The sequence below is a fragment of the Phacochoerus africanus genome, chromosome 7, assembly GCF_016906955.1.
Source record: "Phacochoerus africanus isolate WHEZ1 chromosome 7, ROS_Pafr_v1, whole genome shotgun sequence".
NCBI classification, from domain to species: Eukaryota; Metazoa; Chordata; class Mammalia; order Artiodactyla; family Suidae; genus Phacochoerus; species Phacochoerus africanus.
Genome location: NC_062550.1, coordinates 4,997,728 through 5,518,906, shown reverse-complemented (window position 1 = coordinate 5,518,906; position 521,179 = coordinate 4,997,728). Strand labels below are relative to the sequence as shown.

Below are 521,179 nucleotides of genomic sequence, written 5' to 3'. Positions count from 1 at the left end.
CGGGGGCCCAGGGGGTGGGGGTGCACGGTCTAGGCCAGGCTGGGGCTGGTTCTGAGGCTGCCCCCTCCCCTTGTCCCTGGCTCCCCCCTCCCCAGCCCCCGTCGTTGAAGGTGGTCGCCCCTTTGGGGGCAGTACCCACCCAGCCACCAGCTCGCGTGTGTGCGCGCGCGCGCGCATACACCGACCCCCACCCACCCCCCCCCCCCCACACACACACATACACACACACACTCTCTCAAGGGAGACGAAGGGGGCCTGCCAACTGCCCCTCAGAGGTCAAGAAAGGCCTGTGATATCCATTCGCAGTGAAAGACACGCAAAATGCTCAAAGTAGAAATTTCTGCTCATCCATTCGGTAAATGTTTATTGAGCACCTACTGTGTGCCAAGCAAGCGCTGGCAATGCAGCTGTGAAGAAGCCAGACAGGAAAAAAATCTGAAGCTCGTTTGAAAATTTATGTTCCAAACAAATGAACTTTTTACCACTCCCCAAGGGCCAATGGCCTGTAAATGTGTTTAGGGCCTCCCGGGATTCAGATCTGGAAGGGGCCCCCATAAAGCCCCAAGTCCCCTCAGTCGCTCTCGGTCATCCCGGCCCATCTCGGACTGACCTGTCATCCAGCAAAATTTGATGCCCCCCAGAATGTGAGCCCTGGGCCTCCCCAGTGCCAGACACTGAGGGGTGGTGGGCTTGGGGGTGGGGGTAAGGTCATTGCACTGAAGAATTGCTCTGGCCTGTCCTGGAGTCTACACCTGACTTCTTTGGGGCCTGGACCTGAGACCCCCACTTGGGAGGCGAAGCTGGAAATAAATGGCCCTTCTCAGCCCCAGGCAGGACGCTTTAAGGGAAGAAAAGTTCAGCAAACCCCAAAGCCCATCTCCTTGACAACCACCAATAAGAGCTCCTTTTTTCTTCTCCTGCTCTCCAGGCCTGACTCAAAGACAAGACTTTCCTCTTTTTGTCCACTCTGCTTGCACCAGTCCACGCCCAACTCGCCTCTCCACACCAGCTCCCCTCCCCGCCCCCCCCCCAACACACACTCTCGTACCCCCTCCAACACACACCCTCAGGCACACATGCACTCACACATGCTCATACATACAAATCCTCATAGACACACACCCTTGCACACTTCCAACACACAGCCTCTCACACACAGATGTGTGACCACACACACACACAGACACACACTCACACAACCTTCAGCAGGCAGTCTTTGCAGTCCTGGAAAGTTAAACCTGTGCCCAGGCTCCCTTGCTCCCAATCTGACTTCATATCACAAACGGCTTGTGGCACTGGCCTGGTGGCCGAGGCAAGGGGTCCCCTCCACAGGGGGAACCAGAGAGGGCCAGCCTTACCACCACCCCCCCATCACTCTAGACATTTCCTTTCGTGTGGTTGCTCCTGGCTGGTGGCTTAATTTGGGAGACCTCATTATCAGACTTTATTTTGCCTTCCTCCCAGTTGTGTGGCTTTGGGTTTCCAGGAGAGAAACTCCCTCAGAACCACATATTGTACTTTAGGTAATAGGGCAAGAAGGATGAGTAGAGAACTAGGTCCTTTCAGTTCTAACCAACTGGAAACGATGCCTTTTTTTTTTTTTTGGTCTTTTTTTAGGGCTGCACCCGCAGCATATGGAGGTTCCCAGGCTAGGGGTCGAATTAGATCTGTAGCTGCCAGCCTATACCACAGCCACAGCCAGACCAGATGCAAGCCACGTCTGCGACCTCTGCCACAGCTCTCGGCAACACTGGATCCCCAATGCACGGATCAAGGTCAGGGATCGAATCCTCGTCCTCATGGATACTAGTCAGATTCATTTCGGCTGCGCTATGATGGGAGCAACGAAATGATGCTTTTTAATGTAACTGTTCATCAGGGGCTCCTCAGCCCTGGTCAGGTGTCCCCCCAAGGCGTGATGGCAGGGGATTTTTTTCTCCCAGGCTCTGTCCCCCCCACATCAAGGAGGAAATGGAGGCAGGGTGGTAGCTGGTTAGACCGTGACCCCCTGGAACTTGGAGACAGCTTCTACCAAGTTCTAGTCCCCAGCCTGCTCCTCTCAGGCATGCAGAGAAAAAGTGGCTCCTTTTAGGAGGCTTGTGCAGAGGAGTCAGGGAACAGAGGAGGAGGGGGTGGGGAGGACGCACACTGGTAAGCCCCCCATGAAGGTGCTAAAGCAGGTGGCAGAAAAAGAGGTGGTCACTTCTGCCCCTGGGGTGGCCAGGGAGGCCTCCTGGGCCTGGGACCCTAGAGTTGAGCACCAGGTATGACGAAGAAGTTTCCTCAATGGACAAGATATGTCAGGTCCGAGGGAGAAGGTGGGGACCAAGGAATGGATGTTCTCAAGGCACCCCTCAAACTGTAAAGTGCTGCATGTGTTGTCTGCCACGGGCTAGGCTGGTGGGTTGAGGTCCCCATGTCTGGCCTTGAGCAAGGGCCGTCTTACAGGGTCTAGAAACTGAGCTGGGCGAATGGAGGCCCCGGGCATGAAACAGTCAGACAGTCACCTTGGGAGGGAACAATTCCATGGCTCCCTGTCACCTCCCAAACAGCCTGTGAAAACTCTGTGGGGCTAACAAGGCCCCTTTGCCCTCCCCTGCAGCCCTGTCCTTGTCAAACCACTGGCAGAGAGGGCCCTGCAGACAGCCTGCTCTCGGCCCTCTTGGCCTGTTCGCCTCCCTCACCAGGGGCACCTGAGTTCCCTTTTTCTCAGGGCTCCCCCTCCTCTTCTGCCCACCTGCGCCCCCCAAGCAAAGTGTAGGGGCTCCTCTGGGCTCCCCATCAGAGTACAGCTCACCCTGGGTTTCATGTCTGTCTTCTCCCAGATTGGAGGGCTCCCCCAGGTGGGGCTCAGGGACGATCTGGAGTCATGGCTCCCAGCTGGGGCCCAAGAAATGATTGTTGAATGAATAAATGAATGGTGGACAAAGAAACAAGACACCTAACAGAATTTAGGTTATTCCAGGGGGTGGAGAAAGATTCATTTGCTGTTCAGTGGTGCCTGGGGGAGTGAATCCAGCTGCCCATCCTCTCCTGGCCACCTTCATCCTCTGTGCCCCGTGGGGAAGCAGGGCTGGCCAGCCAGACGTCTGTCCTTGGGGCTCTTTGGCTCCCCCTGGTGACACCTCGCAGAGGAGCAGTGGAGGGGAGAGGGGGAGGGGAGCGCCTCTCCCTTCCCGACGCACAGCCTCTGCCATCCAGACTCCAACCTGCTGACTCCAGTGTTTGGCATAAGAACACCTAACTTTTAAAAAAAAATTTCCTTAGGAACAATTCTCTCTCTCTCTCTCTTTTTTTTTTTCTTTTTAGGGCCACACCTGCAGCATATGGAAGTTTCCAGGCCGGGGGTTGAATTGGAGCTGTAGCTGCCAGCCTACACCACAGCCCCAGCCACAGCCACAGCCACAGTGACTCGGGATCTGAGCCACATCTGCGACCTACACCACAGCTCATGGCAACGCCGGATCCTTAACCCACTGAGAGAGGCCAGGATTGGCTCCGCATTGTCATGGATCCTAGTTGGGTTCATTAACCGTTGAGCCATGAAGGGAACGCCAGGAACAATTCTCTTGATTCATAACAACTGTTCTTTAATAGCAGCAAATTCCTAGTGAAGAAAACAAAGGTCTCTGCAAGCATCAAGTGTCCTCATAGCAATGTTGAGCCTCAATCTTGATGCTTTCAGAGAATTTGTCATCCTCTTTTACGAAAAACAAGCTTTCAGGAGTTCCCATCATGGGGCAGCAGAACCCAATCCGACTAGGAACCATGAGGTTGCGGGTTCCATCCCTGGGCTCGCTCAGTGGGTTAAGGATCCGGTGTTGCCATGAGCTGTGGTGTGCGTGGCAGACGCGGCTCGGATCCCACGTGGCGGTGGCTCTGGCGTAGGCCGGCAGCTGTAGCTCCGATCTGACCCCTGGCCTGGGAACCTCCCTATGCCGTGGGTGTGGCCCTAAAAAGCAAAATAAACAAATAAAAATAATAAATAAATAAACAAATACCAAGGAACTTTTGTAATCAGTGTTTGCACACTTATTTAGACCTCCGAGGCTAAACTTTTTACAATTGCTTGGTGACCACGGGTCCCGCCGGCCAGGTTCCTTGGCTCAAGTCACCACTTGTCACGTGAGGGTCTCCATTCCTAGGACCCCTGGGCATCTGCAGACTCCTGAAGTGACCTGCCTGAGATGCAGCCCTCAGGGAGGTCCCACCTACCCAATGCCTCTTTCCCCAGTTACAACGACTGGTACCGTGTATGGACGGTCCCTGTGCACTCAGCATTGTGTTCAGAGGTCCTGTGTGTGCCATCATTTATCCTGAAAGGGAGAAACTGCGACCACCCCCACCTGAGGACACGGAGACCCAGGCCACATGCCCAGGACCACAGTCCTCGCAAATGGCAGACTTGGGATGTGAGCCCCAGTCTGTGGGACTCCAGAAGACAGACCCCCTCGCCGTTACTCACTAAATAAAACCCCCTCCAAGGCGCCGAGGGCATTAGGGCCTCCTCGCTGTAATGCACAAAGTGTTACTATTTTTTTTTTTTTTTCCTTTTGAGGGCCTCGCCTGCGGCATATGGAAGTTCCCAGGCTAGGGTCGAATTGGAGCTGCAGCTGTCAGCCTATGCCACAGCCACGGCAACACCCAATCCAAGCCACATCTGCGACCTACACCGAAACTTGCGGCAACACCAAATCCTTGACCCACTGAGTGAGGCCAGAGATTGAACTCGAATCCTCATGGAGACGAACTGGGTTCTTAACCTGATGAGCCACAAGAGGAACTCCAAAGTGTTACTTTTTTGGTTTCAACATTGAGGAAAGTACTTTAAAAGCAGTACTTCAAGAGCATCATGGGGAGTTCCCATTATGGCACAGCAGAAATGTATCCGACTAGGAACTATGAGGCTGCAGGTTCGATCCCTGGCCTTGCTCAGTGGGTATATGATCCGGTGTTGCCGTGAGCTGTGTCGTAGGCCGGCAGCTGTAGCTCCAATTCAATCCCTACCCTGGGAACCTCCAGATGCTGTGGGTGCAGCCCTAAAAAAAAAAAAAAAAGCATCATGGGACACATGGGGGTGGCTCCAAAAGCAGGCATGGGTGCGCCCTCACCACAGGCCTTGCAAATGCTGATCAAAAATCAACATTTTTTCTGATTAAAAAAAGTTATATCTGGGAGTTCCCTGGTAGCTCACAGGTTAAGGACCCAGCATTTTCACTGCTGTGGCTCAGGTCACTGCTATGGTACAGGTTTGATACTTGGCCCAGGAAATTCCACATGCCATGGGCATGGGAAAAAAAGTCGTATCTGCTTAAAAAACAAAAACAAAAACCAGGAAGGATGACAGTTAACTTTCTGCTATATATTTCCTTATAGCCTTTTTTTCCCCATGAGCATGTACACATTGCATATTTTTCTGACCTTTATGTTTGTAAATTATTTTAGGAGTTCCCTGGTAGCTCAGCAGGTTAAGGGTCCTTCATCATTGCTGTGGCTCAGGTCACAGCTGTGGCTTGAGTTTGATCCTTAGCCCAGGAACTTCCACATGCTGCGGGTGTGGCTAAAATAAATACATAAATAAATAAGTTTTACTTAAATTATTTTTATAGAGGCAAACTTTACATACACTACAACGCATCATTTTAAGCACACAGTTCACTGAGTTTTTAAAAAATTTTGTAAAATACACGTAAAATTTACCATGTTAGCCTTTTTTTTTTTTGTCTTTTTGCCATTTCTTGCGCCGCTCCCTCGGCATACGGAGGTTCCCAGGCTAGGGGTCTAATTGGAGCCGTAGCCACGCCAGAGCCACAGCAACGTGGGACCCGAGCCTCGTCTGCAAACTACACCACAGCTCACGGCAACGCCGGATCCTTAATCCACTGAGCAAGGCCAGGAATCGAACCCGCAACCCCATGGTTCCTAGTCGGATTTGTTAACCACTGAGCCACGACAGGGACTCCTCCCCACGTTAGCCATGTTTAAGGGTGCAGTTCAGCGGCATCAAGTCCCTTCACACTGTTGTGCAGCTCTTCCCACTGTCCATCTCCAGGGGCTGTTCAACACCCCCAACTAAAACTCTATCCATTAAACCCTAACTCCCAATTCTCCCCTCTCCCCAGCCCCTGGGAACTACCACTCTACCTTCTGGCTATGATTTGGTACTTCATATAAGTGGAATTATATAATATTGGTCCTTTTATGTCTGGCTTATTTCACTTAGCATAATTTGTTCAAGGTTCATTCAGGTTGTAATATGTATTAAAATTTTATTCTTATTTTCAAAGTTCCCGCTGTGGCTCAGTGCGTTAAGAACTCGGCATAGCATCCATGAGGATTCGGGTTTGATCTCTGGCCTCGCTCAGTGGGTTAAGGTTCTGGCGTAGGTCACAGATGCAGCTAAGAACCCTTGTTGCTAAGACCGTGGTGTAGGCTGGCAGCTGCAGCTCCGATTCGACCCCTAGCCCAGGAACTTCCATATGCTACAGGTGCAGCTGCAAAACATGAAAAAAATAAAAATTAAAAAAATTATTCTTTTTAAGGCTGAATGATACTCTTGTCCACATATCACATGCTGTGTATCTGTTCATTTGTGGATGGACATTTGGGTTTCCACTTTTTTTTTTTTTTGTCTTTTCTAGGGCTGCACTCACAGCATATGGAGGTTCCCACGCTAAGGTCTAATTGGAGCTGTAGCTGTTGGCCTATGCCACAGCCACAGCAATGCTGGATCCTTAACCCACTGAGTGAGGCCAGGGATCGAAACAGAAACCTCATGGTTCCTAGTCAGATTCGTTAACCACTGTGCCACGATGGGAACCCCGGGTTTTCAGCTTTTGACTGTTGTGAACAATGCTGCCATGACACGGGTGTATAACTATTGGTTTGCATGCCTGATTTCCGTCCATTGGACTGTATAGCTAGAAGTGGACTTTCTGAATCAGATCGTAATTCTGTTTCATATTTTAAAAAACTGCCATACTGTTTTCCACCACTGAGTTCTTGCACAATTGAGTGAGTTTTGACAAATGCACATAACTGTAATTTCTACCAAATTTCTACTCTGCAGCAATTCAAGGTAGAGAACACGCAGGGCCCGCCCCAAATTTCCACATGCCCTTCTTATCAATTGCCCTGACCCCCCCTCCCCAACTCAGGCAATCATTGGTCTAGTGTCTTTGACTATGGATGACTTTTGCCTGTTTTAGAACTTTTTACAAATGGAATCTTGCATCATGCTGTACTCCTTTGTCTGGCCTCTTTTGTTCAGCATGCTTTTCAAGTTTTATTCAACACATACAGCTCTGCAACCTGTGTTCTATCATCCCATTCAAATGAACGCATGTCGAATCGCCTTTTATAATTGATTTTTAATTAGTTACATAGTATTCCATTCCAGAGTATCAACATAATTTATTTAAACAGCCTAAGCTGATTCTAATTTTTTCACTGTTATAAATGACAATGAGTGCACCATCCTTGTACCTAAATCTTTGCTTGCATCTCTGATCTTTTTTTTTTGGGGGGGGGGTTGTTTTTTCAGGGCTGCGCTCATGGCTTATGGAAGTTCCCAGGCTAGGGGTCAAATCAGAGCTGCAGCTGCTGGCCTACACCACAGCCACAGCAACACCAGATCTGAGCCACATCTGTGAACTACACAGCAGTTCACTGCAACACGGGATCCTTAACCCACTGAGTAAGGCCAGGGATTGAACCCGCATCCTTGTGGATACTAGTCAGGTTGGTTACCGCTGAACCATGGTGGGAACTCCTGATCATTGCTTTGAAATAAAGCTGTGGAGGTGGAATAACTGGGTGGAAGGGAATCCGTATTTTTCGTCTCCTCATACCTCTTGCCAAATGGCTTCTCCAAAGGTGTTACCATGTCCTCTCACTGTCACCTCCTAAGTCTCTTGACTCTGTGCACCCCTCTCCAGCACCTCAGTCTCTTTGTCCTTTAGGGTCACTACGTGGTACTCTTCACAGAGTTGCTGCCCAAGGAGGCTGCCTGCCTGGGCTTCAAGCGTCTCTCAAAACCTCAGCCCAACACAGTCTTCCAAGGAGGCAGAGCCATCAGGAAGCCGAATAAGGGCTTCACGGCTGCAGACAGGGCAGCAGCCTCGATACCAGGGACAGAGCAGGGACCTCATGTATGAATTAGGGGGTCACTAGTTCTCCTCCCCCCTTTCTGTCATCACTGGCCAGCCAGCAAGTGGCCTGGCAGGGCAGGCACCGAAAATAGGCAGGGCAGGGGACATATTTGCCTGGAATCCCTTCAAACATTTTCTCCTGGGCTAATTAGTGGAAGGGATAATAGTCAGGAGGCGATGATGCAGGTCTTCCAGGATCCAGAGAGAAGCCAAGGGCTCTTGTTCCAGAGACCCATGGATTTCCCACCCTCTGGGGACCTGCTCCAGCTTGCCACCGGAATGGAAGATGCCAACCCTTCTTCAGCATCTAGTTCAATTCCAAGACTGTCCCACAAAGGAGGACGAGCTTGTGTGACGGTGATAAAGTCTCCCCACAGCCACCACTGCAGGCTGCAGGTGGACGCAGCTGCCGTGCCCAACGGGCCATTGTGGCATTCTTGCCTGGCATCTTTATCGCCCAGGAATGTCAGGGGAGTGAAAGAGATTGGCCCCAGAGAGCTTGACCAGGGAGCTTGGCCTCTCGGGCTCTGCCCCAAGGTCAGCAATGCTCTTTGATAACTAGCCTCACAGGGCAGGCCAGGGTGACATTGACAATGGGCCTTCAACCTTCCAGGTGACCAATCACGCTCCTCTCTTTGATCCTCATAATCAAAGGCTGAGATTACATGGCTCACAGCTTCTGTTGTGCAGATGAAGAAACTGAGTCCAAGAAAAGCCAAACACCCTCTGCCCCAGGCTAGGCTGCGCTGGTCCCCCCTAAACTGTTAGAGAAAGGAAAAGAGCCACGTAGGTGCTGGGGCTTCACCCAAAAGAGATGGAGGAGGAGTCGTTTCCTTTAGAAAGAAATTTACTAGGCGATGACCCCCTGGGCTGGACACTGGAGACAGGAAGAGACCTGGCTCCTGCTCACGGGGAGCTCAGGCTGGAGACCCTGGCACCTGAATTTTGCAGGAGGCAGCCTGGTGAGAGGGTGTTGCCTCTCAAATCCACCTTTGTTCTTCTTTGTTATGCTGCATGGCTCCTGAAACTGACCTCAGGAGTTGTGGGGTGGTGTGTGTGTGTGTGTGTGTGTGTGTGTGTGTGTGTGTGTGTGTGTTTGGTCCTTTTAGGGGCACACCAGGAGCATGTGGGAGTTCCCAGGCTAGAGGTCAAATTGGAACTGTAGCTGCCAGCCTACGCCACAGTCACAGCGATGCTGGATCCAAGCCACATCTGCGACCTACACCACAGCTCACAGAGATGCTGGATCCTTAACCCACTTAGAGAGGCCAGGGATCGTACCTGAGTCCACACGGATGCTAGTTGGGTTCGTTACCACTGAGTCACAACGGGAACTCCGGAATTGGTTTTTAGACCTGAGTGGACACAACTTCATAATCAGCTGTGTGTCCTCAAGGAAGTTCCTCAGCCTCTCTGAGCTTCGGCTTCCCCACATGTAAAATAAGAATAAGAAGCTTTCTTCATAAGTGCTTGGTGAGGAAGAGATGAAATGACACGCAAAGTTCTTGGCATGGTGGTGGGCATGCAGGTGACACTCAGTAAATGCTGATATAAGTTTTAGACAGGCTAGAGTTAGTGCCAAGGACCACATGTAAAGAAAAGTGTATGGGGAGCTCCCTTTGTTGCTCAGTGGTTAAGGAATCCAATCAGGATCCATGAGGATGTGGGTTCGATCCCTGGCTTTGCTCAGTGGGTTAAGGATCTGGTGTTGCTGTGGCTGTGGTGTCGGCCGGCAGCTGTAGCTCCGATTTGACCCCTAGCCTGGGAACCTCCATATGCCGTGGGAGCGGCTCTAGAAAAGGCAAAAAGACAAAAAAAAAAAAAAGAAAGAAAGAAAGAAAAGAGAAAAGTGTATGGGATGCCAGCCTGGGGCAGGGGGAGGAGGAGGAGGCTGGCTTAGAGATGGTTGGTGGCTCTGGATAACTTAAACCACACAAGAGCTGTTGGAAGGAGGTAGGTGTCTCACTGAAAAAAGAAAAGACAGCCTAAAACACAGGCCTCAGAAGAACCAGGACCAAGGCAGCTCAGGGATTCAGGAGCTGGGGCCACGCTCTTCAGGTCCAGGATGAATCAGCTTCAATGAGTCTCTGTCCTTGAGTCAAGATTCAGGTTCCCAGGAGTGAGTCTAGTGGGTCAAGCGAGGTTAATGTGCCCACATTGGTTGAAGTGGTTTGGATGCCCGGTGTGATGAGCCCCCCAGATGGCAGACTACAGGAGATCGCGGTGTTCCCAGAGGAGGTGCCACAGCCCGACTGCAGGCACAGTGGAGGGCTGCTCTAGGGGACAAGGAAGAAGAAAGGAAACCTTGGCTGAGAACCAGCTGTGCGCCTTCAGGAAGCTTCTTGGAGGAGGTGGCATTGACACTAGGCCTAGAAGAGGAGGGAGAATGCCACACTCCAAGGGCACGGAGGATAGGGAAAGCAGTGCTATCCTCTGCCACCAAGGGTACCTAGGAAGTACTTGCGGAAGGGTGCCACCTCCCTTGAGGGACAGTGGCATTTTTTGGCTGTGCCTTCCTTGCCAAATCAGCAACTGGGCTTTAACTTCCTCTTTGGGATTCTGGTCTTAGATAATCAGTCCCATACTACTCGGTGAGAAGAGAGTCCCATAATTACCATCAAACCACGGTGCTTTTGTTTGGTGGCATTCTGGTAGAGCAATGGGCTCTAACATTTATAAAACATCTGCCACATGCACTGTTCTGGGCAGAGCTTCTGTCTTGCAGGAACTTAGAGTCTAGTCAGGGAGAGAAACGAATAGAGAAATGAACAGAGAGTCACCTCTCAGCAACATCTGAGGCCTATACAAGGTGGTGTTTTAAGGTAAAGGAAGGAGGCAGGTCTGGTTGGGTAGGGAGAGGGCACACGTGAGGGTAAAACTTCACAGAAGAGGTAATTCAGGTTTTGTAGGATGAATAGGAGTTCAACGGGTGGCTGGAGGATGAAGAGCTTTCCAAGTGAAGGAACAGGGGCAAAACATCCTGGGAGAGCAGAGGGAACTGCAAATCATTTGGTGGGCCTGGAAGCAAAGGTGCAGAGCAGAGGGAAGCCAGGCTGGTTTCCCAGGCTATGACTTTATCCTGGAGGTGATGGGGTGGGGGGGATCATGGGAGGGCTCTGGGCAAGGGAATGACAGGGCAAATTCTAGAAAGAACTCTCTGGCCTGGGTGGGACACTGTGAATAGGGTTACGGCATTTGTTTCACCCCACCTGGATTCTTCTCTGCAGGTGGCTTTTTTCCTGAGAGCAAAATCCTGCTACTCTGGGAGTCCAGGGTCCAGTCCACTTGGGAACTACCTCTCTCTACAAGCACTCCATCCTTCTGGAGAGCTGTCCCAGCCATTTGCGTAGTAAAGGCTCCTAGAGATGCTGCAGCAGAGACATCCCGTGTCTGCTTGGACCAGAGGGCCCCACAGTGATTTGATCACTTTCCTCCACCTTTTCAATATTAATCATGCAGCACTGTTAAGAGTCTTTGGGGGAGTTCCTGTCGTGGCGCAGTGGAAACAAATCCGACTAGGAACCATGAGGATGTGGGTTCGATCCCTGGCCTCTCTCAGTGAGTTAAGGATCTGGTGTTGCCGTGAGCTGTGGTGTAGGACACAGATGTGGCTCGGATCTGGCATTGCTGTGACTGTGGTGTAGGCTGGCAGCTACAGGTCCGATTCAGCCCCTAGCCTGGGAACCTCCATATGCTGCTGGTGTGGCCTTAAAAAGCGGGGGAAAAAAAAAAAAAAAAAAAAAGGCTTTGGAACACTCTTTGAGAAACAGCCTGGAGCCTTTTTGATCCCAGGGGTTTGCAAAAACTGGTTTAAGTAAACCTTCACCACTGTAGAGCCGGAGTCTCCTCTGCCTTTGGCCACAGAAATCCAATTCCAGGGGCTCCCTTTGGAAACTGGAGAAAAGCCTGGGAGACTCCAGTGAGGGCTTGTGGGCACCAGTCACTAAATTCTTAATTTATACCACGCTGTTGCTCCCAAACTCACTTCATTCGCCAAATACCCCTGCCAGGAAGGGTGATAATCCTCATTTTACAGATGATGCAACTGAGGCTCAGAGAGGTGAAGTGATGTGTTCCAGATGCTTCGGGTAAAAATACCGGGAAAGTGGGTCCCCAGGGGCAAACAAAGGAGGACTCTTATTCTTCTTTAACTAGCGGGATGAAGAGCTGACGTGTAAAGAAGAGCGTGAGGAGGGGAAAGGGGCTCAGACTAACCCCAGGCAACTTGGGGCCAAGAGAATGAATTCTTAATGGAGGAGAGTAAATGGGTAAAGGATGCGAATAAGCAGGTTACAGAGTAGGGATTCCTGCAGGAGAGAGTATTTCCAAGAACAATGAAAAAAAGAAGTCTGGGTACAACCACTAAGGAAAACAGTAGGGAGGTACACCTCAGAAAACTAAATATAGAAATACCATATGAGCCAGCAATCCCACGCCTGGGCATATAGCTGGACAAAACTTTTATTCAAAAAGATACATGCACACCTCCCCCTGCACCCCATGTTCATTACGGCACTATTCACAATAGCCAAGACATGGAAACAACCTAAATGTCCAATGACGGATGAGTGGTTTAAGAAGATGTAGTACATACACACAATGGAATACTACTCAGCCATGAAAAAGAACAAAATAATGCCATTTGCAGCAACATGGATGGAACTAGAGACTCTCATACTAAGTGAAGTAAGTCAGAAAGAGAAAGACAAATACTATATGATATCACTTATATCTGGAATCTAATATACGGCACAAACGAACCTCTCTATAGAAAAGAAACAAACTCATAGATGTGGAGAACAGACTTGAGGTTGCCAAAGGGGGGGGGGGAGAGTGGGATGGATGGGGAGTTTGGGGTTAGTAGATGCCAACTATTGCATTTAGAGTGAATAAGCAATGAGATCCTGCTGCATAGCACAGGGAACTCTATCTAATCACTTGTGACGGAACATGATGGAGGATAATGTGGAAAAAAAAAAAGAATGTATATAAATGTATAACTGGGTCACTTTGCTGTACAGCAGAAATTTACAGAACATTGTAAATCTACTATAATAAAAAATAAAAAATAAGAAATCTACCTTCACTGCTATCATGCGATTGGCAAAAAAAAGAAAAGAAAAAGAAAAAGACCAGTAACACTTAGTGCTGGAGAGTCTGTGGGGAGATGGACAGTCTCAGTATCAGACACTGCTGTGGGAGGTAAATTGGAGAAGTGTTTATATAGGGCTTATCTCCATAATTTTGAATGCTCTTTCTTTACCTCTCAAGCGGGAGGGCACAGATGAGAGCATTCTGGGTGTATGTAATAGTCTATATTTTGGTCTGGGTGGGACTACAGACATATATACCTGTATCGAATGTATGGTGCATTTTATGAGCCTTGCTCCATGTGTTGTATAAAAAGGAAAAACTAAATAAAAACTAAATAAAATGCAAAATTACCTTTGACTCAACACTTGCCCATCCAGGAATCTCTACAGAAATGCTTTTGCTCCTGGACGGAGATAGCTGTGCAAAGATATTCAGGACACAATCATTAGGAACAAGGAAGTCTTGAAAACCACTTAAATATGTTTCAGTAGGGGAAGGGTGGAGTAAATACAATGGAATATTAATATGCAGCCACTAAAGAACACCTTGCAAAAAACGGTCCAGCTACATTGTGACAGACGCAAGTCTTAAAACAAGATCTGTGACCCCCATGCTTGCAAAACGCACAACTAAAAATCTCTCTCTCCTTGCATGTATGTATAAAGTCTCAGAAATCGAGGTCCAAATGTAAACAGCAGTTGCCTCCAGGGAGTGGGATCAGGAGGTTGCCACTGCGAACTTTTACCTTTTCACTTGTACCCATAATGTGTCATGGAATTGTTTTGCAATCGGCAGTCACTGCTTTGGCAATTAAAAAAAAAAAAAATCAAACAAAAAAACCCCAAACAATAAAAATAAACTCAATCGGTAGAGGCACCTGGCACCCAGTAGGTGCTCGCTAAATATTGGTTAAAGCAGGGATTCAACTGTCCTTGGGCTGCAGGCGCTCCCACCCCGGGTGGGTGGGCCATGCTTGATCCTGTCTAGGTGCCAGTTCCTGCCCCGCCGCCCCCGCCCCGATGGCTCTGGGGGCCTCGGGATGTTGCTGGAATGGATGCTAATGGAAGCTTGGAGCCGGAGGCCACATTTCCCTGTGGGGACTGCTCCACGGCCAGAGCTCTGCTTGCCTGGCCCCAATTTTTATATGCGAAGAGATTAAGAAAAAATAAAATAAAACATTTAAAGCAACCCAGCCCTCCTTTCCGTCCACCGCGGTGAACGGCGGAGCTTCGGGCGTACGGGCCCCGGCGCCTGCAGAATCGCCGGCCGCAAAACAAACACGCCGATGGCGGGGACAGAAACACTTTATGCGCGGCCCCTCCTCCCGCGCTGTCACTCACCGCCGGGCGCAGCCCCGCCCCCGCCCCGCCCCCGCCCCGCCCCGCCGAGGACTTTTTGAAGTTGATCAATGAAACATGTTTTATTTACGGGCCCATTGCCGGGCGGGGACTCTGCAAGGCCTTCATTAGTTCCACATAATGAAAGAACGGGCCGATGCAAGGGGGCTTGGGAGAGAAAAGACGGAAAATTAGAGTTCGGTCTGCTCACTTAAAAAAAAAAAAAAAAAAAGGAGGGGGTGGGGTAGAAATGGTGGCTTTGCTCCCTAAAGCTCGGGCCGCATTCAGAGCCTGCGGAGAGGTCCTCGCTCAATCCTCTTAGTCCAGACAATGTAGGGCCGGGGACCCGCCGGCCTGCGGCCCGCATTCCACCAGGGGATGCGAGGGCGATGGGCTGTTTAAATTGCTACTTAAGTTTCCAGCTGTTTTACCAGTGATTTGCCCAACCTAATAGCTCTTTAAGGCTTTAAACAAGAAAATAGCTCTTCTCACGACTCAAAGAAGCGGCGCTGGTTAGTTCAGACGGCGCCCATTGTCCGAGGCTTAAACCCTTCCCTGCGCCAACTCCCCTCCCCCCCAGCAGCCCCAGACTTTGTCCAGCCCGTGGGGACTCTTTATGCTTTTAACATTCTGCTTTGCCGGGCCTCCGTCCCGAGGACCTCCAAATAAGTCCTTATTTGAGGGGACTGCCTGTCTGCTGCCTTTGGGCATTTCCCAAACAAATCAGGAGCAAATAGTAATAATTGGGATGACTGTGGCCCCAACTCGCCCGCTGCCCACGCGTGTCGGAACATTTGGGGTGGAGACGGAGTTTGGGGTGAAGGAGAAAAAAGCAGCTTGTGGTGCTTTGCTCAGCAAAGGAGGCCGCAGCAGGCTAATGCCTTAAAGACTGCGCCCTCTTTTGGGGGAGAATTTTGGGGAGTTTTAGAGTCAAAAAGGAGAAACACAGGGTTCCAGAGAAGAATCAGAGTAGGGGTAACCATGCATTCTTCTTTCTTTGGGGGAATCTTAGTCATCGAAGTTGGTGTCAGGAGGTCTCAGTGTGACCCCAGGAGTCTTCTGGGTTATTGTATCTTGATTTTTCCTAGAATAAAAATACTTCGTAAAGGGCCTATTGATCAGCGATTAGAACAATCTCGGAACCTTCCTGAAAACGTTATGTGCTTATTATCTTTAACCCACAGGCAACTGTGCTCAGGGTGCCTCTCTCTATGGCTCTCGGGTGATGGTGTTTAGGATGCCATTGAGCAAGGGAGAAACGCCAGGAAGGGCCCCAAGCTCTTCAGTTTTAAACTCTTGATTTCTAAAAGCAGCATAAGGACGATAACGTTTCTCTTGTGCACAAGGTGCCTGCATCGTGAGCAGAACAACTATTAAGTGAGAACCTACTGTGTGCCAGACCTTGGATGGGGCACTCTTCTTCCCTCATCCTGTTTCATTCTGGCACCTGTCTACAAAGGAGGTGGGACTCTACGATGGCTGCTTCACAGGGACACAGGTACAGAGGAAAGAGTCACTTGGCCAAGGTCACACCGCAGGGTCAGGGCTGGTCTGATTTCCAGGTGCAGACTCCTAGGCACCTGCTGCCAGGGAGCCACGGAAACTTGAATAAGCCAGGGGTGGGGACTCCTGGGATACGGGTTCTAGCTTGGTGCATCTGGCCATGGGCACTTAGAGGGTCGATGGGCCCAGTTTCCAGGAAGTTCTGCAGGGTTAGGAGGACTGGGCAGGGGAGGAGGGGACCATCGGGAAGGTGGGGGGTGGAGGGTTGACCTTATCTGTCAGAGTCTAGAGCCTGCCTTTAATTGTATGAAAATAACTCTCTCTCTAATGATCTAAAAAACAGCAGTTGTATTCCTGATGATTAAAATTATACATGTCAGTTGCGGAGACCTTGAAAAATATAAAAATGAATAAAGAAGCACCTATTAAAGATTTAGCCTGGCGTGAACACTCCGTCTGTGTGAGCTCTCCCCATTGTCTCCTCCGTCCACGTTATCCTGAAGAAGGTACTGGAGCTGAGGGCATGGTGGTGTGTTTCCTCTCAGTCGTTTTTTTCCATATATATAAACATACCCATTTTTTCCGACCTCGCCCCTAGCATATGGAAGTCCCCAGGGCCAGGATCAAACCCACGCCACTGCAGCAACCCAAGCTGCAGCAGTGACAACGCTGGATCCTTAACCTGCTGAGCCACAGGGAACTCCAGACATACCCGATCTTGATTGTAAATATGCTGTGCACACATTTTGAATATGTGTGCTTTTTTTCCTATGATTCTTCAAGCCACACAGCTTTGATGAAGGCTTGCTGAGTTCCCCTTTTGACCCCGATGCCCTTGATTTGTTCTCCTTGATTACACTAGATTTTAAGTAAGGGCACAGATGGTTGTGCAAAGGAGGTCGGTAGAGAGGGGTGGGAGATTTTGCAGGTGAACAGAGCACAGGAGGAAGGAAATCCCCAGATACGCTGTATGTTCAAGGTTCAGTTTGGGAGGCAGAGACCCTGTCTGCCCAGCTCATAGCAGGAGGTGGGGACAGCATCTGGGGCCTCAGAGCCAGACACGGTCAAGGGGTGTAGCTTTACTCCTGCAGGCAATGGGGAAACACTGGTGGTTTGTTGTTTTTTTTTTTTTACAGATGGTTTTTGAGCAAGGGCCAGGACCAAGTCAACGCTGGAGGGCCCACCACTAAGGTAGTGGGAAATGCAGCCCTGAGGTCCAGCCTGCCTCCCCGCAGTAGATTAGTGGCTGCTCCAACAGAGTGGAAGCTGGCTTCCTGACCTTCCTCCGCCACAGCTGGGGAATGCGGCCCAGTCCTGTGGGCCTGGGTTGGGCCATGCTGGAGCCCAAGTTGCGACTGACTCTGGCAGGGGAGGGAGGAGCTGACCTCTTACCTGCCCCTCTCACTCCAGACACTCACAAGGGAAGACCCAGTCCCTCTTTGTGGTTTGTTGCTTTTTTTTTTTTGTTCTTTTTCTATTTTTCTTTTTGCTTTTTAGGGCCACACCTGCAGCATATCAAAGCTCCCAGGCTAGGGGTTAAATTGGAGCTACAGCTGCCGGCCTATAGCACAGCCACAACAATACAAGATCTGAGTGGTGTCTGCGACCTACACCACAGCTCATGGCAATGCCAGATCCTTAACCCACTGAGTGAGGCCAGGGATCAAACCTGCAACCTCATGGATCCTAGTCTGGTTATCACTGAGCCACGACGGGACCTCCACTCTTTGTGATTTGGGGAGTAGGTGAGAAGGGTCCATCTATTTTATTCCATTTATTTATTTATTTATTTATATTTATTTATTTAATGGCCGCACCCTTGGCATATGGAAGTTCCCAGGCTAGGGGTTGAATCAGAGCTGCAGCTGCTGGCCTACACCACAGCCACAGCAATGTCAGATCCGAGCTGCATCCGGGATGTTGGATCCTTAACCCACTGAGCGAGGCCAGGGACTGAACCTGCATCCTCACGGATACTAGTCGGGTTCTTAACCCACTGAGCCACAATGGGAACTCCTCACCTAGATATTTTAAAACTTTTTATGTCATATTTTTTAAACTTTTTTTTTTGTACAAAAGAATGTGTTTTCAAAAATAGTTGAATCAGTTCTCCTTTCTCTTTTTGACTTTCTCAATCATTTTAAAGGCTGGAAGGTTTTTCAGCCCTCCAAAATTACTTTTTGGCCAGTCTTCCTAGGATTTGATTTGCTGTATAAATTATTTATCCTTCAGGATATGTGAAATAGATTTAAACATATTTTCCCCACACGGTCCATATTTATTCAACACCCCTCTCCTCCTTAGCTGGAGGAGACGCTGCTATCCTGGTTTGGGCTATTTTACGTAGGAAAGACTGTTTCTCAGCTCTCAGCAGCTCCGATTGGACCCCCAACCCTGGGCACTTCCATATGCCGCAGGTGCAGCCCTAAACATAAGAAAAGAAGAAAGCAAAAGAAATATCTAGGTGAGAAAAAGCATAAGCAAAGAAAAAGTATAAGTATTAGCTTTCAGCTAATCCGGTATTTTCCTCTCAGACAGGTCTTATTCCTCATCTCTTTGCAAGTAATCTTTGGATTTTCCACTCATTTAGTTCCTCAAATGAATTTTATTATGGCTTCTGGGTATCCTTCTTAGAAAGATCTTTCCTTTCCAAGATTATAAAGAACCTCAGTGATGTTTTCTTTTAGAAATTTTTTTTTTGTTGTTGTTGTTGTTCTAAGGGCCACACCCGTGGCATATGGAGGTTCCCCGGCTAGGGGCCGAATCAGAGCTACAGCTGCTGACCACAGCTGCAGCCACAGCAAACACAGGATCGGAGCCACATCTGTGACCTACACCACAGCTCACGGCAATGCTGGATCCTTAACCCGCTGAGCGAGGCCAGGGATCAAACCCGCAACCTCATGGACCCTAGTTGGGTTTGTTAACTGCTGGGCCACGACAAGAACTCCTTTTAGAATTTTTATAGTTCAGTATTTTTTGTTTAAATCTTGGCTCCATCCGGAATTACTTGGCTATAAGGGGTGAGGTAGGGATTCGACTTTTATTTTTTCCAGGTAGTTGGCTACCCAGTTATCTCAATGCCCTCCTTTGACTAATTCGTCTCTTTCCTCTGATATGAAGTGCCGCCTTTTTCCCACGTGTTGAATTCTCACATCTCTTTCCACAGATAACTGTACTCTGGGCTGGATTGCGTGTCTAGTTCTTTTCCGGTACTAAACTTTAAAAATTATCGTACGTTCATAATACATTTTAACACCTAGGAAAGCCAGACCTCCTCCATCATTTTTGCTTTTCCTGAGCATTTCCCTGGCTGGCCTCCCATGTTTATTTCTCCAGATGAAATAGGGTATCATTTTGTCAAGTTCCAAAAAAGTGGAAGAAAATAAAAACCCTGCTGGTTTAGGGCCTTTCTTATCAATGAGTATAGTTCCTCCCTGCCCCCATATCATGGTTTTAACCCTTTATCCATCCATTTTTCTCCATTTTTCCTGTGGTACAAAAGATGTTTGTTTTATATAGTCAAATCCTTTCCCTCAAAAAAAAAAAAAAATTCTCAATGATTTTTTTTCCCCCTGGGGTTGCGCCCGAGGCATATGGAGATTCCCAGGCTAGGGGTCTAATCAGTAGCCGCTAGCCTACGCCACAGCCACAGCAAGGCAGGATTCGAGCCAAGTCTGTGACCTACACCACAGCTCATGGCAATGCTGGATCCCTAACCCACTGAGCAAGGTGAGGGATCGAACCTGCAACCGCATGGTTCCTAGTCAGATTCGTTAACGACTGAGCCACGACAGGGTTCCCGTCCTCAATGATTTTGAAAGCTTGGAAACATCCCATTTCTCCAGAGATCTGGTCAATATCTGCATATATTTTTGGACAGTCTTTCTAAGATTTGCTTTGCTTTATAAACCATTTTTTAAAATAGCTCTGCCCACAGCAGGTGGAAGTTCTCAGGCCAGGGATCAAACTTCAGCAACAGCAGCAACCCGAGTCATGCTACAGTGACAGCATTGAATCCTGAAGCTGCTGCCCCCCCAGGGAACGCCTATATAAATCAATTTTGTTGTCAGTATATGTGAACGATGGGAAGAACACATCTAAACTGATTTTTTATGGGCCACCTCTTCCATCATTCTTTGTCTATGCTAGACAATTTTTACTGTATCTTCAATTCTTTGACAAGAGGGTTTCTCTTTCTCCACTCCATTTCATCCATACCTGCTCTGCTGTTTAATCCAGGGCTTCCTCATCTATTTTAGCACCACAGAAGGCTGATTGCTTATGTTTCTCAAAATATTCTTTGGATTTCTCACCCTTCTATTTCCCAAAATACCCTGGGCTGCGTGATTCGTTAGGCCCTCTTGAGAACCCTGTGAAAAAGGCTCGAAGCATTAATTCCATTAGCTGGGTGTCCTCTTGGACTGAGAGGGGTTGAGGGACAGACTAGATGAAACACAGCTGTCACAGTCCCAAGGGACTGAAAGTGTCCCTCTAGGATCTGAAATGCCCCTTAGGAAGCGAATCGTCTGGTCAGCGAATCGTCTTGTTCAGTTTGACCTGAAGAAGGGGGGGGGGGGGAATGTGTATACAGCAAGCATCCAATACTCAGCCTCATCGATCAGGGAATCTTCAGTAACGCTGCCACCCACAACTGTGAGTCGGGGTGGGGGCATCTGACAAAGGGGCAGAGGGGGAGGGGCACGAGGTGGGATGAGGTTTCTGCGCATGCCTGGGGCGGTCCCCATCCCCCCATTAGATTCTACTCTGTGATCTCAGGTCCTTGGAGCGTCTCTGGAGGGCCTGATGTGTCATTCTTTGTCATCAGCGTTGGTGACAACAGCGCTGGGCAGCCAGGCTTCTTTCAGGGAGCTTGGTTCTGAGATGAGGGTCCAGGTTAAGCATCCTGGGAAGATCCGTCTCTTGCAACGGACACGGAGATGTCAGTACCAGCAGTCCCAGAACGATCTGGAAGGTGTATGAGGATGGGGTCTCAGAGATTCCCTGCAGGAACCTTCAACCCTTCCAGGGTCATTCCTCCCCCGACTCCCGGCCCCACGCAATGGCCCTGATGGTGACAGGGGGCCAGAGAGATGCCTCTCAGGTCAAAGGCAGAGTCACAGGGGAAATCACACACCCGGCCTCAGGCCCCGCCCTGGCAGCCCTGGCTGGCAGGCTCTGTCTAGGATCAGGGGGACATTGTTTATTTCTTTTCTTTATTTTTAGCTTTTATTTTGATCAGACTCATCCAGGCAAGTGGTTCTACAAGGTTTGTTAAGAAAAACAGCCTTTTCCTGCCGCCGCCGTCCCCCACTCTTTCCCACATGCCCTCCCCAGAGGCAACTATTTCACCTCCTTTAACTTGCGATTTTGGTTTTTACCTCTGCGCCTTTGGACCTGCATCCTAAATTTTTTCTTTTTTTCTTCTTAGGGTCACACCTGCAGCATATGGAATTTCCCGGGCTAAGGGTCAAATTGGAGCTGCAGCTGCCAGCCTACACCACAGCTTGTGGCAACACTGGATCCTTAACCCACTGATGGAGGCCAGAGATCGAACCTGCATCCTCATGGATACCCGTCAGCTTCTTAACCTGCTGAGTCACAGTGGGAATTCCTGTAACTGCACCTCGATGTCTCTACTTGTCGGTTTTGTTGGCTGACTTATTCTGGGAGGCAGGGATTTTGCTGTTTCCTGCCTCACCTCCACCACGCACACACCTTCCCGAGTCCTCAGACCTCTCCGTATAGTCTTAGAACGCTGGCCACCTCTGTGCTCAGTCCTTGAGGGTATGGGCTCTGGAGCCTCTACCCAGGCTCCAATCTTTCTGCTGCCACTTACTAGCTGTGCGATCCTGCGCAAGTTACCCAACCTCTTGGTTGACAGCCGTCCACCAGGCCTTGCTCGGCTGGAGCTTTTAAATGAGTTCGTTCACCCAATCAAAAAAATGGGCAGGAGTCCCGTCATGGCTCAGTGGTTAACGAATCTGCTAGGAACCTTGAGGTTGCGGGTTCAATCCCTGGCCTTGCTCAGGGGGTTGGGGATCTGGCATTGCCGTGAGCTGTGGTGTAGGTCGCAGATGTGGCTCGGATCCCGTGTGGCTGTGGCTGTGGTATAGACTGGCGACTACAGCTCCGATTCGACCCCTAGCCTGGAAACTTCCATATGCCTTGGGTGCAGCCCTAGAAAAGACAAAAAAAGACCAAAAAAAAAACCCCACCAAAAAAAAAACAAAAAAAAACCCAAATGGGCAGAACTGAATAGACATTTTCCCAAAGAGCACATGAAAATACGCTCCCCGTGATCAGGAAAATGCAAATCGAAACCGCAGTTATCACCCTGTACCTGTCAGAACGGCCATCATCAAAAAGAGCACAGGAAGTTCCCTTCATGGCTCGGTGGTTAACAATCCTGACTAGGATCCATGAGGATGCGGGTTGGATCCCTGGCCTTGCTCAGTGGGTTAAGGATCCGGCGTTGGTGTCAGCTGTGGTGTAGGTCGCAGATGTGGCTCGGATCCTGTGTTGCTGTGGCTGTGGTGTAGGCCGGGGGCTGTAGCTACATCTCTGATTAGACCCCTAGCCTGGGAACTTCCATATGCCAAGGGTGTGGCCCTAAAAAGCCAAAAAAAAAAAAAAAAAAAAAGAAAAGAAAAGAAAAGAAAAAAGGAAAAGAAAAGGAGCACAAATAACAAATGTTGGCGAGGCTGCAGAGAAACAGGAACGCTCCTGTACTGCTGGTGGGAATGGAAGTTGGTGCAGCCGCTGTGGAAAACAGTATGGAGACTCTCCTTCAAAAGACAAAAAATAGAATTACCATATGACCCAGCAATTTCACTCCTGGATATAGATCTGAAAAAAATAAAAACACTAATTTGAAAAGATACATGCACCTCAATGTTCACAGCAGCATTGGTTTCTTTTTTATTATTTAATTTTTTTTTCTTTTTTCCTTTTAGGACCGGCATATGGAAGTTCCCAGGCTAGGGGTCGAATCGGAACTACAGCTGCCAGCCTACGCTAAAGCCACCGCAGTGCAGGATCTATGCCACATCTGTGACCTACACCACAGCTCATAGCAATGCTGGATCCCCAACCCACTGAGGCCAGGGATCCAACCCGGGTCCTCACGGATACTCGTTGGATTCATTTCTGCTGCACCACAACAGGAACTCCAATAGCAGCATTATTTACAATTGCCAAGATATGGAAATAACCTAAGGGTCCATCAAAGGATGAGTGGGTAAAGAAGCTGTGGATGTATATATACTATGGAACACTACTCAGCCATAAAAAAGGATGAAAATTTGCCTTTTGCAGCCACATGTATGGACTTGAAGAGCATTATGCCAAGTGAAATAAGGCAGACAGAGAAAGACCAAGACTGTATGATACCACTTCCACGTGGAATCTAAAAACTGCAATAAGCTAATGGATATACCAAGAAAGAAGCAGACTCACAGATACAGAGAACATACTAGCGGTTACCAGGGGGGCAGGAGGGGCAATATAGGGGTGGGTCAGTGGGAGGCATAGCCACTGGGGGTAAGACCAGGCTCAAGGATGTGTTGTACAACACGGGGGATACAGCCAATATTTTGTAGTAACTGTAAATGAAAATTAACCTTTAAAATTTGTATAAAAAATAAAATAAAATAAAATAAAATGGGTTCATTCACATAAAAGGCTTCAGACAGGGCCTGATAGAGCATGTGCTCTCGAGGGTTAGGATGCAGGGGAGGCGGTGTCCATGACAACCTTCCCTGCACAGTGGTACCCCTGCTCCAGCTAATGATTATCTTGTTTCTCCTTTGCCTAGTTTTCTGGGCAGATGTTGCTAATTCAGTCCAGAACGTGCCTCGAAGGACTGCCAGGAGATACAAGCCTTCTCCAGTCCCGGGGGCACCTGGGCTTGGGGGCCCTGGGGTTCCCCAGGCCTGAGGCTGGGCTGCTGTCCTGCGGTTTCCCTTCCCCAGGAGTCTGGGGGCCCCCCTTGTCTTTTCCAGCTTCCTGTATCCCGTATTTTCATCTTTTTTGATTTACCCCCTCATCTGGTGAAGTAATGGCTTCACGAGTAATGTCCTGAGCAAGAGTGTAAGGAAACACAGTCCATTCTTGGAGTTAAGTTCTGTGGAGTCACCGCAGACACTGAGTTAGCAGATCCTGGATCATTGCTCCCAGGGGAAATACAAGATTAGGTTCCTATGCATCTGTGGTCGCAGCATTTTCATCCACTGATCAACACCTTACCTTGCTTTCTGGGTCCTTTATATGCATTTCCTGTTTAAAGTCACCTTATTATTATTATTTTGTGGCTGCACTATGCCTGTGGAAATTCCTAGGCCAGGGATTGAACCTGCACCACAGCAGTGACAATGCGGGATCATTAACTCACTGAGCCACCAGGGAACTCCAAAGACACCTTACTTAGTATGTTGCTGATGCATGAACATTGAACTCACAGCCACCAGCACCGTGACGCCCACCTGAACAAAGCTCATTGAATAGGTGGATTTTTTCTGTAAGGTACTTCACAGTTTTCTTGCTCTTGGCAAGACTAGGCAACCCTTCAGTGCTGTGCTTGGAACCGCTTTAAACAGCAAAAGCACCAACAAAAAGCACAAGAAGTGTGAAAAAATATGGCACTAAATAGATTGCAAGAAGGACACGTTTACAGTGTAAGAGCTGGAGCAGAGGGTCACCTGAGGTGGCTCAAATTTTTTTGCCACCCTGTGCATAGGTGTGAATGACCACAAATGCACCACGAGTATTGATTTGGAGGTTACAAGTAAATTCTAGTGAGTAAGTGAATGTGCAAATAAGGAATCCGTGAATAATGAGGCTTGACTATAAATCTTTCAAGACTTTAAATGATTAAAGATTCATTTAATCCTTGTGTTGGATCAATAGCTTATCTGGGTGAAGAAATCTTGGAAATACACCTTCAGCATTTCACAAGTGTCGCTCCTGGGCCTGCTTGCTGCTGGGGTTGCGGAGAGTCTCAAGCTATCTTGGACCCTCAGGTGTGACCCTTTTCCTCTCCTTGGATGCTTGTGGGATCTTCTCTTTGTCCCAGCATCTCAAGTTTCATGGCGATGTGTCCTGGTATGAGCCTCTTTTTATGCTTTGCCCAGAGGGGTATTTGGCCAGACCTTACCCTCTATAAATTTAGATCCATGTGCTTTAAAAAATTCTCCAAAAATTTTGATGAATTCTTTTCCTTCATTTTCTTTGATCTGTCTTACTGGAACTTTTATTTTTTTATTTTTTAATTTTTTGGCTGCCCTGCGGTGTATGGAGTTCCCGGGTCAGGGATCAAATTCAAGCCACAGTTGCGACCTACACCACAACTGTGGGCAACACTGGATCCTTTAACCCAGTGTGGCAGGCGGGGATTGAACCTGTGTCCTGGTGCTGCAGAGACGTTGCCAATCCCACTGCACCACAGCAGGAACTTCTGAAACATCCATTAATTGGGTGTCATGTCTCTCAGATGTCTCCATTTCCCCCTCCCTTCTGTATTAATCGGGGTTCTACAGAGAAAGAGAACTAATAGGATCTATCTTTATCTCTGTTTTATCTCTATCTCTATATCCTATTGGTTCTGTAGCTATATCTATGTCTGTACATCTTATTGATTCTATGCCTATCTATCTATCTATCCATCCATCCATCCATCCATCCATCCATCCATCCATCTATCTACACTCATGAGATTATGGAGGCTAAGTTGCAAAGTCTACTGTCTGCAAGGGGTACCCAGGAAAGCTGGTGATGTGGCTCTAGAGGTTGATGGTTCGAGCTCCAGTCCAAGAGTGGGAGCAGGTTGAGGTCTCAGCTCCAGCAGTTAGGTTCAGAGAGCAAATTCTCCCTTCCTCCACCTTTTTGTTGGATTCAGGCTCTCAGAGGATTAGATGAGACCCTCTCACGTTGGGGAGGGCAGTCTGCTTTACTCAGCCTACAGATTCAGATACTAATCTCATCCTGGAAACACCCTCACAGACAGAGAAATAATGTTTAGCTAATATTGGGAACCCTGTGATCCAGTCAAATTGACGCATAAAATGAATCATCACACCTCCTATTTCCATCTTTGCTATTTTGCTCTACTTTCTAGAGTATTTCTCCAAATTTATAATCCTCCTAATGAGTATTTAAATCTCTGATACTTTTTAAAATTTCCAAGAGCCCTTTGCAAATTCTTTCTATGTTCACCTTTGGTAGTGTCCTGTTCTTTTTTCATTGATACAGGATCTTCTTTTTCCTCTTTCTCTAAGAATGTCACTGGTAATTTGTTTGTTGGTTTTCAAGTTTTTCTCCCCTTGAATAGTCTCTCTTTCTTCCGAGTTGCTTTCCTCTGGCTGTGGTTTGTCTTCACCATTCACGTGCCTTGCTCCCCTCCCATGTCTGATCATATCCGGTTGGGTTGTCTGGTCGTGGCTGGTCTTCCTGAGTATGTGGGTGGATCTGAGCTTCTCTGAGTCACTTGGATGGGATGTTTAGTTTGGGAAATGTTATCAAAAGATTTTTCTTCTTGGGCTGGTCAAATTCCCCAGAGAAAACTCTCCCAGTCTCTTGCCTGGCTGCTGGAGTTCCAGAACATGGGTGAGAAAAATCCAAGGACTCTCAAGATCCCATATATGCCTGTCCAGAGGGCCTTTGTCCTACCCTCCCCAGTGTGTAACCCCAGGGAGTGGTTGTGGGGTTTTGTTGCTTGGTGGCCTGAATTGAGGAGAAGACTCTGGTTTTGCAACTATTCCTTGCACAGATGACCAACCAGCCTGCCTTCTCATTTTAGCAAAGTCCCATTCACTTCCTCGTACAGCCCTGGCCCCAAGCCTTCTGTGGATTCATGATGAGATCTAGTTGGTCTTAACTTGCCTCAGCACCAGCTTAGAATTTTGCTTCCTCAGTGTGGTACATATACACAATGGAATACTACTCAGCCATAAAAAAGAAAAAATAATGCCATTTGCAGCAACATGGATGGAACTAGAGGTTCTCACATTAAGTGAAGTAAGTCAGAAAGAGAAAGACAAATACCACATGATGTCACTTATATCTGGAATCTAATATGTGGCACAAATGAACCTCTCTACAGAAAAGAAACAAACTCATGGACATGCAGAACAGACTTGAGGTTGCCAAGGGGGAGGGGGAGGGAGTGGGATGGACGGGGATTTTGGGGTTAGTAGATGCCAACTATTGCATTTGGAGTGGATAAGCAATGAGATCCTGCTGTACAGCACAGGGAACTATATCCAATCACTTATGATGGAGGATAATGTGAGGAAAATCATATATATATATATATTCCCATCATGGCACAGCAGAAACAAATCTGACTAGGAACTGTGAGGTTGCAGGTTTGATCCCTGGCCTCACTCAGTGGGTTAAGGATCTGGCGTTAGCATGAGCTGTGGTGTAGTTCTCAGACGTGGCTCAGATCTGAGGTTGCTGTGGCTGTCGTATAGGCAGGCAGCTGTAGCTCTAATTAGACCCCTAGCCTGGGAAGCTCTGTATGCTTCATGTATGGCCCTAAAAAGCAAAAAAAAAAAAAAAAAAAAAGAATGTATATAAATGTATAACTGGGTCACTTGCTGTACAGCAGAAATTGACAGAACAGTATAAATCAACTATAATATTTTTTTGTTTGAAAAAGAAAAGAAACCCAAGATTTTCATAAACTGGGGAAAAAAAAAAAAAAGAATTTTGCCTCCTCACTGGTAAGGTCGTCCTAAAGGTGATTGTTGGTATCTCTTCCCCCATCCTTTTCATTTTTCTTGGTTTCTGGCTTTGGAAAAGTCCCTTTGCTGCCTTTTTTATAGGGCTTGGGGAGGGAAAATGCTGATGCAAGTGTTGAATCTCCCAGCTCTATCAGAAGCCTCTGTTTCTTTAAAAAAATTAAAGCGTAGTTGATGTACAATGTTGTGCCAATTTGTCCAGCAAACTGACCGAGTCATACGTCTATACACATTCCCTCTGTTATATAATCTCTTTCCGGCACACTGGTCTAGGAGCTTCCCCAAGATAAGGAGTGGGTTCTATTCCTTTCTGCGTCCCCAAAGTGAGCACAGGACCTGGCCTCAGCAAATGTTCGCTGGATGATTTAGAAGAGAAATGCAGGGTTGACTTTCCCACAAAAGGAAGCAGATCTCGAGCCAGGAGGTCCGACTTCAAATCCCTGGGGACTTCCTGGCTTTGGACAAGTCATTTTGTTTCTCTGTGCCTCAGTTTCTTCATCTGCAAACCGGGTATACCTAGATTCTCTGACAAAGACCATCTAAAACAGAAGCCAGGAGCTCCCTGATGGCCTAGCGGTTAAGGACGTGGCACTGCCGATGCTGTGGCACGGGTTCGATCCCTGGCCTAGGAACTTTCTCATGTTGCAGGTATGGCCAAAAGAAAAACAAACAAACAAAAACAAACAAACAAACAAAAAAACCCCACCGAAACCAAAAATATAGAAGCCAAAAGATATATGTGAAGTATGAAGGCACCAAATGAGCCTGAGCCTAGTTTGGATATTTAGCTAATAAGTAATATGAAAAGTATGACCCCAATATTAAAAGTGGGCAATGGTGGAGTTCCCGTCGTGAGTCAGTGGTTAATGAACTCAACTAGGATCCATGAGGACGCGGGTTTGATCCCCGGCCTCGGTGGGTTAAGGATCCGGCATTGCCATGGTGTAGGTCTCAGACGTGGCTCAGATCCCCCGTTGCTGTGGCTGTAGTGTAGGCCAGCAGCTGAAGCTTCAGCTGGACCCCTATCCTGGGGACCTCCATATGCCGCAGGTATGGCCCTAAACAGTAAAAAAAAAAAAAAAAAAAAAAAAAAAGGATAAGGGTGAAAAAATACAGGATTGGAAATCTGTAAATGTTATAAACTTGAACTCTCCCAATCTTACAGACTTGAAGAAATATTCTAGAAAGTAGAGCAAAAGGACAAAGATGGAACCAGGGAGGTGTGACGGCTTCTTAGCTCTCCTGGGCTGTCATCCTGCTTCTGCGGCTGCTTTTTCAAATAACTTTGAACGTGTCTGTATCTCTCCCGGTCCGGTCTCTTCCCCTCCAGCCTCATCATCACCATCTAGTTAGTATGTGTTGAGAGAACAGTGAAAATGCAGCCTCTGTCACACAACAAGCCCTTGGCCCGCCCTTGAGCGTGATCCTATGTAATTACACGTGTAGTTGTGTTTATTGTTACGACAACTTCGTGAGGTAGGCTTGCTGGCATCACCCATCACCCCTCTTTTTCCGCTCAGGAAGTGGAGGGAGACACTGGCAAGTGACTTGCTGAGGCTCGTGAAGCTGAGGCGAGGTCAGGAGGTCCTCGGACCCGGTTTTGCCTGACCCCCAAGCTTGCCTTGCCCCCCTGAACTTGCCTGGCACCGAGGCGTCTGGGGTCAACCTCTGCCCGTGTTTCGCGATTCTTCACAGCCCCCGAGGCCACGTGTTCGGCGGTTCCCTTGGGACCCTCGCTGTCCCTGGGCTTTACATCGGGAGTGTTTCAAGGTGTTTTCTTGTCAAGTTAAAATACACTTTCGCAGGGCTGGCGGATCCGATGCAGACGTTGAGACACTGTTTGGCTTGGCACAGCCTCCCTGCGTCTCCCAGCCACGGCGGCTCTCTGTTGCTTTTTGCCAGGACCCGGATCAGAAATAACTCAGCTGTGAAAAAAAAACATATAAGCTCGGCGGCAGCTTGAAGAAGATGAATTGCTGGTGGGTTATTTTTCCCCCTTGAGTCAGAAGTGTGAAAAGGAGCAAGGTTTTGAAAGACCCGTGTCTATTTAGGTACTAGGATTAGTTCCATTTTAAGAAAGATGAGGGCTGAGGCCTCGTGCTCCACCAGTCAGGCCAGCTCCTCCTCTGCCAAGCTCTCACGCCCATGGGTTGGGGTTACCGACACCCACAGGCCCCACGGTTGGTTGGTTGGATTCCAGCTGGCAAGAAGTTGTTTCTTTTTCCTTTCTTTCTTTCTTTTTCTTTTTTTTTTTTTTGTCTTTCTGTCTTTTTAGGGCTGCACCCGCAGCAGAGGGAGGTTCCCAGGCTAGGGGTCGAATCGGAGCTGTAGCTGCCAGCCTACACCACAGGCACAGCAATGCCAGATCCAAGCTGCGTCTGCAACCTACCCCACAGCTCACGGCAACGCCAGATCCTTAACCCACTGAGTAAGGCCAAGGATTGAACCCGCAGCCTCATGGGTCCTCGTCAGATTTGTTTCCACTGCGCCACGACGGGAACTCCGAATTGTGGTTCTAAGCGGCGCGGCGAAGCTATGATTAACCATGAGTGATGGTGCAAATATCTTGCACAAATGCCACCCTTTCTCCGGCCACCTAAGCGGACCCTGATTGTGCTTGGAATTCCAAACTTGAGCAGATGAAGCTGGGTGGGTGTTACAGTGGGGACTGGTTTGTCCATTCATTTATTCACCTTTCTGCACACATTTCCCAGGTGACTTCATGCTTTCGTGCCCACGTCATGACAGAAAAGACTGGATGCCCCTTTCTCCAGGCCCTAGAGGAGCCTGTGGTCTTGAGGGAAAGCAACCCAACGACAACCGCGGCCACCACAGCAAGCCCGTGGGTCATGGCCGTACGCGGGAGAGTGGGTGTTAACGGAAGACCAAAACAAGTTCTGGAACGTTCTCAGAGGGAACGTCTGTTCCTGGCCCTCGGCCAGATTAGCTACCTTTCACGGCTCCCCTGGTTATAATTAACATGCTGGGCAAAATATTTTTTTAACTTATTTTTTGACACATTGCTGAGTTGGCGTGAACGTCGGGAAATGATGCATCTCGGGAATGAAGTGGAGGCGGGAGAGCCTCTGACCTTCTGTTTCCTTGGCTGCATGAGATGCAAAGAACGGGAGATAAACACCGGGCACAACTAGGGGAGGATCTCGGGGGAGAGCCCTTCCAAGGCAGAGGCCAAAAGGACTCTTTCCAGAGGGGAGGCGAGGATGACAAGTCAAGCTTACCCTGCAGAAGAAACAGAAGGGAACAGAAAGTAAACCTGCCCAATTCTGACCTTGACATTGGGCGGAGAGGGAAAAAAAAAAGAAATCTCCCTTGAGAATTTGTAATCACAAGTTGGCCCTCCCGTGCTGCTTGTGTGGTTCATACAAACTCAGCTGGAGAATTTAAAGTGGCCCCTGCTTGGTCAAACCGCCTGTCAACGCTACGCCTCCCTTGAAGAATTCAGCTACAGGTCAGTCTTACCGACCATCCACAAATACAACTCCAAAGAAAGGAGCAGCTCCCAGGGTAAAATAATAAACTTCATGGAGTTCCCTTCATGGCTCAGTGGTTAATGATCCTGACTAGGATCCATGAGGACGCAGGTTCGATCCCTGGCCTTGCTCAGTGGGTGAAGGATCCGGCGTTGTTGTGAGCTATGGTGTCATGTAGGTGTCAGCTGAAGCTTGGAGCTAATCCCTGGCCTGGGAGCTCCATATGCCACAGGGCAGCCAAAGAAAGGAAAAAAAAAAAAAAGAAAGAAAGAAAGAAAGAAAGAAAGAAAGAAAGAAAGAAAGAAAGAAAGAAAGAAAGAAAGAAAGAAAGAAAGAAAGAAAGGAAAGAAAGCCAACCTCAACACATTTCAAAGATTAGCTTTGCCGTTTGGACCTTCTGGGAGCTGGACGCTGAGATGGAGGTGAAGTTGCAGGACGTTTGTTGGGGACACTCTTGGGATTGGTATCCGTCGAGAGGGGAGAGAAGGAAGCAGGCTTGTACAGCAGGAGACCCTGAGCTGCAGGCGACGTATCGACAGAAGCCTTAGCCAGCTCTGTGGAGAACTCTGGCCCGTCTCAGCTCTCGGGTTGGGGTGGGGTTGCATCCACGTTGATCGGACGCAAGCTGACCTCTGAAGGAGGCATGCCCTTGGTTGGGAAGGGCAGTTTCTTTAGCCCAGGCAGCCTGCAGAGGCTGACAGTGGAGGACCGCCTCCTGGGCAGCTCCTTCAGCATCCTCCGCATCAGCACGCCCTTCAGTCCCGCAGGCGTCTGGAGCAGCGATCCCAGCATCAGGCCCAGCGTGTACACAAACCCTCCTCTCTGGTCACAGTCCAAATACGTTAAGACGTTGCAAACCCAAAAGATAACGAAACAAAAGCTCATCCTTTTGGAAACTTGAAAACAGACCCCTCAATGACTCACAGGCCAGAAAGCCATCATCACCAAGATTAGAAAATACTTAGTCCTGACCGATAACAAAAATATTTGTACTGTCTGGTGAGATGCCACCGAAGCAGTGTTTGGAGAAGAGTTTATAACCTTAAATGTTTATATTGGCAAGTAAGAAAAGGTCAAAACGAATAAGCCGAATATCTGACTTACAGCGTTAGAATAAAAGCAGTAGAATAGACCCAAAGGCAGTAGAAGAAAGCAGATGATTACAAGCACAGAGATTAATGAGAGAGAAAATAGAGAGAAGGGTAACTGAAAACAAAAGGCGATTCTTCGAAAAGAATAAAAACATTAGACAAATACTTTACAAGATTAATTAAGCTAAAAGAGAAAAGCACAAAGAATACTAAGAATGAAAGAAGCAGTTCACACCGTGGTGCAGTGAGTTAAGAACTGAAGGAGTTCCCGCCTTGGCTCAGCAGAGGTGAATCTGACTAGCATCCATAAGGACACAGGTTCAATCCCTGGCCTCACCCAATGGGTTGGCCATCCAGCGTTGCCTGAGCTGTGTAGGTTGCAGACACGGCTCGGACCCTGCGTTGCTGTGGCTGTGGTGTAGGCTGGTAGTTGCAGCTCTCATTCGACCCCTAGCCTGGGAAGCTCCATATGCCGCGGGTGCGGCCCACCTGCAAAAAAAGGATTTGACTACAGTAGCTCTGGTCACTGTGGAGACGTGGGTTCGATCCCCCACCCAGGGCAATGGGTTAAAAAGGATCTGACGTTGCTGCAGCTATGGTGTAGGTTGCAGCTGGGGCTCAGATTCAATTCCTGGCCCAGGAACTTCTGTGTATTGTGTGTGGCCATACGATTTTAAAAGAGAAAAAGAAAACATAGAATGAAAAAAAGGGCTTGATTGTAGATGCGGCACAGATTAGACGGAGCACCTAAAAATATTATAAACGACCCTGTTTATTTGAAATCTTAAATGATATTGAAAAATACAACTTATCCAAATTGACTCAAGAAGTAATAGACACCACAAATGGTCCCATAATTGTTCAATAAATTAAATTAGTAGTTTAAAAATCTTACATGGAAAGCACCAGTTTCTGATGGCTTCATAGGTGAAGGCCGCTAAACATTCCAGGGACAGACCATTTCAAGTTTACCCAAATTTCCACTTCGGAGTGGAGAACTGTAGTCAATACGCTTCAATTTACTTTGTTGGATTAATGTAAGTTTGATAATCAGATAAAGGCAGTGCACTGAAAGAAAATTTTCAAGTTAATTTCACCCATGAACATAGATCCAAAAATCCGTCTAACATTGCTCGCCTAGCGAATTCAGCAATAATATTAAAAAAAATAATACATCACGTTTAATTTGTGTTTATCTCACGAAGTTGAGGTTGGCTTATTGTCAGGAAAATAATTAATACAATTCATCACGTAAGAGTTGAAAGGAAAAAATATATGATTATTTCATCGGATGAAAAAATTCGTCAATAAAATGTAACGTTCATTCATTAGAAAAATTCTTTCCAAACCAGGAATTGAAAGAAATGTCCTTCACTTGGTAAAGGGACATAGATCCTGATGACGTCGTACAAAATAATGAAATAGGAGTTCCCATCGTGGCGAAGTGGTTAACGAATCCAACTAGGAACCATGAGGTTGCGGGTTCAATCCCCGGTCTTGCTCAGTGGGTTAAGGATCCGGTGTTACCGTGAGCTGTGGTGTAGGTCACAGACGCGGCTCGGATCCCGCGTTGCTGCGGCTCTGGCGTAGGCTGGTGGCTACAGCTCCGATTCGACCCCTAGCCTGGGAACTTCCATATGCTGCAGGAGCAGCCCTAGAAAAGGCAGAAAGACCAGGAAAAAAAAAAAAAGAAATAATGTAAGCAGTACCTTTAAGCTCCGAAGCAAAACAGTGATGCCAAATCTTCTCGACACTGAGGTTAGGTTCTAGCCCAGGTTGTCATACAAGAAAAATATAGAAAACACACAGCTTGAAAGGAAGAAGTACAATCGATGCTAGAAACAATCTGATCATCTGCTCAGAAAACCCAAAAGAATCTACCGATAAATTATTAGAATTAAGTGTCTAGAAATTTTGTTCGATATATAAAAACACAAGAAAGCCAATTGTGTTTTTATACACCATCAACCATCTGTGACAAAAAGTAACCTAGGGAGTTCCCATGGTGGATCATTGGGTTAAGAACCCAACATAGTGTCTGTGAAGATGCAGGTTCCATCCCTGGCCTCACTCAGTGGGTTAAGGATCCAGCATTACCGCAGCTGGTGTTGCTGTGACTTTGGCATAGGCTTCGGATTCGACCAGCTCAGATTTGACCCCTAGCCTAGGAACTTCCATAAGCTGCAGGAGCAGATGTAAAAAAAAAGAAAAAAAAAAAAGAAAAAAAAAGAAGAAGAAGAAGAAGGAAAGAAAAATAACCTAAAAAAGAAGAAGATGCCGTGCAAGGGTCTGGAGGAAAGGCACGCTGTGGGTGGGAATGCAAATTGGTGCAGCCACGGTGGAGAACAATATGGATGCTGCCCCCCCAAATAAAAAGAAATACAACATGACCCAGCAATTCCACTACTGGGTATACACCCCCAAACCAAAACCACTCATTCAAAACCATAGACGTACCCAAATACTCATCGCGGCATTCTGTGCAACAGCCAAAATATGTGGTGGGATGGCTCCAGGGGCTTGTGGGTGGCAACTGTGGCAGGATCCAGGCTTGCACCTCTGCAGAGTCCCCTGGGGCTTGGGACCCAAGGGAAAGGCTAGAGCCATGAGACCAGCTCCTCCATCAGACTTATGGTGTTCCTTGTGGGGGGACAGGATCCAGGCTGGCTCAGGGCATATGAGGGGCTTGGGGCAGGGGGCCGGGCCTGCAGTGAGCTAGAACCAAGGGAGGCAGTGGTGACGGTGGGGTGTGTGTGTGTGTGTGTGTGTGTGCACGCGCATGTGTGTATTTGTGGATGTGTGGCAGGAGAAGGTTCTGGGCCAGGTCCCCCCAGGACCACCTGGGTGACTCCAGCCCATGAGCATCTCTAGCTACACTGAACTATGGGCACTTCCCGGCCAGTGCTCTCCTGTGCCCTAAGCTGGTCCCTCTGCCTGGATCATGGAACAGCTGTGCCTCGGTCCCCTGCTCAGGTTGGGGATCTGCTCAGTGTCCCCACCCCATCCCAAGTGCCCCTCCAGGCCACTATTGGCCACATTCTGCTGCAGGCCCTGGGTGCCTGTCCCTCCCCTCCCTCCACCACCCAAGACCCCAGCTATAGGAGGATGGAAATATGCTGATCCAGCTTGGTCGGGGGCGGGGGGGGGGGTGTGCTGCAGCTCAGGGACCTGCGCCGAGGGGCGCCGGGGGCATCCACTGTGTGTGTACGTAGTAAACCCTGCCTTCTCCCTCTTTTAAAGGCTCACAGCAGTAGCCTAGGGACCTTGGGCAGTGTTTGGAGATGGTTTAGGCTGTCCTAACCTGGGGTGCTGCTAACATCCTTCAACCCAGAGGGAAGCCCCAGACAGTGAAGAATTGTCTGACGCAAAATGTCAGGAGTACTGAAGTTGAGAGATGCCACCATGCAGGGCACGGCTGCCAGCAAGTCCCTGGGTCTCAAATGCAGATGTCTTCTGAAGCCCAAGCCCACAAAAATAAATGTATTGGAGGAAGGGACAGTGGTGTCCAAGGGGACCAAGCCATATGGCCCAGCTGGACCTGGTGGGCACCCTGTGCTGCCAGATTTTCTGGTTTTCAAGAAAACTAAAACTCTGGATTTGGGTATGAAGTCTGATGTTTAAATGCTGGCAACTCATTATAATTTTGAAAAATGTTGTAGACTGAAGGGAACTCTCTACGTCTCCCTCTGTGCTTGGCCCGGGACACTTCCCTCTGGCCACGGGTCCTAGGCGGGGACATAGGAGAGCAGCCGGGCCGCGTGGCCCTGCGATGGCTGGGACGCTGCTGCCCCCCTGTGGCTGAAGCGGGGAGCTGCCGGCTGTGACGAGGATAAGGGGGTCTGGGATTTTCCGTGAGGACCAGGGTTCAGGGTTCAGGTTCTCGCGTGAGTTGAGGTTGATTTTCCCTGGAGACCAGGGTTTGATGCCAGAGATGCCCAGTCTGCATCCAGCGCTGCCCCAGTACAGCGTGACCCTGACAATAGCCCTCTTTCCTCAACTGAAAAATGGGGGTGGAACTGGGGGTTTTGCGAGGGTCAAGTGAGATCGCCAAACAGCCACGGATTGGCAGACTGGCGTGTGCACCACCAGCCTTCTTCACTCCGCACTCGGGGGCCCTGGCGCGGGCTGCCTGGGCAACGCTCGACATCAGGGCCAACTCTGGGTGAGCACTGAGGACGCCTTCTGCGTGGAGGTGGTGTCAGCGCATCCTTCACCATTTAGGAGGCGGGCGCCGCCGTCATCCTCACTGACCTCTGATGATGCGGGATGCCCATGGCCGAGGTCGATAGTGATCTAAAAACAGCGGGGCAGAGTCAGCCTGCCCCTCCGCCACTAGCTTACAGAGAAGCTCTCGATTTACCCACAAGGGGCCTTGGAGCGGCTGCAGATACAGGGAGGGGCCAAAACTCGGAGAGGGAGGGAGGCTCCCTCACACGCACACTGCACACGGTGGATGACCCACCGAGGCTTCCCAGATGCCAGGGGGTTGCATCACTGTCCCAAAAGGAGGCAGGCCTGTCCTGGCTGCTGCCTCCGAGCCGCTAGGTGGCCAGGGAGTCCTGCCTGCTTTTACAGTCTTCAAACCTTCTCGGCTTTGGGGAAACTGAGGCGGCCCGGCACCGCGGAGGGATCTGTGCATCTCTGCACCCGCCGATGAGGAGAGACGAGTGGGGGGGGGGGGGTTAATCCTTCAGATCAGTCCAGGTCTTTAGTGTGCCTGCTCTGACCTCTCACTAGACAGGAGGGGAAGTGAGGCTGGGGGAGGAGAGAGCAAGTTCCCAGGTGACCCGGGGACCCGCACAGCTTCCTGCAGGGCCCTCTTCTTGAGTGGGGGTGGGGAGATGGTCTCTGGCAGATGACGTTTGTCGGCTTGGTGTTCTGTCTGCGCATCTCTAGCGGGGAGAAGAGCAACTCTTGTCGGGGGACCCGGCCTAACTCTTAGCAACGGGGGAAGCCCACCCAAACCAGCCTCCGGAGAAACAGCTGCTCCCTGTAAGGAGGAGGGAGGGCGTCAGGGGCTGTTTCTGCAGCGCAGCAATGGGTCTTCTGGGGACCCTGTACCCTGCCACCTGCTGGGGCCTAACAGACCTGGCTCCCTATTTGAGCTCCATCTCTTCCTGCTGTGTGATGTTGGCGGAGCCCCTCTACCTCTCTGAGCCTCATCTGGAAAATATCAGTCATCTCCTTCCTACCTTACAGAACTGGTGGGGGTTGTGGGGGGGGGGGGTTAGCTGAAGCCATGTTGCCCCCTCTTCTTCCCCATTAAGCATAGCTGTGCTTATAATTAAATGGTTCCTGACTAGTGAGTTGTTTAATCTTGGCCTCCTGGCCTCGGAGCCCACGGGGACCATGACGGTCTTGTTGGTCACCATGATACCTGTGCCTAGCACAGGGGCTGGCCCTTGTAACACTTTTGGGGGGTTAATGAAGATTTACAGAGTGTCTGACACACTTCAGATGCGTAAAAACCTCACATCTATGAAAAGCACGTGGAGCAGCTGTTTGGGGAAATTTCGGGGAGGAGGGTGCTGCGCCCCCGCCCCCACCCACGCGGTGGGAGCCCGGGACACACCTGCCCAGGGCTGAGCACAGCTTCATCCTGAAGGACCGAAGGTAAAGAGGCACCAGACGCACTTCTCACTTATGCCCAGCAGGTGGCGCCAGCCCCTGCCCGCTGGCCCGTGGACGTCCCGCGGCTTGCGGTGGCTTTGCTTGGGCGCCGCCGTGTCACAGTGCTTTCCTCTGCGGGGGTGGGTCAGCTCCCAGCTCCCTGCGGGGAGCAGAGGACTTTTGGTCCTTCATTAGGGCCCAGCTGAGGGGCAGCTCCAGGGAGAAGCGACCCTTCCTCAGGGCCTAGCCTAGGGGTCTGTCTGGGGAAGATGCTCAAATGCTGAGACCTGAAGGATGGCATAAGGCAGGTGGGAAGGGAGGGCGCCAAGTGGGCTGGGGTTGGGGAAGAGAGGAGGCGCCCTGGCGAGCCATGTTTCCTTTGCCTAAAATGAAGAAATGTTTAAATGTATCGATTCATGTGTTTGAGTAGGTGATGAGTGGACATAAAAGGAATGAAAAGAAGGAGGGGGGAAGGGAGAGGAGGGAGGAAAAGGAGCAGAGGGATGCAGTACAGAAAGGGTGTGAAGTAAAAATGAGGTCTTTCTGTCCCCCACGCCTACCCCCAGGCCCCACCCTAGGGGCCCTCTGAAGTCTTGGCCGCTGCTGCTGCTGCTGCTGCTGCTTCTTTTTAGGGCTGCGCCTGTGGCCTATGGAAGTTCCCAGGCTAGAGGTGGAATCTGAGCTGTAGCGGCCCATCTACACCACAGCCACAGCCACTCGGGATCCAAGCCACATCTGCGACCTACACCACAGCTCATGGCAACGCTGGATCCTTACCCCACTGAGCGAGGCCAGGGATTGAAACTGCATCCTCAAGGATCCTAGTTAGGCTCATTAACCACTGAGCCGTGACAGGAACTCCGGTCTCGGCTTCTTGAACATTCTTCCAGAGACATCTACCTGGCTGTGTGTGTGTGTGTGTGTGTGTGTCTATGGGGGTTACACGGAGCCACACCGTATAGAAGAGATAGACTTATCTTGAAATACTCCTTTGCCAGAAAGATACAGGCCCAATTAGGGAGACTTTCTTGGCACTGCGTGGGGGTGGGGAAGAGCGTGGTGGTCAGACCCTGCGCGGGAAATTCAGGGACTGACTCCCAATATGAGCACCGGTCATGGAGGCCAGTGCGTTGTGGTTTGTAAAGCCCCCCCCCCCCTTCGGTTTCACACTCGGTATTGGGTTTGGGGCTCCCAGCAGCTCAGGTTGGGGACTTACAGGTTCCCCATTGTGTGGATGGAGGCCAGGGCTGGGCAGTAAAGGGATGGCTCCGTGCCACAGCTGGGGACAGAAATTGGAGCACAAAGCTGGGTATCCAGGCTGCCTCCTCCCCTGGCCCCTCTCCCCCGACCCCAGTGATTTCCCAGGTCCAGATAGTTAGGGAAAGGCCATCTGTCCCGTGATGGGTGGATTGGTGGGACCCAAACCAGCTGACCTCACCCAGGCCCTTCCAGGTTCGTGGTTCCTAAAGCCGGTTAGAGACCAGCCTTCAAAATATTTTCCTCTTCTCCCTCCTCCTCCTCTCCCTCCTCCCTCTCCCCCCTCGTCAGGAATCTGCGAGAAGAGTGGAGAGCGGATTATAATTGCCCCCTGCGGAACTCACCTGCCATGAAAGGGTGTTAAATAACACGCAATTTACATGTCTTCCCTGTAGGAAATTATAGAATCAGAGCTTTCAAATTAGCAATAGATTTTTCTAATTGAATCTATTTCCCGTACGGCAGGTGACGTGAGAAATGAGCGGGTAGCTCAGTTTCCCCTGCAAATGGACCACCAGACAATTGAAGGAATTAAATGCTTATTAAAGGTATGGGTAAAATTGATATTATGTTTCTGGGAAATAGTCTGCAGAATGATAGTGTCAGTGCCTTTGGGTGTGTTTGATCACTTTCGTGACAAGATAAAGGATGTCTGTACCCAAGGAGAAGAAGGAGGTGGACAAAGGGTGGACCTTAGAGGAAAAAGGGAACCCGATGGTCGCCTGTGGGCACCTGTGCCTTTAAGCCGCTTCTTAGCCAAAGCCAGCGTCTGGGTTTTGGGCTTTGCTCTGTCCTGTTAACCTCTCTGAGTCTGATTTTTCTTTTTCTTTTTTTTTTTTAAGCTCCACACCTGTGGCCTATGGAAGTTCCCAGGCTAGGGGTTGAATCAGAGCTGAAGCTGCCAGCCTACGCCAGATCCACAGCAACGCAGGATCCAAGCCACGTCGGCAACCTACGTCACAGCTCACAGCAACGCCGGATCCTTAACCCACTGAGCAAGGCCAGGGGTCAAACCTGTGTCCTCATGGATCCTAGTTGGGCTCCTTACTGCTGAGCCACAGAGGGAACTCCTCTGCGTCTATGTTTTCATCTGCAAATGACCCAAGATGGTTACAGTGAATGTGAGGAATGAGTCAGACAATGTAAGGGAAGCACTTAAAACAAATGGTGGCTTGCACATAGTAGGTGCTCACTAAACAAAGATGTCTTCCTGCAGTTACTGCTTCTTATCATCATCATGTTTGTCTTGTGTATTGGTTGTCCGAGATAAGCCACCCTGATACTGAGTGGCTTAAAGCCACATGCATTTATGATTTCATGGTTTCTGTGGGTCAGGGGTCTGGGTAGAGCTTAGCTGGGTGCCCCAGCTTCAGAGGCTCTGGTAAGGCTACGATCGAAATGTCAGTCCAGCCCTTGCAGTCTCACCTGAAGGTTCAGCTGGGGACAGGTTTGCTCCCAAACACACGTGGTTATTGGTGAGACTCAGTTCTTCTGCTGGAGGCCACCCTCGGCTCCGTGCCACCTGGGCTTCTCCAGGGTGGCAGCTCATAGCGGGGCAGTGCACATCATCAAAACCAGCAGCGGGGAGTTCCCGTCGTGGCCAGCGGAAACGAATCCGACTAGGAACCATGAGGTTGTGGGTTCGATCCCTGGCCTCACTCAATGGGTTGAGGATCCGGTGTTGCCGTGAGCTGAGGTGTAGGTTGCAGACACAGCTTGGATCTGGCATGGCTGTGGCTGTGGTGTTGGCCCGCAGCTACAGCTTGGCTTGGACCGCTAGCCTGGGAACCTCCATACGCCACAGGTGTGGCCCTAAAAAGACCGAAAAAAAAAAAAAAAAAGACAACCCCCCCCCCAAAAAAACCCCAGTGGGGGTGGGAGGTTGCAGGCTAGACTGGAGTCATCACCTGCCATGGGCCCTGGGTTAGAATCAAGTCCCAGGTCCCGCCCATGCTTGGGGCAGGGGTGTCCCTGGGGCCTTGGTAGAAGCCACCAGCTGCAACAGTAACCAGGGGCCTGAGGCAGAGAGGACCACACCCTGGCTCTGGGGTGGGTGCCCTGATAGCAAATCTTTTGGTAGCCGGGGGTCAACACACCCTGAGCTCTTCACCCAGAGCAGGAGAGAGCTCAGTGGAAGAATTACCAACGCCAGGAGTTCCTATTGTGGCGCAGTGGTTAATGAATCTGACTAGGAACCATGAGGTTTTGGGTTCAATCCCTGGCCTCGCTCAGTAGTTTCCTTAAACTACTGGCGTTGCCATGAGCTGTGACTTGGATCTGTGTTGCAGATGTGGCTTGGATCTGGCATGGCTGTGCCTATGACTGTGGCTGTGGCATAGGCTGGCGGCTATACCTCCGATTAGATCCCTAGCCTGGGAACCTCCATATGCCGTGGGTGCGAAAAGGCAAAAAAAAAAAAAAGAATTACCCGCCCCAAAGCAAACCCCGACAGGAAAACTTACTGATAGAGGGCTTGATGGAAGAATCAAAGCTTTTCAACCAATTTATGTCATGTATTCATTTATTTTTGGCTGCACCTGCGGCATGTGGAAGTTCCCAGGCTAGGGATGGAACGTGGGCCACAGCAGCCATCCCAGTCACAGCAGTGACAATGCCAGATCCTTAACCTTTAAAGCCACCAGGGAACTCCTCAAGCAAATTTAGAACGTGCAACATGGGTCTCTAAAGTATTGGCCTTGGCAGAAAAAAACTGACACCTAAGAAAACCCCCAGTGGCAGGAGCTATGATGGGCAAGATGTGACATGACTGCAAAACTGTCGGGAAGATGAAATTGTCAGTGCAAATGTCATGGGGAAAATATCGATCCTAATGAAAGTAAGTTCAGTAAAATGAAAGTGAAAATAATAAACTAGAAACAGGTTAATCGCATTTGATAGAAGATTGGCCGAGAAACTAAATTAACATAAGGAGCTTCAGTCCAGAAAATCTCGCTCTCAAAAATTATACAGTGCCGATGGAATTCTTCTTCTTCTTATTTTTTTTTGGCCATGCCTGTGGCATGCAGAAATTCCAGAGCCAGGTATCAAACCTGCTCCACAGCAGCGACAACACCAGGTCCTTAGCCCACTGAGCCACCGGGGAACTCCCAGTGCTGATAGAATTCTAATGAAAATATTGATATTTTCATAAAGAGGAGGTCCGATGGCTGGGCCAGGACTCTGCCCCCAGCCAGCCCCAAGCTGTCCCCCCCGCAGGCAGGGCTCATGAGATCTGTGCCAGCTCTTCCCTCTGTCTCAAGGGGGTCCCTACCCCGGCTCCGTCCCCTTCCCAGGGCTGCCAGGGCCTGTGGGGCAAGTGCTCCCCTTGTCAGGGACCCTCAGGTGGGACGATGGCAGGGGCTCAAGGCAGAGGTTTGGGAGCAGAGACCAGGCGGGAAGGCGGGCAAAGGGGGCCCTAGCCGTGGGGGTCCGTCCAGCCCCAGGCGCCTAGGTCAGCACTGGGGTGGGTGGGGGGTGCTGGGGAGGGGTGGTCAGCTGAGTCTGGGAGATGGGAGAGTGAGGAATGGGGAGAGTCTAGGAAAGAGAGTGGGGGGAAATGGCCACTTATTGAGCACTTAATGTGTGCCTGGCCCCTGACCACTGTAATCCGGTGCAGACCCACAACCCTACTCCGCTCAGGAGCCACTGTTTCCGTGTGTCCATTTTTTTTTTTTCCTTTTTCTTTTTAGGGCCGCACCTGTGGAATATGGAAGTTCTCAGGCTAGGGGTTGAATCAGAGCTACAGCCGCCAGCCTACACCACGGCCACAGCAACGCTGGATCCTTAACCCACTGAACAAGGCCAGGAATTGAACCTGCATCCTCATGGATACTACTTGGGTTCTTAACCCACTGAGCCACGACAGGAACTCCTCCACGTGTCCATTTTATCCATGAAGATACAGGCCCAGGGCACGGAGGTCCCTGGTTCAAGGACATACAATGAGCAGGTGTCAGGCCCACGTCCGTCTGTCTGTCCCTCTGTGTCCCCACAGCCCCCTCAGGCACATGGCCTCTCAGCCCATCAAGATCCTTTCTTATGGATTAACCCCCTCCCCAATTAGTCTCTCTAATGAAAAGCGCCCTTGTCTTTCGCCTGGAAACCCTCTCTCAGGAAGGGCTTCACTCCCCTCTGGCCCTTTGTCCCAGGCTTTCCCAACCTGGGCCTGGCCACCACCCCGCCCCCCTGGTCCCACCCCCCTCCCTCCCGGGGCCCCATCTCAGGAGGCCCCTGGTGAGGTCATCTCTGTGTCAACGGGAGCCACACAAAAGGGCTGGGGTCTGTCTTTCTGCTGAAGAGGGAGATTTGGGGTGGGGAAGAGAGGCAGGAGCTGGCAATTACAGGTTCCACAATGGGGCGTCAAGGGGCCTCTGCCAATTAGAGCTGCTGCTGGGGGAGGGGTTGGGGGAGGGGGGAGGGGGGAAGGGGTGGGGAGGGTGCAGCAGCCTGGCAGGGCCCAGGAGGATCAGGCCAGGTAGTTCCGACATCCATTGTTCATTCACTCCCCACAGATTCACTCATCCATGTTAATATTGTCTGTGCACCTACTATGTGCCAGGCGCTGTGCCAAACACCAGGGGTGCAGCTGTGACCCAGCAGGTGAGGCCTGGCTCTGGTGGAGCAAACACTGGCAGATAAACACATGGGAAAGACAAATGTGTGTCCCAGTTTCAGAGTCGGGGGCCGTGAGGGAAATCAAACAGCAGGAAACCTTGGAGGGGCAGGGGTCCGGGGGCGCGGGCAGGGGAACGAGAGGACCAAGGTGGTCAGGGGAGGCTTCTGGGAGGAGCTGACATTTGAGCTGAGACCTGGAAAGCAAGACCTGGCCAGCTGTGCCACAGCTGGAGGAGGAGCATTCATTCCAGGCAGAGGCCCCAGCAGAAAAGTGCAAAGGCCCTGGGGCCGGTATGTGCTGGGCACGTGTGACAATAAGGCCAGTGTGGCAGGAGTAGGGTGGGTGACAGAGGAGAAAAGGAAGCCGCAGTGTCGTAGAGATGGTGCCCATCAGCTCCCCGGGGCCCTCGGTTCACAGCTGTCCCCATCTCGCTGTGTAGGTTGGTCGCCTGACTGTTTCGGCAGTGCTCCCCACCAGGGGTTCCCCCAGGAGACCCGCTGCTAAAGGCTGACCAGCACACCGTTGGGTCGTGCGCGCGGGGGCCCATGGATTGTGATGGAGCCTCAGGATTTTATTCCCAGTATTTAACCTGATAAACCACCCCCGGTGGCCAGCCGGGGGGCTCTTCCCGTGGCATCCAAGGAAGCCTGAGACCCAGGAGGGGGAAACACCCACGCAGGGTCACCCCCTGCACTGGCTCCCTGGCCTCTGGCTGTGGGGTGAACTTGGGTCCCGAGGCTTTTCTCCTCTAGGCTCCCAGCACCTCAACCCCCTCCCACCTGAACTCAAGCCTCTCCTCTCTGGGGTGTCCTGGCCCCTCCTGCTGGGTGGATCCAGGCATGTGTGTGTCTAAAGCCTTGGCGGTGGAAGCCACTTAAGGGACAATGACCTTCTGTCCTCCCCGGCAGTGGAGGGAACTCTGCACGTGTGTGTGTGCGCGTGCATGCAGGTGTGTGTGTGTGTGTGTGAGAGAGAGAAAGAGAATAAATGAGCAAACATCTTTTCCCAGCTATTCCCAAGGTCAAGGAGTAAAACGTAAGTGAGACTGACATTAATTAAGCTCCTACTGTGTGCAGACACCTCCCAGACCTCTGTAAGCACGTTCTCATTCGATCCTTGCAAAAAGGCTCAGAGAGGTTAAATGACACGTGGTCACCCAGCTCTTACATGACGGAGTCAGCCCTTGACCCCTAGGCGTGGGCTCTCCCCACTTGCCCAGGCCTCTGCCTGCTGTGCCCGCCCTTCTTCATAACCCTTACTCATCACCCCTAGGTGCATGGCTGCGTGTCTGCGACCCTCCAGCATGCAGCTCACAGGAGGGCTTGGGGGACAGGACATGCACAGCCCTCCTGCTGGGCACCCACCACGTGCCCGCTGCCTCGTGGTCCCAAACTTGGGCGTTTCTCCCCATGGTCCTGGGACGTGGGGCCTCGCTTACAGATGAGGAGATGGTGGCCCAGGGCGGCTCCCCCAGGCCCTGGCTCAGTGCCGGGGCTCTGGGCCTGCAGAGCGGGGACGAGGCTGATCCTGGCCGCTCCCCACGCTGGGCAGCCTTGGCCGGCAGGTGTCTGGGCTTCTACTAGGACGGTTCCTTGTTCCAAGATACACCATCCTGCCAGTGCCTGGGCTCGAGTCATTTGAGGGGACGAGAGATGGGCCTAAGGGGAATTCTGGGCAGGAGACCCCTGGGAGGGGGCATTGGGAGGGGACAGAAATTCCTTGTGATCGTTGCCCACCGCACCTACGCTGTATCGATGACGGAGGTGACCTTGGCACAGGTTGCCTCTCACCAGCCTGCCAGGGAGGCCCTTGAGGGCGCTAGCGGTGCCCCGGGAAGCGGGGAGCGTGAAGGCCGCCCCGAGGTGGAGGGGCCACTGGGTGGGCGGAAGGACGGGCTGCCCTGGCCCTGCCTGAGATGTGACCATGGGGCTGCTGGGCTCCTAGGGCGCACGGACACTGGGGCAGGCTCCTGGGGAGCCCCAGGGCGTCTGCCATCCCCTGCACACTTCTCCCGTCCCCCTGCCCAGTGGTTTTCAGCCAGGTGTGTGGGTCAGTCAGTCCAGGCCCCACACACCCTCCTGGTGGCTTTGGCGTGACCTCAATTTCCCCTTCCATTCTGTGGGTCTGCCAATGGTCACCTAGCAGGGGCTTCACGAGGACGGAGGGAATGAGGATAAAGCCTGTTGCCCCCTCCTCTGAACCCGCGGTCCCTGGCACCGACCATGACAGCAGTGCTACCGGCCGTGGCGTCTGCTGAGCCCGTGCCGCGCCAGGCACTTTCTAAACACTTCACCTGCCCTGACTAATTGAATACTTGTACGAGGTGGCAGTTATAAGCAGCAGCAGCAGCAGCAGCCCATCTTACAGTTCAGCTGAAGAGGCCCAGAGCAGTGCGGTGACATGGCTGCGGTCACCCAGTGGGTGAGTGACAGGGCTGGGGGGCTGGTTCCTGAGCCGATGGGCTCCTGGCCTCTTCCCACAGCTTCTGTTTCTCCCTGGGCAGGAGCCCAGCTTGAGCACAGGGTTTGGCACAAAGGCTATTTGTGGAAGGGCTGAGGGATGGAGGGGACTTGGCTGGGCAGAGTGTTGCCGACCGTGGATTGGAGGGCTGAGGTGGCAGCAGGAGGCCCCGCCGATGAGGCCAGGGCAGGGCTGGGTGCAGGGAGCGGGCCCTGCTTCTCTGCTAAGCCGCTCAGCAGGGCAAGGCCACTCAGCGGGAGGACGCCTGCTCACCGAGGGACAGCGCGCCAGGCGGCTCCTTGACAACGTGGAGACAGTCTGGCCCTCCACCCCCACGCGCTGCACGTGGGGGAGACAAGAGGGACAGGGCAGCCCTGGGCAGCTGGGGCACTGAGAGCCCCTGGGACCAGGGCAAACACGCAGCTTGGCACCTGGGCGTCTGCACCTCCCTGATGCAGCAAATCTCCCCGCAGCCTCTGTTTGTGGTGTAAACACCCTGCTTCCTGCTCAGGGCTGCCCGGTCCTGCCCGCCTTCCCTCGGTGCCAGGCGAGAGTGGTGGGGGGTCCACTTGGCTTCCTTGGGCCTCCTGGGCCTGTGGGTGGCGGGTATTTGGAATGTGAGCTTCCAAGGAGCCATCTGAGTGGCACCAATGACCACTGTCAAAGAGAGGAGGTGAGTTGGCACCAAGGGACTGGCTCCAGATTAAGACAAGAGGGTGCAGCACAGGCCTAGAAGGATGGGTATGACGCGGGCACAGCAAGCAAAGGGCACAGACAAAGGCCACGAGGTGGGTCATATTTATCAGAAACATGAGGATCTTGGGGGTCCCACAGGCCCCAGCTCACTGCTGTATTGGAGTGTGTGGGTTCCGTGGGTGGTAACCTGTCAGCTACCCAAAGCTACAGGAGGGCGGATCTTGCCCTTCGTCCATCTTTAACTTTCTGGCTGGCTCTTTCTGGTCAACACCCAGTATAAACAGGGCGCCTCCCTCTTCGTGCCAGGCGCCTGCTTGAAGGACAAATCAAGCCCTATAGTAGCCCTGGGAGACCCCTAGAAAGCCCATTTTACAGATGAGGAAACTGTCATTCAGGTAGTAAGTAGAAGAGCCAGGATTTGAACCTGGCCCGAGCAAGCTCCAATGACAGTGCTGGCTCCAGGAAGCCACAACACCCCTGGAACTGCCCCCCATCTGAGAGTCCATCTGCCCTCATGCCTCCTTCCTGAAGTTACCAGTGTGTGGCAGCTATTCCCTGACTGACAGGAGTGGGCATCAGCTCAGGCCATCTCAGGCCTCACAGGGGCCAGCTCTTACCCATGAGGTCTCCTCATTAGAGCGGGAGCTCTTGCAGGGTGGGGCTCTTTCTGGCCTCACCAGATGGTCCAGAGAGGTCATTGTGGCCAAGCAGAGGCCCAGCTCTGGCTCCTGGGTGGAGAGGGGGAGGCCTGGGGAGAGAAAGTCTAACCAGAGCTCCTTCCTCCACCCCACGGCCGTGACCTCCACTCATAGCATCCCTTGGAACATGGACGGGGCAGGAGGAGAGTGTGCTGGGCTGGGTACCAGGGTCTCTAGTCCTGGTCCAGCTCTGCCTCTGATGTGCTGTGTGCCCTTAGGGAAGCTGCTTCCATTTGTTTTCTGATCTGTAAAATGAAGATAACCTCAGCTTTGCAGGGGCGCGGGGGTGGGGGTGGGGCGCAGGGGTTAGAATGCAGCTATTTTCCAACATGTTTCAGACACTGGCTCTCTCCAGGCAAAGAAATCTCTGTCTGAGATGGACATCAGAGTCATTGTTTTCAACATAATGGAGAAGATCGCCTAAGTATGGAGATTCAGGGGCTCAGTGAGATGCTTTGCCTAGAAGGGGCGTCTCCCCTGTCTCACCTCCATCGCCCCAGCCCCTGTGGGGGGTCCAGTCCTCCAGGTCTCTTATGACCTTCTGGTGGTTGAGTCCAAGTTCTCCTGGGGCCCCTGACCTCCCTTCCTGGAGAGGGTCTCTTTCGCCAGTGGCCTCCTCTCCCTCCACCTGCTATGCTGTTGGCCCTCCCGACTCTGTCCCTCATCCATTCCCTCCCACTCCTGGATCACCTCCTGGGCCCTCATTCCCAGCCTTATGGCCCAAAACACGGCGGTAGTCACGCCCGCCCTGCCCCATGGCCTGAAGCCTGCCCACCCCACTGAGGGTCCTTCCCCCTGGGCCCTACCCCGCCTCTCTTCTGTCCTTTTTACTGGAACACGCCTGGCTCCCTCTCGCTACAGGGCCTTTGGGTCCAAGGGTGCTGGGCCGCACTAGGGACGGACATTTAATCCTGGGAGCCGGTCAACCTCCCACGTGTAATGAGAAGCCGCATATCAGCGGCTGCCCCGCCCAGAGACGCTCCTCTTGCTGGGATAGGCCAGACGCACTCGGTGCTATGTGACTCCACCCCCGCCATGGCTGATTGGTCCAGGCTGAACACCTGACCCAAGCGCTGCCCAATGGGATTCTCTCCCGTGAATCTGAAGCCGGAAGAGGGAGACCTGGAGCCTGGAAATGGGAGGGCTCGGTAGGTACTGACGTGTGTAGGGCCGAGGGTCTCAGAGCCACGTGGGTCTCTCCCTTCCACACACTCGTTTCTCAACTCTTCCTTCAACCCATTGTCCTCCCAGATAACAGCCTTTTTCCCCACGCTCCTCAGACGTGGTTTCTGCTGTAGACACTCTTCTCCCTCGCTGTTGCCCGGCCAGAATGGCAGCCCTGGACCCCAGCCTCAGCAGGTATCCTGGGAGCCATGAAGTGGCAGACGGAGCTGGCTGGCTGCCTTTGCTGGTCTCCAAGGCCCTCCTGCCACTCAGATCTGTTCCTCTCCGGAAAGAGGGCAGCGGGAGGCTGGGCAAAGGCGGTGGCCCACCCCCATCCGGACCCTCCTTTTACCCGTCACCAGGCTGACCAGGAAGAATCAGCATCGCTCTCTCAGAAGGGAAGTGAAGGCTCGGAGAACCACGGGGGTCTCCACGGAGGGGACCTTGGAGCCTGGGCGGCCTCTCTTATCCTCCCCTCAACACCAAGGGCAAGGGACAGTTTCCCAAGGCCACCGGCTTCTCTGTGAAAGTCAAGTGTTCCCCTGCCGCCTCTGGGGGCACGGTCAGGATGGGGGCAGAGGTCCAGAAGTCAAACATAGCTGTCCCGAAGGGCCAACTGGATGTCCACGCGTGGGGAGAAGCAAATAGACCAACAGTGGGGCCACGAGAGGCCCCGTCTCCCACCCCTGAGCTTCTTTGGCCATCAGGCACCCAGCTGACCTGACTGTTGGCGGCATCTGGGGTGAGTGCTCACTGGGGCTTTGACCTGGGTGAGGGTGGGGACCCTTCTCTGAGGAAAGGCCTGCCTTCGCTCAACTCTGAGGGGCTGCCGAGAGGTTGAATGAAGAACGTGTCAGCAGAGGGAACTACCTTCTACAGACCTCTGATTGTCATTCTGCTGTTGATTTCACTAATGTAGACAGTTTCCAAAGAGGCCTGATCGGCCCCCAGCCTCAGTTTCCTGATTTGTAATGGGGAGGGCTGGCTCTCCCAGCACTGACCCTTCCCTGCCTTCTGTAGCTGAGGGCGGGGGGCCGAGTGCTGGGTGCTCCTGCCCTGCTGGCCTGGAGTCTGTGCCTGAGGACACGTGGGAAGCGGCCAGAGGTGGGCGTGTGCCAAGGCTGCTGCTGGCGCTCCCTCTGGCTGCCTCAGGGCGATGAAAGGAGCTGACGGCTTGGCAGCGGCTCTCAGGGAAGGCAGCAGCCGGGCTGGCGGCCCGGCCGTGGGGATGGTGGGAGGGGCTCCCTGGGAGGAGAACAAAGCACTGAGGGTGCTGGGCTCCAGGGGCAACCAAAAGAGGTGGGAGGTGAGGGAGTGGGCAGAGTTCTGGGGCTGATTTGGAGTGGGTGGCCCACAGAAGGACCATGGCACAAGGGGGGACGTTTGGGTGCAGGAAGTGCAGCCCACCCCATGGCTTTGTGAGCCCAGAAGGGTAACTTAGCCTCTCTGAGCCTCAGTTTCCACACCTGCTCAACAGGAACAACAATACCGACATGGCAGTTCACTGCTGTGCCCTAGTGTTTACAAAAGGGTGTGGCACAAAGTAGGTGCTCAATAAATATTTTTGGAATTAATGTATAAACATGGGAAGATGGAGGATGGGATGGGCTAATCCATGCTTAGCAGGATGCCTGGCACATAGTAGTTCTAGATAAGCAATAGCTTTGTGGGGTTTTTTTTCTTTCTTTTCTTTCTTATTCTTTTTTATTTATTTACTTTTAATTGTTTAATTTTTTTTTTTTAACCAGGGGCAGAGGATTGAGCTAGCATGGAATCCCAAAGCCAATAAGAAGGAAGTTGGTAGGTGAGTTTGGAGAGTAGGGTGGAGGTGAGGCATGGAACAAGACTGGAGATGCCCCCAGGACAGAACATGCAAAGCCACAGCCAGGAGGCTGGACTCTGTCCTGGGAGCAGGGGGAAAAGCCCAGATGGCTGGGGGTGAGCGGGACAGTGACAGACACCAGGAGGCCACTGGTGACCCTGCCTGGCCTGAGAAGAGGGCCAGGGAGGCGGGGGAGCAGAGGCAGCACGTGTGGAGTCCTTTTTCAGGAACGTTGGTTGAGAAGGGGAACGAGATGGGCAGTGGCAGCAGGGTGGCGGGGAAGGTGCAGAGGTCTCACATCTCAGGTCAGGAGACACGAGAAAGTATAAATGCAGGTGGAGAGATGCTTGTCTGCTGGGGGTGCCTGAAGATGTAGAAATGCGGGGACTGGCTAGAGGGCTCCCTGGAAGAGGCAGAGGTGGGGGGCAGCCCCTGAGGGGGGGCTTTGGGATGGGCTGCAGCGTTAGGTTTAGGCCAGGAGGGTTCCCGTGGTTCTGTGGGCTACAAAGACTGGGCATCTTTCAGACAGGAGGTAGAGAGCTTCAGGCAGGGGAGGGGGCAGGGCTCGGGGGCGGGGGGGGGGGGGGGATGAGGCATGCTGGAGGGTCAGAATGCTCTGGCGGACCATGGGAAGTCTCAGCTCAGAGAGACCACCCTGCAGGGAAGTGACTGCTTCTGTTACACAAGGCTATGGGCAGGTGGGAGCCCTGTGGGTCCAGCGGTCCTTTGGGAGATGCAGGTAGACAGTGTTTGTAGGGCCAAGCCCTCCCAGTGGCTGCCCGGACCCTGAGCAGGTGACTCCTTCTGACAGGAGTGATCGCTGCAATTGATTTGGTGATGTCTGCTCGGGGCACGCAATGGAAGGTGTAGGGCTTGAGCTGTTTCTGTGCCACCCCTCTGGCCCCTGCAGCAGCAAAGAGCCAGAGGCAAGGGATGGGACGGTGCCAGAATGGGTGTCACTCCAGCTCTACCAGGGACTCAAGGTGTGACTTTGGGCAAGTCCATTCTCTCAGCTCCCACGTGTCATCTGTAAACTGGAAATAACAATGCCACATTCCATGTGATGATGAGGATTTAAAGCGCTGTCTTGTGTGCTTAAACGCAGCAGGTTTGTCATCTCTGTGACAGCCTGCAGCAGCAGGGCGGTGTTGGGGGCACTGGGATGCTGCATGAGTGATGTTCCACTGGGGAGGTGGCCTGGGGACCACATGGCCACACGCATCTTTCCTGTCCCCTCAGCTGTCTACAGACCACTCACTGTCAGGGAGGGAAGCCCATGGAGGGTGGGGTCATTGCAGTCCTTTTGGCCAGGTCACCCAACAGCTCCAACCTCACTTTAAAATAAGACAAAGTAAGGAGTTCCCGTCGTGGCGCAGTGGTTAACGAATCCGACTAGGAACCAGGAGGTTGCGGGTTCGGTCCCTGTCCTTGCTCAGTGGGTTAACGATCCGGCGTTGCCGTGAGCTGTGGTGTAGGTTGCAGACGCGGCTCGGATCCAACGTTGCTGTGGCTCTGGCGTAGGCCGGTGGCTGCAGCTCCGATTCAACCCCTAGCCTGGGAACCTCCATATGCCGGGGGAGCGGCCCAAGAAATAGCAAAAAAAAAAAATAAAATAAATAAATAAATAAATAAAATAAGACAAAGTAAAATAGGTGATTATGCTGACGAATCGGAGCAGTAAGCTTTATGGGCAGCCCTGTGGCCTCTGGCATCAACCACCCTGGATGGAGCAATCATGAAAGTCTGTTTTCAGCTCCCTCCCCTCCACCCTAAACCCTCCTCTCCAGGGACTGCTTATCCCTCCCTCTGATCAAAGGACAGATTATCCCCTCTCCTATGTTTCTTTCTCAACCTGGGCCTTAGTTTCCTCTTTGTACAAAGTAGTTCCCTACTTTGATGAGTCTGACTCAAAACTGCTATTAGGATAGGGCTAGGAACATTCAGACTAGAGTGTGAATGACTGCCCCTGCAGCAGGACAACAGTCCTTTGCTGGCTTCTTCCCTCGCTCCATGCCCACCTAAGAGCTGCCTTTGGTCTCAGCACTGGTCTGGATGCCATACCTTTCAGGGAAGAGAGAGCCTGGGGCTCATCCAGAGAAGAGGACTGAGATAAGGTGGGGGCAGGCTGTGTGTGGCCAGGTTAGCTGAGGGAGGAGGAGGAGGGGGAGGGGGGGCATCGCAGTTGGAGGAGGGGGCTGTGAGTCTTGGGGGAGCAGACTCAAGTGTTCTGCTGATGGACCCTGGGCTCCTCGGGGCCATCCTGGAGGGAACTGAAGGTGTAGCCCTGGAGGCGGGTGGGGAGCAAGAGAGGAAGCAGCTGCAAGCTCAAGAGAGGGAAGAACCTTCTGCCAGGCGAGGTGTTAGACGCCTGCTCTCTATGTCTGTGAGTCTGTTTCAGTTCTGTAGATAGATTCATGGGCGCAGGAGACCTACAAGTAGAGGTACGAGGGCCTTTGCGGGAATGGGGGAGGGGTTTCCTTTCGAAGGAGGGGGTGGGGGGACATCGCAGGAGGAAGCTGGCACTCCCACCCCCACTGCAATGCCTCCCTGGAATTTTGCCTTTCACCAAGGATGACAGCTCCCCAGTGGGGGGATTTCAGGCATCGGAAAAAGGGAACACTTCCTGGAGCTCCTCTGTCTAATACATCTGGTGCGTTGTGTCTACTGAACACCTGCCCAGTGGTGGGAGTGGAGCTGAGGTCCAGCAGTGAACAGCACGGGGATGCCGGTGGTCAAGGGGGGCTGGGACAGAGGCCTGCCGTGTCTCCTGGGGATGGTCACTGCTCTGTACTCGCCGAATCACCGCCGGCCCTGGGCAGTCTGTGGTCCTTATTCCGCGTGATGGGCATAACCGAACGGGGCAGGTTTCTTACCCTGGCAGGCGTCTAACACCTTGGACTGTGCTCACCCGTCCAGCACTGCCTCTCACAGGTGCGGGGTGCTGGGAGAGGGGGGCTTCCAGCGGGAGAGAAACGGGGTGGGGCTCTGCGATGGTGCCAGGAAGCCCCAGACACCTGCAGCTGGACCCAAAGCCTGCTCAGCTGCCCCACTGACTCTTTAAAAAAAATTTTTTTTTTATTAGAGTATAGTTGATTTACTATGTTGTAATTGTAAATTATAGCCAATTTCTGCTGCACAGCAAAGTGACCCAGTCATACATGTGCATACGTTCCATTTCTGATATTATCGTCCATCATGGTCTATCCCAGGAGACTGGATAGAGTTCCCCGTGCTATACAATAGGACCCCCATTGCTTATCCATTCTAAATGTACTAGTTTGCATCTACTGACCCCAGACTCCCACTCCCCCCTCCCCCGCCGGCTTGGCCACCACAAGTCTGTTCTTTGTGTCTGCGAGTCTGTTTCAGTTCTGTACATAGATTCATTTGTGCCATATATTAGATTTCAGATATAAGCAATATCATATGGTATTTGTCTTTCTCTTTCTGACTTAACTCTTGTAGTGTGAAGAATCTGTAGTTACATCCATGTTGCTGCAAATGGCATTATAGCATTCTTTTTTTATGGCTGGGTAGTATTCCCACTGTATATATGTACCACATCTTTTTTTTTTCTATTTTTTTGTAGGGCCATACTCAAGGCACACGGACATTTCCAGGCCAGGGGTTGAGTTGGAGCTGCAGCTGCCAGCCTACGCCAGAGCCACAGCCACTGGGGATCCAAGCTGTGTCTACAGCCTACACCACAGCTCAAGGCAACACTGGATCCTTAACCCACCGAGCGAGGCCAGAGATGGAACCTGCATCCTCATGGATACTAGTTGGGTTTATTACCACTGAGCCACCACAGGAATTCCTGTAGCACATCTTCTTTATCTGTGCTTCTGGTGATGGACATTCAGGTGGCTTCCTTGTCTTGGCTGTTGTAAACAGTGCTGCGGTGAACACTGAGGTCCCGTGTCTTTCAAATTATGGTTTTCTCCTGAGAGATGCCCAGGAGGGGGATGGCTGGATCACATGGTAGTTCTGTGTTTAGTTTTCTGAGGACTCTCCATACTGGTTTCCGTAGTGGTGGTACCAATTTCCATTCCCACCAGCAGTGTGGGAGGGTTCCCTTTTCTCCACACCCTCTCCAGCATTTGTTATTGGTAGATTTTTTTTATTTAATGATTTTATTTTTTTGTTATAGCTGGTTTATAGCGTTCTGCCAGTTTTCTACTGTACAGCAAGGGGACCCAGTCACACATACATACATGCATTCTTTTTTCTCGCATTATCATGCTCCGTCATAAGTGACTAGATATAGTTCCCAGTGCCATACAGCAGGATCCCATTGCTTATCCATTCCAAAGGCAATAATTTGCATCTATTAACCCCAAATTCCCAGTCCATCCCACTCCCTCCCCTCCGCCTTAGCAACCACAGTCTGCTCTCCATGTCCACGAGTTTCTTTTCTGTAGAGAGGTTCATTTGTGCCATATATTAGATTCCAGATATAAGTGATATCATGTGGTATTTGTCTTTCTCTTTCTGACTTACTTCTCTTAGTATGAGAGTCTCTATTTCCATCCATGTTGCTGCAAATGGCATTGTTTTGTTCTTTTTTGCGGCTGAGTAGTATTCCATTGTGTATATATACCACATCTTCTTAATCCATTCATCCGTCGATGGCCATTTAGGTCGTTTCCATGTCTTGGCTATCATGAATAGTGCTGCAGTGAACATACAGGTGCATGTGTCTTTAGATTTTTTTAATGATGGCCATTCTGAACTGTGTGTGCCCCGTTGACTCTTGATCCCACCCAAGTGGGATCAAGACCCTGGCTCAGGACCCTGTCACTGGCCATGGGCCGAGGTTGAGGTCCAAGTAGTTACAGTCCCATAGCGGGCCCAGGAGGGGTAGGTTGCCTGGGTAAGTGCTTCCTGGGTGGGATGGAAGAGCCCCCCGCCCCAACCTCCACCCCTACCAGCAGGATATGGACTTAAGAGCAACGGGGAGCCCCTGAAGGTTCCCACGCAGGGGAGGGGTGCCCTGAGTGCAGAGAGGGGAACAGGGGCCCAGGGAAGGCATGAGGATGGGAGGGCCTGGGCTCAGGTGGACAGGACTGGGTTTGCTGCCAGATGCGGGAGAGAGGGACAGGAGGTGGGCACAGGGGCGTCCAGGTTTCAGGTCTGGCTGCCTTTGAAGGAGGTGCCTGCTCTGAGCAGGTGCCTGGTGCCTTCACCTCTAGCCCTCTGCTCCCGGGGGCATTTGTTCTAGGGTCTGGCCCACCCTGGGGGCTCTGCTCTCCGCTTGGTCATGGCCCAAGCTTCTTACCAGAGCCTCCTTGCGTGAGTGGGAGCAGCAGAAGGCTGGGCCCAGACCTCACTCACTTGATCCGTTCCCAGGTCCCAGGAACAAATCCCACTTTCTTCATGTTTGGCACCGACACCACCGCTGACCAGCCTGGAGGTCAGACAGTCTGACTTGGACTCTGTGTTCTCACTATGGTCATGGTACCTGGACCCTCTGTAGGGTTCTTGTGAGGGTGGGGTCACCCCTGTCCCAGTACCCTCAAACCCAAGCTGCTTTTTTTTTGGCCACCCTGTGGCAGATGGAGCCCCTGGGCCAGGGATCTGCGGCAACACCGGATCCTTAACCCACTGTGCCGAGCTGGAGATCGAACTTGCGTCCCAGTCCTCCCCAAACCCTGCTGATTCCATTGCACCACAGCAGGAACTTCTCAAGCTGCTTTTGAACTGGGTTATGGGGTAGAGCTGCTCCTAGACAGCAGCCCCAGAGCGGGGAAGACACCGGGCATCCAGCAAAGGCCAGGGCTGCCCAGAGAGTTCTGGTGAGCTCCAGCAGCAGCGCCAAATGCCCCCAAGGATGGAGGGTCGGGTTTTCAGGGCCCACTGACATCTGTGCTTCACCTGAACCCACCAGGACCCTGGAAGGCAGGCGGTACTTTCATCTGTTTTTCAAATGGGGATGCAGAACCAGGGCCACTGAGCAAATCATAAACTGAGCTGTAGGGGGAACTGGCAGCCTGAGGACCCCATGTGTACACAGCTCACCCACCACTCCATCCTGAGCAGGTGCGTGGGCTGTGAGATTGGATGAGGAGACACTTGTAAAATGCCTGAGACTTGGGAGTTCCTGTTGTGGCTCAGTGGGTTAAGAACCCAACTAGGATCTGTGAGGATGCAGGTTTGATCCCTGGCCTTGCTCAGTGGGTTAAGGATCCAGCATTGCTGTTAGCTGTGGTGTAGGTTGCAGACACAGCTCGGATCTGGTGTGGCTGTGGCTGTGGCCAGCAGCTGCAGCCCCAATTTGAACCCTAGCCTGGGAACCTCCATCTGCTGCAGGTGTAGCCCTAAAAAGCCTGACTGTTTATTGTCTAGAGGTCATGGAGCCCTGGCCATTTTATCTCCAGGGCCTGTTGTCACCACCCCTCTGTCCCCTCCTCACAGCATCCACAGCCGAGGGATCTGGCCAGGCTCCACCGCCTCGCCTGGGCTCTGCTCTGGGCTTCAGGTGGTGCTGGGTGAGGTGCCACCTCTGCCTGCTCTTCTCTCTGAACCCCTCCCTTCTCCACCCCAGGGTGCCCTTTGGTGTCGGCCTCTGGGCCTCTTCTTGCTCGGCCCCTCCCCCAAGTGCCCTCCCCCCTGCCCTTGTCACCTTGTCACTGTCTGAGCACCTTTCCTTCTTTGCCCCCAGGAGGGACACAAGGTCCCTTGCATCTGTCCCCCTCCGCTCAGCAGTGTGTGGTCTTGTTGGTTTCTGGGACCCACACCCTCTGGACCCCTTGCCCAGGGGCAGGGCCAGCTCCACGTCCTTCTGTGTCGCTGGCTTTGCCTGGCCCAGAGGAGGCGGTCGTGGTGTCTGTGAACTTTGTTGAATAGGAACCTCCTCCTGGCTTGCCCTATGTTGCACCCATTTTTCAGGAAAGGAAACCAAGGCTTTGAGAGTTGAGGTGTCATATCCAGGGGCCCACGGAGTGCAGGCGCTGCAGGGATGGGAGCCTGGGGCAGGCCCAGCTCCACCTGTTCCCACGTCCTTGCTGTCCAGGAGGTTGGAAGAGGTGGCTGCCGGGGAAGCACCAGAGAAGGCTGTGGGGCAAGGTTGGGCTTGGCCAGGACCCTGGATAGCTCAGCAAAGCTCAGAAACCCTTGGTGGTGCTGGCACAGTACCTGGATGGGGCGGGGGGGGGCTTAGTGGGGTTGGAAGGAGCTGGCCTAGCATCTGGGGGCAGCAGCGTGGGTGGAGGAGAAAACAGGTGCTCTGGACTTTGAAGACTGGCTTTGCAGTCCCGACTTTACCCTATCCTAGCCAGACAGGACTCAAAAAAAAAAAAAAAAAATCTCCTGGTGCCTCAGTTTCTTCATCTGTAAAATGGGCTCTTCGGTCTCCCTTCACAAGGAAAAGTGCCCCTAGCCAAGGTCCCAGCCAGACCCTTGTGAGAAACAAAACCAGCTCTAAGAAAACTGGAAGAATTCTCAAGAAACAGTCAAGGCTCAGAGACAGCAAATGAGGGGCGGGGCCATGGGTGCTTCCAACCCAGGCCACTCCCATTAGCTGTGACTGGCAGTGGCACCAGGAGCTGAAGGGCCTGGTGGGCTGCAGCATCCTCCTGGCTCCTGCAGCCTGGAGGAGGCGGAGGGTCCTGCCTGGGCTTGGCCTCTGTCCAGCTCTTGGGGACACCAATCTTGGAGGAGCATCTCCTGGGGCAGAGAAGGCCATTCTGGAAGCAGATCTTGGGCCAACTGTCCAGTGATACATTTGCTTCACCCTCCAGGCTGACTGTCCTGGGCTGACCTCTTTGGAAGCATCCGCTAAGAGTCTGGATCTGGTTATTTATTTATTTATTTATTTTTGTCTTCTCAGGTCTGCACCCATGGCTTATGGAGGTTCCCAGGCCAAGGGTTGAATCGGAGCTACAGCTGCCGGGCGACACCACAGCCACAGCCACGCCAGATCCAAGCTGCATCTGCGACCGACACCACAGCTCACAGCAACACCAGATCCTTAACCCACCGAGCGAGGCCAGGGATGGAACCTGCGTCCTCATGGATCCTAGTCAGATTCTGCTGAGCCACGACAGGAATTCCTGGATCTAGTTTTTTACAAGGGCCCGTCGCTGCACTTGGCTTGCCGGGTGATGGCCCGAGGGTCATATGGCGGGGGGAATACCCTGGAAGGTGGGGGTGGGGGTGGGGGTGGGGGTGGGGAAGGCTCATTTGGACAACAGCCCAGCCGGATCCTCAGCTCGGGGCAGGAGGAGGGAACTCCTGGCGTCTTTCCACATCTAGTCCTTCATCTTTGAGCAAGCCCAGCAGCGAGCTGCTGCGACACTCTCTCCTCAGGTGGAGAAAACTGAGCCTCAGGGAAACATGAGGCCCCACGCAGGTTAGTGGCAGAACTGAGTTAGAATCCAGATCCCCAGACTTGGTCTCTAGAACCGTGAGGGCGTCTGCAACCCCCGCTTGCTCAGCGCCACCTGTGTACCTCATATTCTACGCCCCCGGCCCTCAAGATGGAAATTACTGTGCCGGCTTTACAACAATAAAAACGAAGAGGCTGGGGTTCAGAGTCACAAGCTCTAAGTGGCAGAGGCAGGATTTGAACCAGTGGGCAGGGCATAGCTCAAGAGTTGAGGCAGTCATTACAGGCTGTAAGGTAACCAGAAGTGGGCAGGGCCTGGGCTCCCTGATAGGGTGTGGCTTCGGGGCTCTGGGCAGAGAGCAAGGCCTGGATTAAGGCCCACGCCAGATGGCTGCATTGAGACCGACCTGCCTCTGGGCTGTGTCAGGATCCAGACGGGCCTGTGCCAGCAGGCGGAGCCTCCAGAGGGGTGTAAGTGGGCAGAGGTGGGGGTGCAAAGCCAGGCTTCATCCTTCCAGCCCTAGCTTGGGTCACCTCCTCCAGGGAGCCTCTCTCAAGCCCTCCTAGCCCATGCTGACTTCCACCTCCCCTAAAGCCCTCTGATCTCCTCTTCTGGGGGGATTCCATGGCCTGACACAGTGCCTGGCATGCCGGAGGGGCCAGTGAGTAGCTGCTGAATAGCAACTGTGTCCTGCAGGCTGGCTCTGAGCCAGGCACGGCAGAGGATCTGAGGAGATGCTGGAAAACTAAGATGCCCTGTCAGCGAGGCACTAGAGACCTCCATGGCCCGGGCCTTGCCAGGCCTCTGGGTCATCCCAGCCCTGCATGCACCCCATACTCTGCTCCCACCCCTCTTCCCGAAAGCACCCCACCCCTCCATCCCTCACCATATTCTGATGACCACAAGAAAGTTGGAGACAACAAAAAGATCCCGGAAATAAAGTTAAAAATCACCTAGGGAGTTCCCATTGTGGCTCAGCGGGTTAAGAACACGACTGGTATCCACGAGGATGCCGGTTCCATCCCTGGCCTTGCTCCGTGGGTTAAGGATCTGGTGTTGCCATGAGCTGTGGTGTAGGTGGCAGATGGTGCTCGGATCTGGCGTTGCTGTGGCTGGGACCTAGGCCAGCAACTGCAGCTCTGATTCGACCCCTAGCCTGGAAGCTTCCATAGACCAAAGGTGTGGTCCTAAAAAATCTAAGAAAGGAAAAAACTCAATAATCTTATCCCCAGAGTGGACATGTCACTGTACGTACTTTTTTCTGTTTCTCAGTTTTCAAAGCCCAGAGTCAGGTGTATTCTGGTGGAACCTGCTTCACTTGTTTTTGGGATGTGCGCGGAGCACGGACGTTTTCCCGCCACATTACATGTCAGCCACGTGATCTGGCCCCTTGAAATTCCCTGGACATACTGCCAATTTTAAAACAGATCCCCTCTGGCTGGGCAGCTAGCTTGCTTCCGATTTGGGGCTACTGTAAACAGCCTGTAGTTATTGCCCTGGAACACCTCCTGGGAAGGTGAATTTCTGGGTCGGGATAGCACCATGCTCTTTCGAGACTGCGAGCCTTTGCCCGGCTGCCTGGTCCCTCGCCTGGCCTGTCCCCATCCCTTTTATCGTCAGAGTAAAGTCTTCCTCGGCCGCAGCACGCACTGTCACCTCTTTCCGAAAACTCCCTGGGCTCCATCTGCGGCCCTTCTCCCCGCCCTCAGCCGCCCTCTTCTCTCTGGTGCCGGGAGCATCTGCTGACCTCCTCTCCCTCCGAGGGCAGACGGCCTGCCTTCTCCCGCGTCTCTCTCCCTGGCTTCCAGCACATAGTAGGCGCCTGGGAAATGTTTCCCAGCTGAACGAGCCATCATCCCCTGGCTGATTTCGCAGTGTGGGATCGTGTGGTGTTTCTATTAGTCTCCATGAACAAGTGCCACTGTGTTATTAAATTTTCCAAAAGCAGAATGTCTGCTGTGTTTGCCAGATTGGTTGCTCTTTTAGGAGCGGGTCTACCCTGCCCATCCCGCATTCCTCATTCTCTGTCTTTCTGAGCCTGTTCACGGGGCACCCAATGAGCTCCGGGCCCGCGAGATGCAGTGCTGGGGCCTGAGGGAGCCTGACCCCCAGGAGGCAGCCTGGACCAGGGTAGGCGTGGGTCAAGTTCAGAGCTCAGTGCCTGGGACTGGCTAGTGCAGGTCGTGGCGGGGCCCCTCGGTGGGGTGCTCATGCTTTGCTCCGAAGGAAGTGCTAAGTGCCAGGCATACAGTAGGTGCTTAATAAATGTACATCCCAGGAAGATAAGAGACTGTGTTCTGGGAGACGACAGGGGTGCTGGTGAGGTCAGAGGTGGAGAGGAAGCTGATCTTGGAGGACGAATGTCACTCGAACATGTCTGCTCTGCTCCAAGACCCCAAATTCTCCACTGTCCCCAACCACGTGTCTGCCAGGGTGTTCCGAGGCTTTGTCCTTGGCAGGTAACAGGTGGAGTCTGTTGGCTATTGAGCCCAAGTCCTGTTTCCCAGGCAGATATGATGGACCCATGGAGACCCTGTGCTGGGGGGAGAAAGATGCTCCCGGCCGAGTCTGGGCTGCTCCTTCCCAGCACAGAGTTGGGCAGCCAGCCTGGAGGAGCTGGGAGGCTCTGTGTGCTTAGGGGAGTTTAAGTCAGCGCGTCTCACCCTTCATCTGCTTATTCGTTAACTCATTCACTTGACACTGGCCTTGTCCCGGATGCTGGGGCACAAGACACCGCAGGGCGTCTTGCTCAGATGCCTTCAGGGGCAGCCACGAGCTGCTGAGCACGGCATTCAAGGCCTGCCTTCTGGGCAGCTCCAGTCCCTCGGGGCTCCCTCCCTGCCCTTCTTCCTGTGTCTGCTGTTCCTGCCGAAGGCAGTGCCCAGCACATATTCTGCTCTTTCTTCCAGACCCCGTCCCAGACCCTCTTCCAGGAAGCCCTCTCCCATCCCCCATCTCTCCTTCCCCACCTGACGCTCCGTCTGGGGTGATCTCTCTCTTTGACGCCCCTTCGGCTTTACTCTGGCCACAGCTGGATGGCAGGGGCTGCACTTGGGTGTCCTTGGATCTCTGGCCACCTAGCAGGGGCCTGGCAGAAACAGGGTTCCCAGGACAACCCAGGTACCAAATGGATGTTGCAGCCGCCCTGAGCAGCAGAGCCGACAGTGGGTTTGGGCCACTGACCAAACCTTCTCTGGGGCAGCAGGCCTGTGCTTTTTCCTGAGATTTCTTTCCTCAATTCCTAGGTGACTGCTCCCACACTCTCCTCTGCCTGGCCTGGGAGAGCCTGTTGCACTGGGCATCTGCAAAGGTCAGCATGGCCCCGGGGGCCAGAGCAAGTGATCATGGGGGGGGGCGTGGACATTGGGAAACCCTCTCCACTGTACCCACCCACTACATGTTCCACCTCTCTCTCCTACTCCCTGGCTGACCTTGGATTGCCAGTCTGGCCTCTTTACTCTGCCCCAGAATCGTCCCAGCGATTCTGCAAAGTGAGGTCCACAGACAAAAGTATGTGCACCTCCAGGAAGCCCTCCTGGGTAGCTGTTCCCACTTCCCCTCCTGCCCCTGGCCCCCCTCTGGCCTTAGGGCCCCAGCCAGGCCTCCATCATCCCCCTCCTCTGTCAGGGCTGCTTGAACACACTCTAAAAAGAGGTTAACTTCAAAGATGCTCCTGAGCAAAAACCTTCTGTGGCTCCCACTGACAAAAAGCCTACCCCCTTGGGCAGCCATCCAAGGCCCTTCCAGATCTGGCTCCTCTCCCTCCTCGACCCTCCATTTCCTCTTTCTCCAGCCCCACTGAAGCTGCCACCCCACATATGCCCAGGCCTTTGCAAGCCCCGTTCCTTCTGCCTGGAATGCCTTTTCCATACCTTTTCTCCTGGGCATACACTTGGCTGGGGTGTGTCCATCTCCAGGAAGCCCTGCTGGGTAGCTGTTCCCACTTGCCCTCCTGCCCCTGGGAGGGGAATTTTTCTGTGCCCCTGCCTGCCTCCCTAAGGCCAGGCCAGGCCTGAGGCACCACACACAAGGTGTCCTGTCTTGAGGGTTGTGTCTGAAGCTCTGATAAAGTCGGGAGCAGAGGCACAGTGTGATGTGTGTTGGGCGAGGGGGACCCATGAGCATTTCTCCGGGTGCCTGAGACCGGCCTCTGAGGGGCTACACCTCCCTACCTCCTTCTCAGTCTGGGAGGCCCCAGCCTGACCTGTGCCCTGTGGACCGCAGTCTCCGTCCATGGCAGAGGCTAGAGGTCACGAGGGGCCTCTCGAAGTCCCCAGGGTAGGGCCACCGCTCCCAGGGGTGTGGCTCTCCCCCCACACCCCCCAGTAAGGCAGGGCCTTCTTCAAACCAGGGGCCAGGTCCTCGGCCCCACCTGCGTGCTTACCTGCCCACTCCAGGTTAGGCCTCCGCTGGCCACCTACGGTACCCCGGGGTTGGGGACCTGGGGCCCCCAGGGAGAAGACGCGGGGGCGCAGGAGGGGGTCGGGCCTAGGCAGCCAAGGGGCTGGGGTCTGCAGCTCTCGGAGAGCGGGGCCGAGGGGGAGTCTCAGACTCCCGGTGGGAGGGGCCCGGGGCCGGGTGCCCTCGCCGCCCCGGGAGAGGGTCCGGGCCGGGGGCGGGGGCCGCGGCGCCCCGGAAGGAGCCGCGCACGCCCCAGCACGCGGTGCCCGCCGCGGCGGCCGCGGATCCGGAGGTGAGAGCGCCCCCGCCCACCCCGCGCGCGGCGGGGCTGGGGGCCGGGGCCGGGCCGGAGAGGGGCGCGGGGCGCGGCGGGGCGGCCCTTTTCCGCAGCGCGGGCCCTGCGCCTCCTCCCCGCGCCCGGGCCCGCCTCCCCGCTCCCTTCTTCGGGGCGGCGGGATGCGGGTGCCGGGCCCGGGCGGGGGCCGAGGGCCGAGGCCTGGCGGGCTAGGCTGGGGCCCCGGCGGGCGGCCGCGCGGGGCCGGGGACCCAGGGCGCGAGCGCGCCCCTCCCGGCGCCGGGGCGGGGGGAGGCGGGAGGAAGCGGGGAGGGCGGAGAGCGGCGGCGGGCGGGGGAGCCGGGGGAGCTCGGAGCCGCGCGGCTGGCGGGCGGGCGAGGGAGCGGGCGGCGGGGAGCCCCCCGCCCCCCGAAGGAGGAGTCTGGCTCCCACTTGCTGCCTCGGACGCGCGGCGAGGCGGCCGCCGCCGGAGGAGCCCCCGCCCCTGCGCGCCTCCCTCCCCGGAGCCGGGCCCCTGCCTCCCTCCGTGCGCGCTGCTGCTCGCGGCCGCCGCGGCCGCCGAAGAGGAGCCCGGGGCCAGGTAGGGCCGGGGCGGGCGCGGCGCGGGCCAGGCGCGGCGGGCGCGGGGCGCGGGGCGCGGACGCCGGGCCGGGCGGGGGGCGCGGCCGGGCCCCTCTCCAGGCGCGGGGTGACGCCCGCGGCGCGGCGCAGGGGCGCCCGCAAAGTTACTTTGGCTTCCTCTGCCGGGTGCCGGCGGCCGGGCCGGGCACCCCGGCTGCCCGGCCGAGCGGGTGCCGCCGGGAGGGGCTCGGCCGGGGCGCTGGACTCCGACTGGGGCCGAGGGGTCAGCGAAAGTTTTCCCCAGCTCGCCACTCGCTGCTGGCTGCTGGCGGAGTTGCTGGTGGAAGAAGCGCATTGGTGGGGTGCGAGTGATGAAGATGGTGGTAACAATAGCAGCCCCTAGGCTTTGAGAGCCTACTGTGCGCAGCAAAGCCCCTGCTGGGACTTGGGGGCAAGGGAGGCAGAGACTAATGCTGGGCTAGTGGCCACTTTTGCTAGGCATTGCTGGAAACTTCATCCTGCCACCCACCCATCCACCCACCCACCCATCCATCCACCCATCCATCCATCCACCCACCCATCCATCCACTCACTCATTCTACACATATTTATTACTGTCTGCTGTGTACCAGGCGCAGGGGATTCGGTGGCTAACCAGGCAGGTTCCAGCCCTCGCAGGCAATATTTCAGGGAATGCCCAGGCTGAGGAGCAGTTCTGTCTCTTGTGTGTTTATTCAGGGACTTGGTAAAGGAGAGTGACCCCGGGGGACACAGGGGAGGGTCAGTCTGAGAGCTGATGTGTCCAGGACTCTGTGGCAGGCCACCAGCTTTGGGTGGTAGCCCTGAGGTGTCCTCCACCCCTTCCCCTCCCACCCGCTCTCCACCGGGGCTCCCTGGCTGGGGGTGGGATCAGGAGGCCCCACCCTGGAAGGGGCCCCAGAGCTGCTCCGCTGACCTCTGGGGGCGGTCTTTGCCCCCAGGGCTGGGTCAGAGCCTCCCCCAAAGACCCTTGCAGGCTTGGTTGCCTCCCCTACTCATTTCCAAGGCCTCTATTGAACGGCCCAGAGGAGAGCTTAAGTGGCAAACAATTATGAAATTAAACCAGGGAACAAAAGTGGGCTGGTTGGTGAATGGTGAGCTGGCTTCCCAGACTTGAATGGCGGTAGAAGACTTGTTAGCAGGGATCAGTCATGCAGGGGGAGTGGAAGGGGGTGTCAGGCAGGCATTACCAACGTCAATACCCTACCTGGTATTTGGAAAAAAAAAAAAATTAAACCAACTTCGTGAATAATTGGCCATATTGGCTAAAATGCTTTAGGGGATCGGAGAGGCCACTGGCCGACTGCCATCTTCAAGGCTGGACGCCGGGCCTCCATCCATGGGAGCCCACGTACCACGGGACCATTTGGGGAGGGGGTGGTGGATGTGGCTGGGCAGAGGCAGGCCTCTGGTGGTGGGGAGCTGTTGACCTAGCCGGTGGCGGTCCAGAGGCATTCTGGAGCAGGGCACAGTTAGGGGGAATCTTGGTGGGGGGGGCCGTGGATAACAAAAACTGCTGCACGACAGCTTGGCTCCCTGCAAATTGGCTTTCCGAGTGGCAGCCCCAAACACTTGTAAAATCTTTTTGCTCAAGATGGGTTTCTCGGAAACGCTGTCTCCTTGAGCTCCCTCCGTGGAGGCACGTTAATGTGCTGATGGCTAGTCGGAAGGCGATAATCCAGTCGCAGAGGTTTAATCGCATATTCGGAAGTGGTTCTGCGTGGGGCTGCCTTCCTGTTTATTTCTCAGCCTAAAGAATTTCCGAAGACCTGGATGGAAGGTTCAGAGTGTCCCCTGCATGTGGGGTGTCACATCTCTGATGCATTTGCTGTGGGAATACTTAAGATCACTCGTACCCTAACTGTGTTTATGAGCTGTGGGCTGTGTTTATGGACAGATAGACTAGATCTAAGTTTAGGTAAGAGGCTAGGGCTGTAGGGTCTTTCTATTAGTCCCCAAATTGTGTTAAAAAGCCTGCCTTTTAAAAATTTCCCAGGGAGTTCCCATTGGGGCTTCACAGGTTGAGAACTTGACCAGGATCCATGAGGATGTGGGTTTGATCCCTGGCCTCACTCAGTGGGTTAGGGATCTGGTGTTGCCCCGAGGTGCAGGGTACGTCAAAGACAAGGCTCGGATCCTGCGTTGCTGTGGCTGTGCTGTAGGACCCCTAGCTTGGGAACTTGCACATGCCGCAGTTACGGCCCTAAAAAGAAGAAAAAATTTCCCAGTCCACCCGTGAGACTTTTAAATCTTCATCCGATGAAAGTGATTCAAGTTCATTTGTTTCCCCTTGAACTTGCTACATTCCCTTGCAGACACTCACCTAACACTGGACACATCTCTCTGCCCCTGTCTGAGGGGTTTAAGCATGGCATGGAGATTCCACCGAAGGGTAGCACCCAGGGAGAAAAATCAGCCTTCTGGGTGCAGGTTCTCGACGAGTGGAAAAAAGAAAACCCTCCCCAAAGTGCAGTCGTCTTTTAATCTATCAAAATGATTTCATTTTTCCAATTTCAGGCCTGTGAACTGATCATGAATAGCAGGGCAGAGGAAATTAATCGGCCAGGCAAAGACTTTTAACAAGTAAATATTATGCACAGAAAAACATGCAATTAGTGGAGGTTAGTTAATGCCTTTCAAGTTGCGGCGGCGAGCTGCCTTTAAGGGTGGCATTTCTGCGTTATCCCTGAATTGTCTGTCAAAAATCTTTAATGTGACAATGTGACATGTCTCTCCCATCGCCCCTCCCTCACCAGGAACAGAAAAAGGGTCTTTTCAAGCGCCCCCCCCCATTCTTCTTCTCCCTGAGATCTCTCTCTTCGGCAATTGGTACCTTTGTCTGCCTGAACCTCTGGAGAGAGGGACCCTGGGAAGGGACTCCCCAGGTGCCAGGGCCCTGGGATGGGTCCTCGGGCTTGCTCTGTGCCCACCATCGCGCGGTTAAAGGCATCTCAGAGAAGAGGCTGCTTGTGGGGTCTTCCTTCTGGCCAAAGGTCTCACCCTCTGGGATCAGGGTGGGCGTGAAGCAAGCACTGGTCTAGGTTTCTGGGTCACTCTGAAAGCCGTTCCCTGCCACCGTGTGTCCTGGGGGGGGTGGATGTTCCGCAAGGAATGAATCCGCCAGCCAGCATCCTCTCTAGACCGCCGTGGACACGGTTTGACTGGGGTCTCGAGAAGTCGCCACCATGTAGATAGAAAGCAAAAGAAACCCGGGAGGAAGGGAGAGGAGGGACCCCTTCTCTGAGGGTGCTGTTGGGGGGAAGGTAGAAATGGTTCCTCGGTTAATTTGATTTGCCGTGGCTCTCCCTACTGACCTGGCCATTCAGCTGCCACAACGAATACTTTCTTTGGACGTTTTACCCCCTCCCTCCCCCAGAGAGACAAGACTTAGTTATGTTTTATTTGCCTTTAAAATATCTATGGCTGACGAAGGCAGCCCGGTCTCATGAAAAAGAATCATCTCAAATTGAGATTACACATTATAATTTTGAATTCAGAGAGTGGCTTGAGGTGTGCCTTGGTTCTTCCATGCCTTTCTGCGACTTAGCCTTTGGAGGGGTTTCTTGGATGTGAACGTGGCCAGCTTGAGGTCAGAACCTGCTCATACATCATAAGTAGATGCAGCTACCAAAAAAAAAAAAAAAAAAAAAAAGAAGAAGAAGTCTCTCCTCTGATTTTGGTATGCGTTGAGTTCAGAGCCAAGACTGAGGGCCGACTTGGACCCACCGCCACCCCAGCCCACACCTGAAAGTTTGCTTCTGACACACGACTTCACATTTTCCTCCCTCCTTCCAAGAAGGATTTGAGGCTCGGCGGTGATACACATGAAAAGGCTTTTGGCATCGCCCGTGGTAATTTCATCACTTTAAGGAGAAAATGATGCCTGCTTCCTGTTTCCCCTTCATTTCTTTCTTTTGCATTTTTCGACAGTACTGCAGCCTGCAAAATATCTTGCACTGGCTACCTGAGAAAGGGTAGCTCTTCCCTGCACCTTGCCTTTCCCCCTTCTCAACGAAAGGGAGCTTTGGGCACTGCAGTGCTCCCGCTCGTGGAAAAGGCAAATGTTCCCTCCCCCACCCCAGGCTCCTTGCACAAAGGGGTGTGTGTGTGGGTGGGGGGGTGAGGAGGGGGGGATGGAGAAAGGAGTTTTGCTTTTGTAAGTTTGTCATTCAGACACATTCGTTAATTGATCATACTTTGGAGGTCTAATTCTTCGTTGCAAATTCCCGCATGATCCCAAAAAAGAAAGGCACTCAAACTGATTGTAAAAATGGCAAACCCCCCATCGCAGACTTAAGTGTAGAATTACCATAGTGCTGATTTGATTATGCTTCAGTGACATCTGTTTAATAGATTTCCATGAGAACTGTAAATCCACCTTCACTTTCTTTGCAAATTGTATTTGAACGCTGAGCACCCAAGACCCTCTCGCTTCTCGTCCTCCCCAACCAGCGATGTCCCCGTCTCTGTTCGTGCTGCGTGCGCGACCCGACGCGTACGTGGGAAGGGGATGCAGGGTGCCGACTCTTGCACGTTTACCTCTTGTTTCCTTTTGTGTGCGGGGATGTCTGCGTGCATGTTTGAAACGGATCCGAGCAACTTCCCATCTCAACTCCACAGATAACGTGAATCTCCAAATGCTTTATTTCGAAAACTAGGACATAGCACTTTGCGGAAGGAAAAAAATCAGTCCCATTCACCGTTATTTATGTGATGGCTGATCTGCTAGATGGATAGAGAAAGCACCAAGAATTATAATAATTTATGGAGCGGAGCCCTGGTTTACAAACAGATTTCTCAGCCCGAGCGTTGAGGGTTTCTTTGCTTCTCCGGCCTCGTTCGGTGCCATGAGAGTGGAGAATATTCAGAATTGGAAGCCCAGCCGGGTGAACTGGCTGCATTCATATCTAAAATTAAAAGAATAAGTGAGCAGCTATTTGTGGCAGACAGGACATGATCCAGTAAGTAGCACTCTTCATCATTCTGAAATAAAAGTACATAATTGGAAAATGAAGCGGCAGTGACTGCTGGGGGGGGGGGGTGCGGTGGGCGGCGAGGAATTAGAAAGTGTAATTTAAAATCATGTAGTCATAATTCAAAATGGGCCCAGCTAAAAGGGTTTAAAGTGGTAAATGCTTTAAAGTCACTTGTGGTTGCTCCTTTTTCAAGAATATGGGCTAATTTTCACAATATTTGTGGATTCCTTCATCGACTTAGCTCATCAACGTGGCTGCTAATAACAGCTACAGGCCAGTATTTTTTTTTTTCCCCTCAGAAACCCGCAGTGGATACCGAAGGAGGTCAAACTTAGGCTGTCACTTTAGGGGCATAGGGGGATTGGGTCTGATTTTGTTTTTCCTTTCTTTTCCTTTGAGTTCCTTTTTTTTTTCCCTTACCCTTTTTGATGTTTGCACTACTCATCAATTGCATGTTTTCAGGCACAAGCAAAACAAGCCGGGGGGGGGGGGGGGAAGCAGCTTAAACGTGATTTTTGAGCATGGCCTGTAAAAGCATCATTTCCAAACCCCACACCTTGGTACTTTCCTGTTAAATAGAATTTCCCCTGCATTTTGCTTTTTTGGGGGGAGGGCACCACTTAGGAGATGTGAGCCTAGTTTTTCTGCCACGTTTTGCCACATTGCAACCAAGTTTCCAACAAAAGCCTCCTGGAGCTGGCGAGCCCTGCTTTCTGCTGAACCGGCTTTCTGGTGATGGGCCAGAGCAGGCTCCTGCACGCTGGGCTGACCAGTTGGAGGGCCTGGGGCTGCTGGCTGCCCCCACTCAGGGCCGGAGGAGGAGAGGCTTGGGAGTGAGGATGGGGCTGGAATCCTGGGGGGGATTTCTGGGGGGTCAGGCACCCTCAGGACACTCCAGAGGCGCACAGGTTTCTCTCTCCTGGCTTCTCCTGTTTCATGGACCCTCTGTAGAAATGGGTTGTCATCTGACTTCGGAGTCAGACCATGCAATATTTTTCTAGCCGCATAGTTATGGCTGCAAACACGCCAATGACCAGAAAGCAGACATTGGTACCTTTGGGGGGTGGCTGCCTAAACAGCCTTGGGTTGGCTTTGGTTATGGCGACCTTCCCCCTTTATGACTTTTTTTTTCCTTTTTTTTTTTAGGGTCACACCCGCAGCATGTGGGAAGTTCCCAGGCTAGGGGTCGAATTGGAGCTACAGCTGCTGGCCTACACCACAGCCACAGCCATGCAGGATCCAAGCCGTGTTTGCAGCCTATACCACAGCTCACGGCAACGCTGGATCCTTAACCCACTGGGCGAGGCCAGGGATCAAACCCACGTCCTCATGGATCCTAGGTGGGTTTGTTAACAACCACTGAGCCACGACGGGAGCTCCCCCTTTATGACATTTTTAACTCTTGAAATGGGGGCACCTGTGAGAACCAGGGAGGATGCTGGTAAGAATGACTAACGGGGACCCACCTTGGCTTTGAGGAGCCCGTGGGAGTGGATGCCTCTAGCCCGGTGGCAAAGCAGAGCTGTCTTTGGCCCACAGGTCAGCAACCCCTGCAGCCCAGGGCTCGTAGCTTCTTGTCACTTATCTGTGGTGCAGAGCTGGACTGTGGGGACCCGCCGGTGTCACCTTGCAGAAATCCAGCAGCTGTGGTGATGCTCCGTGTCAGCCAAGGCCCTTCTCACTGTCTCCTTTCGGGCTTTTGGCACATGCTGGCGGGCCTCATGGCTTTCTCGGGGACCCCCCCCCAGCCCCCTCTCCTCTCCCTCCTCTTAAGGGTCAGAGCTGCCCTGTGATCTCTCCGGCTGCTCCCGCTGGGCCCCAAGCCCTTTCGAGGGTCAGTTTCACATCCGAGTCATTGGGTCCCAGAACAGGGACTGCCCCAGAGTGGGGGCAGTGGGGGTTTCAGGGCTGGCCGGTGTCCTGTAGTGACCACTGTGGGTGACAGAGCAGCAAACCTTGCCTGGAAAACTGGTCAAGGGCTGGTGGTCCTGGGTGTGTTCAGTCATACCACCCTGGGAAGTTGTGGCCACCCACTTGCCCAGGGACGGGGCGGGAGGCCTGGAGCCGGGAGCCCCCTGCTTATCTGAGTATCTCTGCATTGTTCTTGGACATTCCAAGCGGAGCTCCTGGGCTTCATTAGGAAAATGAATTTCCATTCCAGTGGAAAAGATGCTTAGTGAAGCACCTACTGTGTGCTCGCTCCTATCCAGAGGTTTTAGGAGGGAGGTTTTGGCACCTGCGGATTTATAGATGAAAAATCTGAGATCCAAGGAGGTTAAAGCTGCTTTGGAGTCTGGACTTGAGACCGCGGGGCCTGCGCGGTTTCTCTCACCACCTCGCGCACTCGTTCACCTGTTGTCTTATCCTTTGGCTTCTCAGCTCAGACACACGAAAGATATCGACTCTGGGGGCTCTGGTGAGCGAGACCCTGGGGAGCTGTGGGCAGAGGTGCCCAACCCAGCCTGGGGAGGTTGGGGGCAGCACCTCCCTGAGGCCCCAAGCCAGGGGACCCGTGTACCTGCAGAGGTGGGGGTGCAGCGCAGAGCCTGCCAGGCAGAGGGAACAGCGTGTGCGAAGGCTCAGAGGCGGGACTCCCAGTGTGCCAGGGAAACGCAGTGAAGACTTTGGCGAGGGTGGTGCCACGGAGGCCACTTTCCATCAGGGCAGCAGGACGCGCCTGGCGAGATTCAGCGGGTGGGAGGGAATGGCAGGAGTCTGATGTGGCGTGTGGCCTTGGTGATGCGGCTGGGAGGCCAGACAAGGTTGTGGCCCGGGGTGGGCGTCTTCCCTGTGTGTGAGCTTCCCATCCTCTGGGTTCCCAGTTGCTCTGTGCCGCCTGGTGCCCCGGCTTCCAGGCCTGACTTCCTCTTGGCCTGACTCGACTCGTGGCTCCTGAGGACCAACAAAAAAGTGCCTTGGAGGGGAAAACAGAAAGAGACGCCGCCTTGCAAAAGAATAAGACTTTTGAAAACCAAGCCCTGAAAAATGGGGTTTTTCAATGAGAATTTTTCAACCTAGAAATTTTGAGAATATCAACTCTTCCCAATCTGGGCTGCATGGACCTTTGTGGAGAGGCAGGCACAAGGCTTATCCCTGCTGTCACCTCCTGATGGGACCAGTGAGGAAGCGGAAGCACAGGGACGTTGAGTGACTTGACCAGGGTCCCACAGCTAAGCAGCCCTGAATTTGAACCCCGCTTCCACTGACCTCAAAGTCCAGGCCCTTCTCCATTGCAGAAGCCCACCGGCGGCCCACAGCAGTAGTCACATGAGTGAGACCACTTACTGATGCCGCCTCTGCCTCTGGGCCTTCGCACTTGCTGTTCCCTCTGCCTTGGTTCTCTTTCCCGAGTCTGGAGGTGGCTGGTTCTCTCAGCATTGACCTTTGAGGTGATGTCACCTCTTCAGACAGGTCTTCCCGGGTTGCCGATTTAAAGTAACAACCCTCCTTTTCCCCATCTTCCATTTTTCCATCACCCTGTCCTGTCTTTTTCCAGGTACATAGCATTATCTGAAAGCATCTTTTCTATTTCCTTACCTGTTCGCCTTATTGTCCCCCCACTTCTGGTTCCTTGAGGGCAGTGACCTGTTGATTCTTTCACTGCTCCTGGCATCTGGAACAGTGACAGCGTGTAAGGCCAAGGTAAACATGTGTTGAATAAGTAAGAGCATTCATCCATCCACTCCACCCTCCTCCTTGTGGTCCCATTTCCTTCCTGCCCACTGGCACGGGAGAGACACCTGTGGCCGGGCCAGGATGTGTGACTTGCTCAAGGTCACTCTGCTGGACCGAGAGCCAGGACGGAAGCCGCGGGGGGGGGGGTCTCCCCACAGCGGGTCCCAGCGCACCCCGCGTTGCCTGCATGCCATGTTGTTTTGTGGACCAGGTGTCTGTGCTTCTCAGCTAAGAGCTGTTTGTTCGGGAATCGCTGCTCCCCCTCCGTGGATCGGCTGTGTTCTCGGCACGGTGGCTGATGTTGCTGCGGCTCCATAAATATTAAATGGGTATTAAAAGAAGGCTCTGCGCTCCCAGTTCCCCTGATTTCTCTGCGCAGGGCCCATTGCAAACCCTCTTTATGTGAAATGCAGCATTTCACTGTGGAGCGCCTCGCGGGACGCCTTGCCGCCTGCCTTTTCTGGCTGAGTCCCCCGGTGCAGGGTTCTCCCCCACTGCGGCTGGCCGCAGGGCATGCAGGTGCCCGCTCCTTGGGGGTAGCGATGGGTGGCTGGCCCTGGACCCCTCCTTTCACAAGGGCTGTGCCCAGCCTGGCCAGCCTCCTTGCAGGATTGTAGGGTAGTGAGGGGGAGAGAGGTGATGACTCTTAAACCTTTAGCTGAGCCCTTTTGCTACCCTCAGGCCTGTGCTGGGTAATAGGGGAAGAGACTAGCTGTACACCTGCTCTGCATCCCTCCCTCCATCCCTGATTCCCTCCCTCCATCCCTCTCCTATCCCTGAATCCCTCCCTCTATCCCTGCATCCCTCCCTGCATCCCTTCCCCATCCCTCTATCCCTGAATCCATCCTGCATCCCTCTCCCATCCCTGCATCCATCCGTTCATTCCTCCATCCTTCCACCCCTCCCTCCCTGCCTCCATTCATTCACTAATTCGGTATTCGTGAAGCCTCTGTGATAGGCCCTGGGGCGTGTGAGGATGACAGTGACGATGATGACAGCAACATATTTGAGCGTGTACTGTGTCCTGGGCTCAGTGGTGAGCAGTCTACATGTGTCACCTCATCTAATCGTCACGGCTGTTTGAGGTGGGTACTCTTTTTCTCTCCATTTTGTGGATGAGGAAACAGCCCCTGCAGGTTAAGCCATTTGCTCAGGGCAGAGTCGTACTGGGGTGAGCAAGGGACACCCAGGCCCTACCCCCAGGGGACATCCAGGCTCTCCGTGGGACCCTGGGATGAGCGCCCCGATCGAGGCCTCTCAGAGGAAAGAGTGGCTTTGTTGAGGGGTGAACTGCGGTCCAGGCTGCCTGCGTCCAGACCTCAGCCCCACTCTCCGTGTGCTGGGCTTGGCGACAGGCTTCCTTTCTCTGTGACATAGCTTCTCATCTGCAGAATGGGAGGCTTAGGAACCCGAGCCCCTATCTCATAGGTGGGTGGTGAGCTTTAGAGAAGGGCCCTTTGCCGAGCGTGTGCGTGCCGTGCTCTGAACCTGCTCACAGCACCCATTAGCTGGGGGCCTCCAGGCACTAGCGCCCCCTGGGCACAGAGCTGTGTGGCTGGAGTGTGGGCAAGGCTCACGGGTCACAGGCAGTCAACAGGAGCCACGGGGAGCCACGGGGAGGACTTGGAGCAGGGGCTGGATGGGGTCAGCTTGCATGTGAGACTGTTTGGGTTCTTCGGGACTCCTGGGGTTGCCCTCTTTGCTCACACTGGACACCCTTGGACCACAGGTGCCCCGGTACCTGGGCAGCACCTGCACATAGCAGGTGTCCAGGTGGACCGAATAGTGATGTCTGTAGTAACAGCGAATGTCAGCAGGCCCCTGGGTCCCTGCCAGGCGCTGTGCTCAGAGTTCCCGTTCCTTTAAAGCACAGCTGCCCTGGGAGGCGGTGTTACTGTTACCACCCCCACTTGCCAGAAGAGGAAGCTGAGACTTAGATTAGCAAGTTGGCTTAAGGTCACACAGCAGGTCAGCCCAAGGCTGGGACTCAAACCTTTGTTCAGATCTGGGCTGTTGGGGACCCTGGACCTCGGCGTCTGCTCCCTGAGGCCTCTCCCAGGGGTAACAGGACGGGCACAGGCCCCAAAGCCAGGACACCCTGACTCACCCACCTCAGCATCCTGCCACGGCGTCCACCGGGAGACCCGATTCTCTTAGAAACAATTAACAGGACAAAGAACCAGAGCAAGTACATCCCGGAGGGAAAACGCTGAATTTTTTTTTTTTTCCCTTATCTTCCCAAGTGGAGAGGAGGGAGGTGTGCTGTGAATCAGGATGGAGTTTGGGGGGAGGAAGAGGGGAGGGCAGAAGGATGCTGCTGTTTATTGCACCTTGTATGGGCATGATCGTTGGGATTTTAAAAAATTAATAATCCATTTCTCCTTTGCATCTAATTAAAATGTTCTCCTGTCTCTAATTTTTTGTCATTTTCCTAATCTAATTTGTTTTCTGACTGCGTCAATTCTTCTTCCACGTGCAAAGCAAAGGGGATTTTTCTTCGTCTAACGTGACTGGGGTGTGACCGTCCAGGAATAGTTTCAATGATGTTATTTTCTCCTTGGTTAAATGCGGTACAAATGGAATTGTCGGAGGGCCTTAATGACCGAAACCTGAAAGAAAACAAATCTTTGAGGCATTTCCTATTTACATAGTTAAAAAAAAAAATAAGGAAAAGAACAAGAATAAAGATGGTCTCTGAGGAAGCGTTGGCCGCTGCGGCAGATGTGTGAGCGTGCTGGGCTAGGATGGAGTCACCCTGGGCCCCTGTTTCCAGGATTCCACGTAGCCAAGTTGGAATCAGAAAAGGGACACTTTAAGAGTTCCGGGGTGGTGCAGCGGGTTAAGGATCCGGTGTTGGCACTGCAGTGGCTCAGGTCGCAGCTGTGGCTCAGGTTGGCCCCCGGGAACTTCTACATGCCGAGAGTGAGGCCAAAAAAGAAAGAAAAGGGACATTTTAATCCAGTAACTACAAATGCAAAGTGCATTTTCCGATGAAAGAAGTTAAAAAAATATATATATATATATACACACACACAGCATTTGTAAGCTGTGATTCTGAGTGGACTCAAAGTTTGACTGGAACATCAGAGATTCCTGAGATCCTTATAAGGCATTTGGGAAGGTTTCTTTTCTTTCTTTCTTTCTTTTTTTTTTTTTTTTTTAAGTAGATCCCCTCTCCTGGCCACCCCCTGAGCCAAGTTGTTGTACAGCAGTCTTTCTGGGAAAAACCCTTCTCTGGGCACTGCTCAAAGATATCTTTAGGCCAAAAGGATGTTGATGGAGGAATTTGCGCCCATGCTGTCTCCACCTGCTCAGGCTTGTAGGGTGCGGGTGTGGGGCCCTGTAGGAGTGTGTGTGTCTGGATGGAGGGGTGGGGGGATGGGGTCTGTGCAGAGGGGGTGTGGTTGGAGGTGAATCTTTCTTACTCTCCAGTTCCGAAAAGTGAAACCTACCTTACCTGTTTACAGAATACCAGCCATTGTCTGCCCCATCTCACGGTCACTCTGTGGGCTTTGGAGGATTTTTGTGGAAGGCAAAAAAAAAAAAAAAAAAAGTCTTAAGTATTTAAACATGTTGAACCATGCATGCATCCGTCCGCAGCGTTGTGGCTTTTTTTTTCTTTTCTTTTTTTTTTTTTTTGGTCCTCTCCCTCCCTTGCTTTTTCTTTTACCAAAGTATATTCATCAAACTGCTGAGTTGGAAAGATTTGTAATGAGTTTTTGAGCTGTACGACTGTGTTTTTTTCCCCCCCTCCCTGTTTCTAAATCTTCATGTGACATTAAATAAAGCAAATCCCAAACAGATTAACTGTCGCACGGTTCTGCTCCGTCTCCTCAGTCTGTTCCCAGGTCTGGCTCGGGGCCGGGCGCCGGCGGCGGCGGCGGCGGCGGTGGTGGCGGCGGCGGTGGTGGCGGGGGCAGCGGTGGCGGCAGGAGATGCCCGGGCGGCCAGCCGAGGTCCATGTGGCGCGCTAGGTGGGACCCCGGCGTCCTGAAGGCAGAGGCGCTGGCCCTCCTGCCCTGCGGCCTGGGCATGGCGTTCTCCCAGTCCCACGTGATGGCTGCTCGGCGGCACCAGCACAGCCGGCTCATCATCGAGGTGGACGAGTACAGCTCCAACCCCACCCAGGCCTTCACTTTCTACAACATCAACCAGGGCCGCTTCCAGCCGCCCCACGTGCAGATGTGAGTGGGCAGCGGGAGGTGGGGGGCGGGACGGGGGGGGCAGCGGGGGCGGGGCTGGGTGTGTCCCCTGGCTCCTTGACGGCAAAGGTTCTGGAAGCCCAGGACCAGCGGCGCTCCGAGCTGGGAGGGCTGGGTGAGAAGGTGCAGAGGGCTGGTCTGTGGGCCGATCCTGGCCCGGAGTCGTGTTTCATTTGGCCGGGAGAATGTTTTACAAATATTGAAGAACGAGGTGATTGCCTGTAAAAATCCAGACTTCTGGCTCTGCCGTGCGAAACCCCAAGGCCTGGCAACCTCAGGCTCACGTGTCCTCGTGGCAACCTCTGGGGGGCCGAGTTCCAGCCGCCCCTTCTTGGTATTTGGGTGAATGACCCCTGGTCTAACGCGTGGTCCTCGTTGTGCCGATGGGGACACTGAGGCCCAGAGAGGGGACGGGACTTGCTGCAGGCCCCAAGGCAGGGGACCCTGGCTTTGGCCTGGCTGCCCCGCCTCCCTTCTGCCCAGAACCCCCTGTGCTTCTGTCGAAAGAGCAGAGATGCTTTCCAAAACGACTAGGGAGCTCTGCAGCCCACCTTTGGAGCTGATGGAAAATACCGGGGGGTGGCAGGGGGCCCTCAGCAAGGAGGCCACGGGGGGAGCACAGGCGCAGGGCTGCCGGGCACAGGTGGAACCATCTCAATCCCTGGACTTTTTCCTGCCGTCCAGAGAAGCGCAGGTGGCACAGGGCGGAGGTAGGTAAATCCCTGCCCCTGCCCCTAAAGTGGCTGCCTGCGGTGCTGGAAGTTCTCCTCTGTCCCTGCCGCCCCTCCCACCAGCGCTGCCCTGCAGGGCTTACCTGATGAGGAAACAGAGACCCAGACAGGTGACCCACGGGCGCCCGCACAGCTGGCACGCACCAGAGGTGGCACCCACTGCAGCCCAGGGCCCTGTCCCCGCTTAGCCTCCTTTTGCTGTGACGACTGTGGACACGTGTATGTGGCTCCATCTGAGAGTTTAGGCATTTGTCTGCTCCATTGTTGAACCTTCCCTCCACCCCTGTGGGGGGCCCTGGTGCTGGGTCTGGTCACTGACAAGTCTCTGATGAGGGGGGAGCCCCCCATGCCCCCTCAATTGTACAGGGAGGTCAGAGCTGTGATGGGGAGGCTCACCAGGCTGGGTCAGATGCTCTTCCTGCCCCCCCCCCCCGCCGCCCTCTCAAGGACCTGGCCCTGGCTTCCTCCAGAGCCAAGAGCACCACCTCTGGGGAGCAATGGTCACGTGGGAAACTAGCATCTGGCCGTTTAGGGAGTTGGAGGAATGTGGCATGTGGCTTGTGTAGAGAAGATGACAGGGGTGGGGGGCGGCTCCCTCTCCCGGGCCCGGCAGAGTGGGCAGGTTGCTGCCTCGTGTTGCTGGTGGTGCCCTCAGGGCTGGTCCCCTATTGGAGAGTGTGCAGCAGAGAGAGAATTCACAGGAGGAAGGGGCTCGCGAAGCAGGTGGGCACCAGGCCTGGGGGCGGGTTCCAGCGCTGGGTACACCCTCCTCCCTGCCGTGCTTGCTCTGGAAAATGCCTGCTTCCTTGGGGGCTGCAGGGCTGGCATCGCTAGGTGCTGCTTATCTTTTCTTGGGGGAGAGGGATTTCTTTTTGGGAAACTGCCTCCCATGTCCGTTATGGAGCCAGATGGGTGGGTTGGTACAGGGCAGAAGGCCCTGCATCCCAGACACACTGTTCCTGGGTCTCTGGGGCCTTGAGGCCAGGCAGGGCGGCTGCAGGGAGGGGCCTGCTGTGTCTGGGTGTCCATCCTCTGTGGATGGAGTTGGTCCTCCAGAGCCTGAGGTCCCCGGATGCGAGAAGGAACGGGCGGGAGCACTGGGCCCTCAGGCGGAGCAGGTGGGTGGTGTGTGTCTGTGGCTGGGTGGGAGGGGCCTTGAGGAGGAAGCGGGCAGAAGGAGCCGCAGGGCTGAGCAGCGAGGGGGCTGGAAAGTGCAGAAATGCCCAGCTGGGCCAGCGTGTCCCCGGCAGGAGTGCCATGGGTCCCTCGGGCCAGGCTGTGTCTCGAGGAGGGGCACTGAATGACCAGATGGGAGAGGGGTGATTTCCCCACGTAACAGCTGGACATCCCTGCTCATTCATTTATCCATCCATTCGGCGTGTTTGTGGGCAGCCGCCTAGCATGCCGGGTAGTCGGGAACATGGGCTCCGAGCTCACCTGCCTGGGTTCGAGTTCTGGCACTGCCACTTATTTGTGGGGTGTCTTCCCGATGCCTCAGTTTCCCCATCTACGTAATGCTGCTCATCTAAAATTAAGTAGGTGAATCCACATGGGGACGAGGGCATTGTCGGTACAGGCTGGCTGGGCCAGGTGCCAGGCAGTGATCAGAGACAGACCCCTGCCCATGCTGAGCAGACCCTCCAGCGGGGCATAAAAGCCGTGAGAATGCAGCAGCGGGTCATACTGGTGGCGTTATTCGTCACTCAGCTGGAGCGGACAGAGCAGACTCGCAGGGGCCTGTCCCAGCCCCATCCCTCCTAGCCTGCTCTGTGATGTCCCCTCCTGAGGCCAGGGTCTGGGCTCCCGTAGGCAGTGGGGCTGGGGGGGGGGCAGCTGAGGGTTCGGGGCGAGTCCTGGGAGGAGGGAGCAGTGAGCCCCGGTTCTGGATTCCCTGCCCAGTGCTCTCCCATTGCCCGCTCAGGTCACCCTGGCTTTGCGACTTTGCACAAAGCCGGGTGAAGGCGGGGCCGTGCCGGGACTGGGGTGGGGGGTGCTGCTCCCTCCCACCCCTACTGCTTTCAATGCACACCCTGCGTTGGGGAAGGCTGCGGGTTTCCATGCGCGTTTCCCCTGAGGGAGATGCTGGGCGCTGAATGCCACTTCCTGACCCGTGGTTTATCACCGCCCGGCTTTGTCTCTGGGGTGAGGGAGTGAGGAGCCTTATTTAATAAGCCCACAATTTATATTTGATAACAGCAGGGACGGTCCATGCCTGGCCCCAGATTGAGCCCTGGGACTTATGCGGCTGCCCCTAGAGACCCTGGTGGACGCGAGGCCGCCTCTGCCTGAGGAATGCATGTCTGGATCTGGGCCTCTGGGTTTGGGGCCCTGAGACTGAAGACCCCTTATCCTGGGGCCCAAGAAGCCCTGCGGTGGCCTGGGGAGAGCCCTTCTGGGCACCGGCCCCTCTGTCCTGGGCGGCCTGGCGCTCAGCGACAAGGCAAGCGCAGTGCTTGAAGGACAGGCTAACCCGGGGGGTCCGCCTTTAGGTGTCTTGGGAGCTGGTGCCTGGTGTGGCAATTCCTGGTCTTTAAAAGGAGTCCTGGAGTTCCCGTTGTGGCTCAGTGGGTTAAGAACCTGGCTAGCATCCATGAGGATGTGGGTTCAATCCGTGGCCTTGCTCAGCGGGTTAAGGATCAAAAGTTGCTGTAATCTGCAGTGTAGGTGGCAGAGGCGGCTCAGGTCTGGCGTTGCTGTGTCCGTGGTGTAGGCCGCAGCTGCAGCTCCATTAGAGCCCTTAGCCCCGGCATTTCCACATGCTGTGGGTGATGCCACGGGTGCGGCCCTAGGAAGAAAAAAAAAAGGAGTTCTATCAGTGGAGACTAAAGTCAACTGTTTAAAGACCCACCAGGCAGGTTGGGCTGTGCAGGGTCCTTGAAGAAGGTAGCTGGGCAGGGAGCACGGCTCTGTGCGGGCCTGAGTAGCCCCTCTGTGCCTTGTCCCCAGCCTTCCCTGCTGTGCCAGGCTGGCGTGCTGACCCCCTCTAGAGGTGAGACTGTGGCTTCAGAAAGGACGCGGTGGCCCCTTGCCCGTCCCCGTGCTGAGAGGTCTCCAGGAGACAGTGTGGGTCAGCCTTGAACCCTGGAGGGGCTGAGGGGGCACGGTGGGAGGGAGGCCCTCCCTTGGGCTCTGTCCGTCCTCAGGCCCCATCCTGCACCCTCTCCTCAAGGGCTCCAGATGCGGTAGATCCTTCTGTCTCTTCTGCCATCCTTCCTCCAGCCTTTGCACATGCTGTTCCCTCTGCCTCCCCTACTCTTTGTCCCGCTAACATCCACTCATCTTTAGATCTGGCCCAGGTGTCATTTGCTCCGGGACACCTTCCCTGACCCCACCCCAGGTCTCCCTTGGCTGCTCTGCCCAGATCTAGGCACTCAGCGTCTCCCCTTGGTGACACATGCTTCCAGCTGTGGTTATACATTCATTTGGGGGACAGTTTCCCCAGCGTCTGTCTCCTCCGCCAGCACGGGCTGTCCCTCGAGCCTGGCACAGAGGATGGGAAGAGAGGAAGGAAGGGGAGCGAGACGAGGCGGGGTGTACGCCCCATGGAGAGTGGGGATCAGGGAGGGCTTAAATTTGGAGGAGGCGGGGAGGAAGGGCGGGCGTGGGGCTTGGGGAGCAGTGGTGGTCTCCTTGGAGCCAGTGCTCCGTGGAAGGAGCTTTGGGCTGTTGTGCAGCATGGAGCCCACCAGCCCCTGCCCTCCTCTGTGTCCAGTTTCCCCACTTGTAGGATGAGAGGAGGGGACTAGAGGTCTCTCCCATCAGCACGGCTGATGACCAGTCACATGGCTGGACGTGGTGTGGGCTTCTTTTTTTTTTTCTTTTCAGGGTCGCACCCACGGCATCTGGAAGTTCCCAGGCTAGGGGTTGAATTGGAGCTGCAGCTGCCGGTCTACACCACAGCCACAGCAACACAGGATCCGGGCCACATCCTCGAACTATGCCTCAGCTTGTGGCAACTCTGGATCCTTAGCCCACTGAGTGAGGCCAGGGATCAAACCCACGCCCTCACAGACACTATGTTGGGTTCTTTTTTTGGTCTTTTTAGGGCCACATCCGTGGCATGTGGAGGTTCCCAGGCCAGGGGTCCAATCGGAGCTGCAGCCACCAGCCTACACTACAGCCACAGCAACGCGGGATCCCAGCTGTGTCTGCAACCTACAGCACAGCTCATAGCAACGCCGGATCCTCAACCCACTGAGTGAGGCCAGGGATTGAACCTGCATCCTCATGGATGCCAGTTGGGTTCGTTAACCGCTGAGCCACGGCGGGAACTCCCTATGTTGCGTTCTTAACCTGCTGAGCCACAGCGGAACTCCTGGACGTGGTTTTGGAACTTTGCTGAAGGGCCAAGCCCTCTGCCCTGTGCCCTGAACTGCAGTGCCCCACTTCCCCAGAAGTAGAGGTAATGGGGAGGAGGCCTTGGCTTCCAACACCCACAGCAGTCTTTGGTGCCAGGAGCTGCCCTTCCAGGGGCCAATGGCTCAAGGGAGAGAAAGACCTGAGCAGGGCCAGGGTGCAGGAAGTGGGCTGCAGGGGGCGCTCGCCAGGGCTTCTGGTTCTCAGTTCTCACATCTCCGAGAGAGTGGGTGGTCCCCACCTTACCCGGCTGACCCAGAGGCTGGCAGGGTCCAGGGCACATCGAGGAGGTCGCCGAGCCAGGGTCTCGGCCCAGGTCTGGGCACTGATGGCTTCGTTCTCTGTCCTCTGTCCCTGCCGCCAGGAGGAAGATCCCGTGGGAAGGTCCTGTGTGAGGCTGGGGAGAGGCGGGGCCAGGTTTTAGGTCTCAGAGAGAGAGAAAGAGAGAGCATCACAGCTTTGCTTGGGGCCACCCCAGCAAGCAGACACTTAAAGGAAGTTGGGTCTGGTCCCCCAAACCAGGAACATTTGTTTCTGTCCCTTCTCTCTGGTTCCCTAAGAACATCGCTGGGAAGTTAGCATTGTGCTTTGCTTCTTCTAGTCGCAAGAAAGTGTGAGGTTAAATGCTTCAGTTCCTGTTCTGAAGACTCAGGTTCAAATTCTACTCTGTCACTTACTAGCTGGGGCCCTGGATGTGGGACTGACTTTTCCAGGCGTCAGTTACACAGGGCTGCTATCACTCAGGGGTTAGGCATTGCCAGTATCAGAAACCCAACTTAAATCGTCTTAAGGGTAGTAATTAGCTAGGAACTCCGGATTTGGAAGCAGCTTCAGGCACAGCTGGATCTAGGGCTCGAATGATGCTGTCAAGCTCTCCTGCCCTGTGTAGGCTCTCTCTTTTTCTCCAGTCCTTGATTCTTCTTGCCCCTTTGCTCACTTCTAAACACAGCCAGGGTTTTTGGGAGCTGCATGAGGTGGTCTCTGTGGGTGTCCTGTCCTGTGCTTAGCAGGTGGTTGATATTTAGGAGGCACTCAATAAGCAGTTGTCCACAGATTGAATGAAAGAAGTAGAGCCTGGAGACAGTTCAGCTTGGTATGAGTTTCTGGAACCAAAAACTGGCTTCACATTCCAGCCCCACCAGCTTCCACAGCTGAGATCCTGGGCAACGCAGCCCTTTCGGATCCTCACTTTGCCAATCTATAAAATGGTCACACCCATAGTGCCCTGCTCAGACTGTCCCTGTGAGGGTGGAGAGAGTGGATGCTTGTAAAGTGCTTAGTACATAATGAGCTCTCAACCCATGGGAATCATCGATATCATTAATGTTGTTATTATTTCAAGTTGAGCATTTGTTACCATCCAAATAGCCGGAGGATGGTGCAGGGAAATAAGAGTCTTTCTCTCTCTTTTTTTTTTTTCTCTGGGGATTATTAAGTTTGCATCCTCACTGAGCTCAGAAGCCTCCGGGCGGAAAGAAATAAGAGCAGAGTTAATTAAAGAGCTTGGGCTTCAGCAGTGGGCCCAGCCCGACGAGCGCCCCTGGAATGCGGGTGCTCTTGGCCGGCGATGGTGGCAGGAGCTGAGGCCTGCTCAGGGCTTCTCCACACAGGGACTCTCAGGAGGAGAGGTGGCTCCCGGGGTGGCGTCTCCCTGCCTGTGTCTCCCTTCTTTGTCTCTGACTGGGTCTCTGGCTCCTGGTGGCCACTTCTCAACCTCAGGGTATGTGAGCGGAATGAATGAATGAATGAATTTGATTGGCTCACTCATGTTCCTGTGCCAATAGTTCAGTAGTGATTGGCTGCCTTGGTCCAATCAGCTGTGTTAGGGTGGGACAGGTGGACTGGGGGGAGCAGCTTCCTGCAAGATTTGTCTGTCACATTGGGGTGGGGGTTGGGACCCAGAGGACAGAGGGATGGCAGAAATAACTGGGAGGGAGATTTGCTTCCAGACCAGCTGAGGCATCACCTCCTCTTGGAAAGTTCAGGGGACCCCAGGCCAGGTTAGGGCCTTTTGGCCTTTTCTGGCCTCCAGCCCCTCTGCCGCCCCATCAAATCTTGTGCTTTGCAGTCACTGCCTGGCCAAGTCTGTCTCCACCATCCGCCTAGGATTAGGCCGGGTCCATTCAGTTCCCCAGCTTTGAGTTTCGGGCTGGTGCCCAGTAGGCGGTCAGGATGTGTTGTGTTGAATGGACTGGGGAATGAATGAATGAATGGGCGGATGGATGGATGGGTCAATGGAGAGGGGAGAGGAAGGGCTCCCAGCACTTACCTACTGGGCCTCATCAGACTCAGGGATTTTTCCTCTCCTCCTCGGTCTGGCCTGACTCCGAACTGCCCAACCCCAGAGAGGGGCCCCGGGAGCCCCTCCTGTCGCGGCCCGGTGGTGGGGAGAGGCTGGCGGGCCGCTGCAGTGGATGGACTGCACAAGTGCTCCCTGCCCATTAGCATGCTGAACCCTCATCTCTCGGAAGGTGTTAATTAAATTTCTTCGAAGTATATTGTCTGAAAAAAAAAAAGGATAATTAGAAAGATGTCTTTAAAAGTATTTATGTAACTGATATGGTACCGCTTTGGGTTTGCCGCATAATTAGATTTAAACACTCCTCGAGCAGCATACTCATTTGGAGAGAGCAGCTCGTTGAAATGTCATTGCATTGTTTTTAAGAGTTTTGAGCCTGGCAGAACCAGTCAGCTGAGGAGGCAGAGTGTGGTTCTTGGGGGGAGCACTGAACTGGGAGCAGCGGGCTGGGTTCACTTCCCATGGTCCCCGTTTATTCCCAGGAACACCCAAGCCCCCACCCAGTGTCCTCATCTGCAAGTCAAGGGGGCTGCCGGGGGTTCCTGGGGACCAAGGCGTCGCGGTTGTGCAGCTCTTTTTGCTCTTCTGAGTATTTTTTCTAGGGAGGTAACTCCATTTTACAGAGGAGCAAACTGAGGCCAAGCATTTTGCCTAAGATCACAGGTCTGGGATGTGAAGCCTTGTCTTCTGATTCCAGAACTGATTTCCTGCCCGGCCTCCAAAGCCCTTGTTCCAGACATGATCAGACCATCTCATCATTTTGGAACATGGCCACCTGTCTTTAGTGCCACAAGTTCCCACCAAGTCCCCCCTCTCTGACGTGGCTCCCTCTGGATGCTCCTTGTGCTCTGCATAGCGTGGAGGGTCCATTTTTTCCAGCTGGACAAGGGACCTCAGGCCGTGCCTCCTGGATGGGGCCGGTAGCACCCCAAGGGGGTTGAAAAACTCCCTCTTATTATAAAGCACAGACACTCATACAGTAAACGAACAGATATGCAGCATATCTCTAGTGTTAAAATTTCTTGAGAGGAAGGCGAGTAGGAAAAACAATCTAAGAAGACTCCTTGGGGGCCGGCAAGGAGGCAAATGGTTGAGGGCCTCTGCTTGTCAAACAGCGGGTTACTTGCAATGATCGTACAGTGCCTGGTGCAATTGCCAGGTTGTACCTGCCAGCGCCCCCCCCCCCCCCCCGCATTTTCTCCTTTGACCCTCACAACGGCCCTGGGGGTTCCTGTGCCAAGAGGGGGAACAGGCTCAGGGGAAAAATGTTTCCTGCTGGGCAGGAGGGTCAGGATTCGGATGCAGGTTGGGCCCATCCGGAGGGCTAGATGGTTCTGAGTTGGTGGGACGTGAGCTGCAGGCTCCCAGCTCGGTGGCCTTGGGCCTACATGATCTTCTCTGTCCCCAGGGTGGACCCGGTGCCTCACGACGCCCCCAAGCCACCCGGCTACACCCGCTTTGTCTGCGTGTCTGACACCCACTCGAGGACGGACCCGATACAGATGCCTTACGGCGACGTGCTCATCCACGCCGGGGACTTCACGGAGCTGGGGCTCCCGAGCGAGGTGAAGAAATTCAACGAGTGGCTGGGTAGGTGCCTGAGGACACGTGCCCCGTGCCCGCCGCCCTTCCTCCCTGCTCTGCCCGGCCCCTCCCTGGCCTTTGTCACCTGTCTACCTGCCCTGGTAACTGTCCTTGACCTCCGGGACCAGGCCACCACCCTCTCCCTCTCCCCGCACACCCGGAAGGTCTCCTGTTCCACCACTTGTCTCCGCTGTGACTTGCCATTTGTTTGTGGGATTTGGGGCCTGGGAGACCCCCCCCGCCTCCAAAAGGGGTTTTTCCCAGGTTTGTTTTGGTCCACTTGTGTGTCCAGCCCCCAGGCATGGTATAGGTAGGGGCTCAATAAATAATTGGTGAGTGCGTGATAATTGATGAATAATTGACGAATGAGTGATTGAATGAATGAATGAGGAGCTGAATGAGTGAATGATGAGTGTCTGTCTGGGAACAGGAACGCCAGGGCAGGGACCCAGCTGGTAGGTGCCAGCTCAGCCACCTACCGCCCTCAGTGGCTTCCCCAGTGAGGGGGCCCTCCAGGCTTCCGTGGTGCCCAGCAGGAGTCCAGGGGGCCGGTGTGGGCTCCCCCACGGGCAGCTGTGGGTACAGGCAGTGAGGGGAGCGCCGTCCCACGCCACCCCTGGGGATGGTGGGCCGTGATTAGTAAGCACACCCCCAGGGTTTTGTCTTTGGCTTTTTGCTTTTTTTCAAAGTAAGAAAGACATAAATCTGGAGTGCCCCCTGGGAAAAGCTGCTTTCTTGGAATTCACTCACAGTGAATGTCTCTGCCATGGCTCATGGGGACAGATGGACGGCCCCTGGACGGCCTGGTGTGCAGGCCTCCTGTCTCAGAGGTGTGGGTACGGGTCGGGCCCCCCTCCCCTCGCAGCCCCTGGAGGCCGCCAGACGGTCCCCCCCTCCCCAGGGGCGTCCCGCTGTGCAGTTGGCTGGGAGCTGCGCAAGCTGAGGGCCAGGAGCGAGGCGGGGAGCTGCAGCGAGAGAGGCCCGGCTTTGCCAGTGGAGACAAATATTTACCAGCAAGGCCTTCCCCTCCGTTTGGCAGGCGTGGAGCTTTAAATATTGATTTTTCAAATGGGAAATTCTAATCAAGGGCCCTGTTTGGGCTGAGCTGTGTGCAGGCTGGGACGGGAGAGGGCTTCTGCCGGTGAGGCTGCCCCAGGCTTTTCCTCTTGCCCCGAGCTGCCTCCAGGGCTCGGCTGCTTCTTGGGGGGGGGACCCTCACTGAGGCTGGCTTCTCACCCCCCTGCTGTGGGTCTCAAAATGCTGAGTCAAGGGTCTGTGTCCAGGCAGAGAACAGGAGGGGCCAGGCACCTACTGTGTGCAGGTCGGTAGTAGGCGTCTTACCACCACTGCCCGGTTGATTTGGAGGAACCGCTGTTTGGGGTGGGTGCTGTTGGGGACCCTCTCTGATGAAGCAGATGCTGCCCATCCCCACTAGGGTTCCCAAAGCTGGGGACTGTGTCTGATGTACCCCAGCCTGTGATACTCCTCTCTGTGCTGAGTAAGTGGGCCACACTGGGGTGTGCTCTGTGTGTGTGTGTGTGTGTGTGTGTGTGTGTGTGTGAGCTGTGGGGTCTCAGCTCACGGCCTGGGGGTGGCCTTCTCCCCGGCAAGGGAAACTGCAGGGACAAGCTGACTTTGGGCTGGGCCCTGCCTGAGATGCTGAGAGCTTAGGCTGGGAGGGAGCTGCCACGGGAGGAGGGGTCGCTGCGGCCAAAGCATTGAGGGGGAGCCTTTGAGTGGGGGCGTGGCGTGGCGTGGCTGGAGGGAGGGGGTTTGGAGGGAGGGTCATGAGCCCAGAAAGTGGTGGGACCTCCCTGAGACTCTGAAGATGAGAGGAAACCCGGGGCCTGGGCAGGCCAGCGTGGCGCTATGGCCGTCTTAGGAAACTCTCTCTACCCGCCTCTTAACAGCAGTCAGAAGCACATGCCGTGGGAACTCGGCGGGCTTTCTTCATAACTTGCGCTTGGCGTTGGATTGATGTGTTTGCTGGAGGAGGGCGGGTGGGAAGGGCGGATTCACCGAGGGGTCCTTTCCCCGGGCCTCTCCCTTTGGCCGCCTGGAAGTGTTTGCAGGTGTCAGTGCTTGCCGCTCAAGTGGGGCCGGGCGGGGCTTCAGGCTGGAGCTGAGGACGGAGCCAGGGGGCGGGGGGGAAGGTGCACGGGAGCGAGCGCCTCCGTGGGGGCGGCCTTGCGGCGGTCCATCGGCAGCTGGCCTGGGGGGACGTGCCCACCTTGCAGAGTGAGTCACCTCTGGGTTCATGTGCTTGGGGACATGAGGGTCGTGACGGAGCCGGACTCCTTGGTGCGTCAGCACAGGTGTGGCTTTCTAAAGAGCTCGTGTTGGTGGAGTAGTTAGCATGTGCTGCGTGCCCTCGGTGTATTTTCTTAAATCATGTTACCCTCTGGGTGAGGGAATGAGGCAGGAGCGGTCGTCCTTCCCGTTCGACAGAGGAGAAACCAAGGCTCAGAGCAGTGAGGGAACTTGCCCAGGGTCACACAGCAAGGAAGTGGCAGGGTGGGGTTTATGTCCAGGTGGTTATAGACTCGGGAGCCAAACTCTTGTCATCTCTCTGTCATCTCGCTTGCTCTGATGGCGAGACCTCTCACTGTGCCTTTTGGGGCCAGAGGTCCGGGGTCAGCTTCCTCCTGGGTGATTTTGCAGCAGCCACTGACCGCTCACAGCCTCCCTGGCCTCATTTTAGTGTAGTTTTATGTGTTTGTTTTTGTTTGGGCTGTGGTGTGCTGCGGCTTGATGTGGGATCTCAGTTCCCAGACCAGGGATTGAGCCGGGGCTGTGGTGGTGAAAGTGCCAAGTCCTAACCACTGGACCACCAGGGAGCTCCCACCCTGGCCTCATTTTAAATGGAGGGCACAGGCTCCCCTTGCCCCGACTCCCTCTTTGGAGAGAGGTTGTTTGGAAGCTCCACGGGGATGGAAGAAATGCTCACGTGTGGTAAACTGTAAAGTGCTGTGTCGAGGCTATTATTGCCCCTGGGAGCTGGCATGTATTAGATCAGGGCTCTCCCTGGGGAAGAGGCGGGCGTCACGGGCTGGTCCCACGGCGGGGGGCGGAGGGTGGGCAGAATTGGACTTGGGCCTTGACGTTGGGTTGCAGGGAGGAGGGTGGGCGAGTTTGTGTGTAATAAAAACACGTGGGGTTGCCGAGAAAGGTTGACCTACAATCTCAGTGGGCTTGGCTGCTCTTACACACATGCACACACATGTGCACATGCATGCACACACACATACACACGCAGAAAAGACTGGCAGGAATACTCATTAGATTCAAACACCTCACTGCGAACTCTGTGCCAAGCGTGTCCCAGGAAGTGGGGTGACGGTGGGGGGTGGGGACAGGGCCACCCTCTCCTGGCGATGGGGAGACAGGACAGTGGATGGGCAGACGCGCCAGCAGCAGCAGGAGAACTGTTCTCGTGATGAGCGGCTGCAGAGCACTGTCCAGGTGGGGTGGGGGGTCAGGGGGTGGTGACCGAGTGCCCCTAAGTGGCACTTCCCGAGGAGGTGGCTTGGGCACGGAGGTGAGAGCGAGGTGGATGTCGGAGGAACGTTCCAGGCAGAGTCCCTGAGGGCAAGGGGAGTGTGGAGGGTGCCGGTTCATATACGCCCTGTGGGATTTTAAGGACACTGGATCTTTGGGAAGGTTTACACCCGGGAATGAACTTTAAAATGGCCAGGATTGCAGGAGTTCCCATCGTGGCTCAGTGGTTAACAAATCCGACTAGGAACCACGAGGTTGCGGGTTTGATCCCTGGCCTTGCTCAAAAAGACCAAAAAAAAAAAAAAAGGCCTGGATTGCAGAGTTGGAGTGAAGCAGCAAGGCCAGAGAGGGCAAAGGCTCAGGAATATTCTAGAAGTGATATCTGGGTGGTGGAATCCTCACGGATTTTTTTTTTTTTTTTTGGTCTTTTCTAGGGCTGCACCCACAGCATATGAAGGTTCCCAGGCTTGGGGTCTAATCGGAGCTGTAGTCACCCGCCTACGCCACAGCAACAGAATCTGAGCCGCCTCTGCGACCCACACCACAGCTCACATCAACGCCGGATCCTTAACCCACTGAAGGCCAGGGATTGAACCCGCCACCTCAAGGTTCCTAGTCGGATTCGTTAACCACTGGGCCACGATGGGAACTCCCATCAGGGATTTTTATTTCTTCTTCATGTTTCTCTCTCTCTCTCCCCTCTGGTTTTCTATAGGGAGCACGTATTAATCTTGCAGCATTAAATAAAGGCAACACTAAAATCTCATTGTTTTTAAAGACATGTTGGCCTCTCCAGGGTCCGGGGCACAGTATATCCTGGGATGGGGGTGGGGGCAGCACTGGCCTTGGGTCAGTCCTGGTGTCATCCAGCCACTCAGAAGGTCACCTGGAGACCCCTTGCTTGGCCAGCGGGGTCCCGCCCGCCTCTCAGGCGCACTGAGAAAGTTACAAGATGTGAAATTCGTCATCAGCTTCTTCCCTGTTCATTGATCTCATGGAAAGCCTGAAATCATATTCTAGGGGCCACCTCCAGACAGACAAGAGGAGATGTAGACAATTAGTAAAAGCCTCTTTGTAAGACAAGATTAGGCACCAAACTGGCAAGACGTGCAGCTAAACTCAGGCAACTCTGATTTGCTGTCAGGGGTGCTGCTCCCAGCGTGGCTGTGAGCAGGGTCCACGAGGGGCCCACTTGCAGGCTTCTGTCCAGGCCTGTGTTTCTGAGAGGGTGCTGGTTGGAGGTGATGGGGCCCCTCTGAGCAGACTCTTTTTCCCATTGGCTATTAATATCCCAAATACATTCATGAAATAGAAACGCCAGCTTGATTTGTAAATGTCCCAGTGAGCAGCTGAAAAATTGCTCAGGATGGGCTTTCCGGCTATAAAGAGGGAAAGGAAGAGCAAAACTTGCTGAAAATGGAAAAGAATGTGCTAGAAGCTCCTTGCAGCTAATGGTGTGATGAAGGACGGGCAGCGTGGAGCCCACAGACCATTGGGCTCCCGACACGGACACCTAAGACGTGTCTGTAGGGAGGTGGGGCAGCATGGAGGTTAAGAGCTCCCCCCCGGAAGTCAAGCCGACCTATCTTCACCCCTGCTTCAGCTTCTTTGCTGTGTGACCTTAGCTTAGTCACTCAACCTCTCTGTGCCTTATCTGTAAAATGGGGAGATTTAGCTACCCTATGGAGTTGGAGAGGATTGAAGAACAATGTTCCCATACATTCTGGGCTTAGCACATTCTGGGCCCATGGAGAAGCCCCTAGGAAGTGGCAGCTCTTATGGTGAAAAGCCCCCCTCTCCCTGGTCCGAGTCCCCCACAAAACAAACACCCCAGTCGACCAGCTTCGGTGTCGGCCGAGCCATTTCATTCCAGCCATACTGGCCGACGCAGTTCCCTGCTCTGGGTCTCGGCTCCTGTTCGCCTCCCAGCTGGAAACTGTTGCATCCCCCCTCGCCCTGTCCCGCCCTCACCTTGCTGGGTGGCTCCAGCCCCTCCCTGTGCACCCAGAGCTCCCTGTCCAGGCCTTAATGGGCCTCACCTTGTAGAGGAAATTATCTGCGTCCTCAGGCCTCCTCGACCCACAGCCCCCGGAGGGCAGGGCGCGCCTGATCCTCAACACCTGCTCAGCCAGGTGGACTCGGGGCGGGGGCGGGGGGGCGGGGGCGGCTGGGAGTGAGTGTCTGATGCTGTGGGCTGGCTCCCGCGTCCCCAGCAGGGCTGATGGCCTTTGGCGGGACAGTGGTAAGTGGGGCATTGGGGAGGGCGGGGCCGTGACACAGAAGCTTGTGAGCCGTGGTTTGTTGCAGCATGGGACCTGGGGACAGTCTGTGAAGTGGCAGAGGCTGAGTGGGGTCTCCAGGATGCAGCTAGGAACTGAGGCCCGCAGGTGATTTGTGCCTGACGGGGGTGGGGGGGTGGGGCAGGTGTTCTAGGCGGGTGTTCAGGCTCCGTGGAAGCCAGGGGTTGTGAGGGCAGGATCAGACGCCGAGCACCCAGGAGCACCCACCCCCCAGGATGTAGAGGCCGCAGCTGACCCTGAGGCCTGACACCACCCACATCCTCCCCAAGGCAGGAACGCTGGGCCAGATCTTGCCTCCTGCTCTGAGTGACAGCCGTGCCGTCAGGATGCCACAAATCTCACTCTCTGTGATTGGCAGGCGCCAGGCTGGCCTCCCCCGCCCCCTGCCTGGAGAAGCCCGCAGCCTCTGCAGCCTCAGACCCCAGCCCTGGCCTTGGAGTGACTGCCCAGAGGCCACGGGCAGCTTCTCACCACCCCCCTTCCTCCCCACCTGACGGGATGCTGCCCCGTCTGACTCCAGCTGCTACACTGTTTCCCTCTTGGGGTCCCCCCTTCGCCATCCCCCCCTTTTGCTCCTCCTTCTTCTTTTCACTGAAGGTGGCTCCTCCCAGGGCCAACCTTGGACCTTTCAACTACCTTCTTTCCAGATGATAATCAGACACCCCCCCCCAAGTTTGCTCCTGCCCAGACCCGCAGACACCCCCATCTCTCCCCAGACCACATTGCTCTTTGAGACCCAGCCACCCAGGCGGTGGTATATTATTCAGTCTTCTCCGAAGACACCTCTTCCTGGCTGTCCACCAGGATTTTAGATTCACTCTGTCCCAGACTGAGCTCCCAAATCTCAGCCCCAGCCCCAGAGGCTCTGTAGTGAGGTGCACATGTCCAGTGTGGTATTTAAGACCCTCAGCTCCTGTGCCCCCCACTCCTTCCCTCTGAGGCTGCCAGGGCCCCTGCTGTTATTTGGGACCTGCTGTTTGTTGTCTGTCCTGCCTGTATCCTCTTCACACACTTCTGTCCCCTGCTTCGGGCTCCCAAGTGCGCCATCCTATCAGATTACCCTTCCTCCTGCAGGACCCTGTGAGCCCCTCGAGGGTCGAGCTGGCACCCCGGTCAGTGCAGGGCCGCAGAGCCCCGCCCGGCGCCGAGGGGTGCCATGGGGTGTCTGTCGAATAAAGCGGGAGGGTCTGCCCAGCACACCAGGAGCCAGTTAATGAAGTGGCGCTACCCTTGGAAGAAGCAGGCAGGAAGGAAGATGAGGGCCTGGTAATGGAGTGTTTAGAAGTTATAATTAACTTTTTACTGGCGCCCTCGCATCAAACGATATATAAGACAATATAAAAGGGGTCCAAGGATTTACTTAAATAGAGCGAGGTCTTTTGCAAGTAAACCCTTAATTAAAATCTGTGCGGGAGAAAGGGAGAGAAAGGAGCTGGGAAATCATTCCGAGGTGGTTTCTTTAGTTTTTGCCTCATTTGCCACTGAGTCGAGTCCCCCGGCCCCCACCCCCGGGGGGCCCGCAGCGTGGGGGGCGGGTGCTGAAATGGGCTGGACGCAGTCCTGTGGCCTCTTTGCCATTGGCCTTTGCCATTGGCCTCAGGGGCCCGTGGCAGGGGCTGCAGGTGGAGCTGAGGGGCCTTGGCAAGGAGTGGGGGGCTTGCTGACCCCACGAGGGAGCAGGAGGCTGGTCACAGGTCCTGCAGGACCCTGTGAGCCCCTCGAGGGTCGAGCCGACACCCCGGTCAGTGCAGGGCCTCAGAGCCCCGCCCGGCCTGGCACCGAGGGGTGCTTTGGGGCGTGGAAAACGTTTTTTTCAGATACAGCCAGAGGTTGGTGACCTCCTCCCCCACTTCTCAAGTTCTGCCCATCTCCGTCCTCCAGGGGTGCCGCCAACCTTCGGGAAGCTGTTGTCACTCTACCCTCTGGCAGCTTGCTCGAGTCACTGCTTTCGTCTTATCCCCAAGACAGAATTTTCTTTACCTCCATCCTCCCCGCCTCCCCACCGTGAGACACAGGCCTTCTTTATCCCCAGTCGCTCGCTGCCCTTGAGCCATGTACCCCACCTTTCTCACCTTCGTCTCTTTATGCCCAGTACCTGCCACGGGCCGTGGATGGTTCCTCAGTGGGCATCTGGTGTCTCAGGCCCCACCCAGTCCATGCACCCCCCCACACATGTGGGGCTGGACACCCTCTGGGTTTCCTTGGGCAGAGCTGTCCCGGTGTCCTGCCCCTCGGGACCAGGGTGCTGGGGGTGGGATGGGGTTTCCTGGGAATGGCCGCAGCCCCCAGGGTGTGAGCTGCTCAGGCTCTGCGGGCAGGTCAGGTCCGAACGGCCGCACGTTGACCTAGGCCGGGACTCACAGCCTTTTCACCAGAGCAGGGGACTGGGGCACTGAGTCGGGGGATCCGGAGACCCGCTTCTGACGCTGCCCTTCGCCCGCCGGGTGACCTCGCCTCTCCTGCCATCCATGCCCACGCCCATAAAACGAGATGTTTGGCCCACGTGTTAAGTGAGCCCCCTCCTCGCGCTCCTGCTTGGACCACCTGCTCCTCCTGGGCCCCCCTCTTGCTGGCCTCAGAGCCCCGGTGAGGGTTAGGGGAGCCTCTGCCTCTCCTGCTGGCCTGTGACCGCGGGAGGACGGGGGAGGAGTCCCCACAAATCTCCGTCATCCCTTGTCTTGGCGGGGGTGGGGTGGAGTGGGTGCTGTGTGCCTGGTGCTGCAGATTTGGTGACGATCAGAGGGGCCCACAGGCGGGGGCAGGTGGTAAACAAAGCAAACCAGCCGCCAGTTCATGTGGGTGATCAGAGAATCCCATCAAGTCAGGGCCAGGTGGTGGCGACCGCGGGGGGGGGAGGGTTCTCCACCCACGTGGTCTAGAATGGCCCCTCCGAGGGGGTCCTGAGCCAAGAAGGACCCAGCCGTGAATTGCCTGGTGCGCAGCCCGAGGCCCACGGGCTCGAGCCCAGCGATCGCAGAGGTCAGGGAGGGAGGCCTGCGTCTGCGGATTTTATTCTGAGTGGTGAAGGGGGTGAGGCGCGGGAGGGTTGTGGTCTTACTCAGTGTTTCAAAGACTCTCTCCACTGCTGGGTGGGGCCTGGCCAGGGCAGTCAGTGGAGGGGGGCACTCTGGGGCTTCAGGGGAGGCAGGGGGAGCTAGGAGCAGGCCTGGGGGTGGCCAGGGGACAGAGAGCAGTGTGGGGGGTGCTGCGGCGGAGATGGGGGGGGGCGGTGGAAGGCAAGGGGGATGATTACCTGGTATCCACAGAGCCCAGCAGGCCTGGCCCAATGTGGGCAAGTATTTGTCACCAAGTATTTGTTAAGAGAATGGAGAAGGAAGATAAAAACTTGGTGACGTGGCCCTTCAGTCAGAACATCCACCAGCTTAGGATCATTGTCCCTGGATGTGTTCGGTAGATTTACAGTGGATTCTGGTGCATTTGCTCACAATGGCCTGTTTCGGGAACAGGTTGCTCTTCCCACGCAGATGCAAGATTGAATCATTGTCGTCGTTCTTTGTTTTTTTTTTAATTTTTAAATTATAGTTGATTTACAGTGTTCTGTCAATTTCTGCTGTACATCAAAGGGACACAGCCGTACATATATATATATATATATATATATATATATATATACACATATATATATTCTTTTTCCCATAGTATCTTCTATCGTGTTCTATCACAAGTGATTAGATATAGTTGCCGGTGCTGTACAGCAGGACCTCATTGCTCATCCCTTCTAAATGGAATAGTGTGCATCTGCTCACCCCAAACTCCCAGTCCATCCAAGATTGAATCTTTAAAACAAATGAAAAAAATTCGACCCTGGGCCTTCTCGTTTCTGGCTCTTTCCACTCGGACGTGGCTTGGAGTCCAGGGGGTTTGGCTGTGTGTGCTCACGGTGGCCGGCGTGACTGATGAAGAAGAGAGAGCCTCCCAGAAGAGAGGGAGGCTCAGATAAAAACTGCAGGGAGGGTGCGCGGTGGGGGGATGGGGTATTCATTCAAAAAATTTTCGTTCTCTGTTCTTCATCAAAAAAAAAATTTCTCACGAAGCCAAGCTGCATTTTAGGGCCTAGAAGAGAGAAAATTAACTTCTAATAAAGATGAAAAATCTAGAATTCTAAGTGGTAGTCAAGCGATTTTGGCCAGCCGTCATTATAGTATTTTCATGTTAATGTATAAACCCCTTGAAAGGTGTGCTTAAGTGCTAATTATCTATTTACAACAGAATGGCTTTGGAAATGAAATGAGACCCATTGGTGTGTGTTGTGTGTGTGTGTGTGTGTGTGTGTGTGTGTGTGTGTGTATTTCAAACATGTTTTGCAGTGGGTTTTTTTTTTTTAGATTATCATCCTAAAAATCTATGCCTTAAATTAAAAAAAATTTTTTTAAATGTTTAAATAAGGTAGAAATGTATTTCTCTGAAAGGTCTGGGCTCTCTGAAAGTTCTCCTCAGTTCTATTTTGTGTATTTTGTTGTTCGGTTGGATTTTTTACTTGCTTATTTGTGTCCCATCCTGGGTCAAAGGATTTGAGATGGTTTATGGCAAGAGTAAGAAGAGTGAAATGGTAGAGTGTTGATGATAAATTAAAAGCCAGTGTTGATGGAGTTCCCATCATGGCGCAGCAGAAATGAACCCCAGTGGTACCCATGAGGACGCAGGTTCCATCCCTGGCCTCGCTCAGTGGGTTAAGGGTCTGGCGTTGCCGTGAGCTGTGGTCTAAGTCGCAGATGTGACACAGTTCCGATATGGCGTTGCTGTGGCTGTGGCAAAGGCCAGCAGCTATAGCTCTGATTTGACCCCTAGGCTGGGAACTTCCATATGCTTTGGGTGTAGCCCTAAAAAGACAAAGACAAAAAGAAAAGAAAAGAAAAGAAACAGAAATAAAAGCCAGGGTTAAAAAAAGAAATCAGAGCTGCTCAAAAGGCGGGCCTGTGAAATATCAACGGTTGGGGTTAGTGTGGGCTCTTTGAACTGGAAATTGGGGTCTGAGTTTCCTGGGGGCCAAGGTGAAAAAGGTAGATGGATTTGACAAATGGCTGTGATTATTGGGTGGGGTAAAATGGCAGCCTCTCTGATTGGTTATCTGCTAGGGGCATGTTTAATGTCCATTTCACTCATCTGTGAGTCCCTGGAGGGTCAGACCTGTGTCCTGATCAGTTCTGTGGGAGGACCTTGGTAGAGGTTTGTATATTCGAATAATGACGAGTATTTGCTTAGTGTTTCCCAGTACACACAATGTTTCTGTCATTCATTTTGTGCTTTCTGTCTCCCCTCCTCTTTTTTCTTTTGGATTGATTGAAGTTTCTTTTTTCCCCTCTACTGGTTTGGAAATTCTACATTGCTTTTCGATTTGTTTCGTGCTTCCTCATAACACTTTAATATGCATATCCGACTTAGTCTCAGATTACTCAGCGTCGCTGCTCTTCCCGAAGGTCCTGGCATGCACCCACCCTGCCCTCGCTGCCACCGTCTTATGGATCTTTGCTTTTCTCCCTTCTAGCTTGTTTTCAACCCTTCCCCGCAGTAGTCATCATCCTTATTGTGTGTTTTCCCATTTGCATCTCATTCTTTGCTCAACGGATGCTTGCTGAGCACTTTCTCCGTGCAGAGCCTGATTCTGGACACTGAGGAGGTAGCAGTGAACACGCAGAAGGGGGCCACGGATAAACAGAGCTATCATGTGCTGGGGGATCCGGATAAGGGGACAGGGCGTGACATCACCCTCTGATGAGGGGACTGTTGAACAGAGCCCAGAACGGAGGGAGCCCCCCTAGCCCATGCCTGGGAGGGCCTGCTGGGCAGAGGCAGCAGCTCTGAGTCAGGAGTCTTGGTATCAGGTCTGATGACAGAGCATGGTCGGGTCCCTCGGCGTTCTTTCTCCATCCTCGCCCACACGCAATAAAGAGGTGGAGGTGCAGGTGGTCTGGCGTTTTACACATTTATTAAGGCAAAAGTACCTTTTCAGAGAGACAGCTCATGTGTGTGCAGGTTAACAGAGGGCCGGACTCATTCTACAACTGTTTGTATGCCCCCACAAAGGCGGGCCTGAGTGGAGACCCATTTTTCTTGCCCCAGCCCCCTCCACCTGTGCCTTAAGGGCTGAGTGCTCTTTGATCCCTGTATGGAGCATATGTGATCTTCTGATTGGTTTTGGGCAGGATGCCTTATTCTCATGGGGAACAGGTTATATAGAAGCGGGGGGAGGACTGGGTGACCTTCCTTCCCTACCAGGCTGGTCAAGTAGGAAGGGGCACACAATTAGACGTGGCAGAGGCGTTGGGGTTTCGTCTCCTGGAAGGGGACTTGAAGCCTGTAACATGGACACATTTGAGGAGTGGCAAGGAGGCATGTGGCTGGCGTGCCATGGAAAGCCCGGGGGCCGAATGGGAGAAGCAGGGGCTGGATGGGGACCGAAGAGGGTAGGTGGGGTTGCTTCACGTAGGAAATGGCACTTGAGAGCCGTGTTTGGACAAGTGGAGGGTGGAGGGTGGGCCTTCCAGCTCAAAGGGGCAGGTTACCCAACCATCCAAGGCTGAAGCTTCTACCTGCTATTAGGTTGCATTCGTCCATTCGTTCAACATGCATTTATTAAACACCTACCTGGTTCTAGACTCTGTTAGACGCCGAGACTACAATGAGTGGTAAATAACCAAGTCTCCTCCTCAAGAGAAATATAAACAAGGAAATGCCATGACACGAGGGAGACAACTGGGTGAGGCGGTACCCTGCAGCCCGGTAGACACTCACCCGCCTCCCAGGTGTGAGACGGAGGGCAGGTGACTCACCTGCCCTGCATCTCGGGTTCCTCGTCCATCCAATGGAGGATGGCGATGCCGTCCTCCCAGGCTGGTGATGGTGAGGATGAGAGATGAAGTGTGAACAACAACCTGTGCTCTGAAGCTTTGCTGGTGTCCCCGCTGTGAGCCTCCCTCTTTGCCCCGAAGCGCATCCTTATTCATCAGCGCTGGTGCGAGGCTGTGGAACCATCGGAGGAGATCGTCGGTCAGATGAGAAACAGCCAGTTGGTCATTCAAGTGTTGGGGGAAGCAAGGTTCTCTCGCTGGTGTGCTGCTTTTCTTTTTTCTTTTCTTTCTTTCTTTCTTTCTTTTTTTTTTTTTTTCTGCAAACATGGGGCAATGTGTTTGGATGTGAAATCAGCTTGTGGGTTTTTGAAAATGTCATTTTCATGTTGGACTTCATTCCAAAACAGGAATAGTCAACAAGCCAGAAAATCCTGGCCAGCACCAAATTGAAATGGTCTGTCTCCGTGTGCACACAAACTTCTGAAATGTCTGAGAGATCCTGTTTTCCTGTCCACGCTGCCTTCCCCTGCCTGCCTCTTGCACTTGGACTCGGCACAGCCTTTGTGAGAGGTTCTGTGCCTGGTTGGATCTGGAGATTGTGAGCACCGTGTAGAGAAGGGGCGGGGACTGCTCCGTTGTCCTCGTCATTGTTACGGAGCTGTCCCTTCTGGTGGGGTGTCTCCCCACCTGGTCTCTCTTGGCCAGCCCTTCTCAGATCTCAGGTGCCTGAGAATCCCCTGGTGGGAAGGGGGTGACCGGTTAAAGTGCGAGTCTTGGTTCAGCAGGCTTGGGATGGGCTAGAGATGCTGCCTTTCCAACCAGCTCCCAGCCCTAGAGCTGCACGGTCCAATACCATGGCCCCTGCCTCTTGTGGCCCTTGAGAACTTGCAGTGTGGCTCGTGTGATGGAGAAACTGACTTTTGTGTTTCATTTCAGTGTAATGCATTTGAAATTAAATAGCCATAGTCACGGGAGGCTAATGGTCCCTGCAGGCACAGGACAACCCCTTGGGGTATCTGCTGTTACTGCCTCTGCAGATGAAAGGACTGAACTCAGAGAGGCCAAGCCCTTGCCCAAGATCATAGAATGGATAGAAGTGGAGTCAAGAGTAACCTGAGCCCCCTGCTCTTTAAAACATTTTTGAGTTATTTTTTAGCACCTGAGGTGACTTTCCTTAAGTGGGAACTTTTCCTGGTGTATCTAGAAACTCCCTGCCCGTTGTGGTAGCAGACTCCTCCTTTCCAAGGCTGTTTTGAGGTTTGTGGTCAGAGTAGCACTTGATAGCTTCAGACCAATGAAACAAAGTCACACTTTATTTGCTGATGGGATGCAAGAATGTCCAACACCCCCACGTTTTATCTGCGAAAACCACGTTTTGCTATCAGGCCTCATATACACGTTGCACAAGGGCTGGATGAGAAGAATGAATTTTTTCTAAGAGACACTGTGCAGTTTAAAGGTGCTTATTACCTCTTGTTTGCTCCCCTACCCCTCGAAACAGACAGCCTGGGTCCTGGGTAACGTCATCCCCACTTTGCAGACGAGACTGAGTCTCTGTGCAGGAATGCGGTTGGTTTCCTGGTCACCCAAGGGGTCCTGGCTCTCAGAGGCCACCTGCTCAGAGAGGCCTTCCTGGTGGCCCGAGATCGGTCTGTTCCCCTGGCTTTATTCCTTTCATATCTGTTGTCCTCACCTGACCTATTTCTTCATTCTTGGTTCCTTTATTGCCAACATTCCACGAAGGTCTGCTTCTAGGGATCTTGCCTGTCTCCTGCCTGTGGCATCTTCAGCACCGCGGACAGCACCAGCTCCCCGTGGGTACTCACTGTTGTTTGTAAATTAGGTTCCTGGAGTGAGAGAGGGGCTGCTGGAGAGGCTGGAAAGGATGCAGGCTTCCGAGCAGGCGAGACTACCTCCCCAGCCTGGCCACGTGCTTACTGGGCAGCTTTGAGGAGGTCGGTCCTCTCTCAGGCCTCAGTGTAGACATCTACAACGGGCTAACACATTTTGTAGGGCTGTTGTGAGGACTGAATAAGACACTGCAGGAGTTCCCGTTGTGGCGCAGCGGAGACGAATCTGACTAGGAACCATGAGGTTGTGGGTTCGATCCCTGGCCTCGCTCAGTGGGTTAAGGATCCAGCGTTGCTGTGAGCTATGATGTAGGTCGCAGATGCGGCTTGGATCCAGTGTTGTTGCAGCTGTGGTGTAGGCTGGCAGCTACAGCTCTGATTCGACCCCTAGCCATGGGAACCTCCATGTGTCACAGGTACGGCCCTAAAAAGACAAAAAAAAAAAAAAAAAAGACGCTGTAGTTGGGATCCCGTTCAAGCACCTGGTTCTGGAGAGACCCCTCGAGTTTGGATCATAACTCCGTTCTTCCAGTCTTCTGGCTTTTGGCCTGATTCATCCTCTCCCTGAGCCTCAGTTTTCACCTGTAAAAGGGGGCTGATATTGGGAGGGTTCAGGGAGGCAGGGGCTGGCCTGGGCACAGCTAGGGGCCTGGCATGAGATGAACACATAATAATAAATGCAGCCACTGCTCTCGTCGTGGCTGTTTTATAAGTGTATGAGGCGTGCCTGGTGAAAAGTAGCTGCCCAGTGGTGGGAGCTTTAATTACTGTTACTAATGGCATGCAAGGAAGCTTTATTTATTTTTTTTAAATCACATATTTAGAAGTTAGGGTTTAGTTCTTTGAAATTTATTTTGAAGAAATTTTTTTTAAAAAGATGGTATAGATTTGTTTCTTTGATTTCTCTTAAGAAGAAGAATTTCACACCTTTCCAAGTGTGTCCGATGCAAATGAAGATCTGAGAGCTCCCGGGAAGGCCGTTTGGAGCTAATTCTGGGCTGGTTTGACAGCTGCGACACTGAAGGGGAAGCATAGAGCTGACAAAGCAGGCCTTTCTCTGGTAGCGTCCCAACCTCTCACAATAGTCAGGTTAGTCTGGAAAAGACTCCCATTTGTCCTGTTGGTGTTTTTGACAGAAGGTTTTTGTTCATGGATCCAACTGCGCCCCTCCCCCACCCCATCGGCGTCATGCTTCGTTGGTTCCCTGCTGTGTCCCAGGTGAAGTCCAGATCTTTGCCAGGTAGTGGAGGCTCCTGGGGTACCCCACCTGCCCCTCCCAGGCCTGTCTCCACTTGCCCTGGGCTTCTAGGCAATTGCCGAATACCTGGCAGCTGGATTTTCCCACCTCCGTGCCTTTGCTGGTGCGAGGGACTCTTCCGGGATGACCCTCCTAGCGCGGTCTGTCTGGAGAGCTGCTCGGCATCCCTGACACCTGTTTCTAGGATTCCCCCCACTCACCCCCCTTCTCGGAGCCCCTCCCTTACTCCTGGTCTGGGAAAGGGAAGCTCGCTGCGCCGTAGGGTTCCCTGTGGCTTGGAACCACCCATCGCTGATCCGGTTGCTTGCGTGTGTCTTCTCCACGCTGGACGACGGGAGAAGGGGCCGGGTCCGGACCTCTCTGTTCCCACCTCCCAGCGCTGGGTCTGGCACTGATCAGGGCTGAGGAATACTATTGACTGTGGAATAAAAGGATGCACAAACAGGTGGCGAGGTGATTTTACTTTCATGTGTCTCAATACCCAGGATGTTTATTTATTTATTGAAAATTGTTATTACAGTTGATTTTCAATGTTCTGTCAATGTCTATTGAACAGCAAAGGCACCCCGTCACACATACGTGCGTTCTTTTTCTCATCCTGTCTTCCATCATGTTCTATCACGAGATTGGATGCAGTTCCCGGAGCTGTACAGCGGGAGCTCATTGCTTATCTGTTCTAAATGTAATAGTTTGCGTCTATTAACCCCGAACTCCCCGTCCATCCCACTCCCACCCCGCCTCCCCCCTCCCCCTTGGCAACCACACGTCTGTTTATTCAGCTCAAGATGCTTGGTTTTACTAGGAAGTCTTTGAAAAATAGGAACCTTTTGCCTTCATCATTTTCGCTACTGCAAGGAATATTGTTTGGAATACAGTTTTTCCCCCTTAAATGGCTTGTCTGTGGGTATCGGAAGGCATCAGAGGAATCTTTAGGGGAAATATTTGTTCAGTAACACGAGGGCCAGGCATCTGGCCGGGTAGCCGTGCCTTCCATCCAGGGCTGTTAAGGCCCAGGTGAAATTCACGCTGGGAATGTTCTAGTAGAGTGGAAGCAGTGGTTCACTCCTCACTTAGGACTCTCTCTCTCTCTTTTTTGGTCTTTTTAGGGCCCAACTTGCGTCCTCTGGAAGTTCCCAGGCTATGTCGGGGTCGCATTGGAGCTGCAGCTGCGGGCCATGGCCACAGCCCTAGCAACTCGGGGTCTGAGCCGTCACGGCACCTCTGGATCCTTATCCCACTGAGTGAGGCCAGGGATTGAACCCAAGTCCTCATGGATTCTGGTTGGGTCCGTTACTGCTGGGCTGTAACGGAAAACTCCCTCAATTAGGACTTTTTGATGAAGGGAGGAGAGTGGCGGGGGCAAGACTCTAGATGGCCACTCAGTCCCTTTCCGCCTCTAAACCTTGACGACTTCGGAGGTCCCGTCGTGGCGCAGTGGTTAACGAGTCCGACTGGGAACCATGAGGTTGCGGGTTCCCTCCCTGGCCTCACTTAGTGGGTTAGGGATCCGGCATTGCCGTGAGCTGTGGTGTAGGTCGCAGATGAGGCTCCGATCCCGCGTTGCTGGGGCTCCGGCATAGGCCGGCGGCTACAGCTCCGATTCGACCCCTAGCCTGGGAACCTCCACGTGTCACGGGAAGCGGCTCTAGAAAAGCAAAAAGACAAAAATAGATGTATAAATACATACACCTTGACGACTTCTTATGTTCTAGAACTGTTTGCTTCCAGAATCAGAATGATTGGCCTCCAGGGTTCTAAGACTTTGAAAACAGGATTTCTAGAACCCCAAGAGTTTCAACAACCTATGGTTCTACCTGCTCAAAATTCTAGGGTCTGGGATTCAGGGCTCTCAGTTCCCTTTTTCTAAGATTCTTTTAAAATTTAAACTGTGGTTAAATATACATAACATTGACCTTTTTAACCTTTTTCAAGCACACAGTTAAGTGGCATGAAGTACATTCACGTTCTGCTACAACCAGCACCACCATCCCTCTCCTAAGTGCTTCATCTTCCCAGATTACCATTAAACACGAACTCCTCTCCCCTCCCGCCCCAGCCTCTGGCACCTGCCACGGCGTGTTTGGTCTCTGTGAATTTGACTACAGGAACCTCATATAAGTAGAATCATACATAGTTTGTTTTTTTGGTGTGTGTGATGGCATATGTCCTCTAAGTCCATTCTTGTAGTAGCATCAGTTGAAATTTCCTTTCTTTTTTCTTTTTCTTTTTCTGTCTCTTTAGGGCCTCACCTGTGGCATATGGAGGCTCCCAGGCAAGGGGTCAAATCAGAGCTGTAGCTGCCGGCCTACACGACAGCCACAGCAACACAGGATCCAAGCCATGTCTGCGACCTACACCACAGCTCACGGCAATACCGGATCCTTAACCCACCGAGTGAGGCCAGGGATCGAACCTGCGTCCTCATGGATGCTCGTCAGATTCATTTCCGCTGAGCCACAATGGGAACTCCAAAATTTCCTCTCTCTTAAAAGTTGAATTATAGCCCATTGTGTGGATTTGCCACGATGTATCTACTTGTTTATCTGTTGGTGGGCACTTCGTTGCTCGCGCCTTTGGGGATCGTGAACCATGCAGCTGTGATGGAGTTTCTATTTGCCTGTTTGAGTCCCTGCTTCCAAGTCTTCAGGGGATATGCCCAGAAATGGAATTGCTGGATCATATGCTAGTTCTGTGTGTAATTTTTTGAGGAAATTCCTTACTCTTCCACAGTGGCTGTTCCATTTTCAAAGTATTTTATTCTTTTCGATGCTGCTGCCAACAGGGTTGTTTCTTAACATCCTTTCCCGATGGTTTATGGTTAGTGTGTAGAAACGCAACCGATTGTCTTGCCGATTGTTTTTGTATCCTGCACCTTTGCTGAATTAGTTTGGTTTGTTCTAACATCTGTGCTGTTTTTGAAAAGGGTTTTTAAGGCTTGTTGATGAAGCCACAAGCTATCTTCAGATACCATGTTGTTGCAAATAAAGCCATGAGAACGCTTCTTAGCGAGGGAGACTTTGTAACGACTCAAATATATGGCGTCATTTTTTCTTTTTGGAGGAATATTTGATGCAGAAACTCTGGCCTTACATAATAGGTATTGGTGGTTGGGACAGAAATGGAGAAATCGTGGCTGCAGCTCCACATGGATCTGGGTTCAGATTCCCACTTTTCTGCTTACCCACTTGGTAGTTGTTTAAGCTCCCTGAGCCCCAGTTTCTTCATCTATCCATCTACGGCCCATTTTGTTGTGAGGGTTAGACGTAGGGCACGAGGGAGTCCATCTCTGACTCAGCGGGTGACACCGGCGACGTCCCTAGCAGCTATGGGACCTGCCAGGTGAGGAGCTGCTTGGCCAGATCACCTGCCTTTGAACCTGGCTGCCAGAGTCAGCCCAGCCCCGAGACCCTCAAAATCACAGAGGAGTCAACCAGTTAAGGTTTTCTGCAGGTTCTGTCTTTCCATCAACTTTAACTGTGAACCAGTTCGCTTTGGTTCTAGGTTTTGAGCAATATGCAGAACAAGCGAGAGGTCGGGCTGCCCCAGGCAGAGTTAGGAAGCAGGTGAGGAGTGCCTGGCCTCTGATGCCTTCTTCTTGTTTAACTTTTATTTCCATTAGGGTAAGGTCTGTACACGGTGAGTCACAGTGTGCTCCGAGGCTTATGGTAAAGCCAGCAGTCCCCGCCCCAGTTCCCTCCCCAGACCTGCTTCCTGTTCCCCCTGCAAATCTGGCAGCTGCTGCTTTATCACCACGGTGTCTTGAAGGAACAGCTTTATAGTGCTGGTTTTTCATTTTTCAACTTTAGAGATTATTTTTTGGCCGCGACCGTGGCATGCGGAAGTTCTGGGGCCAGGGATCAAACCCGCACCGCAGCAGTGACCTGAGCCACAGCAATGACAACGCAGGATCCTTAGCCTGCTGTGCCCCCTGGAACTCGTAGAAATTATTTTTTAATGTCTTACTGTGAAAAATGAAAATTGAGAGACGTAGTCTCTTTACCTACACACGTGCATCTCTTCTCGTATCCTTTTGATATGATCCCATCACTGGTTTTGGTGAAATAGTCATTGCACAGAGTATTGTTTTTCTAAAGTAAATTAAACATCGTTTCATGTGTTTGCCCATTTTTTTCCACGTACCCATTGTCGTGGTTCATCCCTGTCCCCTGCAGAGTCTGAAGTGGCCCTGGCAGTGTGGTAAGCCGTGCCAGGCCATCTGCTGGCTCATTTTTCTTGTATTTCCTGACCCCCCGACCCCTGGCCCGGTCTGGACTGGCTGCTCTCCAGGCCTGCGTACACCCGTCATCCTGATCTCCCGTCATCGTCTTTGCCCTTTGCCTTCCTCTGTTCTGGAGCCCCTGGTGCTGGGATCCCATGGCTTCCTTTTTCTTGGTTTACTCCCTCGTTTTAGTGGAACACACCCTCTAGTAACTTTCTAAGAAAGAGCAGTGCTAGAGAGAAATATTTGGCAAAACTCTTTATTTTGTCCTCAGTCTTATTTATTTATTTTCCTTTTTTAGGCCATACCTGTGGCGTCTGGAAGTTCCTGGGCCAGGGATCTGAGCCGTAGCTGTGACCTATGCTAGATCCTTCACCCGCTGTGCCCCAGTGGGAGCTCCCTTAACTGATTGTCTGGGGGTAGAATTCTGGGTCTCGGATCCTTTTCCCTCAGCACGTGGAAGACCATGCTCCATTTCTCTTTAGTTTCCCGTGTTTTAGCTCCACTGCTGTTTGAATAGCTCAGCCATCGTTGACAACCTGTTTTGTTTCTGGACAAGACACCTCAGGAGTGGGTGTCTTTTGATTCTTTATTCTGGCCATTCAGGTGACCTTTTAATGGAGCAAATATTGGCCTTTAATCCTAGGACATTCTCTCATTCTCTTTTGTCCCCCAAATATCCCTTTCCTCTTTTTTTTTTCCATTCCCCGACCCCCCGTGGAACTCCGATATGGGACCTCTGGGTTTGCTTCTCTGATTTCTGCCTCTTCTGGCTGGGTACTCCCTTCATTGCCTTTTTGTTTCAGTCTCTGGGAGATTTTTTCTTCACCTCTGTCTTTCTGCTCTGTAACCAAGACTTAAAATTCTGCCATGTTTTAGTGTCTTTTGTTAAGCGCACCCTTTTGGAATTTCATGGGTGTGGTATCTCCTCTTATCTCACAAAATGCTAATTATATATTAATTTTTTCCCCCCGCACCAGCTCATTTCCTGCAGCTGCCTTTCTGCTTGTTGGCTTCTGCCTCTGTTTGCATCTTGGAGGCTTTTCTCCAAGGTCTGATGGTCCTGTGCGTCGTGTTTAAGAGCCAGACATCTGAAAGCTGTCGATAAGCTGTGTGCACAGGTGTGTGTGTGTGTGGGGCGGGGGGGGGAACGTGCCATGGTGGGTACCTGGCATCTCTTCGGGGAGCCCCTGGTTGATATCTGTAGGTTTTTCTTTCTGGACCTGTCTTTCTCCCCAGTTTCCCTGCTGGCTTCCAAAACGTGGGCGCTCAGCAGGGCTCAGCAGGGCAGGGGCCTGGGGTCTCTGCAGTCGCTGTGCTTATTCTTTCACTCTGTCCTCCTCTGGCTGAGCCTCTGACCTCACTGCCTGTCTCCTGCAGGCCCAGTGGCTCCTGTGAAGCTGCTGTGTTCCCTTGAGAGTAAACACCTTCTCTTCTGGGGAGATGGGGATACAGGGCGTGGTGACATGTGTGATGGGGGAGGGGCCTGGACCTATCTGTTCCTCTAGGTTCTTGGTCAGACCACACACCTGAGCCCAGGTTCCAAGCCGCCTGGGGCTCTGGCCACCGGTCATTTTGCTTCTTGTGGAGGGTCATACCTTTTCATTTCTTCACTGTCAATTTCACAGGATGGCAGCAACCAGGAGGAGGCGGACAGACGTGGGTGTTCAAAATGGCCCGTCCTGTGCGAGCGCCTGTGCTGCCTGCTGTTTCACCCTGTTAACACCTGCCTTAGGAACCCTCCCCCTGGCACCACCTGGCAGGTCCTAGAAAGCTGAACATGCCCTCAGAGGTCAGGACCTCCATGCCACCTCCTCATTGGACAGAGGGGGAGATGGAGGCCTGAGAAGGGGACCACCTCACCCCCAGTCCATGATGTGGTCGCAGAGCTGAGGCTGAACCCAGGCCTCCTGCCTCCCACCCGGGGCTCCTCCTGTCACCTGGTGACACACCTGGGCCTCATGCCCATGGACTCTTGATGTCTGGGGAGGAGGTGAAAGCCACAACAGTTTGGGGGCTGCCTCTTTTTTTTTTTTTTTTGTCTTTTTAGGGCCGAACCTGTGGCATATGGAAGTTCCCAGGCTAGGGGTCTAATCAGAGCTGTAGCCGCCAACCTATGCCACAACCACAGCAACGCAGGATCCAAGATGCCTCTGCGACCCACACCACAGCTCACGGCAATGCCGGAGCCTTAACCCACTGATTGAGGCCAGGGATCGAACCCGCAACCTCATGGTTCCTCGGATTCATTTCCTCTGTGCCACGATGGGAACTCCAGGGCTGCCTCGTGATGGTCAGGGTCTTAATGGTGATCCTTCTGGAACATTCCATAGTCGATTTCTTGGGGACCTTTGGTGAGTCATTGACCTCACCATTGACCCTCGCCACCTGTCCTGAGTAGTGGTAACATGTGGATTCAGTGAAGGTGTATAAACCCCTCCCTCTCCCCTCCCCCACCCTCCACTGGACACAGGAGAGGAAGTGGACTTTGGAGGAGGGCCAGGCAGTGGGGGAAGCAGATGAAGCGGCCACAGCAAGAGCACAGGCTGGGCAGGGCTGGCGAGCTTGCCCCCTGCTGGGGTTGGGTGAAAGAGGGCGCTCACGGTGAATGAGGGCGCTCATCCTGGAAGAAGCGGCACTTGAGCCCCCTGGAGAGGGGAGAGCTAAATTGGAGCTGGCTTGGAAGGAAAGGCAGGAGGAGGGTGCCAAGTGGATGGAACAGCATAAGCAAATGTCCAGAGGCTGTAAGACGCCCAGAGAGGTGCCCCGGGCATCATGCTGTGGAAGGGCGAGGTCAGGGCACCAGCAGTTCTGGCCTGGAGGGGGCGCCATAGCCTTTGGTCTGAGGTTACCAGCTTGGCCCCTGGTGAGGGCAGTGGGGTGCCTTTGGCAGAGCGTTTGGGCACGTGTGTTCTGGCAGGCTCTGACTTCTGGGGAGCGTCCCACAAAGTCTTTCTGGCTGCAGGAGGCCTAATTTGGGGGAGGAAAAATGCAGAAATGGTTCAGCTGTGTCCCTCAGCCTAACACCCTCAGTCCTGTGGGCTCCGTGGCGGCAGTTGAAACCGGCATTTGAGCACGATGAGGCCCGAATCTTCCGATTTTTAAAACATTTCCCAGGAGAAACAAATGTTTGAAAGTTAAACATTTTGGCTTTTAGGATGAAACAGAAGAAGGATTGTGTTTGCCTTTTAAATATGGGCACCAGTGTTAGGTTGTGAATCCAGAACGCTCCCATAGGGGACAGGAGTGGGCCGGGCGAGGCTGGGTGGTGGGGCTGGCCTGCAGCTCCGTGGAGGGTCTGCCCTCCTGGGAGGCGTCTGTCCCACGGGAGTGTCTCGACACCCAGGTCTGGGCAGGTGACCCAGACTCCTGTGCTGCTGTGCGACCCCAGGCAAGACGTCGCTTTTCTCATCTCCATCTTTGCGGCTAACCTTCCTGGATTTTGTGGTGGAGCATGGCATTTAAACCTCCTGACAGCCCCGAGGACAAGGATAACAGCCACCGTGCAGGTTGCATAAATCGTGCCTTTAGTTTTCTGAATGCTTTGGCACCTGGAGGGATTTCCCTTCTGGGTTAACCTATTCTAGAAGGAGAAAAGCACTCACCTCCCACAAGCACAGGGGCCAATCCGGGGTCTATACCTCACCCCCAGCCACCTGCTGTCCGGGGCTCTCATGATGCTGCAGGGCTGGAAGCAGACAACTGGGGACGGCCCTGGGCCCCAGAGCCCACCCACACACTCAGAGCCTGCTTGCCCTTTTTCTGGGGATCTGTGCGTATATACTTCCTCCTCAGAACAGTTCTTTCCATGTCTTCAAGCCTTAGCATCCGTGATTAAAACAAATCCCTGTATAAATACGATTACAGGGCCTTTACGTGTCTTCCCAAGTTTGATTGCTGTAAGAACTCTGGGAGGGACCCTAAACCTTCTGCCCTTACACTTGAGGATGTGGAGGCTTGAAGGAGTGAGGGTTTTCACTCTGGGCCAGATGGCCAGCGGGAGACAGAGATGGGTGAACCTTGCTTCCTTTTTTTCTTTCTATTTTTGGCCACCCTCTGACATGTGGTAGTTCCCCCGCCAGGGATCGAACCCACGCCACAGCTGTGACCTGAGCCATAACAGTGACAATGCTGGATCCTTAACTGCTAGGCCACCAGAGAACTCCCATCCTTGCTTTCTATGGATGTCTGGAGAGGGAGTATAAATTGTCCCTCACAGCACCGGGCATGGGGACACGCTCATGGCAGGGCAGCAGAGACCTCATTCTGGGGGCACAGCCCGTGTGCGGTATGCGCCCCTCACTCAGCCCTGCCTTTGGCCCGGGCACCTGTCTTCAGCCTCTCCCACCTGTTCGCCCCCCTGCCCAGCACAGAATTCCCTTCTTGCACTGCCGGCTGCATCCTCCGCGTGTGCGTGGCTTTGTGATTCCGGGCCTGGCACGTGGTGCACCCGTGGCATCTCAGAGCTGCCTCTCAGAGCCCTCTCTATGCCCGAGATGTTCTAGACTAAGCATCATCCCAAGAAGTCTGCTCCTGGGAATTTTCCCCACATCGGCAAGTGCTTAAACACAGAGCTGTCAAAGACGCACTAACAGCGCAATCAGAGACCATCCCACCGTCTCTTTATTCCGCTCCCCTCTGCTGGGTTCTGCGAGACGGGGATGGGCAGAAGGAGCCGTAAGTGGGCATTTTCCTGAGTGCCGCTGCGTTTAGAGAATACCAAACCTCTGCCAGCCTCCGCACGCCGCCCGGGGAATAGAGATTGTGGAGAAACTTGCACATATCTCGTTGAATGTAACAGATTATGCAGTTGAAAGGCAGCATTTCTGTTCAATGGGATGGGTAAGTGTGAGCCATAAAGAATCATAACCTTCTGGGGGGAGATTAATCTTGGAAGCGCAAGTAGCAGACTCCGTTTGCATCTGTCTTTGTGTCCGGCATCCCGTGCACTCTCGCTGCCGTGTGAAGTGGACGCAGCTGTCTGGGTGTAGATGGCAAGTGAAAAGCTAGCAAGACCGCGGTCATCCTCCAGGGCTCTGCCCAGGGTCTTTGTACCACTGACAAATCCATGGCCAGCAAATGCGAGGATCTCCAGTGAGCTGGCTGAGGAGGAAGGAGGCGTTTGGGGAAGAAGGGGTGACCAGGATCGTGCAGAATGTAGATGCTTAACAATGCCCGCCGGGTCCAAAAAGCAGGGAGGGGGGCTGGTTCCTGGGGGGAACTGGTTCTGCTTCTTGGAGACTGAGGCTGGGGCATCCGCATCCTGGCGCAGGAGCTCAGCAGACCCTCAGGTCCCTGTGCTCCTCTTCCCGAATGTCCTCCTATCTTTCCCGTCCCCGGCTCATCCCCAATGTCCTGCAGAGGTGTGACGGCTGTTCCACATTTCCGAGGCAGGAAGCGGGGATTCCAGTGCTGGTTCTCTGTTGTCTCGCTGTGTGACCTCAGGCAAGCCCCTTGCCCTCTCTGAGCTCATTTCCTCCTCTGTCCAATGAGTGGTGTAGATTGACCTCAGGACGGAGCCTCGTTCGTCAGTGTGTCCCCAGTGGTGCCTCATTCACCTTCTGGAACACAGCTTGTGGGCAGCTGACCGGGGTTGGGGGGTTACAGTAGGGCCCAGCTTCAGGGAAGAAAGTCAGTTCCAGCTCGATGGGCTTTGGGGGTAGGCTTCTGTTGGGCTGAGGAGGGAGGAGGGCGTAAGAAGGCATTGGACCCATCTGTCCCCTCTCGGAGCCTCATGGTGCTGGTGTGGCTGCCGAGATGCCTGCTGGAGAACACCCCCTCTCTAGAGATTCAGGTACTCCTGGCACCTTGTCAGGGTGGGTGCTCCCATCTGGGCACTGTACGAGTTTGTCTCCCTAAAAAGCCTCTGCAAGCCAATCAGTCTTTGAGGCCCCCACCCCACACACTCCCAGTCCCAGGTCCTCTGATGACTGCTTGTTGACCATTTATCCGCAGTCAGGTTGGTAAGAGCTGTAGGATGATGTGAGCACCTGGTGATACAACTATCAACAGAGGTAGCAGCCCCTGATCAGAGGAGAGGACTTTTTCACCTGCCTCTGTGATAGTTAAGCCATCCTAGAGCCTTAGTTCTGGCTCTCCTGTCCCCACCTGCAAGAGAGCAGTCCTCATGGGAGAAGATTCAGGGAGGGTCAGTCAGGATTATGGGTGAGGGTGATGGGTCTGAAAAACAACTGTCCTCCAGGACAGCTGGGGGAAGACTTTGGAGGAAAGAGAGGCATCTGAGTAGACAGAGACCAGTTGGTATAAAGGAGACAGAGTTATCTCAAGATGGATGGATAGATTTATAAACGCATCCCTCTATTTCTTTCTGTCCATCCATCCATCCATCATCCATCCAGTGGTCTCTCTACCTGCTGAGAGGCAGTGGTGCATGGTGGTGCCAGTTCAGGATGAGTTTGATGAGGCCAAGCCACAGAAACTGTCAAATGTCCCTTACCCTCTGTGCTTGTTCATTATTATTGATTTGTGCGACCTCTCTGAGCCTCTCTTTTTCCAGATGTAAAATAGGGGTAGTTAAGTGTCTTTGAAGGTTATATACAGCCGGCAAGGCGCCATGTCCAAGTGTGCATCCAGAAAGAGGTGTTTGTGGCTGACCTCCGGTCACGGTGCTGGAAGATTTCTGTGCTCGCAAGTGGATGCGCCCCCTACCTCCAAGCCCCCTGCCTCCATCCACTTTTCAGGGACAGACTAGACATTATTTGAGGGTGTCGGGCCAGCATGTTGTGGCTCCTGCTCCCCCCGCCCCAGCACCAAGCTGGTCCTTGTCCCCTTTGGACTTCCCAGGGAAGCTTTACCTCCTCTGGTCCGAAGTGGGAGGAACGGGGAGAGCGAGAGCCTGCTACCCACTCCCTGATCCCTGGCCGTCAGGCGCTGCGGAAATAAATGACACGGTACAGTTGGAATCATTTGCTGATTTGCTTAAGTAACACCCCCGGTCAGAGACATGACATAAATATGTTAGTGGGGCTCAGGATCCCGCAGCCGGGGCGGCGCTCGGAATGGGATGGATAAGTGACAAGAAGTGGAAACACAGAGGACCAGAACTTGAAGGCCGTCGTGGTGGCCATGGCTCCACCTACTCCTGCAGTGTGGCCATGGCTCCACCTACTCCTGGTGGCCTTGAAAGAATCTGAGCTGCTGACCCAGAGGTATCAGCCTCTAGCATCCCCTCCTCTGTGCACCTGCTGAGGGACCCGGCAAGTTCCTGACCCCGGAGCCTTGTTGCCTAGCACCAAGGTGGACGTAACAGAACCTACCTCCGGAGATCCCGTGGGGATCAGAAGGTCCAGCCTTTTTATTTTGTTTTTTTCTGTTAGGGCTGCACCTGTGTCATATGGAGGTTCCCACTGGAGGGGTCAAAGCGGAGCTGCAGCTACCGGCCTACATCACAGCCACAGCAATGCCAGATCCGAGCTACCTCTGTGACCTACACCTCAGCTTGTGGCAACGCCAGATCCTCAACCCACTGAGTGAGACCAGGGACCAAACCCGCATCCTCATGGATACTAGTCAGGTTCTTAACCTGCTGAGCCACAACGGGGATGCCAGGTCCAGCTTTTTATCAAGGAGGGCTGGCCATCCTCCACAACCCTTCCCCAGCTGCTCGGACCCAATCAGGCCTCCCGCCTGACCCCCGCCAGCCGGAGCATCTGAGCGTCGCTGGAGGGGGTTCTCTGCACCGTGTCACCTCTGGTGCCGTTGAGGGTTTCATTGTCGGGGAGGCAGAGGGGCCTTGAGGAGCTCATCCCCCGGCCTGGTTGGCCACACTGAGGGGCCAGGGCCAGGTCCGTTCCCTTCAGGTCTCCAGGGATCACATTCAATTTTTAAAAAAAGACAAAAAGGCCAAACAAAATATGTCTGTGGGCAGGGCTGGCCTGCAAGCTTCTAGTCTGCAAACCCTGGCCCAGGGAAGCTGTCTCTTTTTGAACAGCAAGGGTGTGGTTTGTTTCCATGCATGATCTGGTGTCATCCAGAACAGTCTTGCAGGCAGGCATTAATCTTCCCATTTTACAGATAAGGAAACGGGGGCCCAGGGGGGTTAAGTCCCACAGCTGGTTAGTGGCAGAACTGGGTCTGGGACCCAGCTGTCAGCTCTCGAGCTCATGCCTGTCGTGGGACAGGCTCCCAGACTTGATAAACCCCAAAGAAGAGAGAACACTGTTTTCTCAAACCGGTGAAGAAGTCTGGGTGGCTGGTGAGGCAGTGATGGACAGATGAAGGTTTTCTGCCCGTTTTGTGGAAAACTTCACTCTCTGCTGGGCTCCCCACCCGCTCCCTGGTCGGGCTGGGAACCGGGCCCCTGCCTTGGCCACAGAGCTCGTGGCCCAGCTGTGGGGGTGGGGAAAGTTTCTACCTGTGTTCTGGATGCGTCCATTTCTTTGCAATTAGAATATGGTAATAGTCGTAGTTATAGCACCTGCAGCTCTATTGTACAGCATGGCTGTAAATTCGCCCCGCCCCTTCCCGGAGCCTCCGTGAAGCTGGGAAAATGGGGTTCTTCCTAGAAGGCTTATAAGGAATCGGATCACACGTCCATCGCAGCTGATCCAGTGTTGGGGCCTCAGTTCCCGGGAAGGCAGACAGTCCTGAGAATTTGGAGAAGAGGCACTTCTGGAATTGGGTTTCTGATGGAAGGCCCACACAGCGGAGGAGGCAGTTTTAGGTCATGGTCAAGGGTGGGAAGTCTCTGCTGTCCTGGGCTATGTTACCCCTGGGTGGGGCCAGCCATGGCGAAGGGGCTTGGGGAGCCCTGGGGGCAGAGGAGGTCTTAACCCCCCAGAAAGGGGCAGGTACCAGGCGCACGCTCCTTGAGTAGAGGGGAGATTGAGGCTCAGAGAGGTTAAGGGACTCGCTTGGACGAGAGCTGATGATTTGAACCGGGATTTGAACCCTGGTCAGCGGGCTCCAAAGTCGGGCACTTTGCCCTGTGTGTGCTCCTGTGGGGGTCGTGGTCACCTGAGAATGGAGAAGATGCTTCTGAGGTGTGGCCCTCTGTGAGCTCAGGGGACCGCTCGTTCTTCCCCGGAGTCCAGAGGTCAAGGTTCCCAGCGGGTGGCTGCGGCTCTCCGTGGGGCGGGATGGGGCTCTGTGTCCTGGCCTGATGGAGGGCCCTTTCCCGGGTGTGTGGAAGGCCTGGGGTCACCCAGGACCTGCTTAGAATCCAGCTCTGCCTCCTCTCGTCACGTGACCTCTAGCACAACAGCCCCCAGCTTCCTGAGCCCCGGGTTCTGCCTCCGAGGGAAGAAGATGCTGAGAGCCTGGCCTGGTGCCTGGCGCTTAGTAGGGCCCGTGTGCGCATCCAGGATCGTGCTCACTAGACTCTTATGTGGAAGAATCTGGACAAATGAGTGGACTTTCTTGCTGAAGCCAACGCAGAGTGCGTTTAGTAGGTTTTGTACCTGCCCCTTAAAACCCAGTCGGTGGCCACAGTTACTTTCCTGTGAAATGGCTGTGAAATGTCACCATTCTCCTGACCGGACACCCTGTCCTCACCGAGGCCGCCGTGCTGGGCTGACACCTTTGCAACGCACCCCTTGGTGTTTGCCTCTGACCCACCAGGGCACCCCCTCCGGGAGGGGATGGGAGAAAGCCTGGGGCCTCAGGGTTCACTTTCCACAGCCTTTTTCTTGTCTTTTTAGGGCCGCAGCCATGGCATATGGAGGTTCCCAGGCTAGGGGTTGAATGGGAGCTGCAGCTGCCGGCCTACACCACAGCCACAGCAACACTGGATCCGAGCCACGTCTATGACCTACACCACAGCTCACGGCAACGCTGGATCCTTAACCCACTGAGCAAGGCCAGGGATCGAACCCGAGTCCTCATGGATCCTAGTCGGGTTCGTTACTGCTGAGCCATGATGAGAACTCCCAGATTCATTTTAAATCCTAATCAGGAACCGTTAGGACTTCCTCTCCAGGCCTGGGGAGCCTGGAGGCTGGGGCTAGTGGGAGGTGGGGAGTCTGGGGTCGAAGTCAGGCTGGCTCCCCGGGGGGTTAGGAGGGAGCTGGGGTGGGTGGCAGTCAGTTGAAGGGGGAGGGGCTGTGGTAGCCTTGGGTGGCTCTCCTGGAACCCAGCCTGTGGCCAGATCACTGGGGAGGCAGCGCGCACACCTGCTTCAGGCATTTGCAAGGCAGAGCCCCAGAGAAAGGAAGAAGCAGAGCATGGAGGCGCCGCCGGAACTTTGCTGAGAGCAAAGCTGGAAGGCCCCTCGTATCCGCTCAGCGTGTGGTCTGCATAGTTTTGTTCTGATCCCACCTGGGCTGTGTTTTGACTTTGAATTCCATGGCCGTGGGGGTGGGAACGGGCATTGTAGTCTCTCCGGAGCATAGGGTCTGCAAAAGTTTGTTCTGGGTGCTGCAAAGACCTTGCAGATCCTGGGTGGAGGTTCAGAAGCGAGGCCCCCCGGGGAGGGGGCCTGAGACAGTGCAGCTGGGGAGGGCCAGGGCTGGGGTCCAGGGCAGGGCAAACTTCTAGTGGAAAAGCGGCCCAGACAGAAGAAAGGGAGGCGGGGACGTCCCGAGGCTGAGGCCGGGCTCTCTGCAGCTCGGAGCGGGGGGCCCGGGGGAAGCTGTCCAGCCCCCTCCCGCTGCTCTGGGGGGCTGGTGGCCTGTCACCCAGCAGAAGCCTGTCTGGCAGGCTGCAGGGATGGTGGTCAGAGGGCACTTGTTGGGAAGGAGGGTCAGCCCTGCCAGGGATTCTGGTGGCCCGTCCCCCTCCGTCAAGCACACGGGGGCTTCCAGAAGCCAGCAGCGGTGCACCATGAGTGTCCGTGTCCGCCCTGCAGGCAGCCTGCCCTACGAATACAAGATCGTGATCGCAGGAAACCACGAGCTGACCTTCGACCAGGAGTTCATGGCCGACCTTATCAAGCAGGACTTCTACTACTTCCCGTCCGTGTCGAAGCTGAAGCCGGAGAACTACGAGAACGTGCAGTCGCTGCTGACCAACTGCATCTACCTGCAGGACTCCGAGGTCACCGTGCGGGGCTTCCGGGTCTACGGCTCCCCGTGGTGAGTGTGCCCAGCGGGCGCTTCCTGACCGCTGGGGAGAGGGGAGCTGTGCTGGGGGCGTGGAGGAGCTGAGGCTGAGTGCACCGAGGGGAGTGGGCCTGGGAGCAGCCGGGGAGAGACTCAGACCAGCTCCCCACTCACATGCTGTGTGACCCAAGGTGGGTCGCTGCCATTCTCTGTGCCTTGGCTTCCCCATTTCTGGCAAATAATTAGGTATGCTATACTGTCTCTCATATAGACAGGCACCGTTATTATTCCCATTGTCCAGGTGAGGAAACTGAGGCACAGAGAGGCTGAGGGCCTTGCTGAAGATCACACAGCGAGGAGTGGGCAGAGCTGAGATTATACCCAGGTAGTGTGGTTCCAGAAGCCCTGCTTTTAACCATTATTCTCTATGCTCGGAATCGTCTCGGATTGTCTGTCCCTCCAACACACACACAAGATGCATGGCTGGGGGTATAATTGATTAGCCAGGCTGAGGAGAGGTAGTCGGAATTTCTATGGCAGGCCACGGACCTGGTTTACTGCCCTGGGGTCGGCAGGTGTTTAAGTCACAAATACACATTGAGCCTTTGTTCTCCGCTGGGGACATGGAACAATCAGACCTCATTCCTGGGCTCTCCTGGCTGCGTGGGGATCAAGGGAGCAGAGTCTTGACTGGTCTGCTGGGCAGGCAGTGTGTCCGGAGGAGCCAGGGGATGATGACGGTGGCAGTGATGGTGAAGGTGATGAGGGTGGTGAAGGTAGTTGTGATGGTGAAGAAGGTGATGGAGGTGAGGCTGAGGATGGTGATGATAGTGATGATATGATGGTAATCGTGATGGCGATGATGGCTGTGTGATGACGGTGGTGATGAAGGTGATGATGGTGGTGGTGATGATAAAGGTGATGATGATGGTGGAGGTAATTATGGTGATGAAGGTGATGATGGAGGTGAGGATGGTGATGATGAGGATGATGGTGATGATGAAGGTGATGATGAAGATGATGGTGATGATGGAGGTGATGATGGAGGTGAGGATGGAGGTGAGGATGATAAAGGTGATGATGATGGTGGAGGTAATTATGATGGTGATGATGATGGAGGTGAGGATGATGGTGATGGTGATGATGATGAAGGTGATGGTGATGGCGGTGGTGATGCTAGTGATGATATGATGGTAATCGTGATGGCGATGATGGCTATGTGATGACGGTGGTGATAAAGGTGATGATGGTGGTGGTGATGAAGGGGAGGATGATAAAGGCGATGATGGTGATGAAGGGGATGATGGTGATGAAGGGGATGATGGAGGTGATGATGGTGGTGATGATGGAGGTGAGGATGATAAAGGCGATGATGATGGTGGAGGTAATTATGGTGATGAAGGTGATGATGAAGATGATGATGAAGATGATGGTGAGGATGATGGAGGTGGTGATGATGGAGGTGAGGATGGAGGTGAGGATGATGGAGGTGAGGATGATGGAGGTGAGGATGGTGGTGGTGATGATTAGCAGCTTCTTGGCTGGGGCCAGAGCCGTGCCACTGATGTACTCCTCATGCTGCCGCATATCCATTCAGGGGCCCTCCTTCTGCTGGTTCCAGAGGCAGACACCACCTCTGTCACCCCCAGTGGCCGGAACAGTCTCATCCACCAGCAGCAAATCCTTCCCGAGAAACTAGAGTAAGCTGACCCTTGGGCTTAAATGTCCCTGAGAACTTTCCCTGATCCTTACTCAGCTGTGTGGGGACTATTTGTCCCCATTCCCCAGGTGGACAGACTGACTGGCCCTTAGAGGTCTGGCTGGCAGTAGCCACAGGGGGCCAAGTGCTGGCAGGGTGAGGAGGACACCATATACAGAAAGGACAGACCTCAGGTGCTTGAAAGCGTGGCTTGATGCTGGAAGGCTCCGTGGAGAGGGTGGGGTACTCGAGTCTTGAAGAAAGAGAAGGGCATTCACAGCCATGAAGGGGTAACAGAGCCTGGGACAGTGCCACCAGCCAGAGGGGCACACATGGGGAGGCTGATGGGTAATCTTGGGGGACACAGGGCCTGTCGAGGGGCAGGGACTTTAAGGCAAGCAGGTGCCGACACAGGGTGGCTGGGAAATGCCCGGGCTGCCCTGGCTGATCCCAGTATGGCTGCCTGCTGACCGGAGGCTGCAGGTGGGTTTTGGACATGGTCCCATCCTGCCGAGGCCTCCTCCTGGGACTGAGGGCAGATGCTGCCTTCCTGGAGCCCTGGGAGGTGCCTCCTGTCATCTCCTGCTTCCTTGCCATGTGCCGGGACTCCACAAACCCTCCTGGTGGCCTGTGAGGTCTCAGACCAGGAGTGGGGGCCCCTCAGGGGTGTGATGAGCTTGGGGATAAGGGCAGGAGAGGGGAGGAGGCGGCCGAGTCTGCCTGGCAGGCCCTGGGGGCCCAGGCCTGGGTGGAGGATGGGGGCGGAATCTGTTTAGGGGAAAAAACAGGAGGGGTCATTGCCCAGGGAGGGACCAGCGAGGTCTGGAGGGGGGCGAGCGTGAAGGGAGGGCTGGAGCGGGAGGGCGGGTGGGGAGGCGCGCGGCGGGGCAGAGGTCAGGCGGGTCAGGTGCCAGACCAGGGAGTGGGGACTGGATCTCTTTGTCCAGTGGTTTCCAACACCCTGTCTCCCCTGTACTCCCACACACCCCTACACACATGCACACACCCCCATACACACACAAACACCCTCACACACCCCCACACCCACATACACACATGCACACACACACACACACCCCTACACGTGCACACTCCCACCCCCACCCATGCACACCCCCCCACACAACCCCTCCCATGCATACCCATACACACATGCACACACCCACACACCCATGTGCACACCCATACACACCCATATACACAGGTGCACACACACCCCTACACATGCACACTCCCACCCCCACCCATGCACACCCACACACACAACCCACACCCTCCCACGCATACCCATACACACATGCATACACCCACACACCCATGTGCACACCCACGAACACACACACCAATACACAAACACCTATGCACATACACACGCACACACACACAGTTCCCCCCACACCCCATTTTTAAAAAACTTTATGTTCCGTAGAAGTTAACGGCATGGCTTTGGGGCCAAGCATCTTGGGCTCAAATCTTGGCCTCACCTGTGACGGGCTGTGTGACCCCGGGCGAGTCCCTTGGCCTCTCGGTGCCTCTGTTCCCTCCTCTGCAGGGTGAGAGTGGCGGTGCCCCACCTGCAGAGGTGTCAGGAGCCCTCCGCGGACTGCCTGCCCGGGGCCTGCTGCAGGCTTTCCGTGAGCAGAGACGCCGTTCTTGTTTTGTGCTGTGTGGGGCTCCCCTTTCAACGCAGCCTTGCCGGGAGCCCAGGGTGTGGGTCGGAGGCCAGCAGGCATCACCCAGTGTCCTTCCCACCCCCACCCAGAGCAGCTCTGTGCACCCTACCCCTGAGTGCAGAAGGTCCCTTTGGATGGCCAGCTCCCCAGGCTCCTGGCCAGGGTGGCAGGCTGGGCCTGTGGTCCCCTCTGCCAGCCCGAGGCCAAGTCCTGGTCCTGCGGAGGCCGGCGTGAGGCCACTCTCGGCTTTGCTGTTGTCCAGCTGCTCTGTGCTCCTGGGTCCCTGCTTCGGCAGTTCTGGGCCCTTTAGTTGCCGGCTCCCTGCGGCCTGAGTGGGAGGAGCCCCTTCTCCTCGACCCCTACCTGTCACTGAAGCAGGGTGCACACCCCGCCCTGTGCCATGGTGGGCCCAGCACCAGGCTGTGACAGTGGGAGGGGCCGCAGGACAGAAAAGGGGCCCCAGGGAGGCCTGGTGAGATCCAGGAGGGTTCCCTGTTGGAGGGGGCGCTTGGAGGAGGCGTGGGTTTCCACAGGAGGAGGAGCCACGTTTCTGAGCTCCTGTTATGTGCTGGATCCGCCAGACTTTTCTTGGTCCTGATGTCGGTTCACAGCCCCTAACACTGAGGGCTAAGGGGTAGCTCGTCTGCATTCTGAGATGCGCCGCAAGCCTGGGTTCCCTGAAGCCCCATCTGGGACTGGGAGCCGATGGTGGGAGGTGAGACGTGAGCTCGTGTGCTGGGCAAGTTTCATGCCGTTTGCCACTGTGGGAGCCAGTTGCTTGCACCTGCTTCCGTGGCACCGTGGAATTAATCCCGAGTTCCTGCTGCCACCCCTCCCTGGGACCTGAGTGCCTGCCACCAGGACCCCGGAAGCCTCAGCAACAGCAGTGGCTGGGCAGTTGGGGGGGTGAGGGAAGGGCTGTTGAGTTTGGGTACCGCCACTTCTTAGCTGTGTGATTAAGGCGAGCACCTTTGCCTCTCTGGTCCCGCTGTGTAGGGAAATGCTACTACCCCCTTCAAGGCAGGTTGTAAGGTCTGTGTGGGCCCATCCCAGGGAAGGCCTTGGAGTTGGCGGTGGTCCTTATTATTGGGGAGCTCCCGGGCTGGGGACCTGGACAGAGACGGCTCTATTCCAGCTGATACCTCCATAGCCCCGGCGGGGGGCAGGGCGGGGGGGGAGGCCTGCAGTGACCTCATTTTACAGGTGCGCAGGTAGGGGCCCAGGTGAGGATGTGGCCGGCTCAGGGCCGCACGCACACGGCCTGGTCTTCTGGACTCTGGTCTGCTCCAGGAGGGAGGCCCTTTTGTGAACACCCACTGTGTGCCAGGCGGGGCACGCAGCCTTACTGTGTTTTCCGCGATCCTCTGAGCAGCCCTGGGACACACATCGGCCTTGTTGGCCCCATGAGGACCTTGAGACCTGGGGATCAAAATGCTGTTCTCATGGCCACCCGTTGACTGGTTAATTCATTGATCAGGTATTTGTCCCCTGGCCCCCCCTGGGACGTGCCAGGAGCCAGACATGCAGCTCCTGCCTTCGCGGGGTTACATCCGTGTGGGGGCACGTCAGCCACCAATTCCATGATTCAGCAAGAGCCTTGGGGGAGAAGCTCTGGGTGCTGGGGTCAGGGAAGGCTTCCCGTGGGAGAGCCAGCGGCTGAGGAGGTACCAGCAGCTACGGGGGCCCGGGAAGGGTGTGACAGACAGAGGGAACAGCCTGCACAAGGGCCAGGAGGGTCAGAAGGGCATGGGCCTATGGGGGGCGCTGAGTGTGGCTTCCAGGGGCCCAGTGAGAGAACAGAGGCCAGGGGCTGGGCCACAGGCTGGGGTGGTGGCCGTGGTGGGTGTGGCTGTCGCCCTGGGCTCCCAGGGGTCTGAGTTACAATTCTCTCTGCCTGTAGCCTTAGGTCCTCAACTCTTGGGGACCTGAGGCCTGGAAGGGACACATGCTCATACATGCAGAGCTGGCTCAGTCATGCTTGGAGCCTGGAGCCATGCATACCAGGGACGTCCCCACCGCCCTGACCCTCGCTCTACCTCTGGCCGTGGCAAGTCACGGCCCTCTGAGCCTCTGTCTTCCATCTGGGCAAGGGGAGCAGCAGCGTCCTCTGTGTGGGGTCCCCAGGAGAGGCCACACGGGGGAGGTGGCACTCCCCAGTCCCCAAGAAGGTATTCAAGGCCAAAGAACCTCGAGGCCCGGCTGCCGGCGTTGCCTGATGCGGGGAGCTGTGCGCCTCCCACATGTCTGTCCAGGTGCAGGTGGGGTGGGCTCAGCCCTGGGTGCCGGTCCCCCGGGCATGTAGCAGCTTGTTAGGAGGGGACGGACAGCAAAGCTGATGGTGGTGGTGGTTAAATTCAGACCCTTGGGGTGTGATGTATTGCCCACCATGTGGAATAAGTGGAGACTTTAGCAACACCCTAAAGCATCCTGACCCCAGCCGGTGGGGATCAGGGGTCAAATAAACCATGGCCATGAGCCCAATATCCGTGGCTGCTGGGGCCCGTGGGGAAGGGAGACCTGTCCTGTGCAGTCTTAGAAGGCAGAGCAGGGACACAGAGGGCAGTGACAAGAGGCAGGTTCTCATCAGTGTGGGAAGACTGTCCCCCCCTAGGCAGGAGCCCAGAGGCGAGGCCAGCTGGCTTTACTGAGGAGGGAGCTGACCGTCACAGGGGGCATGCAAGCAGCCATACACTGGTTGGGTCTCCTGGGCATATGGAGACCCAGCCCCTCCCCTACTTGGGGGGCCACTGTTCCTCTGCCTCAGGCTGCTGAGCCCCTGTAAGTAGAGGGATGCACGGGCCTGCCCTTGGGGACATTCTTCTGGTGCTAGACCTGGGAGGGCAGCAGTGGGACCAGGCTGGCTTTGACCCTGAGGCCTCGCCAAAGCCAGCCAGCAAGAGGAAGCAGCCTTTCCTCTAAGTGTTACCCCAGGAGACGCTCTGCTTGAGAGACGGTGGGTCCGATTTGAGCGGCTCCATTTCTTGCGAGGCCCACAGCGGCTGTCAGGTGCCCGGCCCCCTGCAGGACTCTGGCGACCCAAGAGTGGATCCAGCCCCCCTGCCCCCGTGAGGATGGGTCCCCATCGCCCGTCCCATTTTGCAGGGTGGGGAGAGCCAGAGAGAATAACTGTTTAAGAGGAGTTGTGTCCTCTGCACTATTGGCAAGGACCTCACACCGAAACAGTAATTTGCGGTTGGTCCCAAGTCCCCATTTCACGAGGCGCACCGTGTTTCGTCTGGCCGCCCTTTTCCGGGTATTGGGGTCTGCCTGATTTTTTATTTTGATGGAAATGGCTTCATGTAGTATGTGCTGGGCCGTGTCAGCTCCTTTTAGTCACTGCTGTATCTGAAAGATTCTTCCACGTCACCGTCTGCATTCGCGATGTCTTTCCCCCTTGCTGGGTAGGATGTCACCGTGTGAACATATCAAGATGTATTTCTCCGTTCTGCCGAGTTCCAGCCCCCCCTGGCTTTGGGGCTGTTATAAATAGTGATACTCTGAACACCCCACACATCTCTGTGTACACACACACACACACACACACAGGCACACACACCCCAGGAACGGAGTGGTCAGGTTATACACACGCAGCTCTTTGGCAGAGGCTGTACCAGCCTCCCCCTGTCGGCAGTCCGTTGCCTCACCTCCTGGCGGGCTCTTGGTGTTGCGCTTGTAAATTTGTATCCACCTGCTGGCTGGCTTGCTGTCCCAGGGTGGTTTTCATGTGCGTTCCCTTGATGACCAGTGAGGTTGAAAATCTTGACCTCGTGGATGCCTTCTTTTGGGAAGGACGCAGGGCTTGTGCCCGTTAAAAAAAAAAAAAAAAAAAAGCGGGTTGTCTGCCTCGTCCGGTACTGGTTCACAGAGATTCTTTATGCATCGACTGCCAGCCTGTCGTCACCTGGGATGTCTCAGGAGGCGTTTCCTCCTCTGGGACCTGTCTCTTCCCTCTCTTGGTGCTTTCAGAGGACCCGGGGTTCTTCATTTGGGGGTAGTCGAAGGTGTAAGTGGTTTTCTTTGTGGTGAGTGTTTTTCGTGTCCTCTTTAAGAAACCCCCACCCCCCCAACCCCCGAAGTCAGGAAGGCGTTTCTATATTATCTTCCGAAATCTCTGCGTTTTGCCTTCTTTATGTTCAGGTGTCAGTCTGGCGGCTGCACCTGGGCTGATGGTGTGAAGTAGGGACCCCGTTTGGGGTTTTTCCCACGTGGCCTGGCACCAGGTACAGAAGTCCTCCTTCCCAGCAGCCCTGGGCTGCCCCCGTCGCTTCGCACGCGCGGTCTGCGCCTGGGGTCCCCCCTGCTCCTTTGGTCCCGGGAGCTCCTGGACCACAGTCCTAATTGCTCCAGAACCAACTTCTTCCAGGTCTCTTTTCCCAACTAGGACGGCTGAGGCTCCCGGAGAGCAGGCACCTGACTCTCTCTCCACGGCCCTCCCTCCAGCCCAGCCTGCGTCCTCACCCCTTGTCCAGTCCTGCACGGGGCCGGGGGGGGGGGGGGGGGCGACGAAGCTCTCGCTGGAGCCCGGGGCTTGGGCCCCCTCCCCACCGACACCCCCGGGGTGCTGCGACTTTCTGGAAGTTCTCTCTGGTCCTTCAGATGCAGACTCGGCACTGAGCCTTCGCTGTGAGCAGCTTAGAGGAAGGGGGCGGGAACCAACCGCAGAAGAAGAGGAAGAACTCAGCTGTTACAAAATCCTAAGTGTTAAAAAAAAAAATCCCGTATACATACCGTATTCATTTATGGGTTTTGGATGCATTTTTTGTTCTCATTTAACTGAAAACGGCCTTGATTTTTTTTTTTTTTTTTAAAGGAGTGAGGGAGTGAAATTGGCACGCAGCTAGTCCATCTGGTCTAATTACTTCTGGTATTTTGAAAGAAGGCATCTAATCCTGCTGAGACAGGAAACTTTGAGAAGTGGCGGCCGGGCTGCTGCTGGGTGTCTGGGTGCGGATCCGCTGCTCGGAGGCCTGGGCGCCTGCAGGCAGGACCTGGGTACCCGAGGGCAGGGCCGGGGGGCTGGGCACCTCTCTTGGAGCAGCAGCCAGGAGCCTTGGGGACCAGCTCTTTCCAAACAGCCAGGATCTGCAGGGCTCGGACGCACACCCGGCGGGCAGGGCCCAGCTGAGTGACCTCAGCTTCTGTGAAATGACAGTGGGATGGTGCCCTTGTAGGACTGCTCCTAGTACTCAGGGAGGTCATGGGCATAAGTTGCTTGGCACACAGTAGGCATTCAACACATGGTGCCCCCCCCATCTCTAGCCTCTGCCCTTGACTGTGGGGGGGTGGGGGGTGGGGTTGCTGAGGTACAGCCGGGGGGGTTCAGGGCAGGGACTGGGTGGCCTCTGGACCAAGCTGGGGGTGGTTCCGCAGCATCCTTGGACACCCTCCCGCGCCCTTTCCCTGCGTGTCCTCTTCCCATGGCCCAGTCTTTCCCCGAAGCCCTCTGCTCAGCATCAAGGCATCCTCTCCTGTTGCCTCCCGCCCGTGAAGACCCACACTCCCTGGTTTGGCGGCTGGCAGTCCCCGGGCTCTAAGGCTGAGCTTGTTCCACTTCATCCACCTTTCTGGTGGCTTCAGCCCAGGCTGTGGCCAAGAGAGGCCAGTGCTTTCCCGCCCCTTCCGTACCTGAGACACGCGTTGCGCAGACTTCCCGTGAGCTGTGCACAGTGGTCCCACTTAATCTGCCACTTACTCTCTGCAGGACCCGGCAGGGCTCTCTGCAACCCCGTCTTACAGGTGCGGTGCCGTGCGGTGTGGGTGGGACAAGCGACTGGCCTCAGATCTCAGCCAGAGGCAGGGCCGTGCCGGCTTCCTGCCCAGGCGGTGGCCTGGACCAGCCCCATCGGCTCCGGGGCCTGTCCGGCACTGTCTCTCCCACAGCCCCTCTTGGGCTGCAGAACCAGGCGAGGCTGGCTTTCAGGGTCCTAGGTTCCCAGCCCTGGCCAGTGATAGGTGCTCCGTGAGCCCCGGGCCCTCCCCGGGCATCCTCCCCTCCCAGGCTTTGCCCACAGAGCCACTGGCCGGAGCATCGACGAACCTCGGCAGGACCCCACTTCTTTTTGGTCTTGAGTCCTGGTCAAAGTGGGAGCAGCCTGTGTCTGTTTAAGGGAAGCCGTGAAGCCTGCCTCTCTGGGCCCCCGTGGCCCTCCTGTGACAGCTCGAGGGTCCCCCAGGGACCGAGCCGTGTCCTCCACCAGCGTTCCTGTTGCTGCTCCCAACATCTTCATTCTCCAACAACAGAGCGCACATTCGCCAGCCTTCCCGCCACCGCCGTGGATGCATTTTGATGGAGGGAGAAAATTCCTTATGGCCTGGCCCTACGCTGTGCGCCTCTGCGTGTGTGCACGCACGCACACACACACACACACACACACACAGGGCCCCCCATCACACTGCAATACACTGCAATAGTACACTGCAATACACAGGCACACAACACACACACACAACTGTACGCGCACACACACACACGACCCCCACACCACACATGCACATGCATACACACCCAACTATACACACACACACACACACACACACAGGACCCCCACACCACACATGCAGTACACAGACACACACACGCATATCTAGGACCCCCCCACCACACACGCACACACATACAACTGTACACACACACCACACATGCACACACGCGCGTGTGCTCTCTTCTCCCTCACACTCAGGGGCTCTCACAAGTGGGGTTTCTCCCCCGCCCCCTCCTGTCCTTATCTTTCTTGATCTCACATCTCCTGCACTTGTCTTTACAGAAGCCCCTTCACACACACGTGCACTATTCTGCGCGAGATTAATGTTTGAAACGAGTCATCTGCCTTCTCTGCAGCGTCCCCGCGAAACAAAAGATGAATGATTCTGCACGGCGGAAGGGTGGGGGGAAATTAATTAGGAATGACAAAGGACCCCGTTCTCTGGTTCCACTGATCTTGCTGCTGACTTGCTGCCAAGTGTGCCAGGCAAGGTGTGTGACTGACAGTCCCGGGGACGCGTCACGGGCTCCTCCTAGCCCTGCCCCTCGCTGGCAGCCATCGGCCCCCCCCCAAGGTGGGTGGCGTGGGCTCCCTCGCTGTGGTGGCATCTCCCCCAGACCCCGCTGGGCTCCCCAGCCCCGGCGATGAGAGACGAGCAAGGCTGACCTGTCTGTATGGGAGCTGGGCAGGCCGCTGTGGAGGCTCCGGGCGTGGGCCGTCCCCGGGATCAGGGGTGAAGAGTCAGCAGGAACTCGCCTGGGGAGCCTGGGCATGTCAGTGACTTCTGAGCCTTGGTTGCCCCTGCTGCGGAATGGGGGGGAGGGTCTCAGCCTCCCCGGGGGGCCAAGAGGGTCCTGGGAGGCAGGAGGGCCAGTGATGGGGTGCTCACTCAGTGCTCGATGATTCTGTGGGAAGGCAGAGGCTGTGGCTGGCTCCCTGGTGGTGGCCCCAGAAAGCCTGGCCTTTTAAGGGAGGGGGAGCTGGGGCAGGAAGAGCAGACAGGTTAGGGCCAAGGTGAGAGTTTGGCCTGGCGGGGGAGAGGGGACGGAGCTGGGCAGGCTTGTCTGAGAGCACAGGCGCGGGGCCCCTGCCCCCCCTGGCCCCAGCTTTCACCCAAGAGAAGCAGGAGTGAGGGAGCACCTGGCCTGAAGGGGGCGCTCTGAGAGGCTGTTCCCTTCTACCCACAGGGCAGCCACCCTCAGCCCTCACCCCGGGGAGCGAGTCAGGATGCAGCCCAGGGTGTGAGCATTGCCTCATCTGTGAAATGGGCACAGGCTCCCACCGGGCAGCTCATGGCAGCCTGAGAGAGAATGGGGGGCCCAGCAGATGGCAAGAGTTATGGTTCTGGTTGTGAGTCTTGGGGCTTCGTGACTGCCAGGGGCTCTGGGGAGGGTCCTGTCCAAAGGGTGTGGGGAGGAGAGGGTTAATGCTTAGTTCTTCCCACCTGCCTGCCAGGTAGTCACCTGTTGTTCGTTATATCATTCATTCATTCATTCGTTCTTGCACACTTTGTGCAAACCTTCCTTGAGGGCCACCTGGGCCCAGCCCTCAGGCATTTGATCCGGGCCAGCCCTGAAGGAGCCGGAATAAGGGCACTCAGAGTAGGGAGGGTCACCTGTGCTTGGGGATGGAGTGATCAGGGGAAGCTTCCTGGAAGAGGTGGCCTTCGACCCAGGCCTTAACTGTGGGGAGAGACCAGGAAGGGCATTTCAGATGGCTGGAACAGCATGAGCAATAAACCTGGAGGTGAGAAAAGCCTGGGCTGTGTTTAGGAAACAGAAGGTTGGCTTTTTTTTTTTTTTGCTTTTTTAGGGCTGCCTCTGCAGCATGGGGAAGTTCCCAGGCTAGGGTTGAATCGGAGCTGTGGCTGCTGACCTATAGCAGAGCCACAGCAATGCCAGATCCGAGCCACGTCTGTGACCTACACCACAGTTCACAGCAGTGCCGGATCCTTGACCCACTGAGGGAGGCCAGGGATCGAACCTTCAGCCTCATGGCTACTATCCCCACTAAGCCACAGTGGGAATGCAGAAAACAGAGGATTGTGGTGGCTGGTGGGTGGTGAGCTCTCTGGGAAATCTGAGCGGGACAGTCCAAAAGGTGGGCTGGGGCAAAGCCCAAGGACCCTGTCTGGGCTTGTCCTGGAGGTAATGGGGAGCTATGGAAGGTTTTGGAGTAGAAGAGTCATGGGGGGGGATGAGAGGCAGGGCGCCGGGAGCAGAGTCACAGGCTGAGTCCTCCTCCATAATGAGGCTCAGAAGGGCCCGGCAGAGGACGTTTGGGAGCTGCTCAGAGGGGCAGACAGGCAATTGCCATTGAAGAGGGAGAGCCCATGCCCCCCCCCACCCCAGCAAGATCCTCTTTGGGTCAGTGGCCTGCTGGGCACAGGGCGCAGGTGCCGGGATCCCTGGTCCAGGTCCCTCTTGCTTCCTGTGTGTCCTCATATTTCTTGACCTCTCTGTGCTATCATTTCCTCATCCTTAAAGTGGGGGCCCCCCAACAGCTTTTCCTTAAGGATTAACTGAGCTGAGGTGTAACAGTGGCCAGTAAAGAGGGGTTCACTGTGGAAGGTGAGGCGGGATCCTGGTCCTGGTATCATTATTCCGGATTGAAGCAGAGAGCAGACGGCCTGGGTCTGAGTCCTGGCTGTGCCGCTTGGTTACCAGGTCACCGCGGACCATTCTCTGTGCCTCGCTGAACCTCTGTTTTTTGCATCTGTAAAAGGAGGCACTGATAGCAGTTGCCTCCCAGGTGGGTGGGAGGACTGGGGACTTGGGAGAGCCTTTGGAGCTATGCCTGTGGGTGTCTGCTCTGTGCCCCCTCAGCATCTCATCTACGACCCCCCACCCCTCTGCTCTGCAGGCATCGCTCCCCAGCCTGGAGGTACCAATGGGCTCAGCCCCACCCAGGGGCACCCGGGGCCTCCTCACCCTGCACCCCAGCATCCCTGGAAAGGGAGTGGCCATACTCCAGCCTAATGGAATGGCCCCCAGTGCACCCCCTTTCCAGGGGCGTGCGCCTTACCTGGGGAGATGGAGAAACCGGAGCGGGGCAGGCTCCATGTCAGCTGTTTTCTACAGACAAGTATCGGCGCCCCCCCCCCAACCCCGCCTGCCGTTAGGGAACCGGGAATTCACGCTTCAGGGGGAAACCGCTTAATGATTGGCCACGGGGAGGTCATTTATATTGGCTAAGCGGCCCTAATTAGACTGGATGCGGAGGTTACCATAAGCGCACAAAAAAAGCTGTTAAGGGGTTAACCTCTGCGAGATTACATTGTATTCAGCGCTCTGTTAAAGTTTGAATTAATTTTTCCCATGGGTTTGTTCACATTCTAATTTTCAACTAAATGAGACATCTGTTTCAGAAAAGGAAAATTCGCTCTGGTTGTCATGGCAACTATCATTCTGTAAGAAAATTATTCCAATGGTTACTTTAGAACAGAAAGACAGAAATCCAGGACATGAAGCCGCCTGCCATCACTCGGGCGGAATTCTGATCCACCCAACCTCCTCAGGGCTGCCATGCATCCTGCACGATGCCAGGGCCCCAGGGCTGCCGGCCCTCAGGGCAGTGAGGCCAGGTCCCAGGTGCCAGTCTCCTTGGGGACAGGGACCACAGTTCTGGCCGTGCCCAGCCTCGCGTCTCAGGTTGGGTCCCAAACCACGGCTGCCCCTGACGTGGGTGGGGGCCTCGGGGCCAGGCTAGATCTGGGCTGCTTGGGTGACAGGCCCTGCCAGCCCCTGCCGGCCCTGTCTCCCAGACACTCCCCTCCAGGTGCTCTGTCTGGAATCCTCCAGAGGAGCCATTTCTCAGGACGGTCCACAGGCTGGGGGTCCCGGCTCCAGGGCAGCCAGGAGCAGCCAGGAGCGGGGGCTCCCCTCCAGGTGCTCTGTCTGGAATCCTGGGCGGCCTCAAGCTTCACTTCTGTCCCCAAAGGGCCGTGCAGGATGAGGCCGGAAGGCCGAGTGACCAAACCCGGGACCCCAGGGACATAGGGGAGGGACTGGTGCCTCCTTTCCCTCTGGCTCCTCTTTCTACGGCACAAACCTGAACGGACACGGTGCAGGAGTGGCTGGAGGCTTTTCCAGACCCTGTGGGTCAAAGGCCTCTGGGGAGCGAGGTCGCCTGGAAGAGCCCGTCTCCCCACTGCTCTGGCCCCCGCTCCTGGCTGCCCTGGAGCCGGGACCCCCAGCCTGTGGACCGTCCTGAGAAACGGCTCCTCTGGACGTTTCTGTGGGTGGTTTGATTCTGCTCCCTGTACATTTCAGCAGAGCTGCCGGGTGCTCAGAGGCATTTCCCCAGCGCCTTAAGCCCTCCTCCCGCCCAGCCTCTGCCCCTCCCTGAGGGTCAGGTGGTGGGATACAGCCTCGAGCAAGAAGGGCCCGCCCTCACGGGCTGAGATCTGGAGCCGTGGGCATCTGGGCATCGTCATCCATTCCACCTGGAGGGGAGCGTCTGGGAGAAGCCGGGCGTGGGTGTCGGATGCCAGCTTCAGTGCCCTGGACCAGCCTCTCCGGGCATCCCCAGGCAGGGTGGATCCCAGCATCCCTGGATCTGAGGTGAAGGCTCCCAGAGCCACGGAGGGGTATATCTTCAGGGAGATCCGCCCCTGGGGGAGGCTCCTTGGTACTGGGTCAGGCTGGGACATGGCTCCGGCAGAGGCTCCTGGGGTCTGTGGGATCTCATGTATTTTGCACTGTCTTTCCCCAAAAAGCTCGCCTTGCTGCGGCTCGCGGGAACTAACAGGCGCCGTCTCTCCATACTGATGAGGCCTTGTCCCCTCTTGTAAATATTTGATTAGGTTTTTGAAAAATGGACTTTCTGTTTGGAAGGCGGCACCAGAAGGGCGTTGCTGCTTTTCCTGGGTGCTGACGGGCTCCTGGGGACACTGCTGCGCTTGGCTTTCCCGGCAGCCCCCGGGCTGCGTGCTGAGCCTCCCCTGCGGTGACCCTGCCCTGGCTCAGCCAGAGTGGGGCTCTGAGTCTGCCCAAGGTCTGGGGGCTTCAGACACGGCAGAGCTGTGTGCTCAGTATATTGGGGCTGTCAGCCGTTTTTGACCAGGAACCGTGGTAGGAAAAGCAGGGTTTTTTTTTTTTTTTTTTTTTTGCATTATGACTCAGTACAGCCTTATGTGGGTGTCTATTTAAATATAAATATATTTAACTAAAGTATCCCTTCCCTGCTGTGATGCTTTCTATTCTTTTCTTTTTCTTTGCTTTTTTTAAAATGCCGTTTGACTCTTCAAAGTGCAAATTTGTAAAACCCTACCTTGCAGGCCAAAGGTTTCTCCTCCAGCTTCCGTGAGTGGGTTTAGGACGGGTCCATAGCAATGATGGAGGGGACGCTGGTGGCGGGGACGCTGGTGGCGGGGGTGTGGCGATGGACACGGCGGTGGTGGGCGTGATGTGATGGTACTGATGGCGGCGGTGACAGCAACGGCGGTGGTGATGGTCGTGACGGTGGGGACGGAGGTGGTGGTGGTAGCGGTGGTCGTGAGGGTGGCGACGCGATGGAGATGGTGGTTGGGATGAGGAGGATGCCAGGGATGAGGATGGCGCTGATGCTGATGCTGATGGAGAGGATGGCAGTTGCAAAGCACTGGACCAGGCACTGTTTTAGGCACTTTCCATGGACTAATTGATGGAATCCTTTCAAGCCTTGCTGAGGCAAATGGTGTGATTATGCCCATTTTACAGATGGGGTATTTGAGGCAGAGGGAGGTTAAGCCACTTGGCCAAGTTCACACAGGTAGTGAGAGGTAGACCCATTTTAACAAAGGTCTGCCGGGCCCCAGGATTCCCTTGAAGATGGGTGTAAAATTGTGTGTGGCAGGGAGGAGGTGTTTTTCTGCGGAGAAAATCCTTCGCTTTCTGCAGACGTGCAAAGGCAGGCCTGTGTTGCGTGTGTCTGAGGGAGGAGGTGGGCTGACATAAGCCCTAGTGCTGCCCATCCATCTGCCAGGCCCCAGCCCCGGCCACATGGTTTTGTCACCTGGAGGGCACTTCCTGTGGTTGGGGAACCCTTGGACAGCCCAAACCTGGGGGTGCAGACAGGTGGGCCTGCCCTTTGTCGTCTGGTTCTCCTCTCCCAGGTCCAGAGGACAGATCCCCAGGCCCCCACCTGTATAGGTGGTTCCTCTGGAACCCACTCATGGCTGGGTATAGGGAACCCCATCCTCCCACAAGGACAAGGCAGCTTCTTCCTCAAGGCCAAAACTTAGGCTGGTAGAGGCTGGGGGAGAGGGTGGCCTGGCATGTTCTGTCTGCTCTTAGTAAGTTTTCCTGGGTGGGACCTGGAGCCTTTTTTCCAAACATAGGGGTCACGTTCGGCTTTGAAGTTTTGGCTGCAATCCCAAGACAACAGGAAGGGTCCCATGTGACATCCTGGTAACACCTTATTCACTCAACCAGCCCTCTCTCAACACCATTCCTGCGACAAGCATTCGCCCCTCCCGCAGGCAGGTGCCGGGCGTCCAGGGTGAGAAGGGAGAGGGGCAGACAGGGCTTTAAAGACAAGCCTGGCGCGGGGCCGGGGGAGATGAGGAGGGACCCGGCGTCCCAGGCAGCGCTAACCGATGAGCACACCTGGCAGAGGAGGGGCTCCCGCACGTGTCGGAAATGGCCAAGGGACCTTCGGCCGCAGTGCGGTCCCTCATCTTCCTCCTTCACAAGCCCACGTTCCAGGGGATGGTGCCCCAGACTCGAAGGCTCGGGGGAGAGAGGGTCCGATCTGGGCTCCAGAATGACCTCTCCCTTGATTTGTTCTGTGACCCTGGGCCCTTCCTTCCCTCTCGCTCAACTTCCGTCTTCTTGTCCAGAACCCACCACGTGGGATGGAATCAGGGTTTTCAATCGCTGTTCCATGGACCTCCCCCCAGGGTTCTATAGAGGTGCGTTGGGTGGCTGCCAACGGGGTAGAGCCATTGGGTCAACAGTCGGGGGTGCCAGCCTCCTGTAGAGGGGCGCCTGGGCCGTGAGAGGGAGTTCACTGGGGCCTTGGGTGTGTGAGAGGCTGGGGCCGTGAAAGGCCAGCCCTAGAACTGATACCCAGTGTATATCGAGAATGGTAGCAGGTACAGAGTTCCCGCTGTGGCACAGCAGAAATGAACCTGACTAGTATCCATGAGGATGCGGGTTTGATCCCTGGCCTCGCTCAGTGGGTCCAGGATCTGGCCTTGCCGTGAGCTGTGGTGTAGGCTGGCAGCCAAAGCTCCAATTTGATTCCTAGCCTGGGCGCTTACATATTCCCCCCCCACCGCCCCGCCCCGCCGTAAAAAAGAAAAAGAATGGTAGTGGGGTGCCCTGCCTGCGATCCATGCACCTGGGCCCAGAACCCTGAGCCTCTTGCTTCTCTGCGCCTCTGTTTCCTCATCGGAAAAATGGGAACAACCCTAGCCCTTAGTGCGTAGGATTCTGGGAACAGTTAGATAAACCCATCCCTATAATGTAATTAGATGGCTTCTGGCAAAAAAGCAGGTGTGCAGGAAATGCTGGTGACAGTTTTTATTTTCTAGTCATTGGCCCTTAGTCTCCTCACCCATAAAACAGAAAGAGAGAGACCTGTCCGCCCACCTTTGCTGCAGGCGAGATGGTCCCGGGTGGCAGGCGGGGAGCTGAGGGTGGTGATGAGGATTTGTGTTAATTTCCTAGGGCTTCATAGCTAATGATCACAAACCGCGAGGCTCACAACAGCAGGCAGTTACTCTGCCATAGTTCTGGAGGCTGGACGTCTGAAGTCAAGGTGTCACCAAGGTCAGTTCTCGCCCAGAGGACTGAAGGAAACTCTGGCCCTGACGCTCTCCCGGCTTCGGGTGGCTGCTGGCAATCCTTGGGGCTCCTTGGCTTGTGGAGACAGCACTCCAAACTCTCCATCTGCTGTCACGTGGCCTTTTTCTACGTCTCCGTGTTTTCACATGACCCTCTTACAAGGACAGCAGTCGTTGGGTGAGGGCCCACTCTCATCAGGTATGACCTCATCTCCCTAAGGTCCCATTCACAGGTGCTGCGTTAATACCTCAACATACACATAGGGTGGGGGATATCACTTGACCCACAGCAGTGATGGTCATGGGGACGATGTGGTGGGAATGGTGGTGGTGGTGGTGGCACAATGGTGATAATGGTGGTGGTGGTGGTGGGGCTGGTAGGGATGCTGATGGTGATGACGGTGACTTTATAAACGCTGAAGGGCTGTGTTCATATGGGGATCTTATAATGACTTAAGCCTAAGGGCTGATTTTTAGTTGGGAGACTTTTGTTGTAAATGAAAATCCAATTCAAATGGATTCAAACGTAACTGGGATGTGCAGAGGTATGGTGGGCGTCTGGTGAGATTTGATCCAGTGGCTCCCCTGGGCCTGTGTGCCAGCCATCTCCCTTGGGACAGCGTCATGGGTGCTGACAGCTCCCAAGGCTGGAAGCTCACTGGTTTACATACAGGGATGACAGCGTTCTTTTCTCTTGTTGTTGGAAGAAACATCTGGAATTCCCTCCAGCTGGAAGGAATTACCTTTGACCCAGTGGAGGAGAATGCCTTTCACTGATCAGTCGAGGTTCGGGTTGGGTAGCAGGTTGGGGTTCCATTAACTGGCCTTGGTCCTCCCAGCCCTGACCTTAATGCGGGGGGTGGACTCGGCCCTTGGAGCCCCTGCTGGGAGCTTTGGGGGTGGGGTGGGGGGGCAGGAATGAGCATCCTTCTCCTGGAGCCTGCTCTCTTGCCTGGGGCTCCACCTGCCCCAGGAAGGAGGATGGAAGGGGAATTTCCCACCTGGGGGCCGGGTAGGCGTCTCCTTCTCTAGATTCCCTTAGAAGAGCTTGGAGCAAGAGAGCCTTTGGCAGAAGTTGACTTTTTTTTTTTTTTTTTAACTTTCATTTAAAAATTATAAGAAAAAGAATATATGTACATGTATGACTGAGTCACTTCGCTCTACAGCAGAAATTGGCACAACACTGTAAATCAACTAGACTTTAATGAAAGAACTTTAAAAAATTATATAGATAATACTTGTTCCTCATGGAGAAGAGAGATGAGGGTGAAGCAAGAGGGACAGGGCTGGTCAGCATCCGGCCGAGTCCAGGCACATCCCCACCTTCCCCTGGATTTGAGGTCCTGGGTGTCTGGCTGGTCCTGGGGACCGGTTGGCACTGTGACCTCATCATTGCCCCCCTTCTTGGTGGCCCTCTCTGAACCACCTGTTCTACTCCCACAGGCAGCCCTGGTTTTACGGCTGGGGTTTTAACCTCCCGCGGGGCCAAGCGCTGCTGGAGAAATGGAACCTCATTCCCGAAGGCGTAGACATCCTGATAACCCACGGACCGCCGCTGGGTAAGAGGCAGGGTCCGCCCCTGGGCTGGGGGAGGCTGCAGGGGGTGGGGGTGTTGGGGCAGGGGGCGGGCTGTGCCTGAGGGGCTCTGTTCTAACTTCCTGGGGCAGCAGGGACAAGTCACCCCATTGTCCCCCTTATTTCCTGAGGACCTACTGTGTGTGCTGGCTTGATCTGTTACCTCCTGGACTACTCACAGCCATGTGGCAAGGTCAGAATCAGCTGCTTCTTTGCCACACAGGGCACATGGCAGCTCAGGGAGGTCAAAGGGCAGGCTGGGCCCTGGACTCTCCAGACCCAGGTCTTGGGGCTGAACCACCAAGGTCACGCTTCCCGGCCCCCATGCCCTGCACCCCACACTCCATCAGACCACCGTCCCAGCGGTCCCCAGGGCCTGGATTCCACCGCCAGCCTCTTTCCTCCCGCCCCCACGGCCTTCATAGGGGTCCAGGCTGATGTCACGCTCACCTGGTCTCCACCTCAGCCTGCTCACTGCCTCTCAGGCCCCCCCTTCCAGCAATGCCTGGGGGCTTTCTCAGCCCTCCCCCCACTTTCCTCACACCTCACCTCCCATCCATCAGCAAGTTCTGCCTCCAGCTGTATCCAGCTGCTCCCTTTCCTCTCCTCCTGCGCTGTCCTCCCCCCGACCCGGGTCCACGCTTGACTTCCGTCTCTTTGACGACAACGTGGTCTCCTCGCTGGTCCCCTAGCTCTGAGTCTTGCCCCTCTCAGTCCACAATCCGGGAGGAGCGAACCCTCTGAATCGTCAGCTATGCCACTCCCTCCCTCTATAACCCTCTGTGGCTCCCTTGGTCCTTAGAATGAAGTCCAGTCTTCCTGCAGTCCTGCCAGCCCGCCCTCGTCCTCCCAGCACTGCCTCCACCAAACCTGTCATCCTTCCCTCGGTGTCTGGGGCCACCCGGGCCACACTGGACCAGGGCTAACCCGATGCAATGCCTGCCTTTAGGTTTCCGGGATGCCGGGCAGAGAGAGGGGCACGGAATGGCCAAGCCCCCTGGGACACAGTCGGGGACGAGGGAAGCCCGAGACAGGCACTGTCAGAGGCGGCTGACGGACCGGGCAGCCTCAGCATCGGCTCTGAGGAGGCAGGAAGGGCGGGCGAGTGGGCATCCCAGGCGGGAAGGGCTGTCGGGTGAGGCCCGGCCCAGCTCCAGAGTCCTTCACTCAGATACCTGCTCAGGGAGAAGCCCTGAACACCTGCTGTGTGCCAGGTGCCCAGCCAGCACCCCGGGCCCCCTGCTCCACCCTCACAAAGTGTGAAGCGGAGGCTTTCTTATCCTTCTTTCCGAACAGAGGGAGGCCCAGGCCCGGCGTGGTTTCAGCACCAGGCCCGCACACAGTGAGGCTCGGGGCAGGATTTTTGTTCTCTCTCCCTCCCTCTCCTCCTCCTCCCCGCTTCCCGCCCTCCCTCCGTTCTGCCCACAGCATCTTCTGGGTTCCTGCTCTCTGGAGACCTCACCACACCTGCTTTGGGGGTGTCTGTGTGCTCACCCAGCCCAGCCTGTCAGGTGAATTGTTGAATGTGGCACAGAGAGGTTAAGTGACTTGTCCAACATCACACAGCCAGTAGGTAGCAGAGCCCAGGACTGAAACCCAGGTGTCTGCTCTAAGTCTCCTCCCTGCCACGTCCCACCTCTCCCCCCCGCCTTCTTCTCTCCACCCCCCTCCTTCTCTCCCCCCACTCCTCCCCCCGCACCCCTGCCTCTCCGCTCTAAGTCAGGCCCACTGCGGGCTGCCTGATTCTTTGGAAGTTTCCCTCGTCCTCTTCCCAGCCGTCGCAGAAACCTCTTTCTCCTGCGCAGACAGAGAGGGGCTGAGATGAGCCCCCGCGGTTCGCCTGGAGTAATCAATTATTCTTCGTTTGTGTAGTCGTGTGAGGATAATAAGCAGCCACCATATGGGGCGGCTCCGGGAGGCTGGCGGTGCGAGCAGACCCAGACGCGGGCCACGTGAGTGGGGCTGCGAGGATGAAGTTCATTTTCACGATACTGCGATGTTTGTTTAGAAAGTTTTCAACCTGGAAACTCTGCTCCCAGGCTCAGTCTGCTGCTGGCCCTGGGGGCCCTTGGGCCTCACCCATCCCTCTGGGGGCTCGCTTTGCTTCTCTCTGCAGTGGATGGATACCAGCCTTGGCCCACTTGAGCCTGTGTGGTCGGGGGCTCGCAGCTATGAAGCCCCCCCTCCCAATGCCTGGCCCCCTCAGGCTCCCTTCACACTGGAGCCAGGCCCGTGGGCCCGGGGCTGCGTGTCTCTGCGACGGCAACGCTGCGGCTTGGGGCCCGAGGGGCTGGGGGCTGGGCCGTTGTGACCCTCCCGTCATCTCCCCCACACAGGCTTCCTGGACTGGGTCCCCAAGAAGATGCAGCGGGTGGGCTGCGTGGAGCTGCTCAACACGGTGCAGAGGCGCGTCCAGCCGCGGCTGCACGTCTTCGGCCACATCCACGAAGGTCAGCGGGCGGGTGGGGGTGGGGGAGGGCCTCACCTGCCGGGGGCGCCTCGCTGGCCCTTCATTGCCGAGGCTCACGGGAATGCCTCACGCCCTGGCTGTCAGTGAGCGATTGCCGAAACCCAAGTGTTACTTCCCTGGAGCCCGACAACCCTGCCGCGCCCCAGCTGGGGCGTCTTGGAGATGGCTGGGGGCTTTTTGCAGGAGGGGACATTTGGACGGGACATGGAAGAGGCGTTAGATTGCAGCGGGGCATGCTATGGGCTCCTTATAGCAGGTGGCCCTGTCCTGTTGCTGACAACCCTATGGCCTGGCATACAGTAGGTGCTTAATGAATGTGGAGGGCTGCCCACCTGCCCTATGGACTCAAATGGCCCCTTCTCCCCTCCCCACACCCCCCAGAGACATGGCATTCTGCCTTCTGTCCTGGGGGAAGGACCCCTTGCTGTGTCCACATCACTGGAGGGGTGGGGGACGTCCACTGACCTCGGGGTTGTCGGCAGGGTGACCGTGAAAGTGACTGGTGATGTCGGCTCCAGTCCCGGCTGCCCGCCCCCGCCCCCAGCGTGTCACGGCCCACAGGGCTTATTACCTCATTAGACCTCAGGCTTCTTCACTGGGGCCTGCTTTCACCAGCTTGGCAGACCCCTCCTTTTGTTCCTTGTGAGTTTGATCCCACCTGTCCAAGGCCTGGTCCCTTTGTCTCCTGCTGGGGAAGCACATGGGCTCCTGTGGGGCCTGAGGACCAGTGGTCTTCCCTGAACCTCTGTCTGCATCCGGTCCCCTGGGCCTTGTGTGCCTGGCCCACCCGAGAGCACTTTCCAGCTCAGTAACGAGCAAGGCTCAGCCCCAGCCCTCTGCAGGGTAGTGTCCTGCAGGAGTGAGCCGATCTTCCCTGGCCCCCAGGAGCTCACAGACTCTGGGCAGCAGATGAGCAATCAAAGGCAGGATCTGAAACGGCACGGGGGAGACAGACAACGCGTGTGCTGAGAGACAGTAATAATGGCTGTCATTTTCTGTAGCCCCACTGTGGGCGTGTAGTGCCATCAGATCCAAGATGTGTGTGAGCCACACCCCACCCCTGCATGATTGTACAAGCTAAATGGAGGCTCCAGAGAGCTGGTAACTTGTACCAAGAAGGGGAGGTGTCCCTTTTGGATAGAGGTGATCTGAGCTGGAGGATAAGGAGGATTTTGATAAGTAGATGTGGTTGGAAGAGGGTATGATGGCGACAGAGGCTAAGAGAAGAAAGTTTATGATGCGGATGATGGAGATGAGGAGGATGGTAGTTGTGATAATGATGGCGATTGTAATGAGGATGGAGGTGAAGGAGATGATGGTGGTGGAGATGATGGAGATGAGGAGGAGGAGGATGATGGAGATGAGGATGATGGTGATGGTGGAAATGAAGATGATGATGATGGTGATGAGGAGGAGGATGATGGAGATGGTGACGATGGAGATGATGAGGATGATGATGCCTGTGATAGTGATGGTGGTGATGGTGATGATGGAGATGAGGAGGAGGAGGATGGTGATGATGGAAATGAAGATGATGACGGTGATGAGGAGGATGATGATGGTGATGGAGATGATGGAGATGAGGAGGATGATAGTTGTGATAATGATGGTGATTGTAATGAGGATGGAGGTGAAGGAGATGATGGTGGTGGTGAGAATGATGGTGATGGTGGTGATGGAGATGAGGAGCAGGAGGATGATGGAGATGATGGAAATGAAGATGAGGATGATGGAGATGATGGAGATGATGAGGATGGGGATGATGAGGATGATGATGCCTGTGATAATGATGGTGGTGATGGTGATGATGGAGATGAGGAGGAGGAGGATGGTGATGATGGAAATGAAGATGATGACGGTGATGAGGAGGATGATGATGGTGATGGAGATGATGGAGATGAGGAGGATGGGGATGATGAGGATGATGATGCCTGTGATAATGGTGGTGGTGATGATGGAGATGAGGAGGAGGAGGATGGAGATGAGGAGGATGATGGAGATGGTGGAAATGAAGATGAGGATGATGGTGATGATGGAGATGGTGAGGAGGATGATGATGGTGATGATGAGGATGATGATGCCTGTGATAATGGTGGTGGTGATGGTGATGATGGAGATGAGGAGGAGGAGGATGGAGATGAGGAGGAGGATGGTGATGGTGGAAATGAAGATGAGGATGATGGTGATGAGGAGGATGATGATGGTGGTGGTGATGGAGATGGTGAGGATGATGATGATGGAGATGGAGGTGACAGCAGCGATGATGAGCATGGTGGTGGTGGTGACGGTGGTGATGACAGTGACAGTGGTGATGGTGAGGATGATAATGTCAGCGACGCCCCGCCATGTGCTTTCCAGACCTGGGCTGAGCGCTGTGTGTGGATTAGGATCCCGTTTGCTGCTCACTGCAGGCTTGGAGGGGCACCTGTCATCATCTCTAGTTACGGACGAAGAGACTGAGCTTGCTCGTGTGGGTAGCTCACCCCAGGCTTAGTTAGCCCCTTGTAGCTGGGACACCACACCCAGGGTCCTGGTGTCACCCCTCCGCCCTGACCGCCGCGTGCTTCCTTTCCAGGGTACGGAGTCATGGCGGATGGGACGACCACCTATGTGAATGCATCTGTGTGCACCGTGAACTACCAGCCCGTGAACCCCCCCATAGTCATCGACCTCCCCACCCCCCGGAACTCCTGATTGCCCTGCTGCCCCAGCCCTTCCCACCTGCATCTGCGACATGCCTGGCCGCGAGCACGGACCCCCAGCCACCCTTCCTTCCACGCAGACAACCCGCCTGGCTGCGGCCCCCAGCCCAGCAGATGGGTTGAGGCCTTGGAATGAAGAAAATCGCCTCTGCCTCTTCAGCCTTCTGCATCCGGAGTCGGGCCCTGTGGGTCCCCGTCAGGGGTTCTGTGCCCGTCACTGATCTCCGCGTGTACATCCCTTGTGTCCCTCGTTAAAGGACCTAATCCACTCGCGGCCCCGCCCGCTCGGGAAATGACTGACCCTCGTCCTGCTTGGTTGGACACCCTCATGGGTTTGGCGAGCCACTGCTCTTGGACAGACTTTGGAAGTTCTCGCACAAAATCTCCCTCTAAGCGAGGGGCCTGTGTGGCTGCAAGCCTCAGGGCTGGAAGGTGGGCAGGGGGGCGTCGTGGCCTGAGTGCAGGCAGCCCCTCCGCTCCTCCCAGGCCTCCGAGGGGCGATCAGAGAAGACTCAGGAATCCCGGCCGCGCAGGGCAGGCCCAACAGCCGCGAGCTTCATGTCCCGTTTTCTGCCCCGGGGCATTTTTGCCCATGTGAACAATGGCCTGAGCATCCCAGGCCTCCCCCCACCCCCCACCCCCCGACCCCTGCTGGGAGCCTGGACTTGGGGGGTTTGGTCTCAGAATGAGCCTGTTGAGGGCCCAGGACTGGCTGGAGGGTTCCCGTGCCATGGATGCCCCGGTCCCCCGGGGGCTGCGCTGCTCAACTCAGCAGCCCCGAGGCCCCTGTGCGGTCGTGGACACACACAGACACACACACACACCCCCGTCTTCATCGAATGAAGTGGATCCCGTGTCTCTCATCGCTGTGCTCGCATGGGTCTGTCCCCTCAGATTCTGTCTGCCGTGCCCACAGCTGAGGAAGGCTGAGTGGCTCACAGTCCCTCCGGGTACCCGCTGGGCCCCTGACGGGAAGGTGGCACAGAGAGCGTCCTGGCTTGGCAGTCCCACCCAGGGGACTTCTTCTTTTTAAATCAGTGCTAGGAGTTTGGGGCTGACTCTCCGAGGGAGAAAGGACCTGGAGGCCCAGGTCGGGTGAGCCAGCGAGGCCGGATTGGCTCGTGCAGCATCAGAGTCTGCCTGTATTTAAAACTGGGGTGTTTTTTTCATCAGTTTTGTTTTTCTCCTGCATCCGCTTTCGGTTTTTTAAAAACACGTTGCATTCATCGCCATCGCTCTTTTGACACCCTCACCTTGTGCACCTGTGAGGTGAGCCTTGCTCACCTCCCCCAGCTCCGGGCCTGGGAACCAGCGTTTAATGAGCCCTTTGCCGATAACCATCTCCTTTCTGGCAGTGGCTGCCAGGTGGGTACCGCTGGCCCCATTTTCGAGATGAGGAGATGGTTGAGATCAGAGAGGTGCGGTAACTTGCCTGAGGGAGGCACAGCTCAAAAGGGGCAGAGGCAGGATTTGAGCCTCGGCCTCTGGCTTCACAGCCCCTGCTTTGCCACCACCCAAAGCCCTGCCCCGCAAGGCGATGCATGGTCCAAGGCTGGCTCTCTCTTTTATAAGGGTCCTGTCCAGCACCTGTCTGCTTCATTTCTCACAGACCCCCCTGGAGTCCTGGCAGATCCTGTTCTCTGAGCCCAGGGCACCGTGATCCTTCCCTGCATGCGAGGGGCTCCTGTGGGGCCAGGGGCACTGTCCGGGGTGCGCTGTAGCAGCTCCGTGTTGGCCGAGGCCAGCTTTGTTCCACAGGCTGCAGGGCTTCAGGAATCCCCGTTTGGCCGGGGAGGTTCCTGGCAGCCGGGGATGTTTACAGGGTCTCTGGGGACCCCGCAGACACGATGTGGGTGTGCATGCACGGGTGGAGAAGATTCCAGGCCCTTTCAATAGCCTCTACTGATTTTCTATGCGGACCAAGAACTATAAAATTTTTTTCCTAAGGTATCTTCAGAATATGGTGTATTTTTATGTGGAAAAGAAAAGTTATGAAGGCAGCTGTTACCTTAAAAGAAAATTCATTAAAAGTCCTTGAGGTATGAAAGATGCCAGCGGCTCCTCAATCATTTCGGCGTAACTTGATTGTGGCTGTAATTTTTTTTTTTTTTTTTTTTTTTGTCAAGCATGTCAGACAATAAAGTCTTTGTAAAAAGCAGAGACATCCTCCCGAAGCCTCTTCCTCTGTGTCTCTGGGTGTCGTGTGGGGGATGAGGGGAGGAGTGGCGTCCCCCTGGCCGGGTCCTGAGTCTTGGACAGAGTTCAGAGGCTGAGGAGCTTCCATGTGCCAGCGACTGGCACCCTTCTGCTTGCTCCAGCTTCCCCAGGGCTGGGGGCATCTCGGGGTGGTCGGCACGTGCAGTTCCGTGCCTTGCCGGGTTCCAGTAGCTCGAGCACCTGGTTCCCCCTGCCCAGACAGAGTATCTCAAGATGGCCTTAGCTCCGGGCTCTTCTTGGAGTGTCAGGCTTGATCCAGTCCTTGTTAAGCTGAGGGGTCCAGCGTTGCTCAAGAAAAACACTAGCTTCTATAATGACTCTAGCCCCTCGGCTCCCTATGCTGTGAAAGTCCTGCCATTTTCATCCATCCATCAAGCCCATCCACCCATCCACTCATCCATCTACTCATCCACTCATTCATTGATCAATCCATCGATTCATTCATCATCCATCCGTCCATCCACCCCACAAGCATTCACTGAGCCCCTCCCATGGTCCTGGCTTGGAAGAGGGGAGAAGCAGTGATGGATTTAGGAGGTAAGGTTGATGAAGGATGGGTGTGGGGATGAGGCACCGGAGAGCCAAAGCTGATAAAGGAGGTTGGCTGCCAGTCTTGGTGGCGAACGTGGGGGCAGGAAGAACGGGTTTGAAGATGGATATTGCGTTCTGCAGCTCGCGGCAACGCTGGATCTTAATGCCCACCGAGCAAGGCTAGGGATCGAAGCCATATGCTCGTGGCTACTAGTCAGGTTCAGTTCTGCTGAGCCACAACGGGAACTCCTAGGATCTTTCTGATTAACGTCTCGTCCCTGAAACCGCGTTGCCCTCCATCACCCAATCTCCTTGGCCTCCTGCAGAGAGTGATGGTTTCTCGGCCTCCCTCCATTTTCATGGCCTTGGAGGTTTCCAGGAGTACCAGCTGAGTACTTTGCAGAACGTCGCTCAAGTTGGGTTTGTCCGATGAATTCTCAGCATTTGTTCGGGTTTGTGTGTTAGGAGGCGGAGGTGAGGTGCCTTCTTCAAAGCCTCGCATCCGCAGTGACGTGACGCCAACCCCGATCACGCGGTCAGGGAGGCCTGCCAGGGTTCTCCACTGTAAAGACAGCCGTTTCCCTTTTCTGCACTCAGTTTATCAGAAGCGGGTCACTGGGCCAGCTCACGCGCAAGGAGAGGACAACGCACATCAAAGCATGTGGCCCCGTGTCAAAATCGCCACGTTAATTAATACGTATTTGGAGGGGGCACCTCGAGGCTACGCGAGCCTCGAGTTTTGCCCACGAATTTGAGCACCCGTCCGTGGATCTTGCCCGGAGCACTGGTTGACTGGGGTGTTCTCCTGAGGACTTTCCATTCCTTCTGCCCTCCTACCATTATTATTTGGAATTGTTCTGTAAGGAAGACCTGGCCCTTCTCTGCCATTTATTTATTCATATCCGCACAGATATTCTTTAGGTTAGAATGAATGCTGGCATTTATTGTGTTGCTCAACTTGCTCTAACTTTGTCTAGTCGGGAGCTCTTTCAAGTTGGCTCCTGCGTTCTTTGGTTTGGTTTGAAGGACCATACTCAACGCACATGGAGGTTCCCAGGCTAGGGGTCCCATCAGAGTAGCTGCTGCCGGCCTCCACCACAACCACAGCAACACAAGATCCAAGCCGCGTCTGTGCTCTACACCACGGCTCACAGCAATGCTGGACCCTTAACCCACCGAGCAAGGCCAGGGATCAAACCCGAGTCCTCATGGATCCTAGTCGGGTTCCTCACTGCTGAGCCGCAGCGGAAACTCCATCTTTTGACATATTTCTTTTCATTGTCGTTGTTAGTTTGTTTCACTTCCTTGCTTTCTGCCCCAGGCTCATCCAGTGTCTGCATCAGCCATTTCTCCGTAGAGTTCTAGCTCACTTTGTTTTGAAACTAACAGTTGGACTGGAGATGCCCTGGTTGCTCCCGGGGTATCACTGCTCCTGGGGTATCACTGCTTCTGGATTCTAGACTCTAGTGGACAGAGCTGGGAAATTCTTATGTGTACTGATCCACGTATACGCGCCGGGATCTATTCCCGTCTCTGTAACTGTCCATCCGTCCCCCCATCCACCCACCCACCCATCATCTATCTATCTGACAATAAGCTTTGGTTCCTACCGACCCCTCCGCCGACTCTAACCCAGCCACGCCGCGTTTCTTCCTGCCTTGGCCACACCTTGCGCGTTTGCAACTTTTGTCTTAGAGCACGAGAAGCCTGGCTCCCTATCTACAGACAGCTCACATATCTGTCCATCCTCGTAGACCCACAAACGCCTGGTCTCAGAACTGCCGACCTGCACCCCGTAAGGGCCCACCCAGACCACAGGGGTCACGTGCCACCTTGAGCTTTAGAGTCCGAACTGTTCGCCAAGATTAGTGTGGCTGGCTCTTCCCCCCCCCGCCCCGATTCAGGGAGGTCGTGTCCCACATCTGCAATACCAGCGGGTCCTTTTTGTCACGGTGTTCATTCCACCCTGAGACCCCCGGACCCGCTGGGTGATGGTTTTCAGTTTGCATGTAGCGAAGGCCACTCTTTGTAATGTACGGTTCCGTGGGTTTTGACAAAAGCCTCCACAGACATAGGGACCCACCACTCCAGGACCACAGGGAGCAGTTCCATTACCTGAAAAATGCCTTGATTTGGCTCCTTTTTTATTTTATTCTTTAGGCTCCTTTTAAATCACACTGTTTTCCAAAATGTCTCTAAGTTTTTGTAGCCCCACTGGCGAATGAGTCCCATGAGTCCACAGCCTCACCAGAGTTTGGTGCTGGCCATGAAAAATTTTAGCCATTGGAGAAGGTGTGTTCTATCTCCTTATGGTTTCCTCCTTCCTTCCTTCCTTTCCTTTTTATGGCTGCACCTGCGGGATATGGAAATTCCTGGGCTAAGGGTCAAATCAGAGCTGCATCTGCAACCTATGCCGCAGCTTGTGGCAATGCTGGATCCTTAACCCACCGAGCAAGGCCAGGGGTCGAACCCAAATCCTCATGAAGACTGTGTTGGGTTCTTTTTTCTTTCTTTCTTTCTTTTTGGTCTTTTAAGGTCCACGCTCATGGCATATGGAGATTCCAGGCTAGGGGTCTAATCAGAGCAATAGCCACCAGCCTACTGGTGTAGCCACAGCAATAGCAGATCTGAGCCGTGTCTGCAACCTACACTACAGCTCATGGCAATGCCAGATCCTTAACCCACTGAGCAAGTCCAGGGATTGAACCTGCAACCTCATAGTTCCTAGTCGGATTCGTTAACCACTGCGCCACAACGGGAACTCCATGGCTTCTTAACCCACTGAGCCACAATGAGAACTCCTCTCTTAATGGTTTTAATTTCCATTTCCCTGGTGACTAATGATGTTGAACAGTTTTTTATATGCATATTTGCTAGATTTCTTTGATGACGTGTCCAGAACTTTCGTCCCTTTCTTTAAAAACTTAGCCCAGAGAAATCGACTCAATGCTCTGTAGCGACGTATATGGCAAAAGAATCTGACAAGGAGGGGATATATGTACGTGTGCAACTGACTCACGTTGCTGCACACCTGAAACTAACACAATATTGTAAATCACTTACACTCCAATGAAATTTAATACATTTCTGGAGGAGTTCCCGTCGTGGTGCAGTGGTTGACGAATCCGACTAGGAACCACGAGGTCGCGGGTTCGGTCCCCGCCCTTGGTCAGTGGGTTAACGATCCGGCGTTGCCGTGAGCTGTGGTGTAGGTTGCAGACGCGGCTCGGATCCTGCATTGCTGTGGCTCTGGCGTAGGCCAGTGGCTACAGCTCCGATTCGACCCCAAGCCTGGGAACCTCCATATGCCGTGGGAGCGGCCCAAGAAATGGCGAAAAGACAAAAAAAAATTAATAAGTTTCTAAAAAATTAAGTTGTTAGTTTTCTTGCTTTTGAAATTTCAAGTTCTTGATGCACTGAATACCATTCCTTTAACTGAATATGTGACTTGCAAATCTTTCCTTCCCGTCTGTAGGTTGTCTTTTTCTTCTCTTAGCAGTTTCTCAGAGCAGAAGTTTTTAATTTTCATAACATCTAATTTATCAGTTTTTGTTTTATAGATCGCGCTTTTGGTAGAGGACCTGAAACGCTGCCAAACCCAAGGTCATGTGGATTTTCTCTGATGTTTTCTTGTAGTTTTGTTTCATATTTGAGTCTGTAGTGCATTTTGAGTTCATTTTTGTGTAAAGTGGGAGGTATATAACAAGCTTCTTGTTTTTCTTATGGATACATTTCTCCATGGAACTGCCTTTGCACGTTTGTCAAAAACCAGGTGACTATGTTTGTGTGGGTATATTTTTGGGCTGTTTTGTTCCACTGACTGATCTAGAGGTCTGCCATTTTGCCAAAATCATATATCTATATATATATTTTTTTTGCCTTTTTAGGTCCACACCTGTGGCATATGGAAGTTCCCAGGCTAGGGGTCAAATAGGAGATGCAGCTGCTGGCCTACGGCCCATCCACAGCCATGTGGGATCCAAGCCTTGTCTGCGATCTACATCCAGCTGAGCCCGGCCAGGGATTGAACCCAAGTCCTTATGGATGCTAGTCAGGTTCATTACCACTGAGCCACAGCAGGAACTCTTGCACGATTTTTTTTTTTTTTGTCTTTTTAGGGCCGCAGCCATGGCATATGGAGGTTCCCAGGCTAGGGGTCGAATCAGAGCTACAGCTGCTGGCCTACACCACAGCCACAGCAACGCCAGATCTGAGACGCATCTGCAACCTACACCACAGCTCATGGCAACGCCGGATCCTTAACCCACTGAGCAAAGCCAGGTGATCAAACCCACAACCTCATGGTTCCTAGTCAGATTCGTTTCGGCTGTGAGGAACTCCCATGTGATCTTGATAACTGTAATTTTAAATCTTGAAGTTGGGTAATGTGGGTGCTTCCAAATTGTTCTTTTTCACAGTTGTGTTGGCTACTCTAGTTCCTTCACTTTTCCATAAACATTTTTGAATTGACTTACAAATTTATAAATATATATATGGAGAGAACCTCATTTGGTCTGATAAGCTTCTTTTCTCTGTAGTTCAAGTGTCTGTCACTAATCTTGAAAAATTCCCAGCCATTATTTATTCAAAAAATTTTCCGTCCCATGTTCTCTTTCTTCGTCTTAGTTTCCAATTATGCATATGGTAGATGAGTTTGTATTTTTCCACTTCTTTGAATTATTTTTCTATCTTTCCCCATTCTTCTCTATGCATTTTTTTTCAATCAGGGCACATATTATTAATCTATCTTCAAAGTCATTCTATCCTTTTTAAAAAAATACCTTAAAAAATTTTTTTTAATGGCTACACCTGCCGCTGATGGATGTTCCCAGGCCAGGATGGAGTCTGAGCCCCAGCGGGAGCAACACCAGCGCCTTTAACTCACTGCACGGGACTGGGGAGCAAACCTACACCCTCGCAGGGAGCCCAGCTGCTGTAGCCAGGGCCTTAACCTGCGGCACCTCCGCAGGAACTCCTCCTCACGCTCTCCTCGATTGTGCAGTCTACTGATGAGTCTGTCAAGGCAGCCGTGGTCTCTGCTACTGGGTTTCTTATTTCTAACATTTCCATTTATTCTCATCCTTCTTGGCTTCTTATCCTTTCCATCTCTCTGCTGAAATTTCCTAGCTGATTATGTGTGTCCTACACTTTCTCCACTGGCGCTTTACAACGTATAAACTGATTATTTTAAATTTGCTTTTTTCTTTTTTAGGGCCGCACCGGTGGCACATGGAAGTTCCGGGGCTAGGGGTGGACTGGAGCTGCAGCTGCCGGCCTACCCCAAAGCCACAGCAACGCCAGATCCGAGCCACATCTGCAGCCTACACCGCAGCTTGCGGTGATGCCGGATCCTTAACCCGCTGAGTGAGGCCAGGGATCGAATCTGCATCCTCATGGATACTAGCAGGGTCTTAACCTGCTGAGTCACAATGGGAACTCCTAAATTTCTTTCCTCATAGTTTAAAATCTGTGTCATGTCTGAGTCTGATTCTAATGATTGCTTTGTCTCTTCAGACTGTTTTTTTCTTTTTTTTTGTCTTTTTGCCTTTTCTAGGACTGCTTCCGGCGGCATACGGAGGTTCCCAGGCTAGGGGTCCAATCAGAGCTGTAGCCACTGGCTTATGCCACAGCCATAGCAATTTGGGATCTGAGCCGTGTCTGCGACCTACACCATAGCTCATGGCAACGCCAGATCCTTAACCCACTGAGCAAGGCCAGGGATCGAACCCGCAAACTCATGGTTCCTAGTCGGATTCGTTAACCACTGCGCCACGACAGGAACTCCTGTTTTTTTCTTAACTGACCTTCCGGATGCCTTGTAAGTTTTTATTGAAAGCCGGACATTTGTATATAGCAGCTAACTCTTTCTGTAAAAAGTCAGCAGGAAAATATTTTAGCTTTATGGGCTGCGTACAGTCTGCTGGTCCTTGTTCTTCTTCCTCCTCCAAGCTTAAAAAAATGTAAAAGCCATACTTAGCTCCTGGACTGTGTGAAAATAAGCCACGAGCCCTGGCTGGTCCACTGGCTGTGCTTTGCTCAGCTCCGATACAACAGGGCAGTTGATACTGAGGCAGGTATTTTTTACGCCTGGAGAACAGGTCTCTCCTTCTGCTAGGACGTTTGTGTCAGGCTTGGGCTCATCTTGTCTGGCCTCGGGCAGCGTGGAGCTTGGCTCCCAGCCTGCCTTGGGGTCTCGCTTCCTGCTGCTCCCTGGAGAGACGGCCTCTGCAGCCTCTCCTAGCTGTTTCCCCCTGGTATGATTTGAGGATTGTCAGTGCGGTGGTGGAGGATGGGGTGGGGGTTTCTCTGAGGTTCCGATTCAGCCTCCATCACATCAGTGCTGTGAGCCTTCACCTGTGTGTCCCCCACCCCCTGCAGATGTAATCCTGGCCTTAGCATAGATTTCCGTCCCCCCCCCCTCCAGCCCCTGCCCTCGTCCCCAGGAGTAGAGCTTGTCTCATTCCGCTCCCTTACCTGCACGGGGTTCCAAGCAGTGCCTTGAGGCTCTGGCTTTGTCTTCCTTTTCTCTGCCTGTTGAGCTTTCTGCTCCCCTCAAGGGATGGGGAGATGGATGCTGGCCGAGTTTCAGCGAGGGTGCTGGAATCTTCTTCCAGCCACACCACTGGCCGCGACGGGAGGGAGGCAGCTGGCTCTGGGTCCTCCCTGACGTCTGTGAGCTCCTGGCACGGACCCTGGAGGCTGCAAACACCTCTACATCAGAGCCCCCGCGGGCTGCACGTTCTCAGGCTGGCCGCGTTTGGTTTGGGGCAACTTGTTACAAATTTCCAGCTGAATCCTCTTACTGGCTTATTCAGTGCTTTGTGGTGTCTATCCCAGGTAAGCAAACCATCAGGTCCTGTTTCTCCCGCAGGCACCTGTCTGTCTCCAGATTTTAGTGACTCATTTGTGGTGAACTCCGTTCTCAGGTGGGTTTAAGAAAAGTCGTTCATTTGCATTGTCAGGCTTTTCGTGTTTCTTGCCGTCCAGGTGAGCGCAATGCTCTTTCCTGCATCTCAAAGCCCAAACCCACAGGTGCTTCTCCTGTCTCTGTTGTGTCAGGCTTACGAAAAGCTCCTTGGCCCAAACAGGTCCCGTGGCTGCGTGTGGCCTCAGAGAGTGGGGAAAGAGACATTCGGAGACAGGAAGTTCCAGGTCAAAGCTAGGGGCAGGGATACCTGAAGGGGGGCCATTTGCTCTTGGGGTGGAAGAAAAGGCACTCAGGTCTTTCAACACAGTGGGGTCCAGAGGCGATGTTGCTTTCAGCTGGGCCGGCCGCTCGGGGTGGAGGATGCCTGATCAGGACACAGGGCCCAGGGAAGAGGAGGGAGGTGATGGGTGGTTCTCCTGGGAGTGCGGTGCTGCCTTCAGGAAATGGCCCAGCCCCCACCGCCTCCCAGCTTTGACTCCGGGGGCCCAGGGCGTGCTGCTCCCTCAACCCCTCGCTGAAATCCTGTCCTGAGGTCCAGCTCCAAGTGTAGGGCCAGGGCTCCGCCCCCAGCCCTGACCTCCCTACCTAGATGGGGGCTCTAGGAGGCAGGTCGGGTTTGACTCCCAGGGGGAAGCAGGATTAATCTTCATTTTGCAGATGTGGAGATGGAGGCTCAGCCAGAGAGGGAAATTGCACAGGGACCAGGAGACGCCCCCGGGGGCAGCTGGACACCCTGAACCTTGGTCCAGCACTGCTCTCCTGACTCAGGCTCCACGGGTCCAGGCAGCAGGAGAGGGGCCGCCCCTACCCTTCCAGGGTTAAGGGTGTGAGTGGCTAACGGCCCACTGGCCTGCAACCCTCAACTCAGAAGCCCTGCCGGTTCCAAGAGAAAAGCCATGCTCTTTCCATGAGGGGTCCTCAGTGTCTTCCGAGGAGAGGTGTGACTGCCCATTTTACAGATGTGGAAACTGAGGCTCAGAGGGTGAAATGACTTGGCTGGGTATCAAGTAGAGCTGGAACTCGACACCCAGCCGTACTGTCACCAAAATGACTGTGAGAATGTTTCAGGAGGGCTGGTGGTCCGGGAATGGCCTGTTGTGATCCCATTGAGTCCTGCTTCTTCATGGATCAGCCACTTGTTTCTTGAGCTCCTTCTTGACTCCCCTCGAGGACAGACCCACAAGGCTGCTGGACGGCACCAGACAAAATGCCTGACTCAGTCTGGGGAAGTCAGGAAAGCTTCCTGCAAGAGGCGGCTCTGAGTGAGTTTCGAAGGGCAAGTTGGTGCTCCCTGCGGAGCAGATGCAGAGCCAGAGGGTGCGTGAGCGTCATCTCCCGAAGGCTGAAGCCAGGGGCATGCGCGGGGGCCGGGCACACAGGCGGGGCCCCGAATGCTGGGGCAGGGTGTCCACACACCCTCACCCTTTAGAAAGAAAAGCTACTGGGACTGAGGGTGTTTCTGCTCCGTGGTAACTTGCAGCCAGCTGGGACCACGGCTCCTCCCTCCCTCTCCCCACCACGGGCATCTTCTTCCTCTGAGCCTCCCCAAGGGCCCCCAGCTTCCCTGGGATCTTGGGGCCTGGCCCCCAATGCCCCTGCCAGGCTGGGGGTGTCTGGCTGAGAGGCAGGAAGCCAAGATCAGCCTCCTCCAGCCCCGACCCATCGCCCAGGGCTTCCTTCCCTCCTCTGCCTGGGCCTCAGTGTCCCCACCCCTGCAACAGAGGTGGAGCCCCCACTTACTGGCTGGGGTGGCTGGTGGGGTTCATGGGATGTTAGCTCTGGTCTGGGGTCCTGTGAGCTCCCGTGGTTTTTGGTTGAACATTTGACAGCTGCCCTGATCAGCAGCCGTGGATGTGTCGGGGGGAGCAGGGGAAGGGAGAGGAGGGGTCACGGCAGTAATGGCCACGGGAAGTGGAGGAGAAGCCAAGGCCGCTGCCCAGGCCCTGGGGAACACGCCGTCCTGGTGGCCGGGCCACCATGGGAGCTGGCTGGCACCTCCCTCAGAGGGAAGCGCGGTCCCCTGGCTAGGCAGCACTCGTGTGTTCCCTCAGGGTGACCCTGAGGGGTCCTCATCCCCGCCCCCCTCTGACAGCCTGGGGTCACATGGCAGGGGGAAGCTCTCTTGCCTGCCTCCTCTGTTCCTTCCAGAAGGCAGCAAACTCTCCCCTCTGCCTCATGACGAGCAGAAAGGATTGCAGTGATTTAAAACTTCTCTTAGCTTGTCAGGCCTTGACAGGTCCGAGGAAAAGTCCCTCCTGAAATGGGACTGGTAGGTGACTCCAACCAGCCGTCAGCGTGGCCGCCCTGGAAGCCTGAGCCCCTGAAGCTCCAAGGGGCCTGACTTAGACGTCGGATGCTCCACCCTGATGTCAGGCTGGTGCCTGTGCCCCGCGGGCAGAGACGTGTCTGCAGACCAGCCCAGCAGGGGCACCGCTCTGAGCCGGGTGGGGAAGGGCTGGGGCCTGGATTGGAGAAGGGGGTGTCCCGGAGGCACCCAGCAGACTCTTACGAATAAGAGTTTTATTTAAACTCAAGTTTAAAGTTTTAAAGGTTATTAATGGTGGTTCTTTTAAAGTCTCCAGAAGCATTCTTGGAAAGACTAACATTTTAATTTGCTCGCAGTAACGGGCGGTCCTGAGGCTCAGCCCGCGGGAGAGGCCGTGGCTGAGGCTGGAGCTGCAGCGCCAGGCCTGGGCTGACCCGGAAGCTGCGGGCTCGTTGCAGGGGGTGGGGGGGAGTGTGTGTGGGGGGGGTGGGCTTCGTTTCAGGGCACGTCCTGGAAGTCCGTCTACCCCGGGCGCCTACTGGAGGAAGGCCCGGAGGAAGTCGTTGTAGGGGATCTTGGCAGACAGGGTCTTGTCGTAATGCTCCAGGACGTGGAAGAACTCCTCCTCCGAGAGGATGACGCTGTACTGTCTCAGGACCTGCAGGACAGGGGGGGCGCCCCGCTGGTCGCAGAGCCGTCCCGGAGGCCGGCTGCCCCGGGGGGGGGGGGAACACGCGCCCACCTCCCAACTCCCACGCCTGGACACCCCCCCCCAGAGTGGCCCCCAGCGGCTCCCCCCACTTCTCTCCTGCACCCTCCTCTGCCCTGGCCACCTCCACCCCCACCAACCAGGGCCCGCATCCAACACGAAGACCCCTCGACTGCCCGTCACGTGGGAGTCGCTGGTTCTCCCCAGCCCCGCCCGGCCCTCCAGGAGCAGGATGGAAATGACTGCCGCCTCCCTGAAACACAGTGAGGCTGGTCCACATGTTCAGATAAGGAGGATGGACAGGGAGGAGGGCATTAGAGGGGAGATCTGGCCACAGGGTCTTAACTAGGATGGGGCCTCAGGGTGGGGCCCAGGAGGAGGGCAGGTGCAGGGTGCAAGGAGTTAGGATCCTACAGCAAGTCCTACCACCTGCGGCAGGGCCTGCTAGTTGCTCAACCAATACTGACTGCCCTTTCTTAGTCACTTAACAGAACCCTGATTTCCTTCCAGGTGACCGGGTGTCCAGCTAAAAGGAGACATTTCTTAGCCTCTCTTATAGCTAGGTGTGTTCTGGCCAGTTAAAACTAAGTGAGAATGTTATGCGGGACTTCTGGGAAGTCTCCGCTAAAGAAAGGGGCCATGCCTTTTTTCTCTCCTCTTTTCCCCTCTGCTGTCTGGAATGCAGAAGTGATGCTGGGCTTTGGCAGCCACCTTGGACCATGAGGTGAGCTTGAGGAAGGAAATCAAGTGTTGAGGATGAGAGAACAAAAATACAATGTCCCCGATGACTGTTCAGCCACCACGCCAGCCCTGGACTTCCTGCCTGTGGGATTCTTTTACGTGGCAGAGAAATAAACTTCCACCATGTTCAAGCTGCTGCTATTTTTTGGCCCCCCTGTTATTTGCAACGGAGACAAACTGTGATAGGTAGCCTATTACATCAATATAAAGATTGGGTTGTACACTTCCTATCTACATTTCGTGTCATAATTTGTTCCTTAGAGGAGGCTAGAAAGTGGGGCTAGAAGACCCCGAGGTTCCTTGGAAGCAGCAGTAGGCGCAGCCTGGGTCCATGGGATGCAGATGGGCTGTCTGGCCATGGCGCTCCTGGGCTGACAGCAGAAAAGGAGCGGGAGCCTGGGTGTCAGGAAGGACCCCAGCACCCACCCGGTCTTGGGCTCTGGCTCTGCTGCCAGCAGTGTCTCCATTTCTTTTTTGGGCCGCACCCATGGCACATGTGTGGAGGTTCCCAGGCCAGGGGTCAAACTGGAGCTGTAGCTGCCGGCCTAGGTCACAGCCACAGCAACGCTGGATCTGAGCCACGCCTGCGACCTACACCACAGCTCAGGGCAATGCCAGACCCTTAACCCACTGAGCGAGGCCGGGGATGGAACCTGTGTCCTCATGGATATTAAGTTGGGCTCTTCACCTGCTGAGCCACAACAGGAACTCCCAGTGTCTCCGGTTCTATTGCCCCCTCCCCATCTTTGCCGAATTCCCCCGGAGAAGCTGCTGGAAGAGACAACAGAAGCTCACCCACTTGCTTCCCGTCTCTGGCTGAGAATTGGACTTGACCCTAAAGTAAAGCTGGAAGCCACTGGGGGGCGCTGCGGGCAGGAACCTGACGGCCCCGCCCACTATGGGGGCCGGGGGCTGCGAGGCCCCGCCTCTCCACTGCCCAGCACCGGCCGCAGCAAACGCGGCCGCCAGGCCCCACTCACTGCGGTTCATCTTCCTGGATTATCAAGACAAGTTTTTTTTTTTTTTTACTTAAAAATAATTTCTTTTTAGTTGCTGAAGCACAGATCAACCTAAGGAGTATGTTTTCTGTACATGCATTTTGAGGTCCTAACACTGTCTCTCATGTCTTGACCGAGTTTTCCCCTGGCTGTGATATTTGATTTCTAATCTAATGGTCTGGACCTCAGTTACCTTCTCAGCCTCCGCGGCGGGGGGGGGGGGGGGGGGGAAGCGGGAGTGGGAGGGAAGTTGGGGGGGGCGAGAAGCTGTTAATTCGCAGAGTTCTACATTATTCTCAACGTGGGAGTTTTGTTTTGTTTCGTTTTTGTTTTTTTGGCTGCATCTGTGACATTTGGAATTTCCCAGACTAGGGGTCGAATTGGAGCTGTAGCTGCTGGCCTACACAGCAAGGCGGGATCCGAGCCACCTCTGTGACCTACACCACAGCCAGGGCTCAGACTCTGGAGAGGGAAGCTTCTCATCCAAACCTCTGCGGGGAGGTGAGCAGCTTCCCGACTCCAAGGCAGGCCCGACGGGGGGCCCCTGCGAGGCGGGGCTGGGTCTGTGGGCCCTGAGCGGCCACACCTGGGCTCCTGCTTCAGCACCGCCACCCCAATTTGTCATTCAGCTCTGCGATCCTTGGAGACAGACGCAGGCCCTGCTTCCCTTATAGAGATTGGGGGGGGGGGGCGCTGGCCTTGCGTGGGGTGGGGCCAGGGCCCTGAGCAGTGGCAGAAGCAGCAGCAGCAGCAGCAGCAGCAGAGGTTCAGGGCCGGAGGACAGCTGCGCCCAGGGTTGGTGCGCTGGGAAGTCCTGCAGGGTTCTAGAAAGCTCTGGGAGGAGAGCCTGGGGTCTGCAGCTGAGGGAAAGCAGACAGCCCTTGGTAGCTGGGGCCCCAGGACGTGGGGTCCGGGGCAGCTGCCAGACCTGGGCCTTTGGGTGGGTGGGTGGATGGGGGGGACCCTATTTTGAGGTTTTCTGACCACTGGCCTTTGGCAGCCGCTTCCCGTTCAGAGGCAACGGCCTCAAGGGCGCTGAGCTCACCTTCCTGAAGTCGGCCACGCTTAAAAGCCCCGTCCCGCCCTGGTCGTGGGCCTTGAACGTGCGCCGCATGGGCCTCCAGCAGTGCGCGATCCGGGGCTGAATGCGGAGCAGAGCGCAGTAGAAGGAAGAGGTCTCCGCACCGGCTTCTTTCTGCAAAAAGAACCCCAAACCAAGAGGGGCTGAGACAAGAGCTTTGGGGTGGGAAGGATGGGGCGGACAGGCGGTGGCCGGCCGAGAGGCTGCCGGGGCTGCGAGCTCCCGTCTGGCCTCCGCGGGCGCCGCTCCACCCGCGGCTTGATCCCACCCCGCCCCCCGCCGGCCGGAGCGGCTCAGCGAGCAGGGCTCTCTGTATAACAGGCGCTCTCCTCGTCTGCCTGTGGGTGGATCACAGGCTGCATCTCCTTTACACGCCCTCTACCAGCCTGGGAGGAGTAGGTCTCTTTGCCCCCTTGTCCCGGATGGAGACGTGGGGGTTCAGGGAGGTGAGGTGGCAGCATCAGGGCCCATTTGATGCCAGCACCTGCCAGGCAGCCTCCCAGGGAGCTCCTCCCCGAGTCCTTGAGGGGAGCGCCAGGCAGAGAGCCGGTCTCTTTCAAAAGAGTTTGAGGGGAAAAAAGAGATTCCGTTTGGGTCTTCTAGTAGGTTCTTATAATGAACAGATTTTTTTTCTTCTTTTTTTGCTTTTTAGGGCTGCATCTGGGGCACATGGAAGTTCCCAGGTTAGGGGTTGAATCAGAGCTGCAGCTGCCGGCCTACACCACAAACAGGGCACTGCAGGATCCAAGCTGCATCTGCAACCTACACCACAGCTCAGGGCAACACCAGATCCTTAACCCACTGAGTAAGGCCAGGTATCGAACCCACAACCTCATAGATACTAGTCACTGAGCCCCGATGGGAACTCCAAACTGATTTTTTTTTTAATTGCAAGGTTGTAATTATATCTAGTAATTAGTACCCTACACTGTGATTATTTCATTTAGGTGCTATTAGATTGAAAATAAGATATTTTAGCATGATTCAGCCCCAGTGCATGTCTGAATAGCACCGAGGTGAACTGCAGTCAATAGTGTGTAACACATTTTGGGAAAGTAACTTTAGCGGGGCGCTACAGAAAACAAATTAGCACAAAGTTAAATTGATTTTTACATCATTTAGCACCTATGACAGACACTCTCCAGATACCCCCATGCCTTCCTCAGCTGCCAATTTATCCAGTCGGCTGGTCCTCACTCACAAAAATGAAGGGATTCCGTGCTCACCTGCCCCTCCCACACCCGGGTCTGGTTTGACAAAGGGTTTTTCCCTTCCCAGCCCAGGCCGCCAACCCATCCAGAAGTCCTCCGCCTCTGGCAGCGCCCAAAAGCAAAGCCCCAGAGGGGTGTCCCCATTGTCACTGTCCAAAGTTGCCTAGAAAGCCCCGAGGCACTAGAGCAGGAGTGACAGAGAGACAGCTGGCGTGGTGGGGTCTGGGCTGCCTGCAGAGGGGAGGGGATTGGCACAGGGGCCAGGCAGGGGCCAGCAGGGGCAGGGACAGGCCCTGGCCCCACTTTCCCCCAGGAAAGACTCCCCGGGGAAGAAGCCTCACTACCTGTCAATCACGTCCAGGGCACGGATGGGGGATGGAAGGCAGGACTCACCCAGGCCCCAGACAGAGTGGGGGCTGCCGTCCCGGAGCTGAGAGCTGGGGGCAAGGCAGGGACACGCAGAGGTGAGCTGGGACATCTGTCCAGGTGCCCAGGCCCCCGGGGGGCCGCCCCAGAGCCTCTCACAGTTCATGTACGCTCAGCCTCACGGGCAGGTCCCCCCCAAGCAGGCCACGGCTAGCCTTCCGGTGCCTTGGGCAGTGCATCTGAAGCAGGACCTGCCAGCAGACGTCCCCTCGTGTAGAGAAGGGGACCCGAGATCTGGAGAGGCGGAGGAGGGCCAGAGCTGGCTGGAGCCTTGAAGGCCATGCGGTCTCCATCCTTTTCCAACGAGGTTCCTCGGTCCCCTAACATCTGAGGAGGAAAGCGTTTTCTCCACTCACAGAGGAAACTGAGCTGGATAAAGGACTGTCTTTTTTTTTGTTTTTTGTTTTTTTTTTTTTTTTGCTTTTTAGGGCGGCACTTGCAGCACATGGAGGTTCCTAGGCTAGGGGTCAAATAGGACCTGCAGCTGCCAGCCTACGCCACACCCACAGCAATGCCGGATACGAGCTGTGTCTGCGACCTACAGCACAGCTCACGGCAATGTCAGATCCTTAACCCACGGAGCGAGGCCAGGGATCGAACCCACAACCTCATGGTTCCTAGTTGGATTCGTTTCCGATGCACCATGATGGGAACTCCCATAAAAAACTGTCTTAATGGCACGTTTTTCTTCTGTAACTTGGCCTAAGCTTTTGATGTCCACTCTTGCTTGTCTAAACTAGAAACTATGCTAAGATGGGGCTCAATTTGGCACAAAATTACACGTTTAGCTGCGGAGAAAGTTTCTGCGTGGAACCCACTCTCTGCTGGGCTCACCCCATCACTCTGCTGCAACTGGGCCTTGGAGGGGGCTGGGCAGTGGATTGCTGTCTGCCCCCCACTTCTGGTCCCTGAGGCCGAGTCCTAAGAGGGTTGGAATCAGCTGTGTTTGTTCCCAAATGGACAAGGCCAGTTGTTATTTAATTCAAGGTAACTTAATTCAATGTTACAGATGAGGAATATGAGGGAGAAAAAGGGTTTTTTTTTTTGCTTCCTGTCTTGGAAAGACACTAGAAAGGCGAATGGTTGAACTGGGTGTGGGTGAGAATCAGAAAATTAGAAATAATTGAGAAAAAATTTAAAAATTCAGAGGCACAGGCCCTCCAGCAGCTTTTTAAGCATCTTAGGGGTCTCATTCCCCTTCAAAGAAACAAGAAGGGCATTGCAATGAATGCATCGTGGGTACAGACTGGGCGAGAGAGAGTAACGGGTCTCCGGCTGACCGCCCACACCCAGAGCAAGGCCGGCCTGTCTCAGAGGGTTGATGAGTGACCACTCGGTATGTTTCGCTTTGCTGTGCCCCTCCCCCCACTTGCCTTCCCAGTTAACTGACTGATTCCCGCTCCTGGTGGCTCCTGGTGGCTGTGAGCTGCTCTCCCGATGGTCCACCTGCCACACAGAGGGGCCTGTGGGCATCTGCCACCCACCGACTTTGAGAACCTGGGATCCAGGCTGCTGGTCCCCAGTCTGGGGTCTGCAGACCCTGATGGGGCCGCTGTCTGTAGGAGGGGACCTGACGGGATTCACTGAGAAAAGTGGGAGCCCCCCCACCCCCCCGCCCCTTTTCTCAGCACGACTCACACACCATTTTATTCGCGTTCTGGATTTTCATCCTCTGCAGCAGGGAGCTCTCCTTTGCTCTTAAGAGGAGGACGCAGCTCTGGATGAAGCTGCAATAAGCAAACGTCCCGTCATTCTTTAAGTCGTACTTGACGATGAGCTGCTGGCACTCGTCTCTGTTTATGTCCAGGTTGAATTTCTCCGCGAGAGCTAAAGGCAAGCACATCAGTTCAGTTGGTGGCGCTCCGTTCACTCACTCACTGGATCCCTCATTCATTCATCACTTGCTGAGATGCCCTGGCTGGGTCCTTGCTTCCCAGGCTCACGGTTGGTAGATGGACAGATGCAGAAACACACAGGCACATGGCCAAGCAAGTGCGGCCTGGAAGGAGCCCTCCCCACCCCGAATCCTGCTGGGCTCACTCTGTCCTGGCTTTGCCTGCTGGCCAGGCTTTGCTTGGGCACCACGGCTGTGGGCCCAGCAGTATGGACATAGTGGGATGGGGGCTTCGAGCAGGCAGGGGGCCAGGGGGGTGTTCCCACCGGACAAGAATCAGAGCTGAGCCGGGCAGGTTCCGTGTGGAGGGGGTTGGCCCTGGTAGGGTCAGGAATTCAGACTCGAATTCAGAATTCAGAATTCAGAATTCCCTCTGCGTAAGCATTTTTCAGCTGGGCTTCAGAGCTATGCTCTCAAGAGTCTGCTAGGCGACCCCAGGTTAGGCGTTTGGAGCTTTCATCCTAATGCTGAACTAAAATGTGCCTTCTGGAAAACACACAGAGTTCCCCGAAAAGACAAGCGTCGTGCGAGTTGAGAGTTGGCATCTGGCTTTCTGATTCACTAGGGTCGCATTGATGCCACACTGAAGAATCCTCCTGGCTGCCCGAGGTCAGCACAGCTGAAAGTCAGGATGTCAACAGCGCCCCCCACAAGGGACCCAAAGGAATTTCCAGCAACAGCACTGGAGGTTCCAACTTGCAGAAGGTCGTCTAACCTGGGTTTAGCCAGAAGGTGTGTTTTCACAGCACTGGCGTTTAGATGCGCTGCCAGGACCGTGAAAGGAGGCTTGTGGGGGTGCACAGTTAAAAAGAAATACGGTCAGGACGAGGATGACGGCGTGCTCGAAATCCAAAGAATTAACCAAAGAAAAAGTGGAAGTCAAACGTGTTAAACCAGCACTGGTGATTTGCTTTCAGTGAGACATGTCACGTGAAATCAATGTCACAACATGTAATTATTACCCATTGCAAATTTTTACATTTGAGGTATAGGTGTGTTTTTGTTTTTGTTTTTGGTGGCAGGAGCAGTTCACTTAAAGAGTTCACACCTTCTTTCACGTGTGCATTTTCAAGCCACGGTTATCAGAGAAGTAATTTATGTTGATACTGAAGGTTCTCAGGAAAAACGTTCTTCTAAAAGGGGTCCGTACAGCAAAGAAGAGGCAGGCAGAGGGGCTTCTAAGCAGAGAAGGACCTGGTCGGGCTTATTTTCCTGTGATGCGAAAGGCTGCGTAAACAGTGTGCAGCAAGTGGGAATGTAAACACGACAGTTGTTTGTTTGCCTCTTTGTTTTAGGGCCGCAGGTCCCAGGCTAAGGGGCGAATTGGAGCTGCAGCTGCTGGCCTACACCACAGCCACAGCAACGCGGGATCCGAGCCGCATCGCCTAGGCCGCAGCTTGTGGCAATACCAGATCCTTCACCCACTGATGGAGGCCAGGGATCGAACCCACATCCTGACAGGGACAATTGTGGGTCCTTAACCCGCTGAGCCACCATGGGAACTTTTCCTAAACTGGTTTTGTTCCAACTTGACCAAAGGGACGCCTGGTGAAAAACGGATCAACAGGGCAGAGCTGTGTCCCCAGCCGTCCCCGTCCCGTCCCACCTCCCTCGGCTCTCCAAGCCTGTCACCCTTCACATTCTGCCCGGAGTCCACAATGGGCCTGAGGTTTCTAGGGCTGAAAGGCACACGTGCTGACTTGATGGAGCGGGGGTGGGGCTGAGGCAGTAGGAGTCCTTGTCCCCAGATCCGGGGGTTGGCTGAGGTGCCCAGAGGTGCCCGCCGGGTCTGGGGGGTGATGCTGTACGATCGGGGCCGCAGGTGGACGCACCCAGGAAGTCGGCGGGGGCGATCTCACCCCGCTTGCCGGCGTCCCGTTCCTTACACTCCCTCAGGAACTCGCGCCAGCAGCCCTGGAGCCTCTTCCGCAGCTTGTTCTCGACGGGCTCGCAGTTCTGCAGGGGCAGCGCTGCACCCACCGGGCTCTGTTGGGGCAGAGAGCCGACCTGTCACCGGGGATGGACGACGAGAGCGACAAGAAACACCTGCAGAGACCCCTCGGGGTGGAGGCGCCAGCGTTTTGGAAATAAAATGAAAACCAAAACAAAATGGTAAGGTTATACCATCTCGGTTCTGTTTCCATGGGCGAGCTCTTTGTGCCAAATCGGAATAACAGACAGCGTGCCCTCCCCGCTTCTGGAGGCCCCGCATCCTTGGGCTGAGGCCCTGGCCTCCACCTTCGAAGGCAGCCACGTTGGGTGGCTCGTCCTCAAACTGTGTCCCCCCCCCACCCTGACCCTTCTGCCTGCGTAGCCCCATCCTGGGCCCACCCGGTCCCTCCAGGACCATCTCATCTGCCGCGACCTTGGCGCCCGCTCCCCAGGTGAGGCGTGCGTTCTGGGTCCGGGGACTGGGAGGTGGGCCTCTCGGGGATGCCCTGACCCCTCCATTCTGCTCTGCTCACTAACTTGCTAAATACTCCCCTGTTCCTCAGCCCTCGTCCCCCACAAGATCAGAAACTCCACAAGAGCAGGATTTGTGTGCGTGCTCAGCTCTAGAAAAGAGCCAGCACACAGTAGGTGTGCAATAAACCCGTGTGGCCTGAATGAACGGGTAACAGCTACGTTCTTCCGCAGCTCGCCGCGCACAAAGCTCGGCGGCGGTGGTTGCTCGCGTCCCCGACGGGCTCCTCTCAGCCACCCCCACCCCGGTGACGCTGCCTGGCTTCAGGCAGAGGAAGCGAGGGCCCTCGCCCATCCCTGGGGCGGCTCAGCTCGCCCATCCCTGGGGTGAAGTGAGAGAGGCCTGGATTTGAATTTCGGGTCTCTCCGTTTCTAACAAGGAACCCTGAGCACATGACGACCCCTCTTAGAGCCTCAATATCTTCAACTGTAAAATGGGTGTAACCACACTTAACCCTGTGGGGCCCAGCGGTACACGGTGGGGCTGCCCACTTGGGACGCCTGCAGTCCTGCCCGCGGATGCCCTCGGGGTGCTGGCTTGGCACCCTCCCCCATGGTCCTTCCCCATCTCTTTACTCTTCACCCCCACCCCTCCCCACCCCCGTGCCCACTCCTACCTCCCGTCCCTGGCAGGGGATTGCAAGGACCTGCCAGTGGCCCCTCTAGATGGCCCCCACCCCAGGCTCACCCTGTGCCACCTTCTTGGTCACCCCCACCCTGTGGGGACACTAGGCCCCCAGCCTGGGGTGTGGGGGCCCGGTGCAAGGCGACATGGGACGCCCAGAAACAGGAACTCACGCAGGGGTGACTCTGCTGTTTGGACCCCGTTCTCAGGTTGCGGGTGGGTGATGATCCTGCAGACCTGCCTCCTTCCGAGACCTCGGGGACGCTGCTCCCTCTCTGCGCCTTGGCCGAGTCATCCGTGGCCGGCGGTGTGGCCGCCTTCTCGGAGCTGAAGGTGCTCAGGAAGTCGAGGTATTTCAGCCTCCCCTTGGCGTTGACCGGCATCTCCTCCCAGAGCCTGTCAAACTGGCAAAGGAGCAGAGGTCATCTCCCCAGGGTCCAAACCCGAGTGGGTGGGAGCTCTTGGGGGCAGGGTCTGCAGCAAAGGAGAAAAACATGGAAAAAAGAAACCCGCCCATCCTGCTGGCCACAGCTTGGCGGAAGCCTCCAGAAGGCAAGGAGAGCCGAGGCGGAGAGTTACCCATGGCTTCCACAGGGCATTTTTTAACTGATTTGGGCCCTGAGCGAGCAGTTTAAGGCCATCAAATCCTGTGACCAGGCACAGAGACTGAGCTGCGGTACAGAAGGATGTTTTAGGAGCAAATGCAAACCAGGGGAGCCCAGCCAGGCCCCGTCCTGCTGCCTCCAGGCCCCTGAGCCCTGTGAACAGTGCACCACGTGCCATGGCCCCTGGCCACCGTGTTTGTGTCCACAATTTATTTCACCCTCAGGGCAAACGCTGTCTTCTCACGACATGAAAAGGGAGGCTTCTGGAGAACTGGTGGGACTTCATGGCTTTGTGTTGGTGTCGTCTGATGCCACAGACTCTCAGAGCTGCACTCTACGCAGCCTACTGGAGCCTCTCTGGATGACCTGAGGGCTTTTGGGGAGGCGAGAAGGATGGCGATTTACTTCCAATTTGGTTTTTTTACAGCCCTAAGGCACAGTGGAGACCTCCAGCATGCATGGAGGGGAGCAGCAGCCATCCCCCTGCACCGGGGTCCTGGGGACCGACTCCCTGCCAGGCACCTGGCCTTGGCCGGGAACCCACTGTGCCTCTGGGCTCCACTGGGCTTTTCCAAAAGCATAATAATGAAAGGGACCCTCTCTGGCTCTACTTGAAATTCCAGGAAGAGGTAGTGAGGAGTGAGAAAGAGAGGGAGAAGGTTCCAGGCTCTCCCTAGGAAGGGAAAACGGTTGAATCAGAGCTACACCACAGCCACAGCAACGCGGGATCCTTAATCCACTAGACGGGGCCAAGGATCAAACCTGCATCTTCATGGAGGCTACGTCAGGTTCTTAACCCACTGGGCCACCATGGGAACTCCTGGGACAACATTCTTAATTTGTTTTAGCCTTTTATTTTGGAATAATTATAGATTTGCAGGAAGTTGCAAGGATGGTAAGAGGGGCCCCCGGACCCCTCCGCCCAGCTTCCCTCAAAAGTTACATCTTATGTCACCATGTCAAATTAGGCGTGAGCACAGGTCCGTGTCATTTATCACATATCTGGATTCATGCTGCTTTAATTTTGGTCAATGGGGGAGAACTACTTGGTGAGTGGAAGTGAGAGTCCTTGCGAAAGTGACCACAGACAGACCTCATGGTCACCAAGGGCAGCCACCCGCCCCCCCGCCCCCCACCCTGGGTCTCCTCCAGGGAAGTTCTGAAGGCCCACTGGGCAGACGGGGTGCACTTCTCCGCCTCTCTGCATCCTGATGAAACCACCTCTGCAGGTGCCACCTCCCTGCCTGGCTGAGAAACTCCCTGGAGGGTCCTCTGAGATTCATCTTAAAATGCCAGCCATTTGCATTTTAAGGGACTGGCACATAGGAGGTGCCAAAGGGACGGGCACATAGTAGGTACTCAATACAGGTTTATTAACTGCTGAAGATCCTAAAAGGCACACGTGAGAAGACCAGGCCCTGGCGAAATGACGGGGGACAGGATTCAGGAACCGTGTTCTGATCACAGCCATCGTGAGAGGCTTTGAGGAGGAAAAGAAGGACGGGGCTTATGAGGCAGGGGGGCTGCCCCGGGGGCCTCTTTCGCGCTCCCGTCTCAGCAGACTTGGGAGGCAAACAGGAGGAAGGGCATGTGGGTAAGAGCAGGTACGAGGGGTGCTGGGGATGCCTGGGGGTGCTGCGAGAAGCCGAGGCGTGGCAGTGAAGATGTTTACGAAGAGGCAAGCACAGCCAAAGGGGCTTGTCTTCAGGCAGGCGAGGCAGGGACTGACCACCTTCCTAATTAACTCCTGGGATGCAGGTGACGTCAAGGCAGGATCACGCAAACTCTATTTTTATCCTCTTTTTTCTTTTTCCACTTTTTAGGGCCACACCTGCCACATAGGGAAGCTCCCAGGCTAGGGGTCCAATCAGAGCTGCAGCTGCCAGCCTACCCCCACAGCCACAGCAATGCCAGATCCCTGCTGCATCTATGGCCTACACCACAGCTCACGGAAACACGAGATCCTTAACCCACTGAGTGGGGCCAGGGATCGAACCCACATCCTCATGGATACTGGTCAGGTTTGTTTCTACTGCGCTGCAAGGGGAATTCCCTCCTGTGCCCTTTTAACTGAAGGGGCCTCACCACGAAGGGCAGGATATGCCTCACTAGGACGACCTGGAGCCTGGCTCCACGGTCCCGACAGGTGACACCCCAGGACAGTGGCACAGCCTGGAGATGCAGCAGAGAGCGGGGGCTGTTGGGACAGGAGAGGCATCGAAAAGACTGGAAACGGGCACCACAACAGTGGGTCCTGTGAGCTGGAGATGAAACACTGGCAAAATTCTTGTGGTTTGTGAATGAGCTGAAAAGCGGGTAAGTTTCCACATCACATGGCAGAGTGGGCAGCTGCTGGAACGTGCTCTAGAAACACAGAGAAGCAGCCAACCACCTTCTACAGACCCCAAAATTCATGACCTTGGATCCTGCTTCTGCTCGTGATGTGGAAACTTACCTGCAAGGGAATGCCACGCCCATCCTAACACTAAGAAGGATCCAAACAGCTACAAAATCTGAACTTTTCTTAGGAGTTCCTGTCATGGCTCAGCAGAAACGGATCTGACTAGTATCTGTGAGGACGCAGGTTCAATCCCTGGCCTCGATCAGTGGGTTAAGGATCTGGGGTTGGTGTGAGCTGTGGTGTAGGTTGCAGATGAGACTTGGATCTGGCGTTGCTGTGGCGGTGGTGTAGGCTGGTGACTGTAGCTCCTATTCGACCCCTAGTCTGGAAACTGCCATATGGCACAGGTGTGGCCCTAAAAGACCAAAAAAAAAAAAAAAAAGAAAGAGAGAGAGAGAGAGAGGGAAATGGAGAAGAAACCCATGGCTATGATGCAGGTGGTGGGGGCGGGACCCTCCCAGGAATGGGAACACGATGCCCCCACGGGAGATGGACAACTAGAACCAAGCCGTCGCCCACTACCTGAGGCAGAAACAGAGGCAGCCAGTTGGAGCTGGAAGTGGCCCGTGCCACCAGTGGGCAGAGAAGGCCCACCGTCGCTGAGAACGAAGGCCGCCAAAGGCAGGAGCCGTCCATCTCTAGAACAGGCCTGGGCAAGTGCAGGGCCTCCTGGCCGAGCAGCCTGAGAGCAGCCCGAGCATTCGGGACCCATCAGCCCAGCCCTCCTGGCTCCCCTCTCCTCACCGCTTGTCGCCCTGCAGGTGCCCGTGAAATGAGCCCGTGTACAGAGCGCAGGCCCACCTTCCTCGCTGCTGGGATCTGGCCCCGGGGGAGAGCATGTGCCCACCAGCAGATGTCTCATCAGCACCCAGAGATGCTGGAAGGCAACCGAGAAATCGCTTTCAAGTGTCTGGGGGGGAGGCAACTTGGACCCAGAATCCCATCCCCAGCCAAGCGGTTTTTTTAGAATGAGGGTGAAAGAGGGTCACTCTGGGGCCTCCTTTTTCCTGAGAGCAAGACGCACGTTAGCAAAGAGAAAGTGAGCGGGAAGGAGAGGTGGACAGAAGATGCAACTGTGGACGAGCCCATCAGCGAGGCGCCCAACGCCACCCTGCCTCCCGCACCTGCCCCCCGCGGTGTCCCCTCCACGCTCCTTCCACTTCCTTGTTCGCCACGCCCACATCCGCTAGCAAACTCTGTTGCCTCCAACTCCAACACACATCCGGGATCCCCCTCGGCTCCCAGCAATCCACCTGACCCGGGTCCCTAATCCGAGGCCACCTTCTCAGGGGTGCCCTCCTCGCATCGCACCCTCCCGGCACCCCAGCACCACCCTCTTTCCTGCTTATGTTGGCCTCTAGTGCATCTATCACCATCCGACAGACACGTATGCCGTTTACACAAACAGAACACGGACCCCCTAAAAGAACACAGACCCCATGGCGGGCGTGTCTCTTGTGCCTGATGGCTGGTAGCAGCTCCATCCCAGTAGCAGGCCCTCTGCTCCTGCCTCCAGGGTGTCCCTTCTGCCTGCATCGCTCTGTCTCCTCTTGGAGGCACCACCCACAGCCAACATCGTGTCCTCAGGGAAGCCGTCCTGACCCCTTGGTCCAGGCCAGCTCCCAGCTCTGCTCTCCCGGCTGCATGCCCCTTCACAGCAGAGAGCAGCGTGGAGTGACAAAAACAACCTACAGGGGGTGTTTCACCTCTCCACCCTCCCGGGATGTGGGCGCGGAGGAGGCAGGGAACAGCCCTGCTTGGTTCCTTCCTCACGCTGTGCACAGAGGCCTGCAGTGAGGGAAGGGTGCAGCCAAGACATCCCTGTGCCCAGGAACACTCAGGGGTATCCCAAAGCCCCTCAGCTTGAAGATGGAGAGCTGAGGGGCGGGGGCACAGCAGGGCGTGGCCAGCGCCAGCAGGTGAGGGTGTGGTCAGAAAAGGCTCCACCTCTGCTCAAAGTGAGTCTGGAAGAGGAAGTGGGTGTGGCCAGGTACTGGGTGAGGGGGCGCAGGGGCAGGCGGGGGCGCAGTGGGCAAAGACGGCAGAGGCAGGACTGCAGACCAGGTGGGGGTAGGGCCCCTGGAGCAGCCTGGGGAGCACTGTGCACCCCAGTTCCCAGGGGAGGACACACGCTCAGAGAGGCTGCATCGTTCTCTGAGGTCACACAGCTGGACGCGTGCAGAGCAGAGCTGAAACCCAAGTCTGCCTGCATTTTTCGCACTTCCTAGAGGTGTCTGCTTCTAAAATACCACATTTGAAGTGTTCAAAAACGCCTAACGGTTCTGTTTCCTTATGTAGTTGCGGGTTCAAAAAACTCACGCAGGCACTACACGGCCTCCCCAGGACAGGCTCTCCCCAGGGGGGCCTCTGCCTTCTGAAGCAAGATCCAAGTGGATCCAGTTCCACGGCCTTTTCTAACACGCTTTACACAGAGCCACGAAGACCCGTCGGCCTCCAACTCCATCTGCTCTGAAAGTCGCTCTCCTCCTCCAAGGTTAATCGTGCCAAGAGGTTTCAAAAGATGTGGCGCTTCCCCTGCTATGGAGCTGTTGTCAGCCACGCGAGCTGGACCCTTGGATTCACGGTGGTTTGCTTTTTGGAGGTGAGCTGAGTTTGTGCAATGCTGGTGAACTAGGTCCTGGAGTCTGAACCTGAATGCAGTTTAACGTGGTCCCAACTGTCCCGGCATCTGCAGTGAACTCTCCCCAACCACGGCAGGAGGGGTCTAGACGGGTCAAGAGTGCAGGTGACTTCTGCGTCTTACCGTGCCAGACCCTGGCCCTCGGTTAGGAAGGTCCCTGGCTAAGGGACCCACGCAAAGAGGAACCATAAGGCTCTGGGGCTTCTGCTGTCTGTTTACCCGCCTGTATCTAGAAGCATCCTTCCCAAGCATAGCACAATTTCTGCTAATCATCACCAACTTCAACCATGGTGCTTATGCCAGACTTTGACACTCTCGATGATGCAGCCTGCATCTGAGATGTGTCTGCGTATTTTTAGAAAGCGGCATTTAAAAGTGAGTGCTCGATTTGGGGGGTGGGGTGGGGGTGGGGGTGGGTGGCAGTGCTGAACGTGCTGGGGATGGTGAGGCTTTCTTAGTGGACAATTAAAACCAAATTCTCTGTTATGAAGGCCAGATATGCCAACACGTCATTAATTTACCTCTATAATTAGAGGAGAATTTTCCTCATTTAGATGGAATGAAAAACCTTTATTAGTAAAACCTGGATTAGTGAAACCTTTATTAGTCGGCCCCACAGAATAATAAATGCAAGTGTATTAATTTTGCAGTTTCCAAGAATGGGGGGAAATACTTGCAAACAGCTCGCTTGCTTTGTCTTTTTTTTGGGGGGGCGGGCAGCACCCGTGGCATAGTGAAGCTCCCAGGCTAGGGGGTCAAATCAGAGCTAAAGCTGCCGGCCTACACCACAGCCACAGTAACACGGGATCCGAGCTGTGTCTGCGGCCTACACCACAGCTCACGGCAACACGGGATCCTTAACCCACTGAGCGAGGCCAGGGATCGAACCTGAGCGTGATCATCAACCCAGGTCAGCGAGCTGGGCAGGCCCTCGGGACACCGTCCGGTGGGGAGGGGATCGGGGCCTGGGAAAGCCGTCAAGGGCCAAGGAGGCCAGGCAGAGGGGTGCCAGCGCTTTGAGCTAAAGAGCCCAGCTCGGTCCTCAGGGAGAAGACCACAGACAGCCTCTCGCAGGGGTTCTGTGATGGACAGGAGGGCCTCTGAGAGGGCGACTCGTGTCCAGCCTGCGGACAGGGAGAGGTCCACGGGGGGTGGGCATGCCACCAGCATGCCTGGGGAAGTGGTCCCAGGTCATCTGAAAACGGGGGCAGCAGAGTCGGGCAGAGGCTGGGGGCAGGGGTGGGGGGTGGGTGCTGGGAGGGGCAGGGCAACTTACTGTCTCTGCAAACCCCACCGCCACCCCACTCAGCTGTGGCGGGAAACTGGCCGCCTCTCTGGATCATTTAAGCCCGGGCACGGCCCAGAGAAGGAGAAAGCAGGACAGTGTAGCTGGAGCCAAGATGAATGTGATTTTAAAAATTGAAGTGGTATCATTTACACCCTGATTGAAACGGTGCAATCCATACCTGCTATATAAACAGAAGGCTCCTGTGAGTCCTCAGCAAGATTTAAAACGAAACAAGACAATAACAACGCCCTCCGCCCCTCCAGGAAAAAAGCCCTTAAATATTTAAAAAACACAAACTCTCTGCACTTCGAGGAAGGGCTGACCTGAGGCTCAGGTGACATTGTTTAGGGAGCTAAAGGAGATGCGTTTCTCACCTGTTCATCTGTCAGAACTTGGACGTGGCGGGTACAGATGGACCGGAACTCGTCCCTCGAGGCCGTGTTGGTCTTGGCCGTGTCGAAGCCGTCAAACTCCCGGGCGATGGCGTGGTAGCGGGAGGCCACGGCTTTGTGGAGCCGGGCCAGGATCGCTCGGTTTGCCGTTTCTTTGGGAGATCTGGGCGGCGGGCCTTTGGGCATCTTCTCGGCCCACTCAGCAGCAGTCTGGGCAAAAGGGAACAGAAAGGCGAGATCCACTTAATGAAGAATGGACCGCCCTGGCCCTGGGCGCCTCCCCCACGGCAGGTTAGGGAGGGCGACCAGCCAGGAGACAGTGTGACCTGGGGGCAGGACTAAACAGGATCCCGCCGCAGGTGCAGGGCACTGACCCGCCGTGAAGAAGGAGAAAAGCGAGGCTGTCCCAGAGGGCGGGGCGGGGGCCAGGCCAGGCCCCGGGGAGGGCGCATCTTTTACCCTCATCCATTCGCCCCTTCCGCCTGGGTTCTGGCTGGTTTGACACACACACTGAGTGTCTGCTCTGCGTGGTAAGAGCATCAGTGGGGAGGTGTATCCAGACCTCAGTTGAGCTGATTTACATGCACGGCAGTTAGAACAGGTTCGCGTCCCTTAAGTCTGCAGCTTCGAGACCCATGGGGGTTTAAGGCCGGTGAGCTCAGATTTCCTGGGGTTGGAGGCCTTGGGCATCCGTGGAGCCTGCCCACTGGCTGCTTCCTGTTCTGCACCCCTCGTGGGGTAGGGGTGCTGGGAGGTGCTCTTCAGGGACCGGTGCTTGGGGCCCTGCGGGGGGGTGGGGCAGTTTTCTGGAGGGAGGAGTGAGCCACGAGGAGGGGAGGGCAGTGGAAGGATCTTCCTACTGTACGTCGAGGCTCATGCGCGGGCCGGAGGGCTGGCGGCCAGGTGGGCCGGGAGGGGCCGAGGAGGCCCGCAGCCCGCCTTCCGCATCGCGGAAGGTCCGTGTGGTGGGCCGACCGACCACGGGGCTGGCAGGCAAGGAAAGTGACTTAGTGACCATCAGCGGGCCTGGAAGGGACAAGGGTCTCTGTGTCTCTGCTGGACACTCAGGCAACTGGAGCCCGAAGGACGAAGCTGGGGTGGGGGGCAGCTGAGTCCTGAGCCTCCTGGGAGGGCAGCGGGCAGGGCCAGGGGCACAGCCCTGACGTGCTTCTACTTGCTGCAATTAGGAAAAGGCCCCTGGAGCTGGACGGTGGTCCCTGCAGCAGCAGGTCAGCTCCCGGAGTGTGAGGCCGGGGTGGGGCCCCAGGTGGGAGGGGAGGCTGGGCTCTGGGAGGAGCCAGGCACGGGTACTGGGTTTCTCCACATCCAAGGCCTTCCGGACTGTGAGCGGTGACAACCGCTCTTTCAAAGCACTGGTGCTTTACCTGGTTACCACGTGGAATCCCCTCCAACCGACGTTAAAACGTGCTCAGCATTCATTTTCAGCACGTCCACAGCAGTACAGTGTGATTTGTCCCCGTCCTCTGGGACAGAGCCTAACGTTACTTGATGACATTGTGTCAAACACAGGCTGTGCCGGGAACACCCTCAAAACCATGCACCACCGCCCACCACACCCCTGACCACCCAGAGGTCGACAGAAGTGTTTAAATATGCAAAGTGAATGAATGCCCTTCTTCTTCCATTCTGGAAAATAAAGGGCCATCACAGGCACCTCATATTCTTTCCAGCAGTTGAAAATGCACCCCTTTTCTCCAAGTACAAGAGCCTTTCTCTAAACATTGCGAGAGGTGTCGGCATTCAGAGAGCAGCGGGACCTTTTCTGGTTGGAGACTCATGACCAGGGCCCATCCTCACACTTGTCACACTTGTGGGCCCCCAGGTGGACATAACTGGAAAGAACGCAGGTGCAGTGCCCTGCATGGGGACCCCGGTCTGAGGCCAGACGCTGCCTCTAACTGGCTGTGCGACGCCATCGGACAGGCACCCACTTCTCCCTCCGTTTCCTCGTCTTTCCCGGAGGAATCAGGGTTCCCCTGAAATGGGGTCTGAGGGCTCTTTGAAAGCGTTAACACACAAGACAAGGTGGAAATACTACTATTTTAACAGCAGATGTGGAAGAGTTCTAACAAAGTAGGATAGGCAATCTTTGATTAATATGCTTTAAACTCCAGAGGAAATTGAATCATTTTCCAGCAAAATAGAAATTACGAAGTTGAACTTGAGTGGTAGGAAAGCCTGAGCAGACTGGTAACCACAAAAGAAATTTTAAAAAGCTGTGAAAAGATCTACCATCTATCAGTAAAAAGGCATCAAGCGTGGATAATTTTTACATTAGTCAAATCATTCCAGAACACCAAAAGGGATATATAATATTCCAGTTCATCACAGAGCACCCTCATACCAAAACATGACGAAGAAAACACTTGAAATGAAAACTATTAGCCAATCTAATTTATAGACATAAATGCAAATATATCAAAAAGTTCTATAAACATTAGGAAGATTTGGTGCCGTATTTTAAAAGGGCAACCCAGGATCAATTAGGGTTTATTTCAAAAATAAGAATCCTTCAAGAATTAGCAAATAATATTCAATTCCTTACATTAGAAAAGGTCACATAAAATGGCAAAAAGGCATTTTACGAAGTTCAACAGCCATTCCTGATAAAATGATATAGAATAGAGCAGAATATATAAAGTAAACAGAAATAAATGAACATCTTAGACCCGAGAGTGAGAAGCAGACCCTGTCTGCAAATGTATCACGCAGGTGAAATATTGAAGTATTGCCATTAAAGTCAGAAACTAGACGGGCACACGCACTGTCAGGTCTACTCACCCCAGTTTTAGAGGTTCCGGCTTTTGAGATAAGACAAGAAGATGAAATAAATAGCATACGTGTTGAAAAACGAGACTTTTTAGTAGTGTATATGATTATAAAACCAGAGTCTCAGGACAGTTAGAAAAGCAGCTGGATTCAAGTAAAAAACACAAAAAGGCAATATTTTTTTTAACAGTAAATGTAACGAGTGATAAGTTGTATTGTGAGAAAAACCCACACTCACGCTAATGACAAGGCTGTTGAATACCTTTGGGTAGATAACATCTGAAAGGCCTAAGACCTGTGCTAAGAAAGCTACACATAATCTATCGAGGTTACCAAAGCAAGATTGGAATAAAAAAGCGACACGTGCTATGTTCCTGGATGTGAAGACTCCATTTCAAAAGACAAAACCTTTCTCAAATTGTAAATAAAATTCTGATGAACAAAATCTCAGTGAATATGGGGAGAATCGTTAGACGTAGGTATTAAAGCTGACAGAGAAAAATAAATATGCGAGAATTGCCGTGAAATTTTTGGAAAAGGCTGGCATGGATGGTTTTGATCCACCAGCTATCAGAACACCACAAACTTGATAAAATCAGAATAATAGAATCAAAATAGTTGGGTCCAGAATATACAAACAAATCAGTGGACACCCTACCGAGACGCTGAAACGAGCGTCTCATTGGTGACTGAGCCCTTACACCACAAAGCTTATTTTTTTTGAAATTTTATTTATTTATTCTTTTTTTTTTCTTTTTAGGGCTGCACCCGTGGCATGTGGAGGTTCCCAGGCTAGGGGGTGGAATCAGAGCCATAGCTGCCAGCCTACACCACAGCTCACGGCAATGCAGGATCCCCGACCCACTGAATGAGGCCGGGGGTCGACCCCGCATCCTCATGGATACTAGTCGGATTCGTGTCCGCTGCACCGCAACGGGAACTCCCACAAAGCCTACTTGTTACATCATGATGAAAGGAGCAAGGAACAGTTGGCTGGCCGATTCCAGGAAAATCTTGGGTGAGAGAGGCCCTGCTAAGCAAAGGAGAACACCCAAGTTTTGTACAGGAAAATTCTTCTCTCTGGAGTCATTAGCTCCAAAACGTGGTCCTCCTGAGGCCCCACAACCACCCACAAATGCCAGGGGCCCCACTCTCAGCGTATACCTGGGAGTGGACTGCTCCACCCTCCCCTGGTCTAAGCCGTCATCATCTCTTACTCCAACAGCTGCCCTGCTTCCCTCCACCCTCAATCTTTTAACAGCGCACACACACACACACACACACACACACACACACACAGTGTTAGCACTTGCTGTCTGGGTGGAGGGGTAAGGGAGGGCAGAGCCATAATCAGAAAGCCATAGTCACCCCCACAAGGATCTCTTTAAAGTGCAAATCAGATCAAGCAAAGCTCCTGGGTGGCTTCCCACGTTGCTCAGAGGAACCAGCAGGGCATCACATTGGCTACCGGCCCACCCACGACACACTTTGACCTCACTCGGTGGCTTTCTTCCTTGTATGCTCTGCTCACAGCCACCAGGCCTCCTGCGGTGCCCCCCCCCCCCCCCACCGCGCACACACACAGAGCAAGCTCGCCCTTGCCCCAGGGCCTTTGCACTCGCTCTCCCCCAACTTCCCACATCCACCCCTTCCCTGCTTGTTTTCCGTCACACCTGTGGCTCTTCGATCCACCTCGTATTTACCCCAATTGTCTTTCTCATTCCAACAGAAGATACATTTCCAGGCAGGGCCTCAATCTTTTGTTCACTATCAAATCCCCGAGTGCTTAGAAGAGGCTGGCACACAGTGGGACTTTGATCTTTGTTTCAGGAAAGGGCGGGCAGGTGAACAGCACCTCCACAGTCAGCCACAGGAATGACTGCCCTGCAGCCACCCAGGATCCTCTGTCAGAAAGCTCCGACCTTGTCGTGATGCAAAAAAATGGAAGTGAAAACAAGACCCCACTTTTTTCTTCTAAGAAACTGGCAAATGTCTCGATTGAGACGGTCGATGCTGAGAAGGTGGAATAAAGTGTCTGAAGCCATAAAAGTGCCCATCCCTTGACTTGGCGCCTGCCCTTTGGAGAGTCTCCTTAAGGAAATAAACAAGGTGAACTCATGGCCTCATTACACTACTACACACAACATTTGTAAACATTAAAAACTTAGCAACACTTCGTAAATGGTCTAAATGATGAGATGGTTAAATGAAATATGATATTTCAGAAGACAGATTACAATGCAAGGTATTTAGGATGTTTTGAGAAGTAGTTTAAGTCTCCGGTAAAACGAGTGCAATGCTCTAAGTGGAAAAGGGCCACAAACAGTCCAAATGCTCACACACAAGGACACACACACATGCACACACGTACACACACATGCACACACGTATATACACGCACTAGTTTGTTTGTTTCTTTGTATTTTAGCTGCAGCCAAAGCATATGGAAGTTCCCGGACTAGGGATTGAATCTGAGCTGCAGCTTCGACCTACGTCCCAGCTGTGGCAACTCAGGATCCTTAACCCACTGTGCCACAGTGGGAACTCCTATTCATACTAGCATGGATGCTTGCTCTCTGCATGAGGAGTGACTTGGGGCAGAAGCAGGGGCTCTGGAGCAGGGATTCTTGCCTCCCCCAGGGTTTGGGGTCCTGAGGTCGGAGGTGTGCGGGCAGGGAGAGCCGGAGGGCCAGCGATGAGGTGGAGAGGCTGCTGGGAGCCCAGCTCCAGGAAACAGCATGGACATGAATCCCTTCCACGGCCCAGCTGTGCAGGGATCAGTGTGACACCTGGGCCACAGCAAATCCCAGGGCCCTGGGGCGGGGGAGGGGGAGAGTGATGCACAGGCGTGCAATCCACGCCCAGAGGATGAATACACAGTACGTACCACGATGACTATACCCAGGCCTGCACAGACACCCCTGGAACGCCAGCCAGGTGCTGGGCTCTTGTCTAGACACTGGGGAGTAACCCTTAAATAGGCTTCCCCGGCGGGGTCTGGCAGGGGAGGGGCCAAGGCTGGTCTCACAGGTGAGCGGAGAGGGTATCGGGCCCTGCGCTCTTGGCACGATCCATGGAAACAGGCTCCCTGAGGAGGAAACCACTGCTCTGGGAGGCGAAGGAGGTTCGGGAGCAAACCCTTGAAAACTGGGGCCAGAGGCGCCGTTCTCCTCACCCAGCGAGCTGGCGGGAAGGTTGGGAGCAGGGCCGGGTTCCACTGCGGTCCCTGCCTGCACGCCTGGCGCTTTTCTCGGGGTCCCCAGAGCCACAGTCCGAGGCCAGGCTGCGGGTGCGGGGGGTGGTGGCGCTGACCATGACTGGTCGCTGCCAGCTCATGATGTTTGCTGGCTGTTTGTAAAGATAATTTCTGCATGTTCACAGCGGAAGAGGTAGAAACTCAACCAGGGCACAAGCTGAAAGCGAAGATCACCAATAGCCCCGCCCCCAGCGGCACCAATAGCCCCGCCCCTCGGGGCGCAAGGATGCCAGCCACTGACCAGAAGGTCCCACTGGCCCCAGAGGACGCAGCTGCATGGCTCCCCACCCTGTGCCACCAGAGAGCCTGCTGGCTCTGGGGGGCATGCCCTCCTGGCTCTTCCATCGAGGACACCCAGCCTCCGGTCTGTTCGGGAACCATCTTCTGGTTCCCGTCCTGCTTCGTGCAGAGCCGCTCAGCCACCGCCAGCCCGGCTCCGGGTGACTGGAGCCGCCAGGGAAGAACAGATGGCTCTTGGTCTGGCGCTTTTGTGTCCCTGGCACGTCTCACGTGATCACTACATCTGAATGGGGAAAAATAGTGCTTTTTCTGTAGCTAGAAGAAATGTTTCTCCTAATCAGAAAAGACACCACTATCTTCAGATGCAAATGTCACTTTCCAAAACTAACTGCGCTTTACATAAAAGGCCCCTCAGGGTAGGAATCACAGCTGCAAGACAGAGAAGGCAGAGGGATGAGGCGGCAGGCACCCACTTCTGTCCGCGCTGCTGTCTGGGACAGGAGCTGCTCCCGTGGCCCTGCAGCTGGCAGATACATGCACGCACGCCTGTTCCAGTGGCTTTTTTGGGTCTTTTTAGGGCCGCACCCGCGGCATATGGAGGTTCCCGGGCTAGGGGTCAACTCAGAGCTGTAGCTGCCAGCCGACACCACAGCCACAGCAACACTAGATCTGAGCCGCGTCTGTGACGGACACCACAGCTCACGGCACCGTCGGATCCTTCACCCACCGAGCGAGGCCAGGGACCAAGCCTGTGTCCTCATGGATTCTAGCTGGGGTTCGTTACTGCGGAGCCACGACGGGAGCTCCTCCAGTGACTTTTTAAATCAATGAAAAATAGTGTCCTCTTAGGCACTAGGGTCTGACCCTATTAGAAGGGAGGAATCTTCTCTCATTGATCCAAGGGTATTCACGGAACCTTGTTTTACCAAACGATTGTCTCTCTCGATGTCCCAGCGGAATACAGACCACTGCACCAAAAAGAACATGCCTGGTCCCCTTTGTGACTACACAACAGTCTTGGCAAAATATATTACAATGTCCCAGAGTTCCCATTGTGGCTCAGTGGGCTGAGGACCTGATGTTGCGCTGAGAGGATGTGGGTTTGAACCCTGACCTCGCTCCGTGGGTTAAGGATCCGGCATTCCCACAAGCTGTGGCGTAGGTCGCAGAAGTGGCTCAGGTCCCACGTTGCTGTGGCCGTGGCGTGGGTCAGCAGCTACAGCTCCCATTTGACCCCTGGCGGGGGGGAACTTCCCCATGCTGCAGGTACAGCCCTAAAAAGAAAAAAGAATGTCCCAATATAGGAATCATCAAAGAGCTGACTAATCACAGTTCACTTTTATGGAATTGAGACCGGTTCCTCAGTCTCACACACAGCCGCGACCTCGAATCCTGTTTAGTAAAAAGCAAGCTTTCCAGTGTGATCCTGTGGTCCCAAACCCCGCCACTGCTTAGAATCATGAACCACGCCCCCCCCGCCACCAACCAGTGGGTGTCACAGGGAGATAGCACAGGTCTGTGCAGAATTCACCCCGCCCCGGCTCCAGGGCTCCCCGCCCCCACAGCCCAGTGCCTTGGACACCACTTTCCACTCCGAGCTGGATCTCCCAGAGCACACAGTGCCAGCTGATGAACTGGAGGAGCCCCACGGGCCCAGGGCTGGTACCACTTGGGTGACTGGCAAACCCTCTTGCATCTGTGGAGCCACCTTGAGAGGAACCCGCTTGGCTCCACTCAGGTCCAAGAAGGGGGGTGAAAGGCACGTGGAGCAGAGATGTCCCAGTCAGGCCACTGGAGCTGGGCCCGCCCAGATCAGCCAGCACACATGCCGGAGCCCAGCAAATGCTTATTGCCCTGGAGGTTCTGTGGTTTGTTACGCAGCAATAGCTGACCCATTCAGGTGTGAATTTCTAACTGGTAAGAAATCAAAGGGGCTGAGCTCAGAGTACAGGAAGGTGGCTTTTTGGCTGTCACTGTTCCTTGACTCTGGGCAACTCTGCAAAGGGACTCGTGACACCCTTCCTGTGGCCTTCAGGGTGACAGTCACCTGGTGGTACAACATGCTTTAGCAAGGTCCATTCCAGCTGCCAGATTAGAAACATGTCTGTATATGAATTTAACTATTACAAGGTTATAATTAGCTAATCAGATTGCATGATTCTTCCACTAAGTTCTGTTCTGAATAGTTAGGAAGACAATTATACATTTCCCCCCCATCATTCCTTACAGGAGGAGAAAAAAATATCCTGAAACTTCATACAGAACACAGCAGGTAGCAAAAACTCCTAATTAGGAACACTCAGTAAAGAATTCCTCCACTTTCTTTTAAAGAACAGTATAATTACTTCTAAGAATTGAAAAATTACTTCATTTGATCAAATATTTTGATTAGCAAAGAAATTAATTGTACTGTATCTTCATTTGTATTTACAGTGAATTAATGAATGCTAAAAATAACAACAGTAGAAAAACTGCCTGTCAAAAAAAAGAGATAAAACATTAAAAAAAATCCAGATGAAAATAAGGTGAAAGCTCTGTGTGCAAACGTGCTGCTACAGACGACTCTCACACGGTCAAGAGATCAACTCTGCAGCTTCCAGAGCCCCACCCCCCCACCCCCAAACACACACACACAGGGCTGAGGGCACATGCTTGTCTATCAGAAGGGCTGGAGATCTTACTGATGCATGAATGAGCATCAGTAACCCAGTATGCTGCTTGCAGGAGTGAGGGAGTGACACCAGAACTGCAGACACAGTCCCAGGCTTCCTGGTGGCATGACCACTGCCTACACTGGGACCTCTGACCAGACAGGGGTCCTTTCCAGGCAAAGAATGAGGGGGAATCTGGAGATTCCAGCTGCTTTCCCTTTGGAACTGAATTAAGGTGTACTAAGACCCAGCACTGAGGGCACTGAGACCCAGCACCGAGGACACTGAGATCCAGTACTGGAGGCACTGAGATCCAGTACTGAGGGCACCAAGACCCAGTACTGAGAGCACAAAGACCCAGTAATGAAGGCACTAAGTTCCAGTAATGAGGGTACTAAGTTCCAGTAATGAGGGCACTAAGTCCCAGTACTGAGGGCACTAAGTCCCAGTACTGAGGGCAGTGAGACCCAGTTCTGGAGACCACTGTTCACTGTGCCTCCTTCATCTATGCACCAGGCTGAGGTGTTCAAGAAGTTTCTCTCAACCCCCCACTGCCCTTTGGGGCAGCCATGGTTCTCCTATTTTTGACAAAGTGAGGCTCAAAGATGAGAGGTCAGGACCCACCCACAGTCCACCCTGGGAGCGGAGGACGGAGCTGGGGATGGTCTGATGCCAGAGCTGGGCTCTTCGCATCCTTCCTGATCCCAGCCACCACCACAGGAACCAGAGCACAGCGCACGTGAGGGGGGCTGCGTCAACTCATAAACACTGACTGAGCTTCTCTTGCCTGCAGGCTCTGACCCAGGCACGGGCAGCAGAGCAAGGAACTGAGTGGTGAACGGTAGAGACCCACCTCTGCCCCGGAGAAGTAGATGTTTGAGTTACCCATGGAGCCAAGCAGGGGAGACCCACCCGCACAGCCCTGCCCCTCGGCCTCCCTCCCAGACCCTCTGTGCCCACCCTCTCCCCCACCTTGACCCAGGCTCCAGCCTTGCCCAAAGCATGGGCCCTCCCCACTGTGGGTCTCTAGTCCTTATGTCCGGGAAGCCCGGCCTCCCAATGTCCAGACATGGTGCCGGCTTATCCGAGAGCCAGATCAGCCACCTCTGCCCCGACACACACACTTAGGTCGTCCCCCGGTTCCCTGGGCTCACAGCTACCATACGGCTCACCATTCCCAAAGGACCCATCCGTCACCTCTGCAAACACCCAATTCACAAAGCCCTTGGCAGCATGAAATTGCCATAAATGGCAGGGACATAGACAAAACATTTAAGCCACCCCTTCGACCCTTTAATGATTCAATAAACTCATGGCTGAAGTCATTTGTGAAACTATTAAAAAAAATTCTTCCACCCAAAGAAATTACACACCATATAATCACATCATTACAAAACATTATACATTAACCACGCACTCACTCAAGAAGGAGAGGATAAAAAAAATAATGCAAGCATTTGGTGTTTGCTACGTTCGGAACCATACAAAGCTCCTCAACTCACTTAATCCGAGTAACACCCCTGTGGAACCAACACTCAGACGGGTCTCGCTGACAGGAGGCGGAGAGCAGGGGGCCTGGTGCTGGTAGAACCCTAATCCCGGCTCTGGCACTTTTAGCTGCGTGACCTGGAAAGGATGCTGTCCCGTCTCTGTTCCTCAGTTTCCTCACCCGTAAAATACAGACAGATGTGGCCGCACTGGGATGCTGGTCTCTGACTGCAGGTGACCAGAAGACGACAGTGATAGGCCAGGCACGATCGCTAGGTCAGTGGGGTGCTTCTTCCTCTTAAGCTCTCCTCATGGACTCTTCAAATGCAGGCCTCAGCAAAAGCCAAGAGGTGGAACTTCCTGGTTCCTTCACGAATGATCGGAGCCACTTCTGCTGGAGCAATCGCCAGCCCAAGGGGAACTGGGAGGCTGCTGACCTGTCCTCCCACCAGCCTGGGCACCAGGGCTGGCCCAGGGCCTGGCACACATGTCACTCACATTTGCTGAATGTGGGAAGTCATATGGGGATCTGAACACAGGCAGCTCATCTCCGAGCTGGACGCGTAGGTGTGGGGTCCCCCCCCTGAGCTGGACACAGAGGTGTATGGTGATAATGAAGGTACTGGTGCCATCTGGAGCCCGGATTTGCTCTTTGAGGCTTGTTCGGGGCGATGACTTCTTGGACCGACTCCTGGCTACTTGGTCTGGTCATGACCTTGTAGAATCAATGGTACAGCTCAACGCGGGCACCTCGTTGATCCAAACATTGCAACTGAATTTGACTAGAGATGAGACGGTTGTGGCTCTGGAGGGGCCGAGTGAGCAGAGGTCTGCCTGGATGGGCCGTGCCACGGTCCTCTTGTTTTGAACTTATGGAGAGCATCCCACTGAGGGCAGGATCCAGAAAGAAGGCCAGTCCACACTCAAGGAGAATGCTTGCAACAGTGTTTAGAGAGCGGCAGGTGGAGTCTCGGAGCCGCCGTGCCGCCTCCCTAGAGAAGGGCTGAGGGCCTGGCCCCGGCCCCGTTCAGAGCAGAGACACGGGGTAACACTGCCCCTGCCCTCCGGGATCAAGGAACATCTAGAGGAGAGAAAATTCACTGGCTCAAATTTTCTTTACTAATTTCCAGCGGTTGCTACTCTGTTGGAAATTCAGTTGGGATAAGCCTTCTTCGAAACCTCATGGATTCACGACCACCTCATCTTCTCCCTGAAACAGTGGTGCCTGAAAAGGGGTCTCGGACGGAGAAGGGGCCAGTGTGACCACCCTCCACAGGGGTGGGGGGAAGCAAGGCTGGTGCGGCCCCCTTGCATTTCTGCAAGAGGCACGGAGACCAGGCCCCGCTTCCTCTGGCGGCGGAGCCCTGTCCGGCTTTAGGCACAGCCCCGTCTGGAGCCACAAGGCAGCAGGCACCCGGTCCCTCGGCCGTCCGCCCCACTGGGGAAGGCAGGGGGCTTCCACTCCTTCTGCCCGGAGGCTCCAGATCCAGGCGGGGCCTTGGAGGCAGGGGCGCTTCAGGGCACTCGGACTTGGGGGGACTGCTGTAACCTTGCAAGGGTGATGGTGCGTCAGGCTGGTGGGCGGCCAGGGAACTTGAGCGGTTGTGCCCCTCACTGGTCCTTTGTGCGATGATGTTATTTTCACTCTGCCGCTGCCACGCGAGGAGGGCCGACGGTTTCCCTTTTCCTTTAGCTTAGGCACCACCGCAGCAGCCCCTCACCCTGGGCTGTCACCAAGGCCACCCCACGTGTCCCAGTGCCCCCCCCCAATAGGCCATATCCTCAACCGCCTCCAGGACAATGGGTAGTAAACACGAGGCTGGCAAGTGGAAAGCGAATGACATTTAGGGGAAACGTTCAAAAATCACCAAAATTCTATCAAGGGGACTTAGCATTTCTTGCCATCAGGGGCGAGAGGGAATGACAGTAGTGACCTATCTTAACAATTTCCTTAATTTATTCCCAATAATCTTCGGGCCTCTTCCTGAAAGGAAGTGTCCTCATTCTTTATACCATTCATTAAACTGACATGGACGCCATTATAATTTACAATAAAAAGAAAGATAAATTGAAGCCACACTGTTGGCAACTAATATAAATAAGACGTTCATAAAAGAGGACAAACATTTTGATGCGCCTTAGGTTTCCTCTTTGGTTGCAAACTACCGTCTTAAATTCTCTCTTGGAAAAAACAAACCACCTTCAAGTTATTTAGCGTCTCGCTGGGTGACGGTAAAGGCAACACATCATACCCACAAGGTAAGCACAGATCTCACTGGCTCTCTGCTAGCGAGGATGTGACAAAATAATTACTCTGCACTGAATGAGGATGTATTTTATTTAAAAATTCCATTATTTCCATGGTAATAAAGTAGAAGGATTTCGTATGGGTTTCTACTGTGTCTTTTAAAAATTCTTTCGGCTCTGAGCATTATTTTTACATTCACAGAAGATACTGAAACGGCACTTTAAGACTTAAAAGAAAATGTTAAACAGGAATGAGTTCTAAGAACAAGGGGATACTCCACATTTTCCACAGGGCGTTTTGAATGCAAAATGTTTTTCCCAGACGTGAAAAAGCGGCATTTGCCGAGGGCAGAAATTCCGAGAAGGTTTTCGCCCAGTTGGTGGGCATCCCATCACGTGACGGCGGTGTCCGTGCGCGCGTCCAGGGCTTGTCCTGTTTTGTTCTTTTCCACTCTTCAACCAAGCCCCTAGGTAGCATTTCAGCTTCAACGAAACTGTGCCTCTTCTCTTCTGCCAGGCAGGCTGGAGTTTCTCATCTTGGCCCAGACGCGATGCCCCCAGCGGCATGAAGCATGTTCGTGGGTCCTGTCTGCAGACCCTGAAGATGCCTTGTCATCGGCAGCTCACGGGCCTCCGGGCAGCTCAGTGTCACAAGGGAGACGTGAGGCCCATGCACTGAGCCTGTGCTGGGCAGTGACCTGCCCTGGTCCCTGACCCCGACCTTGACGTCAGTGGTGTTTAATGGGGCAGCAGAAGGGACCAAGCCACACTCCAGGGTCCAGAAGTAATGCGGCATTTGTTCTGAAGGGAGCTGATTTTCACCTGCCCTGGGTGACCTCGCACAAGACACGGATCAGCACGAGTGTTTGAAGGCAGATGTAGCCGTGACCCCGTCTAAGGAGTGGGTCGTCAGCAGGTGAAACATCCTCACCTTACACCACGGAGCGCTTTCATCCTACTCGAGGCCTTATAAGACGTGTCGGCTACCCTCCAGCTGTCCCTTTTCCAAGAAGGGATTCGGGCTGGCTGGGGATTATTCACGGAGAACTTCCTTTGCAAGGAGAGGTACCCACTGCCTTAATTACATTTTGGTAATCTCCTTTTAATTACTTGCCGCCAAGCTTCCCCCGGAGGGAAGGACGGCTGGTGTCGTGTTTAATGAGCTTGAGGATGATGCACTAAGTATGCCTCCTGTTTGTCACCTCTTTTCCTTCTACTAAGAACAGCATGCCAGGATTACACTTCCAGAATCAGCACCAGGTACACAGCCACGCCCTCCAACACAGCCACGCCCCCCCAAGCTAGGAACCATCCCCAGGTACACAGCCATGCGCCCCCACAAGCCTGGGTACCATCCCAGCCGCCCTGGCGAAAAGCTAACCCACGTCTCTGCTCCGAAGTCTCAGCGCGTCTCCTTTGCTCAGAGGAAGGGACCTGAACTCTGGAGTAAGGGAGGCAGACCCCGGGGGTCTGTTCCTGCCACCTCCCCCATCAGCAAACAGGACAACAGAAAACCCCACCCCCAGCCCCAACAGCCCGGTCCAGCCCTTCAGCCCTTCAGCCAACTTGCTCCTGCTCCCTCCTGTCTGGAAACATATTCCTCACTGTCACTCATGGTGCAATTAACCCTGAAACCTCCTCTAAAGGACAATCAGCAAAGTGCTTTCGGAGGCAAAGGACACAGGAAGGCAAAATCAAGTCGAATGAACACCAGGAAGCCAGGGGCAGCGTCTGAAGGCCCTCGACCTGGGAACCCAAGAGTCGGTGCACCATGAGCAAGGACAGTCGTGAGCTGAAGCTGGGGCCCCGCCTCCTCCACCTGCAGGCTCCATGACCTTCGGACAGAGCCCGCGAGGATGCAGGGTGGTCAGTGGGCTCCTCCAGTGGAAGCTGATGGAAGGGTCTGCGTGGGTATTTATAGATACTTGATAAGGACATGCTATAGGGGTAACAACACGGAAAACTGGAAGCCACCTAAGGTCCAATGACAGGGCATCAGCTAAGTCAGTGAAGCTGACCTCTGGCCCAGGACACTGTCCCCCAGCTCCCTTCCCCATTCAAAGCCCCAAAGCCTGGGCTACCCCTGACTCTCTTTCATGTCACACTTTCCAAAGGTGGCCAGGACGGAGCCACGCCCCCAGCACCCCTCCCCAGGGGTGGGCAGTCCTCCCTCCTGGCCCTTGGCCCCCCGGCATCCATAGTGACTTCTCTAAAATGCAGCCCTTCACGCTGCTCCTCTCCACAAACCTTCCCTGGGTCTCTGTGTTACTTGGGGGGGGGGGTGGCCCCTCGCCGCTGCCCCCCCCCCCGAGAGCAGCTCCCCTCCCGCTCCTTCCCTCCTGGCAGCAGCACCTTGGGCCAGGGAGGCTCCCTCCTCCCTGTCTTTGTACCGGCTGTGCCCCAGATGCCTCCTCCCCTGAGGTCACTCTGCTCACTCCTCCCTCTCCTCTGGGACTCAGCTCCCGGTGTCCCCTTCTCATCCAGGTCCTTCTGTCCCACTTTATTTTACCCCACAGCACATACTGGAAGCTGACATCTGATAGACAGCCTCGTGTCTCACCATCTCCCTTGCCGGAATGCAGGCCCGAGGTTCATCTGACTCCAGGGCTCTGCTTGGGGCTGGTGCACAGCAGGTGCCGGAAACGCGCGGTTGACTGGGGAGAGTGAATATGGGATGGCACACAGCCAACGAAAGCCAGCCTGTAGAGACGAATTGCTGACATGGAGACGCCCGCGATGTCACAGTGGGTGAACAGGCTGCTCCAGGAGGGACCCGCAGAGGCCGCAGGGCAGGAGCAGGGCAGCGGGGGTGGGGAAGCCCCGTGGTCTCCCAGCAGCAAGCCGGGAGCGGTTTCCTTATTTAAGATCTGGAGCGCAGGCAGTGCTGACTGCAGGGCAGATGGCTGGAGAAGCAATAGGAAATGACCCCGGTTGCTTTGGAGAAGCAGGACTGGGGTACATAGTTCATCAAATGAGCTCTGCTGTTAAATCTTCTGCAATAATTCAATTTTATTTTTATATGGACATGTTACTTTGATACAAATAATAACAGTTTTGTTTTGTTTTGTTCTGGTTTGGTTTTTTGGCTTTTTAGGGCCGAATTTGCGGTGTATGCAAATTCCCAGGCTAGGGGTCGAATTGGAGCTATAGCTGCCGGCCTACGTCACAGCCACAGCAACACCAGATCTGAGCTGCATCTGCAACCTACACCACAGTTCAAGGCAACGCCGGATCCTTAACCCACTGAGCGAGGCCAGGGATCAAACCCTCACCTACATGGATACTAGTCAGGCTTGTTATTGCTGAGCCACAACAGGAACTTCCTAACAAGGGGTTTTTTAAGAGTTGAGAAAATTCCCAAAGACCCCTAAATTCAGCAGCAAAGTTAAGCTCTTCGTCCTTGACCCATCCCCAAAGGACAGGTGTATAGAAAATAGGGTTGGAAGTAAACGCACCAAAATATCAATGCTGTTTGTCCCTAGGAGGGACTAGACTGCTTTCCTTCAGAATGATTGGTATATTCCAAACCAAAAATCCACAACGGATACACAAGCAAATAAGAAAAATCAACTCAAATACACCGCTAGTCATCAAACCACAAGAGGAGAGAACAAGAAGGGAAGAAAAAAGAGCAACAAGAACAAATCCAAAACAGTTAGTAAAATGGCACTAGTAAAATGGAACGTACACAGCAACAACGACCTTAAATGTTAAGGCACTAACTGCCCCAACCGAAAGACACAGACTGGCTGAGGGGACACGAACACAAGACCCACACCGCGCTGTCCTCATGAGATGGGAGGGAGGACGACCCCTGAACGGGGCGTGTTCACTCAGGAGAATTCCTTCCTTTACAGGGTAACACCCTGGCTAAAGCTGAAAATGCATGATATTAAGCAAGGAAACCCTCAGTGCCAAAGACAGGATTCGACGCAACCACCACAAACACAAAGCTCTAAAACAGGCACGGCGCTCGGCGGCTTTCTTAGGAACATCCTTCTGAACGGCACGGATGAAGATAAGGGCGTCCCCAGAGGAGAGGGGCCGAGAGCCAGACCGCCTGGGGCCACAAGCCAGCGCTACCGCTCACCTTGGGGCGGCTGCGGGCCAGTGACCTGATGTCTGTGCCCGGGGTGCTCACCCATGAAACAGGGCGTCACGCGCACGTGCCTCGTAGTGAGAGCGAAGGACTGACCTGAGTTGACGTAGAAAAGGGCCTGAGAACAGGGCTCGCCCTCAGAAAGCACGACAGAGAGTTTGCTGCTGGTGTGGCTTCCACCAGGAGCCTCAAGCCTTAAAAGCGATCTGCGGCTTGCTCTCATGTCCAAGAATGGATTCCCGATCGATGATCAAGGAAGGACGTGGGAACTCGAGTGTTCATTACAGAAACGTGTACACCTGCCACTGACTGAAGGCCTAGCTCCTGGGGGGCAGTACAGTATATCCTGGCACAAGCCTGCTGTGATTTAGCTGGTGCGTTATTTTCGGATTTTTCACGTCTGTTTTCATCTTCCCTTCCATGAGGCTGGGGACCATGGCACCTGTGGGTCCGTTCTCACCCAGCACGGAATGGCGCCTGAAGAAATTCAAACGGGCGGAAACCAGATCATCACTGTCGCAAATGATGTCGGTCCATTTTCCTTTCGAGATGGAGAAATAGCCTGGGCACAAAGAGCTTGTGCCGCTAGAGGAGTGGTCCCAGGAAGGAACAGGCGCCCTGTGGTCAGCCATGCACCCTCCTCCAGGAAGCCCTCCTAGATTGTCCCCAGGACCCTCTCACCCCAACTCCACGCTTCCCCCTACCCCAGGCTTGGCTGCTACATGGCCCAGGGCCCGGCACATAGTAGGTCCTCACAAATATTGCCCAGGTGGAGCCCAGTTCCCTCACTGCTGCCTCAGGGCCTGAGGCGCAGCAGCTCTCACTTCTCTGAAGACCAGACCATCTTCAGGGATCTCAGATTCCTAGAACTCTAAAATAACCAGACAAGAGCAGGGTCCCTCAACTTCTCTGAAGTTATAAAATAAAATAAAATAACTTCCTGATAAAGTAGAGGAGACATATGTACCTCCTAACGGTCGTTGTGGAATTTATATCAGTTTTTCATTTATAATGAACTAATTTAACTGAGGCGATTATCAATGTATCTGACGTGGTTTTAATCGGTAATCTATTTTGCACAAGCGAATTTTAGCCCCCTTTCAAAAGGAAACGCTTGTATGATGCAGGTATTCTTACCTCCTCCAGGTAACTGCTGAAGTTCTGGAGAAAATACTTCCAATTTATATGGGGGGTTAGATGAAGTCTTAGTTTTCTCAGAAAGTAATGATACTGGTTATCTGCTAGTTTGTAACAGAATTCCTTAAGAACTTGTCCAAAATCGGAGGCCTTTACAAACCCAGTGTCCTCTTTGTCCAATGCAGAAAATGCCTACAATTTAAAAAAAAAGGGCAGATGTTACTGTCCAGGGAATATTTCAAAAATATTTTAAGTATTGCTTTTCTGAATGGAAATGGAATCGTGTAGGTGCGAGTGCCCTGCAGATTTTAAATCCCGAGGAAACACACATGGACTGAGAGACAGACAGGATGCGACTGGTGTAGGAGCTGCCGTGTCACTGGGAAACTCGCCTTACTCACTCCCACCTGGATTCGCAGAGGAGGAGGAGTGAACGAGGAGCCGGTCCTCGCCTGTCCCCAGGAGGCCAGTTCTACAGAGAAGAGAGGCTCCCGGGGTGAAGCACCTGCCCGAGGTCTCTCTCCATCATCAAATTCTTGCTCCCGAATGAAGCACCTGCAACTGGAGGCCCAGGGGCAACCCGGCTGTGTCGGGGTGCGTGGGGCAGGGGTCTCACGATTTGCTGAAATGGCCAGGAGGGGAAGTCACTGGACCACCCCACCCCAGGGCTTGCACCCTGAGACTGGTGTCCTTTCCTGGTCTCTGGCGGAGACCCCACGCCCCGCACCTGTGCCAAAGGGGCTGGGGTAGACATGCCAACCCACTCGTATAGCGGGCAAACCAAGTGCAAACATTTGCTAGAAGAAGAAAGTACATTCTTTTCCATCTGTTGAAACAAAATCATGCCCTTCTACTGCACTAGAAAACCTGCATTAAGTGGTAGGTTAAGATCTTATTGTTTTTTAAGGGAGAATTGATGTGCTGGCAGACCCAACCCCAGATGCCCCTGCGGTGAATTCTCATTCAGGACTAGACACACCCCATCAGTCCACGGGGTGTTATATGCCTTACCCCGTTAACCTTAATACTGCCTGGCTTCAAGTTTGCATTTAGCCTGAGGTAACACGACACAGCCCCGTACAGGGGAAACCTGTGGCGCCACAGCCAGGAAGTGGGCTTTGACCTCGGCTCTGCCACCCACGGTAAGCCCTCAACCTCTCTGAGTTTAACGTCTTCGGTATAAAAAGAGGGACTTCGCAACTCATGCTGTTCCAGGTTTTACTGCAGCAACCTGAAAACGCCCCTGTCCAGGGACCTGGCATGCAGGGGATCTCAGCAGACGTCAAGGAGAATGAATGACGGTCAAAGCAGAGCCAGCCGACTGAGTGCGTAAAGAGGTGTTAGAAGATGCTCCGGCCTTGGGACCTGCACTTTCCTGGGGCTGCGTGATGCCCCCTCTGTCCATCCAGCCTGACAAGCCATGGGGTAGGTGTGCGAATCAAGTGTGCAAAGGCTCAGGGACAGATCAGACCCTACAACGTAAGGCATTGCTTACAAATGTAAGGCTGCACTGAGACGCGTCTCCAGGGACAGGTGTCCGGCACCCTCTCCTAGCCCCACCCCGAGACACTGCATACGCCCCTCGCCTCGCTACCTCACGCACCCCCTCTCCCTCAATCCATCTGCCAGTCTCCCAGCCAGAGACTCCCTCTCTTGCTTAAAACCTCGTCTCCAGGAGTTCCCATGGTGGCTCAGCAGTAACGAACCCAACTAGTCTCCACGAGGATGTGGGTTCAATCCCTGGCCCCGCTCAGTGGGTTAAGGATCTGGCATTGCCATGAGCTATGGCGTAGGTTGCAGATGCAGCTCAGATTCAACCCCTAGCCTGGGAACTTCTATATGGCAAAACAAAACAAAACAAAACCCCAAAACACCTCATCTCCTAAGGAGTATTTCTCAGAAGTGAGAACCACTGTTCTTCCCACAGGTTCCACGGACCTGGGTTTGAGAAGCATCCTGCCAGATGTGAAGTGATGCTACTTTAAACCGGAAGAGGGCAAAGCCATCCTGCAAATGGATTTATTTGGCCTGCACAGGGCTTTTGACAAATCTGAAATATGTGCCGACATTTAGAAATCAGGAGGTTTCATAGCTTCTCATGAAATATATAAAGCTCTAGCAAAGCTGGGGCCATTTTTCAGCTCAGCAACCACTGATGGGGGCTGAGGAGAGGCTGCCCTTGGGGCGGGGCTGTGCCTCTAGCTCACTTCGCCACCACTGGCCCCTGTGCACATCCAAGTTTGTAGTCCTCACGGGTGACCACTGGGCCAGGGCAGCCGGCTGTGGAAAGGTGTACAGATGAGCTTTCTAGATGACTCGCCATGTGCTCATGCTAATTTCTCTCTGATCTTTAGGTAGTCTTTGAAATAAAGACACAAAAATGCTAAATCCTCAAAAAGAATTCCTATGGGCAAACAATATCTGCTCTCTGAGAGGAAGGCATTCCCGCTGGCATTCTAGAACGTTCACAGGCTGGCTGTCTCTGCCTTTCTCCTTCTTTCCCACTGACCCCTTATGTCTGGACTCCTGGCATGGAGCGGGCACAGGGTTCCACGAGCAGTTCTCAGCGTTTGGTGGGTCTGTGATCCTGCAATCCTGCTCTGACGGTGCTGCCTGGTTGGCGTCTGCCCAGCATCGCATGCGAGGCCCTGGATCCGCCATCTCACTAAACTGCAAGCCCTGCCCTCTGCACATGACATCTCTCTTTCCGCAGCTGCAGCTGCAGGGAGAACGTGCATGTAGACCCCCGTGGGGGCCCAGCACCTCTCCGGGGACACGGCCAGAGCGCTGTCTTCCGAGGACCCCCCCCCCCCCCAGCACCCACTGCCATGTAGCTTCAATGTGGGTGTGCTCAGGGACACCCTCCTTGCACCCTCCCCACTCCTGGTCACCACGAGCGCTTGTGCCGCAGCCCAGCCCCGGCCAGCCTCTTCAAGGGCACCCGACATCTCTCATCCCCCAGCCTGAGCTCACAGGGAGGTGCCAAGCTCCCTCTTATCCCAGGCCCCTGTCCTCTGCCTCCTTCCCTGGAACCCCTCGCCCGCATCGCAGACCCAGACCAGGACTTTGGCCATGTGCTATCACCGCGGCTTTGCACAGAGCAACAGTGGATACACGCTTGCTCAAATGAATAACCTGATCTCCACCAACGCATCGAATCCTGATGCCCCCAGGAGAGTGGACGGAGGTGAGGGGTCCAGGAGGAGGGGGAGGGCTGACGGTGGTTTTCCAGGAATGGGCCTGAGCACCAGAACCTCAGTTGCCACAGTGAAAGTGCGCCCCGCGTGTCATACCGTCGACAAAGCCTGACCCGAGGCGGCGACCACGTCCTGGATGCTCTTCAGAACCTCCTCCGGATTCAGGGTCGCAAAATTGATGGGCACACGCTCTTTCTTCTCTCGCGGCTGAGGCCTTGTTGTCTTGCTGTTCTCCACTGCTCTCAAGAAGTCGAGGTAACTGATGGAATTATCATGCCAGCTGATGCCCCAACTTGTCCCCAAAGAAAGAAAACACTATGTTAATTAAAAACCCCATCACTTATTCACTCAACAAACACGTGCTGAGCACAGGAGAGCGTGGAGAACATGGGTGACATGGAGACACTGTTCCCTGGCCTGCAGGTGCACGTGTATGGGTTAGCTGTGCCAGCAGACAGGCACACAAACACAGCGGTGGAAGGCACCCGGGGAGGGCTATGAGAGGGAGGGGGCAGGGCCACTGCCAGCTGTGGGGCCACAGAGTGTCCTGCCCTGATGATCCGAGACTCGAGGCTGGACAAGAGGGCTCACACTTTGGGAGAGCAGAGGATGGGAGGAGGGGGCCTGGTCCTGGGACTGAGGCAAACGACGGTGCTTCGGCAGGGGTGTGACACTGCAGAGGGGTATCCTGGGAAGATGAATCTGCTGGCGATGTGACGGCGGAGGCGATGGGGAGGCAAGGTTTCGGGGGAGGGAGGATGGGGAGGCGCCGTGGTCATGGAGACCTTGGCTAACGAGGGCCTGCACCGAGACGCAGCGGGGAGGCCGAAAAAAAGCGAAATTCCCCCGAGAAGAGAAAAGGAAAAGAGGCACGGAGTAAAACAGACAGCGACTTCTTTTTCAAGAATGGTTGAAGCTACGTTGTCAGCATGAAAGTGCTCAAAACACCCTTTTATGAAACCTATATGGCTCTGCATTTTCTCAAACAGAAATTCCACCCAGCAGGAACTCCCACGTAGAAAGAGGCTTCTCCCTGCCCTCTGCCCAGACGCGGAAGAGGACTCCTCCACATTCTCAAAGAATACACGGCAAGAACAAATCCGAGTTTCATGAGAATACAGAGCACATGTATTAAGGATGTAAACTAATTCAAAATGCAGCGGAAAAAGTTCCCCTTTCTGTAATTGAGATTCCCTAGGGATTGCTGGCCCTCGGACTCCCGCCTTTCTTGCGACAGGATGGAATGTGCGTCAGAGAAGAACAGCTTTTGGGGTGTCGGGGAGACAGAGAGAAAAGTTTCTAGCGACTCGGATGTCAGCTTCTAAAGAGAAGGAGCCAAGAGCTGTGCTTCTCCAACCTGCAGCTGCAGAGCCGCCTTCCACGGGCCCCGCATCGCTGGCTCGCGCGACGGAGACACGGAGGAAAAGGATAATCAGCCCTATTTCATCAGCAGCGTAAATTGCCAACTTGGTATTAAAATTTAGTAATAAAATCAGATGCATATGCTAATCTCAGTGTTATTTAGAAAAGTCTATTTTGGATCTAGAAAAGAATAATCTACATATAATTACAAAGAACAGAGATGTTTATCATCAAGAGGTCTTTGAGAAGAAACAAGCAACTGAGCAATGGTTCCTTATGAAGGTTTCGGTTCATAAAAAAGTTGATCACCCCCTTGACAGGTGGACTGCAGAAATTCCACAGCCCTTTTGTCGTTGTTTTTAAAAGGATCAAGCCTAACTACGCTTTAACAAGACTCTCTTGTAATCATTTAGTTAATTATTTATCTGGTGCTATTTTTCCGTGATTTATGTCCTGAATGCATTTGAATTCTTGTTCAGTTGGAAATAGATTTAGTGAGAAAAAACTCTGTTTAAGGGAGAAAACATACAGGCTTTTGAGGTTGAGATGGTCCTTCTTTCCCTACACACACACACACACACACACACACACACACACACACACACACACGCATAGACATTGGGCTTCTTTCAGCTCAAATACCATTGAGTGCTATCCTTCAAAATGTAACGGAAGATTATTTTCTCTCTAGGATTCTATATTCTGGCAAGCTAGCAATCTGTGGGAAGGAAAAACAAAATTTCAGACAAAGAACTCAGGAAATTTATTTCCTGTCCATCTTTTCTTGGGAAATCACTTCAGGAAGTACTCCAGCAAAATAAAGATGTAAATTAAGACTTGAAAAAGATCTAAGATATAAGAAAAGGGATCTGACCCGGGGAAGTAGCAGGGAGAGCCCCCGACGTTCTTTGGTGGCAGACCTGGAACAGAAGAATGGAGGGGGGGCGGGCTCCATCTAGGATGGAGGGTGCCGGGGAAAAGCCACAGAGCAGAAAGTGGGACAGAATTCTGCAGAACAGCTGAAGGTTGACGATGGGGAACTTTACCTGAGCCTCGTGTTTGGAAAACAGCAAAGGGTAAAGAAATCACCCTGCACTTTATGTGCTTGGGAACAGCTTCCTACGCAGAGAACCATCTTTCCTCTAAGCTGAGAAACGATGCATGGAACCCCCCCCCCCGCCCCCGCCACCCAGTTTTCCTACAACAAGGTGGACACAGAGGCCTGGGGGTGGATCACTGAGAAGCAAGCTAAGTGTCATTCCCTACTTGGACGCTGACTATTATGAATTATGCATATTTACATAGTCATAATCATGAAATGCTGTTCATTGGGTTTTGTGTTTTATAATCCACCAAGCAGAGAGAACCTCGCTGAGGCTGGAGGACATTTAAAAGTTAAATTTAACGAGATTTGCCAGAGAGAAATTGTAGCTGACAAACGATGGGATGTGGAGTGGGAAAGTGAAGAGCGGGGTGGGGAGATCAGACATACAGGAACTTGGAAGTGTCACTCTAAACCTTGCAATGAGAGAGAACCTGAACAAACTAAAAATCGGTGTCTTTTCTTGGTCCCATCACAAGTGGACACAGGGCAAAATGTCACGTCCCCCCCCCCAAATCTGGAGAGAAGGGTGAATATCAAGAATTACAGTCAAGATCTGCTTTCCTGGACCAAAAGCCTTTGGAGCTACAAGCTGGCAGGATACCTAGATGGTAACTTGAGCAACAGGTGGAGGCTGCGTGTGGACCACCATGAGAGTGAGAAACTCCTGGGGGCCCAGTCTTAGGGATCCTCCCTCACGTTCATGGGCTTTATCTTCAAGAATACCACCAGGTTATCACAGTGAAAATCTGAGGATGGTCCCCTCTTGGCTCTGGCAGGGGAAAGAGAAGAATAATCCTTGGGAAATATGGTCAGAGCCTTCTCCAAAATATTTTCCATGGGAACAGATATTACAGAGCCTTATCCCATCTGGGGGAAGGGCAATTAGCAACCCAGCCCCCTCTAGACTTCCTGTCTCCCTAAGGGAGAAAAAAAAGCTATGGAACATATCTGAAGTTTGAAGCCCAGGGACTCAAGCCCACTAAAAGACTGAGATCTAGGAGTTCCCACTGTGGTGCGATGGGATCAGAGGCATCTCTGGAGCACTGGGATGCAGGTTTGGTCCCCAGCCCAGCACAATGGGTTAAGAATCTGGTATTGCCACAGCTATGGCATAGGGTGCAACTGCAGCTTGGATCTGATCCCTGGCCTGGGAACTCCAAATGCTGTAGAGTGGTCAAAAAAGAAGAAAAAAAAACCTCCTGAGATTTAATCATAAGGGTATAGAATCTCCCCCCCCCCATTTCCTCACCACCATAAGAAACCAGGTCCTGTATAACAGTGGATTACAATGGAAAGAGTTTCAAACAAAGACTCTATTTAAGGAGGAGTTCCCAGGGAAGCCCAATAATAAAACAGGAGAGACAAAAGCAAGGACACTGGAGGGAATCAATGACTTTGGCACTGATAGCTACAGCAACATTAAACACAGCCCAGAGCCTACCTGAATTAATATAAAACCTCTCACTAAAGACCTTTTTACCTCAGTTCCTATTACCTGATATGTCATGTCTGGCATTCAACGATAACAATAAAACTACAAGTCATGCTAAAAGGCAAGAAAAAACGACAGTTTGAAGAGACAGTAAATCAAGCATGAGAACCAGTCACAGACATGACATAATTTGGAATTATCAGACAGGGAACTTAATAGCTATCTATGACTCAATTGTAAAGGGGTCTAGTGGAAAAAAAGTGGGCAACATGTAAAACAAATGGCTAATGTAAGCAGAGATGGAAACTCTCAGAAGGAATCAAAGGAAATGCTGGAAATTAAAAAAAGAAACCAGCATAACAGAAATGAAAAGTGCCTTTGATAAGCCCATCAGTAGACTGGACATGGTTGAGGGAAAAAAAAATCAGTGAGCTTAAAATATGTCGATAGAAAATTCCTGGAACATACTCATGTTGCAACAGAAGAAAGGCTGGGGGAAAAATGTAATTATAATGTATACATGTAAGGATAACCTGACCCCCCTGCTGTACAGTGGGAAAAAAATAATAATAAATAATTAAAAAAAAAGAAAATTCCTGGAACAGAATACCCAAGAACTGTGGGATGATTTCAAAGAGTGGAACATTCACGTAATTGCAATACCAGATAAAAAGAAAGGAGCAGAAAAACACACATTTGAAGTAATAATGGCTGAGAATTTTCCAAAATTGATCACAGACATGAGGCACATTTCCAGGAAGCTCACAGAACATGAAGCAGAAAAATACCAGAAAACTATACCTCAGCATATAATATTCGAATTGCAGAAAACCAGACAAAGAGAAAATCTTGAAAGGAGCCAGAGAAGGGGAAAAAAACTTATCTTCAGAGGAACAAAGATAATAATTACATAGGTCTTCTCATCAGAACGCATGCAAGCAACAAGAAAGGGGACTGAAATATTTACAGTGTTGAAAGAAAAAAAAAATCACCAATCTAGAATTCTATAGCCAGTGAAATTACCCTTCAAGAGTGAAGAAGAAATAAATATCTTCTCAGACAAACAATCACTGAGTAAATTCATCACCAGCCACCCTCCCCTTCAAAAAATGCTAAAACTGGGAGCTCCCTGGTGGTCTAGTAGTTAGGATTTGGTGTTTTCACTGCTGTGGCCCAGGTTCAACCCCTGGTTTGGGAACTGAGATTACACATCAAGCTGTGGTTAAAATGAAATTTTTATGGAGTTGTGGCTCACTAGTTGTGGTAAGGAACCCAACTAGTATCCATGAGGATGAGGGCTTGATCCCTGGCCTTTCTCAGTGGGTTAAGGATCTGGTGTTGGTGTGGCTATGGTGTAGGCCAGCAGCTGCAGCTCTGATTCGGCCTGTGAACTTCCATATGCTGCAGGTGCAGCCCTAAAAAGAAAAAAAAATGTTAAAACACAGTTTGCTGAAAGAAGGAAAATCAGATCATTCAGAAATGTGGATCTACCTAAAGAAAGAGCATAAGAGAAGGAATAAATGAAGGCAAAATAGAATCTCTTACTTTCTTATTCTTAGTTGAGCTAATAGATAATTGTTCAAAATAACAATAAGTGCATTGGGTGACTACAGCAGGTAGGTACACCCTGCACACCTCAGAGCCTCCAGAGGTGGGCTGCCAGCTACGTCTAGAATAGGAATGAAAGTGGGTTAAAACAGGAGGACTGGCTAAAAGCTGGTGTGGGAGACAATTTGACCCCATGCCCTGCCCCAGGCTCCAGGTGGGTGGGTGCCCATCCCCCACCTTCCCACCACCCACGCCGAAGAGCTGGAGGTGGTTCTCTGGGGATGGAAAGTGTTTCTCAACTGGAGGGTAACGGCTGTTCAAGACGGGGCGGGTTTTTACTGAAACGGGGAGTAAAGTGAGTTTATATACTGACTCTACTTGCTTTCTGTGACTCTCTCATATAATTCCACAAAGTGGGTGGCTTTCAACATCACACATTTCTAGGCCCTCAGGAAGAATCAGTTCTCTGCCTCTGTCAGCTTCTGGGGGCTGCTGCAGATCCTTGGCTTGTGACCACAGCACTCCAATCTCTCCCTCTGTGATCACTTCTGGGAGAAATCTCTCTCTTATAAGGGCACTTGTGATCACACTTGGTTCACCCACATAACCCAGGATCACCACCCTTCTCAAGATGCTTGACTCAATCACATCTGCAAAGACCCTTTCTCCATATAAGGTAACATTTGCCAGTTCTGGGAATTAGGACCTGAATACCTTTGGGGGCATTATTCAGTTTATCAGACTGACTGTAGAAAATTCCAGCCTTCTTTTCCTGGTCAACTCCCAGAGGGCTGGCAGCAGGAGACGAGCAAGTCTTCTTGGGTTGGTTTGACAGATTTAGAGAAACAAAGAAACAAACACAAACCTAGAGGGATATTTGATTAAGTTAGAATTTCAGATGAACAAAAACAATTTTTAGTATAAATATATACCTAATATTGCATGGCACATTCTTTTTTTTTTTTTTAGGGCTGCACCTATGGCACATGGCAGTTCCCAGGCTAGGGGTCAAATTGCAACTGCAGCTGCTGGCCTACACCCTAGCCACAGCAACAATGGATCCTTAACCCACTGAGCAAGGCCAGGTATGGAACCCCCATCCTCATGGATACTAGTCAGGTTCATAACCCACTGAGCCACAAAGAGAACTCCTAGCACATTCTTATATTTAAAAATTGTTTATCTGAAATCCAAATTTAACTGGGCATTCTATGTCTTCCCTGGGAAATCTGACCAGCCCAAAGAGAAAGTTTTAAAGATTCTGACACTGAGAAAACCCAAGGAAACTACCTACCAGATTACCTGACCAAAGTAGTTCAAACCAAAGTAACTAGTTCTAGCCATCGTGTGCAGAACTTCTAATCTGCCTCTTAGTATCTCGCCTTTTTTTTTTTTTTTTTTGGTTTTTAGGGCTGCACCTGCGGCATATGGAAGTTCCCAGGCTGGGGTTGAATCAGAGCTGCAGCTGCTGGCCTACACCACAGCCACAGCAGCTCCAGATCCTTAACCGAGTAAGGCCAGAGATCGAACCCACACTCATAGTCAGGTTTGTTACCACTGAACCATGACAGGAAATCTTCTCACTCTTGATATGAGCATATTTTTTAGGAAAATGTCTAACATGGAAGATAGTAGGAAAAAAGCAACACCAAAGAAAGACTTCTTGGGTAAAGAAAACTTAAAATCTATTCTTCATATCTCCAGATATGAGATAGTGCATCTATGAAACAAGAACAGGATGCTATAGGAAAGGAACACTCTGAGAACAGAAACAAGTTCTGGTAATGAAAACTATAAGTATGATTAGCAGAGACAAAAATCTCAAAAGACGAGTTGGGAACTAACACTGAGGAAATCTCCCAGAGGGTGGAGCAAGAAGCAAAAGTGATGGAGGACAGGAAAGATTTAAAAATATAAGGAAACACTCTAGGTGGTCACTAATCAGTAATGATAGGAGTTTCAGAGAGAAACGAACAGGAGAGGAATTCATTAGTGAAATAAATCAAGAAAATTTCTGAGAAATCAAGAATGTGAAAAGGGCCATCCAAGAAGAGGAAGCCAGTAGATTTGCTGATGTTTCTGAACACACTGGAAAGAGCTTTCACAAGCGGGGGTGAGTTGGGTTCGATTAGTAAGAAAAAGTTCACAGAAACTAAGCCAACAGAAAAAAAGAATAAGACAATTATTAACTCCAGGGAAAACAAAATGCTATACAGGAGAAGTGAGCAGCTGGTCACAGTAACATAAGCCCTGAAGGTTGCACTGAAGCCAAACTGTGACGCAGCACGACAGGGAGCCCATGGCGGTAAAGGACGCGTGCGTTTCCCTGGGGTGGTGGAGGCCGAGAGGGTGAGGTGGTTGGTGGTAAGGGATGGGTGAAAAAGAGTTAAATCCGCTCTTCCTGGGAGGAAGTCAGTAGACACTGCCTAAAGTGAAAAAATCAAGATGTAGTTGTAGGAGTGTGTCGCTTGGAACCACTGAGTGAAGTACCAAAAGATAGGAGTTTAAAATGTTGGAAGCTAGTGGTTCAGGGGAGGAGGAGATGGGGAGGGGGCTTCTGTTTCTAATAAGCCTTGGGGGTCGATCTGACTCTTGCCCAAGTTCACGAATAACTTGGGTAATGTAAACATAATGTTTAAAAAGGATGATTACGCTGCTAAGACGTACCAGGAACAGTTACGCATTTGTCCAGTTGCTTTCTTTTTGCTTTGGGTTGTCTCAAATCCATTAGAACCTAGCCCTGCCAGTGGAATATGTAAAGGTCCTTTCTTTCTTCTTTAAAAACTGAGGTCACATTGGTTTATAACATCTAAGTTCCATGAGTACAACGTGGTACTTTGATGTACAGATAGAAACTGAATTTTGGGTGCCGTGGAGGCTGTTTCAATGCCAAAAGCCTCTCTGAGTGGACAGAGAAGAAGAAATTCAGGAAAGCAACGTGACAACTTGGTTTTTAGTGCTGTGGGAAACGGAGCCAACTTTGTCAAAGAAAACCTGTTTAGAAGGTCAGTCAGCTCCTCTTGCTTCAGAGAACAACCGCATTCCTGCAGCAGCTTCTGCAGCTTGCAGAAGGATATGGAGCCATTTTTAGGTTTATCTAGCTTGCTGAGGGCTTTGCTGATATCTTGATAGTGGTCCTTAAGCTTATCCCTGAAAGAAAATACATTTGAGACACAGGCTGAAGCCGGGAAAACAAATGATTTCTTTAAAGCCGGGGTTTCATGATCATTCTAACGTGATGCTTTGACGGCCCACCTGACAACTAATTTTCAAGATGCTTTGCCGCCTTGGTGTAACATTTACCTTGAAAGGGATTCCGGAAAAGTGACAAGTCTGTATCATTGCCATTTTATTATTATTGTCATTAGCAAAACTATGTTAGAGAAATTACAACTTTGTCTTTTGATTAGAATTAGTACTTTAAAAATGGAGTCAAGAACTTAAAAATGCAGTGATACCAGAGACAGGGGGAGTACACCGCCAGTCTCTCGATGAGGATTTGGTGAGCACCTGTCGGATGCCAGGGACTGCCCAGGTGCTGGAGCACACCAAGCGAATTTAGGGAGGGAGCATTTACATTCTGGGCCAGTGATAAGCAGAGGGCAGAATGCAACTGCACGGTGGGTCAGAAGGTCAGCGGATGAGCTGAGAGCTGGTGAATGGGGCTGAGAACGCCCACGGTGGGGGTGGCTGTGGTTCCCAGTAAGGGGTGCAGCTGGGTCTCACTGGGAAGGTGAAACTTGAGCAGAGATGGCAGGTGAAAGACTCAGTGGGGATTCATTTACCCCTGGAAGACCTGTCCGGGCCCAGGGATGGCCAGCGCTAAGCCCCTGAGGCAGGAATGCAGGAGCTGGGAGCAAGACAGGCGGGGAGCCTTGGCTTTATCAGTGTGCTCTGGGGCGGGGGTGGGGGTGGGGGTTGGTCCAGGGACCCCTTGTGTACTGTCAGGCGCTCTGTTGTTAAGAAACACAACCATCATTTGTGTGCATCGTTGGGAAACCAGGAGCTGTGCTGTCTTCATGTAGCTTCTCCCATTTATTCTTCTCAACAGCGCTGCAAGGGAGCTGGGTACTTATCACCCCAATTTTTTCCCTTTTTAGGACCGCACCTGGGGCATATGGAAGTTCCCAGTCTAGCGGTCCAATCAGAGCTGCAGCTGCCGGCCTACGGCACAGCTCATGGCAACGCCAGATCCCAGCCACATCTGTAACCTATGTTGTAGCTTGTGGCAACCCCAGATCCTTAACCCACTGAGCGAGGCCAAGGATTGAACCCGCATCCTCATGGATACTAGTTGGGTTCTTAACCTGCTGAGCCACGGTGGAAAGTCCCCACTACCACCTTATAGGAAGAAGACAGGGCTCGGCCAAGCTTTCCCTTGCCGGTGGAGACAGCGTCCAGCTGCGGCTCCTGCTCCAGCTCGAGGGCTAACTTTCTTGAATGTGTTCAAGTGTCTGATTCAGTGTTTCAGGAAAATTCTTCCCAGACTTAAAAAAAAATTGCTGAAGGGCTAAAAAGTGTGGACGTGTTTAAGAATCAGCAGTCTTGCACCCAACCCAGGGTGGACTGATTCTGTCCCATCACCTCAGCTCTGCCGGGTCTCCAGAGAGCTCTTCCCTGAACACTCAGCACTGCGCTCGCTGGACCCAGGCTTGGCTATGGGTTCTCACCCAGGGAAGAGAATAGGCCAGAAATGCCAGACAGGAAATCTTTGCTGGTGATTGTAGCCACCTCTGATACGTATTTGTGGAGAGGACAGGCCTTCGAGGATGCTTGGGAAAAAAATCACCCATAGCAACAGAAAAGTGAGACATCAGAAGAGGAGGAGGGGCGGGGTCCTGGGCGGGAGGGGAGCTCCGTGGGTCCCTGTCTCCCTCGCTTCTAGACCTCCAGTTCCGAGCTGGCGGGCGTGCGCCTCCGAGCAGTTGGATCGAGTGAAGGTACACAGAGAGCAGCCACATCCCGGGTCCCTCGCAGGCGTGCTTGGAATCCGGTCCCAGGGTGCAGAGTGATTGCTCCTCGTCTCGACTGCACTCTACCACTTAATCCTATAAACGAAGGTATGAAAAAACAGCCAAACTTGCTGGAGATACATATTTCTAGAAAACTGAGGCGTTCAGCATTTCTTGGGCTGGTTTCTAGGCAGTAATTATTTCCCCTGCGGAGCAAGGATGCGCGCCGGGCAAGTGGTGAATCGGAGTGTCGGTCCCGCCACGTGGCCAAGCAGCCCCCCGGGTCAGCCGACACATGGCCTGGTTCCCGGTCTGGACAACAGGACTGGCGCGCACAGAGAGGCCACTGTCACCGCCAGCGGGACGGCCACAGGGTCCCTCTGACACACAGCCGGCTGCACTCCGGGCCAGCCGGTTTTGCTCCTTAGCCTTCAGTCTGCATTTTAGAGCAAGTGGCCCCGCTGCTGGGGCTGCTTCACTCCTGCTGCTCAGCTTCTGAATCTTCACCTCCGACTCGGGCAGAAAGGCACAAGGCATGGAAAATGCATATGGGTTGAAAAAACAATTCTTCTTACTATTTCAAACGTATTTAGGCCACTTCAAACAAAATCAGTTCTCTTAGTAAGAGACAGATATAAAATCTCAGTCTCTTTAACCAACACGACTCCTGCACCCTCATCTCACCCGAGCTTCAGTGAAAACGAGGACGGACTGTCCGGTGGGGCGGTCTGGGAGCCCCACTGACACCGGAACGGGAAAGCACGCCGTCCTGAAGGGCAGAGGTGCTCGACGAGGTCACCCTCCGACGTCGTGGAGAAAACAGAAGTCCGCGGTGAATTCCATCAATCGGGCTCCTCGGCGAGAGCGCGTGGTCTCTGGGGAGGACCGGGGACCGTGAATTAGCCGAGCCTGGGGCTCGGAAGTGGCCCGTGGGTCTTCCAGCCCCAGATCCAGGCGAGGAGCAGAAACAGGAAGAGGAAGCGGCTGCCGGACGAGAGCGTCCTCTCAGAGCCTCATTACGCACAAGTGCGGGGCCGGGGGCTGCCGGGGACGCGCGAGCGGGTAATGAGGCCAGCCCTGCCTGGGAAAGACGCTTTCCACGTGTTCATTAGTTTTATGGCGCGTTTGATTTATACCAATCCCGTGCATGCTTTTACTTGAAATTTCACACACCCAGTTCCCTGCCTTCGGGCTCTGAAACTCAGTAACTGAGACATCATTGATGGCTGTGTTCAAACGGCTTCTCTCTTAAGCCCCATTTAGCCTTTACGTTTCATCCCTGTGTCCTTGGAGGGCTTCTTTCCTCCGGGGATCCTATTTAGCAAGCGCTCATCCACTCCTCCAGGGGCGGTGGGGACAGAGCTGAAGGGACAGACAGGACACAGACAGACACAGAGGTAAGCGTGCCCGCCGGGAGCCCAGGCAGGGCTGCGGAGCAGAGGAGGGGCCCAGGCCTGGGCCGCGCTGGTGGGCGGCTGCCAAGGACAGACGGATCGCAAAGGGCTGTCTCGTTGCTTCAGGGTCACATCTAATGTGGCACAACTTTCTCCCAAGTCTCATGTTTTTACCGGGGCCTCACTGACACGGAGCGCGATGGTTGTGTCGGGCGCACGGCATCGAGACGGCGCGGCTGCGCACACAGGGCCATTTCCAGCCCCACCGTCCGCTGGGCGAGGACCTGGAGGACTGACTCTCAGCACCTTCCAAATACGCAGCACCTGCCGCTACCGACTCCAGTCCCCCGGGTACCCCTCCCCCGGACTGATTCCTGTTGTAATTGGAAGCTGCATGTTTTGTATTTTTGGACCCCCTCCCCCCACTTCAGCATCCCTCCCGCCACGCCCACCTCTGGCAACCACCATTCTTTCCCATATCAAGGAACTTGTTTTGTTTTTATTTTTATTCATTTATTTTTAAATTATCATTGTTATTATGTTTTTGCATTTTAGGGCTGGACCTGTGGCATATGGAGGTTCCCAGGCTAGGGGTCCACTTGGAGCTACGGCTGCCGACCTGCGCCAGAGCCACAGCCACAGCCACACAGGATCCAAGCCTCGTCTGCGACCTAAGCACAGCTCACGGCAACGCCGGATCCTCAACCCTCGGATCGAGGCCAGGGATCGAACCCGCAACCTCATGGTCCCTGGTCGGATTCATTTCTGCTGTGCCGTGACGGAAACTCCTTGTTTTGTTTTTAGATTCCACTTATAAGTGAGATCGTGTGGTTTTGGCTTTTCTTTGTCTGACCTGTTTCACTCTGCATAATTCCTTAAGGGTCCATCTATGTTATCATACATGGCAAGATTTCATTCATTTTATGGCTCAAAAATATTCCGTGGTGTATTTATACTTTCTTTAAATCTTTACATACCACATTTTCTTTACCCGGTGTGTAAAATTTTAAACATGACCTTGGTGACTGGTTTTTAGATTTTGAAAAGACTCGCGCACAGTCCCACTCGCCAAATGCAGCACACGCCCTTCCGCACGGCATCTCCTGGTCCCTGTGGACCATATACGTCAGAGTCGCTCCAAGCACAGTGTGCAGACTGTTTATAATTTCATCGTCAACCAGCCTTCTAGCACAAGCGTTCCCAAAGCCTCGCCGATGACAACGGTAAAGGGCACGCCCCACCTCCTACTCTTTGGGGCCCCCTCCATAAGCCAGGGATTGACAGATTCTGTATGTTTCTATTGTTGAAGACACACTGCAAGCCATACCTTCCACCTGCTAAGCTGCTGGCCTCTTCGGCTTTATTTCTTTGGGATTAAGTCCCTAACGTAGGAGTACTCAGTTGCAGAATGTGACCTGAACAGGTGTGTTCTCACGGGGACTGTTTTCTAGCTGTTCAGAGCAGAGGCCAAGTGCTTAGGTTAGCCAACACCTCAAAGGTTCAATGTGCAAGGGTGACCCATAAAAGATGACTGACCTGAGAGGGGGACTGGGCCAGGTGGGGTAGGCTTACGGCCCTTTAATGCCTTTACAGCTCTGCTTTCTAGAATCCACAGCCGTGAACAAGTGTTATAATTTCAGGACAACTTGGGCAGCAGGGCGCCAGGCAGGGCCGGCTCCCGGGGCCGCAGGTGCGGACTCACCTGGGCGGCACGGCCTTCTCCGTGCTCTGCTGCAGCTCTCGGAGCTCCTCGTGTACCTGCTGCCGCTTCGTGAAGTGACCCATGAAGTTGAAGTAATCGTCTGCGTAGGGCCGGTGAACATCTGCTGAGTAGCTGATCCCCAGCTTCTGCAGAAACTCTTGGTAAGTGACGTGCCCTCTTCCCTCGGTGTCGTAGCTTTAAAGACAAACAAACACGGACATCGGTGGCTGTCAGGGTTTTAACCACGTCTGCCCTGATTCTGCCTTGTTCCTCGCCCTCCGTGTGCCCTGCAGACCTGCCGCATCGGCCGCCCCCAGGGGACTCGGAAACGGAATCTTGAGCCTCACCCCAGACCTGAGCTGAATCTGCTCTTCTTTTTGGCTGCAGCCCCGGCACGTGGAAGTTCCCGGGCCAGGGGTCGTACCTGTGCCACAGCAGTGACGATGCCGGATTCTTAACTCGCCACCAGGGAACTCCTGGGTCTTCTCTTAGCGAGACCTCAGGCGAGCCACAGCCTCATCCAAGTTTGAAAGCCACTGCTCCCAGCAACAGGACCGTCACCCCATGCAAGGCGATCTTGGCCCACCCCAAGAGGACAACCAGGTTTAGCCACCTGTCCTTCTGTTAGAAACATGACTGTGACCACGGAAAAATAAAATCAACCCTTCCATGCATTGGACAGGTGTTTTTAATTGAGCACCTACCTGTAAGAGGAGCCATGCTAAGGTGGAGAAGAAAATCCCTCAAAAGGCATATTCAGCCTTAAAAACTCAAATACACAAATGCCACTTGATTCCAGTTCCCCATTTTCTTTTTGAAGAGATGCCAATTACACACAACCAATGAGCGAGGCAGTGAGGCAAACAAGATAAGACTTCTGCTGTGCTCCTTTTATGTCATTTTCTATGATTGGGGTTTTTCTGAGTTCTAATTCATTAGGAAAAAAAAGGCATAATGGAGGGTTTTTATCTCCCAACATTATTCAAATAGAATAGAATTACTTCCTTAAAAAAAAGGCAAATTGCCAATTTTCTTTAAAGAACAAAAGCACGTGTTTTCACGGAGAGATCCCGGTCCTCTAACGGTGCGCGTGGCGCTTGCGGAGGTTTTTCCCCAGATGAGCGCGGCGTTACAAGGCCCGAGGCGCCGTGTCGACAACTGTCTCGGGCGTGCTTCTCCACCAGGCTGCCCGTCGGGCGGTCCGTCTGACGGAGCAGGCGCGCGGACGTTTCTCCTCTGGGAAGCAGAGCCTCCCTCGGCCCGCAGACCCGCGAGATGCCGCAGGCGCTCTGGCCCCCACGCTCGCCTCCGCCACATGAATCCTCTGCGACCCTTTCCGTTGAGTAATGGTGGGAACAGTGTATCGATCAACCCGACGTTCTTGCCCTCTAGGGGAGGGTGGTGGGTAGAGGACAAAAGGGGGACGTCTGGGCAAACGTTGTGTGCAGAGCGTCGGAGCTGGACCGCCGTCAGTCCCTCCCGAAGGCGCCTCCTGGGCCGGAACCCCCACCACCGGCCCCCCTTTCTCTGCACCCACGAGCCTGCAGCTCCCTCGGGCCACATGTCTGATTTCCACCTGCCTTGCCAGCATCCAGGCCTGTTTCTAGAAGGGAAGGAGCTTCCCCTCCTGTGACTGAGAGGCAGGGAGGGCAGCGAACCCCAAGCCTGAGCCCCGCCCCTCAAGGCCTCACTCGCTCTGGCTGCTGTTTCCTCCCCTGCCAACAGGGAGGGTGCTCTGAGACCCAGCGTCTGGGATCAGCACCCAGCTGGCTGTCTTTGTTCTAAGCATCTGGGAAGCCCTGCAAGACCCATCCAGGTGGCTGGGATCAGTGTGACTTTAGTACGTGCAACCCCCCCCCCCCCCCGCCCACCGCCCAAAGTCCCATTCTCCCTTTATTCAGTGCATCTTCCTTCCAGAACAAGACAAAGCGACCCACCCACAAAAGGAGGCCTGCGGGGGCCCCCAGTTCCTGAGGCTTGCTCCGTGGCTTTGTGTTCCAGGCAGCATAGAGGGCCAGTGCCTCTAGCAAACAGCTCTCCCCACTGCTGGTGGCGGGAAGGAGCTTAGTTTTCCATCCATGTACCTGGGAAGGAGGAGGGCTGCCATTTCTTGAGCTTCTAGGGTGACCCGGGGCCACAGGGCTTCCCCTGAACCGTGTCAGGCCTGTGACGAGCCTTATGCCACCAGAGCCATGCTGTGGTCCAATTTCTCCCGGAGAAGGAAGCTCCCCAAAGGCTCCCCACTCCCGGAGGAGGGCGCCTGAAAGGACGTGCACAGACCACCTGCCTGGCAGACACCTCTGCTGGACCGTCTCTCTCCTTCTGAGGCAAGAGTACAGTATTTCAGGGGTCCCCTGGTGGCTCAGTGGGTTCAGGACCTGGCTTTGTCACGGCTGTGGCAGGGGTTTGATCTCTGGCCCAGGAACTTCTGCAAGCCAAAAAAAAAAAAAAAGGAACTGTGTTTCCAGTGCTCCTGGGTGTGGCGAGGATTGGGGAGGGGGTGAGTGTGTGTGGGGGCTTGGACCAGGGTCCAGTGTTGGCCGCTGCTATTCGCCCCCCAAAGGCTCAACCTGCCTCTGGCTGCACGGTTCAGTCCAGGTCTCCTCTCCCTGCTCGGTGGCCAGATTCTTGAGGAGAAACCATGCCGCGTCTATCCTGACGAGCAAAGTCCTAGCTCCCAGCAACGCGCTTCACAGAGCGTCCATGTCAACACCTGTCCACTGAGCTAAGGCTCCGCAAGGGCACGGGTTCCAGAGGAAGGGCTGCCTTCCCGGCGGGCTACGCTCGAGAGAGTCCCAACCGCAAACTCCAGATCCCGACACTTGAACTGAATGAAAAGACACTTCTTAATTACTTCATTAATAAAGATCGTAAACATTCCGTTCCCGTCTCCACGGAACAGACGACCAGACCGCACAACCGCAGCTAAAATACCGTTATGAGTGTGAGTAATAAGAGAGTTAATTCTGCTTACATAACCTCACCCTTCATTAAAGAATCCTTTGTGTAACATTAAAAAAAATCAACTTGCCTATAAAGGTTGAATTTTAAAATGGTTCGGCAACAGATGTGCCAGGAAAAAAATGCGCACATAAACAGAGGACTCATAAAAACATGCATTTGCATATGGCAATGGCCACTAATTTATGATATAATCAGATTACTCTGCCCATTTATTGTACGCTCAGCCATTCGGTCGCACACACGATGTGAATATATTCACATCCATTGCTTTGCTCAGAGTCTTACTCATTTATGCTCAGTGTAAGCGCGTGCCTCTTACACAAGTGACAGAAGAATCTTCCGACTCTGCTGACTCCGGATGCAGAGGGTCTGGCGGACGCCCCGCTGATGACCCAGGTAGCAGGTTCCTTCCCCGGGGCCTCCTTCAGGCTGAACCGGTTTGTCCCTTTAACCCTCAGGGAGCCATGCTCACTTAACCGGCTCCCTGCTGTCCGTCCCTGCGCAGTTCCCGGGGCCTCCGCCCAGCCCTGGGCTGTGGGCTGCTGCGGGCAGGAGCGTGTCGCTCTGGGCTGAAGCCACCGAAGCCCGTGTGGGCCCGTGCTCCGCAGTCCCCCGCGGACCCCGCTGAGGGCACAGCTGGACGCCAGATCCCGAATTACCACTTGGACGGGAACTGCTCAGAAGAGCCGCTAGACATGCTAGACTTGGAGTGAATAAGAAATACACCCTCCCGTGCCAAGTCTCTGAGATTTGGGGGTTAAGTCACTGATTTCCTCCTACGGCATAAATGAGACGCTCCAGACAAATCCGAAGTGCGAACCCCGTGCACCTTTCAGGTGCTTCCTAAATTCTGAGGGAATAATGGAGGCTGACAATTTTTTTGGTCTCGATTCTCATGCTCTAATTCTGCGTTTTGTGAAAGAGCTGAATGCTATGTTCCTGCTCACTTCCACCTACCCACTCATGGGGGCTTTCCTCTTCTGACCATCAGACCCCGGGAGTTGGCAGAGTGGGTCACACAGACCCCGGGAGCTCCCCGGCCTACCTGGGTTCCAATCACCCACACACCCCTACCCCGGGGGAAGGGGATGCCCCCTCCCTTGGACGGGCAACTGCACGAGGCTCCTGGTGCCTGGACAGCCCATCGCTGGGCCCCACCTCCTGCCCGGTTACACAGAGGGGGCCTGGGAGGGAGGGGACCAGGGTGAGGCAGGCATCCGTGTCAGTAAACACGGAGCCACGACAGCAACAGGCCAGGACGGGGCGTGCGAGTGAGGACGGCTACCTGAGGTCAACAGAAACCCTTAGCGTGTGGACGGAAAAAACCACGCCACCGAGGTCATCGTCTCTGCTGAGTGGGATTTGCTGCTTTCTAGTTGCTGTCTTTTCTGTTCCTTACGCTTTTTTTGGCTTTTCTGCCTCTTCTAAAATGAACGTGCACTGATACCGCAATCAGAAAATAACTGCAAGTCGCCATGATCTTTTGGCTACTGATTTTTACGCTTGTGTGTGCCAGGTACCCTCATTAGACGGTTTGGTGCCTGTAACCACCCCAGGGGAGAGGTGACTGAAGCTCAGAGACGGCGAGTCCCTGACCCAAGGCCACACAGCTCAGTCCGGGTGCCCCGGGGCAGGGCGGAGGCCCCACTCAGAGCACAGCCCGCTGCTGCGGGCTCTTGGCCACTCGGGCGTCTTCCTGACTTCTGGGCATCCTCATCAGACCATCCAAAGACCATCTTAGCTCCTCGTCCGGCAGCCTCTGTTCCCAGGCTGTCAAGGCTGACCTTCACTTCCTAAATCTCTCTCACACCCGCCACCTCCTGCCCAGTCCTAGCACCACCCAGGGAAGGTCCCCCCGTCCTCTGGCCTGGACCACGGACAGCCTCTAGCTTGCCTCCAGGCCTCCCTCCCTGTCTCCGGCAGTTCATCCCCTCCTCATGGGCAGTGATCTTTCTAGAACCCGGGCCTGCCTCCATCTTTCTTTGCTAAACACTTGGCCCTCAGACCAGAGTCCCGCCTTGCCCTGCCCTTCACGACATGGGTCAGCTGATGTGCGACCTTCCCTCCTGCCCGGCCACCCAGGTTACCCACAGCCTGGAAAAAGATGCCCCCTTTTTCTTTGGGCTGGACGCTCCTCTGTGGCTCTCAAGCCCACCCTGGTCCTTCTGCACGCCTCCCAACTGCCCACGTGCCTATGCCCAGGAAGGTGCCCGTCCTGGTGGGAGGAGGGCAGGGCCGAGCGTCTCCAGGGGCACCGCGGTCATGGCTGGGGCCGGGGCTCCAGCTCAGCACAGAGGCTGAGATTCTAGCAGATTCTGAGACAGCCTCAGGGGCGGCAGCCTCCCCTCTCTGCCCTCCAGTCCCTGGTGGGGGCAGTGTCCTTGTCTCCAGGTAAACCCCCCGCCCCCGCCCCCGCCCCACTCAAACAGCCCAGGGGGTGGAGCTTCCTGGCCTCTGAGGAACAGCTCAGTCCCCTGCCAGACCTCCGGTCCTTCTGCCATCTGTGTAGTCAGTCTCCACGTTAAGTCCTGCTTGGCCATAAGTGTTAGAGCGGTTTCTGCTTTCCTGCCCAGACACGGGTGGATACACTCCTGGAGTTCCCTCTGTCTCCACTGCCTCTCTTCCCATCGACGTCAGAGGTAACGCCACATGCATGGACGCCATCGTGGTCCCCTGTCCCCATTTCTTTTCCCCTGGACACCCATCCAGGTGGCTTCTCCCAGCCTTCCTTTCAGGGGATGCAGCCACGGTGGATTCTGGCCAACAGAACGCAGGCAAAGTGACGGCCACGTTTCCAGGCCTGGTCCCTACAAAGCTTCTGCCGGTCCTCTCGCTCCTGCGCTCGCTCCCCTTCTGTGCTGGTGGCACAAAGGATCAGGGGGAGGTGGGACTCCTGGTCACTCAGTGTCTGTGGCTAGAGCTCCCCTAGGCCCACCCCAAATCTGACGTCATCCTGGAGCAAGTCCGGGGAGGCTGCCCTTGTTTGTCGCCGCAGCTTGCCTACCCTGACCCGGGCACCACCTGAGCGAACTCAGCAGAGCAGAGTGAGGCACAGAGAAGTTAAGCTATAGGACAGGCGCCGCAGAGCTGTCGGGTGGAGGCAGGAGTCCTGACCACAAACTGCTGGCAGAACTCTCAACCACCACCACCCACCGAGCGCAGCGGGCAAATGAAAGAAGACAAGGGCCTGAGCTCAAAGAGTTTTCAGCAGAGGGTAGCCAAGCGGGCATCTCACAACGTTAACAGATGTACAAGAAACTTCAGCCCAAAGCAGCAGCAGAGTCTCCCTCCCGTGAGAATGCAAAGCTGCTCGTCCACGAGTTGGGAGAGGGCTCCTCGTGCTCTCCTCACACGGGAACCCCCTCGGGGACCTGTGACTCCCACACACCTGCAGCTCGCACCCGCTCCTGGCTCGTCCCGCCCCTCTCCGTGCAGACAGCAGTCTCCCGAGGCCCAGCCCCACCAAGCCCTTCTCTGAACTGCTTCCTGACTCGTCTTCCCAGAGCCTGGCTCGGGCCACATACTGCCCCGCTCAGACCTGGTTGTTCCGAGCGCCTGGTTGATCACTGCCAGGCGGCGAGGACTGCGGCCAGGTGACAAGCCTCGCCTTGCCTTTCTCAGCCTGGACCTCAGGCCACTGCTTGGAGAACCCTTCCCCGACTGCCCCAGGGGTCAGGCGGCCCCATCTGGAACCTGGGGACTATTTCAGCAACACTCCCACCAAGACGGCCTCCCCCTCCTCCGCGGCCCCCAGCACTCCTGCCTTCACCTCCCATCCCGCTGCACCTGTTCCCTTCTCCCGCGTTTGTAACTGTCAATGCTGCCCCTCGTATCTGAGTGTTCCCTGTCCCCCGACAGCTCCTTGAGCGTCAGGGCCACACCGGCACCTCTGCATCATCCACTTATTTGCCCGCTGCACCTCCATCCTCTGATTTCTCAGAGGGACCCACTCATTCACTCTGTCAGAAGAGAAAACGGACAGGGAGACCAAATTGGTCCTGTGTTGGAACGGGTCTATAAAAAAAAAAAAAAGGAATTTTGTAAGAACTTCAAGTTGCTTTTCTAAATTAGACACAAACAGCCCACCTAATTCTAAACTCGGCCAGCGTTCCAGTCTTCGACTTTGAACAGATGAAAAGCTAAAAAATGGCAGGGAACTGCTTCATGAGCTTGCTCCTGAGAGGACAAACGCTGCTGCACACGACCCTGGGGGAGTGTAAGTGGCAGCAAACATATAATGAAGCAGGAAGTAATTCAGAGACGGATCTGGAACTGGGATCACATTGCCCGAGCACCTGGAAACTCAGACATCTACACGGGGAAGATTGTACCTGGGGGCCTGGTTCAAAACCAGCCACATCTAAAGTGCCTTTTGAAAAATGGAGCCACTACTAGATGCTATTTTCAGTTTAAGACACTCTCGAGAAACTCCACCAAGTTGCCAAAAGTTTGGTTATTTTCTTCCAACAAATTACTCTTCTATAAAACGGCTGTGCGACACTGATTTCCATCCTAAGGCAATGGGGAGAGAGGCCTTTGCCCTTTACCCGCTGCGGGCCTGCCGGCTGAGCCAGCTGTGTTAGAGTTAAGTCCTGGGAGAGTGGCTTCCTTCTCTGAAACCGGAAAAGGATGTGGTTAAACTCCCGGTTCCTTGGAAATGCAAAACTCTCAAGTCTAGTATCAGGGGCAAGTGTTTCCCTGGCTCCCCACGTTCCTCGAGGCCAGGCTGCTTTCTGGGGGGGAACGGGACACGGCAAACCATCCTGGCCCCACCTACCCCCGAGCAGTGGTGAAACCGGGGGCTGAATTTGCTGCACCACCCACCCGAGCCGAGATCCTCAGATGCCACTCACCTCAGCCAAAGCTTCTCGAACTCTCTGGGCGTGAGGGGGATGGCAAAGCCGTACAGCGCGTTCCTGACGTCCCGTCGTCGAAGGATGCCGTTGCCCTCACTGTCCGTCTCTATGAAATTCTGCAACGCGAGAAGGCGGCCCTGAGTGACCTGTCACGCCACGCTCCGGTGGGACACAGGGGTTTCAACAGTCAGTGTCCGGAGCAATCTAAGACGTTTTTCTCCCCTTCCTGCCGCTTAATTACCTTTTCACCTACACGCCGGATGCCCTCCTCCTTCCTCTGGAGACGCGCACAGAGTAACACACCAACTAGGACCGCACCCCCGAAGGGGCTGATCGCGGGCAATGGCTGGCCTCGGGTGTGTGGCTCAGTTCCGCTCCTGACCAACCGCTCGGGTTCGAGATTAGAAACGAGGCCCAGCCGGAGCCTGGACACTTCGTGAGGTCATCACCTCCCCGACACTGGGGACCTGGCCGCCCGGCTGCCGGAGGGGAAGCGAGGGACATGAGACCCCTGGAGTTGTGACGAGGTGGCACCACGTAACATCCCCGGGGAGGGCAAAGGGCCTCTGGGGATGTGTCAGGCACTGAGGGGAGGGGGCAGAGCCTGGAGGAGTGCTCGGCACTGTCCACTGTCGTAAGACCGTTTCTACGTGAGGGCTCGTCCCGTCCTCCTTCTGAAGACCCTGGGAGGAAGATGCGACGGCCAAGCCTCCCAAGCCCTCTGCCAGCATCGCAGAGGGTGCGACTGCGGACACCGCCCGCGCGGGCAGGAGCCACACAGGAAAACCGCCACCGCCCTCTATTCACACCCTGGTGCTGCAGGCACCGGGCGGCGTCGTGAGGCCGGGGGAAGTCGTTAAGAGGAGCGACAGCAAAGCAGGGAGAAACACAACTGCCGTCCCTCACAGACGACGACGACGTGACTATGGGGGATACAAAGAAGCCACAAGCGAATTTTGACAGTAAGAGAACGCGGCAAGAAACCTGCGTTCCACAGCAAGAGGCAAAATCATCGACAGTTTTCTATCTCAGACACGGAAAGTGGATTTCAAAAAAATAGCATTTACAACAGCATCAAAATTAGAAAGTCCTACGAATGACTCTTATAAATGAATGTAAGACGTCTACGAGGGAAAGCCTAAACACTTACTGAAGAAAGATATTTTAAAAGATCACAACGGAAATACATCGTTTGTTCACTGGAGACTCCGCAGGAAAGACATCGCTTCTCTCCAAACACCCCAGGAGGTTCTTTCTCCCTTGGTAGAACTTGCCAAACTGAGTCCAAAAACACGTGGAGAACAAGGACGAGGGCCTTGCCTACCAGCTAGTTAAGAGGTCTTACTGGGTTACGGGGGCTAAAGATGTGGCCTTGGTGTCAGGATAGGACCAATGGACCGATGGGACAAGAGGCCCGGAAACAGCCCTGGGTCTTGATGCAGGTCAGTGGGGGAAAGGACGGGCTTTTCCCTGAAGGTGCCGGGACACCTGGTCTCCGTGTGGAGGAAGAGAGGTGGAGCCCGGCTGGCGACACTCACGGAGCACCCGGCACACACGTCAGGCCCCGGGTGTGGGGTGAGGCCGGGATGCTGCAGCACATCTTCATGACCTCAGGGTAGGGTTTCGACAGCAAGAACTTCAGGGAGCAGTTTAAAAACGGACTCTATTGGAAGAAGAACTTCCGTTTATCAAAAGCTATCGTATCAAGAAGGCCAAAGACAGGAGAGGGTGTGGCCAAGACGGCGAAGCAGGAAAACGCTGAGCTCCCTCCTCCCAAGGACACACCAGAACGACAGCTGTTTCCAGAGAAGTGACTGATGAGGCACAACCAGAAGACTAGCAGAAAAGGTCCCCTACACCTACAGACATCAAGAAGGAACCACAGGGGGACCGCAGAGTCATGGTCGAGTCAGGACTCCTGCCCCTGGCAACCCACAAACGGGGCAGAGGTCTCCCCAAGAAGGGAGGGCTCTGAGCCCCGCACTGGGCTCCCCAGCCTGGGCACCTTGCACTGGAAGACGAGCCCCCACAGCCAGCAGGGCTTCCTCTTGGGAGTACCAGGGGGCTGTGGGAAATACAGACTCCACTCCTAAAGGACGTTCACATAAACCCCACCCCTCCAGGGCAGGGCCCCAGGGCAGAAGCTGTCATTGAAAGGGGCCTCCCTCTAGCTTAGTGATGCTGGGACCCTGTCCACTCACCAGCCTGTCGGCACCGGGACTGGGATCCCTCAGGCCAAGCAACTAGCTGGGCAGAGACCCAGCCCTACTCACCAGCAGGCCTGCTGCCTAAGTCTCCCTGAGCTCACAGCCACCCTGGACCCAGCCCTGTCCACTGGAGCATCTAGAACTCAGCCCCACATACCAAGGCACTGGCACGAGCTCCAGGACCAGCCTCAACACCACTGCGGAGGCCCCGACCCCGGGACCCCCAGGACCCTGGCCCTGTCCACCAGCAGCGTGAAACACCAACTTCAGGCCCTCCGGGGCCTGGGACCCTGGGACGTAGTTCCATGCACCAGTGGGCCAGCACTAGCCCCAGGACCAGCTTTACTCACCCATGGGAGAGCGCAAGCCCCGGGACCCCCAGGCTGGTCCACTGCCGGCCCCAGGACCATGGCAGCTCTTCAGACGGCCACACTGGGATCCAGCCTCACTCACCGATGGGCTGACACCAGTCCCAAGGCATCCGGGACCCCACAGAGAGCTGCCCAGCATCCAGCCCCAATCACCAGTGGGCCAACAGCAGCTTTAGGACACCCCAGACCCTGAGGCCAGCTGTGCCGGGAATTAGCCCTTCCTACCAGCAGACTGGCACTATATCCAGGACCTCCAGCCCCATAACCACCCGCTCTAGAACCCGGCTCTGCCCACCAGTGGGTCAGCATTGCCATGGGACCCCCTGGGGCCCTGCCATCAGAAGCCTCAGGACCAGGCCCTGCTCACCAGCCACCAGTGGCCTCTACACAAGGCAGGGACCACCAGCTGAGGGTGGGCCATCCGTGTCCATTAGACTGGCGACAGCAGGAGAAGCAACACAGCCCACATAGGGGCCACCCCTCCACACTCTGCTGACCAGAGTGTGCAGCTGGGATGCACAGGACATCTGCAAAAAGCCACTTCTCCAAGGTCCGAAAACACTGCCTGCCTACCAAATACATAGAAATAAAAGCAAAGAGGCAAAATAAGGTGACGGAGGAACACGGCCCACAGACAGCAACAAGGTAAAACCCCAGAGGAAGAATTCAGGGAAGGGGAGACAGGCGACCCCCCCAAAAGACTCCAAAGCCATGATCACGAAGATGCTGGGAGAACTCAGCAGAGGGAGGATAAAGGCAGCGAGAAGACACGTGGAAGGACCGAGCGGGGCTGGAGAACACGATGACTGAAACCAAACTGCACGAAAAGGAATCAAAGATTCGATGACGCAGAGGAACGGATCAGAGAGGTGGAAGACAGAGTCATAAAAATCACCGAAACGGGGCAGAAAAAAAAGCTAGAAAGGAATGAGGACGGTTTAAGCGCCTCACAGATAGAGGAAAGGCCACCAGCCAGGAGACAAACACCCAGGCTCATGCGTAACCAACACGTGCTGATGGCAACGGCGATGAGCCACAGCTCCACCCCCCGAGACGGGAGGTACGTCAGGCGTCCGAGCGCCGGGACAGGGCGTGAGGCCTCCAGCACCAGAAGGGTGTGCTGTCTGGCCCTTTACAGGAAAAGCGGGGCTCCCTGGTCTGAGTTGTTGTCCGCATCCTCTTCCTTCATCTGGATGGTGGTTATAAGGAGATGCACGATCCGGGATTCATGCACAGGCACGTCCTAAAACTGATTTCAACTCTACGAATACATTATATCTGTGTAAATACATCTACATTATAAATTCGTATGTTATATATACACATATAAGTACATACTATGTGTATATATATATATATAAACTATGTGTGTTAAATAATATATATTATATAAACAATAGTATAAACTATATATGTGTGTGTGTGTATATAAACTATTATATGTTAAATAATATATATTATTATATTCCACTGCAGTGTCACAACTTAAAAAAACAAGATTAAAATGATTAGGTCTGGAGAATTTTAAAGTCCCTTTAAAAACTTAGAGCATAGGCGTTCCTGTTGTGGCACAGTGGAAACAAAGCCGACTAGGAACCGTGAGGTTGTGGGTTCGATCCCAGGCCTCACTCAGTGGGTTAAGGATCCAGGGTTGCTGTGAGCTGTGGTATAGGTCGCAGATGTGGCTGGAGATCCCGTGTTGCTGTGGCTGTGGTGTAAGCTGGCAGCTGTAGCTTTGACTCGACGCCTAGCCTGGGAACCTCTCTATATGCCACACACGTGACCCTAAGAAAGCAAAAAAAGAAAAGAACTTAGAGCCCCCTGCACAACGATGTGAATGTATTTCATGCCACTGAACTGGCACAGTTAAAAATGGTTGGGATGGTAATTTTATGTTGTGTGCAGTTTATCGCAACTTTTAAAAAGCTACCGCACGTCCAGCCTGCTGTGATCTGTTCCCTGCGTAGCCTGCCCTGCCTCGCACTGAAATCCACCGGGTTCTGACCCCTCGGTCTGACACATCCACGCTGGGCTACCTGCAGCCCCCACCACCTTGCCCTGGTTCAGTCTCAACACCCTCCACAGCCCTAGCAGCCCTGCCTGCCATCTGCTCATCTTTCAAGGGACCCCTTCTTCTTGGGCACCCCCACTCCACACAAGCCGCCTCCATCATAACACACGGCATTCTTTGGCGTTGGTGTTGGTGTTCACACCAGAGACTGTGCCTTTGTTTTATTTTATTTTTTGTTAGCGTGTCTTTAGCACCTTGCCGCAATGCACTGCTGCGTTATTAGTTAGCACGTAACAATGTTTGGGGAAGAAACCACTGAACTTACTTTACAAAGACACTTAAATAGAAACGAGCCTGTTAAACTGCCCCCCATGGGCCGACTCCTAAGTGCTTCGGAGAACTCAGCTGGAGGGGACCGTGGCAGGGCGGGGAGCCCGTGACTCTATCTGAAGATCACCAGATGCCTCATGCTGAATCCCTGTTCAAGTTCAAAGGCAGTTTTCCTGGAGAACCCCTCCTTTGGGGTATTAGCAGGGCTTGTCTGGAGAATTCCCAACTGAAATGGAGCAGGAGGGAGATGAACTCCACACCTGTGGTCACTTTTACCAGCTCAAATGCAGGGACCCAGACCTAAAGAGCGGGGACACGAGGGACGCAGGGACCCAGACCTAAAGAGCAGGGACACGAGCCCCTGTGAGCGGGCCTGTCTCATCACCAGGCGGGCTGGGGGGACGCCTGCTAATCTTATTTATGTGCCATACTTTCTGCTGGTTAGAACTAATCCCTCAGTGCTTTACTCCAAACAAACAGCGACAGTGACGTCCATAAGACCAGGGTCATTTACTCCCAAGACAGGCGACAAGACGCTTGGTTCTGGACAAGATGCCCCCCCCACCCCTTCAGACCCCCTCTGATCCCCCTCCCTCTGTCACCTGCCATGTCTCCTCCCTCCGCACTCCTGCCAGGCTAGGTTCTAGAAGGGATGGAGGAGGGGGCCAGGGGACAGACCCAAGGCTGCTGGTTCAGCAGCACAGAACCGTGGGGCCCCCCCACCTCCTCCACACACAGTCTGGGATCTGCACAACATCCAGGCTAAAGACACTGCAAGAGGCCATGGAATCAGGTGCAGGCGCAAGAGTCCACGTGACGGAGAAGAGGAGGGGCGGGCAGGGACAGGCAGGGAGGGGCCCCGCGGGGTGTCGGGGAGCCGGGGCGGGAGCACCTCAGGAAGGATGGAGCCGAACACGGCGGAAACAAAGACATCCACAGCCTGCTCCTTTCAGCACCCAACAGCTTTGCGAATGCCCTGCCTTTGCTCCTCGGCGTCACCTCTCCTGGTCCATGAGCTCCGCCAGGCGGGAGCAGACTCGGCTACCACCCACCCCGGGTACAAGTCCCTGCGCACTAAGTCGAAGGGGGTTGGAGCGGCCAGGGGCCCTGGGCGTGGCCCTTGGGAGGCCCCAGGCCCACGGAGAGCAGCGCCCCAGGGGCCCGGTGGAGGCCTGCTCGGGAGGGAGCTGCTCCCGTGACAGGAAGGAGGGCAGGGCAGCTGGGAGGGGAGGCAGGCTGGGGAGAAGGGGCTTTTTCCTGAACAGGTCAGGCCTGAGGGAGTTTGAAGGCCAGAGAGAATTATGGATGGGGGGGCCCATGGCCGACGGCGTCATGGTGCCAGGCTCTGCCCTCTCCCTGGCTGGCACAGGTGTGCCCTGTGTGGCTGCCATTCGCAGCCCAGAACTGGCCCTGTCCTCGACCCAGAGGACGGCTCTGCAGGCTGGCCCTGCTCTGTCTGTGTGACCTGCCAGCCTGGGCTGGCACAGCCAATGCTATGGGGGTCGGAACCAAGGAGGGGCAGCCTAGGTGCTAAACAGGACTTAAAAGCAGGATTTCACATCAGACACAGGCCTAGACAGAGCGAACAGAAAGAAAACGCTCAGACGGAACAAAGCGGAACGTTGCTCGAAACAGCATGAAAATACTCCTGCAACGCAGTTTCCAAACCCCTGTGGCATGAAGTCACCGCGTCCTTGTGGCATCATGAAATGCTGACTGCTCCCCCGTCACGTCCTGGATTTCAGGATGACCCAGGCTTGCCTCTCAGATCTGCTGTCCTGCAGGTCATGGTTAGAGCGTGTCTCCCGCCCCGACACCGCAACCAATCACAATTTGCAGGATTCCCCTTGGAGAATATTCGCCCTCAGAATGTGTTTTCTCAGAGACTGACTCATAGGCAGAGAGGACAGACGTGTGGGAACCGGGGGTGGGGGTGGGGTGGGAGGAAGAACTGGGAGTTTGGGATCAGCAGGCGCAAACTATGACAATCAGGATGGATAAGCAACGAGGTCCTTCTGTCCCGCACGGGGAACTCCATTCAACATCCTGCGAGAAACCACAATGGAAAAGAATATGAAAAAGATACTGGAGATAGAGATATAACTGAGTCACCGTGCTACGGAGCAGAAATGAACACAACACCGTAGATCAACTACACGTCCGTAACATTCAAAAAATAAATAAAGAGAAAATAAACGGATATTAAAGTTAAAAATGTGTCTTCGTTAATTCTGGCGAGACAGGGAAAAAAATCTCTTTAACACGCGTGCTTCTAACGGTGTGAAAGTAAGTACCAAGCGCATCTTCCATTTTTCATTTGAACTTTTAATTCCTATCAAACCTGAGATAAAGGCATGACTTTTTGTCCGTGTGACTCCATCAATGACTATTTTTCTAAAGATGGATGGATTTGGAATGTGAGAATTCATTTTGAAAAAGCATTTTGAGACTAAAAGGAGTCACCAGATTGGGTCCAGAAAGCTGCTTTCCCGGCTCCGCAGCTGGATCAGAACAGCTGATTGTCCCAAGGACCTGGGAACCCTGAAAGCCAGGTCCTTTCTTTTTAAGGAAATAATTATTTTCTTACCTTGGACAAGTCGGCCCATCTGGTTTTTGCTTTGGTAACAAGGTACTGGTGAGCCTGCTCGCAAGCTAGTTCTGAATCTGCGACCTTCTGTTTTGGTCTTAAAAGAAAAAAATATATATAAGTATTTCTGCTTAAATTTAATGGCCTCATTCATCTCCCAAGGGTTCCCCCACCCCGGTTTGTTTCAAAGATACCGCGCAAGTCTGTTATTTCACATCTGGTCTAACTTAATTCTTAAAATACAATCTTATTTCCCCAACTGCCTGTTAGGGAAGCTTCTTAAATGTCAGGAGCCCTTGTCCATTTCCAGATAAACGCCGTTCGACGTTTCCCGCAGTCACAGAGCAGGAAGGGCTCGTTTATTCCCGGAGGGATGAGAAAACACACTATGACTTTGTTTTTGGAAGAAATCAACTAAGAACGTTTATTTCTGGAGGTGCAGGTTGGAGTGACAACACGGACCAAAGCTACTGGTCCAGGAGCAACCGGTACAGATTCTCAGTCCCAGCGCCCATTCAGAGCTTAGGTGTGTGGGATATAAAATGATCAAAATTCTGTTTGCTCCCAGAACGATGGGCGCCGATAAGACGTGGCTGGGCCACCACAGGGCACAGTGAAGCCTGTGGCTGAAGGACTGTGGGGTGCCCTGGACTCTCCCGGTCACTAAAACCAATGAGGGAGCCTGAAGCCCCGTGATCCCTTGGTCACTTCTTCCTCCCTGGTGGCCTTGGTCGGAACGGCACTCACTCCCCGCACGTGGGGGGTCAGGGCATCCTGCCTGAGGGTGAGTAAGGGCGACACCTGACCCAGGCCCCACCAGGGACCCTCACGGGAACTTCTCCTCCAGGGAACCCGGAAAGCCAGGGTGGGGACAGCGAACTAGCCCTTTGTCGCCCTTTTAAAGAACTTTTATTTATGCTCCAGAAGGTGAGCTGCTTACAAAGAAAAAAAAAAAAAAAAAAAGCAGGCAGTCAGAGGTTTATGTGACTCCCAGAGCTGGACCGCTTTGCCTGTGGCCCTCTGTGTGCAACACCAGGTGAGCGCTGTGGTTTTAGGATAATCGCCGCCCCTAACGGGCTCCGTGACCAGTGGGGCTGGGACAGTCGGTCCCTTGTCATACAGAATCTGAGTTTTCGCAGCAGTGCTGGCATGGCCTCCCCGCTTTGCAAAAGAGGATGCTGTGGTTTAGTGAAGTTAAGCAGCCTGCCCCAAGCACACAGCCCGTCCCAGGATCTCTCGTCAATCAACTCCGGGCCGGCCAGTGCCAGAGGCGAGGCTTGCTCACCTCCATTTTCACTCCATCTGAAACTGTAGACTTGGTGCCCCTCTAACTTCACACCTCACGGGGCAGGAGCCACGAAACGTCAGTTCCACAGAGGTGAGGGCCACCCGTTGGTTTTTATGTGCTTAACCTTTCCATTTCAATTCGATAAACGCAGTTCTGCCTGAGCCTATGGAGGGCCAGGCACTGTGTGTGAGGTCCTCCTGGTGGGGTGAAGCCTGCAGCCCCCCAGAGAAGGCTCTTCTGTCCACTGCTGTCCTACATTTTAAAAGCAGACAGCAACGAGTTCCCGGGTGGCACAGCAGGTTAAGGATCCAGCGTTGTCACCACTGTGGCTCTGGCACAACTGTGAACTGCTGTGGCAGGTTCGAACCCTGGCCCAGGAACTTCTGTATGCTGTAGACACAGCCAAAAAAAAAAAAAAAAAGCAGATAGCAAGCCAGGAATCCAACAATTTAAATTGTAATGATTGTTCTCCATGTGGCTTCTCCTTTAATTCCCTTCTAAGAAACTCTGCTGCTCTCAGACAGCCACCCCGGCCCCCCCCCAGATTCCCTGGCGGCTGGTCACGGAGCACGAGGTGGCCCTCATCACCCCAGAGCCCACACCGGGCTGTGGACCCGTGTGTCACGTGGAAAGGGTCGTATTCAGAGCAGTGCTTCTTTGGTGAATTGCACCAAGTTTGACTCCCTGGTTTGGCAAGTAAAACCTCTTGCACTTCCTCAGTGGGCCGGTGCTGAAGACTCTCTGAAGACTGGGCAGGGTCTTCTGCCTCTTCCTGTGTTGCTGCGGAAATGGACCAAGTAGGGTTGTGCTCATTTGCACTGTCTCCCCTGGCAGATGCCAGCTTGTGGGGTACACGCGCCAGCTCCCTTGATTGAGAACCCCCCTCCCCAGGCTTTGAATTCACCAGTCACTCTGTATTGCCAAGTCTGAGGGTCTCTGTTGACCTAACGTGACCTCTGTTAACCGTCTCCCCCCTTGCCAGTTGCCTTTAGGACGCTGTTCTTTAAATAATACCCGGGGTTGGAACACCTACCCTGGGACCCGGCCTATGGGTGCCCTCAGCCTGTGTGATTTTCCTTCCCCACCTGCCCCCGCCCCCACCCTGGACCACTCCTTCTCTCTCCTTCCACCCTGAAGCTGAGGTACTCGTCTGAGAGGTCATCTGTTCTCGTGTCCCCAGCTCCCGCCCGGATGCTGTTGGCCCACGCCTCTACCACTAGCATGGTAGCCTCACCTGCCTCTCCATTCCATCTCTCTCCAACTGCCTACCGGACTCCACAGAATCATGGAATTTCAAGGATAGGAAGGGATCCAAAGACTGGTTGATCTATCAACTTCTAGCGAAATCCTCCATTGCTACTTCCCCACCACGGCTTTGGAAGCTTGGGTGGACCGTGCTGCATTTTCCCAACTATTGCTTAAAAGGGCTGTCGGTCCTAACGATACATTTTCCCCTGCCTTCACCTTTAAGCTTCTCCCAGATCTTACCTGTACTCAGAGGACTCACCTGGACCTCCCCCCAAAAGGATGGAGGTCCCGAGAGCTACATTCTGTCTCTGAGAAGTGAACTCACTATCAAACTGATCGCCCTGTTTAAACACATATCCAAGCAGCGTTTCAACCCAATTTCTCTACTAGGCCATAAGGCTCGATTATTCTGCTCACACTAGGGACTCCTACTGATTTCCCACTCGTCTCTCCTATTTTATAGCCTTGTCTCCTCTAGAGGAGTTAGAAGGGTTTTCTATGGCCTTCTCCAGAAGTTTCCTATTCCTGAGGCCTGCCTCTTTAGAGCTTAATGGTCAGTCAGATCCAGCCTTCCCATCGGTCAGCCTGTCGGTCATAAACATATGCAAACTCTTACCATGTGCTGCTCTAGGTGGTACACACACATTGATGGGCAAGGTGGAAGAACCCACGTCCTCAAGGAGCTCATCATGTGATGGCAGGAAAGTACAGCAAAAACATGGGACAATAAGTGAATCAGATAACTTCAGATAGCGAATGTGACTGAGAATGATGGACCAGAGCGAGGTCAGGGGCACTTCAGCTGAGAATGCCGGAGAGCAACCCCTTGAGGCATGAGGGATGAGGAGGCGCTGTGTCATCCGAGGGCACAGCTTTCCAGGCAGGGCCAGAGTCCTGCCTGAGATGTGCTTCTGGTCCCAGTTAAGACGAAGCAGGCACACGTCAACCTCTCTCTTCCCCTGAGTACAACTAAAAACTCTAGGCAGGATACAAAAAGGGACTCTCTGAGGACTCTACCTAAAGTAAATAACACGAGGCTGATGGAGAGGGAAATCAAACCTTGAAGAATGACTTACACGGTGGTATGTTTCATGGGTTTTTTTTTCCCTCCTATATTCCCTGCTTAAGGACTGCTTCAGGGCAATCCTAATTCTGGAATTCTGCAGTGGGTGTGGATAGAAAAAGCTCCAAGAGAAAGCCTGCTTTCTGACCAAAGGACTAGGAAGGTGGGCAGCTGAAGTACAGTATGAGGGAATGCCCCCTTCTTGTCTCTTTTTACTGTTCCCTTCCTGAGCTGAGGCAAGCCCAGGTGCAAAACTGCACTTCTGTGATGGTGCCAGCAACAGCAATGGCCAAGTAGGTCCCCCAAACCGAAATTCTTCTCACCAGAGGAAATGGGAAAAAGGATCCCTGTGTTCAAATAGGGTTGGCAGAATGCACATTATTTTCTCTCACCATGTTGCCTTTAGAGGTAGACCCAGTGGTGAGAAGCACTCAACAGCACAGACAAGCTAAAACCTAAAATTTTCCAAGCAGAAGACCAAAACGAGAGAGTCCTTGGGTGCTGGAGAGTGTAGGGAGAAATCACAGAGAGTAGAGAGGGAGAAAAAGGGATGCCCAGATAAAGAAAGTTCCAGGTTCACCTCTGATGTGCACATGTGTGAAACTATCCAAGAGCAAAAGCTTTGGTAATTTCACTCCAGTTAGTTAAGACTGGCCCCTGGATGCTGCACTCATGGGCTGGCCTGATAAACTGTGATGGCTTGGAAAATCAAACTGATGCAGAAACAACAGAAGGCAGGTAAAGACCTTCATTCTGAAACTAACTGGATTGACGGCCTGCTTTAAAAGGAATAAGTCAACCAGCACCCTACTGAGGATTTTAACAGGACAGAGTGTCATAATATCAAAAATGTCCATGATACAATCCAAAATGACTCTACATGCAAAGAATCAGGAAAATCCCAACAACTTTCAAGATAAAAGACAATAGGCACCAACTCCAAGATGGCCGAGAAATTGAAATCATCATATTTTAAAGCAGCTACTATAACCACAAAGTAAGAGTAAATATCCTTGAAATAAATGGAAAGACAGAGGTTCTGAGCAAAGAAATAGGAGGTTTTTTTTTTTTTTTTAAAGAACCAAGTGGAAACTTTAGAACAGGAAAATACAATGACTGAAATAAAAAAATTTCACTGGATTGGCTCAATGACAGAATGGAGATGACGAGGAGTGAGTCGGTGAACCTGAAAATAGATAATGCCCTTTGCAGCAACGTGGATGGAACTAGAGACTCTCATACTGAGTGAAGTCAGTCAGAAAGAGAAAGACAAATACCATATGATATCACTTATATCTGGAATCTAATATATGGCACTAATGAACCTTTCCACAGAAAAGAAAATCATGGACTTGGAGAACAGACTTGTGGTTACCAAGGGGGAGGGGGAAGGAGCGGGATGGATGGAGTGCAGGGGGTTAATAGATGCAGACTAGTGCCTTTGGAATGGATTAGCAATGAGATCCTGCTGTGTAGCACTGGGAACTATGTCTCGTCACTTTTTTTTTTTTTTTTTTTGCTATTTCTTGGGCCGCTCCCATGGCATATGGAGGTTCCCAGGCTAAGGGTCGAATCAGAGCTGTAGCCACCAGCCTACACCAGAGCCACAGCAATGCCGGATCATTAACCCACTGAGCAAGGGCAGGGAATGAACCCTCAACCTCATGGTTCCTAGTCGGATTCGTTAACCACTGCGCCACGACAGGAACTCCCTGTCTCGTCACTTGTGATGGAGCATGATAATGTGAGAAAAAAGAACGTATACATGTATGTGTAACTGGGTCACCTTGCTGTACAGTGGAAAATTGACAGAACACTGTAAACCAGCTATAATGGAAAAAAATCATTGTATATTAAAAAAAAAAGAAAATAGATGACTAGCAATAATCTAATCTGATCAAGAGAGAGAAAAGAATATATCCCCAGGCACTATGAAACAGAGACATGTGGTATAAAACCAAAAGGTCTCATATCCGTGTCACTGGAGTACCAAAAGGAGAAGAGGAAAAGGTTGGTACAAAAAAAATTTTAACTTCAGGAAATAATAGCTGAAATCTGCTCAGATTTGGTGGAAAAACATAAACTTACAGATTCAGGGAGCTCAGCAAACCTCAAAGAAAATCACACTCAAATACATCATACTAAAACTACTGAAAACCAAAGATAAATTTAAAAAATCTTGAGAGTAACTTCAGAAATGACGTGTAGGGAGAAAACCATCTGAATGACTACAGATTTCTCACCACAAACCATGGAGGCCAGAAGACAATGGAACAACATTTAAACAGTGATAACAGGAGTTCTTGCTATGGTTCAGTGGGTTAAGAATCTGGCATTGCTGCAGCTGTCGTATAAGTTGCAGCTGTAGCTTAGATTTGATCCCTGGCCAGGGTACTTCCACATACCAAGGGTGCAGCCAAAAAAAAAAAAAAAAGTTACAAAAGAACTGTCAACCCAGAATTCTATATCCAACAATAACAACAAAAATCTGTTAAGAATGAAGAAGCATTGAAGATATTGTCAAAGCAGGAACACTGAGGTAATTTGTCTCCAGCAGACTTTCTCAAAAAGATGTTAAAGGAAGTTCCTCGGGGAGAAGGAAAATGACAGCAGAGAGGAACTTGGAACTTCAGAAATAAAGAAAAGCATAAATGGTAAATATGAATATACTGTTTTTCTCAGAGTTTCAAACTGACAGGAATGGAAAGAGAGATAGGCAAATGCAAAATCATTTTGGAGACTTAAACACTTCTCTCTTATAGAACAAATGGGCAGAAAACAAGCAAGAATATAGTCCTGAACATGTAACCAACTTGATCCTATCGACATTTATAGAACACTCCACACAACAGCCAAATACACATTCTTTTCAAGCATTCATGGGATATTCACCAAGATAGGCCATTTCTAGGGTCATAAAATAAACCTCAACACATTTAAAAGAACTGAAATCATACAAAGTATGTTATCTAAACTCTACAGAATTAAGCCAGAAATAACAGAAAGATAGTTGGAAACTATGGAAATATTTTAAAATTAGGAAACATATTTTTAAATAATCCATGGTTTTAAGAGGAAGTCTAAAGGGAAATTAGGGAATATTTTGAACTGGATGAAAATAAAAACTACAATGTATCCAAATTTGGGAAATGCAGCTAAATAAGTACCTACAGGAAACTGAGAACATTAAGGGATTATATTAGAAAAGAAAAGGAGTTCCCAGTGTGGTTCAGCAGGTTAAGGACCCAAGGTTGTCTCTGTAAGGATGCGTGTTCGATCTTTGGCCATGCTCAGCAGGTTAAGGAGCCAGCATTGCTGTGAGCTGTGGTGCAGGTCACAGACACGGCTCAGATCCTGTGTTGCTGTGGCTGTGGTGTAGGCCGGTAGCTGTAGCTCCAATTAAACCCCTAGCCTGGAAACTGCCATTGTCAGGGTTGTGGACCTAAAAAGCCCCACCCCCACCCCCCAAAAAGACAATGTGAATAGAGTATTGATAAATAAAGTACTGTGAATGTATTTTCTCTTCCTTATGATTTTCCTAACATGTTCTTTTCTCTAGCTTGCTTTATTGTAAGAATACAGTCTGTAACACCTATAACATACAAAGTATGTGTTCACAGCCCTTATATTATTGGTAAGCCTTCCAGTCAATAGTAAACCATTTGTAGTTAAGTTCTGGGGGAATCGTAAGTTATACATGGATTTTCAGCTGTGCAGGAGGTTGGCACCCCAAGCCCTGTGTGGTCCAAGGATAAACTGTATACGCAAAGCAAGAAGGAGAAAATAATAAAGAAGAGAAATAAATGAAATTGGAGCAAAAGCAACAGAGAAAAATCTAGTTTTTATTTTCATTCAGTTCAAAATACTTCCTAATTTCCCTTTAGATTTCCTCTTGAAACAAAAAGACGGTTTTTTGAAAAACCAATAAAACTGATAAACCTTTAGCTAAACGAATCAAGGAAAAAAAGGAGAGGAGACATCCACTGCCAACATCAGATGTGAAAGAGGGGCTGTCACTAAAGACCTCACAGATATTCAGAGAATGGTAAGGCAATACCACGAACCACCTTGTCCCCATGAATTTAACAACAGACCAAGAGATCAAATGGACCAAGATCTTAAAAGACACAATCTATTAGATAAACTCATTCAAGAAGGACTAAAACCCCTGAATAATTCTGTAACTATTAAATTAATTCGATTTATAGTTAAAATTCTTTCAACAAAGGAAGCCCCAGGACCTGATGATTTCGTTGGTGAATTCTATCAAATATTTTAAAAAGAACTAACAATTCTGTATGATCCCAAAGACAGAAGAGTGGTATTCTGGCTTTTGTTCTTCCTCATGGGCCTCCCCCCAAAATGCACTTATTTTCTGTATGAAATAAAACTCATCCTATTTTGCTATTACCATATGGTGGGCCACTGCACCCTCTTAGATGACGACACATGACAAGGTCTTAGTCATCTTGATTTTAATTATACTAGACCTCTTTCCTCATCCCAAGAAATAGTCAACCATTACTCGACTACTTCCAGCTATGCTTAAAAAAGGAGACGAAAAGAAGAAGAAAGCAGGAAGGGATGGCACCTCCCAACAAAAGGATACAATGCTGACGGGAACCCTCAGTGTTTCATCACCCTTCAGTTTTCGATTGCACCACCCAAAGCGTCAGAGCCTCTTTGGAGAAAGTGTAAAAGAAGATGGTGGCACTGTCCTTGCCGTCTCAGGTTGGCGTTCCCTGGACATAGCTGAACATTCTTAATGCTTGTTTCATGGACACATGGCAAAGGGAAGAAGCCTGAGATCAGAAGACGGCTCACAATTAGGAGATGAGCCAGAGGTGAAGGTGAACCTGACCATATAACCAAGTCACTTGATGAGGAGGAGAATAATATAGTCTAAGAACAATGGGAAATGTGTTATTTCCATTCAGTTAGTCATTCGCCAGGAAGGACTTGATCATGCAACAGTCTGTTACAAGAAGCTGACCATCGGATTTTGGTAAAAGGACACGTGATGTTATTTTCTCTCTCTCTCTCTTTTTTTAGGGCCCCACCTGCAGCACATGGTGGTTCCCAGGCTAGGGGTCAAATCGGAGCTGCAGCTGCCAGCCTACACCACAGCCACAGCAACACAGGATCTGAGCCGCGTCTGCGGCCTACACCACAGCTCACGGCAATGCTGGATCCTTAACCTACTGAGCCAGGCCAGGGATCGAACCCGCATCCTCATGGTTCCTAATCGGATTTGTTTCCACTGCACCATGACGGGAACTCCAGTTTTCTCATCTTTTTGATGTACATGCACCAAAATGTATTTGATGTGAGTTACCAGTAGATAAACGGACAGGGCCCACGTGTTTTTAACAAGGGAACAGATGACGCAAATGAAGCAGGTCACTGGAACAATCCTTCGAATCGGTATTTCTACATCGAAGAATGAACATGCTGCGCACGTATCGAGCAGACAAGACGGTCTTCTTCTCTTCCACAAAGCAACGAAACTTCAAAACTTTCAAAAGTACTGCATTTTGATGAAGCAGGCGGGAAGCGAAGGCCCAGAAGGCAGAGGGATCCAACTGGGAGGGCAGGGTGGCCTCCACAAGGGACGCGTCCAGGCTTGGCTGGAGAGGAGTGAGGCTGAGGCGGGAGAAAGAGGACGCGCTCTCTGGGCAGAGGAAGCGGCCCCTTCCCGCAGGCATCCCGGCCAGTCTCCGTCTCACCACCCGCCGCCTGGTCCTTCCCGATAAGTCATCACCACTTCCCTTGGCCCAACTCCTCCACCTATAAAGCCAGAGCACGACGCCTCCCTGAAGGGCTTGAAGATGCATCTGCAGGAGGCACGGATGGGGCCCTGCCCCGGGAGGGCTTGGCTCTCGGAAGCAGAGCCTTATGGGGTCCCAGAGCTCCCTCTCCCTTGCCCACGCTGGGTCTCCCTGGGATGCAGCCTCTCTCTTCCGCTACATCCAGTCCTGGGGTGCTGAAGGATGCTTCTACAGCAGAGTGTGACCCCCCCCACACACACTCCATGGCGTAAAATCCTCTCCTGCTATCCATAAAGGATAGGACTGGCAGCCTGGTGCTTGAGCCCCTTCGCATGAGCCCTCCTGCATCTCCCGCCTTCCTCTCCCATGGCACACACCGCTTCTGCACACACATCGTCTCCCAGTTCCCGAATGTGCTCCACATGCCCACCTCTGTGGTTGTGCAGATGCTCTTCCCTGGTCTTGAATCACCACCTGGTAACCCGCACTGGACAAACTCCTACTCACACCTCAAGACCCAACTGAAAAGTCCTACTTTGCCTGTGCACCTCCAGCAGGCTCAGCCTCTCCCCTCCCTCAGACATTCCTGTATTTCTATACAGTTCTGTAGTTTCCCACCTGTCCCAGCTCAGTTCAGCCCCGAGCCCTTCAAAGGCAGTGTTCATCTCACCCATTTGCACCACCCAGTCCTGGGGCAACGTCGAGCACACAGCAGATTCTCAGCAAATGGGTGATGAATGAGCAAATGAATGCAAATGAGTCATCCGGACGGCAAGATTGCGCTTTGCGGTTGAAATCGTTGCATTCTGTCTGCATATATCCTCCAAAAAAAATTCTTTCTGAAGGATATTTTTTGCTTTGTTTTAATGTTAAGCAATCAAGTCTCGTATGAAAGCCCCTCAGAACTTGAGCAATTGGAAGCAGGTGTCCCACTCACGTGTTATATGATCCTTTTGCTTAGAAAGAGACTAGTCATTCTCTTTCCTGCTGGCTTTTTACATATATAGAGACAAAACAAAACCAGCAAATTCAGAAGGAAAATTCAAGTGCAAGATCAGTGGGCCTCTGCAGCCTGGCCAGATATCACACAGCCTGGCCCAGTCACAAAGGGCTTCTGGGGGCGCCCCCTCCAGGGGGCACATGTGTATACTTAAGTGCAAAGAAAAAAGACAGGGAGTTCCCTGGTGGCTCAGTAGGTTAAGGAGGCGATGCTGTCACTGCTGCGGCATGGGTTCAGTCCCCGGCCGGAGAACTTCCACGTACGGGGCCCAAGAGAAAAGAGGGAAAAGGCTGGGATGACACGCGGGGAAGTCCAAGCATGATGCTCCCAGGTGTTCGGATGAGGTGTCTACACCTTCTGGTCTTTGGCCGCTGAACGTGTATGTTCTTGAATGTGATGTTTCTTGAACTAAGGAAGAGCCAAAATACACCGCTCCTGGGAGGCGGCTCCAGCCTTGGGCCCCGTCGTGGGCCCCGTGGAAATGCCGCCCCGCCCGCGCTGCCCTCTTACCTGAGGAGTCTCTGAGGCGCGTCATCCTCTGACCTGAAAGATCTCTTCTCACACAAATGTCGAAACTCGCGGAAATTTAACGTGACACTGAGTCGCAGGCGGAGGAGGCCCAGGAAACGCTCGAACTCCTCCTCCTTCAGGTTGAAGTGCAGGTGCAGCAGCAGCCTGCGGAGGTCGTGCATGCCGATGAGGCCGTCCCGGTCCGAGTCCAGGTTAAAGAAGGCAGCGTAGGGGTCCTGGACACGAGACGCACCCTCAAGGCCCGGCCGCCTGGACCTGGCCACGCGCACCCCTCCCGGACCACGGAGGGGCCGTGGTGCCACCACGGCTCCTTGGAGATTTGCTCTCCCCGGGAGTTTCTGAGCTATGTTCTTGGGTGCCCTCTTTTATTTTTATTTTTATTTTATTTTTTTGTCTTTTTGCCATTTCTTGGGCCACTCCCGCAGCATATGGAGGTTCCCAGGCTAGGGGTCGAATTGGAGCTGTAGCCGCCAGCCTACGCCACAGTCACAGCAACGCAGGATCCGAGCCGCGTCTGCGACCCACACCACAGCTCACGGCAACGCCAGATCCTTAACCCACTGAGCAAGGCCAGGCATCGAACCCACAACCTCATGGTTCCTAGTCGGATTTGTTAACCACTGAGCCACGATTGGAACTCCTCGGGTGCCCTCTTTTAATGCAACGAGTTCAGGAAGGGGGACCAGAGGGGCTTTTCTTCGTCTGGCTCCCTTGGCTTCTGAGATCAGTACTTCTAGTAACAGAAGTAAGGGGAGTAGGCTGGAGCTTCCCAGGACCTACAAAGTCTTGCTCTCGGGAGTTCCCTGGCGGACTAGTGGTTAAGGATTTGGCAATGACCTTGCTGTGGCTCAGGACACTGCTGTGGTGCGGGTTCAATTCCTGGCCTGGGAACTGCCGGGTGCTACAGGCACAGCCATAAAGGAAATCTTGCTTTCAGTGTTTTCAGGCAATTCTCATAAAGTTTGGCAACTTCTGTCTACAGGAAAACCAGCACTGTGCTGAAATCACCCTGAGGAGCCGCCCAGAGCCGGGCCCTGTTCTGATGCCAGTGCCCAAGGCCCCGCCCTGCCTGTAATCAGCTTTGGTTGCAGGTTGTGCTGCAGGAGGGCACACGGATTCCCACATGGCAGATGAGGAAGCAGAGGCCTGCAGGGAGCTTGTGATCAGGCTGCAGGGCTGAGGGTGCACCCTGGAGGCAGGTGGTTTAGTTTAAATCCCAGCTCTGCCGGGTACCAGCACAAAGACAAAGTCCCTGCCTACTGGGGGGTGGTGAGGTCTGAAAGTGCTAACAGGCAAAGCCTTTAGGAAGCACCGGGCAGGTTTCCTAAGCACTTTAAAATGTTGTTTGTTCCCACTACTGTTGCCTGAGGTCAGACAGCAAGTACCCAGCAGTGAGATTTGAACCAGGTCCATCTGGGCCAACACCCTTGCTTCCCCCGGCCCTGCCCACCCGATTCCTGTGTCTCAGGCTCCAAGGGGTGCTGCTGTGGTCTCATCACCCCTGTTCCGTCAGCACCCGAGGCAGCCCCTCCCTGGTACCCATCCTGCTGCTTTGGAGGCCCAGCCGGCAACTCTGCAGCCAGGGACCCTCCTCAGAGGTCACTTCTAACATAAAGCAAGACCCGCTGTGACTCAAGGGTCTAATTAAAACCTTTTGGGGAGTTCCTGTTGTGGCTCAGAGGGTGACGAACTCGACTAGTATACACAGGATGCGGGTTCAATCCCTGGCCTGGCTCAGTGGGTTAAGGATCCAGCATTGCTGTGAGCTGTGGCGTAGGTTGCAGACGTTGCTTGGATCCTGAGTTGCTGTGGCTGTGGTGTCGGCTGCTGGCTGCAGCTCCAATTCGAGCCCCAGCCTGGGGACTTCCATATGCTGTGGATGCGGCCCTAAGAAGCAAAAGAAAAAAGACAAGACAGAACAAGATCTTTTGGGATTTGTGGGAAGATCTGTTTATCCACTAATTATTATTTGTGCCAAACATCATTCGGGACACACAAACCCAGGCGATCACTGTGCTAAACACCCACCCATCTTAAGCGCTGCCCCTCCCCTCAGAGATGCCAGTGTCCAGGAGGGCTCTTCTCCTGCAGCACCGCCCACCGGAACTGCAGGCCCATCTCTTTGCTGCTGGTTCCCTGTACGTTTGGCTACAAGCCCTCCTACAACCTCCCAACTCACATCTAAAGGCTTCGAGGCATTTCCCCTTGGACGTCAAAACGAACACAGCCAAAGTCAAAGTTCTGGCTCCTGGATGTCCCAGCTCATCCTCCTCTTGGTCCTTCCCGGCTCGTCCTCCTCCGGGTCCTTCCCGGCTCGTCCTCCTCTGGGTCCTTCTCAGCTCGTCCTCCTCTGGGTCATTCCCAGCTCAAGAAGCGGCAGGACCTTCCTTCCATTTCTCAGACCGCAAACCTCGGAGGCGCCCTCGGGCCTCCCTCTGCCCAGCACCCCACATCCAATCCGCCCACACGGCTGTCGGTTCTCCCTTCAGAGCATCACTTCTCCCAGTCCGGCTGCTCCACTGGACCCCTGGCTGGCCCCCAGCTTCCTGCAGGAGGCTCTCCACTGGCTCCCAGCTCCCACCCTCACCCCGCCTTCTTTCCTCACAGCAGCTGCTGATCCCTTCTCAGCTCAAGCCAGTGCATGTCGCTCCTCTGCTCAGCTCACGGCACCAGGGGTCCAGTCCTCAATCCTGACCGTGGCTCCAGCCCCCTACTCTTTGTCCTCTCCTCCTCCTCCACGGGCCCCCGTGCTGCTGTTGGACACGCCAGGCCTGCCTTGGGTACACCAGGGAATTCTCCACCAGCTCTGCCTAGCCTTCCTTGGGTCTCTGCCTGAATGCCACTTCTCCAGGGAGGCATGTCCTATCCCATCTGTACAAGGGAACTACTCTGACAGGCCTCTGGCCTCTCCCCCTGCTTTGTTTTTCTTCACAGCACGTGTCACCACAAGACCTTCTGGAGATGCTCGTCTTCACCAGCTGCTCCACCTCTGGAAGGTCAGCATCTTACCTGGGCTGACCAACCCCTCTGTGCAGCTCCAGCCCCGAGAGCAGGCTTGGGAAACGTCCACGGAGTGAGGATGGGCATGAGGATGAAGCAAATATTTCCTGGGCACCTATGATGTGCCAAGAACCCTGCTGGGCACAGGGACACACTGACAACTCAAGCCTGGCTCCCGACACCAAGGCCCTCAGTCCAGCAGGGAAGAAAGCAGATGACAGCGAGACGGCGTGGTAAGTGCAGCCAAAGAGGAGCAAAGGCCCTGAGGCCTTCACCGCTGGGCTGCGGGGCGCGCATCTGTAAAATCCCCGCAAACTGAGATTCTTCCCTCAGTCCTGAATCTCACTCTGACTCCCAGCCTGAAGACTCCGAATTTGACTGAAGTCAGTAAATGCCAGGGCCAAGCAGATGTTCCTTAACTCCTGGCTATGGCATTCACTGGGCATGCGGCTTCGAGAAGTCCCTCCCCATCTGTGACCCTCCATTTCGTCACCTGTGCAGCGGGGGTGCTGATGCCCACTCGGCAGGGTGGTTGTGGGGATTAAACCAACTGAGGCCCGGGTGTAAGCCCTCTGGGTCACTGCCTGTTGGGGAAAGTGAAGTCTCTTATTCATTCAGCAAATGCATACAGATCACCTATTGCCCAGCAGGCACTGTGGTGGCCAGTTGTGTGACTGTGGTGAACGATTCAGGAGCAAGCGGGGCCTCGACGTCTCGTGGAATGACAAATCCACGCGCTCGGTAAGCAGGGAGCAGTGAGCGGCGGCAGGCCTCCAGGCAGATCTGAAGGGCCAGAGGAACCACCGGGGCTTCAAGGCCGGCGCTGAGGTAGGAGCTGGCTGGTCGCAGGGCGAGGAGTGACCGTCCAGGCAAAGCAGCAGGATGTCCAAGGCCAGGAAGGGAGGAAGGGCGACGGCCGGAGTGACGCAGCGGGTGGGGGCTGGGGAATGGAGGGGAGACGCGGCAGAGAGCAGGGCCAGGCCGGGGCTGCAGGCTGGTGGGCAGGATCCTGGCTCATCCCAGAGAAAGGGGACGCTCTGACCAGAGCCTGCGTGTTGAGACCCTGCAAGGCCAGGTATCCAAGACAGTTTCTGAAGCAAAAACCACAGCTGCAGAAGTGTATATACAGGATGAGTCTTTGTGTGGGGTTTCTCTCTCTCTCTCTCTCTCTCTTTTTTTTTTTGTCTTTTTAGGGCCACACCTGTGGCATACGGAGGTTCCCAGGCTAGGGGTCTAATGGGAGCTACAGCTGCCAGCCTACGCCAGAGCCACAGCAATGCAGGATCTGAGCTGCATCTGTGACCTACACCACAGCTCACCGCAGAGCTGGATCCTTAACCCACTGAGCGCAGCCAGGGATCAAACCTGAGTCCTCATGGATGCTCGTCAGATTTGTTTCCTCCGAGCCACGGTGGGAACTCTGTGTGGGGTTTCTCAATCCTCTTTGTTTTTTTAAAATATTCCTGAATCCACAGGCATGTGCCTGAACCTGCAGAGACACTGTCTAGAGGGTGAGGCTGAAGGTGAACCCACCAGGACCACGGGATCTGTCCCCAGGTCATGCCCCCAGGTCACCAGGGGGTCTCTGTGCCTGCTTTCTTCACCACAGTGAGGGAGGGAAGCAGGGAAGACAGCCCTTGTCTGGTCACAGTGAATTATCCCGTTCTACTGTTCATGGTTCTGGCCTTAGCCGTGCAGATGAGGCTGACTTCCTCAGCTTCGCCTTGTCCGTAAACCTGGCTGTGCTGAGACAGACTGTCTGGCCACAAAATCACTGGGCAAACAATAACAGCAGCAGCAATAACAGTAATTTCAACTACTATCAAATAGTTTTTTCATTACGGATGGAAAGAGCTATTCAAGAATGTCTCACGAGGAGTCCCCGTCGTGGCTCAGTGATTAAGGAATCCGACGAAGAACCATGATATTGCGGGTTCGATCCCTGGCCTTGCTCAGTAGGTTAAGGATCCGGCATTGCCGTGAGCTGTGGTGTAGGTTGCAGACGTGGCTGGGATCCCACGTTGCTGTGGCTGTGGTGTAGGCTGGCGGCTACAGCTCCAATTCGACCCCTAGCCCGGGAACCTCCATATGCCGCGGGAGCGGCCCAAGAAATGGCAAAAAAAAAAAAAAAAGTCTCTCGAATAGGAACTCAATAATGGAAACAGAGCGACTGAGCCATCCAACTCAGCAGTCAGGACACACACTGCACCCCGTTTACACACAGCAGCCCCCCAGGGCACCCGGATGGAACCTGCACCCTAGTCTGCAATTAGGGGTCCACTCTTCCGCTCACCCACTAGGTTCTAAATTCTTTGTGGGGTAGGGTGGGTGTTGGTGAACATTTATTCAGCCAATTCATTATTTAATTATTTAAAATAAAACCGTCTTAGGACATACGGGACATGTGCGCCGTGACCAAGCTGATGACAGAGGTAGGAAGACGATGGTGGCGGCACCCAGCCTGGCTTCCCCCATGCCCCTGCCGGGAGGGGTGAGTGAGGGGAGACGGGGCAGAGGCATCTGAGCAAGGGGCTGGGCTGCCATGGGGGCAGCGGTGGCAGGTGACAGCCACTCCGGCCCCTGCTAACCAGCACAGAGGGACGGTCTGCTCTGGTGCCTCTGCCTCCCCTTCTGCCCTCCATCCCTCCCGCCAGGCCTTCAGAGAACCAGGCCCTCCAGCCCCCTGGCGACCTCTGCCTGCTCCAAGCTCTTCTCAGCTGGACATGCCATCAGATTAAATAATGAGGACTGACCTTTCCCTGCTGGCTTACGGTGACCATACTTTCTTCAAGCCAAGAATTAGGAGGTGCGGTCTGAGGGCTAGACAGAAGAGTCGAAGTCCGACCATCCTGCAAGTCCAGCTCGACCGTCACCAGAAGTAAATCTCTTCTAAAACGGGAGCTCAGTAACAACCGAAATGACTCTCCAACCGGCCATCAGCGTGGGGACGCTGGTCGGAGCACAGCGACGCTGCGGCCCTGCTCCTGGGGCCGGCCCCACGCACGAGGACGCGCCTGCCCCCGCCCCTCACTGAGGCACTCGCTCCTGCACAGCCTGGATCTCCACGCCCTGGTTGCATCCGTTCTGACTCCCTCAGGTCCTCCGCCCCATTTTGTGGCCGACGTGGTCAGCTCAGCAAACGGATCTTCCTTCCCACTTGAATGGCCCTTTGACTTCTCAACACAAAGACACCTGAGGCCATTCTGCACCTGCCTCTCTCCGTTTCTCCCGGCTTCTCCATGACAACGTCTGCGCGCAACACACGGCTCAGTCACACGGGGCTGGGAGCTTTTCCCTGAAGCCCGTGACCCGCCACCACCTGCCTCGGGCAAGTGCATTCTTCCACGGTGTGCTCCCTGCTTTTTCTGGCCAGTACCTGCTGAGGGTTTCAGATTTTATTCAGGGGTCACCTGCCCCAGGAAGCCCTCCCTAATGACTGATTTCCTGTGCCCCGCAGCACACCACCGGTTCCTCCACGCCAGCCAATCGTGATGTGTCTGAACCGTCGGTTCAGTCTGTGTCTTGGACTGGACTGAGCTCCCTGAGCAGGGCTCGCATCTCCATCCCCAGCTCTTAGAGGAGAGTCCAGCTTAGGAGACGCAGGTGCAGAAGGCTTGTTTGGTGAGTGACTGAGTGGTGTGGCGTGAACGGCGGAAAGGATCCTAAACTTGCTGTACCCGGGGCTGCCGTGCCCCTGCCCGCCCTCCCCGTCTTGTGAGGAGGGCCTGCTTACTTCTCCAAGGCCTCTGAGCGGCAGAAGGCAGACCCAGCCAAGTGTCAGCAGGAGGGGCACAGGGAGGGGTGGGGATCTCACAGATCAGCCCCCTCCGGGAAGGCGAGAAAGGGTAAAAGGCCTGAGTCCATAGGACCTGGGGCCCCAGGAGTCACGGCCCCCTCGGGCAAGCAAGGAGGCGGGGGGTCCAGAGAAGCCCAGCAGTAGCAGAGAGGTCACATCGTGATTTACCCGGAAGAATTCCTTCAGTCTCCGGGGGAACTGGCGCAGGCACTCTTCCGCCGTGATCAAGGAGCTGTCCGAGGTGCCTTTCGAAAGACCTGGAGTCTGAGGCGGGGTTGCTTCCGGCCCATTCATGGCAGCATCTGAAACAGGCACATAGAGCAGGAGACCTGTTAGGGGCGTGCATGCCTCTCCATTTCCATCCCAACACTGCTGCCCTCAGTCCTGGCAGAGCGCTACCCAGCGCGACGGCCCTGGGCCGAGCACAGCACGCCCTTGGCTGTGCGCTGGCGTCTCCGTCAGTGTCTTAGACACGTTCCTGCTGTCCCGTCCCGAGAAGAACTTGTTCTCTGAGGACAGGGCCGCGCTCCCGCCCAGCGCGTTGCCTGCTCTGGCTCCCCCGCCCGCCCGTCCTCTGGGCGGGGATGACTTCGCCCACCTCTCTGCTCTCAGGGCAGAGAACGAGGATCTGGTCCCATCTGGTTCCTAGCATCAGGCCCCAAGCACAGGTACGTGGAGGTCAGTCCCCGGGCAGGTCCTGAGCACCTGTGCGCCCGAGGCCTCTGGACACTTCCTGGTCTTTTCAACAACCCCGAGCAGTAGAGGCTCTTCGAGACCCTGCTTCACGCACGAGGAAACCTACTACGGTGCCCATTCTCCAGATGGGGAGGTGGAGGCTCAGCTTCCCCAAGACCACGGAGCTCACGGTCGGCACAGCTGGACCCAGGCCCGTAGGATTCCAGAGCCCACAGCCAGTGAATCACTGCATTAGGCTCTTTCGTTCTCCTAAAACTGAGTGAGGAAATGTAACCTCTACTTCAAACAAGCCCATTCCTATCAGGGTGCACCCACTTGAGCGTGGCCTTGTCTAAAGCCAGGCTACAGTCTGGGACTTGATCGCGAGTCTCCGCCGTGTCCGGCCCCCCACCCCACTGAGTGGTCGGTAGGATGCAGGGCGGGCAGGGCGCCTGGAGCTGGCGAACAACCTTGAGTCCCATCTTGAACCTGGCCTCCGCCTCGCCTCCGAAGTGGCCTCCCCTGGCCTGGGGCTGGCCCGGAGCCCCCCGCCCCCAGCATCTGGCCAGGTGTGGTGGGGACCGATGGAGGATGGAGGAGGAGGAAGAACAGGCTGGGAGGAAGGAAGCCCAGAGCCACTGGCGGCTGTGGAGTCAGGTGCCTACTCTGCGACAGGGTGAGTGACCGCTCACCCTGGGCCCCGATTTGCTCACCTCAACAATGGCTACAGGAGAAGCACTGGCCCAGGAGAAGCACTCACTAAGGTGAATGTGAGGTCCTTTTCCCCATTTATTTTTTTTTTTTTTGGCAGCGCCCATGGCACGCGGGAGTTCCCAGGCCACAGTGGTGACCTGAACCACAGCAGCGGATCCTCAACCAGCTCAGCCACCGACAGAGCCACTAGCAAACACCCTTTTTCCCTATTTTTATTGTCCTTCCAATATGTCAAAACATACAGCCAAAGAAACGTGTCCAAATGTTAAAATTCTACGGCTTCTCTGTTGTCTTTTTTGGGGTGCAGGACTTCTCCCCTTCAGATTCAGCAATTAAATCTGGGAGCTTGGATGGGACCCTCTCTTTCCTTCCTGGTGAGGCGTCTTGGCTGCCGGTTTCTCTAGTGAGACACACGACATCACCCAGGCATCACCCAGGCCGACCTTGGAGAAAAGGGCAAAAGGCAAACAGTGCCCCGGGCTCTGCCCCGTGCAGGCTGCAGTGCGCTCACAGCAAAAGAGAAGAGCATTCCGTCCATACGTATGGGCGACTTCTGCAGCTCTTCTCCAGGGCTTTTTTCAGGGGGAGTGGGAACAAGGGAGGGGAGAGGTGACACAGCCGAGAAGGGAAGGCTGGTGCTGGTCATCCGTCCGCCAGGCATGCGGCTGGAGAGCAGGATCGGAAGCAGCTGGCAAATGGGAGGACCCAGCTTCTGGCCCAGATAGCACCACGCACAACGAATTTCCTGACGACCATGTGGGGGGGTGGGAAGGACAGTGGCCGGGTGATCTTGGGCAAGTCACTGAATCTTTTAGAATCTCTGTGTCCTTATCCGCAAAAGGGGAAGAAAAACACGTGCCTTGCTGGTGCGTGGGGGCCACTAACTACCCACAACCGCATCTAATTCTAGGAGGAAAGCCTTAAAGGACATGAGGTGTGGTTGGAGGAGCACAGGCTTGGGAGTAAATTTTAGAAACCATTTGTGCTCTATTTGTAGACAGTTCTGTCAGACAAAATTCTGCACTCAGAGTGCAGCTGAGTGAAATTTTTTTTTAAAAGGCTGAAACGCAGTCAGATAAAATGAAGCAAAAATGTCTGTTTCCAGTCTTAGGACACACACCATTTCAACATCTCAGCTGGCCCTACTTCAACCCCAGCAGCCTCGTGGCAGTGCTCAGAAAGACTGGGGCGGGGGGGAGGGGGGCAGAAGCGGGGGTGGGGGTGGGAGGGCCAGGTTTGCACTTGGCCGTTAGCCACCTTCAAATCCTGTTGCAAAATCCAGGTAGCTCATCCCTTCCTTCTTATATCCTATTTTCGCCGTCAGCAGCGCGTACTGGTCACCATCCATGGGCATCCCGTGCTCCTCCAGTACCTGACAAGGAAGACAAGCCAGGGAGAGGCCATTAGGTGGCCTCGGGGACCTGCAGGCCCCACAGCCCCTGCGCTCCAGGCTGTGACTGTTGCCTGTCTGACCCCCCCACCCCCCCACAGGCTCCCCACAGGCAGGGCCGGGTGTCCTGAGCTTGAGGCCCTGCAGGCTTGTTGAGTGAGTGAGTGAACAAAGGAACGGAAGGGCCCCGGGCCCTGGGCTTGGTGGGCATGGCACTCAGGGCTGCAGCCGTGACGTCACTGCAAACCTTTTCACAGGCTGTGCCACCCAGGGTCCCCAGTTCACATCTGCTGTGACTGCAGGGGCTTTCCATGTCATAAGTTAGGTTTATATCCTAGGAAACAGAAGCAAAATAAAGCAAGGTGGCTTGAGGAGGGGAAGTTAGAATTTTGATCCCAGTTTCATTAGGACCGCAAGTTAATGTGTTCTGTTCTGTTCTGCTCTGTTTTGCAGGGGGACCCATGGACCCCTTTCCCCTCTCCTTTGTGAGTCACTCGCTGGACATTGTCTGTGATCCTTCACTCCATCACACATAACCTTACTGTCTCCCAGCAGGTTCTATCTTGTGTGTGTAGCGGACGGGGGTTGGGGGCAACTGAGAAAAACACACTTCCCTGTGTTACAAACAGCGAAGTGGAATCATCTAAACGACTCTTCCCAGGACATGACACCTTCCTAGGAAAAACTGAATGGCTGGGCTGTTCGAGCAGCAGGTGATGCTGGCACCACTTTGCCAGTGGCCAGTCAGTCAACAACCTGGACAGAGCTACCTGCCTGGAGATGCACCAGAAGGGATGCTGGGGGCGTACAGATGGGGACAGGAGACAGCACCCCTGCTGCTTTCAAATCATGACTTAGGTGAGAAAACATGGCTTTCCTTCCAGAAAAGGACACTGCACCACAGTTTAAAATGTGTCTGTGCATCAAAGGGCCAACGGCGCCCAGGACGACTGGGCTCTCCCAGGACAGATGCAGGAAGGCTGTCTGGGAGAGCCGAGTCTGGAGACAGGTTAGAGGAAAGGGTGTGCCTGGGTGTTGGGTTGGGGAATACACAGAACAGCCGTTAACTTGGGGTTGATCAGGGGTTGTGATGGCACAGGAAGCTACAGTCAGTTAGAGAGCAGGGGAATAGCAGGCTCAGTGCCATACTGACTGCATTCTGTAGAGGAAGCTGAATAGGGGCAAAGGGAGCAGGAGGATGGGATGAGACACTACCCATCACTATCGGCACCATCATTATCATATCATCACCATCCTATCATCACCATCCCCATCCCCATCATCATCGTCCCCATCAGCAGCAGCACCATCGTCCCCATCAGCAGCAGCAGCACCACCGTCACCATCTTCATCCTGTCATCACCATCCCCATCCCCATCAGCAGCAGCAGCACCATCCCCATCGTCCCCATCAGCAGCAGCACCATCCCCATCATCATCAGCAGCACCATCATCATCAGCACCATGAGCAGCACCATCATCACTATCATCATTACCATCATCAATGAGCACCATCGTCACCATCATCCTCACCATCAGCAGCAGCACCATCACCATCCCCATCCCCATCATCACCATCATCATCAGCAGCAGCAGCACCATCATCACCTTCATCATCCCCATCATCACCATCCCCATCATCATCATCACCGTCATCATCATCACCATCATCACCTTCATCATCACCATCGTCACCATCAGCAGCAGCACCATCACCACCATCATTACCATCATCATGTAGCAAAGCTTATGCCTATTATGTGCAAGGCATCATGCTGACTTCTTTACAGATATTACATCTCATTTAATACTTACACGCACAGAAGCCATGAGAAAAGCACTCTTTCTCACTCTATTTTAAAGATATGGAGGAGTTCCCGTCGTGGCGCAGTGGTTAACGAATCCGACTAGGAACCATGAGGTTGCGGGTTCGATCCCTGCCCTTGCTCAGTGGGTTAAGGATCCGGCGTTGCCGGGAGCTGTGGTGTAGATTGCAGACGCGGCTCGGATCCCGCGTTGCGTTGCTGTGGCTCTGGCGGAGGCCGGTGGCTACAGCTCTGATTCAACCCCTAGCCTGGGAATCTCCATATGCCGCGGGAGCGGCCCAAGAAATAGCAACAACAACAACAACAATAACAACAACAAAAGACAAAAAAAAAAAGATATGGAAACTGAGGCTATGAGAGGTGCCCTAGTCACATGATTAGGAAGTGACAAACCTAGGGTTCAAAACCAGTTCTTCTTAACTGCCATGATGAAACCCACTGTTGGAATAAGGTCCCTGGGGCCTGGACAAAGAACAGGGCAGGTGGAAACAGACAGGAAATGACTGCGGGAGGTGGGGGAAAGGGCTCTTCCAAAAAATGCTAGCACCTTCACATGCATCCAAACAGGACACACAGGCAAAGGCTAATCTGGGTCTCACAACTCCTTGAGATGCCCTTGGGACACCAAAGGATAGAGGGCCTCTAAGGGGCTATGAGGCCACCTCTCACTTTCCTCTATCTTCCTGGGAGGCTTTCAGGAGGCAGCTTCTCCTCAGCTCCCAGGTTCTGACAGGTGTAACCTTCTGCCCCAGCCTCCACAGACTAGAGCTGCAGAACATAAACCCACTTACATCAGCAGGACGCCCCCAGCAGCAGTGCAGCCATCAGTTCCTTCTGCTTTGGTGCCACCCTTGGTGTGTGGGGTAGGACCAGGAGCAGGCACTTTGGCCATATGTCAGCAATGGGTTGAACATGACAGCAGCCTGCTGGGTCTGTCCTGCCCAATTTGTCAGGCCCTGGCCTTGGCTTGGCACGTGTGTGTTGAAGTGAACAAGCAGTGGATGTGGCTGGTGCAGAAGTGTAAGCAGAGCCGCAGGGTGGGGGATGCAGCTGTTGCCTGGGGGCTGGGGGAAGTCGAGCCGGATTCCAAGACTATCCCAAGGGCCTGCCTGGGGACTGGGAATCCTGACGGCTCTGCGCCTTCTGCATGCACACCCCATCCCAGCTCTGCGTGGAAGCCTGTCCCAGCATGGGACAGTGCAAGCTTACGGAATGCCGCGGCCCACGCAGAGGCACCCAAGTGTTGGTGGGGCTCTGAAACGAAGAGATTGGTTGTTTTCTTTGAAAGATAACTTTATATTTTGAAAACAATTATCCATGAATTATTCATTGCAAATTCCTCCTGCTCAGTCCTTTCATAAAAACATATGTAATGGGTGGTAAGAAAATGTCTGTAGGCAAATGTTTCACAGCCTGGAGGGTTGAGAAGCCCCTGGGAGGTTGGGCATGCCTTAAGCAGCCCATCCAGAGGTTGCAGGCGTGCCATCCCCTGTGGGCACAGAGCACCCGCCGCAAAGGATATGGTACCCAGAGAGCACCATCACCAGGAGAGGCGCTGAGCACTTCATCACCATCAGCATCTCTGATGCCCCCCTTGCGCCACGCATTTCGAGGACGAACACGGCAACAGATCAGCTAGATTTGTCACAGCCCTTGGAGACAATTTACAATACAACGTGAGGCTAAACGGCAACATTTACAAAACAGATTTTCAAGGGTTTAACCATTCATGTCTTGTCCTTTTGGTCATTTCTAGGAAGCATGTCCCTAAGGAAGTCCCTCAGAGAATAACAAGCTGTGACCTGGCACATGCTGATTCACCCAGCTGCCCCTTCTGCCCTTCCTGGGACATCACTTAGATCGTAGTCTGATTCTCCCCCGAGAGGCCACCCCATTCCGGGGAGTCACTGCCGGGCTCTCCGTGAAAAGAGGTGCTTCCCCAGGTAGGTGCCCAGTGACTGGAAGGTGAGTGAGTGAGTGAATCTTTGCAAGCCCAGCTCCTGCGAGGCGCCTCGTGCTCTGGGGAGCCATCCGCCAGTCTCTGGGGGAGTAGCACTTGTTTGCTGTGCCTCTTGGCATCGTGTCTGTGGTGGCTGATCTAGGAAGAATAACAGGCGCCCTTCACCTTTCGCAGCCTGTTCAGTAACACTGAACCGTGTCGCCTGAAATGGAGGAAGGTTGCAACACCCAGGTGACACCTGCCCCTGTGCTTTCAGTTGTGGTTGTGGCTGTTCTACTGCTCGGCATCTACGGATATTGCAAAGCCCACAAGACAATGTGAAGATGTTTGCTTTGCGCAATTAAATGCACATTTAATTAAGAAAAAGAGCTTTTTATATTCAAATGGATATTTACCATTTTCAATGCTCTTTATCCCTTCGGGATCAGCTGAGTCTCCACCGAGTACCAAAGTCTTGGGCTGAAGAACTTCCTTTAGCGTTTCCTACGATGAAATCTATTTGCAGTGAGTTATCTTAGTTTGTTTTAAATTTTAAAACATCTTTATTTCACTTTCATTCTTTTTTGGCCACACCTGCTGGATGTGGAAATTCCGAGGCCAGGGACCAAGCCCACTGCAGGGACAACACCAGATCCTTAACCCGCCGAACCACAAAAGCACTCCAGTTTCACCTTCATTCTTTTTTTTTTTCCACTTTTTAGGGCCGCACCCACAGCATAGGGAGGTTCCCAGGCTAGAGGTTGAATCAGAGCTGCAGATGGCGGCTTACACCACAGCCACAGCAACGTGGGATCTGAGCCCTATCTGCAAACTACACTACTGCTCACAGCAACACTGGATCCCTGACCCACTGAGCAAGGCCAGGGAGTGAACCCACATCCTTGCGGAAACTAATGGGATTTGTTTCTGCTGTGCCACAACGGGAACTCCTCACCTTCATTCTTAAAGGAGCTTTTTGCTGGATGGAAATTCTGGAGGGAAAGATTTTTGTTCTAGTTTCTGCTTCCCTTCAGGACCCTAAAGTTACTGTCCACTGGCTTTTGGCCTCAATGGTTTCCAATAAGAGGTACACAGTATTACAAATCATCGTTGTTCCCCTTCGAATGTGTCATTTTTCACATGTTGCTTTATGATTTCTCACTTTGCTTTTGGTTTTCAGTTTATCTATGATTTTTCTCTGTATTTATCCCACTTGGGGTTTTCTGTGCTTCTTGAATCTATACATGTAAACCTTTCACTAAAATGTGCGAAATTTCAGCCATTTTTTCTTCACGTAAGTGTTCTTCCCTGGTATTCCCTTCCTTCTGTGACTCCAATTATACCCATGCTGGACCTTTGATGTTTGTTCCACATGTCCCTGAGGCACTGGTCTAGTTTTCTTTTTTTTACCTTTTCCTTTCTACAGTTTTTATAACTTCTACAGATCTATCTTCAAGCTGACTCTTTCCTTTTGTCACCTCCATTCTGTGGTTAAGTCCATCAGGTGAATTTTTATTTCGGATATTTCATTTTTCAGGTCTAGAATTTCCATCTGGTTCTTTTTGTAAATTCTATTTCTCTGCTATTTCCTATATTTTCATTCATTATGAGTATACTTTCCTTTGCATCATTGAACAGTTATAATAGTTACTTTAAAGACGTCAAGTGCTAGTTCTAACGTCTGGATCATCTCAGACTCTCTTCTCTTGAGAAAGATCACATTTTCTTATTTCTCCATGTGTTGACCAAGTTTAGATGGTATCCTGGACATTAGGAACATTATGGTGTAGAGAGTCTAGATTCTGCTAGATTTTGCGTGAGTAGAGAGTAGACTTGGTTGAACTCTGGTGGGCAGCAGTTTAACTCTAAGTCTGATTCGTGGATCCTTAACTAGACTCCTCACAATCCACCTTGCTCCTGCATGGCTCTGGGTCAGCCAGAGATTTGGGCAGAATTTATAAACAGAATTTGGAGCACCTACTCTCTGGCTCCTTACAGAAATGTCCCTTTACTCTCCAATGGCCTTAGTTACTCTGACCTCTCTCTGCTCTCTGGTTCTTTAGGATGGAAAGACTGCTGGTTTTCTATCAGTGTTTTATCTACCTTCTGTGGCACCAACTTCAGCCTTCACTCAGGTGAAAAGCTGAGAAATATGGGAACCTTACCCCATGCTATTCCCATTTCCAAGAGCTGATTCTGCTCCAGAATCCATTTGCTTAGTTTCGCTCTCCAGGGCCTTCAGGGACTTGGCTATTTATTTCCTTATTTATCATTGTTCAGTGTTTATAGTTGATATAAAGTTGGGAAAGTTGGTATAGCAGGAACTGATTCAGCCATACAGGAAGCAGAACTCCCCATAACGCTTGCTTAGATGCTGTGTATATCAAGCGTATCCTTAAAACACAGCTGTCACCAGCTCAGGGAAAGCCTTCTGAGTCCTCCACAGCCTGAGTCACAAAATTCTTTTTTGAGTTTCTACAGTCCCTTCTGCTTGCTTCTCATAAGGAGTCCCTTGGAGGGGCCTAACACATGCCAGGCACCCAACAAATTGCTGTTGGATAGAGAAATTACCAGTGCTTCTCTTTCACCTCTGTATCCCCAGAACACACGGTAGGTGCTCAGTAAATGGTGAATGATGGAGGAGGGGTGTCAGTGTGAGGGAATGATGGACACCCACCAAACTCCTGCTACATGCTGGATGAATCTTGAGTGTGATCTGAGAAAGTCCACACCTCAGCAGATAAGCACGCAAAGTGGCCATCCAGCCTTGGCTAGCTAGTAGTTAGAAGATCAAGAATAGTGTGAGGCAGGACAAGAAGACATTATTGTCCGCTGAGACCTAAAAAGGGAGCAGGAGGAAAGGGAGGCAGGCTGGGAACTGGGAACTGGGAACTGGGAACTGGGCTGCAGATGCTTCTGTTGGGCACATCACTGTTTTGGTGCTGGATCAGCCATGATTTCTCTACTGTTCCCCCCTTAATACTGTATTGAGTAAAGTTCTCTTAAAAATGTCAGTCTGCCTCAGTCAAGGAGACGAAGAAAAGATCCATGCTAACCCTTGAGACAGAGATTTAAAATCTAAGGAGAATACAGAATTTGGGGCATAAAATCTGGAGACTACTTTTTTAGCCATTCCTCCCTACCTGGAGATCCTCTGACCCAAGTTATTTGTGATAAAAATCAAAGAGAGTTCTGGAGGGTTTTTGTTTGTTTGTTTGTTTTTAATGGCCGCACCTGTGGCATATAGAAGTTCCTGGGCAAGCTGCGGCTGAGACCTATGCCACAGCTGTGGCAATGCTGGATCCTTTAACCCACTGCGCTGGGCAGAGGACGAACCCATACCTCCACAGCAACGCTGCAATTAGATTCTTAACCCACTGCACCATGGCGAGAACGCCAGGGTTTTATTTTTAATAACTAATATTACTGCTATTTCTTGACATATCCATTCATAGTCAAAATGAAAGAAGCAAAAAATATCTTCTCTAGAATTTCAGGCTTGCTCCATCTCCCCTCCCTCCGCCCCCACCCCAATGATCCTGCTTGTCTAACAACTCTCCCACCATTAGCTGCCACCGTCACCCAGAATATAGACATACTTGGAGAATTCCAATCATCAGGACCACCTGATCATATCAAAGCTGGCACTAGAGATGGAAAACCATGGCTGGAAAAGAATATGGAATTTTTGGAGTTCCCGTCGTGGCTCAGTGGTTAACAAATCCCACTAGGAACCATGAGGTTGCTCAGTGGGTTAGGGATCCGGCGTTGCCGTGAGCTGTGGTGTAGGTTGCAGACGCGGCTTGGATCCTGCGTTGCTGTGGCTCTGGCTCATGCTGGCGGCTACAGCGCCGATTCAACCCCTAGCTTGGGAACCTCCACATGCCGCGGGAGCAGCCCAAGAAATGGCAAAAAGACAAAAAAAAAATTAAAATTAAATAAATAAATAAATAAATAAATAAAAAAGAACATGGAACTTTCAAAACAGATTTGTACTTGAATAGAAAGTTGAAGCCCTCTTGGCAAATACTTCTTAGAATATGCAGACACACACATTACATTGTCCGTGTGGCCCCAGTAAGAGAGTGTTTAAAGCTGATGCAAACCTAGGTGAGAGGCAAATACGACGCTATCACCTGCCAGTCTGCAGTGTATTTAGTTTGAGATACTGTTATGAGTGCAGATAAAGTAACAGATTTCCTTTTTGTTTCTTAAGTGACAGGAATACTTGAAGAATGAAATGGATGTTCAAAGGCTGTGCAGCATCTCGGATAAAAGCCCCTTGAGAACACTGATGGCAGGTGGGGGGGTGGGCACTGTTCCGGAGACAGCGGTTCAGAAGTGGGCGTTAAAGCTGGTGAGCATCTCAAGCAGCGTCCCAGCATTAATGACCTAATGGCAACAGCTGGCTTCAGAGCTGCAAACACTGACTCCAGGCATTGGCGGAAGCTTCGCAAGCGTCACCGAAAAAGAGTTTGACTAAAGGTCTATCAGGTGATGGCCGCTGTCCTGAGTGATGTCCATGCATTATCTTATTTAAACATCACAACTCCTCCACGCAAACACTACCAATTCCATCTTACAGATGAGGAGATAAGAGTTAAGAAAGGCTAAATGAGCCATCTGTTTGCTAGAAGGACCCAGCTATAAGTGCTGGGGTGAAGGTCTGAACCTACACCAGCCTGACACCACTGGGTCCCGTGTCACTACTCAGTGTTGGGAGAGCCTGGCGAGCGTCAGCTGCAACATTTACAGACTCATTTACAGAGGAGCCTGAAGTCCAGAGGCACAAGCACCTGCCCCCAAGGACATGCCTGAGCACAGAGACACTCAAATAACTCCGCTGCCATTGCTTGGCAGCCAATGACAACCGAACCCTGAGGCTGAGTCTGGACTCAGAGTCGAGGCTTGAGCTCTACAAATAACAACAGCCACACACTGGGGACTGTTATCACTCCCTACTCCAATGAGCCGCCTAGCAGTCTGCAGACATCAGGGCTGGGTGCTCCCCAAGCCTCTGGGCTGCAATAGGGACGGGGACTTTATGAGCCAGATACCACACAACAAACCACCCAAAATTTGTGGCTGACAACAAAACAAACGTTTATTCTTTTTTTATGGCCATGCCTATGGCATACGGAAGTCCCCAGCCCAGGGGTCAAATCCAAGCCCCAGCTACCGCAACACTGGATCCTTAACCCACTGCACCACAGCAGGAACTCCACAAACATGTATTCTCGCACTGGTGTGTCTGCAGGTCAAGTGCAGTTTGGCTGATGTAAGATGAACTTGGCTGGATGGTTCCGGTTCAGGCGGCGGGTTTAGGCCTGTTTCAAGTGCATGCATTCTGGGGACCAAACGGAAGGGACGGCAGCTGCGCTGGGCAAGCTCTTCTAACAGCTGGTCATGGGGCCCAGGCCAAGCCAGACCACACAGGCAGATCTGAGGCTGCTGCACGGGTCACATCTGTCCCATTCCATGTCAGGGGCTCCACGCAACCCAGGCCAGCATCACTGGGCAAAGGGGAGGTGATGGTGAATGACAGGGAAGGAGGGTAGTGAAGAGAGGGCTGGCAGGTGCATGCGCTCTGGGGTCCCGCCAGCCCCTTGAGTCTAGGGGATTCTAGATGTTCGGTGGCAGTGCTGCGACCACTGGAAAGACATCATGATCACAATCCAACCGCTGCCCCAAACCCAGACGTGCGACTCCACAGGTGGATCCCCTGGTCTACCTGCTCCAACCCCGCCCTTTCCACAGGCGAAGGCACGGAACCACACTGCCAAAAACAATCCCTCCTCAGGCCTTCCGAACCTCCAGACAGACCAGTGGTTTGGGAACGACAATCGCCAAGTTGCAGGACAGTGGGGTTTTCTCTCTTTTCTTTTTTCTTTTTGCCACGGGCATGATGATGACAATGAAAAGAGCAACAGTGACGACTTAGTTTAGTGGGGTTTTAACAACATATTATCCTGCTAGAACTCAAACGCAAGGCTAAACTTGTGCTCAGATGGCTCAAATGACAAGATGCTCAACCTTCAGAAACTGAGAAATGAGAATAAAAGACGAGGTGACCTGACAGCTTTCAGGGTCAAGGGGAGTCCCGGGGTGACGAGGAAATCCACCAGACATGGTGACCCTGGAAGCAACTACCCAGAATCCAGCGCACTCGACACACATGGAAAATCTTAGCAGTGTGTCCACCAGCAAAGGAACCCAGCATGTCAATAACAAACTGTGAAGACTGCAGATGAAAGCACACAGGCCACTCTCCTCCTGAGGAGGCTGTTCTCAAGTCCTGGCATCTCATCTGGGTTCAAAGGCAGGTGGAGACTAACTGTGGAGGCCCAGAGCCCAGCACAGAGTCAAGTGTGGCCAAGCTCCCCTCTGTGCATGTCTTTATTTCTCTCTTCCCCATTTCAAAAGCAGGTAAGTTGTTAATACATAAACTCAATGCAAGTCCAACTATGATCCTATTAATGCATTTGGGGGTAACTGGATAAAGTTTGTATAGGAAAATACAAACCTGGCCTAAGAGTAGTCAAGAAAATATAAAAAAGAGGAAAAATAAGTAAAATAAGAAAAAAATAGAAAAATCTATTTTACCAAAAAGAAAAAAACACATTACACCAACATAGAAAAAAAATGTATAGATCAGCATAACAAGATGGGAATTTTCAGATATGTACCCTCGTATAATAAGAATTTCACAATTGACAAAGGAAAAATAGAGAAGGGCCCTATCTTACACCACATACAAAAATTAATTCTATATGGATTAAACACTCACATTTTAAAAATAAGGCAGCAAATGCTCTTGCAAGAAAGTCTAGGAGATTATCTGTAAGATGTGCAAAGGAGACGGGGGTGGCGGCAGGAGTAGAAGAATGAAACCTTATTAACCAAGACAACAAATCTACAAATAAGAATTAATTATTTTTTTAAAAAAGAAAAGGGCGGAAAGGATGGACAATAGCTATATTGGGGTATACAAAACTTAAAATATTTTAGTGGCAAAAGATGATACAAAAGACAAATGACAGATTTTGAAAATACATTTGTAGGGCAGAGGACAAAGGGCTAATAAGTTAATGCGAGAGGCACTGGGGGACACCTATGTGCCAGATACTAGGCAAGCCACCAGGAGTACAAGAGCAGACAGAAGAGCAGAGTCTCTGCCCTCAGGCCACACTGAAAGGGTTCACATACCATATTGGGGTGACTGTGTCCCCCAGGTTCCTGTGAATGCCACCTTTCATGGAGACAAGATCTTCTTCCGTTAAATCAAGCCACCATGAAGCCATCCTGGATGAGGGTGGCCCTAAATCCAACGACTGGAGTCTTTACAAGAAGAGGGAAATCTGGACACAGACACACAGGGAGGAGAACACCAGGCAGAAGGAAGAGACAGAGGTGGAGTGACGGCAGCCACCAAGCCAAGGAACGCCAAGATTGCCAGCAACCGCCACAAGCTGGATCAGGCGAGGAAGGACCCTCCTCTAGAACCGTCAGAGGAAGCCGACCCTGCTGACACCTTAATTTCAGGCTTCTGGCCTCCAGAGCTGTTGCTTCAGGCCGGCCGGTTTGTGGTACTTTGTCACAAACCCATAGGAAACTAATACACGTAGAGCAGCTCATTTAATCCTTATAACAACCCTACAACACACCTGCTAAAATGAACTCCATTTAAGGATAAGGAAACTGAGGCACAGAGAGGTCTGCCCAGGGTCCCATTGTTGTTAAGTAACAGAGCTGGGATTTCAACCCTGGCAGCCTAGCTCAGCATCCGCATTTTAAACCACAATTCTACAACACATCAAGATTGATTGCATTTATTCAAAAAAAAAATTGAATGCTTATTTTGTGCTGGGTCCTGCTTTAGAGGCTGGGGACAGGACAGAGAATTAAAGAGACACAGATAAAGAGTTCCCGGGTGACCTGGCAGTTAAAGATTTGGCATTATAACTGCTGTGGTATGGGTTCAATCCCTGTCCTGGGAACTTCCACATACTGTGGGTGTGGCCAAAAAAAAAAAAAAACAACACAGGTAACTGACCTTGTAGCATGTTCATCTCAGGGAGGGAGGCAGGGCTGCAGGAAGCGGTGCCCCCAGGAGAGAATCAGAGAGGAGCTGATGCAAACAGGAAAGTGTCAGCCAAGAGCTATGGCAGCTGGGAGGGTAAAGGCTGGGGTCAGATGAAGAGACATACAGACCTTAGGGGGAAAAAGCCCCAAGGGTGACAATCTAGAGGATGGGGGTGACGTGGGAGTCCCAGACTTCTTAGGGAAATCCATAAATAACATGTTTAGAGTAAACAGATACATCTTCTAAGTTGACAAGAGAGCAAAGGAACAAATCCTAATGGCAAAAAAAGCAGGCGTCCACTAGTGATCAGGGAAATAGATGCAAATGACGCTTACACTGAGCGATCACTTTAAAACTATCAGACCACCAAAGATTAAAAAGAGCTATGACGCAATATAACAGAGGCCAGAGAAAAAGATACCCTCATACACAGCTGTTAGAAATATGAAAGGCTACAGTGTTTTTTAAGAAAGCCCACAGACGACATGTGTTAAAATTAAAAAAATATATACTTTCTTGGACTAAGCAATCCTACTCCTGGGAACCCATTCCACAGAGATGAAAGCATCAGTTTGCAGAGATCATAAAGAACAATCGTTTTAAGAAGGGGAAAAAGGGAAAAAGAAGTGAACGCCCATCAAAAAGGTAATGGCTGGTGTTCAGGTTGCAGGCCTTTGTTTCCCCCGAGAACAAACAGAAAAGCCATATAAAATACAGCAAAATACACCCGTCTGAAGTACAGAGAGCTGCTGAAACAACCAGGACGCAAAGGCACATGGGTCTGAGTGTAGGAGAACCTCAGAACTTGGAGTGAAAAGCCACGCTCCCATTCTGGGAGCAGGGCCAGGGCTCAGGATTGGGGCTGAGGGCCCAGGCAGATGGTTACCCACCAGCAGGCAGAGAAACAAGCAGAGCTGGTGGCAAGCTCCTGGGACCACAGAGGCCAAAACCAGAGACCTGAATGGTCAGATTCCTGGTGAGAAGGGAAAACAGAGAAGCGAGCCTGACAGAGCCTGGCTCTCCTCTCAAGGTACCTGCTGGGTTCGGGAGCCTCATGGGGCAGAAAGCCTCCGAAAAGCTGAAGGGGTCTTTGTGGTCACCTGTTTCTGGTCTTGAGGAAACTAAGAGCAGACAGAGTTCAGGATTTCTCAGAGGCGAGGGCTCCCAGTTAAAAACGTGGAAGACTGCACCCTAGAAAGAGGGTTTAAAAAAAAAAAAAAAGGCAAATGGAGCCTTGAAAAATTGCAATCCAGCCTCAAATCAACTCAGTCCCTAACTGGATCAAGGTCCTCAGTCCCAATTTATCTGCCCAGCAAAGGAAAGGGTGGGCGACCCATTATCTTAGAGCCTCTCAGTTTTCTTAATACATATCTGGCATTCAGTAAAAATTCAGTAAAAGTCTCTCTGGCATGCCAAAAGCTGGGACCATGTGATCCAAAACCACGGGGAAAAACAGACCATAGAAAAAGTTCTACAAGTGATCTAGATACTGGGTTAGCAGGAAAAATATTTTAAACACCTATAAATATATTTAAGAAAACACAGGAATATGTTGAGACAGCAGAAAAGACACCGGTGTATGGTAAAAAAGCCAAATGGGCATACCACAACTGGAAAAAATACTAAAATTAAAAACTATGTGAATAAATCAAACCCCAGATCGGAAAAAGCAGAACAGTGGATTAATGAACTGGAAGACAGGTTAATGGGACTGAAGCACTGAGAGAGAAATATTGGAAAATATATAAAAGAGTGAAAGAGACATGGAATATTGCGGCCAGGTTGAATACACATAATTGGAGTCCAAGAGGAACCGACAGAAGGGGACACAACTGAAAGGAGGAGAGATAATGGCTGAGAATTTCTCACAAAAAAATTTGATTAAACACAGCAATTTACAGATTTAAGAAGAACTGCAAAACACAGCAGGATTCATACAAAGAAAGGCACAACTAGACACATTTGTAAAACTGCCAAAATCCAAAGGCAAAGTGGGAAATCTTTTATATATATATATATATATATATATATATATATATATATATATATATATATAAAATGATTTTTTTAATTCTTTTATATAATGATTTTTTTTCATTATAGCTGGTTTACAGTGTTCTGTCAATTTCCTACGGTACAGCATGGTGACCCAGTTACACATGCATGTGTAGATGAAAATCTCAGAAGATGCTAGAGAGAGAAAAAAGACACATTATATCCAAACTTGAAAACAATAAGACTGGTGGGGTTTTTTTAACAAGAGAACTGACATACGCCAGAAGACAATGGCGGGATATCTTTAAGATGCTAGAGGAAAATAACGGCCAAACTAAAACGCTACTCCCCGCTCAAATAGCTTCAAAAGGCAAGAGCAGAATTCTGCTTTCAGGTTCTACAGGTAAAGAGCTTTGAGGCCATCACTTCCATCCTTACAGCATGAAAAAAGCTGAACAAATTGAACATCAGTGACTTTTCTCAGAACCATCAGAAAAATTTGAAATCTGGAGGGACAGCTGGACACAGAGAGTCGCAGCCAAGGCCAGCTTACCTGGAGCAGAAGCCACTGCGGCCACAAACCGGTAGGAACACTCAAGGGGGGATTTTGACAGACTGCTGGGGGCTGCGTGAGGATTAGCTTGAGAATGAGAAACGCCTGGGGGTCCAGTCTTGGGGGGGGGAGGGGGCACATGTTCCTGGATTTTACCACCAGGAACTCCACCAGGTTCTCCAGGTGAAAATTCCAAGAAAGATCCCCTGTGTGTCAGGCAAATTACAAAGAAAGTAGAAGTAAATAAGCAGAAGAGAGGAAATAATGAAGAGCAGAAAACAATGAAATAAAATATGGAAAAACGATATTTAACAGATTCTTTTATAAAAAGAGCAACAAAAGTGATAAATCTGTATCTAGTTAGACTATTCAAGAAGCAAAGAGAAAAGATTAAAAATGACCAATATCAGGAGTGATGAAAACAAAAACATTATTAAGGATAATACAGACATTTAAAGGATAACGAGGCATAAGTCCATATCAATATAAATAGATAATTGAATGAATTCCTAAATTCGTTGGGAGAGAAGAGACAAATCTCCCATGCAGAAGAATTCCAACTAATTTCCGTAGATATTCTGTCCTTAAAGAGGTAAAGCCTAATTCCCCATTCCCTAAGGGTGAGCTGAGTGGAGTGAATTTTTTTCAAAGTGTGTAGAATGGAAAGAGAGAGAGAGAGATGGTTAAGTTTGCAGTGGAGAAGCCTGACAAATACACCTCAGCCGAGGGGTCAAGGTCAATGTTAACAGTGAAAGTCAGGTTGATGGCATGTGCCTGATGCGACGGGATGTGACAAGCAGGGCACTTCACCTGCGTGGTCTTCCTCCCCAAAACACTGCTCCAGTCTAATCAAGAGCAGAATTTCAGAGCAATCCCAATGCAGGCTCATTGTACGAAATATCTGACGAAAAGCAAACTGTCACAGGCAGGAAGGGCCTAAGGAGACGTGACAACTAAATGCAATTCAAGATCCTGGATGGGGTCCTGGAACAGAACAAGGATGTGAGGTTAAAACTAAGGAAATCTGAATAAACTATGGAAACTCAGAGAGTTAGTTGTCAGTACATTTGTGTTTTTTAAAAGGACAAAGGGAGGTCTTTGGGCAGAATTAAAATGAGTTCAGGTGCAAGCACACAAAAATGTAAGGTGGAAAGAACAGCAAAGATAAACATGTAGATACACATGACAGCTTATTCACTATAAAAAAAAGGATCTTGTAGGATTTAACATAGATGTAAAATTTAAATGCAGGACAACAATAACATAAGAGATAGGGAAGGGTAAATGAAATTATTTTTATATCCCGCATTGCTAGAGAAGTGGTAGACATAACAAGTTATATTTAAGTGCATGCAATAAGACAAGGATGCATGCCACAATCTCTAGGTGCATGTCAGCCTCAAAAGCTGTCAGAAGAATGTATTCGCCAATAAGCTGATTGGGGGAAAGCAGAATGATACAGAGAGTTAAATAATCTCAAAGGAAGGCAAGAAAGGACAGAAAAAAATACATGAGATAGCTAGGTCAAATAGGAAAACTATATTACAGTGACAGATATACAATCAACTATATCAGTAATTAAATACAAAATGGACTGGATACTACAAGTAGAAGACTAAGACTGTCACTCTTTTAAAATATCAGCTCTATGCTGGCCATATGGGACAATTTAAATATAAGCATCCAGAAAGTCTGAAGTAAAAGAATAGAAAAGGATACACTATGCTAACATGAATCACAAGAAAGTTGAAGTAGCTGTATTTTGTCAGACAAAAAACAAAACAAAACAAAAAAAAACACTTAAAGGAAAGAAGCATCACTCTGTATCAAGAGAGTTGTGTCACAATGATAGAAGAGACAGTTTGCAGGAAGTTTCAGCAATACTATGTGTACCCAATAATTTAGCTTCGAAGCGAATAAGGCAACAATCAACAGAATGTAAAAGGATCTCACTAGACAAGCCCACAATCAGATGGGAGACTTCAACACAGTTCTCTCAGTCACTGATGGGATAAGCAGGCAAGAATTTTATAAGGATATAGAAGTTCTAAAAAAGACAATTAACAGAATCAACCTAATTGACATACCTAGAAAACTAAAGGTCCGTGATGGAGTACACATTCTATTCAAGTGTTTCTGGAACATTTACCAAAATTGTCCCTATGTCAGGTCTTAATTCAAACCTTGGTATATTTCGAAGGATCAGCTGAAGTCATTTAGACTTTAAAATTTATTCTCTGATCACAACCAAATCAACTTTAAAATCAACAATAAAAGGTAAACTAGAAAAACCAAACTGTTTGGAAATTAAGCAATAATCCATTGGCAAAAAGGAGAAATCACAAGGTAAATTATATTTTGAACTGAATGACAATGACAATATGGTCTACCAATACTCATATGATGTAGCTAAGCCTGCACCTAGAGGGCAATGTATAGCCATCAGTTCATACATAAGAGAAACAAAGGCTGGAAAGCAATGATTGAACATTCTATTTCAAAAAATTAGAAAAAGAAAAGCAAATTAAATCCCAGTCAGGCAGAAAGAAGAAAATAATGGAGGTAATAATAGAAATAAAGAACTATAAAACAAATATGCAAGAGAAAAGTAACAATACAAATAAAGCTGTTACTTTGAAAACACGAAACTGCATTTCCTGTCATGGCACAGTGGAAATGAATCTGACTAGGAACCATGAGGTTGTGGGTTCGATCCCTGGCCTCACCCAGTGGGTTAAGGATCCGGCATTGCCGTGAGCTGTGGTGTAGGTTGCAGACGTGGCTTGGATCCCAAGTTGTTGTGGCTCTGGAGTAGGCTGGCAGCTACAGCTGCAGTTCGACCCCCAGCCTGGGAACCTCCGTATGCCTCGAATGCAGCCCTAAAAAGAAAAAAAAATCCAACAACAACCCACAAAACTGATAGATCTCACCTTCCGCTTTTGGATAGCATGCAGTAATTCACAGCAACCAAATAGTCCCAAAGAAGACAAGTAGAACAGCTCAATCAACTACAAATAATAAGAAGGCATCAGAAAGCTGCAAAAGCTATGAGATTTAAAGGAACCAAAATTCCAAGGTAGAAAAGACCAACCCTTCAGAAGTGAACTGAGGCTACGCACCTGCCTTTTCCCTGGAAAGAGCTCGTGATTCTGGGGGCAGACTTTGGATGGAGAAATCGGTTTGGACCAGGCAGAGGGCCACTCCAGCAGCTCATTCCCTAGTTATACGGTGCTGAAGTGGCCAAACGGGAGACGTGAGGGGGTGGGCGCAAAACATGCCTGGTTTCCCCTTCCAGACACGTGCTGACCTCTGGAACTGCTCAGGGCTGGGGTCTAAAGACCTAAACTGAGAACTTTTTAAAGCAAAATACAAGTGCCCACACTGTGTTTCTTAGGAGGAAAAGGCCCACCTGGGAGGAAGGCCCTGAGGACAAAAGGGCAGAAACAAAGCCCTTAGAGGTGTGGACACTGGCGCTGAGGACCTGCAACGGCTCCCACCCGGGAGAGAAGGGCCAATCTGGGCACAGTCAGATGTCAAGAGGGTCCAGTTTGGGCCTCTGTCAGAGTTGTAGCTGGAAGATGGAGAAATACATATAGACTTTCGATGGCTGTGCGATGCTTGGAAGAACAGAACTGCAGATGTGAGGGAGCTCGAACGCACAGCTGGCCGCCCCCAAGACACCTGCAAGATTAGGAAGCTGTGAGGAACCTAAGACTCAAGGGTGTTGGTGGGGCTTGGTTTACATCGGGGTCCGCGGCGCTAAGAGGGCAAGACTGTTTGTGATTGAGAACTGAGGGCAGTTGGCTGGGGAGGTGGCCAGTTCCCCAGACGCGGGAGTTTGACGAGCGCCCAGAGGGCATAAGGTGCCCTGCGGGGAGGAAGAAGGGAAGCTCACCTCCTTCTCAGCAAGGCGCCGTGTCCTCGCCTTCAAGCAGCTGCAGAAGCAAGGAACCAAAGCGTCTAAAAATCTGGGCCGCTGGGCTGGGCTGTTACGGACTCTTGCTTCCCTAGTCCACAGCTCGGGGGCTCTGGGTGTGTTTGCTGATGAGCTCTGCAGCCTGCGCCTGCCTCCAGAAGCCTCCACTGGGACTCGAGAAATGGGAGCAAGAACAAGTGTGAGCTAAACAATGTTCAGTGTATTGAGTGAGGAGGAAGAATAACAGTTCCATCGGGAAGAGCCGACTGCAGGGACCTGGAATGGTAATGCCGCCCTCAAATTCCTGATGGATGGAGCAGCTCAATTAGTCTAATTACTCAATTAGACTCATCTTGACTTACGTGTCCTTGGGGGTTCAGTCATGAACCCAGGCCCAAGCAATGAAACTTCTGTTTATTCGTGTTCCCCACATGGCTTAGTCCTATACTGAGTATGCGACTAACACACTCAAAAATGTTTACCAAGAGAAAGGATGGCAAAGTCTGCTGTCGTTGCTTGCCTGAGGCATATCCTCTCCTTCTCCCATGGGAGGAGAATCTTGCTTTTTCTGCAGGTAGGAATGTACCAGCCAAAAAATACATATACACAAGTTCCTATTCTTCCTTCTAGATCAGTAAACACAGGTCTGGCCAATAACATGTAAACCAGAGGAGCTTCTAAGAAAGCCATTTAATAAAAGAAAGACTCTTCTGGCTCAAGCCTTTTCCCCTGTCCTTTTCCCTTTCTTCATGTCTGACACATGTGTGAGATGGCTGGTATTCCAGCAGCTATCTTGCATCCATGAGGGTAAGACTGGAAGAATAAAAAGCTAGAAGCCACCTGGGTCTGTGAAGATACCACGTAGAGCTGCTGCACTGGCCCTATACCAAGACTCTCTGGCCTGCTTGTTATAGGAGGAAAAAACAGCTACTTTTAAAATGTAAGCCACTGTTTTGAAGGTTTGCTGCTAATTCAGCAAATGAAGAAGAGGGAAGAAATTTATCTAGAGAAGGAATACAGAGCTTCAAAGACAACCTAAAGTTCAAAAAGTTTTCCTATAATACCACCAGCTCTTGACTCATTAAATAAACTGACACATTTACAAATATGCAACAGGCACAGACTTTGTGGTGCAGGGGCCAGAGCCATGAACTGGGCGAGGGGGACTTCCTGGGAGGAAGAATGTGGGTTACAAGGCTGATGTGAAAAATGATTTAATGTGTGATGCAAAATACCCAGACCAGGTCTAGTATGAGTCCAGGAAGAACAGTTCCTTCCCTCCCCCAGTGGAAATTGCACGTTTAACCAAGAAAAGCACACTGAGTTCAGGACAACCCAACAGCTCTGCCTCTGTCAGTGGTGACACTGCTTATCTCACACTAATCAGAAGCTGTATCTCTTACAGTCATGAGATCGGTTATGGGGTAGGGATCGGTTATGGATTAACACACAGAATCCGAAAGTAGACAAAGCCTTCCTGACCAAGGGGGTGAAAACCAGCAACTGGGTTTCAGCGGTGACCCACGGGGACTCGGGGACTTGGTGACCTGCGTGTTCCCTCCCGGCTCTGGAGGCTCTTCTTGCGGCTTCCCCTCCTAGAACCCTCCTGCCCCTGCCACGGGGACAGTGACGGCCGGGGGAAGAAGCCTTAGCACCTCTAGTTCAGAGTGCCAGGCGTCCGGGCCATGGCTAAGCGCTGCCCACACTCTACCAACGAACAGGACCCCGGGGCCAGTGGGTATGTGACGTAAGGCTTCACTCGCAGTTCCCCGGGCATGATGCTCTGCAGCCACCGCATCATACTGACTGGTGAGACGGAGATCTGGGGGGAGGGGAAGGCAGGAACAGCGCATATCCTTCTAGGCCTTTCTAGGACTCTGGTTTTATTCGAGTGAGATGGGGCACCACTGAAAGGTCCCAAGCTGGCGTGGCCCCTGTCACTGACTTGTTGGAGGGACACCTGGGCTTTGGGGTTGCGGCTAAACCGCAGTGGGCATGGCAGGAGCAGCAGAGCATCGAGGAAGCTGCCGTAAGACCCCAGGCGTCAGAACAGAAGGGCAGGGGGAGCGGGGTCAGACTCCGGGGCACCTTCAAGGGAGTCGACAGGATGGATGATGAGTTGGATGTGGCTGTGAGAGAGGACAGGCGAGGAAGAGCCCAAGATTCCAGCCCTGAACAACTGGAAAAGAGGTGGCCCTTGCCTGAGACTGGAACAGCTGCAGTGGAGGGGCTTTGGTGAGACTAAGGGTGGTTCTCAGACCGACCCCCAGGGTAGGGGGGAGCCAGGGGACAGGTGGGAGCCTGACTCAGGAGAGTCAGGAGGGTGGTCTAGGGGGCACGAGGGAGTCGCTGGCTCATCGTCGGCAGAAGAAGCCTAAGATGGATGAAGCTCAGCTCAGCTGAGGGACCTAAAGGTGTTCGCAGGTGAGATGCTGGCCTCGGGCGGGGCGGACATCAGTCCCAGCTTTGCCGCCACCTACAGCCCTTCCCCGGGGCAGTGCAGACGATTCCCTGTGAACCTGTGAACTGACTCTGAATCAAGACCACTGAGCACTGCGGTCACTGGAGACTATTACAGGGTCAGGACCAGTGCAGGTGGCCAGGGACTAGGACGAGGGGCCCGGGGGGAGGTCCAGGGTTCCCACCGTTTCACGCCGTGACCCCACTGAAGTTGCTCTCGTCAGAGTCAGCAGCGACGAATTATTAGCCCCCGGGTCCCCCAGCCAGAAATCTGGGAGCCGTCCTTGCGTCTTCCCTCGTCCTTACCTGTCACCCCTACTCTCAGGGACATCTTGGATGTAGCTGCCTCGCCAGGCCCCACGTGCCCACAAACACCTGATCCTCCACATCTGCTCCTTTGTGCGGCCAAGGGGAGCGCGGCGCTGCGCCTAGAGCTGTCTGCTCCCATGCCTGTGCCCCCAGCCCAGTCCCCTCCAGCCACCCTCCCCGCCGCCGCCGTCTGGAGGCTTGGAAATGAGCTGCGGAAAGAGCCTATGACAGCACCTGGCATGGGGGCAGGCACGAGAGAAATAGTAGCTGCTGATATAATTATTCTCTTCTTGGAAATATATTTCACTGCCGCCTTCTAAATTTGTCCACATGGACACTGCTACATATTAGCCGCAAGGCTTTCCTTTAAAAAAAGCTGAAGATGATTAGCTAGAGGGATCATAATAGGAATTTTAAGCAATCATTTAAATTAATTCCTGAGAAATCTATGCAGAGCCCTTCAAACGGAGCCCTTTCTGGCAGGACCTCGCCGGTTCCCAGAAGCACATGCAAATCAGCACTCTGAGCTTCCCGCTCTCACTGCCAGGGTTTTTTTTCCCACTTTCTTGAGGAACGAACCACCGCTCTGTTATCACAGCATCACGGGACCCCTCTCCCGGGCAGGGATGGAGACCAGGGCAGCTTCTGCTCCCCCCCCCCCCGCCCCACCCAACCCCACAGCCCGTGAGCCAGGTACTCAGCGGACGGCCCAAGAACGCAGCAAGGAACGCTTTGTTCTGCAGGTTTAACTATCAAAAATCGGCCACATCCATATCAATAGCATGCTCTGAAAAAAGTTGCCAAAGACATTTTTGGCGAGAAAGATCTTTTTAAATGTTGAAAGCTGCCTAGAAATGAATCTGCTTTGCCCTGGAATAAACCCTTACTGGGAAGAAAGAAAAAAAAAATAAGACAAAAACTTAACGCCTCTCCCTTAAAGCGTGTTAGCGCAATAAAACAACAGAACTTCTTCTGGAAAAGGAGGAAACATAGGAATGCAGAGAGGCCCCTTCTCCTACCTTCCTGAAGTCATGCGCATTTATTTTGCCATTGGGTTCCTTGCCGAAGTCAAGAAATCGTTTTCTGAACGCTGGGTCCCGCTGCCGTATGCAGTCTTTGAGTTTTTCAATAACTTCCTCCTTGGTCACTTTCTTGGTCACGGCGCTTTTACTCTCCGTGGGCTCGGTTCTAAAATCACAAGCAGGCACGCAGATGCAGCAGAGGGCCTCGAAAGGCCTCACCCGTTTGGGATTCAGCCCAGGACAACGAGGGGGATGCCCCCCTTTTCACAAAGAGGGGAACAGGTGCTCAGGTGGATGGAGGAACTTGGGGACTCATTACACTCCCGTGGCCTGTGGGTTCAGAGCCAGGTACAGCTCTTCCTGTGGTGCCAGCACAGGGCAGCGGGCAGGGGGTGGGGGGCACCCCAGGGAAGGGGACACTGGCATCCCCACGCCAGACTCCTCGGCTGCGCGTTGAGCCGGCTGGGTAGGGTGTGCGGCTGGGCAGAGAGCACAGACAAAGGAGTGAACAGGGGAAATCGCAACTCAGGGTCTGTTATAAAGCCTTAAATTGAATAGCCTGCTGTGTGGCCACCAGATCAGAGATCACCCAATATCCAGGGACAGGAAGGGACGTCCACGATGTGGGAGCCCCGGCCCGGACGTGGTGTGCGTGTGAGAGCGTGAGGCTGCAGGTGTAACGGAAGGACACGGCTCTCCAGCTCCCCCCAGGTCTCCTGGACCCACGTGGGCAGACGTGAGCCCTGAGACAGCGGACTGCTTGCTACTCCTTTCCTGATGCTTCTGTCGACTTTCAAGAACTCTCCGGGAATGCCTGTGTTTCATGAAATGCTTCATTGCTATTACTGGTTTTAGGAGGCAGACGTATCTTCTCACAGAATATTTAACCTTTCTCTTAAAATACCATCCTTCTGCCCATTTATAAAGCAGCTACTACTGAAAGGCCCAGATAGTCAAATTTCATTAGTGTAGCATTAAAATATTCCCATTGCCCTACACTTAAGAACTTTTTAAAAGGGATGTGACAAAGTGAAGCCTGCTGGAAGGCTCTACATTTTATCTCTCCTTATGGATTTATTATAAGCTACGAACAAGGAAGTTAAAATAATATCTTTTCATTAGACTAAACCTATACTTTTCAAAATGAAGAAGGGCTAGAATATTCATCAGTCTGATTTTTAATAGCTCTACGAAGTATGTTTTATTGTCACAGTTCAATGGAGCCATCATTTAAATAATTCCATCATTCACGTTAGAAAATGTTAACCGGTTCAACGGGTATATTTTGCAATAAATATGAAACAGTGGTAAGGAGTCTAATTTTCTGGAACAGAATCAGCGCGAACGCAGGTACATAACAGTTGAGAGTCCTCTGGGAGGCGGAAGTCCTGGGGGGAGGCCCCAGGACGACCACTACGTTTGTGGGTAGCCTGAGGCAAGTCCCCAAACCTCTCAGACCTCAGTGCTTCCACTTCTAGAATTAACAGATCCATGCAGCGACGCCTAAGGTCTGTGCAAGCTTGAAAACTCCCTGGCTCCAATCACCGTGTTTATAGTTTGCCATCTTTCTTATTTAAATCATAAAATATTTACATACTCATTTAGCCAACAAATATTTACTACCTACCTATCCCGCGATAGGCTCTGTGGCTTTAATAGATGCTTTCGTTTTGTTTTATTTTACCTCTCAGAAAGATCTGGCTGCTGCTGGTCCTCTTTTTGAAAATGTTCATTTAACAGCTGATCCTTTGGAACAAGAACTGGAGAGACAGTAGGCGGGCCGTTAATTCCTAGGCATGCCAAAAGTTTCTTGTAAAGGATTCTTCCTGAAGTAATATCCTGAAACTTATTGCAGAGTCTGAATTTTAAAAATAATTAGAACACACCCATTAGAATGGCTAAGAGAAGACTGGCCCTACCGAGGCGGCAAGGATGTCATTATATCTTTCCCCCGCGGCTGGTTGGATGCAAAACGGTGCAGCCACTTTGGAAGACAGTTTGGCAACTGAACATAGACTCACCAGAGGAACCAGCCGTGCCACCCCGAGGCATTCACACACAAGAGATAAAAATGTCTGTCTACACACAGACTTGTACGATACGGGCGGCTTTATTTGCTACGGCAAAAACTGGAAACCAACCCAACGTCCATTGGCAGATGAATGGACGCACAAAGCGGGGCGAGGCTATAACACAGAATTCTCTCAGCCACGAGAAAGAGCTCACTGTGGCCACACGGAGCAACGTCAGTGATGCTCAAAGTCGTTATGCTTGGCGGATAAAGCCTGACAGGAAAAGAACGGCTTATATGTTCTCACTGATAGAAAACCCTAGAAAATGCAAAGTCGTGGGTCACGACATGGCGCTAGGCTGGTGGAAGAAATGAACTGCGGAAGGACACAAGGACGCCTTGGGCGACGAAGAAATTATCTCGATTGGCAGCTTGTGATGGTTCGTGGATATGTACCCAAATTGTACCATTTAAACCTGTGCAGTTTATGCTGTGTGAGAATCCTGCCATAAAGATATGACATGCGCAACATAAAGAAAAGGCTTAATTGGAAATTTTGGTAAGGAGGCACGGAAGTACTTGATTGGAATTGTGGACTGAAAATATTTGAGGAAACCGTGGGGAACCGCTAAGGCGGCAGGACCGCTTTCTCTTTCAACGTTTCATCTGTTACTATTTTTCCAATCACAGAGGGTGTACTGTGCTCACTGTTGCAAACTTGGCAAAGCCTGAGGCCCCAAACAAAACCCCACAGGTGTGTCAAAATGCGCAAGGCTGCAGAGCACAGCAGGTGTGGGTGTGGCCTGTGACCGGCCTCCCTCGGCCTTGGGATGGAGAGGCTCTGACTCGGCAGCTCCGTGACTCAAGGCAGGGGCCCAGGAGGCCTGCTCCAGGGACGCCTCTAGGGCGAGGGCTATGGTTGGGGTGAGGGACAACCCTTGTTTTCAAGGAACGGGAGGTGGTTCAGCCCAGCTGAGCGGGAACCTGCAGCAACGGCCGAGCTTTCCGTGGGCTTGGCCCTGGCTGAGGTGTGCCTCTTCTCATTGCTCCAGCCACAGCTCTCGTAAGCGACATCTGAATGAGGAAGGAGGCTCAAAATGGGTCTGCATCTTGCCCACGTTCACAGAGAGCTCAGGGCCAAGAGGTTCGAGGATGCTGGGGGGTCTGCGGGGGGGGGGGGGCACGCTCTGTAAAAGTATCTGTGTATTTTCCTCACAGACGCAGCCTGGCTGCACAATGGAGAAGAGGACGGAGGCTTCCACCTCAAAACCCCAACTGCCTGCCCGGCCAGTCCACTGACGTTCATTCTCTCATTCGTTCATTGTTGGCTCACTTGCTTGACACTTAGGAAGCCCTGTCCCCGAGCCGCCAACTCTTCCAGCCCCAGGTACCTGCGCTTTACATCCTCGGTGGGGGGCACAGGTAATGACATAAACCAGAGACAAGAGCCAAGGGAAATGGAGCTGGGTGACAGGAAGGGAGTAGCCGGGGCAACGCCGTCTCTTTTAACCCACAGAGTAGTGACCTGCCACGCCGGGTGGTGGCACGTCACTAATCTCCTCTTCACGTTAATGTGACCCAAAGGGAACTTCTGATTTTCACCCCTGAAACTGTCCCCCTCCCAGCCTCCCCCAGCTCAGAGGACAATCCTGGGTACCCAGGCGCTCAAGCCAGAAGCTTTGGCTCGTCCTCGCCCCCTTCCCATCCCACCTCCATCCATGCCCCTGGCAGTCCGGCCAGCTGTGCTCCAGACATATCCTGAGCCTTCCAGTGGGCCCTCAGTATGAATTCCCAGAACGGCTTCAGAGACGAAGGGGAGCTCCTTTGCGGGGACCAGGTGGTGGTTCTTATTACACCAGACTGACTTCCCAAGAGGCTCTGTCACTTACATCCCACCAGCACACGGGAGAGAACCAGTTTCTCCAGCTTCGTGCTCTTGTAACATGTTTGCAAATTTGTATTTCTTTTACTTCAAGTGCTATCTCCTGTAGTTCATATTTTTTCTACTTATTAACCTACATTTTTACAAAGCGATATAGCAAGTCCCATGCTCAGAGCCTTGGCAGATGGAGACATTTCATTAGGAGTTAATCACGTTGTCTTCATGATACCAGTCACAGTGTAACCTCTTTATAGCAAGTAATGCTGTTTTTACATATATGGTGGTAAGAAAATGCTTCCCCCCCCCCAAACTAATATACTTCAGAAAAAGAGGAGTCGATATAAAGAAAATAAAACAGGAGTTCCCGTCTTGGTGCAGCGGAAACGAATCCGACTAGAAACCATGAAGTTACAGGTTCAATCCCTGGCCTCGCTCAGTGGGTTAAGGATCTGGCCGTTGCTGTGGTGTATGTAGGCCGGCAGCTGCAGCTCCAATGAGACCCCAAGCCTGGGAACCTCCATATGCCCCGGGGGTGCGGCCCCCAAAAGACAAAAAAATAAAAAAGAAAAGAAAAGAAAACATTCTCAGGCAGATCCTGAATGCCTGAAGTATGGACACCATCTTCCTTTCCATGGACAAGTAAACAGAGTCCCCAAGAGCTTCTCTCTCTCTCTGTCTCTGTCTCTCTGTCTCTGTCTCTCTCTCTCTGTCTCTCTGTCTCTCTCTCTCTGTCTCTCTCTCTCTGTCTCTCTCTCTCTGTCTCTCTGTCTCTCTGTCTCTCTCTCTCTCTCTCTCTCTCTCTCTCTCTCTCTGCCGCACCCACAGCATACGGAAGTTCCTGGGCCTGGGATCCAATATAAGCTGCCGCCGTGATACCCTTTACCCACTGTGCTGGGGGTAGGGGGGGGGTTGAACCCACACCTCCAAAGCAACCCAAGCCGCTGCATGTGGATTCCTAACCCACTGTGCCACGGTGGGAACTCCAAGGTTCCCTTCTCTTGCCTTGGAAGCTGCTTCCAGACCTTCAACAATTCCCCAAGCCCCCTGGTCTACCTCCCACCGCCCCTTCCGTCGAAGACCCCGCCTCCCTGCACCAAGGAAACAGGCGTCCTGAGGGCGGGGCCGTGGTCGGCCCCCCAACCCCCTTCCCGTCCTGGCTCCGCCTACTTTTTCTCTCCGGACTCTGGCTCGCGTCTCTGGCTTTTCCTTAACGTCTTCTCCAAGCCCACAAACGAGCACAAAGCAAGTCTGTGAAACAGGTGAGTCCTTTCCCAACACCAGGGTCTCCCCTCCACAAGCCCCGCTGGCACCTCTGGGTCCGCCTGCCCCGCCCCCCACACCTGCTTCCTCTGTGAGGTCTGACGTCGCTGGCTCCTCCTGCTCCCCGAGACCTCACCCGCTTAGCCTCAGGCACCGTCCCATCGCCCTGACCATCTCGGCCCCTTTGCTGGGGACCAGCCAGGGCCCTGGTGAGCTGGCACCGTTCTGCAGGTCTGACCCGCAGCCCTCTCGCCTTAGACGGCCCAGCGTCCACCCCAGACAAATGCTTGTTGAACAGCTGAACAACCTGGTGATGAGACGAGGACTCCAGAGCCTCAGCTCTGCCCAGGCTCCTCTCGGAGCCCCACGTCCTCCGAGTCTTTTTCTGGTGTTTTCATCCCACCCGGCGGGACCCCTGTGTTCCGTCGCTGCCCCAGGGCCCCGCCTCCCACCCACCTGCTCCAGGGCCCCTGGCACCACCCCTTCTCTCCTCTCCCATCACCCTCCCGGCCCAGAGCACTGGTCTGCCCTTCGGCACCAGACTAACGCAAAGCAGCCGCCCCTGCGGCCCTCCGCCACCCCGCCTCTCAAGCCCCTTCCTTTTCCTCTCTCCCTGTTACATCTCTTCTGCTCCCTGGAGCCAGAGCGATCTTTATACAGCACACATCTGAAGTTGTCACCCGCCCCCATGGAAAGCCACCTCCCAGGCTCTGCTTCGACTAAAGCTGCTCGGCAGAGCCAGGGGGACTTCAACAGGCCAGGGCCCGGCCCGGCCTGGGGACAGGGCACGGGCATCGGGGCTGCCAAAGCTCTCTGGGGGGCTCGCAGGCCCAGGTGAGAACCTGCCCGCCAGGAAAGTCCAGCTCCTTAGCCTGTGGGGTGTGGTCCTGCTTGCGGGGCCCCGGCCGTATGCTCGGCATCCTGTCCCTCCCGCCCTCCCCCACGCTTCCTGCACCGACGCCCCACACGACTTGCCAGTCCCTGGACGTGCCCTGGGCCCCAGCCCTGCCATCCTACCTTGGGAAACGTTCTTTCCTTTCTGAGCATCATGTCCCTGGGGAGCTTCCCGCGTTTCGTGCACACCCCTCCCCCTCTCCGGCCCCGGCTGTGAGTGTCCTTCAAGAGCAGCACACATGCTCCTCGAGCGCCCACAGGCCACACTGGGTGCATCCGAATCCCTTCTCCCTGCATTAGGCCACCCTGTGAATGAAGCGGTTTCTGTAAACCTGCTTCACGCCGCAGCCGGGATGCAGGAGGCTGGCCCGGTACTTGCTGAAGGAAGGACCCAGTGGAGGAAAAAAGTGAAGAGTCCCTTCAGCCCTGGGTGCCTCTTCCCCCCCCATCTCTGCCCCTCCCTGGACCGCACACAGCAAAGCCCTTGAGGCTGAAGCCCCTGCAGACACAGACATGGACACGGCCTTGCCCCCGCCCCACAGCCCAGCCCAGCCCCTGCCTCTGCCCCCGGCTCCTCCAAGACCCTCTCTGGACTCGAAGGCACCTGCTTCTCCCTGTTCCTGCATTTCCTCCACCCACCAGCACACTCCTCTTTCAGCAAACGTTCTGTAAGCCTGGATGCATGCAGGGAGGTCTCACGGTGGCCCAACAGGTTAAGGATCTGGCACTGTCTCCGTAGCCTCTCTGGTCGCGACTGAGGCGTGTGTTCCATCCCTGGCCCAGCACAATGGGTTAAGGCTCTGGCATTGCTGCAGCGGCAGCGCAGGCTGCAGCTGCGGCTCACATTCCATCCCTGGCCCAGGAACCGCCTCATGCCTCAGGTGCACCATGAAACCATAAAACTGGATGAACGCAAACACCCGGCCCCCGGCTCCCCGAGCTCTCTGCAAGCCTCTCCTGCCGGGGAAAGCCCGCGCCCCTCCTCTTCTTACAAATTACAGGGAGGGTGGGCTCTGCTCACAGAGGAGGCTCCTGAGCCGACAATCACCGGGAGGAGATGAATTGTGTTTCGGGGTCACTTTAAATCAACGTAAAGAAAAGCAACAAACAAGATTTGTCACATTCCAATTGGAAGGACTGGGAGAGAATCCCTGCAATTCCACTGGATTTGTCTCCAGGGAGCCTCCCAGATCACTGCCCACCTGCCGAAGCACTGGCCCAGCCCCCACAGAGCCGCAGCCCTGAGCTGGGGGACAGCAGCCTGTGGCTGGGTGGTGTGCGGGAGGAGCCATGCCCCGCGGAGCGCCAGCTCTGGCCTGGAGGCTGTCCAGGTCGTCTTCAGGGAGGCAGTGGCCCAAGGGGCGAGCCCTCTACATGGAGGACAAAAGGGACACTGGACCGGAGGCCCACGGGGCCTGCAGGACACCCTTTTCTTCTCTCTCTTATTTTCCCCGTCCCCCTCCAGCTTCGGCTCAACCACCACAAATTCAGGGCTATAACTCAAATCACCGTTTATGGAACAGCTGGTCATTCTTCCTCCCCGGGACAGTACAGTGGTGTCACGGCGAGGGCACAGGTGTCATGGAGCTGGGAGACGGAACCCAGTTCCCCTGCTCACCAGCCCGTGTGTGTCGGGAGGTGCTTAACTTCTCTGGGCCTCAATTTCCTTCCCCCTGAGAAGGAGCTGTCAGAGCCACCGGCCGGGCTTGTGGTGGGGACTGAGCCACAGGGCGTGTGGCAGTCTCTCCGTCAGCGTCCACGGCATAGTAGGGACTCAGTACACAGAGGCGATTATTGGTATCCCTAGTGACACTGCGAAATGTGTAGGAACGGGTCTAGGGTTAGAAACCAGTCTTTATGGAACACGTGCTGTGGATGTCCTTCTGCTGCCAGAAAACTTACTTGACTAAATGTTCGGCTGTTAAACACGGACAGAACGTGCGCATGATCTTCTTGAAATTCTGTCGCCCAACGAGCCCTGTGTCTCCGAGGTCACATGACCGCAGCATCCTTCGGAAAGCCGGTAGGTTCCGAGTCACCGAGTGGTGAACGATCTCCTCCACCTGACATGAAAAAACAGGCACGTTTACCAGGCCGTGCGTTTGTAACTGGGGGTGGTAGCACGTCGGGCCCCCCAGGAAAGCATCACTTACTGAATCCCACGCCAGGAGGAGAGGCGCCTTGGGGTCTTCACAGGAGGATAGCTTGCTGAGCTAATTGGGAAAGAGAAAATATATAAATATAAACCACTCCCAAAGGCAGCAGGAGCTTTGGAGGCTGACGGGCTGGGACTGCCAGGCTGGTTCCTGATTACAGCCAAGGCTTTAGACCTTGAGCAGGTGAGCCTGCCTCCCTATGTTCATCTAGAAAGGGGATAATAACATTTATCTTGAGCTTATTAAAAAAAAGGGGGGGGGGCGTTCCTGTTGTGGCTCAGCAGAAATGAATCCGACTAGTATCCAGGAAGATGCAGGTTCGATCCCTGGCCTCCATCAGTGGGTTAAGGATTCGGTGTCTCCATGAGCTGTGGCATAGGTCAAAGACGCGGCTGGGATCTGGTGTGGCTCTGGCTGTGGCTGTGGCTGGTAGCTGCAGCTCTGATTCAACTCCTAGCTTAGGAACTTCCACGTGCCACAAGTGTGGCTGTGTTAAAAAAAAAAAATGCAATAAACAGCAGTTCCTCGGCCTAGTGTTTAAAGATTTGACACTGCTGTGGTGCAGGCTAGATCCCTGGCCTGGGAACTTCTTCATGCTGTGGGTGTGGCCAAAAGAAAAGTACAATAAACATGAAAAAAAAAATCCATCACCTAGAAATGTAATAAATGCAGAGTGAAAGAATAATGAGATGTCATTTTGCCTATCAGGATAAAAAAGGAAGCAAATCACCGGTGGTGACAATGGATACTAGACGATTTGATAATGTACAGGTTCTAGAGTAATAGCAACTGTCTCTGGGGAGCAGCTAGAGATGGAGGAGGAGAGAAAGCTCACTTCCACTGTATTCGCTTCTGCAGCTTTCTCTTTCAAAATAATCAAAATAATTTAAAAAATAATATATATGCCTTGACCCACACTTCTAGGAAATTATACTAAAGAAATAATTTCAGGGTGGTGCAAAAAAGCAGGTCCTGCGATGTTCATCGTAGCAAAAGACGTACAAATGGAAGAAACATGAACACCCTGATTATAACTACAGGGGACACTCTGCATCTTTTAATATGACAGAACAGAATTTTTACTGACACCAAGTGTTAACAATACGTCAACAAACGACAGGCTCAAAAGTCACTAATTACATGATCTCAATTTAAAATAAAATAGCATTTATGAAGGAAAATATATGTGTATGTATATCTCCAGCTCATTCAATTGTATACATTCAATATGTGCAGTTTTCATATATCAATTATGCCTCAATAAGGCTGCAAAAAATAATAGGGGTGCAGGTATAAAGGTTTGAAAGGATATGCAACACAGTGTAGCAGTGGGTAAGGAGGTCCAGTTCCTCAGTGTTAGAATTAGCAGTGATTTAAATTTTCTTCTATTTGCATATCTCTTTCTTCTAATTTTTCCAATGCATTTGTTTATATTAATTATTCACTCAGCACATGGCTCTGTGAATACCTGGCACTGGGCTATGCCCTGCAGGTACAGTGGGCAGTGAAAAGAGAAAAGCATCTGCCTTCAGGAGGCCTGACCACGGCACAGGAGAAGTGTGACCCCAGGACTGCCATGGGCTGCAAGGTCAACTCCTGCAAGACGGGCCGGCTCAGAGGTGTCAGGGAGTCGTGGCAGGACATGGAGAACAGGCCCGGACGAGAGGAGCAGGAAGGGAGTCCTGGCAGGAGGCTGCAGCTGCCCAGGACAGTGGAGAGAGCCTGGGGTACCCACGGACCTGAGTGGTGTGGCGGCGAGGGGACCCTGGGAGGGGCGGCAGGGCTGGACCACGTGGCACCTCATCAACCACGTGTGAAGGCCTGCTTTATCCTATGGGTCCCAAAGCCATTAGAGGGTGAGGCGTGGAGGTGGCAGGGTCTGGCTTACCGTAAATAAAGATCCTGCTGCTGGGCACACAGAGAATAGATGGCTTCCGGGTGTATATTTGGGTTTTTTTTTTAAAGATGGCTCTGTGCAGAGTGTGATTTACCAGAGGTAGTGATTTACAAATGAACACAGGGTGTGTTGCACGGCAGAATTCTGGAGGAGTGGCGATGATGCGTTTCCGTGTGTGAAAGGGCTCTGAGACTCACTTTTGAATCAGCGTTCAAGAAAGACCAGGTGACACTGGTTTAGGAGGTGCCCATTCAGGAAATCAAGCGAAAATCAAAAGCCCATCTGCACCTGCTGAAGAAAGGCTTCGCCAGGCACCTCAACAACGATCTGCCGGCGCCTCTACTGCTTGCGCTGTCTGCGGCTAAGCTGAGTTTTTAAAATTCTCACGACTTTTAAGTGCTAACAGCTATTGAAGTTATAGAAGCATTTCCAATAATAAAACTATCAATTTCTCAACCAAAAGAGACAAATCCTAAAAGCAAGTGCTACTCACCAGAGGCAATAAGAAATTATTATTATTATTATTATTTGTCTTTTGTTCTTTTTTAGGGCCGCGCCTACAGCATATGGAGGTTCCCAGCTAGGGGTCTAACTGGAGCTGTGGCCACAGACCTACGCCAGAGCCACAGCAACGCGGGATCCGAGCCGCGTCTGCGACCTACACCACAGCTCACGGCAACGCCGGATCGTTAACCCACCGAGCAAGGGCAGGGACCGAACCCGCAACCTCATGGTTCCTAGTCGGATTCGCCACGACAGGAATTCCAAGAAATTTTTCTTTTTTAAGGTAAACTAACATAAAAACTCTAAAAATATTCAGAGTTCCCTTTGTGGCAACCTCTAAAAATATTGATGAAAACCAGAGTAGCAATTCACAAACATGCCTCTGAAGGACATGGCTGCAAGAGTAGCGCTATTGAAACTGTGAAAAGAAGTCACACGGGGAGTTCCCGTCGTGGCTCAGTGGTTAATGACTCCATGAGGTTGCTGAATCCTGTGGGTTAAGGATCTGGTATTGCCGGCATAGGTCGCAGGTGAGGCTTGACTCCTGCGTCCCTGTGGTTGTGGTGAAGGCCCACAGCTGCAGCTCCAAAGCAACCCCTAACCCAGGACTTTCCATATGCCACAGGCGCACCCCTAAAAATAAATAAATAAAAATTAAAAAATAACAGAACCTAAAAGGTAAAATCAAATAACATTTAAACACTTAACTCTTAAAATAAAAATTAACTCAGCCTAAAAACATTACATCATTCATTTCTTTAAGCCGTGTTTCATCTCCATCTATTGTCCTTAAGCTTCCTGCCATAAATGGAACAGCAAAGGTGACATTGCTGTAAAACTCACCCTAGGCTTCTCTTCAAGCAGCTCAACGAACGTGCTGACATTGACCCATCCGGTGCTCCCAGGGTCCAGCGTTCGCATTAGTTCTTTGAATTCCGAATCACTTATTTTCACCACCATGTCATTTAGCGTATGTCGCAATTCTTCCCCTGTTATCTGCCTGCCAGGTTTCTGAGCATCAGAATATATAAGGGAATTGTTTAAAAAGAAAGGAAGGAAGGAAACGCATCACACATATTTAGCATCACTTAATAAAGCATGAGTTTTGGCCAAACAGAATTACGATTTGAAACAAGAATACCTCACCTGATGACGGATGATTATATAACCCACGTGCCACGAGCAGTGGGGGGGAGGGGGAGCTGGAACTTTGCAACCTGTCAGACGTGGCAGGCGACAGCCCCACGTGAGGAAAGAGGCTGACCGTCTCCCCAGGACAAGCTGTGGGCTGGCGGTCGCAGAGACCTTAAACAGCTCCTCGTGCCCCAACCCCACCTGCGGCCGAGCGGCTCAGCCTCAGGGGGCACAGAACTTCCTGGAAATGCAATTACAACTTGCCAATTTCCTAAGAATATTAATTATGCTTGATTTCACTACCACCAACCTCATCAATTACATAAATGGACAATTACTTAGCAAGAAAAATTTCAGCCATGCTGCATAAAGAAAACATATTATGAGCAAAATACTGTGAGGCGAAATTTTCCCCCGGAGTAAAAAATTACCAATAAGTAAATTGAATATCAAAGTTGAGAGGAACTATTTACTGGAAAAGCAGAGGAAAGAAAGACCCTTCCCTCACCATAGAGAGATGTTGTGAATATTAATGTGACGAGAGACTAATCAAGTGACCAAGCCAAGATGCCTTTGGGGTCCAGAATCTGAAAAGGATATAAGGTTCTCTTGGAGAAAACGAAGTCGTTTAGAGGCTATGCGCAGGGTGTTTTTGGTCTGCGAGCGATAATTTTCTTTAGTGTCCAAACAGGAATCATTGGCAACTAGTATTTACGGTTCTCAGTAAATTTATAGTATTGCACAACCATCAGCGCCATCAAATCACCTCAGAGGAAAGAATCCTTGTGCCCATTTGAAGTAACTCTCCATGTCCACCCCTGTCCTAAGACAACTTATCTATTTTCTCTCTATATATATACTTGCTTTTTTCTGGACATTTCACGTAAAGAGAATCGTATAATATTTGCAGCTGTATACGCCTCACATCTGGCTTTTATCACCGAGTACGCCGTTTCTGAGGTTCATCCACGAGGGCGCATGGGTCCGCGTTCTGCTCCTTTTTATTTCTGGTGTCACTAGTGCACTGTATGACGTGGCGCCTTGGATTATCTTGCCACGAGGTCATGAACGTCTGGGTTGTCTCCAGTCTGGAAATTATGAATAACGTCAGTAGGAGTTCTTGCACAGAGGTCTTTGGCTGGACGTATGTTTTCATCTTTCTTGGGCGGATACCTAGGAGTGGAATTGCTGGGTCATACGGTCAATGTCCGTTTCCAGGGTCGGGAAACTACCGTGTCGTTTTCCACAGCAGCGGTGCCACCTTACATGTCCACCCGGGGTGTTGTGGGTTCCATCTCTACAACCTCGCCAACACTTACTGCTGTCCGTCTGTCTGAGAGTCGCCGTGCTGGTGGGTGTGAAGTGACAGGTCACTGTGGTTCTGATTTTCATTTCCCTGATGACTAATGATGTTGAGCATCTCGTCAGGTGCTAAATGGCCACTCCTATATAGTCTTGGGTGAAATGTCTATTAAGATCTTTGGCCAGTTTTAAAATCAAGTTGTCTTCTTGTCAGTTTCTTTAAATTTCTTTATTTAAAAAAAAATTTAATTATAGTTGATTCACATTGTTCTGCAAATTTCTGCTGTACAGCAAAGTGACCCAGTCATACATCTATACACACTCTCTTTCTTACTCTGTCCCCCATCATGTTCTATCACAAGTGATTGGACATAGTTCCCTGTGCTGTAGAGCAGGACCTCATTGCTTATCCATCCTAAATGTAATGGTTTGCATCTATTAACCCCAAATTCCCAGTCCATCCTGCTCCCTCCCCTTAACCTTCCCCCTTGGCAACCACAAGTCTGCTGTCCATGTCTGTGGGTCTGTTTCTGTTCTATAGATAGGTTCATCTGTGCCGTATTTTTAGATTCCACATGTAGGTGATATCATATGGTATCTTTCTCTTTCTGACTTACTTTACCTTGGATGAGAAAATCTAGTTCCATCCATGTTGCTGCAGACAGCATTATTTTGTTCTTTTTTATGGCTGAGTAGTATTCCATCGTGTATATGTACCACATCTTCTTAGTCCATTCATCTGTTGGTGGACATTTAGGTTGTTTTCATGTGAATAGTGCTGCAATGAACATAGGGGTGCATGTATCTTTTTGACTGAAAGGTCTGTCTGGATATATGCCCAGGAGTGGGATTGCTGGGTCTTATGGTGGTTCTGTATTTAGTTTTCTGAGGTACCTCCATACTGCTTTCCAATTTACATTCCCACCAACAGTGTAGGAGGGTTCCCTTTTCTCCACACCCTCTCCAAGGGTCTCCACACCCTCTTCAAGGGTCTCCATTAATCTTATTAATAGCTGCCATTCTGACTGCTGTGAGGTGGTACCTCATTGTAGTTTTGATTTGCATTCCTCTAATAATTAGTGATGTTGAGCATTTTCTCATGTGCCGATGGCCATCTGTATGTCTTCTTCAGAAGAATGTCTAGTTAAGTCTTCTGCACATTTTTCAGTTGGGTTGGGGTTTTTTTTGTTTGTTTTGCTTTGTTTGTTTGTTTTTGCTGTTGAGTTGCTTGTATATTTTGGAGATTAAGCCCTCATCAGTTACATCATTCGCAACTACTTTCTCCCATTCCATAGGTTGTCTTTTTGTTTTGTTTTTTATGGTTTCCTTTGCTGTGCAAAAGACTTGTAAGTTTGATTAGGTCCCATTGGTTTGTTTTTGTTTGTACTTCTATTGCCTTGGGAGACTGACCTAAGAAAACATTTGTATGGTTGATGTCAGAGAATGTTTTGCCTATGTTCTCTTCTAGGAGTTTGATGGTGTCTTGTCTTATGTTTAAGTCTTTAAGCCATTTTGAATTTATTTTTTTGTGCATGGTGTGAGGGTGTGTTCTAGTTTCACTGATCTACATGCAGCTGTCCAGTTCTCCCAGCACCACTTGTGGAAGAGACCTTTTTCCCATTTTATGTTCTTGCCTCCTCTGTCAAAGATTAATTGACTGTTAAGTATCTGGGTTTATTTCTGGGCTCTCATTCTGTTCCATTGGTCATATGTCTGTTTGTGTACCAGTACCACACTGTCTTGATTACTATAGCTTTGTAGTATTGTCTGAAGTCTGGGAGAGTTATTCCTCCTGCTTGTTTCCCCCCATGCCCCTCAGGATTGATTTGGGTTGTTTGTGGTTCCACATACATTTTTGGATTGTTTGTTCTCGTTCTGTGAAAAATAGCGTGGGTAATTTGATAGGGATTGGATTCAACCTGTAGATGGCTTTGGGTAGTATGGCCATTTTAATGATATCAATTCTTCCAATCCAGGAGCTTGGGATATCTTTCCATTTCTTTGAATCCTCTTTAATTTCCTTGATTAATGTTTTATAGCTCTCAGCATATAAGTCTTTCACCTCCGTGGTCAGGTTTATTCCTAGGTATTTAATTTTGGGGGTATGATTTCAAAAAGTATTTTTTTACATTCCTTTTCTAATATTTCACTGTTAGGATACAGAAATGCAATGGATTTCTGAATGTTAATCTTGTATCCTGCTACTTTGCTGAATTCGTTGAGTTCTGAGTTCTCATATAGTCTAGATACAAGTCCTTTACCAGATACGTAATTTGCATATATTTTCTCCCAGTCTATGGCTCATCTTTTCATTTCCTTAATAGTATCTTTTGAAGCATAAAAGGTTTTAATTCTGATAAGTCTAACTTACATGTTTTTTTTTTCTTTTATGGAGCATGCTTTTAGTGTCACATCTAAGAAATCTTTGCCTAACACAAGGTCACAAAGATTTACTTGGAGTTCCCTAGTGGTTCAGCCTGTTAAGGATGCGAGTGTCACTGCTGTGGCTCAGGTTGAATCCCTGGCCCCCAAACATCCACATGCTACAGGAATGAAAAAAAAAATTCATATGTCTTCTCCTAAGACTCTTATTGTTCTAGCTCTCATATTTAGGCCTATGGTCTGTTTTCAGTTATCTTTGTGTATGGTGTAAAGGAAGGTTCTGGACTCATCGTTTTGCGCATGAAGATCGAATCTTCATGGCACCATTTGTTGAAAAGATCATCCTTCCCTACTGAACTGGTTGAAAATTAATTGACAAAAATATAAAGATTTCCAAACCTGCAGTTACATTCAGCCAATCAATGCGTGCACCCTATGGCAGTACCATGCTGACTTTATCACAGTAGCTTTATTCTAAGATTCAAAATCTGAAAGTTTAAGTACTCTGACTTCACTTTTCTCTTCCAAAATCATTTTGGATATTCTGCAACATTTACCTTTTCAAATGAATTTTAAGATCAGTTTTTCAATTTCTGCAAAAAAAGCCACCTTTGACTTTGATAGGGTTTCCACTGAATCTACAGGTCAGCCTGGAGCGAGCTGCCACCTTGAGGATACTGGGTCTTCTAAGCCGCGTACATGGAAGGTCTCTTCATTTATTTGCTCTTCCTTTCCTTTTAACAGTGTTTTATCGTTTTCAGCGCAGAAGCCTGGCACTTTGTTTGTTAAACGTATTCCTATGTATTTTACTCTTTTTTTATGCTATTGTGAATGGAACTGCTTTCTGAAGTTCATTTGCAGATTGTTCATGGCTAGTTTATAGAAATATAACTGACTTTTGTATATTGATCTTGTATCCTGTAGCCTTGATGAACTAATTGGTGTGCATTCCTTAGAACTGCTATCACAAGATCCTGTCTGTGAATTAAGACAGTTTTACTTCTTCCTTCCCAGTCTGTACGCTTTTTATTTCTTTTTCTTTTTTTTTTTCCCACTGTACAGCAAGGGGGTCAGGTTATCCTTACATGTATACATTACAATTACATTTTTCCCCCAGCCTTTCTTCTGTTGCAACATGAGTATCTAGACAAAGTTCTCAATGCTATTCAGCAGGATCTCCTTGTCAATCTATTCTAAGTTGTGTCTGATAAGCCCAAGCTCCCGATCCCTCCCACTCCCTCCCCCTCCCATCAGGCAGCCACAAGTCTCTTCTCCAAGTCCATGATTTTCTTTTCTGAGGAGATGTTCATTTGTGCTGGATATTAGATTCCAGTTATAAGTGATATCATATGGTATTTGTCTTTGTCTTTCTGGCTCATTTCACTCAGTATGAGATTCTCTAGCTCCATCCATGTTGCTACAAATGGCATGATGTCATTCTCTTTTATGGCTGAGTAGTATTGCATTGTGTGTATATACCACTTCTTCCCAATCCAATCATCTGTCGATGGACATTTGGGTTGTTTCCATGTCTTGGCTATTGTGAATAGAGCTGCAATGAACATGCGGGTTTTTTATTTCTTTTCTTCCCTTATGGCACTGTCCAGAACTTCAGGACAATGTTGAAAAGACGCAGCTAGAGCTGACCTCGTTGCGTTTTTCTTGATCTCAGGGGGAAAGTGTTCAGTCTTTTATCATTAACTCTGCTGCCAGCTTTGGCCTTATCATAATAACGCCCTTTATTAGGGTAGGGAATTTCCCTTCTATTCCTAGCTGATTGAAAGTTGTTATCATACATGAGTGTTGAATTTTTCAAGTAGTTTTTTCTGCTTCTATTGTTACAATCATGCAGTTTTGTCCTTGTTTCTATTAATACTGTGTATTATACTAATTGACGTTTTGGAAGTTAAAGCAACCTTGCAATCCTGGGATAAATCTCATATAGTAATGGCATTTTTACATGTTCCTGGAGTCAATATTTTGTTGAGAATTTTTGCAATTATACTCCTGAAGGATATTGGTCTGTGGTTTTCTTTTCTTGTCATCTCTTTGTCTGGCCTTGGTATCAGAGTAGCACTGGCCTCAGAGAATGAGCTAAGAACTGTTCTTTGATACACTTTGAAAGTTTGCAAAGGATGGCACTTTGTATAAGCAATCTTTGTAGTCTTCGGTGTAGAGCACTTGAAGACTTTTTAAAAGATATTTCTATGTGTTTGGGTTTTTCAGATATTAAAATATTTTTCTAATTGCTTCTTGAAGTTTATAGAAATACTATTGATCTTTGCATATTAACCTTATATCCAATGATCTTCTCAATTCTATTATTAATTCTAATATTTTGGAAGCCCCTCTGGGCTTTCTACTGATAAAATCATGTAAGCTGCAAATGTAGTAACACTAAGAACAAGAGTATTATTCTTTGGTGCGAGAAAAACGAGCCGTACCTGAACTGAATGAAAGTGGTCAGAGGGACTGCGTCCACCTGCACAGAGGGTGGCAGCGTGTGGAGGCAGCACATGCAGCTACTTGGGGCAGGTCTAAAGCACAGCTGTCTTCTAATAATTCCGCATCCCTCTCTGCAGCCGGAGGGGGACCTGGTTCCGATGGCTGTCCTTGGTGGCCAGGCAAAATGCCATCCCTGCCCATCCCCTGGCTCTCTTGCTCTGCTCTCCTTCTCCTTCCAGGTCCCAGAATGTGGCCAAAGGGTCTGGGGTGGGGGGTGAGGGGCGATGAGGGTGGGGGTCCTGATCAGAAGCCACACACTCTGCAACTCTCAGGCGTCTGATGCCGTTGCTCTCCTGTGACACTCCAGAGGGTGAGCTCAGCAGCAGCAGGGACTTTGCCTTGTGCGGCTGCGGGTTCAGCCTGAGTGCCCAAGGCCAGGCCCGGCCCGGCGCAGGGCAGGCACTGGATTCCCCACCTTCTTATGTGTGTGTTGATCAGCCTGTTGAGTGGTACCTCAGCCACAGTAGGCCTGATATTTGCAGAGGTTAGAATTATTACAGTCCTCCATTAGCGGAGATGAAGATTTCACTAGTTTTAATTAAATTACTCCTGCAATATAGTAATAAAAGCTGAAGTAGGCAAACACAGCAGCCTTCATTTATCTCCAAGAGATGGCCCCACTGGTACACTGGCGGGCAGCTTAGCCCGGGGCAGAAGTGCACCTGCTCCGGAGTGGCTGGAGTGGATCCTGGCTCCACCACCCACGAGCCGGGAGCCTCAGGCCAATCACTTAACCCCCATGCTCCGTTTTCTCAGCCAGTGAGGATAAAATGCAAGGATCAAATGAAGACAATGGCAGTGTCTATACCTCACAGAGGTGTTGAGAGGCCAAGGTGTGTAAACACAAGAAAACCACTGAAGACAGGGCCTGGCACACACCAAGTGCTCAACGGACCGTTGTCCATTGTGAGAGAGCAGGCCACGCAGGACTAAACGTTAATGAGAGCGAGCACATCAGCTCAAGTGTCTCCCCCAGGAAAGCAGAACCCCAAATCTCTGAATCTACATGATGCAACGCTAGATGGACGGAGGTGTGGAGCTGCAGCCTCCAGAGCAGACGGCAGACCCCAAGCCCTCAAGTCCACCTCCGGGCCACGGGAGCCTCCCCAGGGCGCTGCTCCTCAGCTCAGACTGCACCTTGGTCCGTGACGAGGCGGACACTGAGGTCAGCTAACTCCTCTTCTGTACACTCTCCCATCCAGGTACTAAGCAGGCCGGACCCTGCTTAGCTTCCGCCAGAAGACGAGACCGGGCGTGTTCAGGGTGCTATGGCCGTAGACGCGTGTGAGTCTGAGGCACGGAAATTCACTGTACTCCTGGTTATTCACTAGAGATGCGGTTAATGGGCGTGCTCCGTACATAACTAACGTGGGCAAGGCAGCCGTGTAATGGAGGCCTCAGAAGGCTGCTTTCTGAAATAAGCATTCAAGTGGCACGGGAGTTAGTGTTGAAAGCAAGTTGCAAATTCACGAATAAGCAAGCCTCCCTTTGCAGTACAATTAAACAAGTAAGTAGGCCATTTGGGAGCTAAGAAAACGTTCCTGGTAAGGGTTCCAAGTTGGTTATGAGCCCATGAACTCTGGCTTGAGGAGTGGGACGAAGGTCCAACAGGTATGGAGTAGTCCTTAATTAAACAGGTCGGGAAGACCTGTCACCCCATTCTCTCTCTTTCTCTCTCTCTCTCTTTTTTTTTTTTTTTGTCTTTGGTCTTTTTAGGGCTGCACCAGAGGTATATGGAAGTTTCCAGGCTAGGGGTCGAAACGGAGCCGCACCTGCTGGCCTGCACCACAGCCACAGCAACTCGGGATCAGAGCCACGTCAGCGACCTACACCACAGCTCACGGCAACGCCGGATCCTTAACCCCCTGAGCAAGGCCAGGGATCGAACCCGCGTCCCCATGGATGCCAGTCGGGTTCGCTAACAGCTTGAGCCACGACAGGACCTCCCAGTCACCCTATTCTTAATCTCGACACACACTGTTCTCCTCCCTGGCATCTATCCCACTCTTCTGCAGTAAACTTTATGCCTTCTAGCCTCCCAACTAGACCCAACTTTTGAGGTCAGACTTTGCACGCCTAAGCACTCAGAATAATTCTGAGCATACAATGGGAGCTCAACACATATTTGTTCAATGGCTAAACGAACGAATACACCGTTTTTGTTGGTCCTGTTCTGAGTGTTCGCTTTCTTGGACACAATAAGTTTTTCACTAGAGAAGGGTGTCGAAATCTTACGGAGTTGATAATCAGAAGTGCTTCCTTCAATGCTGTAGAGTGATCTTCATGGCTAAATAGACGTGTGATAATGTTTTCTTGGCGAGGTTGATTTCTAGAGTTGATGCTACAAGAGAATTAAGAGAAAAATAGGAATCAGATTTTGTCCTTGAACTTTGTTCTTAATGTAAAAAAAAGAAATCATCCTGCAAACAACGCCAATGCTTTATTTCTGGACGGCACCTTTTCCAGAAAGTGCAACGTGCTGGTGTGACCCATGTGCCACTCTGTTAGCATGGTGCCTAATCAGGGAGCTGGTGTGGATGCGATTCCCACGGGCATCAATGAGCCCTGCCGTGCCATCTCTCTTCTCTTCTCTTGCCGACTAGCTGGGGCCAGCCGTCTCGGCAGTCTGTGCCTTTGGTCTCGAAAAAGACCAGGAAAGCCGCCACAATCACCGCTGAGACCAGCGCCTCCCTGGACGCGCAGCGTGTGGTAACCCCTCGCCGTGTACCAGCTGAGGGCACGTCTCCCGCTTTGAAACGGACGTCAACCTTCATGGCCTCTCCCTCCCCACTGACGGTGGCCATGACCCCACGACGCCCTGTGTCGTCAGGCCCCTCGCCCTTTCCTGCCTCTCACTTTCGTCCGCTGAGCTCAGGGCCAGCAGCCTCTGCACGCGTCCTCTTGAAGGCCGATGGGAGATCAAAGCCAACGTCACGAGGGACTCTGATCAGAAAGGGGGCTGGAGAATCGCCTCATAACATACACGCGGTGGCCTCCCCATCAGTGTTCAGTTAGACAGCTCGACTAAAGGGGGCATGACCGTGAATCAGCTCTCAAGCTGACTGTATTGCTCACCTGCACAGCCCCTTAGCTCTTCCCGCACACACACACACACACACACTCACACTCACACTCTCACACACACACACTCTCACACACACACAGCTAGAACCGCTTTTAGGAAATACATAGAGGAGCCCCCGGTGGCCCAGCTGGTTAAAGATCCAGTCTTGTCCCTGCTGTGGCTCGGGTTCCATCCCTGGCCCTGGAACTTCCACATGCTGTGGGCGCAGTCACACAGGGTAAAGAAACAGAAGTAACCTCACTTAAGAGATGAACTCCTGGAGTCACATCCCAGAAACGGAATGTGTGGGGAGGAGAGGGGTTCGCGAAGCCTGGAAGCCTGGTAACCGGGGCAGTTCCTTCAATGTTCATAATCCCCGAGACGGGGACAGGACCCAGCGGAATGGGACTGAGCTCCGTGGTAGATGTTACCGTACAAAGAGCACACGGCTTTCCGTGAACGCGCCAAGGCTGGAAGGCCTGTTTTGTCTCTAAGATGCATACATAGCGCAATCCAAACAGGATGCGTGGCAACATAAGCCAAATAGTTCTTAGAGCAAAAGTCTAAATTCTAAAACTTCATATTATTATTTTTTAATGTTTGGGGTCCCCACCACAATTAATGTGATAATGTAAATCTGAAGTTATAATAGACATCGGGATGAAAAGAGAAATAATGGCACTCCCGGCACATAACCCCCATCGCCCACGACACCTGCACCTTGCAGAGCGCGGCTGGAAGACAAGCTAACACGCGTGGCTCCTTCCCATGTAACACTGAGCAAATGCATGTTTATACACACTTTTGTAAGAACACGCTTAGTGCTCAGAGAGTAACGTTAGCAGAGTGGGTGTGGGTACCCAGGGTATGTGGGCTCCGTTTCTGCCCGCATGGCTCACTAAGTCTATGACGTAGTTTTTCATCTAGAAACTAGAATAATAATTATACCTACCTTATAGTTTAAGGTAATTTTATTTTTTATTTTATTTTATTTTATTTTTTGTCTTTTTGCCTTTTCTAGGGGCTGCTCCCGCAGCATATGGAGGTTGCCAGGCTAGGGGTCCAATCGGAGCCACCAGCCTATGCCAGGGCCACAGCAACGCGGGATCTGAGCCACGTCTGTGACCTACACCACAGCTCATGGCAATGCCAGATCCTTAACCCACTGAGCAAGGGCAGGGATCGAACCCGAAATCTCATGGTTCCTAGTCAGATTCGTTAACTACTGCACCACGACAGGAACTCCTTAAGGCAATTTTAAATAAGAAAAATATGTGGGGAGTTCCCATTGTGGCTCAGTGGGTTAAGAACCCAATTAGTATCCATGAGGATGCAGGTTCGATTCCTGGCCTCACTCAGTGGGTTAAGGATCCGGCGTTGCATGAGCTGTGGTGTAGGTCGCAGACACAGCTTGGATCCAGCATTGCTGTGGCTGTGGTGTAGGCCAGCAGCTTTAGCTGCGATTTGACCCCTAGCCTGGGAACATCCATATGCCATAGGTGTAGCCCCGAAAAGCAAAAAAATAAATAAATAAAAAGAAAGAAAGAAAGAAAGAAAGAAAGAAAAAGAAAAATATACGGAAACATAATTTATAAGCTGTAAATCACTACGTAAAAGTTGGTAAATGTTCAATGAACACCAGCTGGTCACTGAATAAATGAAGAAAAAGTAATTCGGATGTTCTTTAGCATTTTACATATTACGACACGTGTAAGCAAAATTTAGTTTAATTTTTCTACATACCTATTTCTTTTTGTCATGGGAATTTTATTGCTAGTTTCCAACCACTGAGGCTCATAAATTGATGTTAGAAATTGCTTCCAATTGATTTTAGCGGTGGTTTTGAGTCCAAATCTGAATTTGAAAAAACAAAAGTAGTATTTTAAACATTTTTTTCCGTAACACTGCATGGATTAAATGCTTAACATTGAATTGAAAATGGCAGCAGTGAATTTGTATAGATGCAAACTATTGCTCTTGGAATGGATTAGCAATGAGATCCTGCTGGGTAGCACTGAGAATTATGTCTGGTCACTTGTGATGGAGCATGATAATGGAAGAAAAAAGAATGTATACATATGTGTAACTGGGTCACCATGCTGTACAGCAGAAAAACAAAAACTGTATTGGGGAAATAGCAATTAAAAAATTTTTTTTAAAACAATTTAGTAAAATAATACTACGAATTGATTTTTTTTTTAAAGCAAGGAAAACCCAAACAGATTACACATCTCGATGTCTGTATATTAGCAGCCGCATACATTGAAGGAAGAAGAAAACAGATCTGATTAAAATCCTAACGTTCATGAAGTAATTCTTTCAAGTTCATTATGTGAGGAGCTCCATTAGAGGGGAAGGCAGATGAAGGCCCCAATACGATCACGTTCTAGGTCCAGAAAACAGAGAAATAAGAGGGAGGACTTGGGAGAAAAGCCCTCGACAAGCTGGGGTGAGACCCAGCCCCAGTGCAGGGTAGGGTGAATGAGGAGCCCCTCGCCTCCAGCCTTGTGGGAAGAACTGCTCTACCCGGGAGTTTGGTAGATGCCCTGCCCCCGGGTCTGGTTACTAAACCGCTTCCGCTCCAGCACCAGGCATGTGGTCATGAGAAAGACAGAGACGGACTGACTGATGATTTCAGCAGCCTCCATGGCAACATCGAATAAGCCGGTTGTGTGACGGCGGTTAAGGCGCTGCTATTCACAGACAGAACAAAGTTCATCTTTCCTACTCAGCTTTTCTTCCCCGAACTTTGCGCACCATTTTGATACAGTCGGTTAATGCTACATAGGTTCACCTTAAATTTCAGCAAGTTAAAAATTAACCAATTTTCTATTTTGGAAACCCTGTGGCTACTAATAAAAATAGAATCAGCTCCATATATTTTGTTTAGGTAACTACCTTGCTCTTTGGGAAAAATATCAAATTAGAGCTTCACTCCATGCCATATATGAAAATAAATTCGAAATAGAATAAAAAATTAAATGTAAAAACTAGGACCACTGGAAAAAAGAAAAAGAAAATCTAGGCATATGTTCGATCTGGTCTTTGAATGAGAATGAACTTTTTTTTCCTTTTTTGGCCGTCTCGAAGCACACGGATTTCCCAGGCCAGGGATCAGATCCGAGCCGCAGCAGTAACCTATGCTGTAACTGTGGCAGCACCGGATCCTTAACCCACTGTGCCAGGCCGGGGATCGAGCCTGCCTCCCAGCACTGCAGAGACACCACTGACCCATTGTGCCACAGTTGGAACTCCAAGAATGGACTTTTAAGCAAAACTTAAGAGGAGAAATCACAAACTTCTTATTTAATTCCATCAAAATTAAAAATCTCTGTATACCAGAAATAGTAAAACAAAAAAATTTTTTTTGTCTTTTCAGGGTCACACCCACGGCATATGGAGGTTCCCAGGCTAGGGGTCTAATCGGAGCTGCCAGCCTACACCAGAGCCAGAGCAATGCAGGATCCGAGCGCGTCTGCAACCTACACCACAGCTCAGGGCAACACCGGATCATTAAACCCATTAAGCAAGGCCAGGGATCGAACCTGCAACCTCATGGTTCCTATTCATTATTTGTTAACCACTACGCCACGATGGGAACTCCCAGACAAGGATTTTAAAAGTGAGGATTATAAGTATTGTCAATGAAATAAATGAAAACATGCCTACAATGAGTCAAAAGATAGGAAATCTCAACAGAGTAATGGGTAAAATAAAAACAGCTAAATAGAAATTTTAGAATGATAAAAAATACTATCTGAATTAAAAAAAAAAACCTACTTGACAGAGTTAACAAAAGAATGGAGAGGATAGAGGAGAGAGTGAGTGAACTTAAATATAAAACAAGAAAAGCCATCCAATATGAAAATACAGAATACACATATATTTATAAAATGAATAGAGCCTCAAAGACATAATAGAAGACAGTCTTACGTAAACCTAATTGGAGTCACAGAAAGAGAAGAGAGAAAGCATGAAACAGAAAAAAATACTTGAAGACATAAAGGCCAAAATTTCCCCCAAATTTGATTAAGATATACATCTACAGATTTAAGATACTCAACAAACACCAGACAGTATATACACGAAACTGACCATGCCAAGGCACAGTTACAAAGCTGAAAGTCAAATTCAAAGGGTAAATGTTGAATGCAACAAGAGAAAAATGACTCATTACGTACAGGACAACAATTTAACACGTGACCTCTTATCCAAAATAACAGAACCCAAAAGGAGTGTAAAATCAAAATAAAGTGTTGAAAGAAAGACCACGCTAAGAGATTTCGGAGATTTCCATCTAAGAAAATACCATTCAAAAATGAAGGAGAAATAAAGACATTTCTAAATAAGAGAAAACTAAGGGCAGCCATCGTTGGTACACCCACACCCCAGCAAAGGAAGCTCTTTAGGCTGAAAGACCCTGGTGCCTCAGAAAGGAGCAAAAGGAGCACCAGAAATATCTGAAAAAATACAAAATGCTAGGGTTTTGTGGGGTTTTGTGGGGTTTTTTTTTGGGGGGGGGGGCTCTTTTCTTTCTTCATGGCTATTTGAAGAAAAAACCATGCAATTCCCGTTGTGGCTCAGCAGGTGAAGAACTCGATACAGTGTTCAGGAGGATGTGGGGTTTGACCCCAGGCCTTGCTCAGTGAGTTAAGGATCCAGCATTGCCACAAGCTGCAGTGTAGGTTGCAGAAGCAGCTTGGATACAGAGTGGCCGTGGAGTGCTGCAGCTCCAATTCCATCACTAGCCCAGGACCTTCCATATGCCATATGTGCACCCAGAAAAAGAAAAAAAGAAAGAAAAAAAGGAAAAGAAAACACTTTCCTGTGGGTTTTATAACATAGGAAGATATAACACATATACTGTCCATACTGTGAAGGACACGGCGGGCAGGATATAAACCTATGTGCTTACATAGTTTCTACATTTTATGCGAAGTGGTACAGTATTAACTGCGTAGACTGGGGACAGTTTAAATGTATACTACAACCTACAGAACAACCATTAAAAATCAGGCAAAGAAGTATATCTAAAAAGTCTTTAGAGTGTTAAAGTAAAGTTCTAAATAATTCAAATAATCAGAAAAGGAGGCTGGGAAAAAAAAACAAACAAAAAGCAAAAGGAGAAAAAAATGGGAACACAAATCCAAACATATCAATAACTACTTTAATATTAGCGAATTAAACACCTCAGTTAAAAGACAGAGATCATCAGAGCAGATTTTCAAAAAGCAAGATCTAGGAGCTCCCTTTAAGAATCTGTCTGCAGACACTCAGGTCGCTGCAGAGGCACAGGTTCAATTCTCAGGCCAGCGCCGTGGGTTAAAGGATCTGGTGTTGCCGCAGCTACAGCACAGGGACGTGGATTCAATCCCTGGCCCAGAAGTTTCCGTATGACATGGATTCAGCCATTCAAAAAAAGAGACACAAATGGGTAAACAGAAAAGCCATGTGGTCAAGGTCAGCGTCGTCAATGGTGTACCCTTGACATGATGCAGTAAGAACAGCCCTTTACCTCTGTGGGCTTCCTCCCATTACCCTAAGCTAAGCGGACCAATCCCAGTCGACAGACAGTCCATACAAATACCCGACCCGAAACCCTCAAAACCGGCAAGGACATCAAGGTCAACAAGGAAAATCTAGGAAACCGTCAGAACCAAGAGGAGCCCAGGAAATGTGACTACTAAGCGTCAAGAGGTAGCCTGGATGGTGTCCTGGAACAGAAAGAAGAAGGCTGGGGGAGATGAGGAGACATGAATAAAATACGGACTTCAGTTAATAATAATGGATCAGTCTTAGTTCATTAATTGTAAAAAAAAAAAATGTACCATAATAATGTAAGAGGTTAAGAAGAAAAGCTGAGTGTGGGATATGCTGAAACTCTCTGAACTTTCTTCACATAATTCTGTAAATGTAAAGCTGTTTTAGAATTAAAGTTATTTTTTAAAAAAAGATAGTGAGGGAATATTATGATTAGCTTTATGCAATACATGTTTTAACTAAGATGAAATGGACTTTACGGAAAAACACAAATTATCAAAAATGACCCAGGAAGAAACAGGAAACCTAAATAGGTCTATACTAATTTTTTTCGATGGAATTTGTGATTTAAAACATTCCCCAAAAGAAAACGCCAAGCCTAAATGGCATCTCAGACGAATTCTAGCAAACATTTAAGGAAAGTAGTAGTAATAGCAATGCCGGTCAGAAAATAGAGGGAAGGAGACATTTCCCAACACATTTCCCAAGGCCCCCGTTACTCTGATCCCAAGCCCTGGAAAATTTTTTACAAGAAAAAGCAACTTGGAGTTCCCGTCATGGTGCGGCGGAAATAAATCCGACCAGGAACTATGACAAGAAAAATGAATAAAAGGCAAACAGATTGCAAAGGAAAATTTTTTACAAGAGAAAGTAACTTGGAGTTCCCATCATGGCACAGCAGAAACGAATCTGACTAGGAATCCATCCCTGGCCTCGTTCAGTGGGTTAAGGATCCGGCCTTGCCGTGAGCTGTGGTGTAGGTCACAAATGTGGCTCGGATCTGGCTTTGCTGTGGCTGTGGCGTAGGCCAGCGGTAACAGCTCCAATTAAACCCCTAGCCTGGGAACCTCCATATGCCATGGGTGTGGCCCTAAAAAGAAGACAAAGACAAAAAAGAAAGAAAAGAAAAGAAAAAGCAACTTCAGACAACTATCACTCATGAAAAAAATGCAAAAACAAATTAATAAATTTTAGCAAATAAAATTAAACAATATATAAAAAGGATACTCTATCATGACCAAGTGAGATTTAATCCCAAAATGCAAGGTTGGCCTAACATTTGTTTTGTTTTTGTTTTGTTTTAATGATTTTTATTTTTTTCCATCACAGCTGGTTTACAGTGTTCTGTCAATTTTCCACTGTACAGCAAGGTGACCCAGTCACACACGCACATACATACATTCTTTTTTTCTCACATTATCATGCTCCATCATAAGTGACTAGATACAGTTCCCAGTGCTATATAGCAGGATCTCATTGCTTAGGCTTAACATTTGAAAACCAAATGAGATCGGGTGTGTTGAAGGTGGTATTGCCGCAGACCAAGGGGGGGGGAAAGAAATGAAGAAAGAAAAGAAAGAAAATCAATCAATGTAATTCACAATATTAATGGAATAATGGAGAAGAACATGATCCACAGAATAGATGAAGAAAAAGCATTTAACAAAAATCAGCACACATCACACGGTTTTTTTTTAAAAAATCCAGCAAAATTAGAAATAGAATTCTCTTAATCTAATTAAGGGCATCTCTAAAAAGCCCAATGACTAAGTCACTCTGCCGTACAGCAGAAATTGGCACAACACTGTAAATCAACTATACTAAAAAAAAATAAAATAAGGAAACCCAGGGCTAACATCACACTGTACAGCATAAGATGGAAAGATTTCTACGTAAGATCAGGAAGAAGGCAAGGGTGTCTAATCTCACCATTTCTGCTCAGCGTAGTATTTAATGTCCTACCCAGAAACAGAAGACAAGAAAAATGAATAAAAGGCAAACGGATTGCACAGGAAGATGCAGGCTTGCCTTTATCTGCAAGCGACATGACTGTACATTTAGAAAACGTTAAGGAACCTGCAATAATGGTATCAGAACAAGTTAATCAGTGGATTTAATAAGGTCACACAGTATTCTACGTAGATATTTAAAAATCCATTGTATTTGTTAGTAAATAGCTGGAAAATGAAATTTTTTAAATTCCATTTTAAAACTCCATCAAAAATAAAAACACAGGAATGAATACAGCACGTGAAACATCGGAGCCCTGTAAACAACAAAACCTTGCCTGGGGAAGTTAAAGACGTCAACAAGTGGCCGTGCTCTTGGCGTGGACACACACAGACATGTATGTGAACGGTGCATGGCGGCACCTTGTGTAAGGTCCCCGCGCTGAAAACCACCCAAACATCTACCAGCGGCTGAGCGGATAAACCAGCTGTGGAAGATCAATACTACAGGAACACCACTCAGCAGTAACGATTCCCGGAATATTTAGATAAGCAACAACATGGACGAATTTTTAAACCTGGGAAGTGAAAAAAGTATGAACACAAAAGACTACATAGTGTATGATTGCATTTGTGAGAACTCCAAGAAACGGCAAAGCTACAGCGACAGGGACAGAGAGCAGATCGATAGTTTCGGGGGCTGAAGGTCAGGCGAGGGACCGCTTTCAAAGCACAAGGGCAGGATTTGGGGGTGACAGAAGAGTTCCACACACTGACTGGTCGTGGTTACTAAATGCTAAAGCTCATTAAACTATGCATTTAAAATAGAATTTTATTTTATGTAACTTGTCCTGGGCAAAAATGTTTTTAAAACCTAGACCATGGTCAAAGGACCTGAACCAACAATCGTTCACAGAGGAAGTACACAGAACTTTTAACACGAAAAATGTGCAACCTCAACAGTAATCAAGGACGTGCAAATCAAAACAACAAAGCACTGTGCTTTCAACTATCACATTAGCAAGGATTTAAAAACGGCCGTGTTAAATGCTGGCGAAACACGCTCTCGTGAACCCCCCCATAAGAGTAAGTTAACACTTTCTGAAGGGTAGCTTAGCAAGATGTCATGTAAACCTGAGGAGCATTCAAACCCTTTGACTCAAGGGTGGACAAAACACTACACAACCATTAAAAATTAATTTCAAGGTTTTTCTTTTTGTAACAACCCCAAAAATACTCTGATGCCGTGCTCTGAGAGAAAGCAGAACATAATTTACACCTGACGTGGTCTCCACCACGTTAAGCACGTATGGAGTGTGCGTGGGTGCACACACGTAGAAATTCTGGAAGGAAATATACCAACATATTAATAACGGCCATCTCTGCCCATTACTATGGGTAACTTTTTCTCTTTCTGGTTTCCCCTGTTTCCCACTTTGAGCCTGTGCAGCTTTTATAACCAACATGAATAAGCACAGTTTTTGGAAATGAGAATCAGCACATAATTTTGCCAGAAATCGCATGAGTGACCATTATGGACCAAAGGCACAAAGATAAATACTGCTGATTTTTTAAAATTCTTTTTTATCATTTATTTATTTGACCTTCAGAGAATAAAAAGAAGAGGGGTAGGGGGTGGGAAAAGGATTGGCCTCTACCATATTCCCACTTCAGTCACCTGTTCCAGGCAGAAGCCACTGGAGTACTAGCAAGAGACCGGATTATTGCAGAGTTAATCTGGTGATGATGCCGGCCACACGAGCCAGTCAACACAGCCCTTGGCATCGGGCACAGCCACAGACAGAGCAAGCGCTAATTTTCCAGTTACCGTCAGCAGGACTGGAGACAGGATGACGGAGTAGAAGGGCCTTGAGCTCCCCTCCTCTCACGAGCACACAGAATCAGAGCTAACCATCGGCCAAGTTGCCCTTCACAAGGCAGGGAGCTCAGCATCCCTCTCCCGTCTTTTTTCTTTTCTTTTCTTTTTTTTTTTTTGGTCTTCTGTCTTTTTAAGGGCCACACCTGCGGCATATGGAGGTTCCCAGGCTAGGGGTCTAAGCGGAGCTGCAGCTGCCACAGCAGTGCCAGATCCTTAACCCATGGAGCGAGGCGAGGGATGGAACCCGCAATCTCATGGTTCCTAGTTGGATTCGTTTCCACTGCGCCACAATGGGAACTCCCTCCAGTCTTTTTTCTTTCTTTTTTTTATTACTCAAATGAATTGATCACACCTGTAGTTGTATAATGATCATGACAATCTGATTTCACACCTCCAGTCTTATTTCAAGGCTATGTCACGGCACCTGCTTTCTGCCGTCACACAATGTGAAGGACCTCTATCAAGGCCCACCCAGAGGGTCCTGCAGACGCTTACAAGGCGGCTGTGCGTTGCTGTGATGTTCTCCAACCATCGGCATTTCACTAACTGGATCTAGTAAGAGAGAAGTAACAAGGGCCGCAGAGGCCTCAGAAAAGATGCGTGTATCGGAGAGGAGGGGAGGAACCCCGCAAAAGCTTACGGCTCCGCCTTCGCTGAAGTTTCCAGAGGTCTGAGGCACGCTGGAATCGTCCCTCTCAAGTCAGAGTTGTCACGCCTGTAGCGCCCATCCCGGAGAAAGAGGCGCAGGCTCGAAGGGTGTCTGGATCCGGCAGACGATCTTGTCCCGCCGCCGTGAGCCATTTGTGGGGAACCTACAAGGCTGCCAGTTTTGCGTGGTGCATAGAGCAGGAGGCCAGGCGACAAGGTGAACTGCTGTCCCGGCTGGGCCCACAGGAGTCGATGCTAACGAAAGTGGCTGTGGTGGGGGATGCCGTGTGGCCCCTGCACCAAGCGCCAGTGGAAGGACCACTGTGCTCCCAGAATTCTGCAGCAGGGCTCCGTCCTCTCCTGCCCGGCCTGAGGCTGAGCTCAGGTACTCACGGTGATCGCGGTGAAGGCCTGGCCACGTGACAACGTGGTATGAGACTCCCAGTGCCCAGAAGAGCCAGGCACTATCCGAGCTGCTGAGACACGGTCAGGTGTGGGCAGCAGCACCCCCTGGTAAGCGCAAGTGGCCTATGTGCCGCCAGGCTCGAGCAGGTCTGCAAGGTGCAAGCACTGCATGAACAGGTGCCCAACTCCCACGGACTGACTCCACGACCACACCCACGGCTTCTCAGGCGGGTCCACGGGGCGGGGCTGCAGAGGAAAGGTCTGGGCAGGACCGTGCAGCACGCTGCCAGCAGCCTGGAGTGGAGGTCTGTAGCACCCAGCCCACGGGGGAGGCCCGAAGCCGCGGGCACGTCTCCAGAGAATCTGACGCCCATTAGGGAAGGAGGAAGCTCCTTACTGATGCGTGGGCTGTGACTGATGGGCTGGCTGGCTGCTCAGGGACTCGGGATGAGTGAGACCAGAATCTAGGTGACAAAGAAGCCTGGAAAAGAGGTGCTTGATGGACTCCAGAAAGAAAAGCGCAGCTTATAATGGTATTTATGTCCCAAGTAAGTGCCCACTGGATGCCCACAGAGGCAGGAGCGGAGCTGGGCCTTGGTCTGAAGATGAGAACGTCTCATCAGGAAGGCGGAGCGGGCTGCTGCCCACGGCCACTTCCTCCAGGCAGGCTTCCCAGTCACCCAGTGAAGACTACCCTGGGCCTCTTGTCCCAGGAGGGCGGTGAGGGGTCTTCACGAGATACATACTCCACATTCAGGTTTGCTTTCCCTGACGGAGACGCCTCTGTCATTACCGGTGTGTGGACCTCCAGAACGCCTGACCCGTCACCATCATGTCCCACGCAGCACAGCATCTGACCAGGGGACCCGTTCCCTGCTGGTGAAGGCTGGCAACAGTCTCCGGTGGTCTCAGATCCACAGAATTCGCCTGTGTCACCGCAGAGCCCATCACAGACGTGCAAGGATGGTTGGGCACCCGGCTGAGGCCTCGGCTCCAGAGCCAGCAGAGCAGAAAATGCTCCGTGGGGTGACGCTGCTCTCCTGCGGGATGCTTTACGCGCCTTAAGCCAGCTGTGGCGGTCCGACAAAGAGGCGGCAGCCAGGGCTGAGACCCCGTGATGAAGGCTGCACGCCCCAGGTGAGCGATGCTGTCCATCAAAGATGCTGGCGAGAAAGCAGGGGGGCACAGCATGGACAATGGATGACGGTGCTGCAGTCGTCACTTTAGCTCGTGCGACCAGTACAAGGTGAATTGTAGCAGCTCTTTTGTGTGCTGTTGTCGTCTTCCTAATCCCCCACTGCCCTATTTTTTAAAAAAGCACTGATGACAGATGACAGCTAACATTTTAGATTTCAGGTGTGAGGCAGGACTCTGAGCAGCTCCTGTTTGGGGGACGTGGGGTTTTCGTTCCTACAAAGAACAAGGGCTTTCGTGCCTCCAAGGCTGAGGCTCAGAATGGTGGATGGCATGGGATAGTTCTCATCTGTTCTTCTCTACTCAGCCTGGCGCCCTGGTGGGCTGCTTCACCTGGACCCTGGTAGCCCTGGCGTTCAGGTGGGCTGGCCGGTAGGGCACCATCGGGAGACTGGAGGCTGTGACCACGCTCTTCCACTGAAGACCTCACCTGCCCTCGGCGGCCCTCTCCTTCAGCTGCCCTTCTTGGTCCTCGCAGCAGCTTCTCCCCCACTTGCCCCTTCAGGACTAAGAGAGAGGAAAATGCTTCCCCATCTACGGATGCCGCCTGGGTAAAAGATCCTTCGATAAACTCGCATGCCATCAGCTTTCTGCCTGGACCCTGCCCAACGTGTGTCCAGATGCAGAAAACCACAGCGGAATACAGGGCAGCTCCCTCACCCCCAAAAGCACCCTCCACCTTAAGTCACCCCCCCGCCCCCCGCAAGCCCAGTCCTGGCAATCACTGATTTCACCTCCATTCCTATTTTGCGCCTTCTCTGGAATGTCATATAAATAGGAGACATCCTAGACACACAGATTTCAAGGGTTTGGCCAATAACTGAAAATACTTCCCAGGGTATTGCTTCTACACTTCGCGTAATTTGGGCTAAATGGCTTGTTTTTTGTTGGCATGGCTTCTGCAGGCTAATGTTCCCAGTGCGGATGGGAAAATTCTCACCAGGAGATGTTTCTGAGCAGGGACCTGCTCACTTGATGGATGGACGAGGCCCAGCCTCGGGTGGACGTGCCAGTCTCAGCATTTATTCCGGCCTCTCAACTCTCCCACAAGCCTTATTCTTCGTATTCGAACTCTGGGTTTATTTTTCATAGATCTATTTTATACAAAAGGCTAGACGCTACGGAGAAGCACAGCAGGTTAGCAACAAAGGTCAAGTTATCTGTTCAATTAAAGTCTACCATTATGTTAAGGCAGATATGGAAAGTCGTTTCTAAAGCCCCTGAAATATTATTTGGATCAGGATTTTATGCCTCATTACCAAGCTGTTAGGGTTTTTCATTTCTTTCCATTCGTAAGTTTGATAGGAAAATAATTTAGCACATCATTTTGTTGGGCCTGAGAGTTTAGATTTTATTTTACTCCCTGCTTTATTCTTTTCTGTATTGCTTGCCTTTTTCAAAAAAAAATTAAGGGTGTGTTTTAAAATTTTATTCTCAAATTAAAATGCAGTAAAATGGGCTTTCTTGTGTGTAGACTGGTATGAGTTTTAACTCAGGTAGAGATTCGTGAAACCATCCCACCCACAGGGTACGGAACGGCCCCATCACCCCACACCCGCTTCAGGGGGCCCCTCTGGGACCATGCCCTCCCCCACCCTCAGCCCTGAAACCACGGATCTCTGCTCATTCCTAATGTTCTGCCTTGTGCCGACCGTCATGTAAATGGAACCCTCCAGTAGGAACTTCCGACGCGGGGTTCTCTCACTCAGCAGGATGTCTCCGAATTCACCCGTGATGTATGTGCAATGGTTCATGCCTTCTTAGTGCTCAGAAATATTCCAGTGCGTGGAGGCACCAGCTCGCTCGTCCAATCCCCAGCTGAAGTGCTCTGGGGTCGCGCCCGGGTTGGGGAGACAATGGACAGAGCTCTGAACGTTCACGTACCGGTCTCTCCGTGAACTCTTAACTCTTCTGTTCGAATAACAGAAGGTCACACAGAGCTTGTCCAATACAGTCATGGACACATCCTAGTAAGTTAACAAAAATACTAAACCTAAAGGTAGGAGATGAGCTTTGGTTTCTCGGGAGGCTCTGAATGCAGAGGTCAAGGGGAGTTAAGGGTGTTCGCTTCCAGCAAAATACCTGGTGTCCCAACTAGACCACCTTCTGGGGGGCGGTGGGGGGGGCTTGAGAGGAGAGCAAAGGAAAAGGGACCATCAGCCCAACTCCCACCCGCCACCCCGGGGGCCAAGCTGGTGCCACTCTCTGCAGGACACGAGGCCCACCTCTAAGTCACTTTCCGTAGGCCACTGTCTCCATGGTGGCAGAGAGCAACCCCTGTGCAAATCCAAGACACAGGTAAGAAACAACAGCTGTGACAGCGCAGGGAAGAACCCCAGTCTTCTCTCTAAAGCTGGAGCCGAAACTATAAGGGCGGTGACGTGGGCAACTGCAGTCAGACCCTCGTACAGAATGTCCGTGGACGAGGGACATCTAGATGGACAGGACAGAGCACGGGACACACCTCAATCTGAAGCACGGCCAGAACCGAAGGTGACAAAGCAGACGTCACAAACAAGGGGGGAAAGGGATTATCTCACAAGCAGGCCGTGGTAAAAGAGGTTCTCTGTTGGGAAAAACACTTGACGTGAAGACTCACCTTGCCTCAGAAGGCATTCAAGTGTTCCGTTTTCAAAGCATAGGAAAAATAAGCAGAGTAGAAAAAGAGTTTTATCAAGCCTCGGTAAGAATGATGAATTCATAGATTTTTAAGCATCCGAAGACATTGCAAAAGGCGAAGATTAATGCATTTGACTGTATTAAAATGTCAACTTGGAAACAACGAGGTATCATGTGCTGCCTGGGAGACGGCAAGCTGGGAAAAGAGCAGCAGCACCAGCGGCAGAAGCCGACGAGCTGTCAATACTCTAATTATTAAAAAATTATTCAACAGAAAGGTGATGAGCTGGACCTAAAAAACCACCAGTGGGGCCGTGAAGCAATTAGGACCTGAAGAGGAGTCCACCCCCCACGATGGAAGATAGTATGAAAAAGAGAGAGAGAGAATGTTTGAAAGAAAAGAAGAAAGAGTCAAGGAAATCACAGAGCGTATAGAGGAAAGTGAGGGGGAAAGTCAGACACATCCATCGCAGTGGACAGAGACACAGAACACTGGACCATTAAAAAGGCAAAGACGTTTGCTTTGGAATTTAAAAAACTACAATTTGGAATTGTAAGATATGCTATTTTACAAGCAATACAAAGAAAACGTGACAATGAAAGAGTGAAATTGAGAAGCTGGGAAAAGAGATACCTGACAAATACTAATCGAAAGAATACAGGTGGGGTCTTTTAATAGCAGATAAGACAGACCTTCAACACCAGAGCGCTCCCAGGGTAACAATGCGATGAAAGGGCACACAGCCCAGGGTGCCCTGACGCGTCGTCACTCCCAGGTGCGAGGCCGGGAGGTACACCGGGCGTCAGAATCCCTGTATCGGCACTCGGGGGCCCACCCCGCTGCCGCCTCTGGTGCCCTGTTCCACTGGGAGTTTTGGGGGGATGACACGACCAAGGTCATGGCTCGGAAGCCCCTGGGGCCCTGGCTGGGACAGGTCAACGCCGCCACACCCCTGGCCGCCCTTGGCCTCCTAACACACCCCTCAGGGTGCCCGTCAGAGCCCTCAAGGCCATGGTCGCCCCGGCGAGCCACTCTGGCCGGGAACTATTTCTTACTGTGTTTCTGCGTGCTCAGCCCCTCCCACAAAGCCTCGCAGAGAAAAGCCCTCCACACGCATCCAGAAAATTGTCGTTGTGAAGACTCTGAAGCCAATGTGAAGAATGTCTATAATATGCTTTCCTATTTTAAAAGCATGATATAAAACTGCGGATGCGCCTGGATTCCAAATACGTACAGATTACACGTGTGTGGGTGCGAAGCGGAAGAGAAGGTGGAAAAATGAAAACAGTCCATTTGTGACATAAGGTCGATGGTGACTTTTTGGTTTGGTTTCTGTTATGGCTACAAAATGATGATTTGTGTCATAAAGGAAACGAAAAGAAACGGCTGTGTAACTCTGAGCTGCCCTAGGAGGTAACTCCTAAGGGGTTTCACCCTGTGTGGCCAGGACCGTAGACCTGTCTCCTGAGCCCCGGCAAGGCTGGCTCCCAGGGCCTTCCGCTGCGGAAGCCAGCGAGGCAACACAAGGTACCACGCAGGTGCCTCTCTCTGGGCACGCCGGGTGCGGAGAAGGGAAGGGAAGGCCTGGGAAGCGGGGCCAGGTCTAGCCGCACACTATTCTTCCTTCTCCTTCGCTCACGCGCCTCCTTTCTAGGCAACCCCAACTACGCCGAGTTTCACAGGACTCCCTCCCCATCAGCCAGGACCCCTGAGAAAAGGGTCTCTGAGTGACCTGGACACAAAGCCAGGTACATGAAAGACAGCACTCCTCACCCGGAGTGTGGCCTACATATATTTCCTGTGTGTATTTGGTCTCTCTCTCTATTTCCTGTGTGTATGTGCTCTCTCTCTATGTTCCCTGTATATATTTGGTCTCTCTCTATATTTCCAACTGAAGGGAAGCAGGGGTCTTGGAGACATGGTTGATTTCAGGTCCAGAAGAGCCCAGAGCACTTCGAGACGCCAGAAAGCAAGAAAGCTATCGAGACGTCCAGGGCCACACCCGCAGGACTCAGGAACCAGCACCAAAGGGCCTCCACTGGCCAAAATGGAACAATAACTGCAATGAATTGAAACTCATAAAATATGGTAACAACCATGAGTTGACAATAACTTTTTTTGTTTTAAAGAAAAATCACTCATCATTCATTTTTGGAGGATGCTAGGAAACCGATTCATCATTTTGAAAAGTAGCAAGTGAAGAGAGGAAAAAAAACACAAGGAGATCCTGCCTTTCCCATACTACCTGTGACGCCTTGTTACCAAATAGTCGGAGACGGGAGGTTTCATCAGAGACGCGCCCAAGTAACAAAAGGAGAAGTGGCGGACACGGAGCGTCAGCACTTCGCGTCCCTGGAGGGTTAATGGATACGAGGATGAGCGAAAGGGCTGCTGACATCACAGGCAGACAGACAACCAGTCCATACACGCTTGTCACCACCTATGCAGTGTTCTTGCCCCACGTGGAACGTGGATCTGCGTATCTATCAGTTCCAGGGCAGGGGTTGGGGAGGGAGACAGGGGAGCAGGTGAAACGCCGCTGTGGGGTGCAGCCAGTCGGAGGTACATTGTAAGAAGTTCCACCTAACGAACAAGCCAGACCTCTACTACAAATGCGTCATGAGGGTGGAACATTAACAAGTGGGGGGGGGGGGGGGCTCTGCAGAGTAAAGAAGAATTGCGGTGAGTCCATCAGTTGCAACGTGCGGACTGGATTTGGAGCTCAACTCAAAGAAACTGTCAAGGAAAACGTGAGACAAATCAGTTACCTCTGAACGCTGACGGGCTATTTCTTAATATTACGGATAATTCAATTCGGTGGGAAACAGTATTCTCACCATGTTTTTAAAAAGAGTTCTTGTCACGTGACAGAGCGAGGCCTTTTCCACGAAATACGGTGTCTGGTATTTGTTTGGAAAGGATGTGGGGCTGAGGAAAAACGGGCAGGGGCGGAAATGAAATGATGGACCGTGAGTGAGATGTTGGAGACGGGCGGCGGGCACATTGGTGGATTCATTAGATTATTCTCTTTGCTTTTGCATGTGTGTGAAATTTTCAGTGGTTAAAAAAAGAAAGTCTAAAACAGTAATAAAAAATAAATGAAGCTGCTCCTTATTCTCACGGTTGACGATGGCAGTGTCAGGAAAACAACGGGGCTCTTACCTTTTCATTAACTGGATGAAAATCCTCCTTGGTAATCGGCATACAAAGGTGTCCAGGACGATCTTCAGGTAATTCAAAGATACGTACCCACCTCTGGAAGGGTCCCCTGCACTCAGGGCCTTTTCAACCCTTTCATGGGACCTGGAAAGCTGCGATGAATGAAAATGAGAGGTTGGTATTCGCAGAAATCAGCAGCACGGGGCTGCGCAGCCCCTTTATTTTCACCGAAACCTCTTCATATTTTCCTCTCCAAAATTGATCAAAAAGGTTACTATGGCATGTACGGAACTTCAAATGTTTAATTGATGAGCTCACTACAAAACAGTATCCCCAGTCTAGAGCTCCTCAACTGACAAGGCGGACAAGTTTCTCGGGGAAAAACAGCACAGAGAATAGCTCTAACTCAAATTTCACAGCTAAAAATATGTGGTGGATCTGCCAGTTTGATACATCGTTCTTAATATACTTTCAAGCCATCCCTACTGCGAGCCCATGCTATGCTCCTCCTGATTAAGTCAGGTCAATCAAACCAAAAAAGCTGGGAATATTTTATTAAAGATGGAAGCAGCTTTTACTGTAAGGGAAATTGTTAATATAAGGATTTCATCAACATAGTACACATTGGACATTTCTTTAATTATCTTTTTTTTTTTCCATGAGAAATTACAAAGAGCCAGGGTGAAGGAGCTTTGCTTCCGAGCCTTCTGAAACGCAGTAAAGCAGGTTAACCACTGATTTTTTATATGACTCATAAAAATGCCATGAAGACTGGTTTCATTCCCGAAGGCTTTCCTGCTGTTTATTATTGAGTAACAATAACATACTTCAGTATTTCCCGCCCTCTCCACTTTGTCCGCATTCACTTTTTCCTGCTAACTGGGTTAAGAAGATAAACACAAGAACCCTCCCCTCGGTGTAAAAGGTGACTTTTTAAACAAAGCTGCTCCACGAAAGGAGGAAGAAGCAGATTCATTAAAACTTGCTTAGGGTGTAAAAAGAATGAAATATTGCCATTTGCAACAACATGGATGGATCTAAAGGGTATTACGCTAAGAGAAATAAGTTAAACAAAGAAAGAAATAGCACACAATCTCATTTATATGTGGAATTTAAACAAATCAAACAAAATGAAAACAGATTCACAGATACAGAGAATAAATATGTGATTGTCAAGGAACTAATGGCTGATTCCAAAAACATGAAGGAGATTAAGAAGCACAGTTACATAATAAATGTCATGGGATGTAATATATAGCATAAGGAATGTGGTCAATGATATTTTAATTAAAGTATATAATTTAATTAAAGTAAAGTATTGGGACAGATAGTTTCTAGACCTATTATGGTGATCACTTTGTAACGTATAAAAGTGTCAAATCATTATGTAATACACCTAAAACTAACATAATATTGCACATCAAGTAAATTTCAAATAAAATGAACAAATAAATAAATTTTAAAATAAACTGAAAAATTAAAAAAAAAACTTGCTTAGGGGGCCTGGGAATATTGGAAATATGAGGGCGAAATCGTTAAAAGAATCTAGAGATTCATAGGGCCTAAGCGTCTGAGAAAGTTGCATAAAATTAACCCAAAATGTGGCCAAGTTTGCTCAACTCTCTCTCAGGGAGGGGGGGGCTCCGTGGGGGAAGGCTCGAGGAGAGAAGCCAAAGCTAGATGCGGAGTCTTGGTGTCAGTGTCTTTATTGCCTTAATGAAATCTACTTTTAATATCTTAATGACACTTCATCTCCGATAAAGTTTTTTTCAAGAGAGTGTTTTGACATAATCGAGAGCTCCTAGAAAAAAGAGGGGGCGTGAAACAGACATAATGTCTTTGTGCCGTAGAGAACCTTTTAGGAATTTTCAGTGTTCTATTTATAATGAAACAAAGGGGAAAAAAAATGCAGGCAATTCAGCGGACTATAAAAAAGGACATAAAGATACCTGGACGTCTCCCTACCCACAGGTATTTTTTAATATAGTGTTCCCAAAACTCCAACACAATCACACGTAAACCTACGCTAGGATTTTACAAAAACGGGACGCTCGGTGAGGACAAATGCTTTTTCCACTTAACAACAGGTCATGAAACCTTTTCCGTAAGAACCAGTGTATGTGGTGCGTGTCTGTGTCACACCCTGAAACGATGCGTGAACGGCCGTCACATTCCTGTTGGAAAAGAAAAGGTACGCCTATGGTCCACGCTTCTACACTGGGTTTTCATAAATGTCTCCCCGATCCCCAGTTAAAACGGGGCCACCCTTGCTACGTCCCCGTGACCCCCCCCATCCTCCTCCGTCATACCACGTGCGTGTCCCTTTGCTGAACACCGCGCTCCCTGGTGCAGGGACACGCCCCGGCGGGGCCTGTTTTGTTCACTGATAATCACCTAAGCGGAAGCACCATCGGACATGCAGCAGGCGCTCCGTAAAGAGTTGTTGAAAAACGGATATGTGGTTACTGAAAGTGTTCTAAAGGAAGAGTGCAAAATGTAATAAGCTATCTGACACATCGATAAAAGGGAAATAAAAATTAAATCAGGAGTTCCCGCGATGGCTCAGTGGTTAACGAACCCAAATAGTACCCATGAGGACGCTGGTTCGATCCCTGGCCTCGATCAGTGGGTTCCTTAACTGGCGTTGCCGTGAGCTATGGTGTAGGTCTCAGACGCAGCTCCGATCCTGAGTGGCTGTGGCTGGGGTGCAGGCCGGCAGCTGTAGCTCTGATTCCACCCCTAGCCTGGGAACCTCCATATGCCGAGGGTGTGGCCCTAGAAAATAAACAAACAAACAAACACATACATACATACATACATACACAAATCATAGCTGACATTCCATTTAATCTGCATGAGACTGATAAAAACGTAAAACTCTAATGATACTAAGTATCGGTGAGTACCGAGGACAACGCCATGAGTACCTACGCTTCCAGCGGGAGTGCACACTGATACTCTGAACGACACTTGGTTGCTGCCAGGGAAAGCGGGGGCGTGTGGTCGCTACAGCCTAGCAGGAAATGCCACTCCTGGGTGTCGCTCCTGGAGAAACCCCTGCATGTCCGCACCAGAAGAAGTGCAGGCAACCACTCAGAGTGGGGCGCTTGGGTTGGCGCCAAACAGGACGCAATCCCAAAGTCCGTCCACGAGAGGATGTGCGCTTGGCGTATCTGGAGCTAAGGGACAGCCGCACAGCAGTGAAAGCCATGCTGCATCTCCATCACTAACGTGAGGGGAGCTCGCCCTACGCACAAACGGGATGGAAATAAATGGGTCTGCAAAGACGCAAACACACTGCAGAAGAGGAAGACGCAAACAGGAAGCAAAAGACAAAGAACTCGGTCTGTAAAAAACATAAATACATCACCAGCAGAGCTTTCATATCATAAAAAGGAACTAAATAAGAACATAAATTCATTTTTTAAAAAGTTGGAAGACAAGAGGGATACAACAATGAAAGAGACTGGAAGGATATTGCGAAGCTGAGACAACAGAAAACAAAAACAACATCATCACAGGAAATAAGAAGAAATTAGAAACGGCAGAATAATAAAGGACAGGATGGAAGCTAAAAGCGATAGCCAAGGAATGGCCTGAGAGAATCTCAGTAAGCGCAGAGGAAAAAGACAAAGGGATTATGGAATTTTGAGAGAAAACGATGCCATCAAGGACGGACAAAGATGCTCCAATGTGAGGACAACTGGGGACGCTGCTGAAGGAGGCAGAGACGGCAGACGGGGGGGCGGGAGGAGGATGGAGGGAGAAGGTTTTAATGACAAGACACAGGGAAAATCTCCTGAAGTGAAGGAGAACTGAATCTGCGCATCAAAAGAATGCCCCGTGCTCCACAAAACTCTGACAAAACCCTCCAGGCCAAGACAACTTAGTTTTGCTTTTTAATTTCAAGGATCAAGAAAAAATACTTTGATGTTCCCATTGTGGTTCAGCAGGTTAAGAACCTGACAGAGTCTCCGTGAGGAGGCCGGTCCAACCCCTGGCCTCACTCAGCGGGATAAAGAGCCGGTGTTGCCGCGAGTCGCAGCGTAAGTAAAAGATGCAGCTTGGATCTGGCGTTGCTGTGACTGTGGCGCAGGCCAGCAGCTGCAACTACGATTTGACCCCTAACCTGGGAACCTTCATATGCCATAGGTGCGGCTGTAAAAAGGAAAAAAAAAAAAAAAAAACACTTTTTGAAAGACAAATACCATATGAGATCACTAATATGCAGAATCTAATTTTTGCAAATGTTACAAAAGAACGAACAAAACAGAAACAGACTCAAAAGTCTTGAAACCAAACTTAGGGTTACCAAAGGGGAAACATGGGGAGGGATGAATTGGGAGGTTGGGAGTGGCATTTACACGCTACTGTATACGAAATCCGTAAGGGACAAGAACCCATTGTATAGCACCGGGAAATCTACCCGATAGTCTATGGTGGTCTCTCGGGGCAAAGAATTCTGAAAAAGAATGGCTATATGTACATGTGTAACTGATTTACTTGGCTGTACACCTGAAGATGATACAACGTCGCTAAGTCAACTCTGCTCCAATAAAAACTTTTTAAAAAGAAAGAAAAAAGATACTAAGTATGCTGGTAGAAAAAGAATATCCTACAAGGGGAAAAAAAAATAAGTTGACCTCAAGATTTTTCTCAAGAACACCCAACGCCAGAAGATAGTATAGAAATACAACATTTTTAGGAGAAAAAAAGAATGATGGAAGAATTACATCCAGCCAAGTTGTTGTTCTAGGGGGAAAAAAAAAAAAAAGGCAAGAAACCAAAAGGGAGATAGTCTCACATATGAAAAAACAATGGGAATAAAGCACCCAGGAGCCCTTCTTGAGGGAATTACTTGACAATGAAATCCAGCCAAACAAAGAATAAATCAAAATAAAGAACTCTGAAAAGGACACGCTCTTGGAGAAGAGAGATGTGAATTAAATCCATGTAAATATAAAACAAAGGCAAAACAGCTGGGAAAGTTACAGTAATGGACATAAATGTAAATGTTATAAACTCTAAGAACAAAATACAGAAGTTCCCGTTGTGGCGCAGTGGTTAATGAATCCAACCAAGAACTGTGAGGTTGCGGGTTCGATCCCTGGCCTCGATCAGTGGGTTAAGGATCCGGCGTTGCCGTGAGCTGTGGTGTAGGTCACAGACGCGGCTCAGATCCTGTGTTGCTGTGGCTGTGGTGTTGACCAGCAGCTTTAGCTCCGATTGGACCCCTAGCCTGGGAACCTCCATATGCCTCGGGTGCAGCCCTAGAAAAGACAGAAAAGACAAAAAAAAAAAAAAGAACAAAATATAAATGCCAAAAATTGTGAGGTGGGAGGGAGGGCGGAAGACTCACAGAAACTGCCGGTCACCGGGAATTTCACAGCAGAGCCAGCCCTTGCTGTCTGCGGTTGAGATATCCTTTCAAACCCCATAATTTCTCCATCTCTTTACGGCTTCCTTAATCTCTTCCTTCATCTTCTCTCAAAGTCCCTTTGGGGACCTAATATCTCTCATGATAAAGAAATACTTACCCAGGGAGTTCCCATTTTGGCACAACGGTAATGAACCTGACTGGTATCCATGAGAATGCGGGTTCCATCCCCGGCCTCGCTCAGTGGGTCGGGGAGCCGGCATTGTCCTGAGCTGCAGTGTAGGTTGCAGACGCAGCTTGGATTCTGCATTGCTGTGGCTGTGGTGTAGCCTGGCACCTGCAGCTCTGATTCAACCCCTAGCCTGGGAACTTCCATGTGCCACAGGTGTGGCTCTAAAAATATATATATATATATATATATATATATATATATATATATATATGCCTATTTGTAAAAAGGAGAATGACTCTCTTCTTATAAAGTTATTTCTATGTATCTACCGGCCCACCCCCCAATGTAGCCATCCTTCTATATATATGAATAAAGACAGGCCTAGAAATTACGTTCACCAAATGGTGCCTTTGATTATTTCTGGGGGGTGGATTTTGAATAATTTATTTCTCCTTTGTACTTTTCAGAATTGCTTACACTTTCTGTAACGGTCATGTGTTCTGGAATGGTCCTGTTTTCATGAAAATAATAGACTCCGTAACAACAACAAGAGAAAACAAGTTTTACCGACGCACCAAGAGAATATCAATGTGCTCCCTTCCCCAAAGTCTTTACCAACAGCGGCTTTTGTTCATTTCTTCCTCATTAAAAATGTCCTATGGGACACTTTATATTAATAATTTATAAAAGTTCTACATAGGTTGGGAACAGCTCATCTTTATCTGCCGTTTACGTGGCACGTGTTTTGCCAAGTTTATCCTTTGTTTATACAAAGTTTTGCCGTGCAAGTGCTTTTTCATTTTCATCTAGTCAAATTTATCATCTTTTCCTTTATGGTTTTGAGCTTCTTCTTCATGCTTGAAAGCCTAAACTTCAAGATTAAAAATTTTCACTCACAAAAAAAAAAAAATTTCACTCACATTATTTATTTTTAAATGGAACTAGTCAATGCATATAGAATTTATTTTGGTGTGGAGACTGGAAGGTTCCAAGCTTTCTCCCCCAAACGGCGAGGGAATTATTCCAAGGATGACTACCGAATGCCCCCCTCCCTTGCCCCCACCACGCTCTACCGGAATGCCTCTCATCGTGTGCCCCATTCACGTATAAAGACTGGGCCCTTACCCAACCGCTGTCTGAGATGAATGTGAAGGTTCACCGCTGCACCAATGCCATTCTGCCGTCATTACTACACCTAAACAGAGTATTTTAGATGGGATAGGATAAGCCCTCTATTGTAACTTTGCAAAAGAAAAACTATATGTAAGTATATATGTACACACACACACACACACACACACACACACACACACAATCTCCGCCCAGATGCAGGGAAGCAGGTGCTAACACTGAATCTTTCAATCCAAGAACTGGAAAAGGCCTCTTCGTTTATTCGAGTTTCCCTCTTCTCAGCAAAGTCGGATCGTGTTTCGACACAGGTCTTAAATAGCTTAAGAGCTGGCGCGTGAGCAGCACCAAGGAGGTGCTTCGGAGTCGGCCCCTCGTCCTCGCTGCTGTCACCCACGCGTTGCTGCGATCGGGAGCCGGAGGGGGTCTCGGGGTTTGGATGACGTCTGTTTGCCCACAGACCAGTGCTGTCCGCCTCCTCTGTGCACACTTAGACCACTCTGGCCTTAGGACGCGCTTACCTCCCGGCAAAAGACCCTCTCGAGGTCATCTAAGCAGTAGTTTCCCCGGGCATCTTCAGGTGAAAGAGAACCGGGGAGGCACTCTCTGCTGGGCTTCTTGGCTCGTTGCGCCTCCCACGAGACCTCTATCAAAACAAGAGAACTTCCGTTTATGAGGACTGCCAAACGCACGTCGAAATATTAAGTGTTTCCTTTTCATCATCACCTGTCTGATAAAAATTAAGATTTGAGCAAACCAAAAGCATGACCTACATAATAAGCGGTGTTGAAAAAACTGGATGAACATTTTAGAAAAAAATAAAATTAGTCTGCTCGCTTGCTAACTTATTGAGGAAAAACCTTAGACAGAGTACCATACAAGCCACAGAAGAAAGTTAAGACGAATATTACGTAACACATATAATACACAATCTGCGTCAGAGGTCCTTCACAAAGAACATACCACAGCCAGAAATCTGTCACATAACGGATAAGTCTGACAATATAAATACTTAATTTTTGTTTAGTAACCCCCTCCACACACAAATAATAATGAAAGAAAAATGAGTGGGGTGTTTTCTTGTGGCACAATGGGCTAAGGATCCAACATTGTCACTGCAGGGGCTTGGGTTGCTGCTGTGACGTAGGTTCGCTTCCCAGGCCGGGAATTTCCACATGCCACAGGCACGGCCAAAAAAGAAAAAGAAAAGAAAAACAAGCAGGAAGAACTACTGTTAATAGACGAGGGAAGACAGGTTAATTCCCACAATATATGAGTAGCTGTTATGAATCAATAAGATAAATATAAATCCCCAATCGATAACAGACTAAGGCTTAAACAGGTAATTCACACAAAAAAAGGACTTTTTAAAAGCCAAGAAATATATGAAAAACTACTCAAACTCACTGGTAACTTAAAAGGTCTAAATAATACAAGCTAATATTTTTTCTATTTGTCAAATAGACAAGGATTAAGGCACATGACAAAGAAAGAAATCAGCTCTGGCTTGGATACAGAAAACCTGGAGAATATTCTCAAATCCCCTTCTAGAACTTTATACTAATGAAATAATAGGACAGATGCATATTTGCAAGGATATGTACTGTGCGGTTTATAAAAAAAAGGGGAAAAAGTAACTACTTAAATACCCACTAACAAAAGACTGGTTTGATAAAGTATGGTTCATAGACACTACAAAGGGCCTGCCTAGATCAGGAATGCAAAAAAAATTTTGTCCTTGATATTATTTCATGATAGAAAGAAAGGACAACTCACATAATTTAATTTTCTTTCTTTTTTTTTTCTTTTTACAGCCACACCCTGCAGCACATGGAAGTTCCCAGGCTAGAAGTCAAATCAGAGCTGCAGCTGCCAACCAATACCACAGCCGTGGCAACACTGGATGCAAGCCGCATCTGTGACCTATGCTGCAGCTAGCAGCATGCAGCAATGCCGGATCCTTAATCTACTGAGCGAGGCCAGGGATCGAACTCACACCCTCACGGAGACTACATCAGGTCCTTAACCCACTGAGCCACAGTGGGAACTCTTAATCTTCATTTTATTTATTTATTTATTTATTTTTGTCTTTTTGCCATTTCTTGGGCCGCTCCCGCGGCATATGGAGGTTCCCAGGCTACGGGTCCAATCGGAGCTGTAGCTGCCAGCCTACGCCAGAGCCACAGCAATGAGAGATCCGAGCCACGTCTGTGACCTACACCAACAGCTCACGGCAACGCTGGATCTTAATCTTCATTTTAACTCTTATTTTGTGTATGTGCCTTTCTATCCATCCATCCACCCGTCTCTCCATCTAGCATCTAGCATCAGAAACAAAACCTGGGAGGATAATACACCAAAAGAATACAGTGATGGGATTTTAGGGAAGTGTGATTTTGTGTTTTTGTGTTCCTGGCCTTTTTTGCAACAAGCATATATTACTCTTATCATAAAAGAGAATAAGATAAATCTAAGGTATAGCCATTTTCGTTCTCAAAGTCAACCACAAAGAATCACAAAGAATCACAAACGATTTATTTGCTAAAACGTCTGCAAAGAAGCTCCACTCAAATTAAGCACACTTATAACTACTCAGCTGCAGTTAACAAACTGCTCCTCATCTAGAATCCCATTTCCTACCTCCAGAAAAAGAAAAAGAAAAAAGGTAATTCTCCCCCAGTGGACCCTTCTGGCTACATGACAGAATACAAAGCCAGTCCTTTAGAACTCAGTCTGGAATTCTGTGGCTTCAGTGCGCCAAGCATTTGAAACACAGGTTCTCAGAGCACAGAAGCTGCGAGAGCCTCGCCGAGAGGTGGGCGAGCCAAGCAGGTCTCCCTTGGTGGGGCAGGTCTCAGCCCCGGCTTTCTGACGCCTCATCCTGTGCTGGCTCCACCCTGGGACACAGCACTCTAATGGGACTTCATGGGACACACAGCATGTCTAGGGGAACCCACCAGTTTATTTTACAAGAAGTATTTAAACACGGTCCCCCCACCCCCTTTTTTTTAATTACCATCTTGATTGTGAACCCTGGATCTTTTGACTTCTCCTAAACCGCTTTTCGTACACAGATTTTCAAAAACATTCACACCGTCGCCAAAGCCTTCAAGCTCCTCGACGTCAACAAGACGGGCCTGGTCCAAGCCCGCGAGCTGAGGAGGGTTCTGGAGACCTTCGGCGTGACGATGCGGGACCGTGAGTACAAGCAGTAAGTGCGCGCCCCCGGCTGCGGGGAGAGAGGGCTCGGGGGAGCCCGGCGCCCAGCTCGAGGCGCGGCCTGCCGGGTGCGCTGGACCCAGGCCTCGTCCCCGCTCCCGCCTTCTCCGGCTCGACTCTTTTTGAAAGAGGAGCTCACTAGGCCTTGCTCCCTGTTGGTGGGGCTCCCGCGAGTCCCCCCAAGTGCGGGCTGATGGCTGTCATTCTGCAAGGACCCTCGGACATAAAACTAGAGCCTTACTGGTTTTAGGAGTCAGAAAATAGAATTCAGGACTACCAACCACAGCGGCTGGATAGTAAGGAAGGAAAGCCCAAGAAGAAGGCACAGGACAGGATCCCCAAAATCTGTGAATAAACCAAAACCTGGTCTGCCGAAATCCAGCCCTGAACTGCAGGTGTGCACAGCAGATAACAAGAGCTCAGCGAGAATCCCCACTGTGGGCTCAGCTGCTTAAGAACCCGACACAGCCTCCATGAGGATGCAGTTGTGACCCCAGGCCTTGCTCAGTGCGTTAAGACTCTGGTGTTGCCATAAACTGTGGCGTGGGTCACAGACGAGGCTTAGATCTAGTGCGGCCATGGTTGTGGGGCAGGCCTCAGCTGCAGCTCTGATTTTATCCCTAACCTGAGAACCTCCATACGCTGCAGGTGAGGGCATGAAAATAAATAAACTAATAGCCTAGCTCAGGCTAAAACAGCAGAACAGAGCGTTCACAGGTTAACCCCTTCCGGGAAGACAAAGATTCGTCTTCTACTAAAGTAAACTGGCTACTAAAACAAAAACTTAAATTCTTCAGAGGAACAGAACAGAAACCATAGCCTCCACACAGCAAAATTTACTACATCCAGGATAAATTCCAGAATGACTAGACCTGCAGCAAGAACATCAACAAAAACAAACCCAGGAAACTCTAATCCATATTTAAGGGGAAAAAGAAAAAAAAGGTAACCAATACAGACCAAATCCTACAATGACCTAGATGTTGAAATTAGCAGATAAAATGTTTAAAGCATTTTAAAATTAAAAACTTTTTAAATGACAGTGCTTGAGAATATGAAGGGATATAAACTTCTAATGAAGGAGCAGATAGGAGCCAGCAGAACAGTAGAAGCTGAGCCAATGAATCTGTGTTTAGCACGTATGTAAAAGTACAAAGCATGACAGCAATATCACAAAGGAGAGAAAAGAAGAATTCAGAAAATGCTGTTTAAAGTCTCTCTAACTCATGGGAATTAGTATAAGAGTATTTGAAAACAGACGCTGATTAGCTAAAGATGTGTAATGGACTACAAAGTTCAACTGATCCAAATTTCTTAAAATTACACAAACTCTATGGGAAAAAAACTTGGGGGAAGGGGTTGACGGATAGAGAAGGAAGGAGAGGAACACAATGCAAAAAGGCAACAAGACCACCTTGGAAGAAAATATACTTCAAGGTACAAAGTTACGTTACCGAGAATTTTAATGAGCATATGGACTCATTAAAACAAGAGTTCAAAAACAAGAGAGTAAAACAACGAGAGGGGAAACAGTACAAAGGCCAAAGGAAACAACATTATAGAAGTAATAAATAAATAAAGTAGACACAGCAAGAAGTAGCAGAGGCCTTAGCAAAAATCAAATTACAAGTATAGCTGAAAGACCTAAGATGATTCTTGTGCGTAGAGAGGAAAAAAACAAAGAGAATAAAACACTTCAAGAGAATTTAATCAATACAGAAGACAAAAAAAAAAAAACAAAAACAATTCAACATAAGGATCATTTGTATCACTGAAGTAATCTGGAAAAGAGAACAGAAGATTTATTCGAAGATGTCTAATGCTACCAGAGAATAAAGAAACAAAAAATCCTTGAAGAAAGAATTGGATTTTCAGATTGAAAATAGAGTGTGTTCTGGAGAATTGATGCAGAAAGCTTAACATCGGGACTTTGCTTAGCTCTGCTAGCAAAATTCAGGAACGAAGAATTTCTTAGGCAACCAGTTAGAAAAAGCAAATCCCCAATAAGCAAGCAAACTCGGGCAGCCTCAGACGCCCCCACAGCAGACTCAGAACCAGAAGGTCGTGGATCCAAGTCTGTGGTGTTCTGAAGGGGCACGTGTGACAAGGCACTGACATGCAGCCAGAGAAGCCACAGGCAACATCTCCTTCAGTGTCCTAGCGATTTCTAGTCTTCCGATACCCTTGAGTAAATATTAATACGTGTATAAAACAGCCTCTCCGAGAACCCCTTTTTGGAAAGGCATCTCTATCCAGCGCTCCCTTCCGTGGCTGCACATGGAAATGTGCCAGGAAGAATGCTGATGGTGGTTATTTCTGGGTGCAGGAGTGGTCTGGTCGCTTATTTCAGTCGTTTCACTTGTCAGCATTGGCACCTGCCTCCCAAGGGCTGCGGGGAACGTGACAAGAGACAGGACAGGAACGTGCCCTGCCTGGTGCCTGGCACGGAACAAACTGCTCAGTGGGCGAGGTCCATTGTTACAGTTTATCCGATCGCGTATATAAACTTGTGATGAAAGTTCTCTCCCGTTGGGCTGGACACCACCTTCCATCCCGCTTGAGCTAAGGGCACAGCCCACGCTTCAACTAAACGTGTCCCCCCCAAGGGCCCCTGGACCAGAACGCTCTCAGGGGGACCTGGGGCTTGTCGCACACACCCCAGGGACCTTGCTCCTGCAAAAGGGGCTCCTGAACCAGACATCCTCATCCTCCTATGAACACCACGGCATCATGGGCTTCTCTCACAGGCATTGCAATCGTTTGTTTGGGAGCCGAACCGTTCAAATGTTGGCTCCACCGCAAACTAGCTATGTCACTTTGGGAAATTCATTTAGTGGCCTTGAGTCCAAGTGTTCTCATCTTAAAAAAATGGGATGATGGAGCTCCCGTCGTGGCGCAGTGGTTAACGAATCCAACTAGGAACCATGAGGTTGCGGGTTCGGTCCCTGTCCTTGCTCAGTGGGTTAAGGATCCGGCATTGCCGTGAGCTGTGGTGTAGGCTGCAGACGCGGCTCGGATCCTGCGTTGCTGCGGCTCTGGCGTAGGCCGGTGACTACCGCTCCGATTAGACCCCTAGCCTGGGAACCTCCATATGCCGAGGGAGCGGCCCAAGAAATGGCAAAAAGACAAAAAAGACAAAAAAAAAAGGGGGATGATATCAGCCACCTCACAAAGTTGTTGAGAAGTAAAATTAAGGTTTACAAACAAAGCAACTACACAAAGCACAACAGGTCGATGTTTTTTAAATCTGAATTTTTTGTGACTTGTTTTGTGTCTTAGCTGTGCTATTAAATATATATATATATATATCCGCACACCACATATCCACACACACACACCACACACACAGACGCATGCACACAGACTTGCTAAAGTTAGAGCATTTTCCTTGGCTTTGCACCCAGGGCAAGGCCTAGGCGTTCAGGGGCTTGCACGTGGACTACCTAAAGGTAAGAGACAAAAGGATTCTCAGAAGGCCAGGCTGTCGGGTAAGTTCCAAAACCTGGAAGGCTTTGAAAAGTCAAGTCCTGGAATGAAACTGAGCTGCAGCCTGAGAATGTGTCATTTTTAAGTTTGCCAGTCAGGCAGATCTGGGAATTACAGTGAGACTCCAAGAGCATTTGCTGCAGTGAATTCCAGAGAAACCCGACAGTGACAGCCTGGCTCGAGTGAGCCAGTCCCGGTGGGGACCCCCCCCCCCCGCCCCCAGGCAAGCTCGTCTCGAACCACCAAGAGCCTGGCAGGGCAGGGCAGGTCTCCGACTGCCTTCCGCCACATCTGTCCTGGAGGAGCGGGAGCCCTGCTCGCTCCAGAGCCGCGCGACAGGCATGACATCCAGGAGGCCGAGACCAAGAGCAGCGGGACGGGGAAGACGCTGCCTTCTCCAGGCTGCCTGTCGGCGTGAGCCCTGCCGGTGTGCGTCCAGTGCAACCACACCAACTACTCAACCATCTGCCCCTTTGGATTAAGATTCTTTCCCATCCTTAAGGAAATAACATGTTCATTATCAAAAGTGTTTGAGGAGTTCCCGTCGTGGCGCAGTGGTTACCAAATCCGACTAGGAACCATGAGGTTGCGGGTTCGATCCCTGGCCTTGCTCAGTGGGTTGACGATCCGGCATTGCCGTGAGCTGTGGTGTAGGTTGCAGACGCGGCTCGGATCCCGAGTTGCGTTGCTGTGGCTGTGGTGTAGGCCGGTGGCTACAGCTCCGATTCGACCCCTAGCCTGGGAACCTCCATATGCCGCGGGAGCGGCCCAAGAAATAGCAACAACAACAACAACAACAAAAAGACAAAAAAAAAGGTGTTTGAAAATGCAGAAGGAGCAGAAAAAAATCAAACATCCAGAGACGTGGCGCTTAAAGATAATCTGAACGTGGCACTTCCTTGCAGCCACGCGGTGACATTGCACATACAGCCCCCAGGTCACCGTCAAGCTCGCGGAACTCGCTGCTCGTGGCTGCACATTTTGCCACAAGGATATGCTGTGACTCACTTAACCCTGTTCCTGTTGTTAGAGATTTACATCTTTCCTTTTCTTTTTTCTTTTTGTCTTTTTGTTCTTTTAGGGCTGCACCCGCAGCATATGGAGGTTCCCAGGCTAGGGGTTCAGTTGGAGCCTGTGGCCACTGGTCTACACCACAGCCACAGCAATGCGGGATCGGAGCTGCGTCTGCGACCTACACTGCAGCTCACGGCAACACCAGATCCTTAACCCACTGAGCGAGGCCAGGGATCGAACCTGCACCCTCATGGATGCTAGTCAGATTTGTTTCCTCTGAGCCACGAAGGGAACGCTGAGATTTAGGTAATTCTCTTACATATAAGGATACCATGAGTATTTTTGTGGATAATTCATTTTTTCCCATCGGAAAGTGTTTCCTCAGGACAGATTCACAGGTGAGGCGCGACCCTGCCAAAGGACACCGAAATCTTTATCTGTGTACTTCAAAAGATACTTACCTTGACTTCCCACATCATGTTTAAGGTTCAAGTCATTATTTGTACTGAGGTTCTTCAAAAAAACATTATAATCCACCGCGGTGTCTTTATCAACGTTGTAATGCTTTGCAAACCTAAAATAGAAACGTTCGTCAAGCACGGAGAAGTTATGAGACAGAGAATCTAAAGGATGAGGGGTTTTACCCAGGCAGCCTTTGCGCTGGGCTCGGCATTCATTTTCATGTGCGTTTCCAGCCAGAGCTGGAATTAAGAAGTAAACCCTGGGGAGTGTTACGGTGAGATTTTAAAAATGCAGGGGTGCCTGAAACCAACACCGTGCTGTAAATCGGCTGTACTTCGATTTAAAAATAAAATTAAAGAATGAATTAGTTAAAAGCACAGCTATTGGGAGGAGATGCCGGCCCTCGGCCTCCAGGCTGCACGTGGATTCAAACGGGCGGGCGTCTCGGGCTCAGCAGGAGACGCGCCTGCCTGTACCTCCAAGGTCTTCTCCCTTCTCTGATGGGGCGCATGGGGTCACCGCTGTGTTCAGACAGCAAAAGCTGGTCCTGCTTCCTTTAATAACTGGGGGGAATGCATCTGAGCCATGAGTCAGCATGGAATTTCTATAATCAGAGAACTCTAGAGTTGGGGGGGGGTATAGCCCCGCTTCTTGACCAAGTACATCATTTCACAGACAGAAGCCGTGCCCAGGATGGCACCACGTTTTAAAGCAGTTAATGGTGGGGGGCGGGGGGCCAGGGGGTGTTCTCGGAGAAATCTATGCTCTCTACATACAAGAGAAAAAATTAAAACACTTAACCAATGTCTCTCCCTGAAAGATACTGAAATACTCTTTTTTTTTGAAGTTAAGATACATAGAATGTTTGGGTTCTTTTTTCTTTCGAAAGTGAAATTTCTATTATTCAAATCTGCCATTTGATAAATGGTCTTCTAGATCATTTCTGCATTATTACATTTATAAAAAATTGACAGTTTTTAAATGTTTGGTTATATTATCTCCATATGTGTTGGTTTCTATAATTATCTAATTTCACGCTGCTTTCTAAAAATTTAGTAATTATCACTTAAAGTATTTGTTATTTTTCTGTTTTCCAAATTTAACAAAGAGCCGTGTCATGCATTCATCTCAATGCCTACCTTCTTTTTTTTTTCCACTTTGATGAATCTTGCCTATTGTTCTAACAAGAAAAATTATCTTGAGACATGATAGCTGCCAGGTGTGAACACTGCTACTCCCTAAATAGCTCCATCTTTCACCCATAGTCTCTGCCTGGCAAAAAGAAGCTGTAAGCACAAGGACCCAAAGGCGGCATCTAACGTGTTCCTCTTTGAGTTGCCATATCCTGCAAAAAGTCTCGGCTCCTCTGTGATGCCAGGAAAATGTCAGGAGAGTGACCAAACTCTTGTCACCGACGCCTCTGTTCTCTGCAATGCGGCCCCGGTCCTTCAAGCTGGTACCCGCTCCTGAGGGAATGCTGACCTTTCCTAATGCCTAGCACACCCTCATCCCTGATGCCCGCTGCACATCCACCAAGAACAGACAGGACTCCGTGGGAATCCTTCCTACAGATAAAATTCAGAAAGGAAGCCTCAGTTCTTCCCAAGGACGCAGTATCTCAAAAGGCTTGTTCTTTTTTCTTTTTAAACAAGAATCAAGGCAGGGGAGACAGAAGCATCCCTAAGATGCAGCAACCCAGGCCCTCGTCCCAGGGACCTGAACTTGGACAGGAGAACTCACATGTGTACAGACACCCAGTGCCCGCTGGTCCCGTGAGAAGGCTGACCTCAGGGGCAAAGGGAATGATGCCAATTGCCCCATAAACCAATCCAGCATCACCACCTGGGACCGGCCTTGGGCTTCACGCATCTGCCCAGGCAGCAGGCTGACCTTACAGAGTTTGTTGCTTATTTGTTTGTTTGTTTATCAAGGCTATTCATTAATCATTTTACCTGGATTCAAATACCCTGTCCTGGGAGTTCCCTGGTGGCTCAGCGGGTTAAGGGTCCAGATAAATAGAATGTATGAAGTCTTTTTTCTTCCTAAAACTAAATTTCTATTATTCAAATCTGCCATTTGATAAATGATCTTCTAGATAATTTTTGCATTATTACATTTATAAAAAATGGACAGTTTTTTTGCTTTGGGTTTGTTTTTTTTGTTTGTTTGTTTTTGTTTTGCTTTTTAGGGCCACACCCAAGGCACACAGAAGTTCCCAGCTACAGCTGCTGGCCTATACCACAGCTCATGGCAACGCGATGATCCCCAACCCACTGAGCGAGGCCAGGGATCAAACTGCAACCTCATGGTTCCTAGTTGGATTCATTTCCACTGCACCACCACAGGAACTCCAAAAACAGACACCTTTAAATGTGCTGTGGCTCCGGTCACTGCTGTGGTGCAGGGTTAATCCCTGGCCCGGGAACTTCCTCATGCCATGGGAACAGCCTCCCCCCACAAAAAAAAAGAACAAACAAAAAAGCAAATACACTGCCCTGCAGGGCAGTGGAAGGTAGGGTGTTGTGAGATGGGAAAGGAAGAAGGCCCTCCGTGGGTCTGGGGACAGTCTGGTTAAGCTAGAAGCTGGCCATCACCTCTCCCTTGCTGCTTAAGCCCACGGCCTGGGTCGTCTTCTGCAGCCTAGAGAGAGCTGTTTCTGAAAGACCAAAGGGCATTCGCGGAGTTCCCGCTGTGGCACAACAGGATCAGCGGCATCTCTGTAGTGCCAGGCCGCACACAGGCTTGATTCTCGGCCCGGCACATCGGGTTAAAGGATCTGGCATGGCTACAGCTGTGGTGTAGGTCAAAACGGCGGCTCACATCTGACCCCTGGCCCGGGAACTCCATATGCCGTGGGGCAGCCAGAAAGAAAGAGAGAAAGAAGACAGGAAGGAAGGAAGGAAGGAAGGAAGGAAGGAAGGAAGGAAGGAAGGAAGGAAGGAAGGAAGGAAGGAAGGAAAGAGGAGTAAAGGGCAGGTGTGGAATCTATGATACGGCAGCATCTCCGTGAAACAAGCACCTGCTATCTGCCCATTTCTCCGAGAGAGAGAGCTGGGTTTCAGAGAGACCCAGGGTCTCCCCAAGGCTCCGAGCTGGGGAGGGCAGACACAGGCCTGACCGCGCACACGCCTGACGGCCAAGTCCAGGCCATTCCTACCTCCCCGCGCTCGGAAGGCTGCTATTAAACAGAAAGCTGTTAGATAAAAGAGAGGATTCAAAACAGCATTGTGTTTCCTGCTCAAACACTAAAAAGGCAAAGCTAATACTGAAGCAGCTTCTCAAGGAAAGGGTGTATTCTTGAGCTTCAATAAGAAAAGCATTAAAGCAATTGAAGAAATGGTCTACTTTTGATCTTCCGCGTCTCTGTCCTACAGGAAAGCAGTTCCATTATGTTAAATTCCTCGAGCCTTATCATGCAAACACTATTGTTTTTGAGGCTTCAAAAAAAAAAGCTCAAATAAAAATTTGTGGAGTTCTTTATTATTCAATACTTGCGAGATGGGGAAACAGACAGTAACATTTTTTATAGATTTACTAGGTTGGAGACTGCAGCGCCAAACACAAGGTTTATTGTCAAATAAAACACTGTTTTGTTTTTTGATTGCCTGTTTTAGAAGAGTGTTGCTTCTGTTCTATAATTGCGTGCACAAAATTATTTAATTTGTTTTGTTTGGATCTTATTCTGGACATTTTCCCAGTTGGAAAGATGTAAAAATTAAAACATCTATTATGTCTTTTATATTCTGAGGTGGGTTATAAAAGAGGAAAAAAAGAAGAAAATATCCCAACGCCTCAGAGATATCCATTTTTTAAAAGTCCCCTTGCTTTTCCGACCCTGCAGTGCCCCTGACACTGGCACACGCCCACTAGGCTTCCTTGCCGGAGGAGCAAAGTCCAGCGCCTGCAGAAGCGACGCAGCCTCCATCCCGCTATGTAGACAACCACCACAACGCGTTTTCATCGCGATTTGTAACTGCGGTGTCATGGGAGACGCTTCGGCTCAGGGTGAAAAAAATCAGGCTGGGTGTTTTGTTCACGGCCTGGAGGATGCTCAGAAAAGTGGGGAAAGGCAGGAAGAGGACGTCTACCCCCTGGCTGAGGGCCGTCTAAATTAACTCAAACATGGGCCCTCTTCTAGTGGCTTCTATTCAAAACTCAAGTAGCCACAGAAGCTGAACATTTGGCTTCTTCTAAATGATCGGGAGTTGATTGGAGGCTCAAAACAATGTCTGTGCAGGCCTCCATCTCTGCCCTCGAGTCAGGAGCAGGTGGCGGCGGCTTTCGAACGCCATGAAGCCACTTAATGTTCGGTTGTTCCCGGTCCCCCTGCAGCCGTGCCCGCCCCAACCTCAGCGACAAGGGTCCCCGGAGGCAAGTACAGGTTCTCCTATCCCATCAGGACGGAGAGCCAGCAGGGAGCACGTCCGCTGACGGGAGAAATCCCGAAATGTTTCGTTCCTGCCCTAACCCGGGGCTCTGAGTAACAGTCGACTGTGAAGCCAAGCCCTCGGGGGTGGGCGAGGGTGGGCGAGGGGCCAGGCAGGCAGAGAGGCCCGGCTGGCGATGGATGGAGGACTCCAAGAACGGGATGTGCTCAAAGCGGCCGGCCAGGTGACTCGCGCCCGAGGGTCCTTGCGGAATGACAGCCATCAGCCCGCACTTGGGGGGACTCGCGGGAGCCCCACCAACAGGGAGCAAGGCCTAGTGACCTCCTCTTTCAAAAAGAGTCGAGCCGGAGAAGGCGGGAGCGGGGACGAGGCCTGGGTCCAGCGCACCCGGCAGGCCGCGCCTCGAGCTGGGCGCCGGGCTCCCCCGAGCCCTCTCTCCCCGCAGCCGGGGGCGCGCACTTACTGCTTGTACTCACGGTCCCGCATCGTCACGCCGAAGGTCTCCAGAACCCTCCTCAGCTCGCGGGCTTGGACCAGGCCCGTCTTGTTGACGTCGAGGAGCTTGAAGGCTTTGGCGACGGTGTGAATGTTTTTGAAAATCTGTGTACGAAAAGTGGTTTAGGAGAAGTCAAAAGATCCAGGGTTCACAATCAAGATGGTAATTTAAAAAAAAAGGGGGTGGGGGGACCGTGTTTAAATACTTCTTGTAAAATAAACTGTTTTCAAAGCCTCACAGCCATAGGTATTGCAAAATGACACATCTATGGGGAAAAGGACGCTTTACATTTATTGAATGTTTCCAAAGCAATTTTCTCTGTAAATGGTTTAGTAAGTTTTTCTGATGTGAGGCAGTTAAGTCTCATACACAATTCATTCCCTTTTAGAGCCATATGAAAGATCTTTTTTGGTTAATTGATACTTTAGCTCTGGCATATAGCTGGACTTGTACAATTTTTATTTTTCACAGCCATATGCAAACTATTTTTACTAGGAGCTGAAAAATAGGAGTGTATATTTCAATCTCTGAATTTTTAAAGGCTACGACAGGAAAGTTTTACAGCAATGTTTCCCACATTCACCAAAGCCTGTTTATTGCGTGCACGGATATGAAAGGCATTCGGTTAGGCCCCGTGGAGACGTGGAGCTGTGTCCCTGCCCTAAGCTTCTTGCACGTAAAGGAGAGGAATACCCACTGGGGCTCATGTGTGCCAAGCTCCGAGCCACGCGACTGGATCCCCCGACCCACGGGAAGGAAGGCCCGTTTCCCCATTTGGAGAGGAAACTGGGGGGGGGGGAGGTGACAACTCATCCGTCATCACCAGGCCAGATGCTCATGATGTCGGGGCTTAAGCTCAAGTTCATCCCTGCACCGCACTGCCCACAGAGAAGATAAGATATGTAAGTAAACATTCACCAAGGTAGGAACCATGGGGACAATAGCCAAACACCCAACACACCTGGGAGGCTCCCTGCAGGAGGGGGCAGCCGAGCTAGGAGGGAGGGAGCTGGGCCAGGCGGCGGGGCTGTGGAGGAAGAGCGATGGGTCCTGGGAGGTCTGACTTGACGTCCTGTACTACGTCAAAGCCACGCCCAGCCCAGGCCCAAGGGGACTAGTGAGGAGTTTAGGGAGGACTCCAAGATGACCAGGTTTGCCCCCAATTTTCTCGCCCTCTCTCTGCCGCTCCCTTCACCATCTCCGTCTGAAAGAAGGAGCCCCTGCCGCCTGGGCCGGGAGTGGTCACCTCAGGGATCACCCCAGAGGCACCCCGAGCCTGTGAGAGGTCGGCCCCTGCCCAGCTCCTCCTGGCTGCTCTGGGGCCCCCCTGCCCCTCACACCTGGGGACGTTCACCCCTGCACGCCGCCCCGCGCTCCAGCACCTCTTGGGGCGTCCACACAGACGACCCCTGACTTGCAGTCTCTCGGCTGCTGGCCCTCCCCTCTCCCTGTGCAAACTCACCCCTTGTCACCAATACCAGCCACTCTCCCAAACCAAACACCCCTCGCTCCCCTCCTCAGCTTCTTCCCCCGATCTCCCCACAGCCTTCTCCCCTCCAGGACCCCACCTGCCGCTCTGGATGCTGTTCCCACCCCGCTCGCGTCCTCCTTTACAGCCACTCCTGCCGGGTGCCCACCTGCCCCTCCTCCCCTTGCACCTCCCTGTCTTGGTGAGACTAACTCTGGTCAAATCCAGCTCACCGCCTATTCTGAGCACCTGAGGTGGCTGGAAAAGATGGGCCTCAAGCACTTCCCTGGGTCCCCTGGCTCGAGACCACCAGCCCCACCAGCAAGGCATGTGTGGTAATCCCGGCTTGGTCCCCCCACAGCCCCACCAGACGGCCTGCTGCCCGCCCCTCCCCCTTCCTCCCGCTAATAACCTTCCTCCTTACAGGGGACGCAGAAGCAACTGGAAGGCAATGGCCCGAAGCTCCCCGACATCCCCAGCCCGTCTGCCTCCACACCCAGGGACTGGCCTCCCGGCCGTTCCGGGACACTGGCTGCAGGACACGCATGACCCCAACACTCTCACCCGTGGGCCCTGGCAACCCGCCCTGAGGTCCGGACTCTGCGCTCACCCCCAAGATGAGCCCACCCTTCCCGCCGCCTCCTTTCTGCAGAAATCAATCCCTTTGTGTTTTCTGTCCCCGATGTGCCTCCCCCACACCCGGTCGGTTTGGTCCCCGTCACGTCACAGCAACTGTGACCCTGTCAGGGTGACCTTGCCACGCAGGGCAGCTCCTGGGGCCCATCTCGCTGTGCTCGCATCAGCCCTCCGCCCAGCTGGCCGCCCCTTCTTCCTGGACGCACGCCCTGCCCGGGCTCTCCTCCACGTTCTGGCTTAGGCTCCTTCTGGTCCCCGCCGGTCGCTCCTCACCTGCCAGCCTCTGAACTCTGGGCACCTGCAGACTCGGGCCTGGGGTCTCCTGGCTTTTCTAACCACACTCACTCCCGAGCGGCCCAGTCCTGGGCCCTTAATGACCAGCTGATGACTCTTGGTGTCCGTCTCCAGCCCCGGCCTCTCCTCTGAGCTCTCAGCATGTCCACCTGCTCGGGGACCTCCACTGTGAGAGCCTAACAGACATCCCGGCTTCCCCAGACCCAGCCTGCCCCTCCCTCAGCCTCCTGGTCCCCCTACAGCAGGGCCGTCCTGCCACTTCCCGTCTCCCGTCCATGTCCAGCCTAGCCCAAGAGCCCAAGAGCCCAACAGCCCTCCCTTCCAAATGTTTCCAGAATCCAGCTCTGTCTCTCCGCCTCACGCCCCACGGGCCAGGCTGGAGAATGGCCTTGCAGTTGGTCCCCTGTGTCCACGCCGACTCCACAGCTGAGTCTCTGCACAGCCGCCGGGGCGTCCTGTTTAATCATGAGGCTGAGGGAGACCCCTCTGCTCCCAGCCCCTTCAGGTCACAGGCGAGGGCCCCACTGGCTCTGGGTGGCTCACCTGCCTCAGCCCCTACCCGTCCCCTGGATCTTTGCTTTCAGGCCACACTGGACTCCGCTCCTCCTGGATGCCAGCCAGCCTCCTCCTGCCTCAAGGCTTTTGCATTTGCTGTTCCTTCTGCCTGGATGTCCTTCCCCACCGGCCCCTCCCTCCTTCCGGCGGGTCTCGGCCTTCCCTGACCCCTGCAGAAGGCAGGACCCCACCCCCAACGCCATCATCTTCTTCAAAGGACGTCTCCCCAGCTGACTTAATGCTCGTCTTTCTCGTCCGTCTCTCCCTCCAGGATGTCCGCTCCCTGGGAGCAGGGTTCTGTTCACGGCTTCACCCCCTGGTCTAGAACAGCCTCTGGCAGAGTCCGTGCTCCGTAAGCATGTGCTCAAGAGAATGAAGGAATGACTCCACCTCTTTCCACCAGCTTGGAATCAAGCCGCAGTCTGAGGAAGCCTGGTTAGAGTCTTCACACACCTCCTGGGGCCAATCCTGAGGGTACTACCCATCGCGTTCCGTGTAATAGAGATCTCACAACAACACGGTGATGGAACATGTATTCACAGGCTGTTTGCTACGCGCAGAGCCCTGTGCTGAACTGTGTACACACGCCCGCTTCCAGCGGCGGACGTGATCTTAACACTCAGAACCGGGCGTACCAAGCGGGGACCAGCGGACGGCACAGGCGGGTGACACCCGCGCCCTGCCCACCCTCAGCCCCATCGCTGTGTCTAACAGAGCGGGGCCCCAGCCACAGGGAGCGCTTGTGCCCGTGGCCCAAAACACCGCGAATCTCAGCCCCTTGTTCTGCTGCCAAGTCCTGATTCACCTCTTCTGGTAAGACGCGAGGACATGAGGCGATGCGCTTTTTTAAAACCCAAAGCAAAACCCATATGGATCTCGGGCGCGGAAAGCCGGGAACAGCAAACCTGGCACAGAACTCACACCCACCAGAGGTATGTCTCCAAGTTTCTTATCATTTGTCAGACTGAAGTTTGGCAAGATCTAGACGGCGCCGCAGATGGTGAGGCTCATCAGAGGCACCGGAGTTAGGGCCGCGGTGAGAAGACTTGTCCCCACGTGACGAGAAAGAAACAGCACAAAGGCATCAAAGGACCCTGCCCTGCCTCCGCCGCCTGCCTCCCTCCCGGCAAAGGGAGCCGGGGGAGAGGAAGCAGGAAGGCGAGGAACCCGACAGTGGGGCCCAGCCAGCTCCTTTCTAGGCCTGCTGGACACTTGCCCTTGAGTCCAACTGGGACGAGTCTGCCTCGGGGCCCCCCCGATGCCGAGCCTCCTGCTCCCGCAGCGCAGCTCCGGCTCGCAGCCCCCAGGCCTCAGGGCTCCAGTCACGCTGAACGCCTGCCCCTCACCGGCCCCCAGGGCATCTGCCCCCTCCAGTCGGCCGCTGGGAGCCCTGGACGACCTGACCCCCCACCTGCCAGCCTCAGCCCCTGCCTGGCTCCAGCGACCTGGCCTCCCCGCGCAGCTCGCACACCCCGCGCCAGCTCACCCCTCAAGGCTTGTGTGTGGCTGGCTTCCTCCACCCGACGGCTCCCTCATGTGGGTCTCGGACTCGGGCCACCTGCTCTGAGAGGCCTTCCCGAGGACCTGCACACACCCACCACCCACGCCCGGATGTGGACGGATCCACCTTTCTTTCCGTTTCTGCTTACTGTCTTCTTTCTCTCACTGAAATGCAAATGCCGCGGGGGGGGGGAGCATATCTGGTTTCCTCACTGTACCCTCGGGCTTCAAGCAGTCCCTGGACAGAGTGGACGCTCATGAATATTTGCACGGTGAGTCCACAGCCGTGTCGCTATCCACACGCCCTCCTGGCCCTGCCCTGTGCGCTCTGGGGCAGACCGGCACCTTCTCCCCTGGCCTTCCTGACTCCCTCCCCACCCTGGTTCCCTGACCTCCATCTGGACAGCGTGGAGTCTGAAAGGGCACCCCATGCGCCCCAGCAGGGGAGGTCCCCACTCCCTGCCCGGCCCTGCTCTCCAGACGCTCCATCTCCTTCTGTCCTCTGCTGCTTCTCCGGAGGTAGGGCTAGAGAGGGCAGACCCACAGAGAGGGAAAATGCTGCCAGCTCCCAAAAGGAGAAGGGCCTCCTTCCAAATCCCACTTCTCAGAAAGGAAAGCGTGCTCCCGCCCTGCCAGTGCCCAGAGCCCTGAGCCCCCAGTCCCGAGTCCCAAGCCCCGAGCCCAGCCTGGGAAAGGTGCTCTGCTGGCCGGGCTCCAGTGCCTGTGGGGGCCGAGCTTCCTGTGTTCCAGGTGCTGCAAACTCTTGCCTGCTGCCTGGTTTTGTATGCCTGCAAGCTAAGAATGCTTTTTACATTTTTAAGTGGTTGAAAATAATCAAGGAAGGATATTTTGTGACACATGAAAGTTACGTGAGTTTCAGATTTCAGGATCCAAAAGTAAATTTTATTGGCGCCCAGCCACACCCTTCCCTTCTGCAAACGAAGCCGCCTGGGCCGCTCCCTACACAGGCAGAGTTGAGGCGTCAGACTGAACACTCTGGCCACCGAGACACAAATAGTTACCATCTCCCCAGAAGAGGCTCGCGACCCCTGTTCCACCCGGTCCCCCACACCCCGCATTACACCTGAGGGGGTGGTGGGTGTCAGGTCAGCTTTGGGTGCACAGAAGCGAGAAGCATTAAGGATTTAAGAGGAAAACCAAAACAATAGGTACACTTTGCTAAAGGTAAAAGGCTTTGCGTCAAAGACTCAGGAGCCAGGAAATGGCCTGAGGCTCTGAAGACGCTGCCCCAAAGTCTCTTCCCCCCCACGCTCCCCTCTCCTGCGCCAGCTCAGTCCCGCCCCATCTGGGCAGCAGGGGCCCCCGGCTGGCTCTGAGCCCTGCGCCAGCCCCCACAAGACCCCCGAGGCCCCCAGTGCAGCATCCCAGACCCCAAGAGAAGGGCAGCATCTGACCCTCTCCCTGGCCTCAGAGCCCCAGCTGGGAGATGGCCGAGCCCTGGGCCCTGATTAAGAAGCAACCTAGGGAAGGGACCCACCATGAAGATACGCTGAAAAAGCTAGATTCTTCCACCTGGATGCAGGGCTAGGAAAAAGCAGGACAGAGAGCCTTAAAGTTCTGAAGCATGGCCAATCAAACCAGGCCTCGTTCAATTAACATTTCAAGAAAAGAGGGGGAAAACGCCTCCTTTCACAGTGGCGGAAAGTAAAAAAGGAGGAGGTGATGACGGAAAAACAAAGTGATAGGAGCAAAATCAAATTAAAACACTGCTGTAAAGATGGAGATGAATTCATGGAGGGCAGACTCACAAGTGCCACCCCGAGAAGCAGAAAATGTGGCCCTGAGGAGTAAAGCCAAGGAGGGAGTGGGGAGAGGAACCCCCTCCAGACGCGGCAGCTGCCACCCAGGACCACAGGAAGTGTCCTGGCGACTACGCTCCGGTAGCCTTGGGACAGTACCCTCCCGACTTCAGCTTCCTCATCTGTGAGATGGGGTGGGTGAGGGCACCGTGTCAATGGCTAAAGACGAACTGAGCTCACATGTGCAGGTGCCTCCCAGGGACATACTCACTAGACGGTGGTATGATAGGAATTGCTGATCAGAACCAAAGGCTCAGGACAGAGACATAAATAACCAGATGACCACATGCAAGCTGGGGAGCAGCAAGAGGCTCAACCGGCACTACTCCCCCATCCTAGTCAACTCCTCTATCTCCCACACTTCCCCACTCCCAGCCTAAGTTCATGGAAGCCTTAAGAGGGCAGAAGGTCCTGAGTGGACAAGAGCCCAGGGCCAAGAACAGGGCCTGGATTGATGAATATCTGTTACGTGGATGAAGGTATGGATGATGGATAGATGGGTGAATGGATGGATGTGTAGATGGATAATGGATGGATGATGAATGGATGGATGGATGACGGGTGGATGGATGATGGATGGATGGATGGATGGATGGACGGACAGATAGAAGGACAGATGAATGGTAGATAAATTGATGGATGAGCAGTTGGAGGGAGGGATGGGTGACTGCAACATTCATAAGGAAAAGGCTTTGGTAAGCCAAGGAAATCCTTGGGCAGACAGAACAGGTGCCTGCAGAAGGGCATATAGGCATGTCATTCTGTGGACTCACAGTGATCTACTCTTCACCTTCCAGGGGAAAGGAACTGAGAACTGAACAGAGATAGCAGAGCGGGAGGGGCAGATTAGAGCAGTCTGCATGCCTACTGTTGGCAGGGATAGCACTGTGTGATGGCATTGTGAATTGTCCATGGGTTAAGTGGAGACCAAGAAAGGTAGAAGGCTATGGAGTTCCCACTGTGGCACAACAGGATGAGGCAGCATCTTGGGAGCCCTGGGATACAGGTTCAATCCTCGGCCCAGCACAGTGGGTCAAGGATCCAGCACTGCCACAGCTGTGGCTTAGGTCACAACTACGGCTCAGATCTGACCCCTGGCCCAGGAACTCCACATGCCACTGGGTGGCCAAAAAAGAAAAAGAAAAAAGAAAAGAAAAGAAAGAAAGGTAGAAAGCTAATAACAAAGTATCAGAGAGAGAAATTCAGGAAATAATCCCATTTATCATTGCATCAAAGAGAATAAAATGCCAGAGTTCCCTCCCTGGCACAGTGGATTAAGCATTCAACTGCAGTGGCTCAGGTCACTGTAAAGGTGCAGATTCAATCCCTGGCCTGGCGCAGTGGGCTAAGGATCCAGCATTGCCACAGCTGTAGCATAGGTCACAGCTGTGGCTTGGATTTAATCCCTGGCCTGGGAACTACCATATAATGCAGGTGCAGCCAAATAAAATAAAAGTAAAATACCTAGAAATAAACCTACCTCGGGAGGCAAATGACCTGTATTCTGAAAACTGTAAGATGCTGATGAAAGAAATAGGAGATAATACAAAGACGGAAAGATATATCATGCTCTTGGATTGGAAGAATCAATGTTGTTAAAATGACTATACTACCCAAGGCATCTGCAGATTCAATGTAGTCCCTATCAACATACCAATGGCATTTTTCACAGACCTAGAACAAATCATTTTAAAATTCGTACGGAAACACAAAAGACCCTGAAGAGCCATCTTGACAAAGGAAAACAGAGCTAGAGGAGTTGTGCTCGTGACTTCAGACTAGACTACAAAGTTGCAATAATCAAAACAGTATGGCACTGATACAAAAACATACCCATAAATCAATGGAATAGGATAGAGAGCCCCCAAATAAACCCACAAAGCACTTATGGTCAATCTATGACAAAAGAGGCAAAATATACAATGGAGAAAAGACAGTGTCTTCAATAAGCTGTGCTGGGAAAACTGGACAGCTACATATAAAGAATGAAATTAGAACATTCTCTAATACTGTATACAAAAATAAACTCAAAATGAATTAAAGACCTAAATGTAAGACTGGATACTATGAAACTCCTTCAGGAAAACATAGGCAGAACACACTTTGACATAAGTCGCAACAATGTTTTTTGGCTCTGTCTCCTAAAGTGAAGAAACTAAAAGCAAAAATAAACAAACAGGACCTAATCAGACTCAAAAGCTTTTGCACAGCCAAGGAAGCCACCGACAAAATGAAAAGACAACCTACTGAATGGGAGAAAATATTTGCAAACAATATGACCCAGAAGGGATTATTATTGAACATACATAAATAGCTCACATAACTCAACCCCCCCCAAAAAAAACCAAGCAAACAACTCAATTAACAAATGGACAGAAGAACTGAATAGGCATTTTTCCAAAGAGGAAATGCAGATGGCCAATAAGCACATGAAAAGATGCTCAACATCACTAAACATCAGGGAAACGCAAACCGAAGCTACAATGAGGTATCACCTCACACTTGTCAGAATGGCTATCCCCAAAAAGAACACAAATAGGGAGTTCCCTTCATGGCTCAGCAGAAATGAATCCAATTAGTATCCATGAGGATATGGGTTCAATCCCTGGCCCTGCTCAGTGGGTTGGGGATCCAGCATTGCCTTGAGCTGTGGTGTAGGTCGAAGACACGGTTTGGATGCCGTGTTGCTGTGGCTGTGGTGCAGGCGGGCAGCTGCGGCTCTGATTCGACTCCTAGCCTGAGAATTTCCATATGCTGCAGGTATGGCCCTAAAAAGCAAAGAAAAAAAAAAAGGACACAAATAACAAATGTTAACAAGGATGTGGAGAAAAGGGAGGTATGCTGTTGGTGGGAATGGAAATTGGTAGTTTCCCATACCATGGAAAACAGTACGAGGGTTTCTAAAACAATAAAACCAGAACTACCATATGGCCCAGCAGCCCCACTCCCGGGAATATATTCCCAAAAAGCAAAAACTCTAATTCAAAAAGATATATGCACCCCAATGTTCATAGCACCATTGCTTATAATTGCCAAGATGTAGAAGCAATCTGTCCATCAACAGACGAATGGATAAAAAAGATGTGATGTAGGAGTTCCCGTCGTGGCACAGTGGTTAACGAATCTGACTAGGAACCATGAGGTTGCGGGTTCGGTCCCTGGCCTTGCTCAGTGGGTTAAGGATCCGGCGTTGCTGTGAGCTGTGGTGTAGGTTGCAGACGAGGCTCGGATCCCGCGTTGCTGTGGCTCTGGCGTAGGCCGGTGGCTACAGCTCCGATTCAACCCCTAGCCTGGGAACCTCCATATGCCTCGGGAGTGGCCCAAGAAATAGCAACAACAACAACAACAAAAAGACAAAAAAAAAAAAAAAGAAGATGTGATGTATACACCCACAGACACTGGAATACTACTCAGCCATAAAAAAGAATGAAATTTTGCCATGTGCAGCAATATGAATGGACTTGGAGGGCATTATGCTAAGTGACATAAGTCAGACAGAAAAAGACAAATACTGTATGATATCACTTTTATGTGGAATCTAAAAAACACAACAAACTAGTGAATATAAGGAAAAAAAAAGAGGCAGACTCACAGATACAGAGAGCAAAGCAGTGGTCACCGGGGTGGAGGGAAGGGCACCAGAGAGGTGGGGGAGTAGGAGGCACAACCTGTCGGCTGTGAGCCAGGCTCAAGGGTGTATTGTACAACAGGCGGAATACTGCCAATATTTCATAATAACTGAATGGAAAGTAAGCTTTAAAACGGTGTTAAACATCTTTTCAAGGAAGGAAAGGAAAGGCAGAAGGCTTGCAGTCCTGCTCCCAGGGCGCTGCTTGTCAGGCGAGGGGCGCAAGCAGCCTGAGAGCAGGAGCTGGCCCGCCCCACCCGGAGTGGAGCTGAGGAGGCCCAGAGGGGGTGACGCCGGAGCTGGTTCTCCTCCCCGGGAAACCACATGGCTCCAAGGTCCCCGAGCCCTGTCCTAAAAACTCCCTGTGTGCCCCTTGGAGGACGGCAGCGACAGGAGAGGGAGGCTGGCTCTGGGCAGCGGCACCTGCTGATCTGGGCTGGGGAGGAAAGCTGGACGAGCGAACCCCCCCGGGCTTGCTGACACCTGAAGGTGCCGGAGATCCTGGGGCGGGGCCCGCCCAGGACAGCCGTCGGGGCCGGGGGAGGCAGATGCGCCTGCTTGAGAAGCAGAGAATCAAACTGCTTCATATTTGTACCCCACTGAGTTCAGATGGTTCAATAAACTGCTCACGGTGGATGTTTTTCTTACGCTGCAGTTCTTTGTTTAAAATTCTTTTTATAGCACTTGGAGCTCCAGGAAGGAAAGCTGCGAAATCAAATAAATACGACCACCCAGACTTTAAAGGAGGTGAGAAAAGGCCTCCCGCTTCCTCCCTTAAGCCCAGAATTCCTGCGCCGGCTGCAGAATGCTCTTCTCCAGGCCTGGCCCTGACCAGGCCCTTCTCAGAGGAAGGAGAGGCGTCCTCAGGCCAGAGGGTCATCTGCAAGCTACCGTAAACCCAAGATGCTATTCGAACTGTTCCTGTGTAGCTGTTTCCTGTCGGGCTCCTCCCTCAGAGCCACGGCCCTCGCCTGGTTTCCAGCAGGAGGGGGTCGGGGACGGCACCCCACCCGCCTGCCTGCAGACCGAGACGCAGGGGGCGGGGGGCTCTGGCTGCCCCGGTGTCTTGGCTCTGCAGGAACAGGCAGGGCTCGGCCACCACTGCTGTCCGTCTGGCACCTTTCTGTCACCACCACTCAACTCATTTTAAATTTAAGGAGGACATGTTTGAAACTGAAGCCAAGAAAAAGGGCTTCTCTTACAATAAACACATCAATGCTCATTTTCCTTATTATTCTACTTTTGGCTATTCCGTATAAAATCTTTAATTAAAGTTTTTCTTTGAAATTGTCATTATCAACCCAGAAGAAAGAAAGGGGGGGGGGGGAGAACAACACAGCTGTGCAGCTATGAAGCGCTATTCAGGACTAAATGAACTGGAACGGAATAAGTAGCTTGACTGCGATGTTCTTGGGTTTGGCTCCGTGTTCTCAACAGCACAGTCTAACTTGTCACTTTATATCGATTCCATCTGTTTACACTCTGCAGAGTATTGGCTCCCCACCGCGAACATTTCCTATTTACCAGCTGGTAGAGATGAGCCAAACCAGATAGGAAAAAATTAGACTCCATTCAGAACCTCATAAACACAAACGTTCAATTTGGGGACAACGTGGGAGGAGTGGGGCCCGGCATTGCTCACCTTTCACAGAGGCTGCGCCTCCGAGCTCCCCGCCACCCCTGCCCCCACCTGGGCTGTCTTCCTCTCTGGGCTCAGTGCGGCCCCCACCCTAGGCAGAGGACCAGGCATTGACTTCCGGAACGGATGCAAACCTGCCTGTACCAGAGACTGAACAAGCTCACATAAGAAGACATCTAAATGAGACCCACGAAAACAGAGAAGGAAGCCGGAGGGGGGAGAAAAAAACAAGGAAAAAAAAAAAAAAAAGCTAAAGCAACCAGAAAGTCACACTTGCTGTCACAGAGCAAAAATCCAAAAATCTGGTCTTGGGTTTCCTTGTAGCCAAGGCGAAAAGGGTAACTTCCCATTATACACACCATAGGCACATTTGATTTTCATTTTCTAAATGCGCACCTGGAGTTCCCATCGTGGCGCGGTGGTTAATGAATCCGACTAGGAACCACGAGGTTGCAGATTCAATCCCTGGCCTTGCTCACTGGGTTAAGGATCTGGCGTTGCCGTGAGCTGTGGTGGTGGTTGCAGACAGGGCTCGGATCTGGTGTTGCTGTGGCTCTGGCATAGACCAGCGGCTACAGCTCCGATTGGACCCCTAGCCTGGGAACCTCCATATGCTGCAGGTGCGGCCCTAGAAAAGACAAAAAGACCAACAAAATAAAAATAAAATAAAATAAAATAAAATGCTCACCTGCAACCAATAGCTTAAAGACATCTAATAAGAAATTCTAGGAGTTCCCCTTGTGGCTCTGTGGAAACAAATCTGACTAGTAGCCATGAGGATGTAGGTTCGATCCCTGGCCTCACTCAGTGGGTTAAGGATCCCGCATTGCTGTGAGCTGTGGTGGAGGTCACAGACGCCGCTCAGATCCTGTGTTGTTGTGGCTGTGGTGGAGGCCAGCGGCTACAGCTCTGATTCAACCCCTAGCCTGGGAACTTCCATACACCGCAGATGCAGGCCCTAAAAAGACAAAAAAAGAGAGAGAGAGAGAGAGAAAAGAAATTCTAGGTACTCACTGAATGTTTGACACAGCTCTGAAAAACAAGCTCCAAGTCTAAATACTTTAAAAGGGTGCCAAACCCAGAAGAACTATTTCCTGTCTCACCTCTCTAGCCCAGCCCCACCTCTGACACCACAGGCCAAGGACACTGAGGCCCCATCACCCTGACCCCAGACCACTCATAAGACAGAGCTGCACACCTGGAGAGGCAGGCCCACCCCCTCCCCTGAACTCCACGCGTCTCCCAAGCAGCAGAGGTGCTCAGCAGACAGAGGCTGAGGATGGCGGTGCCCGACTCCAGCAGCTCTCCCCCCCAGGCATCCATAACAGCACGGACAGGACCTCTCTCTCTGGTGTTGTCACCCCCTCTCCGAAACCTTCAACAAACTGCCGCCACCACCCCGGGCCCCAGGCTTTAGGGTTAATACCTAAGCATCTTTTTCTCCAGCCTACATTTCAAGATGGATCTGCCCCATCCTGCCTGGAGAAACCTAACTCCCCAGAGAAGAGCCACAGAGCCGTCTCCTCGCTGCCCCCGCCACGTCACCGCTGCCCCTACCTCCCCATCCTCTCTCGCGCCAGACTGCGATCTTGAAAGCCACCCCCCATCTCACGGTGTACCCCGCCCTCAGCACGCACTGAAACCCCATCCATGGCCCAACTCAAGCTCCAGCTCACCTTTCTCGTGAAGTTGCTCCTGGCTGCCCCAGTTGCTGTGAGCTTTTCCTGCAGACCTTGATTTATTCACCCTGTAAATCCTGTTTCTCTTTTTTTCTTTTCTTTCTTTTTTTTAATATTTTTAGGGCCGGACCCGTGGCGTAGGGAAGTTCCCAGGCTAGGGGTCTAATCGGAGCTGTAGCCACCGGCCTACACCAGAGCCACAGCAACACGGGATCCGAGCCATGTCTGCGACCCACACCACAGCTCACAGCAATGCCGGATCCTTAATCCACTGAGCGAGGCCAGGGATCGAACCCGCATCCTCATGGATGCTGGTCGGGTTCATTACCACTGCACCACCTCATCCTGTAAATATTGATGGAGCTTATATCAGGTGCCAGGATCTGTTCAAGGCACCAAAATTAGCCCAGTGAGCAAGAAGGGGAACGTGTCTCCTCCTGATCAACAAGGAAACCGAACTTCAGAATCTGCTCTAAGTGCTAGGACAACGGCCGTGTTAGACAGAGTGGTGCAGAGAACGTCGGGGGGTGGGGGGACCGCTCTCGCTGAGCGCCATCGGCCACTCTGTGGGCAACCAGAACCACGGGCCCTCTTAACCGCGGGGGTCTGAGGAGCTCTGACTGGTGTTTTGAACAGCCAGCCCGGGGTGTCACGTGAAACAGGGTGCAGAGGGCGAGGGTGGGGGCAGGGAATGTGCGGATGGACTGGCTGCGCGCGCAGGGCCGGGAAGGACGGGGCCGACCCCGCGGGCCTCTGCCTGAGGGACTCAGCGGGTGGGGGACCCTGTGCTCAACTGGAGGGAGTGGGTGTCGGGGGGACAGTCGGCAGCTCGGGTTCCGTGTGCGGCCGGCGCCGAGTCTGGAGCGGTGGGTGGAGGGCGGGCGCCTCCGCACTCAGCTCTCTTTGCAGCTTAAACCCTTGAGCCACCGCGTCCTGTCGCTTAACGCTGCACGCGACGATGCTTTCCTCTTAGGCCTCCAAATGCAAGCTCCTCGTGGTCTGCGCGACTTCTGTGGGCCCTGCGCTGTGGTACGTTCCCATGAAGAACATCAACGATGTTGGAAAAGCCTTGTAATACTGCCTCTCCATCTGGCAGCCGAGAGCACGGTGTCCAGAGACAGCAGCTTGCTCAGGGTCACTCAGACAGGGAGGGTGGGGACACAGAGGTGCACTCGGCCCCCTGAGTCCTATGGATCTAGTCTGTCCCCTACACCACAGACCTGCCCCCACGAACATGCTGTTTTAAACATTTACCCCCGTAATCTCATGCATGCTGTTGACTTGCCACAGGCAGGAAGATTTTTTTTCCAAAGATAAACGTAGTCTGAAATAATACAAATTCTGATATCACAGGATCTTTGCTTTAGTTTCCTGATGAAGGCTTTAGTAAATTAATAATAGAGCAGCCAAAAATAGGTCCTGGGTAGAAGCATTTTCAATATAATTTTTTTATATAAAATGGCAGCTGATTATTTTGTGATGCGAAATTCTCTCGATCAAAATGTAAGCACTGCTCTTCATTTAGTTGCACAGAGACACAGGAACAAGAGCTGTGACATTATTAATCACTAGATTCAGTTATGATTGATGGGCTTTTCTGCGGGGAGGAAAAAGTGCCTCAGATACAATCTGTCCCAACAGCCCTGCGATATGCTAATATTTTCTTCAGATGAAAGAGGAGATGTGTTCAAATACCTGCTATAATAGGCAATTAATACAAGTGCACCGGAGGGGAGCTGATAAAAGTGGGACTAGGAGAATGTTACGAATTAACCAAAAGCTTGTATGTTCCAGTAAATGGCCTCATTTCCAGGTTGACACAGTCTTTTTATTAGGCAAACAGACTGTGTTCCGAGGCATCCGTTTGTGCTAATGTGGTGTTATACTGTTAAGGTATGTTTACGAAGAGGGTGTGATTCTAGTGATTCTAACAACCGTTTCTTTATTCCTCAAGCGATAATTTTTTTAACTTCTTCTTTAAGAAAATTCGCCTATTTAAGAAAATGAATCTAACCAGCACTTAAGTATCGTCCTCAGGAAGATATTACAGACCAAGCAAGCAGCTTAATGGTTTGCTAATCGCTTCTGAAATGACAAAGGCTGCAAAGCACCAGGACAATCTCATCAAAACCCGTGTCCCTTCAGCCGGTGTCCAGCAGACACACCAGTCACGGCTGACTGGGTGGACCAGATGTTCTGACATCCCGCACCCAGGCTTAAAACAGCATCTCAGGCTGGGAGCTGAGGTGGTGTGAGGGCAAGCCGCCTGGGCTTTGGCTGGGTTTGTTCTTTTTCAAATGTCTTTAGCTGCATTACACATTCTTGAATTCTAGTCTTCAATTAAAAACTATGTTTTGGCCTGCGGCAGGAGGAGACACGAAACACACACTCTGCTCCTTCATAAGTCAGAACGGCTTCTGGCGTCTGGGCAATTCCCCGACGTGGCTAAGAGTGAGCGCCCAGCCCACCTCCAGAGGCAGGACGAGATCTTTCCATTGTCAGCCTCTTCTTTCACTTCCATTTAATCCTTGTGTGGGGAGTTGAGAAGAGATAAAACAGAGTAAAAAGACCAAAACTCGGTTAACCTGGCAATACACTGAAGCTTTGCTTTAGTCCTTTGCTCCTGGCAGAGTCCTCACGTGAAGCCTTAGGCTCTGGCGCCGCCTCGGCTCCAGGTAGGGGCTGGGAGCAGGGAGCCGCAGGGCAGGTGCGGAGCAGAAGCAGCTGAGGAGCTGGGAAGACGTGTGAGAAGGCAGGACGCCAGAGACAGAAAAGGAAAGAAAACTCCCAAATATCCATTTGCAGTAAATGCCACAGGGGCAAAATGACGTCCTGTGGCCAGGACACAACCTCTGTTCACTCGTTCGGCGACGGTGACTAAAGCAACGACTCTGTAAGGGACCGGGGCTACCTCCAGGCATAGCAAAAATTCACACTGGCGGGATGCAAAGAATCAACACCTTTCCTAAAGAGGCCCTCCTGGCCCAGCGGTTAAGAGCCAGGACCCTGGGGCCCAGGTGCCAAGGCAGGAACTGCAGTGTCCCTGCCCACCGGCCATGCACACCTGAGTCCCGGAGAGAAGTTACCCCCTGTTTATAAGAAACAGCCAGCTGGAAAACCACCTGACATGGCAGTGTCTGGAATGGTGGCCACTGCCCGGGGCCGGGGCCACGCCCACCCCATGCGCTGCCTGCACCCAAGCAGCTCCTTATTGTCCCAGCTACCTGGGTCTGGGGTTCTGTTCCCCACAGGGTAGGACAACCAGACACCTCAGAGCTGGGGCCACCACCTGGTGGCGGATAGAGCTAGGACAGGAAGGGTTTCAGGAGTGCCTGCCAGGGAGAAGCGGCCTCATAGGTGGAGGAAGAGACTGATATTTATTAAGCATCGACTGTATGCAAGGGCTTCACTTATGTTCTTAGCTTTCACCCTCGTCACCACCTGGTAGGCGAGTGCAGCCGTCTCTACTCCAAGGCCCCCCAGGGAAGCAGCGGAGGCCGGCCTTCCAGCCGGGTGCACCTGACCCCACCCCTCCCTCTGCCCCCGGGAGACTAGGAGGAGGGCGAGGACCAGAGACCTCAAAGCAGTCGAGGAGACGCCCCAGAGAAGGCACAGAAGTGGAGCCAAAGGGAAGCAGAGTCACATTCGTGAGCCGGGGAGAAGCTGGGAGGTGAGGCGTGGCCAAGACTCGGCGCCGGCAGAGGGGACCCTGAGCGCAGATTAAACCAGGAACCTGGGCCCGCGGAGCCTGAAGACGACCCCTGAGGGCCACCTGGGCTACAGAGCTCCCTCTTCCCCCAGATATGGGCCCCACGGACTCAGACCCAAGCCTCCGTCATATGAAGCCACAGAGGATCCTGAGGCAGGACCTGGGGACCTTCCAGGCTGCCTGAGCCTTAACTGATGAGGAAAATGAGACTCGGGGAGCCCGAGGGTTCTACCAAACAAGGAGCCGGAGCGTGACTGTGCACACGCATTGGAGGGTCCAGGAGCACGCGAATTAGGGAGAGGTGGAGGAACCAGCCGTCAGACCGAGCTCACTGAGGGAGAAAACGATCAGACGCCACCAGCACCGGGGTTCAGTCGGTTTGGGGTGCCAACTGCTAAGGAAAGCTAGACCACACACACATTTAGCAAAGTCTGGCTCCCAAAACTCAGAGAGACATTTGCATGCATTCCTGGCTCCAGTAAGCCATGTGGACTTATATTTAAAACAAAATAATTAGCAGCTTTCATTCCCAAACTATGTAGATCACTGAGCAGTGACAGTGTATATCGGGAGAGAGCCGTCTTTAAAGGATTCTTCCTCCCAGTCTCCGATGTTCGCGTGTGGCCCATCTGCAGAGGTGCAGAGCTGCACCTGAGGGGTGTGTTTGGTTTGTTCTGTTTGGGGGGGGCGGGGATGGCGTTCACTCGCGTTCTTGCCTACACTTCAAAGGAGACTATGGCTAATAACCACAACTACCAGGCCTGGTATCACCGTGGTGCTGCGGGTCCTTTCTACTGGGTATTTTCAAGCCCCGCAACAACACTGCGGGGTGGGTATTTCTACCCCCATAGCCAGAGGAGGAAGCCCGATGACAAGGACTTGTCCAAGGCCACCCGGCCGGCAAACGCCAAAGCCCGTCCCACGCCACCTGCCTGCCCGGGGCCCGCGTGGAATTTGGGCCGCAGCTTGGGCTGGCCAGAACGCACGGCAGAGAAAGCTCTGGAGCGGCCCTGATGAGGTGTTCTCTCCATCACCTGCTCCTTGGCATCAACCTCACTGTCCCCGCTCTGTTCTCACCAGCACTTGCACAAAAGCTGCACTGGTTTGGCCCACGCTTAGCGGGAGGGCTTCGATGGGAAGGGGCCTGGAATGCGAAGGGGGCTGGGATACGAAGGACTGAGACGGAAGCTGGCCACTGGCGGAGCGCCCTTCCAGCTGTCCTCACCGAAGCCTCCCTTTCGGTTATTTTACAAGCTGGGCCTGTGTCCCCACCTCCCCGCCAACTGTAATGGTGCATTATTGACCCGTAATAGCATTTATCTTGATATAGGATAGCCATCACAAACAGTTGACTTTCCCAGGAGAGTTTCATGATTCACAGTTTATGAAGAGACAAATTAAAGCTATAGACCATAAATAACAGCAATCATATTACATATTTCTTACGGAGCGACAAATGGATCATAAGAGAAGCAGCAAACACTTAGGCCAGGGCTCCTACTAATGGAAACGAGGGTGAAACTAGGTTTTGGGTGCACACGATGCTAAAAAGTTATCACACTAGGATGACTTTTTTGGTGTTAAGGGCACCAGCCAGGGAAATTGAGACACACATTTTGTGGATTTCTGGCTATTTTTGATTTTGAAATGTATGAAAATCTCAGAAGGGTTCGAAAAGAAAAAGAAATGTGTCACATTTCAAACCAACATATTGAATCAAGTAAATTAAACCGTGATTCTCAAACTGCTCGTGTAACTGACAGGCGCAAATGCATTTTAAAAAGGGGTCCGAGTCCCATCCCCGAATGCCGCCAACAGCTCCCTCCCTAGCTGTGCGCCGCGACACCCAACGGTCATCCGCCAAGGGGAACGAAGGTGTAGGCTCCCTTCTAACTGCACGAAGGCACAACACGGGGCACTCTGTCCGCTCTCTCGGGGTGCAGCGTGATGGAAGCTGGCTGGAGGAAAGGAATACTTCGATGTCTATCGCTCGGAGTTTTCCCGGTGAAAACCGTGCTGCTGTCGGTGTGGTCTTCACTGCTGAAAAGCAGGGGTTTTCTCTTCCTAAAGAGAATCCTGCTTCCGTCACGGACAAAAAGAGCGAAGGGCAGCCCTAACTCATAAGCATCTAAAGTTAATACAAAAGCAATTACTACTCCAGGACTTCTGCCGGTGTCATTCATCCAAAGAGATGCCAACCGAGCAGGCGGAGTCGTCTGAGTACAGGCTCTCCCGTGAGCGCCACTGAGTCGGGCGACTTTGACACGGGAGCGCGGGGGACAAGAGGCACCTCACTCGTCAACGCCCCCGCTGCTAACGAGGGCTTTCGACCGCGGGCGGGGAGAAGGCGCCGAAAGATCCCGTTACCTTTTCTGCCACTTGGGCTTCGAGGTCTCTTAACGTCCGACAGTGGTTCATCGCATTCTCACCTCCCCTTCAAAATAAGAACGAAAAACTTCTGTTAAAACATTTTAACCAAACAAACAGTTCCATAGGACACACCAAGGTCAAGGTTAGAAGGATTTCTAAGTTACACATTTATTTTAGTATCTTATTTTCTTTCATTTTAAACTACATGTTTTTATTTGTTTGTTTGTTTTTTTATTTTTTTGTCTTTTTGCCATTTTCTTGGGCTGCTCCCACAGCATATGGAGGTTCCCAGGCTGGGGGTCGAATCGGAGCTGTAGCTGCTGGCCTACACCAGAGCCACAGCAACGCGGGATCCGAGCCGCGTCTGCAACCTACACCACAGCTCACGGCAACGCCAGATCCTTAACCCACTGAGCAAGGGCAGGGACCGAACCCGCAACCTCATGGTTCCTAGTCGGATTCGTTAAGCACTGCACCACAACGGGAACTCCCAAACTACATGTTTTTAAATGCAAGGTATTTCTTAGGGGCTACCCTCTGCCAAGAGCATGAACTCGGGCCAGTTCCTCAGCTGCTCCACCCCTCGGTTCCCTCATTTGTAAAATGAAATAGAACACTGACTCCTCCTAGGACGGTGTGGGAATTGAGCGCTTTTGCCTTCACTGGACGGGCACTTACTGAGGCCAAGCCTCATCTTATGCCCTCATGACTGCTCCATGGGTTAGGGTGTCATCACCCCGCTTTAGAGAGGAGAACTGCGGGTCAGGGATCCAGCGTTGTCACTGGTCCCTGGCCTGGGAACTTCCACAGCCTGCGGGGACACAGCCAAAAAAAAGACTTCTACGCAGCTGTAAAAAGAACAAAATAATGCACCTGCAGCAACATGGATGGAACTAGAGACTCTCATACTAAGATAAGTTACTCGGAAGGAGAAAGACAAATTCCGTATGATATCACTTGTATCTGGAATCTAATATACGGCACAAATGAACCTTTCCACACCACAGAAATAAACTTATGGACCCGGACAAGAGACTTGTGGTTGCCGAGGGGGAGGGAGTGGGATGGACTGGGAGTGTGGGGTTAGTGAGGCAAACTACTGCATCTGGAGTGGATAAGCATGAGAACCTGCTGTGTAGCCCAGTCACCTGTGATGGAACACGAGGGAGGATGATGTGAGAAAAAGAATGGGTGTGACTGGGCCACTTTGCTGTGCAGCAGAAATGGACGGAACACTGTGTCACCTCTAACGGAAAAAAGAAAAACCTTAAAAAAAAAAAAAAACACACAGATGACCCTGGGGGTCAAAGGTCACCATGTGGACCTGGAGGTGACAGGTACAGACCCAGGCGCCTGGCCCCAGGGCCCGCACGCAACCCTCCTCAGCCGCACTGGGTTCTGACCCCTGCGGGCCCCTCCCGGCCACGCTGGAACGGACTTGGGATGGACGTGCATCAGCACAATCTCTTTGGCTCCAGCTGCTTTTATTAGCAATTTCTGACTGCGCATCACCAGTCTCTCTATAAGCCGATTCAGAGCCCCTCTTTGGAACAAACGGTAGGGCCGGGAGGGGCGGCGGGGGCGGGGGGGGGGTTGCAGAGAAGAACAGAGGCCCCATCACAGTATTTACCCTGCACCTCCCACGCCCAGGTCCGGGGTGTGGTCGAGCAGGACGTGTTCCCAGTCTTGAAAAAGCTTAACGTTAGTGACAGTGACAGACAGGAACCAACAATCACGGAAGCTGAAGTAATGACAAGGGCTGAGAAGGCAGTGAAGGCAGACGCGGGGGGGGGAGAGACTGAGGCGGCGGAGGGGCCGACTCGGCCGGCAGGGGGACCACAGGGCATCAGAACGGAGAATAAGGGGTCAGGAGCTGCCCACTCGGAGGAAAAGCTGGCTTCGCAAAGCAAAGAAGCCCAGAGGGGGCAGGGGCCTGACGCCTCCCGGGCTGCTACTGCGGAGCCAGGGGACCCCAGGAACAGGGGGCGAGTTCGGAGAGCTCCCGGGGCTGGGGGCCGCAGAAAGGAAGCCAGCCTTCGCAGGGTGGTGAGGGGAAGCCTTGGGGCGCTGTAAAGAGAAATGAACACTGTTTCACACGAGAGGAGGAACAGGCTCCGGGGGTTGGGCGCCAGGTCCAAGTTGAAGAGGAAACCAGGAAGCAGCCTTATGAGGCTCCGTTAAGCGTAATGTGTTTAATGTTGTTTGGATTATATGTCGAATACAAAACACCATGTGCAATGTATGTTTAAGATTTGAGGAGTAAAAATTAGACAGTACCTGTGTGCCCACCACCAGCTGAAGAAATGGAGACGTACCACTGCCCTGGAGCCCAGGAGGCTGGCCCCTCCCAGGCTCAGCGCCCGCCCCCCAAAGCTGGTCAAGGCCCCCTCGGCCGCACAGCCGCTCCTCTGCCCGCTCTGGCTACAGCCCTCTTCCCTTCAGAGGGAGGTCTGCACCCCAAACTCCATCTCGGTTTCTGCTTCAGGAGAGCCCTGTCTATGGTCTGGTACTGATTTAGCGATGCTGGCTTTCTTTAGATGAGGGCTTTTTAAAGCCTTTCACGTTTAACCTTTCTACAAGCTTATGTTTAGGTTTCTCTTTGTGGATTTTACTGTTGGTTATCTTTTGTCTTTCAGGTGGAATATGTACTATAACTACTGATACATTTCGTATTGCTATTTGTTCTGCCTGTTGTGCTGCTTCTTGCCTTCTTTTGGGTGGATCCCATTTTTATCATTCCATTTTTGTACCTCTGTAAGTTTGGGAGTTATACACTCCATTTTTAATCTTGTAGTAATTGCTCTGGAAATTACAGCCAGCATACTTTGCCAAGTCTCAAGTTAATCAGAACTTTTATCTTCCTACTGGAGTGTAACAACTCTAGAACATTTAATTCTAGTGCCTCCTCTCAATTTATATATTACTACTGTCATGTGTACTAATTCTAACCTATTTTTAAATTCCAGAAGCCATCATTATTTCCTACAGCCATTAGCGTTTCCTGCAGTCAGATTAACCACCTATCAGCCACCTTCCCTCGGCACCCTCAAACCTTCCATCTGGGATCATTTTCCCACCTAAAGTATATCCTTAGAATTTCTTTTACTGGGTCTGTTGGGAGCCAAGTCCATTTTTGTTTGAGAATGTCTTTATTTCGATATTTAAAACATTGGAAGGCATTTTCTTTAGACACATAATTCTAGGATGGCAGTGATTTTCTTTTTCTTTTATTGTTTTTTTTTTTTTTTTTTTGTCTTTTTAGGCCCCCACCTGCAACAGATGGAAGTCCCCAGGCTAGGGATCGAATCCGAGCTGCCGCTGCCAGCCTACACCACAGCTCACGGCTATACCAGATCCTTAACCCACTGAGTGAAGCCAGGGATCAAACCTGCATCCTCATGGGTACTAGTCGGGTTCATTACCAGCTGAGCCATGACGGGAACTCCAGTGATTTTCTTCCAACACACTGTAGTTATTCATCCACTCTCACCTGGCTTCCGCTGTTATTCAGAAGTCATCTTTGTGTAAATGTGGCCCTTTGGCCGCTTTTAAGATCTCTTGGTCTTTGAGGTTCTGTCACCATCTTTTTGTTTGTTTTTGGCTTTGCAGGGCGCCACCCACGGCATACGGAGATTCCTAGGCTAGGGGTCTAATAGGAGCTATAGCTGCCGGCCTACGCCACAGCCACAGCAATGCCAGATCCGAGCCGCATCTGTGACCTACACCACAGCTCACGGCAACGCAGGATCCTCAACCCACTGAGCGAGGCCAGGGATCAAACCCACAACCTCATGGTTCCTAGTCGGATTAATTTCCACTGCGCCACAACGGGAATTCCTGTCCCCATCTGTTTTTAAGATTTGGCTTCTTGGAGGTACCTGGTGGCTCGGTGGGTTAAGGATCCTGCATTGTCACTGCTGAGGCTCTGGTTACAGCTGTGGCATGGGTTCAGTCCTTGGCCTGGGAACTTCCTCATGCCATAGACGCTGCCAAAAAAAAAAAAAAAAAAAAATTTGGTTTCTTGAATCCGCAGGATTGTACCTTTGATCATTTCTAGAAAATCCTCAACCACTATTTCTTTGGCTATTTCCCCAGCCCATCTCTCATTACCCTCTTTACAGAGCTCCAATTAATTACATCTTCTGTGTCCCTGTTCTGGATAATGTTTTCTGACCAGTCTTTCAGGTCACTTATTTCTCTAGCTGTGCTTAATTTGTTTATTAAATTCGCTGCGTTTTAAATTGCTACTATGAAATATAACCTTTATGCAGAAAAGTACATATGGCGCATATGCACAGCTTCATCAACAGCTTCACCTGTTTCAAAATCACTCAAACCAAGAACTAAAGCCAAACACCCAGAGGCCCCATGTGCCCTTCTCCGACTGTGATGCCTCCTCTCCTCCTGGCAGCACCACCATCCTAACACTGAGAACGTCATTTGCTTCTATCTTGTTATCACTTTACCACCGAGACACGTATCCCTAGACGATACACTGCAGCTTTTCTGTTTTTGAACTTCACACATGAACAGAAGGTTTTGTGTGTTTCCTCCTCCTTCACTCGGTCTTGCGTCCGTGAGAGTCGCTCCGGTTGCTGACTATAGGCTGTTTGGTTTGTTGGTTGTCTCGGCTGTTTTCCATCCACTTATTCAATAAATATACAGGAAGCACCTACATGTGCCAAACGTGGTCCCGGGGGCTTGGGACGCATCAGTAAATAAAACCGGCTACGCTGCCTGCCCTCGGGGAGCTCACGTTCTAGACTGCGAAAATCACATTTGTGTGTTAACTTCATGAGTGTGAGCAGAGTGACCTGGAACCTTTCGGGGAGAAGCACTGCAGACACTGGGGACCACCTGTCAAAGGGCCTAAGGCGGGAGCAACAGCAAAGTCCCCGAGTTTGGGACACAGCCATCAAAGGGGAGAGTGGCAGAGTGCCTATGACAGAGGAAGGCCAGATCCCAGGGGGCCCCGCAGATCCCCGGAGGATCGCTTTCCTTCTGCCTTTGTTTGTTTGTTTGGCTGCACCTGTGGCATACAGAAGTCCCCAGGCCAGGGATGGAACCCAAGCCACCACAGTAACCTGAGCCACAGCAGAGACAACGCCAGATCCTTAACCCACTGAGCCACCAGGGAACTCCTTCCTTCTGCCTATAGCATATCTTCTAGAATTTCCTTTAGTCGAGATCTGCTGAAGATGACCCATCTCAGCTTTTGTCTGAAATATCTTTATTTCACCCTCAGTCTTTATGTTTTAAAATGTTTCTCACCGACTTTTATCTTTAACCTGCAGAATTCAAATAAGCTGTCCATACTGAAGTGACCTAGAGAGGCATCCAAAAATCAAGACGCTGTGCCGAGGCCTCTTTGGTTTGGATGGGTTCTTCTTCCGGAGTTCCTTTACCTGCTTGCTTCTTTGTAGCAAACCATGTGCCCCTCCAAATGCAGCTTCTCTTGGCCAAAAGCCTGCCGTCTTCCTTCTTCTCTGCCTCCCCAGGCTACCTGTCGGCTCTCCCAGCCTCCCATCTGCTCTGCTGATGCACCCTCTGCCCCTGTGGTTTGCTTTCTCCACTTGGCTCTGTGGCACCTGGCCCAGCAAAGGAGGCATGCAGTGCGTGATCTTGGGCATGAATTTAGCTTCAACTGATTCTCAGCTTCTTTAATGACCCTCAGAACTCCGTGGCGACTCTTCTCGTACGATGCTCAGAAAGCTTTCAAAGCCTTCTCCCAACATTTGCGTTCATTGTTTCGTACATGGAAGGTTCTGCTCATTCCTCAGGGACGTGGCACTGTGCTGAGTGCCACATGGGTCATCAAAGCAGGGGATGCGTCCAGTCCATAAACAGAAATGTCCATCAGAAGCAAATCTCGGTGTTCGCGCCGAGGCGCTTTGGGATCAGTGGCGTCTCTGCGGTGCCAGCACTCAGGTTTAATTCCTGACTCGGCACAGTGGGTTAAAGGATCTGGTGTTGCCATATTCCAGGTCTTCTTTAATCTTCACGTTACTCCCAACTTAATCAAAGACCAGAGGACATTCGGCAACTTCCTCAGGTTAGACAGTTCTGGCGAGGCTGAGACGGCCAGGGCAGATCCTTTTCTGTGTTGTATTCGGTCTCTGCTGTCAGCGGCATCAAGTGTTGGCTGATACCAAAGCTCTCAGGTGAAGCCCAAGTCTCGTGACTGGATAAGTCAATGCAGAGGCTGCCTGTCTGCACAACTCAGTGTGAAGGAAGCGTGCGAGATCGAGGTGAAAGGTAACCCTGCCTACCACAGGCACAGGTGCGGATGTGTCCTTCTTGTCCAAATACTCCCTTTCCAGTGGATGAGCAGATTCTAGGGCAAGATTCAAGGACAGGCTCCCAGCCCCCCTCCTCCCCCGGAAAAAGCTCTCATTCAGGGTGTTCTCTGGGGGCTCAGTGGGTTAAGGATCTGGTGTTGTCACTGCAGTGGCCCAGGTCACTGCTGTGGCCCAGGTTCGATCCCCGGCCTGGGAACTTCCACATGCCACGGGCATGGCCAGAAAGAAAAAGAAAAAGCTCTTCGTTCTCGTTCTTACAGGTATAGTACAGAATTCTAGGATGGCAAATACTTTAGTTCAGCACAACGAAGAGGTGTTCCCACAATGTCATATCTTTCATCGTCACTGTGGAGACATCAGGGTCAGTCTAATTGTCACTCCTCTGAAGACGATTCTGTTTTTCTTGTCACTGCTTTCAACATTTTCTTTTTGGTGTGGACTTTGCACTGGATGTACCCAGACAGCCATTCCTTTTTATGTATCTGGCTTGAGAGTCTTCGCCATTAGTTTTAAAAACATAGCCTCTGCCCTACTCTTTGACTTACATGTCTGGAAATGCAATGGGAAGTATGCTTACGGCTCCTCTTCCCATCCTCCCTCCGTGTTCTGTTTCTCCCTTCCTGGGCCGCCCTCTGGATAATGTCTTCAGATCTATTTTCCACTCTGCTAATGCTCTCTCCAGCTGTGTTGAATGCACTCTTTTCACCCATGCAAAGAGTTTTATTCTACAATAATGATCTCTTTCAGTACCAGAGTTCCATTTTGTACTTCTTCAAATCTTTATTTTTCTGGCCTCTTACTTCGTATTCGTGTGTTGAATCCCTTCTTACATTTCTTTCTTTCTTTTTTTTTTTTGTCTTTTTGCCATTTCTTGGGCCGCTCCCGTGGTATATGGAGGTTCCCAGGCCAGGGGTCTAATCGGAGCTGTAGCTGCCAGCCTACGCCAGAGCCACAGCAACGTGGGATCCGAGCCGCGTCTGCGACCTACACCACAGCTCACGGCAACGTCGGATCGTTACCCCACTGAGCAAGGGCAGGGATCAAACCCACAACCTCATGGTTCCTAGTCGGATTCATTAACCACTGTGCCACAACGGGAACGCCTTACATTTCTTTAAAGATATTAAAACACTAGTTTTAGAGTCTGTATCTGTTAGTGCCAATCTCCCATGTGTTTGAAGATCTGGTTCTACTGGATACGATGTCTATTTGTTTGTAGTCCTCATTCTTTGCCTCTTTACATGTTTTCAAGGTTTTTGTGTGTGAACATTATCTGGGGACATTCTTTGAGGGCTGCGTTGTATATGTATTCCTCTATAGAAGGGCACACCCAGTCCAGGACCAGTTTTTGTTTGGTTGGTTGGTTGGGGTTTTGTTTGTTGGTTGGTTTGTTGTCTTTTTAGGACCGTACCTGCAGCATATGGAGGTTCCCAAGCTAGGGGTCAAATCAGAGCTGTAGTGGCTGGCTTGCACCACAGCCACAGCAACATGGGATCCAAGCTGTGTCTGCAACCTGAACCACACCTCATGGCAATGCTGGATCCTTAACCCACTGAGCAAGGCCAGGGATCAAACCTGCGTCCTCAAGGATACTAGCCAGATTTGTTTCCACTGAGCCACAAGGGGAACTCCCAGGACAGTTTTAAGTAAAATCCTAGCTTGAGACTTTTCAGGCCACACAAGTAGCATTATTTTTGGCACATATTTTCATGAAAATCAGCTTGTGATTTTAATGTTTCCCCTGTTCACCCCATGCCAGTGTTGAAACAGGTAGGTTTCCTTGTGTCCTTCTGTGATGCAGGTTCGTATTTCTAAATTATCCTTACGAGAGGGTAGAGGGGTCCAGCCTGTATGCGCCCTGGGCTTCTGTTAGGTTTCTCTACCTTGGGCAGACCCTGTAGGCCTTGCTTCTCGTCCCCTTCACTCCACATAGCCAACAAAACTGAAACACGAATACACCAAGATTTGGCCAATACACTCAGGGCAAAATCTGGCTTTACAGAAAGCTCACTTCTCCGGATTCTAATTTTTCCTGTATGTTTAGCCTCTGAGAATTACTTACTTTCTTGCCTGCTCAGTCACATATTGAAATACCTTTTACCCATCATTTGAGGTGTTTCCAGTGGAGTGTTGTTCGTGGATATAGCCTACCGCAGTACCGGACAAGACGTCTTTATCCACTCTGACGCATGGTCTCCAGCAACAAAGAGAGTTGAGCTTCATGCGTAGGTCAGAAACGTGTCAAATTTGGTTTAAACACTTAGTCTTTTATGTTTAAGGCAGTAACTTATGATACTGTTGATCTCAAATTATTAGACCGAGGTTTCACAGTTAAACAAAAAGTCTCCTGCTCTCAGTGTTTCCAACTGTTTATCTTTTCACAGCAAAGAATCTTCAAATTAGGTAACTGTCCACCCAACAAACTTATCCCACAAATGGGGATGGTTTTGGGTCAAGAGCTTGGATACGCAGCCTGGAAAACAACTGCTCCTTCTCTCGAGGGAGCCTCTAAACATCCCAGGCTACCACTTGCGCAGCATCAACCCATCAGAGCGCAGAGAAGTCCCAGGCCGTGGGGCGGATGACAGTTTGTCATCTTGTTGGAACAGCCTCACTGATTCTTTTAAAATTGTAGTAGGAACTTCGTGACATAAAAGTTACCATCTTAACCGTTTGTGAGTAGACAGTTGAGTAATGTTAACACATTCGCACCGTCGCGCAGCAGAGCTCCAGGACCCGCTCCCCCCGCCAAACCGAAACTCCGCCCTCACTGAGGAATAACTCCGCCCCCCGCCCCTCCGCACCCGACCCCCGACGTCTTAAGGCTCGGCTGCGTCGAGGACGGATCCAATCATGAAAGGGAGGATATCACCATTTGCCGATATTTCAGGACTAAATCTAATTTCTATAATTGTTCACACAATTCCCGAGAAAATGAGGCTTATTCATTCAGAGGCAGATAATCTGAGTAACTGAGTTTTTTTAGTGAAACAACATTTCCTAAATCATACACTGCAATCAAAGACCTTTACAGCTGATAGAGGAAAGTAAGGTTCCGACTTTAACGCTCTGGTTTTCAGACAAAGCAAATGAGCCCCACGCTCATGCTACCGCGACGAAACACAAAGGCAACACCCCATGATCTTTGTGAACTGCTGCATTGCTAGCTACCAAAACACGATCACTTTCCAATGAAAGACATTCAAAATGTTTAGAAGCAAGCAAAATTTAAATGTGGTTCCTAATATTTTTACTTCAAAGTTAAAGTTCATTATTTCCAAATCGGAAAATATACCGCATATGAAAATACCTTAAGCTGGTTTTAATGTCCACTTTTAATACAATAATAATTCTTTTCATCTGAACTATATCCCAGATAGATGTCAGAATCTGCTCGAAATAAATCAGGGGTGGGGGGAGTTCCCTGGTTGCTCAGTGGGTGACAAGGATGGGCCTCACTGCTGGGGCTCTGGTCTCTGCTGTGGTGCAGCTTCCAGCCCTGCCTAGGAAACTTCCACACGCCGTGAGGGCGGCCAAAAAAAAAAAAGTTAAAAAATAAATAAATACATTGTGACTGAGGAGTAACCCCATTAAATTCTATATGGACCAGCTCTACCAACACACCTCCCGTAAATATCTGTGGGCGTGACTACCTCTAACGACCTTGTGTCCCGTCTCTTATCATTTCAAGTTTCACATTGTCAGAAAAAAAACCTACCTCTTTACAGCATTTATACTGAGGTCAATTCCGCCGAACCTGGACAGGAACTCAAGGTACGGGACGGCACCGGCGCCAGTGAGAGGGATCTACAGCCAAACAAGAAGGACAGCCCGTTAGGGGACTCGGATCCAGGCGATGGGCAGCCCCGCAGTCTGCGGTGAGGACAGGGCGCTCCCAGCGGGACGGGCATCGGTTCACGCTGACCGCTGTTTAATCCAGGTGTCTGAGTCAACACCCGCCCTCGGCAATCCAAGCGCAAAAGCAGGAACGCCAGCATGCCAGCCTGCGCTCCCTCGGAAGTCAACGAGTGGTCCATACCGTTATCTAAGATCCAGGTCTATCTAAAAAATAAAGTTAGTAGAAATATATCCTAATATGTATTTTGTTTGTTTGTTTTTTGTTTTTTGTTTTTTAGGGCCACATGTGCGGGATATGGGAGGTTCCCAGGCTAGGGGTCGAATCAGAGCTGCAGCCACTGGCCTACGCCACAACCACAGCAACACAGGATCCGAGCCGTGTCTGAGACCTACACCACAGCGCACAGCAACGCCGGATCCTTAACCCACTGAGAGAGGCCAGGGATTGAACCTGCAACCCTCATGGTTCCTAGTCAGATTTGTTTCCACTGAGCCACGATGGGAACTCCCTAATATGTATTTCATATATGTACATTTCTATGTGTATATATGTATAAATATATATATTTCCCAAGGGCCTGAGGCCACAGCACAATTTACCCTCTCAGCATCATGGGAACTTCCTGTACATTCATATACTTTTTTTTTTCTTTTTCTGGCCACACCCGCAGCATGTGCAAGTTCCCAGGCCGGGGATCAAACCCACTCCACAGCAGTGACAACGCTGGATCCTGAACCTGTTGCACTACAGGAGGACCCCAATATACTTTTAAGGGAGAAAAAAAAAGTCACTTTTAAATTTAAAATTCTCTAAAGGGCATCAGTGGGTTAAATGGATCAATATGGACTATGAATTAAATATTACCTCAAAGTTTAATTTACTAAAGTTGATAACTGTGCTGCGATCACGTAAGAGAATGGCCCTTATTCTTAAGGAAATACACCCTGAAGTATCTAGAGGTAAAGAACCGGAACATAGGCCACATCCTCCTAAATGGTTCAGAATAAAACTACACGTGTATCTCGGGGCGGGGGGGGGGGGGGGGGGGTTGTTTGTTTGTTTTAATTTATTTTTGTCTTTTTGGGCCGCACCTGCGGCACGTGGAGGTTCCCAGGCTAGGGGGTCAAACCACAGCTCACGGCAACGCCAGATCCTTAACCCACTGGGTGAGGCCAGGGATCGAACCTGCGTCCTCATGGATGCTTGTCAGATTGTTTCTGCTGCGCCACAACGGGAACTCCACACATTGTGTATTTTGTGAGTATTGTCTACACACACACAGAAATAATGAAAGGTCACGGGAGAAACAAGTGATGTAAAGTGTTCACAAGGGGCAAATCTGGGCAAAGGGCAGGTGGGTATTATTTGCACTCCTTTTTTTTTTTTTTTTGTCTTTTTGCCTTTTCTAGAGCCGCTCCCCCGGAGGCTCCCAGGCTAGGGGTCGAATCAGAGCTGTAGCCACTGGCCTACACCAGAGCCACAGCAACACAGGACCTAGGGCCGCACCCACGGCATATGGAGGTTCTCAGGCTAGGGGTCGAATCGGAGCTGTAGCAGCCACCTATGCCACAGCCACAGCAACGCGGGATCTGAGCTGCGTCTGTGACCTACACCACAGCTGACGGCAACGCCGGATCCTTAACCCACTGAGCAAGGGCAGGGATCGAACCCGCAACTTCATGCTTCCTAGTTGGATTCGTCAACCACTGAGCCACAACAGGAACTCCTATTTGCAGTATTCTTATCCTTACAAATTTCCTCGAGGTTTGAAATTCTGGAACCAAAAGTCATGGCTTAAAAAGTGAAAATAATTGTTTCTCCCCAAAAGCATTATGAAACCAAAATTAAAATAAATACATAATCAATATAAATATGTCATTAAATTCCATGCAAATGCACAAAATCCAATCTCCCATACAGCCTACAATACACAAACAAGTCGGATAAACACCAAGCCTTAAAATTCCAGCCTCAAAGCCTAGCGCAGTTATCGCAGCCTTCCCCAAAGGACGGATGTCTCTTTACTATGTAAAACCTGTGTAACCAGGAAATGGGACCAGAGGGAGAGTGGCTTCGGGGGTGGCATGTTGTGAAGCCTTTTCCCAGAAAGGATACCCAGGCCTCGCATTTCTGATAGGGACTTTCTTGGTAGCGATAATTTGGGAGACACTTCAAAGCGTCCCTGTGCGCTCAGAAGAAGGGCAAGAGCAGACAAAACATGCAGCTTCCCAGGCTGCATCCCCGCATGCTTTTGGCAGTGATGAGAGTTAAGGGGGAAGGAAGTCACACTGTGTAAACAGGCACAGTCCCTGCTCTTGGTTTTAACTCATCTTGCCCCAAACCACCTTCTGAAGATGTTGAGACTGTGCATTTCACAGAGCAGAGGCGTGACCTCCCTGCCTGGCACTGCCGGTGAGTCACGAAGTCACAGTGATCTGAGACTCCAGAGCCCAGGTTCGTCTCACGACACTAACCACTCTGCCTGCAAAGAAGAAAGTCCACCAACCAGCTGAAGATTTTTCACCTTTTGAATTACAGCTTATGGTCTAATGCAAATTCTAATGTGGCAGACACTCTTCTGCAAGGACTGGTCTCCCAAACCAAGCCCTCTGGACACCTGAGAATCTAGTCTAAAAGTGGGGGCTCTGCTAAGGATCTGCCTCTCCAGGATGTGCGATTCTGGCAAGAATGGTTCAGAATTAAAACTGTCCACTGATGAATTGCTAAAAGCATTTTTTTTTTTTAGGGCCGTACCAGCGACATATGGAGGCTCCCAGGCTAGGGGCTGAATCACAGCTGCCGGAGCAACACAAGATCCGAGCCAGGTCTGTGACCGACACCACAGCTCACGGCAACGCCAGATCCTTAACCCACTGAGCGAGGCCAGGGATCGAACCCACAACCTCATGGTTCCTAGTCGGATTCGTTTCTGCTGCGCCACGAGGAGAACTCCTAAAAGCAAAAGCTTAGACTGCGGCTGGGGAGTGGGGGTGTAAATGAACATCCAGTATGTCCATAAGTATCTCCAAAGACGTCTCTTTCCCCAACCTGGCACAACCACCAGGACTAGAGCAGAATTTTGTTGTCCTTCTCTGCAATCTATTTACCAGTTCAACTTCTTTTCACATGTTTATATTAATATGCAGAGACTGAGGCCACGTTTTTTAAAAAAAGTCATATTACTGTGAATGACAACTGAGGTACAGGGCAAGTGAGAAGCCACACCTTTTCACCATTCTTGCCTCATCAACATCAAGACACCCTGAGAGTCTAACATTCTTGATAATGGTTCTTGAAATAAAATAAAATAAAATAAAAATTCATGATAACTGGAAAATCCTTTTCTAGTTTTAAGGGTGAGATGCTCATGAAATAGTTCACCAGTTTTATATGGTTCCAGGTGGGCTTTACATTAACCCTTGAAAGAGGAAGTGTCCATCACCACATGGGTTAGTCATGAAACGGTGTAGAGAAGTCACATGTACAGTGAGCTCCGGGGATTAGGAAGGGAGCCCCTGCCCTCCGTTCCCAATGAACTTGGCCTCCTGAAAATGCACCATGGTCCACGCTCCTTGGTTTATTCAGGGGTCATGGGCACTCAAGGTTCTAGAAAAACATGCTTACTATTTAAGACAGAACACCAGAACCTGGTTTTTAAAGCCTCTGAAGTTCCACAGTTCTCAGTGACTTCTTTCAAAAACAGATGTAGCTTTTAAAAACAGATACACATTTCACATTTTCTGTACTTTTCCTCTTCCTGCATAGCTGATTAGCTTGGGAAGGTTGTCAAAATTTTAAATTAACATTAGATCATGAATATAGGGAGACATTAGCAGGAACTAATGTTTTTAGCTTTCCATTTGGTATAAAGTATCAGATCGAGCTTATGAGGAAACTGATGCAATGTTTGTGAGGACAAGTGTTCTTTAAAAGCAAGAGAACATCGCCATATGACACAGCAATTCCACTTCTAGGGTCGTACCCGAGAGAAGTGAAAACATATGTCCTCGTAAACACTTGTACATGAAATTTCAGAGCAGTACTGTTTTCAAAAGCCAAAAAGTAGAAACAACCCAAAGGCTCATCAAGTGATGATAAAGAAAATGTGAAGTGTCCAGGCAGTGGAATATTATTCAGCCCTAAAAAGGAATGAAGCACTGATTCATGCTGCAACATGGATGACCCTTGAACACATTATGCTTAGTGAAAGAAGCCAGACACCAAAGCTCATATACTGCATTATTCCATGTTATGAAATGTTCAGAATAGGAAATCTATTGTGACTTAAAATAGATGAATGGTTGTCTTTGGGGGGATTAGGGGGAGGGGGAGGGGGGAGTGAGTGCTAATGAATACAAAGTTTCTTTTAGGGGTGATGAAACATTCTGGAATGAGATAATGGGGATGGTGGCAGCAACTCTGTGAATATATGTTAAAAATCACAAACGTGTCCATTTTTAATGGTGGATTTTATGATATGTAAGTTATGCTTTAATAAAGCTTTTCCTTATAAAGCAGCTACAATCAAGGGTGACGTGAAAGGATCAACGTGTACTATTTGGGACATTTTGGAATAAAGGGGAACTATTTCTTTAAAGAAGAAACGAAAAGCTCTTCCTCTTTCTCCCCCTTCCCTTCTCCCCTGTTTCCTAACAATTCAGTCCTAAAGTCATGAGATGGGGCTGAGAAAAAATGGTGTCTGCAACATGGGGGAGCTGGGGTGGTCCGAGCAGCCTTGGCCCAGGCGGGATGGGGACGGGGAGTGCTGGAGATGGGAGGTGGGTCACACCTGGGGAATGGATCAAATAAGCAAATATACTGAGAGCAGCAGAAGCCAAGCTTCTCACCGTCTGAAAAGGTAGCTGCAGATAAGCAAGGTGAGAAAATGAGAATGAACCCCGGCTACTGGGTTAGAATTGGGGTTACTGGTGTGAACTCATGGTTTGCAATAGAGAGACTGATGTGGAAATAAATGTAGATGTAAATGCGTGTGCATATGCACACACACACACACAGGCACACACACAGATGTGCACACACACAGGCACACACACAGACGTGCACACACACAGGCACACACACACACACAGGCACACACACACACACAGGCACACGCACATACACACAGGCACACACACACACAGGCACAGAGACACGCACACACAGGCACACACACACAGACGCGCGCGCACGCACACACACACAGGCACACACACATACATACAGGCACACACACAGGCACACAGACACGCACACACACACATAGGCACACACACAGGCACACAGACACGCACACAGGCTCACACACACACAGGCACACACAGGCACACACACACAGGCACACACATACACACAGGCACACACACACACAGGCACACAGGCACACACACACAGAGACGCACACACACACACAGGCACACACAGGCATGCACACACACAGGCAATGCATCCCCTAGACCTCTGCCCATTTCCAGGGCCTGGAGCAGTGACATCCGGTGACAATGAGCAGCCCTAGTGCCCAGATCCCAGATGCTGGATACCTTTTTCCTTTAGAAGTAACCAGAGAGGTTCCCACTGTGGCGCAACAGGATTGGCGGTGTCTTGGGAGCGCTGGGATGCAGGTTTGATCCCCGGCCTGGCACAGTGGGTTAAGGATCCAGCACTGCTTGCTGCAGCTGTGGCTTAGGTCGCAACTATGGCTGGGATCGGATCCCTGGCCTGGGAACTCCATGTGCTGCGGGCTGTCCAAAAAAAGAGAAGTAACCAGAGCTCTCTAGAGAAATGGATGAGTCCAAGACCAAGACAAGGAAAGTAAGGCCGAGGCAGGGAGAGTACAGGTGAGTTTATAATGTCTTGGATCAGAAAGCAAGGAATGACAGGGACATGTCCAAATGACAGAGAAACCAGCATGAAGGGCCCCTACTGGCTAAATTAGGGGCAAATGGGGCATCAAAATAAGTAATGAAAGTGATGGATCAGAACCTGCTTGCTAGTAAAATAGGAACTCTTCAGTCTGCAGATATATAAGCAATAAACGCCAGTTTGGTGAGGAATGGCACACCTGCGTCGGTTCACCTTCCCGCACAAGATGCTTACAACGTGGATCGAGAGTCCTCAACCGTGAAAAAGAGAGACGGATCCGACAGATCCCACTTTAATCGAGTGACCAAAACAAACAGCTGCAGTGGCAGGACAGACTGAAATCCCCTGCAACCTAAGAAAAGGGGATGGTTCCTGAGACATTCCTGCCGAAGATGCAAGCTGGAATCTGGCCATCAGGGGACAGCCAAGGAGCCCAAGCTGGGGACACTCTACAAGATAGCAGGCCCGCGAGCCTCACGGTGTGCCGGTCCTGAAGACCAAGGAAAGGCTGAAGAACTGTCCTCGACGAAAGGAGACTCGCCAAACGCACCGCACGGATCTGACCTGGGGCCTGGGGCTGAGACGCAGGCGTGAGGTGAAGTTAACGTCCTTATCGTGACGGCTGGAGGGCGGGTGTATGGAACAGTCCCTGTTTTAAGGAAACACACACTGAAATATTTGAAGAAACGGAGCAGCTTACTCCTAAATGGCTTAGGGGAAGAACAAATGTTCTCTGCACTGTACTTCCAACTTGTCTGTAACTTTGCGATTGCTTTTTTTTAAATGATAAAGCGGAAGAAGTTGTGGCACAGAAAGCTCTTAACAGACTAACCTCCCACAGACAACACCCATAACCTCTGTCAAAATATAAAAAATAACTATCGAAAGGCTCTGGATGGGATTTCCCGGTGTGGCTCAGCTGTAACAACCCCAACCAGTATCCATGAGGACTGGGGTTCGATGCCTGGCCTTGCTCAGTGGGTTAAGGATCCAACGTTGCCGTGAGCTATAGTGTAGGTCGCAGATGCAGCTCAGATCCCACGTTGCTGTGGTTGTGGTGTAGGCCAGCAGCTGTAGCTCCGATTCAACCCCTAGCCTGAGAACTTCCATATGCCATGGGTGAAGCCCTAAAAAAGAAAAACAAAAAATTAATAAAAGAATACGAGTTCCTGTAGTGGCTCAGTGGTTAATGAACCCGACTGGTAACCAGAAGGTTGTGGGTTCGATCCCTGGCCTTAAGCAGTGGGCTAAGGATCCGGCGTTGCCTTGAGCTGTGTAGCTCGCAGGTGCAGCTCGGATCCCACGTGGCTGTGGCTGTGGTGTAGGCTAGCAGCTGTAGCTCCGATTGGACCCCTAGCCCCGGAACCTCCATATGCTGCAGGTGCGGCCCTAAAAAGACAAAAGACAAAAATAAAAATAAATTTAAAGTAAAAAATAACACAATAAAGGCTCTGGGTAGTGAAAGAAAGCAGGCAGATTTTGAAGGAAGTCAGAACTTAGCAGAAGGGACACGTATGGAGGGAGTTTCCTGTTCTTGATGGCTTTGTACCTAAGAGCAGGGCGCAGTCAGTGCCCAGAACAAAGGGCCTAACCACCCACCCAAAAAAAAAACCCAGTATTTTTCTGGCCGGGAGAACCATCAGACTGAGCCCAAAGCAACCACAGCCATTAAAAATGCGAAGGGAATCTGATGCAGGAGAGAGACAGAGGAGGAGACCCACTCCCTGGGTACAGGCTCCGTCCACGTTTCCAGCTGACGCCTGAACCACGCCTGTGCAGATGAGAGTCCCAGCTAAAGGCAAAAGGGCTGAACCGAGATGCGACAACTGCCCACTGCAGGCAAGGCAGAATTTACAGCGGAACAGCCTACCAGAGCAAGAGCACCAAAAGCCTTGGAGGAAAACAACAGAACCCAGGGTCTCCGCAGCGCAGCACACACAAGGTTTAGCCCTGCGCTGTCTAATCAGCCACCTCTCGTGACTCCTGAGCCCTTGAAACGCGGCGAGCGCAGTGGATGAACTGAATCGTTGGCTTACGTTTAATGTAAATTAACTTCAACTCTAAAATTAACTCCATCTTGGGAAAACTTTTCAGTTTAAAATGACGAGGTATGTGAATCCAGTACTTCAACTGCAAATTTTATGAAACCTAAATACAGATAAAGTATATCCCAGTGGAAATTTAGTGTTGGAACCAAGGCCCGCTGTAAATATGAAGCAACGCCAGGCTTCGCAGACTTAGGACACAGGAAAAAATGTAAAATATCTTACCACCACTTTTAAAATCCTGATTGCTCTTAGGGAGGAAATAAAACAAGGCATAAAAAGACAAAAAAATCAGCATACCCCAGCCAAATCCAGACTTGCAGACTCCTTCTTATGGAACAGACTGAGGTCCGTCAAACAAAGAGAGCCCCAAGGACAAGGCTAAAGATGACACAGTATTCCCAAATACCAACCGCGGACTACAGGACTCAGCAAAAACGACCCCTATCTTTAAAAACCAAGCACTCCCCTTCGGGGGGGAGGAGGAGGGTGGGGGGGAGGAGGAGGGTGGGTGGGCGTGCCCCCCCCCCCCGAAGGGATGGGGGAGTGGAGTCTTGCTTGTTCAGAGCTCCCGACCACTCCGTTGGTCAATAAACTCTGCTTGCAATCTCACGGCCCCAGCCTCTGCCTCCTTCTTCCCCACCATTCCAACAATTACATGTTGAAATGAGAAAAGATTTTGGATATATTTGGTTAAAGTAAAATATTATTAAAATTAGCTTCAGCTATTTCTTTTTATTTTTGTAATGAAGCTATTAGAAAATTTAAAATTACATATGCGGCTCACATGACATTTCTCCTGAATAGAACTGGTCTTGGATATTATCCAAATACACTCAGAAATGAAGAACCAGGAGTTCCCTCATGGCTCAGTGGGTTAAGGATCCAGCATTGTCACTGCTGTGACTCTGGTTATAGCTGTGGTGCAGGTTTGATCCCTGGCTCAGGAACTTCCACATGCAGCAGGAACAAAAAAATAAATAAATAAATAAGAACCAGAGAAATGTGATCCTTCTCAAGGGAAAAAAATAATCAAAGCAGGCCAACCCTGAAACGACCCAGACGTTAGAATTACCAGACAAGGACTTTTTTTTTTTGCTTTTTCTTTTTTCTTCTTTTTTTGCTTTTTAGGGCCACACTCGTGGCATATGGAAGTTCCCAGGCTAGGGGTCCAATCGGAACTGCAGCTGCCGGCCTACACCACAGCCACAGCAACACAGGATCCAAGCCACAGCTGCAAACTACACCACAGCTCACAGCAACACAGGATCCAAGCCACAGCTGCAACCTACACCACAGCTACAGCAACACAGGATCCAAGCCACAGTTGCAACCTACACCACAGCTCACAGCAACACCAGATCCTTAACCCACTGAGCAAGGCCAGGGATCCTGCATCCTCATGGATACTAGTCAGATTCATTACCACTGAACCACGATGGGAACTCCACCAGACAAGAACTTTTAAGCAGCTATTTTAACTGTGCTCAGTGAGTTAAAAGAAACATGTCCATAATTGAAAGAAAAACAAAGAAATCTAAACAGATAAATAGAAATTATTAAAAAAAAATAACAAAATGAAATTCTAGAACTGAAAAATACAATGTCTAAAATTTAAAATGTTCACCAAATGGGCTTACTAGCAGAATGGAGATGCTAAGATGGAGTCAGTGAACTTGAGGATAGATCAAAGGATATTATCCAATCTGAAAAACGCAGAGGAAATATTTTAACTATTTTTTAAAAATGAGCAGAGCCGAAGGGGTCTGTAGGACAATACCAAAATGCCTGAGAGAGAAGATGAGGTAGGAAAAAATATTTAAAGACATAATAGCTGAAAACTCTCGAACGGCTCCACACTGAGTTGAGCATACAGTTGATGCTCAATGACTACTTGAGGGAAGAACAACGGCAAACACTAAGTTTCAAAACAGAAGCTGACCAGATACTCTTTATATGGAAGCCTCGAAAAAGTCAGCTACAAGAAGTCCCCTGTGGCACAGCGAGTTAAGGATCCAGCACTCACTGCTGCAGCAATGGCACCAGCTGCAATGGCAGCGGGGGTTCTCGTGGGCTCGGTCCCGGGGCCTGGAAACTTCCACAAGCTTTGGGTGCAGCAAAAAACAAAAACAAACAAACAAACAAACCTCAGTAAAAAAGAAAAAAGAAAATGATTGCAATAGGGCTACATAAGCACATGACGATTGTCCCAAATCTGCCCAAATTTAACCGTGACGAATTCAACTTTATTTGGGACAGTGAGAGGGAAAGCTAGGCCAGGCTACATGCTCCTGACATCTCCAGCATCTCCTCTGCAGTGGGTGATTCTAGGTCTTCCCTGCACCGTACCTGAGCCAGAATGTCCTGAAACTGTTCTCTCGTGAGAGGCAGCAGGAAGTCTGCGATGACCCTTCTCAGTTCATTCTTCGACACCGTCCTGTCGTTACTGGTGTCGAGCAGGTGGAAGGCTTTCTTCAAGTCATCTCCTTCGTTGGTAATTCTTTGAAACAAAATCCGTTTAACGTCTAAGGATGACAGCATCGGATTGGCCATCGCTGTGGCTATAAAAGAGAGACAGCTATTTACTAAACGCACTTAAAGCTGAGATACTAACACCATTTCACTGTGTACTACCATCACACAAAAATCAAAAACGGTATTTCTTCTGCTACGTCTAGGTGTACAAGTAGATGACCTGCAATGACAAACCTGAAGTCTTTTTTTTACCTCTGAAAGTTACATTTCAATCAATATAATATAATAACATTAGAAAGGGGAAAAAAAACAGGAGCTCATGTATCTGGCGTGGGTAGCTGGGTGAGTGGTGAGAAAGGGAGTGTTGGAAGGTGTAGCCGATGGCATCCATTTTTCTCTTTATGTCCGCACCGGCAGCATATAGAAGTTCCTGGGCTAGGTGTCCAATGGGAGCAGCAGTTGCGGCCTAGAGGAGATGCATGGGAGCCGCAGGGAAGCCCGACAGGCAGCTCGAGGGGAAGAGGGGCTTTCGGGCACTGACTTTCAAGGACGTGCAATTCCCACACTCAAAAAAATTTCTGGAGATCCCTACGTGGTTCAGCGGAAATGAATCTGACTGGCATCCAGGAGGGTGCAGCTTTGATCCCTGGCCTCGCTCAGTGGGTTAAGGACCCAGTGTTGCCATGAGCTGTGGCGTAGGTTGCAGATACAGCTTGGATCCCACGTTGCTGTAGCTGGGGTGCAGGCTGGCAGCTGTAGCTCCAATTCAACCCCTAGCCTGGGAATCTCCATATGCCACAGGTGTGGCCCTTAAAAAAAAAAAAAAGAAAAGAAAAAAGAATTTCTGAGCACCTATCGTATTTCAGCTGCTGCTCTAGACACTGACGGTGACTGCAGTGAGTAAGATGGGAAGGCCTCCTCTTGGAAAGCTTAGACTCTGGAGGGAGAAGCAAGACAAGAAACAGCAAAGTCGGTAAGATAAACAGATACGCCATAGGTCGTGCCGGGAGCTGCACAGGCAGCAGGACAGAAAGAGCTGGAGGGCAGCTGGGGAGCCATGGGACAGGGAGAGCCTCTAGGATTTGATGAGCAGAAGCCAGAATGAGAAAGGGGGCCAGCCCGCTGACAGCTGGGGGAAGCATGTCCTCGACAGGGAGCATGGCCTCCGGTAGAGCCCCAGGCAGGGGGAGCCTGATGCGAGCAGGTGGGCTGGAGGCCGGGGTGGACGGCGGTGAGCACGGCGGGCAGTGATGGCCGAGATCAGGGTGGGCGTGGGCGATGCTCCGGGTGCCCGCACGAGGGCCGGTTTTCTCTCCGAGGCCGACAGGAAGCTCAGGAGAGTTCAAGCAGTAGGTTATTGTATTACACATCCCTCTGGCTGCCAGGAGGAGTGTAGATTATAGAGGGACCAGAATGAGGCGAGGAGACCCTGAGAGGAGGCAATTCCAAGCCTCCAAGAGGAGGTGATGTGGGGACGTGCGTAACACAATCACTTGGTTGTACAACAGAAATTATCACAACCTTGTGAATCAACTAGACGCCAACAAAGCTTAAAAAAATAAACAATAAATAAATAAAAGAGGTGACTGTGGCTTGAACCAGGTGTCACCCTGGACGTGGTGGTAGGGGGCGCTGCGGAGATTCCAGATGCAACCTAGAAACGAAGCTGACAAGGTCTTGCTGACAGATTGGCTGGCAAGGTGGTGGGGCGGGGGGGTCACAAAGAGAAAATGAAATCAAGGATAATTCCCTGCCCTTGAGGAACTAGCTACAGGACGGTGCCCTTTACCAGGATGGAGAACGCTGGGCACCGAGAGAGGTTCAACCAGCTCAAGCTGGAGATGCCAGATGAAGTCCAAGTGGACAGGGCGGCGGGGGGTGACTGCAGATTCGACCTGGGGCTTGGGACGGAGGCCCCAGGGGACCTGCTGTCTGTTACAGGTGGTGTTTGGGGACCTGGGGGAGGGCAGGCAGGCAGAGAGGAACTGGGCACAGAGCCTGGGGGAGCAGGAGGGACTTCAATCTCCCACAAGAACCCCAAGGATGCCTGACATGCGGGGTCCCTCCCTGCTGCCCTCGCTGGTTCTGACTGTGGCTTTGACCCTCAGCAGCCACTGACCGACAAGGTGCAGCTGCAGGACCCCTGAGCAGCTGGCGAAGAGCGCTTGTCCCGGGGCCCGTGCAGCCCAGAACCCCCGCTCCTGGCACCACAGAGGGACCCCTTGTTCATCTCTGTCTCCATCTCAAAATCTTCTTTCAGACTTTTCATGGGTATTTTCAGTTGCTTTCCAAGAAGCCCCATCTTGGCAGTCGATAATTCTAATTCTAAAGTGTCAGAAAATATTGCTTTGAAACGATCCGAATTTACCTGAAGGAAAACTTTTTCTTTCACAAGGCTAATGCAACTTCTGAGGTTTAAAATGGAAGCAGGAGCCAAACACGCATAACCTGCTATAATCTCTCTACAGGGGAATCTGACAAAACGTCCTACATCTGTTTACGGCACAGAAAGTCACAGCAGGCTGTCACTCTGACCCTAACAATGAGACCAAGTGGATAAGCTAAAAGAGAGAGGGTTTTTGAAGATGGTCGGAAAACAGGATGCAAAGAAACTAAATTTTGGGTTCTCCTTGGAGAGAAACCAAACCAGTCACTCCTTGGAGAGAAAAGACCCGTGACTCTGCATCCATTCAGAGCCTTGGGGAGAGAAGCAAGCTTATTCTAGCCACAAGTACAGAGAAACCTGTCACCAACTGCTTAGTAGCCACGTGGACCAGTCCCGTGGATTTGCAGCCTGAGAGCCTCAGTCACACAGCCGGCCTACACCTGTCCTCGTGGGTCCTCGTACGTGGCGTAGGTGGCACCCCAGGGCTGGGAGCGAGCAGGTGAGCTGCAAGACACGCCCGAGCATGCAGGGTCTTCCTAAGTGTCAGGCAGCTGCTCGCCAAGGCTGAGGACAGACCGGAGGCAAATCCCTCCGAAGCACACAAAGCCCTCGCCAGGGGCACCTCCGTGGCCCACTCTAGACTGGAGGCAGGGTGGCAGGGCACAGGGAGACCTCCCAAAGCAAGGGGAGGAGCTGCAGGACAAAGACAGCTCCCCAGAAACACCCACAAAGTGGCAGGAAGGCTGTCAAGCAGAGCTCCCCTGGGATGCCAAGCTGGCAGCCAGCCCGTGGAGCAGAACTGGATAGAGTCTCAGCAGCGCTCAGATCTCCACTGAAAAGAAGTGTGTGTACCAAGGGGTCACCTGAATCTAAGCGAACTGCAGCCAAGTCCAGACTCGGCTCAACTGAGAGATTACACAGCCAGCCCACCTTATCTGCAGCCCGAGCGGAAAAGGGGCGTCCCTTTTTCCTACCGGTAATTATGATTTACTTCTGTGTCTACTCTTTCTTTACACAATTGTCTAGCGTTAACTCTTTCTAAATTGCCAGACAATGGAACTGAGAAACGGTGACCTGATTAATAAGAGCAAAAACAATCATCACAAGACCCACGGGGAGAACAGATGTAAAAACGCTCAGGTCTTTAAGAATGACAAACGCGTTAAAGAGATGAAGGGAAAACTGACAACACGCTGAACGTGTGGGGCATTTCAGCAAAGAGGTGGAAACTGGTTTCTCACGGAACATGAAAAAGCTAGAAATGCTAAAAAAAAAAAAAAAAAAAAAAGCTACTGAAGTGATGAACTCATTTGCTTAAGAGTAGACTCTGTACCCAGTAGAAGAAAGGATGCAACGTCGGGTCAATAGAAATTATTCCAACGGAAACAGAAACACACAGCAAAAAACACTTTTTTTTTTGTCTTTTTGCTATTTCTTGGGCCACTCCTGCAGCACATGGAGGTTCCCAGGCTAGGGGTCGAATCGGAGCTGTAGCCACCGGCCTTCGCCAGAGCCACAGCAACGCGGGATCCGAGCCGCGTCTGCAACCTACACCACAGCTCACGGCAACGCCGGATCGTTAACCCACTGAGCAAGGGCAGGGACCGAACCCGCAACCTCATGGTTCCTAGTCGGATTCGTTAACCACTGTGCCACAACGGGAACTCCAGCAAAAAATATCTTAAAAGGAAACAGGGTGTAATATCTGTGGCTCACAGATTCGTCCCATGAGTTGCGCTGGTTTAATACGAGCTACACGAGTGCAAACCTACATGTGTGACTCTACATGACACGCACAAGAGAGGCCAGCTGGGCACTTCGTGGTGGTCACCTTTGGAGAGGAAAGGGGCACGAGGAGACATTACGCATGGGTGGAGGTAATTTTTATTTATTTTTATTTTTATTTTATTTTATTTTATTTTTTGTCTTTTTGCTATTTCTTGGGCCGCTCCCGAGGCATATGGAGGTTCCCAGGCTAGGGGTCGAATCAGAGCTGTAGCCACCGGCCTACGCCAGAGCCACAGCAACACGGGATCCGAGCTGTGTCTGCAACCTACACCACAGCTCACGGCAACGCCGGATTGTTGTTAGCCCACTGAGCAAGGGCAGGGAGCGAACCCGCAACCTCATGGTTCCTAGTCGGATTCATTAACCACTGTGCCACGACGGGAACTCCTTTTATTTTTATATATAAATTTTATTTAGAAAAGAAAAAATAGTCCAGTATATTAAAAAAAAAAAAAAAAAACCAAGGAGTTCCCGTCGTGGCGCAGTTTTATCTTGCGAGTGTGAAGGCCCTTTAACCCAGGAATCCCACGCCGCCCCATCCAGAAAGCTGGTTAAGACACGTCCAGAGTGTACTGTGGGTGTGGCACGACGGCACTGGAGCACATTACTGATGATAAATGTTGGTGTTGGAAATTGCCAGTTATCCCCCCAACATCCGTTCGCCCCTCCCTCCTGAGACGGGGCGGACACGGCCATCTGAAAGAGTCGGTGTTCCCCGGCTCTCTGGGAGACACCTGTGGCCTCGCCATTAGAGTCTCGCGGATGGTAGGAGAGCACAGGTGGCTTGTGTGACCTCTGACTAGCAAGCCTTTCCTCCACTTTCAAGGCAAAACCCCGTCTCTCCGTGCGTTACGTCCCCTGAGGCCCTCCGGCCCCGCAGGCTGGGTGCTCACGGAGCTTGGTCCTCGCTCCTGTGCCGGCCCTGGTCTCGCTCTGCTGGAACTCCTCCTGTCCCCCTCCAGACCCTGGGCCCCTCCAGGCGGACCCTCCGCTGGACCCGTCTCTCCAGCCTCAGGACCTAGGACAGTGCTCGTCACACACGAGGGCTCAGAAGACATTTGTGAGGGAGGCGAGAACAAATGAAAAGCCAGATACTTGGGGGAAATTATAATGTCAAATTTTATTACTTTAAAACCGAGTGAGCCAAATACGGTAAACCTTTACGTCTGCACAAAACCCGATGCTGTTTCCTGCAGCTTTATTCATCACCGCCAAGCAGGAGAGCAACGAAAATGTCCTTCAGGTGTGAATAACCTGCTGCACATCCACACAAGAGGATGTTATCCAGAGATAAAAAGAAATGAACTATCACATCGCGAAAAGACACGAAGGAGCCTTAAGTGCATATTGGTAACTGAAAGAAGCCAATCTGAAAAGGCTACGGATGCTATGATTCCAATGAAATGACCCTCCGAAAAAGGCAAAACTAGGGAGACAGTAAGGAAACCAGCGGTTGCCTGCAATTAGGGAGAAGGAGGGGTGCACAGGCAGAGCACAGGGGCCTGGGGCCGTGAGCTGTTTGCAGGACGCGGTAACGCTGGACACATGTCATGATACGTGTATCAAAGCCCAGAGAAGGCGCAGCCCAGAGAACGTGGCTCAGCAACAGAAAGGACGATGGCACCAGACGGCAAACGTCAGTGATGAGGACAAGTGGGGGCGCAGGGAGGAGCTGGACGGGGCCTCGCTGTCGTGGGGCTCGGTTTTTCTGTAAACTGGACACGACGCAACAGCAAAGTCTATTAATTAAGAACACACTAAAAATTAAAAGATCACAATTACGAGGACATCTTTGCAACCCAAGCAAAAATCTCAATACTTTCCCAAGTCAAACAAAATTAGGAAAAAATTGAGCGAGGCAGTGTGTGAGATAACAGACTGGTTCATGCCATGGATCCCGGAATCACACATCAGGGTTCAAATCCCAACACTGCCACCTAGCTTGATCAACCTGTGTCTCAGGTTCCCCACTAAGAAAACAGGGACGATAAAAGAACTCCGTTCCCAGTTTTGTCATGAGGATTAAGTGACGTGCAGCTTTGGTACAGAGTTTAGCACATACTAAGCACGCAGAATGGTATCTACGTTAGTTTTATCGGCTCAGGGTTACTTACTTGAAGAAGGTGTGGACATATTTGGAAACCATTCCTTGAATACACTCTACACGGTGAAGAGTGGGGTCTCAAATGTGTGATTTCTGCGGGTGAGGACCCAAAGTGCGCTGATGCGGTACGGCCGCCATCCTGCACATTCAATCCCTGTGATATAAAAGAAAATAAGTTACATGAGCTTCCAGCACATATTACAAACGAGGCCAACCTCTTCTCTCTTCCTTTTCTGAAAGGGCAGCTGGAAGCTGTAAAAATGCTGCTAGTCATGACCTTCTTGCCAAGGTTTCAAAGACTAATCTTAAAATAAACACAAAATCCCGACTGCAGACACCTTGTTTTTATAACAGATCCAATAATCTTCAAAAATGGGAAAACAAAGAGGCATCTGCAGAGAAGAATCCACCTGCACCTCAACCACCACTGACTCATTCCTTAGGAAGGCAAAGAGGGTGGGAAGTTCAGGACCTCTGAGCACCCCTGAAGTGCCTCACTGCACATCCGACACGCAGGGCAGAGCTGGGGACGAGAGCACCAAAAATGCGAGAGTAAGGACCTCTGAAAATCCTCTCCAAAAAAGTAATGAAAACACTGGCAAAGACTCTTAGAATCAGCTGTTTCGGAACTCCGCGAATTAACCAAAGGTTTGCAGCAATCTGGGGAGCACTTATTCACGAAAGATGCCAGAATCTCGGAGAACGTCATTTCATTGCATTTTGACTTCCCCAGTTCCCATATCCCCTCACCCCCAAATCTGCAGGAGCCTGGAAACCAATACCCTGCAATCAAAGGGAAACTCGGCAGCATGCGAGTCACCAGAAGGGGAAGAACAGGGTTGGAGCTCCTTCAAAGCCCCGTTTTCAGAACATTTGCATTGTGTGCCTTACCTGTCGCTCTCTGAAAGACCCCACTCACACAGCAGAGAAGAACTGTCTTTATTTGAACTGGTTCAGAGCTTGCCCAGTCAGAACAAGCTACTGTTAAAAGATGTTTGCTGAAAAAAATTCAGGGGCAACTGTTTAAAATTTCAGCTGCCTGGAATTCCCGTCGTGGCTCAGTGGTAATGAACCCAACTAGTATCTGTGAGGATGTGGGTTCAATTCCTGGCCTTGCTCAGTGGGTTAAGGATCTGGCATTGCCATGAGCTGTGGTGTAGGTTGCAGACGTGGCTCAGATCCTGAGTTGCTGTGGCTGTGGTGTAGGCTGGCAGCTACAGTTCCAATTCAAACCCCAGCTTGGGAACTTCCATATGCCACAGATACGGCCCTAAAAAGACAAAGAAATGAAAAGAAAAGATCAAAGTATGTTCTCCAACCACACTGGAGTGAAATTAAAAATAAGTAACAACAGATAGGTAATTCACAAATATGTGGAAATTAAACAACACACTCTTAAGCAATGAGTCAAATAAAAAAAGTCGTAAGAGAAATTAGCAAATATTTTTAGATGGGTGAAAACGAAGGCACAACATACCAACATATGGGATGCAGCTAAAGCAGTACTTAGAGTAAAAATTGTAGCTGTAAAAGCCTATATTAAAAAATAAAATGTCAAATTATTAATTTAACCTTCTTTAAGAAACTTTAAAAATAAGAGTAAACTAAACCCAATGTGAGGAGAATGAAGGAAATAATAAAGATTAGAGCAGAAGTAAATAGAATCAAGAATAGAAAACAATAGAGAAAGCCAACAAAATTAAATTTGGCTCTTTATGGAGTTCCCATCATGGCTCAGTGGTTAACAAATCTGACTAGGGACCATGAGGTTTTGGGTTCGATCCCTGGCCTCGCTCAGTGGGTTAAGGATCTGGCATTGCCATGAGCTGTGGTGTAGGTCTCAGATGTGGCTCAGATCCCGAGTTTTGGTGGCTCTGGTGTAGGCCGGCAGCTACAGCTCCGATTAGACCCTTAGCCTGGGAACCTCCATATGCGGCAAGTGTGGCCCTAGAAAAGACAAAAAAAAAAAAAAGTTGGCCCTTTATAAGATCAGAAAACAGGTAAATTTTTAGCTAGACTAATGAAGAAAAATGAGAAACACTCAAATTACTAAAATCAAGAATGAAAGAGACAGTTCTCTTATGACAAAGTGGGTTAAGGATCCAGAGTTGTCACTGAGACAGTGTGGGTCGCTGCTGTGGCAAGGGATCAATGCCTGGCTAGGAACTTCTGCCAGCCATGGGCACAGCCAAAAAAAAAAAAAGAGTACATCACTACTGACTTTACAAAGACCAAACAACAACAACAACAGAAAGGTGAAGGAATACTATTAACCATTAATTGCATACCGACAAATTATATAATACACATGAAATGGAATATTGTTTAGAAAGATACAAGCTACTGAAACTGACTATAAAGGAAACAGCACACCAGTCAGAACGGCATCATGAATAAGTCCACAAATAACAAATGCTGGAGAGGGTGTGGAGAAAAGGGAACCCCCTGCACTGTTGGCAGGAATGTAAATCAGTACCACCACTATGGAATAAGTATGGAGGCACCTCAGAAAACTAAATATAGAACTACCATACGACCCAGCAATCCCACTCTTGGGCATATAAGGACAAAACTTTCACTAAAAAAGATACATGCACCCGTATCTTTTCACTATTCACATATCAGCACTATTCACAATAGCCAAGACATGGAAACAACCTAAATGTCCATGGATTAAGAAGAAATGGTATATATAAACAATGGAATACTACTCAGCCATTAAAAAAAAACACAAAATAATGCTATTTGCAGCAACATGGATGGAACTAGAGACTCTCTACCAAGTGAAGTATGTCAGAGAGAGAAAGACAAATATCATATGATATCACTTCTATCTGGAATGTAATATATGGCACAAAGGAACCTTTCCACAGAAAACAAACTCATGGACTTGGAGAGCAGATTTGTGGTTGCTAAGGGGGAGGGGGAGGGAGTGGGATGGACTGGGAATTTGGGGTTAATAGATGCAAACTACTGCATTTGGAGTGGATAAGCAATGAGATCCTGCTGTACAGCACTGGGAACTAGGTCTAGTCACTTGTGACAGAGCATGATGGAGGAAAATGTGAGAAAAGGAATATATATCTATGTGTGACTGGGTCACTTTGCTGTACGGTAGAAAATTGACAGAACACTGTAAACCAGCTATACTGGAAAAAATAAAAATCATTAGAAAGAAAGAAAGGAAGGAAGGAAGGAAGGAAAAGCATTTGATACAACGCTACCTGCAGAGGCCATGCTGGAAGAATCTGAGCAGCCCTGGGTATGAAGATACTTAGAAAGAATTTGTCCACATTAGACGTGTGTTAGAGAGATAAAGATGGCAAAGGGTTTCTTCCATTGTGGCTGCTCTAGAAGAGTAAGTGTTATCTGAGAGATTCATGCTAAGTAAATTTAAAAAAGAGAGAGAGAGAAACAGAAAATCTGAATAGACCTATAATAAGAGATTGAACTAGCAGTCAAAAAACTTCCCCTTGTAAAAAACACCAAGACCAGGTGGGTTCACTAGTGAATTCTACCAAATATTTAAAGAATAAGAATTAAAACCAATTCTTCGAAAACTTCCAAAAAAACAGAATAGGAGAGAACTCTTCCAAACACATTCTGAGACCAGTATTACCTTGATACCAAAACCGAAGACAACAGAAGAGAAAGCCAAAGGCTAAGGTTCCTTATGAACATAGGAAAAATCCTCAGCAAAGTACAAACATACTGAATCCAACAACACATGAAAAGAATAAGAAAGCATGAACAAGTAGGATTTATTCCAGGAATACAAGAATGGCTGAACATATAAAAATCAGTGTCATATATACCACATTGACAAAATCAATAAAAAAAACACATGATCATCTCGATTGATGCAGAAAATTCATAAACATGGGATGAGACAAGATCCTAGAGTCTTGCATGATATAAACACTCAATAGACTAGAACTAGAAGTGAACTTCCTTGACCAGACAAAAAGCATCAATGAAACCAGTTGTTATATTATACTTAATGATAAAATAAAAGTAGTATAAATTTTCCCCTAAGAGCAGGAACAAGGCAAGGATGTCTATTTGCATTATAACATTGTACTTACTGAAGGTTCCAGCCAGGGCAATTAGGTAAGAAAAGAAATAAAAGGTATCCAGATGGGAGACTATTAAGTAAAACCATCTCTATTTGCCACTAACATGACTTTGAACATAGAAAATCCTTGGGAATACAGTCTCACACACACACACACACACACACACCTCTTAGAAATAATAAACCAGTAAGGTGTAGGACACAAGATCAATATACAAAAATCATTTTTAAATTACATATACATACAAAAATCAACTGTAGTTGTACACAACTGCAATGGACGCTCTGAAAATAAAATTAAGAATACAATTCCATTTAAAATAGTATCAAAAAGAATAAAATACTTAACAGTAAACTTAAAAAGAAGTGCACAATTTGTACACAGAAACTACACCACATCACTGAAAGAAATTAAAGATCTGAATAAGTGGAAAGACATCCCATGTTCATGGATAAGATTACAATACTCCCCAAACTGATCTAGAGATTCAACTTTAATGCTCATCAAAATCTCAGCTGCCGTTTGCTGAAACTGACAAGCTTATCCTAAAATTCATATAGAAATTCAAGAGATTGGGAGTTCCTATTGTGGTGCAGTGGAAACAAATCCAACTAGGAACCATGAGGTTGCTGGTTCGATCCCTGGCCTCGCTCTGTGGTTAAGGATCCGGTGTTGCCATGAGCTGTGATGTAGGTTGCTGCAGACGCAGCTCAGATCTGGTGTTGCTGTGGCTGTGGTGTAGGCCGGCAGCTACAGCTCCGATTGGACCCCTAGCCTGGGAACCTCCATATGCCATAGGTGTGACCCCGGAAAGACCAAAAAAAAAAAAAAAAGACAAAAAAAAGAAACAAAAAGAAAGAAAGAAACTCAAGAGATTGAGCACAGCAAAAACAACCTGTAAAAAATAAGTACAAAGCTATAGGGTTTACACTTCCTGATTTAAAACTTAATACAAAACAAGAGTAGTCAAAGGATAGCAGGCCCAGAGGTAAACCTGGGCCTATGGTCAACTAATCTCTGACAAAGGAGGCAAGAATATACAATCAAGACAGTCTCCTCGATAACTGGTGCTGGGAAAACTGGACAGCTACATGTAAAAGAATGAAATCAGAACACTCTCTAACACCACACACCACACACACAAAAATAAACTCAAAATGGATTAAAGACCTAGACATAAGGCCAGATATTTTAAAACTCTCAGAAGAAAACATAGGAGAACACTCTGACATAAATCACAGCAATTTTTGGACCCACCTCCTAGAGTAATGAAAGTAAAACAAATAAATGGAACCTAATAAACTTAAAAGCTTTTGCACAGCAAAGGAAACAATTAAAAAAAAAAAAAAAGACAACCCACAGAATGGGAGAAAATCTTTGCAAACAAAGTGATCGACAAGGGATTAATCTACAAAATATACAAACATCTCATGCAGCTTTATATATTAAAAAAAACCCAACCCAAATGTACATATGTATGTGTGACTGGGTCACTTTGCTGTACACTGACAGAGCACTGTAAACCAACTATAATGGAAAAAATAAAAATAATTTAAAAATAAATCCAAAAAAAAAACAAGCAAAACCCAACCCAATCAAAAAATGGTCATAAGATCTAAACAGACAGTTCTCCAAAGAAGGCATATGGCCAAAAAGCACACAAAGAGATGCTCAGTATCACTAATTACTGGAGAAATGCAAATCCAAACCATGAGGTATTACCTCATACCAGTCAGAATGGCCATCATCAAAAGGTCTACAAACAATAAAGGGTGTGGAGAAAAGGGAACCCTCCTACACTGTGGTAGGAATGTAAATGGTACAACCGCTATGGAGAACAGTATAGAGTTTCCCTAAAAAACTAACTTTAAAACTACTACATGATCCAGCAACCTAATCCCTGGGCACTGATCCTGAGACCATAACCCAAAAAGATACATCCACCCCAATGTTCACTGCAGAATTATTCCAATAGCCAAGACATGGAAACAATCTAAATATTCATTAACAGAGAAATGGATAAAGAAAATGTAGTACAGATATACAATGGAATATTACTTGGTCGTTGAAAAGAATGAAATAACGCCATTTGCAGCCACATGGATGGACCTAGAGATTATCATACTAAGTGAAGCAAGTCAGTCAGAAAAAGACAAATATCATATGATACCACTTATAGGTGGAATCTAATAAAATTGATACAAAAGAACTTATTGACAAAACAGAAACAAATGCAGAAATTTTGAAATTACACTAAAGGTCGCCAAAGGAGAAAGCAGGGTGGAGAGGGATGAATTCAAAGGATGGGATTAACATATACACACTACTGTGGATGAACTAGGTAAGGAACAAGGACCTACTGTATAGCACAGGGAAGTCTACTCAATATTCTGTAATAACCTATATGGAAAAAAAGAATGGATATATGCATACATATAACTGATTCACTTTGCTGTACACCTGAAACTAATATAACCTTGTAACTATGTAATACAACCAAACTCCAACAAATTTTTTTTAAAGCAACAGTAGTTGGGAGTTCCTGTTGTGGCTCAGTGGTAACGAACCCAACTGGTAGCCACAAAGACACAGGTTTGATCCCTAGCCCTGCTTCGCGGGTTTGGATCTGGCATTGCTGTGAGTGTCAAAGACACAGCTTGGATCCCAGGTTGCTGTGGCTGTGGTGTAGGCTGGCAGCTACAGCTCCAATTTGACCCCTAGTCTGGGAACTTCCATATGCTGGAAGTGCAGCTGCCAAAAGACTAAATAAATAAACAAACAAACAAATAAACAAAAGCAACAGGAGTCAAGATAATATGATGCTTGCATAAAGACAGGTATATAGATTGACGGAATAGAATGGAGAATCTGAAAATAAACCCTTACATGTAGGATTAATTGATTGATTTTTGACAAAGGCTGAAAGATCATTCAATGCAGAAAGAAGTATTTTCAACAAATGGTGCTGGGACAACTGAATATCCACAGGCAAAAGAATGAAACTGGACCCCACTTCGTACCCCATGTACGAGACAGCAAAGTGTTTCGAGGGGGAGGGGGCGATGCTGTGTGTGAGTCTCCGGCTGCAGGGATAGTCATGGGAGAGGAGGGCCCAGAACTGGACTAAGCCAGGCGGGAAGCACCCGGGACCCTGAGCGCAGCTGTCGGGGTGGAACCGGAGGGCCGGTCGGGACGAAGCCTGTCTACTCGTGTTCCAGATAAATTCAGAGAGGAGTCCGTGACCGGGCTAGGGGACAACCGTTTCCGGGACCTCCGCTGTAAAGCGACGGGAGGAGGGATGGGGCCGGAGGGAAACTTCTTTAACCCAGGCGGGTCCCGAGCACCTCCTGATCCCCACCCGGCCCCACCCGGCCCCACCCCACCAAGAGGCTGCCGCAGGGGAGAAGGGCGGATGGCTGTCCCACGGCTTTGCTTTCGGAGACAGGAACTCAGCCCACGCGAAGCCTCTTCTAGATGCGTGGACGGGTCTCACCTCCTGACAAAGGAGGCTGCAGGGCGTGGGAATAGACACCAGACCAGGGGGAGAGCTCGTGGCTGTTCCCCTTGGCTGGGGTCTCTTTCCGGGGAGTGGCGTCTTGGGGTTGGGGGCAGAGGGTACAGGGTGAGAGGGTCCTCCAGAACAGGAGGTGAGTGTGAGAGGCAGCACGATTGCCCGGGGACTTCCAGAGCCCATCAAGGCCCGGGGGCAGGACCTAAGGGCCAGTACTGACTGGCCGTGCGGTGTTTCTCCAGCGCTGCTCAGCTACACGGGGAGGCGGGTGAGCTGGGCCTAATTTGGGTGAGTTGTGAAGAGCAAGCTGGTACAGCAAGATGCCTGCATGCCAGGGAAGGGATGAAGGGCGCTTATTGCTCAGGAAGGGACAGCCAGGACCACAGGGGCGATGGTGTTAAGTGAAATAACCGGACAAGACTGAAGAAGTGAAGAGACAAGAGACTCAGGCTCAGAAAGAATGTTAAGAAGGGGGAAAAAATTATCCTAATCCCATTAGCATTTAATAGGGACTTTGAACCAGGAAATGCGCTTAAGATTTATGAAAAAAAGCCAGCATTTAGCCCTTCTCACACGCAGTCACTTACTGCTCTTCGGAAATGGGTGCTACAGCAGGCAAGGGATTGGCCCAGGCACACGAGGCTCCACCGGGAGCTGGGTCCAGAGCAGAGCGCTTCACACTGCTGTGACCGGCCAAGGCTTTCCGGCTGCGTTTGGCCAAACTGACCACAAGCGTCCTGAGGGCAGCAGCGAGTCTGGCCCCCCGCTGCCGGCTGCACGTTGAGGGACCGGTCTCCTGCCTGACCTGCCCCCCCCAGCACGGAGGCGGGGGCCCACCTGCTGAGACGGCGCTCCCCTTTCCGGTTTTTGCTGCTGCAGATAACCGCCTCCTTTATTGTATCCATAAATTCCCTTCCTAATAACAAGAAGGCATGCCAGGGCCTTGGCCTCCTGCCTTATTACACCACCTGAGGAGTGAGATAATCACCCAGAAATGTACTGCCTGGTGTGCATTTTATTACTTGAATACAAAACGATTCAATTCCAGAAACACTTATTTGGAGACGGCATGAAAGAAATAATAATCATACGAAAAGTAATTCCTCCTAATGCCACTGAGCACACGGCAGGGACTCCTCCTCCTCCAGCAGGATACGGTCTGGGTGATCTGCGGGGTCCTCCCCAGCTCCGAGTTCTACCGACTGCAGCACCGTAAAAGCCGGTGCAGCACCGTAAAAGCCGGTGGGACGGCAACGACAATGCGAATATTCCAAGGAGCCAAACCTGGCTCACTCTGAGGATGGGGCCTATTTGGGCACTCGACCTAAACAGTCCATGTGTCAGCATTTTCCAACCAGCTCTGCTCTCAACGCCGTGCTCTTTAGCAAACACTGCAGGCCACACACTGGTGAGGAACAGGAAGAAAGGCGCAGGCCCCCCAGCCCCCCAGGAGCCACCATCTGACTCAGGATTTGGTAAAGAACGCGCCCAAGCCATGTGAGCTCACCAGCTCAGCTCGTTGGGGGAGAGAGCGACTCCATTTTTGGATGTGAGGTTTTCTACTGTTATTAATATCAATACTTTTTTACATGCATTTATCCACTTTTTAAAAATGAGGGAGTTCCCGTTGCAGTGCAGTGGGTTAAGAACCCAACACAGCGTCCTTAAGAACGTGGGTCCGATCCCTGGCCTCGCTCAGTGGGTTAAGGATCCGCTGTGGCTTGGATCTGCTACTGCCCTGGCGGTGGCGTAGGCCGGCAGCCTCAGCTCTGATTCAACCCCTAGCCTGGGAACTTCCATACGCCGCCCTAAAAAGAAAAAAAAATTCATTGTAGGGAGTTCCCTGGTGGTCTAGTGGTTAAGGATGTGGTGTCGTCATTGCTGTGGCTCGGGTTTGACCCTTGGCTGCAGGCATGGACTAAATAAATAATAAAATGAGAATACATAAATAGTTCTAAAAAGCTATTGGGGCAGATGTGCAGCTTGAAAGCAGGGGTTCTTCAAATGTGGCCCCTGAACCCACACATGAGCATCACCTGGGATCCTCTCAGCAACGCAAATTCTCAGGCTCCGCCCACAACCACCAACCTCGCACTCTGGGTGGGGTCCAGCCATCTGTGTTGCAACGAGCTGGGACCCCTGTTTTAGAAGAACCGGAAGCTGGTTTGTATTTTATTTATTTATTTTCGTCTTTTTTTCTTTTTTAGGGCTGCACCCGTGGCACATGGAGGTTCCCAGGCTAGGGGTCCAATCGGAGCCGTGGCTGCCGGCCTATGCCACAGCCACAGCAAGGCCAGATCCAAGCTGCATCTTCGACCTACACCACAGCTCATGGCAACGCCGGATCCTTAATCCACTGAGCGAGGCCAGGGATCGAACCCGTGTCCTCATGGGTGCTAGTGGGGTTCGTTAACCGCTGAGTCGTGACAGAACTCCTGAAGTTGATTTATAACAGAGGTATATAGATTTTAAGGAAGCGCGTGTGTAAAGTTCTCTGCTTGATATCAAAATGCCTTTAAAAGACCAGCACATGTTACACTGAAGTGATTCCACTAAAGTCACCTCACCGAGAACCTACTTTGCCAGCCATCTTCATCAACCTTGTGAATTAGGTACCATTATCCATATTATTAGAGGCAGAGAAATGAAACACCAGAGGGAGAAGCCAAATTTACTCATGAGGCCAAGACCCAGAGTCGCCTGAATTTAATCCTAGGCTTTCTGCCCAATTGTGCTGGGTGTGTGTGCGTGTGTGTGTGTGTGCGCGCGTGCGCAGGTGTATGAGTGCTCTGTGTGTGCTCAGATAAACACGTGCATAAGAATAATGAAGTCTGCCAGATGAAGAGAGTCATGAGGAAACCTCTCAGTCCTCAAGAGCAGATACCTGGCATTTGTAAAGCAGTCTAACAATGCTGCAACCTACTCAAAAGACCACGTGGAAAACTAAAAGCAAGCCGTCCAGGTCAACACTCATCAAACGTCCGGATTCCGGGCTTCGCTACATCCACGTGCGAAGCCAGGCTGCCTTCCCGCCGCCTTGGCGGCACGTTCCCTTACGAGCTTAGAGCCGGCTGGCTACTGTTCGAAACACAGGAATCGTAAGAATGCAAGTTGATTTACGAAGATATTCCAAATGATAGGGTATCGTAAGAAACAATTTAGCCAGTCATCTGAATTCAATTTAGCAGAAAAATCCCTGGTTGCGAAGTGACCTCCTCCCCAGCCGGCGGCCCCCGCGGGGCTGCGCCTGAACTCTCCTCCGCCAGGGTCTCCCCGACAGCAGGGTCTCCTCGAAGCCCCACGCAGGTTCCTCCCCAACCTCCTCTTAACAAACACCTTCTCCGGCGGCGGTGAAAGTCTCAGGTGAGCTCCCACAGGCTTGCAAGACACACCCACATCCGCTCAGAAACCAAACTCCAAATCTCACGCCCACCCCTCAAAGTTGAACTGGGGTGACTCTTTATCACTATTATAAATCATCGTATAGAAGAGGTGGAAACATAAAAACACGTTCAGGACAATGTTAAGAGAAAAGGTTCAGCAGGCACGCGCTACAGATACAGTGACATAAAGACCTACTTTCGGCGTTCCCTCGTGGCTCAGCGGCCTTGTCACGGCTGCGGCTCAGGATGCTGCTGTGGTGTGGGTTTGATCCCTGGCCCGGGGAACTTCTGCACGCCCGCAGGAGGGGCCAAAAAAACCCAAAACGAAACAAAACAGATTTTCACACGGGGACAGGTCTACAGGGCCTCACTCCGTAGACCAAAATTGCTATGTTGGGATGCGATGACATGGCTCTTTTTTATTTTAAACTTTCTTTGATAAACGCTCTCACAGCACGTTAGATAGAACATGTCTGCCAGGGCCTACCTGCTGTCACCAGGCAGCAGGTGACCAGTCCTGCCTCTGTCAGGCTCCCCACCTTGCTTCCCACGGCCCTGTGGGTGCCTCTGCCCAGACCCTTCCCCCACTCCTCTCCCAGCTGACTCCCCTCCCCTCCAGACCCCGGTGTGGCCACGACTTCCTTAGAAAGGCCACCCGGCTCACCTCGCCCACACCCTCCTGGTAGAGCCTCTCGTCCCAGCCTGTCCTTGCCCTGCGCTGCACTCTGTGCAGTAATTATACTTTCATTTGGGAAACTCTACACTTGATTTTAGGCTCCATGATACAAAACAGCATTTCTACCCCACGGTACCGCCTGCCCCAGACGACTGGCACATCACTGGAGCTCCAAAAGTATTTTCCAATTAATGAAGGAAGGCTTTTCACAGCCCTGCCATTCAAACAACACTCTCCTTGGAGGAGTTGCCGTCATGGCGCAGTGGTTAATGAATCCGACTAGGAACCATGAGGTTGCAGGTTCGATCCCTGGCCTCGCTCAGTGGGTTAAGGATCCAGCATTGCTGTGAGCTGTGGTGTGGTTCGCAGATGCGGCTGGGATCCCGTGTTGCTGCGGCTCTGGTGTAGGCCAGTGGCTACAGCTCTGATTAGACCCCTAGCCTGGGAACCTCCGTATGCCGCGGGAGCAGCTCAAGAAAGGGCAAAAAGACGAAAAAAAAAAAAAAAAACCCCAAAGAACAAACAGCGCTCTCCTCCCGACACACACACATCCTTCCACTCCTGGATCCTGTGTGAAACCATCACTCTCCTTCCCACCAGCCACCGTAAAAGTCTCGGCGTCACCCAGGATGTCTGACCTGCGACCTTCATGACGGTTCAGTGTCTGCCTTCCCCATTAGACCATCCACGAGCCGATGGGACCGCGCAGGATGACGGCAGCCCGAAAGAGCAGGCTTACTGAGTGTACCTGAATTGAGTGTCACGGCTGGGATCACTTACAGCAGCGTGACCGCCTTGCTGCCTCCTCGAGGAAGGGCTTGTTTTGTTTCGTTGGTCACGTGCCTTCTCTACCAGAGACACAACAATCTAATTTCAGAAAGTGCCTCAGAAATCCCCTCTTCCCTAAGGAATACCTGCAGACTCACCGCCACCCCTAACTCGACGACAGATACGGCAACAGAAAAACAAGTTGTCCGAGAGACTGACCACCCCTCGGCCGTCCAACAGCTCTTCCCAGTTCAGAAGTGGTTTCCCCCGCAGCCTCCGAAAATGTAAGAGCTGAAACCATTACGCTCTCCCGGCTCCTGAGAGCGGACAAGGAGGGTTTAACACGTGCTATTTATAGTGCAGCCAGGCCCAAGCAAGTCCTGGATGCTGGCAGAGACAGGGCAGCGGGGATGGTTCCCAGCCCAGCCGGGGAACGGAAAGTTGTGCCGCTCTGCCACCTACAGGAGGAGACGGGCACCTGCTGCCGAGAGGGCCTGCGGGCCGCGTCCCTGGTCTGCAGGTTCCACCGCCTGCCGTCCTGAGGCGCCCCAAACGGAGGATATTCGACTCTAAAAGGTGTAAGCTTGGGGACCTGATCAGCTCCCAGACAGCTCGGGGACAAGAGTCGGTGTTTAGCACACGCTTGCTGCGTGGACAAAACAAGACCAGATGGAAATGATCAGTGACGGCAGCGTCCCTGCCAACTTCCCAAGCACCTCCCTCTCGAGGCCTCTGAGGTCCCTCTGAGCCCTCAGCGGACAGAGGCGTTCGGGAAAGAGGGGCGTCTCTCCTGGCCCTGTCTCTCATGGTTCCTAGTCGGATCCGTTAACCACTGCGCCACGACGGGAACTCCCAGAACAATCATTTTAAAGTGCTGATCTTCTCATCTTACTTCCCTGCTTTAAAAATTCCAATTGCCAAAAAAAAGCAAAAAATAAAAATAAATATACATAAAAACTCCAATTGTTTCCTACTGCTCTTAGAAAAACAAGGACTAGGAGTTCCCACTGTGGCGCAGCAGAAACAAATCCTAGTAGGCGCCATGAGGTTGCAGATTCAATCCCTGGCCTCGCTCAGTGGGTAAAGGATCTGGCGTTGCCATGAGCTGTGGTGTAGGTCACAGATGTGGCTCCGATCCCGTGTTGCTGTGGCTGTGACGTAGGCCGGTGGCTACAGCTCTGATTAGACCCTTAGCCTGGGAACCTCCAGATGCCGCGGGTGCGGCCCTAAAAAGACAAAAAGACCAAAAAAGAAAAAAGAAAAACAAGGACCAAAGTCCTTGGTGGTGTCACAGGCTGCTGCTTTCTCCATCACTCTGGCCTCGGGCCTCTTCCTAAGCAGTCGGCGAGCTCTGTCCGCTTCACTAAGGGAACACGTCTGACACGCAGCCCCGTCCCTCCGTTCCTCACGTCACTACCCGTGTTGGTCCCCATTCATCTGGATTCTGGAAACAGCCCTTTAAACCGCTGCCAGCTCTCCACCTTCCTCTAATCCAACCTCCTCTGTTGCCAGGATTTATCTTTCTAAAGCCCAGATACAGTGATGTTACCCCCTGGCTTAAAAACACGAAAGGCAAAACGATTCGTGGTAAAACTTCATAGAACTATGAGCCAAGGGAAAAAAAAATGAGTGCATGTCCAAACCGGTGAACCCTGAATAAAGCCCCCATTTGTTACCAGGTCTGCAGCAATAGCGGCATCCTGGTTCTGCTAAGGGCACTATGGTTATTCCGTAAGATGTTACCACTGGGGGAAGCTGGCGGCACAGGAACTCTCTGGACTAATTCTGCAACTTTTTTGTGAATCTCCTTTTTTTTTTTTTGTCTTTTTGGGGCCACACCTACAGATATGGAAGTTCCCAGGCTAGGGGTTGAAGCAGGGCTGCAGCTGCCAGCCTATGCTGCAGCCACAAGCTGCATCTGTGACCTATGCCGCAGCTTGCAGCCATGGCAGATCTTTAACCCGCTGAGTGAGGCTAGGGATCAAACCTGCATCCTCACAGAGGCACTGTTAAGTCCTTAACCCGCTGAGCCACAATGGGAACTCAAATCTACATTTTTTTTAATTAAAAAAAAAAATCCCAAAATATGCACCACTTCTTCAGGGTCTACAGACTGAAGTCCGACTCCTTGTTGTAGGATATAAGATTATTCGCATCCCGAATAGCTGGCCCCAGGACACACCAAAGCCACATGCCTGCTGCATTTTCACCCAGAACCCGAATGAATATACCATGGAGTTTCTCCCCTCTGAAGAGGATGCACGCTTCTGCTAGAATTTCCTTCCTCCTTTTTCACCGCACCTCACTTCATCTTTCAAGACTGAGGGTAGAGCCCCCTTCTCCATGAAGCCTTCCCATCCTCCTTAAAACTAATCATGGTTTATACACCCAGAAAAAGACAAAAACTCGAAGTGGAAAAGATACGTGTTGGGAGCCCCCTGGTGGCACAGTGGGTTAAGGGTCTGATGCCATCACTGCCGCAGCTCTGGTCGCTGCTGTGGCATGGGTTCGATCCCTGGCCTGGGAACTTCCACATGCCATGGACACAGCCAAAAACCAAAAGAAAAGATACAGGCACCTCCCTGTTCACAGCAGCACTATTTACAGTAGCCAAGACACGGAAGCAGCCTCAGGGTCCATCAACAGGTGAGTGCATAGAGACGCTGTGGTGTGTACACACAATGCCGTGTTACCCATAAAAGAGAGTGCAATAACGCCACTGGCAGCGTCGCGGAGGGACCTAGGGACGATCACACCGAGTGAAGTCAGACGGAGACAGTATCGTACGGTATCCTTACATGTGACATCCAATAAAATGATATAAATGAACTTACTTACAAAACGAATCAATTCATAGGCATAGAAAACAAACTTAACGGTTACCAAAGGGGAAAGGTGAAGCGGAGATAAATTAAGCGTTTGGGATTAGCAGATAGACGCCACTGTATGTAAACCGGACAGACAACAGGACCTTCTGCACACCTCACGGACCCTTATTCAACACCTTGTCATCACCTACAATGGACAAGAATGTGAAAAAGAGAAGATACATATCTGTATAACCGAATCACTGTGAGGCGCACGGGGAAACTAACACAACATTGGAAAAAGCCACTACGCTTGTTTTAAAAAAATAAAAAATTAAATTAAAAAAATTAAAACTAATTTTTAAAACTATGAGAACGTGGTCGTACAGTTTTGCTTTGCCAGTTGTTCAAACTTCGTAAAGAAAAGGACAAAAAGGCAAAAGGTCCCCCATTTCCACGACCTTGCCAGGGGCCTGGAGGGACTTCGGGCATAAAGTATTAATACCTCCCAGTCCACCCCTCTAGCCCCACATCGACTTCCACTTTGATGTCCTGCTTCCAGACGTTTCCCTTGGCTGCTTATCTGTGGGCGCTGCTGGTCAGGGAGCCCCTCCGGCGGAGGGGTCAGCGGCACTCATCCTCCTGCACCCAGTACCTCCCACGTGGCCCGGCCTGCTGTGAGCACCCTGTTAATCTCTGTTCTCAAGGGACCGCAGCTATCAGCACCCGGCACTGCGAGGGCCAGGAGCATGGGCTCAGCTCACCCCAGCTTCTGAAAGCTAAACGACTTTCTGAGGGTGAGCAAGGCACTGCGGTGAGTTCTTCGGGTCACCCCTGGCCGTGCAGCCTGTCAGGGTAGGTTTCCTAAACAAGCGACGTCTAAGACCTATACGCACACGAGGACATCGAAACGTGCAAAGTGAGGCAGAAAAGAGCAAGGATTGTAGAACCAAGGCCCCCCAAACGAGCACCGAGTCGCAGACCGTCAAATGCACTCGTTAAGCACAGATACAATTAGAAGCCGATTTCACTGATATACTTGCTTATTTGCCAGATAAGGACTGATGTCCAGTTTTTAACAGATGCTATTTATATCAGAATCATAACAAAAGTGCCATCCATCTGCCTTGGCATCCGGAGAAAACATAATTCAACACAAGAGTAAGAAATGCGCACAGCCAAACAGAAATGGCATCAGAAGCAAAAACTGTTGGAACTGGAATCATGGTGGGGCTGCGGGGGCCGGGGTGGGGGGATAATTGCTTTTGATAAAATTGAAAAAGTTGCAAGCAACACAAACAATTTTGGCAGTTAAATGCAAATACTTGAGAAAAATCTTCTCCTTGTCTTACTCTGATAGCAAATGGATGTTTTGTCACATTTTGGGACCCAGACACGCTCCAGCTCCCGTTTTAGACTCTCCACGCCCTCGCCTACTCATTTACTGAGCACCTCTGCTTTTGGACAGTGGAAAAAACGAAGCGTCTGGAGTCGAGAAGACATGAAGTCAAATTGCTCTCACTATCCACCATGCAAACTCGCACGTTACTTAACCTCCTCCTGACCCGTTTTCCTCATGTGCAAAATGGAAATAAAACCGCTTTTCAAAGCAAACGTTCTTAGCTGGGAATCTAGGGACAAGGTCCACGTGCTGCACTTGTAGATCTTCAGACTCTCTGAGAGGCAACGCACAAGGGCACGGGAGATGATTTTTCTAGACAGAGGATATACACAGCTTCCAACAGCTTCTCGAGGGGCAAGGGACCCACAACAGTTAAGTGCCACACACTAAAGGCTGTGGCAGGGGCACAGTCTTTAAGGCATCAGCCCGCTGTGGCCCCCTTTGCCTGGCAAAGCAATAAAGCTAACTTTTTCTTCTTTACCCCCCCCCCCAAAATAAATAAATAAAAAAGAAAGGCTATGGCAGGAGCCCAGACAATGTACTAAAAGAGCCTGGCACGTAGAAGGCAGCATTTACCCCTGGATAGCTGTTGTGAACTTTCAGTCCTGGGATGGCACAGAAAGATAAACCAGACAGGAACAGAGCCCAGGGTAGAAGGGACAGAGACAGTTACGGGGTGAGGAGTTGATGAGTTTCAACTCCGGGTTTTATAAAACAAAGGAAGGCAAACCAAAGTCAATCCAGAAACACTCCAACAGGAGAAAACGACAGGGTTGGAGGCACCAGACATGTTGGGAGAGTGACCTAACTTGCATGTCCTAAACGCCCACAGAGGGCTTGGCATATAGCAGGTGCAGGATAAATAGCTGTTAGGTACACAAGCAAACAGATGGGCCGGGGATCAAACCCATATCCTCATGGATACTAGCCAATTTGTTACCGCTGAGCCACAATGGGAACGCCCCTAAAAATTATTTCTATTCGAAATGTTTTCATTTCAAAAATTTCATGCAAATGCAATTGTCCACACTTCCTCCCTTAACAGTGAGGATACTGAGCCCATGCCCTGGTCACTCTGTAGTAAGCCTGGCCTTCGAGAGCTTGGTGAGGAAACCCGTGAAAACTGTCCTTCAGATGTAGGTGTTAGAAATGCTTTCTTGAAATCAGGACAAAGCAGGAAAGAAAAAAGAAAAGAAAAGAAATGCTTTCTTGGAGTTCCTGTTGTGGTACAGCGGAAACGAATCCGACTAGGAACCATGAGGTTTTGGGTTCAATCCCTGGCCTCACTCAGTGGGTGAAGGATCCAGCATTGCCGTGAGCTGTGGTGTAAGTCATAGATGCAGATCACATCCCCTGTGGCTGTGGCTGTCGTGTAGGCTGGTAGCTGTAGCTCCGATTTGACCTTTGGGAACCTCCATATCCCCCAGGTTCGGCCCTAAAAAGCAAAAAAAGAAAAAGAAAAAAAAAAGAAAGAAATGCTTTCTTGTTTTTGTTTTGTTTTGTCTTGTTAGGGCTGCACCTGTGGCACAAGGAAGTTCCCAGGCTACAAGTCAAATGGGAGCTGCAGGTGCCAGCCTATGCCACAGCCACCGACACTCAAGATCCAGGCCATGTCTGCAACCTACAACACAGCTCATGGCAATGCCAGATCCTTAACCCACTGAGCAATGCCAGGGATTGAACCCTCGTCCTCACGGATACTAGTCAGGTTTGTTAACTGCTGAGCCACGATGGGAACTCCCAGAAATGCTTTCTTTTTTCCAAAGGAATTAAAATGCCTCATTTGCCTGGACAAAATGAATTCAATTTCCTTTTTTTTTTTCTTTTTAATTTTCTTTTTCCTGAGTTAAAGAAGCTCACAGCTAAAGAAACCAAAAAAGAATCAGACTCACAAACACAGAGGACAAACGTGTGGCTGCCAGTGGGAAGGGAAGGAAGAAGGGTGGACAGGGATGGGGGGGGGGGTCATCGCGGGAGCGTGAGAAATCACATGTGCGAATCTTCTGACCATTAATGCACTACAGAATTTAAAGAATCTTTCACTCAATTTAAAAAAAAAAAAAGTTCACAGCGACATTTGCAGCCCAACTATATGATCTGAGTATTCTCTTTCCTCCTGAAGTTACTTTCCATACACATTGTATATATTCTTAAACGCCACCCGAAGCCCAGTGGGACTCCCAGAGACGCACATACCCGAGAGTGTGAGAGTACTGGACAGGACCGACTGGAGTTCCCATCGTGCCTCAGGGGAAACGAATCTGATTGGTATCCACGAGGATGCACGTTCCATCCCCGGCACTGCTCAGTGGGTTAAGGATTCGGTGTTGCCGTGAGCTGTGGTGTACGTTGCAGACAAGGCTCCGATCTGGCATTGCTGTGGCTGTAGTGGAGGCCAGCAGCTATAGATAGCTCTTTTTCTTTTCTTTTTTTTTTTTCTTTTTTGTCTTTTTGCCATTTCTTGGGCCGCTCCCACGGCATATGGAGGTTCCCAGGCTAGGGGTCGAATCGGAGCTGTAGCCGCCAGCCTACACCAGAGCCACAGCAACGAGGGATCCGAGCCGCGTCTGCAACCTACACCACAGCTCATGGCAACGCCGGATCATTAACCCACTGAGCAAGGGCAGGGACAGAACCCGCAACCTCATGGTTTCTAGTCGGATTCGTCAACCACTGCGCCACGACGGGAACTCTTTTTTTTTTTTTTTTTTAACAGACAGCTCTGATTGGACCCTTAGCCTGGGAACCTCCATATACCGCTTTAGTGGGGTACAGCCCTAAAAAGACAAAAAAAAAGAACACAGGCTATGCTAGGGGGCAGTCCTGGAGCAGAAGCCACATGCCACCATCTATCCGTTTTGTAGCACCTTAACTTCTCAGCATCCCCCTGACTCATCTATAAAGTGGGAATAATAATCATACATTTTCACAGGCAGGAAGTGAGCACTAAATTTTAAAAGGTAATGTGAGGCCCCAAACTGTGCCTGGAACAGTGCTCAATAAGTCTCAGCCAGGGAGTTCGTGGTGACCTAGCAGTTAAGGATCCAGCATTGTCACTGTTATGGCTTGGGAAACTGCTGCGGAACAGGTTCGATCCCTGGCCTGAGAATTTCCTTATGCTGTGGGTGTGGCCAAAAAAATAAATAAGTACTAGCCAGGAGGAGCACGTAGTAGTAGAAATAGTAAAACTGCATTAAAACAGATAAAGAGCTAATGGCCGGCCCTTGAAATAAATTAAACAAAACAATATTGCAGAAACCAAGGGGAAAAAGTGGAAAACAAAGAGAAAACCAAGAGAAAAAAGTGGAAAACAAAGCTCTTTCCCACTGGAAGTGTTATGTTTATACTTTATCTCTATTCGCAGACTTTTCTAAACTCACTCCTTCCCTTTCCAACTCTTCTTCTAAATAGTATGGCTGTCCTAGACAGGATTTACTGAAAGGGAATTCATATTTAAGTAGCACAGGGATCCAATCTATATAACTGCGCAAGCCTAGATTTGGGGTATTTTTAGATAAATACACTTCACAAAAAGGTCAGCTCACTAGTGGTCCTTAAAGGAAGACCGTGGCGGTTAGCTTCTTGCTTCGCCCACACTTTCTCATCTCTATTACACAGCTTACTTTTCAGTCCTGGCGGGGGAAGAGGTCTTGCCAGAAAAACTTCAGTGACTCTCAATATCTCCTAAAACCTGAACATTCGCTCACTACACACCTGAAAAGAGGCTTTATGAAAGCAACTGTCTGGCTAACGCCCAGTGGCCTCCCAGTGGATTCCTGCTCCGGGCGGGCACTGGGCTACCTCACACCCTCCTGGAGCGGGTTTTGTCTCTGTGTGCCAGTCGGCTGGAGGAGTCATAGCACTGGTACTACGTGTAGCGATCGCTGCACAGGAAGAGGCGGAGAGCTGGAAAAGGCCGGGGAAATGGGAGACGACATGGAAAGAAAATTTAAAGTCTCAGTTAAGCATTTCTTTCTCTCTTTCTTTTTTTCTTTTTTGTCTTTTTAAGGCCACATCTGCGGCATAGGGAGGTTCCCAGGTTAGGGGTCGAATTGGAGTTGCAGCTGCTGGCCTGTGCCACAGCCACAGCAACACGGGATCCAAGCCGAATCTGTGACCTACACCACAGTTCCGCCAGATCCTTAACGCGCTGAGCAAGGCCAGGGATCAAACCTGCATCGTCATGGATGCTAGTCAGATTCATTTCCACTGAGCCACAATGGGAACGCCAAGCATTTCTTGAAAAATATCCACAAGCACCTACTGTGAGCCAAGCACTAAACCCAAGGCACAGGGGAAGGGAAAGGGTAGGTAGCTGAAATAAATCCCTGCCCTCCTAAAGCCTGCAGGCGGGCTTAGAGGAGAGGTTCACAGAAACTTACAGGGCCCTTGCCTGACTCAGGTTCGAGTCCCCAGAACTTAAGCCAAGTAAATGTTTGCTGAACGGAAGACAATGGGTAAAAGAAAGAGATGACAGAACTGCAGGATGTGAAAGTCGAAAAAAAATACTTTCTTTACAGCATTTCTGTAGAGCCACTCATTTAGGGGCACATACAACTTAAGAAACATTATTAAATTACTCCTCTTAAAGCGAAGAACGGAGTTCCCGTCCTGGGTCAGCGGAAACGAATCTGATGAGCATCCATGAGGACACAGGTTGGATCCCTGGCCTCGCTCAGTGGGTTGGGGATCCGGCGTTGCCGTGAGCTGTGGTGTAGGTTGCAGACGCGGCTGGGATCCTGCGCGGCTGTGGCTGTGGCTGTGGCTGTGGCAACTACAGTTCCAATTGGACCCCTAGCCTGGGAACCTCCATATGGCCCGGGTGCAGCCTAAAAAGCAAGTTGGAATCCTGGTCCTGCCTAAGTTGTGTGATTTGGGGACAGCCCCCTTCACCCCGTGGAGTTCAAGTTGTCTCTCATCTATAAGGCAGAGTGTAGAATATTCAGAAGACTGCTGTGGGGAACCAATGAGATAAGGGACAGGAAACATTTGTAAATTAGAGCGACGTGACCCTCAAAGAAGCCACCTTCCACGGTGCTGAGAGCCGGTGTTCCCCCATGGAAACAGGACAGTACCGTTCACCGCCATAGCCCCAGAGTCGACAACGGCTCCTGGCACAGGCAGGCGCTCCGCACACACGTGCGCACACACACCTGTGTCATGGGTGAGGAGGGGACGCTCTGGGCGCCGGGACTGCGGGGCCCCCAGGGCTGCCCGCCCAGGACGTCCTCGGCCCCCCCGGCTCGCGCGCGCTCGCGGAGGCCGCGCCGCCTTACCCCGGCCCCTTTCTCAATCCTCCGCCTCGCGGGGTCACTTCCGCGCACGGACCCCAAGGTCTGTCCCCGTCCTCAGAGGCTCAGCCCACTCGGTGTCTCTAGGACGCTGTTGCCCGAGCGACGACGGCACTCGCTGATTGGAGCACAACTTTCCGTGCCTGGAAAGAAGCGGAGCTCCGATTGGCCAAGGCGACTGCGGACTAGCGAGAGCGGAGAGGCGTGGCCATGCCTGCCTGGTGGCTCCGCCCCCGCAGAAGGAACTTCCGCCGGAAGTCCTTTGCCCCGAGCGCGGGAACTTGCTCCCGCCCTGGAAGTCCGGGAGGCGCGGTTCTGTTAACTTGGCCTGGGCGAGAGCTGTCGGATGCATCCCGCAGAACCGCTTCGGACTGCGTGGCGACGGAAAAGCCAGACCCCGCCTGCCAAGCGGGGTTTTACGTGTAAAAACCAAGCTTACCCATTGGGGTCTGGTGTCAGGATGAAGGGAGAATGTATCTAAAGCCCCGGTCAGGACCCATGGCGATTGTGATGGTTGCATTGATTAGTGTGACTAGTTGCGTCCCGCTGGCCTCCCCCAGGAGACCTGGTGAAGGCAGGACCAGGTTGCTTTGCCCATCCCATATCCCCAGCCCATGCCGCCAGCACATAGATGGTTGGTGAGGTAGATAGCCACCAGCTGAGCCAGCTACCCACACCCACAGCCTGAGCGGAAGCCCAACAAGTCATGTCAATAATAATAGTAGCGATAGGTAATTGTCCCTGGCGCTTTGAGGGGGAGCACTTCCCTTTCTGTCACCCTTCTAACTACATGCTATTTAACGTAACAGCTCTTTGAGGCAGGTACTATAATTATTCCTATTTTACAGAGAGGAAACGGGTGCAGAAGTTTCAAGGACACAACTGATCAGTGGAAGAATCAGGATTAGAACCCAGGCAGGCTAGCTACCAAGTCCAGCTCTCCATCCTTCTGCCGTACCACTCACTGTGGGAGAGAATCGTGGCCCAGACACACAGCTCCACTGAGGAATCCCTGCCATAGGTGTCTGACGGCAGGGAAGTTACAGGGTGGCCTGCTGAGTGTCCCAGAGAAGGCTATTTTATGGTCCCTGCTTGTGACTGTCCATCACTGGCAAGCCAGTTTCCCTACTCACCAGGTCTTCTCTCTCCTCAGACTTCCAGCATCCTTTTACCTCATCACCCTGAGTGAATGACCTCACCTCAGGTCTCACTGAGAAAACCAGCCCATGAGAAGGGAACCCAAGGTTGCCCCACAGCCACTTTGGCACCCATCTCTTTTGCCCTTGTTCCAAAAGATAAAGGGTTGCTATTCACAGAGGCCACTTCCACCACTTGTGTCCTAAAACCCATCTTCATTTGCCATCTCTTGGACGTCACTGCTTATGTCAGCAATTGGCAAAGTGTGGTCTGGGAACCCCTGGGTGTCCTGAGACCCTTTCAGAGATTCCATAATTGTCAACACTATCTTCATAATAACACTAAGTGTTTCTTGCATTTTCACTCTTATTTTTGCCTAAGTGTCACATATCATGTAGCTTCTGGAAAAACCTACTGTACACTTCCTAGAAAAACTCTTTATCATTTTTATACGTAACAGGATTAAATTAGCTAATATTTTCTTTAGGATTTTTGTTTTGTTTTGGTTTTTATTTTTTTTTTAGGGCTGCACCTGCGGCATATGGAAGTTCGCAGGCTAGGGGTTGAATCGGAGCTACACCTGCTGACCTGTGCCACAACCACAGCAACACAGAATCTGAGCTGTGTCTGCAAACTACACCACCACTCACTGCAACTCCGGGTCCTTAACCCACTGAGTGAGGCCAGGGATCAAACCCTCAACCTCATGGTTACCAGTCAGATTCGACTAATGCCACAACAGGAACCCCAGGATATTTGTTTATCTATTGGACACCCAAAATTTTATTACATATTCACAGCCATGCTCATTAATTTATGTATTGACTATGGCTTCCCTGAGTAAATGGAGGAGTTGAATAGTTGCAAAGAGACTGTGTGATCCACAAAGCTTAAAATGTTTACCCAAAGAAAAATTGCAAAAAAAAAAAATGGCCTTTTGCCAAGGGGAAAAAAATGCCAATCTTTGATCATTTTCATGGGAGAGACTCAGCAATAATTTCCCTTTTTTTGTAATGGTCATGTCAGATTTTAACATTAAATTTATACTGGCCTCATAAGAGTAAGTTGAAAATTCTTTCACTTTTTCAGTTCTCTCAGAATTTGTATGATGCTTGTGGGTTTTTTTTTTTTTTTTCTTTAAATGTTTGGAAAAATTCAGTGGTGAAGGTATTTGGTCCTGGCATTTTCTTCATGGAAGGTTGTTCATAACCTGTTCAAGTTCTATATTACTACTCAGATTTTCTATTTCTTTTTGTGTCTATTTTGGTAAGTTGTGTTTTCCAAAGAACTTGTCTACTTCATCTTAATTTTCAAATTCACTGGCATGATATCGTTTATAACATCCTCTTGGTACAGCATCTGTTGGATCTGGTGTGACAAATCTCAAATCTATGGCTTGGTATCTTTCATCAATTTTGGAAAATTCTCAGCCACTATTTTTTTTGACTATTGCCCTGTCCTATTTTCTCTTCTCCTCTAAGAGCCACAATTACCTATTCATATAACACCAAAAACAGTTTTTTTAAAAATCTGTAGCTATTTGTAGTATCCAAGATTATCTCACTCTTTGTTTTGTTTGTTTGTTTTTAGGGCTGTACTCGCGGCATATGGAAGTTCCCAGGCTAGGGGTTGAATCAGAGCTACAGCTGCTGGCCTACGCCAGAGCCACTGCAACTTGGGATCTGAGCTGTGTCTGTGACCTACACCCCAGCTCACAGCAACGCCAGATCCTTCACCCACTGAGCGAGATCAGGGGTCAAACCCAAGTCCTCCTGGATACTAGTCAGGTTTGTTACCATTGGGCCACGACAGGAACTCCCTCACTGTGTTGCTTTTTAAAGTACACTTTAGAGGACCTATTTAAAATAGCACTAATACTTCCAACACCCGAAAATGTAATGATAATACATTAAGAATTTACTAAACCTGGGTTCGATTTCTCTCTCCAATTCCATCAGATGTCCTCTTATTCAAACCCAGCAATAGTTGGGGTGCTTTGTTGTTCAAAATAAAGTGAGAGAAGCTGCCACAGGAGAGTCTTTGTAAAGATTCTACTTTTTAGTAAGGGCTTTCTGAGGGAAAATTGTAAGTGAAAAATGCTAACAGTTGGCTGTGTGCGCAAGCAAACGTGGGACTTAACAGAAGTCTTTCGACCAGGTATGAACTCAACAGTAAAGATAAGTGATGTGTGATTGGGCCAACATTCAAGAATCAGCTCAAAATCCTCGAAACTCGCTCTTTGCTTATGTCTCTGCACAGAAGGATGCTTTTTATCCATGTGTTTAAAGGTCTGATTTGATCAGTCTGTCAGGAGGTTTTTGTTATCTGATTCTTTTTTTTTCTTCCTCTTCTTCTTTTTTTCCCGCTTAAGAGCGTCTTTACTCCAAAGTGTTTTCCCTGTGCCCGGAAAGTTTCCACTTCCATGGGAAGATTTAACTTGTTTTTTTGTTGTTTTTTTTTTTTTAAAAAAAACCTAAATTTGACACACTTTTTTCTTGTCCCAATAAAAGCCCATGAAGTCTGTTAGATTGGCTTTGATCTTTGATCCAACAGACCAGAGCCCTGTAACGTGACAGTGGCTCCAGGGAGGAAGTTGTAGGGGTGCTTGTCCACCTTGACCGTACCTTTCCAGAACATCCACGGCTCCCTGAGATGCCTGTGGTGGGCCTGCTGTCAACAGGGCTGAACCCCTCACCTTGTCCAAGACACCATTCAGTTCCACTGAAACCAGTAACACGCTCTGCCCAAGGAGTTGTTACAGCCTCTGCTCCGCAACCCGTTGTAGGACTCTGCTGCTCAGAACCTTCCACGATCATCTGGAGACGCAAACCATGGAAAGACGGGGGAAATGCTTTCACACCAATGACCTCCTACAGACAGCGCACGCGCTCGGTCGTCGTCGTCGAGGAGAAACCTGAGATCCTGGAGAGCTGTCTGCCCTGAGCGCGCCTGGCTACGCCGTCCCCGCAGTTCAGTACCTCGGGGCGACGAGGCTCGAAGATCAAGCCTGGAATTCCCTCACAGAAATCAATAATGCTGTTAGGAGTGGACGTTAACGCCTTCATGTGGAGAAATAAGCAGCAGGAACTGATTAACCCCTCAGACGTTAAGTACTGTTTTCCGCCTTGTCTATTAATAAAGACGGAGCAGAGCAGGCACGTGACCTGGGTGCCTGATGCATCGCCAGCGAAGCTACGACTCTCCCTGGGGAATCTGCGAGCAGCGGTTTCCTCTGACGACTGGCCCTCCTGGTGGCCCCCTAAAGTGGAGACCAGACTCTCCTGAGCTGTCCTCAGGCGAAAATAAAATTAAATAGGAATCAATGAGGTGGAAGTAGCTCTTCTGGAAAAGCCACGCTGGTGGTTTTTTCTTTACGAAAATAGATGCCTTCTCCCTGGGATGTGTACCTTGACAGATGACGCAGCTGCTCGTTGTAGCTCCATCAGCCAGAAACTAAATGGCACGCTGTAAACATCGTCACTGCGAATAATTGATTATCATTTGTAGACAGGGGGGCCGTTTTCCAGTCTATTTTAGGATCGTCCAGGGAGAGACGAGACCCAGGCTCCAAGCAGCACCTCCCCGTTCTTGCTCCCCTTCAGGGGCCAGCAGACTCGGAGACTCTTAATTTCCCTTAATAGCTACCGGTTGTCTCCGTTCGTGAAAACAGGAATCAAAATCCACTTATCTTACCCCTGAACGAGACTCCACAGTGTAGAATACTGATGTTTAGAATTTTAATGAATCCAGCCCTCCGAACATTATATGGCAGCCATCTGAGAAGAACAGCCCACGCTCTGGAACAAAGAAGCAGTTAGAAAGTAACAATTTCATGTTTCATACACCTGGGCGGCCAGCAAGCCCCTGACAATCACGAGTAGTTCTCTTTGCTGAGAGCCGAGATCTTGCCACAGCTTGTAAGGAGCGCTGTTTAGCTTTTAATTTGCCTTCAGTTAGGGAACAAGCATTTATGGATGACGTGAGGGCACAGGGTTCTGTGCGAAGCACAGGATGGGGCCAGAGTGATGGGTGAGGCACAGTCTCCCCTCCTAGCCTGCTTGGGGCTGAAAACACATACTTTGGAGAGAAAACTGGAAAACAAGTACAAAATGTTTTCTTAACACATGTAAACCAATATCCTCTGACAGGGGATGACTACCCTTTTGTCATGCCAGGTTCTACCTCCTGGCACACCCTATTCTAGGGAGAAAGGTCACTCCGGTCACTCCTTCTCTGGGCTAAGGAAGGTTCCAGCCTTCTCCTCTGGAGCGCCCCAAGTGTGGTAGGGACCCAGGAGAGAGGTAGCCACCAGCTCCTGAAAATCGGTCTGTCTGCCATAATGGGCAGCCCTCCTTATGTCCCCAAGAAAAAACAGAAGCCTGGGTACCTACAGGATGGCAGCATCAGTGAGCTGCGTTAATTCCTGACTGCCTCCTGGAGATAGAGGGTTTCTGTTTTGTTTTGTTTTTTTGGTCGCCCCACAGCACGTGGAGCTCGCCAGCCAGGGATCAGAACTGCAGCTGCAACCTGCGCCATAGCCAGGGCCATGCCACATCCTGTAATCCACTGTGCCGGGCCAGGGATTGAACCTATGTCCTGGCACTGCAGAGACACCTCCGATCCCGTTGTGCCACAGCAGGGACTCCTGGAGATTGTGTCTTAAGGCCAGTTTGTGGCAGGTGGTGGCCACGAATTGGCCACACTTCAAAACAGCCGAGCGGGCTTTCCAGGAGGGCAAAGTGGTCCCCTGGAGTTGGGGAAGAGAGCCTGACGTGTGTAGGAGTGACCGGTGCGGGTGTAGGAGTGACCGGTGCGGCCGGGCCAGAGAGGGCCCCCGCCACAAGTCCCAGTGTGCTTGCAGAGTCTGAGATGGTCGGGCCGGCCAGGGAGGGCGGAACGCAGTGGACAGTGGGAATGTTCTGACCAACACCAAGGAAGGTGAAAGAGCCCTGGCCCCAGCCTCAAGACGATGCTCACAGGGCCTGGGGTTCGTTATGCAAGGTACAGCAGTGGTCCCCACCCCTGGCAGCGGTGGGAGTTGGACGGAGGGAGACGTCAGGGGGTTCTTGGAGTAGACCACGCCTGTGCTGAGTTTAAAGCTTAAATCAGGAGTCCCCATGGTGGCTCAGGGGTAACGACTAGGATCCATGAGGACGTGGGTTCGATCCCTGGCTTTGCTCAGTGGGTTAAGGATCTGGCGTTGCTGTGGCTGTGGTGTAGGCAGGCAGCTACAGCTCCTATAGCCTAGGAATTTCCACATGTCTAGGTTGTAGCAAGAAAGAAAGAAAGAAAGAAAGAAAGAAGAAAGAAAGAAAGAAAGAAAGAAAGAAAGAAAGAAAGGAAGGAAGGAAGGAAGGAAGGAAGGAAGGAAGGAAGGAAGGAAGGAAGGAAGGAAGGAAGGAAGGAAGAAAGAAAGGAAAAAAGAAAGAAAGAAAGAAAAGAAAAGAAAAGAAAAGAATCAAAAAAAAATTGACAAAAAAAAATTTTTTTAAGCTTACATCAGCGTAATCTGGGTTGAATTGGGGAACAACAATCCAGGCAGAGGGAACGGCCTGAGTGGGGTACAGAGGCCCAGGATCCCGTGGTTCTTGAGCCAGGTAAAATGAACTCCAAGGCACCAGCTGTATTTGAGTAAAAAAAAAAAAAAAAAAATCTGGAAATCACATGTATGGTGGATTGCAAAGTGGAGAAACGGTAGAAGAGAAAAACAAGGGAGAAAGGATTTTAACCCATTCACGTCCGTAAAAACTCAGAAATGAGCACTCGAAAGATGGAGGAAGAGAGCCGCGCGGGCCATCGGGTGTCTTTCCTTCTACGGAGACGGCCTCGCTCGCTCGCTGTATCTTAAGACTTCTGTTCCCAGCTGGCGCCCAACCCGCGGGTCTGTGTGGAGATGACAACTTTAAAGAGGATAAGATGCATGTTCTGGTTGATTTATACATCGGAAACGCATTTAGCACTCCCTGGTGTCCAAAGAATGCTTTTAATAGAGCACAGATTCCTTCCGTCACTGGTGAGGGGACAGATTTGAGGACTGCAGCTCAGACATCCGGTGCCAACCAGCTCTCAGGGATCCAAGTGTGAGAATCAGCCTGTCATGCGATGTGCAGATCTGGCAAAGGCTCAGCACGCCTCAGAGATGGCGGTTGTGGGCCCGAGCTGTGTGACAGGTGCTTCTGGCACGAATTCTCGGGGGCCACGTCTCCCCCTTTCATCAGCTCTTCTTGGGCGGAATCAACAGCCTGACCCCTTCAGTGTCACGGCATGTGTGAGCTGGGTGGGATTTCAAGACACCTGACATGAACCCTCCTCATTAGGAGCTGAAGAGGGGCCTCCCCCTCGGCCCTGCCCATGGCGGCGGAGCTGGGTCAGAAGCGGCTGCCTGACTCGTTTTAGCGCGTGCTGTTTCTCCCCACCTGGCAGGTCTGGCTCTGGCCCCGCCCCATCCACATCCCACCCGTTCCCAGACTCGGCTCACGCCCTTTTTCCTACATTAAGCAGTCTCCCTGCTGCCCTCAAAGCCCTCCCTCCTCCCTGGCTCTTCTCACCACCCCTTTCGTTCCCGATGGGTGAGGAGGCACGACCCCAACCTCATTCTTGCTTGGTTAAGATACAGCCTCGAAGGGCAGGACCACAGAAGGGACAGGACAGACGGTTTTCAGAAACAGCAACATCCACTCCAACAATGCAAGGGGCCACTCACCCAGCAAACAGTAGGTGCTAATAATATGCCAAATTCCAACCTAGGAAAAGACTGACCCAGCACAGTCCTGCTTTCGGGGTGTCATCGTCCACGTGGGGAGACAAGTGCAGGGCAGTGAGGTTGGGTTCAGCGTGAGGCAGCACAGGCCAGGAGGCCAAAGACAAGGGCAGCCTCAGCCCGGGGTGGGGGTCTGGAGAAGGGGCTGGAAAGGACCGCCAGCAATGGAATGGCTGTCCCAGGAGGTGGTGCGCTTGTCGGGAACCAGACGGAACCGGATGGCGAAGTCAGAGGGCATTGCTTGGCTGGGTAAGCCTGGACCATCTGGCCAGCTTACTGTTCCAGTTGGAAGATGCTCATTCTGCAGGGAAGAGAGGGTGATGATGCTGCATGGGCAGAGGCCAAACCCCACGGGAGGCAAGGTCCAGGCTGCAGGGTGCTCAGGGACACCCAAGGACCCCCTCCTCCCACCACGGTCACCCTGCTGCGAAAGGTGGTAAAATCGCCCCCGCCTCGGGACCTCCAGGAATGGAGACTGGGCATCCCGTCTGTATCCACGCAGCTGCAGGTGACGTGGGTAGAGCAAGAGACCTCTCACCGTGGACTGAGGAAGTCAGCTGTCACCTGTGAGGTGGCCACTAGGGGTCACCAGCAGGGAACAAACCCTGTACCTTGTGGATTTTGTTTATGCTTCAAAGCCACTTAAATCTTATGACCATCCCATGAAGCAAGCAGGACAGAGGTGGTATAAATTCTGACACTGGATCAGAGGGACCAAGCGGCTTTCCTGCTCAGGAGGGCACCAAATCCGTGCTGGGAAAGCCCTCCTGAGTCTGTCAGAGGAAGAAACTGGGCGGGTCGGGGGTGGGGGACGATGCGTCTGAAAAGACTCAGTGTCAGAGCCAGGATGGCACAGGGAGGTCACGGCCAGTGAAGAGCCGTAGGAACACCCCATGCTAGTCCCCAAAATACCTTCTGGAACATTTTGGCGAGGTCCAAAGGCCAAGCAATCGTCGACTCCCCGGAGGGCGCTGGGGTTGGGCGGCAGGAATCCCATGACGGTGGTTCCGTAAAGCGAGCGACCTGCACAAGCCTCCCCCGAGCGTCCAGACCTTCCTCGCCTGACGATGCTCAGAGCCCAGCCGCACCCTGAGGCTGACCCCTGGCCGCTCTGTTCTCCGCACTGGCTTTCCTCGAGGGCTCCACTGCACTTTTGCCTAAATCATTTCCCTGCGACTTTGCCGAGTGTGCAAGGCAGGAACCGGTGAGTTTCCAGGACACATGACCCACGAACAAGCCAGGCTGCTGGCTCAGAAGGCGCCTTGGAGATGTCCTAATACTGCCCACTTCTCCCTCTGCGGCCTGGCGAATCACAAGGCGGGGCGCAGGCCCCTCCGCCCCTGCCCTGCAGTCTGATCACAAAACAGCAGGGTTGGCAGGCGGGGGAGCAAACCAGGCAAGGCCTTCCGTAAAGCACCCTCTCTCCCGGGCCTTCCGGTTTCTCAGGATAAAATCCAAACTCTGATGACTTGTAAGGCCTTGCGGGAGCTGGCTCCTGGCCACCACCCAACCCCCCGGGCACTGCCCAGCACACTGCCCTCCCCCTCCTGCCTCTCCCCCCAGTGGCCCTAAGCTGGGTCCCTTGCTTCCTCCAGGTCTCAGCTCAAGCAGCATCGCCGAGTTCCCCGCCGCACGCCCACCCCCTTGTGGCCCATGCGACCCCGAACCGCCCCAAGCTCCGTGGTGACATCACCTCCCCACCAGAGCGTCACCGCCACGGAGGCGGGTCCCCTGCCTCACGCTGAATCCTCGCAGCCCCCAGCAGCGCCCGGTGCAGCGCCGGTGCGGACTGAATGAGCAAGTGCACGAGGTAGGAGGACATCCCAGCCAGGCAGGGCCACAGGAGACGTTTCACACAACGGAAGCGGGAACATACAGCTCCGCCCTGCCTCTCGGTTCACTGGCTCTGCCTTCACTTTCTGCTTTGAGTTTTGCGTGATCTGTAACTGATTTGGGAGCAGACCCCTGGGACACAGCAGACTGGACAGTCCATGAAGGATCCTGGGGTCTGGGGGTCTAGGGAAAAAGCCCAGACACCAAAACCAATGCTGAGGTTTCACCTGAGACCCAAAGGGAGTAGCCCACTCAGAAACAAACATGACTTCAGAACACCCAAGCTCTACGGGGTAAATAAAATAACACCTGGACTTTTGTCCCACAAGGAATGGGGACGGCAGACTTGGGAATTCACAGGAGCCACGTGCAATCGGCCGGGTCCATCTCAACCCCACCCGCACCCGCCATGTTGACAATGGGACCTTCCAAGACAGAGGCCGGGACCCCTGGACCCCCAGGTGCACCAAAACCTCCCCGTGCCCTTCTCCTCGCCCCCACCCTTCCTGCCACTTCACCAAGAAAGGCGTGACAGGTGAAGGGACAAAGGGCAAGGCGACGTCAGCCCCTGGAACGTCGGCTCTGAGCAACTCGGCCAGACCCCACACCAGCCGGAGACCCTCTCAGGCCCAGGGATGGGGTGTTCGGGGATCACGCTCGTCACCCCAAAAAGCTGAGGGTACCACGGAGGGGCCCCTTCTCCACCCATCGGCATGAGCTGGACACAAGACATGGGACGCGTCTTTATTAAAGATGCAAGCAGCACAGAAGCATCACGCGTGGTGCTCGGCAACATCCATACAGTACCAAGAATAGAAAAATAGAAAAGAAATTCCACAGGAAGCAGCCTCCCTCGCAGATGCTCAGGACAGGTGCCGCCAAGCCCACCATGTGGCGCCGCAGACCACCTGCCCGTTCAAGCCGCTCTCGACAAGGAGCAAGCGCACACCTGTACTTTCCAAAGACAGCAGCGCACAGAGCAAAGACGGCAACCGCTCCGACTGCCACTTCGGGCGCTCCCCAGCCATGCAAAGAGCAGGACAGCCCGCCCCACTGCAGCTCAGACCGGCTACCGGTCCTGCTCTCTCCTGGCCGTCTCCCCATTGCCCCTCCAGCCAAATATGGGTCAGCTGGTGAAGCGGGCGGTGGCCCAAGAGAGCCCAACTCTGCCCCTTCCGATCCAGCCAGGTGCGGGGCGGACAGAACGGAACGAAGGTGACACCGCCAGCCCAGTCTGGCACTAAACTCGCCCATCGGGTCTCGGTGGGAGAGCCGCAGGCTGAGGTGGAACAACAGAACAATAAAGACCCCAGACGTTCTAGAAGTTACGACCAGGCATCTGCTCGCAGCATACGCCCGTTTCTGCTTCAGGGAACAAAATCGAGACTGTGAACAAATCTCAGATGCCGAGTGTCCTCAGCGCCTCCGTGGCAGGCGCTGTGGTCGCCGCCTCCATCGGGCGCCCGTCCCGCCCGGAGCCGCGGGCTCAGGGCAGCTGAGAACTAGCCCCACACCCGACTCGTCCTCGTCCTCACCTGCGTCTCACGACCAGGTGAGAACCAAGTGGCTGTGCCTTATGGACTAAAACTACAAAAATGAAGAGTCCACCCTGAGACCTTTCTACCGTTCGGGTGCGGCTCGCTCCTGAGTCCCTCGGAAATGAACTTTTATTTGGTTTACTGACATTTATTTAGATTTCCCGTGAAAAGCTCTATAAAATACAGTAAGTCATGTGGGTTGTAAAAGGTAGACATTCTAGTTGCATATGTCACAGGCGTGACAGGCATGGTCCAGGCCATCAGAACCGCCGTCTCTGTAATCAGACGTGCAGACGCCGAACTCCAAAGCCGAGGCGGCTGCTCCGGACGGGAGAGAAGCCCACTCCCCGCGGCCTCCCGGCCGTCTCCCTCCCTCCCCGGTGTCACGCCGCTTCCAGAGTTTGCCCAGCAAGTAACAGATGAGTGCACACGGGACTTGAGCTATAGTGTCTGGGTACTGCGAGCATGCAAGTTTGCTGTTGCTGCTACTATAGGTAAAAGTCAAACGTGAGGTCACACTTCCCCATCTTCTGTTTATACACCAGGTCGAACTTCTCGTTCATGGAGACAGTGAAGATGTCCTTCCAGAGCCCGACTCGTCCTGAAACACACACAAGAGCACAACGTGCTGCACTCCCCCTGCTCTCAGGCCGGCGACCAAACCAAAGGAAGCCGTGGAAATGGATCCGGAAGGTTCCAGATCTATTCCCGGGCCCTTCTGGACCTGGCCCCTGGGCGCAGGACAGGCCACCTGAGCGACAGACTAGCTGAACCTGCTTTCCCGAGCCTGGTCACGGCCGCAGGCTCTGCCCCCAGCACCACAAAAATGCAGGGCTGAGGCCCTCGACGGGGGGGGGGGGGCGTTCACCGCTGCGTCCCTGGCACCTGGCGCAGAGGATCCATCTATGGGGCGGACCTATGGCTCCGGGCACCAGGTGGGCCTGGGTCCTCCGGACGCCACCTCTCACTGTCACGGCTCAACAGCGCCACCAAGGCGGCATTTGCTTCTGGAAACTTTTAATATGAAAAAAAAAAAAAAAATCATCCCAAAAGGAAGCACAGTTTCTGGTGAGCAGGAAGCCTCCTGACCAGGCGGAGGGAAGGTTCCAAAGAGAGGCCTGCCTGCAGCCTCAGGGAGGGATGTGAAGGGAGTGGCACAGGCAGAGCTCCCAGCTCAGCGCCAAGGTCACTTACAGCCCCGCCCCGCCACTCCTTCCCGGCCCCCGCCAGAGGTCAGAGCCGGGAGGGAGCCTGGAGCCGCCAGTCGGCTGGACAGGCAGGGTCTACCCGTCCCTTCACGAAGGGAAGGCGGACGGCGCTCGAAATGACGGCAAACCACGGAATCTGCTTCCACAACGACAGACTCCGCAGTCGCTCTGGTCAAACAGCAACGGCGACTCGAGAGGCCAGACGTGGGGCCACTGCCCCCACCTGCGGCAGCTGCGGAGGCTGCGCTTTGCAGTAACCGCCTCGGGGGCTGACATGCTCCTCTCGAATCTGTTTGCAGCCCTGATCTCTGGGATTGGAGCTCTGCTGTCTCCAGCAAAAGCCTTCCTTAGCTCCGTTACGAACAGGCGGTCCTTGTCCCGGCAGGACCTCAGGTTTGAGCTGCAAGCCTGCACATGCTGAGCCAACAGCTCCAGAGTGACGAGGGTTTTCTCTTCGGTCAGGGAAAAGTGTCCGTCAGTGCTGGAAAGGGAAACAAGAGCGGCTCTTCCGGCCACCCTCTAAGGACACCGGAGGGACAGAGTTAGAAGCTTCTAGACCAACCACACCATAAATCTATTTCTCCATGATTATTTTTCTCAGCTGAGGCAGCCGAGAGCTCATCAAAGGCGTCACCCACCTGGTTTAGGGTTTGGAATCAAGACAGTGCAATTTATGCTGTGATATGACTCAAATTTAAGCAATGCAGCTGGCTACTCAGGCCCCTGCGTGCTCACCAACACTAGGAGGTCTTCTGAGCAAAGAGGCAATGAGCTAAAAGAAAACAAAATAAAAGAACTGAAAGAAAGCAAAACCAAGGTGAGCAAGGATAAAGCAGACGCGTCGGCGGGAGCACATGGGCACGCAGCGTGTCCTTGCCACTTCTCGCCACACCAACCAACCGAAAGGGGGTTCTGGAGGCCACATCCAAGGGAAACAAAACACAGCAAAAGCAAAACTAAAAAAGAGCAAATAAATTGTAAATAATAAACGTTTGTGAAGATGCAGCCAGGAAATAAGCAACAAGGCGACGTGGCTGTTGTCTCTGTCCTGGAGAGTGACCTGCCCTGTCCTTCCAGCCCTGCCAGCAGCCTCTCGAGAGGAAGGACAGAGGCCAGAGCAGCTCGAAGGTGTGGCCGGAGCCATGCTCCCCTCAGCTGCCTGCGGAGCCCAGCATCGCTTCCAGGCCTCCAGGCCCACCCCAGGGAGCACGGGGGCCAGGGCTTGGGGTGCGGAGGATGCCCACAGGGCCTCGGCCACCACGGTGGCTCTGGGGACGCCTGCCTGGAACACCTCCCCGCCTCACGCTGTTTCAGGCCCAAGTCACAGGAGGGGGCGCCAGCCTCCGTGAGGGCTGCCCAGCACCCCGCAGAGCCTGCACTTCCTGCTTGTTCTCTCACACGCACACATGTACAAACACCCAGGCACACACACCACACACGTGTACACACAAATACACGTGTACACGCAAACACACACGTGCACTTACCACACACCACATACATGTGTACACGCAGGTACATATGTACACAGCACACACGCGTCCACAGTGTGCACATACCGCACACACACATGTACAAACACACGTGCACAGTGCATGCATGTGTGTACAAACACATGTACACATACCACACGCCACATACATGTGTACACACATGTACAAACACCCATGTACACAAAACACACCACATACATGTGTACAAACACACATGTGCACACAATACATATGTACACACAAACACAGGTATACATACCACATACACGCCTCACACATACACACACACACATGTACAAATACACATATCACACATACCACATACATATGTGCACACACAGGTACACATACCATACAGCACATAAATATGTACACACAAACATGTCCAAACGCACATGTACACAGCACACACAGCACATACATATGTACATACACATACACACAAGCACACGTGTACACACACCGCACACACGTGTACACACACAGGTACACAAAACACCCATGTACACGCACCACACACATACGTACACATAAACACACACACCACATACATACACACACACATACACATACCACACACCACATACATGTGCACACAAAAACATGTGTACACATACCACACACATGCACACATAACCACACACATACCACATACCACACACGTGTACACGCAAACACACATGTACACACACCCCACACACTATATGCATATGTACACAAGCACACATGTACTACACATGCCACATGCATGTGTGTACACGTGTACACGCGTATACACATACCACAGACTACATGCAGATGTACACGCATACCTGTACACGCACCACATACAAACGTACACACATCACACACGTGTACACACACAGCACACCCACACCCCTTCCCCCAAGGGGGCCGCCCCCCGCCTGAGCCGCCAGCGCCCACGGCGGCCGTGGAGAAGCTGCCCTCGTTCCCGTGGACGCCCTCCCAGCCTCTTCCTCTAACTCCCGCCTCCGCTGAGGCTGGAGGCTGCCATCTGCGCTCGAACCGGCACAGCCCCAGACCCCCGCCCAGGGTCTGGCCTGCGGGGCCGTCTGGGAAGGCACCTGCCTGAAAAACTCTCGCCCGCAAAGCCTGACTCCCCAGCCGCCACCCCTGTGGACTCACAGCCCCCGAGAACGACGACACCGTGTGTGTGACCGCAGCGCATACCAGCTCCTCGATGGCACTTTCTGGGTCACCGTCTTGCCCCTGAAGAGCAGAGGGCTCTGGAGAAAGGGGGCACAGGGCAGTGGAACCCTGGCGTGGGGGATACGGGTCCGGAAAGCAGGACACCAGCAGGAGGGGGACCCCCAGGGAGACGCAGACGGAAGGGGCACGTACCCCGACCCACGGGCAGGGCCTCGGCGTTGCAGCACTGGTCCACCAGCTGGTGGCAGTGCTCGATCAGGGACTCCAGCTGGGCCTTGTCGCAGGACACCCCCAGGAATCTGGCCAGCTGTTCCACCATCGTCACCAGGTCCTGGAAGACAAGAGCAGAGAGCGTGGGAGCCCGTCAGAGGCCGCACCTGTACCAAGATGACTCTGGGTCCTCTGCATACACGGCCCTGTGGAGTCCTCGAGACAAGCCTGATATTGGCCTCGTCTGGAAATAGAATTCAGGTTAAGAAACAGCCCAAGGGCACTTGGCTCTCAAGTGCCAGGTGTGGAATTCAAACGCAGGTCCTCCGGGGAATTCAGAAGCAGACACGAGGTCTTGCAGCAGCAAGAAAGAAATAAAAGTGCTTTGAAACTGCGCCAGAAGCAAGGCCAGCTCACTCTCCTCCCCTTCCTACCCTCCACCTGCAGAATCTAGGCTGGCGCCAGGAGGGCAGGGAGGCCCCGGGGGACCCTAGAGAGGCTCCAGGGCCAGCCCCCCTCACCAGGCGGGAGGAGCTGGCTTGGTGTGAAGCTAGATTCGGTTACACTTAGCTCGCTGACATAAAGCTGCCTCTGGGCCCCATCACAGAGCGGGCACAGGGCACAGGACTGATGCAGCAGAACAGTCTCGATGGGGCAGGGGGAGCACACAGCACACAGCTGCTCGCCACACACAGCCCCACCGCACTGCCACTACCTGCCCCCGCCTGGGAAATACCAGAACATCTCACGTTCTCGATCTGAGCATCACCAAGTGTCCTGCCCAGAGCCTCAGGCTGTCAACAGGCAGTCCCCAAACACTGGCAGGGTCTGGGTCACAGGGGAAACGCCAGAGGTAGGGGTTCCCGCTGTGGTGCAGTGGGTTAAGGATCCAGCATTGTCTCTGCAGTGACGCGGGTTTGATCCCCAGCCCAGCACAGTGAGTTAAGGAGCCGGGGTTGCCGCAGCCATGGCGTAGGTCACTGCTGGGCTTGGACTTGACCCCCAGCCCAGGAACTTCCATATGCTGCAGGTGCAGCAGAAAAAGAAAAAAGGGAAAAGCTAGAGGCTGTTTCCTCTCTTGCAGGTCTACAAAGCACACGCCCATAACGAAGCCTCTGGGGACAGCCCAGGGCGGCTGGGACAAAGGCCGGTGCTGCAGCTTTAAGGTTCATGTAAGCCACGCGTCCCACTCCCTCCTGCTGTAACGCTTAAGTTTCTCGTCGCCGAGTCGACCGAGGCTCCAGGAGGAAGCTGACGGGCCAGGACCCGGGCCCTGTGGGTGTGTCTGCAGCTTGGATGAGCTGGGCTGCTTCTCTCATCCGCCCTGCGCTGTGGACCCCCACGGCCTCAGCCCTGCACAGTCCCGATGGGACCGACACTCGCGTCCACGCGGACACAGAACACGCACGGCCCTCTGTTCCCACTGCCCTGAACGCAACGCCCGGCGCCCAGCAGCCCCACGCAGATGGAAGGAACCCGCGTCCACGTGGCTGGAGAGGAAGCAGGGAGGCGGGGACAAGCCAGGCCAGGGGGACGGGGCAGACCCAGAAACGGTCAGAGAGAGATTCGCCTTGGAGGCAAAGACAGAAGATAGAAATGAGGGCAGGGCCATGAGAGCTCGGCGGACGGAGAGGGCGCAGAGGCCGTGAGGGCAAACCCCAGGGCCGGGCTTGGAGGTGACATCAGCCTGCGATCTCCACCAGACGTCCAAGCAGAAGGTACAGCAGGCGACACAGATGAGGCTGAGGGCCCAGGAAGGGCTGCGGCCACCACGGGAGGGGGCAGGGATGGAGGAGACCAGAGCTGAGGTCTGGGGGTGAGCGGCCCTCGAGGCATCAAGAGGGAGCAGCCAGGGACGTGGTACAGCACACACTCACCTGTCACACGAGCTGCAGGGGGCCGGGAAGACGAGGTCTGAGCACAGCCTGTGGGACTCAGCCCCCAGGGGTGGTGGTGAACCTGACAGAGCGGCCCCGGGGCAGGGTTGGCGGAGGGGGCCTGACTGGAGGCGCTCAAGAGAGAAGTCTGAGGTCGGGGCAAAGAGGAGCCGGGGAACGGGAAGGACACGGAGAGGGAAGGGCCCGGGGAGGCTTGCTGGGTCACGGTGAGCAAGGAGGGTGTCACACTCCTGCTGGGACAACAGGAGGGTCGGGCCCAGCAGCGGGACAGCAGTGTCCCAGGCCTCACACACACGCTGTCAAAGTGCTGACGACGACGGGGGACATGACGTGTCGGCCCCCCTTTAGGACAACAAGCTCGAGGGGACAAGACCAGGGCCTGGCCGCTGCCCATCACCTGCCTGAACCGGTTCACAGGCAAACCACCAGGCTGGCTGGCAGTTTGAGAGCTGGAATGAGAAATGGGGACCCTGCCATCCTAGCCCTCGGCCCGAGCAGGTCACCTACAGACAGGGAGCTGGCAGCAGCAGGATGAGGCTGGCTGTTTGCTCCAACGCCCTGGAGGCAGAAAACTAACAAACAGGGCTTTCTACAGCCCAGCAGACCCGGCCCCCCAGAGGCTGCACTCAGCCGGGGGGGGGGGGCACTGACCGGAGAAGGGGGGGCTCTGGGACCAGCCGGCCTCCCGAGCCCCGCGGTCAGCCCTGCCCTCCCAGTGGGGAGCTCCGGCTGCGCTCGGCGCGGGCGGCACTCACCCGGTGCATGTCTTCGTACTTGAGGAAGAGCACGTTGGAGTCCATGCGGTGCTCCCAGAACTCCTGCACGTGCTCGAACCAGGAGCCGTAGCCCACTGCGGGGACAAGGAGACAGGGGAGCCGTCACGGGAGGCAGTGGGCACGCGGGAGTGGCCTTGCCCTGCCCCCCTCTCCAGAAGGCTCCTCTCTGGCTGCCTGGGGCTGTGACCCAGGAAGGCCTGGGCTCCCGGGCAGCCCCACACGAGCCCATCCAAGCCCCATGTTCCCTCCTTTCTGCACGGGTCCCTCCTGCCCAGGCCTCGACCCAGCCCTGGGGGTGAAGGCCTCCTCTTCTGCGATGACGGTTGGCACCCATGAGTTCCCCTAACGAGGGGCGACCAGGAAGACAGTGATGCCCAGAACTGTCACCAGTTTTGCTGTCGGGGGTAGAATGGGGTGTAGGAGACTCTAAGACAGAGCTGAGGATGGGGTCTGTCAGGCAGGACCCTCTCCTCTGCAGAACCAGGAAGTCGCAGGGACGACGAGAGGCCAGGAGCCCTGTCCTGACAACCGAGGCTGGCGCGGGGCGGGCAAAGAGCTCAGGCCCCACCAGCCCCCACGTTTCCCACGCTCCTCAGGGCTTTGGCGTGGGCTGGGGTCACACGGGCAGATGTACCCAACAGTGCAGCCAGACTGCTTCGCCACATCCTTCATAAACACTACGGAGTCCTGCTGCCTACTCACTGAGAGGCCCGTCCCTACGACCTCCACGGGGCTTCCGTGTTAATCAGAGGAAGGTCTCGGCCAAAGGACGTGGGGGCCCTGGGCCTGCTGGGCAATGGGGAGCAGATCTGGATGGACCCTGGGCCCGCTGGGGAACAGGGGCTGGCCCGAGTAGTAGCCGTGCTACCTGCGCCCTCACTCACCTGAGCACCCCCCCAAACACTGGGCCCTGTGGATACAACCCCACCGTCCAGGGCTGGAGGAGCTCCTGGCCTGGCAGCCAACCACCAAAGAGGCTGGAGATGGCGCTCTGGAGTGACCAGCCCTGGGAGGGAGGCCCGTGGACACAGGAAGCCCCCTCCACACCGGCCAAGCCTGGAAGGATGGGTAAGGGCTGGGCAGGCAGTGAAGGGAGGGAGAGGCAGCAGAGGAAGCAGGCCAGGGGCCCAGGGCTGCAGACGGGTCTTAAAGGCATGAGAAGCGGAGGGGCCCATGGAGGGGGCTCTGCAACAGACGGCGGGAGCAGATGGGAGGGCAGTGGGAGAGCAGTGTGGAAGAACGGGACGGGGCTGGGGCCTGGGGCAGCCGGCCTTGCAAAGCCTCACGGGCTAGGAGACACGGGATAGGCACTGAGTCTTCCTGCGCCGCCTCCTCCATGGACGTGGCGATGACAAAACCTGTGCCACCCCCACAGCTGCGGTGGCACCGAGAGCAGCGCATGGAGTTCTCGGCCAGAAAGGCCCTTGGGGGCAGCACTGGGAAGCTCCGGGGGCGGGGAGGGCCCTCCTTGAACTCGAGTCCACGAGTGGAAGGGCTGCTGCTGGCCCTGCAGAGCCACAGCTCAAACAACGCAGCCTGTGCCCCCCAGTGTTGACAACCTCCGACACTTACAAGTCTGCCCAAGGTGTCTGCCCGAGGCTGGGAACACCAGGGGGTTGCAGATGGAACCCCCTGCCCCAGCCCGACTCGCCAACGTCATTCTGCCAGCCAGCCAGCAGGTGGCAGCACAGCAGCAGCCTGGGCCCCACGGTCCAGTGAGGGGTCCCAAGGGGTTTAAGGGGACTGCTGAGGGGGGCCTTGGGGACCAGGTCAAAGCAGAAGGCCCTCTTCAGGCCAGCACTTTATGAGGAGTGAAGGGGGGGCTCTGGAAGGGGAGGGTTGTGGGCAGGAATGAATCTACCAGCAGGCATTCAGCCAGGCCTCGCTGGAAACCCACTGCTGGGAAATCCTGGCCGCCTAGGGCCTCAGTCTCCTCGCGGCAGCAGTTCTACCTGCAGGGCCCTGAGCTCCAGGCCTCGCATCCTCCCTGTCGGCCTGGCACACCCCTGCGCCTGGACCAGGAGCAAGTGCACATGCAGGGTGGGACCTAAGAGCCAGGCTGGCCTTTCCACTTACAGGACCAGCAAGTCCAGAGAAGGAGGCCATCAAAGTAACTCGAGGACCAGCTGATAACCCCTGGGGCCCTGAGATGAGGCCCCCAAAGCCATGCCCACGGAGGGCACACGGACCCAGCGGGCAGGCCCTGGGGCAGAGCAGTCCATGCGCACAGACAAAGAGGGCAAGAAAACCCCTCTCATTGCCAGAGAACACTCACAGGCAACCGAGGCTAACTGGGGATGGGGCAGGGTGGAGGCTGGACAGGAGAGTGACTCGGGGATAGCGAGGGCCATGGTCACCATGAATGGGGTCACAGAGGCAGGGACAGTGGGAGGAGAGCAGTCCCTCACGCAGGGATTCCTCTATCCTGCTCCTGGGCTGGACGCACGGCCCCAGCTCCCGTGTCCTGCTTTGTGGGGTCACGACCCACACGGGGCTCCGGCAGAGCGTCTGTCCGTGCTGTTAGGGAAGAGCATCCTTTCATGGCCTGTCTCTTGCACTTGGCGCTTCACATCCTTCAGCACCTCGGACAGAGACGGCACGCCAGGGGAACTGGAGGTGGGGGGACCGCAGAAAGAAGGGCACGGGAGGCCACGTACAAGGGCAGGAAGGCTCTGTTAGGGCCACAGCTAGTGTGTGTGGCCTTGAGCTTCCGTGCTGGGCAGTGCTATGACCTTCACAACGTGGAGAGGCCTGGAGAGATGACTTCTAACTGCTCTGCTCTGAGCAGGAGGCTTTAAACCCTGTACCATGGGGCAGTCTGCACCTGGCGGACACCTGCTGTTTACGATGGCATTGTCCTCATGCAGGTGGCTGCTCTATAAAAGCAGAAACACAAACAGGACTTATAAACCACAGGAGTGGACGCTCCAAATGCCTGGTGGACCATGATGGGCCTGAGCCAGTTGGTGGGCGGGTGGGCAAAGGGAGGTTGGACAGAGGCCTTAGGGTGCAGGTGCCAGAGCCTCCTCCACCTGTCCCCTCCCTCCCGGGGTCCCTCCTCCCAGGCGCAGGTGAAGCAGGGACTCAAGGGTAGGAAGAGAGGGCTTTCAGGCTGTGGGTGGCCTGGGCATCGGTGCACTAAGGCGGATCTGAGCATCACGCAGGCTCAGGAGGCAGTTCCGGTTCGGCTGCCCTGGAACCCATTTAAATTTGGGGTCCCGCCCTCCCGGACCGCCTTTACGCATTTTATCCTAATCATCACATGAGCTCAACCCTGACTGGGCTGCCAAGTGGACAACAAGGCTGAGGGTGACCTGAGCTGGGAAACAGAACAGGAAGTGTCTTTCCAGGCTTCAGGCGGAAGGGTCTGGTTCAGATTTAATTAAAGGGTGCCCGTGACCCATTTTAAAACTCTGCTGGGAGTAAACTCTAAACTGCCCACTTGTGGTCCCAGAAAGGCACCCAGAGAAGCCAGGGCTGGCCACAAGGGAGCCCCAGGCCAGGGACAGAACCATAGTGAGGAGCTGCCAGCCCTACTGCCAGGGGAACGGCTCCCTGCCTAGACCCAGTGCAGTGGGTGTGACCCAGCCGCTCCTCCAGGGACGAGGACACATGGCAGGGCCCTGGCTCCCTCAGCCCCAGGTCCCCCCTCCCCTGGGGACAAGCTTTCTGCCCAGGGCACAGCCTTCCCCCTCCCCAAAGTGTACCCCACCCAGCCACACCAGCCTGGGGCTGGGGGCCACGCCCAGTCCTCCAGTCCGGCTGAAGGTCGTGGGGTCTCACACTGAAACCACCAAGGTACCTGGGTTTGAATTCACTGCTCAGAATCCAGGTGGGATGAGGGATACTTTTAATGGGGGGCTTCCCAGAACCCCCAGGATGTGGGGAGGAAGAAAGGCCTCTGCTGTGGATGCTTGCTCTGCCGCCCACCAGCCCGACCCCGGACAAGCTTCCCGACACCCTGAAGCCCCAGTCCCTTGGTCTGCGGGAAAAGCAGGCGACCGCGCGGTTTCCGTGGAGCACACGGGCGCTCGGGGAACGAGGAACACCCCGCTGTCAGGTGCACGGGCTGGAACACTTACACTTGTCATTCATGAACCGCCGGCAGAACTCCTGGAAGGTGCCCCGGTAGCTCATGGTCCGCAGGGAGCGGTGGAACTGGTAATAGGACACCACCAGGTCCTTGGGGTTCCGAGCCATGTATATGACCTGCGGGGGGGGGGGGGGGGACGGGGGAGGTTAGTCCACTGGCATGCAACCCACGCTCCAGACCCCACTGCCAGCAAGGTCAGCCCTCGAGTGCCAAGGCCACACACTTTTCCACGACTACTCTGTCGCAGGGAGGCACTCTTGTCCACTCGGCAGCATCGACTCGGACAACCATGTGGGCGTTTCATTGTATTTCTGTTCTCTAAGACTACTTTTTTATTGAAGTATAGTTGCTGTACAATATTATATAAGCCACAAGTTTATAATATAATGTGTATAAAATTCACAATTTTTAAAGGCTACAGTCCATTGATAATCCTCAACGACTGGCAGTACTCCCCATGATGTACAGTGTATCCTCGCAGCTTATTTATTTCACACACAGTCATCTGCACCTCTGACTCCCCAGCCCCTCCTCCCTGGTGGCCACTGCTTTGTTCTCTGTATCTGTGAGTCTGCTTCTTCTTTGTTACATTTGCTACTTTGTCGTATTTTTTAGATTCCACATATAAGTGATATCACACAGTATGTGTCTTTCTCCGTCTGACTTAGGTCACTTAGCAGACTACCCTGCAAGTCCATCCGTGTTGTTACAAATGGCAGAATTCCACTCTCGTTATGGCTGCGTAGTATTCCATTATACATATGTCAACACACACACACACACACACAGAGATATCATATCTTCTTTATCCATTCATGTGCTGAGGGACACTTAGGTGGTTTCCACATCTTGGCAACTGTAGATAACGCTGCTATGAACAATGGGATGCCTCTAGAACTACTTCAAAATCAGCAGAACACAAAAAAGTTACGGTTCTGACCCCGGTGATGAGAATTATAGGCCCCATACATCTAATACAGTTGAGAAAACAGGACAATCAGACACAGTGAAAAGAGCCATGAGTCTTCAGGCCCTAATGGGCAGAGGCTGAGCTTTGGCAGGTCAAGTTCAAGTTCAAATGTGAAGAAAGGCCAAGGCTAGAAACCCAGACACAATGCTGGACACGGGCTCCAGGCGGCCTCTCGCAGCACACCGAGCTTCTCTTGAGAACATGGGCCTGTGACGCCCACTGTCTAGACGGGCACGTCGGCCTCTCGTTCTGGGAGTGGGGAGCGGCAGGCGAGGGCGCAACAGGGGGCGGAGGGGGGCTCACCTTGGAGTCGCCGTTGTGGAGGTCGGAGGGCAGGAAGCGGTAGGGGAGGTGGCTTTTGATGAGGCGGGGAGACGTCAGTTCCTGCAGGGGCAGAGAGTAGGCGCTCAGAGGGTGTGCGGGAGCTCATCTCAGCCTTTCTAAGCAGCCCGGGGGGCCAGGGTCTCGGGCCAGTCAGGAGCCCCCTGGCAAACCTCTCACCTGACACATAGACCCCACCCCCACCCCGTAGGCCCCTGGGGGCAGACATGAACCAGACTCGGTCCCCCTCTTCAGGGCCCACAGCCTGAGCCAAAGGTACTGTGAGTGGCCTGGAGTCGCCAAGGGCGGCCACAGAGGAAGCCCTGGGCGCAGGGGCTGCTGGACTAGGGCGGTCGGTCTCAGCACAGGGCCTCCTGCTGCTCCCAATGTGCCTGGCCCCTCCCTCGGCCACAGCGCTCCCAGCCCTGACTCAGGCGTCCCCAAGTCCCCACCACCTCCACTGAGAGGCTGGCCCCACCAGTTCCGCTCTGCTCCCGTCTGGTCTCCCTTTAACCACGAGGACTCTAGGTCTTCCTGTCCTGTCGGCTCCCTTGCTGGACTCTTGAGTTCTGCGAGGGCTGTGACATCACCCTGTCCATCCTTGGCGGGACCTCAATGCCAAGAGCAGGGGCGGCACGGGCAGGTGCCCCATGCAGCTCCCCTGGGGCCGTGTGAATGCAACACAGGCTGAAGCACCGTGGCCAGCACAGGGTGGGAGGGGCTGGAGGCGGTGAGCCCAGCGGCACGCGGGGTGCAGGGACCGGCTCAGCCCACGGTGGGGGGCAGGGGGCGGGAGGTGGCTCTCAGAGCTGTTTTCAGACCCCTCATCTAGTGGGAGAACGGACAGGTGGGCAGGCAGGAAATGGGGCTGAACGGGGAGGAGGCCGAGGGGAGGGTGGAGAGAGGTCTGAGGGGCAGAGCGGACGGGATTCGGGATGATGTTTATTCTAGTCTTGGTACCAGACATCTGAAGCAAACGCATCCTGCCCAGGTCCCTCCACAGACGGAGGCGAGAGGGGAGATGGGGCGGGGCCCCGCTCCAGAACGCCCCCAGGGCCCCCGACTCCCTGGCACCTGCCTCCTTTCTATCTCGAGGTCAGCCACGTCACCCACGGGTTCAATTCCAGGGCCACCATCACCAGCACGGCTTGTGGGTCTCTCTCCTGCAGCTACCCAGGGTCCCAGAAGCTCCTTGCTCTCCGTCCACCCACGGGCCCCAGGACCCCCGTCACTCGGGGAGGAAGCGCGGGAACGCCCACGGGGGACGTGCCGGCGGCCGCCTGCCGCAGCCCACCTTGATGATGTCCAGGCCCGGCTGCGGGTACTCCAGCACCGGGAGCTGCTCGTCGATGTTCATCAGGCCGATCTCGTCGGGGTCGGCCCCCTGGCTCACCAGGTAGACCACCTCCTGCAGCAAGCTCGTGCCTGCAGGGACAGAAGCGCTGAGGGGCAGTCCGAGGACACCCAAGGGCCGGCCCCACTCGGGTCCGCACTGCCTCCGGCCCGAGAGAAGGGCTAAAGGGCCACGGGGTCGGGTGGGGGCTCCCGGAGCACGGGTCTAGGGGAAGAACACCGGCCCAGTAGGTACCAGACCTCGGCCGGAACCCCACCCTGCTAAGCACCTTAGCCAACGGCCAAACACAGCCCTTGCCGTCAGACAGCCCTGGCTCTGCAGAGGTCTCCACCAGGTGCCAGCTGTGTCCAGTCTTCTCCGTGCCCACTGCCACCCCCAAGTCCCGCCACTGAGGTGGCACCCTGGCAGGACAGCAGGAGCCTCTCCATCCACTCTCCCAGCTGCCACGGCTCCGCCCCCACCTCTCAGCCCCCCCCTCTCCGCCCCTTTCCGTCCTGCAGGGGCTCTTCCACCGGCCCTGGGCTCGGTGCCCCCACCTTCCACAGGCCGCCTGGTCAACCGGACTTGACCTTTGGACCTCTGCTTCTGAAGCCTTCCTGGACACCTCGAGTCGCACTAGGTGCCCTTCCCTGGCCGGAGGACCCCGGACCTCCTGTCCAACTGCTCTCAGCACACTCTGCACCCTGGGGAGCTGACAGGGAGCTCCCGAGAGTGTCTTAGTTATGCATTAGTATTTACCGCTGCCGTAACCAACTCCCACCAACTCAGAGGCTTACAACAACGCAAAGGTATCACCCCACAGTTGCGGGGAGCAGAGGGCCAGCACAGGTCTCCCCACCTGAAATCAAGGTGGTGGCGAGGCTGCGCTCCCTTCTGGGCTCGGGGAGGACCTGCCTCCGGCCTTTTCCAGCCTCCAGTCAGTGCCTCCCCCGCCCCCTACTCCGCTGCCCTGTGAGGAACCCCGAGCTCTTGCTGGGTGCACCCAGATAGTCCCAGATATTCTCAGTCTGAAGGGCAGCTTCTGGGGATCCAAGCATGGACGCTTCTGGGGGCTGTCACTCTGCCACCCACTCACGTCCCATTTCTGCCGTGGTTCCCAGCACAGAGCAGGTGCTAAACATGTGACTGAAGTCTGCCCTTCTCCACGGGACGCGGGATTGGCATAGTGCCCTCGACCTACAACCTCCTGACAGCAGCCAACTCTCTCTTGCACCTGTGATGCTCCCCCAGGGGCCCCACTCAGAGCCCCCTCCCCAGCTGTGGCCTTTAGTTTCCTTGGGGTGACATGCTCCGGGGCCTTGAGCTCTTGGGCACCTGTGATCAGAGATGAGGACACACACTCAGAACCCCACACACAACCCCTGCCAAGAGGCTGTGACCCATCAGGCAGAGCATGCCCTCCCCCCCAGGAGGGAGGGGCCTGGAAAGTCAGGGGAGGCCCCTCTGAAACAGCAGCGTTTGACCTGGGACCTGCAGGACAGGAGCACAAACCAGTGAGCTGCAGGGTGTCAGGGAGGGGGCTGCAGGCTCCAGCTCCCCCGTTCTCCACCCTGGCCCTCTGCACTGCCTGCCAGGTGACTTCGCAGCGCCTCCCAGAAGAGGGTACCGTGACCCTCTCGGAGGGTCAGGAGACTGGCCAGGGCAATGCAGGGAGGCGACGGCACAGAGCTCTGTGTGGTCCCGCTGGCTCCTCTGTGCTTCTAGCATCTCCAGGGCGGGGCATTCCCAGGCCGGCCTCCTGGTCCCAGGAGAGAAAGAGACACACCTGAGGGAGACCTGCCCCAGCCAAGCCCAGCCCGGAGCAGGACCCCCAGTCAACCTGCAGGTGTGCGGGCTGAGATCAGGACAGACCCTGGGCTACGCTGATTACCATTTTTTTTTTTTAATAGGCCGCAGTGTGGCATATGGAAGTTCCCAGGCTAGAGGTCAAATTGGAGCTGCAGCTGCCAGCCTACACCACAGCCATGGCAATGCCAGATCCAAGCTGTGTCTGCAACCTATGCCGCAGCTGGTGGCAATGCCAGATCCTTAACCCACTGAGTGAGACCAGGGACTGAACCTGCATCCTCATGGACACTAGTCAGGTTCTTAGACTGCTGAGCCACAATGAGAACTCCGAATGACTGTGTCTTAAGGTGCTGCATCTGGGTGGTCTCTCACTCGGCAACAGGAAAAATGCTCCAGGTGGAGCTGAAATGAGAAGAAATGCAAGGAAGGGCTAACGGGGTACAGGGCCCACCGTCACGTCCAGGCCTCCCAACGGCCCTCCAAACAGGGCACTCACCCCATCAGAGAGAGCGGCACGCGGGACTCAGGAAGGGTGAGCCTGGCCCAGCACGAAGACTGAGGCCTTCCCCCGGCTGGCTCTGTCAGCGCCCACCCATCTGCCTCGGCTGCCCTGCAGGGCTGCGCAGTGTACGGCCCCCTACACGCGGAGGCTTCTCACCTGCACCTACTCTCACCTGGCTCCAAGCACCCTCACTGCTGGGAGTGGGAGCTGGTGGGTGAGCCCCCTGCGCCGTGCCCGCCCCACCCTCGAGGGCACCATTCCTGGCTTCCTCTTTACCACACCACCCACCACACGTCCAGGTCCCCAGGCTCAGCCACCCACGTGCCGGGCCTCACCCCCTCCAACAGGAGCAGCAAAACCCACAAGAGCAAGACCTCATCTGAAATCCTGGCTCGGCCACTTCCTGCTGCCTGGACACCACGAAGATGCAGCCCAGCCCAGCCCAGCAGATGGCTTCACCTCCCCTCGGGTGAGGACCGCCACGCAGACTAAATCCCAGGACCCTCCACTAGTCCCTGCAGAGGCAGCCTCAGCTGCTTACCTGAAAACCCTCCCAAGCACCTGGCACAGAGTCAGGCCACCCCTCAGGCTGGTCTGCGCAAGGCTTGAGAAGAACCCATGCAGACGCCCAGCCCACTGCCCGCCTCCGGCGGGAGTGGGGGTCCCAGGAGACTCAGCTCATTCCAGGCTGCTGAGCCTCACGAGAGCCATGGGTGCGCCAGAGAGCACCCAGGAAGCCCAGCCAACGTCTCTGGCTCTCCAGCTCCTCTGGAAATAACTTGTTTAGCTTCCAGAAAACTCCAGGAAGTCTGCAAAGCATGTTTCAGGGGGCCTCCTGATGGCCCCTGCACTCACCCAAATGTGCTCCAAAAGCCCCAGCTGGAACCCCACTCCCTGCTAACAGCAGAGCACCCACTGTCGGCGCACTGACACCCAGAAGGCACACCCACCGCCTCCCCTGACGTCCGAACAGCAGGAAGCAGTGCTGCTGCCGCCGTGGTGCAGGGAGCTGGGAGGGGCATGGCCCTGCACCAACCACGAAAGGCCAGATAAACTACAAGACCTCCCCCAACTCAGCCCTCAGAGAGCTGAAGCTTCCAAGAGGCTGGAATCCAGGAAGACGGGCCCAGGAGGAAGAGAAGCCAGGCACCAGGAAGTGGGAGAGAAGGACTCAGGTGGCACTTCCACAAAATGCAGAGTGACCGTAGGCTGGCAGAGCGGGAGACATGAGGAGAGAGCTGACACCCAGGGGATTCTTCTCTGCAGACCTACTAGGTGCTCGTGAGAAGGATGGGGGGGCAGTGGCAGGGTGGAGACAGCATTCCTCAGCATCAGAGCTGCAGCGAGAGGGACACCCGGCCAGGACCCTTCTCTTCTCGAGGAAGAACGCTTGAAGCCACGGGGGGAGCAGCAGCAACACCTGTCACCACCACCCCCGGGGTGCTGGTGGAGACCCAACGCAGCTGGAGACGGGGGAAAGAAAAGAACTCTGCCCCTGCAGGGGGAGGGTGGGAACGGGTCCCCAGGCTCTGAGGCCCCCGACGCTGAAAGGGGGGGTGGGAAAGTCTTCTTTGCACAAGACCTACCATCAAACCAGAGTTGGAGGCCAGGAAGGGGGATCACTGGGATAGCCCCAGCGAGAACTCAGAGCCCACCTGAGGCTGTACCTGGACCATATGACGGAGGACCCCCCCCCCCACCCTCCCCTCAGCCAGTAAATCAGAGCATCAAGTAACACAGCCCACCCTGAGGGAGGGGACGAGGAGGTGGGAAGAAACCCCTCTAGGACTCAGACCAAAAGCTGAAAGGAGGACAGAAACACTGAGGAAAGGCCCTCTAGAAAAACACAGTCCCCACGCTAAGCACAAGATGACCCTACCGGAATTAAAACCAGGGTCACTCAAATGACCAGCGTGACAAAGGAACCCAAACACAGCCTACTCCTACCAGACTAACTCACCACTACACTAGCGGTCTGGCAGGAAAAGACAGGCCCATCTCTGAGCACAAATACAACGGACTCCAGACTCTGATGCTGGCACACTATGCCCAGCATTCAACCAGAAGGTACTACTCATGTAAAAAAGGGCAAGAAGAAAAAAATCCACTGCCAAGAGACAAAACACTCAACAGAATCAAACTCAGAAAGTTCAAAATTAATCTGATTAAAATGTTCAAAGAGGAGTTCCTGGCGTGGCTCAGTGGTTAATGAATCTGACTAGGAACCATGAGGTTGCAGGTTCGATCCCTGGCCTTGCTCAGTGGGTTAAGGATCCAGCGTTGCTGTGAGCTGTGGTGTAGGTTGCAGACGCAGCTCAGATCCTGCATTGCTGTGGCTCTGGCGTAGGCCTGTGGCTACAGCTCTGTTTGGACCCCTAGCCTGGGAACCTCCATATGCCACGGGAACAGCCCTAGAAAAGGCAAAAGACAAAAAATAAATACAATACAATACAATGTTGAAAGACTTCACAGAGAAGGTGGACAACATGCACAAACAGATGGGTAGTTTGCAAAGATGGAAACTATAGGAAATGCTAGAGGAAAGATTCAAAACACAGTAACAGAAACAGAGAATGCTGTCAACGGCTCATCAGTAGACCTGACTCGATAAATGGAAGAATCAGTAAACTTGAAGACTGGTCAACAGAGATTACCCAAGCTGAGAAACAAAGAGAAAAGGAGTGAAAAGATAGAACATCCAAGAGCTACAGAATAGTAGCAAACAATCAATACATGTTGTAATTGAAATCTCAAAAGAAAAAAGAACAAGACAGAAGAAATACGTGCAATGATAATAGCTGAGAACTTTTGTAAAATAAGGAAAGGCACCAAACCACAGATCCAAGAATCTCAGAGAACCCCGAGCAGGATAAGCATCCTTCTCCCCAAAAGGAAAAACCAAAACCAAAACCTAGACACATAATATTAAAAGTGCTTAAAATCAAAGAGAAAGAGAAAAGGCTTGAAGGCAGCCAGACAGAACAAAGATCCATTCCCAAACAAACAAAGACTTACAGCTGACTTTTCAACAGAAGCTATGCAAGCCAGGAGACAATGGAGGGCCACCTTAAAAGGCTGGCACAGGAGGGAGGCAGAGGATGGACAGTCCCACAGCGAACAGACGAGGGGAGCTTTAAAATAAAAACGGGAAATCCTCCTCAGATAATCAGAGGGGAGGAAAAGGAGAGGGAGGGGAGGGGAAGAGCACACCAGACGGAAGGAGCAAAAGACGGCGGGAAGGAGGAGCCTGGTGTGTTCACGAAGTCCACGTGGTGGCGAGAATGGAGACAGAACTCGGACCCCCGCGTTTACTGTGGCTGAAGGCAATGTGGAGTCGGGGAAGAGGTCTAACAAGGGAGTGCAGGGGGTCAGGGTTGTGTTTCAAAGAAGTCACTTTGGCTGGAGAGTAGAAGGTGAACCAGAAGGGGCGGGGGCAGACCACGCAACAGCCCAGCAGTAAGAGGGGAAGAAGCCCAAGACTGCAGCAGGGGCTGAGACCGTGCACCCACTGGGTGTGGGCTCCACAGAAGCAAGTAACCAGTGCACGGGGGAGGGAGGGAAAGACCAGCACCGACTACGAGGATGAGAAACGGGAGCCCAGGGTGAGGCCCTGCAACTCAGAGGGGGACCCGGCAGCCTCGTCCTACTCCACTGGCATCAGAAAGATGCTCCTCCCAGAGGCCCCTGCTCCTTTCTTCCCCAGAACCCTGAGGGTTCTTCTGGAGGCATTCCTTCCAAGACCCATATACTGAAGAGGAGAATGTCTCCCTGGCCAACCCGGCGCCCGGCCTCCTCCCCCAATCCCACCTCCCCCCGATCCCGCCTCCTGCCCCCAACCCCGCCTCCTCCCCCAATTCCAAGGCCTCTTGATTACGAGCAAACAGCTGAAAGAAGAGGAGAGGGCAGGAAGAGGGAGGAGGAGAGGAAGGGGGAGAAGGAAGGGAAAGGGGGAGATGACAGAGATGCTGGACAAAGCAACCGGGTACCTTTTCCGGCCCCTGCACGCTCTCCCAGGAGGCGGGAAACTTAACACTGGGTTGGAGAACAGTCATTACCCGGTGTAACTGGAAGGGAGGGACGCTCACACTGATCTTGGAACAAATGTGAGCTCGGTGCGGGTGACAAGTCCCCCCACGAAATCCTGCTTCCTGATCCACATTTTGAGGCCACACGCTCCTCCCAGGCAAAAGTAAAATGCAAAAACCGTATGTGAAAACTTGGGAGGCGTCTGGCACCGAACAGATGCTGGGTACGTGCCGGCTGCCATCCCCTCAGTCCCTCTGCCAGCTCTTCCTGCGACTGGTTCATCTCCACCACCGTCTACAAGTAAAAACTGCGCACTCCGCCCTTTCCCCTCCCCGGGCCTCTTGCTGCCCCAGAAGGAAACACTCCCAAGAACATGGGACACTTCCAAAGCTCCAACAAGGGAAAGGGCGGGACAGCAGTCTGAGTGGTAACCCCCCAGCCCTCAGGTCCAGGCCCCGCTCACCTCCTCCATGCGGTCCTCCAGTGACCACCCTCCTTCTCCGAGCCCTCCTTCCCGGGCCCCTGACCTGCCCCTGAGAGTGACCACCCCGGTTTGTCAGCTTTCACCGTCAAGAGCTGGCTTCCCAGGGTCACTGTGGCTCCTGCAGGACAGCATCGCCTTCTCCGTCCCTGAGCCCACCTCTCCTCGGCTTGGTGACCCGCACCAAGGAAATGACGACAGCATCTAGCCTGGGGCCTGTGCGCCTCCCCACGGCTCCCCACCCCAAGCTGTCGAAAATTTACCACTTCAATGAACCCGTCCGGTCCGACCCTCTCACTTTTCATGAGCAACTGAAGTCACATGGTGACAGGGCTGGAGCTGGGGCCAGATGCTCTGCCCCGGGCAGTGACTCACTGCTTCCCTCCTTGTCAGTGGCAAGAGAACAAGGATGTGTTTCGAGACGGGTGGGGAGCCAAAGGAAAAGAAAACCAGGAGGCAGGTGCGCTGGCCGAGCCAAGGAACACGTCCAGGCCTGGGGCCCTCGGGGCCCTCAGGGCCAGTCACAAGACGTCAGACACAATCGGATTTAACACGCCACAATCCTGGACCAAAGAGGCCACAAGGATGAATGACAGTCCAGAAGCAACAAGGAGGAGCGTCCTCAGCAGGCACGACGGGCTCCCACTCTGGGGGCCGCGGTTTGAACCGGCGCCGTCCCACGGAAGGTCCGGCGACAAGGGAGGGTATCTGACGCCCGTGCTGCCCAACGTGACAGCCGCCGCCACCGCAGAACGGAGCGCGGGAAGTAGGGCGACTGCTACTGAGGAATGGAATCTCTAACTCCGCTCCACTTCAACGCATCAAACCTCCACATCCGCCTGTGGCCAGAGGCTCCTGTATCAGACGGCACGGTCCCAACCCGTCACCGGGGTTCAAACGTCAGAAACACAAAGTTCTAGAAGTAGTGGAGTGGTGTGGAAAAAAGCAGGATCCGATCATCACTACCTTTACCGCCAGACGGCCCCACGCTGTGAAGCCCGGTCCCCACCAGAGGGCGGGGGTGGCCAAGGGCCCTGCCCGCCCTATCGGCTCCACCACCTGCAAGTTCACTGTGATCCCCAGACTCGGGCCCTGGAACCCAAGGAATCCTGAGGTTCATGTGAGGCGGGGAAGGAAGGGACCCTCTGCCTCCTCACCCCAGTGCCCGCCCCCGCCACCCTGGAGCTGCCTGTCCCTCGAGACCGGGGGCTCACTGAGGACAAGCACCAGACGGGCACCAGATGGGCCTTTTCTCTGCACCCCAGGCACCAAGGAAAGCATCTGGGCACCATGGGTGCCCAGGGAGTGAAAGCTGTCATCAGTAACGTGTCATCTGCCCAGGGCCATCGAGCAGTAAGCAGCTCAGCTGCACTCAAACCCAGGCGTCCGGCTCCAGAGCAGGCTCTTAATCTTTAAGCACAGTGTCCCCTGCAGACCCAGCGCTAGTCGGGAAGGAAGGGACGGCAAGGGATAGGAAATGTGACCAGGCCCACCTGAAGTCCACGTACAGGCAGCTCCACAGGGCAGTCTCCAGGCCACCCACCCTCAGGTTAAAGACAAGGAAAACAGAAAGGACCTGGAAAGGCCACAAAGGCTGGCGGAATTTTTTTTTCTTTTTTTTTAAGTTTTAAAAAGGAGGCTCTGTAAGGCTCTTTGCAAAGGGACCCCACACAAGGGTCTCCAGCCACCTGGGTTCCCAGGCACCAAAGGAAAGAGCCACATGTTTACGCTCCTTGTGGAAAAACTCCAGGGTGTGCTTGTGTTTGTCTTCAAAAGATGCAAGTTACGAGCGATATGAGTTGGGTTCTCTAGGAAAGTTCCTTAAACTAACACCTTGTCCCCCACCGGAGGTGCCCAGAAAGGCCCCTCAGAGCCCCAGCAGGCCCCTGGGGCGGGGCCCCTCTAAAGCACACCCCACATGCCCCAAGACCCTCTAAGCTGGAGCCTCCCCCACCATTGCAGCCACTTAACTTCTCACCCTCTGTCTCCTCGCTGTAAAATGGACAGAGTAATACAGAACCACAAATCACGCATCTGCAATTCGGAAATCCTAAAGAGCTCCCAAACCAAGCTCTTCGCAGTTCAGAAGGAGGCAAACCCTGCCCTACACGGACAGGAGGCTATTTTTAGTCTGTATTGATCCCACTTCCTGGGAGGGGCCAAAGTACAGCCCCACCCATACCCAGCTGGTGGAGGGGGGAAGCTTATGCACATGAACCATACCTATGGCTCTAAAATCTGCACAATTCTGAATCCCCACACCCCTTCCTTTCCTTCTTCCCAAGGACAGCCCAGCAGGAGCTCCAGACTCTTCCCTGGGCCCTGCACCCACAGCCCCTTCCCCAACCTCCCTCAGAGGATCAGACGTTAGCCCTCAGTGTCTGGGATGCTGTACAGCTCGGACCCCCAGGAGAACAGCAGGGCCTCCAGGAACCTGTCTCCCCTGCTCCTCCAACAAGAATTCGAGGCCACCACTCTCTATACCAGGCTTCTATCTGGAGTGGGGCATCTCCCTCCCTCTCCGATACAGTGGCAAGGAGAACCCGCAGGAGTGCTCCAAGGACAGGAAAGCTGCCTCTTTTCCCTGCAAACCTCAGCAGAGGCACTAAACGATAATCTCTTGTGTCAGGTCCTGGACACAGACCCGCTTGGCTTTGAATCTCAGCTGTCACTCATCAGCTGTGTGACCTTGGGCAAGCCACTTCCCCTCTCTGAGCCTCAGTGCCTAGACTGTAAAGTGGGGGTGAATGTCTCTACCTTACACGGTTGTCATGGACATGACGTCAGTTAATGCTAGCAAGTGTGAATGGCCTGGTTCTGCCCGATACCAGGGGGATGGAGGCGGCCCTGAAACAAGGGAACACACCAGGCACGCACTCGGAGCATGGCCAGTCCCATCCCCCAGCCGGTGCCCACGCAGGAAACGAGAGATGCAGAAGCCCTGGTGCCCCTTTCCAGATCATCACCAGGACTTTGCGCTCATCAAAGGCTGAACTGGGCCCAGGAACAGAGAGGCTAGGTGACTGTCCAAGGTCACACAGCCCGCCAGGCAAGGGTGGGGGGGGGGGCGCAGGGAGGGGTAATGGGCCTGGGCCTGTCCTCCTGGCAGCTCCTGCCAAGCAGGCTCCATCCGCACAGGACGCTTCCAGCCACGGACGCCGGGGCCCACCTCCGAAGATCTCTGGCCTTGGTTTCCCTTACTGCGTGCCGACCCCCACCCACCCCGCCCTGTCGGGCTCCGGGCACCGGATGAGTGGTGGGCGCGGCGGCGCGGACGACCACCACCCCCCGCCCTCCCTGCCACGGACGGGAAGCCCCCGGGGCGGGCGCGCCGCAGAGCCGGGCGGGGCGAGGTCTGCGCGGGGCTCACCGGACTTGGGGTAGGTGACGATCCATACGTCGCTGGGCCGCACCGGGAAGTTGGCGATCTCCTCCATCTTCCCGCGGCAGAAGGGCGGCAGCCGCACGCCGTGGAACTCGAAGTACTTGCTCTCGAACTCGCCGGGCGTGCTGGGGGTCTCGGCCTCGCTCTCCGCCATGCCGCCGCCGCCCGGCCCCGGAGCCGCACCGCTCGCCCGCCCGCCCGCACCCAGCCCGCGCCCCGCACGAGCCCGCGCCCGCCGCCCCCAACCGCCGCGCGGCGCTCCGCAGGCGTGACGTCACGGCGCCGCCCGGCCCGCGCCCCGCCCCAGCCGGCGCGGGCCAAGGGGGGGGGGGGGGTCCGTGGCCGTGACGTCACGACGCCGCGGCGTCCAAGCCGGCGCGGAAGCTGCGCTCTGCAGGTATGACGTCATGGCCCCTCCCGACGCGCGCCCGCGGTCCTCCGAGGGCTTGATGCCCTGGGGGCCTCCGGGCCCGCCCCGCCCCACACCCGGCCACCGTCACCCACCCGCCACGAGGACCACCCAAGACCCCTGCCCCGCGCCTCCTCCTTCCACCCGGGGCGCATCACCTCCATCACCCGTACGTTCACCGAGGCACTGATGCTATCATTCAGCAGGCGTTCAAGGCAGACTCACCAAACACTCCCGCTGGAAGCGACCTTAAAGATTCATTTATTCATTCATTCAGCACATTTTTAGGGAGCATCTGATCTGTACCGGGCACTGGTCGAAGGTCCAATCCGGTCAGCCTAGCCCTCTTAGAGCTTATAACTGTGAATAACCAAGATTATTTCAGGTAGTTGTAGGTGCTATGCTTCACAATATCCTGGGGGCAGAAGGGGGGTTGTTAACTGCAGATTCCCAAGGCCAACCCCAAACCTCAAGATAACACAAGATACCCAAGACTCTCAGGGGAGTGCCCTGAATATCTGCATTTTGAAAAATATTTCTCAGGAAAAAAAAAAAGTGCTTCTTAGGCAAACGACATATTAAGAACAACCACATTCCACAGAGGTTTTAGTACAGCCCCTCATCTAGTCACTCAAGAAACACACCCAGGCATACCTCATTGTATTGTGCTTTGCAGATGTTGCATTCTTGACAAATTGAAGCCTTGTGACAAACCCTGCGTTGTCAAATGATGGTTAGCAATTTTTAGCAGTTAAGCATTTGTTAATTGCCTTTTTAAAAGAAATAACACTATTGCACACCTAATAGACCACAGTACCTATAAGCATAACTGTTATGTGCACTGGAATACCAAAAAATTCATAGTTTGGTTTACTGCAATATTCACATCATTGCAGTGGTCTGGAACTGTACCTACAATATCTCTGAGGTATGCCTGTATTAAATACCTACTACGTGCTGGGGCTGGGAGAGCACAAAGATGAAAACGATGAAGTCCTGGCCTAATTCTCCAAGGTCCAGTGTCCCTGGCTGTGAAAAGGGAATGATACGCTCTACTCCTCAGTACTGTAGTTAAGAGAACAGAGATAATTACACCTGCAAGAAGCCAGAGCAGAAAGAGTAGACAAGACCTACTGCTCTCTCTCTTCTTTCTCTGGACGAAGACACTCCCAGTCTGGCAAGAGGGCCCAGGAGGTGTGGGCCATGTATGCATGAAGGACAGAGAGAGCAGAGGGGGCATTAACTCGGATTCAGGAGGCTCGAGGGTGTCTTTGTGAAAAAGAAAGAGAACATTCCAAGTGCCAAGACATCATTAAGAACAATCAGGTTATGGCGCAAAAACAGCTAGCAGAAGCTGGAGAGCTTGAGCGAATGAATGAATAAGCTGATGTTTCAGATGAGGTTCTGGCTATAGAAGAGCAAGAAAGAACCCTGTGGTCTTACCTTGGGATCTAAGGTATTGACACGAATTTATTATTTTTTTTAAATAGCCAATTCTTATCTTTGCCAAATAGGCCTTTAGGCGCTGTATTTTGGCAAATACTCGGCACCGCTTTTGCCTAGATCTTGGTTTCTAAATACCCCCTACCAGAAGGAACCAGGGTTTCTTAGAGAAAAGGCTGACGCAGGGCTGGGCAAAGAAAGTACAGATGAACCTGAAATATCTTCAGGGGCAAGAAAAAAAAGTGTTAAAAATTTGGGGGATAGGTCAAGAGAATGTAAGAGCTGCCTTCAAAGACCAAATTAGGAGCAATTTGCCCATATTAGACAAGCATTGGAAACAACTCAAATGTCCATCAACATTAGACTGAGTAAATTCCTAGTGAGGCAACCAGGGGAGTCGGAAGGCTCCTGTACGCGGAGTCTAATGCTCTGTGGGCAGCAACTTAAAATTCTTAATACTTGTATCTTGAAATGTGTGCTTTATTTATTTGTTTATTCATTAGTCTTTTTCTGGCCAAACCTCCGGCATATAGAGATTCTCAGGCTAGGGGTCCAATTGGAATTGTAGCTGCCAGCATACGCCACAGCCACAGCCACGCTGGATCTGAGCCACATTTGTGACCTACACCGCAGCTCGTGGCAACACGGGATCCTTTAACCCACTGAGCAAGCCCAGAGATCGAACCAGTGTCCTCATGGATTGTAGTCGGGTTCTTTGCTGCTGAGCCACAACGGGAGCTCCAGAACTCGTGCTTTATAGGTGAAGCCTGATGGGGCAATGAAGCATATGCTGAGGCCTTGGAGCCTTAGCTCATGAATGGTACCACTCCTGCCACCTTCCCAGGACAAGGTCTTGACGGCCCACTCCTCTGTCCCCTAGTGTCCCAACCCTGTGACCATGGGGCCTGGGAATCAGCACCCAGAGGGTCAGGCCTGAAGCTGACATCCCCCAGCATCTCAGGGTGGAGCGTGATGGACAGCACCCCTGTCTTCTCTGACCTAGACTGGCGGTACCCCAGTGCTTTTGGAGGATGAATCGACAAGGGTGAACCTCTCTCCCAACATCAATTCAGATACCTACTTCTCTGGTGGAGATGTTGCAGCACCCTTGGGACAGCAGGCCAGTAGGAAGGCGTGGCTTGAGGTCCCTGCTCCCAGCCAGGGCAGGATGCACCAGCCCAACAGGAAATGGACAGACAGTGGGCTGCACTGGGAGTCATGGGATGAGTCTCCTCGGCTTTGTGAGGGTCTGCAGGTGCCCTACGAGTATCCCAGTTTTGGAGAGAGCGCACATTAAATAGAAAATTAGGAGTTCCCATCGTGGCTCAGCAGAAATGAATCTGGCTAGCATCCACGAGGATGCAGGTTCAATCCCTGGCCTCGTTCAGTGGATTAAGGACTTAGTGTTGCTGTGAGCTGTGGTGTAGGTCGCAGACATGGCTCAGATCTGGTGTTGCTGTGGCGGTGGACGAGGCCAGTGGCTACACTCTGATTCAGCCTCTAGCCTGGGAATCTCCATATGCCACGGGTGCGGCAAAAAAACAAAACAAAACAAAAACCCCAAAGAAAGAAAGAAAAACACCATGACAGTCTGGGAATTGTCAAAGAAAGAAAAAAGTTTTGTATTTTAGTAATTTTAATGGCAGCTTTTCCTCTTTTTGAACAAGAGGTCCCACATTTTAATCTTGCAATGGGACCTACAAATTATGTCCTGTATATGTAAACAAATTATTGATAACGTATATACAAGATTTTCATTTATATGTTATACCTAAGTAACAATTTACTCTATGTATACACATATGTATTTAAGCTAGATGAATATATTTTAAATGGTTATATGTTTAAAAGAATTAGGAAGGAAACAGCAGGAAAAAAGAACTTCTGATTCCATACTTAAACTAAGAAATACACTGAAGACATAGAATCACTTATGTGGTTTTCCCACCAAAAATTCATATGTTGAATCTAATAACAAGGACAGACTACGAAACCTAAGCCAAGGGACCTGTACTCGTCAAAACTGTCAATGTCCTGAAAGACCAAAAAAAAGAAAAAAAAAGTTGAAAGAACTGTTCTAGATAAAAGGGGACTAAAGATAATTGACAAGGACTTTCTGGGACAATTTGCAACATATGAATACGGACTCTATATTAGCTGGTAATACTGTATTAATTTTAAATTCCATGAATTTTAAAACTGTACCATGGTTATGTAAAAGAATGTTGTTTTTCTTAGGAGGTACATGCTGGAGTATTTGGGAATGGAGAATTATGTCTACAACTTATTTTCAAATAGTTCTCAAAAAAAAACCCACTGTAACACTAATGTGAGTGCATGCGTATACACTGAGAGAGAAGGAAAATGCGGCAGATGTCACAGTTGGTGAGCATAGGTAACGGTATATGCTTGTAGTTGTATTCGTTTTCTATTACTGCTATAACAAATTACCACACACTCAGTGGCTTGAAACTACATGAATTTATCATCTTACAGTTCCGTAGGTCCTATTCTAATACACGCATCACTGAGCTAAAACCAAGGTGTTGGCAAAGCTGTGTTCCTTTCTGGAGGCTCTAGGGATGAAGCTGGTCTCTTGCCTTTTCTAGCCTCCGGTGGCCACACCCACGTTCCTTGACTGGGGTCCTTTCCTTCATCTTCAAAGCCAGCAATGCTGGGTCTGGTCTTGCTCACCGTGGTATGCTGATGCCAACTCTTTTTCTACCTCCCTCTCCCACTTTGAAGGTCCCATGTGAAGATCTCAGGTCTACCCAATAAATAATCCAGGATAATCTATTTGAAGGTCAGCTGATGAGCAATCTCAATTCCGTCTGCAACCTTAATTCCCTTTGACATGTAACATAACATATTCATAGGTTCTGGGGATTAGGACGTGGACACCTCTTGGGAGAGCAGGGAGGTGTTATTCTGCCTGCCACAGCTGTTTTACTTCTTGTAACTTTTCCATGGGTTTAAATTTTTCAGAATAGAAAACTAAAGAAAAAAAAAACCTCTGTTAACATGGAAAAGCCCAAGGAATCTGCCCCAAAAAAGCTACTAGATTGCATAAATGAGTTTAACAAGCTCGGAAAACCCAAGGCCAACAAACAAAAATCAATTCTACTTTTACATAGTAGCAACAAACAGTTAAAAATTGAAAAATGTTTAAATAGCATTTGCAGAGTTCCCATTGTAGCTCAGCGGTAACCAACCTGACTAGGAACCATGAGGTTGCAGGTTTGATCCCTGGCCTTGCTCAGTGGGTTAAGGATCCAGCATGGCCGTGAGCTGTGGTGTAGGTCACAGACGCCACTCAGATCTGGCGTTGCCATGGCTTTGGCATAGGACAGCAGCTGCAGCTCTGATTGGACCCCTAGCCTGGGAACTTCCATATGCTGCGGTGCAGCCCTAAAAAAGACAAAATAAAATAAAATACCATTTGCAATATCATCAAAAAACATTAAATGCTTAGGAATAAATCTAAGAAGATATGTACAACAGATATGTATGCCTAAGATTTGTACAACAGATGCTACAAAACATTGAGGAGATAGAGAAAACCTAAAGAAATGGAAGCATGTACCCTGTTCATCAGTTGGAAGACGCGACGTTATTAAGATGCCTGTTCTTCTCAAATTAATCTACAGAGTCTATGCAACTCCAAGCAAAGTGTCAGTGGGCTCTTTTGTAGAAATTAAAAGCTCGTTCTAAAATCTATATGGAAAACTAGAATAATCAAAACTATTTGGGAAAAGAATAACAAAGTTGGGAGACTCATACTACCTGATTTCAAGACTTACTAAAAAGCTATTTAAAGCTGTAAATCAAGACAGTGTGGGGTTGGCATAAGCATAGACGTATATTAAATGGAACAGGATAGAGAGCCCAGAAGCAGACACACATATGTATGACTGATTCATTTTTGACATAGGAATCCTTGAAGAGCAGGAACCAGAAGCTTCTCATGAGCTCAAACTGTCCACCAAGCCCTGGTCTTCCCTGTGTGGAGTGAACGCGCCCATCCCAGGTGGTGTGTAAGAGGCTGGGTAATCTTTCGTCCTGCTGGGTCTCTTCCTGAGTAAGATGAACTTGAAGTTCTCTGCCCTCTGAGGTCCCCAAGGCCACAGGGAGGCAGGGACGCGGATGCCGGTAGTCGCTGTCCGTGGTGCTGAAAAGTGTACAGCTCAGCAGATGGAATGCCCTCCCATTCCGGGACTCTGGGTAGCCACAACACCCAGTGGCCTGGCTTTGCTTTATGTTCTTTTTTTCTTTCTTTCTTTCTCTCCTTTTTTTTTTTTCTTTTTCATTTTTGGCTGCCCTGTGGCATTTGGAGTCCCTGGACCAGGGATCAGCTCCAAACCGTAGTTGTGACCTGAGCTGCCGCTGCAGCAACACTGGATCTTTAACACACTGAGCCAGGCTGGGGATCAAACCTGTGTCCCAGCCCTTCCAAGATGCCCCTGATCCTGTTGCACCACAGAGGGAGCTCCCATCTTCTGTCTTGATGCCTATTTTCCTATCTGTCTGTCCTATCAAATGTTTGAGGTTTCATTCTCTTTTATGAAGGGAAAAGTCAAACCTATAAAGTTAGAGAGGATAGTGGCAGAGCGTCTACGTTCTGATCACCCACTGTCAGCTGTTACCTACTCAGGTTTCATCAGCTCTCATCCACTCCTCCCCACTCAGATTATTTTGAAGCAACTCGTGTGTTATAGCATTTCTTTCACAAACATTTCAGTATAGAACTCTTTGAAAACACATTCCCAACCCATTAACACAACTGAAAGTAATCATTATTTCTTAACATCATCAAATATCCAGTTAGTGTGTCCATTCTCGGGTTTGTGGGTGAGATGCAAAGCTCAGAGGGGTTGCCGTATCTTCCTGGGGATGCCTGATGTAGCCAGGATTTAGTGCTGTGGCAGAGGTCGCCCAGTAGCATCATGCGACCCCAGACACTGCTTGGTACATACCAGCCCACTTGTCGCAGATGACATTAAGAAAGTCTGAGGCACAGGGTGCTGGCTCAGACAGGTGGTCACACTCGCAGAGTGGCCCCTGAGGACACTAGTGCCAAAGAACTACAGACTCCAACCACATTCCTGCCCAGACAGGTCTAGTCCAAGATCAGAATTTATGCAGATAAGTCAAAACTACATCGAGGTACCACCTCACGCCAGTCAGAATGGCCATCATTAATAAGTCTACAAATAACAAATGCAGAGCAAAGGGAACCCTCCTGCACTGTTGGTGGGAATATAAATTGGTACAACCACTATGGAAAACTGTATGGATGTACCTCAGAAAACTAAATATAGAACTACCATATGACCCAGCAATCCCACTCGTGGGCATATATCCAGACAAAGCTTTCATTGAAAAATATACATGCACACCTATGTTCACTGAAGCACTAGTCACAATAGCCAAGACATGGAAACAACCTAAATGTCCACCAACAGATGAATGGATTTAGAAGATACACAGTGGAAAACTACTCAGCCATAAAAAAGAACAAAATAATGCCATTTGTGGCAACATGGATGGAACTAAAGATTCTCATACTAAGTGAAGTAAGTCAGAAAGAGAAAGACAGATATACCATATATCAATTATATATGGAATTTAATACACGGCACAAATGAACCTCTCTACAGAAAAGAAACAAACTCATGGACATGGAGAACAGACTTGTGGTTGCCAAGGGGAGGGGGGAGTGGATGGACTAGGAGTTTGGGGTTAGTCGATGCCAACTATTGCATCTGGAGTGGATAAGCAATGAGATCCTGCTGTACAGCACAGGGAACTATATCCAATCACTTGTGATGGAACATGTTAGAAAATAATATGAGAAAAAGAATGTATATATATGTATCTCTGGGTCGCTTTGCTGTACTGCAGAAATTGATAGAACATTGCAAATCAACCATAATAAAAAAATAACTTCTGCAGAAGAGTCCCGAGTGTCAGTATTTCTACCCAGCATTCTAGTGTGCAAACAGGATAGAACCACAGCCTGCCCTGGGCTTGAGTACTAACCCCACACCGACCTGCTGTGGGACCTTAGACTAGGTGCTTCACATCTCTGAACCTCAGACTCCTTGTCTGTCTAACTTAATCATGGGCCACTTCCAGCCCGCCTTGGCACCTGCAGTCCCGACTCTTGGAACGACTTTCTGCCAACCTCAATTCTAGGCTTCCATACAGACCCAGTTCAGAAACCCATTCCTCTGTAGCTAGTCCCCTCCTGGACTCGTCTCTTCTCCCTCTGACCGCAAGGGGATTAATTGTCTGTGTTATGGGCTCAGAGCAGCGCTGGAGTCCCCGTTAGAAACCACGTATTCCAACCGTTGATTTTAAAGACAAGGAAATGAGGAAGTGATTGAAGAAAGAACTTGCTCGGCATCACAGAGCAGGTGCGCAATGAATCCCGTGATGCTCTGGGGGTCTCTCTTCTGCCTAGAGCACACACCTGGCCATTTCCGGCTCTACCACTTACCCATGAGCATAACCTCTCTGCGCCTCAGCTTCCTCACCCATAAAGTGGGTGTGGGAATGAGAATGATGCCTTCTTCCAGGGTTGCTGTGAGAAGCAAGTGAGATGATGGGCTTTGAAAACTGTAAAGGGGGGGGGGCACTGGTGAGGGTTAGATTCCCTGCTACCTCCACAGAAATAGCAGCAGAGGCATCTAAGCTCCTTGGGGCAGGGAATCTGCCTTGAGCAGCAGGGCACACTTAGCAAACAATTGGCCCCCAGAAAGCCAGGGTAGGGAACATGCAGCCAGCCCAGGAACGTGGCTCAAGAATGGAGCCACAGCTGTGCCAGGGCTCTGGGGGTCCTGAGAGGTCCAGGGCTGGGACACCAGGAGAAAGAGGCCCAGTGACTTCAGCACACCCCATGGAATGCCACGCTGCAGGGTCCGCACAGGTCCAGGCCCCGATTGCAGCTCCCCTGAGTTTTGTGGGGGTGACCCCCAACCCAGAATCAGTATGAGGCACTCGGGGCCCAGTGGTCCTCCTAGTCTGGTGCCTAACACGGGGCAGGAGTGTGGCCACTACACTGTCCCTCCTGCTCCCCCTTTCTGAGCAGTAACCCCTACCATACAATCTGCAAGGAGTGTTTAATTTTCTCAAGTAACTATTCCAAGAGGCATGTGTTATTGTCTCTACTTTATACAGGGGGAAACTGAGGCTCTGGGAAGTAAGGGGGGGGTCTCCCTAAGTCACGTGAATGCTGAGTGGCAGAGATGGGACTCTGGAGCAGCTCCGGGCTCTGTGTCAGGACAGCCACGAAGGAAACAAGTCAGGGGACCCCGAGCTGAACAGCTCCAGGGCTGTCTGCCTTTTCAGCTGGGCCATCTTCAGGCTCAAGGAAGAGCGCGGCACTGTTGGTGGACAGTGGCTCAGTGAAATCCACAGGGGTTGCTCAAACCAAGCTCATTCATTCTGAGGCTCCATCAACAGAGACAGCGACCAGGAGGTGGGGGATGGAAGGCAATCTGGGCCCCCTGCTGCTCACACCATATTGAGGGCAGTGCTGGACCACAGCTGTACCAGGGCTCTTGGACAAAGAAGGCGCTGGCACTTACTGGGCAGCACATCTGGGCTGGAGATGTCCCTTGGAGTGGCTGTAAGGCGTAGGCTGTTCACCACGGAGAAAAGCAGCCTCAGAGGGATCAGATTATCACCTTTCTATCCCTGCCAGGCTGCCCCCACGCAGAGGGAGCAGGCAGGGTCCGTGGGCCCAGAGTGCAGAACTTGGATCAGCGGGGCAAAGCCACGGACAATTGGATTGTAAAGCCACATGAGACGATGCCTAGGAGTTAAGAGAGAAAGCGAGAAAGTACTTAAAAACTGTGAGGTACTATAAGCGGTGCTTGCGAATAGTCTCTGCAACTATCAAGCTGTGAACAGGTGAACGTAACACGTGAGCCGCAAATAACAAAGACCAAAGAGAGGTTCTCCGAGCAGAGGGTTAGAAGCATTTGAGATACTCAGCCAAGTAAGCTGGAGGCATTTAACAGCAGCTCGGTGAAGAAGGAAGATGGAGAGGAAGGCGGGAGTGGCCGGTTCTCCGCGTCTAAGATATGGGACAAAGATGGCCCCAGGCCAAGCCCCACCGAACTGACAAGAGAGGGGGTGATGAGGGGAGGCCAGATGCCCATGGGAACAGAGGCCTGTGTCCTTGATGGGGACCAAGGACAAGGGAGCAAGAATATTCTCAGAGGCCTCCTGAGCCCCTAAATCCTTCACCTGGAGACCCGTGTGGCCAGGCCTCTCCCTCCACTGGCAGAGGGAAGCCCAAACCCAGCACTTGGCAGTGGGGACAGAGCATCCCAGCTCTGTGCAGGGAGGACCCCTGGGGCCTGGAGAGTACCTGACTCAAGGTAGGTTAGCCCCCTTCCTGATGCAGGGGACAATACCTGTGTCTGCCCCCACCCAGCCGATAGCGAGAAGGGCCAAAGGCCAGCTCAGCCCCAGGGGGTCACAAGGACGGGGGAGGAGCTGGAGGAACTCCTGCAGACCCTCCCTCTCTGTCCCTCCTCCCTTTTTACCCCCAGCCCCAGCCCCCGCCCTCCTGGACTCCACTCACTCCCTCTTGACTCACCTTTTTGCTTCCCTCTTCTCCACCCTGCAACGATGGCCCATTCCAACCTCCTTGTCACCGTGACAGCACCCTCCCTGCCCCAGCCTCGGCCCACCATCCACCACTGCCTTGGTGCCCACAGTGTGCCCCGTCATTCCTGCAGCTCCAGCCACACTGACTTGAACGGCTTGACTTCACTCTCAACCCACGGCCTTTGCCCTTGCTGTTCCCTCTGTGCACTTGCTGTTCCCCCTGTGCACCTGCTGTTCCCTCTGTGCACTTGCTGTTCCCCCCTATGCACTTGCTGTTCCCTCTGTGCACTTGCGGTTCCTTCTGCTCGCCAATCCTCATCTCCTATCTTTCATCTCAGGTCTCACCGCAAACACCGCGTTGTCAGAGAGGCCTTCCCAGACCACCTCGGTCCCATGTGGCTCCCACCCTAACTGCCCCCCATCCTTCTCATCCTCCCGTTTCCTCACAGCACGGCCACTCCTTGGGATCTTATTTTCACATTTTCCTGTTCGCTGTTTAGCTTCTGCTCGTGCACCCAAATGTGAGTGTCGATTTTGTTCACAGCTGTGTCCCCAGAGCCTATAACCAAGGAGTATGTCACCTGAATGAACGAATGATTGTATCTTTTGTTCACGTATTTATTTCTGGGCCCGTTTTCGTCTCACCACTCTCCATTTCTCCACTCTCCCCATCCCTCCTCCGGGCTGAGGGTCTCTGGCCGGGGCCGCAGGGTGGGTTCTGCTCAGAGGACAGCAAGGACTCCCAGCGGACGCCACCCGGAGGTCTGGTTCCCCAGCATCCTTTGCGTCTGCCGGGGGCGGGGCCTGGGGCGGGGCTGGGGGCGCGGCTTCAGCATAAACCTCCCTAAAGAACGAGGCGGGGGCAGCTGGGCGGGTTTTGGGAACCCTGGCAGAAGCCCATGTGGCTGGGATGCTGAGACTCTGCTCCCTCTCTCTCCCTCCCACCCTCCCGTCTCCCGCTGGGGGCTCCCGGGAGAAGCACCCAGATGAAGTCAGAGATCAAGGTTTCTGGAGTGAGACGGATCCTGGGGGCACCCCGAGGGCTGTGCAAGTCCGAGCAAGGACCAGAGGGGAGGCGCCCCGACCCCCATCATTTCTATTTGCCCCCCGACAGGATACGAGCACGTGGCGTTTTCTCCATCTCTGTAAAGCGCTCGGCAAACAGCTCCACCACAGCATCCCAACCCTCGTCTCAGCAGATGCGGCCCTGAGTCCCCCATAAGGAAATTCCAGAACCAAGACGTGCGGCTCAGCTCCTGGCTTCCTTCCTCCATCTGATGAGACAGGGCAGGGTGTCCCCTCTCAGGGACATACCAAGAGGCTGTGTCTTGCCTAGAAAAGAGGTACCCGGGCCCCAGGGAACTGGCTCCAGAGCAGGGGCTCCAGAGGGACTCCGGGAGGTCTCTTTCGGTTCCTGGAGGCCCTGCCCACATAACCTGGGACAAGATTCTGTCTTCCTGGTCCTCCACACGGCTGACAATTCCAGTGCCACCCTGGGCGCAGGGCCAGGCTCTGAGCCTTGGAAGACAGGTCAGGACTCATGGACTGGGGGCAGATATGGGCACAGGACAGGGCTGGCACCGGAGTCCTGGGAGGCCGGTTGCTGGGCTGGCCCAGTGCCCTCAGGCCTAATGGGCGGGTCTGGGCTCCTTGGTCAGGTCCGTGGGAGGAGCGGCCTCAGGCTGACCAGTAGGCTGTGGAGGAAGCAGAAGCCCCTGGATACAAATTTCAGAGCCTGTGGCTGGTGACGCCTGGGTCGCCCTTCACCCAAACCCTGCATGGAGGAAGGACTTGAGTCCTTATTCTGGCTGAGTAGCGATGGCTGGAAGGCTCCAGGGTGGCCACTCCCTGGGAGCAACAATTTTCTGGCTTAGCAAGGGGTACTGAGTGGGCATAGGAGGACAGCCGGCGTCTCCAGCCAGAGGGGAGGGCAGGGAGTTGTTGTCGCGGCTCAGCAGTAACGAGCTCGACTAGTATCCATGAGGTTGCGGATTCAATCCCTGGCCAAGCGCAGTGGATTAAGGATCGGGCGTTGCTGTGAGCTGTGTGTGGTGTGGGTCGAAGACGTGGCTCAGATCTGGCGTTGCTGTGGCTGTGGCGTAGGCCAGCGCTACAGCTCCGATTAGACCCCTAGCCTGGGAACCTCCATATGCCCCAGGTGCGGCCCTAAAAAGACAAAACAAACAACAACAACAACAAACCAGAAGGGAGGGCAGGTGGGAGAGAGACAGGCAGCCCCGACCAGACCCCACCCGGGAAGGAGGGCAGAAGGTCCAGCGAGGGCCTGGCAGAGCAAGGAAACGCTCTCATCCTCGGTGAGCTCAGGCCGCCTCTGCGAAGGGGGCGGAGGGGCTGCCCGGAGATGGGCAGATGTGACTGGTCAGCTCCCACGTCCAGGCCATCGCGGGTCTGGCCCTCAGTAGGGGCCCAGCACACATGCCAGGGTGCCCAGGTGGAAGGAAGGGGACACAGAAGGGGTGCCCCCGCTCCAGGGTCCAGGGAAACAGCTGGTGCCTCCCCCTCCCAGCACAGCCACTCCCGCTCCGCCCCGGCCCGTGTCCCCGCCTCACCTGACCAGCCTGGGGAGCTAGTCCTTCGTCCTGGAACAGATCTCGAGGGCCACGCTCCTCAGCACCCCCTGCATCCACCTCAGGTCGGCCGGCACGTCGGGCAGCCATGCCACCGCCCTGGAGGGAGATGCCCGGCTAAGCCCACCTCCCCACAGGGGCAGAGTAGGGCCAGGGTCCCTGCATCGTGACCCCAGGGATGAAGGAAGCGGAGTAGGTAGGAGGTGAGACGTGCCAGCGGTGTTGGCTCCTCTGCAGAGCCGGTCAGACCCATGGGTACCGGCAGAGGCCCGAGGGGGCGGGAAGGAGCGGGGGGATCCCTGATGGATGCTGAACTTGGTGCGGTGGCCAGGCCCCTAGGGTCATCGCCGACACAGGGTCCAGGTGGGAAGCCCGGGGTGGAAAAGGCAGGGCTTTGGGGCCAGGCTGGCTCGGGGGCAGCCCAGCCCCCCTGTCCGGCAGCTGTGTGACCTGCACGGGTCAGGGAACCTCTCTGGGCCTCGGTTTCCTCACCAGCAGAGTGAGGACCCTCCCCTTGCCTGCAGTTGCTGGCCTCGTCCACGTCTCTGAAGAAGGGAAACTTCGTCTTGCTCCTGCCAGAGCAGCGCCTGCCCTCAGCCCTCCCGCCCCCACCCCCAACCCCCGGCAGCCACTGCCTAAAACCCTCCTCTGGCCACAGCCCTCTCCTGCTCCAGCCCTCCTGTGACTCCCCACGCAGGCCCTGCAGGTCCAGCAGGGGACAGCACCATCCAACTCCAGAGAGGATGCCTGGCCTGGCACCTTTGCAGACTCGCTGGATGCTGCAGGCCTCCTCTCCCAACGGAGAGCCCTTAGAGGGGCCTCTAAACTGGGGCCTCAAACTGGGCAGACAGTCCACCAGGTGTAGTGTGAGAAGCAAAACATAAACTGGGCCGTCACCTCCCTTTCTCTGGACCTTCTGCCTCTGTTATTGCAACCTGTATGTTGAGCAAGTAAGTTACGGAAAATACCAAATAAGAATTGCCCTGCAGTCTGGGCAAGCCTCCCCATCCCTGCCCATAAGTGGCCGCACCCATGGCGTATGGAAGTCCCCAAGCAGGGATTGACTCCAAGCCACAGCTGCAGCAATGCCAAATCCTTTAACCCACTGTACCAGGCTGGGGATCAAAACTGGACCGCCTCAGTGACCCAAGCTACTGCAACCACGCGGTCAGATCTTAACCCACTGCGCCACAGTGGGAATTCCCTGGTGTTTTCCTTTTTCTTTTTATCACTGCAAAGGCTAGAACTTGCATTTATTCTTTTTGATTTCATCTTGTGGTTTCCGTCTAAAGGCTCTGCATAAGAACAACCTGTGTCAGCAGAAAGCTGTCTCCTAGCTTTGGGTCACCAGGAATTTAGACAGCAAAGCTGACCTGGTCATTAACTCAACATGTAGCTGTCATAGGCCTTCTTCTGGGGAACAGAGAATTTTTAAAAATACAGGTCTCCCGGAGTTCCCATTGTGGCGCAGTGGAAACAAATCCGACTAGGAACCATGAGGCTGCGGGTTCGATCCCTGGCCTCGCTTAGTGGGTTAAGGATCCAGCATTGCTGTGAGCTGTGGTGTAGGTTGCAGATGCGGCTTGGATACAGCATTGCTGCAGCTGTGGCGTAGGCCGGCAGGCCGATACAACTCCTAGCCTGGGAACCTCCATATGCCACGGGAATGGCCCTAAAAAGCAAAAAACAAACAAACCAGGTCTCCCCATGACACTTTGCTGCCAGAACCCTTCACCACCTTCCTGCATCCATCAGGATAAAGAGCACATCCCTCCCCTGGCTGCAGACCCCTGCCAGCCTCCTCGGCCCCATCTCCACATTTTGGCTCCAGCCACACTAGCCTTCTTTTCTGCTCCTCAAATGAGCCTCAGTCCCACCTGCCTTCCGCCCCAGGACCTTTGCACATGCTATTCCATCATCTGGAATGCTTCTCCCTTCCTTCCTTGCCTACTGACTCCTACCCATCCTTCAGATTATAACTCAGAAGTCATGTCCTCTAAGCAGCCTTCCCTGGCCAGAGAGCTCCTCTGGAGAACTGCCCCAGCTCACAGCCAGTGTAGACCTTTCCTAGGCATCCACGGCCGCGTAGACCTCTCTAGGTAACCCTAGGCAAGCTGGATTGCTCAGGCAAGTGTGTGATGATCAGTGGGCTGTGGGCTCCACGAGGCCAGGGGCTGAGTCTGCATCCATGCCACCTGCCAGCCCCAGTCGATGCTTGGCCCCTGGTAGGCCCTCAATACCTTCTGGTGGAATGAATGAACTAGAAACGCGCCACAGCCGAGTTAGAACAGTCAGTGAGCGCCAACCCACGGCTGGTGCTCTGGGAAGGCTTCATGCTATAGAAAACCAAGCTGAGGCCTAGAGACCTGGCCCAGGACACAGTTAATCTGAGCCCAGAGCAGCAGCTAGAGGTGTCCTCAGAAACAGCAGTTTCCTCTGAGACTCTGACAGCCGGGACAATAGGCCAAGGTTCCTGGAGTCGGAAGGGCCCCAGACCATCAGCCCCACCTCGCTGAGGGGACCAGTGCGACTCCTCAGGGTCACGCAGCCAGCATCAGCCGGCGTAGGGACACCAGCCAGGTTCTGCCCCCGTGCCCTGCCCCGCATGCCCCCTTCCTGCCACAGGCACTGGTCTCAACAAGCCAGGCCCTTCCTAGGACCCCTGGCCGGGCCTCACTTTCTGCTCTGGAAATAGACATACTCAAAGGGCAGCGTGAAGGGCAGCAGCAGGTACGTGAGCACCCACCCGGGCCGTGACTGGCAGAGGGAGGCCCAGGCGCTGGGGTCCCTCATGGACGCCTTCTGCACTACTGCAAGAGAGGCCATGCTTGCCCATCCACCCCTCCAGCCACCTGAGCCCCTGTTGACTTCCCACGGTCCCCATGGGAACCCCCCCACTCCACCCAGTCTGCGGAGGAAGCAGCGGCAGTGATGGAGCCCCTACCTCGGAGGGGGGGGATGGAAGGGCCCTGAGCTCCTGCCCCTCGTTCTTGTTCCTGAAATGGCAGCGTGTACCCCTTTCACAGACAAGCAGGCTGAGGCTCAAAGTAGATAAGTGAGGGGCCCAAGACCGTGGCCAGGAAGTAGCAGGGCCAGGATGGACAGTCAGCTCCCCTCCGGAAAGCCTGCTGTGGCCCCCAGGGTGGGACAAGTGCCTCCACCACAGCTCCCGCGACAACAGCATCACATCGGCATTATTAAGAACAGCAGGTGTTCCTGCCGTGGCACAGTGGGACTGGCAGTGTCTTGGGAATGCTAGGACGCAGGTTCGATCCCTGGCTGGCACTGTGGGTTAAGGATCTGGCATTGCACAGCTGCAGCTTAGATCACAACTGCAGCTCAGATCTGATCCCTGGCCTGGGAACTCCGTATGCCTCAGGGTCAGCCCAAAAAAAGGAAAAAAAAAATAGAACAGCAGAAACAGCAGCTGTGATCACAGGATCATTTCCTGAGCCCCCAGTTGTCCCCTAACTGGCCAGAGTGGGCAGGCCCGGCATCCTGGCCGGGGCAGAGCCAGAGCCCAGATCCCCGCCTCCAGACCATGGCTCAGCCACGCACACGTCGCCAACCTCGACCCTGGGTTCCCAGACAACACACATCTCAGGACCCACCCCCGATTACTTGACACATGGTCTAAGACAAGTCCCTTCCCATCCCTGAGCCTGGGTTGCCTCCTCTGAAAATGAGAGCCCTGGCAGGACCTGGCAGGGGTAGGTGAGGGTTAAGGGATGTCTGTAAGGGCAGGGCCAGGGCATAGGTCCTTCCCAGCCCGGCCTGCTGCCTGCCGGGCTTGTGCCAGGGCCCCATCCAGGAGGCTCTCTGGTGCCCCCATGTGGCTGCAGGGACACCGCCAGGGCTCCAGCAACCCAAGCTTGGACCTCAGGGGCTCTGCAGATCCAGGCCCATTTCTGCGTGCCCTGTGCGGTCCCCTGGGCAGAAAGAGGTGCCCTCCTCAACTGCTTGCCCACCCATTGTCCCTGCTCTGGCCTCGGCCACCGTCGCGTCTCCTCCCACCCTCCCACCTCTTCAGCCCAGCCCCTCACGGCTCCGTGCAGTAAACACCAGACCCAGAGTTCAGAGCAGCAGTGAACTCTGAAAAAGAGGGTTCGTCCCTCCATGGCTCCCCATCTCTCCCCTCCTATGGCTTTTGAGGCCAACTATCCCCCACCCAGCCTCTCCAAGCTCATTGCTGCTACCTCGCCCCTCCCCGCACCACGATGCTGCCGCCAGGGGGCCCTCCAGTCTCCCCACCAAACCCAGGACCTTTGCACAGGCCGTGCCCTTCGCTGGACGTGCCACTTGCCCTTCTTTTGGGTGGCCCACTCCTTTCAGGTCTCACTTAGATACTCCCACTGCCACCACTCACAGGGACCTATACTTCCTGCTGTGGCATTTGTGACATTTAGATCACAGAGCAGGAGAGACTAAACAGTTCAGAGCAGAACTCCTGGTTCTGCTATTTGTTTGCTGTGTGACCTTGGGCAAGTCACTTAAGCTCTCTGTGCTGTGGTTTCCTCAGCTGTCCAATGAGGACGATTCAGGACCATCCTCAGAGTTTTGTATTGGGGCGGGGGGACAAAATCCATCCATCTCCATCTGGAGAGTCCGGAACCTTCCACAGGTGCCTCTCCTCTATCCCTTAACACCTCCGACCCTTTCCTGGGCAGTGGGCAGAGGCCTGGCTTTCCCAGGCACAGACTTGGGTTCGAATCCTCTGGTTGCAAGTTCTGAGACCTTAGTGAGCTCTCTCCTGCCGCCAAGCTTCGGTTGTCTCATCAGTGAAATGGGGTCAGGAAAATACTCGGGCCCACGGCCGTGGGAGGACTGAATGGGGCGACAGCTAAGAAGCCCCCGGCACCACGCCCAGCACTGCGTCGCTTGTCAGTGAACCAGGCCTGTCCTCTTTCAGACCGTGAGCCCCCGCTATTCGCCTGATCTCTGGCCGTAGTGACAGAAGCGTTGTTCCCACCCCCATTTTACAGGTGAGAAAACAGGTGTCAAGAGGGAACATGGTGGCCAGGAACTGGAGGAGCTGGACCCACAACACCTGGTCTTTGGGGTCACGCCAAACTTAATTCTGCAGCTGTGCTGGATCAGGGACCTGGGACAACAGTAGGAAGCGGGAAGTCTGGGTTCCTGACCCTGCGCCCCCCACCTGTGTGTGGAGCTGGACTCACTCTCTCTGGGCTCCAGGTTTTCAGTACAATGTGAGGGGCTTGGATGAGGCCCTGGAAAGTCCACTCTGCTCTGATCGCTGCATCCTCAAATGCGGACCCACCACCAGCGGGGCCAGCCCCCAGCCAGGGGTGGGGGTGGGGGATGGGGTCAGGAAAGGGGACTGGGAGCTGGGCGGGGAGGGGAGGCTGACAGCAGGGGGCAGCCCTGTGCTGAGAGCTGTCTGCTGTCCCTCGCAGAAAGCTGTGCCACTAGGGACCACCGTGCCCACGGTCAGTCAGGTGTCCACCTGGAGAGGCTTAAGCACAACCAGGAAACGGCTTCGAGAAAACGCCCACACCTCCTAAACTGAGGTTATCGTTCTGGAAGCCAAGCTGAGCAATGAGTGAAATAAGAATCCCAGAAAGGCGTTCCCGTGGTGGCGCAGTGGAAACAAATCCGACTAGGAACCACGAGGCTGTGGGTTCGACTCCTGGCCTCAATCGGTGGGTTAAGGATCTGGTATTGCCGTGAGCTGTGGTGTGGGTCACAGATGCAGCTTGGATCCAGCATTGCTGTGCCTCTGGCCCAAGGCGGCGGCTACAGATCCGAATTGGATCCCTAGCCTGGGAAACTCCACATGCCACAGGTGTGGCCCTAAAAAGACAAAAGAGATAAAATCAAATAAAGGAATCCCAGAGAAAGTCTTGAATGTGTCCCCAAAGGTGATGCAGAGGAGGAGGTAGGGGCCAGTGTCACCAGCGGCTGCGGGTGGTAGGCCACTCCCCCCACTCCACAGAGAATGGGAGAGTGACCACAGCATGGCCACAGAGCATCAGAAGCGATGAGGAGAAGAAGAATGAAGATTGCATGACGCCATTCATACAAACATTTTGAAACGCTCTCAAAGCACTCTGAATTACTATGTGTTTCACTTGTTGATTTTTTTAAATTTAAGTATAGTTGATTTCCAATATTGTGTTAGTTTCAGGTGTAGAGCAAAGTGATTCAGTTACATATATAAAGAATATTATATATAATATAAAAATATATATTCTTTTCATCATGGTTTAATGAATATAGTTTCCTGTGCTATAGAGTAGGACCTTATTTTTTTAATCTATTTTATATACAACAGTTTGTATCTCCTAATCCCTAATTTATCCCTCCCCCACCCACTTTCCTCTTTGGTAACCCTAAGTTTGTTTTCTGTGTCTGTGTGTCTGTTTCTGTTTTGTAGATAAGTTCCTTCGTGTCATATTTAGAGTCCACGTATAAGTGACATCATATGGTGTGTTTCTTTCTCTGTATGATTTATTTCATTTAGTATGATAACCTCCAGGTCCATCCGTGTTGCTGCAAATGGCATGACTTCATTCTTTTTTATGGCAGAGTATTATTCCATTGTATATATAGCACCACATCGTCTTTATCCATTCCTCTGTCAATGGACGTTTAGGTTGCTTCTATGTCTTGGTTATTGCAAATAGTGGTGCTGTGAACACTGGGGTGCGTGATACTTGTCTATTATGTATATGCATTTTTATTTATTTATTTTTGTCTAGGGGTCGAATCGGAGCTACAGCTGCCAGCCTACACCACAGCCACAGCCACACCAGATCCAAGCTGCGTTTGCAACCTACACTGCAGCTCACAGCAACGCCAGATCCTTAACCCACTGAGCAAGGCCAGGGATTGAACTTGTGTCCTTATGGATACCAGTCAGCTTCGTTACCACTGAGCTACAGCAAGAACTCCATCTACTATGTATTTTTAAAATAATCCATTAACTGGCTGGAAAATGGTTTGAAAGGTCACACATGACATGTATTAGCAGGTGTGCCTCTAGGGAGTGAAAATCAAGAGAAACAGATGGGGAGAAAAGGGCAATGGATAAAATAATAAAATAAAACAGATAATGTGCGTCTGAGGAGCTGAAAAAAAAGGAGAGGGGACACAGCTCGGAGAAGCAGAAGACCTGGACCTGAGCCCAGGCCAATGGGACTTGAACTGAGGCTCAGGCTCCCTCTGCACTGCCCCAGGCTGAAGAGGGGGTGTCCAGGGGGCCAGAACCGCTAGAGCGCAGGGGGCCTGGAGGTTTCCCTGAAGGGAGGAAGGATGCTATGAGACAGAGATCCCAGCAGGGCTTCGGCATAGAAGTGGGAAACACAGGCTGTGTTGGGGGCCCATGGGTGCAACAGAACAGGGTTGGGAGGGCAGAGGGGAGGGATTCAAATGAGGCTAGGGAGGCAGGTGGGGCTCTAGTGGGGGGACAAGGCCAGGCAGGTGTCTGGGCAGGAAGCCTGGGCACCAGCAGTGGACCCAGGCTGGGTCAGAACAGATGAGCGTGGGGCTCGGGCTCCTGGTCCCACGCAGCCAGCCCTGCCCCACCTACAGGTCTGCCACTAGGGAGCCCAGGACCCAAGGCTCCAGGAGGGGAAGCAGCAAAGAGTCCCAGGCAGCCAGGGGCGGGGGGGGGGGGGGGCGCGCCGCTTCCTGGGGCCTCCCCTCTGGTTCCGCCTCCCTCGCCCTCGTTCCCTGCCCTGTGTGAGTCTGCTTCTGCATCTGTGAAAAGGAAAACAGCAATGGCAGCAGTTTTGCAAAGGCTACATGTTGGTGAGATGGTGCCTGAGCTGCGGGCCGTGTCACAGCCCTTCTCTGCCTATGGTGGGGACACACCACGGGGGGCCTGGCTTCGGGGTGCAGGAGGAAGAAGGACCAGGAGAGAGGTCCACACACCAGCCGTCAAGGCCAAAGGCAGCCTGCTTGCAAGGAGTTAAGTGTGGCTGAAGCAGGGCCACCTGTGTGGGCTGGGGCGGGATGGCAGCGGGCAGGGCAGGCAGAGCCGGTTACTGGGCAGCACAGACCCCCTGGGAAAGCCCCCTAGAGAAGGGGGCGGAGAGCCCCTGTCCTTGTACCCTGTCTGGTGACTGGTCCCATGCAGCAGGTGCCCAAGCTCTTGTCGAATAGGCTGCAGGATGGGCTGGCAGGGGGCAAGCTTTCCAGTACCGGATGAGGCCAAGGGAGACCCCCACGGAGAGGCGTGTCCTCCTCCCGGCCCCAGGTCATCGCCCAGTCCCCTTCCCACCTCTCTTCCCTGAGGAGACAGCCCTCCCCCAGCCTACCCTCCACCCCATCCCGACCCCTGTTCCTGACACACACACCCCCCATCTCTCTTGGAGATGCGCCTCCAGCCTAGAATTTTCCATCACCTAGGGCAATTCCCCCATCCCTCCGCTCCCGCTCATCCTCTCCTAGTGCCAGACAATGAGCACCTCTGTGTCTCCCCTACTGTCTCTCCTCAAACATCTCACTTCTTCCCTCCTCCCCTGGGGCCCGGCAGGTCCCAGCTTCATCCCCTCTCACCCCATCCCCTGTAGCTGCCTCCCCAACCCATCCATCCCCGACACACCCCCAAACTCCCTGCCATCCTACTCATGAGGTGTAAACCCAGACCCAATCCTTCCAAGGTGGAATTTCCCCACATGCTTCTAGAGGCCTCCGTGCTGGCCGAACCCGCCCCCTCCACCAGGTCCTGCTGCTCCCCCTGTCGAGGGAGGGCCTTGTAGAGGAGGAACCCTCTGGAGCCTGGGGTGGCGCACCCGAGCTGGGTCCCCGCTCACACCTCCCAGGCTGAGCCACCTCAGGCACGTCGCTTCCCCTCTCTGAGCCTGTTTCCCTACCAGCCTGGGACGGATACGTCTCCCTGCCTCACTGCCGGCAGACAGGGGGTCTTCCAAATGATCAGAAGAAGCACATACATGGCAAGCAAACAATTCAGATGGTAGAGGAGACATTTGGAAAGACACACTGCAAACAAAAAGGAGGCACGGGGAAGAACCAAACTCAGACACAAACAGAGCATCCAAGGTTCTCAGGATGTTGAAAGAGGGGCAGGTGTTTGTGCACCGACAAGGGCCCCTCCCAAGAGGGACAAGTGCCAACATGGGACTGCACTGCACTGTGTGTAGGGTGCCACCACTTCCACGATTTTTTTTCTTTTTAGGGCTACACCTGCGGCATATGGAGGTTCCCGGGCTAAGGGTCCGATCAGAGCTGCCGCTGCCGGCCTACGCCACAGTCTCAGCAATGCTGGATCCTTAACCCACTGATCGGGGTCAGGGATCACATCTCATGGATACTAGTTGGGTTCATTACCGCCGAGCCACAGTGGGAACTCCCACACTTGGGTGATGTGTTTTAAAGGAGGAGATGTAAATTCATAGGGCCGTGAGGATGGAATGTCTCTGGGAAGAATCAAGGAGCTGTAGCCCCAGGGGCCCCAGGAGCAGAGGCGGAGTCTCTCATCATGAGAGACACACATTCCCTTTTATTTTATCATGAGAGTATCAACCATCTCGAAAGAGTCAGAACCCAGGAGCATGAACCCTTGTCCTAGACACGTGGGTCAGATTCATCCAGATGTGTGGTGAGGATGGAAAAAATGGGTACACCCCAAAGCGCTTTATAAACTGTAAAGCCCAATCCACGCAGGTGCGTAATGCGTCCAGCTGCCTGGATTCCAAGTCCACGCGGGCACACGGCGACAGTGGGTGATCTAACGAGCCTGTGCCTCAGTTTCTTTACCCATCAAACGGGACGAGAACACTGCCTGCTCTGCAGGACTGCTGTGAGGTTTGAAGGCGTTAACGCGGGTAACCTCACACCTGGTACACACGCAATCCACTCCCACTGTTGTATCATGGTTTTCATTACGTGGCACAGGGTACATGACCTCATGGGGACGGGAACCCCTTGAGGGAGGGGCCACGCCTCCACCTGTGCCCGGAGGAAGTGGGGCACAGAGAATGTTTGTGGACTGAATGTTTGACCCATCACCTGGATGGGTCGTCTTCACTGGCAGAGGTCGTGATTCCTGGGCAGTGAAGGTCGGCCTGCACTGCAGGGTGCTGGCAATAGCAGGTCCCAGCCTGGATGCCACCCTGCCTCCCTCCAGGTGGTCCCCCTTTGCTGATCCCACACCTGGGGCCTCTGGATCAGCATCCCTCTTCTCTGAGCGAGCACATCTGGTAACAGCAGGTACTCACTGGCCCTGCATCGGTGCCCTGCCCAGGCCAGGCGCAAGCCCACGGAAACAGGCTGACCGTCCCCGTCTCCAGAGGAGCCCTTGTGAGAGCAGGGGAGGAAGGCAGGCATGGCCCCCACCGGGCATGTGTCCCAGGTATGGTGTCTGTGTTGAACCCCAGGCACAGGAGTGCCTGGAGCAAGACGCCACCCCCACCCGCCCTGCCCACCCCACCCTCCCACTGCTGATGGACAGAGATACCAGAAGGGTCCTGGCAGGTGTGTTTGGCACCCACAGGCAGATGGGGGCCCTCTCACAGAGGCCACGTGGAAGTTAAGAAAAGGGGAGCCCCTGAGAAAGACCTGCTCAGCAAGTCACCTGAGGGGACCTGGCCTCCAGGCCCAAGTGCCAAGAGGCAGCCCTGGAGGGGACAGAGGGGGGCGAATTAAAGTAACATGTCCCTCGAGGTCCAGGCAGCTTGGCTGTGGGACCCGGGGAGCAAGAGGCACCTGCTTGCTCTGTCATCTGTCCATGAGGATGTGACAGCAGTGGGAACACAGACAGCAGAGGTGCCCCCGAGGGCAGTTGTTGGGGGAAGCCTTCAAAAAGATGTGACCCCCAGATGACGTGACAACCCACCTCTTTCCTGTCCTTAGAACGTGCCTTCCACTTGACCGCCCTGCTCCTGGAAGTTGGCCCCAAGGCCTTTATCCTTTACCCGCCCGTGTCCTCATTGAAGTATAGTTGATTCACAATATTGCGTAAGTGAGGGGTACACATCACAGCGATGCATAATTTTAAGAGGTTATACGCCATGCACAGCTATTATAAAATAGCAGCCGTATTCACTGTGCTGTACAATAATCCTTGTAGCTTATTTATTTTATACGGAGCCGTTTGTACCTCTTCGGCCCCTTCCCCTAGCCTGCCCCCCCACCCCTGCCCACTGGTAACTACTAGTTTGTTCCCTGTATCTATGAGTCTGCTTCTTTTTTGTTATTTTCACTCATTTGCTTTAGTTAATCGATTCCACATAGAAGGTATATCATATAGTATGTGATGGGGGGAGGGGCCCAAGAGATACAAACCCTAACCCATAACCCCTGTTGGCTTTATTTCACCAAAGCATCGCACACTCCAAGTCCACCCACGCTGTTACAAATGGCAGAATCTCCTTCTTTTTATGGCTAATATTCCACCATGTGTCTGTACCGCATCTTTGCCCACTCATCTTTTGCTGTCATTGCTGTCGCTTTTTTGGGGCCACACCCACAGCATAGGGAAGTTCCCTGGTTAGGGTTGAATCAGCACGGTAGGTGCCCGGCTACAGCACAGCCACAGCAACGCCAGATCTGTACCACATCCAAGACCTGCCCACAGCGCACGGCAACCCAGATCCTTAACCCACGAAGTGAGGCCAGGGATCCAACCCACATCCTCGTGGATACTAGTTGGGTTCTTAACCCACTGGGCCACAGCGAGAACTCCCCCACTCATCTATTGATGGACGCTTTACCGTTGAATGCTGCTATGGACAAATTAGTGTTTTTATTTTTATTTTTTCAGACATATACCTAGAAGTGAAATTACTAGGTCATAGGGTAGTTTTGTTTTTTAAGTTTTTTTAGAAAGCTCCAGGAGTTCCCTAGTGGTTCAATGGGCTAAAGATCCAGGGTTGTCACTGCTGTGGCATGGGTTCAGTCCCCAGCCTGGGAAGTTCTGCATGCTATGGGAACGGCCAAAAAAAAGGGTAAGAAGAAAGAGGTGAGATTATTTTTAATAATATTTTATTTAACTCAATATATCTAAAATACTATCATTTCAACTTGTAATAAAGCTAAACAAGTATTAGTAAGAGATTTTAATCCTTTTTCCCCAAGCCTTCTAGACCTTTTGTTATTAAAACACATCTCAATTAAGATATTAAATGTTCAGCAAAATACAATCCTACCAGAAGGATAAAGTTGTGCTTAAGAGAAAACATTTTCCACTGTTTGGGTTTGTAAAGTGAAATTTCAATTACTGAAAATAAAATAAATTCCATTCCTCCAGTACATTAGCCATATTTTAAATTCCCAGCAGCGCAACTGGCTGGTGGTGATTGTATCAAATAGTGCAAGTCTAGAGTCAAGAAAAAGAAACAGTTCCCGCTGTGGTGCAGTGGAAATGAATCCCACTAGTATCCATGAGGATGAGGGTTCGATCTCCAGCCTTGCTCAGTGGGTTAAGGATCCGGTGTTGCCGTGAGCTGTGGTGTAGGTCACAGACATGGCTTGGATCCCGAGTTGCTGTGGCTGTGGTGTAGGCCGGCAGCTGTAGGTCTGATTTGACCCCTAGCCTGGGAACTCCCATATGCAAATGAGTGTGGCCCTAAAAAGCGAAAGAAAGAAAGAAGGAAGGAAGGAAGGAAAGAAAGAAAGAGAGAGAGGGAGGGAGAAATGGACATCTCTCAGGATGTAGCTTCTCAGACCCCTCGTGTCTCTGAGCAGAGTGAGCCGGTGGCTGTCCCAGGGAGCCCACATCCATGGAAGAAGACTCACATGCAAGGATGACAGGCTGGAGGCAGGCTCTGACGGCCAGGGTGGGTCCAGGATGGAGTTCAGAGGCCAGCTGTTCCATGGGGACATGTCCAGGACTTCAGAGAAAAAGCCACATTCCAGCCAGGCCTTGGAGACTGAGAGAGGAAGCAGCAGGCAGGGAAGGGAGACGGGCACAGAGGCAAGGGCACTGGGGCAGGGAGGAGTGGGGGAAGAGGGAGCAGCCCGTGCGGGCAGGGTGCAGGCAGGAGGCGGGTGGGGCAGCGGAAGGCCTGGCGATCAGGCCGAGTTTGTTTGGGTTTTTTTCTTTTGGGCTGCACCCCGTGGCATGCAGAAGTTCCCGGGCCAGGGATCAGACTGGTGCCATGTGACCTGAGCCACAGAAAGTGACAGCGCCAGGTCCTCAACCCCATGCAGCACCAGGGAGCTCTGCGGGCGGAATTTCTTTGTACGTTGGATTGGATTTCTTTGTACTTCGGGAATTGGATTTTGCAAACCGTAGGGTGGCTGTCGGGAATCTCCTAGGAACAGTCATGCCAAGGGCAGTCTTGCACAGAAGCACCTCCAAAAGGAACGCAGGTGTGCCACACAGACCACTGGTCACCGGGTCCCACCCACCCTCTCTTCTCAGTCTTGAACCCATTTCTTCACTCCCTAGTCCAGCATCCATGGCTGTCAGAGCCGTTCCACTGGTCCGTCCATCCGCCCTCTTGTCCCCAATGAATTATTTGGGGAAGGACCTTATCTTCTGTGTTCTTCCAGATTCTGGGTAGAGGTCAGAAGTCAGAGCTGGCTCCATGGGTTTCCTGTGGTTTGGTGTTTACTCCTAATTTCAGGAAATTAGCTCATCAAGGGAATTCTTGAGTGACCACCACTGGCCCCTGAGGCCACCCATATACCGGCTGCCAGTCCCAACGAGGTCCAGCCTTCCCCAGGGACCCGGAGAGCCACCCCCCACCCCCGCCTGCAGAGCCTTCCTAAATCTCAGGCCCCACAGCCAGCAGAAAGGCGGTGGCCATGTCCCAGCTTGCGGCTCCTGTCCTGCCCCGGGCTCCCCCAAAACAGGGCAGGCCCGCCCCCAATCAGGGCTCTTGCTGGAGGCAGAGTTCTGCCCTTGATCTCCTGTGACCTGAGGCTCTTTATGCGGGGGCAGCTGTCTTTGTCCAGGTGTCTGGGGGAGTCATTCTTCACATCTAGGCCCTGCCAACTGGGTCAGCTCAGCTGCTTGTTTCCAGCCAGTGTCTGTTCTTCCAGAAGGCGGGCCAGCGGGTCTCTAGTGACCAAGCCCCTTCTGAAAGCCTTGCTCCAGAGGTTTTCTCTCTCTGGGGTGCTGTCTGGTCATTTGCAGTGAGACTAGCCCACAGCCACAGGCGGTGTTCGAAGCAGAGTTCCTGTTGTGGCTCAGGGGCTTAAGAATCCAACATGGTGTCCGTGAGGATGTGAGTTCAATTCCGGGCCTCGCTCAGTGGGTTAAGGATCCAGCCTGCAGCCTAGGCCGGTAGCCACAGCTGCGATTCGACGCCTGGCACGGGAACTTACACGTGCCATGCAGGCATGCGGCCATAAAAAGAAAAAAAAGAGCGCTTACTAGTGCTGCTCGGAGGCCACTGAGGTGTGGGCAGGACTCGGGGCCCCTCAGCCATCCTGTGATGGTCCCAGGGCTCTGAGCCTCTGAACTGCAGAGAGAACTCTGAACGGACACACCTGGGCTCCTCCCTCAGGAACCAGCCTCGGAGTCAGGGGCTCCCTCCGCTTCGTGCTCTTTGATATCTAGAAAACCGCAGGCAACCCTTGCCCCTCCCCCCGGGAGACCCCCCTCCCCACGGTCATTAGCCACCCCCCATCCCCACCGCCAGTCTCTGTCTCCCTCCGCTTTGGCCAGGAGCGGCTGTGCCACCAGGAGGCTGGGCTCTTGCTTGGCAGCAACCCCTCCCTCCTCACCTCTGCTTCCAGGCTGTCTCTCCTCCCTCCTTCAACTCCCCCCCCACCCCCCCACCCTGACCCCTGCTGCTTTGAGACTCAGGCCAACTTCACTGTCCTGGCCTGTTCCTGTGGCTGTCCACACCCGCTGCTGCCCGCACGCCCGGTTTGCTGCTGTCTCTCCACCTGGCATTCCAGCCACTCATCCCTCGGGCTCCTCAGATGGCCTTGTCCCCCACATCCATGTCACCCCCTCGCCTGGTCAGCACCACGCTGCTCCACCCCCCGGGATCCCACTACAATCGCCCCATCCCAGGGCCCAATTCAATCCCTACCCTGGGAACTTCCATATGCCAAAAAAAAAAAAAAAAGGAGTTCCCGTTGTGGCGCAGTGGTTAACGAATCCGACTAGGAACCATGAGGTTGCGGGTTCGGTCCCTGCCCTTGCTCAGGGGGTTAACGATCCGGCGTTGCCATGAGCTGTGGTGTAGGTTGCAGACGCGGCTCGGATCCCGTGTTGCTGTGGCTCTGGCGTAGGCCGGCGGCTACAGCTCCGATTCGACCCCTAGCCTGGGAACCTCCATATGCCGTGGGAGCGGTCCAAGAAATAGCAACAACAACAACAATAACAACAACAACAACAACAACAACAAAAAGAGACAAAAAAAAATTGCCTGCTGAATCTACCTGAGCCTGTGGGCTCCCTTTCAGTGAAGGAGCACGGGTGACAGCCCTGCATTTCTCCCTTTCTCCTCACCTTTAGGGGCTGTCCTCACTCGCATCAGACCTGGTTCTTCCCAGGGAGCGTGCCGTCCCTTCCCATGATGACAACACGCCTGCCCCATCACCCCTGTCCCTGTCTCGGTGGTTGATTTCTTCCTGGCTCGGTCAGGGGCCCCAGCCCCCCTGGGCACCTTCCTCCTCCCACCCAGTCCTCTTCCCTAAGCTCTGGCGGCAGCAGCCTCTCCATCGTCTGCACCGTCCGCGCCTCCTCCTGGATCTTCCATGCTGCCCGCAAATGCGCTTTAACACCAGCCTCTTCTCCAAAGCCCTCCTTGACTGACCCCCATCTCCCTCCACCTTCTTCAGAGAGCTGACACCCCCAGCAGTCCCCATGCTTCCCCCACCCATCCGCCCTGAGATCTTTGTCCCTCTCCCACCCCGCCCCTCACCCGCAGAGTCTTGTCTGGTTGCCAAGCCAGTGGGCAGTCACCTGCCCTCACTGTTCTTGTCGAAGTGTCCAGGACGCCTGCTCCCTCCTACCTCCCAGCACCTGAGACCTCCACGGGGGGGCTGCCCCAGGCCCTGGCTTCTCTGTTTCTCTGTGCTCCTCCTCGATGCCCTCCCCTAGTGTCGTGGCTTTAAATATCATCTCTACTCCGAAGACCCTCAGATGGTGGCTTCCCCGCTGGGCTCCAGACCTGTACATCCAACTTGTTCCCTAACTTCTCACTTGGTGTCCAGCAGCCTCCCAGCTCAACATGGCCTAAGGCAGAATCCCCATTCGTTTTTGTTGTTGTTTTTCCTTTTACGTCTGCACCTGCAGCATATGGAGGTTTCCCAGGCTAGGGGTCAAATCAGAGCTGCAACTGCAGCCTACGCCACAACCACAGCAATGCCAGATCCTTAACCTACAGAGCAAGCGAGGCCAGGGGTCAAACCCTCATCCTCATGGGTACTACATCAGGTCCCTAACCCATTAAGCCACAGGGGAACTCCCCCATGTGTCTTTCTAAATGCCTTCCTTCCCCGCTGAGTCCTCTTTCCCTTCATGCTCATCTCCAGCCCACCAGCAAATCCACTTTTCTCCACCTCCAAGTAGTTCTCCCATCCGACCGCTTCTCTCCCCGGCCCGTCTGAGCTGCCTGGGGTTCCTCCTCCCCCAGAGCTCCTTCTCCACAAGCCGCCCCCTGCCTGTTTCCGGTGGAGCTGATGGCCCCTTCCCAGAAGAATGTTTTCAAATATGTGAAATAAAATGCATGGAATTGCAAAGGAAACCACTTATTTGCAACTACAATTATCAAAATACATGTCAATTGTGATACTCGAATAGATATGCTTCTTTGTTTGTGCATTAAATAAGATGTGGTGGGAGGGTCTTACCTGACACCATACTTTCAAAGTTATAAGCGTTAGGTATTATCTTGGGATCTTCCGCCATAGGTGATGTCGAAAGACCACTGATTTTTTTTTTTTGTCCTCAAATTTTTTTTTTGGCGGTGCCCATGCCATGCAGAAATTCCCAGGCCAGGGATCGATGCCACGCCACTCCAGCAACCCAAGCCCATCCCATGACAATGCCGGATCCTTAACCCGCCGAGCCACCAGAGAACGCCTCAAGATCTCGGATTTCTGTGCGCCTGTGTCTGAAGGCAGTCCTGCATCCCAGGTGTTGCAAAATGAGGAGGTACCTCTTTCCCAGCCAAGGTCACAAGCCTAATGAATCCTCGGCATCTCGAACTCCAGGCAGATCTTCCCAGTTTGCATGTAAGACTGTGTCGCTCCCCTGCCTAACTTCCCATCAGAAGTTCAAGGGCTTCCCACTGCAGCAAGAATTAGATCCCCACTCCTTGCTGGGCCCTCCCAGGCCCCTGGGCGCCCCCCAGCCCCTCTCCCGCAACGCCCTCCACGTCCCCTTCTATATCTTCCAGCCTCAGGGGCCATTGCCAGGTCTTGAATTCACCAACCCTGTTAATCCAGCTCCACGTCTCCTTCTGGCTGGCTTCCCCCGCCCCCCGCCCCCCGCTCCTGCCTTCAAAAGTCTCATCTCTCTTACCCTACTTGTGTTAGGGCGAGTCGCTCTGAAAAGCATTCCCTGGCCACCCCCACCAAGGCCGCCTCACCCCTCACCCAGCAACTCCCATACACTCCCCTGGCTTCCCCCTTGGCACGCACTCCGCTCTCCTGACACCTTGTAGTGTATTTATTGCGAGCACAGTTTCTGTCTGTCTTCCCCCACGGGAGACTGACCATGCAAACAAAGAAGAGCCATACCATAAGTAAAAAGAGAATTCTGGAGTTCCCTGGTGGCTCCGTGGGTTAAGGACCTAGTGTGGCTGCTGTAGTGGCTCCAGTTGCTGCTGTGGCACGGGTTCAATCCCTGGCGTGGGAACTTCCACATGTCCTTGGGCATGCCCCCCCCCCAAAAAAAAAAGAAAAAGAAAAGAAGAGGAAGAAGGGAGAGAGAATTCTGACTCACAACCTGCAGCAACCAGCCCCAGAAACCAACCCATCACTACAGCAGCCAGCCTGGGACAGCACGCTGTTAAGTCAGACTGGTAGGAAGCCTGAGCATTAACTCCGTAGCCGATCCAGGAAGCCAAACCACAGCCCCTTCACAAGCGGCCTTGAAAGCCCAGGATCTGATTCGTCACTGACTGACCCCTTCCTCATTTCTATCCCTGCTTCCACCTTAGTACCAAAGATGCTCCCGTAAGCCATTACAGGGGACACCTTCACTTGCTCGCCTCCAGCGTCCCTGGAGCCCGCAGCCTCTGATCAGGGCTGTTGTCAAAGAAGACAGCGTTGATGACACTAGTTAAAACAATGAGAGAGAGAGGAGTGGCGCATCGTGGCGCAGTGGCAACGAATCCCACTAGGAACCATGAGGTTGTGGGTTCGATCCCTGGCCTCGCTCAGTGGGTTAAAGATCCGGCCTTGCTGCGAGCTGTGGTGTAGGTCGCAGATGCCGCTCAAATCCAGCATTGCTATGGCTGTGGTGTAGGCTAGTGGCTGTAGCTCCGATTGGACCCCTAGCCTGGGAACCTCCAAATGCTGCAGGTATGGCCCTGAAAAGCAACAAACAAACAAACAAAAAGACAATGAGAAATGTTATTCAGGGTCATTCCAACAGGTCCAGGGACCACTGCAATGGGCTTTTCCAGTGTTGGGGGCGGGGGGGGGGGGAGCGGAGACTGGGCTTGACTCAGAATAGAAGGAAAAGTGGGGATTTTTGCCCCAGGAACAGATGGCGATAGCTGGGGGCAGGGGCGGGGGGAACCCTATGGGTGGAAAAGTTACTAAGACGGTGGGGGGTAGGGTAATCCTTGTTACGGGGCTGGAAAGGAGAACCCCCTTTTCCCTTCACGCTCTTCAGTTGTCAACTGAGACCCTGTCACAAAAGACGGATTTAGGAGGGAAGCATAGATGGTTATTTAACAGACATTTTATGTGACATGAGAGCCTTCGTAAGGAAATGAAGGCCCGGGGGCGGGGTTTGAGGGGTTTTTGCTGGGTTTGACGAAGAGTAGACAGTCGTGGGCGATACAACAGGACGGAGGGCAGGGGTGAGGGCAACGACCTGGGGGAGCTTCACGAAGCCTCGGGTTCGGACTCCTCTGTGTCCCTGCTTCTTCCCGGAGCTGGATGCCCTTGTCCTCCGGCAAAAGGAGGGTGCCTCTCACAGAAGGGCCTTGGGACCTGCTTTAGGGGATGGTCACCTTCCATTTCTCAACTCCTTCAGCTTAAAATAGTCAACCTGTCAGGGGGCCCTATCGGGGGGAATGGGTCCCAACCCCATGAGTACATATGAGCCTTAAAGAGGAAGGACATTCTGGCAGATGTCTTAACATGTGGCACCACGGCCGAGCCCAGAGAACACCATGCTCAGTGGAACAAGCCAGGTGCAAAAGGACCCACACTGCGAGACTCCACTTCTCCGAGCTTCCTGAGTGCCGGGTGCCAGGGGCTGGGGGAGGGAAGGGGGAGTTAGCCTTGGTTATTTTATTTATTTATTTTTTTGTCTTTTTAGGGCTGCACCGGAGGCACGTGGAGGTTCCCAGGCTAGGGGTCTGATCCAAGCTACAGCTGCGGGCCTATGCCACAGCCACGGCAATGCCAGATCCGAGCCACCTCTGCGAACTACACCACAGTTCACGGCAACGCCAGATCCTTAACCCACTGAGCAAGGCCAGGGATCGAACCCAAAACCTCATGGATACCAGTTGGAGTCGTTACCACTCTGCTAAAATGGGAACTCCCTTTGTTTTTTTTTTTTTTTAATGGCTGCACCTGCGGCACATGGAAGTTCCCAGACTAGAGGTTGAACTGGAGCTGCAGCTAGGGCTTAAGCCACAGCCACAGCAACACCCAGATCTGAGCCTCATCTGCCACGTATGCCACAGCTTGTGGCTACTCAGGATCCTTAATCCACTGAGCAAGGCCAAGGATCGAACCTGCATCCTCATAGAGACCATGTTGGGTCCTTAACCTGCTGAGCTGCAGCAGAAACTCCAGGAGCTAGTGTTTTGTTGTGGGTTCGCTTCATTTTGTTTCATTTTGTTGGGGCTTTGTTTTTTGTTTTTGCTTTTTTTTTTTTTGCCACAGCCTGCAGCAGCTTGAATGTGGGATTTTAGTTCCCAAACCAGGGATTGAACCCAGACTGCAGCAGTTAAAGCACCAAGTTCTACTAGACCACCAGGGAACTCCCAGGGAGTGTTTAATGGAAACAGTTTCTGTTTTTTCGAGATGAAAACAGTTCTGGAATGAAGGCTGGTGATGGGTGGACAACAGGGTGAATGTTCTCGATGCCGCTGAATGGTACACTTAAAAGCAGTTACAATGGTCCACTTTGCGTTCTGTATGTTTCGCCACGATTGAAAGAAAAAACAAAACAAAACAAAGGAGTGACTTACAGCCAGAGCTGGGAAGCTGGGCGAAGGATGGGGCGGAGGCGGCCAAGCGAGGCAGATACAGGGCTGGTCAGGGCGGTTAGAAAATACGGGGCCAGGTATTCCAGCTGGAAGGGCCACTGAAGGCAGAACAATAACCAAGGCATCTGGCAGGTTGGCAGAGGAGCCAAGGCCTCCCACAGGTTCAGTCCTCAGGCACTGGCATTTGGTAACTGGGTGAAGGGTGTTCTGCCTTCCTTCTGCCCAGCAGCGTGTCTGCGCTGAGCCAGCACAGCCGGAGCGGGAGGCTCTTGGTATTTTCTGTCCCAGGGGGGTACAAACCCGAGTTCCTGGCACCTCCCTGCTCCCCTCCTTATTCCCAGCAGTTACATTCGAGAACGTCAGCACTTCTTTAGTGAATTCCAACATGTTGCTCCTATAGGGGAAAAATCCTGTGATATGTGCTTCTGTTTATTTATTTTTTATTTTTTTTAGGCCTGCACCTGCGGCTTATGGATGTTCCCAGGCTAGGGGCAGAATTGGAGCTACAGCTGCCGGTCTACGCCACAGCCACAGGGTCAGATCTGAGCCACGTCTGCGACCTACACCACAGCTCACAGCAACGCAGGATCCATAACCCACTGAGCGAGGCCAGGGATCGAACCCGCGACCTCGTGGTTCCTAGTCGGATTTGTTTCCGCTGCACCATGATGAGAACTCCTGTGCTTCTGTGTGAAGACTCCTTATTGTATATATATATTGATGCTACAGTAACATTGAACTCACGGCTACCAGCACAGTCCTTGGTGCCCAGACGAAGCTCACCCAACACACACATATTCTCTGCAAGGCATGTCACAGCCTTCTGGAGCTTGACCACACCAGATGGCCCTCAGCACTATGCTGGGGGGCATTTTAAACAGTAAAATCACCTACAAAAAGCACCCCAATGTGAAATGAATCGATATAACAGCCAACCACGAGAAGGCACAGCACAGCCTTCTTTGACCTCGGCTGGGAATATGAGCATTGGGCAACTCAGATTTTTGGCTGTTCTGCGGATATGTTCGCGAATGCCTGAAATAGAGCTGTGAGTATGGACCTGGGGTTACAAATGCGCTTTAGTGAGTAGGTGAATTGGAAAATACAGAACCCAGGAGTTCCCTTCGTGGCATAGCGGCTAACCATCATAACTAAGATCCATGAGGATGTGGGTTCAATCCCTGGCTTCGCTCAGCGGGTGAAGGATCCGGTGTTGCCCTGAACAGTGGTATTAGCTTGAAGATGATGCGGCTGCTGTCTGGTGTTGCCACGCTTATGCTGTGGGCCGGCGGCTGCAGCTCCAATTTGACCCCTGGCCTCGAAATTCCATAGGCCTTAAGGGCGGCCCTAAAAAGATAAAAAGAAAAAAAAAAAAAGAAGAAGAGGACAGGAAGCAAGAAAATGGACCCTTAGTATTTCTGGGTAACGACTCATGAAACTGTAGTTGTCCCGGGGCTATCAGACAGCGCTTTGACTGGTTAATTCCCAAGTGCTTCTGCTGCCCCGTAAGTGTCTTCCTGGGTTCTGTGAGCTCTTCCAGTAAATTGTAAGGCGGCAGTTGTAAGGACCCCCTGTCGGGAGCCATAAGGCTGCTCCAGTAAAGAAAGCAAAGCCACAGTCGGCACCTGCATGAGGCTTGTCTGGTTGGCAGAGCTACAGACAAGCTGAAGAAAGAAGAAGGATTGCAGAGCAATCCCTTGAAAGACATCGGCTCCAGGAAAATAAAAATGATAGCCCCTAAAAATATGTCAATCTATTTTTCTGTGTTTATCCTTCTTTTTCTATCTTTGATTCACAGCTTTCTCACAGCTAAAGATTTGCCCTGGGTACGTAAAACACTTGAACCAAAACAGAGGGAAGTTATTTAAACAATGTAATGGAAAAAGCCTTTGTTTTGGAGTAGCAATTTATGGCACCTATTTTGTGAGAGTATACAGGGGAAACTTATGATTTCAGTCCCTTTACTCAAAAAGAAGTTTGGGGCTGGGAAAAATGTTGTTTGGCCTACAAATTGCTATTTTCTATAATAGATATATTTTCTTTTATCAAATAACAGTGTCACCTGTAACTTTCATTCCTTGTGGGGGCATTTGATAATTTTGGGTATAATTCTCCTTTCTATTGAAATTGGTGGTTTGGAACTTACGTAAATCAGCACAAGAGGTTAAAGGCTTAGCTTGCTGGTGCCAAATAAATCGTAGTTTTAAGCATGTCACGAGCCCAAGGCTTTCGTGCGTTTTTGTTAACTACATACGCCTTTAGTTAAAGAATGTTAGGTATCATAGTTTATTACTTATTAAACCTTTGTTCTTAATATAAAATAGAATAGCTACTGTTGTTGACCTTTTAAGAAAAATACGGTGTGAAACTTTAAGTTTGTAATCTTGAAGGAAAATCTAAAGTTGAAAGGAACATGCTTTAACTAACCTTTTTTTTTTTTTTTGTATCTCAGGTGGAGGGAACAGAAAGGGCTTTAAATCAAGTGTTAGTGTCAAATCTTACATGAAACCTGATTGTGATAGCATGAAACCTGATGCTTTTCATTTGATAAATTGGGTCATCTGCAGCATGCCGCTGAGGAGTTGGCTCCAATTCTTCCCGCGCCGTTTGTAGCCCATCCCCTCCTTCGGCGCTCCCTGGCTGCTGGGGCTGGACCTCGGCAACCCCCAACTTTGTAGCCAGGTCAGAAGGACGTGTGGATACCTGGAGATCCGACTTGCCACTGGTGTCTGCAGTGGGGCCGGTCTTGAGGGACGGAGCCCTTCACCCGCGGAGTCTGTGTTAGGTCTGGGCAGCAAGCATCGGAACGGAATTGAATGTTGGCCTCCGAGTTGGTGTTAGCAGAGAGTTGTAGGAACGGTGTTGGAGGGGTTTCCATTGCAGCTCAGTGGTAATAAATCCAACTAATATCCATGAGGGTTGCGGGTTCCATCCCTGCCTTGCTCAGCAGGTTGAAGATCCTGTGTTGCTGTGAGCTGTTGGCGTAGGTTGCAGACACGGCTCGGATCCGGTGTGGCCGTGGCTGTGGTGTGGTCTGGCAGCTGTAGCTCCGATGTGACCTCTAGCCTGGGGACTTCCATATGACACAGGTGCATCCCTTTAAAAAAGAAAGGAAAAGAAAAGAAAAGAAAAGAAATGGTGTTGGAAAAGTTGCTGACATCATTGGTGTCAGTGTGGTGGAGGAGTTCCCTTGTGGCTCAGGGGGTTAAGGACCTGGTGTTGTCACTGCTATGGCATAGGTTCGATCCCTGGCCCAGGAACTTCTGCATGCCACATAAGAGTGTGGGGTAGCAGGTAAAAACGGCTTACCCTGACATGGTTATTTTCTTCCCAATGGCACAGAAAAGGAGACTCAGCTAAGAGGTAAATGGTGCCTGCAAGTTCTAATTAACTCTGCTAATGGGTGCAGAAGTCTGCATTTGGGCTCAGCCGTCTGATGTCTACGCTCAGAGACCCAGCTGCAGCCTGGCCCACGGGAGTGCCAGGCAAGGGGCTAAAGAGACCCTGACCCTGGGACCCCCACCTAGTCTTTTCTTCTCTTTGGGAAAAGAGGGGGAGTCCCCCTGCCTTCAACCACCAAGCAGCCACGAAGAGGAGGTGACTCCTCAGCTCTGCTCCTTCCTGCCCACATCTCGATCACACCAGGGAGGGCAGATGTCTCGGGCAGCCTGCCATGGATGTGCGTCTGTGGCCAGGAAGTGCATGCAAATGCCAGTAGCTGGGAGCAGGGTGACTCATCTGGCACCTGCAAGTGCAGCCTCTAATTCCCACCCCAAGCCTGGCCTTCCTATCATTGGGTCTAAGGAGAGTCATGCCACACTGGCTGGCCGGCAGGTGCAGGATGAGGGCATCCCAGGTAAGGAGCAGGAGGCTAGAGATTATGGCCAGAGTTGACTCTGCCAGCAGCCTTAGCTTCCCAAAATGCAAATCTCATTTCTGTCCCAGCCCTGAGTGTAAAGCAATCACTCCAGACAGGCCTGCAAGTACTGGCCTCCCACCCTGACCCCAGCAAAGCCAGTGCGGTACCGGTACCGGGTCTGGGCCTCAGTCTCTGAAGTATCTGGGCCTCAGTCTCTGAAGGGTCTGTGTGATGGTGCTGTCACTAGGGCCTGAGGCCACCACACCCTGGAATTCCAGTCCTTTGATGGGAGACAGAATAACCTGCCCGGGCGGGTCAGCCATCCTTGAAGCAGCCCAGCTTCGGCTTCTGGGCTTCTGCCCTGCTCCCAGCTTTCTCCACGCCTCCAGGCACAGGACTTGGGAAGCTCTCTGTGTGGGGGTAGGGGAGGGGTGGGGAGGGTTGTGCGGAATCCACGCGGCCAGGAGTTCTGCAGATGACATTTTGAATCGTGACAGGAAGTTCAGCAATCTTTTTATAGAGGAGGACATGGGGCACACAGGGGGGGGGGAGGCCTGATCCCAAAGCCCACACTCTGCACTCCACTGTGGACCTCGGTGGAGAAGGGGGCGGGCCTCTCTGGACGCACGACCCGGCGGTGGGGGCGGGCAGGACGGCGCAGTAACCTGGACTGTTGGCCGTGCAGCTCCTGGCAAAGGTCTCACCTCCTTGCGAGGGCCGCTGTGGAACTGCTTCCGGCAGACACAGCAATCAGGGGGATCCTAGGCATGTCACCAGGGTACCAGTAACCACGCAGACCTGAGCCCCTGAATGCTCGCCACCTACTCCACCTCCCAGCACCAAGCACCTGTTAATCCCAGTTTTTAGGTAGAAGGGAGAAACCAAAACGGAAACTTTGTGTCATTATCATTAAATGAAAAATCTCTATGGGTTGCCAGGAATTCAGGACATTGCACAAAACCTTCGGGAAACCAAAGCAGAGACATGAACTTTTTTCTTTTTTTTATTGGGTCTTTTTAGAGGCGAACCCTCAACACATGGAAGTTCCCAGGCTAGGGGTCGAATTGGAGCTGTAGATGCCGGACTATGCCGCAGCCGCCGCAACGCCAGATCTGAGATGCCTGAGATGCGTCTGCGACTTACACCACAGCTCGTGGCAACCCAGGATCCTTAACCCACTGACGGAGGCCGGGGATCCAACCTGCGTCCTCATGGATCCCAGTCACATGGTTTCAGCTGAGCCACCGCGGGAACTCATGGAATTCTGTTTAGATGCTAGTGCCTGCTTAAGACTTGCTTCCTTCTGTAAAAAGGGAAATGATAGTGTCCAAAGGATATTAAGAAGCCAAGTGGGCAACTCTTACTCTTTCCCTGATTTAAGGCATGAAAAGGAACGGATAAGGAAGCTGTTTCTCTCCAGGACAACCAACGTCCTTTTGGAGCCACAGAAGAAGCTTCCGGCCACCCTCACCCCAGCGCAAGCCCTCCTCCCCCTCCCCTCCCCTCCCCTCCCCTCCCCTCCCCTCCCCTCCCCTCCCCTCCCCTCCCCTCCCCTCCCACTCCCCTCCCCTCCTCCCTCCTCTCCCCCCGCCCCCAGCCCTCCCATTGGGCAGCCCGCCGGCTCGCTCGCGTGGTCCGAGGGGGCCGAGGCCGGCCGGGTGACATCACGCCGGGACCGCCCGGGCCGCGGCGGGGAGGCAGAGAGGGCTCCTGGGCGCCGGCGGAGAAGCCACGTACTCGGACCTCGGACGCCCCCGCCCCGCCGCGGTTATGTACGACTCCGAGCGCGGCTGGAGCCTGTCCTTCGTGGGCTGCGGCTTCCTGGGCTTCTACCACATCGGGGTGACCCGCTGCCTGTGCGAGCGCGCCCCGCACCTCATCCGCCACGCGCACAGGTTCTTCGGGACCTCGGCCGGGGCGCTGCACTGCGCCGTCTTCCTCTCCGGGACCTCGCTGGGTAGGTCGGGGCCGCCTCCCGGCTCTGCGCGGAGCGGGCGCGCGCGGGGGAGCGGGGCTTGGACACACACGCTGAGGGGTCCACAGCAGGGTCTTCCCAGACGGGCGCCTCCTCCGATGTGTCCTCTCGCCCCGCACGCGGAGAGCTCGGTTGCCCGGCCTGGGAGCGGGGGCGCGCCGGGCGGGCGGCTCTGCCGCGCGTGGGAACCCTGAGCGCATCCCCGCCTCAGCTCCCTTTTGGCGCCCAGGCTTGAAGGAAGCCCCCTACCCCGGGAGGAGCGAGCGCGACGCCGGGGTGTCGGGGGCAGAGGGACGATTTGCCCCGGCTCCATCCAGGAGGGGAACTTTGGCCCGTGTCTGCTCGGGGTGGGTGCCTTCTTTCCTCCGGGCATTAGAGGGGCTGGAGACACTCCTCCCCTGGGAGCCTTTGCTCTCTGTCCAACCCTCCCTGGGGCCGCGTGCCTTTTGGGCAGAGGGCAGCTCTGTGGCTTGGAAGGGAAGGGGCTTGGGGAGAGATGTGTTGTGGCAGGGGAGGGGACATCGGAAAGGTGTCTCCTCGCCCCCTTTTCAGTATTCGAGACCCTTCCTGGCCTAGAGTGGACCCCTGGACACCCCCATCCCATCCTCCCCTCCCACACATCCCGTCACAGCTCTGGAAGCTAAGTCTCGGGCACTTGAATCTTGTCCTAAAGAAGCCTCTCTGTCCATGTGGGTGCCCGTTTGGGAGGAGAGGACTGGCCGGGACTTGTGGCCAGCTGGCTTAAATGACCAGGAAAAGCATCCTTGGCCTGGTGTGCTAGCCAGGGGCCAGGGCCTAGAACGAGTGGCAGCCTAGAGCTGTTGGCACACAAAAGTGCCCAGACAGGAGAATAATGCCCCTTATCAGCCCCTGTTTAATTGGGCTGTAAAACAGCTTACTGTTTGCTCTATCCAGGCACTGCGGTGTTGGACACTGCCAGCAGGGAGTGACTTTGTTCCTGGTGGCCAGGAATCCCATGTCAGCAAGCACAGCCCTGCCATTGGGTAGGGTCAGTGAGCAGACCCTGGGCTGATCAAGAGGTGGGGATTAAGAGAGGCCATGCTGGCTGCCGCTGAGGGGGAGAGGAGCAAAGGGCAGGAAATGTGATCTCTGAGGACGGCGCTGGCTACTCCAGCTAGTGTGCACACCGTGGGCTTTAGCAACGATAAACACCAACTCTTGTGTCCCGAGGTTGTGACCCAGACATCCACATGGGCAGATGTTTAATTGGGGCCCGATTCAAATGCACAGGCCCCAGCACCTGAAGTGCATTGACCCCAGTGTTAGCAGGTTTCCTAACAGGCAGAGGACAGGTGCAGCCTGGGACTGTGCCCTGCAGGGGGAGGCCGGGGACCACTAAGTTCCTGGAAAGTGGGTCTGGAGGTTTCCGCTGGAGCTGCTTCTCAGGTTCTGGGAGCCCCAGGCTCCTGCTTTAACCGCCTGTCTCACTTGGGGGACCGCCAGGGAGCATTTCCCGGGGGCTGTGACTTGGGCAGGACTCCCGAGAGCGCCTCTAAACCAAGACTGACTTGACAGGAGAGCCTGGGGGAGCCAGCCAGCGGGGCGCAGTTGTGCACCTTCCCCCTGGGCTCCGGGGGCCACGTGTGCGGGGATTGCTGGGTGGAGATGGAAGTGGGTCAGGACCGGCTGAGGTGTGCCTGGCCTTCTGCATCCCAGGGCTCGTGGTCGACCAGGGCTCGGGCCGGGACAGGAACCTGCCAGGGCAGTGCAGGTCTGCCAGAAAGGAGCAGGCCAGTGAGTGAGGCCAGATGGAGCATGAACGTGCCCTGTGCCCACTGGACGGTCTGGCAATTCTGGCATCGGAGGTGAAAAGTTAGGTCTAGTTATTTATTACATGCTTCCTCTGGGTCGAGTGCCTACAGCTTATAGTGTATCTAATCCCCTCTCCCTCCAAAAGGTAGGTAAACCCTGTCCCAGGTTAAAAACACAGAGTCTGGGAGTTCCCGTCATGGTTCAGTGGGTTGAGAACCCAACAGAGTGTCTGTGAGGATGCGGGTTTGATCCCTGACCTCACTCGGTGGGTTAAGGGTCCAGCATTGGCACCAGCTGTGGCATAGGTCACAGATGCACCTCGGATCTGGCGTGGCCGTGGCTGTGGCGTAGGCCGGCAGCTGCAGCTCCAATTGGACCCTTGGCCTGGGAACTTCTGTATGCTAGGGGTGCGGCCCTAAAAAGAAAAAACCCCAAATCCTACAGTCTGAGACTTAGAGAGGCAGCGCAGTGACTTATTTCAGTCGGTCAGCTAGCAAGAGGTGGAGGCAGGATTCAGACCCAGGTCCCAGAGGCTGCACTTGCGCTCTGCTCCCTGTGGTGCCAGGCCTGTTTGTGCTAAAGCTGCGATGCTGTAAGTTCCTGGCTTCTGGCCCGATGGAGGGATGGAGGGGAGGAGAGGGCTCACGTGGGCCTCTGAGGCTCATTCCTGTGGCCATGGCCTCGAGCAGCACTAACCAGTAGAAACATGTATATCTTGCATTTGCTAGTAGCCACATGGAAAAAATAAGACATAAATGAAATTAATTTTATCCCAGTATAGCTGAAGCGTCATCATTTTCACATCTGATCAATATAAAACATTATTCCCGAAATATTTTACTACTTTTTTTTTTTTTTGGCCATGCTCTTGGCATGCAGAAATTCCCGGGCCAGGGATCAAACCTGCACCACTGCAGCAACCTGAGCCATGGCAGTGACAATGCCAGATCCTTAACTGGCTGAGCCACCAGGGAATTCCAATTTTACTTTTTGTTGTTGTCGTCCGAAACCTTTGAGAGCCAGTGTGTCTTTTACCCATCTCACTTTGGACCAGCCATTTCTCGGGCTCGGGAGCGGAGTGTGGCTACTGGATCAGACAGGGCAGGACGAGGGAAGGGGAGAGGCTGGCAGCTTCCCTGCCGTCAGGTTTCTGGTCTTGCCATGAAGAACCCACATCTCCAGGGTGGTACATTCCTTTGTATATTTGTCTCTCCCCCACCCTCCCAGACCAGACGCTGGAGATGCTCATGGGCCTTGTCCGCAGTGCCAGGAGCCGGAGCCTTAGCATCCTCCACCCATCCTTCAACCTGAGCAAGCGCCTCCGAGATGGTCTGCGCAGAATCCTCCCAGACAACATCCACCAGCTCCTCTCTGGCAAACTCTGCATCTCGCTCACCAGAGTGTCCGATGGAAAAAACGTGCTGGTGTCTGACTTTCGGTCCAAAGAGGAAGTCCTGGACGTAAGCAGTTTGCTTATCTGGGTGTTGTCAAGCAGGAAAGGCCGCTTTGTTTTGAAAGCAACACAGAGTGGGCTGTCGCGGGCCACCTGCCCCGTTCCTGGTTGCCTAAGATGCTGGTTTGCTTCCTACCAGAGTGCCATAAACTTGGTGTGGATCGGTGATCTGGTCTGGAGCACCGGCAAACCCTGAGTGCTCTAGGACAGTTTCGGTTTCAGCTTTTTCGGCAGGGGGGAGGCGTACCCACAGCACACGGAATTTCCGGGCCAGGAATAGAACCCATGTCACAGCACTGGCTCCTAAACCTGCTGAGCCAGCAGGGAGCTCCTAGTTTCAGTTTCAAATAACACCTCCCCATCCCTCAAGACTTGGCTCACGACCTCTTGCTCCAGGGGCCTTGTCCCAGAGATGCGCACCTCCTCCCAGCAATGCCTGTTCCTCAGTGAGGACCCCTCCGGTGAAGCCCCACAGGGGCAGGCGCTTGTCTTATTTGCCTCTGTCCTCGGGCTGTAGCCCAGAGAAGATCACAGGCCGTATCAAAATACCAGTGAATTTGGCTGATGTGCCTTGTGTGAGAGCTGGGACAGCCAGCACCTGTGAGCCCCTGCGTGCGTCCTTTCTCTCGTTGCATCAGTGTTCCGTCCTGCTCAGTGCTCTCCAGTAGAGGGTGACACAGAGCCTGGTTCCTGGACCAGCACCTTCAGCCTCCCCTGCAGGCCTGTTAAGAGTTGCAGACTCTCGGGCCCCACCTCCAACCTGCTGCTTCAGCATCGTAGGGCTGGGGCACCCCGTCTGTGGGTTGACCCGCCTTCTGGGTGATTCTGATGAATGTCAGCCCCGATGGCACCCCTTCCCCGCCAAGCAGCTAGTCACGGACCCTTGGGCCTGCCCGTGATGGCGCGGTGGGGGCCTCAGGGGGAGCAGGGAAGGCAGTTCAGGTCTGCAGCCGGCGTGGTTGAAGAACGTATCATTGCGCTTGAGATCAGAGGTTTGCAGGTGGGTTCACCCCCATCCCGCCATTTATGAAGGCACCTACTACGCGCAAAGAGCTCTTTCGGGCTCGTTGCTCTTCTGGCCTGGAGAAGGCTTATCAAGGCCCAGGGAAATGAAAGGGAGCCTGTTCTGGCCTGCGGTTCCACTCGCTTTCTATTTCACAGGCCTTGCTGTGCTCCTCCTTCATCCCTCTGGTCAGCGGCTTCATCCCTCCTTCCTTCAGAGGCGAGGTAAGTCCGCTTCGAAACTGTGTCTGCGCAGCTCCTGCCCGTGAGGCGCGGGGCTCAGGCGCCGTGGGACCTCGGGCCCCACCCCCAGACGCAAAGCCTTTCGTGTCTCAGTTTGGAGACAGAAATTCCATCGCTGGCCCCGCTTCCGGGCTGCCTGGGACCATCATTAGCTGGTTATGTGTCGGGTGAGCTGTTGGCGTCATCGTCCCAGGAGCAGCAAAATAGGTGCCCAGTGGCCTAGTTAAAGGATAAGATGCTTTAGAGTCGGTTCCTCGCTGAACGTAGAGCTTTATTTTTAGGGGTTGGAGTTTCCGTCCTTTGTTTTTTTTTTTTTTTTTGTCTTTTTGTCTTTGTTGTTGTTGTTGCTATTTCTTGGGCCGCTCCCCCGGCATATGGAGGTTCCCAGGCTAGGGGTCGAATCGGAGCTGTAGCCACCGGTCTATGCCAGAGCCACAGCAACGCGGGATTCCGAGCCGCGTCTGCAACCTACACCACAGCTCACGGCAACGGCGGATCGTTAACCCACTGAGCAAGGGCAGGGACTGAACCCGCAACCTCATGGTTCCTAGTCGGATTCGTTAACCACTGCGCCACGACGGGAACTTTCCGTCCTTTCTGAGCTCGACTCTGGCCTCTTCGGGGCGATGCTTGGGGCAGGGGCTGCCCACAAATTTCAGTCTGGCTCCATTCAACAGAGACGAAAACACGCAGGACTGATTCCGAGCCCTGCCGGTGGAGAAACAGAAGTTTCGGGGTTCGTCCCGCAGGCTCGGGCCTAGATGTTGGGCGATGCCGGACCACTTGGCAGCTTCCTCCTAGAGCAGGGGTTGTCAACGGGACATCCTTCTGGCCCCTCCCACCCCAGAACCTTGGCAAATGTCTGCTGACGTTTTCGCTGGTCACAACTTTGGGAGAGAGCACACGATATCCCGGTGTCTCAGCAGGAAGGCACTTTCTGTCTTTATTTTTATTTTATTTTTTTCTTTTTCAGCCACCTTGCAGCCTATGGAGTGCCCAGGCCGGGGATTAGATCCAAGCTGCAGTTGCAACCTAGGCTGCAGTTGCGGCCATGAGAGTCTTTAACCCACTGTTCCGGGCTGGGGATCAAACCTGCGTCCTGGCACTGCAGAGACACCGACCCTTTTGCACCACGGAGGGAATGCCAGGCAACACTGGGTTCTTCACCACTGAGCCGCCAGGGAAGCCCCCACCCGTGAGCTTGTAGATGCTCCCCTCCAGCTTCCATAGAGAGTGTCTGGCAACAGTTGAGAAAATACTGCTGTGTGTACATATCTAGTCATTTTTGGACTCAAGGCAAGAGTGTCTCCCTCTCTCTCTCTTTTTTTTTTTTTGGTCTTTTTTTTAGGGCCGCACCCTCGGCATATGGAGGTTCCCAGGCTAGGGGTCCAATCGGAGCTACAGCTGCCGGCCTTCGCCACAGCCACAGCAACTTGGAATCTGAGCCACGCCTGTGACCTACACCACAGCTCATGGCAATGCTGATCCTTAACCCACTGAGCGAGGCCAGGGATCAAACCCACGGCCTTAGGGATGCTAGTCGGGCTGGTTAACTGCTGAGCCATGACAGGAACTCCAAGGCAAGAGTATCTTGATAGCTAAGGCACGGCTGACATGCCTGATTCCTTTCTGGACTTGTTTTTGGCCAAGGCGTGCCCTGAGAGTGCTCTTTGGAAGGACTGGCCGGGGAAGGTCTGATATTTGGAAGATGTGATATTTGAAGGCCTCCCCCTGTGGACACTGACGTCTGGGCTGTGATGGTCGTGGGTTTGGCACTCATTCTGGACACTGGTGTCATAGATGCAGACTCGGTCCAGGTTGTCCTCAGACCTGCCTGCCGCAGCCTAGCTGTGGGCACTAAGGAAAACCACAGCCGTGGTTCTATTTTTTTTTTTTTTTGGTCTTTTTGCTATTTCTTTGGGTCGCTTCCGCGGCATATGGAGGTTCCCAGGCTAGGGGTTGAATCGGAGCTGTAGCCACCGGCCTACGCCAGAGCCACAGCAACGCGGGATCCGAGCCGCGTCTGCAACCTACACCACAGCTCACGGCAACGGCGGATCGTTAACCCACTGAGCAAGGGCAGGGACCGAACCCACAACCTCATGGTTCCTAGTCGGATTCGTTAACCACTGCGCCACAACGGGAACTCCACAGCCGTGGTTCTTACAGAACTTACCCCAAATGCTACTTAGTTGTGGGTTAAGACTCCATTGTCCGAGGGCTGTTCAAGTCCCAGGTTCTGTGTGTTGTGGAGTCTCCAGGGCTGCTTCTCATTTCCCAGTTGTGGACAGAGCCAGGCTCACCGATTGTGTTGTCCAAGATTACTCGGGTGGCAAGGGCCCATGACCCTCCATCTCCCTCAGGGCTGAGTCCACATCCGGCTGTCCCCAGTGGACACAGCTAAACAGCGCCTTTGTGCAAATTACATGGTCACATCCAGGGACGCCCACCTGGGCTTAGGACTTGGCCACCACAACGTGGGTCAGACGCCAGCCTCTGTCTGCCTGTTTTGCTTGGTGCTTTTTGTGCAGTGCACAAACTACACAACAGCATGTAGCAACCCTGAGTGCCAGCCTGCAGCCTGGCCTGGCGCAGAGGTGCTCAGGAAGGAGTTCCTAAAAGAGTGACTCCGAAGTCCCGTCCTCCCAGCGTATCCGCCTGCGGCTCTCTGCCCATCATCTGAAACGCACAGGAGTTTCTGTTGTGGTGCAGCTAGCTGAAATGAATCTAACTCGTATCCATGAGGATGTGGGTTCGATCCCTGGCCTTGTTTAGAGGGTTGGGGATCCGGCATCGCCGTGAGTTGTAGTGTAGGTCACAGACGTGGCTCAGATCTGTCATGGCCGTGACTGTGGTGTAGGCTGGCAGCTGCAGCTCCGATTCGACCCCTACCCTGGGAACCTCCATATGCCGCGGGTGCAGTGCTAAAAGTCAATAAAAATGAAAACACAGGAGTTCCCGTCGTGGCGCAGTGGTTAACGAATCCGACTAGGAACCATGAGGTTGCGGGTTCGGTCCCTGCCCTTGCTCAGTGGGTTAACGATCCGCCGTTGCCGTGAGCTGTGGTGTAGGTTGCAGACGCGGCTCGGATCCAGCGTTGCTGTGGCTCTGGCGTAGGCCGGAGGCTACAGCTCCGATTCGACCCCTAGCCTGGGAGCCTCCATATGCCGCAGGAGCGGCCCAAGAAATAGCAAAAAGACAAAAAAAAAAAAAAAAGAAAACACACAGCCCAGAGCTTCTGACAGTACCTCCTGTGTTTTGCTTGTTTTTTTTCTCCCTTAAAAGCGATATGTGGATGGAGGAGTGAGTGACAATGTGCCTTTCTTTGATTCCAAAACGACCATCACCGTGTCCCCCTTCTATGGGGAGAATGACATCTGCCCTAAGGTCAAGTCCACGAACTTTCTTCACGTGGACGTCACCAAGCTCAATCTGCGCCTCTGCTCAGAGAACATCTACCTGATAAGCCAGGCACTGTTCCCTCCGGATGTCAAGGTGAGGGGGGGCCATGGGTTCTGGAGGGACCTCTCTTGGCTGCCGGGGACCCACCAGCTGTCCTCTGCAAACCAGTGGATGCAAACAGACCCCCTCTTTGGCTAGGCTCTCGTCCTAGCTCAGTGCTGCCCCCTCTGGCCGTCGGAATCCCCTGGGGACTTTTATGCATAGATTCTTTTTTTTTTGGCAGCCCTCTGGCGTATGGAGATCCCCGGTCAGGGATCGGATCCGAGCCATGGTTGTGACCTACACCACAGCTGGGGCCATGCCCTGATCCTTAACCCACTGTACTGCTCTGGAGATTGAACCTGGGTCCCAGTGCTCCAGAGACACTACCAATCCCGTTGTGCCACAGTGGGAACTCCCCCCCAGGGACATTTAAACAGCGGCTGCTCCCATCCCACATCTAAGGGCCAAGGCTTAAGTATCAGCAGCCTGGGTGGTAGGATTTTTTTTTTAAATTATCCCAATGATTCTTTTTCTTTTGAGGGGCGGGGGGTTGAGGCATGCAGCAGCTTGATGTGGGGTCTCAGTTCCCCGGCCAGGGATTGAACCCCGGGGCTACAGTGGTGAAAACACCGAGTCCTAACTACTGGACAACCAGGGAGCTCCCTGTCTACCCCACCCCCGCCCATGATTCCTATTTGCAGCTGTGTCGAGAACTACACCTGCGTTTGGTGGTTTAATCTTTCTTGATTGCTGTTGCAGTATAGTGGACTTAGCCACTCGAAGGTAGTAAGAAAATTGGCAGATGCGCACAGCACTGCTCCCCAGGGAGAAAGAAGGCCATGCAGTAGCATGTATGTGACAGCGTGTGCTCGCGGAGAGAGAGGTGGCTATACACAGGACTGGTTTCCCCGTGTGGTTTGTGTGCAGAGGAGCAGAGGTAGCAGCTGTCTCTGTCCCCTGTCAAATAGATCAGGCCCTGGCGTTTGTTCGGGTCGAGATTGTCCAGGGTCCAAGGGAGCCCAGAGGAACCAGCACCTGTCCTGCTGGGGCACCAGGGGTGTCCTTCGAGCTGAGCCCTGCAGGAGAGCAGAGCTGCTGTCTCCTGGGCATGCAGAGGCCCTGTCCAGCCCCGCAGTGGCAGTGGCAGTGGCTCAGAACTTAGGCAATTCTTGGGCTTGTGTCTGCCACCTTCAAGTGATGTTTAAAGGAATGGAGCTTGGTGACTCCCCTGGGCAGTTACTTCCTTGATTTGTTCCCAGGTACTTGGAGAGATATGCCTTCGAGGATATTTAGATGCCGTCAGGTTCTTGGAAGAGAATGGTAGGTATGGGGGGGTTGGGGAGGTGACAGATGTGCTTTTTGGGGGAGAGCCACACGGCCTATGGACATTCCCACACTAGGGATGGAGTGGGGTTGCAGCTGCTGGCCTGTGCCACAGCCACAGCAATGCTGGAGCCAAGCCATTTCTGCCACCTACGCCACAGCTTCCAGCTCATGGCAGCGCCGGATCCTTAACCCACTGAGCAAGGCCAGGGATCAAACCTACATCCTCATAGTCGGGTTCTTAACCTTCTGAGCCACAGTGGGGATTCCAGGGAGCGCCTTTAACGAGCGTTCTGTTCATGGGCTTGGGAAACGGGAGAGTGATATTGGTTCTAAAACTCAGCGCCCACCACCTCCCCCCACTGTCTTGCTCAGCCCTCCCATTAACCCTGGGACAGAGGACATCTTTGCCCCACTTTACAGAGGCCACTCACTTGGGGGGGGGGGCAGAGCTGGGATCTGAACCCAGGATGTCACACGTCCCCAGGTGTCCCCAGGCTGAAGGCACTTCCTTTTCTTTCTCTCTCTCTCTTTTTTTTAAGGTCTGTACGCGTGGTATGTGGAAGTTCCCAGGCTGGGGGTCAAATTGGAGTTGCTGCCAGCCTCCACCACAGCCACAGCAGTGCTAGATCCAGGCTCCATCTTTGACCTACACCACAGCTCACGGCAACACCTGATCCTTAACCCAGTGAGTGAGGCCAGAGATTGAGCCTGTGTCCTCATGGATACCAATCAGGTCCATTACCACTGAGCCATGATGGGAACTCCTGCTTTTCTTTTCTGCTTGAACTATTGTGAACCTTTAGTTTGACAAGAGAGGAAGACAGGGTTTCTGGCCGCAGAAGGGATGCCTCCAGCCAGGCGCAGGCCACGCACACCTGCTGGGGCCCGTTTCCAGCCTTTGAGTCGAGTCGGCCTGGCTCCTCCAGGCTGCGGGAGTCGAAATGTTAAGAGTGCGTGTTTGGGGCTCTTTTTCTTTGATACTAAAAGCTGGTTCGTGTGTTGATCCCCTGAATCAGCCTTTTTTTTTTTTTTAAGTTCTTTTATTATTATTATTATTGGTCTTTTTGCTATTTCTTGGTCCACTCCCGACAACGCCAGATCCTTAACCCACTGAGCAAGGGCAAGGACTGATCCTGCGACCTCATGGTTCCTAGTCGGATTCGTTAATCACTGTGCCACGACAGGAACTCCTGAATCAGCCTTTGACCAAAACCACAGAGAAGATGTGGCTCACAGGACAGACATGTCTTTATGCAGAAAACGTTTACCGTGTATCTCCCAGATGCCAGGCCCTGGGCTCTGTGCTAAGGACAGCGTGGTGGACAGACGGATGTGGCCCCCTGTCCTCTGGAGCGTAGTCTTGTGGCAGGCTGGGCACACAGGTGAACAGAAGGCGGATGGTGTGCCAGGACGCTGGAGGGTCACACAGGAGGGATTGCAAGGCAGGAAAAAGCAGGGCCTCCAGGTGGATGCCTTGGGGGTGACTCGGAGCATCCCAGGTGTGGGCAACGTGAATATGAGGCCTGCGGGCAAGTTGTCCATTGGAGGACGGACAGAAGGCGTGTGTAACTGGAGTGTCAGGGGGTGGGGTGGGGTACCTGGAGAGGTGGACAGAGAGGAGGGGGCGGGAGAGGCGATGAATGCTAAGTGGAGGGAGAGGCTGGGCTCCGCCAGGCCTCGTTGAGGGGTTTGCATCCTGCAGCAACAGAGGGCTGCTGAAGCTGGAGTGAGGGCAGTGGGAGGAGACCTCTGCAGAAACACCCCCCCCTTTCCCCTGCCCAGCCTGCCAAGGCTTCCTGGAAAACCAGCATGCAGGACGCCAAGGAAGCTTGGCTGGGGTTGCGCCACAAGGATGGTGGAAGGGGCCTGAGGGAACAGGACTTGGAAATGACCAACCTGACCCACCAGAGATTCGGGAGGGAAAGTCCTGGCCTCTGGCTTCTGCAACTGAGGCGGGGGGTGGGGGAGGGGCTCTGCTCACTGCCCGGGCACTCGGGAGGGCGTGGGTTCTGCAGGAAAGCTGGCGATGCCCCAGGGATATATGTGGGTGGCTGTGCAAGAGGTCCAGTGTTACCAACTTTCGGTTCTGGAGAGCAGTCGGGACTGGGGATGAGATTCGGGGCAATCTGGGAACAAGTGGTGGTGATGGGCCCTGTAAAAGTTATTAGGTGACTGTGCACAAGCCACCTCCCCCTCCCGGGCCTCTGTTCCCCCATCGGTAGCAAAAGGCATGTGGACCAAGGTACGTCCAGGTGATTCTTAGTGATTCTAAAGACTGGCGTGTGGCTGTGCGTTGGCAGCGTTGATGCCGTGTTTGGGTTTAACCATGTAAGCGAGGTCCTCCCTCGGCCAGGCCAGCCTCCTTGGGGTCCTGCGGACAATGCCTGGGAGAGGGGCAGGTGTCCTCTGGGAACAGATTCTCTGAACCATTCCTAAGGGAAAGGAAGTCCCCGAAGGTGAGCTGTGCTGTGTGTCTGATAGAGGCTGGAAAGTTCCAGGAGGGCAGAGATGGGAGGTGTGACCTGGGGAGCAAGGCACAGGCTCCGAGGGCAAGAGCTGAGCCAGGGCCGTTTTGGCATTCCCATCGTGGCTCAGTGGAAACGAATCTGATTAGCATCCATGAGGATGCAGGTTCGATCCCTGGCCTTGCTCAGTGGGTTAAGGATACGGTGTTGCCGTGAGCTATGGTATAGATGGCAGATGCGGCTTGGATCCCATGTGGCTGTGGTGTAGGCTGGCAGCTGCAGCTCTGATTGGACCCCTATCCTGGGAACCTCCATATGCCAGGGGTGTGGCCCTAAAAAGACAAAAAAAAAAAAAAAAAACCCCGCCATCCTGCTGCCCCCATCCAGGGGGAGAGCAGGAACCACTCACCGGTATTAGCCCTGAGCCCCACACCTAGGGCAGAGCCTGCACAAACTCCTTGACTTCCTGCTTCTTTCGAGGCCATGTGACAGAGGGTGCCATCTCTGACATCAGACCTGGGTTCGAATCCCACTCTGCCATGTATTGGCTGCGTGGCTCCAGACAAATCTCTTAACCTCTCTGTGCTTCTGATTCCTCAGCTGAGAAGCAGAGATGATGATAACGGTAGCCGTTGAGCAGCCACTGCAGGGACTGGAACGCTGGCTCAACCAGTGGCTCTGTTGTTATAAATTCGTTCCAATCCGCATCTCTCGACCTCCTGGATGCACCTGTGGCTCTAGGGCCCACACAACTGGCGAGTGCTGGTGCCAGGAGGCTGACTCACATCAAAGCCCCACCCTTCTTTCTCCCAGTGGGGTGCCTGCCCTGGTCCATCCCTGCCTGGTGCAGACAACAAGCTTGCAGCTTCCCAGTCTCGCTTGCCTCCCTCTACCTGGGCGGGTGGGCGGGTGGGCAATGACGTCGCTGTCTGAAGCCATCCGATGGGTCTGTTTCTGTGCCCTTTGTAGGCATCTGTGACAGGCCCCATCCCGGCCTGAATGAGTCCTTGGCAGAGTGGGACGTCCTTGAGCCACCCTGGGAGCCCTTGAGCCCGGACTCTTCCCCGGGGGTGGCCGCCTGGGAGGCGAGGCCCGAGGGAGACGAGCTGCTGGACCACCTGCGTCTCAGCATCCTGCCCTGGGACCAGCACATCCGGATCCTGTCGCCCAAGCTCATGCTAGGTGCTGGCTCTGTGGGGGCAGGGCAGCCGAGGAAGGCTGACCTCTCTGACCTCTGAGATGGGGCGGGGCAGGATCCGTGGCGGGCCGGGGACGGGGGGGGGGGGGGGGGGGGGGGGGGGGTATCTCCCAGCACAGGCCTCCCATTACCCAGACCCTGGCTCAGACTCCCTTCCCACGGGGTCACAGCCAGAGGAAAACAAACTCCAGCTGAGGTTTGAGTTAAACCGGCCGTGCTCTCTGCTCCCAAGATTCAGGCACACTGGATTTGGGGGGGCTCCGGGGCGGCCTGGTCTCTGCTGTCCACCCATCTCAAAGCCTTCCCTCTTGAGCAGCCCCCCCCAAATTTCTCCCTCCCCCAAAACCATAGTCTTGAACCTTCGTCATCAACTATTTGATGGACGGATGAATGCACCATCCAGCTTCCAGTGGGGCGTTTGGGGAAATTTAAAGATGAACGGCCCACCATTTCCTGCCCCTGAGGCACTGACACCCTAGGAGTTAACAGTCACCAGCAACTGCCCAGGTCAATCTTATTTGAAACATCATGAGGTTGTTCTAAAGGGGAAAGAGAAGGCGGGGGGGGGGGTGCAGTTCCAGGCAGAAGAGATGGAATCCGGATGCCTCTGGTTGCTGCGGAGGCAGAGGTTTGATCCCTGGTCCAGGAGGTCCATATGCTGCAGGTGTGCAGCCATTAAAATACATAAATAAACAAATAGATGAATAAAAGCGGGGTCAGCTGGGACCTTGTGTCCCGTAGGTGATCCAGGGGCTGTCTGGCCACATTCCCCGTCTCCTCTCTTTTGTGAAAGCTTCTGATTCTTCCTCCACATTGTATCTTGCAGCACTGAGGGAAGCAGCTAGAAACCCGGACGGGTACATAAGCAAGATGTGCAACTTCTTACCGATTAAGGTCGTGTCCTACGTGATGCTGCCTTGCACGCTGCCCCTGGAGTCTGCGATTGCTGTGGTCCAGAGGTGAGCGTTGCACGTGGCTTTGTGGCTTGCTCACGGCCTGAGAACTAAGGGAGGGAATCCATGTACAGCCTGCGGCTCGGGGCCTGGCTCCTTATACATCGGAGCTCATGGTCTGTATGGAACATGCTGGAAAGCGGCTCGTGGAGGAGTCCCAGCCCGTCCCACCTGCTTTCTTGGGGCTGTTACGGGTGTGTCACTTCTTGTAGGTCTGCACTTTTATTTTTTTCTTTTTGGGGCCGCACCCGTGGCATGTGGAAGTTCCCAGGCTAGGGGTCCAGTTGGAGCTGCAGCTGCAGCTGCCAGCCTACACCACAGCCACGACAATGCCAGATCCATGATGCATCTGTGACCTGCGCCCCAGCTTGTGGCAACGCCAGATCCTTAATCCACTGAGGGAGGCCAGGGGTCAGACCCACGTCCTCATGGATATTAGTCGGGTTCATTACTGCTGAGCCATAATGGAAACTCCTGGTTCTTAACCCACTGAGGCGCAACAGGAACTCCACTTTTATTTTGGTGTTTTATTCATGGTGTGTGGCGGGGGGTTTGAGGCCAAGGCTTGTGTGCCTGCTGGGTTCCTGGGCATTTATGTACCCTCAGCCTTCTTCAGATTTATTTTGGTGCTTACTTTCTTTTTAGCAAGTTAGCATCTGTTCAAGTCCAAAGCATCCTTCAGAATGCAGCGCAGCTCTCCCGCTTCGGCCACCACCATCCCATATCCCTTCCCCTTGCTGCGGAATTAGCCACCTGCTCCCATGCAGCCCTGCTCTGGGCTGAGGTCTGTTCCCACATTTCTCAAAGCCTGAGACATGGGGTCCTTTTGTGTCCGAGTGGTGGGGGGGTGGGAGTCTGAGAGGCAGTGATCAGGCCTCCTTGGTGCCTTCCTCTGCCGGCCACACACATGGCCAAGCCTGGCAGAGCTGGCTGAAGGGGGTGATACCTTCAGCCACAAGATGCTGTGCCTTGGTGGCCGTGTTGCCACAGGTGAGTAGAATCCTGGAGAACCAAGGGCATTTCCTTTTAGTTCCATGGGAGTCTCTTGAGCTTTCCTGAATCAAAAGTAGCCACGGAGTTCCCTGGTCACCTAGCAGTAATGAATCTGGTGTTGTCACTGCTGTGGTGCAGGTTCAATCCCTGGCCTGGGGCCTGGGAACTTCTGCATGCCATGGGGGCAGCAAAAAAAAAAAAAAAAAAAAAAGTGGCCTACCTCTGCTTTCGGCTGTTCAATGGGCTTGTCTCTGGAATGTGTCAGGTGGGGCTAGGAGTGACCCCAGAGGTCACCTGTTCGCATTGTTGTAAGACGGCTGCCTTTGGTTTCTGTTGTGGCTTCGCCTTCGTGCTCACACCGTGGGTATGCCACTGTCCGTTTTATCCCTGCAGACTGGTGATGTGGCTTCCAGACATGCCTGATGACATCCAGTGGCTGCAGTGGGCCACCTCCCAGATTTGCTGTCGGGTGATGAGGTGTCTGCTCCCCACGTCCAGGTAGATGACTTGGCTGTGGGCGTGTGGGTCTCACAGGCACCCTCTCATTGCTCTGGCCTCACATGCCATTCTAGAAATGTCACTGGGTCCCAGGTAGGTGGAAGGGAGCTTATCCTCTAGTGAGGGGGCCCTGACCTATGGGGGCAGCTGAGCAAATTAGAGGTTGCAGTGTGTCTGCTGGAAGCTTATCAAGTTTTAGTTGCATAGGTCACAGTGAAGCCGGGGAGGGGTGGGGATGTGTGCCATCGAGCCCGGGTTTTTTGTTTTGTTTTGTTTTTTTATGGCAGCACCCAGGGCACATGGAAGTTTCCCGGCCAGGGACTGAATCCAAGCCACCAATTGCACCCTACACCTCAGCTGCAGCAACGCCGTATCCTTTAACCCACTGTGCCGGGCAGGGATCAAACCAGTGCCTCTGTAGCAACCTGAGTTGTGCCATTGTGCCGCAGCAGGAACTCCCATTGGGCCCAGGTTTGATGGCAGAAGAGGAGAGAGCTGGACAATGAAGCAGGGGAAGGGCAGAGGACAGGTGCAGGTCACTGCGGGTCAGCTAGTGTTGCTTTGCCTGAAGGACGTGGCTCAGATGCCAGCCCCACCAGGAGGGGGTGGGGCATGCGTGTTGGTGGAGGGGCGGCCAATGCAGATTCCCATGGGCCTCAGACTTGCTGAATCAGTCTCTCCAGATGCGACCTGTCCACCTGCATGGTTGACACGGCCCGGCTGCTGCTGCTGCTTTCTGATTTCTGAGAATGAATGCAGAGTAAGAAGGGCCGGTGGCTGAGTTAGAATTCTTCATCTGTTTCAGATCCCAGACACCAGCAAACGGCCACCAGCCTCCCCCCACAAACCAGAACACAAAGGGCGCTGCTAGCCTCCCCACTCCTCCTTGGACCCGGACGCCCACCCCGTGGACTGGCCAGTAGAGGCCACAGCTGACGTCTGTGACGTCTGGAAGATGACCTCGGTGCTGAGTTTATAGCTCACTGAAGCCAAAGGCAATCTAGTTGCTTTAGGGAAAGCCAGGAAGCTACTTTCGGAGTAGGCAGTGGTTCAGAGCTTAAGGAAACCTCACGTGCGGGCGTGGACGTGAGATGGCTCGGGTGGGAAGTCGTATGGGCAAGACCAGCGTGGAGGGCCCACGGCTGCCCTCTTGCAGCCCTTCAGCTGCCCGGGGAGGCTCCTAGATTGACTGGAGGAGTTTGGGCGGGAGGCCTCGTGCAGCGGTGGGGTTGGAGGAAGAGAGAAGCGTGGTCTCTGGTACAGGAAGCGGTCAGCATGGGGTGAGGGTGGCGAGGGGCGGCCGCTCCCGGCCACCTGGCCCCAGAACAAAGCACTGTCCCCTCGCTGAGTGGCCTGGCGTCGGGAGGCCATGCCTGCCTGAGGCCCACGTGGACCCCAACCACCCACCTTCGTACCCCCGAGCCTGACTCTCAGGACGGATTCCCAGCTGCCTTTTCTGTCAGAACCACAGCCTGGTGAACCTCGGCCTAAACGGACACAATTTAACCACTATTTACAATTTAACCAGCACATTCCACTAAGGCAGCATCCTACACGCTAGATCTGCGCTCACTCCAAGGAAAGACACGTCAAACGGCGGATGGGATCGCATGGGACCTATTTTCTCACGTGTGAAATTATTCCGCCTTCTTCTGAGCAGCGTGTGTTTTATAATTTTAAAAAAAGAAAGAATAACGCTTCTGTCAAAATGGCAAGGCCCCCCCTCCCACCTGGGCCGGACCCGCGACCCCGTCTGTTTACGGCTCGGTTATGCTCTGGAACACGCCACGCGCAGGCGGCACCCGTGGGCGGTCGATCTAATGCCGGGGCCAGTCTGTTTGCTAAACAGAGAGCAAAACTCATTGCACAGCATGAGCCTGGTCTCGTTGAGAAAAGGTCAAAGAAAAAAAGGAAGAGCGTGTGGGTGGGTGTGTACCTGCAGAACAGACTGGAAGGACGTGTGCCGAAATACTGCTGGCGCTTCCCGTTTTGCTGTTATCCGAAATTCTATTTTAGATTGAATTTCTATGTATTTCTTTCGTTAAACAATACTTCATAATAAAAGGTCGTTAAGGTTTTTCCTCACCCCTCCATCCTTTGCAAGGAGCCAGTGTTGCTTTCCTTCCCTCACAGCCAAGCTCCTTTAACCCCCCACCCCCACCCCCCGGGTTTATGGTCCCACTGCCCCAGGTGGCCCCCACATGCTCTGTCCTGGACCCTGGGGGCCAGAGTGTCCCTCCTGCCTCCCCTCTCCTTCCTCCGGGACCCCAGACTCTCCGACTCCATCCTGGGTGCGAAGCTCTTCCCAGCTTGGACGTGCCAGCTCGGACGTGCCAGCTCTGCCAAGGACACAAGCTGCTCTGGGGAGGGGGGCTTGCTCACTCCAACCCCCTCCCCAGCTCTGGCCACCTGGCCCACCCGACCCCCTTCGTCCCCATGGCTGGCTCCCCAACAGAAGCCCTCTTCCGGTGCAGGGCTCCTGGCCCCCATGAGCTGCTCCGCATCTGTGGACTCCCAGGTCACCTGAACCAGGACCTGGGGACACGCTGAATCCCCGCTCACCCACTCCAGCCGGCTCCAGTCCTGTCTTGTCCACCTCCACTCAGCGTCTCTAGGAGCTGGCTCCCTGGCAGCAGACTGCCCCTGCCCTGGGCCCCTACAAGGACCCCCTGGGGGGTTCTGGAGGCCTCACCCGTCGTCTTGGGCCAGCCTCAGGACCAGAGCGGGTCAAGTCGCTCCACACCCCTACTGGAGAAGCTGCCTCCCTCCCGCCCGCCAAGGCTGCCCCCTCGTCCCACCAGCTCAGGGCCTTGTCCTGTCACCCTGCTTGCTGCACAACCCCTGTGCCTTCCTCGCAGGCTAGGCCCAGGCGCAGGGGAGACGGGTGACAGAGGTGAGCCCTGCATCTCAGGGTGCTCGCCCTGTGGAGTCCACAGCACAGGGTGCCCCGAACTCAGAGGAGGGGGACCTGCATCCCTTCCTGGAGGCCTCAGAGGTTTGGGGTCTGATTCTATTAAGAGAACTAGTCACTGGACTGCACCTGTCTGTCTGACGGGGCCAGATCGGCACTTCACAGAGCGAGCTTGCTGGAAACCGGTGTCCCTGAAGACGTCACCAGTGATTCTGTCAGGACACATAGGTTATGCCGTGTTTGTCAAAGGCTCCCCACCTCCCAAGGGGTTTCCTTCTCACACTAGAGGCCCCTCGGACTGAGCCTGTCCCACCCCAGCCTGTCTGGGTGGGGCTGGGGGAGGAGTATGGTGCTTGAGGGTTTTCATCCAACGACCCCCCCCTTCTGCTCACAACTTGTTGACCAAAGTGTCACGTGGGTGAGGGCACGGAAATGCAACTCCACCTGCTGCCCCCAAGAGGAACACCAGAAATCCTGGTGACCAGGGCCTCTGGAAGCCACAGAAGATCTCAGAAACCCAAAGGTCTTCGTGACAGACTAGTTCAGGAAATGCTGGTTAAAGAAAGTGCAGCAGGTGTTAAGTGCTGCGGGCGTTCTCACTGTGACTGTCATGGCTGGTGTGCTCGTGAGGGTACAGCTGCCGACTTTGTGCTCCTGATGTATCCTCTGTCACCCTGGCCCTTGTACACAGTAAGCTCTCAAAGAGCTGGCTCAGGACTCCTGCTGCAGCCTGCAAGCCAAGCTCACGGCCCATCTGAGAGAGGAGGCTTGCTTAAGAGAGCAGCAAGGAAACACAGGAAGCAAATCTCCTTTACTCAATGTTTACAGGGTGCCCGGCCCCAGGGTTTAGCTCAAGAAATCCTCAGTATATCATTATGTTTCCTAAACTGCTATTCCCATTTTACAGATGAGAAAACCGAGGTTCAGGGGACCAGGACAATGCTTTTGGAATAAGTGTCCTGCTTGTGTGACTTATGCTTAAAATTGTTGTGTCTTTGGAAATCTTGGTCCAAGTTTTCACACCTGAAACAGTCTGCTGAGCCTGCGCTGGCGGCCAGTGGAACCCACGAAGCCTCACGTTAGTGGCCAGAGGCAGGTTTCCTGGGCCCCGGGAGCCGGGCCTGTGGGCACTGAGCCTGGGGTACCTGGGGTCTTGCCCAGTAACAACTGGGCAGTGTTCTGAGCTCCCCTCACTCAGACACCCGGTAGCTACCGCCTGTTATGGATGCTCCACTCCCTCCTTGAAAAACTGCCTGTAAAGGCGAGTCTAGGGTCACAAGTCTTCCGAGCTGTCGTCTACTGCACCCCCTCTCTCCCCAGTCCCTGGGACATGCGGGCACCCTTCAAGAGGTGGCTAAGAGCCAGAGGGGGCGCTATATCAGATTCTCCTGTGTTTGGGTTCCACCTAGATTTTGGGTTGCTCACTTGCTCTCTCTGGGTCTCAGTTTCAGCTTCTATGGAAGCTCACCTTACCGTTACGGTTAAGCAAAACTATTTATGAAAAGCTGTTAGCACGGTGCCTGGCACCTGGGACTAGGGACAGCGCGTCCGTGGGGCGCTCTCTCTGGGCCAGGCGCAGCCTTATGTCTAGCAGCTCTTTGAACCCTCAAAGCAACCCTATGACGCGGACATCATTCCTACCCTCACTTTACAAAGGAGGAAACGGACCCAGACAGGTACCGGCCTGGCTGAAGGCCACACAGCTCAGCAGTAGTGGAATCACGGCTGAACCCCAGCCCGCAGGTCTGTCCATAAAGCCAGCTCTCATGACCACTTCATAGGAGTTATTTAGGCTGTGATCCCTTGGCAAGTAGAGATTCAAAATGCCCTTAGAAGCCTTCAAGGCAGAGCCTCCTTGCCTGCCCACTTGCATCTCTCACAAGAGTCCTCTTAAATAAATCTGTTTCTTGCCTATCCCTCTCCCCTCAAAATAAGCCTTCAAATGCCCAGAGCCGATCTCAAAAGACTTTAGAAACTAGGGATGGAGCCAGACATGGGTACAAAGAATTTTTTTAAAATGAGGGGTTCTTAAACCTAGTGAGCAAAAACATTACCTGGCACACTTTAAAAAACTTCAGATTTCTAGGTTCTACCTTCCAGAGGTCGATTCAGCAGGAAAGGACTGAGGTCCAGGAATGTGCTTTTTGTCTTTTTAGGGCTGCACCCGTGGCATATGGATGTTCCCAGGGTAGGGGTCGAATCAGAGCTGCAGCTGCCAGCCTACACCACAGCCACAGCCACGCAGGATCGGAGCCGAGTCTGTGACCTACAGCTCACGGTGACGCGGGACACTTAACCCACTGAGGGAGGGCAGGGATCAAACCCCAATCCTCATGGATACGAGTCCGATTTGTAAACTGCTGAGCCACGAAGGGAACTCCAGGAATGTGCAGTTTTCATAAGTAACATCTTGTCTGTCCTACCCTAGGGTAGGAGAGCAGTGATTCAGCAAATATTCATCATGCCGGGCACTGCGATAGCCTCTGAACTCACCAAGTGAACCAGACAGACGGGCCCCCCCTCCGGGGAATGAGAGTCCAGCTGGGAAGACAGACGGATGGGTCAACCAACAAGGGGTGTGGTGAGGGAAGGAAGGGGGCCTGGAGGAACTAACTTCTCCCTGCTTCTTTCCAGATAAGAAGGGGAATGTGACCTTAAGGTTTACCCCATGGATGCCGGACAATTAGGATGCTGCTACTTAAACGAAAAAGGGTCTCAGGGTCTCCTGGAAAGAGTGGAAACCTGATTCTACGTGATGGTAAAAATCCTTCTTCTCTCATTCTGTCTCTTGTTCCTCTCGTTGCATTTTATCACAATGTGCCTGTAAGTTATCTTATGCTGTCTTCTGAGAGGGAAAAGTTGTTTCCATAGCCAGAATGACTCTGTCTTGTCCTCGGATGTGAATGGACCTCACGAGAACCCCCGGACATTCAGCGACAGGTGTTGGCTGCAGCTGAAAGAATAATGGTCATTTACTCATGCTACGTGCCCTGCCCTGGGGCGGGCTTTTTTACACTGTCTCTCGTGGACGAGCCTTTTAATCCATCCCTGAGAAGCAGATTAAGACCGTCACCTTCATTTTGCCAATGAGAAGCCTGAGCCCTGGGGGGTTTCAGTGACTTGAAGGGTCCCTGCAAACAGCAAAAGAGAAGGAAGATGCCAATCCGGACTTGAGCAGCTCCAGACGCCAGGAGAGGACATAGCTGCAGCCTGGCGCGGCGAGCCTCGGTGCTTCGCCCGAGCGTGGGTACATGGTAGGACTGAGGTGCCAGGAGGCTTAAGGGAGAAACGTGGTGAAGCCTCTTCGCAACCACCAGCAGGTCTGGCCTCTCCCAGGAGCGACTCGGATCTCCGGCTCCAGGAAGATCTTCACTCGGACCCGCGCTCCACGCGGCAACAGGTTCCCGGGCGCCATTGAACACTCTGCGCTTGCGCCGTCTCCAGGTCGCAGGACTTCCCGGCGTCTGCGTGAACATCCGGGTCATAGCCTCTGAGGGCCAATGAGCAGAGGTTCCTTGAGCCAGGGGGCGGGGAGAAGGCGGAGCATCATGGCCGCCCCCTGTCCGCAGTGGCGGGGGCCTTGTGGATCTGGCACCTACGTGTAGCTCCGCCACCGGAGGCCCGCCCTCTGCTCTCACCAGCCGAGCTTTGGTTGGGCCCTGGCAGCTCTGGGAGGCAGCGCCGGAGAGTGAGCCATGGGGACGGTGCACGCCCGGGTAAGAGGCCCAGCGACCCGCGAGATGCGTGACCTCTGGGCGGGCGCTGCTGCGTTCAGGGTTACCCTGATGAGGGGGCGGCGGGACCCCGACTGGCCCACTCCTGCGGCGCTCTAGTGCTGGGCCGCGGCGGGCCGGGCGGCGGAGGCCGCAGAGATGCCGCGGGTGGGTACCGCACACTTCCGAGCAGGAAACGGATACTCAGAGGAGGCACCTGACTTGCCCAAGGTCACTCTCAGCGGAGCAGTGGTCCAGGAAGGACTAGCGTACTTGCGGTGATGTCCCGGAAAAGAGTCGTGTTTTCGAGCGTTTTATCTCCGTGCCGGTCCCTTTTTCCGGTCTCTCTTGCCAGCCTTCTAGGGCACTAAGTGTCTTCTGAAGTTTTCCAACCCAGACCCAGCCAGGAGTCCTCCTTTCTCCTGCTTAGGGTGCCAAGAGGCAACCTTGGCCATGCATTAGTCTATCCTTTTAAAGCGGAGGCAGTAATAGTACTTACTCTCCGGGCCCTTGGGAGAATTAAAAAACACTGTGCACGTAAAGCATTTGCTGGGGTGCTTGGCGTGTACCCAAACTGCCGAACTGCTCTCCATAACTGAGGCCCAGAGAATGAATATTTGTCCAAGGTCACATTATTAGAGCCTCAGAACGTCCTAAAACTCAGACCTCCACATGACTTCTCTTCTACAGCATGGATTGTTTCAGTTGTCCTGCTCAGAAGTTTTCAGTAGTTTCCCGTTAGTTTCCAAAAGAATTTAGCACCTCACAGCCTGGTGTCCACCGTTTGCAGGTACTTCTGTCTTGAAACGCCTGTTTCTCTTCTGACATTAAAACTGCTGCGCCTTTGATTAGTGTGTTGGCAAAAATGATTTCAGTTCTTTCATTCGGCCTTTACTTTCTGCTGGCCAGTGTTACTTGAATTTTTTGGTCAGGTCTCAGGAAACATGACAGCTTCGCTCTGTGGTACTCTCATGCATATGTGAAACAAAAGTTTCCTGAAACAATACTTGCCATTAGTATTTGTTGTATTTTATAGTTTCAATCTGCTCTTAGTCTATACCAGTTTAAAGCTGATGTTCAAAACTCATTAAATTGATTTCATGTCCTGTTTCTTCACACTGCCTTGCCCAGTGCCTGGCACATGATGTTGAATAAAATTTGTTGACTCTCGAGTAGACTGACCTGCTTAAAGGTCAGATCTGAGAGGCCAGATCCAAATATTTGCTTTTAATTCATTTCATTAAATACTTATCCAGACACTGGAACATGAATTCTATGAGGGCAAGGATCTTATAACTGCTTGTCACATGGGGTGGATATTTGGTAAATGAATGAATCTGTTAGTGAAACGGCTAATTTAGAACTTCAAGCTTTGGAGCAACTGTGAAACTGTAGCGACATCTTCTCTTGAGCTCAACGTCTAAGTTTCAGATTTAAGAACACAAATGAGTCTGGCAGGCCTTTGATGAAGCATGTCTCATGCTTTTCGATTTTAGGAACCTTCTTGGAATGTTTTTAGCGTAATGGAATATAAACTTTACACCCAGACAAACCATATTTGCCGAGCATTTGGATTAAGAAGCATGAATATGTGCATATATTGCACATACAATTTGCATATCTTTAGGAACTCTTGGGTACTCTTGTCAACTTAGATACAGAAGGCATATTCATGAAATGTTGCAGATAAAAAGTTACTCTTGTAATTTGTTGCTATTTTTGAGAAATACAGTAATGAGGAGTGAGTACGAGGACCCGGGGTGGATAAAGATAAGTGAAAGAAGGACACCTGCCAAATTCAGAAACTTCTGAAGGAGGAGCTGACCTTGAAGGTGGTTCTTTGGGCTCCTGAGGGGTGTGGGGGGGATAGTTATCCTGGGCAGAGAGGACCAGAGGGGCACAGACGCGAATGTGAGGCTCAGGGGTAGGGGGTGCAGAGAGAACTGGAGGAGTGGACTCAGGCCCCGTGGGGGCACAGCTGAGGAGTCTGGTTGCATTCTGTCCCTGAGGGCACTTTTGAGGACCTGCAGCGTCTTGGGGCAAGAATGGGAGAACCAATGACTGATGGAGGATGTGCTGACAAGAGGCTGTTAAACATTCCAGGGAAGAGGTGCTGGTGGCCTGAAGTCCTCGCTGCCACCCCCCCCCCCCGCCCAACCCCGTGCTGCAGAGGGCAGATGCCCCTGTGCATTTCACAAGTGCTTGTTCCTAGAGTGCTGGTGGAGTCAGGAAGCAGCCGGATGCTAGTGAGCAGAGTTTTCCCCACACGCTCCTATTTGTACCATTACCTGGTGCCGCGTTAGACCTGAACCCGTTTCCAGGAGTGTTCTGGGGTCCCTGTGTTTAAGCAGTCATGTATCTGTCAACTTAAAAAGAATGCACAGCTTCAGCGTCGTGAGTTGTTTTATTTGGGGCTGAGTGAGGACTTCAGCCCTGAAAACTATTCCAAGGAGGCCAGGGGGGCATAGGGTTTATAGGAATTTTGCAACAAAGAGTAGTAGGAGCAGATGAATAGGTAAGGGATTTAGCACTTTTCTGTGTATAGGACAGGGGAGGGGTCTGAGCTCACCAAAATCCTTCCTTTGATGTGTGCCTCTGCTATCTGGGGCCCACATCCTGTGTTTTCACATCCCGAGGGCTCGCCGTGGGAGTGTCTGTGAGATGGCAGGTGTTCCTTTGAGTTTCCCCAGGGCTCACCTGCATCAAAGGTGGGTTAAAGGTGGCTGCAGTCACTGCTGACTGTGACAGCCTTTGTTTACTGATAACGCAGGCGATGTTTTATTATATGTAATAAATATGTAACATCTGTGCATTCTATGCATACTGTCCTGCCGCCATAATTCTTACTATGGAATCCTTCTTCAGAAGATGCTGGAATGCTTTTGAGATAATGGCAGTCCAGATCGAAGAAGGTGACTGCTTTCTGGTTGGCCCATGTCATGGATGTATGCAGTTTGCCTTAGAGTGGATATGAGACCTGCTGAACCGAAACAAATACATCAGGGTCCAGAACAATGTCTTTGAGCAATTTGGTTTGTCATTGTAATGATCCTGTTTTTTGGGGGGGAGGGGGTGTGGCATGTGGAGGTTCCTAAGCCAGGGATCAAACCTACACCACAGCAGTGAGCTGAGCCACACACAGGATCCTTAACCCACAGCCACCAGGGAACTCCATAATTATCCTAGAATGTATCTAATTTTGATGCGGAAAATTAGGATACTTCCTATAACAGGAAGGAGAAATTTTTTTTGGTCTTCAAATGGGCCTCAGGTGTGTGGAGCTCGGCCAGGTATAGTCCTTGGTTGGTGGCTCAGTCAACAGAGGTTTGTGCCTGATCCTTTAGTTAAACACATCTCATCTTTGTCGTATGTGTTAACAACACAGTGGGCAGCGAGGAGCTCACTTCCAGACCCAGACCCAGACGTGCGCGCTGACAGCAGCTTACGCTGCCCCCAGCCCCAGAGGGCTCGACCATGATGCTCTGGTGCACCATCCTGAGACAAAACTGCGAGGCTTGGGGGTTGTTTTTTTCGCTTGTTTTTTGCTTTTTAGGGCCACCCTCGGGGCACATGGAGGTTCCCAGGCTAGGGGTCAAATTGGAGCTGCCGCTGCTGGCCTCCGCCACAGCCAACAGCAACCGAGGATCCAGGCTGCATCTGCGACCTACACCACGGCAACGCCGGATCCTTAACTCACTGATCGAGGCCAGGGATCGAACCCGCGTCCTCATGGATCCTAGTCAGATTTGTTTCTGCTGCACCACCACGGGAACTCTGGTTTTGGTTGTTGATATCGGTTATTTATCTGTGACTCCTCCTCTCTTTCAGAGCCTGGAGCCTCTTCCAGCCAGTGGACCCGATTTCGGAGGATTAGGAGAAGAAGCTGAATTTGTGGAAGTTGAACCTGAAGCAAAACAGGAAATTCTTGAGAACAAGGATGTGAGTCTTCCCTTGAGGCCCCAAAGCGCCGTTGCTAGAAACACTCCTTCCCATGCTGCCTGCCGGGAGCTGTAAAGGGATGAACCTGTGTTGACGCTGCCGTTAGCAGAAAAGAGTTTGTAGCTGAATACACTTTAGACTCACTAGTTTAGACGGGTGGCCTAGCAAAATAGTTTCTGGTTTTAGAGAAATAGTTTTTCCTTGGTAGATATTTATGTGGGAAGTTTAAAGAAACCCATTTTGGGGGAGTTCCCATCGTGGCTCAGTGGTAACAAACCCAGCTGGCATCAGTGAGGATGTGGGTTTGATCCCTGGCCTCGCTCAGTGAGTTAAGGATCCGGTGTTGCCATGAGCTGTGGTGTAGGTCGCAGGCATGGTTTGGATCTGCTGTTCCTGTGGCTGTGCCTTTGGCCGGCAGCTACAGCTACAGCTCTGATTCAACCCCTAGCTGAGAACTTCCGTATGCCGTGGGTATGAAACTGACAGCGCTCACGGCCTGAACCCAGCCAGAACACAGACTGGGACTTCAACCCACGTGCCAGGACTCGAACCCAGCCTAAACCCAGGTTGGGACTCAAACCCACAGTGTTAAATGAGAATCACTCACCCAGTGATTCTCACTGAGGTTCAGGTTCTTCATGCCTCTGAGCAGAAGGAATTCAGCGAGAGACAAAGCCATGGGCAAGAAATTGATTTATTAAGATAAGATAGGACCCTTGTGAGAGATGCAAGCAGGCAGGCAAGGAGGCTCTGCCCCCAGGATCTGGTGGGCCGCAGTTTTATCCAAGCGGAGTGGGGGTCGGAAAGGACCCCTCTTCCTTTCTGGGCGTCGTAGCTCCTCCTTGGTGTCTGGTAAGGTGTGTGTTCAAATTGCCAGAAGGGCGGTCCTCAAACTCCTGCCTTTGGTCTTATTCTGAACGCAGGCCTCATCCCTTCTCCCACCCAGTGACATGAGCCACTTCTCGCACCTCCAGTAGCCTAGCAAGCCTGCCTCGTTCTGCTGGCTTTCTAGAGCAGTTATGAACTTACAGTGACCTCCCCTAATTAGCATCCCCTAATTCATCTGTGGTCCTTTACTGGGACCTCTGCAACCACCTGTGCCTATTCCATCCCTATCACGTGTGGCCCTAAAAAGACAAAAAAAAATTTTTTTTTGGATTTATGTTACTGAAAAAACATAAACGTATTAATTTCAAAGAAAAAAACTCAAATTAAGATTTAAGTTTATAGTTTGTTTCCTGTTCCCAGAAAAAATACCTTGGGGTCCTTTTTTTTTTTTTTTTTTTTAAATTCTTCCTTTTTCTTGTCTTATTCTTTCTCTTTCTTTTCTTTTTGGCCACACCCACAGCATCCCCAGGCCAGGGGTCAAACCCGAGCCACAGCAGTGACAACACCCGGTCCTTAACCCGCTGCACCACCAGGGAACCCTAGACCTTGCATCTTGAATGAAACTGTCTGGCTTGGTTGCCTTCGAAATTAAATACAGTCGCCCGCACTGTTCCGTCAGCTCCGTGGCTGAGATCATCTCGGGGCAGTGCGCCCACCACCGGGAAGTCTGCCTCTCCCTGATACCCCGTGTGGTCCCCGCTGCTAGATGTTTCTCTGTTGCTCACCACCGCCTCCTGCACCACGTGGAATTTTTAAGTTTTGCTCCCTGCTGTAGTCTCAGCGTTCTGCACAATCCTTGGTTCGTAGGTCCTCGGTGCATTTTTATCGAGCGAATTACGGAAGCACCTGTAGGTGGAGGTGGGCGGCTCCGAGCCAGCGCTGACGTGCCACGTTGCAGCGCACACGCCGTCTCTGGCAGCATCCACCCAGTTGCTAGGTCAGCCAGGGGCCAGGGCTTGGGGGCAGATGGGGAAGGACGTAGAGGGACCTCTGCCTCTGCACGGGCTTAGGACTGGCTGGTCCTGGGTCATCCGGCTGCAGAGGCCTTGGAGGCCCCATTCACAGACCTGGCGAAGGCTCGGTTCCAGCGACCCTTGTTTTGAAAAGGCGTGGAATTTAGGACTTGGGGAGGGGAAAAAAAAAAATCTCTGAAATTAGTTTCAGACGTTTGGCTTTGGCCTCGGCACCCCCCCCCCCCCCCGTCCCGTCTCGTGTGTCCTCACCTGGGTCCCCTCACGTTCAGGTGGTTGTTCAGCACGTCCACTTTGACGGGCTTGGAAGGACCAAGGATGACATCATCATGTGCGAGATTGGAGACGTTTTTAAGGCCAAAAACCTCATCGAGGCAAGTGTTCTCCAGGCCTGGCCTTCTGTTCCGTCCCCTCCCTCCAAAGAGCACCCCGCCCCTTCCCTGAAGGGAGCCACCCCCCCAGTTGTAAGACCCTCCCTCCTCCGGAGGGGTCTGTCTGCTGCTGCTCCCCGCCGGCCCCTCCCCTCGTCCTCTCAGTGCCCCCGCCCCCGCCCCCGCCTCCGCCCACCGTGGGTGGGTTCGGTGGGTGGGTTCTTGATGGTCACCCTCCCCGCTGTCTCCCGGGGTGGGCGGGGGTCGGGGGGCTGACTCCATTTACCCCACAGTGTCTTTCCCGGGTTGCCTGTCTCCTCTGTGTGTGGGTCCCTTCTGTCCTGCCCTTGGAACCCCGTTTACAGGCCTGGGCGGAGTCGCCAGCAGCTTCCCCGCGGTCAGCTCTTCCCCGTCCCCGGTCCCCGGTCCCTGGTCCCCAGTCCCCGTATTACTTGACCTTTCAGTAGATGCTGACCATTCCCGCTTCAAAAACAAAAACAAAAGCAGTGTATTTTTTAAAGAGTCACCTTTTACTAGGTAACCTTTGTCCTAAAGCAGTCGCCCACGTGTCTGGTCTTTTCTCGGGGCTCGGCAGCTTGGCACCGAGTGGGCGATGCCAGCCTGGCCCTAGGCCCCGCGGTTGTTTCTGTGCCGTGGAAGGTCACAGGCTCTGTTGTGTTCCTCTCGCAGGTCATGAGGAAATCCCATGAAGCCCGTGAGAAGTTGCTTCGTCTGGGAATATTTAGACAAGTGGATGTCTTGATTGACACGTGTCAAGGTACACATCATGCTGCCGTTTCTCTTCCACCCGCCTCTCCTTCCGGGGTCATGGAAGCTGTTTGTGTGACAGACCTAAAAAGCGCCTGGGGTTTCAAGAAGGTCACTGGATCTTTGTGTCAGGCCGAGGGAGGGTGGGTGAATTCGAAGACACCGTTGTCTGAGCCCCTGAATGGTACCAGGGTTCCGAGAAGGAGCCCGAAGGAGAGAGCCCGGCTTTTTCGGGGTCGCCCGCCCCAGCAGGTGTTTGCCTGGGCTTCTGGCGGGCCTCATCTAAGCGTGTTTTAAGGAGGGCACGGGCGTCAGGTCTCACTTTTGTTTTTCTTCCTTTGCTCGCTTGCTGTGTGATATGGGGCAGTTCTCAGCTTCTTTAGTCTCTCGTTCCTGAGTGCCGGCTCTGCGGGGAGACGGGGGCAGACAGGAAGCAGCCTCTTTCTAAAGGAGCTTCCGGTCAAGGGCAGCAGGGCGGGGGGCCAGACAGAGAAGCAAGGACCGTCCTGCTGATGGGCCTCGTTCAGGGGGTGCTGGAGGAGGGCTCTTAGCCTCTCTGTGGGGCGGAGGAAAGGGGATGGGGGCTTCCTGGAAGGGGTGACGCCCACGCCGAGACCTGGAAGCCGCGTGGGGAGCAGGGCTGGGCGGGGAGGGGTGAAGGTGGTTCCAGGGAGAGAGAGTCCCTGATAGGCCGAGGAAGGGTCCTCGGAGGGCCGCAGATGTTGGGGAGAATGTGATGGCGGTGAGGCAGAGCGGGGATCAGGAGACGGGTGTGAGGGCTGTTGTGTGGCGGAGGGGGTCTTTCAGAGTGGAGCCAGCGGCAGATGCACCTTGACAGTGAGTCAGTGAACAAGCGAGCCCTTCCGGGCCGTGCGGAGGATAATTTTGAGAAGATGTAAATGAGACAGTGTCTGAAAATGCTTGTAGAAATATGAAATGCTGTTGACGCGTAAGCCATTCTCATCATTACGACTAGAGATGTTGATCCATGACTAACAGAAACGCCCAGTGGCAGTGGCTCAGGCCCGAGAGAAGTCTTTTTCCCCGACTGTTGGGAGACTGTCTCTGAGGCTGGCGTCCTAGCTCTGCTCCTGGAGGTCACTGGGGCTGGTGTGGCTTCTCCCCATGCTTGTCACTTCACTCTCTCTGGGGCCCCCCCGGTCCCTGTGATGGCCGCGCACCGTTTCAGCATCAGGGCGGAGGCACGGAGGCCGCTCCTGCTCAGCACCCATCCCAAGTGCCAGACACAGCACTCCCCTTCCATCCCGTCGGCCAGGACGCACAGGGCCACGCGCAGGTGCAGGGAGGCTTTGGAATAAAATCTGGGGCCACGTCCCCAGCCAGCACTCGAAGATTCAGTCATAATAGAACAGTGGTGCTCGGGGTGTGGACCTCTGCCCTCCCCTGGGACCCTGGCAGAAGTGCACGTCCCACTGCAGCGGCCTGGCCTCGCGGGCCCTGCAGGTGACTGATGGGCGCTGAGGCTCGAGGCCCGCCGGGCTAGTGACAGGACAAGAGGTGCTGGGAGGCCGTCTTGGCTGTGCCGCCGGGGAGCATGGCGGTAACGGGCAGCCTGTGCCGGGCTCAACGGGGAGGGTTTCTGCGCAGGACCTAGTTGTGTCTTCATACAAACCTGGTCAAGGGTCACTCTTACTCTTTTAGAAAAAGTATTTTTCAGCTAAGAAGACAGGCTCAGGAGGTTTAAGCACCTTGCCCCAGTCAAAAAGTGAGTGATGGGGAGTTCCTTTTGTAGCTCAGTAGGTTAAGAACCCGGCTCGTATCCAAGAGGATGCAGGTTCGATCCCTGGCTTCCCTTCGTGGGTTAAGGAATCGTGTTGCCGTGAGCAGTGGTGTAGGTCAAAGACGTGGCTTGGATCCTGTGTTGCTGTGACTGTGGCATAGGCCAGCAGCTGTAGCTCGGATTCAACCCCTAGCCTGGGAACCTCCATATGCTGCAGGTGTGGCCCTAAAAGAAAAAAAGCAAGTGACAGAGTGGCCTTCACCTCTACCCTGGAGGGCTTTCTGGGGGCAAGTCTCCTGGGGCAGAGGGGGCATTTCGTTTCAGCGCTCTCCTGTCTCCTGTAAATGGGACGCGTACGTGGTCAGCTGCTCCCCTTCTGTCAGTGGTTTTACACCTCGGCTGCCATTAGAATTCACTGGGAGCTTTTAAAAAGGAATGGTTTAGGGAGTTCCCTGGTGGCTGAGCGGGCTGAGGATCTGGCATTGTCACAGCTATGGCATGGTCCGGGAGCTTCCGCATGCCCCTTGGTGTGGCTAAAAATAGCCATAATAATAATAACAACAACAGTGACATCTGTTGGTTCTTTAGTTGTGCTGCTCTAAGGCCAGATGTCATCAAGGGGGTGCATGTGTGGGAGGGGTGGGGAGAGGGCTTATGGGAACTCTGTACTTTCTGCTCCATTTTTCTGTAAACCTGAAACCAGTCTACAGTCTTCCAATTAAAAAAATTAAAAACCGGGCAAGGCTTTACCCTCGCCCACCTGGAATCTGGGTATTTGGGAGCCAGCAGCTGGGCTTCTGCAAGTCTGACAGCCCCCCGATGGGGCTGGTGTCCAGCCAGGGGCGCAGGGTCAGCCCTGACCTTTCTGTGGCAGGTGCCCAGGCCCCAGCAGTGCTGAGCCCTGCTCCCCTGCACCCCTCAGCGCCCAGTGGGTAAGAGGCAGCTGCTCTGCAAGGGGACACCAAGCGCCCCCCAGGTGCCGCGCCCCCAGCTTGGGGAAGGATAGAACCTGTCTGGCCAACATCTGCGGGAGTTTGTGGCTTGTGCCTCGGGGTCCCTGGAACCCCTCTTGTCACTCAGTTCTGTGTTTTAGGGTCACGTTGAATTGAGGCCCCAGGTATGTCCAAGGACCTCACGTGCCAAGGCACAGGTGCTTTGGCAGATAGCTGATGTTTGGATAACCTGCTTCTGGTGACTCCCGGCGGCACAGTCAGTGCTGGATTATCTTTGCCACAGAAACCGGGCACGGGTTAGTTTGTCTGTTCTTTTCTTTTCTTTTCTTTTCTTTTCTTTTCTTTTCTTTTCTGGGCTGCTCCCGTGCCATGTGGAGGTTCCCAGGCGAGGGGTAGCATTGGAACTTCAACTGCTGGCCTACACCGCAGCCACAGCAGCGTGGGATCCGAGCCGTGTCTGCGACCTACACCACAGCTCACACGACGCTGGGTCCTTAACACACTGACCAAGGCCAGGGATCGAACCTGCATCCTCGCGGGTACCAGTCCGGTTCCTAACCCACTGAGCCATGACGGGGACGCCAGACACAGGCTTTTGGCGCCGAGGCGTGGTGTGACTTTGTGTGGGCGTGTTCTCGCGCTCAAATAAGGAGTGTGTTTTCCCGAGGCGCTTGTGAAGCAAGATGAGCTTTCAGTTTCCATTTGTCCTTTTGTTTTTCTTTCTGCAGCGAGAGAGAAACCAAGCTCCGTGCTCTGGCTGTTGTAAGTGTTTCATGTCTTTCACTCCTTAGGTGACGACGCGCTTCCCAACGGGTTAGACGTCACCTTTGAAGTGACGGAACTGAGGCGGCTGACGGGCAGTTACAACACCATGGTCGGGAACAACGAGGGCAGCATGGTAGGCGCCGGCTTTTCCTTCCCGGCGCTGGTGCCCACGGCCGACTCCTCCAGCTGTCGCTCGGGCGCCTTCCTCCTCTTTTGTGCGGCGTCCTGCGGTTCTCACCCTCCTTCCTGGCGTTGGTTGCAACACGCTTGGCTGTAAACGTGGATCGTGCGGGCACGCGTCGGCACCACCCGCCGTTCATGTTAACGGTTCCCTGCTCACATCCCCCTACGCTCCAGACCCCCAGGGCTGACTTCTCTGGGCCTCACTGTGAGTGAGTCGAGCCTGTCCCTGGAACGAATCGGGTGTGTGGTCAGCAGAGGCAGGCTTAAAAGGATAAAAGCAATTACAGAGAGAAGGCAGAGCTGGCGTTCCCGTCGTGGTTCAGTGGTTAACAAACCCGACTAGTATCTACGAGGACGTGGGTTCGATCCCTGGCCTCGCTCAGTGGCTTAAGGATCCGGCGTTGCCGTGAGCGGTGGTGTGTAGGTCGGCAGCTATAGCTCTGATTAGACCCCTAGCCTGGGAACCTCCATATGCCACGGGTGCTGCTCTGAAAAGCAAATAAGTAAATAAATACATACAAACCAGGCAGCGCCTAGGCCGTGTTTTTGCCCTGTGTGCATGAGAGTCGCTCAGCTGGCACAGTCTTTCTCAGAAATTACCGTTCCTTCCACTGACACCACTGCTCTTTTGCTTTTCCTGCCAGGTGCTTGGCCTCAAACTCCCTAATCTTCTAGGCCGTGCAGAGAAGGTGACTTTTCAGTTTTCCTACGGAACAAAAGAAACTTCGTACGGCCTGTCCTTCTTCAAACCACAGCCCGGAAACTTCGAAAGAAAGTAGGAAGCCAAACAGGTCATTGAGCTCAGTGGCCTGTTTTAAAAGTTAACATAGGTGGCTTGTCTGTGAAAAGAAACTTGACCGAATCAGCTGACACTTCCCCATGTTACAGCAGGCTGTGGGTTTCCGCGGGAAGAGGAACCCCAGGCTGGTGTGGTGGTGAATCTGTTGATTTAAATGTGTCCACGCTGTATCACGGTGTCAGAACCCCAGACGTGTTGTATTTTTTAATATTTTTTGAATCTGTTGATTTCAGTGTGTTCACGCCATATCACAGTGTCAGCTTTTAAAGCTCTGTCTTGTTGCCTCCTAGTTTCTCGGTGAACTTATACAAAGTTACCGGGCAGTTCCCCTGGAGCTCCCTGCGCGAGACAGACAGAGGGGTGTCGGCCGAGTACTGCGTGAGTAGCCTTGCAGCCATTCCCTTGTGCCCTTCGGGGGACCAGACGCCTGAGTCACGGACGCCCAGGGGCGACATGAGGGGGCGGGGCCAGGAGCTCCCAGACAGGCGCGGGCAGATGCTCGGTCACCCCGTTCTCTGCCCCGTGTCCACCGCCTCCCGGCTGGGCACCTCCTCACCTGCCAGGTGCACGCTGCCAGGGCCACGGGGGCAGCTCCTTTGACCCGGTCAGGTTTCGTCCTGACCTCCCTGACCTCCCTGTGACACCGTCTGTCTGTCCTTGCTTGCCTGTGCTAAGATCGATGGCTCCTGAGAGCCAGCAGAGGTCACTTCAGGGTCCTGGACGCTTTCCTCATCCGCTCACACTTAACCTTTCCCTCCGCCGGACGCACCCTGTGGCGTTACTGTCCTTTGACCGTTTTCTGGCCTTACGATGAGCCCAGCTCTCTGTCCCCTGCCTTCCTATGCTCGTCCTGATCTCTGCCCTCCTGCTCCAGGCCTCGGTTAATGGGGGAAGACCTCGAGACCCGGCCAGGGGGGTCGTGCCCCGAGTGTGGCCTGGAGGCCAGCAGCCTCGGCCTCACCTGCAGGCTCCTGGCCCTGTGTGACCTGCTGCCTCGGGTCCGGGAATGGGGCCCAGAAACTGCTTCAGCCCGTGCCCCCATCCCCTCCGGGGGTTCTGGTCTGAGCCCGGGGTCCCTGCCCGACACCCTGTGGGCACTCGGACCACCAGCCGCCCACGTGTGTCACCCTCGAGGCTCAGCGTCCTGACAACTGAGTGCTCTGAGGTCGCCCAGGGGGACGCGGGATGGAGACGGGCATCCACCCCCACCTCCCGCCCCGCGCTGGGGTGTGGCGGCCGCCACCCGCCAGCCCTGTTGTCCTCGGATGGCAGTGGCCACCAGCGGGGCGGGGACGTTTCTCCCCATCTTCCTCCCCCGTGTCCCCTCTTTTAGAGAGCAGATCCCGAGGCAGGTAGAAACGCCTTGTCTGTCCCCAGCTGGGCCTGCAGCTGGCGGCCCTGGCGTTGAGAGTGGCGGTCCTGCAGGAGAGGACCGCGTCCTCGCGCGTGTCCTTGGGGCCGCACAGAGTAGGCACGCGGCCCGCAAACAACGGTGCCATCTGGTCCCTGGCTCGTCCTCCTGACCAGAATCCAGGGACAGAAGGGGGCCTCCTCTGACCAGCATTGTGTGTCTTGCTCATAGCCTCCTTGTAAGGAAGGAGGAGAGGACTGTGGTCAGCTCTGCCCCTTCCCGCGGGCACTTGGGAAAGTAGCTGAAGCTCAGGGGGCCCTCGGTGTGGAACTGGCAGGTGAACTCGGACTGTGGTGTGACTTTGCGTGGGTGGCCTCATTCTTGTGCTTCCCGAGGCCACCAAACTACGCCATTCACTGTTGAGAAACCACCTGGGCGTCTAAGTCAGGGGCCGACGGTCAGGCCAAGAGGCAGCTCCCCCTTCTCAGACCGCAGGGCTCATTTGGCTGCAGACGGCGGGTGGGTCTCCGGGATGGAGAAGAAACGGTCGGTGACACATCCGACAGGCGGCCCCGCTCCTCGCCCAGGACGCGGCCCGGCCGCGCTGTCCTCCGCCTCTGTCCTCCCCGCCCCCACGCATCGTTTAAACACCGTCCCTCGGGTGCGTCGGTGGTGGTGTAAGGACCCCCATCTCCCGGCTCGGAGCGTGACCGCGTCCCCTGCACTTGCAGTTCCCCGTGTGGAGGAGCAGCCACACCGTCAAGTGGGAGGGCGTGTGGCGCGAGCTGGGCTGCCTGTCCCGGACCGCGTCGTTCGCCGTCCGCAAGGAGAGCGGGCACTCGCTCAAGTCGTCTCTCTCGGTAAGGACTGGGTGCGGCGGAGGTCTAGACGCGGCGCCGCGGCCTGGCCGGGTGCTGGGAGCACAGTCTTTGCTGCGGCCCGGGAGGGATGGAGAAGTGTCGCCGCCCGGGCGGCTGAGACGGCGCCTCCCGGTCGCTTTCTGGACTCGACCTCCCGTCGTTTTGCTAAATAAATAACACCAGTGGTGGCAAGAACCGCCCTGCGTGAGGATTGACTCTGGTGGTTTTGTTCTTTGTTTTTGTTTTTTTTTTGTCTTTTTGCTATTTCTTGGGCCGCTCCTACGGCATATGGAGGTTCCCAGGCTAGGGGTCCAATCGGAGCTGTAGCCACCGGCCTACACCAGAGCCACAGCAATGCGGGATCCGAATCACGTCTGCAACCTACACCACAGCTCACGGCAACGCCAGATCGTTAACCCACTGAGCAAGGGCAGGGATGGAACCCGCAACCTCATGGTTCCTAGTCGGATTCGTTAACCACTGCGCCACAGCAGGAACTCCTTTTTTTTTTTTTTTTTGTCTGTTTTTTGGGGGTTTTTTTGTTTTGTTTCGGCCCCGCCCGCTGCACATAGACATCCTGGGGCCGAGGATCAAACTCGAGCCACAGTGGTGACAACGCCGGATCCTTAACCCATGGAGCCACCAGGGAGGCCCTGGCTGTGGCGGTGGGGTTGGAAGCCGGCGGAGTTGACTTGGGGCAGGGTGCCGAGAGAGCAGCCCCGGGGACAGGGTGGGACTAGGCTTGTGCGTCCCTGTCCCCTCGCTTGCAGCGGGGGTTCGAGTGCAGAGTAAGGCGGGGGGTGCAGGGGGGAGGCGCTCAGCGCGGGGCCGGGCGCAGTCAGTGCTCCCGGGGTGTCCGTGGTTACTTGGTGCACGTGCCCCCGAACCCGTGTTTCTTCCAGCACGCGATGGTCCTCGACTCCCGGAACTCCTCCATCTTACCGCGAAGGGGCGCTCTGCTCAAAGTTAACCAGGTACCCCCCTCCCTGGGACCCCAGAGGGACGGGCCCCACACCCCCAGTCTTGGTTTCCGTTCGTTGTGAAAGTCCTTCGAGGGTGGCTTGCAGAGGCGACCGTCCCCGCTCGGGGCTCCTGGCCCTGGAGCTGCTCCCTGTGGCGCAGGCTCAGCCTTCACGGAGTGGGGGGCGGGCAGGGCGGGGGCAGGGAGGGTCCCGGCCTCTTCGACGGCGTCTCTCAGCAGGCCAGGAGGGAAGCCTCGATGGGGCGGAAGCCAGTTCCCCGGTCTCCCCCTCGAGAGCGCCCAAGGCAGGGACTGGAGCTCACACGCCAGCAGGGGCTCCGCCAGGAGACCTCAGGGCGAGAAGCAAGTGGGGTGGGTAGGTGGAAGGGCGGTGGGCGGTGGGGGGGGTGTCTGATGCTCTCTTTGCCCGAGTCTCAGCTTTAGAGGAGCAGCTGGAAATCAGAGGTTTATATGAAATGTGCCAAATTGAAAAAGGTTAATTTTCTTTCCCCCCCCAAATACCGATTAAGTCACACAAGCCACATCATCTTAGCTCTGTCATAAGATGTTGGTGGTGTCACTATTTTTTCTCTCACATGTGGGAAGAGCAGCCTCTGCCCTTAGTGCGTGTGATGATTCTGTATCTCCGTCAGTCCCCTGGTGCCGTGGAGAACATCTGAGATGCAGCTTCTAGGAGACAGAACAACTGGGATGTAGCTTCTGTTCCCTTTCTAAAAATATAACACAGCAAAACTAAGGACCAATTGTAATGGCGTGGTTTAGTAACCTCGCTCCTGAGTCTGTGTGTCCGTTTGACCTGAGGATTCTTCCTGCGCAGGAGCTGGCGGGCTACACCGGAGGGGACGTGAGCTTCATAAAAGAAGATTTTGAACTTCAGTTGAACAAACAGCTCATATTTGATTCAGTGAGTATCTAACCAAAGTATCGTCGCCTGTGTTTTTATCCCTGGTTTTTGGAGTCTTAAGAAGATCTCAGTTCCTGAATATCTAAAGAGCTGAAAAGGGAGTTCCTGTTGTGGCTCAGCTGATCAGGAACCTGACTAGTATCCGTGAGGATGCAGGTTCGATCCCTGGCCTCACTCAGTGGGCTAAGGATCCAGTGTTGCCACCAGCTGCACTACAGGTCGAAGATGTGGCTGGGATCAGGCATTGCTGTGTCTGAGGCGTAGGCTGGCGACTGCAGCTCTGATTCAACCCTTAGCCTGGGAATTTCCATATGCTGCGGTTGCCCCTAAAAAGACCAAAAAAAAAAAAAAAAAGAACTGTAAAGGAAGTTCAGAACACTAATGCTTGAAACACAAGTCTTGATGTTTCATTTATTTATTGGCTGCTCCCTTGGCACATGGAAGTTCCCAGGCCAGGGACTGAACCCGTGCCACAGTACTGACGATGACGGATCCTTAACCGCTAGGCACTAGGGAGCTCCGTTGATCATGTAAACTTAGCCAGAATTGAAGGTGCCCTGGGGAGAATGGTAGGTAGTCTGCTGAACAGCCCCTGTCATCAGTCCTTCTACGTCAGGGAGCCTCTTCCCACCACCCATCTCAGGGCCGACAAGAAAGTGTCTGGAGTTCTCGTCATGGCTCAGTCGTTAACCAGTCCATCTAGCATCCACAAGGACACGGATTCCATCCCTGGCCTCACTCAGCAGGTTAAGGATCCGTTGTTGCCGTGAGCTGTGGTGTAGGTCACAGATGCGGCTGGGATCTGGCTGTGGTGTAAGCCGGCAGCTGTAGCTCCGACTCGACCCCTAGCCTGGGAACCTTTTGCTTTTTAGGTGTGGCCCTAAAAAGCAAAAAGAAATTTAAACATTAAAAAAAAAAAATCATCTGTCACTCCTACCAGTCAGTCCTGAAGCCACTGCACTGTGAGTTTATTCCTGCCTTTCTCCTGCCACTGCTGTTCCAGAGGCTTCCGGGACCTCCTTCTTAGCTGGTCCAGCACGTTCTCTCTGGTCCCCTTCTGTGGCCCACGCCACAGCCCCTGACACCATAGGCCATTGCTGACTCTGTTGGTGCTGCCGTTTTTCTTTATCATCCTCCTTGCCTCCCCCCGCCCCCCCATCCACCCCGCCACCCCCCACCGTCCAGCCAGCCCTCCTTTCCATGTGTACTGGCCACCGGGCTTTGTCTGGCTCTAAGACCTCAGTGAATAAACCGAGTTCCCACTCTTTCGTTCTCTGAAGGGAGACCTCCAAGCACCCAGGTTCTCTATGGTTTAGCAGGTGGTGGAGAGTGTTGTGAAGAGCAGCACACAGTGAGGACAGAGCGTGACCAAGGGAGGGTGTGCTCTCATCTAAGACGGTCGGGGGGCGTTTGATGAGGCCCCTAGCGCTCAGGGGCTTTGCCGTGAGTCCTTCCCCGCCCTGCAGAGCTGAGCAGGTGCAGGGTTAACCAGGCCGGCTGTTGCCGCGTGGTGCTGGCTGAGGTGACTGCACGGTGGCGAGTTCTAGTGACGGCCCCTGGAACTTCACCCAGGTAAGGAGGGCGTGAGGACGGCAGGAACGAGGAGCCAGGTCAGCAGGTCCCGTGGTTGAAGAGTTGTGGCGGAAGCAGGGGGCGAGCGTGCCTGGGAGCACTGGGCTCCGGTGGGCACCCAGGTCCCGGGACACATGAGCAGGATGGGGCTGGCTCGGTGGGTAGTCAGTTCTGTTCCATCAGCTCGGCCCCTGGTCGGGCCTGTCCCTTCTGCCAGGTTGTGACCGTTAGGTCGGGAGGGGAGGACAGGGCCCGGGAGCCCCAGGCGCGCTCAGTCCGTGAGGGGCTCTGGCCCTCGCTTGTTCTGCAGCATCTGTCACGTTGTTGAACAGAGACTTGAATTTCTCAGAATAGAGTGTTCATTTGGCCTGCTCTGCCCACTCTGTCCCAGTTTTTGTCTGTAATCCTTCCTACTGAAGCTTCTAAAAAAGATACCGAGCAGCTTTGAGGCCACAGGAATCCGTGAATCCCATAGAGGACAGGACGGGCAGGTGCTCAGGAGATGTGGGTGGGGCCGTGCCTGAGGCCTGGTGAGGGGCCCGAGGAGCCGCGTCCTGGTTAAGGCATCGCTGGGTTGGTTTTGTGCATGGACTACGTGGGCGTGAAGATAAGTTCCCCGACCTGGGATTAGGTCACTGCCCTTGACCTGTTAGTGACAGGCCTCTGTCCCCGAGGATTGGGGTGGAAGTATATGTCTCGTTATGTTTCTTTTTTTGCCCCACATGCATATACTTTTTTTTTTTTGCCTTTTTCTGCCTTTTCTAGGGCCGCTCCTGCGGCATATGGAGGTTCCCAGGCTAGGGGTCCAATCGGAGCTGTAGCCACTGGCCTACGCCAGAGCCACAGCAATGGGGGATCCGAGCCGCGTCTGCAACCTACACCACAGCTCATGGCAACGCCGGATCCCCAACCCACTGAGCGAGGCCAGGGATCGAACCCACAACCTCATGGTTCCTAGTCGGATTCGTTAACCACTGCGCCACAACAGGAACTCCACTTGGTTTTTTGGTTTTTCTGCTGTGCCCGCGGCGTGCAGAAGTTCCCTGGCCAGGGATCAAATCTGCACCACCGCAGTGACCTGAGCTACTTCGTGACAATGTCACATCCTTAACCTGCCCTGTCCCCATGGAACCCCTTGTGGAGTCTCTGAGTCACGGAGCGATTTACCGCCTGCCCTCCTTCTCCTGGGATGCTGTGCACCCTCCGGCCTCTTCGGTTTTGAGGCTGAGCCAGAGGCCTGGGCAGAGGCAGCTCACTTGCCCAGCGCCCTGATCTCCCTCCCAGGCAGGCCATGGCCCGTGCCCTGAGCTGGGCTTCTCCCAGAGGAGGGAGCTGCCTTGTGTTGATCAGAAGCCAGGCCCTGCTTAGGGTTTGGGCTTATTTTTTGCCTGTGTTTAGTGTGTCTTTATTTGAAATGTGAAGTTGCAAGTTTGAAAAGTATCCACAGAACACTTTGGGCCGTAGCTCTTCACCTGCTCGAGGCAGATGTTCTGCTTTTGCAGCCCTCGTGCCCCCACCTGGGGCTCTGCTTGCCGCAGACACTGGGCACATGCCAGCCCACAGGAATCAGTGTTTCCTGGCCCTTAAATGCTGGTCGGGGGGGGGGGAGGGGAGAAGGCTGGAAGCAAACAGTTGTTTGTTTATATTCCACCAGGTCTTTTCCGCATCCCTCTGGGGTGGAATGTTGGTGCCCATTGGCGATAAGCCGTCGAGTATTGCTGACAGGTAAGTCAGTCGTCCTAGACGGATGGGTGGTTTGCATGTGGTTTCCTTTGGGTCTTGGTGGTCGGTGTCCTACAGATATTTTAGGGAAGTTCGGCTGTTTAGGAAAGCAAATATTTCAAGTGTTAACTTAGTCTGTATGTTCCAGCTGATTTCAAACTCTCTTCTATACCCCATGCTTAATATTTTTGCTTCTGTAGCGGGGAGAGTCAGTTATGTTAAACATTTTGTATTCTCTTTTGAGCGTGAAAGAGTCCAGTTCATTGTGTTACAGAGACATAGCAATAGAGAAACCTTTGAGGAAATAAAGTAGCCCTGCTCAGTAATAAGCAGAGTTAGCATTTGGGATGACAGTTGCCCCCTGAAGAGCTCCAGGGTTACTCCACGTGTGAGTGGGAGCTGGCCCTCGGTGCCCACGCTTCCTCCATACCCACGGACTCAGCCACCAACCTCGAAGCATCTGGTATTTGCTGTTGAAGAACAGCCACGCGTGCTGGCCCTTGCAGATCAAACCTGCATCCTTCAGGGTCAGCTGTTGCTTTCGGTTGATTTTTTTTTTTTTTTTTGGTGGATGTATATTTGTGTGTGTGTGTGTGTGTATAAATTTATGTACACATCTATGTTAAATTGATGATTGTGTATTTTGCACACAGTTTATTTTTGTTTTTGTTTTGTCTTTTTGCCTTTTCTAGGGCTGCTCCTGCAGCCTATGGAGGTTCCCAGGCTAGGGGCCAATTGGAGCTGTAGCCGCCTACGCCACAGCCACAGCCACACCAGATCCAAGCCGTGTCTGCGACCTACACCACAGCTCACGGCAACGCCGGATCCTTAACCCACTGAGCGAGGCCAGGGAGCGAACCCTCAACCTCATGGTTCCTAGTCGGATTCGTTAACCACTGAGGCACGACAGGAGCTCCCATTTGCACACAGTTTTGTGTCCTCCTTACTTTTTTTTAATGATTTTTAATCATACTTTAAAAATTATTTTCTCAGTGATTCTCTAGAACTTACAACTAAACCTTCACTTACCACAGTCTACTTTAGATTTTATACCAATTTTAATTCCTTTTTTTTAATGATTTTTATTTTTTCCATGATGGTGGGTTTACAGCCGCCTTACTTTTTAAAAGTTAGAGAGTAGGGCATTTGCCAAGTGAGGGGAAGTTTTTCATAAGCAGCATTCCGGTGTTTCATTGTTTGCGTATAATTAACACTGCCAAGACGAACATTGTCAACAAGTTCTGTTCATTTCATTTTCCGAGGAGAGACTCCTCCACGCGGAATTACTGTCCCAAAAGAACGAGCATCTTTCTAAGGCTCGGAAAGAATATTGCCGGAGCCCACTGTTTAGAAAGCGCACAGTGGCTGCACCGGCCGGCAGGGTGTGAGGCTGCACTGCTCGCTTATTATTGGGTTGCTTTGGTGGAAATACTGATCCATCGTCTTGGGGCCCAAGAACTCTCTTTTTAAATCTTGCATTAGCTTATACCAGTTCAGCCTTTTTGGATGGCCGTTTGGAAGTATAAAAATTTTAATTTCTAAACTCTGGGATCTCACAGTTTCACCGCCATGCATCTAATGCACAGAAATGCATTCATAAGAGTACAAAGATTGACGCTCAAGGGTCACCGTTGGTAGCATTATTGATAAGAGCAAAAATTCTAAAGCTCCCACTAGGGGAATGATTAAGTTCGAACGCGGCCACTCTAAAGAGACTGTTGAAAGGGATGGGCTCGATGTCCCTGAGTTCAGCTTTGCATACGAGCAGGCTTAGTTGCTGGCTCCCCGAGCAGGGGCGAAGCTGCCGTGTGCCTTTGCGAATAGCCCCGTGGGGCTGCGAGGTCAGCTGGACCAGTGACCGTCGTCAGCTCCGGAGACGGGCACGCGGTGGACAGAGGAGGGAGGGGAAGAACCTTTCCGCTTTTTGTGCTTCCTGGGTCATTTGAATTCTTTCAAAAGAATGTGTGGTTTATCACTAAAAAACTGAATGGAGCCCTCGCCCTTGTTTCTGTAACTGCTGTTAATGGGGTATCCAGAGAGGCTTTGCTCAGTTAGAAAACCCAAATAGTAAAAGCACATTTATAGGCTTTTAAAGGTACGTTCAAATGAATAAATTCAGACAGGCTTTTATCCAGCGGGAAGATGAGAAGAACCGTGCCCTGGTCCTTTGTGCTGTTTTAGGCGCATGGGACGCTCGTGGCTCCTCACGTCAGCTAGAGGCTGGGGTGCATCACCTGGTGTCCCTTCCCTGGCAGCCCTGGTGGCAAGATCATACACAGCTTCGCTGGGCTCTTTAATTCACGATTTAGTAATTACCGTGGTCTAAAATCAGGTAGTTCCCACTGTGGCTCAGTGGTAACGAACCCGACTAGTATCCATGAGGATGTGGGTTTGATCCCTGGCCTCGCTCAGTGGGTTAAGCATCCAGCGTTGCCGTGAGCGGTGGTGTAGGTTGCAGACGTTGCTCGGATCCCGCGTTGCTGTGGCTGTGGTGTAAGCCAGTAGCTGCGGCTCTGATTGGACTCCTAGCCTGGGAGCTTTCATATGCTGCGGATGCGGCCCTTAAAAAGAAAATAAAGAAATAAAATCAGGTTCTGATAAGCTGCTAGATTTTATATGAAGTGGATGGGGTGTCTAGTAATTTTTTAACTCACGCTTTCATTTTACTGAGGTATAGTCTTAAGAGTGTGATAACCCAGTCTATTAAGGAACACAAGAGGAATTCACTTTTAGAAATTTAATTAATTAAATTTATTTATTTATTTTTGTCTTTTGAGGGCCTCACCCGTAGCATATGGAGGTTCCCAGGCCAGGGGTTGAATCAGAGCTGCAGCTGCCAGCCTGCACCACAGCCACAGCAACCGGGGATCCGAGCCATGTCTGTGACCTATACCACAGGTCGCAGCAACACTGGATCCTTAACCCAATGAGTGAGGTGAGGGATCGAACCCGCATCCTCATGGGTACTAGTCAGGTTCGTTAGCCACTGAGCCACGATGGGAACTCCTACTTTTAGAAATTTTAATGCGTAATTTTTTCCTAATTAAAAGTCACTATAGAAAATACAAACAGCATTTAACGTAGTTCTCTTTGGGTCTATTTCCTTCTAGTATTATTTTCCTCTATTTTAAAAATTCAGATTATGCTGTTATATAATTTGTATCCTGTTCTTTTTAAAAACGTAATTTTAGCTTAAGCACCTAGGAGGCCGTCTGAGGAGGCGCTGAGGGATAAATCCTCAGCCACTGCAGCGGGTTCCTGTGTGACGGGCCGTCCCCCCTCTCGGGTGCCTTGACCTCTCCTGGGTCCCCAGAGCTTGGAGTGTTGCTTCCGATGTTTCGATTTGGGCTAGAAGTCTGGGTTTTGATGGCATTCCCCATACTCCCGTGCATCTCGTGATTCCTGAAGCATTTTGCCGCGTGGCCGAGGTCAAGGACGGCCCCGTGCCCGGCGTGTCTTCCGCGCTTCTGTCGCCCGGCGACCTGCCCACCTGCTTCCCTCTGACGTCTGCCTCCTCTTCCAGGTTTTACCTCGGGGGACCCACGAGCGTGCGCGGCTTCAGCATGCACAGCGTTGGGCCGCAGAGCGAAGGTCTGTCGTTCCCCTCGGTACCCCAGACGGAAAGACCGAAGTTAGGGGCGCGACCCGTTCCGATAGCATGCGTGTGTTTACGCAACCACAATAGTGGATGTCATGGCTCACATCCCAGCGAAACAGGCGCCTGACACCGCACACACCTCCCCGCAGGCCTGGCAAGGGGTCTGTGGGGGCGATGCTAGAAACTGGGAAAAGGCAGCTAAGCAAAAGCTGCACGACTGCCAGCTGTGCTCCCCTCACCCAGAGAGGACCTGCAGGAGCATTTGGTTGTTTCAAGGCGCATATCCGTAGATGTCTGTCTGGTTTGGTTTGGTTTGCATACTTCTAACCAGTTTCCCCTCATAACCGAAAGACTTGTAGAGGAACAGGTACTTTTATCAGTTTTGTTTTGTTTTGTTTGGTTTGGTCTTTTTGTCTTTTAGGGCCACACCTTCGCATACAGTGGTTCCCAGGCTAGGAGTCTAATTGGAGCTGTAGCCATTGGCCACTGCCACAGCCGCAGCAACTTGGGATCCAGGCCTTGTCTGCAACCTACACCACAGCTCACGGCAACGCTGGATCCTTAACCCACTGAGTGAGGCCAGGAGTCGAACCCACATCCTCATGGATGCTAGTCGGGTTTGCTAACCGCTGAGCCACGGCAGGAACTCCACCTTATCAGTTTTGATGGCTGCTTATTTCAGCTTCTCAACAAACTATAATTTTTTTACATTAATGGACTTTAAAAATTTGTTTAAGTATGTGTAAAATAGCTATTTTTTGGCCACACCCGTGGCACGTGGACGTTCCCAGGCCAGGGATCAAACCCAGACCACAGTTGCGGCAACACCAGATCCTTAATGCGCTGCACCGCGTGGGGCTTCAGAAGGAACTTTAATATAATAAACCACAACGTGCATTGTTATAATAAGGCTGAAGAATACAGTTAAGCATCACTTACGGTTTTGTCTGGGATAGGAAGTATGAATAATTTTAGTAAGTCTTTTAAAATGCGTTTTTCTGCGCTTTCTGAGTCTTCCCCCACTTTACATTGTTCGTTTATGGAGGTGTAGTTGATTGACAGCATTACGTAAGTTTTAGGCGTGCAGCCTAGTGATTCACAGCTTTTTTTTTTTTTTATAACCACTTTATTCCTGTCTTAGTTTTCTTTTTCTTTTCTTTTTTTTTTTATTTTCCCACTGTACAGCAAGGGGGTCAGGTTATCCTTACATGTATACATTACAATTACATTTTTCCCCCACCCTTTCTTCTGTTGCAACATGAGTATCTAGACAAAGTTCTCAATGCTATTCAGCAGGATCTCCTTGTCAATCTATTCTAAGTTGTGTCTGATAAGCCCAAGCTCCCGATCCCTCCCACTCCCTCCCCCTCCCATCAGGCAGCCACAAGTCTCTTCTCCAAGTCCATGATTTTCTTTTCTAAGGAGATGTTCATTTGTGCTGGATATTAGATTCCAGTTATAAGTGATATCATATGGTATTTGTCTTTGTCTTTCGGGCTCATTTCACTCAGTATGAGATTCTCTAGCTCCATCCATGTTGCTGCAAATGGCATGATGTCATTCTTTTTTATGGCTGAGTAGTATTCCATTGTGTATATATACCACATCTTCTGAATCCAATCCTCTGTCGATGGACATTTGGGTTGTTTCCATGTCTTGGCTATTGGATTCACAGCTTTTAAAGCTTCTATTCCAGGGACACTGACTATAAAACATCAGCCTGGATAGTGGTCTTTATTTTTGAGAGCAGTTTTAGGTCAACCGAGCAATTGGACACCAAGTACCGAGTTGCACTGTAGCATCTCTGCTTTGAACATCTCCCGTCAGTGTGGGTCCCTTGTCACAGTTGATGAGCCGGCGCTGCTGTGTTATTACGAACTTCCACAGTTCACATCAGGCTTCGTTCTGTGGCTTGGGTGTTGACACAACCGTAAGGGCGTGTCACCTCCCTCTGCAGGGTCACATGGCGTGGTCTCCCTGCCCTGGGAGTGTGTGTGTGTGTGTGTGTGTGTGTGTGTGTGTGTGTGTGTCCCCGCTCCACTGATTCACTCCTCCCTCCCCTCGCTCCCCTCGGCTCTGACAGCCGCCTACTTTCCTGCCTCCAGAGGCTTGCCTTTTCCAGAATGCCGTGTCGTTGGGGTCATACAGTGTCTGCCCTATTCAGCCTGGCCTTTTTGACTAAGCAGTATGCATTCAAGATCCCTCCGTGTCTTTTTTTAAAAATATGTCTGAGATTTGTATCTGCATCCTTTTAATTGCCGTGTAGTAAATTTACAGTATTCTGTTAGTTTCCAGTGTGCAGCGTGGAGACGCAGCCCTTCCTGTCTTTCTCTAGCTCGATGGCTCACATCCTTTTAGCGCTGAGTGATATCCCACGGTACAGCTGTCCCTCAGGGGCTTCCTCCCTGGACCCACTGAAGGATGTTTTCCTTGCAGGACTTCCAAGTTTGGGCAGTTAGGAGTAAAGCTGGTGGAAACATCTCTGGGTAGTTTTTTATTGAGACACAAGGTTTCGCCTCGTTGGGTAAATACCAAGGAGCACAGTTGCTGGATTGTAGGACACAGCTATGTATAGCTTTGTAAGTAACTGCCAGGCGGTCTTCTCAAATAGCTGTACGGCTTTGCATTCCCACCGGCCATGGGTCAGAAGGATAAAAGCTCTATCACGTTTAATGGCTGCATATTTTATTTCACTGCAGTCCTGTGGTCCTTTCAAACCAAATCCCAACTTTTAGACGTTTAGACTCTTTTCTTTTTTCTTGTGGTTATGTAACAATGAATCAGTGAGTAACTTTACTGAATCTTCGTATGCATCTCTGAGTTTTACTTTATAGTATAAAATTCTAGGTGTAGGATTGCTAAATCAAAGGACTTTGAGTATTCCTGAGGTTTTATCCTGCACTCAGGAAAGCTTGTCTCAGTTATACTCTGTCCAGCAGTGTGTGAGAATTCCTGTTTCTGGAACTCTCCCGCAATTTCACATTACAGCAGAGAGTCTCCACGAGTTATTGAAAACTTCAAAAACATCATTTAAATGGACGCATGTTACTATTCCACTATAAAATATTCTATCTCGATTTTAACTGTTTTTGGTTTTTTTTTTTTTCTTTTTCTTCTTGTTTGGCTACACTTGCAGCATGTGGAAATTCCTGGGCCAGGGATCGGAGCTGAGCTGCAGCCACGGCAACACCAGATCCCTTAACCCAGTGTGCCAGGTTGGGTACCGAACCCACGCCTCCATGGCAGCCTGAGCTGCTGTAGTTGGATTCTTAACCCACTGCGCTACGGCAGGAGCTCCTTCCTTTGTTTTGTTTTGTTTTTTTGTTGTTGTTGTTGTTGTTGTTGCTATTTCTTGGGCCGCTCCCGTGGCATATGGAGGTTCCCAGGCTAGGGGTCCAATCGAAACTGTAGCCACCAGCCTACGCCAGAGCCACAGTAACGCTGGATCCGAGCCGCGTCTGCGACCTACACCACAGCTCACGGCAACGCCGGATCGTCAACCCACTGAGCAAGGGCAGGGACCGAACCCGCAACCTCATGGTTCCTAGTCGGATTCGTTAACCACTGCGCCACGACATGAACTCCCCTTCCTTTGTTTTTAAACTGCTTTTTTAATGTGTCTTTTTCTTTTTTCACTGTTAACAAGTATTATGTAGTGCCTATATGAAAGTTTTAGAGGCTTCCATTTGCCTGGAAATGAAAACACAGTGTATTTAATGACTTACTCTAAAGGCCCTTGGTAAGACTCTCTGAGCAAGAATGTAGATTGCGATAACTTTTTTTTTTTTTTGTCTTTTCAGGGCCACACCCGTGGCATGTGGAGGTTCCAGGCTAGGGGTCAAATCAGAGTTGTAGCTGCCAGCCTACACCCCAGTTCACAGCATCGCCAGATCCTGAACCCGCTGAGCAAGGCCAGGGATCAAACCCACAACCTCACAGTTCCTTGTCAGATTCGTTTCTGCTGCGCCACGACAGGAACTCCATGCTACGGTAACTCTTCACAAGAGCAGTCATGGCCTGAAACAAAGGACTGTTGATAGTAGCCCTAGACTGAAACCTGGAAACCCTACTGCCCATCAGCAATAGACCAGGCAAGTCCCTAGTGGGATCTTCACGCTGTGGAATATGACACAGCAAGGAGGATGCACAGCTGAGCGCACTGCATGGATGGCATGAAAACGTGTGCCAGGAAAAACAGAGGGGGGACCCTGGATGATTCCGTCAGGAAGCCGGGAGACAGCTAAAGTGGTCCACACTGTGGGACGGCAAATGGTGGTTGCACTTGGCCTGGGTGGTGGGTGGAGACTAGGAAGGGGAACAGGGCTGGGGGGTGGGGGCTCCTGTCCGCTCCTCTGGGTGCCTGTCGAGGGGTGTGTTCTGTGCCTGGAAGTTCCCTGAGCTGTGCACTTAGGTGTGTGCACTCTTCTCTCTAAGTGGTTCACACTTGAAGACAGTTTAAAACAGGTGTGCAGAGAAGCCCATCACAGGTTGACATCCACTGTCGGAAATCCAAGGAGTTCCCGTCGCGGCTCAGCAGAAGTGAACCCCGACCCGTCTCCATGAGGACGCAGGTTCAATCCCTGGCCTTGCTCAGTGGGTTAAGGATCAGGCGTTGCTGTGGTGTACGCTACAGGCTACAGCTCCAATTCGACCCCTAGCCTGGGAACCTCCACGTGCCATGGGTGCGGCCCTAAAAAGCAAAAAAAAAAAAAAAAAAAAAAGGAAAAGAAATTCCACGCTACTGTGACAGTCATCCAGGGTAGACAAGTATGTTGTGGTCCATGTGTGTCATTATTCAGGCATCAAAATCACATTTTCAAAGAATATGAAGTGTTGGAGGAAAGTGCTTACAGTATATTAAAACTAAAAAAAAAAAAGGACTGAAAGAAAGATACATAGATATATATACAGTGACTCGGATTTGATTTTCTTCATTCATTCTACTTCACTGGATGAAAGAACACCGGGTGTTGGGTGGTTCTCTCTCACTGGTAGGAATTAAAGGAGAATTTCCTTTTTTTTCTACTTCCGTATGTTTATCAGATTTTCTACAGCAAGTATATTATTTTCATGATTAGAATAAAATAGGTTATTTAAGAAAAGAGAGGGACACTTGCTGGGCAATGAGAGCAAACCCAGTGGCCCTCCTGCTGCCTGTCCGGTCTTTGCTTCCTCAAGAGTTTCAGTTTTGATGGGGGCTGAGGAGATGCTGGAGTCTTAAGTGAATAACCAGTTCATGCCTTGAGATTAATCTGGGAGCCAGCCAGTATTTTTCTTTTTCACGGTCTGTCATTTTAGTCACGGTCTGTCGTGACTAAAGCACGACACGAATGGTGTTTTGTAACAGTGTCAGCATTTCAGGGGTTTTCGTGGTTGCTTTTCTGTTCACGGCCATGTGTAGTTTGAATGGAATATGCATAGACCATTTTTAGACACGAGGTGAATGTTACTCTCAGTGGATCGTCTTGAATTTGGGCAAAAGTAATCTCTGTGTCCCCCCCCCCAAAAAAAAGGACAGCATCCTTGTAGCGTGAGTAGCGGACGCCCTGCACCTTTTGATGAGTAGCACGCACAGACAGCTCTTTCCAGAGACTGCAGAGACATTTGCTGCATTTTGTGTCTCTCTGTTGTGGTCCGGACATCATTGCAAAATAACGCATCCCGTTCACCCGGGGACAACGATCGGGTCACCGCCCTTGGTGGGAAAAGTGATGTCCCTTATTCCAAGCATTTCACAGATGATGATAAATGACTATTTTCGTTCTTTTCTCAATCACACACTAGCTCCTCCCCCCCCCCCCCAGTTAAAGCAAATTATAAAACAAATCGGGAGAAAAAGAAGTGTTGTTTACGATGAGGCCAGCGGCATCGGGAGCCAGAAGAGCAGCTGCCCAGCCCCAGCTCGGGCCCCGGGGGTGTTGTGTGCACAGGTGGGGCGTCAGCGGGGTTGTCAACCGTGACCTTGTCTTGACCGGTGCTTCTTCCCTGACTAGGAGACTACCTGGGTGGAGAGGCGTACTGGGCCGGCGGCCTGCACCTGTACACCCCGTTACCTTTCCGACCCGGCCAGGGCGGCTTTGGAGAGCTCTTCCGAACGCACTTTTTTCTCAACGCCGGAAACCTCTGCAACCTCAACTATGGTAAAAGCTGGACTATTTAGCAGCCTCTCAGCACAGTCAGCCTTAGGTTTAAAAGCACAGGACACTCGTAGGTGTCTAAGGGTGGGGGCCATGCCTGCCTTAGAGCCCCCACAACACCCAGTCCGGTGCCCAGGATAGAGTCGTTGGTTGAATGCGTCTAACAGGAGGCAAAGTCTTCATCTAATGCTGGCTGGCAAAGGAAAATCTATTTATTCAGCAAACATTTCTCAAGCGTCGAGTCTGTGCCGGTCACTGAGGGCACAGAGCTGAGTGTGGCCTGGTTCCTTCCTCGAGGAGCGCAGGGCGGACGTCCAACTAGGGGGCCATGGAGAGGTGTCTGGAAACCAAGGCCTGGCATAGGCCTTCCTGGTGTAGGTGGTCAGGGGCTGGGGAGGTGCCCGTCTGGGCCAGGGGAACACAAGGTGCCAGGCCAAGGGGATGGAGAGGGCCTGCCTTCTCCCGGGACAGCTAGAAGTGCGGTCCCCAGCCCCCCCTCGCGGTCAGTCCTGACCTCACTTCCTGCATTCCTGAACATCTAGGCCTGGCTTTAAAGGTCGCCACAGGCCACACCGAGGAAGAGAGCCAGGGCTGGCCCGAGGGCCGCCTGTGGGGGCGGGGGTGGGGGGATGAGCTGTTGGTCTCACCCCGTTTTTCTGTCTTTTCAGGCGAGGGCCCCAAAGCTCACATTCGCAAGCTGGCTGAGTGCATCCGCTGGTCCTACGGGGCCGGGATCGTCCTCAGGCTGGGCAACATCGCCCGGCTGGAGCTGAACTACTGCATCCCCATGGGCGTGCAGGGCGGCGACAGGTAGGTGCTGGGGTCCCTGCCCCAGGGACCTGGCACTTGGTTTTGGCCTCAGCGAATCATGGCACCAGTGCCTTTAGGGTTCAAGGAGAACCTGAATAGTGAGCCAAGGGAACATACTGGAGTTTTCTCCGTGGGGTTTTTCTCCATCCGGTTGGGATGAAAACCTGTGACGCATCTCCGTCCCCACCGATGCCGTGAGCGCTTGTTCCCAAGGAGCGGGGGCGCCGCTGGCTGGAGGTCTGGCTGCACGCGGGGCAGGGATTACGGCTCCTGGGCGGAGAGCAGGACGAGGCTTTGCCGGTGGGGACCTAGCAGGCCAGGGACCACCTGCTGCAGAGGACGAGAGCCTTCTCTCCGCAGCAGGGACCCGCCCTCTTGGCCTTGTTCCCCCGTCATTTGCTGATTACTCATTACCTGGATGAATGCGGCACAGGCCACGTACAGGTGTAGAAACTAATTCCATTTCTTAAATTATCGGTACGCGCTGTAGAAATTTTAAGAAGTTCAGAGTCACCATCGGATGTACTGTCGGCTTGGCCTCGTGTCCAGAATGCCATTGATGGGGCTGACAAGCAGACATGTGTTTCTCACGGTCTCAAGGCTGCAGAGTCCAGGATCTGGGGCTGACTCATTGGGTTCCTGGTGAAGGGCCCTCTCCTTCTGGCTGTGTTGTCCTCCCCCACCCTGGGCGGGGGAGAGCGAGCAAGTGCTCTAGTGCCTCTTGTGAGGGCACGAAGCCCGCCACGCAGCCCTGATCTTGGGTTACCGCCTCCAAGGCCACTTCACTACCCCCGAATGCCCCTCCAGACTCCACGGCCACAGCCTGGCGGAGGGGCAGCTAGGGCCTCAGCAGTGGGGCCTCTCTCGTCCCCCGATTACTTCCCTGCCGGCGCGGTTCTCCGGGCCCCATGCTGACCTCGGCGGTGTTACGTCTGTCCTCAGCTGCGGTGCTGAGTCACTGCACTGTGAGGTCGTAGTTTGTCCTCCTTCGAGGGCGTGCGTGGCCCTCAGGTGGGAGATGGTGTTTGGAAAGGCAGCCACCGTGGGGAGCTTCCAGGCGCAGGTCGCTGTCTGTCCCCCAGGTCCCCCTGAGGCCGTCGGTTCGGTAGACTCCTCCCTCTCGGCGCTCACAGGGAGGCTGGCCCGGGATGTTGGAGCCCCTCCTCCGGCTGCAGCTGCTCAGACATCTGGCCTATTCTTGGCACAGAGCAAAAGCTGAGTGTGCCCTGGCGCTGGGCCTGGCCGCCCTGTGGCTCTGTGGCCCGGGGCAAGTTCCCGAACCTCTCTGGGTCTCTGAATCTGGAGAACAGGCGTTCAGGGCAGGACCGAGTGAACTAACACACTCAGCTCACAGGGCAGCAGGTTGTCACCGTGCTGTTTCTCGTTCTTGCTGCTGCTGCGCTACCCGTGCCCTCGTCCTGCCAGCTGCTCGTGTAGGAAGCAAACCCTGTGCCGTTGTGGGCCCCCTCTGCACCCCCAGAGTCACTGCGCCGCTGCACCTGGCTGTTGGAGACCCACCGCAGGCAGGATGAACGCTTAGGGCGGGAGGGCGACCCTTGCTACTTAACTGAGTGCTCGCCTGTGGGAGACGCATGCAAAGCACTTCTGACGGATGGGAACCGAGACGGCTCTCGGCGGCACCAGGGAGGGCCAGCCGCTGAGGCCCAAGTGCGTGCCGTGGCCTCTGTACCCGCCGCCCCCCAAGAGCCAGAACGCGCTGAGACCAGTGTCCCCACCTGGGGCGTACCTGCAGAAAGATAAGAATTCTCTTCCTCAATCAGACTTGAATGCTTTCTCTTTTCTTTTTCCTTTTTGGGGCTGCACCTGCAGCGCATGGGAGTTCCCGGGCTAGGCGTTGAATCAGAGCTGCAGCTGCCGGTCTACCCCACATTCACCGCAACTTGGGATCTGAGCCGAGTCTTCAGCCTACACCACAGCCCACGGCAACGCTGGCTCCTCAACCCACTGAGTGAGGCCAGGGCTGAACCCACGTCCTCATGGATGCTAGTTGGGTTTGTTACCACTGAGCCACAAGGGGAACTCCCATCCTGGAATTCTGTACCAGCTTCCCCGTCTCAGAACGTACAGGCCGCCGCCTCCGCAAGGGTCGATGGCCCTGGCTTAACCATGCTTGGGGTTAGTCCACATTATACAGGTAACTGCGTGTAAATGTTTCTCACTACGTAGAAAGCGTGTGTAGGTGTTTAACCGCGGCCTCACTGTCCCTTTTACCCTAATGGCTGACAGTCAGCCCCCGCGGAGTGACCTCGGCCCCTCTACGCAGCCAGCCCCTGCCCTGTCCCTCCCTGGCTGTGTCCTGCAGACTCTGGGCCTCCTGTCCTTGAGCCTGGGCGCTGGGGCCCACCCTGCCAGCGCCGCGGGCCTGCCGCCCGTGGCTGCAGTGTCATCAGAGGCCACTGGGTGTCGCTCTGCGCCCAGGATCAGCAGCACTGCCCTCGGGAGCCTGCGTCCTTCCTCTCAGGACCTGGAGAGTATTCGCCTCTCCGCTCTGCCTCTCTCTCGGGGTTAATTTTGAAAACCGTGTTTCAGATATTAATTTCAAACGCGGCTTCTTCCGGAAGGAGGAGCCATGCTGTGCCGGTGACATTTAAAGACCAGAACCGAAGGCCGCTCCCCTGCCCCCCAGGCTGCGTGGCCGTCTTGGGACCTCGGCACTCGCCGCAAATGCTCTCGTGGGCAGCGAGTGAGCGTCCCAGTGCCCGGGGAGCGGCCTTCACGCGACGTGTGGCTTCATCTGAAGTTGGACCGTCAGAACTGGACTTTTGTGATATTCGAGCGACGTTGCAAGAGTTTATTGTTCATTTATAACATTGGGCGGCCACACTCTGGTTTCTCTTTATGTCGTGTGACGCTTTTGCCTTTTAAAACCGGGCAGCAAGCAGGCTGGGGAATGACATGTGTGCGAATCATCCACAGACCCCCGCCCCACCCGGTTAATGCAGTCGCTCTGTAATTAGGATTTCAGACCTTTGCAAACATGGAAACCGGTTTGAGATATTTGGTGAATTTTGTACTGGAGGTGGCTTATGGCACTGGTGTCTCTGGGCGCCAACGCATTCTGTCACCCTGCGTCCTACCGGGTGTGGTCCATGGAGACCCGTTGGTGGCTGAGGCAGCTTACGGGGAGAGCGGCTCACAGTAGCAGAGAACGGCGAGAAAGGGGTCGTGGCAGCTGTGGAGGGCGTGAGGGGGCCTCCTAGAGGAGGCGATGTTGGGAGGGAAGCTTCGGGAAGGACGACCCGGGCTCGTGGAAGTGCTGGAGCCGGGTGGTGGCTGCACAAAACGCCGGTGGGGGAGTTCCCGTCATGGCACAGTGGTTAATAAATCCGACTGGGAACCATGAAGTTGCCGGTTCCATCCCTGGCCTTGCTCAGTGGGTTAAGGATCCAGCGTTGCCATGAGCTGTGGTGTAGGTCGCAGATGCGGCTCAGATCCCTTGTTGCTGTGGCTCTGGCGTAAGCTGGCGGCTACAGCTCCAATTCGACCCCTAACCTGGGAACCTCCATATGCTGTGGGAATCGGCCCTAGAAAAGGCAAAAAGACAAACAAAAGCAAAAACAAACCACGCCAGTGGGCCCCAGCTGGTACTGTTTTGCAGGAGCAGGAGTGAGCTGTGGGGCGGCCCTGGATGCCAGCGGGGGCCCGTTCACTCTCACCCCCACCCGTCTCTGCCTTCCAGCCTCTCTGGCCTTTTCGCTTCTGGCACAGTCAGGGTCTTTGCGCTCTGGCCCTGCTCGGTCTCTTCACTGCTGGGTTCCCGTGCAGTGAATGCCGAGTCGGCGCCTGGCGTTCCCCAGTGCCAGCCGGCTGAGATGGGAGCCTGTTGAAGACAAGGGGCTCCTGCCACAGGGCCGTGCATGGGCCCTGAAGGCTTGGCAGCATCAGGGTGCTCGGGGCCCTGGCATGGTCTTGGTCAAGACCCCGAGGCAGCCCTGGTGGTGCCGAGTTGGAGGCGGTGGAGTGCAGGCAGGAGGCCTTCAGAGTGGCACAGCCAGGGCCACACTGAGACCGTGACCACGGAAGGGGGAGACTGGGAGGCCCGGGGGACATGAGACGGGAAGGTGGGTGAGGCCGAGGCTGTCTCCGTGCACTCAGCCTTGTGCGACTCTGTGACACTGGTTTGGAAATTTGTAGTGGGTATTTTTTCTGTGACGTGTTTATAGGGTTTCTGCACATAAAGCTGTGCTTGTAAAGCTGCTTAATCTGTTTATAGTCCAAATAAACAAGCCTTTATTGGGAACCCTGCTTGTTTCTGGACCGCGTAAGCCCAGGGCTGGACTCATTTTTCTCTTGTAGCTTATTTTCAGACGTTTTTCTAAAGAGCGAATGTAGGCATGGACCAGTTCATGGACGCGATGGTATAACACACAGAAATAAATCATTTAGGTGTGAGCACAGCCCAGTCGTACAGACATGGGGCTTTGGTTGTGGCTCTTTGCCTTTTAAGGACAGTGGGGAGCTTTACGCAGCATCACAAGGGGCTGTGGCCGTCCCTTCCTTTCAGGCGACTTCACCTGAGGCACTCGGTGCCTGAGCGCCCTCGACCTGCAGAAGGTCGCCTGCGGCAGTGACGATTCTCCGTCTTGAATCTCTTGATTGATCAGATGTCCTGTCCCTCGCTCACAGTCAGGTCGAAAAGGCAGAACTTCTGCCCGTTTCCCCAGGCCCTGAGTCCTGAGACGGGGCGAGGGCCCAGGCGTGACCTTAGAAAGCTCTGCTTTGCTCTGATCGAAGGCGCCCTTCTTGTCCGGCTTTCCTGGAAAGTGTCCGCAACCTGCAGGAACGCCGAGCTTCACAGCTGCTTGGTCTATTGCTGCTTGGGATTCAGGAGGTTGTTTTCCCGTAACTCACGCTTCCTGGTGTTCAGGTCCCCAGTTTAGCCCTTTGTCCCACGTACAGCACTGGTCCTGCCCCGGAGGACGGCCAACAGGTGGGCAGCGGTGCCACAGGTGACCGGGCGCCTGCCCTTCACACGGAGATGCACAGCGTCGCTGTGGAGTCTTGGGAATCCGGGTTCCCGGGCTGCAGCCCAGCCCTGGCCCCGAGGGCAGCCAGGGTGTGGAGACAGGAAGCCCCCGGGGCCCCATGCGTCCGCTCCCGAGTTCTGGTCTGCTGCTCCCGCTGTGGGTGGTGCCATGGCCACACGCCCCGGGACCCTCCTGGGTCGGGGCGGCCTGAGCTCTGCCGGCCTCCCCGCTCCCTCCAGGCCTCCCTGGGTGCCCTTCCACGGCCACCCCTCTGCTCAGCGCTCTGCTCTGTGCAGAAGGTGCCTTGCAGCTCTCCTCTCGCCCGGGAGCCTTCTCTTCCCCCCGGGAACTGTGCTCTTCATAAAACCTTTCTCTCCTGGGTCGTCCTTCTCTCTGGTCGCCAGCTGGGTCAGGACTCGGGGAATGGAGGTGTCGAGGAGGGCGGGAAGGGGGGACCAGCAAAGGAAGGGGCCGCAGGGCTGGCCGGCGAGGGGGCAGACGGGTTGGAGTCGGAGAGGGGGAGGAGCCCGAGGGCCCCCCCACCCCCAGGCATCGCGTCCCAAGTCCGGAGGTGCTTGTTTACGGGGCTGGGAAGACGGGGGAGCAGAGCAGTCTGCAGTATTGATTTCCTGCATTAAAAACCATTTGTTTTAGGATATGTGACGGCGTCCAGTTTGGAGCTGGGATCAGGTTCCTGTAGCCGATGCTGAGGCCTCCGGCCCCTCCAGGAGCAACTTGCGGACTGGGCAGCAGTGAGTCACTTGGTGCCACACGCTTTGTCTCCAAACAACCGCAGTCCTTGTGGGAAACCACGTCAATAAATTTTAAAGACAAACACTCAACTGCCTCTCGGACACAATTTTGCTTTTCCAGCCAGTGTGACCCCCCACTGTTTCCCACCCCGAGGCTTCCCAGAGGCCCACGAGCCAGGGGACAGGACAGATGATGGGGGGCTCCTGTCAGACGGCCCCCGACTCCATGTTCATCCCAGACTCTTCGGGGCTTGGAATCTGGTTCCCACGCATCAGAAGCGATGAGCAGAGCCCGCTGACAGGGGCTGCGATGGCCCGGTCAGTGTCACCTGAGCCTCTGTGCGTGGAGGGCGGGGTCACGGGTAACGTTAGGGACCCCGAGGTGGGGGGGGGGGGGCGGCGTGTTTCTGGAGGAGCAGCAGCATCAGTCAGGACGAGTGAAGTGGCCTCCCGTCCCTGCTCTAACAAAGGACCACAA

General features: G+C 52.5%; 5 protein-coding genes across 9 annotated transcripts; 3 read left to right on the top strand and 2 right to left on the bottom strand.

Moving 5' to 3' along the window:
- Positions 1-76,915: 76,915 nt before the first annotated feature.
- On the top strand, positions 76,916-143,596 carry MPPED1 (metallophosphoesterase domain containing 1). Its single transcript, XM_047786048.1, has 6 exons — positions 76,916-77,187; positions 86,000-86,181; positions 116,914-117,139; positions 136,172-136,287; positions 138,640-138,753; positions 141,349-143,596. Exons 1-6 carry the CDS (start codon positions 76,964-76,966, stop codon positions 141,465-141,467), a joined length of 981 nt encoding a protein of 326 aa, XP_047642004.1. The 5' UTR covers positions 76,916-76,963; the 3' UTR covers positions 141,468-143,596.
- A 10,060-nt stretch (positions 143,597-153,656) lies between these two features.
- EFCAB6 (EF-hand calcium binding domain 6) lies at positions 153,657-389,736 on the bottom strand. Of its 4 annotated transcripts, none has more exons than XM_047786044.1 (31): positions 389,537-389,736; positions 367,648-367,791; positions 361,234-361,445; positions 350,837-350,925; positions 340,817-340,883; positions 321,489-321,625; positions 316,637-316,749; positions 308,978-309,102; positions 301,783-301,931; positions 286,128-286,238; positions 283,556-283,661; positions 274,841-275,008; positions 271,594-271,653; positions 271,343-271,503; positions 265,078-265,251; positions 263,391-263,559; positions 241,159-241,273; positions 238,681-238,814; positions 231,696-231,931; positions 220,819-220,915; positions 213,310-213,428; positions 205,493-205,687; positions 200,439-200,594; positions 192,094-192,289; positions 188,801-188,992; positions 170,875-171,102; positions 163,739-163,969; positions 162,310-162,463; positions 160,226-160,410; positions 156,911-157,060; positions 153,657-154,075 (listed from the first exon to the last, which is right to left on the bottom strand). In XM_047786044.1, the coding sequence occupies exons 2-31, from the start codon at positions 367,664-367,666 to the stop codon at positions 153,953-153,955; spliced, it is 4,371 nt and encodes a 1,456-aa protein (XP_047642000.1). In that variant the 5' UTR covers positions 367,667-367,791; positions 389,537-389,736; the 3' UTR covers positions 153,657-153,952. The 4 variants fall into 4 exon arrangements, 3 of the variants coding, with proteins under 3 accessions (XP_047642000.1, XP_047642001.1, XP_047642003.1); XR_007135738.1 differs by lacking the exon at positions 153,657-154,075 and adding an exon at positions 158,551-158,910 and having other exon boundaries at positions 157,008-157,060; XM_047786045.1 differs by lacking the exons at positions 153,657-154,075; positions 156,911-157,060; positions 160,226-160,410 and adding an exon at positions 160,431-161,689.
- A 10,329-nt stretch (positions 389,737-400,065) lies between these two features.
- Positions 400,066-424,767, bottom strand: SULT4A1 (sulfotransferase family 4A member 1). Of its 2 annotated transcripts, none has more exons than XM_047786042.1 (7): positions 424,480-424,767; positions 414,253-414,383; positions 412,941-413,021; positions 411,657-411,783; positions 407,554-407,648; positions 404,883-405,021; positions 400,066-401,420 (listed from the first exon to the last, which is right to left on the bottom strand). In XM_047786042.1, the coding sequence occupies exons 1-7, from the start codon at positions 424,646-424,648 to the stop codon at positions 401,308-401,310; spliced, it is 855 nt and encodes a 284-aa protein (XP_047641998.1). In that variant the 5' UTR covers positions 424,649-424,767; the 3' UTR covers positions 400,066-401,307. The 2 variants fall into 2 exon arrangements, with proteins under 2 accessions (XP_047641998.1, XP_047641999.1); XM_047786043.1 differs by lacking the exon at positions 400,066-401,420 and adding an exon at positions 401,428-402,799 and having other exon boundaries at positions 424,480-424,670.
- A 38,582-nt stretch (positions 424,768-463,349) lies between these two features.
- Positions 463,350-481,100, top strand: LOC125130564 (1-acylglycerol-3-phosphate O-acyltransferase PNPLA3-like). The gene is made up of 9 exons (XM_047786041.1): positions 463,350-463,657; positions 466,676-466,908; positions 468,063-468,128; positions 471,432-471,641; positions 472,850-472,910; positions 476,351-476,563; positions 477,406-477,538; positions 478,919-479,023; positions 479,829-481,100. The coding sequence occupies exons 1-9, from the start codon at positions 463,471-463,473 to the stop codon at positions 479,944-479,946; spliced, it is 1,326 nt and encodes a 441-aa protein (XP_047641997.1). The 5' UTR covers positions 463,350-463,470; the 3' UTR covers positions 479,947-481,100.
- Positions 481,101-485,449: 4,349 nt separating this feature from the next.
- Positions 485,450-520,791, top strand: SAMM50 (SAMM50 sorting and assembly machinery component). Its single transcript, XM_047786040.1, has 15 exons — positions 485,450-485,650; positions 489,476-489,586; positions 491,718-491,819; positions 492,507-492,594; positions 496,070-496,176; positions 496,871-497,001; positions 497,316-497,403; positions 499,108-499,236; positions 500,139-500,210; positions 501,036-501,122; positions 504,349-504,419; positions 507,940-508,007; positions 514,008-514,154; positions 514,820-514,961; positions 520,604-520,791. Exons 1-15 carry the CDS (start codon positions 485,630-485,632, stop codon positions 520,647-520,649), a joined length of 1,410 nt encoding a protein of 469 aa, XP_047641996.1. The 5' UTR covers positions 485,450-485,629; the 3' UTR covers positions 520,650-520,791.
- Positions 520,792-521,179: the final 388 nt, after the last annotated feature.

Coding starts and splice junctions, on each gene's coding strand:
- MPPED1 (XM_047786048.1), top strand. CDS start 76,964: ATGTGGCGCGCTAGGTGGGACCCCGGCGTCCTGAAGGCAGAGGCGCTG. Junction 136,288..138,639: donor AACCCACGGACCGCCGCTGG/GTAAGAGGCAGG, acceptor TCCCCCACACAG/GCTTCCTGGACTGGGTCCCC. Junction 138,754..141,348: donor CTTCGGCCACATCCACGAAG/GTCAGCGGGCGG, acceptor CTTCCTTTCCAG/GGTACGGAGTCATGGCGGAT.
- EFCAB6 (XM_047786044.1), bottom strand. Junction 220,916..231,695: donor GCGCCTCAGAGACTCCTCAG/GTAAGAGGGCAG, acceptor TTTTCTTTTAAG/ACCAAAACAGAAGGTCGCAG. Junction 188,993..192,093: donor CGGGTCAGGCTTTGTCGACG/GTATGACACGCG, acceptor TTTAAATTGTAG/GCATTTTCTGCATTGGACAA.
- SULT4A1 (XM_047786042.1), bottom strand. CDS start 424,648: ATGGCGGAGAGCGAGGCCGAGACCCCCAGCACGCCCGGCGAGTTCGAG. Junction 411,784..412,940: donor TCCACAACGGCGACTCCAAG/GTGAGCCCCCCT, acceptor CCCCCCCCGCAG/GTCATATACATGGCTCGGAA. Junction 405,022..407,553: donor AGTACGAAGACATGCACCGG/GTGAGTGCCGCC, acceptor CTTGTCTTCCAG/GACCTGGTGACGATGGTGGA.
- LOC125130564 (XM_047786041.1), top strand. CDS start 463,471: ATGTACGACTCCGAGCGCGGCTGGAGCCTGTCCTTCGTGGGCTGCGGC. Junction 471,642..472,849: donor TGTTCCCTCCGGATGTCAAG/GTGAGGGGGGGC, acceptor ATTTGTTCCCAG/GTACTTGGAGAGATATGCCT. Junction 476,564..477,405: donor GTCGCCCAAGCTCATGCTAG/GTGCTGGCTCTG, acceptor TGTATCTTGCAG/CACTGAGGGAAGCAGCTAGA.
- SAMM50 (XM_047786040.1), top strand. CDS start 485,630: ATGGGGACGGTGCACGCCCGG. Junction 499,237..500,138: donor CGCTCAAGTCGTCTCTCTCG/GTAAGGACTGGG, acceptor TGTTTCTTCCAG/CACGCGATGGTCCTCGACTC. Junction 508,008..514,007: donor CGTTGGGCCGCAGAGCGAAG/GTCTGTCGTTCC, acceptor TTCCCTGACTAG/GAGACTACCTGGGTGGAGAG.